Source organism: Cygnus olor, chromosome 13 (assembly GCF_009769625.2).
Source record: "Cygnus olor isolate bCygOlo1 chromosome 13, bCygOlo1.pri.v2, whole genome shotgun sequence".
NCBI classification, from domain to species: Eukaryota; Metazoa; Chordata; class Aves; order Anseriformes; family Anatidae; genus Cygnus; species Cygnus olor.
This window is the reverse complement of record NC_049181.1, coordinates 9,295,508-9,741,937: the sequence shown is the minus strand read 5'-3', so window position 1 is coordinate 9,741,937 and position 446,430 is coordinate 9,295,508. Positions and strand designations below refer to the sequence as shown.

Sequence of the window (446,430 nt, the reverse complement as noted above, 5' to 3'; positions counted from 1 at the left end):
GACAGCAGAGACCTGCTTGGGAGTATGAACTACTACTGGTGATATGTCAGTGTGGGAACTGCAGTGCCTTGGTGATGGCTTTTGGGAAAGATGCTACAAGCAGGTGCAGCCAAGTGTACTGCTGCAGTGGGCAGATGGTGGCAATTCACTTCACAGCTCAAAGTAACCACCGGGGATGCAGGCATTGCCTGGGATTTGTGCCAGCAAATGACCAAGCACCTGATCTTTGGATCTGTTTAAATACCTAAAGATTGAGTCTCTAATTGGGTATTAAAAAGGGTCTAAGAACTGCCTAAATTTTAGTCATTGAAAACAGTGAGACCAGTACCTCTTACTATCCTGGTGTAATAATCAGACTGTGCTTTTGGCAAGTTATTGTGCTCCTTTCCAGTGAGAGCTCTGTGGTCACTCTCTGAAACAAAGTGGTGATTCGTGATACTGTTCTCCTTGCCAGGGTTTGTCGTTCCTTTGCTCTTAGCAAAGTGGAGTGAGCACAGACACTTGGAGAGCCAGAGCCGTGGCATCAGTTAAATGTTATACTAGTACCAATCCAGCTAGCTAGCATACAACCCTTCTGAAAGTGTGAGAGCAGCTCAACAGTGTGCATCCTGCTCTTCTGCAGGTGCAGGGATAGCCAAAGCTAGAGGCATCATGCCTGGCTTGGCTCTTGCATCAAAGCATTTCTATACGTGTGAAAAGCGTCTTTGGGGCCGTTTTCTCTTGAATATCTCCAACCACACAATGTAGGGAGCTAACCCCTTCTGTTAGCAAAAGGCTGAAGCTGTTTCATCACTGTTTCTGGGAAACATGAAGGTACAGGGCCAGAAGTGGAAGCTGAAGGGTATGTTGCCTGGAGTGTGGCTGAGTTTTCCTGTTTTGCTCTGCCTCTCTCCTGCTTTCCTGGTTCCCACAGATAACAAGGTCCTTGAAGCACATCCCTAGGATAGGGCTCTATAGCTAAGTTCCTTCCCTATGTGTGAGCAAAGATCCTTAAGATCACCCATATTGCCCACTAGAATAGAGATTGCTGCCAGCCCTATATAGTTGTATTAGAAAGGTGCTCTTTTAGTATAAAGGCGTGCTTTTCTTTTGCACCAGGTAACGTTTCTTTCTATACCGACATGACAGCTGAGGGTAAGAATATGTCTATTTTCTCCTTAAGTTCCCTATGTATCTCTGTTCCTTGGGCGTACACAATAGGCAAACCACCTGCACCTATGCTTTCCTGTAACACAGGCCCTGTTCCTGGAGCATGCGGTCCGCCTGTCACTAAGAGAATGGCCCAAGTGGATTATTAGTGACATGAATTACTGAAACTAGCTGAGCCCTGAACCCAGTGCAACAGCTGCTGTATTACGCTGGAGTCAGAGCATGGTGGTGAAATATGCTGTCTATTAACGTAATGACAGTAAAAAGGCAAAAAGTACATGCAGCGTGCTAAAGCTCATAAAGAGGCAGCAGAGGAAAGGTAATAAACAGTAAAAGGTGCAGGCCCTTCTTGTTTCTCTCCTTGGATTTTCTGTTAGGGCTTTGATGAAGCACCATGGTTGGTACTTACTGTTTTGTCAGAGACATCAGGTCCGTTTCGGATCACCGTTGTTTTTTTTTTTTTTTCTCCTTCTTTTGTCATTTAGATAGTTTACTTCTTAACCTTACATGTTACACCTGCTATTAAGCACTGTTGCTGAACTGATGTTTGATTTACCTCATTTTCTGCAAAATATTTTGAACTGTTCAGGAAACCCCCTGTGTTTCTTAGCTTTTCAGCAGTGTAAGCTACTGTCTGCCTTGCAATGGGGAGCCAGTTTCAGGGCAGTATTGATGTTTTTCCCTGTTTGCAAGGCAGGGAAGACATAGCCAGGGATTTTAACCTCTATTTTATTAAGCGATTGTAAAGCATCATAAGTAGACAATCTTCTAACACCACTGGTGGGAATGGCTCAGGAGTTTCTGAATATATTGTCAGCTCAGGAGTCTCTTGAGTAAATTGTTGAATAAATTGCATTCTTACACTGCACTGCTGGACTACTGAGTAAAAAGCATGCCTGTGTGCTACTTCGATATTTTCATTAGGATCAGCAGGAGGTTTGGGAGCGTTTACTTATTTGTCCTTCTTTCTATTTTATTATATGTCTGTACTGCACCACACTGTGCTAATTCAAAGATTCTGACGTGTATAAAAAATAATGTACTACTTTTCCTAGAAGAGTCATTGCATTAAGTACTGGACTGTTCCCACCTGAGACGGTGAGTGGTTCTGAGTCATGAAATGATAATGAAAATTTGATAAAATGTGCTGAATTTACAGAACAAGTTACAAGGTGTTTGTAGCACTGTAATTTATAAGCCAGACTTTTTACCTCTTGAAACATACGATAACAAATGGAGAGGTTTTCTTCAGCTCTCCCAACATCCAGTGATTAAATTTACAGAACTGCTTTTACATTTCTCAGCTCTAACTGCTGTAGTAAAACACTTTATCTCCGACTGGGTGGTTCTCCATGGTACTGAGCTGCATGACAGCTTTGGGCACCAGGCCAGCTATTGTTTTGATTTCAGACTTCATCTTCCCAAGGTGAGCTGCATGTAAAATTAAGTTCCTTGTTAGGGAATTTTGGAAGATTGCATAGGATTTTTTTTTTTTTTTTTTTTTCAGTCCTAAAGCAGCATAACTTGGAGTAGATAGCCCAAGAATGTAGTGATAGACTGCCACAAGTGACCATAGCTCTGCATCAAAAAGTCTAAGAGCTGGTAGAGGGCATGCATACCCTGAAAGAGATGCTACCGTGCATCATTAGATGGGATAGGAGGAATTTCAAGCAAGCATTTTATTTGTATTTGAAATGTTGCCCTTCGGAATTTGCTGTTACCAGGAAGCCTCTTCTAGAGGTTCAAAATACTTCTCAGGATAAACAATTCCTGGCCTGTTAGATTTTTTTTCCCCCCTAAAATTCTTGTTAATGAAAACTTCCTGCACCTCATTGCTATATGCAAAAAATGGAGCTTCCCAAAATGGACAGGGGGATATAAAATAGCGTAACGTGCAGCATAGCTTATTCTTGTGCTGTGAGTGCAAGGATTCTCAAGGGAACAGCTGAGGGAGAAGCTGCTTACAAGATGCAGTAGGGAAATGGCCCTTCCTGGAGGCTGCAGAGGAGACAGCCATTCATGTTTACTTCTAGCTTTTCCGCTTGTATAAATTTTATTTCATAAGAAAGCTGGAAAGAAGAGTGGCTGTAGGATGAGGTCAAAGCAAGGGCAGTTGTTGTGGCCTGTTCATCTAACAACCTCTGTCTATGGTTAGCCCGTGGTCTGGGTCTTCCAACTGCTTTGTGCCAATCCGTAAGCAATGCATGAGTTGCTCGTGCTGTACGAGGACTCTGACATCTGATATGCCCCATCATGTGGCACTGATGCAGTCATGACTCTAGGCTAGAGCTGCTCTCCCCTGAATGCTTGCAGGCACAAGTGAACAACTTGTGCTTCTTGAAAGGTAAAACATCAGCGATCGACTCAGCAGCATCCTGCCTCTGGCTTGCAGCTCCATCAGGATGTGAACTCAGCAGAAATGTTGAGTCTCAGAGGATCTTGCCTCTGTGAGAGGCAGTGGCTTCTTGCTGTGTGCATTTGCTTAGTTCCCAACCTACGGAAAATGAGCAGATGCCTGTTTCTCTAAGAAGTATCTGTAAACAAGAAATTCTGTCAGTCTTCATGGAACATCGAAAAAGGTGAACAGGATTGCAAAAAAATATGAACTTTGAGCAGAACCTTGGTCTTGAAAGAGAAGAACCAGAAACACCTTGGGACTGAGATTTTCATTCAGTTACTTTATTTGGTGCACAATGTCTTTCTCTGCTGCTAACTGAAGGTAGCAGGTTCTATAACCAGGTTATAAAAATCCTCCTTACAAACACAAAGAAAAGAGTAACTAAGCCCCAATGAATAACAAAAATCCTGCTGTTCTTTAAGACAGGTGGCAGTGTCCTTACATCATCCATTGCTCAACAGGAATGGGTCTGTAGCCAGTCCTCGTGACATCTCCTTTCTGCTCTGTCTGTCCCCTTGGCTGCTGGAGTGGGATGGGATTTGGAGCCCCATTTGGTCCCTTGGCCCTCTGCATTGCTGTCTTAGAGCAGGGCAGCTTCTCTGCCAGCAATTTTTGGGCCTCTAGGCGTTACTATGCACTCAGGGAAGCCAGAGTGGGATGAAGAAGGGCTCAGCTTCCTAAGAAAAGTAACATCAGTCGAGTTGGCATGCTCTGCTTGTAATAACTGCATTGGGCTGTCTGTTAGACACGTGCCTTCCCAGTGGGAAAGATGCTGTGCTGTGTCCACCAGTGTGTTTAGGCACCCCACTGTTAACCACCATGTGGGGGAAAAGTGAAAAACGTCAGTCCAGGTACATTTCTTTTCCTGTCTACGTGGTGACGATGGCTTTCTGTTGATTAGCCTGTGTTCAAAAGCGTGCACTTTCTAACTCACATCAGCTGGGGTCTGAAAAATGGCTAAGGCCAGGGAGGATATCAGCTACTTAAAGTATGGTTTCAGTGGGAAATTAACTGAAAGCTTAATATGGGCATCCTTCCAGGTAGATTCAGTGGAGACATACAAGTGTTCTGTTTCTGTAGCTGAGGCTAATATATGTTGCAACAGAAGACAACTCTCACAAAATATAATATATCTGATATAATCAGTGGTTTTGCCAGTTACAGATGGGAACACTTTCTTTGGGGACCTAATTCTTTTTATGAAGCCTTTGGTACTGCTCATCACCTGAAAGATTAATTCTTCCACAGTCAGTATTTTTCATGCACAGCTTATAAATCACACGAGGAATAGAGGGAAGAAATGCAGAGTCCAATCAGGAAATTAAAAGAAAACTACAAATGACCCAGGTCAATTTATAGGGAAAATGCTGGGATCCAGAGGGGCAGTTGCTAGTGGATGTGTCAGCTCAGCTCAGGTATGTAGTGAGGTTGCAACCTGAAGGATGTTAAGGTGCCAGTAATCAAGAGACATCCCCATTTGTGAGAATAGTAGAAGAGAGCTGCTTCTGTACAGATGGAAAGTCTCTCAACGCAACTTTGCCGTTTCTTCTTTGTTGCATGATTTTTGCTTTTGTCTAGGCTCGGTTGGTGCCCTTTTCATGTTCCTTTGCTTCTGAATCTCTCCCTTCATTTTACAGTTTCACTCTAAATGTTCTTCCTCTGCCTGTCTCCTCCTTGATTCCTCACCATTGACTTTCTGTGCCACCTTGAGGTTAATTGTTCAGGTGAAGCCAAACCTATCTCCTTGGAAGTAGTGCTGGTTTTGTGGGTAATTATTTATGGGAAACATGAGCATAAGTGACACAAAAAGCCAAACCAAGCTTTTTTTTTGCTTGTGGAGCAAGCTTAGTGGAGTACTTTAGTGACAGCTGTGGCAGGATCCTGGGGTTTTGCACTAAAACTGAGTGGCTTATAGTTGTTGCTGATGATCCCAGATCTAGGCTTACTGTTGTGCCTTAAAAAGCAATGCAGCTGCAAAAAGTATGCTGAGAAGCACCATATGTTCACATCTAGGGAATTAATCTGGGAGCAGAAGCAAACCTCCAGTGTTTCAGATATCTATGACTTAAGGGCTGAAATCTTCCATCTACCTGTCCTATCTTAGTATGTGATTGGGCAGCTATTGGTTTTCTATTGTGGGGTCTGGCAAAAGCCTTTCTCCTTAGAGGGAAATAAGCCACAGATCTGCATTTTATTATGCTGCTATGACCATTGACTTCCACTGGGCCTTAGGAGCGTATGTAAAATAAGGGTGCACTATCCCCCAGACTTGCTGTTGTGTGTGGATTATGTGGAATGACTCGTTGCAAGTGCTCTGCCGCTTTGAATAATGAGATGGTGGAACTGGGAGAGGAATGAGACTGGGATCTGAAGGCCCCCTGTAGACAACTTCTGTCAGAAGTCAGAACATGGGAGTGCTGGCAGATAGCGGTTTTTCAGTGCGTCCCGGTGTGTTTACAGAAAGGATTAGAGAACTGCAATAGCTCTGAGGTGCAGTCGTGGCAAGACTTCACAGCAGTATCTTTTCTGTGACATGTTATGGAGCTGTTTCTGTGCTTGTAGCATGGTTTCTTTTTCTGCACCACTGGGAAGAATGATCAGACACACACGCTGTTACAGTGAGAATCAGGTTGAGCAGGAGACTGGCATGCAACAACTCTGCAGTCCTTATGGAAAATATACTCAGGCTTTCTGATCCTGAAATAGGTGGCAAATCTGTGGCTCTGCTTCAGTTTGGTCAAATGGTTTGGTTTCCCCCTTAGGAAAGATTCATGACTATCTTCTCAAACCTTATTTTTAAACTTACATTTTAAAAAAAGATATAATTTGATAAGATATAATCATTTGATAAGATATAATCATTTCTCACAGCGAGTTCTCAGTTGCATATTTCTCTACAGTTCACAGTACATATATTTTTTTCCAGGAACTTGGACAAGTTCACTGTAAAAGAAAATCTTGCCCTTTCTGATGTCAGTGAAGATTTTTGTCTAGCATGGTAAATGTACCCTCTACTTTACTTGGATACTTGTGTATACCTCTGTTAACCCCCCTCCCTGTACGGCAGAGGAATGTTGCTGCCGGCAGTTAAACAGTCACTGAATGTATTAGGTTACAGTCAAGGGCAAATCTGGTGTCAATTTTCATTTGTAAGTAAAACATATAGTTGTGAACATGCTTAGTCAGTGCTTAAGAGTTAATAGCAGCAATCATGTTGGCTGTGACCCCGCAGCAAGTGCTTCATGGGCAGATCCTTTGCCTGATTGAAATTTTTTGTAGAATTAGGGTTATATTGATTAAAGCTCTTATACTTCAGAGCACTTGAGCATGTACTTTGCACTAGCCACATCTGTAACTTTGTTTTTATTTACTGTGATATGTGCCTGAGGGAGCCATTTTGAAAGCACGGGCTGCTTAACCATCCCTTATAACTACTGAAATTCCTCGAGTGATGTGCTGAACAGGATAGTGATGTGTGGGTGCATTTATCACGAACAAGGTTTCTTTACTTAGCATGAGATGGCTATGAAAGTAAGTAGATGCAGTCCATCAGGTGAGATATTTCTATTACACTGTACTCAAGGATGATCAACGTTAACAGGTACAGAGACAGATCACCAAGGGAGTGGAGCCTGCTACAGAAGAGACTGGAAAAGCTTGAATGTTAAGCTTAGCAAATAGAAAGTGGAAGAATCTTGTTGCTTGCTTTGGTACATCAAGGAGTTAAATACCAGAGAAAGAAAAAAGTCAAATTACAAGACAACATTTGCACAAGAACAGATGGGTACAAATAAATAAGTCATGATTAAATTTTTTTTCCCCCTAATAATCAGCCTAAAAGCAAAGATTAGTCCAAGAATGTCTAGCAAAGATTTATAAAAGACTTCTAATACAGGTAATGGGGACACAAATTTAACTGATTTTGATATGATATTTAGGTAGAGAGTATGCAGAGTTCATGAAAAGGAGGATATGATATGGTGCCTGCAGTAGTGGGGGCTGACTTGCACGATCTGGGAAACCCTGCAGCTCTTCACTGTGACAGCCATTATCTGTTGAGGATCTGTAGGCTAAAGTGCTCTCTCATTTCTTGACCTTTGGATCAGAGCTGAACTGAACTCTTCAGCTGGGGGCTGGGAGAAAAATACAAAGGTTTAAGTGCCTCGCAAATGCTTCAGTTACTATTAAAAGTAAAAAAGGCTGTAAAAGATCATTGTCAACAACATCTGGCCACAGCAATCATGGGAGATGTTAATCTCATTCTCATTCCCAGTATTTTTTGAAATGCCAACACAGAATAACACTAGTTGGAGCTGTGTTATTCCTCCCTCATTAAGCACAGCTGGAACCGGCTGAAGAGCCTTTTTGGAGCCAATAAGGCTTGTTGCGTGATCACAGTTTCCGAAATTTTGTCAGAAGAGATACAGGTTTTTATACGCTCCCCAGGCTCTTGGGTACTCTTTGAGCATCTGACACAGGCAGAATGTGGGCTGCATGGATGCAGGGGAATGTGGTGACTTGGCCAAGTGTGTATAATGCAGCCTGCAGACAACCCTGATGTCATTCAGGACTGTGATGCTAAAGGTGGCCTGCGAGTGAGAGATTGCCCCCCCAAATTTATGGTTGGATGTTTAAATGTTAAAATAATCACAAGGAAAGCACTTGGCCCTAATGCATGCAGCAGAGGAAGAAGTACTCACAGGCATCGTGTATGCCGGTTTCCTTGCGTAACAAAAATCAAGCAGGGTCAGAAGTGATTGAAGGTATCAAGCAGGAAATAATTTACAAATGAAAGGAAAGTATTGATCTACAAGATAGCAAACCTTATACAGAATCCTTGCTGATGACAAAAACCTTTTTGGCCTAGTCCCATAGTCTTAAGCAGAGAAACAGCTTCATCCTAAAGTGACTTGCTTGAGTGCAGTCTAAAATCTGTAGCTGTACTGACATTTGCAACACTGATGGGAAGGCAAGACTATTGGAAGAGAGCTCTTGTGCGCAGGATGGAGCCATGATTGTTCAGCAGACATTAGCCAACAGGTGCCAGTGCTTAATGCACTTCTCAGTTACTCTGTCAAAAAGACAAATGCACTGAAGATACTTCGTTAGTAGAGCACTGCATGTAATAGGAATGTTGCTTCACTCCTGAAATGTTTGGGGCTTACACACTCCTCTCTCATGGCAGATTCACCACTTGCATTAAGAGCACTTAAAAATGCTTTACCAGGATTTGTGTCCAATGCTAAGGAGGTGACCTTTCATTTTCTTCCACCATTTTTTTCAAAGGTGGCTATCATTTTTCTAATAAGCGTGTTCATAATGAATTTTGTGCAGAAGAAATTACTATTTGGACGGTACAGTGTATTTTTGTGCATTCTAACAACTTTAGCTTTCTCACTGAGAATAGCAGAAAATAATTAGTAATCATCAGTGGGAGTCTAACATAATTCTCCAGCTGTTGTGCAAGAAAACTTGCAAAATATGTGGTAGAAATAATTAGTGAAATAACAAAGAATAAAAGTTACGCAACACAATTGCAGAATTTGTGAACAGAGCAGTAGGTAGAAATTGATGGATTCTTTTGGTTTATTGCCACTCATGTAAATGAAAATCTCAAAAATCTGTCAATGAAAGAATTGTGATTATTAGCCTGAAAGTTGTGACGGATTAAGTGTAATAGGGGAGCTAGCTGCTTGAATGTAAGTGGAGAGAACATTTTGATGGGGTTTTCATGAGGTAGGCTGTTTTAGAAGCTTTAAGCCATTGTGCAAACGACTGGGTTCGTTTGGTTGAATAGATCCTAATGCTTTGAGTTGCCAGGTATTTGCTGTGACATGGAGCTCTCTCAAGGACAGCTCCTGCTAATGAGAGCCCTCTTGGGCAGGAGGTGGTGGTTTTTCAATCTCTTGTTGCAGGTCTTTTGATTTAGTAAACCAGCTTCAGTAACAGTATAATGTGTTCTTTGATGATAGTGTACTAGAGGGTTGTTATTGCTCAAATAGGTTAAGATACTGTGCTACAGCACTCCTAAAAACAACAGTCCTTTCTCAGCTCTAAGCTTGAATACATCGCAGTTCTCTCGTTAGTACTTTAGCTTCATTAGCTAAAACCGTTGCATGTGTCAAAGGAAATGGGATCAACAAATTAAATGAAAAATGTCATTTGTAAACAAAACTGTGAAAAAGAACTTGCCTTCTAGCTCGTCTGGATTGTGCCATGTGGGACCATATGTCATTTGACCTTTATTTCCTTTGGCTAAATAGATTCAGTTATAATGAAAACAAGCTCTGAAAATGGATTGCAACACAACTTTGGTTAGAGGAACCAACAAACGTTTTAGTTTTTCTCTGAAGTATTCTTGCTATTGTATTAGTTTGTGCTTTTTGCAGTCCCTTCTCTTCTACGGCTGCATCTTTTTGCCTCGCTTATGTGGAAATTTGAGGTTATAGGTGCATATTGGGGTACTCTTTTTAAGTCAGGTGGGATCTGTGTGGGCAAAGTGGTTGAGCAGAATCCCATGGTTAGAATCCATGTATTTAGTACCTAGAGTATTAAAGATATTTTACAATAGTAAAATGTGTTCCTGGAACTGGGGAAAAGGTCATATTTTATGGGAACACCGCTTAAAACCTGTAGCCTGTGATGTGGCTTGTGAGAGCTCATTGGAAAACATGCTAAGTTCATAGTGTGCCCCGACAGTTTTTCCAATATATAATGACCTGTACAACACCTCAACCGGGTGTGTGCCCTGATGCGTGTCCTGTTCTTCATGTTTCTGTGTGGACGTGGATCCCGTTGTGCTCCCAGCAGTTCCTTAATTGAGTATATAAGTTGCAGAGAGCCCAGAGCAATTAATATGAAATGTGATTAAATGTGTGTCATTTCCTGAATTTTAAAAATAGTGGGAAAAGATGCAAAATTTCATGGGTTTTGTCATTGCATTTTTTTTGTTTTAACTGAAATTATATATTTTTTTCACACACACAACTTCACTCAATGTTTTCTTGTCTGTTTTAAACTTTGATTCTACTTTGTTATCAAAGCGTTGCTTGTCATAAGGAAGCCTGATGCCGTATCAATACACCTTAAGTCTCCCAAAAGAGACTGTGTGATTCTGAGCTCCTAACTAGGAGGATAAGTCCTAGCCTTTCTTACCTAACAGGAGAAAAAAATCTTTCCGAGAAGAGTGATTGTGTTTTTCAGCCAGTGAAAGCATTGTATAAGACAAAATGATGAAATTCCACAGACATCCACAGGGACTGCACCGCCTCTGGATGTGCTCCATCCTCCCTATTTATATGAAGCTGCTGTGGGGTTTCTCACTGTTTGTAGAGTGCTGTTGAGTGCAGAGGAATTGCACAGATTCTGGGGGGCTGAATCCCTCTCTTATGTGCTGTGCATAAGTGTCATTCATTACCTGTCATTAGCATCCCACTGATTCCGCACTGAACTGCTGTGTCTGGATAATTATGTTCATGGGACAAAAGCTGTCACCAGACAAATAACCTGGTGTTCTTGTGAAATAGATAATGCAGGTTCTCATGCAAGAGCTGCTTAGAAGTGTGTCTGATGTTTATGGGTTGCTTCTTAACTGCTGGGAAGCAATTGAGGTATCAACGGAACTGGAGTTTGTCGTGCTGCCTTGAGTCAGCACCTGCGAGGCTAGTTTATGAGAAGGTGAAATTCATTTGTCATCTGCCTTGTTGAAAACTTGGTGCCTTTTGAAGAGTAAAACAAAGTCATTTGCAACATGGGCTGAACTGTTGGTTTGAAAGAGTTGTGATGAGTAGTAGGAAGCCCAGCTGGAGGCCAGTTGCTAATGGCATACCCCAGGGGTAAATAATGGGGCTTGTAGACTTTAGTATCTTCATTAATGACTTGGATGATGGGACAGAGTGCACCCTCAGCAAGTTTGCAAATGATCCCAAACTGTAAGAAGTGGCCATTACACCAGCCGGTTGCACTGCTGTTCAGAGGGACTTGGAGAGGCTGGAGAAATGGGCTGACAGGAATCTCGTGAAATTCAATGAGGCGAATTGTGAAGTCCTGCACCTGGGCATAACCCCACACACCAGTTGCAACTGGAAAGCAGCTTTGCAGATAAGATCTGGGGTTCCTGGTGGATACTGAAATGACCGTGATGAAGCAATGAGCCTTTCTGGGAAGCAAAGAGCCTGCATTAGGAAGAGCATTGATTGTGGACCAAGGGAGGGGGGGACCCTTCCCTTTCCTCAGCCCTGGTGAGGCTCCATCTGCAGTGCTGTGTCCAGGACTGGGCCCAACAGTGCAAGAGACGTTGGACGTACTAGAGAGAGTCCCCAGCGAAGGGCCATGAAGATGGTGGATTGGAGCATGTGACATAGAGGGAGAGGCTGAGAGAGCTGGGACTGTTCAACCTGGAAAAGAGAAGGCTCAGGGGGCTCTTATCCAAGTGCATAAACACCTGGCTGGGGGGGGGGGGAGGAGGGAATGTAAAGAAGGTGCAACCAGCCTCTGATCAGTGGTACACAGTGAAAGGACAAGAGGCAATGAGCACGAACTGAGATACAGGAAATGCTATTTAAGCATAAGATATATATATTTTTTCATTTGAGGGCGATTGAACTTTGGAACTGGTTGCCCAGAGAAGCTGTGGAGTCTCCATCCTTGGAGGTATTCAAAACATTCCTGGACACAGTCCTGAGCCACCTGCTCTGCTTGACCCTGCTCTCTGAGTGGGCTCCAAAGGTGCCTCAGCTGTTCCGTGCTTCTGTGATCCTGTCTGCCATGTGAGTAGACATACCTGTGAAAAGTAGTAATCAAGGAGGTGCAGTAACAGCTCTAATCACCCTGTTACAGTGAGTAATCATCTCCACTTAGATTCATAGCCCTTTACGTTCCTGAGTGACACTAACCTATTATCCTATGGCAAACAATTTCCACTTGGTGGAATAAGCTACGAAACTTATTTAATTAGTTACCACTTAATGAGCGTTGCAATTAGACCACTTTTAGCACAAAGGAGCAAGGTTTCACTACATACAATACGCAAGTGCAGTGAGCATGAGAAAAAAAATTTCCTGAGGTAGGCATGGCATGGTTAGGCATGCAGGGAACTGTAGCTGAAACCTAGCTCCTTTGAATTACTGCATTAATGAATCCTGGAATAACATTTATTCTTCTGGCTTTTTTTTTAAAGTAAAAATATAATTAACTGCTGGTTTATACAACCCCCTCTACTTTTCTTATTTTTATTAGTAATCACACATTTTTCTGCGCTAGTGAGGAGTTTTTCAAGGGCTTTGAGGATGACAAAGAAGGAGCCAGCATGTGTTCTTGGTCCTCTGGATGTAGTTTTAATTGCCTGTGCGGGAGCACAAACTTTCAGAGCGGGCTGGATGTGATGAATCTGCAGCGCGTTACACTGGGTGTCTGCATTCTACCAAGGAGCCCAAAGAGGAGCATTCATTCATAGCCTGCTTCTTATTAAATTAGGCTCAAGAGTTGCAGGAGCGCTAGATTAGACAAGAGCTTTTGGATTCCTTAGGTAAGGCTTCTGCAGTAGCTAGCAGCCATGCCGCCAAGCTTCTTTGTAGAATGTGTGTTATTGTGAAGCTGTTTGGTCCTCTGGCACCCTTACTGTGGAGGTGCCTGGGGCATCCACGGTGCCCCTCTGCAACTTGCGAGGCTAAATCTGGTTAGTTTGTGTTCACATAGGCTTCTTATGTGGTGTTCGTTAGCAGAACGCTCCTGTTACTTTCTTAGTGCTTATCTCCTGGTAAATTTAGAGAGGGAATTGTATGGGGTTCATGTGACAAGGTTTAGCTAAGCTGAAAAGAAGTGTGTTTGCTGCTTCAGAAGAGTGGGGGTTGTGTACAAAGGTTGCCTTTAATTCCTCTTCCATTATCTTACTTTATTTTTCCCTCCTAAAATTTAGCATGCTACTGAGGATGCACTATTGCCCTTATAATTTCTCCCAAATCATGATTGTAGCTATAGTGGACCCATTGGATAGATCTGTTAGCAAGAGATTTTAATAATTCTGTATTTTCCTCTGCTGTCTCCTTTGGAGTTGCGATGCTGAAATTGTTGGGTCTAAGTCCCGAGCCCTGTGGGATTTTGAGCTCTGCTTGCAAAATGGATGCAGTTGCTCTTTCCAACATTCATCCGTAGCCTTTTGCCTGCTGTGTGTGTGTATTGTCCCTTACCGAAAATAGGTCAGAACACAGCTTGATAATGTATGGGCCTACATGAATGCGCAAAAACACTTCAAGTTGTGGTGCTGGTTCTCACTGTAGTCCTGAGCTGCTGTTGGTGATGATGGCTCTGGTGCCTTTGGCAGTTCTGGGATTTTAACTATTCATTTAAGGTGAAAAATAAGTCTTTTTTTTTCTTAAAACTCATATACATTCCCGCCACACCTGTCCATTTTTAGTTGCAAATCTACATTGTTGATGATTATTTTTTTTTAGAAAGATATTTTTATATTGTGCATTGAAAGTGAAAAGCTATTATTAATCTTGAAATTGTTACTCTAATTTTTCTGTATGTTTGCATTAACATTGTTCTTCCTTGGCTCAGGAGCAATAGTATTTGGAAGCTTTTCTTATCTCTCTGCTTTCACCAGTGGATTTGTGGAGGATCTGATAATTTGTGGATTTGCTGAAGAGTGTGAAGTAACTTAATTCTGGGTTCACTGTTCATTTATTGACTTCTGATCTGTGTTTTAAATGTCAAGAATACAAATAAAAGATCTTATATTCAAATCTAGCATTTAAAAATAGTAATTGAGAATTAATTAATTTAAATGTGCTAGATGGAGATTTTGTTAAATTATCTAGGAATGGCATAGAAGTAAACCATCCGACTCCCTGATGACTGCTCAGACATTTCGTGGTCATCTCTGAGTTATTTGCTCTTGAAATTGCCTTCTTGATACAGTTTTTAAACAATGCTAATGAAATTGTTTTTGCTGTGTTTAAAAATCATTATAGATTTAAAGCTTGGTTCTGAACATTCATTTTTTTTCCCATTAAAAAGGATGTTTTTGTTTCTCTCAAATGAATTAAATTGCCACCATCCAAATTATGTTGGCTTTTAAAAATTATTTTTTAATGTACTGGCTGGATGAAAAGGTTTTTTACCACATATAATGAACAATAGGGAAGTAAGTGAGGTTTACATTTTAAGTGTTAATACATTTTCACAGAGTCTGTAAGATCATACACTCGGTGTACTGCAACTACATACATATGCTCACCTTTTTTTGGAGAGATTAATTTTAACCCAGCTTTGTGTGAATCTATTGTTATTCTTAGCAAAGGCTCAAATAATTAAAAAGTCAGTGAATTTAGTGAAAAAATCTGCTAAATGCCTGAAAAAGAGAAGGCTTCTATCCAACTTAAAAACCAAAACCAAACAACCAAAAAACAACAAAGAAACAGTTAGTGGTGATATGAGAGAAAATCCTTAACATTGAAGAACTTACTGGCAAGCTGATCTAATTAATAACTTCCAAAAAAGGTTTTGAATTTGTTTTCAAAAACTTCCAAAAGTGAGGCATTTACTTAACTATTTTTACCTACTGGCAAATCTTATACATAGATTCCTTAGGCAGAATTGCACATCGTCTCCTGTGCTTTGTCACCCTGGAAGTAAAGCAGGAAATGAGCTTGGTGAAGAAATGTACGTCACGTTATCTTAATGCTCCTTTGTTTTTGTGTCCAGCAGCTGGGCATGGGTGCTGCTCCACTACAGTTCATCTGAGTCATCTGAATGATCACATAGATGTTAAAGCAGCCACAAGCACGTTCTCTGGGAAAGGATTTAGAGGTGAATTAACATGTTCGTGTGGTAACTGCCATCCCTCTGCACTGTGTTGGGGAGTTGGCCTGAGTAGGGTCTGAGTTATTGCTGGATATGGAGATGTTGCTTCTAACCAGGAATGCAAGCTGGTACTGTCTGATACAACACAGATGGAAAGCCTGGTTTTGTCATTCCTTCAGTTGAGATAAGGATTTCGTCATTCATTACAAGACTTGGCTATCTGTTTACAGCTGCATGGAGTCTTTTCCTCCTAGTTAGGCTTCATAGTATTTCTGTCAGTATCCACTGAAGCACGAGGGGATTAGACGGAGAAAGCAGCAGAGAGTAACCAATTAACTACTCTGCAAGCAGGGGATGGAACTTTCCCCTTAGCTGAGGTGTGTTGGAGCTGAGGCTCTTCCTATGTTTTTCTGCAGCTGGGTGGCAGCATTTCTGCAGCAATTCATGTGCATGTTAAATTAATTGCTTAAAGATATTTTGGGATCAGGTGTTACGTGCTTATTTTTCTCAGCTGTGATTATTCTTTTTAGAGCAACATAAAACTCACATTGGTACGTGTCTGTAATGGTGAGTCCTAGAGATGTTACTGCAAATATCAGTAGTTGCAAGACTTTGCAAAATGAGCATGAGTTTATTAAAGTGTTGTGCAGTGACTTGTCCATCCTCTGTCTCTGGTCGTTTGGTGTCTTCCCTTAAATTCACAGTCTTTGTGCTTCACATTCCCTGACTCAAACACCAGCCTGCTCCGTTTGCAGTCATCCACGAAGATGAATTCAAACAAGCTCACTGCTTTAAGGATCTAAACTGATGTAGTTTCCTCCGCTGTATTTCTCATTTTCTATGCCACTGTTCTCCTTCTACATTAGCAAATTAAATCTTAATTTCAAGCCTGATTTTTTTCAAGCTTCAACAGTAAGCAATTGGATTTTGCTTTTATTTTCATCAGATGGAAACATTCCTCACAAGTATATTTACTTTGTTGTGAAATTATTGTACATCTCTTTCAAGCTTTTTTGCCCCTCACCAATAAACTTTTTTTTTTTTTTGTAATTTTCGTATCCTTCCTTTGAACTCGTTCCTCTGCATTTTGCATTTCCTTTGCATCTTTGGAATGGCTGTGGTTTTCTAATGGCGCTTGTACCAGTGCTGTGTACATAATTGCTGTCATTCCCCAGCTTCTAATCGTTATTTTTCATTTAATGAGCGTGTTTTAGGAGTACCCTGAGATCAGGCTAAACCAGTTACTGTGCTCTGTAATCTTATCACCATCACCTGATGCTTGGCTGTGTTAAAATGGATTTGGTTGCACTGTAGCTGTTTCAGTAGGCAATTCGGACAGTTCTGTATCAATGACCTGTCTTTTTTTATTACCCTGCTGAACTTCACTGCCTGGATCAACTTGTAGCAATATTGAACAGCATCGACTGAGCATTAATCTCTGGGACAACCACCAGTGATGTCCATGGTAACTGAAGTTTTCTCATTAGCAACTCAATTAAGGACCTGTTTCTAAGTCAATTTTTAAGTCTATCCTATTTATCTTTTTAGTATGACAGGGTACCTTAGTTAAAAACCAAAATAAACCTGAAAATTACATTTTATGTAATTGCCTAACACCTTGAAGAAATTCCAACATAATAAGTCAAAATGGCTGCCTTGACCAACCAGATGAATAATCTTCTAAGTTGTAAAACTTTGAGAACTTTTCTCTGAAGCCATATTGACTGTCATTAATTGTGTTTTAGCTTGTAACTGTTCTGTGGGAGTAATATCATATTATCCAGACTGTAACTCCCTGGGTGTCCATCTTGCCATTTTTGCATCTTGAAACTGCATGGGGAGTTCTCTAAGACTTGTGAAATTCCTCAGTTTCTGGGATTTATTAAAAGCTGGAGTTCAGAAGGCTTCTCTGATCATATAAGTAGTGCTTTTCAGATTTCATAGATCCATTTTTTTTGGATGCAGTGCTTGGAAAATATATAGTTTAAGTGGGTTCTTCCTTCTGCTACAGACAGTAATCTTTGTATTCTGAGTGTGATCTTCAGGCAGGTTGCACATGTTTGTTTAAAAAATCAGATCACAAGTATCTTCTGTACTTTTCCTTATTCAGTAAACATGCTTAAGATTTTGTCAACTGCATTTAGCAATAAGCTGTTTCTGACTTCAGATTCCTTTTGTTCTTACTGTTCTTTAAAATCCTTGATTTCTCTTAACTACACCAATTTCATTTTTGTAACTGTATTGGCTATTGATATCTTCTTGGTTACATATGTTTGAACCAATAACTTTTGGCTCTGGTATATTTCCCTTTCCTCCATACTTGAGTGTTGTTTTTTTTTTTTTTCTCCTCCTGTTTTAACATTTCCTGCCAACAGAAAGATTGAGTTGCCATTTTCTCTCTTTTTACATTAGTGTGTTCATGGCTTTCTGACCAATTTTCTACTTTTGGGACATGCTTTTAACACAAATGATTATAAATGCAATGCAGGAAAAAAATATCCACAACAAAACTGATCTGCTGTCCTTAAGTTCTTACATGTGGACATATGATTTATTTTCTCTTTTACTAACCCAGCAGGCTAAGATTATGCTTTCAATTAAAATGGCTTAGCTGAAGTAATTAGGATTTGTTGCAATCAGCAAGGATAAACTTGATAAAGGAGGATACTAAATTATTTCATAGGGTTTTATCTTGACTGTATTTTTGTCAGCAAATCCAGCTAAATAGCTTGGAGTCATTATTGCCGGAAAGCCAGTTAGTGGCTTCGTCAAGCTGTGGCTGAACACTGACGTTGTTTCTACAATATTTGATACATTACAAACCACTGTCTTCTCTGCAATACACTGGTCATTCCAAGGTCTATGGTTTAATATAGTAATCATGGAATTAATTATGTTTTAGAGTGAACTTTTCCCTGTGTTTACAGGCTGTGTATACGATTCTTTCTGTCCTGGCAAGTCCAAGCTCCTGCTGCTTTTTTCTCCTTTACGTTGGCTGCTCAGCAGTGCCCTCTGCTCCAGCTGCCGGCTTGCTGGCCGTCCCACCTCAGGGCAGCTTTTCCTCCCTGAACTGGCCAGCTACTTTGATCTTGTAGGTTCTCGCCTTTAAATGCAGTTAGCGATTGGCATTCACCGTCTGCAGGGCTTGCTGCACTCCTAATGCATGCGGCAGCGCAGCCGCCATCACTTAGGACTGCAGGTTGTGCGATGGCAGCTGCGTTGTGTGCTGTGGCTGTGGGTTTCCCTGGGTGGGCTGTGCAGAGCTGCCGGTGTTGCGGACTGTCAGGAAGACGCCTGGCACAGACTTGGGAATGCCTGCGTGAGCTGTGCTGCTGCTGACTCCTGTAGACCAGGTATGCAGCTGGTAGGTGGGGTAATGAAAGGGGAAAAGTCCGTTTGGTGGACTGGGCTTAGCTGCATGGACCGCTTTTCTGTTTCAGGTGGGTTTTTAGGTAATGTGCAGCTGAAAGGGAGTCAGGTCATGTGCACCGAGACTTGACAACGTGAGTCAAATCACTGTTATAGGGGATGTTTGGGAAGTTCTTTTCAAAAGTGCACTCCTGAGTCAAGCTCAGCACAAAGATATGCTCAATAAAGTTTCTTGGAACTGCTGCAGCATGAATGATTACCGGGACTAATTTTTCAAGCTGTAATATCTCTAGTGCCCCTCAGTGACAATTACAGCTCAGCACTGAGACTGCTCTGAAGATTTGAATGCCAGGGCCAAGTAAAATTGGAGTTTGTATTTGGTTGTTATTGTTTAAGTATACAAAACCAAATTGCAGGAACATACGGATTTTGGCATTGGGTGAAAATTCTTCCAGTTTATAGTAATATTCTCAACCAATGACAATTAATCTGCATAAAAGCATATTTGCTTAATAGATGTGATTGTATATGTTGCTATATTATTCTTGGTCTTACTCCTATGAAGCGGCCTGTTTTATGTTCCCCTTTTATAACATACCTTAGCACAGAGCCATGCACGCTAGGTAATGCATTATTCACAGGCAGAATAATTATATAACAGTAGATAACTGTGGCTGCAATGGAGCCTTCAACCAAATGTTATTTCTTGTTTCATTTTCCATGGTAAATGGGTCTTAGCCTTCAAATGTGAAGGAATTGAAAGACGCAGGCAGTGGTAAATGCAAGGAACTGGAGGAGTAGCACAGGCCTTTATCTGGGGTGGGCTCAGCTCCATGCTTCACCTTCGGATCTGCCATCCTGCTATAAATGTGCCATGAGATCTGGGTCATGGTGATGTTGAGGGCTGACCTTGACTGGCTGCAAGGCACCCGCAGATGCTTTCTCGTTCCCCCTCCTCAGCAGGACTGGGAGAAAATTAAGTGCAAAAGGTTCATGGGTTAAGTTAAGGACAGTGAGATTGCTAACTGATTACTTCCGTTGGCAAAATGGACTTGGGATTTTTTTTTTTTTTCCCCCAAAGAAGAAATCTTGTACTTGTGGTGATGTGGGGTTTGCCATTATAATCACATATATACTCAGGGCTGACTGAACTCATGTGCTTTATGTGCTTTTTGTTTTATTTTTTCACAGTGCTTGAAGCCCTCCCTCCCAATAACATGCCCACATGGGCCTGCCTAAATTTACATAAAAATCCTCCATAAATAAGGCCATGTTTTTCTCTCTCCTGACTCCTCACAGGGCTTGGTTTGTGAATTCCTAAGTCTGAGGGGTGGTTAAGAAGATTACTGATTTGTATTTGATTTGTTTGTAATCACCTGAGGATTAGTTATGCTTCCTTGTGCTGTTATCTCCTCCAAGTTCAAGAGCAAGCACATTTCTCTCTTTTTTTTTTTTTTTTACCTGAGTGCAGGAATACCTGGTCCCTAACAGGCTGCAGAAGGGAGGATTGGATTTTGTAGGTGCAGTCTCTCTTTTAAAGTTTTGGTATGGTACTGTCATTTTTTTTAATGCAAAGTGCCAAATTTTTGGTAATAATGTGCTTGTGACCCTGTTTCAAATGAATACACCTGTTAGTCTGTCTGGGAATATTTGATTCCTGCCTACCTAATTCCCCAGCTTTCAGTTTTATCAGAGTATGACAGTTGCTTTACTTTCTGCTAAAGTTTATTGTGCAGTATTGCTCGGGTGTTAAATACCCATTTTTATCCCTAAGGTGGCTGGGTTTCAATATTAGGATCTCTATCTAGAAGAATGTGTTTTGGTTCTGAAATCTTTCTCTTTTAATGGTGCATAATAATTATGTAACTTGTAATAACGACTTATAAATAATAATTTATGCACCTAAGCTATTGTGTTAAATAAAAAGACAACAGGAAATTTGTAATAGGATTAGCTTTGGTGATCATTAAAGTTATCTGTACTTTGATGGGAGATCAGATCTAGTCCCATCTTTCTTGTATTTCTCTAAAATGTAAAACTACCTAGAGTGGCTAGAGAACTGAATGTTAACAAGGAAAAATTTATGGAATATAAGTGCTGCTAGAATTATCACACTTGGCTGACTTTTAAGAGTCAGTTTAGTTTCTGTAGGAGTGTCAGCCTTGTCAAAATGTTACATCAGGAATTTATCTGTCTCTTTTGAATGAGGCTTAATAAAAGATGAGATGAACAAACTTGCAGTTTTCTGCAGTTGATTTCAGAAGTTGGGCTGCGCTTTAAATTTCTCTGGGTTTTTATAAGGAAAATAGAATGCACCCTTTGCCAGAGACAACTAAATGCAGCATCTCTGCCAGTATCCTAACTTATTCTCAGATACTGTGAAATATTGTGATGATCTTGTGAATAAGATCATCAAGTTTCCAGTTAACTAGCACTGCCAAGTCTACCACTAAATCATGTTCCTCTGCACCACGTCTACATGTCTTTTGAATACCTCCAGGTATCCAGGTGACTCAACTGCTTCCCTGGGCAGCCTATTCCAACGCCTCACAACCCTTTCAGTGAAGAATTTTTTCCTGATATCCAACTTAAACCTCCTCTGGTGCAATTTGAGGCCACTTCCTATTGTCCTATGACTTGTTGCCTGGGAGAAGAGACTGACCCCCACCCCGCTACAACCTCCTTTGAGGTATCTGTAGGGAGCAAAAATATCTTCCATATTAAAAAAATATATATAACTGACATGTTGCTAGAGTCAGACCAAACAAGTTTTTTTTTTTTTTTAAGAAATAAGCAAATGTGGAGTTGGTGTAACCTGACCAATGTAATTATGCTGCAAATTTATAATGCAAAATTATATTGAAAAAGAACTACAAAATAAACAATTGCAGATTTTTGATGTCAGTGACAGCAAAATGAGGACGTGGAGAAAATAGCTCTACTAAATTCTAACATGGATTTAAATAAGAAAAAAAATCAATTGTTATCTATTTAAATTATAAAAAAATAAGTATATAGAACAAAACTTTGTTTATATTGGATAGGATGCTCAATACAGTGTTGAAATACCTATTCCCACTGACTGCAAAAACAGCAGTAAGAACAGGTAATGAAGTATGGACTCTCCTACTGATAAGTCTCTAACAAACTTTTTGTTTTAGCCAAGAGGTATTTCTGTTTCTTCAATTTAATGGAAAAGGTATAGAATATTTTGTTAAAGAATTGGAGGCTGAATCTATTAACATTCTCAATGGTTTGCAGAAGTTTTAATTTAACTACATCACATAATCGTAATCAAATTATTAAAAACAGCAACAAAACAAAACACAAGAAACCAGTCCTTTACCAGTATAAATAATAAATAATAATAAGGCAGATTCTTCTTTCCTGATAAAGGCCAATGGTTTGACTGTTTTGTAATTTTAAATCTTTTTTTTTTTTTCTTTATCATGTTGGTGCTTACTACCACCCTTTACACAAGGGAGAATCTTCCTGAGAAAAGTGCTTTGAATGGCGATGCTGTTTTTCCTTTCACAGTTGCTCAGTCATGTATTTTTGAACAGAGAAATGTTTTTCATCAGTTTAAACTTTGTCCTACTTCTGATGATGTAGCTTTCAGTGTTGTCATGGGCTGTTTAGCCGCTGTCTGCTATTATGAGATATCTCCTAGTGAAGCCTTAGAGCTGTCATGGGGTGATAACAGTTCTCAACTGACCCTTTCGGTTTAATGGGAGATACCCTTTAGCTCTTGGGCTTTCCAGACTTGTCTCAAGGTTCAGACAGCTGCAGGATATCCTTGCCTCACCTTGTAATTAGGATTCATTTTAAAGAAGTAAAAGTATGTGAGAGTTCTTGCTGACAATTTAAAAATCAGAGTAGTAAATTTAATTCTGTTGAAGTGGTTACAAAACCAGAATATATTTACAGGAGAAAAGCATCAGATAAAACCCTCTGTCCTACAGAGAATATGCCTGATATTAAGCTGTTACCTCACGTTGTGTTTCTCTGCAGCATCTCTTGGCAGCTTTTCAGTCCTCTGTCTCTGTGGCTCTGTCTTCCGAAATATATTCTGCTCTGGTACCCCCCTCTAATTCCACTTCAATGTTATCAGGATGCTGTTGAGCACTAATGAGCCTTCAAAGCGGTACGTAGGGACTACCACTTCCCTTTTGTTCATGCTAATTAAGTTAGGGAAATTTTGCACCGTGTCTTGATTAATTCTGGGAATTTGTCAAAATGCAAATGAAACATTGTTTAAGTTTATCTGGGGCTGAGTTATCTTTGATATGCAAACACACTTTGATACGCTGATTTCCTTTACCATGATTACCTTCATCTTTGGGAAGGCAGTTGAATTACAACTCCGTCCGACTCCTCCCTGCGCAGAAGATTCTGTGCAGAAGATTCCATTCCTCGGGGTTGTCGTAGTTTCATATTTGTATACAAATTCCACATTGCAGGAATTATCTGAACAATGTTTCTGTTGGCCTAGCAACATCAAGAATTTGTCTTATTTAGTATATGGCCTATATCAATAAAGCAGATGGCCAACATGGTCCTGGTTTGTTATTAAACTTGGAGTACATCTATGTAACAGAGAAGCTGTGCCGCTAACAGATGAGTGATACTATATAGTTCCTGCTTATCGTAACATGAGTTCTTGGACACACATGAGCCTAAGGAAAATATGTTCTGCTACGTGCTAAAATGTTCTGAAACAGTAATGAAGTATTTTATTAGCAGAATCACGGGTAGGACTTCAGTATGCAACAATGTTTTTCGGACTTGTACCTCTGAGGGACATCCCTCCTGGAACAAGGGTTTGGAAAATTAGTTCTGATGCAACTTTGTGTGCCTCCAAGGAAGAACACCCCAACCATGGCACTGACTTCAGAGTGTTATTATTTCTTTGTTCCTCACGACTGTGTGTAGCCCATGCTTTTATTTGCAGATTTACTTGAATCCAGATCTCAATACTTATCACCTCAGTTATTACGTTGTGGTTTCATCAGTACCTGCAGGTGTCATGTTCTGATTTCATCTGCACTGACTTTAACTGCAATTCTGCTGAATCAGTGTAGCAGGATTTCTTCCTAATGACAGCTATCTTTTCATTGAAATGCTACTGTGCCATTTTTGACCCAATATCCATCTTGCTGCTGTTACACTAATGTCCCTTCCCTTTTTGATGTCTCTTGCATTTCTTCTTGTAGCTTGAGCTGTGCACTGATTCAGTTTGTTTGACAGACACGGCTAATAGGGACATAGCTTTTCATGCTGCCCTTAAGGTGCTCTTACCTATTATGAGTCTCCCATTCTGCACTCATTTAAAGCAAAACTAATTTGATGTAAACTTCCATCTTTTGCAATGGAACAAGATACTGCTGGTGGAGGCCAGTGCTGGAGTTGCAGAGGGGGAACTGGTACTGAAAGTGGTTTGAGTTGTGGGAGGCTGCAAGCCTGAAGAGGTGAAAAGCTCCCATACAACAAACAGAGAAGATGCTTCTCAAACAGCCCCCTCAGCTGCATATCTGTGACTTGGAGCCTTGAGCAGTTCCCTCCGCTGCTCTGCAAGTCACAATGGTGGCTTGAGCACTTCTTTTAGCTGCCTGCTTGGGTAAAAGATAAAGTACTTGCCTTTAATGCAAATGTATGGGTGTGCCCTTACATCTTGGTATAGCAAGACAGTAACACATAGATTATTTTTTTTTACAAGAACTTTTTATTTTTATTTATTTATTTTTAATTATTTTTTTCTCCTGCAGGGCACCAGGTAATGTCTGGCCTGAGTATTTTCTTCCACATATTTGCCCTCCTTCACAGCTCTCATAGCCCCAGGATGTATAGGCATTATTTGCATTCTGCAGGTCCTTGTCTTGACTGATTTGGTTGAATTATAACCAACTCTCAAGTCATCTTCCAGGAGTGTAAAAAAGTCTATACACCTATATTTAGTGAATAAATGATTTTATAAATTCTATATTAAGGTTATATTTGTTTAATGGGCAAAATGCTGCTGGGAGCTCCTAAGGGATCTGTTTAATATTTTCTAAACAGGCAAGACAGAATTTATATATGGAAAATATTCAGTCATTTGGTTTCTCTGTAGCTGACCTGTCTTTTTATGGTGTTTCTCACTGGAAACACATATGTAGGATTGTTCATGATGCTATTTTAATTCTTGGTTTGTCTTTTAGGCTAAGTTGAGTGTTCTATTATAGGGTGCAGAGCTAGATAATATGTTCAGTGTTGTGGATATAATAAAAAAAGGATCTTGTAAAGCTTTTGCAGTCTAATTATATTCTGTCTTAGCCCACAATGTGTCCATACATCTCTTCCTTATCCTGAAAGGCACCCTAAACACTAGGAAGTGCCAAGACAAATTAAAGCACCCCATCTAAGTAAACAACCACATGGCAGAGTCCATATGTTCTAAAATTAGGCTCATCTATGTTTATAACAAGATATTACTTCTGCATCTAGAAAGGAAAATCAAGCCAGTTCCCTTGTGGAAAGAATCCCATTGCGTTCTGAATGCATATTAATTCCTGTGACATTTTTCAATTTAGTCTTTTGAAGGCATCCCTGGAAGAGGATTGCTCTAGAATAATAGCATTATGGACTGTAAATGTATACCACTTTTGGTCATGCTGATGGACCTTTTAAAATGTCTCTTAATAAGTCAATGCATTGCCCCAAAATGAACTCTGCTTTTTATATGAGAAACTGAGGTCCAAGTCTTGGAGGTGACCTGCTATGGAGTGTGCTTTGTGACATGAGTGATTTCCCATATGTTCCTGCCTGCTGCCCTTTAGTCTTGCTGTGCTATATCATCGCATCCCCAGATGGGATTTCATGCATTTATAGAGGGCAAAAGTGGTGACCAAGGCATCTGAGGCAGAGGCTGACTCTTCTTGTGTCTGTGGGGTGTTGTCACAGGGCACACAAAATGATGTCACGGTGTTCTAAGGATTATGCCGCAAATTGAGGGTTAGGGCTTAGTTACAGCTGAGGTGTGGGCATTTCCCAGAGGATGAATCTGTTCCAAACATTACTGACTGCTTGTAGGTTTAAGAACCCAAATTCCTGTGCTAGCCCTGTCCTGATAACAACAGTAGAAGGCAAAGTTGATGATGTGCAGGTGGAAATGGATGTACTTTAGCTCGGACTCCAGAAGACCAAAAGTGAACAGTGCTGAGAATTTTAATATTCCTCCTGGGATGCCAGTACTAAAGATTGTGACTTGAGTGCATGTGGACTGATAGTAGTGGCTAGACTGTAGTAGTGTTAAAATACTCAAAGCAATGAGAAGTATGAATTACGCTAACTATTTTGACCAATTTGGGGGTTAGGAAGGCTGTTATATTTGGATTTAGTTTGCTTATTTTCCTTTCTCTAGGAAAGCAGTTTTCTGTCTGTAGGACAGAACATTTAATCCATTGAAGGGCAAGTCAAGTTTGTTCAGAACAGCCAATACCACTGAACAAGATGAGCATTCTGGGATTTGTAGGTATCCACACAACATACTTTGAAAATCTAAACATGTACCTGACTATAAGCCTTAGCAAAATGTATGGAAAAATCTCTTGTGACTAAATTCATTTTTTTGACTGAAGTCATTTGCTGTGACTTAAAGGAGCAGTGGTTACACTTCATAAGCAGGCTTCTGGGTGCCCCGATGCCCCTTGTCCCGTCTCACATTATATTAAACTTCTGGGAAGCAAAAGTCTGAAAGGCTTCAATTTTTCAGAACACATATACCCTTGAAGTGAAATACTACATATATCTACTTGACAGTCTCAGTGAAAAGTGTTCTCATCCTGAACCATGACTTTGTTGTCATGATTCTGGCCAAGGTCACAGAGTAATTACTACCATGCCAAGGTCTTCTTTGTGATAGCTTTTGGTCTTGGTAGCAATATGACATTCTGAGCAGCTGCAGCTGCTGGGCAGAAACCTAAGTAGCAGTGCAGAGTGGGAAAATGGGATTCAGAGAAGTGGTTAACTAAAATCTCCACTTGGAAATGAGAAAGGAAAGGTATCGCAATTGTCTTCTGATAGCACTTATAAAACCAAACTGAAAGCTCTGCTGCTTGTCCTGAGCTGCTTGATTATTTGCTTAAAACTTGTTTATTTACTTATTTTCTGAAAATGTTGACATACCACTAAGAAAGTGCTACTTCCTGTATTTCCTGCTCTTCCTTGTGCATAGCAGTAGTCTCAGTGTATTTGTGATACTAGGATTTGTTATAAAAACCTTAAATATCCCAATTATAACTTTTCTTTAGACTGGAGAATTTGGGCTTGCAGATACAATGAAAGATATGTAAAGTGTGCAGGTCTAGGTGACATGTTTTGTTTGGATGATTTAAAATTTCTTACCAGTTGGTGGCTCAGGTGCATACTTAAGCTTTTCCATTAAAAAAAATACACTGTAAGAGTGAAGAGTGGTGTCTTAATTCTCCCCCTTTTTTTCTGTACTCTGCCCCATGTATTAATTCAGAGCAAGTGAATAATAACCCACTGGTGGGTTACTCTGTGTTCCTTTTGTAACTTGTACCTTCCCAAGTCTTTGGGAAGGAGTTGAGAACCCTGTAATTGGCTGGAGGCACGCAGAATGCTGTTGGGTGTAAGGCCTGGAGAATGTCTGCTATGCTCTCTCAAATAGGTGATGCTGTCCTACAAAATGCTATCCCAAGAGGACTGTCTTGGGAACAGTCTTACACAGCTTCCTGTAAGAGTGTAAATTTTCAAGGTAATGACTCACAAAGAGCGCTACAAGTTTAAACTTCAAGTATGTCTTCTAAAAATACATTGTTTCTGCAAAGCCTTTCGTAATGTTTTGTTAAGGCATCATGTATAAACTGACGTGCCTTCACTGAGTCAGCAGTGCAGGTACATTGCGGTGTACAGCTTGCACCCAGTCACTTCGACCACATTGAAGGAAAACGCAAAAGGATCTCTTGAAATAAGGTGGAGCTGTACTCAAAAAGCAATTCATACTACAAGGAAATACCTCTCAAGATGTTCTGTCTCAAAGCAATAACATAAAACAAAGCAAGTAATACTCATTAGGAAGTTTTAACCTTTTAATCTCATCTTATTTTAAGCATGCATTTCAGCTTCTTCTTAGATGTCTAAAATGAGAGATCGTTTACTCTTATTTGACATACTGTACTTCTCATTTTAAGTTTGCTTTGTAGTACAATGTTGCAAATGCAATGAATGACTCAGCTTATACCTGTGAAAAGCTTTTTAACATCTTTAATGTGTCTGCTTAATTTATATGCCGGAATACTCGTGTCGTCATACAAATTATGCTAAGTGGAAAAGTACAGTGGTTGAAGCAATGCAACTAAAATACGGTCTGCGTAATGAGCACTTTGCAGAAAGTCAAAGAAGTTTCGTTTGAATATTCATGTGATCAGATCAAGTTGATATTTTGCCTTGTTACTGAGGGCAGCCATCGGTGCATTTGACTTCATTACTTACAAGGTAAGTAATGGGCACTTCCAGGTGCCACTTTGGGCACTTCTAGGTGCCCAAAAGACATGATCAAAACTGAAATCTAGCTACTTTTTGTCCACCTCGTTTTTCTCGTGTATTTGTTTCTTACCTAAAAGGAAGGCCAAATGTAGGTATTGCCAGTGCCAACAGTTGGACCTACCACTGAAAGCCAGCCAGGCAGAACCGAGTTTGAGCTTGAGTAGTGGGTGAGTGAGGTATGGAGAGGTGCTTCTGGCTCCATCAGTGCTCTGGCCAGTGAGAGCTGCTCTGACCCTTCTGTTTCTACCCCAGTTTCACCTGCTACAGCAAAGTGAAGATGCAGTTACTGTGTGAGTAAAATCCCCAGAGGACTGATTTCTCTCGTCTGTTAATCTCTTATAAAATGTGGCAGGCAATCACTTTAATCTCAGATTTCTCTCATGTCTTCATCTACTCGTGTCTTAATTGGTCTAGCCTGCCAACGGGATATTCAGCCATACTGGCAGCTTGTGTGACATGCATGATTATCCACCAAGAACTAGGTGGAAATTGCCAAATCATTTCATAGATTTCACTGATTAGCCACCTGCTTAGCGTGACTTTTATCACAATAGAAATTACTGTGGTGCTGGTGGTAGTATAAAAACTTCTGTAAGATAGCAGGGACCACTGCCAGGTCTGCTTAGATTTGATCTGCTGAATGGTAGATACAGCAGTGAACTAAAAAATATTTGTTTGATGAAAAGCACGTGTATGTTTTTTGCCATGTAATGTTTGCCACTTGTTTACTTTCAGTTGAAGATGTCAGCAAAATTTGAAGTGGAGAGAAAGAAATGTTTGAATTCAGCCTCAGTTCTAAACCCAGCATGGGTGCTCCTGGGTTTGAATGAGTAATCCCTCCTAACTGGCAAGTATTTTTGTAGATACGGAGGAAAAAAATGGTTGTCAAGCATGGTTTTACAGTGTGCAATGCTGAAGCCTCATTTTACCCTAGTTTATCTACATCCCAAGACAATCTTTGAGAATGATCATCCTGAAGTGTTGGTATACAGTATGTACACAAAAATTTAAAGTTATGTCTCTAGTGGGTAAAGGGTCAAATAGATTCTCTTCTATACTATGTACAAGTAAGTTGAGCAAAATCCTCAGCTGTAGGAGTTGATATACCAAATGATGCCGCTTTAGAAAATGTTATCATGATTTTGAAAAGCAGATCAGTGATACCTTTTACACATTTATATTGGTGAATGCAGGTGAGATAAGATTTGCTAGAACTGACAGCCTGTAATGGATACAAGGAATATCACAGCTGATTGCACCACATCATGCACCTATTGAGCAGAGTGCGGGACAGAAATGTTTGCTTATTTCTTCTCTAGTGGGACCCCACTCCTAGGATATACTGGTATTTGCTTGGTTTGGAGTGGAATTGTGTTGTGGATGTATCATTTTTTTTTGGTTTTATGTTCGCTTCTGAAGCTCTCCCTAGAGCCTTTTTATAGGCTTGTCAGAATGTTTAGTGACTTCAGAAGTTTACATGTTATCTCCCTGCACTTTGGTGAGCTGCTGGGTGTAGTGTTTGTTCCTAATCGTTCCTGTTTGCATTCAGGATCCAATCCTGTTATCTCTGAAATCAAAGCAAAAAATTGCATGTACTTTCAAGGAAACAGAACGTGTTTCTGCTTTGTTTGTTTATAAGTGATACACAACATATAAACTGAATGCATACGAAGTATTTTCACATAGGCAAATAAGATTCAAATATAGATCATACTGCAAATAGGGCAGCTTTGATTATGAGATGAGATACAGGTAATCTCTTTTGGCTTCCTCTGAAAACTGAAAAGGATTGTTCCTTACTTGAAAGGTATCAGCTGAAGAGCAACCAGAACAAAAGAATTGTTATTTCTGTCTAAAATAGAGAATTGTTGTCAGGCTTTTTTGATCATCATGAAAATCTGTTTTGTAAAATGGTACAGCTGTCTAGATGATACACTAAGAGCTCCTGCTTTTTATTTATTTATTTATTTTTGAGAGAATTATTTCCTCTTTTCCTTTATCAGATTTTTTTCAGACAATAAGTATATTTCTTTCTTTCTTTTTTTTTTTTTTCTGCTTTTTACCTGTCTTGCAGATTTTAATATTTTAATTCTGACCTTGCTTAATCTGTTTTTACACCAGATTGAGGAGAGTCGACCTTAGTTTACCCCTGAGATCAGAAACTCATTGCATGTCTGGGTAAGGATGAGTGTTTTAAGATCTGTGATTGAGCCTATTGAGAAACCTGAATACTGAACCAGCCACAAAAGCCAGCTGCAAAATTCATTTACTCCAAACTGTCAGAAGGCTTGTCAAAGGCCTTGAACTTGTTTGAATTGTATCAGAAAGTCAAAAACCATTCTGGCTGAGCATTGTGATATATATTTACTCAGTAACAGAAGTGTTGCTGATGAACCTTTTTTTCTAACTTGAAAACAAAGCAGAAACGTAGCCAATCTATAACTGCATTTTGTTTCCTGATCAAAACTTATTTCTGGTGTTTTAAGTGAGCATCTTGTTGCTGGGAATTTAGCTTAGTGAGTTGTATTTGAGCTCCTTGGGGGAATCTGTTGCTCTACATATAAATGGTAAAAACATTTTCAGAGACTGTTTATGCCAGCACCAAAACTTTACTAGTTTATGCAGTCCTGGAAACAGGAGGAAACTACTGAGACACAGCCATGTTCTCTGGCATGATTTTTCACAAAAAAGCAAGAGCTTCTGTTATCTGTGATATGTGAAGTAGTTTCAATGTGGGAGAGTTACAATGACTGTCTGCAAAACCTCCCTTAAAATTTATCCAATTTCAAGAAAGGGAGCCTTGCCACCTGTTCACACTTTGGGCATTTTGGTTGAAAAGAAAATATTCCGTTACTCTCTGTAAGAGCCTGAAATACTTTCTGAAAACTTGCTCATCATCTCTGCGCAGAGAACGAAGGATTCATTGCTACAGACTACTCAGATGTGACTACGCGTGGGTTCTTAAGGTCTTGGTAAGATGTCTTCAGATTCTTGGTTTGCTGTTTGAGTCCCAATGTTGCAAACAAGGCTACATTTTCCTTCCTTTTTTCCTTTGAGTGTTTGCTTCCCGAGTTTAGTCCTTGTGCCTTTTTCTCTAGGGGCAACATTTTACAGTTCACGTACTCCTGCTCTGAACCAAGGGCTTTGATAGCCTGTGTTACAGGCAGGGATTCAGCCAAATCTCAACTTCCCTGCTTATCTTTCAAAAAAGATTTTGACCAGTAGAGAATGTCTGATCCTCTCAAAAGCCATAAAACCAAGGTATTGTGGATTTTTCATTACCCGTTGAGAATTATGGGCAGAAATATGATCTCCTTGTATCTGAAACATTGCCTGACGATCACTTGCAGACTCAGGTTCTCATGCTGTATTTCTATGCCAGGTGCATCTTCCCTTAAATCACTGTGAACTTTTGCTTGATGATAAAAAAGTCCTTTAAAATTTGGCAACAAATCTTCTGTGTTCATGATTCTGAGCTTTAATCGAGTTCAGAAACGTAAGCTAGCTGTTTGGAAATTGTTGTCCTGATGTCGGTCCATAAAAATCATCCAGTTTTCTAAGGCGTGCCTTATCTGGTACCTAATATTCTCCTATTTATTTTCTCCCTGTGGACCTCTGTTGATGCATACCAATGTTATAACAAGCATCCCATCACTGAGGATAATACAGACTATACAAGAATTATTACAGATTATACCAAATCTGTCAGTTTCCTTTGCCATGCTATACTGTACTATTATATAGAACAAAATTTTGTCTTAAAATTAATGACTTACTACTTTTCCTTAAATACATCTGAGTTTGAGAGCTAGGTTTCCTAGTTTAATTCCATGTCATGTGTCAGCACAATGCTATGAAATCTTGTTAGTGTACACATGAACTAAAAACTTTGCCTTGAAGAAAAGAAGACAGCATGGTAAACTCAGAGCTAAAAGTCTCTCCATTGGTAGCTGTAGTGAAGGTCTGGGAAAGGTTCTAGATATAGTGTAATCATTTTATCTATTTATTAATTTTTCTGAAATAATTAAGTTGAAGTTTGTTAAATTAGTTTCAGAATATTTGAAGTTGGAAAATAGATGTAGCTGTTGACTTCCATGTTGCCCTGGGATGTGGTCCTTCTGTGGCAGGGTTGGAGGTGTCTGTGCCTATGTGATGCTTTCTGGGACGCAGCAAGCCTATGTTGCTCAGGCTAGTACACACATTTTTATCTGGTTCACCCTCCAGTGGATTAGCAATTTTTTTTTTCAGTTGTAATTTTCATTTCCTTCCCATCATTGTAACTTTTACGTAGAGGATGACAGCTTTTAACTGGGCTTGAAAAGCAAAAGAAAATGCATCCTTTTACTGTGCTACCAGCTAATATTACCCCGATGTCACAAATGTTCGTGCCTCTCAATAACAATTTGATTGATATCTTTGGATCTCCAATTTAGCAACTTCATGTTAGGTTATTAGTCTTCATGTTTTGACAGGACTGTGAATATTTTTTACAGTTCTCGTCTGTGCTGAGATCTCTGGAGTCCTACATAATGTCCATAGAAATCAATAAAAATACTTTTGTTAATGCATCCTGTTGGACTTGTATCCCTACATTTAAGCATACACAGATTTTTAGGCCTCATGATTGTTAGTTTAGGATCTTATAATACAGGAGTTGTCACATGAGAGTAAAAACAAGGTCCCCCTATATCTGCTCTCTGTCTCTACCAGCAGTCAGGACCAGCTTTTTGAAGGAAGAATGAGAAACATGTTGGTGGAACAATACAGGAATAGCTTGCCCCAGAGGATTTTTCTTCCTCCTTACATCAGTGAGAAGCTTGAAGCAGGAGAACTTGCACTCGTCAAAGTTTTAAATGTTCTTATTACTAAAAATAATTTTGTCTCATTTAACTGAGGATAGTTTTTCCTCCACTCTTCCCTTGCTGCTAATTAAATCCTCTTCATCTGTCAATAACAGAATGTGAGTTTTTCTTAGTATCCTACATAAACTGGTTAAATTCTATTTATCTTCTACAGTGTCCTGAATTGTGCGGCATCATTTGCATTTATACCTAACTTGTTTTGTTACGCGTACTTTCCTTAATTACTTTTTGGCCTATGTGTTTTTCATTAAACACATTTCATTTTTATATATCTTAGCTTATATTTACAGAGCTTAGCAAATCACAACATGTTTCGTGCAATCTGTTTCTGCTTCTGCTCAAGCATAGTTACTGATCTGATGAGAGGCCAGCACTTCTAGAAAGGGTGATAAAGCCAAGCTCTTAAATCTATATATAAACAGCTGAATATAGGCTGGCTTGTTTCTAAAATACTTGTGATCTCCTGTTGGTTTAGTGGTAGCCCTAGATGGAAGGAGATGGAAGGACTTCTGGCCTTCCTGTAGGCTACGGAGGTTCATTTAGAGCACCAGAATAAAAATGCCTGTCCTTGGCTGCTTGAGAAGACAACATTGTGTGCTCTCACAAGCGTGAGAGCAAACGTGCAACTCAGTCTGTATGCCAGTGCAATAGCTCTTGTTCATGAATGTCAGCTGATGAATTAGTGTCCTGCACAGAAAAAGAAATATAAAATTAATGCTGTAACGTTCTTCCAATAACAGGTATCTGGGAGTAGTCTGAATCCCCCATGTGCTTAATGGCTCAGTTCACCAATAAACCTAATGAATCCGGACTCATATGATTCACATTGCCGCTTTCATACAGTGGAGGATGCTGATGGGAACCAACTGGTGGCCCTGGGAAGAAGCAACAATACACGAGACAACTAAGTAAAAGTCACAGTTGTGGTCACTGTGGTGTCTTTCAACAGGAGCCTCTCCCTGCTTTCCGTCCCCCAGAGTGCTGCTGCTCTTTGCGTAGGCCATCTTGTATCAGATGCTGTAGCAGTGGGAACGTGCTGCTCATCCCTGTCCCTCCCTTCTTGATGTCTGTAGGGTCCCTCCTGTCACTGCATTTACTGCCTGCGCTGCCATCTAGCAAGCGGTGATCTAGAGATGAGGCAGGTTTTGCCCATACTGCAGGCTGTCATACACCATGGATATATCCACTCCAGCTCTGCTTCCAATATATATATATATATGTATTAATGATAGTATACAAAAAAGGCTGCTTCCGGAAGAGTATAAGAATATGGCAATGGTAACTTCGCTGACCCCAGTGATTTGTGGCGACGTAAATAACTCTGCTAATTACTGGGTGCCCTTTTGTTTCTATTCTGTTGATGGTTAAGTTGGTCTGTGCTGCACACGAGGTAGAGAAGCCTGGTTTAACAGGAAACCTCATCACTGAGATTGATTACCCGTACATCAATGTAGTGGTACTAGTATTTCTTAGAGACTATTAAAGGAAGATCCTGTCTGATAAAACAAGGTGAGATTGTTTGCTTGTTTTACAGAAAATTGATTTCTGCTTCAAAGAAGCCTTGGATCATATATTTCTCAGCTTGTTCAGAGGAAACACATCATTACTTTCTTTAATTGTGTTGTCCTAGGCCACACAATTAAAAAAACTGGACTTTTTGAAAGGAGGAAAAAGTTGATTAGAAATGTCTGAAAGTACTGCTATGAGACAGAGAACGATGCTCTGATTGTGTTTTGTGTCTTTTCACACTCAGAAATCAGTGGATTTACCATCTACCCGACTTCTTCTTCTTAATCAGAACTAAAGATTTTTCTGTTCAATTAAAATAATGTCTTGGAGCTACATAGCTTCAGAAAGGTCATGCTGTACAGTTATATGCAGAACAGCCCAGGGTTGGTTTTCTACTCATTAATTCTGCAGAGGAGCATTTTTTAAGACAAGACAGAAGATGTTTTTTGTAGTCTCAAATCACCGATAGCATGTCTTGCAGAGCCAGGCTGTGGCATGGCGCATGTTAAAGCCTGGCTGTCGCTGCCTGTGCATGAAACAGGGTGGGTTATGGCATGCCCAGACAGTGCCCAGTGGCAGAAAGATGCTCCATAGCTCCTTCTATTCCAGTTCCAAATTCATTAGCATGCAGTTCTACACAAGATGTGTGTTGCATTTTCATTTTTCTTTTCTTTCCTTTTTTTTTTTTTTCTTTTTCTTTTCTACGAAAACTTCTCTGGTGAGTCCTAATTATTTCCTGGAACAGAGGTTTCTCCTTCAGTCCAAGCTTTTTCCAGAATTCATGTGCATCTCTGGGTCACCCAGCATGCATTCCTGGGTTTTCTTTCACTTTACTCAAATGTCAGCTGTTAACCTTCTTCAGCCAGGTTCTGCTTCTCTTTCGCTGATTTTTCAGTCCGTGAGCATCGCAGCATATTCTGAAGGGACTTCTGGATTGATCTGGGTTTTGGGCTTTTCTTTCTTTCTTCTCAGCTTACGCTTTGGCAGTTAATTAACTGCAATTCAGTCTTGTGTCCCCATGCAAATGGTCGGGCTGCCCTCTGGTATTAGTTTCTCACTGCAAGCGTTGGGAGCAGCGATCCCATCTCAATTGCCTTTCCATGTGCACATCTCCTGTGGAGGCTGCTGGGTAGCTGATACCTGCCAGAGATACAACCACGGGATGTGAGGATGGCCGAGGGCTTTATTGCCTCGGAGTGTCGTGCACAGGGCTGGAAAGAAGCCCCAGCATCTGGGCTGCTCAGCCTCTCCTGTCTGTTTTTAATTAACCTGTGCCAGAGCTGCCAGGCAGCCTGCAGCACCTCTCCAGGATAAAACCTGGCTCAAAGAAATATAACATGCTTACTTGGTAATGCTTGAACAGGTAAGCTGTTGATGTACCACCCTTCCCCCCCCCCCCCCTTTTTTTTTCCTCGTTTTGTCCAATTTCTTTTACAGAAGCACCATCTAACTGCAAGTGATTTTTTGTCACGAGCTATTCTTTCCCCAGCTGTCTGTGGCTTTTTTAATTTAGAGTTCAGCCCCATTTGATACTAGCTCTGAAAGCCCTTCTAGGAAACACTTATCGTTTATTTGCTTTGAGTATATCAAAATTATGATCTCTACTATTTTGTGTAAGTCTATGGGCAAATAGGGATCAAAAGATTGAGCCTGTTGCCTTGTCATAAATAGACTCTTTTTAATGATTTTTTTGGACTTCATTGCTTTTTTTTTCCCCACAGGAATGTGAAGTATGACTTTTGCTTTCGAACTTTATTAGTCAAAGCTTTTCGTTATTAGACTAATTCACTTAGAATTTCATAAGATAGCAAAATAATGTACAATAATTTATTCAGTTATCGGGTTTAAATCTCCTAGGGAATTAAAGAGCAAAGTCCTCAGCAGAAAGGTGAATCTGTTTATTTTTGCATGATGATAGTAGTAGCAGTCAATCTCTTTTCCATGCTTGAGCTGTTTTGATTAGCAGCTTTCAGATGTGGATTATCTGCACTTGACAATAATGGCTTCTGTCTTGTGCCAAGTTTTTGCACAGGTTCATTGGGCACTACTTCTCTAATCCAAAGCAAATGGAAATTTTCAAATGCAAAATAATATGTCAGAGATCAAATCCCTGAGAATAAAATATAATTTTAGGAAAGAGGAAATGTCTGTTGTGACAAAAAAAAAATCCCAGTAAAATGACATGTTCTGAATAAAATGTGAAATAACAGTGTGCACTCAAGTTTAGTAACAGCAACTAGTTTATATTCTGTGCTTGATCACAAACATATTTTATAATATTTTCCTTGTTTCACTGCAGTGAGAGTATATTTGACTAGACTGCACATGTTGTTTATCACATTTATTTACCATTTCTGGCAGCCAAAGATACCAATGACATTAAACTGGCATGGGTAAATCAACAAGAAATATATCACCTTCCAAACATATTTACACTTTATCTAGCATAAAATGAAATCCTCTGAAGTTCAGAGTAATTCACTTTATTTGCCCCAGAGCTTTAATGCAATTTCTGGTAAATCTCCAGGTGTGAAATTATGGACTACTGGGTTTACTTAATTTTGTGATTTGTTATGCAGATAACATAAAACTGTATTTCTAGGTTTGCAGCTGTCCTGTGGACTGTGTGTCATACAGGTTCTGTTCGAACAGAGAAAGTTTGCATGAAGTGTTCAAAACAATGGAAACTATTAGTATATATTAGTGTATTATTAAATTTATGATTCCAGGATATTCCAGTCAAGAAAAAAAATCAAGAAATAGGCATACATTAATAAAAATAGTCAATTTCATATATTGACTATTGATTGTTGAGTGTTGAAAAGTCAAAGTGATTAAGAAGGAACATTGACAGATTGCTTGTTTCTCTGCTTTGCAAGTTTATTTTGTAACTTTTCTTAAACAGTCAGATATGGAGAAAAGTTCAGTGAATACAACATATATATATATATTTTTAAATGGGATATATTTTTTTTTTAAGTAGGAAAAAAGGCGTTATGTAAAGATATGTGAATCTAGCAGTCTCAGAACATTGTGTATACTGTGAAGGTGACACCAGCTTGAGGCACTTCAATTTGACATCGCATATGATAAATTTACTAAGGAAGTGTTTTGGTGGTTTTCTTAGATTCTGTGATTAAGACAATTAAATTTACATTAAAAGTTTTTTTTTTTTTTTTCCTTCTCCTCTATATTGGGGCCTAAAAGCCATTTACCTGTCCAACATTTACTTATAGGTTAAAAAAAAAAAAAAAAAAAAGCTTTCCAATGAGGAAGCTGAATCATTGTAGGTGATGGTCTCCTAACTGGTCAGGGAAGCCAGAATCAATCTGCTGACAGAAGCCAGTATCTTGCTTTGTGTGTTAATTCCTCTCTTCCAGACAGTTGTTCCTTGCCTGTGATTCTTCCAGGGCAATGAAGTGCCTTTGGCAAAACACCTAGCATAGGCCTAGGCTTAGAAGAGTTGTCTGTCCTTCAGTAAAAACTGCTATAAAATAGGAATTGATCGATTTCTCTCCCTCCCCTCACCTCTTTTTTTTTTTTTTTTAAATTTAAATTTTATCATTAGACAAGTAACAGAAATGTTAGAAATCAGAAGTGTCTGAGAAGGAGGGAGCAGGAGTAGACCAGCAGGATGGGGCCAGGGTGTTCTTTGGGGAGGGAAGGGAAAAGGAGGAGGAGAATGGGTGCTGCTTGGAGAGGCATCGCTGGAACAAAGACTCACTTGGCAGCTTCCTTTTAAAAGAAGTTTCCTAAATTTCCCTTTCAAGGGGTGAATGAAGTGGGTTTGTACAGTTCACAGTCAGAAATCCGAGTCTCTTCCAGCATCTTCCTCTGCAGTGGAAGGTGGGGTATGTTTCCACAGGGAGGTGGTTTGATACTTGATGTGTGATTATTCAGATTTTTGAGGTGCATGTCTGCACAGATTTTGAAAAAGGTGAGTGTTCTGGCCACCGCCAAGGAAGAGTGGAAATGAGGCAAAGGAACACTGGCTTGGTGCGGCTTTGCCACACGTGGCAGCATCTCTTTTATATGTTGTGTCTGCGAGATGTGTGTGCACAGAGCTCCAGTATTTGTCTCCTCTTCTCACTTCTCTCCTCGTGCAGGGGGATATTGGAGCCAGAGAATTGCCTGCCCTGCCTCCTGTGAGCCCCTTCACCCAGAAGCACAGAGGACAGGGGCATGACTTCAACTTTGTGAACAAAATCTCACCCCCATTCTAGCTGTGGCCCATAGTGCTACAGAACGGGACGTGGCCTTTTAAACTTTTTGCTTTCACTGAATTGTAATTTTCTTATGGAAACTGGAAAATTTCTGACACTCTTGTCCCTGCTGCACGCTCGGTTTGCTAACGTTGTGCAAACAAGTAGGAAATGTACTATTTGCTGCAAGTGACTTACTCTTGAATTTAACACAGTATACAGTGACATGAGTTCATCTCTTAATGTGCTCTGTAGTGCTAAAAACTACTTCAGATGCCTGAAGCTAGCACTGGAGGAGGTTCTGCTGACAAAAACACATTGCTATTCTCATTTTCGATCTAATACTCCCTCTGTGACAGAAGTTTGCTTTTCAAAGCTGTGAATCCTCCTGGGCTGGAGGATATAAAAATAATATTTTTACTGGTCTGAGGTCTCCAAAACATGCCAATAAATCAATCAGGAATAATAATTGGATTTTTGTTCTAATATATTTGATCAATGAAGTGGAAAAATTCACTAAGTTTCTGTTTAGAATAAATCATCCTCTCAAAAGCCTGACCTTTGCAATGAGAAGATATTTTATATGAGAACTTTCTGAGTAGGTACAGTCCAAGTGTTCTCAATCAATTGCAGTAATTTTCTAATTTAATAGACCATCTGTGTCAACGTCACATTTATAACCATCCTCTGAAGATGTTTCTTCCTCTTGTAAGCAGAAAAGGAAGTTAACTTCATAATATTTACATGATTTAACCTTTTACTTTTTGTTTTAGTAACCCTGGACTTTTTATGGGGGAAAAATTAGGGAGCTTTATTTTTGACTTCTGAGTAAGGAGTACAGGACTAGAGTTGATAGTGTTCAAAAATTTTGTGCCAAATAATACAATCTGTCTTGAGGTTTTTATTTATATAGCGGTTTCTTAGTTTTAATAAGTTGGATAAGGCTTCCTAGAGCATGACTGGCAGAGTAGCTTCATCTGCAATGTGCCTTGAATTACCACAGCCCAGGGGGCCTGTGTATCCTAAACAGCTCGCTAACAAGCACCTAATGATGCTGGATTGCCAACTTTTCTGGTTTTGTTTCCCTGATTATAGGTTTGCAGCATAGTAATCATAGCTTCTCATTGAAATTCTAGGATCTCTGAATAGCAGCAGGAAAAATTCTAGCACTGCCTAGTACAGATCACTGGTGGCTTCCTAATGCCAATATTACATGGTTTTATAGCTGTACTGTATTTGTCTTTAGAAAGAAAAACTTACTACCTACCTTTAATGAATGCTTGCATTGCTTTTCCAAATTCAATTAAAAAAAGAAAAAAGAAAAAAAGGAATGTGTTTAACAGTTCATCTTAATGTTTTCTGCTGTTAATTATTGCAAAAGCTATGGTTTATCATAAATGTCTGGAATGTTGAGTCATATTCTGTGATTTTGATGATAGAGTCCAACAAAGCATGCCACTACATGCCCCATAGACATTCCTTATACCACAAAGCTAATACCAAAACATGGAATCATGCCCCAGCTGAAATACCGTGGCTGTCACCGAGCACACTGGCTTGGGTCAGCAGGGCAAAGTATCTTCCAGCTTGGAGCAGGCCCCCAAACAGCTTCAGTCTGTTTGCTCTCAAGAAATCTCCTTTTTTTTTTTTTTTTGTGATAGGAATATATGAGTGAACATGAAAACACGTAAAGATGTTCAACATATAGGTAGGTGATGTATAAGCCATCTCTACTCCATGGCAGAGAAAAAACATTTTTTGGAAGACTCCAAAAATGTGTAGGAGAAGGTCATGGCCATTCATTGACTGAAAAGTAGAAACTTCAACCATTTTTCTTCCTTCTGTTCACTAGGCAGCCAAATGCCACAGTCAGTCCAAGGTGTCTTGGTAATGCAGATGGACAAATCATAGAATCATTAAAGTTGGAAAAGACCTCCAAGGTCATCTGGTCCAACTGTCCCTCTACCACCAATAAAACTAAATAAAGGATAAACACTAAATAATAAATATAGAATACATAAATATAGAACAAATAAAGAATAAAAAACTAAATACTGAACAAACATTCACATAGCTGGAAGATGTGAAAGTTCCAGTAGTTCCTAACATCCTGGAAGGAGAAGAGAGTGTAACATAAGTGGGGCGTGATCAATCCTTGCAGACAGGATCCGGCCTAGACAGAGAGGAATTGCTTTTCTGCAAGGCTGAGAGCCTGCTGCCTCGGTAATTGGGTCCTAAAAGACTTCAGTTAATATGAGGTGCCAGATAGCTTAAATCTGGGGAACTGAGAGTCCTAGTTACTTTATATCTCCTCTTTGTTAATTTTATCAGTCTAATTCTGAGCACTGTGGGATCAAAGTACGTAATTTTGATAGAAGTAGAGGAAAAAAAAAGGCAGTAAGATCAACATTCAACGCCCCTATTCACAGTATTTAATAGCAGATGATAGATGCTATATGCATGTGTGAGAGCTGGTGTCAAGGACGCGTGAATTTAAACTGCAGAACGACAAGGCTTCATTCAAGCACGTGTGGCTGGTTCCATTTTTTCCTCTGCACAGAAGCAGTTGGCAGCAAACAACAGCGAGGACTGGCGAGTGTCTCCTCTCAAATTAGCACAGAAAGAGAGCAGCTTCCCGCACCCACCTCTCAAGTTTGCATGGAGAATTTAAATAGTTTGGAAGTGTTGTTGGGAAAGCATATAAAGGAAGATATTGCTATTTCTAGTGTGAAAAACTGCTTTCAGAAACAGCTTTCCATCAGAAAATGTGTTAAAGGTCAGCACTGGGTGGATACTGGTTAGGGTGGGGATTGCGTTGATGAATGTCTGGTGAAGGACCCTAAAGAAGCTGCAGCTGGAGAGGAGGGAGATTGCTGGTGGCTCAAGAAGGGTTCGTGCAACCTGCTCTCTCTGCAGCCTTCAGAATAGCTGGAAGGGCCCTGGCTTTGGCAGATTGTGGGTCAGCCTCTGGGGAGCTGGAGATGTGTGACTCAGGTTTGTAGTTGCGTGCAGTGTGAGTGGGCACTGTGGAAAGCAAATTTTGATGTCTGTCTTTTGCTGAGGAGGTGGTGAATTTCTTGTGGATTGGGGGGAAAAGGCTGCGTGGCTGAGCGAGTGGGGCTGGTTGAGCTAACTTGTTGGTTTATGGGCAGTTCTAGGCACTAGTAGAGATCTAGTATGGTCACTATCTTGGTGTATAGCTTAAAAAAAAAGAAACACACCTGCTATGTTAATATTAATTGAAAAAGGGGTTGCATTAACTAAGTATATTTATGATAGGCACTTAGTGAGCTGTTGTATTTCTCATTTAGCTGATTCTAATAGTTAAGCAATTAATTTGAAAGAGTCAGAAGGTAAGAGGGAGCCCACATGTCTTTACGGTGCTTACTTCTGCAAGATGAAATGTGATGGTGGTAATTAAAGCATCTGTTCTGCTTTGCTGGAAGGTTGTGCTCAAGGAGAGGCTATCAAACTGCTTGTGTTATTGAATAAGGTAGGCTGAAACCGTTGTGCTCTGCTGCTATGTTGAGGAATGTGACTTCTGTTGTGGAGTCTGAGATCTCGAACTCCTGCTTCTTTTCATGCCTTAAAACAATGTTGGTAATGAAGTGTGGAATACCTCTTTACTGTGCCTTACCGCATAAGGTGCATTATCCTCTCTACTGGAGAGCTACATAGCTGTGATCTCAACCTCCTGAGCATGTGCAGATATGGAGTAAATGACTCCTTGTTCGTGGAGGAGTGTACCACAGATGCTCCTTGTTCAGGGAAAAATCTATTGGACCTGCTGTAACTATGGATAATAGTCTGGATAATCAGAGCAAACACTGAAATCTGGGCTGGGGAGAAGTAGAAATGAGAATGGCAAGGGTATCACAGGAAGAGCTGAAGTGGCTGAGAAGCTTGTGATGAGCCAAGAGATCTACTGTAAAATCTTTTTAGAGGAAGGATGTATTTTTTAGATTTAAATTCAGACTTCACAAACTGCTTCTGCACAAGAAAAGTGTGAGTTAACAGAAATCCCAGCCTTATTTTCTAAGTTGGCTTTGTCAGCTTGTAAAGCCATAATATGCGTTTCTGTGAGCAATTTCCATTTCTGGGAGATGGGAGGTAGGCAAAAGTCTGGGTTAAAGACTGCAGTTCTCCTCTAGGAAGCCATGGGTGCCTGCTGCATCCTTCCTTATTTGTAGCAACCAGCTCTGGGATGAGCTGGTGCTGTTAGTCCGGTCTTTGCCTGCTTGTTCATTGCTTCAGACGTTTGTCTGAAATAAGTGAGATGTTTCTGTAAATGATAGCTTTATGGTCAACAATAGCAGGGACTGGTCTACAGGTGTGCTGGCTCAACAGTAGAACTGGGCTATGAAAACCTTGAAAGCTAAACGTCGCGCTTATTCAGTATATTTTCACTTTCAAGCAACTCAAATATGTGAAATTAGGCACTACCTCTATTGTTTTTTTCTTGCTTGTTTTAAAGTAGGGAATTATATGTTGAAGTATTCACTGACTTTCTGACTTCATTTTTATTTTTTTTAGTACCTTGTGATCTGTCTTGTGGTAGGCCTCTATCCCCTTTGGGAACATCTTGCCTCAATAAAATTTTGAATGAAAACACTAGGAAAATAGGTATCTTTTGAAAACTATAGTTTTATTGAAGGCGGGCAAACTTATTCACATGTCCTAGATGTGTGGTATTGGGTAGCTGTAAAATCAAAAACTCAATACAAATCAGTCTCTAGAGTGCTGCACGTGGCCCTTTTTCCCAATATAAGCCCAGAGCATCATCATTGTGTAGTAGTACTTGGTAATAAAGTTAAGTTTTAAAATTCAATTAAAAGAATCACAGCTCATGCTGTTTATTTTTTAACTTTGTCTACTTTACAAACCCTGTTCTATGGTACACGGAAGATGCTTGTTTTTTCTTTTTATCTTTTATAGTATTTTTGTGGAGTTTCAAAGGCCTACAGAAAGCAGAATTCATTGCTACTCTTAAGCTTTGCTCAGCTCTCGGACAAAGAGGTGTACTGGGGCATTATGACTGAATACAGAAGTTCTAGAAAAAAGAAGATGGAAGGCTTTTTTTGGGGGTGGTGGTGGTGGGCAGTATGTGTTTGTGGGCATCTTTATTTAAAAAAACACCTTAACTGGAAGGCAGCACCTGTTTATTGTCCTTTCAGTGCACTCCCACTTGCTATAGATCATAAAATTCCAGTGCGTACAGACAGCTTTTGCCAAGCCTTTAACCTTGCCAGGTTGTTATAACAACTGTAGCTTGCTAGCGCATTGTAATTGCAGAGCTTTCTTTAAAATTATAAAGACAAGAGCTCTTTTGCTGCAGCAAACAAGCAGAAGTATGTATTTTAATGAACTTTATTTCAATGACGTGGTAAGCTGAAGTCCAATTAACTCAAATGCCGCATTTGACTTCAAAAGAAGGATGCTTTCCATGATGCTGTGAGGGACAGGTCAGCTGTCTGTGTGCTTCCTGTTTTGGGCATCAAGGATCCCAGAATGCCTTCAGGATTGTGGGGTCCTGCCTTAGGGCCACGGAGGCACCCTACAAGGTCCTGGTGAGGCACAGTGCTGTGTGACCAAAGGGTAGGAGGGTGTCTGTCTGGATTTGGAATCAGGAAACAGAGCCCATTTGTTTTGGTTACTACAGATAGTTTACATTCCACAGCATTAATAGTTAACCTTGGAATTATAATGAATTATGGGAATGCCAGCAGCACCCAAAAAAAGCAAACCGAATGCAAGGACGTGTGAGGAAAGGAACAGAAAACACCTTTATGGCATTAGTGTACCTTCATCATGAATAGTGCGTTGTATTGGTCCCGTCATTGCAAAAAGGTCATAATAAAGTATCTGTCAATGGCACATCTCCTATAAAATAAGAGACTAGACAGCACCTGTCAGAAACGTTATAGTTCTGGGAAATGACAAGAGAAGAGACATCATGGTGTCTCCTTAGAAATCTTAAAAATTCCCGTTAAAAATCTATTTCCTTATTTTGAGTCTGTAATCCATCATTTGAACTCCACTCTGCTATGTAAGTAAATCTTATCCAAGACACTACCTAAAAGAAACTGGCAGGATATGGTACCAATAAATTCAATGACCTGTTATGTAATTAGTTAAGACTTCTTTTGCATCGAAGTTGTTGTCTTTTATCAAGTATTAAACTATAATGCTAGAAAAAAAAAGTTGCTTATTAGATATTCCACTTGTTGCATTAAATTCAAACTTTAATATTAAATAATATGGAACTAATGCTTGTACCCAGTGCTTTTGTTATACCAACTCCTCACTTTAGATTACCTTCCTGTATGTAAAAATGATCTGTGTATCTTTAACAAATATGTATCAAAACTCTATCACCTATTTTATTGCTAGACGTGTGGTTTACCATCAATATGAGCACGCATTTGTGTTAAAGGGCCTCTCCTGCTATTTAAGAGGATATGCAAATACATGCATGATATGCAAATAGAGAGGATCTCAAAAATGTTGGAAGAGCTGTGATAGCACTATAGTAGGCTACAGCATCTCATCCAGCTGTCACTGCAGGGAGCCAGCCCATCTTCATTCCTGAGATCTTGTTGGCAGCCACCTCGTGGACTGTGGTGTCGGAACCTGGCAATCACCTGAACCTACACACACTTGCTTCTAGCTGTAATAATTCTGAGAAAAAGCTGGAAACTCCTATGTGAACCTGGCCATTGTTTTCTAAACTACGGACTGAACTCCAAAGAATTGGCCATCATGAAAACGCTGGGGGAGAATCGCAGAACCTAAAAGCCTCTCAGTCTGTAGACTGTAAAGATGCGTTAAGCCCTGTTCTGCTCCATGTACGCTGCAGTGAAGATGGGAACACTGTTTCTTCTATGAAAATAAAGCTATGAAATGGGTGAAATGAGAAACTGGTTGCCAGCCACTGCAGAATGCTGCTTCCCATCTCTGCAGTGTGTAGAGCCTGCTGCTTTAGTGGTTGTTGCATGGAGGCTGCCATCCCACTTCTCTGGGGGTAGGTTTTTTTTTTTTTTCCCCCTCTGAAGCTCTGCCCTCTTACTTTTGCCTTTAATGTAGTTCTTTTGGACTTAGATGGCCATGTATTTCAGGGTAAATCCAGCTGCAAAGCCTTCCTGGTAATGTGATGTTGGGAAAACCTATTTTCAGCGTTGTACCTACATATCTAATAGCAAATACTGTGAAACAGTGAATTGCAATCTGTGATATTTTTTTTTGGTAATGGTAATATGAAAGGAACAAATAACAAAAAATGGATGAAGCAGTAATAATCCTGGTTACCTCCAAAATGAGAAACTATTTTTTTATCTGCAGTTTAGCTCTTTTCATGTCTGGCAGTAAATGGTCACTGCTGTAATCATATCCCTTGCTGTATATCAGTTAAGAAACCTGAACCAGCAGGAAGAGTGATTGGAGCTCTGGAGTGACCTGACTGCAGAATGCAATTGCACTCTCACTTCTCCCTTCTGCAGTTAAAGTTACTGCACTCGTGCTGTTAAGTCCCAAGTTACTATATGGACTTTAGTCTTCTGAAATTTGAAAACCTCCCTTCTTTGGCATGACTCAGACACTTGTAGTACTCAGGAGTAGTTAGAAGTGGTTGAGTGGAACTTCTTTCAGACATTTAAAGAAGTGTGTATTCTCTGAAACCCATCACAGTAATGCTTTCAATGATTTTTTAAATTTTTTTTTAAATATACAACCACTAGAAGATGGGATAAATCAACTTCTGGAGATTTGGTGTTCCCTTTCAGAAAGTACATTATTGCACTAGATTATACTGAATCATAAGGCAGATCTACAACATACCCAAGAGTTCTCTATTGTGTAAGCTGTTGATTAAAACATAAAGACACCCTTTTGGAAGGGTGTCCTTCTGCTACACCTAGGCTGCAAACTAGAAAGCAGTCAAGTTTTGTTCTGCTTCACAGGTCATGTATCTCTAACAATACTTTTTTCCTTTGATTTTAAGGAATTGCTGGAGGTGTAATGAAGGGGATTTCTCCTTGTATAATTCAGTCTAATGGGTGCTCCTGCTACTTATAAAATTACCTACTAATGCTGATACAATTTAATGGGCTATGCTTACATTTCCTGTCTGAAGTTGATGTGAAACGTCCCATAAAAGAGGGGCTGAAACAGTTATAAGCTGAGTTGAGCAGAAGCTTCAAATGCCATCTGTAAACCACTGTGAGCCATGGAAACCTGTACAGGCTGACAGCAAAGAGCCTAGAGGGCTATAACGAAGTCTTCTTGATGCAACTGTGATGTATTTATGTGAGTCTACAGAAGATGGTCTTCAGTTACAGAAGTTGCTTGCAGGAAAAGCTTTTTTTTTTTTTTTTTTTTAAAGAGGGAAAGGGAACTTTTTTCCCCCCAGTTCAGTTCATACAATTATTGACAAAAGATGCTGGCAGTGGAAGAGAGAAAGAAATAATGGAAATAAGTTCTCTAAGTCTTTATTTTGATAGCGAAGCTTTGTTGCAGCAAGATGCTGCTTTCTGACTCATTTGGTAGATATCTGTCTTGAACGGGCATATGAAACACACAGTCTGCTCTGGTTGAAACACATCGGCTGTCTTTTAAAAGATGCTGAAGTGAAGGACAAACAGAACCAGTTCTTCCTCCACAAGTGCTTCCAATAGTTTAGGGCTTTGCCGTACTTCTCCTTCGTGCTTGAAAAAGTTTTCTTGGAGACTCCTTGGACTTTGGAAAGCTCAAAATCCAGTTTTGTGTCTCCTTTGTTATAAGGCTGCATGCATGTCCTCCTGGCAGAGGCAAATGCTACTTTGACATCCCACTGAATGTAATCTCTCTTAGCAAGAGTAATAAGGAACAGGAAATTCCTGTTGCTAACACAAATTTGTCATCCTGTGTGTGGGAACAGCTGTCTGCTGATTGGCATCCCCTCTTGGGACAGTTGAGAGCCCTGCCTCTGTAGGGATCCTGGCTGGGATTGTTTTTCTATTTTATTTTATTTTTTGCTTCATCTAACTATTTCTTTTACGTTCCTCCAAGCTGAAGAGGGCAGTTACTGTATTTGTGAAAGGAACCTGGAAGTAACTCTTGGATTGAACCAGACTTGCACAGGACGAGGGGAAAGGACTGTGAAAATGAGCTACAGTACAACACAAAAGCCCCTAAGATGTTTGTGGTGACAGCAGAGGGCTGCTCTACGTAAACATTTATTTCCTTACAAATACAAACAAACATGTCCTGCCTGAGCAAGAATATTTGTTAGGTTCTTCAGTTGACTGTGTAGAAAAATCTGGGCTGAGAAGTGCTGGAAGCAATTTCAAGTAGAAGACAATAGTGCCTGAGACCATTATGTCTCAAGGACAAATACGGAATACTTCCTGATGTTTGTAAGGACCGCTCACGATGGTGGGCAGGAGCTGCAAGAGGACCGGCCTTTGTGATTTCTTGTACCTCATGACTGATGCGCGTTGGTCCTGCTGCAGCTGTTGGGTGAACGGGAGCAGAGCTTACCCCGCCTGTGATTTGAGGGTGCCATCCCCTGTGAGCTGTGATGGGCTCAGTGATGGCGTGTCTGTGTGCAGGAGTGAAAGCTGTTGCCGCATTAGCTCGCTCCGTACCTCGGTGTGGGAGGACGCGCTCCAGCACGGGGGCGATTGTTGTGCCAGGGATGCTGGCCTGGGAGAGGAAGGGGGCATCTGCTCGCCGTGGTGCAGCTTTGAGGCGAGCTGCTAGAAGGGGAGCACAGCGGAGCCGTGGTTCAGCTGCTGTTTGCAGGCAGCACTGTTGCATGGTAACCTTTCCGGGAACACTTTCTGCACCTGGATTGTGGAAGTTACTCAAAATTTTCATGCCAAAGCTGTAGCTGTGATGCACTTTCTGACTAGATGATTCCCCTCCCCATGCCCTCGTACTTACCTCCTCTTTAAGAACTATAAATCCTCAGCCCTTTTAGTGATCATTGCTCAAAATTGCTGTCAGCTAAAAAGCATAGTAGTGACTTCTTCAGAAGATTAAAAACCTTTTCTTATTAAATAATAGCCCTCAGCTCTCAGACTAGTTTAATTAAAGATTTTATTCTAAGCCTATTTGTGCTAAAAGCTCTTTCCCAGCTGCTGTTTAGCTTGGAACTGAAGAGGTCGTCTTTTCTGTTCTGGCTTTACAAGGGAAAATTCCAACCTCTCTCCCCAGAAGCTTGACAGAGCTCCTGGGCGAAATCACCTTGGTTGGGATTTAAAAGTTTGGGCAATGGCATTGCCACAAGAAGTGGCAGCACTGTCACTCCTTGTCAGGACCCTAGCAAACGGATTTCAGCTGTCTATATCTGATGGAATGGGCATACATGCTTGCTTGGTGGCTTCCTTTGGAGCACTTTCAGTTGTGCAGGGATTTCAGAAAATCCAAAGAACTTTTCAAATCAGCAGGTTAGAAAGCATAGACCTGGAGGTTCTCAATGAAATACTTTTTTTTTTTCTTGTAACTTTACACTTCCCAAAATCTGAAGGTCCCTTAAATAAAAATTCTTTCATTTCCATGATCTTCCCATGAGACCCAGGACTTGCTCCAGCTTGCCCAGTAGTTCTAGGTCACTGATGACACTACTGGTCCTGACTCATACAAACTAGAGTCAGAGGTCTGGAGAGAGCAGAACTGGGTGACAAAGGATGTGCTTATTCCTGGGAGAGGCAAGCTGCTCAACTTTAATTGGAAAAGCACCTACAGCTTATAATAGAATGATATTCACCATTTTCTTCCTGCAAGAAATAAGGAATCTTTAAGTCTATTCTCCAGTTCAGAAATCTTTTGAAATGTTGGAATTGCTCTCAGAACAGAAGATGAGTTTTGCCTAGAATGTAACAATATTTGTTTGTATGCTTCATTTCTGTTTGAAATAACTTTGAGCTCTGTGTGTGCGTACCTATGTATATATTACTATTATATACAATATTGCCTTAAATGATAATTTTCCGGTACTTCTTTCTAGGCAATACTTTGCCTAAGCTGTCTTTGTGCTTGTCATAGGACATCAGCTTTGTAAAAACTTATGAGGCAGTAAAATGTGTCTTTGTACTGTTTGTGCTTTGCATAGGTAAGCTGGTTATACGGTTTGAGGGAGAATTATTGGAGCAAAAGAATAGTTCAATTTGATATATGATTATTGAGAAACATTAAGGGGGGGGGGGGACACAAGATAGCCTCAATCTTGAAAATTTTCCTTTTTTTTAATATTGGCTTTAAAAAAAATCTAATACAAAAGAAAAAAGAGCCCCAGTTTCTTCTATTAACACACTGCCTTGGTAACTGTTTCTAAGCTGTATTGTTAATGATTTAAAAAAAATCAAAACCCCTGCTACCACTTGAAATTACTTGATAAGTTTTTTTCTTCCTCCTGTTTCAAAGCTTGCACAGACAGTCTGAATCAGTCTGGTTAATATATATCTTTCTGTTGCAACTCTAGCAGCCGAAGTGTCATTCTGGAGTCAGTGGCCTAAATGTGCAGGGACTTCCTGAGCAGGATTAAACCTGCAGGCAGTGCATGTTAGTTAACTCAAGCTCTTGAGGTCATCTGCTCCCCTGTGCCAGTGTCAGGAGCTTGTGTACAGCAGCAAGAGAACAGGTACTTGCATAAATTCCCCAGCAGTTTGGTGTTGTGTGCGCCATGAGTTTGTAAGAGCTTGCTTGCTTAAGCTTCAGTTGTTTCCTGATGGAAATCTGCAGCTGTATGGCTGTTTGCAAAGAATTCATTGACTGCATGCTGCCAGTGACAATCCTTGAGACAGAGGAAGCGGTCCTGTCTATTTGGAATGAGTTTTGTTGACTTTATGGTACTGAATCTAGAAGGATGAAAATTGGCTTGCAGCGTTTCTGTTTCAGTTTAATTGAAGAGGTCACTAAAACAGCCTCTGGTTCTGGTGACTTTGGGGTTTAAGTACATCTCTTTTCCTATTTTACAAATGCATGGAAAACATTTTGAGTATAGTGCCCAAATTTATCTTTCTTAACACAGAGACGTGCGCACAAGTGAGTTTTTTGATATTCTGAAGGGTAAAGTGAGGGTGTGTAGAACAAAGAGAAAACTGTATTTGACTGAGTAAATGAATTTGCATCAAAGCTGTCATGTCTCTGCTCTTAAAACAAATCTCATTTTAAGATCTATACTGCTTTCAGAAAAAAATCCTTTATCTTTTTCATCTCGCAATGCATGTTTGCAGTCAACTCATAATTATTCCCGAATTAGAGAGACTTACAAAACAGACTAAAGGGCTTTTGAAAAATGGGGTGAGAATATGTCGCTGTCCAAATCCAGGTAAAACTTTATTGTTTTTGTTATTGATGGCACAAATTCATAACATAACTGCATAGCAGCAGAGGCCTCTAAGAGTACCATGGCACTGCAGAAATTGTGATCTCCAAAATTGGCTGTAACTTTAATTTCTGACCAATGATTTCTAATGGACAGTGTGGCTCTGGGTGAATCACTGTGCTCTGAGTCTCACACCTTGGAAAGTGCAAAGTTCCCCTACAAATTTAATCTTTTTAGAGAAATTCAGTTTAAAAACATGTAAAGTCTGAGCTATAAATAAAAAGCTTCATCAGCAGCATTTGGTTAAAGGTGAACAAGGCAGGCAAGCCTCTGTCCCTACACGTTCAGGGTCTCCTGAGGGCTTTGTCTGGGTGGTGTAACTTTCCTCACAGATGGAGGGGAAGCTGCTGGTGTCAGAGCTGTGTCCATGGCCTCAGCCTAAAGGGCGACAGGAACAGGACTCGAGAAGAGCGTTGCCAGATGCAGAGGGGTCCAACTCTGCTCTGCAAAAAACTCATTGCTAATCCAAATTGCAGTTCCCAGGCACCCACAATCAAAATGCACATATATAAAACCTGTGGCATGAGACGGTACCCAATGTGCAGCCCAAATGTCATGCTATGTTGTCAGATTGATATGGCAAAGTGAATTATTTAAAGTGAGATATTCTAGTATTGCTTATCAAGTCAAATGTGGAATTTCTTAATTTATTGACTGCCCATCTTCCAGGGGCTGATTTTCAGCAGAGAACTTTTTATTTTTTTTGTAATTATATTTCTCTTCTGTGTAACTGTGAAGATTAATTTTTAATCTTCTATACAATCAGTGACACTTCCTCACTTGCCTTTGTGCAGTGAGGATTGGAGAAGACCCCTCTTAGTCCCTCATCATACCTGTTTCCTATGATAAGAGCATATGAGATGGCTAATTTCAGTCTATGAAAATCCGTGGGTCGTTGAAGTTGTAGTGAACAAAGTATTCTGGGACATCTGTGGCGATTTCAGGACACAGGGAGATGGAGGGGGGGAATCTTTAAACCACTTTAAGTCTTACTGAAAACTTCCTGGTCCTTCAAACTGAGGCTTAAACCAGTATCAACTTTTGATTGTGGTATGTAACTTGTTTTCTTTGGTATGAAAAAATAAAACCAAAAAGGCAAAGCATGGAGAAACAAATATAATATTAAATATATTAATACATACTACAGAAATAGCTTTCCTTCTTCAAGATTACCTTTGCTGAGAAATAAATGTAAAACACTCGAGAAATGAGTCACTCAATTTGCCCATACTAAATTAGTTGGTTAAATTTAGGAAAATATATTTAAGGTTTACTAAGGGAATTGTAGCTACAAATTCTTTTGCTAAAGAATTTTCAATGAAATTACCGGTAGCTAATTTTGTAAAATATTTCTATATGTGACTACCATGTGCATCTCTTCAGAGAAGGGGAGATGACTGCCTGATTGTGCAGGACCTTTGCTCTTTCACTATTTTTTGAATGGATTGAGGCATATACTGAATTTAATAATTAAAAAAAAAATAATCTCTGCAGACTAACCCTAGCATGTGTACATTATGCTGCAAAATTGCTGCTCATTGGGATTTTAGTGAGGTGCCTTGCTGTGATTTTCTTCCCAGACAAAAGTGGACACTTGCACAGAAATCAAACAGAACAGCTGCTGTATAATTGTTTCTCTTTTGTACTAATCATCAGTGTTTAAAGAGGTCCTGCAAATAAATGCATGCAGTTTGCCGTCCATTACCACAGCAGGTCAAGGTTAGATTGCTCTTCTTGTTCTGATACTGAAGAACTTGATAGAGAGGTAAAGATCAGAGGGCATTGATGCTGCTATCGTTTTCTCACTTTTTTTTTTTCTGTGATTCTCTGTTTCCCTTTCTGGAAGAGAGAGCATCCAAAATGTGCTCCTTTTGGGTTGGGAGTCACAGGGGAAAGGCACACTGAGTTGATTAATTTTTCTAGAGCACAGGAGGCCAAATAGTGACTCATGGGCTAAATCATGTTTACAGAGTGGTTTTCTGACCCAAGGCAATGATAAATGGCAGGTCATTGTGTGACTTACCATCTCCTCAGCACGGAGAAGCAGCATTGCTGCCAGTCCAGAAGCTGGTTCCCAGAGCTTCTGCTCCTAAAACAAATAGGGCTCAGGCTCAGCTGGGCAACAGGCTCTCTGGGATGGCTGACAGCAACCCTGCCATGGGATTAGGCTGTACTGGGACCACTGCAGGTTTTGGTGCAGGTCTTAGCTCCTGGAAGGAGCTCACCTTTCGTGCTTCCATCTTTTGTACAGTCAAGACCAATATTGTAACAACTTTTTAATCGAAGTATTAGTATTTAAAATAATTGCTTATAAAAAAACATTGATACAGTAGAAAAGAGGCGAAGCACCTTTAAAATGTCTGAAACAACAGTGGTAACTGCCGTTATCAACTGAGCAGGAAGGTCAACAATAAAACATGCTGCAAGAGCAGCAGAAGTACTACAGAGCCTAACTGAGAGGAAGCATGCAGCAACAGCTCCAGCATATAAAGCTACGTGGAGTAACTTGCCTTCATGTACTGGAGTTTACAAACCCACGCTGTAAGTGAATAAAATAAGCTCAGTTTGTTATGAATCATTGTTGACTAAATGATATACAGTGCAAGTAGCTTCTACAGAGGACTGCAAATGCAGGTGCTTCTATATTGCCTTTCTCACTGATTGGAATAAGGTCACTTTGATGCCATGTGACATCGTTTTGGACTAATTACAAACTTTCCATAAGTCCTCAATCCCTTGAGATACAGTGTGCTAAGACTTTTGGATGTGGAGTGATTGATGCCAAAGAATAATGAAGTTAATAACAGCTTTTTACTTCAAAAAAATCACATCCTTCCTTGTTCTTCTGCATGGCTACAGTGTGCAGATGACCTCGATCTGGGGAGAACAACTTCAATATTGACGAACACCTCAAATAATTATTCTAAAACAGGGGCTTGTTGCTGTATATCCCTGTGGCTGTTGGGCATGTGACAGTGGCTTTGCAGTACATCACAGGAAAAGAGATGGGTCAAGAAATCAATTCAGCATGCTGTCAGCTCCTTATGTCTTTTCTTCAGGCTGTGGCAAGTCTTTGCTCTCAATCTCCCTACTACAACATTGTTCCATGAGTAGTGGAATCTGTCCCCCTTTTTGATTTTTTTTTTTTTTTTTATTTTCCGCCTAGTGAGGGAAAAATAGGCCCACATCTTTGTTCCTGACAACAAAATAAAACTAGTATTTTTGAGATGTTAAAGATGGCTAGAGAAAAGAAATGATGAACAGTCATAAAATATTTTTTTGGCAATGATTCTGTCAGGTACCTCAGAATCACAATGTTTCATTGGATTATTTCATTTTCAAAATGACTCTTGCTTTTTGAGGTCAGGTTAACTTTGACATTAAACATTTTTCATATAACAATGCACTAAAAAACTCACGTAAGCCATCCAAGGTATCAGAATTTCTAGAAAGGAAAATGATTATTGTAGATTTTCCCAACCTACAGAAAATTCTATTTCTGAATAAATTCAACATAATTGCTCATTATGTAAGTATGTTAAAATGTACAACACCCTTATCATGTCGTCTTCCATTGAATGTCATGCTGTGAATTACAAATCTGTTAATGTAGATGTAGAACTTGCACATTCCAAATGCAGAGATCTATTTTCTATTCCAAGTCTTTTATGAGACCATCTGTGATTGCCAGTTTGTAAGAAGTGGATAGGAGCAATAAGCACTTCCATGCAGGTTGTACATAAACTCTGTACTCTTTCTAACTACTGTAACATGCAGTTTGTCAGCTTTAGAATGCCAACCGCTTTTTTGTCTTAAAATATGATAATTTATGCAGTATTTATGTACTGAAGCTTTTCCATAACTGCTTTCTGACTTAGAAACCATTAGGAGCCCAAATTATAAAAATCATAATTAACTGGGTATGTGGTATAGCTGTCTAGCAGTGATCTCTTTATGCAAGAGATGTGGCCTGCCTTTTAAATGAGGATTTAATCATCGGCTCTACACCAGATTAGAACAGGAGAGAGAATCTATTGCTACAGGTTAATCAGCCATAAGCAGGGCTTTTTGGCAGTGGAACCGTCTCAGCAAGAAGTGTGGTGCTGTGTGAATTAAGCCAGTGGGAACCCAGCTGTGAAACGGAGGAAGCCAAGGGTGATGAAGAGCTCTGCAAGTTGGTTCCTTTTCTGGGAATGATCAGGGTTAGCTGGCTGCACTGGGACTGCTGCCTTGCATAACCTACTTCTTCTCCAAGTGGTAGTCCAGCAGGTAGTGAGGTCAAACGGCTTAGTAACCAGAAATAGCAGCCCTCTCCTCCCCCCTTGGAGAACAACATTATTTTTTTTCAGGGTGATGCTGATGCTACCCAGTGTGGCAAGGCCACACTCCAGCTGGAGAAAGCCCTGAGGGATTCTGGCAAGGTTAGACTGTATTCTCTGACTCCATCCATTGGCACAAATGTGCTGCTTCTGTCAGCTGGTATTTACTTTTTGTCTGTTCTGCTTTTACCGAAGGACAAAGCTCTAATGGGTGTATAGACTGTCTTCATGAAAGTCAAAGAAGGTGGAGGGTTTCAAAGCAAAAGATGGCTTAGACTGTGCTGCTGTTGTTAGGCACTGTCCAGCGTGTGTGTGTTCTAAGGAAGTCCATTGCACCCAACAGTACCTAAAGCTATCTGAAATTGTTTTGTTTGCGGCTTCTTTCCTTCCTACAGGACAGAAGTGCCTGTGTGAAACAAGGGTATCCAACAGCATCTGTGTTGTAAGGCCTGAGCTGAGTTACCTGCTGGGATGTGGAGGAAGCTCATGGCCCCATGATAAGATGTTTGTGAAGATGGACACTGCCTCTTGAAAGGGTGAATATCTGTCAAAGTTCGGTTTGCTGTTTTTCTAATAGTGTCTACGTCCATTAGAAAACTGAATAGATGCGAAGGACCCTCTCATTTGAGGCATGTATGTGCCTTGGGAAGAAGGAAGAGAACAAAATTCAGCTTTGCCCGGACTTGCTCAGGAGGGGTGATGAGCAAGTCCCACCAAGGGACTTTGTGGGGTGATCACTGCTTAGGGCACCAGGGAGAATGAAAGAAAAATCCTTTCCTTATTGTAAAATTCTCCTGGGCTTTGGAGAAGTTCTGTGTGCTTCAGTTCCTCAGGGACTCAACCAGTCCTGCCACTATGCAGGACTGCTCAGATGCTTGGGTGAGCTGCTGCAGACAGGCATGTTAAACAGCGTTTTGACTTGAAAGAGTCTTCACCAGACCCCAGCTTTGTTCTTTACCTGGCTTAACTATGGCTCTATGTGTGGTTGCTTCTACAAGTGTCATTATAACTCTGTGTGAAACTAAAAGCTTACTATTTAAACATATATACACAAAAATTTATATATATATAAAATAAAAAGAAAGAAACAAAGCTTCCCTGAAATATTTTTGTCTTAAAATAATCTCAATAGAAAACCTGTTTCTTTAGGGTTTCTCACTGGAATCAAGTAAGTTCTTTTTTTTTTTTCTTCTGTGTTCATTGTGACTTTTCTGGTAGGTTGCGTTAGATCTGTTCTGGTTACCCAACCTTGCAGAGATGGAGCAATGCCCAGTAGTCAGGCTCTCCTTCTGAGACCTGAAGATTTCCCAAGTATGATACATTTCATGACACACACAGCACAGTAAACTGAGTAATCATCCATGAAACAGATGAAAGTCACAAAACGAAGTGTCTTCAGTGCAGCTATATGAAAATATTTGAGTTACAAGTACATTTTTGCAGAAAGATGAAGTCGGATGGTTACCAAACGCTTACTTGACTTGCCAGCTGGCAGGCGAGCTGTGTTTCTCCCCCAGACTATCCATCTGAATGCAAGAGGTCTTCTGTTGCCTGTCATGGTTCTAATTTTGCTGAGAAAAAGTAAAAAATAAAATCTGTCATTGATACCATAGTCTAAACTGTTATGAACTATATGGGTTTTCTTGAGCATTTCTTGATCAGTGTGGGTTGCTGTAGATACTATCATTATCTTACCGCTTTTCCTCTGTGCTGTACAAGATTGCTGTCAGAGTCTAAAGATTGTCTAGTGCTTGTTGGGGGTTAGCACTGAAAACTAACTCAAAGCAAGTTGTGTGATGTGAAGATGAGCTTAGGATGCGTTTTATTTGGTCACTTCACCAAAGCTGAGTGAAATGTTTTTAAGGATTTACAAAAACAAACATTCCTACCACCTTCTACCTATTCTAGACCATGTTCTGTCTGTCCAACCATGGTTCTCCTCTTTTGTAGGAATGTCACTTGCTCTGCCCTCACCCCACTAAATCCACAAATGTCTGAAGCATAAGCATGTTTTTTTGTTTGTTTTTAAATTAACCCGAGTTCTGTATTATATCTTGACAGTGGGCCTGTGATTATAAACTGTGCGTCTATTTTAGCCTCATTTCCCGATGCAATTAAAATTCAGGCATGTTGTCAGTCTGTCCCTCTGTGTTCACGCTATATCTTTTAACCCCTTGTAAAATTTTGGCAAAAATCTGACAGATATATCAAATTTATGGAATTCCTCCAGACTTGATGAAAACAGATGGCTAATTAAAGGAAGGCAACCTAATTAGTGTCCAGAAGGGAAATGTTTCATCATGTGCTTAGCTCTAAAGTTCTTTAGAGGATTTACATGAAAGAAACAAAAACAAGGATTATAAGAAAGCTTTCACTATTGCCAGCACTGTGCTGCATGTCTGGGAATCCAATCACGAGGCACAGTTCTACTGACTAATAGTCCAACAGCTCATACTCTGCTATTTCCATTCACTCCTTCAGTGGAAAAAAAAAAACAACCAAACATAAAACTAATTAGTAAGATGACTTGGTTATGTGGAAATACAAATCTAGTCTCTCTTACGTTATTATTTTTGCATTACAGTAGTAAAAACAAGCTTGTAGAAAGAAGAGAGAGAAGTAATGCTGTAAACTATTTTGTTTGGTTTTGTATGGATTCTCTTGGTGTGAGTGTGTGAAAGTGGGCAGAACTGTTGTCCTGGGCCTGGAAACATTCTGGGGGCAAGTTCAGTTCTTATCCAGCTTTAAGCAGGAGATTGGGCTCATGGATCTCATGAGATCCCTTCCAAGCTGACTTGTTCTATGGATTATAGCTTGATATGAATTATGATTTTAAAAAAAAATGAACAACAAAACACATCTTGTTGCTGTGCCTCTTTTTTTTCTCCTAGAGAGTGGAAGAAAAATTTCACTTCAAACACCTCTTTTCCCACACGAGCATCTTTTAGCATCTGCTTTCTCCTGAATACTTGCATGAAACTTCTGCAGCAAGGCTGCTGCAATTTAAAGGCCTTTGAGGACTTTGTAAAAACTACAAGGTACCATTTCTAATACAGTTGCAAGGACATGTTATATCAGCAACTACTGGCTTGACAGAGAGAGGAACACTTCTTGTGTTGTTTTAGGGCATGGAATTTCAGTACTGATGTTTGAACCACCCCTCATTATCTGTTGCACAGCTTTTGTACCAGTCAAGGTACTTTCATCTGGGCCCCAGGTAGGAAGATGTCAAAGATAAATTAGTTGCTGTGATTTGGGATGTATCTGGATGCCTGACACAGCTTGCGGAACAGTAGCTAATGCATGAGAATAGTGGAAGTGCATAATAGTCTAAGAAATGAGTTTCTTGCTGTAATGGCAAATTGATCGTGTGACAGGGAGAGGAGCGGAGCTCAGAGGAGGATGTTTAGATGTGCTTCTGGAGATTTTGTTCTGCACAGCTTACTGCTTTGCTATTTTGTCGAATTAACTACTCAGAAAAGTGTAAGCTTTGAAGATGCTCCATGGAGCTGGGATAACAATTTTGCTTATTTATGTTTGTCTGATATTAGCTCTGAAGTTACATCAGAAGCCATAACTTTGCTTCAGCTTTGGAATCTGTAACTGTGATAAGATCAGGATTATGCTTTTTATCGTCACTGAAACAAAATGAAGTTTCTTGCAGAACTGCCGTAGTGATTAAATCCCTTGATAAACAAAAGGCTTTTTATATCGATGAGAAATGTTGCATTATTTCACAGGACGCAAACTTGGTGTAAGCAGAAGTAGAGCATAGGCCCTAAAGTTCTGGAAATATTGCTTCTTTTAATAGTTTCCCAGTACTTGTTAGTGTTGAACTGAATTTTTGTTATCATAACTTTTAACATGTACTCAATTTCATAAGCTCTCTTCCCAGGGCTCAGATGTTCTGCATGTTTGGTTGGAAAAGTATGATTAGGGTAACTTTAGACTGATATGGAATTAGGGCATAAAACTGAACTGCTGAAACCATGCAAGTTCTGAAATGTATTTCATTGTTTTTGAATCTTTCATTAAATGCTGTGGATGGCTTCTGTGCTTTGCTTTAAGAAGTAAAAGGCTTTACTTGGGATTCTACTATCATAATGTTTCCAAATTTGGCTCCTGGTAGATCAAAAAATGTAGTGAAAAACAACATTACAAATCTGAACAGTTTTAACCAACGCTGACAGGCTACCCCTTATTAAATAAGCAGGTCTCTAGCTTCTCCCCCACCCCCAGCATTGAGCAGTCCCACTGGTTTTGTTCTCTCTTTGTAAATCTATTTACAAATGAGAAATGTAAGACTTCAAAAATATTATTTAAACAGATATTACCCTGGGGGGAAAAAAGAGATACTTTGGCTACTTCCTTGCACCCTTTTGTGGAGAGACACAAATCCCTTAAGAAACATTTCAAACACAAACTGAGTAGATCAGGAGACTGAGAAGATATTTCTTTGCAAAAATCTAAAAGGAATAGTTGTTTCAAAAAACAGTACTTCATCTATACATCATAAATATTATAGCTTTGTTTCTTCGGGTCTCAGATCAGTTTCTGGAACAAAGCAATTTACTTATCTATCGCAAATACCCAGATCTTACATCTCCAAATGCTGTTCTATATCCTTTCCTGTTCGTTGAAGTTGGGTAGAAGTTTTGTGCTCCTCTGCTTCAAATAGAGAATGTTTTGTTAGAGAAGGAAGGGAAAAGTGGCACATTTATGAAGGTGGTGTTCCCTTTCAGATAAGGCGGCAGTAAGAATGGGCAGTGAATTTAGAGGAACAGCAGCATTATCTTTAAGTACACATTATCCAGTGCAGACCAAATGTGGTAAGTCATCTTAAAAAAAAAAAAAAAAAAGTTTTGCTTTCTTCCTAGCTCCTTGTACTCTTTGTGGAAAAAAATAGTTAATTTCTGCTTCGTGTTGTCCTCAGTAATTGGTATTGCAAGGTCATCAAAGAGCATGGTTCCCAAAGCATAGAAGAACACAGCTATCGCCTCCAGATCTTGTCTTGGTTAATCACCATTGGGTTGCCATTTTCTAGTATATTTTTTTACATCCTATTGTTCTGACTACTTTTACCTGTGCTGGGCTATGGGATTTCCTGAATATGAACATTTTGTGCTCTGTCTATATGCTTGTGTTGGGTCTGATTAGAGATTCTCTGCATTATAATACAAATAAATAAAAGATAATTATTTTGGAAGGAGCTGAAGGAAAAAAAGTTATGAACAGGACTGCTTATTATCTTTCAGCTGTGATCTTGATTCTTTTCTCAACCTGCAGAACTGCCTCTTCAATTAAAGCAGCCACTGTATTAGAGAAGTGTTTGAATGGAAAATATTTTGGCATATTATAGGAAAAGTGACACAAGTACTGTTAATGGTTTGATGGTGATATTCTGCTGTATATTCATGCCTCAAGGACCATCAGTTTCTCTGATGAATGTTAGAACAGTGAATCTGTCACAAGAGAGCATGTGTAGTGCTAGCAAAGTCAATTTTCACACTAGGGTTGATGTCTTCAGAAAGCATTAGTTTTTCTCTTTGCAGTAGTTCACTGTTTATGATACGAGTGTGCAGATATTATGTCTAAGGTTAAAAGAGGCTGTTGAAAGTGGTGCTTGGAAGTTTTATTTAGACACCTTGAAAATAGTTTTCAGGGGTCTACAGCACCTGCTCCTCTTGGCGTGATGCTTTCAGCAGTTTAAGTATGCACCTCAAGTCCCAGCCAAGCTGGTCACAGCCATTAGCAGACATTACTGAGCAGTTGTAGGAGAGAAAAGGCTTTGAAACCTTCTGCTCTGTTGCTTCTCTTGCTGCTTTTTTTTTTTGTTGTTCCCCCCCGCAACCCCGTTTTGGCTAGCCCAGTGGCTGAATGAGCCAGTACTAGTTCTATGCTGTTTTCACGTCTCCGTGCCAAAGGCAAGAGACTGCAGTCTCTTTCAGTATATAATCCCTTAATTTAGAGCCTTGGCACTCTTAAAAATGTTTAAGAGAAAATTTTAATGCATATAAAATCTGGTTTTGGGCTACTCTCCCCTTTGGGGGATTTTTTTTTTTTTTAGTTAAGTCACTATATTAGCCACAAATCTCCAGAATTTCTGGTTCTTCTGTATCTAGACGCTAAGAGTGAAGAATTGCAAAAAATAAATGTGAAGACAGATTTATTACTCTTGATCTGTTTACCCTACTATGTGGAAAATTTGTGATAATTCTTTTTTTTTATATTTTTGTTGCATGTCGAATAGCTATGAGCAGCCTTGAGTTTGATTCTCGTGTCGATTTCTTACTGCTTGTTTCTGTGAGATTTTCAATTGTGATTTTTCCCGTTCTCTTCTGACATGTGCAGAAGAATGGGTTAGACTTAATCCTAGTTATTTTCACAGCTTGAAGTGAATGCACACATGGAGTAACTGCAACCTGTTATGATGCTAAGACTCCCCTTGTCCTGATGACTGTTTTTAAAATACATGCTGTAATGGCAATGTGGGCTTCAAACAGGTTGGGAGTGAGAATTTTTCCTTAAGTTAACATTGTTATGTATTTTGCTCCAAAGCTGCATACATAAAATATTTAGTTTTTCTGTGAGATCTGTGAGGTGAGCCTTATCACTTACAAAATTTTCACCTTTAAAGTTCAAGACACGTCATTTCTCCCCATCTATTTAACAACTCCATTACTTCAAACTACTCATTTTGCTTCTACCATTTACATGTGTCATCAGTACGCATGAGACAGGAACCAGCTTACACTCATTGCTCTGCTCTGTGGTTACCTGAAAGTATAGAGAGCCTGCAGCCAGCCACTGCCTGGGGACAAGATTTCACATAACTTCAGATGTGCAGTTTTGAGGGACCACAGTCTGTGGGGATGCTTTAAGGTAGCTATCATGCAAAAACACTCCAAAACTTCCACAGGCTTAGGAACTACATAGGAAAAACTGGTACAGTAGATTTTCTCTATGGATATATGGATACAAACTCACTGGTCTGAATAAATGTTACTATCCACAACTCCACAACTAGGGGTGGAGTGTGCAGAGTTTTTTTTTTTTTAATACTAAAAGATTTACAGCTGGTACTATTGTTTTTACTGCATATCTTTCCCATATAACTTCTTATTACTACTAAAATAACCACCCTCAAAGGAGGGGGGAAAAAAACCATACGAATTCAATATATTCAAAATAACTTCAATTGGGATTTAGATTTAAAAATATTTTGTATAGTTTCTAATAAAAAGCTTTAAAAACATTACTAACAAATCCGCCCCCCCCCCCCCCCCCCCCCCCCCCCCCAATCTTTCACCATTTAAAAATGTGAGTATTTTTTAATGGAGAAGCTAGCCGGGTTAAAATACCAGGTGATGGTTTAATGCTACTTAAAGCTACTTTCTTGCTGGTACCTCCTGCAATAGTTTTGTGCCCACCCTTTGGACTTGGTGTTTTATGTGCCTTTAATACTGTATTGCTGTGTAGTCCACCTCTTACAACCCCTTCTCTGGCTCAGATTTTTTTTATTGTTATGTGGCATACTGGAAAAAAATGGTCCCTAGATCATGCATCTCCCTTGGGTTTATTGCCATTGATTTACGTCTGACTGCACCTGGAGGAGGATATTACTCACATATGCACTAATGTGGTGCTATGTTTTCTTCCTCTGTTGCATGACCATGGGGTGAGGCCCAACACTTTTTGGCTCAAATATTATGGGAAATTATCTTGTGTTCTGCGAAGTGTTTATAATAATGCTCCACTTACATAAATGGAAATGGATACCTGATGATCTTTAATGACCTGATCTACATCATCCTTCTGCAGCAATTTTTATGTCCCTTCACTTATCTTATGCTCAAAAATAGAATATTAACGACATAAGACACTTTCAGAGACTAGTGTCTTCAGTGTCAAGCCTTATATCATTGCAGTAGTACAACAAAAATGGAAAACTTCCAAAATGAATCCATCTTCTGAAGTTTGTTCTTTATATACATAAAAAAAAAAATCAAATTCTGAATCATGCCAGAGTTTCTTTTTACCTCTGTAGAATCCATGTCAACTTTAAATATCTTGATGTAATAAATTTTAGGGCTACTGTTTTTTTTAGTTTTTTAGTTCAGCCTACAGGGAACACTGAATCTTCTCCAGTCTTTAACTCAAGACCTACAACAGGAAAGTTTGTAATAGTGTCCCTGTTGGTTTATTGCAGTACTGGTTGTGAGCGAGGAACCCCAGAGCTGAAAGCATCCGTGGCCCCAGAGCACGTCTGTTGTTGGATGCGTGTACTTCGTGCGCTAACCCTTCAGGGAGTGTGTGCTGTGACAAGGGGAGAATGCTGTTGGGTTGGTTGGTGCTTTAGAGAGAAGGTGAACATTATGTGTGTATGCATATTGCTTCTTTCTTTGGGTACCATACTGTTCTTTTGCAGCTCAGCTGCAGGCTTTGACGTGACTTTGGATGCATTATTTCCTCTGTTCTCTCATGTCCTGTCTGCAATGACAAAATTATAATTCTTCCTCTGTTTAATTCTCATTCACATAGCTAATGAGCAATGGCTTCTTGCTTTCAGTGAATATTAGAGCAGGGTTTTGGTCTCACCTGTGACCCCAGCTTCCATTATTAGGTAGTAAAAGGTTAAATCTTTATCACGTATGCTTTGCTTTATTTTTTTCTATGTAATTCAAATTTTCCAAATGGTATCAGAGGAAATTGTGAGAGTATCAGTTGGTTAGTAATCCTTAAATATCAAGGGCTATGATGAATTCTCTCCTAGTATGTAATTTATTCCGAGTTTGCTCAGAAGGGTCTGATACCCTTCATTTTTTTTGCAAAAGCTGAGGCCAGGAGCTGATGGTGGTGCCTTTTGATATCTGTGCCCTATGAAATGCCATGCACGGCAACACCAGAGACTGGATGAAGAAGGCTTACTTAGCTGTGGTTGTATGTGAATGCTTCCATAAATAAGGGCTCACTTGCATGCAACAGCAAATTTTTGCTGTTTTAATCCACTTAGCTACCCTCAACATCAGAGCTGTGGGGGTAAACAGCAACTACAGATGAGGTGGCACTGTTCATGAGGCACGCCAAACCCCTAGTGTGTTGCACCCAAAGCCCCGTTAAAGGAGTATTATTAAGGTTCCTAATTCAAGCACTTAAAATTTAGTAAATGCCTCCCCCTTGTGCATGTGCATTAGGATACAGCTTGTATTGTGTGCTCTCGTGCTGTGTTGTAGGATCGGTGTCTCACTCCTTTCTCAGGAATGAATAATTTCATTTGGGGTTGAACAGTGTTTTTTTGTGTTTTTTTTTTTTGAGACCATGGCTGCTGGTCTTGTGTTTCTGTTGTTGCAAAGCTCTGAAAGACAGGAACAACTCGTTTAGGAGTTGCAGGAGGCAAAGGGAGGACGTCAGACGTATCTTTCTAATCTTGCAGGTTTTTAGTTGCCCTGAGTTTTCCTGGACAGTTTGAAATTTAGGAAGCTGATTATGAGGTTTTTAAAAATAGGGAGAAAAAGAGCAGATCTCAATTTCAGGATCTGGGTAGAATATTTGTAACTGTTCTTATTTGGAATAGCCTTTATCAGAAGGATGCCAGAAATATCTATAGAAAGTCCTTGAAACCAAACAATATGACTTCTGAAATAACAGCCGGAGTTCTAGAATCCCATAAATATCTTTAGTGACAGTGAATGCTCAAGGTAAGTGTGTTATGAAGACAGATCTCAGCCTGTAAAACTCACCAGAGCTCTCCTGGATCAACAGTGAATACCTGTATTTTCAGGGACAGCTGAACACACCAAATACTTGATGTTTAAAAAGGGAAAAAAAGAACACCTTGCTTTTCTGCAGAAAGTGTGGTTAACTCGTAACAGTCCTTTAAAACACACAAACCTCTAGTAAGAGCTGAGAGGGCCTAAGAGTTTCTCACCACACTTCGGCAGCCTTTCTTTTAACCTAGTAAAGTACAACTGTTCCTCACTAGCTGTTCTTATTTGTGGCCCATAAGTCAGCCCTCCGTTAATTCCTCTGGTCTGGTCTGTTTTTCTTATAGATAATGAGTGATATCTGAACTGTTTTCCATTTGCGGAGGACTGAAAGTAAAGCTGTATGCTCTGTTGTATGGGCTGCGACTACAGCAATAATTGCATAGTTTTATGTGTAGGGGAGCTTCCAAGACTTGGAAATGCTTTGAAACAGTCCATGGGCATCTTCAGCTTGCTCAGCCTCTTGTAGTGTTATGGATTCCTGGCTTAAATTTCTGGATCCATCCAATCTCTGGTGCTAGGTGATATTTAACTGCAGGCATTTTTAGCACATCTTAATACAGCCAAATGTCTGAAGTAAGCCAGGAAAATAGTGTGCCGTTTCTTCTACGGTGGCCACAAGAACTGTTCCTCATGGTTTCGTCTGAGATGTACATGCTGTACGTGCCTACAGAGGATTGCTTTACCCTGTTGAGCTTACCGCTGGTGATGACTGGTGATTCAACTCAAATACTGAATTCTCTGTACCAGTTTAAAAATCCTATCATAGATGATAAACTGGCTGCACTCATGTGCTGAATAACGTTACCATGTGGAAATGTGTGTTGTTATTCTATGTAACATAAAATAAGCTAAGGAAACTTTAACAAAAAACCATTGTTCAGAGGAAAATCCCACGACTTGCTGCAGGATGCTGAAATTATACAACTGTTAGTTTTACATTGCCCCTTCCTTTATCTTTTTCAAGATAGAATTGTTGAAGCTCCTGGCTCTGCCTTTTGGGCTCTGCCTTTTGTTCACCATTTTTACTGGTAAATTTTGTATGAAAGAAAAAAAATACCCATTGAGTGTTTGTGTAGGAATATTACTCCCATTCTCTTTAGCCGGACAATAAAAGAAAATGTATTTCCTGTCACAACTGTTTTCAATAAAGAATATGTTTTGGTTATTTGCTTTTAGTTTCAACTACTTTCATTTGACTGATATACACTTGCAAAAGTTTAAGAATAAGTTGGAGATCTTTGGTTCTCAGGGTTGAAATTTCTGCATACCTATTAGATAAATGATCTGAAACCTGGATATGCTGATAGAAATTTATTCAGAAATATAGATGTACTTGTGGCAATGCTTTTGCTTAGAGAACGTGTATTGAAGTGTTAAAGATATTACATTTTAAAGACATTTCACATAACCTTGAAACACTTTTTTCTTGTATCTCAAAATGTCACCACAGTCAAAATGAATATAATTTAAATTCCACAGTATTTAATGTCATTACATAAATAGAAACTTCCAAACATCATCAAGTTTATATTGATTCCATTTTTCTATGGATTACATTCACTGCATTAAAACTTTATACAAGAAATCAATCAATTTTTTCTTTCACTTACGAAGAGTCTGTCTTCATTAGCTTTTTGTTCAATGTAACACTAAGAAGCAATATAGTCTCCTAACTGCTTTGTATCAGCTGTTTGTTCTCTTCTCATTGATATCTTTTCCCAAAAGATCGATTGGGAAGGGCAAGAGTTAAATAGTGGTACTGGCCTTTCAAAAATACAGGACAGACTTCAAACACATGCCCTTGAGCGGTCCTTACATGCACCAAATGCATGCTTTCCTTGAAGAAAAAACAGAAAATGTTAATGACCCTGTATGCATGCATACTACATGATCACTTCTGGTGGTTTATCTCCATTTAAACATGAATTTTAACTTTATACCTAACCTATTAAATAATTTAGGGAAAAGAGCATTGATGAGAAACTACATCTCTTACCCAGGTATGACAGAAAGCGTTGCTCGTGGGTCTTGTTGTGAGATGAGGAGCATTGTCAGGAAAGATGAGCTTTTGGACTCTTACATTCTTTTAAAGAAGTATTTATGACATTCAAAGTTCTGCTGTGGTAAACAGAGCAGATGTCTGTTTCCATGTATTCAAAGGGGGACTTTGTTCCTGTGACGCATCCTTGGGGGGAGGGCAAGTGAGAGTCGCCATCAGCCATTCTCCTGTCTTTAGCACAGGGCTAACTATATTCTTGGATAAAAAACATAATTGCCCCATAAATCATTCCAGCTGGAGCTCAGTCCAGGTACAATAAGAAACCTGGAGACTTTCTCCTGACCTTTTGGAGTTTCAGATATGTATACATTTCTAATAATAATAAAAAACCTCATATAGGCTCTTGTCTGCTTAACATATAATTCATATTTCAATAGAGCCCAGAAGCACTAAAGTGTTGAAAGGGCTCTACTCTGTCTTTCAAATAAATGGAATTGTCCTTTTTTTCCCCCTCTAGGCTGAAAGCTCATTAATAATAACAATCAGCACTGAGACGTCATAGCTCACCTTGACTGAGAATGAGAAACTTTTCAGTTGTTTGAAGGTGTGTAAAAATAATGCAAATTCATCAGAAAATTATTTTTTCTAAGCATTAAAAAAATTGTATTACTGTTCCTTTTGGATAAAATCTTTAAAATATAAAATATGATCTTACTGGGTCATGCTGTAATTAGTTATCAAAATAATAGAAATGAGTGAATATCACTCTTTCTGGGAACCTGTCATTTTTATAACTCATATCTAGAAGAACAGACTCTACAATCTTCTTAATCATGGTCTGTTAGCAGCTTTAGCTTAGATGCTGCAAAATGCTGCTCTTCACTTCCTCTTAAATAAACATCTTGTTTAAGCTGTTGTCCCAAACTTTTTACTCCTGAAAATGAAGGGAATTTTCACCAGTTTAGCTGACCTGTAGCTCTGCTAACAATTCCTCTTTCTTCATGATTTTTAAAATGTCACGTTTCCTGTCACCCATTTTCCCCATTCAGTGTTCTGGTTCCAATATATATGATTTCTGGTGCTAAAATGATCCATTTCAGTTGATTGGCATTTAACACTAAAGAGCTAAGTAGTAAGTTGCCTGTTTCTAAACTTTAATATTTTCCCTTAGATGCCTGAATTCTATTTGGTAGGATGAAGCATTGTTTGCCCTTCCCATACAGCAATAGGACCTGATGACAGATTTTGTCATCTTGTAAAATAACGTGGATACATTTGAAACCCCTTCCTTAAAGACATGTTAAGACCTGTCTTGTTGGGCAGTCAGTCATCTAGCTTTTGGTTTTGTTCATAGTCTGCGTATGTTTTCTAAGACAGAATAATATAGATTTCTGATGAATCTTCATTGCACAATGAGGAAAGCACTTTACCAGTTGGACACTTTTGGATATAAATAAAACTGTATGGTCTATTTAAAGCACATTAGTATTTAATTTTTCCGTGTGAGTAAAAGCTTGTTGCTACTATAGGAAAATGTATTTTACAGAATTAAAATAATTTAATTGCAGGAAAAATCTGATTTTTTTTTTTTGCCTGCATTTTCCTGTTTGCAAATACGGCATTGATTTAATTTTTCTCATGTACTTCAGGATAATAGAATATGACATTTCCCTACCAAGTTTGTGAGAGTGAAATTATGTTAGGAATTCAGTAGCTGTATTTTCAACTCTTCTTGTGAATTTTTGTAACCAACTTTTCATTGCATGGTTGAAGGATAGGACTGAAGTAATCCTTCCTTCTTGGCAGTAAGCTGCCAGCATGTGCATCTTGTAAACCTTTTTTTTTTTTCTTCCTTTCTGTGGACCCTTTTGAATGGACTCCTTTTTTCAGATGCAGTCTATGATAGGCTCAAATGCTGTAATCATGCAGTGTCTGTTTGGTATTTTCAGGAGAACTGGTTTCAGTCTAAATGACCTCGTGTGAGTCATGCAGTACATAACCTCTCTCCTGCCCTGGAGGCAAGGACAGGGAAATCTGTGACTGCTGTACAGGAAGGTCTTGGATCTCCGTAAATGGGTGAACTATGGCAACAGCTAAGTTATTTGATTAAAATGTTGGACAATTGCCCTACATGAAAAACTGCACAACAAAAATGGTCTAAATATGCACGTACAGTTGCTACACACGAAGACGTGTTAGGGAAAACTTGCTTTAAAATGCAACATCAAGTTTTAGAAAACGCCCAAATCCTTTTGGTTTAATTTGCATAAGCATTATAATATACCATTTAGAACCATAGAATTCTAAGTTTTAAAACCATAGAATCCTAAATTGTAAAACCAAAGATTTTTTTTTTTAGCCTTTCTGGTATAATCTTGCGATAAAGTTGCTGTAGTGAGATATAGCTCATAGAAAAGCTATTTCCAAGATAAGAACTTGGTTCTTTTGGAATAAGATTATCTTGCAGTTCAGCATTTCCTTTGATACTGCAGTAACAATAAGATGTCTTGTCTCATTACATTGCTGACTTGATGCTTAATGTATTTTTTTTCTTGTGGCAGAGAAACAACTTGAAAACCAAGTTCTTAGCTTAGTAAGAAAACCCCGTCCTGCTCCAAATTTCAGTAGGCACCGACATAACATTCACTGGACACTTATTTTTAAAGATCTATTGGAGTCGAACATGCTGGGCACCTGTGATCACAACTAATGTTTATTTCTGTCTCTAGTGTAGTTTTCCCAATGTTATTTGTTAAAAGTAAATTTCTGGAGCAGACTCTTAGCTGGGGCTGGCTGCACTGGTGCCACTGTGGGCTGGCTCCGTGCCTCACAGTGGTGGCAGGGGGTCTGGATGCTCCCCGGATGCTTGCTGCTGGTGGGGCTGCCCAGGTACAACAGCATCGCTGTTCAGGGTGCTGATTATTTTAGATGCTGGTCATTGCTGCTGCCCAAGTGAGATGTCTTGGAGAGCATCTGCCTCTTAAAATGCATTTAATGTTAGTTAGTGTGGAGAGCTGCAGCAATTCTTTTTTTCGGTTCATTGTATTAAACCTTGATGAACCTGAGGGTTAAGTAAAAACATTTGTGTCTCATGAGCCGTCGCAGCTTTCTCCTGTGCTTTAGCAGACTGACCTCTGCTTTTCTGTCCTGGCACTGCTGGCAGTGGGGTTAACCTGTTCTGTGTTTACTAGGTATGTGCTAGCAGAAGTTTGTCATTAGCAAAATAACATGTTGTGGGGGATTCAAAGCTAGCCACCTGCATCTTCAATATCAAATTGTGAGTAATAATGTAGTGATATGTGCCTAATAACAGCCATCTGCCTAAGCTTTATAAACATTAATGTTTGGCTTCCTTATGTATGGTGACTTCATTTCCTGAGAAATATTCTAGTACAAAGTGACTAAACGGGCCTGTCTGCAGGAGGATGCTGCCACACAGGCTCCCCAAAGCCTGACCCTTGCAGAAACCGTCTTTGCTAACACAGATGAGCATCACTTGCTGGATGGTGATCTGTGCCAACACAGGCATGGGATGTTTCAGCCACGGGTACTTGATAGGGCTTTTCTCTTTCCTTGTTCATTCCTGGTGATTGATATTACAGCTCTCAGACTACCTGACCACTGAACTTCCCAAATTACCTGACTTGTCGCAGTGTGTGTTGAGGCTGTTCTTTGAGAGCTGACTCAGCTCGGTGTGGCAGCCTGCAGCCTTCACCCTCGGGTCAGTGTGGGGTCTGCTCCTATCAGAGCTTCCCACGTACTAAGCCCTTGCTGCTGAGCTGGGATTTATTTCTTGGAGGACTCCAGCATCTTCAGCAGCTGAACGAGATGGTTATCAATAATGCACGTTAATGGTGTTGTTAGCTAGGGTAGGGCTAGCCAGCATGTTCATTAAACGGCTCTGAGGTTTTCTAGGGCTCACTAAAACTTCCTCCAGATTAATAGTAGAAGTTGGAGCTTGAGGGCTCTTTCCTAGAGAGCACAATTGCTTTTTCTGAAGAACGTGAAGGTCATCAGATTGTGGAGGCCTGTTCCAAAGTTTCACAGCTTGTCAGGAATTTTTCCAGGAACTGCTAGGGGACTCAGTTTGTGTTCACAGAGTGCTATATCTCTTAATCGGACCCCCCAAAAAAATCATTTTTATTTTTAAGGACTTGTGAAATGTAAGTATCTCGAAGTATCACATCCTAAATGAAACTAACTTGGAAACTTTTGCAGATTAATCTTCAGTCCAATTCCTTTTGTATTTTAATATGTTAAATATGTTTTCAGTGGTGTGGTTATTTTCTGTATTCTGTTTTCAAAGGAGGAGCATCTGTTTTCCATGTGGCTGAGGCTCATTACATGCTCTTCTCTCTCTGCTGGCTGAACTTGTCTATCAGTGAAGAATCAGAATAAGGACATTGAGATGTTTGTGGTGCCACAGACTATTTCTGCCTCTTTTCCCTCTGTAACTATACTTTTATTCACATCAGTTATTTTGCTAGCTGTAACTGAATACTTCTGACAGTAGTGCAAATGGGCTCTTTTTGCTTACCTGCCATTGTCAGCCTTCAGGGCACGTTTGGGAAGGTGATGAAAACCCAGGGAACTTGTGCCAAAGAGACTTGTGACTGAGGGTTCACAAGATCATGGAGTCTTATAGTCAAGGTTCCAAATTTTAGAAAACATTTGCTGCTCTCCTACTAAAAAAAAAAAAAGTAAATACGTTGATTAAACAATGCAGTACTATTACAGTATGGTTACCAGCTCAGAGGGGCAGTTAATCTTTGCTGTGCATTGCACCATGATTGTTCTGGGAGGATGTTTATATGCCTGTAACTCTGTTGGATCTAAACAATGATGCTTCCTTCAGAAGTCTCTGAGTGCCATGATTATTGTTCCAGGACATCCGGGATGACTGAGAACAATTAATGAAATAAAAACAAGCAAACCCCCCAGAAATCCTGATAAGTCTGAGGTAGACTCCAGAACATTTACCGTGACAGGATTTATGTCTTGCAAATTTTGCAAGTGTTTAGGGGTAGATATAACATTTTTCATCAGAACAGTGCCTCTGCTTTTAATGAAATTACTTCCACTTGTGTATGTGCATAAGTATTTGCAAGATATGAAGGTCGTGGGTACTGCGTGTACAGCATAATACTTGCATCACCATCAAGCATCTTGTCTCCGTATAAAGTTTCTGCTATAAAAGCTGCCAAACAATATCTATAGTGTTTGCTTTGAGTGGGTTCCAGTTTCTGTTCTACCCTGAGTACAAGATTCCAATATCATGCAAGAGATGGTGGGGATTGCATAGCAAATTAGCGCTTGAAATGCAGTGATTTGTAGGTCATTTTACCACCTAGCAGTCCCAATAAAATAACTTGCTCCTTTTATGCTGTTTGTACCAAGGGATCCAAGCTGTGAAATGCGTCTAAGATGAAGTACACCTCTGAAAACCAAGTTCAACCTACCTGACCTTTTCTGTAACACAGTTCTTGCTCTCTGAAAGTTTTCACAGAGCATTTGGCTTTGGAAGCCCCAAGGAAGAGTAAGTAAACCTCATCTGCTTTATTTTATGTTATGAGGAGATACAAGAGAAAATGTCCATTGCTTTATTTTTGGATATGGAGAGACAGGTGTGATAATATCTTAAAATCAGTTGATAGTGAAGTTATGTATCTGTTAAAAGATTCTTTCCAGCTTTATATACATATCTGTTAATTAAGATATTCCAATCGTGACTAGTTTATTTGGTGCCCATGGTTCTTGAGACCCAGCTTTCTTTTCCCAGGCTTCTGCACCCTGGCTTTGACTTTCCTGGTCCTGAGTCCGGGATGCTATAAATTCAGATTGGCTGGTTTCAAAGGAGCAGCATCCTAGTTTTCCTTCAGACAGCAAGCTTCCAAACTTCTCAAGAGCTGGAGGTTATTTGAAAATCTACATAAATATCGCAGAAAGCTGCAGTTCTTTGCCAGCATATGAAACTTGTCATAGAGCTGGGGGTGGCTGCTGCTGTTACTGTTCTGCCAGTGATGGCACCCAAGCAAGATGAATTTGGGAATTTGTTCTGCAGAGAAGTCTCCTCTGGTCCATGCCACAATGTACTTTTGTCTTTGGAGACAATGGAAGCAAATCCTGACCTGATCTGCAAGTATTGCTACTGCTGAGTGATTGAGATTGATAATAAGAGCCTGACATCTTTTCATGGTTAATTAGTTCAAAATGAGAATAGCTCTTGTATTCACTGCTGACTATCAGAGACAATAATTACAAGACTATTTTGTATGAACAATCCATGTCCTGTTCATTTGGGCTAGTACTGCTACTCGGCTAAATGCTTCAGAAAAGACTGCTCACTTTTCATGATGATCAGTAAAAATAGATTAATGGGAGAGTTCTCTTCAAAGGGTAAAAGGAGGACAGGATCCTCCGAGCAGCACTTCTCAGACAAGCACATATGTGGAGCAGATAATGGTGCACAGACTAGGGGATGCTGCCTTTCTAGCTTTGATTTGAAGACTTCCCTTCCAGAAGTGATACTGCAGTGCCAGGCCAATTTCTGGGTGAATCACACGTGTGTAATAGATAAAGCCCCTTTTCTCCTAATTAAGTGAATGTTATACCAGGGCTGCCAAATTTCACTTGCTGCAATGTGATACATAAAATTGAACAAGAACAAGAAAGTTAGGTTTTAATGGGAGGACTTAATCCTACGTTTTGCCAAATACTCCAAATAGAAGTATAACCAAGGGAAGAATGAATGGGGATGCGTTGCCTAAGGGAGAAACAAATTTTATTAGCTGGGCAGAACAGCAGAAGTCTGACCCTTTACCTAAAAGGAGATATAGCAGGAAGTATAAAATAGGATTCAGTTTTCTATCCACTCATGCATGCCTCCTATTACTTAATTACTGAAACAAAGATACTAAAGCCTGCAAATTAAGCTTCAGTATATGCAATGGTATATACCTGTGAAGGAAAATATACCTTGGAAAATTGCATTTTGATCTATTTATTGGCATAAAATTAATGTCGATTAGCTAATAAGAACACATTTTCCACTCCCTGAATTGTTTTGCATATGGCTTCTGTGAATGGTGGGTCCGTTTCTAATGCTGCCGAAGGGGTCTCTGACATGAGGTATTCTAAAAGAGCATTTTTAAGTGCCAAGATTTTCGGTAAGGGAAGTAACTTCTGCTAGAAATGTTGTTTTACGCTGAGATAGGTTTCTTATTCTATGTAAACACCACCACAGAGCATCAGCAGTTATAGTTGTCTATAAAATCAAAACAAATCTGTCAACGTTTTTTATTATTGCTCAGCCTGCTAAAGGGGCAGGCATATGAACTGTGATCATTTAGAAGATAGGTGTATTTATTGACCGTGTATTTGTGCAAGAAAAAGCTGATGCTCAGGTGAGAGGATGCCTGGCTGCTGCCCTGGAGAGCTGAGAATTTATGGGGTGTCTATGGGTCAGTGTAGCTGCTGCTGTGTTGCTCTGCCTGGGCTTGGAGCAACATCACGGGGAGTGCACCATGCAGCAAGAGTACCACGCGTGGCTGTACTGATGTGTCTGTGCGGTGTTTTCCATCTGCATACCAGGTATTGGATGCCTGGATGAACTTTTAGCCTTCCTTATGAAACGCCTTGTTACTTGCTCAGTCGTGCAACAGCGATTGTTGCAAATGTGCTTTTTAGTCTGGCATTACATCTACCTGATGTTCCTCACCAGCCTCCCTCCCTCCCCCTCATATGGGCAAAAGCCAGAAGAAATTGATTTTCTTTTTCTATTGCTGAGCCAGTTTCAGCCCTGTTCTGATCTTCATAAAAGAAATATTCCTTAAACTGTATTGTATACTCAGAAAAACTGTATTTTGATTTAGTTTAGGCTCGCGGAGTCTCTGAAGAAATGAATACCTATGATATCTTTGCACAGAATAAAGTGAGATATCTGGGAACCATTGCCCTTTGAGAAATGAAGAAAAAGAAATATTTGCTCACAATTCTTCACTCCGAGAGATGCCGGGGTCTCCCAAATAATAAGAGATATGGGAAATAGTCAGTGAATTACAACAATCAAAGCTGTTTTTCTGCAGTATTTGTTTTTCATATAGCCCATTATCACAAAAACTTGAAGGGTTTACAAAAGAAAGTCCTAAGAGGTGGAAGGTAGATTTCTTGCAGACCTACTTTCCCTGCCTCTTCATGTGCATTTGCTTTTCTTGGGGAAGAAACATAGGTGAGAGCAAGTGGAGAGACTTATGTTTTTAAGCATCTATGAATTAAATATCCTTGTATGTATGTAGATTTTTGTTCGTTTTTTGGGGGGGGGGAGGGGAGAGAGAGAAAGGGACATAATTTCCATCATTTATTCAGCCTATCTGACACTGTGGAGAGCTAAAAATGAAGAGTGTTATTTTAATTAGAGTAATTTTAAAAGAAGTCCATGAGGCATAATGCGTTTTGTTAGCTTTCCTGCATTGTATTCTGCCAAAAGGCTGTTATCTAGGTAAATGCTTATTTCCCCTCAAGCCAATAGTTTGATATGCATCTTTAAAGTAGTTTTGTTCAGTTCACAGTGAAACGATGGTTGAATTTGACCTGTTTTGTTTTTTTAAGAGAAATATCATGACTCCATAACAAAATTTCAACCAGTAAATGATGAATGAGCCTTTCAATTCTGTTAATAATTTAATAAATAAATACACACTATATATATATATATATATATATATAAACATTTTTTTTAACTTAGTCTTTGCTGTTCTCCATGGATTAGTATCAAGAGTTGACAAACAAAATTTAGCAGAGCTTTTTTTTTTTGAATAAATTTAGGAACACTTAAATCAATTGGTGCATATGCTAATATACCTGTTCACACTGTAGTATCATTAATTAAGGATAAAGGATTAAATTATCCTTCGTTTTTCAGAATTGCTTATGAGCTTTATGAACAAACATGATTCAATATGAAGCATTTATGTTGGGAGGTAGAAGTAGATTAGAAATGGAGCAGTCCTGAAAAATGTGCTCTGAAAACTTGTCCTTGGGTGTCCTTCCCCTGACTGTCTATCTTAAGTGTAGAGAGAAGAGAATCACTTTAAAAATATTTTATTTCTCAGACTGTGAAGAGCTCTCTGAATATAATAAAAACTTCATTAAGAGCTGAATTGAACTTACATAATATTGTCTCTGCTGATCAAGTTAAGATTTTTGAAGTATGACAGCAGTTCATTGCATAAAGTAGGTATTTCTATTGCATAAAGTAGGTATTTCTCTTTGTATTTTCTTCGTTGAGGCATTTGATTTCATCCCTGAAAGCTAAAAGCAAAATGCACCAGCCAGTGGTGCTTTTTCTGCAGCTCTACAGTATTTTGATATATATATATATATACATATACATATATATTTATTTTTTTACAGTGGGGATAGCCCAGAATTCCTCTAAATCTTGTCTTTGTCATTCATACTGAGATTTCAGTTTCTACAGACAGAGAAATTCTGTTTCTTCTATCCATCTTAGGTAGCACTGTATGCATAGAGCAAATGAATTCAACTGGATGTGATTTTACTGCTGATTGCGCTGCCTTGGAGAGTAGCCTCAGTGCCTGTAACTTGCTTGGATCAGAGTAAAATTTTAACATCTATCGCTCTTCTGGTCATTGAATCCAAAGTAATTATATGGTAAATGCTCTGGCCAGTAAAACCTCCTCTTTAAGTGCAGCTGGATGTTTGCCTTGTTTTTGGATGCCAAGTCCTTGCTTTCTTGAGACTGGGCTAATTTCTGAAAATAAGATCCTCCAGAATTTTCTGCTTGCTTTCATGACAGGGAAAAGAAACCTCATGTTAGGGAATGGGGTTTTGAGAACTCTTACAGTATCATCTACAGATGTATCAACTAAAACTCGTTGTAATGTACAAATCGAACAGTCTTCAGCAGAACGGATTTGTCCCTGTTGGCTGTAATACATCCACTCAGCCAACACACTATGTAATCTGCTGCCTTGATTTCCACGGCGATTTGCATTCTGACTACCTATAAGCAGAGACGTCAAATCTTTTCCTTAGCTTTATCTTTTAAGTGAATGTATTAACATAACCTGACAGTAGACACAAAACCACACAAGTGTGTTTCTGGAGGGTCAATTCAGAACTGAAGGATGGGTTTATGGCTATATACGTTCTCCTTTATAATCACCATTCAACATGGAGGATTTTTGAATGTCTGATGTTGGAAGGTCTGGAGAAGTATCAGCATATTTAGACTGAGGAAATTGTCTCGTGACTTCCTGTGTTTCCAATCTACTGAATAAATGTTACTGACAGAAACTAGATGACTGCATTTATTGCAGGATGTGGAATCCCTACAGTAACTGCTTGGTGCATTGGTCAGCCCCAGAGCTGTTGGTGGGTCTGACACCTGCAGAGCTCACTTTGGGCAGGTGGGTCCTTACCTAAATGGTTGGATGCTTGCTAGTGTGGAGCAAAAGCTTCCAAAACTGGAACTGCAGAGGATTTGCCTGTGGTTGTTTCCAGGTTGATGTTTGCAGAGAGGCCTGGAAATGTGATGTTATTTACTGTGCATGGTAAAACTGCAGTGCTTTGCGGAAACAATGTGCTTTGTGGGAATCTAAGAAACCTGAGAGTCTTTAGGAGATTTTGAGATTTGGAACGACTTCAGGGTAAAGTTATTATAATTGCTTAGTGTTTCCAAGACTAACTGATTACTAATCACTAGTAAACAGGTCATTAGCTGCACTGAAAACCCTCTAGGCTACAGAAAGCTAAAAAAGACTTCTCTCCACTTCTTGCATGCGTACAGGGGGTGGCTAGAGTGGTTCTGAGACAGGTTTGTGCTGCTTCTTGTTGAGGGTGTTGCAGTTTACTGTCTATCTGTCGTGTAGACCTTCTTGCTGCACATCCTCAAAGCATCACTTTCTGACCATCCAGTCCTGCTTCTTTGGGTGAACTCTTTCTAGCAGCACTTTCCATCCACGTGATAGGGACTTCTGGTGTCCATTGCAGTCATCTCCACGAGGATAGCCCTGTAGCTCTTCCACAGGGGTATTGATCCATTTAGGCAAGAACAAGCCTATCCTGATAAAATGTTGCTCTTTATTCCAGACAAATCTATTAGGAGGAAAATATCTCAGAACCAATAAGCAGTTTACAGGTATATTTAGGTGCCAGACTGCCATCCTTATCTCCACTGAGACTGGGCAAATTTAATACCTTTGCTGCCGGTCTTCTTGGGACTTCTGATTTTCATTTCTTATTTCAGACATGAGAGAATCACCTTCCAAGTCCTGTTATTATCTCAGCTCCCTTGAATCAATCCAAACATGAAATTTCCCCCTGCTAAGGGGAGAGAAGGACATAAATTCCAGGAGACTTGCTCCCTGCTTTCTGTCAGTATGTGGGATTAACGTTACTTCTCAGTGACATTAATTACCAGTGAGTTAGGAACACAGACAGCTGTGCACCAACCATGATAGATAATGTATTTCTAAAGTGAATACAGTAATTCTTGACTCTTCCATAAGAGAGAACATATTAGCCATGCTGGAAGTCCCTTGTCACTTTTAGCCAGCAGGTATATTAATGAATGACAGGAATAAATATACTCATTGAGAATTCAGCTAGTTCTTTATTAAATAGTTCTGCAAAGTCTAGCTGCCACTGCATCACAAATAAACTTGTGTTGAAGCCAAGTTTAATGCAGATTTGCAGTTCTGAGCTTTCTGTGTACTACGTATGTAAGGAATGCTATAAGCTGCCCTTCTTGCAGTACTCATATAAGACTTATGCTTGGATCCCCCACAACCTCTCTTGACAGCTGCAGCCCTCTGTCCCCTCAGCACATCTCACAAAGGCAGAGTTGGTGGGCTTTCTGTCCTTCTTAGCTTTGGAAGCAGCAGTTGGTGCCACAGACTAGCTGATGTTAACACAATCACTTGCTAAAAGGACTAAAAGGTTAAAATTCCTACTTGCTAATAAACATGGTTTAAATCCTCTGTCTAGATGAGACTGCCAGGGTCTGAAATATGGTCCTATGCTACACACGTTATGCTTCTGTCACAACAAATCTCCCTTCTGCTCATCTCTAGTTCTTATTTCACTCCACCGTGTCTCTTGCAGTTTATTTCTGGTGCGTTCGTTGGCGATGTGTTGCTCATTTTGGATGCCTACAGCAAGCATTCAGCTGCTGAACCTCTACCCACTTTCTCATATTTTGAAGCCCTGTAGGTCCCTGATGCTCACAGTGGTTCTGTGTCACCAGCAGGCTGGTTACTGACGGGCTGTGCAGGTGTTCAAAGCCGTGTTCAGCACTGACAGCTTTAGTGACAGCAAGGGCATGAGGGTGGGCATGCCATTCACTGGAAGACCATGCTGACCTAGCATAGATTCTTTGAATTAATGCTGGAGTCTCTTGTGCAGCCACGTTGCAGTTTCTGTGTTGGCAGCTTCATGCTGAAAGTAACCCTGATCAGTGCAGAGTTGGGGTTTCCTAGCAGAGCCAAAGTCTTCCTAGAGTACCTGGCTCAGGAGGCTGAGCTCTTTGAATACTGTTTTCAGTTTTGCTTCCATGAAAAGGCAGGGACTGCTCTGAAGCTGCCAACCACTGTGCATGACTGAGCCCATCTGCAGCATTACCAGAGATATGGCTTCATCCTTAGATTCATATGGAAATGTTGGTATGTGCTATCAGTTTTTAGAAGAGCTGGACAGAAACCTACCTTAGAACAGCAAATCAAGTTGCCAGGTGCCAAGCTCTTCTGAGTGAGCGTGTGTATGTTAGAAAAGAATAAGTAGTCTTTAGATAGAAATGATTTTTCAATATTAGCTAGAGCAGAGCTAGTGTCTTCCTGTCCAAGAGTCCTGCAGACCTTCTGGCTGCAGGGCAGTGGAATCAGGGAGGCATCGGTACCATCTTCCTGGCAGCAGGCAGACAGCCACAACCACCACCTCTACCCGCCCAGCTCTGTGGTCCCCAAACAAGTTTACTGTTCGTGTCATTCTCAGTGTTGTCTCAGGAAGAACCTAAGATTTTAAAACGTGTAGATCAGTGTTGAGGACAATACACATTCTTCTGAAAATGCCAAATATTAATGTGAATCACAGGTATGACTAAATCTGGGCACGAACTGCCACGTAAACAAGACAAAGACCTGCTACAGCTGAACAGGAAAAAAGAGTGAGGTGATTAGTTTGTTCATTAAGATTTGACAAATGATTTCAGTAATGAAGTTGAGGAAGAACCCGAGGAAGCTTTAAAAAGATTATTTCATATTTCAGTAACTGTCTAGGAAGTGAGGAGATCAAGGTTGTTATTTGAGCAGGATTTGCAGCTACTATATTTGTGATATGGGAAATCTGTCAGTCCTATACATCTGCCTGGAATCCCGTTTATAGCAGCGACAACAATTTTCAAGCTGAAAAATTCTTGGAATTCATATATATCAGAAAGATTAGGTTTTAGTTCTGACTGCTCCCTGGTATCATTCTGTCTCAGTCGAAAGTTAATTGTCTCTAAATCAGATGCTGCTTCAGCTGCCTTCAAATGTGAAGGATTATCAAATTGGATGTCCTGAGATTTTGTGCTGCACTAATAATGTTGCTGTGCAAAATCCTAACAGAACTTATTTCTGATTATGGATGTTATATAATCCTTATTATCTAATCCTTTAAACTAAATGGCTCCAGCCAAAACCTATTCTGTTATACCAAGCAACAGTATGACCTGATCATAAATGAAATTAAAGTCACCTACTGCATCAGTGTAAATTTGCCTCCTATGCGTCATGGATCGAGTGGTCTGAAATATCACCCCTAAGAACGAACGAGCTGAAGTCACTCTGCCAAATTCATTCTGGGTACAGTGTCACATTAGGCTACTCTCATTCCTAATGTAACAGTGACTTTGGCCCAAACCAAAATCCCTATCAATTGGAAGAAACAGAAATGATAGATGCTGTATCTTGAAAGATATACTCTTCCGAAAGCTGTAGCTCCCTCTCCTGCCTTTTGTCCCAAGGAAGCTTATGGTTTCTCTCTCACTCAGGTATGGTGAAAGCACAATGGGTAAAAATAAAAGCAGGGGGGCAGATTCCTTCCCTGGTTAGTCTGCATGTGGTCCCATAAACCGGGTGGGAATACAGAGACTGAGAATCCAGAGAGCTTATAAGAGAATTTCTCATGTTTACTCTGAAGGAATATGTATGTGCTTAAAAAGAGATGAGAACTCACCCACTCCTACCATGTACTCACCACTCCAGCAGGCTGCTGGCCATGAAGAGCAATTCTGAGGAAGCTGTTATTTGCTAAGTGCTATTCTTCCTTACCACAAGTAGGCATGAAGCTCACTAGCTCAGATTTTAATTAACAGGAAATTTAATTGACTTTCTTCAATTTAATCTCTACGTTCCAGTATCTGTGGACATCCAATTTACACAACAGTAGGGTGGACGGAGCGTATGGGGTGGTGGTGGTATCTCTTTAGTCAAAGATTCAGCCAGTAAAGAAGGTCCTTTTTCTTCACGTCCTTCACTTTTGAAAAGAAATATGTGGTGTGTCTGTTAGTATCTGGTGACCAATAGCTCAACATCAACCAATGCTGAAGTGACTCATTTAACTTTTGTAGGATTTGGGGGGTGGGGGAGAAGATCTGTGGAAGCTTTCCTAAATGTTTTTTTCCTAAGGAAATAAATTTCTTTTTCACTTTGGCTCTTTTGTTGTTTTTCAATGAGAGAGGAAGTCAACTTGTTAATAATATAATGTAATTCAAGTAAACTGCTGGTCAGTACACTTTTGCTTTCCTATTTTCCCCCAAAGCTAATCTGATGAATTTGTTCTTATCAAAGTAGGATGCATTATTCGTGTCATCTTATGTCACATCACATAAAATGGGATATGACAACTCAAGGTAATGCGTCAATTAGAGGAAGGCAAGAGCAGAGATTCATTGATGAAAGAGAGAATGTGTATCCAGCTTTGGGCATGATTGTTTGGTGTTCTAGGGTGACAAGAAGGCTATTTTAAAACTTCAGAGCTGAATTCAGAGATCATATGCTCTGATTTAGACTTCTTTACGTCCTTCTATTTGTAAGTATACCAATTGACATGTCCTAAAATTCAAGCACTTACGTGACTCAAAACCTTTTCATTATCAAATGTGTGCTTAGTGCTGTTTGAGTGCACTTGGTCCTATGCAGGCATAGGGTCGGGGTGAGGGCTGAAAGCTAGTGAAGGGAGGTGATGTGCAGTACTGTCTGCAGTTCAGTGGAGGTATGAAATGGGAGTTTACAGGAGTTGTCATGCTTCTGTTGATCCAAAAGGGATCTCATTGTTCTGAGCTGCTAGTGACAGTTTGTGATGTAGTGGCTTGGCTTGGTTTCATTCTTTTGTTATTAGTAGTGAGCAAAATGTTAAATCAATAGGTTATTGCTTCCAGCAGGTTAAAGGTGTTTGTATGGCTTTTGTATATTATTAATATATGTAGCCTTGGATTATGAGTGAAGTATGAGCCTTCCTTTGAAAGAGAAGTATGACTTTGTGGGGATTAGGCATCCAAGACAAAACCCATCAATCTGCAGGAATGAGGGGTTTCTGGGAGGGAAAAAAAACAAACAAACAAGTGTTCTGGCTGAGACCTGAAGGAATAGTAGCAGAGTAAGGAGGGGGAAACAAAAGCTCAAATGATGCGGAAACACAAGGGCACCTCCACCCGCATCTGCAAGCACAGTCAAGTGCTCCCTGGAAACAGCATCCATCCTCCTTCCTCCCCTGCCCCCTTGGGAATTAATGTCACTTTCAGAGAAATTTGGGAGCCCTTTAGGGCATGAATGAAAGCAAGGACTCTTGCTCCATCCACATGTTCCTTTAAGCTCCACTGGTGCTTGGAGTGTTTGCTGATGAGACAGCTGTCACAACAGGGCTCTGCACATTGTCACTCTGACACACAGCAACAATATATTAAATGAATGTGTGGATGGAGCAAGAACCCTTGCTTTCGTGTCCTATGAAGTAAGTCCAACCAGCTATCCATGTCATCTTTCCAGCCTAAGCATAGTTAACTGTACCTATTTTCTTTCAAACAGAAGTTTCGCTAGCCTTTTCCTAAGGACCACCAGCATGGAGTTTCTGCATGTTCCCTAATAGTTGTAATTATAATTGTTTGCAAATATCTTAATATCTGATCTTGTGTTCTTCTCATTACAGAGAATAGACTATTGGAAAGGATGTATATACACTGGAAAACAGAACCAGAAACTGCAATTTGTCTTGATGGTTTTAAATATGTTCTGAAACCAGAGGATGCAGTTTAGCAGGTGCCAGACATGACAACAGGGCAGCAATGATCGACTGCACAACTGTGGGCTGGTGAGTGGCTGGTGAGGTAGCTGTGGCAGAGCCAGGGCCAGATGTGCACAGTTGGATGATGGCTGCTTGGGAGACCGGGTGCCTCGCTGCTCTGAAACAGGCAGATGCTGTGCAGGGGGAATAAATGGAGAAGTAGCCAAGAAGATTAGACATGCACAATGCACAAAGCTGGAGCACCAGGGGAGGAGAGCTGGAGCATCAGGAGAGGAGCATCAGGAGCATGGGGAGAAAACGGGGAGGGGCCTGGAAATGAGCAATATGAACTGGCTCATGACTAGAAAGTATGATTGTCAGGGAAAGCTGAACAAACTGGGCTTGTTTAGCATCAAGAACTGAAAGTTGGTGGGAGGTGTGGCAACACTGTTGCTTTAAGAGGACAGTGTTCTTGTTTCTATGTTCCAAGTGGAGAAGTGCTTTGTTGTGACAAGGAGGATTCAGGCTGTATTTTAGGTGAAAACTTTTTAAGGGAGTAGTACAAAAGCATCAGAATTTATTGCTCAGGGAAACTGTAGAGGCTTCATCAGCAAAGGTCAAGTTGGATACGTGCCTCTGGAAAAACAGAGGTGTACTGTGGCAGTGATCAGCTCTCTGAGCAGTTCCTTCTGAGCTGAATATTGTGTGAGTCTAGCAACCAAGGCCAATTTAGTACCGCCTCTCCTCTCTCTTCTTTTTGCCCAGTAGAGCAAACCACATTTTCCAGTTCTTCCTGATAAATTATATAACGTATTTTACTTTTTCAGCTATTTATTTTCTTTCCTCTGAACTCTTTTCCATTGGTCCTGTCTCTTCTTGATGTTTGGGTGGTCTAGTAGCCTTTTTTTTGAGCAGAGCAGAAGGAAATGATTGCTTTTGGTGTCTCAGTTCTGTAAACCAGGCTTCCCTGTACATCTGGGCATGATGTGTTTTTTCAAGCAGTAGTATAACACTAATTTGTGATGTTCTCATGTCTTATGTTCACAGTATAAAATACAAGTTTAAGAAACAGCAGTATGCAAAAAGATTTTTTTTTAAATGCTACAGATGATTCCTCTGCAGGACTAAGTCTAGATACCAACGGGTTTATGCTGTATACGTCAAACTTTCTCCTGGGTATATTTGTAGAGAGATTTCTGAAGCAGAATGTTTCCAGTCAGAATATTTAAAACAAATCAAACATCTTCATAAAGAAATAGTGGGATACGTGGGCTTGCATGCACGCATGTGCACATAGTATTTTGTGAATGGTTCATATCTCATCTAGTGCTGTATTAGTTTTCATGGAATATCCCCTTGTTTGGCAGTTGTCAGATGAATAAGGAATTAAATTAAACTGCGGTGTATGAAATATTCCAGTGCTGGTGTCAAAGATTTTATTAGATTCAGAGCGCATTTAAAGATCAGTAGAAGACTTCAGGACTTTGCCAATCAAATGAACTTGTGAGAGTACAACTGCTCTCCTTTCCTCCTTGGAGGATAGGGGTAAGGAAAGGCAGGCAAATTACCAGTTCTTTGAGAAAACTAAATTTATATTGCTATTCAGGGCTTTGTGTGTGAGAGGGGAGGTGGTACAAAATAATTATTTTCTTCAGGGTGTTTGTTGCAGGAAGACAAATAGAGAACAGCAATGAAAGCAGTGCTCCCAGTCTTCCAGGCAATGCATGATATTTGAGTACACTAAGCCTATTAATTTGTAATTTAATACCAGAATCAGTAACTTTGTGACTTTGTTTTTTTCTTTGCCTTTTCTGTTGTTTTAGGGTATATCGATGCTGTATATGTTGATAGTTAGAAACAGACTCATTTAGATTGGGAAAGACCTTTAAGATCATCAAATCCAACCATCCACTTAACACTGCAAGTCCACCACTAAGCCTTTTTCTGAAGTGCCACATCCACAATTCCCTTAAATGCCTTCAGGAATCGTGACTCCACCACCTCCGTCAGCAGCCCGTTCTAATGCCTAACTACCCCTACCATGAAGAAATTCTTCCTGATATCCAATCTAAACCTCCCCTGGTGCAGCTTGAGGCCATTGCCTTGTGTCCTATCACTTGAAACCTGAGAAAAGAGACGGATGCCCTCCTTGTTGCAGCCTCCTTTCAGGTCATTGTGGAGAGTGATGAGGTCCATCCTCAGCCTTATTTTTCGCCAGATTCAGCAGTCCCAGTTCGCTCAGTTACTCCTCACATGCCTTGTTTTCTAGTCCCCTCACCAGTTTTGCTGCTCTTCTCTATAATCACTTGAACAACTCAATAACCGTCTTGTAGTCAGGGGCCAAAAGCTGAACTCAGTACTAAACATTTTCTGGGAAGATTGTGCACTTCTACAGGTCACTGCTCAGTACTAGTTTTTCTGTAAGATGCTCTTTGGGTGTCTTACTGTGAAGGATATTCTCTACCTCTCAAATGCTTTTTGGCTATTTCTATCTCTCTTTCATGTTCAATTCTTTTAAAATGTTGGACTTCCCAATAGGTGTGCAGCATTCCAATAGTAGTTTTGTGAATGTAATGTAGGAGCTAAAAGCAAATGTGCTCCTGGGCTTCCTTTTGAAATTTTCTTTCTTCCTTGTGAAAGAAACTTACTGCAGTTTGTGCAGTGTAAGGCTGCTAGTGCTTTGGAAGCCTCTTCCCTGGTGTCCAGATAGACTCCAACTGTCTGTGAGAGAGCGAGCATACAGTGCCAAACAGATCTGCCCGGTGGGTGGTGCTAATGATTTCAGCGCGGTAGCATTTTTGCACATGATTTGAAAAAGAAAGTGAGATGGGGAAAAAGAAAACTTTCAGTCTTGGCTGAAAGTATTTCTGGAAACTCTCTGGTAGTTGGAGATTCTCAAGAATTCTGCAACAGCTTTAGCACAGGTGTGTGCCTCTTAAATATTTAAAAGAGAAAAACCTTTCAAAATGCTTTAAGCTATTTGATTTTTGTTGCAAAAGACAAACATTTTTTTCCCAAATGTAATTGTAATTTTCTATTAATTTCATATAGCATTGTCTGAGTAATAAAGTTATTAAGTATTGACTGATTCCCTGCTCTCCCTCTGCTCTCAGTATATCTACAAAGGGATTCCCGGAGGAGCATCTGACAGGCTTTAAACAATCTGCCATGACAGCGTGGAGGAAAAAGTATCGTCTAGCTTGCTAATCTCTTAGCTCCTGTGTTTTCAAGATGGTTTTACTGAATTTATCAGTGTGTCCTAGTTCCTGTTTCCCTTTGTAACCATTGTGCTCATTTCCATTGTTGACAGGGTTTGGTACCTCATGGTTGGATGGTCTGACTTAAAAACCCTGGGACATCTTGTTCCCTGGACAATATGCCTACAAAGAGGTCCCTGCCAGTTTCACAGAGCCATCCATGTGTATAATTCATATTCATTATTATGGGTGGCTGATATTTTTCAAGTTCTTATTCTCCTCCTCCTCAACACAAATCTTACCAACTTTACTTGGAGGGTTGTCTGCTTTACTTGAAGGAATTGAATATTTGTCCTTTATTTTGTCTGTGCATCTCTCCTTTGTATTACCTTCCCCTTCGACTGATTCATAACATAGGTGGAGACCAAGGTACAATAAGGGACATGTCATACAGAAAGAACGCAACAGCTTCATCATACTATTTTTACCTGTCCTCTGTCTAATATCTTGATATAAATGCAGACGTTAGATGGGATCATTGCAAATGGAAACATCTATGCTTTGCAAAAAGTAGCAGCATCTTAGTGGAAATAATTATCTTCCAAACAGTTGTAGGGATAATCGTGTTATTATAATGAGTGCAGTTCTCTTGGAGTTGTGTTTAGCAACAGCCTTTTTTTGTTCCACCTTCCTAGATTCAGCTGATCCATATTGTTCTTTCTTTCTTAGAGGGTTTAATTTGGGAGTGTGGGGGTGGAATCCATATTTTGATGTTCTACAAATTATACTGTCAACTTCCCCATGTGTGCATGTGGAAGATCATAAGGTCAGAACAGATAGATTGCAAAGGATTGAGGGATTGTTTTCACCCTGGGAAAACATACTTCTGGACATGATATCTATCCTGCCAGACTGATGTTTGATTTAAACAAACAAACAACAACAAAAAAACAGTTTGATGATGAACTGTTTGAACTGCAACATTGCTGGTATGCTACAGCTTCCTTCCAGTGTCTTAACTCCTTTCTTTTTTTTTTTTTTTTTGGGTAGATGGCTTGGAAAAAAAGTCCTTACTGGCTTTAATTAGTAAAAGCCATACGCAGGCAAAAAGCACTTTTCTATTCTTTGTTAGTTTATGACAAAATGCACAAAATTTGTAGTAAACTTGTGAAATAAAATATACTGCATAGTGGTTTATTAGCATTATTATTTTCTAGTAAATTGTGCTGTGGTCTTTATAATAGCAAGCCATAGAAGAAGGAATGAGCCTAGGAAAAAAGGAGTTCTAAAAACTGAAGCTGGGAGTATTAGATATATCATTGTGTGGGTTTTAGAAAAACTAACGGTTTAAAGGAAGAATGACTGAACAATATGTTTTTCATGGTCAGCTAATCTCTATTCCATTTATTAAATGCATTTTACTTTGTGCTTCATTTGACAGTAGATTTCAGTACATCGGATTAGGCAGTTGACTGGGTGCAGGGTAAACCTCTGCAGTCCAAAGCAAGCACTATGTAAGATCTAAAAAGGCTATTTAACCATTTCCATTAGCATCTATAAAGTGTTGTGATAAGATCAAGATGCATAAGATATTGTATGCTAAATTATGCAGCCAGCTGGTTGATGGTATTGCTGGAGCTGGGGGGGCTGACAAAAGATATTCTTAGGGTCAGCCAGAGGTGCTCCTTTTTAAAACTTGTTTCTATTTTTGCTTTCTGAACTTTGCATATTAAGAGTTTTTTCTTCTGCTTAGTCTCTTCCCAAGGGCTGGATTATTATTTTTTTTTTTGCCGGATGATTTCAGTGAAAGCACTAAACTAATTAAAAATACGAGAAGCAATGGACAGCATTTCCAGAACTATTTTCTTTGTTTTTATTCATCTGTGGTAACAAACAAGCTGAGTCTTGGAACGTGGTCAGAAGACAGTAATCATCTAGGGTATTTTTTTGATAGACTCAAAGGGAAAAAAAACAAAACAAAAACATGTTTGTATGACATCTGGGGGTTTAGTAATGATTGAGAATCTGTATTGAAAACACCATCACATCAGCTTTGAGTGGAGATTTGGAAAAAAAATGGTAGCGGAGAAAGTATATTAATATGAATGTAGCATGAGTTTTTATGGCAGACTGAATAGGGGGAATATTTAAGAATGATACTGAAAAGGAAGCACAAAAACTGCTTGAATGAGTCCTACTCACTTGGAACATGAAGTGTGGAAAAAGATGGTGGGATATGACAGAGGAGTATAAAATGATATGGGGAGGGTGGGTAGGGATGGGTGGCTTGCTCTCTCAGGTAGTGCTGGTCTGAGAACACATCAATGAAGCTATCAAGTGCCAGGTTTAGTGTAATCAAACAGAAGGATCCTAGTACAATGGACAAACAGCCTGGGGAGCCCCTGCCAAAGAATGTCATAAGCACAGATGTTTACGCTGAATCAAGATCCAATGAAGTTTATGAAATACATAGAAATGATAGCAGGTTTAGAAAGCTGCTGGCTTGAAAACATTTGAATGTCTGTAGAGTATTGCAGTATTGTAAGAGTATAGCAGTATGTATCTGCTTTCATAGCCCTATGCTTTTTTTTTTTTGTCCTATATGCAAGTAATTAAGTGGATACTCTCTAGGTTATGTTGTATTTGAGTACTTGTGATGTCTGGGGAAAAGAAAGATTCTGCGGAAGAATGAAGTAATGAGTAAAGAGTGCTCTCTAAGGGAATCATGAAGGTGTGGTGGCCTACCAGATCTGTCTTGTGCAAGGCAGCTGGCTCACACCTAGAGAACTTCTTGCACTGAATGTTGCAAAATCATGCATCAGACTGAGGTTCCTGTCTTGGCCAGCTGAATGGGTTGAAGTCTTAGTGAATAGGAAATAGCCAGAACATGCCTGTTCTACAGGAACAGTGGCAACATGCTTGGGTAGAAATTGTCATCTCAGGCAGTTTGTGTCCCAGGCGGGTTATTGAGAAAGGCAAGCATTCTTTCTTTGTCTTTTTTTTAACTACATAGCCCTAATCCTTCTTTTTTCCCCAAATGGCTCATTTCAGCCCACGTTGCTTGGGCAAAGTGGTCTCCTCGTCTCTGTGCTAAACCCAACACCCTTTGAAGCGTAACAGGGTTTTGTGATTTCTGCTTTGCTGCTGCTGCACGTGAAAATCCCTTTAACGCGTGGAGTCCACACTGAGTAACACACTGGGTCCCGCAGCTACAGGTTGGTGTTTCTTTGCCTTGAGGACTGATGCTGTTTGTTGCAGATTCCCTCATGTCCTGCCTGTCTCTGCAACATTGCAGCACAGGTTTTCCTTTGTTTACTGCCTGCTGGCACCTGGAAAGCAATTATCTGTTTCTGTCCTCTGAGTGCCTACAAACCCCATGCTTTCCTGCCTCCCACGGTTGACTGCTTTTAAAAAGAGTGCTGTACCCATCAACAGGTGTTAACAGCATCTGCTATCAACATGGCATCACCCTCGCAGCCGAGCAGCATCCTGCCAAGGAGCTGGCACTCTCTTCGCTATGCATACTCCCCATCTGCATGTAGATTCACTTAACACCTCTTGCCCTAGTGGAACTGGCACGTGTCTCAGTGCGGGCCCAAAGCCACCCAAGCATATGGGCTCAGGCTGCTCCAAGTGTGTACAGCAGCGATGGTACTTCTGTAAAACAGGAACAAGATTCTCACACAGGAGAGGTAGTGCAACCTTTGGGCCTGGGATGTTCTTCTTAAATACCTGTGGGCTGAATTATACTCTGATCTATGTTTCTGACTTTTTTGGTATTACTCAGTGCTATGGCAAAGATCTACATGAACTCTTTTTCTCATCTCTGCGGAAGGTCTAATCTTCAAAACTGTTTTTTACATTTGGTTATCTTGCTTATAATTTTTGGTTATAGCAAAAACCACTAATAACATATGTACAGAGTATGTACTGCTTCCGGTGAGCAATATACTGAACTGAGGATTTGATGATGGTTGATGCCCTTCTTCATCGTTTGTGTCTCTTTCTTGGGCCTTATCTCCCATAACTGCAAAAAGCTATGGAGACATACGTTTTAACCCTTGTCTTCTGCAAATCCAAGCAAATTCTGCCCATCACTCTCCCCTTGCCTATAGTTTTCTGAATGCATTCTTATATGACCCTAGATCTCCAGGTTGGTCTTAAAGCAAAAGTGCTTGAACTTATTTTTGACTGGGGTTGCAGTGTGAGTTTGGCTAGGCTCAGGATGTTCTCTGGATGCCCATACTCTAACGCTTATGTGAGTCCAGTTCAGTCTAAAATACCACATCTGTAAGAATATCTGTCACCTGACACAGGTAAAAAAATTGAAACGATCCTTCTGATGAAAAAGCCTATGGACTTGAACCATAAACCGCTTGAACAACAAACCTCTAAGCCCACAAAAGTGGACTACAAATCAGGTCTTCTTCATATGATGACTTTAACTCTCCCCAACCTTTTTTGATAGATTCTTTTTTGGCTTCTCTGAGTATGTCCCAGACAACATGGTCTGGCCCATAGTACCAGACATTTGAATGGCAGAAAACTTTTCTCTGAAAGTATTCCCCTTGTGACAAAGACATTGGAAAACATGCCCTGAATGATTTATCCTTTTGCTTACTCACATTTGGATGCTCAGCAAGAATCCGTTCCTTTGGAACGACTACGCACAGCACACAGAATATCTGTGGCACAGGGCCAGCCCTCAGGAATGTTTCCTTCCTTGCCGAAGTATTGCTTTAAAGGCAATTACCAGTAGTGCTACCCCTGGTGAGCCCTGCTAAAAGGGAAGCTGTGCTGCTAGACGTGGCAACAACTCCTCCTGGATTTCTGTAGGTAAGTGCATGGCATACCTCAATCATCAGGTCTTCTCCAAACACCTTTTCATTTTGTCTGTTGTCAAGATTACTGTATAATGATTGGCTCTGTGCTAAATTTAGCAGAAAAAAAGAAATGGTAATCAGAAAACTAGGTGTGCTGCAGTAGTATTTTTGTCTGCTTGTCTTTCCTTTGGAATTAGTGTTCCAGGAATCTGGGTTTAGTGGTTGTACTGCTTAGCTACTGTGAAGAAACTTTTATGGGAAATATTGATCCAGTTGGGACCAGCAGAGCTTGCAAGGTACAAGTCATTAGGTAGTGTTTGCAAGGAGTGGCCTGAGCACTTGTACGGCCCAGGCAATTCCAGATGAGCCAGTTGGATTTCTGTACTGACCTTTGAAATTGTACTTGTATTAAATATCTATCTGGGTTCTGACAGCATGATAAATCCAGAGGGCTCTAATGGACTTTTAAAATACATGTGATGCATAACAAAGTGTTGCCTTCTCCTCCTGGTTATTTGTAAAATGTTTTGCATGCTTAGTAAATGTACCCTTAAGAGATTAGCTGAAGGCCATATTTTTTCCCATGGGAGTTTGTGGAGGAATTAAATGGAAGCATTAGTCTGAATTGCAAAAAATAACCAGTTGATCAAACTGAACAAAAATGACCATATTTATCCTGAATGATTCACCAGTGCTAGCATAAGCTATCAATGTGCTAGGTGGAGCTAGTATGACATTTTTAAAGCAGCAATAGAGAAACCCAGTGCCTGTGTAAAAGGACAATGTGTGTATATATTTTAGATCATTTGCTACTAAAATTAATGATAGGTTTCACCCCACCTGCCAAAGCTTCTTAGTCATTTTCCTTCTAGTCCAACTTCAGATAAAAACCCTTTTAGTGCTCTTGGGTTAATACATTCAGGCTGAGCAATCACAATGCACCAGTGAGTGTCCTGCACAGGAATGGGAGACAAAGTCTGCTTCTCTGGCCAGCCGGAAAGTGCTGGATCAACAACCCAGCCTGCGGCTGGAGCAGCAGCTGTGGCATCCCTGCAGCCCAGCGCGGGGCGCTTGAGTGTGTGAAGAGCAGAGATCAGGACACGATGTGCCAGGGAAACGTGCTGACCACTGGGCTCCTCTGCAATGTTTACCCCCCTCTCGCTCTGTTAGCCAGTAGCTAGGAGAGCATGAATGGGAAGGAGAGGACAGTGGGGCCTCCCAGAGCATCCTGAGTGCAGAAAGGGACAGAGTCCTGCTCCCCAAGCTCCAGGAGAGCCCATGGGTGCACACAGGTGCTTGAAACTCCCAGGGAAAAAGGAGAGCGTGCAGGGCTGTCCCCAGACCTCCAAGTTAGCAGAAGGCTGAGGCAAAGCTTGCTGAGCCACGGCAAAGCAAGGTTTTGACAGCTGTTATACAAGAAACTGCCTCCCCAGCCCCAGGAGGCATAGAAGGAGCAGGTCCTCCTTCAGTGCCATGGTTTGTGGTATGTCAGCTGTGATACCGTGATCCTCTCCTGCTTCTTCCCCTAGGATTTTTGGACCTTGTTGAAGAATTCAGGTTTAAACGACAGGCTCCCTTCTGCTCTGACTCCACCAGGTGCTGCCTGTAGCGTGGGCTCGTGCTGCAGCTGAGAAGCAGGGGGCACCCCCAGCGTACAGGTTCTTTGCTTAGTTTTGTGTGAAGAAAAGGCCCGTTGCTTTCACGGTCAGCCATTGGTTTTCTGCTTCTGATATTGGTTCAGTTTTCAGGAGTTCCTCAGTGCCAATATGTGAGACCCTAAGTAAGGACAGGTCTCAGAAGGGGTATCGAGGGCAGTGGATCCCCAGGGAAGGGATGCTGCACCTGGAGCAATGGGGCAGGGGACAGCTGAGGGATCACAAGGACAGCAGGGCAGTGGAGGGCTGGAGATGGTGCTGTGGGTGCATGTCAGAGGTGGTCTCCAGTGGGTAGCGGAGGAAGTTGGAGGAGTGAAAGCTCGTGGTTGGAGTGTGGAAGCGTTTGTACCTTCTGGAGGACCACAGACCTTAGTCACGAGGTTTGCCTGGGCAGTTTTTCGTGTTTACAGAGTCAGTGATGTTGCAGGCAGACACCAAGGGGGTCTGTGTGGCATCCACCTTTTCCAAATTACCTCCCAGATACATGTGGAATTGTTGGGACTGTTTTATAGGATTGGTTATGAGCTTAAATGAATAGCCCAAAGTAATTCATCGTGCTGGCACCAGAACCAGGAGCAGAACCCACGTTTCCCAGCTTCCTGCTAGCAGTAAGCATTAATTTCCTGTTTGCTCAGTGGGAGAGACAAGGGCCCTGGAGCAGGAAAGTCAAGAGATCTAAAAGTAGCATGTTCTTCCTACGATTTATCAACCATTCACAGCACATATGGCCAGAAAGGAAGTTTTAAATAATTTAGTCTCACTCCTTTATAACGCAGCTCAATTTAACTTAGTTATAGAATCATAGAATGGCTTGTGTTGGAAGGGACCTTAAAGACCATCAGGATCCAAACCCCCATGCCAAGGACAGGGGCACCTTTCGCTGGGCCAGGTTGCTCAAAGCCCCATCCACCCTGTCCTTGAACGCTTCCAGGGATAGGGTATTCACAACTTCTCTTGGCAGCCTGTTCCGGTGCCTTGCCGCTGTCATGGTGAAGAATTTTTTCCTTATATCTAACCTAAATCTACCCTCTTTCAGATTAAAGCTAATAGGACCATTACCTGTGGTGCTCCAGCCCTCTGATCATCCTCATTGCCCTCCTCTGGACTCATTCCAACAGGTCCATGTCCTTCTTATGCAGAGGGCCCCAGAGCTGCATGTAGCACTCCAGGTGGGATCTCATGAGAGCAAAGCCAAGGGGGATGATCACTTCCCTCGACCTGCTGGCCACACTGCTTTTGGTGCAGACCAGGATATGGTTGGCTTTCTGGGATGCAAGTGCAAAAATGGAGGATCTACTGCTTGCAGTGTGAAGTTTGTGCCAGGGTTTAAGCACTATTGCTGCACCTACCTGTTAAGAGAGTTCATCTTTCAATTCTCAGGTGTTCTGTGTTCCCACACTTTGCTGCAGCCTTGTTTCCATTTGGTACTTCTGCTTTTTTGCCTTTTTCTCCCCCCCTTCAATTTCTTGTTGTTACCTTTGCTCTGTCACTGAGTCAGGATGAATCCCTAGTCAGAACAGTGCCCCCTGACTGTTGAATAATGCTTTTTCTTTAATAACTTCATTTTGAGATGCATTGATTTGTACATGTATGCACCATAGTTGGTTATGGTTACAGGGTTCAGCCCAGAAGTCTCTGAATGCATAGTGCATTCACCACATGGATGACTGATTTATTCTTGTGCTCCTCTTTTAATGTTGCATTTTCTAAATAAAATTTTGATTTATGAGAAGTCAAGTGATTCCTCAAAAAAAAAATCCAAAAAGGGTGCCCTCAAAAATGTGTAACCAGCAAGCTTGTTCAAGAGAACTGTGGGGAGTTTCTAATCCCCAGGTTATCCAAACATGATTTTTTAACTCTGTGCCAACATATTAATTGAATTCTGCAAACCTTTTTCATAGTGCAAATACTTCCATTTTCAAATCAGAGGTACGATGTGGGCTGTGAAATTTTAATTTCACAATATAACAGAATATTTTCAAACACAACATAAATACTGACTTTAAAATTTCAATGTTATTTCTATTTTTTAGAAACATATCTACTTGTAAAATAGCCCAGATTAGGCAGGTGATTTTTTTTTTTTGGTCTTGACAATATAATGTTTGAAAGGGCATTTTTTTCACTGATGCCCCTAGTGTTGTTTGTTTGTTTTTTATCTCCTAGGGGACATAGGGAAAACTCCCATTCTGATCTACATGCATTTCCTTGGCTAACACTTGCAGGCTGGTCCTCTGATATTTCCCAGTGAGGTGCTCAAGCCTGGAGATGTGGTTTGGATTTTAATGCATTTTCTGAAGTTCTAAAATTTCCCCAATGTAAATAAACTCCAGAATTGTCAGCTTACCATGCTAATGTATGTGAAAATGTTACAAACTTTATATTCTTTAATTCTGTTTTTGTTAGCTTTGTTGGGAGCTTGGTTTCCAGAAAGCTGTACACTAAAGCTCTGTACCATTATTTCTCAGCCTGCACACTTTTATCCTGCTGTGGCACCTGAATGCCTCCCCAGGCCTCTCTTCTTCTGCCTGAAATCTCCTTGTTTCTGTCCCAGTGGTTTCTGAATTGTAGAGATCCAGGAGGCCATGGCAAGTGCTCAGGAGCTTGCTATTTGTAGGGAAGATGAGAACAGCTGAAAGTGGTACAAAATATTTGCGAGCAGCTCTGTTAAGTGTCCTGGGGAAGAATAAGTGCAGGGAATGCTGGAGTGAAAAGCCTTGGTATATCCCAGAGTCTCCTTAATTTATTTGTAGCTATGAGCTTCTAGGGAGTGCAGAATTAGGCCTTACTCCTCACAGTTTTTGGGCATGTATGTGAAGCATCCTTCTAAGAGGTGTTTAGCTCTATGGCATCATCTCAGCTTTTGGCAAGTATTTTCCTACAACTCATGGTCTGCATAGGAACTACCCACTAAACTGAGTACAACTCTCACTGCATGTTTGCAAAGTGGATGCAATGGTCAGGAGGGACAGTCTTACGGCCAGCTGCTCACATAGGACATCCCAGTTCATTCCAGTGCTTCTCTCACTATTGCCATGTGCAGGGCTTCAGGCTCTTGCCCGTGGCAGCCTAAGTGGTTGCCCCACAGTCATTTCAGTGCATGAAGTGCACAAGTGTGGAATTTCAGCCACTCCCATCACCCTCTAGCAACGTGAAATGATTTTATTGAAATTGATTTTCAGTACAGAAGCCCTTTCCTCCAATTTCTAAGGATTATCTTACACATCACCTGAAGTATGTGCTGGCAGCAGCTGTACGAATCAATTACTTACAAGCACAAACCTGTTAACAAAATAATTATGATCACATATAATGTGATAACAGCAGATTCCCTAAAAAAAAAAAAAAAGACTATTTCCTTAGAAGATAGATTAGCTTGCATGTGAGTGTAGTCGGAGGCCAATTATAAAGGGAGGTCAGATATCTAACATCAGGAGTAGGATATGTTAATTTTGTGACATGAAGATTGGGGCCAACATTCTATGATTTTTGAGCAGAGATGGTTGTGGTGTTTTGCAGGACCTATACAAGTGATTTACTGGGTACAACCTCATCTTGCCAGGCCCCCATCTGTCCCTGGTCCCTGCCTTTTCTTATCCAAACTACCCATTTAATCTAGTATTATTTCTTATGTAGTGCTGCAAGGTCAACATGCTGCCTGCCCAGGTGCTCTTGAATGTGCCTGCTGTATCACGGATAGCTTGCTTGTTTTGTGTGCTAAGCATATTGTTCAACATGGGCATCCACAACCCGAGAGGTTTGAGTTCCACAAAGTTTTACAGTATGCATTGTTACCTATATGGTATCCGATAGGAATAGAGATTAGAATGTGTTTCTAGAAATTTTGAATAGCTATATTTAGGTTTCTGGCTTCAAGGTTCTCTTTTATAAACCTCTGTAATTGTGGCTGTACTTCCTTAGGTTTACATTTATTTTTAATTCTTTAAAGCCTTCAGGAAGGGTTTTCACTTTTTTTTCTTCTTTCTGTGAAGAGCTGTGTATTCTAACTGGAATATATAAATATATATTTGGTGGAATATGCAGTTTAGTACAACTATAATGTGAATTCCAGATCTTGCAGTTGTTTGTAGATGTCTTTAATGATTCAGATTTCTATAGCGTGACACTTCACACCCTAACATAAGTTTTAAGGAAAAAAAAGAGTTTCTTATTGCCCTGAATCAAAGAGATAATGTACTCACTGCAGCTAAGTATGGCCCATTTCTACCCTTACACACGTGCATAATTCTCAGTGACACACCTTGTAGCTGACAGTAAGATGTGACCCTACCGTTCTGGGTTTTTCATGTCAGATCACTCTATTGCATGCAATGGAATAACTCAAATCAGCATTTGATCTTGTGAACGTAATAAGCAGCCCTTTCCACTGAATTTAATTCTGATTGATCAGTTGGGTCTCACACTTTAAAAAAAAAAAAAAAAAAAAAAAAAAAAAAGCTTGTACATAGGATATTTCTATTCAGTATGCTGCAAGGCACTGCTATGCTTCAGGATAGATCCTTGCAATGATGTGATGGTAGTCACTGTGCTGTGTTTGCATACTAATCAGATTGGTTCATGAAGCATTGTACTTGAGAAACCCTCAGCTGTGCTCTGTAGAACAAATTTGATCTTTGATGCACAGGGGAAAATCTTCAAGTGTATAAAGCCTTAAGTGTCTCTGCTAGCGTTTTGATTACTACTTACACGTGTTTCGTAGGACTGATGTCAAAAAGACTTGCTCCTCTTTAAGACACTTGGTGCTTAATAAAGAAAAATTTGAACTAATTCCCTGTGGTATTTTTGTGCAAAGCTGCATGGCCTGGAAGCGGTGATCTTTGTGTTGAACTTGTCTCATCAAGTGATTGCGTTTTAATAGACCTTCTGTACTAGCACTACAGGAAAGCAGATATTTATTATGCTGCGATGTGTATTTCTGTCAGGTAACTTTTCACTGACTGTGTACCAAAGGTAGAAAGTCTGTGCCTTTTTCTATAAGGCTGTTTTTCAGAAAAGCCTGAAGCTGAACTATGCTTAGCATTACAGTTTCTTTACCGTAGTAATTGTCTTGTCATTACTAAGACTAAATGTCCGTGCTGCTAATAGTTTCCTTCATGATAACAGAGGAAGGTAGGAGATGAGTTATTTTGGTGCCTCCACTGGACTTGGAGAATCAAAGGTATTAACGTGACCCTGTGTGACTCAAAGCAGTTTGAGCAAGGTCCAGGGCTTCAACTGACCCCATCCTGCTAAGAAAAGCATACTGTGTGTGGCAACGACCACTGCTAGTAGACATTTATAAGAGGGTGAATTCCCTGTTCAGTAGACTTATAAAGGGTGTTCAAATGCTAGCTATTTTGGGGGCAGAGAAGGGAAATGCTTCATGTGGGTTGGAGCTAATGTCTCGTTGGATGATATATTGAAGGACGAAACAGAATATCCAAAGGCATGCAGAACAGGGCATCAGGAGAAGCAAAGAGAATGTGAAGCTTTGGGCTGGTGCAAAGCCCTGCTGCCATGCTGGGGGAGGGAGGTGATGTGCACCAGATGTTGCAACCAGGCTGAGACCAGCTGAACTCCTCACAACTTTAGCCTGAGGTGCATGTTAAGCTGTCGCAGATCGTGGCTCAGAGAAGAATTACGGAAGGGATATCCGTTCTGCGTAGCGTCAGGGTGCAAAACTGCACCTGCTGGTGCTGTAGTCCTGGTCGGTATCTCTGGGGGGAGCAGCACTGCTAATCTGGTCCTGCCGCCAAGCCAAACCAAGGGGCACCATGCTCCTGAGGCATGCCAGGCTCTCCTTGCCTAGTGGGGTGCAAGCAGGACAGTGGCTGGGGCTGTGTGGGATGTAGTGTCCGGCTGGGATGCTGCCAGAGGGATGGGGGCAGGCATCCAGGCTGGGTGACAGGGACTTGTTTGGATCCTGGGACGGAGATGCGGAAGGCCTCGTTCCTGGATCCCGATGCGAGAGTTCTCTTGCCAGCTGCCCCTTCCCCTCCTGGCTCCCGGGGCGCTCTCCTTCGCCTGACCCATCGGGGCTCCTGCCGGGCTTCTCAGCTCCCTGCAGACGGGTGAGGTGCTGGGCTGGAGCTGTGGGCGTTTGCATCTCCAACAGGCGCATGTGAGCAATGTGCCTTTAAGACTAGCAGGAGAGCAATAGTATCCCCCTCCCTCCTGTTAATTGTAGCATGTTTTTCAGCCATGCTTTCCAGTCACATTCGCAGCTTGTGAGAGGGAGCAGTGCCGAAGCTCGCCGGCTGAGTGCTGTCCGTGCCGGCTGGGCAGCGCGTGCCTGCCCGCAGCGTGGGTGCCCGCAGGTGCCGGGCAGCGCCTGGGGCCACAAGGCTTGGTGCCGGGAGCGGGAGCCCTGTATGCCCGAGTCCCAGTGACACTGCTGGGCTCTCCACATCATCTGCGTTCCTCACCTCCTCGCCTGCTTGGCCTCCAGCCGCCGGTCCAGCTTGCTGGCTGTGATACCCCAGTGGGCCCTCCCCTGGGCTCCCGTGGGAGCTCCGAGCAGCATTTTGCTGGAGCCAGGGGACCTGCAGTGGTCGACGCAGCAGGAGCTGTGCGGTGCCTGGCTGGGGATGCTGTGGGCTGCCGTGGGAATGCCTGCCTCCCAAAGTGACTGCAACTAACTCGAGGTTGGGACTACTTCTCGGAGGATGCCCTGTGTGTCTTCACACTCTCCCCTCTGGCCTCGCCGCAGAATATTTGGAGTTATTTGCTTGCCCCTGCTGATGGGGTACGGAGTCACAGGCCTCCAGAGGGTTAAGAGCATCTGCCTTTATGCCAAGTATTCAAGCAGGAAATAATCTGCAGAGATACATGTGCAGCAATTCAGCTGCTGATGCTCTCCCAGGCGGCTGCTGCTGCAGTTCGGTGTGTGTGAGAAGCCACGCTGCTCAAAGAAGATGCTTTCCTTGTCTGTCCGAAGTGCTGGGCATGGCAGCAGAACCCCGGCTCCTGGAGCTGGGGTAAATATCTCCACCCAAGAGGAATTATGTTGACCTGCAGGCTCTGTTGGCTGGCTGAGGTAGGAGCTGCTCCCCGTACAATATGCTGTGATCTTTGTCTGTGGGCTACAGTCCTCTCCTCATCCTGGGCTATGCGATCAAAAAGATTTCAGTGGAAAATGGGTTTAGTTTGCAGCCTAAAGCCGGGCAGAAATGCATGTGCGTGCGGTTTTTGTGTGTGTGGCAGGAGGGAGAGGGGAGGGGATATCTCAGGGATACCTTTTGTGCCTGGCACTAAAGTTGTTGCACTTAATTGGATCAAACTTGCCTTGGTGTCTGTGAAATGCACCTGGGAGCTTTTGTTTCTTCCTAGCGTGACCTTTAGAAGGGGCTGGCTGCAGTACATGGGGTTATGCTTTCATTCAGCAGCAGAGATACAGTGCACTCTACAGGTCCTTTCATTCTGCTCTGGTGGATGTGGGAAGGACAGATGACACCCACACACAGTGCTGCTGACAGGCAGGTGGTGTTTTCTGGAGGAGTGAAATTACACTAAGAGGGAGAAAAGAGGCGCCCTTCTCAGAGGAAGAGGGGTGCTAAAGGTTGATCTTGGTATTTGGAAGCAGAGAAAGAAATTCATTTTAGGAGCTGTCTGTGGATGAGTCTGTTTTGTGCTTTGCTTTCCCAGCTCTGTGGAGAGGAGTTCTGTTCATCTCTGCTAACTGCTTTTTGTTTTGTTTTGTTTTGTTTTGTTTTCCCACCGGTACCTAGGGGAGTAAAAATGCTAATGCCATCAAATTTCAGCATACGGTTTCCTTGGGCTTTGGGCTTTTTTAGGATGGTGCCTTCTTGAGAAGTCTCTAGCAAGATCAGCAGCAGCTAACGCCGTGCCTTTCTTACCAGCAGAGCATGCGTTTTTTTTGGCTCATCTTGAGACCTCCAGCGGGAGCTTTACTCAGTAAGGACTGAGTTGAAAGGGAACTTCTCAAACGTATTCTGTTGGAGAAAGTAGGGTGTTGGGCACTGGGTACCGATTTGATACCAGTTCTCATGACTAACCTACAGGTGTACATTTGCGTGTTGGCTTCTGAGCGCATGAGCGCAGACCCTGCCAATGAAACCTGCCTGTGCAGAATAGGTAGGCACTGCCCAGATTCTGTGCCTGGATCACACGGAGCTTTGTACGCGTTTCTGGCATTGCCAATCTATTGAAATAGCACGGCCAACAGTGCCGCTGCTGGGTAACTGTTCCAGAACTGTTTCTGTGGCCTCGTAGCAGAACAAATGTGTTATTCATAACTTCACTCTTTGGGGAAAAAGAGTAAGACTGTCTTCTTCAAAAGTGACTGGAAAGGTTTGCAGTGTTTTCTCTTAGTCAGGGCTTCCAGGCTGGCATGCGTTGCTGCCCCTGAGTAGATTGGTCACAGCATTTATTATTGCCTCCTGAACTTCCCAGAACTGTTGTGCCATGCTTGAGTGAGCATTGACCTATCTCACAGGGAAGGCTAGTAAAAAATCCCCCTCTTTAACAGTAAATTGGGGCCAAAATTGGGGCAGGAAAGAACATATATTTTTTTCTTTTTTTTTTTTTTTTTTTTTTTTTTTTACCCCCAAGAACAGGACATTTGTGAAGCCTCCTTTGGGATCCTGTAGAGAAGACCTCCGCTGCTCTCTAAGAACTCTGTGTTGGAGATAGAGGAGCAGGAGTGGGTCTGGTGCATTTGCTTCTGCGTATGACTCGAGAAGCCCCAACCCCTGTGGGGGATGGAGGCTGTGGTAGTGCCTGGGGAGCAGCTGCTCTGCTCTGTCCTGTGAAAGAGGATCCTTGTTACCCAAGCAGGAGGCCAAGCTGGGTTGCAGTGCTCCATAGCAACACACACGTCTCCCACAAAGGGGAGAAAAATCTCCTGGTTTCACCCAGAGGTGAAAATACGAATGTATGAACACCCAGTGGAATCTCAGCAGTGCGGTGCTGGCATAAGGTCATCTGAATAGCTTCTCTATAAAAATGCACTTATAAAATGTGGTGAGCATTAAATGACCAAAGTACCTGTGCAGGAAACACTAGATAGGAAACATATATGGTAGTCATCCCATTTACTGCTATTTGCACCCAGGCAGAATAGTGATTAGAACTGGCTGAATTAAAGCAAAACGTTTCTCACAAACATGCTTTCAAAATTACAAACAAGTTTTCTGCTTGGTGGACAGCAGCTGTTTTGGCTATCTTTGCGCCCCTGTTGCGGTAAGTGCGTTTTTTATAACGTATTTTTGCTAAAACAGCTACGTTTGGAGCCTATTCACGTGCAATATGATCTGAATGTACTTATGGGAATGTGCCTTATAGTTGTACTTCCATCCAATCAGGAAATAAAAACACAACATTTGACCTACCGATTATTTCTAAACAGCTTTTTTTTGGTCGGTAATGGTTTTGCATTAAACTCTAATTATGTGGAAGTCAAGAGCTGTTTGCTAGAGTTAATAATGATAATTTTTCAAGTTGTAATTTATGAAATGAGGGGTGATCAACACTGAGTGTCACAGGAGCTGTACTGTGATATCTTCCTTGGTCTGAGAGTCACAAAGGTGCGTGGCTCGGAGAACAAGGCAGGATGCTCAGCATGGCCTTTGGGCAGGAGCTGCCAATGTCTCTCACCATTGCCTCACTGCAGGATAGGGCTAAGTTTGATGTTCGTCTGGGTCCAGTGGTGACCTGGAATCAGCAGTGCTGGGATCCATGTGGCTTTTGCGTCATCTGAAGCAAGTGCCCAGCCTCATCCAGCAGCTCTTGTGACTGCTGGGGCACACTTGTACAGCTTGCCAGTAGCGTCTTCTCATCAGTCACAGGTGGTGCAGAGAATGGATAAGTGCAAAAGGAATAAAATGAATCTTCCAGAACTGTTTTCTAGGGAGTGATGTCCCTGGATTTTGTGGGGGGATAAATGAAGGTCAGTAATTAGGTGCCTGCAGTCTTTCAGCAACCATTTCATTTTCGTGCTTTGGATGCTGCTTGTAAATCAGCTACAGGTGTTCAAAGCCTGTGGTCCAGAAACTGTTGAGTCAGAGATGAAACTGTGCCTTTTTGACAGTGACTGGAGTGTCTTTAAGAGATTATCCTACTGCAGTTGAAATATATCTGGCTTTGTACCACTTACAAAATGCGTTCACAGTAGGTGGTGGCATCAGCCTCCTCTTAGTGAATGCAGATATTTATATTATGCAAAAGGTTTTCTCACTTTACTGTATTCAGATGATGACTGGAAATACCGTTCTTGTTAGATAAAAAATTGAGTCTGACTTTAGAGGTGAATTCAAAGAGCAATTTATATTTAATATATATAGCAGCAAATAGGAACAAAGCTGCTTAAAGATTACTTTCGTGATGAATCATTATATGGCTCTCACCAGTATGAAAAGCAATAAAAGTCAAAAAGGAGTGCTAGGATTTAATCACTTAGAAAATGCATGGAAAGGGACCTGTATTGTAGACAGAGTTTTTCATCACATCAAAGTAAAAGTGCTTTCAGGTGAAACAGTATTAAGTGACTTTTCACCTGAAGATGAGAGGCAGTTGCTATCTATTGTGTATTGTTCCAGAAGGTTATTTTCTTTGGCTGTTAGTTACTCTTATTATTGAAAACATTTTAAAAAGCATGACTGACTTCCATTCCCCATCCCTGTTTTAGGGCAGATGCTGTCATATTACTTTTTCTTTTGAATATTATCATTGTTGCTACTAATCCTAATTAAATGTTGTAACTTCTAAAAATCAGATTAATTTGGGCCATCAGGCCAATGCAAATGCTGTAATAATTGGAGCTCGTAAAATGTTCAAGGGACCGTAATTTTACTACGGAGCTGCAATGGCATGTGTCCAAGGATCGTGCTACCTTTGTTCAGATGACATGGATTGTAATGTGTGCACTTAGGCGTAATGCAGCACGAATAGAAATGATATGTTGCTCAGCTGTTGAATTGCACACACTATCCGTAAGTCAACAAACATTAGAGAAATGACATCACCTCTCCCATCAGTGAAAAACTCTCTTCTTACTATAAATATTGTATGAATTCTATGGTTTCTGCACGAGAGCTAAGCAGGCAGGTAGAGCTGGGAAGTTGCTGTGCACCAAAACCCGCAGTTCGTTCGTGAGCTTTGTGGTAGTAGACCCTCAGCTCACCCACAATGTTTCACCCTAGGGCTGCAGTCCATGAATTCAGCTTGCACAGAGGCTACTTCAGCTAATTTGATCTCCAGCCAGGACACGCACCTTCCTCACCACTTCAGGCTCTAGGGAGCAGGACAGACGTTGTGAGCTTCTGATAACCTGGTTCCTTTAAATTCTGTTTTGGTGTTTTAGTCTTTTTGCAACAGATTCTAGGTAGCAAATAATTAATTTCAGTTCCAACTTGAACAGTGACAAAGTTGGTCTTTCCACTTCGTCCCAGATGAATTTCTGAGGCAGAGACATCAGGGAAGATCTCACTGGTCATTATGGCTGTAATTACCCGGCACTGAAAGACAGAAAGGGATTAAACTGACACTGCAAACATTTACATTGAAGTTGGTTGTTTAGATTTTCCTCACAGCTGAGGAAAAAAGCACTCTGTGGGAGCAATTACCACTGCTTGTTTTAGAAGTCTGGGGTAAGAGAAGATCAATCACAGGCTAGAAATGCCCCATCCTTGCTATTTGTGCAGTCAGAATCTGCAGAGTTGGCCTGGGCTGGGGTGGCTGCAGCACTGCGTGGGATGAACCCCACCAGCAGCAACAGTTAAATCCTAACCCCAGAAAATGCTCAGCTGCACCTCGGCTGCTCCAGGCTCCTTGGAGGGGTTTGGAGGAAATTAGAGGTGATGTAGCTAAAATAAGGAATTCCGAAGTGTTTTTATTTTCATGCCAAGACTTGCAACGTTTTGCCATGAATGCCGTGTTACTTTCTTTTTCATTATCTGTAACATTTAAGAAAGTCTGGGCAGATATTTAGGATTTCATAACAGCTACTGCTTACAAAGGAGGAAAAATAAGATTGCAGAAGCATATTAATTATCTACAGTTTAATGTATATAGTGGCTTGCAGACAGTTATTGTGGACATTGTTATCTGAAAGACTGTAATTTTAATGGTTTTATTGGGGGCTATTGTAGGTCTACTGAAACTCTTAGGGTTATTGTTTAATTTTAATATGGGTCCTATTTGGAAAAGACTGTATTCTTTTTATTTTTATGGTACGCAGTATCATGTGCTTGGCTTGTGATAGTAAAAGCATAGTTGAATGCTGGAATGAATGCAAATATATCTGTTTCAAAGATTGCTCTTGCCTTAATAACCCACCTATTTTAATTGCTGCCTTCTTTGTTTTCTAAAATCAAGCAAAAATATAAAATCCAGTGTAAGTACATAAGTCTGAGAAGTGTGTCATGGATAGGGTAAATACTGTCGAACATTCCTAGGCTTTGTAAGACCTAAAATGATTGTTAGGATCATATAGTTTGACCTCCTGATAACACCAGGTGTAGAAAACTTTATCCAACAATTTCTCCTTGCCTTTTGGAAGCATGTTGAGCCTTGTTTAAAGAGCGCAGATAACTGGGACTCAAATGTGTCCTGAGGGTAGTTGCTTTGGTGAGTAATTATTTCCAATGCTTAAAAAAAAAAAAAAAAATCCAATCTGAGTTTATTTCCTTGCTCCATATGTTAAATCTTCTGCCTTTGCCTACTTAATTAAGGAGCCTGCTACTAATAGAAATCATTTTACATGATGTGGGAAAATCATTGTTCAGCCTTCTTTTCGCTAAAGAATTATTTTATTTAAACTCTTTCCACACAATCTGTTTTCAGGCCCTTAAATGGTATGTGTTTCCCTCCCAGTTTTTCAGTGTTATTGAGATGTGGACATCAGAGGTGGGTATTCTGGGAAAGTAGAACACAATATTCTGCTAACATTCCCACTGACTCCATATGCAGAAACCTTTCTAACCTTGGACAAAATTGCCTCTCTTCAAACATCCAACGGTGTTATTAGCTCCTGTAGCTACAGCATGACCCTGGGACCTCATGTGCTATTTATCTGCTGTGACTTCTATATAGTATTTGTCTGATTTCCAACATACAGTACATCCTTTTGTATGCCCCACCATGGCATTCTTTGATCCTAGATGAGCACACTTGTATTTTGCTGCGTTAAAATGTCTGATATTTGGCAGGCCCGGGCTTATGATAAGAACTGAGCTGTTTGGCTGTAGCTGCCTGAATCTGACCGTATTTATCCCTTAAGCTAGTTCTGAGTTGCATTGGGCTGAGAAACTTCTCTCTGTAGGCCCAGTCAAAAGCACTTCCATTCGCTGATGGTTTCTCGTTAAAATTACATCTTATTGATTATCAGTGATTTTTAAAGCGTTCTGTAGTAATTTCATGTAATGATACTCTTATTGTCAGTATTCAGCGTGTCACTGAGGCATTTGCAAAGGACAAGTTTGTAATGCTGGCAAAGCTGCTGCATTTTTTCCCCATCCTGCTTTATTAAGTGGATTAAAAATTCTTTCAAGATTATCAAATAGGGCTGGCTGGGATTCCCATCATATGCAGACACAAGGTTCTGATGCAGCCTGAGGCTGCAACCATCTCTACTGCTTTCCACATCCTGGTGGACTTCAGATGATGTTTTCCAGGAGAGACTTATCAGATTTCTATTGCTGTTGAGGTATTCATAAAATAACCCAAGGCAAAGGTAAAGCAAATTACGTATTTTGTTTGAGCATTGTTATGTTTCCCTATACTTTTTGTCAGTGTTGGGTTTCCTGCTGGCACTTAAGGAAAGAAAAGAAAGTAATGAAATTATGAGTTCAGTCATCTAGCAGTTGCTCTGTGATTTTGATCTGGGGCTCGTGTCAAGTCTATAATTACCTGAATAACCATCCTGACCACCTACAATTGCTGGACTAATATATTCCTTTGGGGTCCATCATAAACTCTCCTGTTAAGCCCTCATCTGGCATTGCTGGCCTCTAGCTCTTTTCCTGAGGTTGAACATCTTTTTCCATTGCTGCTCCCTTGAGGTACTTCCCTTCCAGCAGGAAAATGGAGTAAAATCTTTCCTCCTCCAATCACTGTGAAAGGCTTGCATGCTGCTTTCTATTTTCTGTATGCTCAGTGCTCACCCTGCTATTTCTTACTCATTTAGCATCCCTTGTCCTTATCTTTGGGTCTCTGTATCACTCCACTTTGATTACTTTTTCCCATCTTCTTGCCATCTTCATTTTTTCTTCTTTTTTTTTTTCTTCTTTTTTTTTCCTTTTTTTTCTTGAACAGTACATTTATTTCCTTGACATAACAATTACTGACAGTCTGGTATCCTGTCTCCAACAGCAGCAAATAGCAGATGCTTAGAGAAGAATATAAGAAACAGGGTGAGAATATAATAACCCTAATATATCCTGCCAGCAACGATCAGTATCACGTATGCCTGACTGTGTTGTGAATGTGTTTAAGCAGAGCCCAGTGGGGGGATATAATGCCTAAAACCATGTGGGTGAGAAAAGGATAATTTTACAAAATGGCAAATTTTCTTGCGTAGCTGCTGTTCTCTAAAAGCGCTGCCCTCTCTTTGCATTGCTTTGCTTTGCTTACCACAGAAAGCTACAGCAGTGCTGTGCTTGTTCTGAGCGTGCCCTGGCGTTCATCTGCAGGGCTCCTTGCACCTGATTGAATAGGAGTTTGTGTTCCTCTCCCTTGGAGGTTTTTTAGGGTGATGATTGCAGTGTGACAAGATAAAGGAAGAAGTACTTGCTTGGTTATGAGCCTTTATGTGATTGCACTCTCTGACAATTTTCTCCAGCTTTCAATCTTCGGCTAGCTGTAACACAAGCTGATGTAGCTGGAAGTGTGATATTGAGAAAGATTTTTGTGGAAAAATCATGGCCACGTAAGGGAGGGAGAGATTCAAAAATGTTTCCCCTTCCTATGGAGAGATTGCAGGTATGTCGTGCTTGTCCCACGGGCGAGTGAGTGAGCACCACTGTAAGCCCTGGGGAAACAGGCGTGGGCCAAGTGTGCGCTCACAGGCGTAGAGAAGTGGTGTGCTGTGGCTATCACTGGAAATCCATCAGTTGCTGGATGAATTGCTATAAAGCAAGAGAAAGTGCAGTAACAGTGCTGGGAAATATTTTGAGCGGTGTTTCCTAGGCTAAATAGGAAAGGGGTTGCATGTTTTTTTGTCGTTTGGTTGGTTTTTGTGAGGTGGTTGTTAGCTATTTTATTTTTACTCTTTGGTCACCATTGTACTGGGGATAGTGCAGTGTAGCAATCTTCTTAGTCATATAACTTTGTCATTGCAACAATGTGGTGGTAACGTTTACATCTATACTTCTGGCTAATGAAGAGGCAGAAGATAAGTGGATGTAATAAAATAATAATAAAGTATCTCTTGCACTCTTTTAGTTTAAAAACAACAAAAAATCATACAAAACAGCATTTTTGCTCAGCAAGGCAAGGTAGGTATATGAGGAAAAATAACTTATACAGAGATGGATTTCAAGCCCACTGTAGTCCATAGGTGCCTTCTATTGAGCTGATGGAGTTCATGTTGATGTACTGCAAAACATTTTTAAAAGTATTTTAACACCCTAAACAGCAGAGAGATGCATATGAAGAACCTTCTCAGTGGAAATTAACTCTTAATCTATGTTGTGGGTTTTTTTTTTCTTTTTCAAACCTCTGATCTGCATCTCTACCCATCCACGTGCCTCAGGCAGTCTTGCTCACTGTGCTCAACCTGGTTGGCAGTTTAAAGGTGTAAAAGACAAGCGAGTCCCCTGATTGGATTAATGCTGGGACGTGAGCCTCTGGTTGCTGGTGGCTGATGGCTGCTTCCTTGCAGGTGGGAGCAGGGCTTTGCATACAGAGGAAGGCTGTGAGCATTAGCCAGGATGTTGGCTTTGCTATGGTGCGACGGTGAGGTGTAGTAGAGCAGCTGACGTAATAGGAGGATGTGGATTTGGGGTGTGTGTATTTCTTTCTGCATCTTCGTGGTTACTTTCAGGTTCATTTTTTATTTCTAGATTATTTGTTTCCTGAAAACTTCTCCAATCTTTATTTAAGTCTGAAACAAAGTCTGAACCTGTGAAGCAAGTAGAAAAATGTATTTTAATTTTTTAAAATGCTAGGTTTGAAGTTGCATTTAAAAATCTCTATTAGCAAGTTGAATATATTATCTAAGGCACTATGCAGCGAAATCAGAAGAGTGATGTTGCAGGAATTAGATCTCTAACTGTAAGTTCTTCACTTCTGTGCTTTCTCTGTTACCATCAGTACTCCAGCAGCGAACAACCACAGTTTGATTTATCCTCAGCTGATGGTCGGATTTACAGATGTACATTTGTTTTTCTTATCTGAGTTGTGTTTTCTTCACATGATATGTTTTCTTATTGTGCCTGTTGTTTTGTTCATTGCTACCTGCAAAATTTTTGTAGAAGTCCTTGGAACTTCCTTAGGATAATATATGAAAGAATAATGGGAATGAAGAGGGATTTTTATTGACATGACAGGCCTTCTGTACCCAGCTCTTTACCTTATAACTTCACCAAGAAGGAAAAGGGTCCTTCTATTAATATAGGAGTCCATAAGTCTCTACAGCTCTAACCACTCTAGTGCATGCTGTGTGATTGTTAAAAAGGATTGGACATTATTCTTCCCAATTTTTTTCTCCTGGAAGTGCAAGAGTAATGACCTATGCCAAGTGATCGTAGCAGTGGATTTAGGGGATGTTCAGGAGAAGAGGGTGAAGCACACAGTGAGCCTTTCCCAGACGGAGTTTTCTAACTTCTTGCAAAGTTGTGCGTTCCAGGCCTTAGGAGTTTGTGAATATGAAAATTAGCTTATGTACCTTCCTGCCCTGGATTTATAATTCCTTTGATGCCAAAGTGAACTGTATCTAGAGACTCAGGGTAGAAATATGCCTACTGATATATGTTTTAGTTCTGTGTAAATCATTTGTAAGTACAGCACACTCTATTCATTTAGCTAGTGACAGTGTTATTTAGGGGTGATACGAAGCAGTCACAAAGTAATAAGGATTGCCTGAGGAAAAAAAGGTGCTAAAGCTCTTAGGTGTATTGCTAATTTAAGTAAAATATGTGCTGTATTGGGGCTGTAGAATATCTCTGTTAGAAGTCTTAATAATATTCAAGTCTTAGATGCTTAAAGGTTCATTTTATTCAAAATGAAAACGCCATGGTTATTTAAGTACATTTAGACTCATTTTATAGGTTGGGTTGATTCATTCTGTTCTTAAAATAATATTTTATGGGAATCTTAACAGAAGGGACACCTGTGCCTGCCTAATGTATGTAAATGTAGTCCAGCGGTGAATTTCCCTAGCCATGATAGAAAGCACAGGGAGCTAACTTCTAATCATGATGCTAAGTCAGGCCATATTTCAGGTTAGGCTGATATGCAAGGACATCAGTATTAAGCAGATATTACTTTAATTATATATTAATGCTGATGTGGTGCATAGAAAAGAATGCAGCTCTCTCCAAGACCTGAATAAAAAGTAAATGTCACAAACAGAGATCTGCTAACTTTATGTTAAACCAAATCATAAATATGCCAAAAAGTAATAGAAAGCCATCCTAACTTGGGTGGGAGAAGAAGGAGGAGGCTACTTATTGCCTCTGCTTTTTATTTCTCTAAAGGTTTTTCACTGTAAAATCTCTTGCTAGAACGATAACCTTGACCTAGTTGCAAATGAAGTTAAGTTAGATTGGAGCTGTTGCTACCGTCTTGCTGTGTAGATGCTTTCTAGTCATGGAGCAATGAAGAAAAACAATTCTTACTAACTTTAAGTGCCCCTTTATATATCCCAAAAGATAAGTGCTTTTTTTTTTTTTTTTTAAATCTTTTAACTATTGGAACGTGGATTAGAGCATAGCAGGATAGTAATGATGAGATTGCTGTATTTATTGGCAATATCAGCCTGTGTGAATGCTGGATGAGGTCCTCTCCAGCCTGATTAGCAGTATTTTTCCAAGGTGAGATGAAATGTTTTAGTTTGTGGTGAGCCCTGAAAGTAATAGTTGCCATTAACTAAAGATTTAAACTTTGTCCCTGGCTGCTGCTGGGCGTAGATTTTATGACGGTTCTCTTTTTATTTCTCCAGCTTCTGTTGTATAGTTTGTGTTCATTTAGTCTGTCAAAATGGGCTGTCTCATCTGAGGCTTCCAATTAATTTTCCAGAGTGTTGCTGTGTATAAGGTACAATTTTTCCCCGTCTCTTTCAGCTGTGGCATGGCAAATACTGTGTCTTCCTGCACCACAGCAGCAAGTCCTCCCATGCTTTGGGGAAGAGCAGATGTGGATGCTGTGCTAATGATCTTCATTTGGGAGAAGACATATCCAGGAAGGCAAATTTCCTTCCGCCCTACTGAAGCAGTAAGCTTTGTGTACACATGGGGGTCTCTTCCATTGCTTATTAAGCTACTGGGGATCATATAGCCCCCCTTTCTATGTCTCCCCACCTCTCAGGAAATAAAATTTCAAAGGTTACATTTTTTTTTAAATGCGTGTCTTAGAGGTGTGAGATGACTTGCAGCAACTGTTCTGGTGCCCTGCCATATAAAGTCTCCAATAAACACACAAAAGCACAATGACGTGTGTGGGCAGTTCTATGGTTATCCCAAACAATTAGAAGGCACCTGGGCAGCGACAGGCAAACTGAGAGGAGTTCTTGTTGTTTTTTTAACTGGAATCACACATTTGGATTTCTTTTTTCCTTTTTAACCTTTTTTTTTCTTTTTTTTTTACTCTATCCAAACTTCTGGATGTTTTTTCTACTGTAGACTGCTGAGCATCACCACTCTTTCAGTAAATATAAAGAATTTAACTGCGTGATTTTTTAGATTTTGAAATGCAACTGTCTAATTTTTAAAGGTATTCACATTTTTATATCAGTTTTTATGATATATTTGGAAAATTCATACTTTACTGTTGAATGCAAATCTCAGCATATTGATGTTTAACTGTTGCAAAGTGACACAGAGCAGAGTAAACTCTGTGTTGTTCCTGCAGTGTGTTTATTGCTTTTGCAGTACTGGCATACTGGTGGGAAAAAGATTTGTTTCATGCCATGCAGCTGAGTTAACTATGCTGCTGGCAGGTCTCTGGTGGCTCTGTGTTTTTTCTTTGAGTCTGCTACCTGTTCCAGGCAGATGGTGTTCAGGTTGCAGGCAGGCTGTTCTTTGCTGAACGAACCTGTCTGATCATTACAGCCAAATGAGAACAACTATGAACATCTTTTGTCTCTAACGTTGTCATATGAAGAATGGTGGGGTGAAATCTGAGCTGGTATCTGTGCCTGTCCCAGAAATACGTTATCTATTTAAAACATTCACGGATGTCACTTTTCTCAGCCCCTGCTGTGAGGGATGAAGCTAGGAGACGGGAAGTGACCAGCCATAGCTGTAAGATAAACACCAAAGATTTTGTCATGCTTTCATGGCTCTAACCTGCTGCTCAGAAGGATCTCCTATTAAAGCTTTAGAAAGTTAGCTAGTCTTGTAGCTTTAAAGCTCTGTTTGTCACCGGTTTATTAGCTGTGGCTGCAGGAAGAACTAAATCCATGATCCAAATGATAGATCTCAATATGTCTAAAACAAATTAACAAACAAAAAAGCCCCAACCCCTTTTTACTCTGAATAATGTCTCTCTACACTTACATCAACATTTTTGTGCGTAGGCTGTGTCCAGGCCAAGAGGATAATTGTGATCAGGAGGGTTCTATCGGCCACATAGCTGTCTCCAGCAATAATGAATTCAGATCCCTCTATAGATTTTTGCAAGTGGGTTTACAATGTTCTTACATTGAGGTAGAAGATGGTATCTACCAGAGACAAGCAAAAAGCTCACTGGTAACACTTTGTGAATAATAATTACAGAGCTGTATTCACCTCCGATTTTTATTCTGAAATTTCTGGGAGAAAACTGCATACTGAGATAGAATTTTCTCTCATGTTATGTTTTACTCAAGGACTTCTCTTTCACTTCTGGCTGATTGAGGAAAAATGAGAAAATACTTTATCGAACCTTAATATTCCCAGTAGTGTGAGAAGCATCCTAAAGGGCTGGATGTATGTTATAATGGCAGTGGTCTCTTTGAAGATGGGTAGCGGAAGGATCAAGCTTGAAAATCTGGATATAATTTTGTAAGATAGTTCAATTTAGTCAGGATGTTAGATTTAATTTTTTTTTTTTTGATTGGAAAGGAAATAGAAAGGTGTGAGACTTTTTTAAAAGATGATAGGAAAGGGTAACTCCTTTTAGAGAAGAGGCCTTGTTTTCTCCATTTTCATACAAATGTAGATGTTAATTCCTGAAAAGATAAAGATCTGTGCACAAATTGCTGCCTGGAATTGTTGCTTCTATATTTCATAATAGCAATTTCTGTAGCACTACATAAAAATTCATTTCCATGGCAGAGGTGGGTTATATGTAATTCTGAAAATGTGCCACATCTTTAATGAGCACTGATGAAAAAATATTTATTAACAGTTCTTTGGTTATCAGAAAAGCTTTTGAGTGTTCAATGTTTACAGATTCTGTAATCTGTTTCCTGGGTATTGGGGCAGTTACCGTTCATAGCAAAGCTCTGCAAAGGGATACTTTTTTTTTTTTCAGATGATGATATTCTGATGTTATTCTTTATTTCTGTGCAACTTCTCAAGCTTACCATAGAAAAATAACATCTCCAGACTACACGATTTTCCCAAGTTAGTGACTTTTATGTGGATGATGATTGCAGCCAAGGAAAGAAGGATATTAAAAAGGGAAGTTGTATGTGGATTTAGTGAATAAAAGCTATACGATATTTGTATTGTAGCTACATTGTGGTAAAAGCCTTTGAACGTTATATGTAACAGCATCTCTCTGAATATCGAAGTGTTTCACTGCAACTGAGGTGGTTGAGATGGACCATGAGTCCCAAGCTACTGAACAGTTCCTTAAATCAAGACATCAAATCCATCAGAAGAAATCAAGTTCCCACTTTGTGATCATTAACAACACTGAATCAACATGTGAAAACCTGGGTGTGCATTGTCTTATCCAGAAGGATCCCTGGTAGCTGTGGGGGGTTACACCCTCAGGAGCCACAGTCTCTTAAGTGTCTTGTGAGGAGAAGGAAGGGAAGGGAGTGACTGGTGATAGAGCAGGAGCTTCTCAGGTTTGTGGTTGAATACCTGGCAGCACTGAATAGAGAAATATCTCTTTGTCTCAAACTTAATGAAAATGCCCCCTCAAAACAGCTCTCCCAATTTGTCCTACATTCAAAATAGAAATACCTTTGCTTTCTCTCTTCTGATGGCACTCAATGAAACACACAAATGTGGGCAGGAAGAGACTCTGAATACCCCATTCAGAATATGCAATTTAGGTATGTTTTTTGTTTGTTTTTAAAGAGAGAGGTTTTGTTTTATGATTTACTTATTGCATGACAGGAGTATTTTTGTTTTTATAATAAGAAAGCAGTTTAATTGAATTCCTTATTTTATAGGCAGGATCTAAACAAGAATTACTAGAAGGTAATTCTTATAATGCTGACAATTCTCCTTTTTGTAACATTTATTTATAAGACTATCACGACTGTGACACAGATGTATGTACCAAAATAGTACATATTTATAGACTAAGTCTATAGTTTAAGGCAAATAAGTAGGTCTTGCCTTTAGTAAGATATTTTCCTGTATAAGGACTCTGTTTTTAAATAGTGTGGATAATGGTGTCTTTGCTATCTGAGGAGTGTATGGGTATGACTCACAGTGTCATAAATACTACTGCTATTACAGTGAGCATCCAAGTGAAATTACACAAAATTATATATTTGCCAGGGTTCTTTTCTCTAACGGCCAAACTTGAAAATAGAAAGCTTTATTATGCGTTTTGATGCATTTGAACTATTCAGTGTTCTTGGTGGCCCACTAGACAATTTAATAGGGCTCCTGAACATCATCAATAATTCATGTGTCTCTTAAACAAGCATGTGGTACTTGTTCAGTGACAATCAGACCATGCGATACTGTGAGCTGCTCTAGGATGTTCAGGGCCATCTACTACCCAGCCTGTCAGTGCTGGTTCTTGACCTTACAGAAGTGCAAGGTTCATGGATTTGAGCCCTGTGTGGATTGTCCCAAGCAGGGAACCGTCCTTTGCCTCAGCAAGCCCACTGTACCCTTACTATAACAGTATTTTCATGAATAGGAGGTGATTGTTTTCTGAGGATGTGGAGAACTTTGTTCAATGTGAGTTGCCTGCTGCGGGAATGATGTAGGCCATCACAAGGATGAACACGCAGGGTGTTCAGTTCTGGCTGGGCCAGACATAGAAAATGGATGACCTGAAGTGAGGAGGTGTGGAGGAGGCCTAGCCTGGGCTAAGTGAGGGTGCAGGTAACATTAGCACAAGTGTAAGGCAGTGTTAAACTGCAGTGCATGGTTCCAGTTCAAGACAGAACTGAAAATCCAGTGATTATTGTAGGATACTGATGTTTATAAAAAAAAAAAAAAAAAAGAATAGAATAGAAAACATTATGTGGTTTGATTTTTTTCTGCTTTGTGGTATGTCTTTGACTTTGTTTTTATTCTTGTTTTTCAGTACTGTGACATCTCTTGTTATGCTAAATACCATATCCAAATAGAAGGTTTTAGAATCAAAGAGGATTGAGAAGGGCAAGGGGTGAGTACAAGGGAGGCTATTCCCCACAGGGGTCTGTTCTCTTGACGTGCCTCAGGCAGTTCTGCTGGCAACATTTGCGTTCTTTGATCTCATTTTACCATTGGAGAATGGAGACATGTAAAAAGTAAATGACTTAGATGAACATCTTGGTAGAGGTGAGAAATGTCTGCCAGTTTCCTGTATAGCAGTCCAGTCTTTTCCTGCAAAAATCTTCATCCTGTAGACTTGTCACATCTAAGCTATGACTGTGTGTCTACAGATAGGGTAAGAACTTACAAGAGCTCAGTTATTAAGGGTGTAATGTCTTGAACAAATATTTCTGAAAACTGTTAACACTGTTGAATGTGAATCTGGTGAATAAAGAGCAGAAACTGGGCAGATGAAAGAAAACGGTGCAAACCATTCACGTGAGTTTTTCTGCAGCTGGAATCAGTCCAAAGTCAAGACCTTCTCTCTCCCTGTTTGAAGTTGTTGTTCTTTATCAGGTTTCTAAGAAAGATCCCATGCTGGTTTCCTTAGGGCTGTATTTGCTATCAAGATAATGGCCAGATCGCCCTGGCTTTGTTCAGGATGCAGAAGTGTGTGAAGAACTCCGTGGCTAGGCAGCTTTCGGGAGTTGAGCTACTATCCCCAGGCAAATGTGCTCTGTGCTGGTTTGAAAATAGCTTTTTTGCAGATAGCTGAAGGACTGGTAATGCAGCACAGTGTATCTCCTTTGGCTAGCTGGGGTATTTGGGCTGAAATGAGAATTCTTGCTCCATGGTGAGAAAACAATAAAGTGGCTGATTGTACTACCAGACCTTATGGCTCACGCTTATGCCTCAGAGGGGTGGACAGAAAGAAAAGGCAAGTTGTTTCATGCCAAGGGTTACCATGCTTGCTTGTCTGGGACACACATTTCCCAGTAAAGTAAAGCCACTTTCTTATTAGGCTGTCATCTGGGCATCACAGACCATGGTTCATGTACCAAATGTGGTGTTCCTCATGTGGAATTTGGAACTCCTAGCATTTGAACCTACAGGTCAAAGCTTATTTCCTGCTTCTTTTCAAACTTTAAGAATCTGACATAAAAGGCTAGTGAGTACCAGACTGACTGCGGCTGAGCTTTGAGCAATGCTGCCTCTGTTGCCTGTTACATGTCTGGAGCTGCTGTGTATGCAGCATTACAGGTTGCATTGCTGTTGCCCAAACTGCTCATCACAAATCAAGTAACTCTGAAATGTGACAGGATGGTACCGTTTCATAAGGATTTCTTTTATCCCTATTTCTTATCCCTATTTTTCTATCTTATTGCTGTGACAAGTGCTGGAGTCCCTCCAGACTGTCAGTGGGCCACAGCCTGGGACCCTCTTTTCAAATCTGCTTTATTACTTAGTGGCATATTTTGTTTCCATGGAAACCTGCCCCCATCCCCAACCGAATTCAAATTGTAAGATTGTCAGGTGCATAAACAATGCTGTCATTAAATAGTGTTCTCAGGTCTGAACAGATGCTTGTGTGCCTTCCCAGGCAGGCAGTGTGGCAGCAGGAGAGGTTATGTGGCCACCAGAATTTGTTGCAAACCTGCAAAGCTCTGAAAGATCTGATGAAACCAGCTGCTGCACCCTGGAGAGGGGTTTCCTGTGGCTGGTGTTCTTCAGGGTTCTCACGTCCATAACAATTATGTCCATAGGAAAGGTGGAGTATTTTTTTTGTGATCAAAAATGATGTATTTCGTTTACGTCTAAAAGCCTGCCTGTAAAGTAGGTATTGAAAAGAACAGATTTATAACAAGAATAAATAAATAAATAAATGTATATCAAACAGAACATGTTGTTGCCAGGAAAATGAGATTAATCAGAACACGCATCTTGGAGTGAGGGGTGAGTTTCTATCACAGAGCATGGAAATGCAGCTATGAGATATCCAAACAGTTTTTGTGTTCGTAGTGCTGTAATGAATAAGAATTGTTGATTGGCATTAGTATTTTCCATCCTACTTGTATACTGGCATAACAAGAATTGCTCATGGCAATATTATTTTCCTTTCAGTTCCTCCCCTATGGCTGTAATGGTAGGAGATCATCACTAGCGGGAAAAAAAAAAGCTTACTTTAATGATGTAGAAGTGAAAGTACTGTGTCTGAAAGAATAATGTTTCCCTTTGTGTCTTTGTGAAGCCTTACAGATACTGTTATATTGGTAACCACTTTTTGTAAGTGCTGTATTAGCAGGACAAAAACACTGCACAAGAGAATTTGCAAATCTTTTTGGGAGAGCCATTAGACTGTGAGATAAAATGTGGTTCTGCATCTCTCTAAAAATAAGATATTTGCATCTGTATAAGAACTTCAATTTTGGTAGCCAGGAATAGTCTAGGAATCTTCATTGTAATTATTAAGAACTACTGAGTTGCACAATTACTGCTTTGAGAGAGATGTGAATGTACTTGGTATTTCAGACTACATGGACAAGAATTTATTACTATTTAAAAAGCTGGAGGAGTTTACCTGTTTGCTGGCAAACAGTATAGAAATTCAAGAATTGCCAGGCTGGAGAAGGTTTCAGGTCTGTCTTGTTTGGTGTGTCTGCCCTGACAGACATTAAGATCAGAGGTTTCAAAGAATGGGAGGAACCTTGTTGTAGGAGAGGTGAGATGATTTCTTCAGCTGGTGGAAGCCAGTTGGTGGGTGGACAGCAGAGATGCAGAAAGGGTGCTACTTTTTTTTTTCTTCTGCGTGTGTGTGTGTGTTTGTGCATGTGGCTGTCACTTAACATTTGAAAATCCTAAATGGAAATCATTGGTTTGGAAAGTGGTCAGTGCCAGGACATTGTTTTGCATGAATTAGCAGTCGGTTTGGTTTATGAGTATGAAATTTTGGTGCTAAGGATCTCCTCTCTACATTGCTAGTCATAGAGTTATAGTCTGAGCATTGTCTGGGGTCCCCCTGAACTCAGATGGGGATGGGAGGTGTCCCATATCGGTTGGGTCTTGGATCATGCAGAAGAGCCCCCCAAGGCCTGCAGCCTGGAAGCCAATAGTGGTAGGATTTTCTGCAGTGTGGAGTGATGTGGTCAGGTCATAGATTTGCTGATGTGCATCAGCTCATGTGATGCGAGAACAGTAACCATTTTTGGAACTACTGCAAAATGTCCACAGCTCTGCGTCTGAGAACTGTTTTCACTTACCTTTGAGATAATGTTAACCAAATAAAACTATTTCACATTGTTCTGTAAAACTACAGCTGTGCATTGTTCTGTGCTGTGATGGAATCTTCCCATTCATCAGTTTCGATCAGCTCTGTTCTGAATCCTCTCCGTAGCATCTGTCAAGTTTTTGTCCGCTTTTTGTTTTTCATTAATTTATTGTGCAGATTAAAATAGATGAGATATGATGTACTTTTTGCATTAATGCTGCCAGAATCAGAAGCCTAAAATAGGGCTGTGCTAACAGGTGCACATATTCTTTGTCAACAAATAGGTGTCAGTTCCTAATTGCGTCTTTTAGTGGTTAGGCTGAATGCTGTACCTGGGTGTCAGAGTGGAGTACCATTTGGTTATCATTTCTGCCTTGCTAAGTATTCCCTGCTGCAGAATGTTATTGGAATAAGCTCTTAACATGTCTGTCTTCTGGTCCTTGGAAAGACGTGTTTTTCACAGCACATTTTCTTTTGAAGTCTGATTCAAAGTCCATTGTAATCAGTGCACTCTCCCATGCATTTTAATGCAGCCAAATCAATGGTCATGCAATTAGGAACAAAGAATATTGCTCACATCTGCAGGGTGGGAGGATGCCATGATGTTGAAAGGGACATGGGCATCCTGCTGAAAGCCAGCCACGTGTGTGTGTGTTTGAGCATTGTGGGGGTGAATGTGGCCCTTGAATATACCTGCAGGGGAAGGACTGTTGTTTCTGTACTGCGCGCAGATGAGATGGCTGCTTAGGAAGTCAGCCCCACTCTGATGTTGACACTTTTTACAAAGGATTATAGCAATTTGAAGAGGGTTCAGAAAAGCTCTGCAAAAAATTATGTCTGTAAAACCTGCATTTTTAATGAGAGGCTCATCCTAGCTAAAATAAGGTTAATAGAATACTTATTAAACTGTATAAATACTACGGCGGGAGATTTATCGGCTTCTAAAACTAGTAGGCAAAAGTGAATCTATATAAATTGGTGGACGGAAGCTAAAATTAGGCTGATACATGTTGTAAGAAGTGTAATTCTAAAAATTCTTACCGAAGAGCATGGTGGATCTTTATCACTAAAAGTCCTTAGGAATATACCAGTTTTGAAGGTCAGCACATTGCTGACTTTCAGGGTAGCTGCAAGAGTCTCTGATTACAGATCTCCATGTTATACTGTGTACAAGATCATATTGTTAAGACTATCTCCTCTTGGCCTTAAAGCCTAAACACTTGTCATTCACTGGCTTGGGTGAGTTTTGTAGTAAATTCTTTCAAAATCATACCATTAGGTGCTAATTCCTGTAATGATCCAGATACAATTTGTTGGGATTGCTCTGTAACACAGTGATTTTTAGAAAGGATTTTTTTTTCCTGATTTGATTTGATGTTTTTCAATGTCCTTATTTTAAATTGATATTTCTTAGAATATCTTTTGCTGGAGCAGATTTTAAATATAATGTTTTTAACTATATATAAAATTATCTTGCTGAGGCTCGTGAATGTTCTCTCCCCAGAGAGAAAACTCCAGCTAAATCTAAATCTAAAAAAGTAAACTTTTTTTTTTTTAAAAAGACAAACCAACCTTTTCAAATACACATTAAGTGAAGAAAGGATGGATGGGTGAAGCCTTTTTTCTTTCACAACTTTCAGCTTCAGTGTTCTTAAATATTGCTTACAGATTTAACAGGTATAAAATTATCATAGATTTTTTCAGATTTATTTTCCTTTAAACCGTTGTTTAAAGATTTGCAGGTGACTACAGATTTTGCAAATGGGATTTTATAGTAAGGTCACAGTTCTGAGATTACAGTTGCTTTATTTATATACAGCATTTATTATGGTAAGACTGAGTGATGTTGCTTACATCAATGTACTTTAAGTAGCATGCTCCATTTTTCAGTCCTGTCAATATGATGCTCAGCTGAAAGCACAGTTCATGTAAGGGTCTTGCTACCATTCCATACAGATTGCCATCCATGCCCATGTAGTGTCAATTTTACATCTGCATCTTCCTTAATTACTTGTAAATGATATGCCCTGCAAAGCAGAAAATTTTGATTTTGTTCTCAGGGCAGATGTAAGATGCATTCTTGCCGTGGAGATTTTGAAATTCACCAGTGAAGTTAAGCTTCACTAGAAGGAAAGGACATGGGCCCATGTGGTAGTGTCACACAATCCAAATGGATGACATTTTAATGCCAAACAGAATTGTACTTCTGGAAAATAATAATAACGGTACTTTACCCTGTTCTGTCTGCCTCAAAGTGCTTCATTTGCATTAATAAAGCTTTGGGATGTCCTTGCATAGTTGATGCTATTAGTATTGCAGACCAGTGCTTTTAACATTAGTAACATGTCTGTTGAATTGAAGTACAGAGTATGGGTAATATAGGAATAAGAATAATATAAATTTCAACTAAACTGGCTTAATGTGCCCTCCTCCTGTTGGGGGGGGGGGGGGGGGGGGGGGGGGGCAGAGCAGAGAATGAAACAGAAGGAAGAAGCAAAGAAGCTCATCAGATAACAAAAACACAACATGCAATCAGCTACACTGTTCTTTACAGGAAAACTGCCCCGGAGATGCTTCCAGAGAACGAGATGGATGCAATTCAAAAGGGTAAGTGTGAATAAAGGAGTCTGGCCATTTAAAAGGAAATGGTAAGCACGACTAAAGTTTGGTAGTAGTTGTTAGTATTTTTATTCTTTTAAGATGCACACAATTTAATGTGAAACTGAAATACAGCCCCTGAGTTATCTGAAATTTATCTGCAGCCTGAACAACAGAGCGGTGCCTGAGGGCATGGGCGCTGCCCTGGTGCTGGCTGTGTTGAGTAAAATGGTGAACAGGACCTGGTGCAATTTTATTAATGGTCTTTAGATATTTCTCTTTCCCATTTCCATCCTTGTATTTACCATTATGTTTGGATAAAACCTTGTTTACGTTTACCTTGACTCCTTTCATAATAATTTTCACTCTTGGTGTTTTTAACGTATTTGTTGCTGGGGCACTTCAGGGGTTAGGTTTTTGGGGAATTGTTTTGAGCTGAAGAGCTGTTTCTAATGTCTACCTACATGTACTTTGCTAAAATCTTAGGAGCTGTTTTTCCTGAGATTTCAGTAGGTAATGGTAGCTTTCATGAAGATCAACAGCCATTTATCCAATTGTGTTGAAAGTTTGTTTTTTCTAAAATTTTTAAAGTTTAAAATTTGAAGTATCTAAGATGCAGAACTTTGAATTTGTCTTTATGAAATGCTTATTTTTCTTTTTTTTTCTTCCCTACTTTACAAAGCTGTCTTAGCCTTCTGGAAAGATAAGGTTTGTGTGCTTAGAAATGGTAATATGGAATTCCTAGCAAACTTCAGTTCTACTTCAAACAATTGCTTTTGATTTGTGGTCCTGGCATAGGACTTCATGGAGCTTCATACCCAGGGTTAACTGTATTACAGACACCTTCCTAGCATTTATTTTAGTGCTAACACAGGTATTCTGTTCTTTTGCTGGATTTTTGCATGTGTGTGTTATAAAATATAACAGAAGCATCTGTTGGGAGTCCTCACTGCAGAAAAGAGCAAAATAATTTTCCCTGATCTGTGTACTGCAATATCCTTCCATTGCATACTCTGTTCTTACACACTCCACAGCTTTCATTTGTCCTTTATGTTTTGTTTTCACTAAAGAACATTAGACACAGCTTAGCCTGCAGACTTTGTGCAGCTGTTATTCTTCAGCTGCTGTTTCGTTAAAGAGACTGTAAGATGCAGTATGATTCTACTGTCAAAAAAATAAAAACATCTTTGGACCATCAGTCACTGATATGGTTTGCTTTATTCTTGAATGTACATACTTCGTAAACTGTAGTGGTTACTTTGGGTTGAAATTTGCTTTGCCAGTTGTACTTCTACTTCAGGGAGTGAATTTTGCAATAAAAAAAAATGATTTTGAATGTCAGTCATTGGTGATATAGGATACCTCTGTTCCTTTATTTTGAAATTCTGCTTTGTTAGAAACTTTTTACATGACAAACCTGGTGTGTAGGGAATTATCATCATCATAATCTGTGTCATGCTTTTGGGCTTGTAGGCTTGTAACTTTTTGGAAGCTTATGAGAGTCAGTGTAGAAAAGCCTATTTCCTTTAAATAGAAACAAAATACATCTGAAGAGGGCTGTCCCAGGCAGTACAGTATGGACCTTAACCTGAAATCCTTGCAGAGTGAAGAAATCTTTACAGTTTGATGGTACTTTGTTTCATTCCCATTGAGCTGTTCTTTAACTGAAAATCTCCCAGATCCTTATATTGATCTGAATGAATCATCTTTTGTTGTGGGATGTAATTGTTGATATACAGCATAAGGTTTAATACTGTTATTTATCAACAAAGCAAAAAAAATAAGTCCTGCCTCTGTGTGACCAGCTGAATTCCTGGCCATTTACTGATGGCATGGTCATGGCACTGGGCATGTGGTGGCCACCATGGGAGCTGGGCTCTGCCTCGCTGGCTGCTGCAGGAGCGGGCTGAGACACTTGCCTGAAACAGCTTGCCAAGGACGCAGAATAACGGAAATAATTTCTGTGATTTACAGTCTATTTATAACTACCAAAAAAAAGTGCTTTTTTAAAGACAAAAATTGCACGAAATGTCTCCTGTCAAAATCTCACTCGTCAATGTCAAGTTCTCATGACATTGACAAAATAGCTATTTCTGCGTGGAAAATGTGACAAAACTGAGATCTGAATTCGTTGCTGACTTTTGTATCTGATGCTTTCCTTGGATTTGGCTCATTTCTCTGGGAAGGTGTTACTTTTAAGCTAACAACTCTAAAAATGGATGACTTTTCCCCTTAAAGTAATCTTAATGTTGATCTTCTATTAAAACTGTAGTTTGCTCTTTATGAAACATCTATCATAGCAGCCAGGAGGTGAACAATGTGTAGCAAATTGCATAGCCAGGTATACAAAGCAGTAAATTCATTACCTTTTCCCTGACTCTGACCCTGGAGCCTTTGAATACAACTTCAGCCCTAATAATGCAGCAGAAGAGAGAAGGAAATGACCTGTACTTGGAGGAGAAAAGCAGTGAGTTTTTGATGACAGCGTTGCCCAATACTTGATGTACTTTTATGTATAAGACTTTCCTAAGCTCCTACAACAATTTCCATTTGTCTTGCCCAAGGATATGGGAGAATATGTGTGAAGGACAGTGGAAACCAAGGGTGTTTGAATGTTCTGTGGTTATGATCCAACTCTGCGTTGATATTGATAAGAAAATAAAAATGTGGGTTATAATTCTGACAGACAGTAAATTACAGGCAGCTATTTGTTTCTGAGCCCAACCACTTTTGCATTTAATTTCATATCCTAAGGGAACATCTCTCCATCAGATCAGAAATGTTCAGAAGTTAATGGTCCTTCCTCTGCAAGATCATTTCCCTTTTAACCACGTACCAAAATCTGTCCTTTTTAGATATGACATCCTCAACTTCCCTTAAAAAAAGCCACTGTGTGGAGGGGTCCAGGCCCAGTTTGTTGGAGAAAGGAGTATATTGGGACCTGCACAACACTCTGCTCTGCTTCCTTCCTGGGCTTGCTAGGGATCAGCTGGTTTTGGCTGACGTTCCTCTCAGCAGAGGGAGGACCTGACAGAGGACTGTTTGGGCACTCTTCTGTTCTCACCTTGAGGATGATTTTTATCCTTTTTTTTTATACACCTACCTCTGCTCACTTGTCTCACAGGTACTATTCAGAAGCCTGTTTCCTTCGCATTATTTAAAACAATCAAGCAAAAAGCTACCATGCTTTGCAATTGGTATTAGCGGTATTCTGGGTTGTTTTTATCTGTTTTCTGTATTTTGGCAGCAACCCTTGTCCTATTTGGCGAAAAGGGTGTTTCACTAATACTCATCATGTAGATGAGGCAGGCAGAGAGGTGAGAAGGAGAGCTAAGCATACCCTTCCCAGTAAGTACATGCTGGTGCACTCTACAGACTGCATTTGTACCATGTGCTGATGTACAGCTCCAACGGGGACCGACCATATGTATGGTCCTAGACCATCAAACCTGCTGAGGATCACTCTCACAGTGTGGAGGCTGTAGTTTTAAAAGCTGTGACCCTGAACATTTTGAAGAAGGCATAAAAAAAGGCAAATGAAAGCGAAATTTTGGTGACAGTGTTGCTGAGACATCTTATCTTGTCCTTCGATGCGTGAGTTGGGTAGGGTGAAGTAGGAAGGTGGTGGAGGATCATCAGAAAGGATTCTGCTAACATGGCATTAGCTGGTTCCTGGAGGAGGTATATGGAAAACAATTCCGGGAAAGTATGCTTGATAAACATGTGGACTTGACAGGGAGCTGGTTGATATTATAACAACCCTGAGAGAGGTTCGAGTAAGGGTTCGTCCCTTTATACAGCCTTGTTACACGGTTATCTGTGTTCTGTGGCTATCAGTGGGAAGCAAGTAAAATGAGTAGATGATGTTGAATTATCCAAGGAGTAGTGCATAACTGTATTTCTCATTCATGGTGGAGGTGGATGGAATGTCTGAAGAGATATATTTGAAGACATACTTAAATATTTTTCATAAAATCATGACTTGCTGATTTCAAAGCAATCAGTTCCTCAATCTGTTGTACTTATACACGGCTACACAGAAACCAGGACACTTTCAACATAAAAGACAAAAGACCACAGATAAGTTGTGCATCTCCAAGGTTTATTGTAAATAGCCCAGCAAAGTAAGTCTTAGCATGTGAATTAAGATGCAATCCTTCTTTCTGCATATTATCCGTTCCTTGTAGATTATTTATTTTTTATACGAGAAAATCCAATCTGCTGCAGAACACTGAATCCCAGAAGTAATAATTCTGATGCAGATATGTATATCTAGCATCAGCCCCAGAGCAACCCATAGATTTTTTTATGCTGTAATAAAAGCAACTTTAAAAAAAAAAAAAAAAAAAAAACACAGGAAAAGCCAAATCCTGTAATCCTTCATTCATCTTGGAGTGAAATTCTTCTGTACTGTGTGTGACAGCTGCTCCATCAGTCATTAAAGCTTCATGTGCTTCAAACAAGAAAGCACAGAGTAAATATTTGTAGCTGTCATTTGAGTCCCATTGGTGTGCAGACATTTGATCCCAAGGCCTTCCCTGGTTGTTTTAAAACTTTTGGGCTATGTGGATCCCAATTGCTTGACGTAAATAGCCCCTGAGAACAATATGAACTAACCTCTCCTTTGAGGGATATGGTGTTTTGTCTTACTGATCAAAGTGCTGGTTTAAGTCTTTCTCCCAGCCAGGCATTTGCAGTCTGTGAATGAAAGACCTTGTGGTCTTCTCTTTAACAAACTGAATGGCTTAGTTAGAAGGTAGAATTTCCATACACGAGATGTAACAAGATAAATGGCTAGTGGGTGTCTTTTGCATTGTATGTGCCACATCAGAGTGCCTTCATATTTGCTCTTTCTCACAGTACGATGGGGTTAGCATCACTGTCTTACACAACCCTTTATTACTACTTTAGTTAGCTGCTCAAGGCGGTGCAGTAGATCTTAGGACTGAGTGGAGAACTGAATTTGCTTTTTTCCCCTGACTTCTGAAATGGGCACAGCCTGTTTCATGTGCTGAGTGCATCCAAGCTCACTGAGCCTCTCAGCAGCCCAGCTTATGTGCTGTACCAGCTTTGCAACTGATTTGCCTTGCAGTATCCAAGAGTGGTTGGGTTCACAACTGACTTTTAAAGGACATTAGATTATTGGAAAGTAAGGGTGTGAGAACAGGGAGTTTGTGCTCCTAACCTTCATGATGTTGCCTTCTTTAAAGAATTTTGAGAAGGCCGTAATCACACTAGGAACAATTTGCTAATTCAGATAAATTTATCTATTAAATTTATCCGTTTAGATAAATTGTCAGATCTTTTTGAAAGATAGCGAATAGTTTCTTGTAGTTCATCCCCCTTGCATACTGAACTTTTAGTAATTGCAGGAAAAAAAATCGTATTTGTTATCAATGAAATGCTATATTTTTGCTTAACTACTTTAAATACTGTTATTTTCAAGACAATTATTCATTTATTTCGGTGTTATCACTGTTGATAATTATAGTGTTAAGCTATTCCTTTTTCTAGGGGTTAGAATAATAACTCAGTTGTCACATAGAAATTATGCATATTTTTCAACTTTTGAAATATGCTCCCCCCAAAACAAACAAACAAACAAACAAAAAACAAACAAACAAACAAAAAAAACCCACCAAAACCATAATTTGGTACAAGCAGGGAGGATCCAAAATAATTTCACTGAAAGTTGTGGACTTGAGCCTACAAAAACTCATCTTCTATAACTGCTACAGCAATAAAAAGCATAGCTAAGCACAGCTAAACACCCATAATAGAATTCATATTCATGACAGCGGTAAAGCTTGCTGGGACTTCTGCTGATGACTGTATTTAAATGGGTGTGTCAGTGTTATGCATTTAAATGAGGACTTTCTGGCTAGGTATGCTGCTAGTCCTGGGTAATGAATTAAGCTCTAAGTCTGAAGTCTCATCCACTCTGATGGTTATTCATTAAAAATCAGATTTTAATTGATCTGCTATTGAACTGATTGGTAATTTGAGCTGTGTTTTTAAGGAGAGAAATGATCACATTCAATATTTTTTTAGTGTGGCTTATCTGTTTCAATTCCAAATTAAACTCTAAGGTTTTCAGTATAAAGCTGTTTAGACTTCTGAGAATGTATCTGTCCTCTGGCACCTAGATCCTTCCTTTATTTATTCATATTTACAAAAGATGTACATTTATAGATCCCCTGCAAGATATTTCCGTATCGCAGAATGCTTTCATAATGTCTGCGTGTTTGGAGTTCTTTGTGAAGACAAGTTTAAAAATTAAATTACACAGTTGTGTCCATCTTTTTAGGAAAGAAGTCTTGATAAATTATTCAAGTTTTCAAAATTAGTGTTTAATAAATACTTGTGTATTCGTATATGAAGTTAGCTCTCCTGTATAAGATTAAGCTATAAAAGAATATAAACCTTGAACCGGAGTAGAACTGATGCATTCATAATATCCACTTTAAATGCTAGATCAAATATTTTCAAGCTATTGTGCAAAATATGCTCATCACTAATGAAAGTTGCTCTGAATTTGAGCAGCATCATTACAAAAGCTTGCATATCTATGAGACTAGTAATACCATGATAAAGTGAACAATGAATAAATCAACCTATAAGGCTAAAAAAGGTCCGCTGTTTCCTTTTTGTATGGTCTCTTGAATATTGCAGTCCATCTTGTTCCATCTCCAAGGCAGGAATCCATATATCAGAAGATACACAAGTTGAGAGAATTTGACCCTTCTTTGGGGAGTTGGTTATAGTGATTGTTTATCAGAGCTGTGTGAAAGGGGATTCCACCAGGTGGTAGGTATATGTATAACTTGTCAATGCTGGATTGCTGAGCCAGACAGTAAAACAACAATGAAATGGATTTGAAACAAAAAATGGAAATGAAGAAATGAACATAGGCAAATAGAAGAAATGGGCAGGGAGAGCTCTAGTGTGTGTTGAAACCCAAGTATCTATCAAATCTGCATTTCAAATGTATGGATAGTCAAAAAAACCTGCATAGCTGCAGCACAAGGCAGGCATGAGAAAGATGAGACAGGAAGCCTGGCCGCAAGATACCTCCAAACACTTAAAAGTCAAGGAATTAAATTCAGGCCTGCCTCTGGTTTTGTCCTGCGGTAGCTATAACAGTTGGCCTTGTCCCACAACCAGTAGATTTTTGACTGAACAACTGGGAGCAACAGACTCCAAACATGGTAAATCTGAGGCTGAGGAATGAGCGACTCCTGATTCCAGATCATTTATGTAACTACAAAGACTTCATTCTCAGTATATCATGTTGAATGTTTTGCCTTCTTAAATGTCTATGGAACAACTGGTCAAATAGCTGTCTGCGTGCCATTCTCCATGTGCACTTTACAATGACTTATTTTGTTTTGGTAGTCCTTTCCCTTGTACTTTTGCTCCGTAGTTAGCATTCTGTCTGCAAGACTGAAAGAAATACAGTACAATATGCAGGATATGTCAGAAAATATATTGGCAGTAATTATGGGACCTGAATTTCAATAATACCCTTGTTCCTTCTATCATTTTTCTTTGTTCAAATGCTACGTAAATGGACTGCCAGTCTTTGGAAAATATTTCCCATTCATAGTAAAAGGAGTAATGCACTGGAGTGCATTAAGCACAGTCTAGCCAGCCCATCAAAAGGTATGGTTCTCTCGCTATACTTAATGTTGGTTCTGCCTCACATTGAGTGTTGTGTGCGTTTCCAGTCTCCACAATATAAAAATGGTGTTAAGGTCCTTTTAAGTGTTCAGAGGAGGGCAACAAAGCCAATAAAAGGGCTGGAAGGCACGTCTTGTAAGGAGAGGCTGAGGACACTCGGTTTGTCTGCTCTGAAGAAAAGGAGACTGAGAGGCAACCTCATTGCTCTCTGCAACTCCCTGAGGAGGAAGGTGATGGAGGTGGTGCCAGTCTCTGCTCCGTGGGAGCTGATGGTAGGATGTGCAGGAATGGCACGGAGCTGCACCAGGGGAGGGTCAGGTCAGACTGGACATTACGAAAACATTCTCTAATGTGAAGCTAGCCTCACTAGAACAGGCTTCCTAGTGAGGTACTTGATGCTCCAGGCCTGTCAGCATTCAGGAGGCATTTGGGTCATATCATTAATAACATACTTCAACTTTTGTTTAGCGCTGAAGTGGTCAGGCAGTAGGACCTAATGACCTTTGTTGGTCCTTCCAACTGAACTATTCTGTTCTCTTCTATGGAAGACTCTGACTTTATACCATGATGGGGAGTGTCCTGCTTTCATCACGCTGGAAACATGCTTTTGTTTTAATAACTCCACCACCACACTGACTTTCTCCTTCATATGAGTGTTCTTGTGGTCATATCTCACCTATGATCCATCAGATCAAAATAAGAATATTCAATAATCTAGAGTGGCACTGTTTTGAATGGTTTCTACTCTACGTAATGTTGGCATCTCAACCAGTCAGAACAGTAACAATCTCTATGTATTTTGATTCATTATTTTTCAGATCATTACCATCTTATTAAATTCTTTGAGGACTGTCCTCTTCCTGGTGTTATAGTAAATTACCAGAATAATATAAGTCAGGTAAAAAAATAAAAGTAAAAATGTGTGGAGTGGCTACAATCATTTTTTAAATTTTTATTCCTCTTTCCTAGAGCTTCCTTTTTTTCCAACACTCTACAAGAGTCAGGTAATACACTGAAAAATACAATGTATATAGACAACTATATCCAGCACTATACTGAATATATCCTGATTGCAGGAATAGCAGGTTTTTAGGTGATAAAATTATAAACTACAGGCTTGTGTGAGGCATTAAAGTCTTGAAATGTTTTATCCTTTTGTTCTGTATAAAATATGTCACTTTCTGTTGTATACCAAGGAAAATTCTTGCTAATTCTATGTATTATATTCTTCAAAAGGAACAGGGAAAATAAAGTTAGTAACAGTTTATCAAACTTCTTAGTTTTTTGGTTGTTTGTCTTTTTCTTTCTGGACTACTGCAGAAGTGCTCGGCTTTATTTGCAAGAAATCTGCAGTGGATTTTGGGGGGAATTATAAGAAGTTTTAGTAGTGTTGCGGTCTATGGCTATGCACAGCAAATGAAGTTTACTGAGAATCTGGTGAAAGCATTAAGGAGATGAAATAACTGTAAAGCTTTTTTTAAAATTTTTTGGTGTTGCTAATGAGGTAGATGCTTGCATGACCTATAATTTAGTACCGTTTTATTTCTTTATTTCATTATTCTGCATCTGGTTTACTGGATAAATGATTTTTATTTCAGATTGTTCAGCAATAATTAATCTTCAGTTAAGTAGAATTTTTCTAGTCTTTGCTACCTGCGTTCAGCTGGAAAATTGAACAGCTGAAATGTTCTGATCTTTAAGATAGTGAAAATGTCTTTATTTTGGCTGAATATAACTCTTATAAAAACATTTAGGACTTCTTCAGAGTATGTGGTAAGTATTCATTTTCAAGTTGTCCTCTTCCTTCCATTACCATTTGTGAAGGAAAACATAAGCACAGAAGATTTGTGTATTCATTTATTTTATTTGAAAGAATCACTGTGTTTGTTTTGGTACAGGAATTATTTTTTTAAAGCGTCTGGTCTTTCCAATTCCATCTAGACTACAAAAATTTGAGGTTGTAATTCATTAGATATCATCAATGTTTATGATTTTTTTATTTGCTGCTAAGTCGTCTTCTGATGTTTCTGATACATATAGCTGGTTACCATTCAAAATTATGCTTATAGCTGGTTGCCATTCAAAATTAAGCTCTGTTCTTTTGAGGAGTGTTATGGGATGCAGTAATACTGCATGCTTAGCTTTCCTTGATGAATCTTTTTTTTTTTTTTTTTAACTGGAATAAAAGCTATGCATAGATGCAATAACATCAATAACTTCAAGCTGAACAGGTTGCAACTACCCAATATGCCTGTAGCGTCAACATTTCAAATCAGCTCACTCATCATTACAGTCGTAACAGCTATGTATCAGCCTTGCGGTTATTTTGACAAAGGGAAAAGGGAATGAGTTGGTATCTAGAGTCTTGTGAGCTCTCCTGTAGTTATATTGTCTCTGGATCACTAGGAATTGATTAATCTATTGGAATAAAGACTCCAGTGCTTCCTGGAGTATTGTCTAGGTTTTTCTCCACAGTTTGCATAAAATACGATGAAACATGGGAAAAGCTGTTATTCCAGGTATCTTGTTTGTGAAAGCAAGGAAACTTCTTGATACGTTCTTTTGGAATGGACTGACTGATCCTGTATGGGTATGGCAACCTTGCAATAGACCTGATTAAAAGTTAATGAAGGGGTTAATGTCCAAGAGAGTGAGCAAGTATCAAGAAACTGATGTTTTGATGTACTAGTTGAAGTTTGGGTATATTGTGTTGTGGCAGCTGCTACATTATACTATTTCCACATAATAATACGTTTTCTTATACATGATCCTTGCTTATTCTTTAAACAGCATGTCCCCCAGGTAGGTTATTTGGAGTGAGCTCTGTAGTAGTTCTTGAATAAACTCATGCCTTGAAGGCTGGAAAAAGCATTCCCCTGGCATTACTTAGATTCAGTGGAATTGTTTGCCTCTGAATATTTTGTCAGCAGGCAATTGCATTCCCTTAATTTAGGGTGGTGATTGCACTGTGCCTGATCCTGAGATTTCCATTAGAACAAAGGGACTGCTGCTGGAGTTGTGCAAATGTCTTAATTTGTACTCTGTACGTGTACAAATGAGAGAAATGAATGCTCAGCATTCCCACGGGTGTGCAAGTTATACAGGTCTGATTCATCACCTGCAACTGGGAGAATTCCTATTTTGGCTTATTGTAAGGAAGATACGTGAAAATGGTCCAGATATCCCCCCCAGATAAATTATTATAGTGTCACTGCAAGATCATCATCTGTTTATGAAACTTCTAAAGAAAATATTACAGCAATATAGAAGGTTCCAATATGATGGTAACTTCTGCATACCCACAAAAATATGTAATTTTAATTTATTGTATCACTCGTTTCTGTTTTCTAGGGGAAGTACTGAAATAACATGTTGTAAAGCAGATTTATTCCTATGCAATACAAATTTCCTTTTCTCACTGAGCCTATTATGTATTTAGCAATTTACCAGTTTTTCATAACAATGAACACATTGTATAATAGGGATAATTTTACTGCCATTGTATTAAGTTTTAATAATACTTTAAAATGAGCGTTTTTTTATGACATATGTAATTTCAGTGTCCCGTAAAAACTGTTAGGAGAATAAAACTGTTAGGAGAATAGAACAAATTAATAGTGCTTACCAATAATGGATCTTGTCAAAATTCATTTTAAAATAACAATGATCATAGTAATTTATTGCAATGAGTTTCTTGTGTCAAATGCTCTCTGCACAATTTAAATTTGATAAGAATGACAATTGTTCTTTAGAACCAGTCTTGTGATCCTGCCTAGATTTCAGTTTTATTTACAAAAATAACTGTGAAAATGAGTGCACAGAATCAGTGAATGTATTCTTAAAGTATAATCAGTGCAATGCTTTGACAAACAAATACACATATTCACAAGAACATTTATTTAAAAAATCAAGTAAGGAATATCACAAGGAGCAAACAGCTGAAATTTACACTTTATTGATTATTGATCTCAGCTGAGATTTTATATTGATTTCAAAACACACTTGCTTCGCCAAGAGCATGAGTTATGAATGTAGTCTGCTGAAACACAAAGTACACTTCCTTCTAATGTGATTGTTGCAGACACCATGCGAGGCTATGGGAACAGACTGCTGGCAAACTAGCATGCAGATATGCAGCAGTGACTTCGCTCTGGGAACTGCTTGAATGCATATTTTCACCATTTGGTATAGCTATTATAGCTACATACTATAGCTATTATAGCAGCGAACATGGTGTAAATCTGCAACTTGGTTTGCTTGCACTCACACTTCTAGCCACAAAAGAAATGCAGGTTGGGTTGACCGATCTACAGTTGTTTAGGACTTTTTTGGCCTTACAAATTCAAATGGATTCAAAAGTTGTCATGCAAAATTCAAGTCTTAAAGCAATTCTTTGCACTGAAGTTTCACCAAAAAAAAAAAAAAAATCTTCTGAGATCTTTACTATGAAGAGAAGATCTTGTTGCTATAGAATCAAAACCAAGTCTTTCAGATCTGATTGTTGAATGACTTAGCTTTTACATTTAAAAACATGGAATGAATTACATTTGAAAATGGAATATGGTGTAGGAGCAATGAATCTAAACTAATATGTTTTAGAAATTAATAGTACATATATATCAATATGATAAATATTTATCTTTTTTATATATATGATAAATGATATATCTTTATATATCATATAAATCAATACATTCATATATATCTAGTTCATATGTGCATATTAGGTCATATGTGCATACTTAATATGTGCATACTAGATCAATCTCTTATTGTCTGCAATAGCAATTAATGCACATTTCCTCTTCCTGAAGGGCAAAATTGTTTTAGTGTACTGCATTCCATGCAGCAGGCTAATGTGTTAGTCATCTTGTAGAGACCTGGCATCATCCAGGCTGTAGGTTGTGAGGGAAAAATGAAGCTTTGAGGAAGGCTGGGGAACATGGAGCTGGGGGTACTACTTGAGGAGCTGGCTCTGAGCTGGTGCTGGCTGCGGAGCAAAGGACACGTTGCCATCGTGCGCCGCATGTAGAGCCATTTCTTCAGGAAGACGTCAAAAACTGAGAGCCAGACAGTGGGTAGTTATTACAGCTTTTGTGACATTCTGTGGCAATATTCACCAAGCTTTTATTTAAACCCTGATATTAATATGCTAATACTAGTACTCTTGCTAAATTCCAGTCTGCTTAATTATATTCTGCTTAGCTTCATTTCCATTGATATGGCTTTATTCTGCACTTCTTATCGTAATTTGGTATATCACATGGATCTAGTAGCAGACACTGGGTGTTTAGCCTATCTTAAGAAATATCTCACACACACATCAGATGATGGATTGGGTTTCTTCTCCTGAGATGAGTTGCTGGACAGAAATGCAATGGTTTTCTGTAAGAAAAACAAACAAAACCCCAGAATTTATGAAAAAGGAATATCTTGCTTCCTTTGAAACTCTGAAAATTTATTGCAATGGATGGCCCTATGCTCAGTGATTTCTACTCTTAGCTTTGATGCTGTTTAGATATGTAACCTTTAATACCTAAAGGCAATGGAAAAACAGATCTTTTGGGGGTGAGATAAGATGTAGAAGAATGAGCAAACTATATACTGGTAAATGAGTTATTGGCATGCCTGTGACCCTAAAAGCATTATCACATACTACTTGGAAATAGAAAAAGCAGTAAGAAAAGAGCTGAATAGTTGAGGGAATACTGAAGGGGAGGGAGGGGAAAGAGCTGTCTTGGTGACCAATGGATGCTGCCAGCTTTGGCAGAGCTCTTCACAAGCTAAACAGTTTAATAAAAGCATCTTAAAGAAACTTCTTTACAATAATCCTTTATATCTAATTTTTAATAAATGATCGAGTGGTTCATGGAACAAATGACTGTCTACTGTAGACTATTGTAGTCCTGTATTTTTGGCAAAGGTGTGATTTGTCTGAGGCTGGGTTAGACTTGTGGAAGAGCATCCGTTTAGTGCTGTCTTTATGTGGGTGCCCTTCCTGCTGGTTCAGCTATGAAAGGATGGAGTTGTTAATGTCTGCATGGTTCTGCAGTGCTGAAGTAACGTGAGCTGTTCGCCTGTTCTCACGCCAGCCCTGGGTTCCTTGCTGCAGTGGTTGGCTTTCAGCCAGAGTGGAGCTGGCACTGAGGGCTCTGCATGACATCTCGGCCCGCAGTGACAGCCTTACTTATCTCCCTGCCAGGTTTGGAGCTGCTGGGAGGAATGCTGTCCCCAGCGATGGAGTGGAATGGTCTGGCTCAGCCCGGGAAGGCAGGCTTCATACTGCCTGCACCAGGGTACCCTGGCAGAAAGCGTGCAATGGAGGAGAACTGAAATAAAATAGCATTCTCTGGATGGATTCTGACTTTATAAATTCTGCTTCTGTTGATGGCAACTGTTTCTAGGCATAAGTGGTGCTTTCCCATTAGTGTAATTATCTCATACTGGTAGAGCTACAAACAAGTCAAATAGTCCAATATAATTAAAGGACTGATGAGACCTGGATTTGTCTCTCTCTCTCCAGGGTTAAGTTCTTTTTTAGATTAAATACTTTAGTCAGTAGACTGAAATTCAGAAGGAGCTTACCATTGCCATGCAAGATGTCGGGGACTCAGTGATCCGTCCAAGAACAGAGGCTACTGAGGACTCAGCATCTGCACCCCAACTCAGAGCAGCCCTGACACCCATGAGCAGATGTTGGAAGGGCCTCATGCTGAGGGTTTCTATTTTTATTTACTCATTTTAACAGCAGGCAGGAACTTGAGAGGAAGCAATGTGGATCTTGATAGGTATGGGAGGACTTTCAATGGGTGATGCATTCAAGTGGGGCTTCGGTCCTCTTTGGGCCCTTGTGGGTACCAATACCCACCAAATTTCCACATGGCAAGGTCACTCAGCTCATACAGTCCCTGATATCTCCACAGAGCCCTCCAGAGCAGGTTTTTGTCTAAAGGAGTGGATATGCAGCACTGTTCAGGAAGATGGGGTGCCCTACCATGCAGTGTCCTATGCCAGCAGTCAGCAGGTGAGGCTCATCTGGAGGTGAAATCCACCTGCATAGACGGAGAATGGACTGATACCCTGGTGTTAGCACAGGAACTGAGAGAGGCACTACAGAAACTGACTGCCCTGCAGTTTCTGGTGGAAGTACTGCTTCACAGGGTAGGTAGCACACAGGGTAGGTAGCACTGTCAGGTATTTTTTTCACTTCTTGTCCTGTTCATGTCATTTGGCCCTGACTTCTGTCTAGAGGTGAACAGGCATTCGATTTCCTTCCCTATCCACTTCTTTCCTCCTGCTCTGACAAGTGTGAGGAGGGTTGGAAAACACATTTTACCTTGAATTGTAACCCTGAAGTGATCTCTGCTATCCCTGGCCTGGAGCGGCCCGGGAGCGATGGGAGGTAACAGGATGTCCCATTACTTCCATCTCCGATACCATGAAACCTGGCATAAATGCTTGGCTAGGCACTGTCTGCCTTGCAGAAAGTGTGGCGAGATCATGGTTGATGCTCTGGGATGGTCTCTCAAACAGGATGATGACTAATAAATGTGGGCTATACACAGTTTTCTATTTAATTTATTAAACTTCTTAAGGGATGAATCCTCTAGGCATGATTATACATTACTGCAGCAAATTATCTAAATGTACAAGAGTTATTGAGGAATTAAATGTATCTGAGTTATAGATTGCCAAACATCCTGGGAACAGATAATTCTGATAATGTCCTTTGATTGTGTTAGAGCCATTTTATAGGTGGTACGTCTGAATAAATCTGAAAATGTCAAACCTATACATTAGCAAGAGATTTGTCTTAATGCTCCACACTACTGAACAGTGACTGCACAAAAATTGTACTTGGTAGTTAGAAGAGCTGGGGATATGAAGGAGAGCTCGTTTGAAGGGACAGCACTGCTGTGCCTCTCATACCTCTGCTTAAAACTGCTCCAAACTGTGTGTGTGTGTCTGTGTCTGTTATGACCTTGCTGTTAGAGACAGATTTCTGGGTGATGGTCTAGAAATGTTCCTGTCTTTACTCTGAAGGGCTGGCAAAATGAGTAATGCGGTCAGTGATAATTCACCTCTGCATTGCCTTTATATTCCAGCTGCACACTGTGTCTCTCCCAAGCTGGTTACATTATCTCTGGTCATTGGAGCGTTGGGCTGCCATGGAAAACAGAGCTAACACTCTTGTATTCGTACAGATATGCTGACAAGTGAATACAATGGGTGGTTGCTATTTGTATTTTATTTGAATAGAAGTAACCATTCCGTATCCTTGCACAACTGAAACAAATCTAAAATCAGAAAGAATGTGAAGGAAAAATTAGGCAGCCAGACTTCCAACAAACACTTGCACTGACAGTTGGGCAGCTTTACAAGGGGAAGCAGCTCTCTGTGTGCAGGCAAGATCTCAGGAGCTCCCTGCTTTTTGAAAGTGCTCCATTGGAGAAAGAAGCCTTCTGCAAGGACAGTTACATGTGTGCATATGTATAAATCATGTTACCAGAAACGTGGAACAAACACTGACAGTAATAACTCTCAAATATTGAGTATCCCTGCCATTTTAGGCAGAGGTAGCCAAGACAAAAGCTGGATGGACTGTTCTGAAGAGTCAGGGAGGTTTAGGAGAATTTGTGGGATGAGATGTTCTGAAGCTCCGTAGCCATGCTGTGGGGGAAGGTGAGTGGGTTAAGGTCTATCCTGAGTACATGGTATCCTCTGAATAATCTAGTTCCTGAAGTACGCGTAGACTTGCCAGCACGCAGGGTTTCTGCAACATTATTAAATTAACCATGCTGTGGAAATTATCTGAATACCTCCCGATGAGAAAGCCAGTGCACAATAGCTTCACTGGTATCACTCAGAGGGACGAATTTGCAGAAATGGTAACGAGAACAAAAAGGAACAGCAAATACATTTTTCAGTAGAAATGAGGCAAGCTATATAGCTGATTCACCTTTTTCACTGTGACTCACTTTTGTGACACGATGGAGAACCTGTTAGAAGGAGAAGTTATGTCCTAGACTGTTACATACATGGTACTAGAAATCTTGCATCGTGCTGTATTGCTGTATGTAGGGCTTCTAATGAGGTTATTTGCCTTAAGAATGCCTCCTATTTTTTCCTTCTCCTAATTGTAATTAAATAGTGTAAGCTAGGAAAAAAGTGTAAATACTTTGTGTAAAAATAACAGATTTGTAACAAGGAAATGGGGGAGCTACTTCTCCTTTAAAGGAATAGATCACCAAATTCAACTGGGCTTGATGTGTTTTGTCTAACAAAATATATTTGCTTTTACTTCACATCTGTATGTTGTCAAATACTAAAATGGGCACAGTACATAATCTAAAAAGCATACAAATTTCAGAAATTATTTAAGGAGCGGTCAGAAGCGGATGGCTTTATAGAACGACTTTTTAGGGCTTGAGTAATGTAGCAGCTTCTGATAAAACAATCCTTGTTTCTACAGTTAGGAAACAGTAAGAAAAGGCCAGCAAACCAAATGTAGGTTTCATTTGAGGCTCCAGAGCTTTAGCATTCTTGTAAGAGAAAAAGACACAAACCACAGAACATGCGGATTTGGTTCCTTGCTGTTAGTGCTATTTAACTATAATTTCCCGCATTTAGAACTTGCCATCAGACATCTTTTAAATACTTGCATTAACATGTCCCTCTTTGAGCCATATCTCCCATGGAAATAAATGCAGAAAATATTCCTAATAGTTCTAAAAAGGAAAACTATGCTAACAGTGTTTGTATTGCTCACAAACAGAGATTACAGCTGTTTATTAACCCTTTTGCAGTGTTATGGAGAGTAATCACACAAATCACCTAGAGAAAACCACCTGAACCAGGTTCAGGAATCTTGTCTTGCCACAAAGAGACACAGACAGTGAGTAGAAAACAGAGTAACTGATGGCACCTTAGTCTGGGGACAAGAAATGAGAAATGCCTGGGTTGAGGTGCTATGGCAAGTGGATAAAGCTTGTAAGAGAAGAAACTCACAGTAAGTGTGCTGTAAATTCTTTGGGGACAGAGTGAGTCATTTGGATTTGTGTCTGTAAGGTGCTCAGGACTGGATTGCTAGTACATGTTAGTGACTCTGAGGCGCTGTGGTAGTGTGGATACTTGCTGATAAAAATGATTAATATGGAAATGCTGGGAATTCGTGATGATGGCTGACTATGGTAATATAACAGTGCTTCCTGTAACGCTTGGAATGTTATTGTATGAATGTTTGATTATGTGTTTTAGAGTTTCCCTTGTTAAAAGGAATCACTGAATAAGTAGCAATTGAGCATAACTGGGGGGGAAGCCTTCATTTTAGTGAATGTCTATTTATTTACTGATTTAATTGTGAAGCTAAATAAGTGCCCTCTACTTAAAGACTTGAAACATGTTGGGAAGCTTTGCCAATGTGTAGCTACAACGTGGAGAGCTGTGACATGTCTCCTGCAGAGCAGCTGTAATGTAGATGGTCACATTAATACTTTCTTCAGCATGTGTAAGAGTAACTGCCTCTGCTGAATGGGCTTGATACTGGTTCTTAAAGCAGTACTCAGAAGTTACAGGTTATTTTCATTCTCAGGACTGAGTGAGGGAGATCTGGGGCTTAATTAGAAGCCTATTTCTGACCAAATGTCCATCAGGACTGTTGGAGAATTGTTTCTCACTAGTCCAGAGTGGTAGAATATATTAAGGGGTTTTGTTGTTGTCATTTTTCTTCTTCCTTTGTTGTTGTCCTTTTTCTAATCCATTTTCTCCTGTTTCTCTGTGTGTTTTGTTGCATTATTCAAGCATACCTGGCATTCCTCCAGCTTTCTGGTACACCTCGAAGCAAAGGGAAGCAGATTTACCCCTACCAGCCCCTAACCCTCTGGTGAAACACCTCTCTGGAGAGAGAATCGGAGCAGGAAGGGTCAAGGACCTCACTCCCCCTCTTCCTTGCTAAACAGGCTGGTACGCACAGAGCTGCAGTTCCCTTTGGGAGTAGGTCGGAGGCTCTGCTGAGCCCCTGCCACACCTTCCATGGAAACTGCTGCTCCACAGCCGGCTCTGAAGCCTGGCCCCTGGGGCAGCAGCGGCTCAGCGCTGCCCTCCCGATCTGCTCCCCCCGCTCCTCAGCCCTGTACGTGCACCTGGAGGGGCACCTCTGGAAGGCTGCTTGTGCCTGACTTGAGCACCTGCCTCAGGACAGGGCAGATGGCTTTTTCCTTTGCTGCTTGTGCAGCGAGGCTGGACTACCAACATAGATCTAAATGTGAGTGTTTCTCCTTTGGGTTCCTGTTGCACCACGTTCACTAAAGCTGAGAAAAGCAGATGGTAACATTGGGGTTCAGTACTATAAAGGGATCGGTTTAGTTGTGTTTAATATCCCTTGGCCCAGGATTCTGTGAGTTGATCCTGCTGCTGAGGAGTCCAGTTTACTGTGTCCATAGTTTCCAAAGAGATATTTCCATTTTCAAAGTAATAACATAATTCCTACTTGCTTTAATATTCTTATTTATTTATTTATCCCTAATGGGAAAATATGAAATACCTCAGTGAAATACCATTGCTTTTCATTTTAAAAACATTTTTCCTGTCAGTTTTCTACACAAAAAAAAGAGCATTGAGAGTTCTTCTCCATTTGCTCATGATATGAAAATGTATTTGCTTGCTTTTTAAACCTGTTTTTAAGCCTATTCTTAAAACATCTAACTTCCAAAAGTAATGAAAGAAAAATTTAAAAATATTGACGGAGGAGGTAGAAATGCACTTTTCTTTTTTGCCAAGGCAAGATTTCATCTCTCTGAAGACAGAGTAGGCGATGGTGAGGATAGCTGTGAATCACTCATTGCTGGGACCTCCAGTTCTTTGAGGAGGTGCAGGGCTAGTGTGTCTGAGCTCAGGGCTCATCTTATGCCCCGAATCCCCATACTCCAGAGCAGCCTGCCTCAGGAATACAAACAGGGAGTGGGTTCTTAAGGGAGACAAACAGGAAGAAGATGCATCTAGTCAGCCTCTCTGTGTCAGGCCTGTGTCAACAGGCTCTCTGAGAAGGAGGAGAGCATCTAGCAGATTTCTTGGCTAAAAAAATAGTAAAAATAGGCCAAGACTTTTTTTAAGTAATTATATGAGTCTGCAGTATCTGACAGTTTGCAAATAGCACAGAGAGCGCAGCGTTCCCCAAGGCATTTTTTTTGGCAGTTCTCTGAAACTGGATGATTTGTATCTGAGTCTGCTCTCACTTAGTGTCTGAAATGGCAACAAAGCATCTGACTAATGGGTGACATTGGGGTGGCCATCTTGTTCTTAAAACAAGATGGTTTTGATTTCCTTGGCCATTATCCCTCTTGCTGGGAACCTTGTTGCTTCACCGTGGTATGGAGTAGTTTCAGTGCCCACAGGAAGCATCTAATTTCCAATTAGAATTTTCTAATTAGAATTTCTAATTCTTCATCTTAAAAAAGGTATCTTAAAAAAGAAAAGGAAAAGAATAGGAAAAATGGACAAGTTGTAACTACTATTTTTTACTTTTTTTTTGTCCAGGAGAGAAAAAATTATAACTCAGGCCATGAATCAGACTCTCTGACTCACTGCTTTTGCTGTTCATCTCCTCTCATATCACTGTATCCATTCAAACAGCTAATTAATCCTGTCCTGTGCTGCTTGTTTAGTTCTCATTTTATTGGGCAGGGGGTGTTTGTGTTCCTGAACATTTTCCCAGACAGGCTGTTTGGAGGTGAGTTTTAGGCTGCTCGGGAGTGAATCTCCTGGATATCCTTATGTGCATACTCTAGCTCATCCCAAGGCCATTACCAAAGATCTGTATGTTCCTCTGCATCTCTGCTGTGGTCTCCAAAGTGCACCTCAATGTGCAGCTGCAAAGGTTTTGATGCACTTCCTCAGTCACAGGGCTACTGAATTTGGGAAAGTTTTGGAAGAAACTGTCCAGTATCAGGGTATCCATACGGAGCACTCTAGGCATCAGGAAGTATTAATTCTGAAAATGTGATGGAAATATCTCTGCCTGGATGGCCCTTGTTTATGCATCTGTTCTCCAGGCTGCTGAGACAGCGAGTGACTGGACTTCTGTTAGTTGGATAGTGGAGACTGTCTCCAGGGCCCATAATTACACTTTAGAGCCTGGTCATCCTTGTGGGAAATCCCCATCACAAACATTAAGCAGTCTGTAGAGCAGGGTTTGCAGTGATATTTATTAATCTAGCATAGTGCTTCCTGTTACTAGCAATTCACGGTCTGTATCTTTAACAGTAGTAAGCCATCAGTACTGCTTCTGTCGATCTTTCTGAGAAACTTGAAGAAAATATTTCCTGATTAAGGCAAAAGGAACCATTCAGGCTCACATGACCTGCAGCTTATTTTGGATAAACACATATAAATTCCTAAGAGGCTCACTCATCCTATATTAACGGTTCTTCTGAGGCTGGACAGACAGAAGTTACTATGTCCCTAAAGTAGCAAAACGCTGAAAGATTCTGAAGATACAATGCCCCTGAACATATATGATTATTATTATTTTTAACTTTGAAAAGCCCTTGCTGTGTCACATAAGGATACTGAAGCGTTGAAATGAAGCTCAGATCTGGGCTGGTGATATCTGTAGCTAGCTTTCAAGTATAAGTTTTCTGTATTCTGTATATTTTAAAAAAATATTGTAGTCATGTTTCTGTGTATACAATCAAAGGCAGATTCTCAGATCATGTTTACGTGATTCTATTAATTAGTATGGAGTTACTATTGACATAAATTTAAGTGTAATTAAATCAGGACTGGGCTCTAAGTGTTCGAGTGAGTTCACAGAAAGAGAAAATGTGTGTGCCTAGAGTGACATGGAGTTAGTCTTTAATTGAATGACTGTCCGTGAGCAGGGGCAGCTACTACCACCGCACCTCTGCAAGATGGGATAAAGCATAGCTGCATGGGTTTGGGAAATATTAAGTCTGTTTTTGTAGCTGTATGCTCGTATGGCATAGATGATGAATTAAAATATCCTATCTCGCAGAGATTATTGATTGGAATATCTGTAGATCTATGAACAGTTTAACAGTATATGCAAGACTGCAGTGATATTGTATGGAGGAGTATGCGCAGACAGGGAGATGATTAAATATAATCTTGAAAGATACGTAGCGTGAACTAAATGCATAGTACTGCTAACAACTTGATCTTGCATACATACCATATGGATGAAAGAACTCATTAAAAAGTGCATGATAGATACTTAATAGAAGGAATAATGAAAAGGAGTGCATGATACCACGTACAAAGAGTGCCTGTAAAGAGAAGAATGAGTTCTTTCTATTACAATCTCAGTGTTTTTGCCTTTTGGTTAGAGTATTACAGACTTAGGGCAGACTGGTTTGGTGATGCCCTGACAAAGAAACCTCAGTGGCAAATCTACAATGAAGACAGTTAGATATGGTGATTCTGGAACCAGGATATTATAGAATTTAGAGGAGCTGGTCAAAATGAAATGCCAGCAGCCAGATTGTTTCCCATCATGTCTCATGTAGACAAAGGTGCTGCATACTGCTGAGTGTTTTCTTCCCAGAGACCTTGGTGGGAGAGAGGCAGCAGAAAATTCTGGATTTGCTGGATGGCAGGAGGAGCCAGAAGGGCTGCATTGATAAAAAGCCTATACTTCTGTTGAAGTATGTAATTACAATTAGTACTTTTTTTTTTTTGTCTAAAGATCTGACTTAATGAATGCTTAATTTAATCATTTACTGATGGCTGGAATATGCTCTATAAAGTGTTTGCGTATTCAAATTGCTTATGATTTCAGGCTAGTTTATTTTATCCTACACAGATCTCTTCAATATTCCTTACTGGATGTTGTTGGTCTGCGTTTCTCTTGACCTGATGTTAGAAATAAGAAGTAGTGCTGGGTCTTACCTGTAACCCAACAGAGTTCCTTGTCTGCAGTAGCCCAGAATGCAAATTAGACGGTTTATCAGTAGCTAATTTGCCATTCCTAATGTCATTCTGCAGATGGCTTCAGGAAGAGGGACTTGTATCCATGTAATGCCTATACCTTGATTAATTTTAGATGAGCTCAAACAAAAGCTACTCACCTTTTAAAGCCAGAGGAAAATAAGGCCACGTGTTTAAGCTCGGCAGCTTAATGCACAGCTCAAGTATAGCTCCGAGCTGCTGTGTATGCTGGGCCTGTATGTGCCAAGAGTATGAAATCTTCTCCTTTCATGGTGTAAGGATGGTAGGGCCTTGTAGGAAGGTTTTCAAGTACAAGGAAAATGTGCTGAACAGTGAGATGGGTGGAACAGTTGTAGCATCACTTCTGTTGTAGGGCAGAGCTCCCTGGGACACCGTCTGTGTACGCTGTGTAGGGCAGGGTACAGTGAAATGTAGGAAGGAGCAAGAAAAATCCTGATCCCATTCCTCTTTCTGCAGCCCTTAACATGTCCTGGCTTCATCCTGACAGCAACTTGTTTTAAATTGTTTTTATCTCTGTAATTAAACCTATAAATGATTTTTGGCTCTTCATCAATGCCAGCAGCTGAAAAGGAGACAGAATGGGGCAGAAAACCTTACGAACAATTTTTATTTGGGATTATGCTTCCTGTGCTAGTAACTACTGAAAACAAAAATTGTTACAGTTGTTTGACATACTTTCCACCTAGCAAACATTTCCCAGTTTCTGAATAATAGCTTGGCAATATGCGTGTGAATGAACAAATGTATTTCAAGGTGATGTGGTGGTGGTTTTCCAATGAACGTAACAGAAAGATGCCTCTGAACTTCATAGGTTTTCCAGAAATATTTCTGTGTTGCAATTTCTAAAGAAAACTAGCTTAGATATATAGTTCCCTCTTGCTAAATAACAATAATGAAAATAAAAACTCAATGGCTTGAAAGGAAGAGACAGGTCTGTTCTCAAGCAGAGAATGTACAAGGGAGAGCTACATCCATTGTGGATGGGCACCTAACCAGGTTCAGTTTATGCCTTCACAGGATTTTGATTCATATGTCGGGATTGTGCTCGTACCTCTTATATTGAAAATGTCCAGGTGTTTAATCATTTGTCTAGCATCAAAAAACCTCATGGTCTTTCTGCTGCTGCATAAATGGCTTATCTGTAAGCCATTGTTTCTTTTGTTTTTTCTTTTTTCTTTTTTTTTTTTCCCTATTCTAATTAGGGAGTTTATTTTACCATTTCTATTGGCCATCTCTGCCAGGGGTGGGAAGAGATAAACCTTTGTGGTTTGCCTGACATTCAGCTTTCCATTCTTCTTTGATTAATTTTTCTTTTTTTTTTTTTTTCGTCTCTTACATATTCTAATTCCTTTCTGCAACCCCCTCAAAGCATTTAGCTTCCACCACTTGATTGCTTGGTCCACATATATGTCCTCTGCTTTCTTTCCATAGTAATCTCTCTAGACCTGTAATCACCATGGCTGCCTTAACTAAACAACTGATAGTATTCATCTGCAAACTGCTCTGATGACTTGCTCCACTGAAAAAGAGCATTAAGAGCAGGTGGTGAGCTGTGATTGCTGTTTGTGATTGGAGAAGAGTTATGAGAGTCTCTATTTTTATTATCTCTTTCCTGTGTCTTTCCACCTGCTGTTAGGTCTGGTTTTAATACTGTGGCAAGACCTGCCTTTTTCTGCACATACACAGAGATAATGCTACAGAAAGACCCTAGTTCTTGGCTGTTGTGCTAATTGCATTATTGACATTGAGGTACTAGGGCAAAATGCCTGAGAATGAGAGGAAGACAGAACAGAATGAATTAATGATTGAGGGAGGGATTAAAATTGTGCTCCTAACTTGCAGCTGTGCAAAATATTTTGAGAGCAGTGATTTCAGAAGAATGAGAAAGATGCCCAAAGGACTTTGTTGTTATCTCAAGACTGGATGTGACCTTCCCCTCTGGGCTCTCTGCGCTGTTTTTCCATGTCACCTGTTCTTAAGACAGGAGTAAACGGGACTCACAACTTCACAGCTTACTTGCTGGGATGCTCTAAATCCACAGTAGAGTAAAAGGTCAGAGTATGCTCCTGTGTGCAGTACTGTGTTTAAGGAGTCTGGAACCCATCTAGATCCTGTGTTATACCCGGGTAACTGGTGTATGAAGTTACATTTAAATGCATTTTCTGCTCTATATCAGTTGCAGCTGGCATTTTCCAGGTTCAGGCCTCAAAGACTTGGAAAACGAGGCATGCCCAAATCATGTCAGCCTGTAAATGTTTTTGTGGCCTGACTTGTTCTTCATCACATGTGTTGCAGAACTGCAGAGCAGGTTCAAATGTCACTCCACAAGCAAATACTCCGTGTTCTTAACCAGTCTGCTTGACTTCATTTTCTAAGATACCCTTTTCTTTCCATGGACCTCCTCCTGCTGTGTTTTTTATGCAGCCGAGGTTTGGCATGCGAATCTGCTGAGCAGAGGTCTGGTCCCTGGTGCGCCGGGAGCTGGAGGAAAGCCCGGTTATCCATGGGCCACTTGCAAAGTGCAAGTGGGAATCCTCAGGAAGTTCAGCTGCTGAAAGCCAGAAGTTTCTGATAAGAATACAGTAGTTGGTTCTTGTTCAGTTTAGTTTCCCAGAAGTACTGCCTTATTATCCGGCTCAGTCAGCGTGAGGAGGACATCGTGTCTGTGTTCCCACCGGGTTCATTATGTGCAGAAGGCCAGGGCTATGAAACCTATAGAAGGGCTTCGTAACATCTCATTTCCTTTAAAACTTGATACAGATTATGTCAATTTTCTAAAGGTCTTAGCTTGCTAAATCTACCGTTCTGGAGTCTGTTACACTGTGTAACTGTTTGCAGGGGCTTGGTGAGTCTGTGCTAAACTGTGAGACCCACAAATCCCAAGAATCCCGTTGCAAAAAAAGTAGGCTGCACACAATCCTGTCATTTCTGAGCAGTTCTTGGTTAATGGGGTTTAAAATTTTGTGAGGCCTGTGTAAAGCAAACAGAATCTAGATAAGCTGTAGCTTCTTTATCGGTTCCTACAGCAAAGGCCTTTAGAGCATGACAGGATTGTGGAAAGGAAGACTACGAGCACCCTAGGATCTGCAGGGTTCAAGAGCAGGCACAGGTAATTGTAGGTTGGCCCCATCTTGACATGCAGCAACATTCTTCCCCAGCTTCTTGTCATGACGTGGACAGAAGCAGTGCATCTGTCTGTGTCTTTAGGGTCCCTAGCACTGATATTAAGAAAAAAAATTAAGGTCTGAAATCCATCTTACTTTCCTTAGGGTTCAATGCATGACCCAGTGTTCCTAAGTTTCCCTCCCCAAAATTCAGGAACACCTGGCTGCCTGAACAGCCTCCCCTGATCTGCGCTGTGTGTCCAAGGAAGCTCCTGGTGGCTGTCTTGCGACTTTACCCTCAAGTTGTTTTTTTTACGTGAGCAATCCAGCTCTGACCCAGCTCAGAGTGATCATCCTGACACCAGGGACCCAGTGCTGGGCAGCTTTGAAATTTTCCTCTCATCTGATTCAGATGTACCTGACTGCTTCACAGCTCCATTCCTTGGCTTTTTTTCCTATAAATTGGTCCTGTGATGTTTAATTACCCTGTTTCGGGGGCTGACAGTGCACGTGTCCTGGTCTGTCTTGTTGAAGATATCAGGAGAGGAAAGGTCCCCAGGGAAGGAAAGAAATAGGGAACAGGTTAGGAGCACAACTTGAGTTATTATGCCCAGTCTGCTCCTCAGGAGAATGTGGGAGTCCTTTCTGAGGAGAAGGATGTTAGGCCTGCAGTGGTTTGGGCTGATGACTTCGTAGGCTGTAAGATGGGCAGCCTGTTTTCCAAATGAAACCGAAACCATGGGTAGTTTGTCTTCATTTTCTCTGCATTCCTTTTCTGAAGTACATTTTTGTCTTCAGAAACGGAGACTTCCACGCTTTAACAGCGCCAACAGAATGTGTAATCAGATGTGTCTAGGTACAGAACAGATACTGGTTAAGAGCTGTTGCTTGTCACTTCCTTGCACGAATATGAAAAAGGAATAGCAAACATTTAGGTAAGCTTTCTAGATTTTTATTTTTTTTTTAAGTCTACAAAAGCACCCCACTACTGTTTAATCTGAGTATTTAAGTGTTCAGTGTTCCTGGGAAGAGCTTTTCATTCATGATCACTTGAACTTTCTGCACCTTTGAACTTTCTGCACAAACTCAGGTAGCTGGTGGAAATGCTTCAGTCCTTCCAAAAGCTGAACCATAGTCCAGCATTCTTTGTTGCATTTTCAACTAAAGTAGCCTTATTTCTTTTTTTCTATTAAAGACAAATGTACTCTGAATTAACATACACTGTATTAACTACATTCCTTTGATGAGGAAGCAATCAGGAAATTGCAAATGAAGATATTAAAAGAAAATATAGTAGCTCTGACTTACCTGGCAAATCTGACAAAATTAATTTTACTGGTTTCAATTTTAAAGCACAGTGAAAGAGTTGCAGCAAGGCAACACCATGGATCAGAAGGGAAGGCTGTGGTAAATCCAAACTGTAGAAACTTTAGTATCCTGCTCCTAGGAATGGTAATGCATATGGCAAAGCATTGGCTGAGTGGTTCCTGTGTAAGAGACTGGTAGCTTTTTAAGTATCTGTCTGTACCGTGTATAGCCATGATGGTAGCTCTGCGTGGTGGTACACAAGCAATGTCAGCTGGAAGCACTTTGTGAACAGAAGAGCAGCCCAGGTAAAACACTGAGCAATGGGAAAAAGAAGCATCTGGATCCTGTACAGCTGGCTGGTCGGGTTTGCAGGCAGACTGGACGTAGGCTGGGCAGTGAGATGATGGAAAGCTTTTGAAAGAACTGGAAAAGTAAAAGTTCCCTGGGGTCCCACTAAAGAAAATGACCAACTAAAATAATCCTGAACATGCACAGCTCTTGCTGCTATTGCTTTGTTTTGGAAAGCCGGTGCTTGCCAATGCATGTGCAAGCTAATTTGTACAGATAGGAATCGGAGAAATGGTGAGGCTTTTGTCTGGAGGTGATCATTTCAGAATTGTGTGTTTGTTTTCTCCAGCTCTCTCTGCCTTTGTTTATTCCTGCTTCCACTTGGTGTGTGCAGTGGATGATGGCAGGGTGCATGGCAGAGGATCAATGGGAAGGAGCGCTTTGGGTTCCCCCGTAGCACCCGTTGCCCATTTAACCAGGGAGCCCCCAGGGAGGATGCTGAAGGATGCCTGTTTGATCACAGCACGATGTGCTCTCGGCAGTTACAGTAGTGAAGGGGTTTTCTGAGTCAGAGGATTACATGTAATCCCAGTTTGGGACAAAATGTGGATTCTCTGGGGCAGAGGCATACAGCTCATGGATCGGAGGAGCTGCTGAGCTGGATCCCATTTCTGCCCAGCCTGCTCCTGGTCCCGCTAAGCATCAGAGACCTTTGCATCAGAGGGAGGAACAAGAAGCCTGCTGCAGGTAAGAATGAAATGGGTGGCTTGAAATTGAGCTGACGGTTCCCTGTAAAGGAAATAGGTGCTTGCAATCATTTCAGTCTTGTTTCTTCTACTGAAACTTATCTGTTCTTGTAAGATGATATCACTGCCCCTATCATCTTTTGAAACCTGCTTCAGTCTTAGCCTCTGCTGTTTGGCACAAAATTCCAGTGGATTAGCTCAGATTTTATTTTTAGGTTTAAATTGCTAGGCCTTCACTCTTTCTGACTGCTCTCTTATTTCATAGCACAAGAACAAGAAGCTTAGATGTTTTGGTCTGGTATCCGTAGGCTCTTCACAGCTTTATAGTATCTTTTATTGTTAATTGCTGCCTTTCCAGAGCTTTCTTAATCTTTTTGTTTCTTACTTATGTAGCAGTTCTCTCTGGTTCATGTCACTGTTGTTGCACTCTATGGCCATCATCCTCCCTATCCCTCATTGTAAATATTTTTCTGTATAGTCATATTAGGATTACTAAATGCAGTCTCATTGGGTACGTGATCGAATTTTTATAATGCAGCATACTAATGAATGTACATTACTGATGCCCCTAGATGCTGTGCTCATCAACCAAGACCTTGTTGTGCTAGCAACTGAATAAACACATGATGAAAATGACCTGTGCATTGGAGAGTTAATAAGCGGAATAATTAATATATTAATATTAATAAGGAACCAGTTGCAAGCAGGAATTCCCACAAAAGCAGGTGGGGGAATGAAGCCACAGCTCTAGCTATTGGGTTTTGTGGTGGTGACATGAAGTGGATAGTGAATGAGCATGTAAGAATTATGAAAACTTCTGGCTTGAGAGACATGGAGAACAAGAAAAGGCAGGAGTGCAGCTCTGCACTGTTTCCTTGTCCCACACAGCAAAGTATGGGAACAGTCTGCATGAGATTGATTCTGTGTGGGTCTTACCGCTGCCCACTGTCCAATGCAACTTCTTTTGTGGTATTCATCAGATGCAGTAATTTTCAATGTTTTAATTTATGAATTTAATGGGCTTTGTATATAGTTGAGAGATGGTGACCTACTGAATAATGTTGCACTCATTCTCTGTTGCATTGACTCAAACTCAAGACAGAAGTTTCTCAGGCTCCTATGGTTTGCTTCCTCAGATTTGTTCATCATATCTGTCTGCAAGAAGAAATGTCTTCTGTTAGAATTAGAAGTGTGCTAAGGGCTAAGCAGGGTATTTCTTCTCTGTTGTAAACTGTGGGTGTAAAGAGGGTTTCTGCTTCAAGATAAGCCATGATCATGCATGTCACTAATTCATTAACAGTTGGCATCTTCTCAGTTTTTAGTGATCTAAAGACTGTGGTTAACCTCTGAATTAGTTTTGTACTTGGATAGCAGGTTTCTGGAATGTCTTCCAAGAGAAATCTGCAGACGTGAATAGGATGAGATTTAAGTAAAATGCACGTAATGTGAAAAATGAGGTGCACGGCCTGTGCAGGATAGGAATGAACTGAGAGTGAAACTGGGCTGAGCAGCAGAATGGAAACGTGGCAGCGTGGCTGGTCGAGGAAACCCAAGCAGGTCTGGCAGTTCCTGGGACACTGCGTCAGCATGAACTCAGCTGATCCTCTGGCGTCTGGGATTTTTTCTGTCTAGAACTGATGCGAGCAGGGAAGATCAGAGTTCAAATGCTTGTAGTACTGCATCTGTCTCCAAGTGGACTTTCAAGAAATGTCCAGTGCTGCTGGCTCTCCCGTAAGCTTTTCATTAGCTGACTCACTCAGCACTGGGAATAAACAGGGAACTGAATCAAGCTGGGCCTGTTTTGGACTTTTCCTCTGAATCATATTTTTAGCTACACAAATGCAAATCAGAAGTACTTTGCTGAAACTGGTGAGGTACTTTATAATTTATTTGTCAAGCTGGTGTGAAATTTCTGAAGCACTCAGTTCCAAAGGAATAAGATCTGTTGCTGTAAAATGCCCACTCCCTCTGGACAATCAAGAATATTCAGCTGTGCCTGAGGATGTAATAGGCTGTCTGGACTAGGAATGCCTGTCAGCTACGCAGATGTGAATGGTGTGTGCTTTCAGTGAAATCTGAAGGCAGAAAATGTTTAGTATAATTAAAAAAAACGAAGCTGATATTAAATAATCAGCTTAGGAAAATCCATTTTATAAAGGATCTACTTCTGTAAATTAGGCGTTACCATTTTGTGATAAAAGTCTAAATATGGGAAAATAATGAAACATTGCTGTGAAAGAAAAATAAGGGTTTGTAATGACAGGCTACAGGTCAGCACTGATGCTGGAATAAGCGGTCCTGATCAGTTTTTCAATCCTATCTGTGCTCTATTACATCCTGTGTGCTCATACAACCAATAAACTGAATTGCAAAGCTGATCAAAATCAAAAATAAACTTTTTTTCCATGGGGCTTGATTGATTTTAGCATATTCCTAAAGCTCAGAATGAACCTCATACAAATGGTGCATAATGTGTATTTCAGGAATTCTGTTGACTTTATACTTTTGTACATAAATGTACGTAGTTTTTCTTAAGTGTTTGGCAGATGTCTGGCATTTGCAAATATTGATTGTTCCCAATGTCTTATGCTATGCTTCCAACCCTAGCTTTATTTTGGAAGCTTTCTTTGAATATTGGATACCTTCTACTCTGTTAATGAAATTCAAGTTGCTCTGGAAAGCAAATTAAGCCACGGAATAATATTTCATAGTAATCCTCTCTACTTAGTCTTTTACAAGCTGTCAATATTTAGGATTTCTCTGTATGTAGAGGCTCAGTTTTATTTGTAAGTAAGGCCAGGGATGAAGAGAATTTGGGAATAAAGCAAAATTAATGGGCTGTTTGCTGTGTTCACAAAGCTTCACAGTTTCCATTCCCACTCTCTTTTGCAGGGAACTGGGTGAGATTTTCCCTGTTTCTAAGACAGTTGTAAAGATGTTTTGATATGAGTTTGCTGAAACAGGAGTTGAAGCACAAGTTACAGGTTTATTTCATAAAGTGTAGCAATCACCTGTTCACAATCTCAATTGCTCATGATTCAAGCTCTCTTCCTCTGCTCACTTAGTTTTAACATGTAAAATAACTCCTTTTTGGGTTACTGACTAATGCGGGACTTTTGCAGCATGACAGATTGGATTTGGAATGGAGAAAGGAAAACAGACACCTTTGCATTTGTAATTCTTTCTCTGCAGTTTCTTTTGAATGTTGCTTCCTTGTGTCTGAGGTCTTGCATCTTGATGTGTATCCTGGCTGAAGTATCCCACCCTGATTTAGGCTTGCACACACAGGAATACCTGGGTTGAAGAGATGTATGTAGAAATTACATGGACCTGAACTCTGCTCTTTGCAGGTCATTTTCTCCATTTTCATCACTTCTTCCTGAAGGCTGTGGATTTAAAGCTTGTTATAATAGCATGAGGGCCATTAGTCTCAATGGGCTTTCGGTTGGGACATTTTAATCAGGAGTGTAGCAGCAGTATCAGCTGTCCTTCCTTCTAAATAAACCTATGAAATACAAATCCTCTGTGAACAACTTGAGCTCCCTGACTTCTAACACTCCTCCTCCTAGGCATCTATTTCTGTATTTTATTTTAGTTTTTGAGCCTTTCTGGCTATTTAAGGTCGGTCATTGTTTACTGAAGTCTCTTCATTTCATCTTCTCCTATCAGTTGTGTTGTATCATTTTATTCTGGTGCATTTTTGACAGGTGTTATAGCTAGTTGATGCGTTTGCAGTTATTTATCTGTCTCTGTCTTCCAACCTTTCACCGCTTGCTGAAATGGTACTAACTTCACACAGCCCAGACTGTCCTCCCCTTGCTGTATCTGTAGTGCTACTCTTTCTGACTTTTAATAAATATATGCTAGTAACCTTTTGCCAGAACTATGGTATCGACACCTGGTGAAGCAGGAGAAAATAAGTAAACCTCTATGAAATAGTAATGTCTATCTTATATTTCTGAACATAAAATACACTTACAGTCAAACGTTACCACTTTGCCTACTTGTAAATGATGCCTCTAGTAATTACTGCTGTTTTTCATGTGATAGGGAGATAGTAATTATCTCTGTGCATTGTAGTTTTGGAGACAGTAGGAGTTGCTGGGCTGCAGAGCAAAACCCAGACAGGATTCAGCCATGTAGGGTGGAAAGTTTCCTGTGGATCTATCAACAGTGATGGAGGGAGGGATGAATAAGTGTGGACAAGATGCATAAAAAGCTTCTCATAGTACAGATTGTCATTTGCAGGGATGCCACCTGCACTTATGAATGTCTGTCTTGTTGTTTCCATCCAAGGTGTGGGCTTAGGAAAAGGATGCTCTGAAATATACGGCTGTTCTCCAGCTGGAGGGCAGCCTATATAAAAATTGGGGTGGAGAGAAATCCACTTATAAGGGCTAAGGCATGGCTGCGTGCACTTACACCTTGGGGAAAGGCTGCCAGTTTTGAGGTAATGTGTATTAAAGTATCTGTCAGAGGAAAGGGTGAAGCAAAACTAGAAAACTGTCCAACCTGTCTGAATGCAGCCTTATAGAAAAAGCAAAACAAGCTGTTTTGCTATACTGCTGCTAACAAGTGCTTTCATGTCTCCTGGAAAGGAGGGTTGATTAAAAGCAGAATACCTGGACAAAGACCGTGGACAGACCTGATAGTGGTAGTTCCCAAGGTTGGAAATGAGTTCATGGAGGACAACTAGGGCCTCCAAGCAGTGTTTACAGAGGTCTGGAGGTATGTAACCGGCTTCGCACCATGGACCTCAGGGAAAAAAATAGGTGGATAAAGATAAAAATAAGACAGTGTCTCTCCTGAAGATTGATTAATTTACATGGGAATAATCTTGCTTTATTAAAAAAGTCTGAAGTTTGATTAATTGCAAAGATGCGTGTTACGAGACATGCCAATGCTGCATTATGGATGCAACCTCTGCATTGACAGCTTTGACAGGTGAAGAGTGGCTGCCTACACTGATCCGCTGTCTGAACGGCTTGTGGTGAAATGGGGGAAGAAGCACTGAGTGAGGTCGTTTAACAAAATGAAACGAATGAAGCTGAGCGGGCTCATTTTTACTGGAACAGTTTAAGGGTTGATCACATGGAGAGCTCAAATGGATGGAAAGGAATATAAGGTGGGAGGCATGGTGACAAGCTGTGGAGGCAGAGCTGGGGCACAGCTTCAGGTGGGAGAAGGCATGCCTGCACTGTCAGAGAAATTGGATTATCAGGTGACATTTCTGTATCAAAACTGCTAATAGCAATCGTGTTTGTAGTGTTCCAGCTGCTGTTAAGATTACTGTTTATCATAATGATGTTAGTGGATCCTGTGGATACAATTTTGCAGCTTATTAGAACGGGGGTTGGTGTATCTTTGTTGTATTGCTTGTTTAAGTAGAAGTTCCTTACAAGCCACATGCCCTTCTGCCATTCATTTCCTTGTGTTTGTTAGTGTTCCTTGAGATCAGTCGCTTTTGGGTTACATGATGCATTGTAATCAGGGTATAAATAGCCATATCAGCCTATGTGGTTGCAGAAATAGTTGAGCTGCTATCATGTGTATGGGCTGCAGAACTTACAGGAGAGCTCCATAGGGACTCTGAGTGCATACTTCCTGAAGTCCGTAGCCATTCAGCTGGTCTCATGTAAGACACTCTTCCCATGAGTTTTGATAAATATGCCATGGTTGAGGTCTCCTTGGTGTAATTCTTGCTGGCTTTTCCTGCTGCTCTCTAGCTGTTCTTTCCTCTGAAAACTGTAATGCTGAAATTAAATTTCCTCATTTCTGTTACCTTGCAATGTGGTGGTTTTTCTTTTCATTCTGAGATTCTGCCCTGAAAGCAGGAGTGGAAGAAACTGTGCCTTTTTATTAGGTCTGTATTGGTATTCTGAGTTAACTCTAGTAACAGAAATGAAGCAGCATGTCAAAGATGATGTGCTGCCCTTGTGTTGGCATGTGGAAAACAGTAAGAGCCTGCTAATGCTGCTGGGAGTTGGTTCCCATGTGAAGGAACCTGGTCCTTTTGTTCCTGTGTCAAATGAGAAGCAATCTGCATAGCTGAGGGTGGATGGGATAGAACATTTGTAGTTACACCTGCTGGTTTAAACCTGGGGTGGGCAATAGGTATGGGCCCTGTTTTGGTAGTCACTACTTTTCCTAGCTGCTCCCAAAACAGAAGTTCTAGCTTTCCTTCTTGGATTCCAGCTGCACTTTGCATGTCTGGCTGTAAGTGAGTCATGTTTGATCTGAATAGTCTATGACCACAAAACTTGGTGATACAGCTATGTGTGTCTGTCTTAACTTTACATAGTAAATACTTCAACAGTGTCCGAGAGTCAGTATATGGCAAAACCCCTGTAGATGCTATCTTGAGGGTGAAATGCAATGTTTATCCAGTTACTGATGTTTCTTTCTGTTGTTTTGGAATATCAAGACTTACACTTTGGCTTATAGTACTGTGCCAGACACAAAGAGAAAGCAATAGAGCAGCTTGTAGGGAGCTACTGTAGGAAATGAAGCCATCTGCAGAGAATCAAATAGTTGAGTAATTCATTAGGTGATTCATCCTGTGGTGGTTCTTTGGATCTGTAATAAGAATTAGTACTTCTCCTTATGCAGGGGAGGCAAACAATAATTCAGAGTTTCTAGCAAAGCATAAGAAGTGACTTTGCAGCCTTGTCAAACGTTGCTATGATTTAAGGATCCAGTGTGTGGAGGCAGTTTGTCAGTCTAGGCCAGCTGAGGAAGTGCCTTGAATGAAGTCATCTTGATCAGCTCTGGTGTCTGCTGATAGGAAGATGTGAGGAAAGCCAAATATGTACCTGCGTCTAGTTCCTGCTTTGATGCTGGTTCCACTCACTCTGGCAAAAATACAGTAGCATCCTTTGCATTAAAGCAGTCAAAGGATGCAGGTCAACTTCAAATAGTGACCTCTTCAGCTTCTGGCAAATGATGTTGCATTTCTTTACTAGAATAGGCAACAAAGCAGATCAAAGGGACAGAGCTCTCTATTTCTGCTCAAAAAGCTGAAACTGTTATGCACATGACAGAAAATCTTTCCAATTCATTAACAAAGAAAGAAGGGCCCTCTCAATCGCATTGTTAGAGCACTCAAGCAAATACTGACTCTCTCGACTGTACAGATCAGGGTATTCTGTCTTTTCACACTTCTTATATCAGATCTGTACCCTTCCTTCTCCACCTGAAACCATGTTTATAAACTTTTTTTTTTCAGGAGGTCTCAGGAAAAAAATTGCCATTGCCTCAGATGCTTTTCTGACCAGACTCTCTTCCGTGTACATGGAAGCTTAGTACTGAACGTATCAGTGTTGGTTTCCTTGACTTCTGAGTTTGAGGTTTAAAATTTTGTACTCTTTGAAAAGTGACAGTGACATGGTTGTGTGCTTGAAAAGTCATTTGAAAATATAAGTTGTCCTCAGTCAGTAACTGCACACTGTTTTTGTAATATACTTGCAAAGCAACTCTAAACAGCATATTTTAACAATCTCAGGATTTTATACAATGATCCTGAGTAACTTTTGTCAGTGGCTCTATAGTTTTACAGAGTGCTTTTCAGTCTTCTTTTTTTTTCGTTCTGTGTCTCAAATGTTTCATCCTCCGATTTTGTCCCTAGAGAGCTTTATTTACATCTGTGAATAAACCAGCTGTTTCTGTTCTGTCTCCTCTCCAGCTGCTGTCTGACACCACAGGGCATCCCCTGTCCATGCAGTGAATGCAGCTGTCCTGCTTCTTCCTGCAGCTCTGCTCTCTACTGCCTGCTCTACTGGGGAAGGCTTCCAGCACCAGGCCTGTTGGCCCTCCCTGTCACGAACCAGTGTGAAGAGGCAGTCTCTGAATTCTTCTGCTTCTTCAGAGAAGCCATGGCTTCTGCCCGTCTTCTGGCAGGATTTGTGGCCCCGACTGCCTGACTTCCTGGCTATTGCCCCATTTTGCATCTCTTCCATCTCTGCCTTGCCTCCTTGATGCCCTTTTCTGCCTTCTTTACCTCTCAAGCTGAGGTACATTGTCTCTTACAAGTCCTCAAGGAAGGCAGAGTATTGGTCTCCTCAAATGTGATTGTCTTGATTTCCTTTAAAAATGATAATAATTATTATTAGTCAGGGTTCACTCTTTATCTTTTACTCTCACCTTGTGTACTACTGCTCAGCTGTCCACACTGAGAACAGGCTCAAAGCACGTGTAAGAGGTATCCCAATCCTATCCCTGCCTGCTTGCCTGAATCCCAGAATACATCCATGGCACTTCTCTCCCTTCAAAGCTAGGGTTGCTCAGACACAGAGTTGTGCTATGTCTTGTGATTTAATTCGTTATGCCTTTGCAGTTGCATCTTCTATGGAGAGATGCTATCTTTTCCCGGTGCCTGATGGTACTTGATGCGTTATTCTCACTGTAAGGCATGGGTGGATGTTTCTTTCAGGGCTAGCTAAACCTGTTCATTTTGATCAATATTCACGGGAAAATGTGTGGTCTCAGCCAGCTTCCCTGCAAGTGGTAAAAAGTCAACATACTTCTTTCATAGCATGGTGTGGTGGTGGGTTATGACTGTTGGGATCTGCTGTCAGAGCTGTACTGAGTACACTGTCTTTCTAAAACCAGCTACTCTTGCAACCTGTTCTAATGAGATATTTTTTTTTAAGCTTTGCAATGAAGACTTTGATGTATTAAAAAAAAAAAAAGAATGCTTGAAACATGTTTTTCCTGTTCAGTTTTCAACCTCACGAATTTTTCTGAAGATAAGCTAGCTGTTTGCACAACAAACTTAAGATGATAACTTCTTAAGAAGTAATATTTGCAGTCTGTGATGGTAGCTCAGTTTCTGGATTGATTCAAGTTTTGGTGCAGTTTGGCAAGTTCTATGCTGATTCACTTCAGATGAGAGAGAGCTGAAAACTTTATGCCAACTTGGGCGTGCAGAATGCGAGTCATTGCCTGATGGTCATTGCCTGGTCTGCTTAGGAAGAATATTTTCTGTGATCTGAGTCTGTGCATCTTTAAAATTTCCCCTTTTATATATTCATGAAAATTTACCTAAATTCATAGAGGTTGTGCACTGAATGTGAATTGCATCCTAGGAGGTGCCGTATGGCCTGAGCTTTTATATATAAAAAAATATTGCATCAGAAATATAAAGCCCCAAAACCTGCTCTCAAACCTTTGGAGTTATAAATCTTTGAAGTGCTAATGTGAAAATGCAAGAGCTAAGTGCATCACCCCTACGGGCTGCTTGCTTGAAGTAAGACTTCAAGTCCTGAGACTTACAGAAGTCTCTGTTCAGGAGCTCACCAACATGTGGTCTTGGGCTGCTCTGTTTTCTGGATTTTTAAACCATTTCCGATGACCTTCTTTAAACACTGTTCTGGGTGCAAGGAGCAGAGTAGGTCAGCTTGATTTCCATGGAGAGCTAAAATTTGGGTTCTGTATTGTTTAATGATGGGCCAATTCTGGGGATGACCCTGTCTGTGATACTGGCACTCTAGAAACAGCCTCTTAATCCATTCTTTCTGCTTGCTCCATGCAATACCTCTGTATTGCCAGGCAAGGATCAATTTTAGCATGCCCAAGATACATTCAAAGCACTACTTGGCTCTCAAACCTCTTCTGTGGAGATGGCTGCTCTGGGTAAGATGGACACAGAGCTTTTCAGAGGCACAGCTGCAGGAACCTTCAGAGAATATTCTGCCTCAGGGATGGAGTGAAGTCTCCTCCTGATAGGCATGCAGCAATGTTTTCTGTCAGCATGACTATAAACTATACCAACTTTTGGCTGGAAAGTCACCCTGATAGATGCTGCTGTATATTCAAATGTGCTTGAATTTAATTTGGACCTTGCTGGGGAAATAAACATCACCATCCCTAAAGAGACAACTAGGCTATGAAACTAGTTGGTAACTGTTCCCTGAATGGATTTCAGGGAGATAATTTCTTGTTGAACATCTGGCCTTTTAGGTGACTGGCAGTGGTTAACTGTTTTTCAGTGAATACTGATCTTAATAGGAAGTCGAGCTGGTGCATACCTGCAGCAGGCCCTAAAATAGTAGTCCTATTCACCGAGAGAGAGGTGAACTTCTTGTAATTGCAGATTGGCATGAGATAGCACATTTTTTCCCTTTCCTTTCCTTTCCGGGAAAAAAAAATGAAATCTTATACCTCAGTGTTGAGAGGATTAATTAGTTACTGGATGGAAGCCATTAGTGTAAATGCTAAATATTGTTCTTCTGGAGAGTATATCAGCTAGAACTGGCCAAGAATTTGAGTGTATGTTTCTCTTCTCCCATGGACTACTTCATTAGAGTAATTACTGTTTGAAGTTTCCTACAGAGATATGTACGGGAGGGGAGGGTTTTGGCTAAAAATTAGCTTGATGGAAATCTTTCTCCAGCTGGCTTAGTCCTTCCATTCTTCTGAAGTGCTTCTCCAGAAGCAGCGCTCAAGAAGAGCTGCTGCTTCCCTTCACAACAAGAAAGTATGTTTCTGCCTTTCCCTGCTTCTCTCTTGTTGCGAGTTAAATAGCTGTCTCCACGTAGGCATGCAGGGAGCTTGGGAGAAATAGAAGGGAAATCACCACCCAGCGTTCCCACTCCACCCATACAGCATGGTGTAGGTGATGCATGACTGCATGGCCTGCAGGCAACTCTTGTGTGACCCTCGCAGCAGTTGGCATTCTCTGAAGCTCTTTCTTCACCCTGGGTAGCTGTTTCTTTCCTCGAGTTACAGCCAATAGTTAGGCCCCTTCCTCTCTCGTCCTTGCCCAGCTGTTGCAGGTGCTTTCTCAGCAGCCCACCAGCCTGGAACAGAGTCACTCCATCCACTGGGAATTGAAGCTTAGAAGGTGGAGTGACCCTACCGCATCCTTCAAAGGACAGAAGGGGAATTTGAGAGTCATTTTTGAGCTTCTAAACCACGACAATCATTTCTAGCTTCTAAAAACTTGCCACAAAAACATCCCTGCTGAGATTGGAAGTGACAGTCCTAGTGCTCCAAAGCTGACTGCTAGAATTGAAGTGCTGCTCTGGCACAGCGCTGGGACATGCTGGTCTCTGCTACAGGGAGAGTGTGGGCAGCTGCCCCTGAGCCACTGCCACTTCCCACACACAGCTTTCCATGTGCACCGCTTCAAGGGGTGCACAGGTCATGCCCGTGGGACAGACTGTGCTGGTTTCTACTCAGAAGGGTTGATGATGATGTAAGTATATACATTTAGTAGAGTTTCAGGAACATTTTACTGTATGCTGCCTCTTAGGCTCAACTTTCCACCACTCCCTTTTGCTTGCTTCCCACCTGCAGACCAAAGCTGGCAGTATCTCTGTTCCCGTCCCCCATGCCCTGACTTCTAGGCATGGTACAGACTGACTTTTGTACTTTAGGCTTTCTTGTATATATACAAACAGCTTTCTTCCTTTGAGATCCGAGAGCTCGGTTCAACTTTCCCACTCGGAGGTAGGAACTACTTCCTGGAAAAGTTTTTTCCCTCCGTTTCTAATAGACTTCAGGATGGCTGGAGGGAAATACCTTCTGCCGACTGCTGGATGAGCTTTAGAGGATGAGGGCTTCGTGCCCATGCCAGCTGCCTGCAGTGGTAAAAAGGGCCCTGTGCCTGGCAGTTTTCTCCTGTTTGCTGGTGCTTGTTTGACCAAGGAGGCGGTGTGCTTTGTGCCCTAGAGCTGTGCTCTTGCTGGGACACTTCCCTGTCACTGCTCTCCTTGTGCCTCTGACAGATGGTGGCAGCAGCACTCTGTTCTCTTTTGTGATGACATTTTTAAGTTTAGTTCATCAGTTCTGACACTCTGAAGCTGAAATACTTGATAACAGGCTATGACAAGAAAGTGTCGTGCGTCTTCCATTGTCATGTGCACAAGCTTCAAGTGAGATGTCCTAAGAGATTGCCAGGGGTGCAATTCCTTATGCTTGAAGCTGTCTGCGGCTCCTCTTCCTGTTATCTTTTCAATGTAGATAATTGTGCCGTTCTTGAATGTGTGTCAATTCAGCATAAGTGAGTTTTAGTCTTAAAAATAGCAGCAATAAACCAGGGTTGGCTTTTCCTCTGATCTAAGCCAAAGCAGAACCCTGCTCTGAACACACGGGTAGTGTAGAACTGCCTGCTGACAGCACTAGGTGAGGCAAAACCTTCTGTAATGCAGGCTTTGCTTCTCTTAATGAATGAGCCTGGTAAATGTGATTTCACTTTTGTAATTTAATTGATTATCCTGAGGGCTTACAAGACTTGTAGCTCCATTTTACAATTTGGTACTAAGGAATTTTGACCCTGAGAAAGAGATACAAAAGGCCTCATTTCTCTATTTGTCTGCCTCCTTAACCACACGGGCACATAGGAGGCTCTCTTCGCATGAAGAACAATAAAAGATTACGGTTTCAGTTTTAAAAAATTACCTTCCTTTCCTGCTTTCATCAGGCTATATCTTTTCTTCTGTAGGATAGCTAAATCTCAGCTTAAAGTTGCAAATACAGCTTGCCCAAATTTTCTCATGTACTAAAACAAGCCTGGTCTGTAGCAGGTCATAAATGGTGTTCAGATGTAAATAAAGACACCTGGGGAGAAGCTTCGGCAGGAAACTGGTATTGGCTGTGAGCTTGTGTTTGCCCAAACCAGCTATAGCTGTGCTCCTGGAGGTGCAGACCAGGGTGTGAGAGAGGGGCAGAAGCTGCACTGCAAAGCTCTCAAGGACATCAACTTTCATAACCCTTTGGCCTTAAGGAATTGTTAACAAGAGCTAAGCGTGGGAAGAAGAGTCTTGCAATAACATACCCAGCATCTAATATGATGGATCAATAAGCAGGTATCCATGGGGTTTATGCATGCTTACTCTCAACAGCTTCATGTACGTGGATGAGTAGTAGCAGCAGCAAAGTTGACTGCAGTAAAATCCTCTGTACCAGATCCGCATGGTACATAGCAGAATTATTTTCAGTTGTGCATATTATTTTATTGCATGTGTATGTCTGTCCTGAATATTTCTTAGGGTTTAATGACTAGGGTTGGGGGAGGGAAAGGTTTTGGATATCAGATGTAGATTACTAATGAGAACCGATGTTTCTTTCTCTGCTTCAGCAGTGGTCAGATGCCATTATTATATTAAAACAATTCTGGAATAGCTCCTCAGTGTTCAAGTCCAGGTCTGCGCTTAGGTCCTGTGTAAATGGTTTTCTGCTCCAAAACCACCTTTTTTATTTATTTGACTGTTACTTTTTGAGACTGTATACCATAAACTAGCTAAACCTATGTAGCAAAGTGAATTTGGAAAGTTTAGTGCTTATTGTGTTGGAATGGTGCTAAGATTAGAAATGCCTTTATTGGATAGGCATGACAGGAACATGCAGTTAATATCTGCATGTAATATAAAACTTCAGTCTCCTCTTAGGTGAGGGATTTACATGAGTATTAATGTGACGTCACAGCAGTGGAGAAGCAAAATACCCCAAAGTGAGTTGGCATCGTTGCAGCAAGCTCCTAAATGACAACGTTCAGTAGCACCAGGTGCCGGTCCTGCAGGTGCCTCTGATGGCTGCTCTGGCACAATCTGCAGGAACTGGGCATCGCCTGCCAGGGGGCTAAGTGGGTGGACTGGTCTGTGGTGATGGGCCTTCCCCACCACTGACTCCTTGAACAGAGGATCTATGCTTGCAGATCTCCCAGGAACCTCTGTAGTCATGCAGCTATTTTGTATCCTAATCAATTTTTCCTTGTGGCTTAGAAAGCTGCAGCTGTAGGGGTTACTCACTGAGTGAATCACAGGAAAAATTAGTAGTTGTCATTATAAATTATCCCCTCACCCTCTTACCAGATTTGTTTGTTGTTGTTTTATGCTTTTTATTTATTTATTTATTTTGTCTAACATCAGGTTTTAGCTTAATATGAATTTCTGGGTAAGTCCTTGTGATTTAGTTGCTTGTATAAGTTGACTCTCCTTAGGGGTACTTCAGTATTTTGTTGAGTTATGGCTCTGTTTGAATGAAATATGCTTGTTATTGCTTTCTTCTTCTTTTTTTTTTTTTTTTTTTTAATGCAAAATGAACTGTTTTAATACTATTGCAAATCGTTTTACTTTACTCCAAACACCTCTAATTCCTGCCACGTGTCTGCTGTGGCTGCACTTCTCTTTCAACCTTTCTTTTTCCTATCTGGCAGAGCTGCACTTGGACCTGGAGCAGATGGCAGACATTGCAAGCATGATGTGTGCTTCCCATTCCTGCTCAGACACAGACCTGACACTTTGTATTGTCTTTCAACCTGAGCACTTGTATTAGCATGGGCTTAGTGCTCTGCAACCACTTTTCCTGTGCTTCTAACCAGGAAATGGTGCTATAATAAAGCACCAGCTGGAAAATTTCAATGACTTGATGTTGGCCGGTTGGATTTTCAGGGAGGAACCAGCCTGCGGCGGATGGTTTCCAGACCTGATGTTTAGTGCCTAAAATCAGTAGATATAAAAAGAAAAAATAAATGCTGATCAAGAGCTTACAGAGTCTGGATAAATATTAAAAAAATGTTTTGTGAAGAACTTTATATTCCTACTAGGCTACTTTCATTCTTTTTTATTGCTTTATATATTTCTTTATTTTTTATTCTCTTTTATTTATTTTATTTTCAAAGTACATATGAAAGGCTCTCCCTTGCATTTTTGCTTTTTTTGAGTGTTGCTAACCTCCCTTTCCAGATCCATGATAGCAGTGGCATTTCTGGGTTGAGTTGAACTGTTGCCATCGCTACCTACTCCTCCTGTAGCTGTAGGACTTCTGTCTTCCCCTTGCTGCCATCAGTTTTGCCTTGTCCTCTAGTGGGCATGACACTGGCCCAGAAGACAAATAGTGCAGAACTATTAGCTTGGTTGCTGCTCTGTGGGTCTGAGCCCTGGGAGCCATTCTCAGCATCTTCTTTCGTCCAGTTACATCAATTTCTGGTAAAATCCTTTTGGTCCCTGCATGCAGGATGAAATGCTAGGTAATCAGTACAGCCCTCTTAAAATGTCTGTGCATCATCCTTCTTGGCATTTTTAAGCATTCTTACCTCATCGAGAAAAGAGAAGCTGATACATACTCTGTTAACACGCTTCTGGAACCATTTGGAAAATTGTGCAAGTGTTTATTTTATACTGTCGAAGGTATTGTTACAAATTAATTGCAGAGTCCATTAGTACATATATGTACATATATATAAAATATTATATACACAAGTGCATGTATACATAACATGTAAAAACTTGTAGGAACTATCCGTCCAAAACAGCAATCATATAAACTACTGTTTTGGGGCTAAGCAGAGGAACATGTGGACACTGTATGTGGTATGGAGTAACGTCTCTGCAGGAACAGGACTAACTTCAGCCAAAACACCTCATGGGGGAAGCTGGCCTAAAGCAGCAGTATAAAGCAATGGGATTTACAGTCAAGTCCCTCCCCAGCCTGTTTCCATGGGTCTTGCTGTTGGTAACACTTCATCTGCTGCTGAAATGTCTGATTTCTCAAATTGATTTATGTTTGGTATGATGAAAGATGCTTTCTATAAGAGGTTAATTACCTCTTGCAGCAGAAAATAACTTGTGAAGTATTATGCTGGATGTTTCCAAGACATGGTTTTGGTTGACCACAATTTCTCAGAGTGAAAGGGATTAGTAAAAACTAATTATTTTTTCCAGGATTTCGGCCACATAAACAGTTGATGTAGATTTTCTGAGAAGTGTGAAGTGATGCTTTCATCCCAGCAATCAAGCCTTGAATGTTTGGCATGAAGAATAGCTCCTTTTAGTGCATTCTAAACCAACACAAGTAGTTCAGGAAAAGCAAAAGTAAAGCAAAATGTGGTGAGCTTAATGTTACCACTATTCACTCAGTGGTTTTTAAAAAATGACTGTTAGAAGTGGTTGTCTTCACTGCCAGCTACCTAAGCTGCCAGGATGAATGTAACCTTTTAAATGCAGCTTGGTTTCTTTTAGGTTGATGGGTTGTTTTTTGTTTGCTTGTTGGGTGGTTTTTAATTTAATTTTTTTGTTTTTGGCAAGGGAAAAATGATGATGCTAAACTAATCAGTGGTCAATGCAAGCAGTTTCAGGAAGAAATCAAACTGCTTTGAATCTTGTAATCTTGCAGTAGAACACAAGTTTCTCACATTCTGCAGTACAAGACAACTGCAAGAAAAGAATCCAATTAAGACCTGCAGTAATGCAGCACAATAGCAAAGACACAGCTCCCCACAAACCACAGCGACAGATATTCAGATATTCTTATCTGTGGGGCTGCAAAGCAGAGGAGCAGTTCTGTAGTCTGGGAAACTTTCCATAGTAATTTGTAAGCAAAGGAGAGATACAGCCCTGGCTTCTTTCAGGAGGTTCTTGACCTGCACCGCTTCTGCTGACAATGTCCTGATTTACTTGCATCCCTGCACTGATGGGCATGCAGGAATGCCTCACTGGCATTTCTCAATTGTGAGTAAAGTTTCAGGTCCCTTAACAAACATTTAAATAGGAATCTATTTTCCTGTTTGTCTAGACATTGAATACACAGAATACATTAGTATAAACAATGTTTCTGTATTAGGGTCTCAATTTTTTTTTTAATTCAGACAAAACAGGTGATCTGTTATCCGTATCCATGTCCTGGTGTTGTGATGAGGGACTGGTGTAGCCAGTCAAACTCTGTACAGACAAATTTTTCAGCAAGATTGGCCTTTTCTAGTGAGAAGGCCAGAAGAAGATCGTTCTTTTTTGACAGCCAAACTATTTCCATAGTTCTCCAGATATCAAATAGGAGACGTTACTCCTATGTAGCAAGTGGTCTAAGTGAAATTTCTCAAGGCAGTTAATATATTCAGCACCAGATTTGAAATGTTCAAAAGCATTGTATTGTGACTGCAAACAGTGACTTTAGCCAATGCAAAATGCTAGTGAAATTGCACCATGGATTATTTGTGTTTTGGTTGTTTCTGCTTATGTTCATGAGAGAACATCATATACTGATGGTTTTTCCCTTTTGAATAGGTGAAATTATGTTATTGGAGATAAATCAGAAATAAGTGAGATCAAATTAGAATCACATATATATTGTGAATCTGCAGAGCAAATTACCCTCTGCTTTTTTTTTTTTTTAAACTCAACAATCCAATGCAACTACTTTCAGTAGGTGGGAAAACCAAAAATGTGCTTTCATTTTCAGAAGTTTAGGATCACTCTGTTCTATGAGTAGCAAAAGAAAAAAAAAAAAAGCAAGTATTAGGAGATGGTCTTAAAATAGTATCCTGCACCTCTATTTGAGCATATCAAACTTTTCTATTCAAAGGGGAAGTAGAATAAAAACGTTGTGTGCAATATTTTATAATAGAGCCTGAATAGATAGATTTAAAAATCCTTGTTTCATAAATGTTGAAAAGACTCTTTAGAGATTTAAACTTCATGTTTTTTATTATTGCTTTCCTTCTTATGCATCAATTTAAAATAAAAGTTCCATGATACCATTGTGAAAGAAAAGCATGTCAGATGTGAGGGATGTTATCAGCAATACGCAGTGGCACTTTTATGTACTGATTATAATGAAGCCTCTCCATGTCTTTTCCCTTCATTATTTTTATTTCTGTAACTAAAAGGAAAAGGAATTAACGTACATCTTCCGCAACAAATATTTTTGTAAAATCAGCAGTTGATTGCTGGATGCCATGCTGCATGGGTTCTGGACATGTCCAGCGATGTACAGTGACTAGCAGAGGAACGCATCCCTCTTGTTTAAGCACGTCTGTTCTGACAAAGACATTTGTAAAGAAACTGGGTGTGGAGTGGTCAGAAATCAGAAAACTACATGTTGCGGCAAATGTGTCACAACATTCTTCATCCTTTCCCATTGAACTTGTAACAGTGTTTGATTCAAAGTGGCTACAAACTCCACTGATATTTTGAGACTGCAGTGCTCCTGAGAGTTCTTGAGCAGTAAACTCTAGCATTTGTTTTGGCAATGCTGGGCAATGCAATACAGGTTTAAAACACACACACACAGATGATTGGAAACAGTAAAAATACTGCTGTTGAATATCTTCAAAGTAGCACATAATGACCTCCTACTGAATCTTGCATGCAAGTTTTTGCAAAGGTAGTATAGAAATCTGGCCAAGTGTCAGGAGAAGACTAGGGAAGCTGTTTTGCAGGTACTTTGGGGAGTGAATAATCCCTTTTGGTGATGTACAGTAAACGAATGTTCTTGCTTTGCCTACGCTTTTAATCTGATTGTTTTCTGTTATTTACTCCGTTGGGTTAATTGAATTTTCTTAATATCAATAAATATCTGGCCATATGTGCACTTTCACAACTTTATGGTACAGGGCATACAGAATGGCTTATTAGTGCTTTCATACCCCTGTGACATAGACTGTAAACCTAGAAGAGCAAAAGCCATAAAGTATTAATAGTTCAGCTCCTCATGTAGCCATCTATGTCATAGAAAGATCTCTTTAAAACTGAACTAGGGATATTTCTGCAGTTCTGAAATATGCCAGTACTTCCAGGCACCTGGTTTTGGTATATTGCTTAGAAACAAACTTAATAAACATAAATGAAGTCAAGCCTTATGCTTTTAGCTGATCAAAAATACTCCCTCTATGGCTATAAAGTTGTTTTTGCCATTCCATATCCCCTCATTAAAAGGACCAAAATGGCTGCAGGGTCATCTGGCTTTCAGATTAGGACATATGACACTTTCCTGTAGCAGGCTGAAAAGGATAACAAGCCTTGTTGCTTAAAATTCCTTCTTGGGACAGAGCTGTGCATTTGTTGTCAGAGCAGCAATGACCAGTGGATGTGCACATTTATCTTTTTTTTTTTCTATAATTTTTTCATACAAGGTTTCCTTTTTTAATTTATTTTAAATTCTATTCTACTGGCTTGTTTTCTAAGTGGAAAGGCCAGTCTGTCAGCTGGCATGTAGTATGGCCACAGCATCTGTCCCCATGCCAAAACATCAGATCTATGGGAAGGGGGGAGGTGAGTTACCACCTCGATTCATGTTAGATGTGCTGGTGTCTTACAGCCACTATAAATACTGCTTTGATTGGCATGGTAAAGGGTTATATTTTTGGTACTGCAGGTATACAAGGCTGTGGCTTAACATAATCATGCACTACAGATTTCCAAATGAACGATCCTCACCTTTGCATTTTAGCACCTGCAGCACAGCTGCCTGGGACTGCAGGAAGCACGGTGGACAATGGGCAGGTGACGTTTCCACGCTGTCCCTGCCTGTGTCACCACTGGTTTGGTAGAAGTGAAGGTAGGTAGGCTCCAGAAGAGATATACATGTGAGATAAGGTTAAAAACTGCCTGTGTGTGTGTTATGTGCCAGAGAGGGTGTTGCTTTGCTGACTGCAACTTCAGCTGCACCGGGTGCCCCTGCGTGCCTTGTAGCAGATGAGCTCTGGGAACAGATTCAGAAATGCTGTTTGCCCAGCTTCATCTCTAGCTCACTCTGCGTATGTCTCCTGTGCTGTCTTTCATTCACTAATCTGATTTATCAGCTATCCATCTCTCTGTAAAGTATGGGATTAATTTTTATGCACGATTTTGAGTATTATAGCCTATTTATATTCAGGTTATTTTGTAAAGTAAATAAAGCATGTTCCAATGTCAGGTATGCATTAGTAGCCCCTAGTGCTTTCACCTAATGGCTTCTTCTGTCAAAATGTTTTCTCCACTGCAGATCAAAAAAAAAAAAAGTTATTTTATACTGCTTTTTAATATGGCAACTTTGAAGATCATCTCCATGTATTTGTGATTTTTATTTATGGTCACTAAGCCATGTCTGTGACAGTCTCTTTCTGTTTGTGATGAAATTGTATTTTTATGCAAGATCATGTTGACTGAAACAGTTTCATGTTCCTAGTGTTATAATGTAAAAGGCTGCAAACTGCTTGATAATTCCCTTCTGAGTAAAATTAGAAAGAAAAAAAAAAAGTACAATTAAAAGATCATTTAAATTACAGCCCTTTGTTCTACCTTGTTAGTTAACATTCTAAACAGCAATGCACAAACTGCATAATCTGTTTTGCTAGAATGTACCCAGTGTGGAGCCATCTGTGTAATAGTTGACATTATTTATATTCAAAAGGGACATTACAATAGCTGGAAAAGCCCCTGTTCCCAGCTAACCGTTTCCAGCGTGGCTCTAAATTATTGATTTACATTCATTCTCTATTAACCTACTATGAGTTCATCTGCCACTTTCAGCCCTCTTACCATGTTGATGCACTTCTAATTTTCCAAACTGAATAGTGATTTACTGCAAAGATGTTAGGATGAATTGTTCTCCAGTGAATATCTGAAAGCTTCTTATGCCCTAGAAAGCCTTTTTTTTTTTTTTTTTTTTTTTCATTTGAAACCTGCATCGGGAGCTCCTGTACTTAACAAGGCCAGCAGCAATGTCTTGACAATCCTGGAAATGTTCTTTCCTTTCTCTTCTTCCTGATTCACGGAGTATATGCCTGTATTTCCAGAAAAGGTATTTTATAAGATAATATTCTTGGTGTCTTTAGAGATGGAACGACCCTTCCAGTTTTTCTGTGCTTCATTCAGGATGCTCGTGGGCAGTCTGAGCTGATTTTCTTATCTATTCGGAGGTGGAGGGATGTCCCATCTTCTGCAAAGGGCTCTCATTGACTTCATTGGGTGCAGTACAGTATGTAACAGCATTCAGTAACTGTCATATTTGCACTTCTTGAATCATTTTTGTTCTTTTCAAAAATATGTTCTACATATTATAAAACCACTAGGTAAACCATATAACTATGTAGGAATTATATTATCTCTAAATGTGAATTTTTCCATTAACTTACATGATGAAATAAATTTCGAGAACATTTGAATTGGAAGCTGTATCTTAAAATTAATTTTTGAGAAAAAGATACATCAGTGGTTAAGTAGATGGCAAAGTTATACAGAGGCCACAAAAGAGAGAAATTACATGTTCTAGGGCTGGCTGGTTTTGAAGAGATTTTTGTTGATCTATGTTGACTGCAATATAGTTTTTCTTCTTTTCATTGAATGTACAAAACTATTGCTCTAAGACTGTGCTCTATGTTGTTTGCTCATTAAAGATGGTTTTACCAAAACCCATGATAAAGCAATTAGCAGCCTATGGTAACTTGGCATGTGTTCTAGCTCAAGCCTTCCTCCATGTGGAGAGCCCAGCAGGAGCAGAGAGACCCTGCAGTTAACTGAGATGTGATCTTGTGTTGCGGGGGATCAAGGCTCCCTGTGTCCAGCCAGGATCTGCTGGGCTCACCAGGGGGCTGCTCTTGGTGCAGAGCTCCTGCTAAGTCTAGTGCTGTAACCCCATGTTTTTCTTCATTTGTAGCCTTGAGCCCCACATCCATCATCTTGCATATAGTCACCAAGAGCTCCTTGACGCCGCTCCCACCATAGCGATGGTGTTGTTCTGCAATGGCGTTGTTCTGCATGAAATCCCTCCTTGTCTGCCACCATCACTGAGTCTGACTTGAGGCTGATTTTAGCGATTGACGTGGAGATTGTGAATTGGATCCTACTGTGAAACTACGCCAGAACAGAAAATATTAATCAAAATTACATGCACACAGCCTTTTTGTCCCTGCCTCCCCTATCTACACCCCGATCTCTGGAAGCACTGTGCAACATTCAAATTGTCTTGTGAGTAGTCAAATCTTGAAAAAATGATCTTTCCCAAGTACTACAGTGCCATAACACAACTCAGAATTATGTATCATAGAGCAGAGGCAACATCTCTGCTTGTTCTATTAAAGTATAATTAATTACCATTTCAGTAGTACTATTAGGTGTCTGTAGTCATCCAGTGCATTGAAAAATAACGACAAAGGTTCTTATTATCTAATTGTTGATGTTATGCATTGTGGATGCAACCTATTAATATGGAAATGCTGACACATTCATCAGGAATAATTTGCATGGTGTATTTCCTGACCTAATAATGAAAAAAGTAGGTCAGCCTCCAAGTTTCTTGAAATGGGAATTATATCTTTTTAGCATCAAAGTCTTCAATAGTTTTACACAAATGGTTTAAACTTGCAAACCTTGCACATTTAAAGTGTTTTTCCCATGATGATGACTTGGAGATATTTCTAATAAATTGCAGTAGTACATCAGCAGTGGATTTCCTTGGCTTTCTCATTATCTCACTGATTTTTACAATTTAATGGAATTAAAAAGAACAAAGGACATGCCTTACCAAAAATGTTGTCATCTGAGGAAAGGATGTTTTTGAAGTGATATTTTAAAAAACGAAATGTAGTTAATAGAAGCTTATGCAAAGCACTCTATTTTTTCCCCATCCTCAAGAAATATTCAGTTCATCATTGTGCATTCCAGACTCTTTGTTGTTGCTAGAGAGTATATATAGCATGTGATCCCTTTAAATATTAAGCTGCTAAGTCTTAACCCGGCTAGCTTTTTGCAGAAGGTGTATTTGTGAAGTAGCTGTTGTATTTACGACTAAGATGATTTCAGGATTTAATCAGTGTCTACCCATCAAAATGATGATCCGCTTTCTGGAGCTTTGAGTCTTTGCTCTCGTAAATGCTGGATGTTGGCGTGCATTTTAGGAATACAAAGGTTTCCGCGTTGGATTAGAATTGATGTCTGTCAAATGGTGTGCTTCTCTTTGGTTGCACCTGCTCTGCAGGGAAATTTGACTGCAGTGCATGCGGGCATACTCGTGTGGCTTCAGCTGAAGGCTCCATCCTGTCACAGCTTGGCCAACCACCTGCCCATGTTTCCTTCCTTGATGAGTGTCATCCAGCTTCTTCAGCTGATGTGTCCCACGTTGAACTCCACGTTGCTCTGGCTGTAGCATGGTGGCAAATGTACAAGTACAATGAAAAAGCAAAAGAGAAAGACCAAAAAACAGGCAGGGAGATTGTCATGGTGGTTCTTGCACCGGCCCTTGTGGCATCTGGGAAAGGCTCTGTATATTAGAGCCATGCACCTCCACCTATATGTGGTGCTTTATGCTCTGAAAATGCATGTTCTGATGGACTGCTTCGTGCGTTGCTTACTGTCAGTTTGAATTGTTCGGTGAAAACACGCACTCAAGCTCTCCTGTTATGCAGGAATAGATTTTTAAAGATTATGCCCTTCCCCAGTGCTTTCACTATTTTCTCCAGCTAAATATCACAGCCGTGAGCTCTCACCCAGCAGATAACTTGCTGCTAGATGCTCAGATGCTAACTTCTTTAATATTGCACACATTGTTAGCTGGTTGTCAGAACAGTCGTGCTCTGTAGGGTGTTTTCTGAATGAATGGTTCTTGTTTTCTGCTGTAAGGGAAGATGTTTAGCTTTGCCCATGTAATGTTTGATTGCCCTCCCCATGTACAAGATGGCACGTAGGTTCTGCTTCAAAAGCAGAGACTTGGCTTTTTCCTCCTTCTGGTCTATTAAACCCTTGTCTCCTCTACTGAAAGCTGAGAATACTGTAAATTCTGAGTCCTTCTGCTTTGACTCGTGAACACTGTGATCCATGAGCTGTGCTGAATCTGTCAAATATTTTTTGAGGGTAGTAACTTCTGATTATTGGAACCACAAGCCAGATATCAGATAATGGCTGAGCATGCTCTGGTCGTGCCTCTGTGCGTATTTGGGAAATGGGGAAAAACTCTGCTTTTTGGCCTGCTTGTGGTCACTTTCTCTGAGAAGTTGTTTTTATTTTAGAGCAACAAATGTGGCAGAAGAAAATGAAATCAGGGCATGAAGAACATCCTGTGATTTGAAGAAGTGGCTGATTATATTTGCTTAGTGAATTTTTGAGGTTTTATAATAGTAACATAAATTTTGGGGGCTGAATAGTCTTGGTGGCTGATTAAGTATTTTGAATACTTGTCTATTTTTAGAAATGGACTGAAACCAATGCTTTGTAGTATCATGAAATTATTTATGCAAAAGTTGCTTCATTTTTAGGTCTAATGAAATCCCACAAAGAATACACAAACCATTAGAGATCTGGCTTCTATGAAATTTCTAACAAGGCCAGATCACGCAGAGGTTTAGAAAAAAATATTATCTGAAATCCTATTTACTCATAGTAGTATGTTCAGATTTCATTGCAGAAATGAGAATTGTTTTAGGATTCCCAGGCCTCAGTTTTTAATATTTGCTTTCTGAGAGAAAATTAGATTGATCTCAGAATAATCAGTTTTCTCTGTTTAATATGACAATGTTTTCTATGTGAAATGACATGCTTCCATAAAGGTAAACGGTGGGCTACTCTTAGTCACATCTCCTAGAGGACAGTGCCACTGTATAATTATGTGGGCAGGTAGGAGATCTGCAGAGGTTGGAAAGAGGGGAGAGTCCAAGTGCCTCCCCATCTCTGCTCCCAGGTGATGGAGCACTTGGCTGGGGCAGAAGTCCATACATGTATCTACAGGGCATGTTTAAAATCCTCTTTTAGGGGGGAAGCTTTCTTGTGCTTTGTTCCAGAGCAGATGCCATGGTGTAGCCCTCCAAGTAAGCCTTGCACTGGCTCAAAGAGGAAAAAATGCTCCCCTAAGCTTTGGAAACAGCTCATGTCTATCAGAGTGAGTGACAGACTAGGCTTGACCTGCTCTTCAAAGCCTGATTTGGGGATTTCTGTTGCCAGAATACTTTAAAGGATAAGAAGCATTGCTGTTCATTAATTAGTAAAATTGGAGCTGGCTCAAGTGTTGCTTGGAAATACTAACTATTAGGCTTTGGATTTATGCCCTGGAAGAAAAGCGAGTTTTATGTTAGTTTTCCAGTTTTCATTAATAATTTTCCTCCTCTCGAAATAATTATTCGGTTCAGGGAGTACAAGCACTTCTAAGCAGGTGGACCACCCTGAAGATCAGCACTGTAACATGCAAATCTTTTAGGGTGATCTTAATGGTGCAGTAAAAGTGCTGGGTCTAACAAAGCAAGATGGCAATCATTAAGGGTGAGCTCAAAAAACCCTTCCCAGGCTTAGAAGCCCACATAAGTGTCACTGCTGCACTAGACAGAAAGATCAAAATGACCAACTCTGGATGATTTTCTAAATGTGACCTATGCTCCAACAGCTGTCTCACAGTGGCTATCACCAGCTGTGAAGCTTTTGCTGGCAGCAAGCACCCTTTGTCCCCTTTCCCTTGTCACGTTGTCTTTTTTCCCTGCATCTCCTCTTTTACCACAGACGAGATCTCTCTGCCTTCTCCTGGCTCGCTGGACCCTTTCACACATCCTCACACCTGCCAGGCTTTTAGGGTTCCTGGAGCTTTGATTTACAGCTCCAGGTTGGGGTGTGGAGCTGTGATAACACTTCGGACCTGTCCGTAACCCAGGGCCCTCTCCCTAGATGCTCCCAGTGGAATTGGCCTCAGCCACTTTGAGTCTGAACGCAGAAACCTGACGATGAGCTGCAGCTCCAGTTTGGGGCTTCTGAATTGCCAGTTTCCAGAGAGCAGTTGCTGTGCACATACTAGCTTTATACTGGCACACGTTGGTATACAATGGGCTGGAAACCTTTCAATTTTTTCTCATTCCTTCTATTGAAAAAAAATAAATAAATCGGTGTCACTGCAATACTGATAAAGCTGTTCAGAGGAAGCGACGGTACGAGTGCCAAATGCTGCTACCAATCCCAAAATGTGTGATTGATGAGCAGATCTGAGAGTAACCAAATGGTTAATCTGTGCTGTAGATGGCTATGTTTTTTTAGATATAATAAGAAGACGTGCCTCTTTTGTAAAATTAGAAACTGAATGTGCATAGGCATTATATAACTGAAAAACTAATACTGTATATGGCATCGTGATGGATTAATATATATAGAAGTCCTTGATTTGTTCTCATTTCTGTCCTCCTGGTAGTTTATGAAAATGTTTGAGAAGTTTTCATATGACCTTTAAAATTAGCTCCTAACCTGTATGGTTTATCATCATCTTCTGTTCCATGAGCCTGAGGTGTTAAAGGATTCATAATTCAGTATATCAAAAATTGTCAGTGGCTTCACTATAAGAAATTTTAAAGGTTCTGAGCGTACTTCTGGCATTCAGTAGTTGTATTTGTTCACTGAGATGTAATGGATATTGAATAGGACTTATCTGCTTGATCTAGAAAATATATTAGGGTAATTACATATGCCTACTCTTGGTATAAATTTCAATCTTTTTCTGCCAAGAGGACTGGTAAAAGAGAACACTATCTTTCTGCATTTTATGAAGATGCAGTTGAGAATTTTTGAATTCATGAGAGAGAGATGTCTGTGTGAAGGACAGTGCCGCTTCCCTGCGTGCTAGCACACAAATCTGGATTTTGTTCCATGTTTCTAGCGAACCTCTCTGCCTTCTTTGAATCTTCTTCTGTATTTTACTGACTTGCAGAAATCGTAGCCTCTGTTTTTATAAGCATGGGAGCCTTCTTCTGAAGGATGTATGATAATGGATGATTTAGATAATAACGGATTGTATTCTGTCCATTCTTTTGCAGTTTAAGACTATGGATATCAGCTGCTTAATTGATCTAATACAAAAACTTGGGTACTTTATGTAATAGTATGACAGGTCTGTATGGGACTTAAGTATCATGAAAGACAGATGCTCTCTGGTCTAAATAATGTGTACTGCTGACAGTTCTTTCCGCAATAAATCGGTTCTCATTATGTGGGTCAGGTGAGTATCCATAAGGATCGGAGGCTGATCCTTATGAATTTTGTCTCCTGCAGCTTCTGACAAAGGCTGGCTTTCAACCGGGAGCAGGCATGGTTCACTGACCTAGTGCAGGATGTCAATGAACGTAGCTATTTTGCTGAACACGCAGTATGTTTGGGATTGACTGAAACTCCAGTGAATGTTATTTTTGCAATGGCCAAACAGTTCCTTCAGGTCATGACCAGGAAACTTATAACTTTTGTTATTTGGTGTGAATAGAAGGATTTTAATCTGACTCTATTTATTATTCTGTGAATTGATGCTTGGAAAGAAGAACTGCATTTTGGAGTCTGACTGGATTCATAGAAACTGTTATACTATATTTTATGCTGCCATAGCAACATACGAGCGCAACGGGTTAGAAATCTCCCAGTTATTAGGATAACTGAATTAAAACAACTATTGAGCAAGGTTGTGTTTGCATAACAAAGCCGGGTTTTGCCTTTACTCCTGCAGTTCTGACCTTGTTTCAGGTAAAGGGATATCCTTGACTCTCGAGAAACAGACTCCATCAAGATAAACCATTTCAGCTAAGATGAAGAGTATGAGAATAGACATTCTGTGTTATCCTATGGTGATTCAGAATCATGAGCGTATATTTAGGCTGCTGGGTATACTTGAAGATGTCTTGAAGAATATTTAAAAAGGTAATGATGAATGGTAAGAAGAATCAAATTCTCAAGCTTAAGTTCCTCATCTGTGAAATAAAGTGGAGAAATTTTTAATTTACATAAAAATGCTATGAAAAAGGTGATTTCTGGAAGCTCAAAGCAGGGAGGAAATAGCAAGAACTTATTATGAACTGCTCAGAATCTTATGGATTCTTGTTTGTTTTTTTCTGACCTGCTCTTAAGATTTTAGGAGAGGACTGAAGCTGGCAACAGATGATGGCATTGAAAACATTATGAAGCTAAGAATACTGTACTGCTTTCTGTATACGTTTCCTCTCCTCTAGGACAGAAAGAAAAAAAAAATTTACTGAGGATCATTCATGGGAGGAAATCTCTGGAAAATTCTATATGGGTCCTTTTCATTTGAAAACCACCTTCCTACCACCTAACGCCTAAAAGAACAGTCCCGTTAGCCCTCAGGACACGGAGAGAATCTGATCTTTCTCGTGTTGTCTGGGTCAAAGTGAGAGATAGAAAGAAGAAAAGTGTTGTGGTGTTGCTCTGCTTTTAATCCAATGTTTGTTGGCTTTTTTTTTAAACAAAACAAAACACAACCTGTGCTAATGTACCTATTGCATTCTGATCTTCTGTCAGAGATTCCTAATATGCCTCCAGTGCATCTTTTCTGCTGTGATTTTGTAAATACCTAGCTATAATAACCATAAAAACATCTGTGGGTTTTAATACAGAAATTATTATATTAACCCTGAAGCACAAAGTTCTGAAACTGTTTAGTACTGTTTCACAAAAAGTTTTGAAATTGTTTACTGCTGACAAGATCATGAGATTTTTCATATTCTATGGAGTGTTCCTAGCAATTATTAATAATGTGTTTTTAAAGATCCATGTAATAGAACAAGTGTTTAAAAAATGCAAGTGCAGTTGTTTGAAAAACTTCTCTTTAATGCACTGATGAATCTGTTGGCTTCCAGTAACACTGCAAAGCCATTAGACTGATATACTGATAATTGCAATTAAACTTATATTATTTCCTGTGCACTTTCTTCTTAACAGGCCTTTTGTTGTAGTCCTTTTTTTTTTTTTTTTTTTAATTTACCACATTTTAAATAGTTATTTTCCTCTACAATTGAATCTTTGGGATTGCTTTTGTCACACAAACTCTTCTTTCAGTAGAGACCAATTCCCAATGCTGCTGCAGTGCTTAGGTCACAAGATGTTGATTTTCCTTTATGAAGATACTTGCTACGATTTATCTGACCTGGTTCTATATTGTCCTCATTGTACATGCTGTGTGTATTTGTCACGTACACAGCGCATGCAATGTGGACATAATGGAGCTCAGTTTACGCCTGACAAGGAGATATAAAATACCTGCAAGAAATGGTGGTGGTGGTGGTGGTCTTAAAAATTGTTTCTTTATTTGTGTGGGTGCACACATGTCCACACTATCTAGGAGAACTTCTTGTGTGTGAGATTGAGTCCAAAAATTGTGTTGTAGATGCAGTTTATTAGTGAGAAAAAGGCAGTGTCAAGAACTTACAGGATCATTGTGGCTATCCAGACCTCCTCAAAGAAACACGTTAGCAGGATTTAATAGTACAGGAATCTAATTTTGGTCAATTTTAGGTTCATATGTTCTTGTATTGTCATTATTGTTTTCTGTATTTTTTAACATGCTGTTTATTTTTCTACCACTTAGAATTTGGGGAAAAGATGCCCTTTACATAAAAAATGAACATTATTTAAATTCTGTGTGAACATTTGTTTCTTTTTCTTTCCTTTTTAAAAACAGAACAACAAAACAAACTGAATCTTCTGATTTTATTTTTAATAAAAAAAACCCTGTAATTTTAATTCTAGTGTTTTGAAAATGTCAGTTCATGCAAAGTGCTTGCAGTGCTGGTTTTTAGTTTGGGCAGCTATAGTCACTAATCTGCATGAACAAAACCAGAGTCACATCCCATGTTCTCTCTGCCACAAATTAGAACTTTCAAAATTTTTTCCCCTCAAATTATTTTGATAAACCTTTTTGTGAATAGTAGTTATCCTGACAAGTGCTGAGATATCTGGAATTAGATATTTACAAGCAAAAATTGTTACAAAGACAAATATTGCACTTGAAGTGACTTGTAGAGGCTGCAAAAATGGAAGTCCATTCTCAACTGGATGTAGCATGAATTTGTAATAGAACAAAACCAGCTTTCTGTAGACCTGAACCCCTGTTCAAGAACAGGAGCTGCATGGAAAAAAAAAAAGTGATTCTTTTACTGTGTTAAAATTAAATTTAAAAATGGGGGTGGGGGAATATGTTTTCAGTGACAGTGATGGAAATGCTAACAAATACCTATCTCAGAGGAACTGTGCTATGTATTACACCAGTTGCTGCTGAAAATGTTATTTCATTTTGTGGGAGTCTTCAGGAGCTTTGCATTTCATAGGATTAGTAATTATGATGTTTTGTATTATTACTTGTTTGTTTTAAATGGAGAAGAAGACTGAATAAAATGGCTAAAGCTTCTGGTTGAAAAAGGTGTTAACCCTCCCCTCGAACCGATGCTGCCCTTGCTGCCACGCAGTGGGCTGTGAGCCATGTCCTTCACGTCCAAGCATGCTACAGCCAACAGTGATGAAAGGTGCGTGGTGCTTTCCTGCCTCATTTTATTGCATAAATGATGGCAATTAGAATACATAGCACGTTGCTTCATTTGCCAGTCTTGCAAGGTGCTCCAGGAGCCACAGTCATAACAGAGCCTGCTTTCCTCTGAGTTTACTCTGTGTCTCCTACTCATGCAACATTTACTCAGGCTTTTGGTATGTGATGCACAGAGACATCACTGAATAGAAACAAGAAGAAATAAATGTTTCCTAGGCTATCAAAAACTCCAGCAGAACAGTACTTGTATTAGAAGTTTGCGGGATCAGCTCAGTAGCCTTATCTCATTATCTGCCCTGAGTCTACAGTTAATACAATTAAAGACTTGATGTGAGATGTTGAAAAGTAGTTTCTGATGTTGGAAAAATGGTATCCAGTGTTGAGAGTACTGTGAGAGCGGTGCTTACTTCCAGGTATTTGTCCAAGGTGGTTTAGGGCTTAACACATGAAAAGTTCAGCCCTGCGGATGATGTTGGTGGGCTGGTGGGAAATGCATAAGCTCTGTTCTGACCTCGCTTCATTGGCCCCGCTGTAACAATGGCCTCCTCCAAAGGCAGGACCTCTACTGTACTGGGAAGGTTTTCCTTTCTTTTTTTTTTTTTTTTTCCATTCCTTAAATCGTTATTTGCATTAATCCAATTGCTGGAAAGGGATTATAGGCCCAGAATAAAATCCAGTTGTAATTAAAAATGTAAAAGCGGCTTATGTTTTTAGGCCAAAGTTATTAGAGGAAGCTATCAGCGTACCAATATTAATACTCCAATCTCAGCTGGGAGGCTGTTACCATGATGAATGTGTCTGATAATGGGCTTTGTTATTGAACAGTTTTTGGGAGATAACTTGTGCTCATGCCTGCCTCATATCTGTTATGTATGTCGTAAGATACACAATGTTTTTCTTCTTTCCGTCCTTGTGGGTATCCCTGTTGTTTTTTTTTTCATATTTCTGGAACACTGCTATATAGAAGCTAATCAAGCTATATCGCAAAAGCAAGAAGAGTTATTGAGGGGATGTTTAGGGCACAAAAGCCTGCAGTAATTACCCTCTGTAAGAGGACTGGGGTATGTTCCCATCTTCAACATATACATCTTAGGCTATCTTTTCATAACAAACGTCCCCTTATCAAACATCCTCTCTGCATTTGTAGTTTTCATTGATTGTATGCGATCATAAAGAAAAATGGTCAGTCAGAACAGTTCTCAGCCATTGTTATCCACACCGTGTGTCTGATACTGTGGCACACAGTTGTCTGGTTATTCAGTTTGCAAGCCTGCTTTGTAAATCTTTCTGAGTAGAGTACTTTTTAATTACCTCTTTTGAATTAAGTCAGTGCAGGGGCTAGAACTACTTATTAGTGTTTATTTTTTAACGCAGATTGAAATTTTCTTTGGCCTTCACTTTCTTCATGGGAGGTGTTTCGTTTCATCTCTGTCATTTTGAATTAAAGTTTTTTTGTAAAGGAAAAAATGATGAAAAACTGTTATTCCTTGATGGAGGATTTAGTTGAAAAAATATGGATCAGATTGGTGCTCAAACTGCATTCTTCAGAATCTCTTTCATCCAGATTGTGCTTTACTTCCCAGACTCAAACATCCGTCACTTGACAGTGCACGGTGTTGGTCCTCTGATGACAAATGGGGTTTATAGCCGAAGCTGTGAATGAAGTCTTCCAGAGCAACAGTGCTAAATTGCCAGAGGTATGCAAACAAATACCTTACCAAGTGTCATTTTATCAGCCTATGAGCTACAGAGAATTTTCAATGAAGTAAACTCTTTCTGATGTTTCTTTCTCTTTTGGGTATTCTGATATTTTGAAGTTTGTTTTTCTGATTTGCATTCCCAGCTCCTTTTCAGGAAGATGTTTCTGTCTCTCCTCCCAGTAACAGTGTCTGTATTCTTTGTTCTCTTGTCAATGCGTGGCACCTTTTTTTTTTTTTTTTTTTCCATATCACTCTGTCTCGTTTAGGGAAGCTTTCTGTGATCTATTCAACATTGTTGATGTCCCAGGAAGGGGCCGAGGTACAGGCTCCTGTGCCTTGTTTGGCTCTTCTGGGAGCTCTTGCTCTGTGCTGGGGTTCAGCTGCTCCTATCCAGCCTGGCAGTGTTATTTATGTTCTGGGGTGCCTGATGGCATAGTGCCAGCTGCTAGTTAAAGTTGGTTTTGAAATGTTTATTTACATGAAATAAATTTAGTCTCTAGAATGTGCTGAGAAATTCTCTGCATCTTTAGCCTGTACTAGCAAGAAAGATGCTGTGCCAGAAACTCAGAGATTTCACAAGAGGCAGCATTAGAAGACTACATGTTTTTAGTGCTGTGTACAGCTGAAGAATTCCAAATTTAGTATTGTCTGCGTGTTGTGGAAAATACCAACTCAGGAAAAACACCGCAAAAGAGAAGTGCAAAGAGTCAGCAGAGCTTTCCTTCATGTATTTCCACTTTAAAAGTCATGAACCCCAGTGAAATGCTTATTTTTCTTCTGCTAACACACTTGCAGCTCTACTGTATGCAGCACAAAATTTGCTTTTTGCCATCAACACTCTTGATCAGTTCTTTTGTTTGTGATGGCAGCAGCATTTCACGTGTGTGATACTGGCTGGGGAGACAGAGTGCTGGGGACGGAAGAAGCTTATTGTAAGATGTTTCATACAGGGAGAGCTTGGGACTTTGCCTCTCGGCCTAAATAACTCCTAATGAAAAGATGACATCATTTCGGATGTTCTGTAGAGATCTCAGTCACCTTAACTAAAGCTGGTTGTGCAGTAGGCATCTGAACTAATGAGCACCACAGTTGTTTTCTTTTTTAACCTGCTCTCCTTGTACACCACTTGCATCAGGGATTGAAAGGCTGCTCCCCCGTGCCTGGTGCCCAGGCAGCTCCCAGTGCAGGGAGCAGCTCGGCTGCAGCAGTGCTTCTTCATCTCCTGCCATCGCTTGGGCTGCTGTACTTCTGCCAGCCAGCCATCTACTGAGAGTCCTCAAATGAGTCCTTATAGGCCGTGCTGGGTGTTTTGTGGGTGTGCACATGCCTGCAGGTAAAGGTGCTACATTCTGCATCCTTGTCATTGGTTTCTCTTGCTGAAGATTCGCCTGGCTTTGCTGGATCAGGAGAGTTGAGCAGAGGGCAGTGGGTCTGTGAGAGAAGAGCTTGGTGTTTGCTTGGTGCTGGTCACCGCCCTGCTGGTGATGGAGAACAGTGAAGCCTTGGGGCGGTGCTTGGGCACTCAGCTGAAGGTGATGGCTGTGAAGCCATCTAAGAAATGTGGTCTGCACGGGTCCTTGGGCTGGGCTCTGGAAGTGGGGGCAGAACTGAGGACTGCCAGCTCCTGCAGGCAGGCAGCTTTTGCTCATCATTTCTGAGGCTGGGACATGTCATTAGCTGTCAAGAAAGTGCCAATAAGTCTCAGTGTAGCTGAGTGAGAAGAGAACTGCGGGCTGATGTCTTCCCAGTCTCAGGGAAAGCTGTGCCTTGTGTCTAAAAATAGGTTTGATGGGTTCTGCCCTCAGTGCTGGGGATAATAGGTGCCTGCATTTTTTGCTATGTTAATGTCTTTCTGATTAATTTCTCCTCATTTCTTTCCGTGTTTTTCTTACAATCCATTTTCTCTCCTTTATTTGTTTCTTATTCCATCATGTCCTTCTCACTATCTAGGATTGTGCTCTGTATGAAAACTGTTGTGGTGGAACTACCAGATATTTTTGGTTTGAGCTTTTGCCTATCCAACAATTACAAAAGCTGTAGACCTTTTTAATGACTGGCACTGGCGAACAAAGTGTCTTCTGTCATTTTTTATCATGCTTCCTTGTGTAACTTTAAAGTATTTGTAATACTGTAACTTTTATCGTGTGTATATTTTTGCATTATTAAGATAATGTAGATTTGAAGTTGGGCAGATATATCCCAAAGGCTGTGCGAGAATGAATTCACTGCTATTGATGGGCACTCAATTCTGATTAAAAAACGACATGAAGAGTTACATGTTGGAAAAGGACATAACACAAATAATTTAAATATTTTTCTCATGTTTGAGAATATTTGTGGCGTCTGATTGAGCTGGTAAGCAAAATAAAGACAGATGGCAATGAATTCATTCCAACATGTTTTCATTCTGGTATGGCTATTCTGACTTCTCACAGCACTTGTGCAAATGATCTTCTTGTTTAAACCTCCTTTGCTGTTGCTGTCCACACACAGTTCAGGGAATTCAGAGGTAGAATGTATATGATATGTATAGACTATTGATTTTTGTATGAATAATAAAAATGAAAATAAATGGAAAGAGGAGCTGCCTGCAATTAACCTGCATGCTCAGAGCTGCAGTAAGAACTTAACTCTTTCTCCTTTGAAGTCAATACCAAAATTTAGTGGGATTAGAACAGAGTTGAGTTTTAGTAAGTTGAAATTTGAGGATCACACAGTGATTCACAATGCTATCTTTGTTAGAAATAGAGAGAACACTGCTGTTTGTACAAGCAATGAGCAACTAGAGCAGCAGGTACCTGTCCCATCTCCTGGGCAGCCCTGTTCCGCACCGTCCAGCAGCTCCCATTTGCATCTGGGCTCTGCCAGGGTGGTGCTACCACCATTTCTGTGTACAGGAATGGTCAGTAAACGTGTTGGGGTGAAAGGCAACATTCTTAATAATATTTAGTTCACTGCAGAAAAAGAAAAAAGGAGGAGAGAGAAGGCTTTGCAAGGACTGTGACTGTTTGTAGTTGTTGCTTTGTCCAATGATGCAGGGGTTCTTGAAGCTCCTGCCCTAAATAAATACAATCTTTAGCATTTTTATCTTAAGGGAATAATTATATTGTCTAGTAACTTCATCTGTTACTCTAAGGGTAGATATATATATGATATATATAAGATATATATAAGGGTAAATACTTGACATTTCAAGTATTACACTAACCAGTCAGTGTTGTCCTATTCCTTTGCCATATTTTAAAGGTGCCCACTATCTTGATACTTTCTGTATGGAAAAGATACTAAAACCCAGGTATATTGCTGGAAATACTGTACTTAACTTCTGTATGACAAAGTATGCAGAAAACACAATAACAATGTAGTATTCTCTGCAATATATAGTGTTATTTTTTGAGATGTCTGCACAGAAATTGCTTAACTGCTCAATTTGTTTAGTTCTGTTCTTCTATGTAAAGTATTGCTGCTATTGTTTTTATGGATCTGAGACAACATATGCCTCGAGTATGGCTGATTAAACTTGTTTTGCCTTGCAGTTAAGCACCCTAACAGTGATTGTAGTGTGGGTATGTTCTACCATTATCCCCCTCCATCCACCCACACTGCCTGTGCTGGGTGTGTGCACAGAAAGAGGGCAGAGGAGATGGGTCCAGCTTAGCACCTTTCTCTACATCCTGCATTCCTGGCAGATGATATACAATCTGCTGCAAACTGCCAGTACCTGGGAGGGAAGAATGTCTGCAGAATATAAGCCATGTAGGGACTGTCTTGATAGGGCTGCTGAAAGTCAACTATAGTGCCATGTGTCCTTCATAAAGCATTAGAGTTGTGTGCGAGGAGGTGTTAAAGGGGAAGAATATTAGTGTCCCTGTGGGAGCACTGTCTGCCTGTGCTAATAGCCTCCTGCAGCTCAGAGCAAATGCAGTCCTGGCAGCAATGGTTGGTTTTGCTGCTATCCTGTTTGCACTCGTACCAACCCTAGCAGGGCTCTGGGTGCTGCCTGGGATTTCTGCAGCAGTCTCTCTCTAATCGAGTTTGGGCTGACTTTTACACCTCCCACAGTCACAGTCTGTCCCAAGCCAAAGCGAAGCTTAGCATATTCAAAAACGAAGGTGGCTGTGGAATTGTGGTCAGAAGGTTCCAACTGAGGCGGCTGCAAAACTGTGGTGCTTCAGTGGTGAAACACTAATTATTAATCCTGACTTCCTTGCCTTTCAGCAGGGCTAATTAGCTCCCAGCAGTGTCAGGTTAAAATAATTGCATAGCAGAGCGCTTCATGCAGAATGCTAGCAAACTTACAGCAAAGGTGGAGTAAGGCAGCACATGGGTGCCCTGCGAGTGATGTGGCCGTGCCTGAGCAGCAAGCTGCTGTCAGCCCGGCTGCTGCTCCTGATTCCAGCCTCTCTGCATAGCTCAGGCCAACACTTTTTCTGCTGCTGAGCACTCTGTTCCTGTGGTTTCTCACTCTGTACCAAGCTATGCACATACGTGCCTTTTTTTTTTGTCTTATTTAATGTAGTTTCTTTTTCCAGCAGAGTGATATTGTCGGGAGAATTTGACATTCAGGATACTAAAATTTTCTGACTCTCTGTGTTAATGGCACATCCATTAATGCAAATTTATTTTTCCCCCTAGACATAATAGACCAAACAAAAAGAAAAGCATAAATAGTGAGGTTAAGTACTGCATGCTAAAAATGTAGCACCGTTCTGGGCTGGAGGTGGTGAGAGGATCATGAGTACTTCAGTAGAAGGAAAGAGAGATGGAAAATTGAGGGGGAGGGGGAAGAAAGGTCTTGCCCATATGCATCATTTTGTGGCAAGGGTGGGAAGGAATATATTGAAAACTGTAGACAAAGGATGCAGGCTAGGATTACAAAGAGCGAAAGGAAGAAGCTTGTTCAGGCTCTAGCTGGTATTGTGGAAGAGAGGGACAAAGTATTAGCAGTTCAGGGTGAGGCGAGTGCTTCCAGCAGCCTTGTCCATGTGTCTCTCCCCTGCAGTGGTATAACGAAAGCCCCTTGAGACCCTGCCAGCAGCACATGCTCACGTCTTCTCCTTCAGCTCAGCTGAAGAGAGTAACCTGAAGAGAGCTGGAGAGTAACCTGGATGCTGGTTCCTTGCATGAAGTCTCTGGGGAGGCTAGTGGGCAAGAAACGCCAGTAAATCCAGGAATCTGAGGGAATGTCAGCCCTCAGAGAGCTGGTCAGTTTGTCACCTCTAAGAACACCTCGAGGGAAGAATTGTGTATGTGGGAGCAAGGGGGTCTTCTCTGTGGGTCTGGCACTGACCCAAGGGCTCTCTGACAGGGTTGGTTTGGGCACTGACTGGGTGTGTGAAGTTTGTCCTGAGGGCGTTTTGTTCAGCTGCAAGCCCACAAGCAGCTATTGCTTGTGCACGGCTCATCCTTCCTCGCCGTCAACAGTTTGCAGGTATCAGCTGAGGCTGCATCTCTCACCTCTACTTCATGCCAGGAAAAGATGTAAGGAAGGGTGTGAATGGGCAAGAGGGCAGGTGGCAGCTTGGTAAATGTGCTCCATACTGCTTTGTGGTGTCTGGAGTGATATTTAAGACCCTGAATTTTATTACAAGTCTAATTTATGGAAGAAATAAGTTTTTGATTTATTTGTTGTTGTTGTTTGCCACCAAAATAGGGTGCAGTTAAGGGGAACATGCTTTGTTTTTGTATCCTCTGTCACATTTTGTGGCATTTATCATAGTACTGTAGGATGTGCAGCAAGTACTGTAGTCTCACTTAATCCTGTCTCTGCTGCATTTCCTAGAATGAAACGACGTTGTTACTTTTTTCTTTTTGCCTATCCTTTTCCATGTTCATCTCTTCTTTTCTGTTCCAGATACCAATTTTTATGAACTTTTGAGAGAGAGCTTTCACAGAAGCATGGGTCCTGCATTCTGGTGTGAATGTACTTAGCTCCTGTCACAGCTTGAGTGCTTATAGGAAGAAATGGTGTTGCCAAGTCTTAGCACTGACAGCACTAGGGAATGTTTTTACAGGACAGAGATAATGGTGTGTCTACAGCAAATAAAGAGGTGCGTTAGACTTGTTCATGTCTTGAACATAATAGCAGAGTAACACTTCACCACATGAAGACAGACAAACTATTCTGCTCTGTGACACAAAAGATATTAAGCAGCTATTTTACCCTGTCACCATGATGCTGTTGTTACTTGAGAGTTACCTCTTTAAAGTTAGTGTAGCTCTGCCAAAATGCACTGTGTTTTTGCTTCCCTTATTGCAGGCAGTTCTCATTCCCATGGGAATTTTTTGCATCTCTGCTAATTGTCACTTTTGAGAGACTCCTGACTTGTATAGGTGTGACCCCTGAAATGTCATTGCTTTTTAATCTTCTTTCCATCACAGATTATGGAAAGACCTGGCCGTGTGTTATTTTAACTGAATTATTTCTGAGTTCACAGATGATGATTTTTTTCGTTTCTGCTAAATACCTTCTGCTAGCAAAAAGTTTGGTGGCAAGTTCATTCTGCTCACGCAGACCTCCTGGAGACTCACTCTGCAGTTCTCTGCTCAAGTACGGATAGGTGCAGAGTCAGTCTGGCTTTGTAATGAGCTCACATTCTCAGAGTGATAATACCTTGTCATCCGTGCGCTTCTGTTCAGGGTATCAGTTATGTAAAAAATAAGTAAAAAATCTCAACTGTGCTGCATGGTTTCCCTTGCAAAGGTTATGTGGTTTAGGTAGGTAGACTGTGTTTAAGTGTTTGCTTGGAATGTGTGAAAGATTTCAGAAAAGTATGACCTTGCTGTGCTACAGGATTTCTCAGTGGAAACACTTTCACATTAAATAGAGAAGAAAGATGAGAAGTTTGTCTGAGGGCCAAATGCATGATTCATATCATTAGGGTGAAGTTAGGCACTTCATTTCATCTTCTTATGCCTGAGAGTAAGCCTATGCTTTCTCCCTCGGAGCAACAAATTTCTTTTTTTCCGAGGGATCTGTCCTCTGCTTTCACCTGCTCACCAAAGGGTTGTGATAATTTTTGTGAAGCACCGGTGAGGGAGTTTCCCTGGAGTTGCCACATCGCCATCAAGTGGCTGTGGCCTTTGAGGATGGTAAGAACCAGAACCAAAATGTGTCTGAGAATGTCTGATTTTGGGCTTCATTTCTTCCTCCCCCAGTCTTTCTATTTTTTGATTCTGTTTTTGTTCCAGGGTATGTCAGCGGTGGGGCCAAGGGAGGAGGGGAAATGAACGTCTGATTGGAAGTATGATTTCAGAACCTTATGTATGATAAGTGTAAATGATGGAGGATAAACAGTATGTCCCTACAAAGCTGTGTGTACAAAGGAGCATCTTGTATTGGAGAGACTATAAAGGAATGTGATAGCCTGGGTCTTCAGTCGCTTTTAGAGGGGTGAAGGTTTTTTGTACTTTGAGGAAGCTGGGTGATCATTCCTTTTTATTGCTCAGCTATGAGGGCTGATCGAAGCTGTAGAAAATTGGCTGTGTCAGGGATGTTTTCAATGAAATTTCAAATTTTAATAGGTGGATGTTTCTGAGAAATCTTATTCTTCGTATTGATACAACTCTGAACTGGAAGAGACAAAAAGAGTATTTTAGTGGAAATGCTTACAAAAATACTGCTCTGTGTCTGGATCAGATCTATGTAGCAGTTGCTAGGAGCCAAAAATGAGTGTGGCACTTCAGAATCTGACTTGATGTGTGGGAACTAATTTATTTAGAACGAAATAAGATCACATGGCTGCATAGATATTTTGTTTGCTTTCTTTTCCCCCCAGTTCTCCTTGCCAACTTGGGCTGAAATTAGAACAGGGCAAGTCACTAAATTGCTACAAGAAACTGTTTTTTAATAGTTTTGACTTAGCAACCTAGAATTAAAGTTCATGTGTGTCGGATGGCATCTAAATTACTGAGGATACGCTTATATATTTATCTGTTTTCCTCCAGCAAAACTAAACTTTAATTTTCAAGGCAGCCTTTTGCCTCCGTTTGTGCATTTGCTATTTTTGTTGTTTGATGCTTTCGTGTGGTATCAGGCTTCTCAGTGAGTTGTACCTTCCTGCTTTCCACATGAATGTAACCAGTTACCAAGACCTTTGCCCAAAAGCCTATTCAATAACTGCTCTGAATTCTAAGACTCATATTACAGAAAGAGCAAACAGTTTATTCCTTATCACTAGGTGTAGTATTAAACATTTGCACTGCCCTTGTGCATGCGAGAACAAGTCACTTCTATTATGAATGGTTTAATTACCCATGGCAATTGTTTTTCGGAGTTGTAAGAGGCTTCATTATATTTCAGATTCTCTCGGAGAAGAGATGTTGCTTGCCTGGAAAACCATAGTCTTTATGGGAATTTGTTATGAGAATCAGCACAAGGGGGAGGTTGTGATTTCCCCTTGATTTAGCATAGTTTTCCTTTCTGCTATAATGTTCTGTGTCTTTATACAGAGAATTATATATCTCATGTAACTGTGGGAGAAGCAGTCTAACGAGAGAGGGTCCTTGTTTAGAAATAAGGCTGGGAAAAGACTAGGATTGTTTTAGAGGTGGTTTAGAGGTGAAGAAGATGAAACCTTGACCTTCAGGAAGGTGATCGTCTGAACTGACTCAGCCTTGGTGGTGAAGAGAGGAGCTAAGAAAATGCTGAGAAGTGCTCATACGAGGTGTGCCACCACCGCAAGAAAATGGGCAGTAACAGCAGAGCCAGCCTCCTCATCTGTGGTTTCATAGCTCAGTTAACTTGGCAGAGATCAAACCCTGCCCTATTTGTTCAGGAACGGGAAGAAAAGCAATTCAAACATTGCTGCTACCAGCAAAAATGATTTATGGGAAGATCATTTTCTAACCATCTATGCTTGTTCCAGTCTCTTCGAATGGCATCCTGCCCAATGGTAAGTCAGCTGGATCGTGTCACAAGGGCACAAGTACCAAGCATCAATGTGCTTAGACAAGATGGCTGTATCATCCAAGAGGTGCCATCTCCATGGTAATCCATCCTTGGGGCAGGCAGGGAGCCACTTGCCTTTCCTTATGCTTCACTGTACTTCTGAGTTCCCTGTAATGCTGCTCGAATGCCTCTGAAATGAAGATAAAAGTGCGAATGTCACAGAGCCTTGTGGTTGCCAAGAAGAAAATTCAGATGTTGCAGGCACAGGGGGGAATTGTGAATGCAGGAAGAAATCAGGAAATCTTTGGCTGACTTGCCTGGAGAATTAGGACACCAATAAAATATGCTGGTGACTGTGAACAGCCAGTGTTTTCACAGCAGTGGCACATGTCGCTGCAGCCATTGTGCAGGACGAACACGTGGTGCAGCTGTCCCTTGCCTGGGAGGTTCAACGCTTTCATAATTATCTGGTAAAAGCCCATTGAAATATGCATGAAAATGTTAATGGAGGGTGCACAGCCGGTTGAAAGGTGTTAGTTTGAAGGGTTGATTGTCTCCATGTATTTAGTAAACGTAGATTCTTGCAACAGTACCTCATTTAATTCAGTGGGTAACTAAGGATGCAGTTATGCTGTTACAGTGAGCAATGGATTTCAAAGTTCGTTATCTTGATGAGAACAACAAATATTGTTGTTCCTTTTGCATGCAAAATCAGGGGTAGAATTGGAAATTTGTCAGTGTTTCTGGTGCCCAGTCCAGCATCTCTGACTGCTGCATAAGTACCTATGGACACTGAAGCAGAGCTGAACTGTCAGCATGTGTGTGTTTGAATGACAGTATCATGCAGATAGGAACAACTTACAAAACTGTTTGAGAAGGCTTTACTGCTTTTTAAAGAGTTAGAAATTGAACTTGCTATAGACTTTGAGGTTACTTAAGGTGCTGAGTTTTTCTTTTTAGAAGTATTAACATAATTAGTATATTTACCTACATAGTAAATAGAAAGGTAGAAAATGAAGCATCATCAAAATATTTAAGGTTTTTCTCACAACTATGTAAGAGGAATTTTCCACGATTATAAAATCTTTCCGTGTGATCCTGCTTTTGCTTTTCCTTCAAGAATAATTTCTAGCTGTTGACCTTTGTTTTCTAGCTCCTTTGCGCTCTGCCTAAGGGTTTGTATTTGTGGGTTTCTCAAATCTGTGCAGTAAACATCATGGCACCAGAGGTGATTTCCAGGACTGCAGCATTGTTGCTGGGATCCCACTGGAATTACCCCAGGGCTGCTTATCCCAGCCTACTGCAGGAATGAGTGCTGGGGCTGCGTTCAATGAAATAGTCTCAAATTATAACTTTTTGGCAATGGATCCAGTGTAGCTGGCAGAATTGCAAGTGCAGTACAGTAAGTTCATATCCAAGAGCCCATCAGTATTCATTCTTTCTTCTGTACTAAACAAAGCAAACGAACACAGCTTCCCATTGCAGTAAGTAAAAGCATGGTTGGTTGATTCAGACACCATAGGGCCTCCAGAAGCTGTATCACTGAAAATACAGTTTTGCAAGCTGAAGATTGGTGGAAGAAGTCTGATTCTTCTAACAAATATACTGTATTGGAGGATTGCATTTGACTTTTTTAATCAAAGATAGAAATTTAATTTTCAAAGTTTTGAGATAGATGCATGTGCAAGTAAATATGTGGATGCACAAGTAAAGTATTTGGATGCTTATGAGTAAGACGATAAGCCTAGCTAGAGTATTAGTAGTTAAATGTTGAAGTTAACAATAGTAGTTAAAGTCAAATAGTCTAATAAATTATAGTAGTTAAATAATAAAGTGATTCAGCACTGTTTTAGCACCATGTGTGTAAAGCTGGGTAAAGTGTATTTTGCCCAAGTGGAATTTGGATAAACTCAGGGTTTTGTGCATTTTGTTTCGTTGTATCACTGAGTCTACTAAGAGCAAGAGGAAATGCCCAAAATAAAGTATTTCAGGCATGCTCAAGTATTCTGTTTGGACTGAAATCCTTTATAAAGCTTCCAGTTCTGCAGGGACTTACACAGGTGAGAACTGTATAAGCTTGCAGCTATTGTAGCTCTAATCGTGTTAGTTAAAAGGTGGCATGCTGATAGTTTCATTTCACAGTTGAATTTTTTTAATTATCTCTGAAGATGGATTTTAGCTCCTCAGTTTTGGCCATCAGGTAGCATAACCTACAACACAGTACACAGAAACAGAAACTTCAAACTGAATGTGCTTCAGTTCATCTTTTAGATCTTAAGCTATATTTATCAGCGCAAGAAAATTTTAACTTGACCTAAGGAAAAAAGAACAAATCAATAAATTCAGTGGGGGTTTACAATGTAGCATTGATATCAAATACGATTTATTAATAGCAAAAAATATTCCCTATACTGCTGCCTCTGGGGTTATATAACAGCTGAATGGTTAAGCACAGCTTGGCTTAAATGTTTTGTATTTTGGCTCCTCTGTAGATCAAGGATTATGTTGAACTTGATATTGAATTTAAATAGCAGAGACCTTAATGGATGTTTTTATGTACACACGCACACGTGTATATTTAAACATGAAATATATATTTTAATACACATATACAAGTATGCATATGTATATGCACATATATATCGGGTATTCCCTTAAAATATCAGTAGAAAATCCCTAAAGGGAAGACCAGGTCTCCTGGATATTTAGGACTTCACTCACTCTCTCTCAGGTTCCCCCCTGACCTGCAGCCAAAAACCTTCTATTTGCAGGCTAACCCTTAGCATTGGCTACAAAATCTGCAGTTTGCCTAGGCTCTTGTTTAGTGGTTGTTGTTGTTGTTTTTAAACCTCTGAGAACTAGACTGTCTTGCAACATTGGGACTTTTCTGCTCTCATTTGTGCTTTCCTTGAAAAAGGACAAATTTATGTTCCTTTGTCCTTATCAAATTCATATCCTGCCAGCTTGGTCATTCTGGAAAAATACCTCTTCACCCTGAAGCAGCTGTCCTAGAGAGCCCTGTGGCACAAGCCCCTTCTAATGGGCGGACCATTAGCATCTGGATAGGCTGGTAATTTCAAAAACAACCTTCACACAGAAATTTGTGTTTAAAAAGCAGATATGAAGAACAAGCAGGTGCAGAGACTTCTCTGCTCCGGTTTTCTGAAGATCTGGGTATCTGTGAAAAAGAGATGAGGAGCAGATAAGCTGATAGACTGGGAAATATTATGGAAATTTCAGATGAGGGCCATCTCTTCTATTTTCACTTTAGTTCTTGAATGTCTGTCCTGCCTAACACTATGGAATAAAATGAAGGTTGGAGAACTGAAAGCAAAACAACACAGAAGGCAATTTTAGGATGGCACTGGCTGATGGTCCCCAAGACACAAGGCAAGAGCTGATCCAAAGGGGATGATAACAGACCCTTAGGCCAGCTCATGTTTACAGAGTCTGGAAAGGGTAGTGTGCAAAGTGAGTTTGCAGCCAGATAGAACTAGGTATTCCATGCTCTTGAGATTTACTTGATTCCGTGCTCAATAAATATAATATGTCGGTGTTCTGGCTGGGAAAGAGCTATCTCTGTACATCTTCCATTATCAGAAATAATAGAGATAAGTATGTTTTTTGGTGGAAAGTTGTGTAGGAATTTGCCACCATGTTTCTGTATGGTTGAATAAAGTTTTCAAATGGTTCAGTAAATGGTATTTCCATGTCATATGTTAATTTGGAAGAGAGATTTTCCAGTGTCTGCTATGTATTCTGTTTAATGTTTAATATCTGTGTGATGTATAGAATGTTTAGGGTTAAATATAGGGTTCATATTGTTGGAACAAATGAGTCATTCAGAGATGGTGAGAAACTTCAGGAAAACATTCTCCATATGCTTTGCTGGCTGACCCTAATATGCAGAATATTCAATCGTACAGCTTTTACATACAGTTTGGTTTTGAACCTCAGGACTGAAACCCGTGCCACTTTCTAAGCAGATTCAGTGAACTTACCGGTACTGGGCAGGTACTTGGCCTCTCAGCAGACAAGGGCTCTACATGGTTGTTCTGGTGCAACTTTACCTCTTGCCCTCTGCCGTTCACTGAGTTTCAGAAAGAGTAAATTTATTTAAAGACCCAACCAAGGGATGCAAATCCTTAGCTAAAACTGAAGGAAGAAATGCTATCCTTTTCCTTCAGGATGTGAGGAAGGCAGTCTTATTTTAGATACTGAATGCAATCAGGTGAGATGGAGGGAAGGTAAGAAGAAATGTGTTGCACTTTGAAGCTTTTAGGCTTACTGCGTAGTGCAAAACTTCATGCTGCTGCACATCTGGATGTAAGTTCACTTCTTCCTCTTAAAAGTCTTCAAGAGCTTCAGAAATAATCATTTCAAAGAGACGTAGTTAGCAAAGACAAACTAAGCAAAGTGCTGTGTTCCTACTCACAGCTGTCTGCAAGGTTCTGAAAGATTTCTAAGGAGGAACTGTTGCAGAGTAGCAGTATTTGGTTGATAAACTGGCTGAACTCTGCAGTCATGAGATCTGCAATCCATCAGACCTGAGACAACACATTCATCAGTTTAGACATTTTTTTTCTAACAACGTGGGAATTGCAGCAACTGCTTCATGTAAGAACTTAAAACACCCTTTAAATCATTCCTGAGGTGTCCTAGTAAAGCTGGGTTTATTTTACTTCTCTTCCTGGGTTATTGATCCTTTGAGCCTCCCTACAGGCTGACCCTAAGCACTCAGTGGGATAAAAAAGACATATATATGAAAGAGCTGTACCAAGAGGTGGTGTGTGTCACTCCAGAAAAGCTGGGTCAGGGTGTGATTGCTGAAAATGGCTAGCACCCACATTTTATTGCAAACCCTTCTAATCCTGGATTTTATGAAATTTTTAAAGATAGAGGTCAAATGGATTAGGCTGAGTATAAGGATGTAAGATAAGATCACCGAACACACAGTGGGAGCAAGGTCATATTTTCAAACTTGTTAGGGATTATTTTGCTTTGTTTTTGCCAAATTCTGGGACTCTGAGTTTTAGGAATATCTTCAAAGAACAACAATGCAACTTTAGAGATGTTACTTGTAGACTGCTTTGGAAGAAAAGCTGAACTAAAAAATCTGCGGTGAAATAACTTGTCTTTGCTATTCTCCTGTCTGGTCTTTGCTATGTATGTTCTTTTTTTTCCCCTCTTAATGTCTCAGTGTGCTGCAGGGATTGTACCTGAGCAGCCAATGAACTGAATACACAGAAGCTGGATTTTCTGGGTATATACAGAGAGTATTTTCACCTTACACCCTGCGGGTTCCTGACAGCTCGGACTCTCCAAACTCATGAATAGCATGGCAGTTGCATTCTCTTATCTATTTTTACAGAAATGCTATTTTACATCTGTAACTTCTCATTGGTGTAATGTATGCTTAAGCCAGAGGGCTGAGAACCACTTCTTCTCTATCTTACATACTGCCAAGCTTGGTACAATGAGTCAGTAAATAACATTTTCTCCCGTTAGGTAAATGAGCTTTTGAGGAATTGTGATTCTACTGAGACTGGTGGGAAAATAATGGGTTGCGTAAATAACTCTGTGGAAAGTGTAATGATTTTAAGACGGCCAGTAATAAGGAGAAATAAAGTAAACATCAGCACTATGTTGTGGTTATGATAGGCGATTATCTGAGTAAACAAATAATTTACTAGAACTGCAATCCAGAACACCATAATAAATCTGGAGAAGCCTGTCTTTTTGTTGATCATCCTTGCAAATGATGAAAGCTGAAGCATGTACTCTGCTATTTCTGATAGCTGGTCAGATGACAGAGGTGGTTAGCTAATGCCTTACTGTATTTTCCAAATGATTTCGATTATTGATACCACTTGCTGTTTTGTTTTGTCTCCTCTCCATTTTTGAGGAGTAGTTCTTTTACACTTAGCTTTCAAGAACCTAATAGTTTCTGGAATAGGTTGGGAAAGCTGCACTTGCAGCTTGGTAATACTTTGATAGGCTCATAATCTGTTAATCAGCATTCTGACCAAGTGAACAATGCACGTTTTGTAAGTTTTCTTGAGCCACTGGGAATTATCCTAGATTATTTTAAGATGTTGTGTGTGTTTCCTCATTTCTGGTTTAACACTTAAAATAATTTATTTTCCTTTAATTCTTATCTTTATGAAATTGTGTTCTGTTCTGTGATTTATCTTAGAAGGTTTCTTGGCTTTGTTTTTAATTTATATATTGTTTATAATTCAAAGATATTTTGCATCTTGGGATACTTCGAGTTATCTCTGAAAATGCATGGTTTCTCCCAGTTTCTGGAGTGACGTTTCAAACTGCACAGCAGATAATAACTACTGCATATCGAACATTTTCATGCACAGTGTGTGTTTCCCAAAACAGGACATTATAACTGACTAAATGGCAAGCCTTAGAAATCCTTCAGTTGCTTCTAAGTATTTTTAAATGCCAGTAAGATTTATAGAACTATTGACTTATTTTTGCACCTGAGTGTTTAAGAAACTACCCTCTTGTGTCTTATAGGATCTTGCTCCGATCACAAAAATTGAAACATATTCAATGTAGAGTTATTGTGTTCAATCCTGAGTTACACTTTCATAAGATAAAAGTTTTGAGTTCAAGTTTCTTGTGCTCTCCTGGCAGCAGTGGCAGGTTTTGGGGCACTACCTACATTTTAGGACGAGAGGAAATGGCCTCAAGTTGCACCAGGGGAGGTTCAGGTTGGAAATTAGGAGAAATTTCTTCTCAGAAAGAGCAGTCAGGCATTGGAACGGGTTGCCCAGGGAGGTGGTGGAGGCACCATCCCTGGGGGTGTTTAAGGAAAAATTGGACATGGTGCTTAGGGACATGGTTTAGTGAGTGATGGTGGTGGTATGGGGATGGTTGGACCAGGTGATCTTGGAAGTTTTTTCCAACCTTTATGATTCTATGATTTTGTTTTTCTCTTATTCCTCTTTTGAATCAGGGCAATTAAATGCAAAATCATGTCTGAATTCCCTGGGAGAAAGTCTGATCACTTGCTAGGGAGTCTGTGAGCATCACAATAACTAACGCTGGCAGTGGTCTCCTCTGGCTTCAGTACCCGTGAAATGCTTCCACACGTTCAGCTTCATGAAAAAAGAGGATGACTTGTTTACTCATAGGATGATTTGAAGGGAGTTCCAGTAACTTGTCATCTCTTTTTTTCTGATGCTGATATTTCCCTTGATGATCTCAAAGAGTGAACAAACAGTACTGTATCAAAAGTGGCAGATTATAGTAAATTAGATCCCTTTCTAAATGCCAAGGAAAAAAATCAAAAGTATCTAGAGAATTTCCAAGTGCAGCCAAAAAACTACTTTGAGATTCATTCTGTGAAAGGACAAGCTAATGAATTTAGGGTTTGCAATCCAAGGTAAATAAATCAGACCTGAGAGGGGACGGCTAGTAAAGCTCTGGGAGATGTAGGGGTAATAAAGGTCTAACAAATAGACATGACTGTGTAACATGATGAGGCTGCAGAAATGACAACTATAATAATATATCAGTGCTGAATCCTGGAAGAAAGAAACAGCAAAACTCTGCTCTTTGTGATAGCAGGAGGAGCCCTGGAACAGCAATTTCATTTTGCGGAGCAACATTAGAAAAGAGTTAGGGAAGAGATGGGAGTTAGAGAGGAGTTGTGATGTCTCTAGGACAAAGATGTTTCTGTGGAAGTTAGGTGTGTGTGCATGAGCTGATGATGGGAGAGCTAAGCGGGTTGCCTTAAATACCAAGGAGAGAGAGAAAAAAAGTTAGGGGTAAAAGAAGGAAAAACTACATGGTGAAAATGTCAACAAAATGAAGATGCTGAACACAAGGCATGGTAACTTTTGGAAATCTCTTCAGAAGGTGTGATGACAGAACTTCCGCTCCAGAGCTCAGCTCTGGAAAGCGTGATGTGTGCTAAGATTGGATTGTAATTTGGTAGAGGTATTGACTGGATGTCTTACAGGTTTCCAGTAGCAGCCAGTAGATCACCTAAAGTCAAGGACATCAAGTGTGAGTACTGTGGCGATGCAATATAATTTGCTGTTACCATAGATACACGTGAATGTACGTAAGTATTAAACTGGTATGGTTTACTAAACTGTGGAAAGCTGCTGTGGCTTGATTTTCTCCCATACAAACAGATTGGAATATTTTAAAATTATTATAACAACTTGTTATCAGTATAGCCTATCACTACAATCATCTCATGAAATGAAGGCTCGTAGCTGAAATAAAAATCCCAGAAGAGAGAGAGGGTCTCTGTGTACTGAAACTGAAAATCAGATTTGCTATACACATGCAAGCAAATATTTGCAAAGGTATGCAGGCTTGTATTCTTGAAATTACCCATATTTTACCTCCTGACAGACATATTCCTTTCTCTGAGCCATCATTATCTTAATGATGTGGACCTTTTTTTGTAAGTTGCTTTGAAATTAGCTAATGAAAGATGGTAGACAAGAGGTGATGATCTCTGTCAGAAAATGTGTGTTTTAGCCTTCAGTAGGTGGGAGATGTGAAGGGAAGGTTTACAGTACTGCTATGGATATGTTCAGGATATGTGAAGCCTGATCTTTTATTATTGAAACAGGTATAATAGGAATTGTTTTGGTTGCACTCATTTCTATGTAGCTACAGAAACATTGCTATAGGGTTAAGAAAGGGAATTGAAAATTGTGTTTTGCTATGGTGAAGGATGCAGAAGGAAGAGGTGGGAGGCAGGAACCGGTAAAATAAATAAAACTTGTTTTAAAAGAGATGCGCATTTACCCAGAGTGGTGAACCTGAGTGACTTTCATGAGCAGTGTGACAAACAGACAAACCCTTTCTGGTGGAAATGAACTTGGGGGAAGACCAGACCCTGGGGTTCTATCTTCCTGGGATCTTTTGAAAGTTACATCAAAAAGTGCATGTATGCTCTGTGAAGCTTTCCTTACTTTACCATATTTTTGGGATTTTGCCTTGGCTGGCTCTTCTGCTAATTTGACACTGGCCAAGACCCAGGAAATTATTTCCCTTTACGTTCTCCTAAGATCTTCAATTATTATGGGATGCTGAACAGCTTGGGACAGGTAATGTTATGGACAATGAAATGATTTTTCCCAACCTAAAGAAAAACATACGGAAAGCAAAACACAGTTGTAAATAGTGTTGAGTGGTTTTAAGGCAGCAAGCTGCCTGTAAATCAGTGGGGGCTACAGTACTCTATCCGTAATATCTAGTGTTTGTAGTTTGTGAGTTTCTTCTAAATTTTTGAACACTTCAGGATCAAGCATGCTGCTGTGAATTCGTGAAATTGCCTAATTTACTGTTACATCTGAAATGCATATGCCAGTTCACAGAGAGAAAAAACAAAAAACCAAGCCTGCCTTATGTAAATATTATTCCTCTCTTTTCATAAAAAGCAATCTGCTCACAAGTGCTTCCCTCTAGGGCAGAGAAGCTGTCGGCCTTCAGGACAGAAAAAAATATTTTTTGTTGTCATTCAACCCAGTATGCTGAGCTCTGTACATTTATTGTCTTGGCGTATAACTCTGAGATTACTTTATAATTTAATAGCATAAGGTATGATTTTTACTGTTTGGAAGTCAGAAATTTCAGAACTGTCTTCAAGGTTATGTAGCTTTTTCCTGGAGTAATCTAAATTACTAATTTGCCAGTTGTCATTAGTGGCTGGAACTCCAACACTTTTGGAAAGGCAGCATTTATTGTACTTGGCCACAGGTTGGTCAGTTGTATGCGTTTGCTATGTAACTCCACGTATTTCCAGTACTGGCTATGACGTGTTTCGGAACACGATGACATAGTGTTGCCTTTCCTCCCTACATGCCAACTTCAGAGGGAGGGAGATGTGACAGTGAGCTCTAGGACTGCAGGTGTGTTTAATCCATTGCAGACTTTGCTGTGGCACTACTGCATGAGCAGAAGCAATGTGCTGGCCAGAAAGTCACTGCGAAGTGGCAGCATAGTCCATTCTGGCAGAAGGAGGCTTACTACAGAGATCTAAGTGCAGGTTATTTGTATACTTGTATTGCTTCAAACCTTACACTAGCCTAAACTGCAAGAGAGATGGCAGGTGAAATCCTGGCTTTCCATCAATGGCAAAACCCAGACTGATTTCAGAGGCCATAGCTTTGCTAGGCTTGTATATTCCACCACTCAGAGCTGTTTTAGCCTGGGGATAGGTAGATTTCAGAGGAAAAATGAGCCTGTGAATCTACCTGCAGTCTGTGACAGAAATCACACTAAGACTTGAACTGAAAACAGTTTTATGGAGTCAATAAAAAGATTTTACAGGGAGACCTCTTTTCTTCTGGATGACTTGTGGACTAGTTCAGGATTGGGCTTTGCCTAGTGCAAACCTTGAAGCAAGTACATCTTGTATTGAAAATGGAGCAAGTGTGTACAGCGGCGTTTCCCATATCACTGCTGGGCTCGGTGCTTGCCCACTGGGGCAGCTGCCCTGGATGATGTGGTTCAGACAGTATGAAAATCCCTATCAAAACTTCTGAGCTTATTGTAAATGTGCACGATATCCATGATTTCATTAGTGCGTTTTCTACAGAAGGCAGTCTTTTATTTGCAAGATTACAAGGAGGGGAATCATCCGGCTCTCCTGAGATAGTGACTAAGAATTGACTTAGGGGTTGGGGCATGAAGCCTTGAATCAGGATGTAGTTCCACTTAAGCGTCAAAATGAATAATAAGAATGAATGTGTGTGGAAAGAAAGAAAGCAAAGCAGGCTGAGATTTAGACACTTGACACTGCACATGTTCAGGGACTGTCTCATAAGGTTCCTATTACTTCTCATGCTGCTGCCTGGCTGCCTGGAGCCTCTAATTTTACAGGGTGGGTGGGAAAAGGTGTGTGATTTAGACACTGAAAACCATTTTTGAAATCTAAAACTGCACATTTTGATATTGCTTGTTATCATGGTAGCTTGCCTTCTTGTTTGAGTATGCTTTTGAGAAAAGTTACCTCTTTCTTTTCCATAACCATAGCAACAAGTCATTACTATCACTTTTCAAGCTCTTTGCTGTAATTTCTGTTTTGGTCCAGAAGAGGGACCTAAGGTAGTCCTGGAAATGACCTTTCTGTCAGTCAGACCATTGGGTGGTACCTCTGATAATACATCTCTTTGCTCTCCTTAGGTCACTGCCTTTCATTTCTTTTATGTCCTTAGAGGCTGCTGCTAATAAATGGTATCTAGGTATTATTATTCTTTCTTTCAAGGCGTATACTCTGAAAGCCCTGCTGTTATTTTAGTAGGTACAAACGAAAACCTTCACCTTCTTCCAAGCTAGCAATGAGGCTAATTTTCTCTTCTGGCATTTTAAGATATTGGAAGATTTTTATGTTTTTTTCACCTGCCATTGATATTTATCCAATAATGTTTACTTGATAACATCATCAGAACTGTGTGGCTGTTTTGCTTTGTTAGGTAGTCACAGGGCCAGCACACAGTGCCAGGGAAGTTCAGTGTGTGTAACACCTTACCTGGCATTTACTGCTGCACGGACAGAAGAGCCTCAGTGTAAAAGTAGCACACAAGGTAGCACCTGCGTGGATCAGCCCTTGTCGAACAATTCTAGGTCTGACATTTCTGGGGGAAAAAAAGGGGCTACCCTAGCTTATGGTCACACACGATTAAGCTGTTCCTTTGGTCATTGTGCTGAGGACGGCAGAGAAGCTTGTAAGACTGGAGTGGACATTTTACCTTCTCTGTCCCTAAAAGGATGCTCCCATTGCTGATACTTACACGATCTCTCTACTGCAGCCAGTAAACTGCGAGGCATGCAGGAATGTTTTAGGAGCATTAGACTGGTGTTTATGAGCATACATATGTCTTCCATGTGAACCCCCTAAGCACAGGGCAGGTAACAAATTTCTCTTATCCTTTATTTCAGTCACCTGATTCCTGGAGAATATATAACTTGACAGAGTAAATTCATTCAGTTTCCATGAAGACAAATGTTTTCCAAAAATTGGATTTTATTACAGGACAAAACCGCTTCTCAGAGCGTGACTTACTTGTATAATCTTACTCTTTGCAGGCTGTAAACAGTGCATGTTCCCTGGCGTTTCCATTATTTTCTGATTTCTTCTCAAAGCCTCCAGATCTCTTTCTCAGGGCTCCCTTCAGAAGTTCAGGTGTTTGCTACCCTTCTGTCATTGGTGATATCCTGGTGTGTGACAGAGCTCAGACCTCCGCTTTCTTCTTTGGAATGGCAAGGCTGGTTTGTTTTCCTTTAAGTGGCTTCTTCAGATTTTGGCTAGCAGTGAATAAATCCTGGTGTCTCTAGCTCAGAGCATACAGAGGAGAAAGGAGTCTGAGGCCTTGTGGCTCCAAGCCCAGGAATCTGCTGGAATAATAAATCTGATTTATGTGTGTGTAAAATAAATAAATGCTGAAATGTTCAATCATATTGTTTATTTAGATATTCTGCCACACACTGCAATTTTAGGCTTTTTAAAAAAAGTTTTTAAAAATATTGCTAATGTCTTGTAAAAGTAAGTCTTAAGAGGAAAAAGAATGAATGTTTGCTTTATGTTAATTTTTGAAGCAAAATAAATTCAATACCCATGCTAAATTGAAGATGACCAAAGAACAAAACAAAATTCATTAGTAATTAAACCGTGAAGTACGATCTATTTAAAACTGTCACCATTTTGACAAGCTAAAGGGGAGCTCATTTAAGAGAAATGTCATCTTCTTGGCTGAATTTTGATTAGCTTCCAGCTTGTGTGAAATGTTGAAAGTTGCTTTCTCCTCCTTCTCCTGATTTGTATTAGACCTTCTTTATCAAAGGCCTTGGGATATGTGCGACTCCATTCCTGATGACATTTTGGATGGCAGTTTTGTAATTAATTTTCCCAGAGTTATGTCATTTCTTCAACCATTTCATTTTTGCATCTCACTTAACACCGTTTGATTTCCACTTTTCTCTTTCTCAATTCTGTTGGGAAATAGATGACATATCAAGGATTTTGCAGAAGCTGAAGTGAAAAAGGTAAATTGAAACACAAGTCAGTGAAGCAACAAATCAGTCAACTGCATTGCTGGGAGTTAAGCATGGGGACTGCGGTCCTCCAGCCATCATAAATCCACAAGCCCCAGTGCTGAGGTCCAGGTAAGATAATTATCCCTTGCCAATCCACTAGCAGGGTTACTCAGACTAGGAGGCAAAGCTCATTCTAGACTCCCAGTAATCTGTGGAAATAGAGGTAGTTTCCTTCATTGTTCATGGTCTGAATCAGCCTTGATTTAGAGATGCTGAGAGGTGGCCTGCTCCTCACCACTGCCCATAGATAAGGCTGAGGGTGATGAGTTACCTCTGCTCAATGCGTAACTGAGTTTACTGTGGTGTCTGGATGGTGACTCATAGCTGCAGAGAAGGAAAGAGCATTTTCATTTAGTGCTCTCCCAAAATTGTAAATCACATGCTTCAGTCGAAGGAAAAATATGTCCAGAGAGATGCAGGACTGGTGTCAGATCAGTCTTCTTGCTGGGCTTCATATACTTCATGGGGTCAAGATTTTGAAGAAAGTGAACTTCTAGTCCCTCTTGCAATTTAGAGAAGTGTAGGTAAAAAAATGAGAAGAGATTTAAGAACTATGTAGCCCTCAGAGCAGCTACCTTTCATTTACCTGCTTTTCTTGCAGGCTTCAGAACTGTCTGCTAGGCTTAGGAGCTTATAATTTATTTCAGCTGGAAGGTAAGTAATTATATTTCTTGATGTGCCACTTTTTACCTTGCTTTGTTCTAAGATACTGAGTTGGCAGATTAAGGGCCTTTTCTGTAATTTATGTTCATCAACAAGTCTCTCATCTGTTTCTCTATTTTCTCTCTGGCTTTTGAAACTCTGAGTGTGCATTGCACCCTCTGGTGAGCAATGAGGGAGCCTAAATCAATGCAGCACAAGGCGTGGGACTTCTGTGAGAGGCTACCTAATTGTTTTGCAAACCCCTGGCCTCTGCTGCACCCACCCAGTGTGCTTGGAGAGCAGCTAGCTAAAAGTTGAGCCACTTCAGAGGAGGGTCCCACTTCCACTGAAATTTCAGTGCTGTGGTGTTTTTTCGTGTTTTGTTTGTTTTCTGAAGGTGACAAAACAAGCAGCATGTATTAAGATTTAAGAAGGAGAGGATGATGTGAAAGAGAAGTTAAGTTAGCGCCTAATGACAGGTAGCCATGAACTATGTATGTATGTCTCGCTTATTTTTCTAATTCTCGTTGAATGCTTTTTTCCTTTGCCTTATCCTTTGCTTTTGTTTTGTTCATGGCATATTTATGGATGTGATTTTGCTGTAGATGTATGGGTGGTGGTATCTGGGTATATTTTTAAATTGCCAAATATAACCTTTGAAAGGCTCAAATGCATTACTCAATTCCAAGATGACTTGGTGTGAAAGCCAGGTGGTTGTGCACAATTTTCTTGCTTAAAAAAGTATTATCTTTCCATAAATACTTGTAGCAACCTCACAGAAACTCACTTGCTGAAGTCCCTGAGATAAGAAGGGATCTTACTTAGTGTGCAAGCTCCTGCTGTCAATTTAAGTATCGTGCCAGTTGCGTTGTGCGTTTTTTTTTTCCCCCTGAAATTGGCTGTAACTGCATGATAACTTTATCTAGTTTTGAAGTGATACAGGAAAAACAACTACATCTTTCTCCGTTCTAGGAATGTCTTTTTTTTTATATATATAGTTCTTCCCCTTTCTTTGGATCCTGTAGCAGCTGTTTTAGTGTGATTTTTGTACACAAACCAGCTGTTGGAGCCTTGTATTCTCAGGTGAGAAGATCTTGCCAAGGCACAGTTGTTTCTCCTGGATATCTATGTGTTTGATGGTAGAATTTTATTCTATTAAAACACATTCTTCTGGAAGGCAAATAAACTTGTTAGTCTTGCTCAGTTACTGAAGTTATATTTAAGAAGCCTAGAGTTTGGAATGCCTTTTTATTTTTGTCTCTACTTGCATTCAGTTGAGTAATATATGCCTGTCTTTGACAACAACTATGGCACATGAATATTTAGACTAGTGTGGAGGTTGAAGAAGGGAGAGAACTCTTAATAAATGTAGCCCTGTAAGTATATATATACATTTATATAAATATATATATCTCATAGAATGCTTTGAGTTTGGAAAGGATCTTAAAGATCATCTAGTTCCGACTCCCCTTCCATTAGACCAGGCTGCTCAAAGCCCCATCCAGCCTGGCCTTGAGCACCTCCAGGGTTGGGGCATCAACAACTTCTCTGGACAACCTGTTCCAGTGCATCACCGCTGTCATGACAAAGAATTTCTTCCTAATATCTAATCTAAATCTACCCTTTTTAATTTTTTAAAAATATAAGTTCTATGCACACGCACACGTGTATATATATATATATTCTTGTGTGATACCAGAGTTGCCCTTCCAGATCAGTATCTTAAACTTTAGTGAGGGGGAAGGTACAGTAATGTAAGAGAATTCACTACAAATTAGGGAAATGTCTATAAAGGCCTATATTGTAGTGTGAAAGGTTTAAAGCTTCATGGAAAAGCTCATGTACATTAAAATTGGCTGTAAACTCAGCACGCTTACACGGTGGGGAATCTTGCCACTGGCAGTCTTATTGACTACCCAGTATGGGGCTCCTGTAAGCAGGGTCTTGACTGATTAGAGTGAAAAACTTTTGTTTTGTACGTCCATTGACAACAGTATGAATGTTGTATAGATATAAAGGAACTGCTTCACTTTACCACTTAAAAGCTTATAGTAGTGACTGCAAGAATTTTGATATTATCCTAAAGAGATGCAGTTTTGTGCTTCACACTCGAGAAATCTGCAGACAAATGGAAGTTTCCAAAGTGTGGAGAGATGAAAAATACAGAATATGGGACTGGTGGGGACAGTCAGAAGTTTATTTAGACTAAAGAGAGCTCTTATGACTTTGCAAAATAAAATAATAATAATTTAAAAATGATGAAGATTTGTTCACGAATTATTATCTAGACTACTGTGGGAAATAAAAGAAGTAAATAATGAATTTGACTTAAGGAATTATTTTCCAGCTACAGGGACTGTGAAGAGCTGGCTTCTTGTGGAAGCTGTGAAGTATGCTTCAGTGATTAATTCACTACAGGTTACAAACTGGTTATATGGTTTCTGGTAAAGGAAGAATTCAATACACTTATTATCCTGCTTCAGAACAAGGGAAAAAAGAAAACAGACACTTTGATATCACTGTCAGCTCTTTCAACTCATATCCATCTGCACATTAAAATGGGGAATAGATACCTGCAGAGTTGCTGTAGGTTTAGGTAACACTACACAGAGTATCATTTTCCTGCCTATTTGTATGAGGGCACCCAAAGACGGAATGTGAACTGCTCCAAAAAAAAAAAGCAAGTCAGTGTTAAACCTCGTAGAGAATATAAGTCAAAATCCCATTCTGCAGACAAGGCAGCTGTAGTCTTATCAACGATATCCTGGAAAAGTAAATGTATTTTTTGATCAGTGAATGTCCAAAATAGGAGAAAATCAGAGTTTGGGATTACAAAGACCTTGGCAAGGTCATACAAATCATAGAAATTATGTCAAGCGTCTTACCTGAATCAAGAAGGAGGCAAGTTTGGACAGAAACATAATAACCAGTGTTATCCAGTGTTTGGGGACCAATGCCCAGGGTCATATTTGTAATCTAAATGGGCTCATCAGCTGGGAGTGGAGGCAAGATCCCAGCTAAACATTTCATAACCTAGAAGTAGATATCAGGTGTCTTAAGACTTCTGATGTATTTCCTTATTTGCTGAAGGAGATGGATTTTGGGAAGTATTTAACAAGAGTCAAGCAGCTCTGGCAAGCTGTATAGGTAAGGGAATTTATGGAAAATGTAACTCAAGCTTAATCTCAAATCACTTAAACATGTAATGTTGACACACTTCCATCTTCATAAAATATTCATTTCATTAACACTTTTTTCATGCTTTTACTTTTACTGCTGGCCTATTGGGAGTAAAAGGGAGTCTAAAATCAGAGATGGTGGTGATATGTTTCCCACCACCCCCTTTCATAATGTTCAGGTTAATTCTTCAGCCATATATATGCTGCCTCAGATGGTGGGTAGTTTCAGCAGAGCTGAGACAGGCATGAGTCTGGTTTACCATACGTTATCCCTGGGAGATCTTTTCCAAACCTGAAAGTAAATTAAATAATAGGCAAGGTCTATTTTAAAGAAAGGACATTTAAGTTTTTATTTCATCTGGAATACTCCTTTCAAGCTGACTTTCTCCTGCTAGGCTTGTTTTATATTTGATTAGTTCTAGGAGATGGATTTTGACATTTAAAGTATGTGTAATAGAAAGAGAATAATGACATAGCAGGGATTACAGAAAAATATTTGCCTTTGAAAATGGTAATGCATTGTTAAATACAGGTTGCATCATATCTAAGTATAATAAAATAAAAATTGAAATGTGAATGATTGTGTTGGGAATGAATAGTCTCTGAGAGCAATAGAGGAAGACAGAAGAGAGGACCTTGGCAATTCTAGCAAAATGCAGAACCTCACTGCTGAAAGTGGATTTTGTAGTATGGTTTTATCGTATTTCCTAACCTGATTTTTTATTTTAAAAAAAGGACAAACATAAATATATACATATATATATATATATATACACACTATGCACCTGAATTAAATATTGACGAAGATAGTGTGCCTAGATGTCATGTCATGTCAACTCCTCAAAGGAGAAGGGTGCATTTGTGTGACAATGCTGTTAATGCTGTTGAGAGGAGTTAAAAGTAAAATTTTATTGGGGGATACAATGGGAGGTCATTTGTAGGGTGGATCTTTTCTGATTTATACTGTGGCTCCCATGACACCTGTGTCAGCACAGCTGTGGTGAGCTGAGGGCTGGAACAGTAGGCCAGTGAATGGGAGAAGGATTTAGGATCTGTTTTCCGTTATAGCCCCAGCAAGTCATCTGCAGTCAGTGCAGTTCAGGGTGCTCTGAAGCATACACTTCGACACGTTTTCCTTGACCATGTAGTGGCATGCAGATGTATTTATTTCCACTTTTCTGGTCAGGGATAAACTGTGACAAGACTGGAAAATTTAATAAGGAGTCCTCTGGAGTCAAGGGAAGTGATTGTGGTTGCTTTGGTTTGTAGGTGGATGGGCTTTTTTTTTTTTTTTTTTAAATTGAAGTAATCAAAATTGCTCTCTGGGGAGTTTCTCATAGGGTGTTAGTTGCTTTCCCAGATGGGACTTAAGTGTTGGCAAGTGGCTGCTGTAGTTGTTTTGTCAGTCAGCTGACTGACAAAATGAGAATTAAAAAGGTTAGTTTTGCTGTCTTTTCGTTCCTGTTAGTGAGCCTTATCCTTCCATGTAAACCACGCACTGTGGTCCTTGTCATTATAATGAGTGTTATTAATGGGTTTGGTCACTCTCGTTTGGGCCAAGGTCTCATCCAAATCATCATACATGTACACGGGAAGGAAAATTTATGATGTAAGTGCATGAAAAAAAAAAAAAACAGATATCAACAAATATGCTGCTTCCTGATCTGCATACTTTTGGTAAGTTTATTCTAACAAGAGGCAGGACTACAGTTTTCTTGTAAATATGCTAATTTTTTCTTTTTCCTTTTTCCTTTGCATTTTGATCAAGATGGAAGAAGCCTGGACTTGCTTCTTTGTATCTCATATATGCTTGGTTTACTTACCTGCTTTTGCATTTTATCTAGCCTTTGCCTTTGTGGTATCTATGTGCTAATGGAACTCGCCTTGCACCTCTCTTCTGCTAGATTTTGCTCCTAGCAGATACATCCCATGGGCTCATAAAAATGCAGCTGTGAAGAAATTTATATTGTGCCTCTGGCATGCTTAGAGCTGCAACAAAATGCAGTGCATTTAAAGAAATTATTGCCCATTTGTCATGCTGTAGGCTTCCACTCCTATTTTAAAAATGACTTTCTTTGTTTCTGGGGGCTTATCCTTGCAAGCAGAAGCAAGAGCTTTCTGCATGGTTATGCAGCACAGCTTGTACATGATATTTCTTCCCATTTCTAACCTCCAAAATATGTAAGAAGTTCCATGTTCCCTTTCCTTTGTGGTAGACTTAGAGATTATGCATGACAAAAGCTGCTGTAGCCCAGTTGGATCCCTTTGCTTCTTGGATACAGCAAGGGTCTCCACTCCCACCCTGTGCACTTCCCGAACTTGAGAATGTTTTTTTCTCAAATCCCAGAGAACGTGAGACTCAATGTGGACCTTTTGTGATCTCTTCAGGAGGGGACTTGGGCAGCTCAGTTGCTGTAGGTTGCGGGTCATGGAGCGTTCCTGGTTCTACCACAACTCCCTTTCCCTAGCACTCTGCCTGTGTTGGGCATTCCCATTTTGTGACATCTCATCTGAGGGAGGTATGTACTCTCCTGACTATCTAAACCAGTTATTCCTTGCTCTCAGGATCATCAGAAGAAAACAGACAGCTGTGTACCCTTCCACTGACTCCACAGATGTGTCTGCTCTGCAGTGTTCTTTGGGATTTCCAAACGTACTGACCTTGTAGCGTGCTGTGCCAGCTCATGTCGTCTCCTCAAAATACAAAAGGGCCTCCTCTTTTTGTATTTCTCTCCTGTAACACTCGCAGTTTGTGTCATTCAGCTGTTGAGGATTCTTCATCAGTTTTCAGTGTTCTTTAAATTCCTGTTTGCACATCTGTTTCAAGCTGAAAAGTTCCTGTTATGTAAACCTGCAGATCTTTGCAGCCAAATTGGTTTTTCTGAAGATTAGAATATTCGTTGTTCTGTTCAAGCAGTGGCTGTTTTCTTGTTGAAGAGGCAGAGCTGATAATTTCAAACAAAATGAGTAATTCTTTCCCCAGGTGATCCACCAAGTAGTGAGCTGCTGTGAATTTCTGAGATTGGTGTCTCAGTCCTTTTCAAGTTTGTGTCTCAGAACCTGTGGAGGTAATTGTGGGAGATCAGCAGGTATCTTCGTGGAAGAGGACAGATTAATATATATGTGTATATATATGTGTGCGTATATGCCTGTTTTCAAGTTCAAATATGAGTTATAAGTCATTACCTGAAATAGAAGTCAAAGGAGGCTTAGGAAGTACTGCAGCAGTGGGGAGTTTTTAAAGAGGCCTGAGAGCTGAAGTGACAAAGCAGAAGGCTCGTGGATTCTTAAAGTCAGTGTAGGGAGTCTGAGGTGGAATGTGCTCCACGGGAGAGCCAAAAGAGTAATCTTTAGAGTAGGGTGCTGGATCTACACGGCTTTGGAGTCGTTAGGAAATAAAGATAGTAGGATGGAACTGGGAAGGACAGGTAATTAAATCACATAGGAACTAAGTGAGTGGATGCTGAGGCCAAGAAAAGTCTAAACACCAGAAATACATGTGTGGGGGCTGCAGGAGAGATCTGTGAAGAGAAATATTGGAAAACAAGAGTTAAAGGATTTATTTAGTGTCAGGAATGGCAGAAGGGACAGGCTACCCATCGACTGAATGTGAATTTAACTTGGGGTATTTCATTCAGTCCTTCAGAAACAGTGCCTTTAAGTGCAAAGTGATAGCAGCGGCTCTATTGGCTCAAGATGGGGAAAGAATATTATGGAACAGCAAATGATGGATTCTTAGACTAGTTAAAAATGAATACATAGCATAAGGGGATACTAAGACTAGGCTGAACATGTTAAATATAAATAAGCTAAACAGTGCTCTTAATGTGCCTTGTTGGCTTCAGTTTTGTTGCTTTTTTTTTGCTTATTTTTATGTAAAGACTTGCACTGGGATGTTAATCAGCACATCTAGCCATTAATCTTTTTTATAGGTTGATCCTGATAGCTGACAGTGTCCAAAAATACATCTTTACAAGTGATAATGAGCTGGAGTTGGGACTGTTGTTACTGGTGGATACTTTGTGGGTTCAAATAACTTGCTGCAAGAAAACAAAACATCTTTTGCTGTTGCAAAAGATGCTGATGATGCTGATAGTGGCTTAGATTATGGTGTGGTCAAAGTGATAAAATTGACAAGCTCCAGGGAAAATGCATATTATTTACTTGCTTCTCTACAGCATAAATTCCATTCTGTTCAGAAAACTTATGAAATGTCAGCAATGTAGAAAAGAACTCATCCAAAGTCCATCTAGTTGTGGTATGTTTTTTTTTTTTTAAAGAGGTTACTTTGTCCTCTATGGTCTCATTTACTCTTGAAAATTCAGTGAAATTAACAGCATGCAGAGTGACTATAATGTATTTGCTAGATCTGTGCTTTCTCAATGGGTCACAAAGGAGCTTTCTGCAGAAAATGCATTCCTAAGAAGTGACTGTTTTTGGAAGTCTCTTCAAAAATAAGTTGTTTCACTAAAAACATTCTCATTTTCATAATTCTTCCACCCCTGTCCTTTTCCTGAGTTAGTTAAACCTTTATTAAATGTTTATCAAAAGAAAACACTTAGGATATTCAGAAACTATTTATCCAAACTCTAAGAGGAGCTCAGGAGGGAGGGGGAAGCTTGGCACAAGCAGCAAAGCTATAGTCCCTAAAATTGGTCCCAGTTGACTTCAGTTAGCTTTTATCTGGGAAGCTGATACCTTACATGATACAGTGAGGTAGAATAAGATGGAAAAGGTGAAAGATGAATGCAAAGGAACAAAAAATAAATAAACTCACAGTGGACCATCCTGTACACTCAAAAATGTCTATTTAGGTATGACTAATACCTTTGAGGTACTGATGACCAAATACCCGAAAAAAATGTCACTGCATGTTACAGTAGTCCTGGCTTATTCTGCCGTGGGGGTGGTATGTGTGTGTGTTTCTGTCTGAAGTACAGATTTGCTTTCACACCTGTTTCACACCCAGCAGGGCACACTTGCTTGATACTTTGACATCAGGCATAGAGAGAGCCCTTGCCCTCGACTGCTTTAGGTTTTTAAGTTTTGCTTTATAGTTCACTTAGGTGACGGTTTTGCCCAGTTCCTTGTAGTAAAAACAAAAACACTTTAGTACCTTGAGGACAGCGGAGAATTAATAAGAAATTCTTCCACAGTATGGAAGGAACTCTGAGAGAGAGTCTGAATGAAAGACTTTTGAAGTAGGCACTTAATTATGTTTTGAGCTTTTGAATGCATTTCTTTAAGTGGGAAGGAGAAAACTGTTTCCCTCTTGGTTTTTCAATAATGAAAGAATATAATATCTCCTGTGTGCAGTGAGCCTGCTCATACAAAGATGTTAGAGGCATTGCTGGAGTCTTGCCTGAGTAAGAACAGCAGGATGAGAGCCCCACAGAGCAGCACTGATGTGCAACCAAACACGATAATGGAAGAGTGGAAAGTAGCATCATTTAAAGAACATCATGAAGCAGTGTCAGGAAGTGTTTTTACAGACAAAGATAAATTATTGGGATGCAGTTATCCCATCAGCCAAGAGGAAAAATAAATTTTACTTATCAGAAATAAAAGAGCTGTCTTTATAGGAATGGTGCAATGCAGAGAGCAAAGTGGTCCTGATGGGCTTTCCACAAAGCAGAATGCAACTGCAAATTTATAAAGGCAGCCAGAAAGATGGTTTTGATTTTCAGTATCTGTTGTGCCATTGTTTTTCTTTATTGTACAAAGCAATCATAATTCAGACTTGAAAGCAATTTAAACACAAGTTTTCAAAAAGACTTGATCTGTTTTTTGAACAACTAATTAATAGGCACTTTGGACTTGTACCTTAAACAGTATTTTAACTGTTAAATATCGTGTGATTTCATCTCTGCCTCAGCTGAGCACTACACCTCAATGGAGATGGAAAATTATCTGGATTTTGATAGCACAATGTTGTAGCTCTTCACCTCTCTGCTTTCCCTTGGTTTTGCTATATCATTTCTCCACTTTGGCAGACACTGCTCTTGCTGCTGTGTTCCACTTCTTTTAATGGCACTGCACTATAGTTCAATGGAGAGGGATCTTCAGAGACATGAAGCAATCTCAAGGCTTACTTGGATTTTTACCAGGTCTTAATTTTTTTCTTTTTTTTTTTTTTAACTATTATACTAGCCAATGGAAATCTCAGAGCAATTACAAAGTTAGAGGCACTCAAAAATGGCCTCAGATTCACCCTCAGTTCCTTAATTATGCTTTCCAAGATACTATCTCATTATCTAAAACTCAACTATGTCATTAGCTATATTTCATTTTTTTAATTACAAGCTATATATTTGTCATATCTATGGAAGCAGAAAACATTAACGTCATGAATCTATGGCTTATGCAACCTCAGCAGGAATTGCTAATGAGCAAATCTTCCTTTACATCTCTTTTTATATTTCTTTTTTAAAACTTGTCCTGTAAATGGAGACTCCGAGACTGGAAATTGAAGCTGTGTAGCACCCTCACTTGGGCCTTCTTCCTGTCTTGTTATTGCAGGTATCTGTGTCTATATTAATAGTCCATGGTAACAAACTCACTAAATTTGTTCTTTGATATCTTAACATGTCGTTATTTACCTGGCTTCCACAAACAAAAATGTAAATGCAAATTCCAGAGAGAAGATTATAATACATTGAAATAATAATCTTAGCAAGTATCTGTACTTATGGGAAAGCATTGTATTGTGGAGGAAAGCAAATCTCAAATTCAGTCTATGTTCTTTTATCACAATTTCTATGCATTTGTTTTCCAGAAGGGCAACTGAGTGGTCAGCAAAACTTAATAGTCATGGCTAAGGGTTGCTAGCGATGCATATATATGATGCTTTTCTAGGCCATTATCTTGAGTTTGTTGACTTGGTATTTGTCAGATGCTTTGTCAGATCTCTCATGTGTTTTATACACTGTAAGATCATTGTAGGTGTTTTCATGAAACCATAGCCAAGCTCCAATGACAGTGGAGTCTCATGATGTGACAGAGGGTCTTCCTAACCTTAAGAAGGGTTTCTCCATGCCTATGGTGCCCTTCTTAATCACGTTTTCACAGTTTTTCCTGTTACCTGGCATGTTCTGTGGATTGCTTTTTCCTTTTTTCCTTTTCCCTTTTCCATTTACTCATTGATCTTGATATCTCTGAGCCATTATTTGTAGTTTAATTTTGTTACCCCTGCTGCCTAAGTCTCTATGCCCACAAGGTACTCTCAGCTCCACCTGGACTCCACATGTGGGTGGGCTTTAACTCTGATAGCTCATCACTAGGTTACATTTCTTGTTTAAGATCACTTTTGTCTTCTTGTCTCTGAAATGCACACAGTGGACATTTTTCATTTGTTAGGAATTTTTCCTTATTCATGTAATTACTAAAAAATTCGGTCATTTATAATCCTGGATTTCAAACAAGTAAATATTTGGAGGAGGGAAACTGAGAAAGGCATGCTTTCAGTTCCAAATACAATAAAAAATTATGATGCAGCACTTCTTTTGCTGTTCTTAAAGTCTTTAAATAAACATGAAGAATGCTTTTAAATTGCAGCTAAGTATCTCTCAGTAGCATAGTAATTAAAATTCACACTCCTTTTCCTCAAATTCATGCTGGCGGTAAAGAGTAATATTTAGATCACTTTTTATACAAGTAGAACATTCACTTTCAACAGTTAGTGGATTTATTTTTTTTCTGGAAGTGATGATATATTTTATTTTACTTGGCAAAAATTGCAACTGCAATTTACTGGATTTGTTTTTATGACCTGTAGATGCACAGTGTATGTGCCAGCATACATAATCCCAATTTTATTCTTTTATGCAATGGAGAAACAAAAAAGATTTAGTGCTTTGATGTTATCCACATCAACACCATGAAGACTTGCAATGAATTGTAGGAGAACAACTGTAGCCACCTTACAGAAACCAGGAACTTCAGTGCAGCAGCAATCATATAACAGCATGTTGCTACTGCCGATGAGGTTGGCTTCCTTCTTTCTCCTCAAAATTTCCAGTCAAGTGTTTTTGCACCTGTTCGCATGCACTGGATGAACCTCAGTCAGAAATCCTGTCTACTCTCCTTTCTAGCTGTCAAGGAGAGCAAAATAGATGCGGATTGTGTACGTGCAGAAATAAAGGTGTTTGAGAACTTTGTTATACTGTTCAAGGAACTGCATCAGGTTGCCGGATTTGGTTGGGTAAATAGCAGGCCATGGTATCTAGCATGTCCAGAAGCATAGCTCAAGTAGTTTTCTGTCGGATTTCTAAGGTTTCATAAAAATGCCTTGTAACTTTTTAGTTGCTTCCATTTTGAGTGTTGCCACTGTTAGTGGATTGTTTCCTTACCAATCAGTTCTTTCTTCTGATGGTCTGAATTATGGCTTTCAATTATGTCACAGTTAGCACTGCTGAAGTCATCGGTTTCATTTGAGATAATCTTTCGTCTGTTTTCACAGCTTACCTTCTTATCATACCTGTAATGTGCTTCGTGTGCTGAGGCACACCGATATTATTACAATGAAATGACAAAAACATTTCAGCAATTCTGGTTGCCTGAAGCAGCCAGATTTTCTGCGCTCATAAAATTGAGCTTAAGTTTGTATTTTTCTAAAACTCCAAACCCTTTCAAAGAAAAAAAAAAAAAAAGGAAAAAAAAGTTGTTCCAGATGTACAGTGTTGCTTTGGTGTGACAGTAGATGTCTATTCTGGAAACAATATTAATATCTAATTAGAGCATACATTGTGAAAATTGATTCTAGACTTCATAGAAGGTATCATGATTCCTACAGATATGGAACAAAAACCCTGGGGGATATTCAAACTGTCTCATACTGGAAAAAAGCAAACACTGTTTCACCTTGTCTTAATCAAATTTACTGGCATTAAATAAAAACTACAAACGTTAGATATCTTACAGCCTGCAGGCCCCTGATGGGATATGTTTTTTTCTAAATGGATCTGAAAAATGTGACTAAGCAGAAAAAAACTGGTTTAAGAGGGGTTTAAATTTATTCAGTGGTTCACACTGCTGTTAGAAAGTCCACGTGGATCTACAAATGGGGAAAAAAATAAAGCTATTATTTCCCGATGAATAAGTTCTAACACATAGATATTATTTCTCTTTTTTTCATTTTATTAAAGATAAAAACATGAAGCAAAAAGATACCTTGCCTGTTTCTCTTACATATCCAATCCAATAGTCTATTAGTGTTAATAACAAAACACAGTAGTCCCTGTGTTTTTGTTATTAATTAAAAAAAATATATATTATTATTATTGTTATTAATAGCAAGAACACAGGCAATGCCCTGTGCCGCATGCAGCTTGCCTCTGTGGAGGGGTGAGGTCTGGGAGGACCATGCAGGTATTTGCCAAAGCGAGATGTATTGGAGTTTGTTATTGGCCCTGGAAAAAGCATAGCATAAAGTGGATTTGTTTGAGGTTTACTTTGCTGAGCCCATTCACTTTCATATCATCCATTTCCTGTCATTTTAGAAATGAATCTGTTAAAATAACTCAATTTTCGTGATAGCTTTTTTTCATATAGATCTATAGGAAACAAGGTCTCTTTATGAAAATCCTTTTGTATATTTTAATTCAAATGAAATTCATGTTTAAATTGTTCTCTGTAGCTAAAACGTAAATTCAGATGCTAAACTGAACCAATCTGTCTGCTGCATGTGCTTTATCATCTAACTGTCTTGACAACCCTTGTTAACATTTACATAAACTTTATGGGCTAATAATAATGACGATGATGGAATTAGCTTGTTACTATCTTATTTTTGTTATGTAATTTTAATCTCTGTAGGAAGGAGAGCCACTATATCTTTTGAATTACTCAATGACTCTGCTTTACTATTATTAGTTATTTGTATGCATTTATTTCTCTACACAGCACAGAAAAGCATGCTGGCTGCCTTGCAGGATATCTAGAAATCTGTCTGTTGTGCTTGTCATCTAGATTATGATATCATTTAATAATGACATTTTACTATCAATAACTGACCTTTCTCTGAAATGTATTCAGCGTTGAATCTGGTTGATGGTAATTTTCAAAATAATTGTTGACAACATGATCGTGCATCTCATCTCCTCTATATAATTTTTTTTAAGTCATGTCACTGAGCTGCCTTTTGCAGAAAAGATAGCAAGCTTAGTGTCTAGCAACTTAGTTGTCACTAGAGCAAGGTAACAGGTTAGTGTTTGTCCTAGCAGGGTAGGACAATAGCCACCTTACAGCCTTCAAGGTCCTAGTTTTTCTCAATAACACCAGTCTCTTTGCTCTTTTATGAAAAATGGAAGTTTGATTTTTAATTACTCTATTTTCCTACAAATATATTTAAATCCTTTTTCGTTTTTTTTCTTTATGATCTGCTTAAATTCTCTAAAATGTTATTTATGAAAAGTTTGAAATAGGGAAGTATTTTTAATTGTTAACCAATGTACAAGGAAGGAAAAAATACACCCTTAATTTTAAATGGTTATATGAAATTTACGTACAAGAAAGGAACATAGTTGTACCTTTTAGAATGATTTATTGTACTAGTCTTAACTTCCTATTTCAGATTTTCACATGAGCGATAACAGTGTATGTTTTGGGGAAAAAAAGTAGGTCTGATTTTAGTTTTAATTTCTCTCATAAGTTGTTTCTTTACTAATGTGAGGGAGCAAGCCATATTACTGGCTGAAGCTTGGAATATCTGTTTTATAATTACAGTTTTTGAATGATAGAGAAAAGGAAAAATTACCTTTAATTTTAAATTTTATTTTTACACATGGGATGCAAAGTCAGTAGTGCCAAAACACAGAATTATAGAAATATATTACTGATAGCGATATCTGGTATTGTCATGGAAGGACTTAAAAAAGAAAAAGGTATTGAAGAACTCTGCTGGCCATTCTGAATTATGCAAAAGAGATTTTCTTGTTGTAAATTCTTGCATACCAATCTGACTGTTTTTGATTTGTGCTTTCAAAACTAGAGGTATAGTTTTTGTTCCTTTTTGTTAGAGGAAGAGGCCCCTAAAAGAAAAATAAGAAGGAAGGTGATGCCAAGAAAAAGGATTTATTGAGAAACAGTTGTTTCTCAGACCGGTATGTCTGATTTTCTTTAATAACTGTTCAGATTCAAAGCCAAGAAATTTTTTGCACTACCCTTTGTTTTTCTTCATTTAATAGGTTGCATCAGTTGTGCTTATTTTTTTAAATCTTCTCTTGTTGAGGGACTTCAAAGCCATCAGTGCCTTTCCATCTGGGGGCTGCATCAAGCCCCTTCCTTGTGCCCCATGTCTGTCCTTCTGCTGGTTCCTTTCTATGAGTTTGTTCCCACTTTCATACACTGTGGCACAAGCCTACATCTCCAAGACAAAATGCTACCATTACATAACTGATGTGACTTGTACAGTGCACAAGTGGTGTGTGGGTGAAGGCACATCTTGGGGAGAGTAGAGCGATGGATAGTATAAAAATAGGTGTTGCAGTATGTGCCAAAATGAGTAAGTTACATTGTCGACTGAACAACTAAACCTAATCCCCCCTTTTCCTGCCCACTTTCCTCCCCCAGTTTCTAATAACTGTAATCCAATAAAATAAATGACATGAACTGAAAGGAAGTAGAAACTGGCTTAATTTCTGTCACTTGTCAAATATTCTATCATTTTGCCTGCTGTGAATTGCATTGAAAATTGGCTACTGTTTGGAGTTTGTAAAATATTTTAATGGGCAAACAAAAAGTGTTGGTCAGCTGTTTGTGTGTGTACGTATATATAAAATACAAATCTAAATGAAGGACAGTGCTTCACTGACTTATTTAGGGATCATTCAACTGCTTTTAAAGATGTGTTAAATAGCAAATGGGGGGAAGTTGTGAATAGAATGGTTAACCATGATGAATTAGTGTTGAAATGTGAAGTTGATTAGTCATTTTACATCAGCTGTAATTATGGAACATTACTGCAAATAAATCATGTACGCTGGGGTATACCAAAAGGTAATGTTATTGATTGCATCTGACATTTGGATAATAAGCTCCTATTGAAATCACACAAAAGGTAATTTTAAATCTTATGTCTTTGTCAAAGTTATGATTTTATGGTCAAAACATTAAATTAGTTGGTTCTATACTGCAGCCATAATGTAGTTTAACTTTACAATGTTAGAAAGACAGCTCTATGTCTAAGAAGCTATGTTTGAAAGTTTTTCTTGTTGTGTATTGATGTGGACAGCCACCAGGCTAGATCTTCAGATGCTTCCAGGGCTTTCAGATGTTGACATCTGTCTTTTAATATTGCACTGGTTGGCAAAATGTCTTTGAAAATCCAATCTGTAGTTACTTCCACTTTGCACGAATATAGAAAACATTGGTACTTCATCTTTAGGATCTGGGACATGTTTTGCATATACATTTGACTTAAAGCTGAAGTATAGCTTAAACTTTGCAAACCAGCTGCCATGTCACCATCTAGCTTTGGCTCAGCACTGGAGTTTGTAAAATAGAAACAGATACCAGTATGAGTGTGGGTTGATTGCGAGAAGTTCATAATGCTGGGAAGGGGGTAAGGTGTTTTTGTTTTTTGTTTTTGTTTTTTTTTTTTCTTAAAAAGTGGTTTGCTTACGGCCACACGGGAAACCTTAGTGGATGTTTGTGAAGAATGGTTTTATATTGCCTGCCTCGATTTCTGTCTCTATTTTGCTCTGCATATTTCAGAGAAAGGCCAGCAGGCTTGGCAAATCAAGGGAGTTGGCAGGTCTGAGATTTAAGCATCTTGTGAGATATCACCACCTAAGCAACAACTTTGAGGTTGTGTGATAAAGGGAGATCACAACATGTCCATGTTGTGAAAAGACTGTAATGTTTCAGGTATATATTTGCTGAGCAGCCCATTTTCCCTTGTACTGTTTGGCCAGCTGACCTGCAGAGTTGTCGCTATAATGCGTTAGCTTTGTTTCCCTAGCAATTAGAGAAATCTGTTATTTACTAATTAGAAGTGTAATAGTGTTGGATTTTTTTTTTTTTTCCTGAGGGATATATTAGCATAGGTTAATTTTGCTCAGTAGACCTGTGTAGGATTACATAAATCACAGATTATTTAAAATGATTATGGTTTAATGTGACATGATGAGCTTGACAATTGAGCACCTTGAGGGAGCAAGGGAGGCTTTAAATGGTTTGTTTGGCACAAGGAAGCCTGACTCTAATCCTTTCGTTTTTGCTTGTTTGTGATGAGTTTGCTTGGTTTCTCTTTGAAAAATCCCAGTCAGTAGGCCAGCGCTTAAAATCTTTGAGATCCAGACAAATTGCTTTTGACGTTATGAATTCTCAGCCTGGTGGGGGAAAAAAGGCTGCTTGAAAACAAGTCCAGGAGTTAACCTCTTGCTTCCAGGCTGACTTTCTGACAGTCTAGCCAGAGGCTAGCATGTACCCAGAGGTATTGGAGAAAGCAGAACCCTTCCCAAGCTGAACTTGACAGCACGTATGGCATAACTCATGCATGAGTTCTCCTTATTGTAAATATTGTTTGTTGTTTTTTTTCTTAACTCTTCTAAACGCTGTCTCAATTAGAAGCACGCGACTGACTCATTCCTGCATCTGGGCATTGACGTCATTGTGATGCACTTTTGATTTCTAGCATAAATGTTCCAGTCTTTCCAGTAGGGAATCTAAAATGAATACACGATGCCATTTATTACTGATGAGAAGTAAACAAACTAGAAAAATGACATTCATGGGCTTTCCAACTCATTTTCCATTGCATCGAACATATTGGACATCAGAGCCTGTCAACATAGTCATCTGAAAATGTCTCCTTCAGTGTTTCACTCCTAAGAGCCTGAATTATTCATCAGATATTTTACTATATTGGCATATTCTTATGATCACATTGAATTTCGTCCCAGTGCGTGAAAAAGCAAATTCACTGTTTCTGTTTGCATAAAAACAGATAAATATATTAATGCTTTATCAGCCACCCTTATAAATCCATCATAGCAAATCAGAGCAGAAAGAAGTACGAAGTCATGTCGGATCACATAAAATTAAATGTTTCTAATAGCTGAGGTGATCTTGAAGCACTAGTGAAAAAGTTTCTAGTTCCTCAATGAGTGGCATGAAATAACTGATGCCAATATTTTGGAAAGGTGAAGTGATTTATCTTGCAGGATGGGGGGTCTGCAGTAGGATGCCCTTCATTCTCAGGTCCACATGCCATACATGTTACAGCACTGTTGCCTCAGGAATAGGAAACACGTGGGGCAAGATTAAATTCCGTGCTGCAGAAAGCAATGAAGATCTGGAGTTATGGTTTACTTATTGCTTGGTGAAAGGGTGAGAGGCTTATTTTCCAGTCTTTTTTTTTTTTTTTTTTTTCCCCTTTGGTGACAAAGTAAGTAAATTCTAGAATATTTTTCTGAACTGATTTCTGGGGCTTCTTTATGAAATAGCATGGTGACAAGGGACATGACAAAAGCAAATTGATTTTTGGGGGAGAAATTATATCCTGTTGTGTCAGGAGGCAAAAATACACTCATGACTTTTTGAGACCTGATTAAAACTATTGTAATTATAAGGCTTTTTTCAAGCTTGCAAATAAATTTTGAAGGTTAACGTTAATACATGTGAATAACTGTGGATGGTGCCATGGATTTAATTCTGCATGTATAATATTAAGTTTAACATACGAAGTGGAGGTTGGCTTGTTGAAGCAAAACTCTAAAGCAGAATCTATGCAACTCATAGAGTTCAAGTGTTAACCTGGGGAGAAAGAAGAAACTTGTGTTTCCTTGTGCTCGGAATGTTTGCTTTCATATAGCCATAAAGCATTGTGAAGGTTATTTTCTTATCAGCTTGGAACTGAGAACTCATTCGTATGTGGAAACGTTGCAATACTGCTGAGGTTGCTAACTACATGGCTAAACAGAGAGCAGGTGTTTCTGACTGCTTTTATGTTCAGGAAGAGGAAAAGTGCAGTGGACAAAGCTAAACATTTAGGCATGGCTTGAGCATAGTCCAGGAAACGTGTATTGAGTCTCAAGCATATCACAAAAAATTGATCATTACTGCATATGCACAGTAGTAGGTTTCTTAAAATTACTGGGATGATTTCAACACGTGTCAAGTAAGAATTTATCTTAGATACTAGATAGGAAGATAAGCAAAAATTATTTTTTTAAAAAACTTTTTTCTTTTCCCCATCTGTTTTCTTTATGTTTCAGTTTTGGTTTGAATCAGATTGAACCACATTTTTCAGAAACTCCCATGATTTCAAATTGCTTAGAAAACTTCATTTAAGAAACACTAGTCCACAGGTTTTGAATAAAATGTATGCACTGACTGCAGCTGACAGAAAGATGGCTCACAGGGTTTCAGTAGAAAGAAAATTGGATGCATCAAGTACAAATTATCCATCACTATAAGGACCTATAAGTGACTCTTGTCCATCTCTCTGTTCCGTGATCAGTTTTGAAGGATTCTGCAACTGGTCATATGAATCCCACCCACAAACCTGATAGTTCGGGCTTGCTGTTTCACAGCTACATGGGAATTTCCTCAGCTGCTGGCTGACCAGGAACCATGGGCAAGGGATGTGCATTCCCCCATCCAGAGGCAGCAGGTGGGCTGTGCTAGAACCATTGGCAGGAGCCCTAGCACAGAGAAGCTGAGTAAAACTAAACTGTCCGGTGTTTGCCCAAGGTGAAATCCTTGTAGCAACGCAGAGACTTTTTTGCACAAACTTTGACTAGAAAGAGTGAGTAAGCAGCATGGTAATTATAATCTATGCCTTCTGAAAACTCTATATTGCTCTCTTGGACCTCAGCAAAAATAGAATTTTGATATGTATTTTGAAAATACATATATAAGAAGCACTGAGGTATTTTCACATCTAAGGTAGTGCAATCCAATCTGGAATATTAAAGGAAAAGCTATTTTAAAATTTGATGCCTAGAGCTGTGTGAATATTTTTATAACAAGAACATTTATGGAAAAACTAATTCAAATATTCATACTCTTTACATGTGAAATTCAGCATATATATTTGATTATTGTTTGGAAGGGGTCATATTGTTCTGATTACTAATGATTGCATAACAGAAGTGCATGCTTGAAAGTTTTAATGCTGTGTGGTTTCACCTAGGGTTTGCAAATGCAGTCCTCTTAGGAAAAATATTTTGAAGAAAAAATTAATGGGTAACACTGTATTTGACACCTTTTTTTCCAATACACCTACCTAGTTTGAAAGAAAAAAAAAAGGTAGATTCAGTAATAAAATACTAATCGCTGCTTAACCCTCTGTGCCCTTAGATTTCCTCTGGTGCTTAGGTTTGCACAAATTCTTAAAAACAAACAAAAAAAACCCCACTTGTTTCTTAAGGCGTTTTCATGAGGTTTTGAAGAGCTTTACGCAGGCCATGAATATCATGAGTTGTAGAAGAAGTGCAGAATAGTGCAGAAGTGCAAAATTCTGTGGTTCTCTGAATAGGCTACAGTAGATCTCAGACCATTCTGAAGAGAAATAAGCCAGTAGGCAGTACTGAAGCCTTACATCAAGTAAAAGCATCAGAACTTTGAGCCCTGTATGGTGAGAATTCTGCCAAGAAGTACGACAATTCATAAAACAAAACAAAGTAACACCCACCTCCCCACATGCTCTGGTTGTGAATATCACCTCCATGACGCGTGATGTCATGTGAAGCTCACTGAAAACAGGCTCTTCTCAATTCAATGAATGTTTTCTAGGTTTTTATTTTCTTTTTTGTGTGCGTTTGGAAATCGTTATCTTTCAGTTCTGTCCTCTTCACAGCTGACTTCTACTTTACTTGCAGTCTTTCACAGCTTGAACCACTCTACTACTCTAATCTTTAAAACAGCGGTTTTCTAGAAGTGTGGTTTAAAGGCAGTCATTCAGATTTGATCTTGTGCATGAAGTTCTTCTAGTCTCTAGAATGACACACAATAAATTCTTGGGGAAAAACAAACAAAAAGTAGCACTAGCAATCTCTCTCATTTAAAATTGTTCCTGTTTGCAAGGTGAAGAAGTGAAGGCAGTGGTGTGCATCCTGCTTCCAAGGAGCAGAGCTCTGCCTCAGGATGGGAATAGCTCCTGGAGAATCTACACATGAGGGCACTCAAATGCTGCAAAAAAAAAAAAAAAAAAAAGAACAGATCAAGCTCAAAATTAATAAATGAGCAAAAAGTCCCCTGTCTTTAGCTTTCCTACCACCACACTATTTTCAAGTGGATACTATTTATAGTGTTAAAATAAATATAAATCATATATAGTGTTATGTATAATATATATATAATATAGTGTTAAAATGAATGCTGTACTAAAATATGATTGAGAATACAGTTTGATGCATAACATCTATTTAAAATATTCACGTAATTTATTGGATTTGAGATTGTACTGAAATAGTTCTTCGGTTTCATTATAACTTCCGTAGGCAGACCTCTGATCTATATAACCAAGTGAGCACTATTTTGGAAGAAAATATTCTAAATATTTTCCCCTTTGTGAATTACAGGGGGAAAAAATGGGAATAGTTCCCTTGTGAATCACAGGATAGTATTTATTTCTCAAGTATTCCAGGATTTGTTTTTCTTTAAACTTAAAATAGAATGTTGGGAGTTTCTCACCTTGACAAAATGCTTGGTTTCTAAAGACTGAAAGATTTTTGATCCCATGTACTCTGACAGTTTTTCTTGTAGCTTTATTTTTGTCCAAACTGTTATTTTCAGCTCACTCTGTACATGTGCATTAGACTTCTGCAAATCCATAGTGCAAGTTTAGTGGTTTTGAACAAATAGAAGTAGGCTCTGTATTGTTGTAGAACTTCACAAATCATCCTGACATCTTAAGAGCTGAATTTCATCACTGAAATGCCAAGTTGTTTGGGTTTTGTTTTGATTTTTTCTCTTGTGAGACTCTTGGCTCTTCATCGTAACAGCAACTGAGTGGTGCACATGATCCAGGTGGTCTGACGTTTACCGGTGTCTGCACCTACAGTAGCCTATGGACAACTTTTAGCTACCTCATTTCCCTGACTATCTGCAGGGCTCTGAACGTCCAAGGAAAGGTGAGCAGAGAGGCAGCAGTGAGTGCTGCTGTAGGTCTGCTCTGTTTAGCACATCACTGCAGCTTGGTCAGATACAAGATCAGATACTGAAGCATTTATAGGTATGCGTCTGGGTTTTGAAGATCAACTAAAACTTCCTTCCTTTTTCTTTCCTTTGCTTTACCTTGGCACTTCATGTGCTGCTAATAACGGAAGGCAGTAAGCTGCTAAGAATTGAAGTATGATACTGGTATATTTCCTTGATAAAGGTTAAAAAAGCTTGAATTCCACTCTACACCTCTTTTTGCTTTGGTAGCAAAACAATTAACCTCCTATATCCACAATTTTTTTGAGTGTGAAATAGTTGGGGAACTTGCATAAAACTCCAAGCCATGAGAAAGCTTCACTGGGCAAATTTAAGTGCAGTACAAGTCATCTGGTGTGTTTATAGGGAAGGTGACAGCTCACAAGTCTAAACTGCAAGTCTAATCCTGGTTCTGACTGAAGGCAAAATTTTCATTACATGATTTATTTTTTTTTTCATTTGTTAAAAGACCTGAATCCTGATCTGTTTGACATGCCTAATACGTAGTAATTGCATTTATGTGGTCTGGTGGTTGTGGGGAGAAATATTCTTAAAAGCTTCATTATTTTTGTGAGCAAACTTTCTGATTAGAACTCTTTTACGGAAAGATGCATTCTGCTACTTTATATTTTGGGGGAGGAGGAAGGGAATAATAATTGTGTATTGCACAGGAATAAACTAGAAAGGGAAGACAAGCTCACTGAGAGTATTTAATTTAGTTCAACTCTTTATGGCTCTCAGCCATGTGATCCCCAAGCCCATGAAGGTTATATGAATCGTTGTCATACCAAGCCCCTATGTTTCTGACTTAAACTAAGCATGTGTAGACAATGCTGGAATTTCCTACCTTTTTATTTATTTATTTATTCATTTTTAGGACATTTCTTCTGGTTACTGCGGGAAAATTTAGCCCTTCATTTTCTTTTGAAACTTTCCAAGCAATATGTGATGATTTATCTGTGGTAGTCTGTTCGGTAAAATATATGTGCGGTTTGGCTGACTTCTCCGTTGCTGCTATCTTTGTAGTCTTGAGGAAATAGAAAAGCTAGGGAAGAATATTCTTAACCCAGTGGAGCTCTAAATACTATTGTTTATTTCATTAGTAAGCTAGGGTCTTTGGAAGATTCTCAGCAAATGTATCCTGTAGTTCAAAGCTGGTTTAACAAGAGCTGAAAAGGAGGGGCTAGGGAACTGCAAGACCATCTGATTGTGCTATAGGCTTTAATATCTCCCTGCTCTTATTTCAGATGTTTGAAGTCACACTTTGCTTGCTCAGCTAATAGTACACAAAGTGATCATTAATCAAAGTAAATAATGTGGCTGTAGCAAGAAGCATAAGGCACAGAACACAGAGAGGGAGTTTCATTGATTCTAGGGGATTTTGGACAGCAGGGTATTATCACTGCAATGTAAATAGATAAAGTTTCAGATTCATGATTAGTTTACAGTTCACCATGCATCACCTGAGCTCTGGGAATTGTATGAGAGTCTGTAGCCTCTGGTAAATGCTGCCATTTCTAAATGTAACTTTAACTCTCTTTCATCTTCACCACAGGCCAAAATCACACATTCACATGGCTACCATTACTCAGCCTTGGTGGGCTGCCACATGTTAAGCTGCTGGGCTTCAATGCGCATGTGAAGGGTTCCCAAAAGAGAGAGTCTGTACAGCCACGACTTGGAAAGGGAATGTTGTCACCTAAGGTATCCACTTTCCAGTTTCACCAGGTGATTGATGGGTTTTGTGACACACTTACAGAGAAATAATAGTGGAGAATCTGATGTTCTAATATGGATGATTTTATGCTTAATATTTTTTATATGATGCATACATTTTATCTGTTGTCTTTGGAAGGCTGCACCAGAACAAGCAAATTGAAGCAGCAAATGTGCTAATTAGTAAGCAATATGTAAATTCATGTGCAGGAATGAAGGCAGGCAGGCTGTGTGCAGAACCAGGGTGTGCACTGCTGTAACAGTCACAGGTGAGAAGGAAGCACTACTAAGCAGGCAAGAGATGTTTGATGTCTGAGCTGAGAGCACTGGCACCTTAACAAAGAAACCCTGTTTTACCTCAATAGCAGTAGTTCTCACTTAACTGAGGAGAGCCAGAGATGTAAGACAGTTGCTTTAGCACTGGAGGAGGATTTTTTGCATGTGTTTCGTGTCAATAATGTTTCCTCATTTTTACTTTGCACCTTTGAAAAAAAAAAAATTTGAAATCACTGAATTTTATTGCCTATTGATGGAGTCAATGGAAAACTAACTGCAGGGCACTCATCTCTCAAGGATATAGTGATTCATAACTTGGGATACTGGGACGTCTTAACTTTCCAGCTCCTAAACTCAAGAGTAGTGAGGAAGTTGGACTATATGGGCTGGTGTGAGAGCTGGTTTTGCAGTGAGGGTTGGAGGGCAGTGAATGCTGGTGGGAGATGGTAGGAAAGCTCTGTTTTGCCACATAGTGTGGGAAGCTCAATCCCAAATGAGTTTATGGCAAAATCCATCTTCATACAGTAAGTCAATGATGGACATGAAGGCTTCTGATTTCCAGATCAGAGTCATATTTACTGAAGTATCCTTCCTTTCTATAATGGTGCCTGGATTGCATGTTTCAGTTACATGAAGACTGATCTAGGAATGTGACAAAGGGAAATGGCTCTTCTGAGAATGTCATTCTGCTGGTTTTGCTAGCACCATCCTTGTCATGCTGCTTCATACTGTACATCCTGCATCAGGCATAGTTCTGTTTGTCAGCTTGATGAGATGTGAAAGGCATACAATGAGCAAAAACACGAGAAGTCTTGTACAAGGCAAGAGTGTAGTGTAGATCTTCTGTGGGAAGTGTCTCCCAGTTTCTGGCAATGAGTGTTTCAGAACAACAGACAGTGTCGGTATTTTATTTGATGTTTTCATGAAAGTCCTATTTAAGGAGACATGATTATGTGAGAGTATGAGGTAACATCTAAAACAGGGGGAAGAAAATCAATTGACCACTTAGAGCAATAGAAGAAATTGAGAATTTAAAGTAATTAAAATAATTCCGTCCTGGTCAGTTTCTTTGACTAATTTTGTGTATTTCTCACAAACAAACAAAAAACCTATTCTTTCAAATTTTCATGCAATTTTTTTTTCCATTGTTAGGGGGAGTTGGTGACTTGAGATCTTTTTCCTGTGGACATGTCAAGCACATATAATACACATATAATATACACGCAAGGGCAGCTGTTGGCACTGATTCAGGATAACTGCAAAGCCACCTAGGGAAAAATGAAAACACGTACATGTACAGGGGGAAAGCAGATAAAACATTACTCTAGTTCCTTTTTTGTTTTGCAATTACAGTAAATAAATCAGATGTTATTTGTGGCAGAAATAGGTAATTATATTTTTAATTAATTTGAGTCTCTTAAAGTCACAGAGGAATCTGGGGCAGAAACAAGTAAAGGCTGTATGTTTCCTAATTCACTGCACAGTGCCTTAGCCACGGAACCATCTCAGTCTAAACATTTCCTTCTTAGGAAGATGCTGCTTTCTGAAGTGCTGCTTCCATGAGTTAATCCATTGCTCTGGATGGAGTAACTGCCTAGCAGCCACAAAGCACTGTAATGCTACCAGTTATTTACTTACTTCAACAGACTTTGCTGCTGCTGCTAAGTTCCTGTGCAGGCTGAGAAGTGATTGAATGATCTGAGTCAATTGTGCATTGACTTTTTCTATGCGAATGAGGAAGCTTTAACATTCCTTTGGATGGCATCCCTTCCTTCTGGTGTATCAACTGTACCACTCAACTTGGTGTTGGCAAACTTGCTGAGAGTGCACTCAATCCCACTGTCTATGTAATGGATAAATATATTAATCAGCACTGGTCAAAGGACTGACCCCTAAGGGTCACTCCATCATAGGACACCAAATTGGTCAGACATGATTTGCCCTTGGTGAAGCCATGCTGGCTGTCCCAGATGACCTCCTTGTCTTGCATGTGCCGTAACATTGCTTCTAGGAGGATCTGTTCCATGATGTTCCCAGGCACAGACGTGAGGCTCACTGGTCTTCATTTCTACTCTTTTTAGAAATGGGAGTGATGTTTTCCTTTTTCCAGTCACCAGAGTCTTTGCCTGACTGCCATGACTTTTCAAATACGATGGACAGAGGCTTCAAAACTACTTCAGTCCAAATTCAAATGAAGTAGTGCAAATGCTTTTTTTCTTGGGGTCTGCTGCACTCTCACTGTGTGCCTCACTGGTTATTTCATGATCCATCGACATTATATTTTTGTTGTGTTGAGTTTTAGGGCATTTTGTTTGGATCATACTATGTCACCTTTGCAGTTCATCCCTAACTGCCTAGGACTGAGTAAGTTCTGGTCATTAAGGCACAAGGCTGACAGCTGTGGTCTGGGTTGTGTTCTTGCCTTTGAGACTGGCACTGTGCATTGATGTGCAAGATGTTTAATTTCTTTCTGTACTGTTGTTTCCTTCTCTGTAACTGTGAAATAAATCTTGCTTGCAGAAGATTTTGAGAATGCAGATATGTTAACGTTCACTGGCTCAGATCCCTTTGTAGGAAAAGCCTTGGAGGGGCTATACAGACATATTAGGAGATTGCAGCTGGGCTGGCTCTGTATTGGGTCCAAAAGGTTTTTTGGCACCAACCCTGATCTGAATGGGGAGGATGGGCCTGTACAGCTGGAACTGGGTTACAAGCCATGGAAGCTGATCTGCTGCTCTGGGTAGCGCCGATGGGTGGATGGAACACTCTGCCCTTTCCTCATATAAATCTGCAGCTGATGCCCTCCTTCCTGAGCCCCCACATGCACTGAAAATTATTGTGTTAGTATGGGTGGTCAGCTGAAAAATCATTGCTTTTGTGTCTGGGATTTGCTATTATGTGTTCGATGCTCTAAAATGCAGCAGCACTGACGATTAAAAATAGTTTCAGCCTTCAGCACATATGCAACTGCAAAAAGGACTGTTCTTTCAGCCAGCAGTTGACAAGTGAAGCCTGTGTCTGGGAGCGCAGCACTATTCACATGCAAATGCTCCTTGTCTTACTGAACTGGTACACTCAAAGTTGTAACTGAAGTAGGTGTAGCAAAAAATTTTGGCAAGCCCTTATGTTACATTAGTAGAAATTTGAAAACTTTGTATGTAGAAATAATGGTACCGTAAAACAGTGTGATAATACACAGAGGAGGAATACCTGGTGACTGATTACTAAATACTGGGCCTGAGAAAATGTCAGTGTTAAATGACTAGTAACACAGACTTCCTAGCTGCAATGTACCTGCTTGGAGCACATGCCTTTGTTTTGAAGAGTACAAACAAGCAGTTAGCAGGAATGGACTGGTGTCATCTCACCACGTACAGAAATAGGATCTGATGTAGCTGCGAGGAGATTGCTTTGGTCCCATGGAAGTCAATGGCAAAACTTCCACTGATTTCAGAGAGAGGAGCTCTGAGTGTAAATCACCATTTGCCATTTCCTCCCTCTACTTCTCCAGTAACTTACAAGTTTTTTTATCCTCAACTGTTGAGTATATTTGCATGTTGACAGTGTGATGGTGAAAGAAAATATAGTAGGAGGACAAATTGTAGTAGGTAGGAATGGAATGAATTCTGAGATCAAGGGTGACGTTCATATGCCAGCCTGTCAAATTAATAGTAGAGACAAAAGCTAACACAGAACACTAAAGAGCAGATTGTGTTAAGTCATCTGAACTGTTCTGGTTTACATATGGTGCCATGCAAAGTAACTTTGGAAATGATTTAATTTTCCACTGTGCACACATAAGGTCCTGAAAATAGCACAAATACTTGAGCAGATTTGCTTAAAAATCTGAACATTTTCCCTTCTGTGAGAGCTCCTTTGGTTGTTGTGTTTTAAAATAAATCACGTTTCTATGCATTTTGACTTCCTTGGGCATTATGGGAAATTATAAACTACTTCATATGCAGGGTGACATTTCAGATGTGGGTGTATGGGGCCCTCACATACATTTTGCAGCTATTTGCTTTATCACTTACTTCATCTGTATGTGACCTGTCTCCATCAGTGGAACTTGACATGTTCTGCAAAGTTCTTGCAGGCTCCAGTTTGCTAAGAGGATCTATTTCTTCAGTAAACTGTAAATATGTGGGCGCTATCACTCAGATTCTCAGCAGTAGCTGCTGATGCTATAAACAGTTTTGGGAGCTTTTCATCCCAAACCATTCAGCAATTCTTGCCTGTCTTATGGCAGCTGTAGTTTGAACCAGCTACCCAAAACAAGAAGGTCTTTTGGAGATCACAGAGTCTTAAGCACGAAGTCTGTAGAGGCATCCAAGAGGTGGTTAGAGTCAGAGCTGTTTTAGAGGCTCTGGGCTAGCTGAGGATTTCCTAGACAGGCAAACAGTGATCTCAACCATTTTGGTGGTGGCTTTCTAGTCAACCATTTTGGTGGTGGCTTTCTAGCATTGTAAGATACATGTAGTGGGGCATCTGATTCATCTAGGTGGGGCAGAGGAGGCTGGGGAAAGAGCAAAGTGGCCAAAGAGAAGAACTTTCTTTGGTCATCGGAGAAGAACTTTCCCTTGAAGATATCAGGTGCCAGAATTATGCAGCTGAAGATGGCCCTGGCTTGCTTGTGAAGTGCCACCAGACACCTCCCATCTGTGGCTCCGGCAGTGCCCTGGCAGGAGGGAGAAATGCGATTATTTGAGGTGCGTGACTCTAAAGTGCTGACAGCCTGCACATTATGCTGACTCCGGTGTGTCCCCACATGTAATTGTCTTTTAACAAATAAACCTACTGCTCCTCTTGGTAGCAGTCAGTCATGGAGCAATACCTGGAAGCTGTATAAATAGCAGTTCTGTAGGAACAGAATGCTGTGCTTTATGACCAGACTTGTCCCAGTATGGCTTAGTAACACCTTACTATGAGGTATGGAAATCTGACGTTTGGGGTTTTTTTTAGTGCTGGACCTCATCTGCATATTGGCAATTTGTACTGGCTGCAAGTCACCATTATACATGTTGAATGCTTTCAAATCAGTGCTGCATTGGATCATCTTTTCCTGAAGGGATACAGTCAAGCAAACATGCTTTACACTTCTGGGAAGTAGTCACAGCAATTACCTAGTTATGGAGATTTGTCCCCAAAGTCAGTATTCAAATATATCTATTGATATCATTCCCAACTTCAATAAATAGAGGAGAAATTCCTGTGCCTTTTCACAATTACTTCTTGTTGACTGCAATGTCACATATTTTGCAAACAAATCATTTACTTACTGCTATCTAGAACTTATTACTAAGAATATTCTCATGATACTGAGACAAATATATTTTCGATACTGTTAATCTCAAAGGCACTCCACAAACTAAGAATAAGTTTCACGTAAATGAAAAGCTTTCTAGGACCACCAGTGAAAGACATAATTTTAAATTAAAGATTGAGATATTGATTAAAAATATAGTAAAATACAGTTGAAAGTAACAAGTGATAGCAGAGTGAGTCCAGTGCAGACAGTTTTAAAGAGTGCATGGGTCCTGTTTTCTTGTTTGTAATGATTATTTGTTCAGTAATGCACTCGCAAAACAACCCAAAAATAAAAACAAGCCCCGGTGTTTTTTTCCCCACCTCTCCACCCCCCCCAGGTATGCTTTAAAGTGGGGAATTGCCTGAGTAATTTTCTTCTGAGTGGACGTAATTACCCGGGTTTGTACTTTGTGGCTTTCCTTTTATTAAGGCTTAGGAGCAATACTCTATTTTGAATCCTATTATTCTTTTCATCCCAAACATTAAGTACAATGTTAGTGAGCCAGCTAAGGGGCATAGGGTGGTTAGCACAATGAAGTTTGCTGTCTTTGGGGAGAAAAACCATGATTGACATTTATTAATGGTTAATAAATTCCGTGTCTAAAGTCAATCTGCAACAGCAGCAAAGATTGTTTTATAATGTTATTTCCTGGGTGAATGACATTATAGAATTTCCTTGATTATTCATCTTTCTGGTTTTGAAAATATCCAATTTATTTTGGAAGCTGGGTGGTAATGAGCTTGCAGGCAGCTTATCACGTAATTTCCAACTGGCAACAAAGCTGGTCTGTGATCGTATTTTTGCTTCTGATAGTGTTTATTTGTTTTATGCTTTACCAAGCATTAATGTTTAAAACAAAAAAACAAGCAAAAAAATACTTTACAGTAATTGGGAGTCCTGTCTGTGTTCTGCTGGAGGGAAGATGAGTTCAGGGGTATCTTTCTGATCTACATGCCCTTGAAAAGGACTATGAGTCTCTGTGAAACCCTCATGATGGGAGACAGCAGTGGAGAAGTGGCTGCACCGATGCCACACTTTGACTATATGATGATGAATTCCCACGTGTGTCAAAGGGATCACCTTTATCCTGTACCATATTTCTTTTCACACATTAAATGGACTTAGCAAGCACCATCACCTCTGCTCCTCTGTGCTGAGGTTCCAGGGCCTGAAGAAATATTTGGTCCATGAAGACTTGTCTCCAGGGGTACAGGGATGTTCCTTCCTGGGCCACAGACTGAGAAATCCAACACAGCAAGGAAATTGGAGTGGTGGCACTGAGCCTGCAAAACAGGACGTGTGGCCAAAGGTTACCTCAGCACCTGTAGGTTTCCTACCTGGCACCTGGGGGTTCGCAGCTCCCGAGCCTTTGTTGAAAGGAGCTTACAGTCTGATCATGGCAGTTTTCCTGAGAGCAATCCACTCGCTATGGCAGTCAGACATAAGTACAATCAGCATCTAGGAATAAGCACTTTTACATGCATCTCTAGTAGCATCCCCAAATGGGCTGTGCTAAATTAAATGTATTGTTTTGTTGGTTTAGCTTTTAATCTTAAAAGCAGGGTTTTCAAATAGTCACGCATCAGAAAATGTGTTTTGGAAAGCTTTACACTCAACTGAATAAACATCTAAAACATCATCCAATATTCTCCCAACAAGGACGTTTAAAATTCAGGTTGTGTTAGTGGCTAACAAAGCAATGATTACCCTGAAACAGGACTGAGACTAGGTTCTGGTGAGTTAGAGGGATTAATTCCAGCACTCACAGTTGATATAATTCTTTCCTTGTGGAGTTCAAACTTTGCTGCTCCAAAAGAATTAGCATGCAGACCACAAACTCAGCATGTGTCACACAAGATAAAAACAGACATTAATTATAAATCGTTCTGGGTACAAAAAATATTAATTTGACAACTTAAGGGAACCATCATATACTGTAGTAATAGCTTCTCCACGTTTGTTTACGAGCTCATGGAGGAGGCATAAGGATGACTACCCAGCTCTGGTGTTTTCGAGTTGGGTTCTTCTGTTGTTAACTCTGCGCCCTTCTAAAAAATTCTTTGCTATGAACAATAAATAGACATTTTGTGTTGGACTTCATACACCTGCCTTTGCTGCTGATGAGAGGTAGAGCTACAGGGCTTTAACTTTCTGCATTCTGGAGTGAGTACTCTTTTTGCTGCAGCTCCTGTCTGAAGCATGAACATATTGCACCATGAATGTATTTAATTGCTTTTTCATCCTTAGGTTACAGGTGAAAAAAAGGTTAATTAATTCACTATGGATTTTTATAGAGATTATTTACATGAAATTACATGAAATTACTCACAGAAAGACAGTTATTTTCCCTCTCCCTTACCTCTAGGGCTGTCTGATTTGTCTGGTGAAGACAGGAGACCTGGGGCTGTGTTGCAGTTCGTAGAGGATAAGGATCTCCTCCGGGATACATCTCTATATGTCTATCTGATGCCTAATTGTTTTATGCTGCTCTGTGGCCAACAACATATCTGAAGACTTTCTTGATTTACCTTTCTGCCTAGCTACAGAACACTAGGATATACATACATATGTATATGTAGGCCATTATAGGTTATAGGCTGCTGGTTGCTTTAAAGAGGATGGCACTTGAGAGCAACTACTCATGTGGGTATATCTGCAGATGCATAGGTGCATGGTCTACGGAAAGCAGCTGGAGCTGGCCCAGGAATTGCGCCAGGACTACAGCACCGTTTTAGCAGGTTAATGAGAATGTATGTAGTATTTTCTACTCTGTTTCCTGGTGAGGCAAATAATTTTGAAATAAAAGCAGAGATCTTTCAGGTATAGAGTGAAGAAAGGGAGATTAAACAGGGAAAAATGAGCTTTTATAGAAATCTGTATTTCTGTGTAATAAAATATCTAATCTTATGAAGTGAGTTCAGCCTCATTTTTAATCCCACTAGGCCAGGGGATGATAATGTAAATGAAAACCTGTTCTAGCCATTTCTTCAGGCATTGCACTTCATTAGCCTTCATTTCTTCTCAGTTCTACTCTGACACCTGTACAAATTTCAGGTTCTTCCTTTTGGAAATGCTTTGATGTGCTCATCTCTGTGACAAACTCTTTAAAGTCTTGATCTTAATTTAATATTTGTAGATATCCAGAGATAATTTTGTTAATAAAGTCTTTAAAATTCTAAGTGAAGTTCTAGTTTTCTTCATGAAGGAAGTTTTACCCCTGCCATTATTTTTATTTTGGAATGATATTCCTATTTATTGTCCAGGAATGTTTTATTTCTACAAAGCAGCAAGGAGCTTTTAAGGCTAGAGATGTAATTAAATGAGGATTTTATATTTCTATGGGAGATGGGGGAGTTGTTAAGAGAATAGGAGAGCAACATAAATGAAAAGTTCTTTTCAATGGATGATGCAATTGATAACACAGAGGCATGAGAGCAAGTTCCTGCCCAACATCAGATTAAGAGTTCTCTTATAAATTGTACACTTAGTACTATTTTCTAGATTGAAGATGGGCTTTTCAGTATCTCAAGTTTGGTGTAAGGTAATCAAAATTAACTGAGTGTTACTCATAAAATAAATTTGATAATTTTGGAGCTACTGATTATGACAGCAATCTGAATTCCCGAGTCTGGAACATGGGAGTGGTAGGAATAATTCATTGCAATTTTGGAGCCTAATTTGGCATTTCAGGTGCATAACATGAGATGCAGTAGCTATAAAAGCCTATTTGAGGCAAAAGGAAGAGATGTATATAAGAGGAAATCGTTGATATTAAGAGGAAGAAAATGTTTCCAAAAGTTCTGCAAAGCTAGGAAGCCACATCCGCCCTGTAGCTAAGAATATTTAGGGTTATTCTGGGAGCCCTGCTGTGGTGCTCAGGGCCCCACTGCAGCCTAGAGGAGACTGAACCAAGAAAAGCACAGATGAGAGAGGAGACATCCACACTGTCCTCTTTGCCTTCACTGATGTATATTAAAATTTTCAAAGCAGTCTGAAACAGGTTTTCTTCTTGAGTCTCACAAAATATTTCTTTGCTATAGTAATGTTTGCATATACAAAAAATTAAAAAGATTTTTAAAAAATCCAGTAACAGCTGTCCTGGTAGTGTGAATATAATGAATGTATGGACAGTTTAAAGGTGTTTGTTTTTAACATTGGTCACAGCAGACTAGTCAAAATGTGGCCTCTTTTTCAAAAGCTAAAACAAGCATTTTCTTCAAAGGGGAACTCTAGGAAAATAAAGTACTTCTGGAACATAGAACTTGCTATTGTTTTTGATGACCTAACAGTTGGCAGTATTTTGTTTGTTTTTTTCCTAAGGGTCTTTTCCCTAAGTGCTTCCCTTACAAAATAAATAATGTAAATAAACTATTTACATTATCTAAAATTATGTAAAGTAATTCCATTAGTCTAATGTGTTGATTATTCTTCATTTTGAAAAGAAAAATATTTTGCCTCTGGTTGAAATTAACACTCAGCATGCACATCCCAGCTACTAAAAGGGAGACCTTTAAATCTTTAAATCTTAATGCAGGCTCATTCTTTAAATAGGAACTGACTGATCTTCAAAGTGAAAAAGCTGCATCAAGAGGTGTAACGGGGTTCATTAAAGTCCAATTAGAAAATTCATTTTAACACTAGGCATCCTGTACCTTTTATCTCCCAAACAAAACCATAAGAGTTCCATCACATACAAGTAAATACATATTTTAAATGCATTATGTAAATAAATAATGTTTAATTCATCTGTTTGTATAATGATTGATGTTCATTAGGGACTCTGACCAGTCATTAGGTAGGACCAGCTTCACCGTAATGCGCTGTACCATTGGATGTGATTCTTAATTATCCATAGTGGGGAATTTAAGGAAGTGATTTGAAGTAGAGCTTATTTTGAGAGCGGTTATAAAGGATTTATTTTTTTAAGGGTTCATATTTTTTCTGTGCAGTGCAGTGTTGGCATACATGCAAAACCATGACTAAGCACCTTTACGTTGAGGGCATTTAGTGGTTCTTTTAACTGCTTTTGAATGTCTTATTCATTTTAAGTTCAAATTATTTTCAGTTGTTGGTTCTCAGCAATGGGAAATAACCCCCTCCTCTCTGTTCCTGATACTACAAAAATTCAAAATTTCAGTGGATTGTTTGATTACAGATTATGAGTTTTGTGAGACTCACAACGGTGCAGACATTTACAACATTAGTAGCTTCATACCTAAAATTCAAGCATTGCTCTTAAGTCTTTTTTGTACCAATGAACCTGCCAAACGTGCGGAGTTTGTTATGCTGTGCTAGACTTTGTGTAGAGTTGGTCCTTTCCCCCAAAGGCTGTCCTTTCCCTCTCTCCATTTTGTCTTCAGTACAGCTTTATCTGTATGACATTGTGTAGCATTTCATGAAATTGTTTAGACATTGCATTTTGAACCGAATGTCGGTGCGGGGATTTGTGCGGTGGCTCTTTGGTGTGCTGGATTGTGACTGTTCAAACACTGCATTTGGGAGGCCCCATGCTGCAGAGCAGATGCTGCGTGCCTGCAAAATTATCTATTAGAAAATGATTAGAAAGTGTAAATGATTTCTGTATTTATTTTTTTTTATGATGATTATTATTATATTTATCATAATTACATGCAATTGATATAAAAGGGTTTCTGGACTCTTAAAACACAGAAAGCAGAATTTTATATTGAAGAAATCACATGGAAGGTAATGTCACATTTTGGTGGGATACACGCCCATAGTGCTCTCACTGTAAGTCTTGGCAGTACTGGGTTCAGGAGAGTTTTAACTCCCAAACTGGTGATCAAATCTTTGTTGGAAGCTGCAGCTGCTCAGTTCTTAACCCCATGACATGGGGGCATTAGGGACTGTAGAATTTCAGCTGCTCCACAAGAAGTGGTATATTTCCAGGAGTTTTAAATATTATTCATTGATAGTGACCTAGCAGTAACAATATTTCCAAGAGGAAACTCCAGCTTTAAGGCTTCTTAATTTTAAATGTAAATCCCTTTGGAAACCCACATTAGAGGGGAAAGCACTTATAAGAGATTTATTTCACAGCTGCAATTATAAAAATAATGTTCTAATTTGAAAAAAAAGTACAAATAAATGGAAAAGTCTGCAGAAAATCCTTAACATCTAAAAAACAAACAAAAACTAAAACCTAGGCCAGTGGCTCAAATATTATTTGTTGTTACTGCTTACTGTTTTCACAGAATTTTCTCTGAGACTGTCTTGAAAGGCTGTAGTAACTAAATTAAATAAACTGTACTTTTCTCTCTTAGGTAGGATAGGAGCATTCCTATTTTACAGATAAAGAAATGAGGCTCAGTAAGTTATTTTTTGAAGCCCCTCTGGAAGTTTTGTTATACAGTAGAACTGTGATAAGAGACAAGTCTTTTTTTCACACTTGGTCTTAAAGCTAACAGTGCAAAATGTAGCCTTGTAGTTTTTCTAGAAAGAACAGGGTCTATCTTTGAACATTAAATAAGCATTTTGTGAAGGCAGTGGCTTTAAGTGAGGCCCTAGTGTGTGCTTCTTCACACATTTGTAAGCACTCTGCCAATTATTTTGGTGAGCCGTACCTGAGGGGACAGAAATAAGCTTACCTATTTTAGTAGAAATGGCTCAGTAACTTAGAGGTACTTTAGACAGTGACAAAATTAGACTTGTGACTATGAACTCTTGGCATAAGTATGCTTGCTCACTCCTAAGTAGTTGGTGTTTCTTCTCTGCGTTACTTCATCCTTGAACTTGGCCAGAATGTTTCCTGCTGATAGAAAAGCCACTTCCTTCACGTTGCATATATTAGACTCTACATTATATGATGTCTGCAGCTTGGACAGCGTGTATTCTTCTGTGATACTGAAGAACGAGCAAACTAACATGAGATTTGTTCATCCCAATAATACTATTCATAGATTCAGCTCTCTTTTTGCAGCCTGTGCTGCTGTCACCCAGGATTAAAAGCTGCAGATATGCCAGGGCTGCACTGAGGGTTTTCAGTGACTTGGATGAGGACTGCACTGATGCATCAGAATGCTGTGGGCAATGACTTCTGGGAAGATCATGAAAAAATAAAGTACAGCTAATGGACCTGAGTTCCTCTCTGTTTCCTTTTGGCAGTCATTCATGCTAATGCAAAGTAAGTATAAAGCCTGGCACCAAGAAAAGGTGATACTGATTTATGCTTGCTTTAAGAGATCCTCAAGTCAAGAGGGCTTCCCTGAATTAATTCCTTTTTGAACCAAAGCCTGAAGCTTAAGCCAGACCTTGCAGGACTACAGCTGCCTGCACCACGGCTGTGGCAGAAGGGTGCTGAGCATGCAAAGCGTCCTTGCCCCAGGGCTTGGGTTCATCTAGGCATGTCAGTGAATCCCCAGGCAGCTCTGTGGCATGGCTTGCACATTCAGACTAGGGGAGTGCTTTGCTTGATGTGGCCGTGAGAATCTCTCTCCTGTGCTTCTCTGGGTCTGCTAGCGTGCTGCGCTTCACTGTTGGCTAGAAGGGATGGTATCCTGGTGCATGAGGATGAGCCTTGCTGAACATGATGCTGAGAAAAACTGGCATTGAAAAATCAGTGGGGCAAATAGCATGAATTTTCCCACTTTGACAAACAGGTCAGCAGGATCCACTGAAAAACAGAGGCTGGAGGAGGATGTGTTTGAGCTTGTTGAGCTGAGATGCGCCCATTATCCTGCTTAGCCCAGGCGCACTCTTCTATTTTGGAGATGACCTCTTTGCTCTTGTGAATCAGTGTGGGGGTGCTGGGCTACATTTCCTGCCCCATCTGCTTTGCCACCATTGAGGATTAAGCTTTCAGATCCACCCTGTACTCATTCTTCTTGGTAATATCCTCAGATGAATTCCGTAACCAGGGGGTGTGAAGCGTGGCGGTAGTCCTATTTTTTGTTTGTTATTGTTGTTTTGTCTTTTAAACTTAAATTTAGTATTTTCATTTGAAGTCAAAATATTTGAAATAAACCACTTCAGAATTACAATGACATCTCATTGTATCTATATTAAGATTTAAACCCATTATAATCTCTTAAATTTATATTAAAAACAATATTTAAGCATTAGATGTTTCCTATTAACATATAAAGAAAACTACAGCCCAGGAAATTCTCTTGCTAAAAGCATAAAATTATGCTAATTGCAAACAGTTTTAGTTCAGAAGGGCAGTTGCCATTAATTGTTTCTTAGGAGAAGGTGTAGGTTAGTTGAGGTCTCTCTTAGCTCTTTGGTCTTATTATAATTAGCAATGATTGGCTCAAGTAACTAAGTATGGAGATAATTTGCTTCACATGATGACTCTCATTTAAATGCAAGTCATGTTTGAACGATTTCTTTTGTAGCTGGTGCACCTATTAAAATATTTTTCTATATTGCCAGCTTCTATCCAAAAGCAGTTTGAATCAAATTGCAGATAAGATTAATAATTTAATAAATAAGAATTGTAAAAATTAGGAAAAGGTATAGCTGCTAACCATGGTGTGCTATTAGCATAAAAATAAAATCAAAGTTGTTGTAATGATGCAATTGGTTGTATGCAATTGGCTGTTACCAAGCAATCACAATCAGTATTTTTCTTTGGGGAAAAACAGATTAATAAGATTATACAACAAGATTAATTTCAGTTACTTGAATGAAAATGTTTTGGCTATAGTCAGGTCAAACTTCTAAATACCTCACACTTCCGCTTTGCATATTATTCTCTCTAACTTTTTCTCCACTTTAAATACCCAAGCTGGGTTTAGCATGGAAAACCAGCCTCAGGAGTGCACTGATGCAAACAGCTTTGTCACCAGTGGATTTGACTCTCTCCTTTCAAAGGACTCGTTCCTCTGTTATAGAAAAGGACCAAGTCTAAAGACACTTGAGCCACTTCTCCATTGGCCACACTTGTGCGTCAGGAGTGGAGAAGGAACTCCTAAGCTGGTCAGATGGTTGGTGGAGAAGGGATGTCCTCAGAGTCTAGCTGCTCCATTTTTGTAAAGCAAGTTTGTTTAGAGTGCCTAATTAACTGCACGTGTATAATTCTTGTATATAGGAAAAGAAAAACAATATTGTAACATGGAGGAGACAGGATTTTTCCTGAATAATGAAGGTGTCACAGCAAATGAAATAGAGAACGCCTTTCTCTCTACACAATCTAATGGGATATGACAAAGCACATACTGCTTGCTGTTATCTGGCCTCCTCAGTCATGTCTGACTGCACCCGTAGCCACATCATGGTAAGCCGCATTGGGTTCTGGTCTCTGAAAGCCCCCATGCAGACAAGCCAACAAGTGGAGGATTTTTCTTGTCAAACATTAGCTGGTGCTCAACAGCACTGCTGCCAGCCCCTAAGTAAGCTAATAACTGGGGGCTGAGTTTGGGAAGGTCCCTGCGCTACTGATACCTGTGGGAGTGTTATGGACCAGCCAGTGAACAGCACACCTGCTGTGTGGGCTTCTGGGTCCAGAGAAAAGTCAGTCAGGGGCTGGAATTGTTAAGTTTCTGTCTGTGTTGCACAGAGTAACGAGATGTTTCAAGAAAAGAACGCTGTCTCTTTTTATTTAAGAAATCCATTCTCTTTTTTCTGCAAAGCATACAGTAATAGTAACAGAAAGCCTCATTAACCTTCCTGTCATTTGAGGAGGAAGCAGTTGACTGCACTAAAGTTATTACAAGTGATATACTGGATTGCAAATGGGAATGCTAATTGAAGACAATGTCAGAGGAGGAGTGTCCTAGGGACAGCGTTAATAGTGGTGCTTGCAACTGTCTCATTCTCTCTGCAAAGGACAGTAGTAAAAAGGGAAATGACAGAGGGTAAAGCTGAAAGATGTGCAGAACTGCTGTGGGTTTACTGTACCCTATATCAGATGCAGTTTGTGTGCCACTTCGCACCCAGTTTAATTTCAGAGCAGTGCTAACTTCCATGGGATGGAAATTTATTTAAGTGTGCTGGAGAACATTAGTGCCTGTTTTTTTCTGGCTGTGAAAAAAAGCTTGCTTGTTTACTCTTTTCTCTGCTTTTTTTTTTTTCTATTTTATATCCTAAGAGTGTTCTACAAAATCTACATATCCCAAATTGCCTATGCTGACTTTTTAATGAGGAAACAGCTATGTGCTCATGCCTTGGGATTTCAGATGTCGCCAATTGAATCAGCATAACAGATTGAAGTTAGATGGATGGCAGGTTGAAAATGTCCTCTTGCTCTGTGCTGCTCTGAGTTGCTTGGTGTCCATGGAACAAAATGCTGCTCTGTGTTAAAATTGTGCTCTTTCTCACGATAGCCATGTTAGATCAAAATGAGAGTTAATCTTCCGACCTCTTGTGAACATGTGTGTGGGATTTGATCTGTTGGGCTGAATTTTTGTATTTTGTTGTTGTTGCTGTTTATTTGTTTTTAAGATCACCGAGCATGCTATCATGTATGAAGTAGATGTTCTGGAGATACACAGATAGTTTATATACATTATCTTCTTACATGCCAAGAAGCCACACAAAGGAATGGCTGAATGTCATTTTCTGTAAAATAATAATTGCCCTTTGCTTTTGTTAGTAACATCCTGTACTATGAAACAGGGTTTAAATATTCCTTCATTCTGCTTTTTTGGGATCTATTTGTTTTTCTCCATTTCTATAATGGTGACAAATTTTATTCATCAGAGAGACCTGTGCAGGCAGATTAGAGACAAATAATATGAACAGAGGTGGGAAAAAGAATAATGATTTTAAGTTAAGGTTGTTGAGTTGTTGGTTCCCGCTTCTTTTCCATGTAAGCAGTTCTGGAGGAAAGGGCAGACAAAGTTTGTACCCTGCCTCTGGCACTCTCCCTGAAGCCAACAAACAGATCCACACAGAGAAAAAGTTTTCCAGGGTGCTCTAGTGTCTATGTTGTGGTCAAAATGCAACTGCAGACGACACAGTCATACTTTCAAAGATGAGGATAAATTGAAAAATTATTTTAATTGTTTGTGGGATAAGAGCGAAAATGACTTGCAGTTGAATCTTGGACATATAACCTTCACAGCTTATTCTTCTCTAGTTACTTCTTTCCAAGATCTGTAATCATTATATTGTCCCCAGTTCTGTCCAACAGTTAATTACATTAGTTCACTGACAAACTATTATTAAACAACTGCAATCTACTTTAATAGCTGGTTTTCTAATTAAATATCTGATGTTTTTATTCTCATTTCTTGGCTTTAGGCCTCTAATTTGTCGCTATCCAATGTCCCGCATCTCTGCTGTATTTTTGTTCCTTTCCAGGCATGGTTGTGCTGGGAGGGCTTGTTTCTGGATGTGTTGTGGGAGGGTTGAAAATGCCAGGTATAAAGCTGTTCCTTCCTGTGGAGGAAGGAACATCATCAGAGGCTGCTAAGTGGCAAACCCATCGCTGAGAAGGATGCACCGAAGCAGACATCTTTGGTGGGGGCTCAGCATGCTGGGGACATGCACTGTTGGTCTTCTCGGTTTACTTACCGCGAAGGAAGTTCATGGTTAGGATTCAGATGTTGTACCCTCATGCAAAGAGTACATATTTAACTTAAACAGGATTGTAACTCGATCGTTTTAAAAGAGTACTGTGAGGTCAGCATAGGTAGCTTTTCTTCCGAAAGCAGTATAAGTGTCCGTGAAGCTCCTTCATCAGACCCAGAAAAAATCCTGTGGGCTCAAAGTCACAGACTCAGAGTTTTATCTGTGGAAGGGAGGTCTGGAGAAACTGGGCTTAAAGTAGAAAGAAAAACAAACAACAACAAAAAGAAACATGGATTAAAATCCTGTTCTACATCTGAGTCACAGCAATTTCAAATTTAATTTTTCAATTTTTTTTGTAGTTTTTTTTAAGACTATTCTGAGTAGTTGTGTAGCAGCTCAACTATAGCACTAAACTCCGCCTACAAAGCATAGGAAAATGTATTAATAATGGTACAGAATCTTCAGTGTCCTGACATTATCCCAGTACTGCACTGGCTTTAAACATTTACACATTTCAGGATAACAGCAACTTAATTAAAATCACTAAGCAAATGCAGATTATATTTAATTTAAATATTTATAGAATTTGTTTAAGCTTTCAAAATAGATTAGATGTTGGAGAGCAAAACTGCTAGCATCCAAATGATAATTTTACTTCTGAGCCCAATTAAGAAACTAGTCAGGAATACAGCTAATAAGTCGCTGTTTCTGAGGAAATATTTTGTAAAGTTGTATGTACAAAGGGCTTTTTAAAACAGGTGTTCTTGAGTTAAAGGGATAGTTTGGAAAAATTCTGTTACTTCTGATAATATTTTAAAATCTTTTATCATCTCTTGCTGTATAAGAGTTGCTGTTCTTCCCATTATTCTGAATACAACTGTGGAAAAAATACAGAGAACCAAAGAGAGATGAAAAAATACCTTCGAGACAGCATTTTTTCCAATACGGTTCAGCCATGACTAATAGACTGCCAAGGCTTCTTCAGGGACAGGTTCAAATTCTTGGCTTGTCACTCCTGTTTCTCTCAAAGACAGTTTTATTCCTTGCTACACCTTTTCATTCTGGGAGACGCTTTCCCTGTTGCATTTATCTGTCATACACCTGAAGGAGATGAGATCCTGCAGGCTTTAGGACTATTTCCTGTAACTGTAGATTTCTTTTTGCAAGAATGTTACTATTGTCTGAATAATCTGATACCTATGAAATCTTTCAGGGTTAGGTTTGAACATTCCAAAAAACTGTTTGGAAGTATCTTGCATTTTCCAACAGGACACCAAGCGCTCCTGGGATTGTACCTGTCCATTTCATGCAGGTTATTCAATAGTGCATCCTAACTTGCCTTACTGCCTTCCATTGTTTTTTACTTTGTATTAAAAAGTTTGTAAGATCTGCAAGATCTTTTCTGGTTTTCCTTGGTAATGCTACTAAACATTATGCGATTCTAAAAGAGTGTATTTCCTGTATATTGTACGCTGCTGTTCAAGCTGGAATATAACATGTGTTTAATTTTTTCTTGGCCTCATTACATTTCATTCCTTGCTTCACTGCATTATCTGTCTCGTTAGTCCATAAATTTGATCTGTTCTAATCACTGTAAATTCTCTGTTTCCCCTAGCTGTATGTCACCAGCAAGACTAGTCGCTTTAAAAAGTGCATTCCTGAAAGGTCATTTTATAAAAGTTATAAGAGGAAGCATTGCGAGATGCTGATGCTTAAGGCTGGATGCCTGTTACTTTTCTTAGACCTGAAGCATCTTTTGCAATCCCTTTCCTTTTCATAGGCTGATTTTGATAGTTATCACGCACTGAGATGGTCATCCAGGTGAGTGCCTTCAGCCTCAGATCAGCAGCACAGCAAAATCTTTTGGTGGGATTTTTAATCTGCACACAGTACAAATTACATTGCATTTTTAGAATTAGAAGGGAGTTGCCAATTTACAGTTTCTTTTGTTGGAAAAAGGACTTTTCAAAGACGGAGGTGTTGTGGTACTTAAAAACAGACAGTGATGCAGAGCCAAGAACATGCAGTGGCTGTTCTATAGTAGGATCCTCTTATGCAAGAGCACATTGTCTAATTTCTTTAATGCCTTTACAGCTTCTAGAAGAATGATCCTTGTCTGGTGCTGCTTTGAGGCTCTAGGGTCTGCATGAGTGCTTAGGATGCACTGCTGAGTTTTGATGGTTTATTTTCTTAAGCCTTGCTTGCAGTTTTGGAGCAAGAGCTGTTCAGTTTATCAAACCATCATGCTCTCCCTGGCCTGGGCTCCCATGCTGGACTGATTTCCCCTTCCAGCCATGCTGTCTTTTATGATGCATGTAGTGGCTCATGGCTACAATTCATACTTTCAAAAAGAAACTATTCACTGTCTTGCATAAGTTACCTGGAGATTCACGAATGGGAAGCACAGGATGAAAGCTAGATACTAGTGTTTAATTTTCTTGAATCCCACCATCCCATTTTTCATTTCTTTCTGATATTTCAGACTGGTATCTGATCACGTTGTAAAAATCATCAAAGAGAATAAGCAGAGGTGGAAACATGCCAAGTTTCTACTGGATTACTGAAGAGCAATTTCCAAAGCCTTCTGATACTACTGCAGCAAAATTCAACTCTGCTGTTTCATAGAGTTTTTAATTGATTAATGTATTTATTTAATTTCATGGGGTTTAGTAGCTTTTTATGACCTTTTGAATTTGTTTATAGGTGACTCAGATTATTTACTTCTCTAGCCCAGGGGTGCTGCAGCATCATATGTCATGCTGTACTGGCTTCAATAGTCCACTCATGACTGCAAAAGGTAGAAATTCTTCTAGCTACATAGAAATATGCTGTTATATTCCCTTCAGCTGATTTGTCACATATGCTACTTTAATTACCAAAGTTAATGCTTAGGAGTCTGATTGCTGAAAACTTTTGTGACAGGTTAAAGCTTAGTGGCTAGAGATGGTTTGTTGTGTTTGCAGAGGAGCAGTTCAAATGAGTGTGAGCTTGCGTCACTTTAACTGAAGGAAGACATTTATTTATAAAACAGTCTAAATAAACAAGTAAAGTGGAGTGTAGAATGCTGTGGACTCTCGGTGGTGTTTCTGTGACGAAAGCTGCTTGTATTTGAAGCTGTTAATTGTCGGCAATTTTTGCTTGGTGTTGTGAGGTTCAAATTACCCATAACTATGCTTGATCGTAAAATACTAAAACCACAATGAATTCTGAGTAAACCACAGCTGACCAAGTCATCCAATTAACAGGAGTTTATCTAATGGACTAATTTAATGGGGATGTTTGAAATTTACTGTGTGGAAGCCACAGACAGATTTAGATTTAAAGCGTGAACATAGTTCTTCGTTCCCCCCCACCAACCCTCCATCCCTCCCCACTAAAGGTCTCCCAGGCATATTTGAATCTCCTCCCTGATCCAGGTCCGTGCCATCTGCTCGTGCAGAATGCTTCGAAGAGAGCCCACTAAAGACATGCTAGCAAGACCCTGAGTCACAGAGCAAATTTTGATTGCTCATGACCTTACGTGGGCCCCAAATCGTCTTTGGATCAGCTACAAGAGAGGCTGAACTTCACAGTTTTCTCAGGACTGTGTTGCTGCCTGTGCTTTTACATGAACAAAGACTGATGGGAACCTGTGTCTAGGTGGTACTGCGTGAGAGTGAGACACTTGCTCCCTGACGCCCTGGCTTCACGTCGCCTTGCAGCCATACACCAGATGCATAGCCAGCAGCAACAAGCATCCTTCCCTGAGCACAGGTGCTGTCTTTCAAGAAAAAAGTAAGTGTTGGGCACTAAATGCTGGGCAAATGTATTACTGTAGACTCAGATAACAAATACTGCTCCTCTGGATCTGTGGTGGCTGTCTGACTGTGTTGGCTGGTTTGGGAAAATGCCATCTTCAGCGCACTGTCCCTAATCTGCTTGTGTGGTGGCCAGGCAGCTGTCCCAGATGAGGTGATTCCAAGACTCATTAGGAAGGTTTACTTGGTTTAAAATGCTTTGTTAGCAAATATTTCTTCCAACTCCTTGTATTTTAACTAGCTCCAGTTCTTGTCCATCTCTTATTTTAAATTGATATGTACTCCACCTAAAGTGTTCTCTTCAGCCAAACCAGTGCTGGGTTCATCCACAGGAGAGTTTACTGTTCATTTATCTCATTTCTTTACAGTCCAAGGTGAATCTCAGGGGACTAATGCTCCGAACCAAGTGGCTCTGGGCTATTCTTTTGGAAAACAAAGGCACTTAGACCTTTGTAAAGAAAATAATTTAGTAATCAGCGCAAGAGACCTGTCTCTAAGCCAACCCATTTGGAAAAATTGCCAGTGTAGTAATTGCAAACATTTTATCACAATAACACTGATGATGCCTTTCCATTACTGCCAGCATTTCTTTCTCCCAGCTACTAAAGGACTGAGCTGTTTTCACATCCTTCTCTCTGGTGCTGTGTTAGAAATGTTTTGTAACTTGGTATTGATGTTGCATGACTGGCCATTAAGCAGAAAAGTTTTCCTTTTATTTTCTGAGTGTTTCCCTGCAGACTGGTGCAGCTGAAAACACTTGGAAGTGAGAAAGATGTTGCTGCAGTGTTGCTGGCAGGGCATTAAATGTTGCCTTCCCAGTTCTGTGCATCATCTCTCTGGAGGAAGAAAAGACCAAGGTCTCATATCCCTTGTACAAGGTGGAATAAGATGCAAGATAAGTGTCTGTTTGCTTGCACCCCTGTGCCAGCCAACCTTTCTGATCAGCAGCACATGGGGGGGGTTGTAGGTATCTGGGAATGCACAGTTGCTGGGATGGCACTGGTCTCCTACTGTGCCTTCCTGTTATTCTGATTCTAGGCAATCTCACCCAAACACAGCAGCTTCTTGCTCTCTCTTCAGGTATCAGTGGATCAGTGCTGCTGTGTACTGCTCAGCCTGCAGCTGAAATACAGGAAAAAGGCAAAGTGAAGGGTAGGCTGGTCTACAATTGCAATGTTAATGCAAAAGGCTTGGGCTGTGTTGTTTATAGCTTCGGTTTCGTTTTGATTATCAGTTGCTTTCAGTATATTGAGAGCATATATAGGGTAAAAGTCGTGTTCCTGTAGGTGTGTTGGTGAGTTCCTTACTGCTGCCTGGCACGACTTAAGTGTTTTTCAGGGAAAACTTCTGCAAGGGTTTGCTCATCTGGCTTGGTTCTTATGTGTTGCTACCTGGAAGAAATGACGTGGAACAAAGCTGAAAGCAGGGTGTCAAGTGCCATCTCAAACTTCGGGAATCTGAAGGTACAACTTTTTCCTGCAATTCACAGCCAGGCAGCCCAGGCCCAGCACACCTATGAAATCCAGTGTTTTGCCATCTTGTTTTCATGTGATAAAGGTTACTGCCTATTTAAATTGAAAACATGGAAAAACGAAACAAAAAATGGAAAAGTGATGTGCCTTGAGGAGCCATGATGTTACTTGTAGGCATAGAAGCCCTTTAGGTGCCTTTCACAGGCTGGATTACTTTGCTGGTAGTAATTTTCAGCATTGTTTTTTTTGAGCAATATTAGTGAGGAGGGAGCAGAAAGAAAATCACTTCAGTTGATGAGCCCTAGATGTTCATCTAGAGGATTTTTACTAACTTCATAAAAGCTCCTGTACACTTAATCAAAAAATGATGGCAAAGGTGTTTTTTCTCTCTTTTCATAGTCTTTAAACCACTTGATTTTTAATGGTTTTATCTTGCTGATGACAGAAGGCTCAGAGTGCTGTGGCACATCTTCTGATGCAGGAAGAGATGGGATGTTTTTTACCCTAGTGCTCTGCATGAGTGTTAGTTTTGTCAATGTTTCCTTGATGCTGTAGAGACCTGGGGAGCAGCAGATCCAAGTGGCCAGCATTTACTTTGAGAGAGATTTTTCAAGAACAGGTAGGACAAGAATCAGTGATGAATGTGCTGGCATTGGCAGCAGAGGTTACTGGTGAGTATTTCAAAAGGCAGATACTTATATCATTCTTTGAGAGATTCCTGGTATTTGGACTAGTTCACCACATCAAAAAAAAAAAAAAAAAGCTTATTTCAGAAACAGCATTAAAGAGGATGTGGAGGCTGATAAGCAGGTTCTGCTGAAGAAAAAAGTTTGGTTTTTCTCTCCTGGCAGGGTTAGGAATTATCTGTTAGAATTTATCTGAAAATTCATGAGAAAATAATTTCCTGGTGAAGAAACAAAAACAAACAAAAGCTTTAACAGCACTGACCCATTATTGATTCTGGTAATTTGGTAGTGAAGATTGGTAATTTTTAAGAGAGTAAATATATCCATGAAAAACCCACCATTTTTGTATTTGGTTACAGAGCTGCAGTCTAGCAGTAAAAATGCATTTGAGAAAAAGGGTTGTGAAGAACCATGCAGGTTGTTTCTGGGGGAGTGTTTCTCCCTATAGATGACTGCAGTAGAAGAGCTTTGTGTTTTCTCAGGAAAACTCACAACCTACTTGTGTGCTTTCCCTCTGTGTTGAGCTTTGAAGCATGAACATCTCATCTTGAGGTATCTTGAATAATTATCTTCTCCCACCCACCATCTGACCCTTAAGCACAGTGACTTGTCATTAAAAAAAAAAAAAAAGTGCCTTACCCTACTTATCAAATGCCTTGCATTTAATGTCTCTGCCCTTCCATCTGGACAGTTGCTTGCCAGAAGACCTTCCCTTATTCCAGCACTGATGGGTAAGGGGAGGTCCATGTGATGGCTTATCTACAGGATTTACCAACTGCCCTGTTAGTCACCCACTGGGTGTAGGCTAGGATGTCCTGACATCAAAGTTCAGAGACCAAGAGGAAGAGAAGCCACCTCCAGCTGGATTTTATACAGATCTATTTGTCTCTGAAAGTGCCAGCAGATTTAAATTACTGCTGCTGTTGTCAACAAGTTCTTCCTGCACGTTCTGTAACGATTAAGGTCCTTAGAGGTTTTGGATCACTTATGTTTCTCAGTGTAGCTACAGATTGTGAACATAAGGGTTGCATCAAGTATATTAAATAATGAATCGAAAGGCAGAGGTTCCTTTTCTTCTGTGTACTTTGGGTAGAAAAATTCCCGCTGACTCCACATTTCTTGCTACTGAAAAAGATAACCCAATCAGGTAGCTCAGTGTTAACGTTAAATTTGTCAGCTTTTTCTCTTGATGTATAATTGCTCTTAGAAACAGCTGCTGCCTTGCTGCTACCAGTGTCAGGGAGAATTTTGTTTGATGAATTAATCAACGTGTTATTCTATCAGGAACCATTTATGGATTCAAATACAGATGTAGGATGATAACTTGGGGGGAGGGTGTTAAATTTATTCAATTCAAGAAATCTTCCTGCTCCAGTAGACTTATGCTAAAAACTTTTAGCTGGTCTGCAAGTCATTTACTAGAAGAAATAATAAACACTTCTTTTGGAGCTTCCTCTTCCAGGCAACAGTACAGATTAGAGCAAGGGAAAAATAAAAATAAAATAATAAAAAAAACAAAGATAAAATTTATTGCTAATCTGACTATCTACACAACCCATTTCTGATGCTTGTGATATTCATCAGAAGTCCCATCTCTGTTCCTATCCTGTTCTCAGGCCATGCATATTGGTGATCCATTATTACTTACTTTGCTATACATAGTTTGATGTGTTCTGCCAAAATGGTGGTAGAAAACCAGTGTTTCTAGAGAACAGAAGCAAACTGGAAATAGTAATCCCTTTTCCTCTGTATAATGTCTGCAGGTTTGCCAGTTTCTTTGTTATCACTAGGTATGTAGAAGTGGCTGTGTAATTAGGGTGGAGTAGAACAAAGTACAGGCCCTGCCTTCAGATCACAAAACGTCTAGTTCTAGTCTTCAGGGAATCTGGGCAGTGTCCAGCTTTGCTGGAGCTGATCCTAGGTATGATTAGCATATTACCAGAGAAATCATGTCCTTCTGACGTGTACCGAGCTCAGCAAATGAAGCCTGAAAGACACAGTCAGACCCCATTACTCTCCCTGGATTTGTTTCTGTGCTCAGCAGTGTGGATGGGTAATTCTCTAGTCTTTTGAAGAGTTTATGAACTGTGGAATAACTGTTGCTTGTCCACTTTGAAAGTGGATGAGCTAAATATTTAGCAATGCTTTTTTTTTTTTTTTTTTTTTGCATGAATAGTAGCATCTGGAAGCAGGCACTGAAGAACAGCATCTTGAATTTAGGTTTGCACCCTTCCTTGGTTTCATCTCAGTATTTAACTATAAAGATGTCTAATCAAACGAATCATTGAGAAGGTTCAGATTACTAATGTGCTCAGTGTTTTTAGAGCTTTATTTCTTTAAAAAAAAGAGAAGAGGAGGGGTCTTTCTTCTCCATTACAAAGACCGTTGCTTCTTATGCTGTGCAAATATTTGCTTGCTTGATTGTTTTTTTCCCTGGATATAAATTTAATTGAAATTCTTTACTGCTGCAATGAATAAAAAGCCTCTTCTGTGTACCGGTATTTTTGTAATATCACAAGAAACCAATATCTGGTGGCTTCCGGAAGAGACAATTTCATCTAAATCTGTCTTCTGTGATTCTAGATGGTACTTGACACTTCAGTACATCCAGTAAACTCAGTTTTGAGGTGGGAGGGGGCGAATTAAAAAGGTACAGTTACCGTTATTGACCTTGCATTAGGAAGAGCATGTAGGTTAGATGATGTGATAAATTTTCTTTTGAAAGGCATTGCAAATTAATGATCAGAAAATCATTTTTTTGTGATCAACCTCTTATTTTCAGTTCTCAAGACATCATTTTTCCATCTACAAAAACTCAGATACAACAAAATGAGAGAAGGTCAAGTTTTCATTTGGTATGACTCTTTCTTTACTGGTCTTGCTTCTAAACTTTTTCTCTCCATTTTTGTATCACTGTAATTCCATTGTGCTCAGAGTAAGTGGGACCAAACCACAAAGTTTTGTAAGTTTACAGAGAGAAGCCTTCTCTCAAAATGAAATTTCTAGATCTTGTTAACAAGGGAAATGAGAAGCTTAAAGATCCCACAGAAAAGTTTTTTTCATAATTTTTTATTATTATTTTATTTTATTTCTGAAGTCTGTTCATAGCATGCTTTATTAGTTTGCAAGCACGGAAATGAAATTCATCTCATCCACAACAGCGTAAGATTTTCCCCACCCTCTGCTGGGGAGACTGATCATCCTCAGACAATCTTGTTCCTCCTCTCCTTTCTTTTTTCCCCATTATCATCCCGACTAGGGGTGCCTAGTTATGTCCTAATTGGTTCTTTCTTTTTATTGACCAGGTCTCCTTCTGACTGGGGGCTAATGTTGACCTGCTTTCTCTGTTGGATATGTCTGCATATTTTTGTAGCTCCTTTGAGACAATCCATTAATAAAGAAATTCCTAATTTATCCAGCTTGTGGTTAAGTAGGATTTAAAATGCTGCAATTCAGTCCATAACTCCGTATAATGAGCAGGAGGGGGAACCTACCTATTTTCTTAAGCTTAGCAACTCCAGCACATCCTATATGAACAAAGTTGTAACCGTTGTTACTAACATCTACTTTCTTCTGCTTACTTCAACTCTTCCTGGATAGGTTAATCAGTAATTTTAACTGCAAGATGTGATTATGATCTGCAGTCGTCTAGTATAGGTTGTATAAGGGTATGTTTTAAGCGAGGGTATTCATACTGTGTCTTGAGGATGGTTTTTTTTAGCAGCAACATTTTCAGCTTACTTCTTAGCAGACCTTTCAGGAGGCTTTTCCTGGTTTATTCTTAGCTTCTCCTGACACCCACAAATGACTGCAGAAGGATGGTTTATCTCTGTTGCATAATGTCTTAGCAGGCAGGACTCTTTTGGTTGTCTGGGGCTATAACAGTAGGAAAACAGCTGACCTTTACCTTGGTTTTATTTCAAGAGGTGACACTGACTCATGGTGCTCTGTAACCTTGTGGGGGATTCTTCCATAAAAGCAGTGATGTATTAAGAGCAGAGGTAAATATGGTGAGAGAAAATAGCTTCAGCTGCTGTGAGTTATTTGTGTCCATTTCTCAATCTGCTCTTATCCTCACATATAAACACCATATTGCCCTGGTGTTCTGACATATGAATTATTACCCAGAGCAGGCATTGAATAATAAATACTATATTCCAGGAGGTCTGTGACAACACAATGAGGTTGTTGGGTGCTTTGGGGGATGACCTCCATAATGTATTCTTACATACACTGGTTCTGCAATTGGCAATTTTTACAGGGTGGGGAGACTGGGAGCATATTTTTGGTGTCTGACCTCTTTCTGGGTTAGGGAGAGAATCTGTTTTACATTGAGTGTAATCAAGGTGTAAACCACTGCCAGGTCCACATGGTAGGAGGAGACATCAGGAGATCCTATCCCATGCCAAAGCAGCTGGTCAATGTCTAAAACAAGACATTTAGAAGGTGACTTGCTATTATAATGGGAAAATACTGAAGACCATATCTTCAGGCCTTGTAACATTGGTATGGCATTGCGATAGTATGAGGTGCAGAGAGGTTCTCACACAGTTATTTCAGCTTTTTGTTGTCCCTCACAGACGTTGAAGGGACTGAACCAACTCATGCATTTCTTCATTGGGGCCTGGTAGAGTGGCTCATAGAAACAATCACAAACAAGACATCTGGGTGAAATCCAGAAGTAGAAGTTGCAGATTCTTCTACAACTATCCATCATCCACCATGGCTCTTTGGCTCTTTACCAGGCCAGTAACATTTTCTTATGAAAATCAATGTTGTTATTGTTGTGCTTTAGTAAGAAGGAAAAAGGAATTCTGGGCTAGAAGATAGACAATTTGCTATGACGTTTGCCATGAGAAGGACACCAGTGCTGGAAGTGTAGAGGATTCAATATTTAAGGTTCCATTTAATATCCCCCCAATGACCTTTTGTAAGAAGAGAGCTGAGGGTGTTAACATCCAGGGTAGTCTGTGAAAGGATATGTGCTTTTAATCAGCTTCCCAATAGTAGGATAATAAAACCATTAATCCTTATAGTATTCTGCTTCTATTATCTCCATCTCTTCTCTCCAAGGTCACTAAAGCAGTAAACAATAGGGAAGATAAGCTTCGAAGGAGTTGAAGTGTAGAGCAGTAAGGAAAAAAAAAAAAAGGCAGTATAGATTGTTCTTTTTCCAGATTTTTGTGAGGGAATCAAACCTGCAAAGCACAGACTGAACAGTTTCCCATGGTACTGGTCACAACAGATTTCCAATATAGTTTAAGCTTCTTGTGTTCTCCAAGCATCATTTGTTACACTTAGACTGAGAATTAGGAATCTTTCATCTCATCAAGAGACAAACCCGGTTGGCCTTGGGGAGGGAGGCAAATTGTTTTTATAGTCGAGGGCTCTAATTTGTTTTGGTTTCAGTAAGTTCATTTAGTTTCTTTAAAACAAACAAATAAATTTGTTTAGTTTCTTTATAACAAGCAAGCAAAAACAAAACACTCCACCCTCCCCCCAAAACTGTCATCTGCCACATGTACTAATTTCTGCTGGTGACATTTTCTGCATAACAAATTGGATGTAGTAGCAAAAAGCTTCTATGAAGATATCATTTAAAACTCCAAAGTATGCTTATATTCTCAGCTGTGGTGAACTCTACCCCTGTGTAACAGAGACTCATTTTCCTGTGACTTCATTAGACCATGTACACAAGAACTAAATCTGGCTGTTTGCATATTAAATGCAATATTGATATACTTATCTCTTGTAAGCTCTTCATTTTCAAGTATATCTACAGGGTCAGTCCCAAGGTTCATCCAGCCCAATATCCCATTTCCAAGAGTGATCAGTAAAAGAAGGAATGCTGGACCAAGTGCAAGCAGACAGTGCTCAACCTCGTAATCTCCCAAGCTCCAGCAATTCCTGCTTTAGGGATTTCCTAAGCCATATCTGGTATTATCCTGTTTAATACCCAAAATGATTTTTTTTGTCATTATTTTGTTTAATTGCTTCTTGAACTCATGTAAAATTTAATATTCATGACATTCTGTGGCAATGAGTACAATAGTTTTTAATAGGGCATTTTTGAAGAAGTATTGGAGGATTTCACTAGTTTATCACCATGTCACTGGTGGTGGCTGCTTCTAGGTTTTCAGAGGAAAACATAAAACCTCTGAGATCGACAGTTATTTATTGAATTTTCTAGGGAGAGAAATGTATTCTTCAGGTAGCCAATGATGAACACAATAGTTCACATACCAAAAAAATTGTGGCTGTTTTAACTATGGATGATGTCACTTTTACATATATAGATTGCTTTTGAATGCATCTCTTCTAATTTAATAATATTCTATAATATTTAGCAGATTTTGTTTTTTCTCCAGCATAGAAAACGTATCATTTTATAAGTTTAGTATCCACTGCATTTTTGTTTAGGTCCTGATTCATTCTTTCTTTGATGTTTTAATTTAAGTAGAACAAGTAAATTTTGTCCTGAAATATTAAATAATTGTTTTATGATAGATATTTTGGTTAATTAAAAACATAGTCAAGCACCAATTTGCACAATCAAAAGATTTCTTTTGATTGCCAAAGCTTTGAGCTGCCTTTACAGCAGAACTTTTATCCATACCCAAGTTCTTTTTCTTACTCTGTTCGCCTGAAGTTCTGTAGGCAGTTCTGGCTCAGTGCACAGAAGGGTTCCCCATGATGGACAGGGTGTGTATGAGGACGGCATTGCAGTGTGTATTGTGTGTGTACATAGGTGATGGGGAAATGAAGAACAGTGGTAATAGATTATAGGAATTAGGATCAACAGTTCTTTCTCGTGCTAGAATAAACCCTGCAACCTCGTCTGACCTTTTTGCATCACATAAACTGTAAAAGTTAATCCCTTATGATTCCATCCCCAAAATTTGTTGATTTTAGGTGCTGGTCAGGTACCTTGCCTCTCTATACCACTACTGTCAGTGTTAAAGGCTAGTTTTGTTGCATACTGCAGCACTCTAATGACTTTTTGTGTACTGTGCTGTGAATATCCAAGCCAAATTGTTGTTAGTCTTAACGTGTTTTGAAGAAAATGCATTTCCTGAGGTATGACGTGTTCTGCCTTATACTTTAGTTAATATATCAGTTCTTCTGCCTTAGGCAGAGATGCTTAGCCTTCTGTCTCCTGGTTGTTGCTTTTAATTTGAATTCAGTTATGATCCTCAAGAAAACTGTTTCAGACGTTATAGTTGATTTAAATTCACAACAGAAATGGTCCTTAAGCCATCACGTGTTTTTCAGGCATTCATACTGCTGAAATCACACATCTAGCTTAGGCTTTGCCAGGCAGCTATTGAGAATATCTTTCACCATTGGCTGCATAGGACAGCAATGATATTCTAGTTGAATTGAAATTGCATAAAATGAATTGAGCTCCTCTGCTTAAGTAACTGCTGAGCATCCAACTGCTCCTGAAAGCAGCTGTACTGCTCAGGTTTCCCCACTCTGCTTTCACTCTAATCTGTACAATCCCAGCACTTTTTTGTGTTAGTTCTTGAAATCACTGAACCCATTAGTGGATGGATTCAACTCACTAATTAGACAGTGAATATCCCAGCTGGAGGGGAAAAAAAAAAAAAGAAGAAAAAAAGACCTGTCCTACTGAACTGATACGGCTTACTTTCAAGTGGTGAATTTTAGGCATGATGAATAGCCAGTCCAAAACATACCCAAAGTCATGCTTTTTCTCAGGTATGTGATGTCACATCACAGAAGCTATAAGAGATATAGAAGATATACATAAGATATATACAGAAGATATAAGGGTGCTATAGGATATATACAGAAGATATAAGGATGCTTTGCTCTCATTTGAGCAAAAACTTTAAGTGTGTACAGTTCAGGCTTTCTGTAGCAAGAAACCAGAAGTGAACCCAGCTGGGGTACATCGTTTGCTCAACTATTCCTCTCATATTTTATTTCCAAGATAGTATTTCTTGATTTATCTACTTGTAAATTGAATATATGTGTGTTTACTAGTGTTATACAGACATTTTGTGGCTGAAAGACTGTCTGAGACCTCAGGTAATTGAGTTGCTGTGTAAGCAGTTGTAATGGTGTCCTGCTAAATTAGCTGTCACTTTTTCTGTAGAATTTTTCCTGTGAAGATAAGCGATATATTGGTGTCTTAAGGATGCTTTGAATTATGGTCAGGTGAAGAAGTTCACCTAAAGAAAGAATATGTCTAAATTACAGTCTCATTTCTCTCCTTATCTGACACAAGCTGTTTCCTAAGAATGCAAAAACAAAAGAAACACAGGCTGTGCTGTTACGGATTTTTCTGTCTTTCCCTCCAATTTTGGCAGATGGCATAGCTCCTGCCACTGGCCAGGTATGTGAGTGGAAAGTTGGTAATATTAGCCACAGGTCGCCTTCAAGTCTGGCTTGCAGCAAGACCTGCTGAGGACCTTGTGGGGGGGTTTCTTCAGCACAGCTCTCAACCCAGCTGCGTAGATCAGAAGTGTTGCCTTGGATTAAACCTACTCATTGGTCCTCAGGCTGGTGGAAAAGAATCAGAGTTTCATTAAGATGCAGAGATGAGGTGATTAACCATGCTGACTTACAGCAGTTGCTAACTGATTCATGAAATTCTGGGTGCAATCTGAATTTCAGGGAAGGCTGTTTGCTCTGTGACAGTTCCCTGGTTTTGTTTATGATTGAAACCGATTGGTCTTTTATCTCAGTGTTTGGCAGAAGGTGAAGCAATTGTACTATTTTGGCTGCCCTCTGACAGCTTCTCACAAGGATGCTAGGACTTGAGACAAGCATGAACCAATTGGCTTCTCAGAAAAATTCTGAGAGCTGGCTCTCTGCCACTCTGCCTGGAAATGGGACAAAAATAGTGACATTGCTCCATTCTCCTCCACTTTGCTGAAATGCCCCCAAATCCTCAGGCTAGAAAAATGGTCCACAAAAGCAAAAAATGGCACTGTGCTTCTGTTGTTAATAATGACAGGGTTTAGGGTGACTGAAAGACCCAAAGTACTTGGCTTTGCTTGGTGAACTGAAACACAGAAATATGGATTGAACAGTCAAGTGCTAATCTGCAAAGAGCAAGTGGTGTGATTTTGCCTCCGGAAGAAATCACTTTTGTGTATAAGTGATACACAGTAGGGGAATGAAGCAGGAGACTCCAGATCTAACAGCATGAGCCACTACCTCTCAAGCTGAGGAGCTTTGCTGCCCAATTCCAGGCTATACCAGCCCATTCTCTGCAAGGCTGCTTCAGATTTAGGAAACATGTAACAGCAGAGAGGTGTTGCTACAACGATATGGTATCAGAAGATGCTATTGTGGTAATTTATCCTGCTTTCCCATGTGTGAAAAGTTGGAAAAAGAAAGGGCAAATGAAAAATGCTGCAGGAGGAAATACTCAATTGCACTTTAAAGGCTGGTAACACGCCTATGAGGGCCAGACGTTGCATATTATCTTGATCACAGGGGAAGATTAGTTTCTTTCAATAATATGTGCATGTTTTTTATAAAACAGTGTTTTCGGTCTCTCTCAATCTAATTAAGGAAGGGTGTGACTGTGCGATGCAGCGTCCGCCCTGTTCAGAGGTGCCAGGTCGGGCTGGGAAGCTGCGCAGTTGCATTAACCTGGTGCTATGTCCCAGCTACCAGGCTCTGACTCCTCTTTTACAGCTGTAGCACTCCCAGTGTTGGAGCTAAGCACAGAGAGTTGAAGGCCTGCGCATCCTTCAGCACCTTAGCTTCTGTTTCATTTGTTGACAAGATCAATATGTTTGTATTTCATATTATTCTTGAAGATACAAAACCGGCCTGCTTTCAGTGTTGTGTCAGGAATGTTAAAGTGCTTTGGTGTAATTTTGCAGGATCTGCCATAGTCTATAATACAATTTGTGTTTTTATGTCCTTGTTTCATTTGTTTTGACTTAAAATGATACATATAGAATGATTAATAATAGATTGAGATCTTGAACAGAGATTAAAATTTTACGTATTATTTACTTTTAGGAAGCTTAACAGTTTTAAAAGAAAAATCTGTTTTATGTATCTAAAGCTATAATTATAAATGAAAATGGTTTAGATAATCTGATAAATAATTAGAAAAACTAGAAATTAGATAAATTTGGATTAATTAATATTTGATTTTAGAATGTGGTTGTAAGGAAACATGAATAAGAAGAGGATGCTGGAAGTGTATTTGTTGGTAAAGTAATTAAGAGGATAAAAGTAACTTAATATTTAAGACTGCCTTAGCTGACAGTACTAAGGTGTGTTTTTTTCTCTTTTTTTTTCTTTTTCTTTTTCTTTTTCTTTTTCTTTTTCTTTTTCTTTTTCTTTTTCTTTTTCTTTTTCTTTTTCTTTTTCTTTTTCTTTTTCTTTTTCTTTTTCTTTTTCTTTTTCTTTTTCTTTTTCTTTTTCTTTTTCTTTTTCTTTTCTTCTTTTTTACCACAGTGAGATATGAAACAGTGTTAAAGATTTCTCTTATAAATTTGAAGTGAAACAGAGGGTCATCAAAACTCCGCTGAGGACCATGAACATATTGAATAAACTTAGATGAATCATTAACTTGTATCTTGTAAGAAATAATAAATTTATCTGATTGTTGTCTGGGGTTTCATTAGAGAGTAGAGTAGAACTGATGGGAGAGGGGTGAGGCAAAATGAACAGAAACACAGCAAAAGCCACAGGAGAAGGTCATTCCACCCAATGCCGAAAAGCAACCTCAAAACTGAGCATTAATTTTATCTTAGCTCTGTATATCTAGTACAACACATGCTGTGGTTATGTAGCTGTTTGATATGAGCTGTTGTTAGATGGTGCTAACACTCTTCCATATGCAGGATTTTCTTTGGCTTGTTTATGGACATCTGGTGGTCTGTGAAGAACTGGCTGTTTATGTGGCTTCTGTTCCTCACTTCTAATCCTAAAAATACATGAAATACTTTCTTCATCTCACTTTTTGATGCAGCATAATTGCCCTAAGATTAACTGTGCATCTGAGAAGTGTCAGAAGGACAGGATCCATGAGCAAGGTATCTGGTAGGACATGGTCTCTGCTAAGGAAATGTGTGGGAACGTTGTGTGAAGCAGCAGAAGGATTCCAGTTTCTTTAGAGAGCTTTAAAAGTTCTGGGTCCACAAAAGGCTGCTCTGCACTGAGGGAGTGTTACTCCCTGCATACTGGCTTCTGTGCCAGTATGGAAATGCATGTAGCAGTTTTTTTCAGTGCCTGTTTCCCACACATTGCTGTGCCTTAGCAGAGCAATGAGCTGCTCTCATTTGTCTGGAAATTTCTTTCTGGCTGATAGTGGGTAGATGGGTCCCTAGGTGCAATGGAAGGGCTGTATATATTCACGTGTCCTCTTTTACTTTCCTCATCTGTTTGATAAGCACTTAAGTACTTCAAACAAAGAGCGTGGGCTGTGCTAGTGTGGTGGGGTTCCCACAGTATGCATGTAGCAGGCTACAAGTCAGCTTGCTATTACACTGCTGTTGGTGGGGATTTGGTGCCATGTGTTTGTGCAGAGGGACATTGAAGCAAAGGATTTCAAGCTGTCATCCACTTAGATGCCATGGGTTAAAGGAGAAATTACTTTACAAAACTGTGAAATGTGGAAGTGGTCACTTATTAAGGTATTAAAATGGGTCCTCCGTACCCTCTTTCTGCCCCCAAAAGGACTTACCAGTAAGGTGGTACCTGTTTCTGATACGTTTTGGTGGTGAACCAGGGCTTGTGTGCATCTAAAAGAACAGAGCTTTAGGTGCCAAATAAATTTGAATGTGCCAAGATGATTGTGCTCTGTGTTACAGGAATCTCAAACTGGATGTGAGAGGTTGCGGAATGACATGATGGGAACTCAGTAAGGCATCCTGAAAGCTCTTGAAAAAAAGGGGTCAGAGATGCCTTGAATTAAGATCTGTGAGAAGTAGTTTTTAGCTCTCCCTCATGGTGTTTGCATACATTACAGATGGTTGAATTTTTGGCTCTCTGCTTTGTATCTGGTATGCAATGACTAGTTTCCTCTTAATCTGTAGTGAGACAGTGCACTGTCATTGTAACAATTCATTACCTCACTGTCATTCTGTACGCAATTTATCAATCTAAAACAAACTTCTAGGAAATGCACAATATATATATATATATATACACAATATGGGAAAAATACTTGATAATAGAACTAGCTTTGTGGATAATGAGAGTTCTATAAATACGTTGGTAAAATTCGGAAGTACCGGAAAGCAAATTAACAAAGAATAAAGGCCCAACTGTTCAATTGGCCCCAACATAGCCCCTAAATCTGTGTGAACAAATGTTTTTGAGCAGAATTAGCCCATTTGGCTATACAATCTGTGCATTGTGTACTTGCTTTCATTTGCAATAAATGTGAACAAAAAAATTTATTTTCCAGTGTTCTGTATGCAAATCCAAGCCTTGATTCTGTAGTATGTTTGCTGATATATAATGTACGCTGGTGCAGAGGCCAAACTTTAGACCAGTTCTTGAAAAGGCAACCAAACAGTTGAAAAACAAAACAGTGCCCAAGGCCTACATTTCTGGCTTTAAAAGTCAAAGACCCAGAAGGACATTCAGCTTTCTCCTACTTACTATTTTCAGCATCCCAGTGCAGAACTGGAAATACTTGTAAGACCCAGACTAAGCATGCTCATTCCCAATACTAGTTTGATTTGGCAGTAACATTTTTTTCAACTCCAAACTGGTCTTCTCAGTTCAATTTTTCTAGGTATGCAAAGATCAGAGGATTCTTGAATTTTTCTCAGCTGGAAAACTGAGAAAAAAGTTTTTGTTTTTCCAGCCTGACTGCTTCTATCCCACATGAAAATCAAGATAGAGAAGGAAAAGGTACACTTTCAAGTTTCGGAAGAATCCCAGCTTGTATTTATGCCAAATACAAGCGTAAAAGGTTTAAGCATTTTCTAACTACTGTTGTCATTCTCTAGTAGATAGTGCTATGGGTGACTTGCTTCGCATGAAAAGAATGTCATTAATTTTATTTTTCATGTACCAGAAAATACTCAGAGAAGTGACCCTAATGGATCAGGATTTTCTGTTAGTGATTCACACTAGTCAGCCAGTTCCCTGGCTGAATATTCTTGAGAATGATCTTTCTGTAAGACAGAAAGTCTCAATTATTGCTTTCAGCACAAGTTAAACAAGCTGCTGTCTTGAGCAGCTTGGAAGTAATAAACTGTGCTGAACCAAGCTCAGATACAGGCATAAATAATCCTACGCAAGTCTCTGGTCTTAGATGCATACAAACCACTTGCTATACTCTTACGCTCTTGGGACTGTTAAGTGAAGAAACATTTCTCTTTGTACAGAAACTGTGAGTGATAAATGCCAAACTGACAATAAGTATACATGGATTGTCACACAGTTGGGCTTTAGTATGCACAATTTTCCAGGGAAAGCGTCAATTACAGGTGGATTGACAGGCTATACACCTTGGGCAATAATGTCTGCAATCCCAGCACTGCCACAGAATCAGAAAGGCAAGCCAGAAATCAATACAAGTTAAAGAAACTTTTGAAAAGTTCTGAGGACTCTTACTTAGTTGAACCATAACTAACTGCAACACATTAAAAAACATTATCAGGCAATTATTAGAGAACAATAACATTGTTAGGCTGACTGGGCTATCCAACAAGGGGCTGTCAATCATGGCAGTTATGAAAAGCACAGCATTTAGAGGCTGTCAATCATACCTGTTTGTAAAAGCCAAAGGACTTCAGGAATTGTTACTCCTGAATTTACCAAATGGAGAAATAACAAAAGCACCTGAGTCTCATGCAGACTGGTACTACAGTTTATGTAGAAGCTCTTGCATAAGCTTATACCTTTATTCATCTGAAAATATCCTATAACACTGGAAACTTGGAAAGGCTTATTTTTCAGTTAGCTGCTTTTCTATCACTTTTTTTTTTTTTCAGGCTGCTTGAATGTGTCAAAGCTGGTAACTAAAAGTGACTTTTGTTAGATTCTTTTGATGAGAAGCTAAAATGTTAGAGTTAGCATCCAAGTACCAAAGAGCTGGTGCTGGAGCCATTTAGTTTTCTGGGGATTTTCACACGTTTCTGCATATCCAAAACACAGCAGCAAATACCAGCTGGAGAATTTAAAAGGACTAAGGAAATCCTCAAAATGGAGGTGTTCAACCAGAGATGCTATGAGATATGGTCCCCAAGAGACTGAGAAAACACGGAGCTTTTTGTCTGTTTATTTTTTAAGAGAAGCTTTGAATGCATGAACTCGCCTGATTTAACCCAACAGAAGGTATAGTTAGATTTATTTTTTTAATCAAATTGAAGAGTTCTTTAGAAAAAAATGTTTTTCTGACAATATCTTTCCTAATGTGTTCTTCTGGAACACAGTCTGCACTGCAAAAAAGGGAGTTTCCTGTACTGTGCACCATGTCCTAGGTGTCCTGGATTTTTTTTAGAGGGGAACGGATGTGAAGGCCTGTAAATCATGAATTTTTATAATTGAGGCTAAGTGGAAGCATGTGTCTGTGCATTCAGTGTTTGTGATGCTGTTTGAGAACCTGTTTGTTACTGAGTAAATAATGGACTTCTGCTTCTTTGAAGGGCTTCCATGTAGGAATCAGTATCATTCAGACTTATCCCAGAAGACTGAGTGTTTTTAGCAGATTTCTTGCAACCCTGGGCCCTTCAGGAGACTTAACAGTAACCCTGGCATCAAGCCCTACCAAGGTGTGAATTTTTACATGATTTTTCAATCAGACTGGGAGCTCCACTTTACCAACACAATATCAGAAGCATGTTCCCCAAGTGCTGATTCCTTCACTCCCTGCCAGCTCTGGTCTTTAAGGTGTCAGCAACTATTATTGCAGTGATTACCTTGTTGTCCAGTTGTATCAGACACTTTATTAAGCACAGTGGAACAGAAAGAGGAGAAAGGGGAGAAGTCCTGAGCAACCTGTTCTAGGTATTCCTGATTAAGCGGCAGTGTTTGACCAGATGACCTCGAGAGGTCTCTTCTGAACTTGACCATTCTGTGATTCTGTGAAGTTCCTGCTCCAAACAATTCTTGGCCTGACTATCCTAAATACGTTTAGAAAGGAATGGAAAAGGGGTTAACCTGCCCAAAATCATTCAGTGAGTTGAGAGCCAACTCAGAGGTGGTATCTATATGTCTTTGACATTCAGAGGAGTTTGCTGTGTGGACCTGGACCACACCAGCTCCCCTGGTGACATGCCCACTTTCCACAGCAATAAGCATCATCTCAAGAAATCTGTGCTTGCACAATTGGTAGTTAATTCAGTGAGTTTTTAAAGCAAATATTAATAATTAAGCTCAAGTGGTTAATGAGTTTCTAGAGAAAAGATCAAATTATACTCTTCAAACATGGAGTTAGAATTTCGACTAATTAGAAGAAATATGTTTTTTCCCATGTAGGGCAGTTTCTGAAGTGACAGTTTGGAGTCTGTTGTGACAGCATTTGCAGAGATGGGTGCCAGCCAAAGAAGAGAGCTTTTTTAGTATCTCTGGTAGTGTAGTAGTTTCTTTTGAAGACATAATTATGTTGCATTCTTTGCACAGTTCATTAGGAAAAGAAAAACAAAGAACTTGTATTCCATGTGGTTGATGTTCACACGTTTTTATCTTAGCATGATAGAAGAAGTTGCTAGATCCAGAGAGTAACATGGTGTGTCTCTCTCTTTTTATGCTAGCCTAATAACATAACTAGTGCTAGGTGGAAAACAGCTTTTCTAGCCCACAACTGTTATTTAGGAGTCTTTTTTTTTTTTTTCTGTGTGAAATCTCAGAAAGCATAGAAATGTCAAAAAAAGCCTATGTAAACTAAAATTCTCATTAATGAATAAGTTTCAGTCAAGTAAATCATTCTGATGCCTTGAAATATTTGATGTCCATATAATTTTAAATATGTAATTATATTTGCTGCTGCTATGTTAAATATTAAAGTCAAAAAGTAATCTCTAACTTCAGGACTATTGTTGCTTTCAAACTGTAAAAATGAAACTTTATTTTTCCCCAGTATTTTCTGTTGAGGAATGCATCAAAACAGTTTTCCCCCTGTGTTGGCTTAACACTTTTTTTTATGGCAAGAAAAAAGTTTTGTGCAACTATTTCCAAGTAGCTCTTGTAATAAATTTTCTCTTCATTGCATCTTAGCATTTGCAAGCAAAACAAGTAAACAAGATTGCTACAAAAACAGAATTTATCAGAGGTATTTAGATGAAGCAGGTTCATTTTCTTCAAGCATACAGAAGACAGTCTTTATGGTACAAGAGAATGACCTACGTTTACTAGTTGTTAAATAAATTTAGCAGGATGGAATCCTTTCATATTTGTAGAAGCCAGCAATTACTTTTTCACATCTCTGTTCTACTCCCTTTGTACTAAGGTGGAAACCTGGTAAATACATCCTGATACCTATAAATACAACACTGATAACAACATATCCCGTTGACCAGGTTCTGAATGGCTTAACTCCTATTTGTTCAGTGGCTCCCTGAACCACCCTGATACAATGGGAAATTAACTCCAGTTGGGAATGTTGCTTCAACTTTTTCAGACAATTTGCAGCGTCATCTTTGCAGCTGAGGGCACTCTTCCAGCTTGCAGGAACATATAGTGGGGATGTTCTCCTGTTGTATTTTCCATCTATAATTTATGGACCTTGAAGGGAAATCAGAGCAGCTGTGCAGTGTTTGTTTTGGAAGGAACCTAGTGGTACTTCAGGATACAGCTGTCACTGGGAAAGGAAAGGTGGAAAATATTGTTTTACATCATGTTGAAAGGCTCTGAATTCTGCCTCAAATCACTTCCAGGTAGAGAAGGTCCTCTCCCAGATAACGGTGAATGAGGCAGAGATTTGTGATAGTATTGGAAATGATGCCAGCAGAAAGAGTGGGAAAAAAGAAATGATTACTGATTATTTGCTACTGACAAATTAATTCAGATGGAAATCAAACACAGATGACTGCGTGGGAGGAGGGCTAATAGGTACGTCAGAGAAACCAGTCACCCCCTCCTTTTTTAGACCAGCTGTGCAAAGGGTCACTGCTGGCATGTTGTACGGTGAGGGATAAGGGTGCCTGTCAGGTCACATACCCCTAGTGACAGTCTCCCTTTGATAAAAGACTGAGCCAAAGGTTTGGGGTTTCAGGCAGTGGGGAGATGCAGGGGAGAACCAGGGGAGCAGCTGGTGGTGGTGATGGTAGTGAAGTTATCTGAGGGCCGTTTGCTGGTGATCCTGATAACAGACCTGTGACAATCCCTGCTGATGGCCAGCTTGTTTGCCCGGGTTGGTATGATCCCTAGCACTGAGACAGAAAAGTTAGAGAGTTCCCTTACAAAGTTCTTAGATATCATTTATTTTTATTGCTTTCCATCTGGAGCTGAATGGCGGTAAATTGGGGGGGATGGGAAGGACAAGTTTTCAATGACAAGCCATTCTGGTAGGGCTCAGGCAGGGTTTTAAATGTTCTACGTTTCACAAAAAGGTGCAAATCTTGGTATTTGTGGAAGATGTTAAAAACACCAAAAAATCTCTGAAAAATAAGGGATATTCCTGGTATGGTGTAATTCCCTGATTGTTGCTATCACTGTTCCAGCTCTGCAAGTGAGGAATGTTGAAACATGGATGGAAGAGAGGAAGAAGCTTAAGTGCACAGCTGCTGTTACTCCAAAATCAAGCTATAGCTCAAAAATCAACATAGCAGGCACACCTGGTTATGTATGGTTTTGGTTTTGATAACTGCGTGAAGTATATCAGCAAAAACATGCTCTGTGTTGCCAGTATTGATAAAGACATCTTCTAAATAATGTTTATCTAAGCAAAAGTGGTAGGAACGTGCTTTTACAAGTCTTTCATTTCCTTTTCCAGACAAATTGTTATGGAATATAGCTTTGCTCATGTATTATTTGTGTGTATTTTGTATTGTTGAGAGCCTGGTTTCTATCTTCAAAGTAGGAAAAAAAGTAGAAAAAACATATACAATCAACTGCCCACTTCTGAGGAAAATGTGGTCAGGTAGCAATGCCTGTCGGATTAAAATGGTGCAGTTCTTTCTGCTTATTTTGTCAACCACTCAGTGTTGATTCAGTAAGCTTAAGAAAAGCTTAAGATGGGCCTAAAAGACAGAAGACTAGGATGTGTGGTGGGTGGTTCTTTGTTTGTTTGTTTGTTTGTTTTGCTTTGTTTCTTTCTTTTGGTGCCTATACCTTCTTTTGGCCTTTCACTTACATTTCTGTTGTGATACTGGTGACAGAGATTAATTCCCTCTCTACTACAGTTCCAATCTGGAGCCTTCTCACTAGTAAGGAAATGCGTTCAGCTGACCACTGACACAACATTTCTAGGCAAAAGGTTTATGGATGTCAAAAACATTCCTGTTTCATGAGGCTTGTGGTACAAACTGTGCGTGTACTAAGTTTGTTGGGTTTGTTTGCATGGACTATGCCTCTTTGGCTCATGTTAAGCTTCTGTGATACTCGGTAGACGTCAAAAAAAGCTTTCCAGTGAAAACAAGGTCTCTTGGCACTAGCAGCTCTTTCAGGTCAGGAGGTCCCCTTCTGCTGTGGAATGTCCTGCTTGCAGGCCAGCTGTAGACAATGCAATGAATGTTCCTGTCTGTCCAAACACGGTTAGTCACCATCTTGCAATCTTAAAAACTTGTTTGTTACCTGCCTGAGCTAATGTCTGTAGTGTTAAAGGAAAAAAAATTCCCTTATTTGCTTCATCACAGAGACTGACTTGCCCCAGCTGCAAAGTGCATCCCTCCAGCAATTACAGATAGGTGCTATAAATGATTTTGCCTAAATATCCAGATGTTGCCCCAGCTGTGGTTTAACCAGAGTGTAGAATTCAGATCTAGGTCCCATTTCACTGTGCTGGAAAGGCATGAGGTAGAAAGGCAAGCTCACAACTCATTGTACAGCAGTGTAAGGTCCTTGTTCTCTGTTGCCTGGCTTCTTAGATTTTGCAGAGCTGAGAAGTGATTTGGAGAGTGGGTTTGTTTTCAGAAAGAGAAGTGTGGTAGAATCTTGCAAACATAAATGCTAGCTTTTAGGAATGCAACATATTATTCTGGAGACATCTGCAAAAAATATTGTGGCAAAAGGCTGATATCGAACATAAGGCTTGAATCCTCTCCTTAAATTTCAACTGTTCTGGATGTTGGGAGTTCAAGAATCTCTTGTCAAGGTTTTTGAGTGCATTGTCACTGTCCATAACAGCTTTTTAAAACCAAAATTCAAGTGTCTAAAATCAGAAAATTCAGAAGGTATTACATCCTACATATATATATATATATATATATACATACACACACATACCCACTTATATATATACATATTGCTTTCTGTTTTTCATGTGTTTAGGAGACGTACTTTTTATCTTTTGTCTTCAGTTGTGAGGGTTAGAAGTCTACTGACTTGGAGGGCTGAGATTTAAAACCCAAGACGCAAGGTGCTAAAAGGTTTGAGAGGAAAACCTGTGACAGCTGGCAGCACTAGTCTAGTTTCATGTTTCCCAAAGTGAAGTGAAAGCAGGAATCTGAGTAATTCACAGTTATTGCCTCTCATATCTGGACTTTTCTTTTGTGGTTCAAAAGAAATGAAATAAAAAGAATTCACTTGATATTAAGTAGTAGTAAGTGGGAGCAAGTACTGTATTTTAATGTTTGTCAGAATTCTTTATAATGTTATTTAACAAAACAACCTTAAGACTGAAATTCCAGCTTTGTGCTATATTTCAGTTGATCCTGTAAAACAGCTTACTCTATATTTTTATATATTAGTATTCAGACCTGTTTGGTGACATTTAGTCTATTTCTGTTTCTGTCCTGGGAGTGAGCTGCATGAAGTATTGGACTTTGATGTAAACTCTTGCTTTTCCTGGGTCTTGTTTTTCTAGTTATGTTTTAAATATGTATGTTATTGTAATGAGCAAGCTACCAAAATATCTCTAGTTCTCAAGAACTAAGCCCTGTTCTCCCAGCTTCTCCACCCTGCCCTCCCAATCATACTCCTAGGTGTTGTCACTGAAACCTCACAGCTCAACTGGAACTCAGTGAGAAGTGACCCTTTCTGTAAGCTGTTGAAAGAAGAGGTTTTATTTCATTTGTCATACAAGTAGCAGAACTATCTTTGTTCTCAGAGGGCTGTAACAGCATGCTGAGTAGGATCAAGGGGAAAACTGCAGTATCCTTGTTTCTGAATGAATCAGCTGATCTGATTCAGAGCTAGGTCTTGTAGTGTTTGAGGGTTTCTGCACTGCAGCATGTTGTTGATATTTTTGGCAGAATAAGGCCCTTTTACACCAGAATGATTACAATAGTGCTTTTATCTAGAAAGTAAAAAGTATTATGCCTTTCAGGTCTCTAAATGAATTTAATGCTATAGAAACCTCAAATATGAAAAATTTGTTTGGTGCCGTTATGCCTTCTGAATCCTCAATGAAGTTACAATCTCTAGGTTTTGATTGTTGGGTTGTTTTTTTCTGCTTTCTCAGTTCCTTTCTTGAACAATGTCTGTCCTCCCACACAGCTTTTCTGGAGAAGTAAAAACAAGATTATATCTTCTTTCTGAGCTTTTCCTTTTCTGTGCCCAGGGCAGAGATGCCTTCTGTTTTTTTGGGGCTCGGGCCCCACATTTGGTGAAGTTACTGTGCCTTAGGTTAATGTATACCATAGTAGTCTTACATGATCCCTTGGTCCTCAGAAGACATAAATTGATACAACTTGGCTGGTAATGAATTGGAACTTAAAACATGATGTGCCTTACTTTGTACTTGCCACTGACTCAGATGGGATCTTCTTTGTGTTCAACATTTTTTTTTTTTTTGATTGATTGATATAGAGACAAACTGCTGCAAGAAGACTAACTGGGTTGCATCAGCTGTGCTTAGGTCACTTTTTCCAGTGTTTTAGAGGTGTTTGGTTTCTAACATTTTGCATCTCAACAGCTCTCACAGCTGTACATGATGCACTAAGACTGCAGCTAGGTTCAAAATCTGTTTTGCTCAGGAACTGTAAACTGATTCTTCTATCCAGTATGTTTAATGACTGCTGGTTGCCTCTTCCATCCCCGCAGTTTCTAACTACAGTGCACTGTGATGGAGTGATGGACTGGCCGTGTTGTTCCTGCTGGAGGATTTCCTTCTTGTGAAGGGCTTGCTTTTACCAGAGTGTCCTGGCTTCTGCTAGAATTGTTTCTTTTTCAAATGTGCTTTACCCAGGGGAAAAAAATGTTTTTCCCCACTTGACAATTGACGGTTTGTTACTTCCTTAACTCTGAGCTGTTCACATAGATATTACCTTGCTGACAAAGTGAAAGCAATTTAGTAATCACTTTCAAGAGAAAATCAACTCCATTAGAGTTCAGTTGCCTTTGTTCTAGAGATTAAAATGCAGACACTACTTGATTCATATATGAATTGTTTTGATAGTTTCATTATTTTTCTTCAGTCAAGTTTATTAAAATGCATTTGACCACCTCCCTCAGATACTTAGATTAGCACAGCCGGTGTAAGGACAGATTGGTCTCCCTGCATCAGTCGCTTACACAGTGATGTCTGCCTTTGGTTTTCAGTATTATTCACTTGCCAAAGTACAGCAGTCATTCACAGGCTGACTGGAAAACAGTGCTGATGTACCTGTCAAATTTCACCTAAATGTTAGGTAAACATAGAAAAAATATTCCATTAAAAAAGAAAATGGCTGCTTTGAATGCTGTTTGAATGATATCACTTCTAATTACCTCTTTCCCTTCACTTCTAAATACTTTTTTTTCTTTTTTTTTTTTCCCCACAGACTGTCATTGAGGTCAAAGGTTGTCTTCACATTACACTTAGAGCGTCAGTCTTTAACCTTCCCATTTTCTCAGTCGCTGTGTTCCTGGCGTTCTTCCCTCCTATTTTCATTTTCTTTGCTCCAGTCCTAACTACTTTGTTAAAGGCAGCCAAGTGTTTGTTAGCTATTTGCAGCTCCAGACACTTTAGGACTGCTTTCTTTGCTGCAGTTCGAGAATGCTTTATGCACCATATTTGTGATAGAATACGAACCATACAAAATCCTTGTTTCATATGTATGCTCATAAAGAGAACCAGGTTAATCCAAATTGTACTATTATAGACCTCCTTTGCCTTTCACGTCATGCTGGAATCTGAAGTATTTTCCATTATATTTTGTCTTCTTCCCTTCATTTTTCCTGACTCATTTACTGATGTCATAAATGACTGTTTGTGTCACTGCAATTTGCTCCCATGGAAATGACTCCTGCACACATGCACGTGGCATCCGACTCCTCGCTCTTCACTTCTTACATAATTCAGGAGCTGTCAGAGCTCTACCCCAATGTGCCCATCTGTCTATTTTCTCAAAGTTAATGAGCCTTTTTCTTCTAGCTTCAGGCATATTACACACTCTGACTCATTCATAGATGATGTCTATTAAAATTGTCAAATGCTTAAAAAATTAAATGATTTCCCTAAATAAAGAGCCTGCTTCTAATCTCATTGAAGATGTTTCAATGCAATTGGCCTATTTTCTAGTACAAGTCAAGAGTGACTATACTGAAGTCTATCTGACAGGAGAGTTGATTTGGCCTTCTTGTCTAATTGAAAATATTTGTGATTCACTTCAGTGTAAGAGCTCAGAATCTGTCCCTGACTTAGATCGTGAGCAGTAGCACAAGAAAAAACTTACCTGTTATTAGGGAATAAGACATACAGATTAAAGTGGCCACTCATGGCAGGAATCAGTCAGCATAGAAAGTAGTTGGTTGTTTGCTTTTAGAGCAGGAGAATGTACAGAAAAACACTTGATGTTAACATTTCTTAAAAAGATGAAAGGGAATTAAGGGGGAAAAAAAACTACAGTTGCTAATGGAGTTGCTACATCAGTCTAAGTATAATTACAAGTGAGTTACGAGTATGAAATAGTAGGACATTAACTGAAGTTAGATAACAATAAGCAAAATAGGAAAAAGCTTAAATTTATACTCTGCTCTGCTCACAAGGCCACCTGTAGCCCCTACTGCTAACCAAAACCTTGCCAAATACGCCCAAAACATGGATGGTGTGACCCATCCATGTCCTGCTGCCTGGAGCTGGTTAACAGGCAGGATGCTCCTGCCCGTGAACATTCACTGCTGAAGGCTATTCTATAGCATTGTTCCTGTTTGGATCATAATAGAGGATTAGGCAATAAAAATGAGAGTATTATGACTTAACAGTGACTTGTGCCAATGGCATTAATTCTGCTTTATCTTTACAAGAAATCTCTTTCTTGGCGTGTATATATCAGATTATATTTTTCTATTCCATGACCCTTTTGCACTGACTTGTGGCTCAGAGACCGAAGTAACTCTTCTCTTTGTTTCCTACTGATAAAATCCTAGTTTATATCCAAATTCTGTTAGTTATTGTTTGTATTATCACATTTCATTGTTAGTTATGTAATTGGTTCAGTCCTCAAGTTACCCAGCCTCTCATGTGTGATGTTCCAGCCCAATGTGAATGATACTTACCAGTTTTGAATCATTGGAACATTTAATTCCCAAAGTAAATGCTTTGTTCTAGTCTCATTAAAAACAAACAAAAAAAAAAATCAGAATGAAATGACTATCAAGATCAAGCCTTGCCAATCTCAGCAAGCAACTTGCTTCCAAGTAAGAGTTTAGTTTTTCAACCTAATCCATTTTCACCACTATGGCAGTTTCAGAATCGTGATGTTAGCCTTTTTCTCTGGAGTTTACCTAGTGATTTCCCTGATGACACCGTATCAAATGGTTTAATGAAGTCCATGTAAATTAGATCTGATGCATTTTTTTTCTTTTTTTCTTTTTTTCCCTAGAAAACAGGGTATTAAAGAACAAACAAACGAAATCCCAAGATATCATGTCAGACCATTACAGAGTACATCTGGGAGACTCATATTGCATTTTATAGCACTTTCTGTGTATCTTCCTGTCTTTAATTTTCCTTTTGAATCTGTTCTGTTCTGAATCTGATCTGTTCAGGTCAACCTAAGAGGTTTATAATCACATGGATTGTTTTCTATCTTTAAATGAAGGCATCACTCAGACCAATTCTTTTAGCTGCTTCTGTCTGATGTTTGTTGTTCTTTGCCTTTTTTTTATGTGTGTCATTAAGAGTTATCCTTTCTACCTATTTTAGGGTTTCTCTTAGTACTTGTTTACCAAAATATGTGGCTGTGGTATATTTAGATCAGAAAAGTGCTGTCTTTCTGAAGTTTTCTAAAGATGTACTTTGTCATCGCCTTTCAGGTCCATATGGATAAGTTCTCCAGGAAAAAAAAAAAACTCTAAAAAAGGGAAAAAAAAATGTATTTTTGCAGTGTTCTTTGGGTGGTTTTCTGTTTTGTGTGTGTGTGGTTGCTTGTTTCTGTTTTCCTGTGTTTTGTGGTGTGGTTTTTTTTGAGGAATTATTTAACTTTCTATCAGTGTTTTTCCTCTAACATTCCTAGGATCTAATATATTTCTTGTATTTTAAATAGCCATATGAGAGCCTGTAAAACCTGAATAAAAGGAAAAATACATCTGACAGATCATGGGCCTTCTCTGCTGGGGAAGGCAGCAGAACATCTCCATAGGACTTTAAAATAAATAAATAAATAAATAAAATGCAGTAGTGGAACCAGAGCTAGCTTTTATTTTCCATCTGCTTCTCTAAGGGTGAATATGAACCTCAGTTATAATTAACATGTTTGAAATGAGACCCAGGCTCCAGTCGGTGCTTGAGGAGTGAGGCATGTTCACATCCAGCAACAGGCACAAGAGGAAGCTGTCTCTGAGTCCCACCTCGTGGAAGACATGAGCTTTGATAAGAGGCCTGTATGTCGCAGAGAGCTAGGTTTGAATCACTGCCAGCATCAGCCATAAAGAGGTATCCTCTGGCTATTTTTGCTATGAATAGCAACGTTTGCTACATAGATGTTCTTACTTCAGTTGTTATGTACAGGGTACATATCTGTCAAGTAGCTCATCAACCTTTCAATAAATCCTTCTCTAACATTGTACAGATAAATGAAAACACTGGATTACACTGTTATAGTAAATGCCCTGAGCAGTTTTCCAGTTTGTTAGGGACATCATTTGCTATATATGTCTTTTGCCTTGCTTATCTGATACTGTGATTTCTTAAAGAAGCGCAGGCAGCACTGACAACAGGGAGGGGTGTTCAGTATTAGTAACGCACCACTGAATAAGGTAGGAGACCTCTGTTAAACATCTTACAATTTAAAATAAATACCTCTCAGAGCTTTGAATTTGAGGGTTCTGCAGGTTCATGCACTTTTTGGGAAAATCAGTTAAATGGAGAAGTGATTTCAGCCGTGTGAAGCCCCATGATGAGCAGCAATGTCTCGCTGACTTGCCAGGCTGCACACGGGCACAACAGTTGAAGCTGACTGAGTCCAAGGTTCATGTCCAAAAGCAAATGGGAGATTCTCCCTAGATCATGCACAGCATGTGGTGCGGAGTGTGCCTCAGGTCATTGCATGATAAATCCCAGTTTCGTCGTTAGATGACTAGTGTTACAAAACTGGCATGATTTCAGAAAGCACAAAGATTTGGAGTGAAAAGAAAGCTATAAATGCAACATCAAACGATTTCTTGCTTGATTAAGAAATCAGTCTTATTAAGTAATAGATGAGTCATCACTATTCTCCTAAAAATGGGCATGTTTTATTTAATGGTGTGTGTTTGTTCATGACATGACTCATGGTCTGGCCTTGTGAATACTCGTGCTCTTCCTTTCCAGATTGACTGCTGCTCGCTATTGCAAAATACACAATAACTTAAGGTTGTCAGTTTCATTTTTATTGAGCACAAGATTCCCTCAAAAATATCATTTGAAAATAAATCACTTCATGATCTTTTTTTTAGAAATATATATGTTTGTATATATTTAAGTGTGCATTGCTGTATGTACGTACATACAGGTAACGATTGCCTTGTGTAAGGTAGCCTAGAATTATGAATATATTTAACCACACATGAGGATAGAGTGCTGTGTTGCAAAAACTGCTTAAAAGTGTGGGGTCTTCTGTTTTTTAAATTGGCCTGGTTTTAGAACAGCAAAAGGTTAGCTAGTCATATTGCCTACAGAAAGCCAAAATGGGGGGGGGGGTTGTTGTTGTGCTGTTTTTTATTATTAATACTATTATTATTATTTTTATATATATATTATTTATTTCAGTTCACACATTAAAAACGCTCATTTCCAGACTTCATGTTGTTAGCAAAGAGCTGTCATGCAAAGCTTTTTAAAAGAGGAGAGAAAAGATTTTATTGTGAAACCAGCATAGAAAGCAGCTTAACAGTACTTTATGACAGCAACCCTGAAAAGCTGGAGGTAAATAAAACTATCTCCAAAGATTTTCCACCAATGTTACCTTTGAAGTTTACCACATTGTCCATATGAGTTAAAAAGGGACAGAGAGTGTTACTACAGTAGTGAGAGAAGGGGTGGGTGGTCTCTGCAGCCACCAGAGCTGCCTGGGGCTTCTGCAGACTTAAATCTTCCTTTGCCATGGAGCAAATACAGTCTGGGGCTGTTCACACGTAATGCTTATAGTAACTGTTGACCTTTCAGTGCTGGGATTGAATGCTTTCAGTCATTTATCTATAAGAAGGAGGCAAAATCCAAATTTTAATTCAAGGTTAAATCCATACACAGTGGCAGGTAAACATCCCACCCAATAATATACCTACACAGAAGATTGAAGGATATTCATCTGGTACAAAGGTGAATTTCAACCTTTGGGGACATTTATTTAAAAAAAAAATAATAACAACAACAAGGGGGCAGGGGGGAAGGAGTTTCATATTATATCTACACGTAGAAAATGTGAAACTACAGTATAGTCATTCCATTAAGCTACAACAGTATGCAATGAGACTCAGATTTATTCTGTTGTAGTATTTCTTCATGTCTGAGCCAAGATAGCAAACTCATCATCACAGGGAGTGGCAGAGTATCTACATCTTCTCGTGGAGCTATCAGGTGCCCTTCTACCAAGGGAAAATAAAAAATAAGGATGCTAGTCTTACTGCCAAAGGGTAGATTAAGTTGTCTTCTGTGTGCTTGTATTTTCCTGAAGTGTCTTGAAAAGTAACGAATAACTTCCTGACTCAGTATGAGGAAACATACAGAGAAAGAAAGTAATGTTATTTGGTCTTGGACAGAATGGTAGTGATTCACTATTATGACCCTAAAAATATAATTACTTGAACTTGCATCTAAGAAAATCTATTTTCCTCTTGCTGTCAAATACATATATATATATTTTTTTTTAGTTTGCAAGTAATTGAATAGTTATTTTCTCTGTTGGGATTAAAAAACAGTGGTAAAAAACTATGTTTGAGGAAATTTCCCTAAGGTTTTGTTAATGTGTTTTGTTTTTTTTATTACACTGATTTATCCCCCACAACCTACTGGGAAAAATTCCCGAATTTCTTGCAAAACTGCAAAGGGAGTATCATATACTTCTTTGGAAAGAAAGTCCATATGTTAATCAAGAGTGCTAGTAATATGGTCCCCAGTTCACGAGTGGCTCTGGAAAGTATTTAAATACTTAAAATTAGGCATAAGCACTTCTTTGGACTTCATCTTCAGTTCATTTTGAAATGGGTATCTGCAGAATAATCATTAGGTTTTGATTTTCTTGCTGCACTCTCACAAATAGTTACAAGTTTTTGTGCTGCTACAAAAAGGAGAAAGGTTAGTTGCAAATGCCTAACATACAGAATTCTGTTCAAATGAAAATGAATTTAGTATTGCTTAAAAAAAAAATAGGTAAAGATGCAAATAGTAGGAAATACGGAATTAAGGGTGAAGAACAAAGTCTTAAGTCTGCCTTCTTGAGCCTAAACTGTGCAACCTGCTATATTATTTTAAATTATTTGCCATTTTGTAAAGGTCTTCATGGAGCTATAACAATTTATATCAGTTGACTGTCTGGCTCAGATAGCTGTGAACTACCTGCAGCTGTTTTCCTGTCAAAAACTGCAGTACTTGCAGCTCAGTTTAATCAACTTAAGTTTTATTTTTAACCTCATGGAGATCTACCATCAACGCTAAGGCTGAAGAAAAACTTTTAGTTTAAAAACATGTTTGATCTTTAACAATTTGTGGATTTTCATCTACTTAACCAATGAAACATGAATGAGGCTCAGAATTACATACTGCTATAGTGTTAGGAGAAAAAAAATCTCTTTTGCTTACATATGGTCTTTTTGCCATTGATAATCCCCTGGACAATGCTTATTTTTCCTTGTGGGGAGAAAACTGGTGAAAGTCATGGCTTTTGATCATTAAGTACTTCTGTTTTTTACCACAAGGCTTCCTATGAATTAATGTATTATTCTTCTCTCTGAGTCTTCATGAGACTGCTGGTTCTTTTTTTAGGCTAAATCTTTGATTTCCTACCTGATTTCAAATGTATATAGTTAACAATCAAGCTGTGAGTCCCAGAGAATTTGAGTATATATGATGTATGGTTGCTGAGGAGCTCCATGGTCTGTCCAGACAAGGCAGGATGTTGGCTGGGGGCTGGTGAATGCCTTGAGTTTCCCAGCAGGCAGATGATTTTCTTCAGGAAAAAAAAAAGAAGAGCTTGGAATGGTAAAACAGCTAAAGATGAATGCTTTTAATTCAAAGAAAAAAAATCATTTTTATTCCAACAAAGTTGGATTTTTGTTTTCTATTTCTTCCTTTTAGTGACAGAGTAATAGTGGTAAACACTCCCAAAGGTGAGCGAACCTCCCAGTGCCCTACCACTACAGACTTAGGAACTGCCATAGCGTTTGTTTCCTTTTGATTTAACTTTCTGGGGTATCTGGAAGCTTCAGCATATCCAACTCTTATTTTAAATAATTCATGTCTTTTTGATAGTAGGGAAACAAAAACTTTTTTTTTTTTAGCTTCAGTTTATTCTAAACTGGATTTAAAGACTGAAAGAAAGAAAAAACTGTCCAAATTACTCATTACTCACCTCTATCAAAATGCAAGAGAAGAATAAATGACAATTCAGCTTTGCTCAATATTTAAATTATCATCCTAGGACTGTCAGTAGTAGATTGAACTGAAATTGATGATTGACCACAAAATTTAGCATATGTGTTTTAAAGTTAGCTATTAAAAAAATCTGTTAGGCAGGTTTTATTTTAAAATTATGGAGATGTTCCTTAAATATATATAGAATTCATGAATAAAACGTGAATTATTTTTGTACTACAGTAATGTGCTTAGAAGGTTGTAGCTGAAGGAATTAGTCATAAAGTTTTTACTTGTGGAGACTAAGGGATGCAATGAAAAAGAAAGTTAATGATTCGATTTCTAGCCAGAATCCTTGCGTAAAAAAAAAAAAATTAACCAATACCAAATACCAATAAACCAATAAGGTGGTTAATTCTGAAGGTGGAGCCCAATCTTTAAAATTGCTGTAGTCAAATTTCCACATATCACTAGTTAAAATGAATATAGGTAAAATACTTAATTTAAGGCTGCTGAGAAAGATTTTTTTATTTATTTTAACCATTGTAGCCTTGGATAAAATCTATACCACTTCTGAAAACCCTCATTATCCTGATGTTCTCTCTGGGTATTCTGGCTACTAGAGAACTTGATATTATTCTGGAATGAGTAACAATAATTCTGCAGCCAGAAAATCTGAAAATGAAACAATAAATAAAGGCAATATAGAAAAAAGGGGGGATCGATAAGACTTGATAAGGATATGGATGCTAGCAGAGAGTTTTTCTTAAAAATGTGCTAAGACTTAGAATTCACCTGTTTTCCATTTAATGTTTTTCTTTCTGTTTATGGCAAGGTAAGAGGTGAAGATCTGACATTTTTTATGCTACGTCTGATGATGGCTCAGTTTAGGGAAAGTCACAGTGAGAGGTGATGTTGCTCTGGTCCGAGAGTTTGTCTATGCCATTTAAAGCATGGTTCTTCCTTCCTCCGTTTCCCAGGGAGGGGTGACCTGGTTGCACCCAGGGCTGGCTGTCAGGGGGAAGAAGGGCTGGCACCTCATTTCTGAGCACTGAGGGGGACAAGGTAACATACAAAGCTATGTCAAAGTCTTCCATTTGCGTCAGCTGGAAATATGGGGGCTATAGGATAAGGCAGAACTCCTGCTAGTGTCATTGCTTCTTTTCTACACCTCTTCCACATACATATAGATTATTCCAGGTATTGCACATCAGATAGTATAAGTGCACCTGGAAATATGCTTTTTTAGGTGTCTTCATGATTTTCTCCTATTTAGCTAATTCTGTATTGGCACAAAAAATAGTAATGATTCTCGTCATGGATCCCTCCAAATAATAGGTGCACGGATCAACTTTTAAAAGAATTCGTAATTCATTTTAATAGAAAAGATGAAATTTGGATTCTAAGATTCATTTTTATCATTATAGTCCAAATTCCAAAAATTTACGTTATGAATATCAAAGCATGATTTTATTCTTGCATGTAAAATGTGTACATTTTTAACTACTGAGAGGAGTGTGTGTGGGGGGAGGATTACTAAAAAAATCTTAATTTTTAGAAAAAGCAGTTTTCTTGCTGAGAAGTTAGTGTGTACTGGATTTGCAGAACTCACTTTGTATAGAAAGCATTTCACTGAGGGTCTGTCACTGTGTGTATTTGATAAACTGCTTGTTTAGAACAAGCAAATGAGTTTTGAAGTCTCCTTTTCTTAGATTTTCCTGATAAAGAACAGGTTTTCTCCTGAGAATAATTTAATTCAAAGTAAAATCTATTTGGCGACTACTATAATTTTTGAACTCCGTCCTTTTGGCACATTAGTAGCCAAATAGTATACATTTTATTTTTAATAACATAACTGATGAATAACTAAATGATGATTCTGCCTACTGATTTTTAACTTCTTACTACCTATACATGAAACTCTTGTTGTGATGTAGCATCACTAATGGAAGAAAATATTATTGCAAATACATTTGTGAAATACATGAGAGACTGACCCTACTGACCATTCAGACTTCAGCCCTGAACATCTATAACATTAGACATTTTAAATTCAGAAATCTTATCTTACATAGAGTTAAGGCATTTCCATGCCTATGCTTTTCTGCCAAACCCCACTAACACTTGCCAGGAGCATCGAGCTCATTGACACCACACTGAGAGCTGTGACAGTGCTGCCTTCTCCAAAACTTCTTGCTCAGGAAGAAGTGAGACCAAAGCTCAGTGTCCCACTGTCCTGACCATATCATCAAGTTTGGTCATGAACTTTCTGCTCGTTCTGCCAAAATACTAGTGTGACATGGTTGGGAGTGCCCAAGAATCACAGAGCCAGAGAGTTTTTGGAGACCCAGAAATTCCCACTGATTTTACTAGGGGTGGCCTGCACAGTGAAACCCAGGTGCCACAAAGCTGGCCAGTGACTCCTTTGCTGCGGAAGGATGATTTGGAAAAAAAGGGTATTTTGCTCAGAATTTTAAAGTGAGAGCGGGGTTCTGAAAAAAAATACTCAAGGATTTTGAAGCTTTCTGGAGACTATTTTTTAGACTAAAGAAGTTGGAAAAAGAAATGGTCCAGTGACTACTTGCTAATTCATCTGCATGTGCAGCTGCAAAATTATTTTCTGTGCACATAGTGCAAAACTTCTTCCTAAATATGAGGTTTAGAGACCCTTCGGGAGTAATTAACTATAATGCAGAAGCAAATCTGGGTTCGTTGTACACACTGCTCATTTAAGAAACATTTCTCTGCATAAAGCCCATTAGTAAGTTTCCAAAACCTCCATGAATGTTAAGCATTTTATTATAGGACTCTAAGCGCTTCTTATTTTACATAAAAACTAATGTAATCCCATAAATTACATTTAGCTTTTGATCCCTGAATAGCAAACTGCTGTCTCACATGTCTATAAAATAATGTATTCAAGAGCTAAAATCTGGCTTTTATTTATTTATTTAGCAGTGATATAATAGCTCTTTTGCTGTGGACTACACAAAAAGTTGAGAGAAAAGAAATTACATGTTTTATTCTACTTACTGATCTTCTTCCATTCAGTGTATGTTTTCTTGTTGTACTAGCAGCTCTTCTTCTGTGCTTTTAGTCCTATTCTGTGCACTACACAGTTCTTCCCGTTGTTAGGGTCCTGCTTCTGATGTGGTGGAAATTAATAGCAAAGCTGCTTTTTTTCATCATTTTTACAGTATTAGTCAAAACAATTGTTTTCCTGAGGATATGATTTAACCAGGGCTGGGGATACATCCCCTCAGTGTTAGTGGCTGTAAAGTATTTACCTGGTGTTAAGAATATGTTTAATTTGCTGAATTAGGTCAATGGATGAGGCTAATGGACTCCAGAGGCAGCAGCGTGATGCTTACTGGCCTGTATTACACAGGCAGTCAGCAGAGATAAACTGACTTACCTTTTCTGTCAACTAATTTGTGAAGAAGCATAAATTATGTGAGATACTTTGAGGAAATCTATCCTGCAGCCTGACAAAGTGGCTGATACTTTCCTGCTGGGCAGTACTCCTGCTGGGCAGGCTGGTGGGACTCTGTTTGCCAGTGACTGGCACAGCAGCACGGGAAAGAATGAAGAAGAGCAGAAATATCTGCTCAGCTCTTATGAAAGTTTGTCTTTTTTCTTCCATGCGTTTATGTTATCTGCTTGTTTGGAGAGATTGACAACATAGCATCGTATACTGTTACTTGATATTTATTGGGTCTTATATACCATTTATTTCAAAGTAAAACACAAACTATGTTTTTTATTATTATGAGAGTTAGTCACTTATATCTGAGTGTTTTTACAACACCTGTTATTTATCTCAAAATGTGCAAAATATATTCAAACACTTCTGTTTAAGGTGATGGTTTACACAGTGCTTTTGCTGTGCTATCTGGATTGGTTGGAATTTCAGGCAATTACTATTTTACACAGCGGCAGAGTATCTGTGAAGTGGCTATCAATTGAAACATATTTTGCTCTTCATATTTGCCTTTGCAGGTTTCACAAAACATTTAATTAGTGATAATCAGCTTTTAACCAGCCAGAGCACACTGATGTGATTCTCTTCCTCTCTCCCTCATGATTGTAGGCATAGTCTGTACCCATGAGATAAATTACTTGCAGTCTGTAGAACATCCTAGCCAGCAGGAAGAGAGAGAATAAGAATGTCACTTGCATGGGAATAAAAAAAGGTGTTTTGTACACTGTGATTTCAGTGAAGGATGCAATTTTTCTTTCCTTTTCAGAATGGTGGACCTGGAAACCAGCTGGAGATTGCGAAGTCTACTTTCCCTGAAGGTTGCTGGTCAGTGGTCACCTTCCGCTTCACACAAGGAAACTAGAAGAGCTTCACATTAACTTCTGTATGGTTTGTTTCACAATGGAAGATCAAATGATTTTCTGGCTCAGGTTTTGTGAAGTTCGGCATCTACTTTGGACCCAAAATTTGGAAAAGGGATCATCTCGGAGGCAGAGTTAAGAGACAGATTAACCAGTACCAGATGATGAGCACTTTAAGTAGCACTGGAATATTACTCAGCTTGACAACAGTGTCTGTTACACTGGATTTTAGTTTGCATGGTGGTCTGATGGCTTGGTCTTTAAGCAGCAATTTGACTCTGAATCAGAGTTTGCCTACATCTGATCCTCTTAATGCTTCTGAGAAGGGCGAAGTCTCTCGGATGTCGGTGAGAGAGAAGAACTGGCCAGCCCTCTTGATCTTGGTCATCATTCTGCTTACCATTGGGGGGAACATACTGGTAATTATGGCTGTGTCGTTGGAGAAGAAATTGCAGAACGCCACAAACTTCTTCCTGATGTCCTTGGCAGTGGCAGACATGCTGGTGGGTATCCTGGTCATGCCCGTGTCGCTCATTGCAGTCCTGTACGGTAAGTGGCTTCCCTCCTTTTTCAGCTGTATGCTTTCCCAGGGCACCCCTGAGGCTGCAGCAGTCTGCCTTGCCCAGTTTGTCATGCATTCGTAGCTGTATCAGCGTAGACTTCGCCATGGGTCTCTGCTAAGGGTCAGGCTCTGCTGGGTGAGGGCAGTGCAGTGCCAGGAGCAGTGGTTGTTTCATTGCTGCTGGAATAAACCATGAACTGTGTCAGTGTTGGTTTTTATTGCCGAGACCACCTTGAGAAGTTGCAGCACTGTCAGCTTTTTGCCTTCTCCATTGATCTGTCCCCAAATTAGCTAGCAACCAAGAGCTCTGGGGAAAGCTGTGCGTGTGGTCGTAGCTGACCCAGCTCTAAGTCAGGTCAGTCTGTCCTTGAGCTTGAATCCCACTGGCATCAGTGGGATTTGAGCAATGACTTAGAAAAGGAGTTTTGCACTGGTAGATTTGGAACTCAAATGTTCTTGGCATTTATTACCTGAGCTGAGCTTGCACTGTGCCTTTCAGGGAGTCATTTTGCCTTTCTGTGCCTCAATTTCCCCCTAACCTGAGAACAATTTTCTCTGTTTTAAAACTGTGAGATTTCCCCCTAACCTGAGAACAACTTTCTCTGTTTTAAAACGGTGAGATATACATGTATAGGTGTTCATTGTTGCTGTGTGACCCTTCCCTCCTGTATTAGGGTCAGTGCATTTGCTCTGTAGTGGGGCATTTTTGCTGTGCTGTGTTAGAGCAACAGTGCCGTGTAGGACCGCTGTTAGAATTTCAGAAGTGTAAAACATCCACCACATCCAACTCTCCTATCTGTCTGAGACTCTGAGTCCTAGGACTCCCTATTTGTGGGTATTACAAAGGGATATTGCGTTTGTTTCTGTATCTGATCATCATGTTTGTATACACATGTACCAGTATAGTGTGTGTGCATTTAATATATAGCATTTAATCAATTTTGAAGTCCGTTTTCAGATTTTCTTTGAAAGGTATTTTAATATTGATATTTCTTGGAAACAAATAATGCTGTTTACTTACTGATTTGATTAGAAATTGGTTTACTGTCCTATAAAGTAAAATGTAGGGATATTTATGTGACTTCTTCGCTTGCCTAAATGATTAAATTGGACAGAGATTCATTTCTAAAACACATTGATCAAGCATACATTATTCCAAAGCTTATATAACCTGTCTACAATGAGTTAAATCAATAAGTGATTTAGATACAGACCTAGCCATTGAGTTCTTATGCATAAAGCCTTTTATTTTGGTCTGTCAGAATAGTTCCATCTCTAAATCTTCTGCAAATTACAACACATGTATTTTATTTTTAGCATTTTATTCTGGTTCTCTGGAGCTTGAAAGATAGCATATAAATACTGAATTATTTGATTGACCTGCACTTGCATAAATTCTGGGTTACACAGTGACTCTGAAAAGGCAAATTTATGGAAGTGATCCACATACATACGTACCTTCTGAGTCTTGGGAAACTAATGGAAATAGATTTTCTGTTGTTCCTCGAAAATGATTCCTTAAGGTCATTTAAAGGTATAAAGTATGCTACATATTTATAGGCAAGTAAATATCATTGATCTGAAGTGGAATTGTATTTTTTTTTTCTACCAGAGCACCAATATTAGCTGTTGGTGGCCTAAACACTTCTCTGCAGGCACACCACACTAGGTAGATTTTTGCGAAGTTTTAATTTGGAAAAGCTATGGAAATACTGTGAGAAACGAGAATAGCTGCTGTTACCTCAGAGGAGCCATGGGCTGTCAGAACCGTGCTTGTCACTGGCAGCACTCCCTTGGGCTGCTTGGGTAGCCCTTGCTGGGCTACCACGTTCAGGCTTTGCATGGGGAGGAGGAAATTAAAGTTTTGGGAAAGTGAAGCGTGGAAGTGAGCCTCAGGGAAACTTGTGAAACTTGTGAACCTCTGCAGGTTGTCCACTTATTCCTGAGTCTGTCCTAAGTTGTATCACTCTGCTATTACATGTGCTGGTTGCGAGGACACAATCTGTCTCTTGTGGAACAGAGTTTCTTAACTTAGTTTCCTTGGAGTTATACCTTTTAGAAAGTTGGTCCTTCTTACAGGAGCATGTAAGCACTTTAGGCACCACAGTGGCCAGGAGCATGTTGGACTTTATCACACTTACAAAATGCTAGAGGTCAAGAAAAGTTTTACAAATACTTTAATAGGTTTTGTGTTGTTTGCCATGGTAGCACACAAACCAATACCAATGATTAAGGGAGGGGATGGGAGAGGGGATATTCATACTTCAGCAGAATTCTTCTGTGAGTATCTGGGGTTCATGGCTAAGGACATGGCTTGGAGACATAATTGTGAATGTTCAGTCATCTTTATTCTGTGTGTTTTGACCTGTATTTTCTCTACAGTCTATACTCTGTGGCACCAGCCTCTTCAAAAGCTGCTGTATGGAGAAGTACGTGCAATAGATCTCTTCCAGATTTGGAGAAGTTACTTTTAATTTATGTAATCAGAAAGTAACCTTAAAAAATATATGTAATAAATAGACAAGTGATTAAGTTGCTTTTAAGTTTCCACATCAGCTCTCTGAGTCCCAATGATAAATTCTAATTTGCAGAGTGGGTTCATTTCCTTAATTTTCATTTAATGAGATTAATGAAGTAGACTTCGCTTGAAGCATAACCAGAAAATTGAATAGACACCATCCACAAAGATTTCTGTTTTGAGTGTGGGGTTTTTTTTTTGTTTTGTTTTTAAGAAGTAAAAATCAAGTTGTCAGTTAATTTCAGAACCTTATTACAAAGAAAGTGATGGCAGGATACATTATTCTGGATTTTTCACCAATTAGTCTGTGCTCTGATATATTTATCAATTAGTCTTTCTTAAATGTCTTGGACTAATAGATGACTTGTTTTTGACAACTTAGAACATTTTCCATGGCATGTAATTCCTAAAGAATTAAACAAATTACTTTGTTAATTAATAAACATGCATCAGGAAGAGTGAATGAGAAATTAAAACTGTGTTTAATCTCAATGGAGAAATTTCAGATGTAGCTAAAAATATTGGTGTGACCTGTGAGGGTATTAGCTATTCTGCTGGTAGTGGAATTTCTGACAGCATATGGAGATCTGCTCCTTAGGGTGTTTTAGCAAAAAGCAATGATAGGTTTGCATCATATGGAGTGGCTACTGGCAAGAAAAGGTAGGTCTGATCTTTCTCTTGCATTCCTTCATTACTTTTAGTAGACAACGCCCATCATCTCTTTGTATTGGCAATTACAGAAGGTATTAAACTTCCTTTGCTCTTATGAATCTAGACCAACAGGTTAACAGATGCTAACAAGTTGCCATTTTGGCCAACAAGTGGCTAGCACATTCATCTGAGACTTCAAGTTTCCAGGCTTCGCTCTTCTCTCTGAGACTCAAAAAAAGCAATGTAATCCTGGTGGCCCAACACAGTTTTCAGGAAGGCTGCTATTAGATGCAGCATCCATTAGTACCAACTGCTGGAGCAGCTTTACACCCAGATTATTATTATTATTATTGCTAATTATCATCATTGTTATGTGGTGACAGAGATGTGTTGAGCACTTGCAGCAGACTTCTCTGTGTATTCCCTCTGCAAAAGGGAGGGAGTGGGGAAGCAGAACAGCTGTCAGTCAAACAGCTTGCTCTGCCATCTCATTTTGCCTGACCCTGTTCTGCCCTTTTGTGGTGGCACTCACTATTAGCAGCAAACATCTTGCAGAGAGACCTGATCAGGTGAGACAAGGACAAGGTGTCACTGAATAAGTTACTGGATGCAGTCAGTATCTGAGAGGACAGACAGAGTGTACATGGAGTGCTTGTAATGCAAGTAGCCTCAGCAGAACCAGGGCATACCAAATGCCTTGATGATACCTGTCATTTTCTGAAGATGCAGCATGGAGCAACATGCTGATGCAAGAGAAGGGAACATCTGCACTGTGGTGGTTTTGTTGTTCTGTGTTTGTGTGTTTTTATTATTATTATTCTTTTTTTGTTGTTTTTTTTGTTTGTTTTTGTTTTTTTCTGCTGATTTCTAGTAATAACTCTCAAGGCATGGGTTAGGATTTATTGCTGTCCACTAGCTATAGGTGCCTGCACCCAAATACTGTGTGGAAAGGACACAAAGAGTTAAATATAGCCATTGTTTTGACCTTCATTTAAGAGAGAGAGTGAGAAGATGAAATAAAAAGTCATGTTTCCATGTTACCTTTAGTGTATTTTAGTGTATTTATAGCTGTGAGTTAAACTGCTACAGTTGTATGTATGCAGTAGTGACTGTGGCACTCTTGGATTAATTAACAATCTCCCACTGCTGACAAATTCCTGTCTTAGTTCCAGCTATTTATTTTCTAATCTAGTCATCGGCTTATGACTGACATATCAAACTGGTGAGATCAGCCTATTACTTAATGTAACAATTTGTGTTCAAAATCCATTTGTGGTCTGGAAAAATGGTAAATCAAGAATCTGAGACCTGGTCCTGACCACTTTGTCCATGACCTGGGCTCCAACGGGTCACTTTGATGTACTGCTTTGACGTTGTCCTCCCTGGGCCACGTTACTCCTGGCACCTCCCTGCGCTGGAGAAACATCCCATCAGTTCTTGCCATATCTGCTGGCTGCACATTCACACACCCTGGGGAGGATGGGGGGGCCCTTTCCTTTCCCAGCTGGCCTAACTGCCTACATTACTGCCAGTATTGACTGCTCCTCCATGCTCAGCTTTGCTGCTGATAGGGTCAGCTGAAGCTAGGGCAATGATTCTGTGAAATCTGAAAACATTCTACCTCATTGTTCCCTCCCTTTCCAGATTTTATATATATATATATATATAAACTTTAATTCAGATATTGAGTATCCTGCTATTGCATTTTCTCCGTGTTAACAATTGCTGGTTTACCTAATGTGACAAATGGGATTAAGTTGTGGCATATCTGTGTTTCTGCTGGGAAAGCTAACTCTGTATGCTGTGCCCTGAATCCATGTAAAAGCTTCCCTTTTGCTACCCAAGGTTTAAATTTTGGTTAGAGTGTGGGGAAAAAAAACACTGAATAGCCTCTTGGATACTCTCTGTTGAATACTGTATCCTGACTGTGAAATATCTTGAGGCAGTAAATGTTAACTTGTAGGATTTTCCAAAGTCCCTGAAAATATTGCACACTTGTGATGACACTGTTCTTGATCATGTTTAGAAATTGCAGTAGGACCCCACTTAACTTTAACTTGATAGCTTCTGGTCAAGTGAGAGTCAAAGCTGAAGAGCTGAAATCAGCAAACGAGATCGTGACTGGAAAGGGTGACAATACCTGGCAAGAGGAGGGAGTGATGCTACATGCCCTTTCTGAGCAGTGCTTGACTTTGGTCACATGTATTAGCATCAATATCTTCCCAAAACATTTTCAGTAGGAGCCTTTAGCTTTTAACCAATATATTGAGGGCTGGCTTTGTTCCATACACATTAATTTCTTCTTAATTTCATTTCTGATTTCATCAGAGATTATTCATACCTTATTTTTGCCTTTTTATCTTGTTTGTAGTTTTGATTGGACTTAATAAAGAGTGGAAGCCTGGCTAGTGGGGAAAGTGGCATCATCTGAGCAGGGCAAAGCACTTTGAAATAAAGACAGTAGTGTTCCACAGTACTTCATAGTCATTTTGTTGCAGCTTTTATTAATGCTGAATTGTTTTTAAAAATAGTCACAGGAATTTAACTTATTGTTGTCTTCTGTTATTCTTTCTCATTATTTGGATGTGTTTTTTTATTGATGCATTTAAGTGACAAAAGGTGTTTTTGTGGGCACAGCTACCCCCTGATAGAGAAAGAAGAGACTTAAACTTGTTTTTATTTTCAGTGAAATAACATCTCACTGTTAATGACTGTACAGATTGTTCTGTTGTCTGAGTAAACACCCATTTGTTTGACTGAAGAGGCTTCTTTATATGCTCCTTTCTAAACCTCTTTCAAGTTTTAGTCCCATCAGGCTGAGTAAGAGAAAGATCAAAAAATGGGCATCCCACGAAACTGGAGAAGAGTTGTCTCCATCATTATGGAGCTCCACCATGATGTCTCCATGACAAGCTGCTGCTGTGTTATGTAAAACAAGACACACAGCACTGACAGTGAATTTCCTAGGAAGGAAAGTAATTGAAAAGTTTCCTGGTCAAGCTTGTATCTTGGCTTTCTTTCTGCTGAGTTTATCCTTTTGAGACAATTCAGGGTTTTGGTTACAAGGCTGTCAAGCAAAGAAACAATTCATAAATAAATTGTATAAATACAAGAAAAGAAGTCTTTGCTGCCTGCAGAATGACTGTTCTTTATTTGGACATTTTTAAAAATTGTTAAAACATTACTTTGGATTAGATTGGACTTATGAACAGCTTCTCAACCTGAAACTAAGTAGAGCAAGAAGTAATCCTAGCTCCTCTGGAAAGTAGTCTTGTATCACTTCTAAACATCTGCAGGATATGGCTTTCTTCTAGTAGATAAAATTATAACACTGTTCAGTGTCCGACCTGCCATCACTTCTTTGGGCAGATGGTAATTGGTAACTGAGCTGTTTTTTTCTGTGCATGCTGCAGCTTCACAGACAGATTTAGAAAGCCTGTCACTTTTAATATAATAGGAACCAACCCCATAAAAATTCAGATTTCAGTAAAACTTTGGCTTGCATTGTAAATTCTTCCTAAATAATTTTGTGGGACCCACTCTAAATCTTCTGTGTGGAAGCTCTTTTCTCTCTCTCAGGAGAAATGTTTCCCTTCCTCAGCTGACCTTACTGTGAGCAGGCTGCAGCAACAGCATCTGCTATATTTGTAGTGAGAAGAAACATTATCATGGCAAGCGAGCTGTGACAGCCAGGAATATATTTGAGAATAATAGAAGGGAGAGGAGCTGACAGCGCTTGCTGGTAGTGCACCTCAAGCATCGGTCTGAACTGTATCCTCAGAGATCCTGTGCACCACAAGAAAGGTGGGAGCAAGGCCAACTTCCCTCTGTGCAGTTTATGTAGCAGTTCCTTGGCCCCATACTGAATGAGCCTTGTGGTGGATTGTGGGCTGCTCCTTGTGTCTGCAATTCCTGCTGTGTTTGTCTGGCAGGATGATTCCAGTCTTCCCTCCAACCAGTGCAACCATGACGAGCCCCAGCCTGGGCTGTGCTCTCTGCTGTGTGCAACGTGTATGGGCCAAAGTCACGACAAGTACTGTGGGGCAACAGTGCATAGGTGCAGCCAACCATAACTGTCACACAGCCTCTGTGATGTTTTAATATCCATCTTGCCTGCACTACCATCTGTTACCCAAGGTAGGACAAGTGAACTGGTTGTTAATAACTGGCTATAATGAATGCACAAGTGTCCCTCCTGGGCTCTCGGCAAGGCTTCATTAACTCCAGTTACAGGAGTGAAGGTTATGTTGCACAAGGTGTACTTCTATGTGCTTTCTGTTTGAAAATGAATGCTGTTATTCATTACGTGCTCTGGAAGTGAATGCTTCACTCGGGGAAGCTGCCTCTCTCCTCTTCCTGCTTCGCTGTAGCTCGGGGGAGCCTGGTCTCCGTTGTGCTGCGCACGACTTGATGCCTTGCATGGCATAAGAGCAGGCAGCAGGGCCTCTCCAGGTTGTCATACCCAAATCAGCCTGCTGAACCCTGTATTCAGGAATCCTGTCAGCTCTGGAGAATGCATAGCTTCCCAAGCGAGCGTGTCATGACAGCTAAAGCTGCTCTGAATGCTTTTGTCTCAATTTTTTTTTTTAAATGAAATATGGTTTGTTGCCAAAACTGAGAGCTCTACAGAAGTGTATCCATTTCTACAGCATTTCTCCTGGGAAGATGGAAGAGGAATAGGATTGTTCTCATTGCTGGTGAAATATTTTTTCATTATGTGGGAGTCTGAGTCCCATTCTATCTGCTTCACAGTGACCTGTTGTGCAAAAATTAAAAACGTTTCTACTAACATAATCACTAGGGCATATCAATCTATTGATAGGTATTTCAATCTATGAAGTAGAATTTCAGTCTTGGACATGTTTAATTTTAACTCTATTTTTTCAAAAATCTTCAAAAGTTCTTATGTTTATTCCAATGTTGAATGAAAATAAATGCAGGCATGTGCTATAAACTGGCCAAATCTCCGGAGCCTGTGTTAACGCAAACCCAGTTTCTGTGATCAGCAAGTGCCATCCTCCAAGGAAGGAGATCACCACATCTGTCTCTGATAGTAACGAAGGCAGCTACGTCCAAGCTCCCAGTTTGAGCTGACTTGTGCATCCTTCAACTGCTCCCTGCAAGCCTCTGGCCCATCACTTCAGCGTTGCTCAGGTTTGCTTGCACACAGTGAGCCTTTCCTCATTGTTCAGGAGAGCAGAGGAGCCCTGGCCTCAGGTTTGTAGTCTTCCTTCCCATGCTGCTGAGCTCCGGACCAGGGTGATGTAGCAAGAAGACTTTCCTGACGTAAATCAATGCCAGCTTTAAGAGAGTTTGAATGCTGCTCTTCTTATGTGCTGTGGGTAGGGCCTGGAAATTTTGTGCTAGGCCCCTGTTGCAAATTTGAACTCACCTATAATCCACATTGTGGAGCGTCAATTTATGGGATTCTGAAGACCAATTTCTGCTGTCAGATACAGAGGCAGAATGATTACTAATTAAGTTTTTTAACCACCTGCCTCTTTCTCGTTATTTCTCTGCTCTGTGCTGCCTGCATATTGTTCAGTGTTGCCTTCATCCTCCTTCTCAGTGTAGGCAGCAAATTTTTTTATTATCCTCCCCGTGTTCATTTCCATTGACAAGAGGATCTTGCCCACATGCCAGCTTTAGGAGGAAACACCAGAGATTTTTTTTTTCTCATTCTTAAACATATTCTTTTGCTTCTCCTAACCTCTTGCTGTTAAGTAACCAGCTACTTTGCCTACTATGGGTTAATGGAGTCTTCAGCCTCTGATCTGCTGGGGATAACGCTGCTGTGCATGGAGCTTGGGCTGTGCAGTCCAGCAACGACTGAACACAGCACAAAAAACATCCAACAGTTTCTGGTGACTGATCAAGAGGCCTGCTCACACAGAGGGTTGCATAGCTGCTTTCTCTGGGCTGCTAGAGTGCTTATTGATTGCACACCCTTTGAATCACCTCGTTATAGATTTAATTAAAACTTAACCCCGCTGGAGAGAGTGAGGGGATCGCAGAATCCCTGGGTACACACCCAAGAGTGGGATGCACATCAGAGAGAGCTGCTGTACCACAAGGGTGCCAATGGCTGTGCAAGCATCCCAGCCCAGAGCACTCTGGTGGTGCTGGGTCTCAGGTGTGAGCAATCCACACATGCACTATTCAATAGTCTCAGCACATTACAGCACTGTCAGGCTCAGAGTTAATCCCTGCCTTTCAGGGAAATGTGCTTGTGGCCCTGATTTTCGCAGGTTGTGAGGGATGCTGCTCATCATTTGTCCCGTGGGTTTGACAGGCTTTTTGGTGGATGGTGCCTCTTGCAGAAAGACCTGAACAAAATCCGTTGTGTTAATCTGAAAAATGTTGCATGAAAACATGAATTCATATATCTGAGCTTAAAGGTGAGCTGGTGAGTTTTCAAGTAGAAAAGAGAAGTCTTTTTCTTTTTTTTTTTTTTTCCTTAATGTAGAAAAATAGAAGAATGCTAAAGAACATCCTCAGTTTTATTTTCTAAATGTTACTTTTTTGCCTCCTTTGTCATGAGCAGTTGTAGCAGGCTTCAGGTAGGGAAACATTGCGTGGTTCCCCTTGTGCTCACAGGCGGATCTGGGGAATGGCTTCCTACAAAATATACCAGGGGAGATTCTGACCATGCTGAAGTCAGTGAGAACATTGGCAGCAAGTTCAGACAGCCTGGGGCTTTTGCCAGAGTATTCTCTGCATCCTCCAGCCCTCTTTACACTCCTCGTGCATGGTCACGGCTGTAGCTGTTGGCACAACTACAGCAGCATCCTTCATCTACAAGGGTCGCAGATGTTTTACTGATCTCTTTTGAGGATAAGAAAATCTCTACCACTGCAATGCAGCTCCCTTCATGGCATTTCAGTTTATTAGGTTTCAGCACCATCATACTAAGCATGGGCAACTCTTCCATTAAAACTTTATGACACCTGTAAGTAAGAGAAATTAGCTGGCACCAGTACCAATAAGATAACCTAACACCGTGCAGTGCAAAATATGTAGCTCGGTCCTGAAATTTGCTTTCAGTCTGCAGAGCCTGATCATAAAGAGTATTTCAATGGACTTTCACTTGCTTATGCATTTTTGGGATGAAAAGCTGCTTGTGATTAACCTTTGTGTTGGCTTTTTGAGGTTGGTGCTCACTAACGTTTTTTTCTTTTTCTCTGTTTCCTGCTGGAAGAAGAGAAAGTCCATCTCCTCTGGGCCCTTGATTGTCTGAGACTGTTGAGATTTTTTGTTTGTTTGGTTTGAGTTAAATAAATAAATAAAAAGGCAGAGGAAGCAAATTCATCTTAGAGAAATAAATCATATTTTGCATGATCCAAATAGGAAAATGAAATCACAGACTCTAAGGAGAGTTTCTTGATCTCACAGGAATAAGGAGTTAAAAGGACTTTCTGACTCACTGTGTCCTGTTGTTTGCTACCAGGTATTAGTAAGACAGAGCTATTGCAGTCATATCTTCTATTTTCCAGATCCTGTTTCCTTTCAGGTCTGCCTGCTGTTGGGATGCTGAAGCCAGGATCTGTACGTGACAGTGTGTAGCAACAGAAAGCCATGACAAATCTCTGAGCACCTTATTACCAATCCAAAATTCGTATCTTTGCCAACCTCAACTTTCCTGCAAGCAGCAGTTTTTAAATAGAAAATTCTAACATTGCAGTGTGAAAAAAGCAAAACCTCCACGTCCCTTTGTGCTTTGTAAGGAGAAGTAAATGAGCCTTGTAACTTTCCTTCAAAACTCAGTAAACTGGGTTGCTTCTCCTTTGCAGTTTTATCCAGGGAAATCTGTTAGTATTTCCATTGTCACAGCTATATGAAGCACAAGAAGTCACAAAGTCATCATCTCTAAACTATTTAAGGGCTGTGGTCTGAAATAAAGCCAGAAGGTAACTGGTAATGAGAGCAGGTTGCAGAGCAGGCTTCTGATACAGAGACTCAGGTGGGCACTTGCTAAGTGGAGGCAAGTTTTCTGCATTACTAACAGTCTTACCCCAAAACACCCCCTGGAAGCACTCCTAGATAAGAGCTAACCATGTAAAATATTCCCCAGGCATCTCAGTGAGGATATTTCTTTGGCAGCCTCTACAAATGTGGCAGAAAAGACCAATGGAGTCCAGCTTCAGCCTCCTTCCAAATTGCTGAAAGATGAAGGGAAAAGTTAAAATGCTCTGTGATCTCAGTGGAGTAATTCCTACTTATGCTAGCTGAATATATGGCCTTATAGTTTTCTAATTTACCCACAGCATATATGCTGCATCCAATTAGGGAGCTACTTTTCATATTTTAGACTTTATATTGGACAGGCATGTCTTGACTACACAGTGTAGTTTTAGAATTGCCCATCCAAAACAAATCTTGTATGTTCAAGTATGGCTCATGAGAATGATGTTGAATGGTGCACCTTTAAATGTTATTTAATGCAAATAAGGATTTAGATCCAATTATATTTTTAATTTCACCCTTTTGCTAATTTTTTTTTTTGAAAAATGCAAAAGGTTTTAAAATTCACAGGAATTTAAGGGCCCCAAAACCCAGAGTGTGTATATTTACATTTCTGTTTTACAGGAGAACTAATCTCAGTTTAAATACAGCAGTGGTTTTAATGCTGTCAGTGCAATCTTCTCATGCCCAATTTGCTTCTAGATCGGTGAAGCTAAATGTGCTTTAAAATGCATGAATCTTTGTTTACTTTTTATGATGGTAGCCTGTTAGCTCCACTAGTAGCTCTGTAAGCTCATTGCCTCATTGTAATTAACTTTTATGACTTTAGTTGAAAAGAAATATAAACTTACATGTTTTGTAGCAAATCAGAAATTGATACAAGACAACGAGAAAAAAATGGAATTGTTTTATATAAACATATAGATCCTATGACAATAAACTACTTGATAGATAAACTTGCTGGTTTGTAAAGGTGCCAGGTGGATTGCCAAGATAACAAGTCAAATGAAGACAGCTAACGTGTTTCCCACAGACAAATTTAGCCTCATCTGGGAGGAGGAACAGCAGCACCTCTGGGTCCCTGGGCCGGAGGCCACATAGAATCTTCCTTGGGTATGTTGAAACATAATTTTTTTTAAATAGAGGGAAATGATTTAATGAGAATTGCAGACATTTGACAAAGACTGAATTCATTTTAGTATATATCATTGTACATATATATATACACACAAATACGTATATACTATGTATAGCAAATCTATTAAGATATATATATATCTTCACCTCAGATAGCTTCTTGCAAGGACTTTATCCGAGTTATGGGTGCTAGTCCCAGCTTAGGTATCCTTTTGCAAACCTCACCTGAGTTTAGCTTCAGCTGTAGCTTGGGCCTTCCTCATTTTCACAATCTGTTGACCATCTGGAGAGAAACCCAGCTAACATGTGCACCGCCTCTGCAACTGCACCACAAAGCCTGATGCTCCAGCAGCATCTGCTCAGTGAGCAAGGGAGCTGTGTGTGGACTGACATTTGCTTCTATTGGTTTTTGTAAACAGAGAGAGAGAGAATGAGAATTCCATGGAATAGCAGGGAGAAAAAGGATGGTAACTCGAGAAAAGGCTAGTAACTCCTCCTAAGCTTTATCCAAACATTAATTTAACTTAGGGAGGTGGGAAATACAATATCCTGCACTTAGAAACTTCAAATATGTGACGTGGAGTTTAAAAATCAGAGGAGACCGCACGATGCTGATCAGAGCTGTCACAGAGGAGTGCATCTCGGTAGCTTCATTGGTTTTGTCCATCTTGAATACACCATACCAGTTACTGTTTTTGCTTTTATTTTCTGTTATCCATAAAGGCCCGTACTTCCCCTCCTAGAAGCTGCTTGCAGCTAACTCTAGTAACATGCTCACACACCAAATATCTAGAATATATTATCTCATGCCGAGTTCTTGCTATCTCTTCTCACTCACCCTAGCAGAGTGAAATTCGGATGAGGAACTAGTTAGTCGCATGTGTTTTTCAGCACTTGCCAACAAGCAGTTACAATTTCCAGGAACAGTCCTACTTGCAGTCTGTTGTAAAGATTAACATATGGCTCATTTTCCTGTGCTGGTGGCAGCTGCAGATATTGGAGAACATAACGGGAAATGCAGAAGGACTCCACGGATGGTCAGCTGTGTTTCTGTACTCACTCCTGACTTAACATGTAATTGAAAAACTGTCTCATCTTTGTTCTCTGTGGAAATTACTCCCTGTATTCACTGGAAAAGTCTGTTGTTGCTTGTAGATAGATGCTTCATGCCAGCATTTTGCTACTTGGTGTTTTTGGGTACATCTGATTATATTTGTTGCTTCTACTGTACTGTGTTATGGGTAGAATTTTGTGAAAATAACTACAGTTTCTTTTCAACATATGGTATCCTTAATGTTCTTTACATGATTGATATACTAGTATCATAATTTCTTGTATAATGGCTCCACCTGAGTGATGGTAACATGCCAAGACCCCAAGGAAGCATTTTCAGAGGAGGTTCATGTAATGGGCCAACCAATCTTTCGAGCTTAAAAGTGTGGAAAAATCATTGCTATTTTTCAGACCAATACATATATAGACATCTGCTTTTCAAAAGGCGTAAAGAAATAATGAGAGAAGCAAGGAGAAATCTCTGAAAAGCACTTGGATATACTGTAAGATAAATATACCAATGTAATATATTTGCTTGAATTATGAATGTTTCCAGGATTGGGTCAATTAACTCAGAATTAACTCAAATTTTTATTCTACTTCCTTTTACATCTGTCTGTTGAATTGATATCTTTAAATTCTTCTCAGCAAATTATGATTTTAATGTCTCTCCAATTCGTGACACATCCCTTGAAATTCTGGCTCTACAGTTCTGTAATATTCATTAAAATACACTCAAATACCCTTATAGGGTAGTTCGCTTCCCTGAGACCTAATGGTAACAGTAGCATTAAGTTGCACTCTGTTTTACCAGCCCATGCTGGGAAAGAGGCTCTGATGTGATTCATCTGCTTGCGTGGTAATTAAATGGAAATTACATTGATGGAAGAGAGGCCACATGCCAATTTCTCTGCCTTGCACTAATTTGCACATTGTGTCATTGACGCAATACAATCCTTTTCTGAATGGACATCTCACAAGAGAAACAAAATGTATCCTCACTAGCTTTTCTGCCAAAATTGCCATTAAATATGCTAATGAGTTGAGGCAAATTTCTGTATGAGCCTGTCATGAAGCCTATGCTGTGATTACCAATACATGCTATATCAACATTCTGGTTTCAGGTATTAGTTTCAAATATATATTAGACTTTTTCAAGCTTCCTCTGTGTTTTCACTTTTTAGTAAGGCTTGTGGTTGGAAAACTTTACTATTCCTATAGGAATTTTGATAAACACAATAACAACATTGGGTTTAGTGAGTGACTCTCTCCTCTGAGATGCCACCTCCGTTCCTAGGTGAAAAAGGTTCAGGTCTACAAAAAGTTCAACTAGTGATACACAAACATTACATAACTAAGTCCTCTATTAACTATTAGGTACAAGATATTAGGGGAAAGGTAGGATGGTTGGTATGATTCTGCTGATTCTCTGTTATTTCTTGGGTGGCTTGATTTCCATTCCTGTTGACTTGTTGGCAGCAGTCTCTCTTTTCCAACTGTGTTGGAGATATCAGGACAGACCAGTTGTTACCTTAACCAATCCATTTCTACTTTCTGATGTATATATATTTTTTTGTGTTCTGTTTACTTTAGTTAAGTTTTTAGGTGTTTTGTTTGTTTTTATAGAAGTCTTTTTTCATCCATAATCAGAGGCAACAGTTGTAGAAAAAGGTCTTGGTGTTGCTGAGATATGGAAATATGTAACAGCCTGTATGACAGGCTTTTACCATACCTATTTGGCACCCACTGGGATGCAGAAGGCTGTGAATGCATGCCTGACACCTATGAATATTGATGGCTGGTTTTATGAGGCAGCAGAGTTTTGTCCTCATGTCCTTGTGTTTGTTCTGACTAGTGTCTACTTCTCATTCTGTTACGTACATTTCAAATTTGTTAGGTAAATTACTGAATTTGCCAGTTAACTATTTGTTGATTACTTTTGATCAATTTGTCTAAAATGAATGCAAAAAGACTGAATCTCAATACAGCAGAAGCCAGAAGTTGTTAGTTCACTTTACCATTAAAATCTGTCTCCATCCAAGATGCACAGCAGCAGAACAAATTTATTCATTTGACATAGCATTGCAATTTGATGTTGACTAATATAAACATGGTAAAAACAACTTCCAAGATGAAACCCTTTTAACATATGCATTACTTCTACTTTATCTGCTTTCCATAATGATTTTTCCATGTGTTTTCTAGCCCTTAGTGGGATAAATGCCTCTTGTATCTTGGGAGTAACTAGTTCTACTACACTGCCCATATTACTCATTTACACCTGTTAAATCTATGGCAATACTTATTTTATTAGTTTTTTCTAAATTATTATGTTATCACATTATTTTATTATCATAGTTATAACTGGTTTTGATTTGTAATCAAGTGCAGGATTACATTGTAATAATAGTATAACCATGGTAAAAAAATAATGTTGCACTTGATTACAAAGCAAAAACAAGTCTATCAAAAAACCCAATGGTATAACTTAACTGAACATCATTTCTTTAGTTTCCTTTTCTAATTCATGAGACCACTATAATTTTTCTGGGTAATAGTATTGTTTCTAATATATCAGTACGCCCACACCTCATTTACCCATATTAAATTAAATTCTATTTCGTGTTAATGGAACTTAGAATAGGCCTACAATTTCTGCAAAACTCAAAAATAAAGCAATACAACTGTACCCAAATGGCGGTCCTATGTTAAGTTTCACTTTACCACTGACATTACCCATCAGGAGTATGTTCTACCATGCTAAAACATTGCTACATGAAATACCTTGTGTTTCACCTCATGCTGTGTTGCCATCTTCAGCGCAGGCCATCTCAGGGTTCAAAATTATGTACCGCTATCATGTCTCAGAGAGGAACATAAATTCAGGCTGAATTGATATTGCTGTCTGTCTGTTTTCTTTTTGACTGAGAGAAGTCACCTGCATTACAGGATGTGAGTATGTAGGTGCCTGTGTTGGCGTCCTCTGAGGTGTTTGTAAATCTTTGCAGCTGTAAAGAAAGGTGTGCTGACTTGACTCTTAGACGTCCTCCTGCAGCAATTTGACAAAAAATTTGGCATTTTATAGCATGTAAATATTTTAGTATGAAAGCACCACAATGTAAGATTAAATCTTATTCCAATTTCAAGTCTTTTATGGTAGAGTGTGTTCATAGTGAGCAATTTTAATTAGTAACAAGTTGTGTACGAATTGCTTACAGTAATGCAAATCCTCAACATCATATTATGTGGTTTTACAAGTTCAGCTGTCACACCCAATAACTGGCTGGTTGCTTGGACTAAAGGGCTGGTTTAAAATCACACTGTGTTAATCTGGGGCTGTATCAGCTCTGCCCAGCAGGCTGGGTGCCAGGTGCATGGTGGCTGGGGGTGCAGAAGCCCCAGGTCTCCCAAGAGCGGCAGTGCAGCTTCAGCCACGTGTAGCCTTCCCAGCTCCCTGCTCTCCTGTGGTCACTTTGGATGTTTGGATACTGGTGACAGGGTGGCCTGTCCTTTCCACGGCAAGGGGACAAGCAACTTGTCTTTGAGTATTAGAGCAAGTTGGTTCCCTTCTGGGCTAAATCAATCGAATCCTGCGGGAGGGCCAGAAGTTCAGTCTCTGGGCAATAGTCTGTTCCTGGGCTGAGGAGAGAAATAGCCTGCAGGCTTGTAAAGATGAGAAAGGAAGAAACGTTGCAACATGCTGAGATGAAGTCTGCAAGTTGCTTTCCCTCCAAGATTTACTGTAGAGACATCCACAGACTTGTGTCCATAGTTCATGCAGGGAAGTTCGATTAAACATGAGCCTTTAAAGCTGATACTTAAAGCTGATACTTCCTTGTGGCGATAGAAGTGGAGCAGGTCACACCAGGGGATTTCCTCACATACGTTCATGCCTGCAGGTGTCTAGGCTGTCTAGGAAAGCCACCTGTGCAGCTGACAGAGCAATAGGCTTTCTAGCAGGCACAACTCTGTCCAGCTTATCTGCTGATAGTGCTTCCAAACCTAGTTCTGCTGTGGACAATATTTTCCAGGCCTGTAAAAGGAGTCTTCAGTATTCCTATGGCCTGGTAAAATGGGGAAACAACAAGCTACTGGTGTAATTGAAGGATAATGTAATGTTGTAATGTTTCATTGAAGGACAGGGATTTTTCACTGCATTGCCTTTTATGTGGGACAGGTTGTGTGCACAGACTACTATGCTGAGCTAGCACAAGATGGTGATTAAACTGGTAGAAGGCAGTGTTGCTCACTTGCCTGTTCACAGATTTCTGTGGGATTACTGCACGTGTAATACTGAGTTCAGTAGCAAATTATTTCATTGAGATAGCCACTAAATGTGCTGTTCTATCACCTTTCAGACTCCCACAGCAAAAGTTTCCAGGGGGGACTCCAAACTGACACTTCTCCTGTGATTAAAGATGTATCTGCTCTTGTTTAGAATCATCCTGGGCAAGGTGGCAGAAAAACTTTATAATTGGGAGGTTGGTATGCAAGTTATTCAGTGACAGGAGGACAGCTGAAGGCACTGAGATTTGGAGCAGAATTTCTGGGCTTCTTAGAAACCCCAAATAATTGTGTTTTGCCATGCCTTCTTTGGAGCACTCTCACACTGGCATTTCTACCTGTACAATAATGAAGAACCAGAAATGCCCATCAACTTGGAAGAAGTTAAACAGGGAATGCATTTCGCAAGCCCTCTGCTCTCAGATATATTGGAAATGGAAATTAACATTTGTGAGCCTGACCAAAATATAGCTTATTTGCCTCGCTTGAAGTGATTTCTTGCCTTTACCAGTCTTACTGAACACATTTTATTAAAGACTGCTTGTAGTGGTTTCTAACCTTACCAGGCAAGCAGAACATGATTCACGCTGTCACGCAGTTCAGCCAGACAATTAACCCACTGCCCCTAATAACTGTCCTGCTGTTGAGAAAGGTGCACTGTATAGTAAGAGGCAAAGCTGACTCACTGAACAAAGTTGATACTCCTAAATTCATCAAAACGCTTGAGTACAGGTTGAGCTTCCCATTGGAACTGGAGTGCTGTAAGCATAGCACCATGCTGAACAAGGGCCAAAATGACGGTCATATCCTGTTCCCATTAAGCAGCCTGCAAGCAAACAGGAGGCAAAATCAGAGCCATCTTTCAAGTTACAGATCTCTCTTTGGCCTCACATTATGCTCTATTTCATAAGATACGATTCTTTTCTTCCTTATAAGCAATTCAATAGTGAGGATGGGGGAAAAATTACTTACCATGTTTGCAAAGTCAGAATGATAAAACAGCTGAAAACAGCCTCGTCTGTACACTCAAACAAGTGATTTTTTGATTTGCAGAAGCAGGTGTCAAGTAAATACGTCTATTCTTAATAAATGGGCTATCTTTCTCGAATATTTAGTAAAAACAAGGTGGTTAGTTACAGATGACAGACCTGTGCTCACCAAATATGTAACACTTTACATTAAATAAAGGAAATTCATATTACATCTCTTTCTGCAATCAGATGTTTTATTCAGGATTCAGAGACCAGTTTGCTCAGCTGGATTTCCAGGAGGGAGGCCTGAGCTGAGAAAAAGGATTAGTCCTAAATGGGCTCCTAGACCTTGTCAGGATAGCACTGACGTCTGAATTACCATTGAGTTATGCTGAAATCAAACTGAAGACCAAAAAAAAAAAAAAAAAAAAGCCCCTTCACATGGTTTTGTGTCCTTTCACTAGCACCAGACCCAGTCCAGGTTCCCAGGGTAAGCCATAGTCTAAACTTATTTGATATTAGAAACTCTGGGATTGAGCAGATGGTTTCTTTGTTCCAGCTAAGGTAACTGCTCAGCAGGCAGCTGTAATCTGAATAATGCCATAGCATTTTCTGTTCTAAATTTTGGTTTCCTCAGATGATCTGTATGTTTTGGCAGCTATTTCTTGCGATAATGGATCCCTTTCAATTTTGTCAAAAATAGGCAAAAGCACCTGTTATTGTCACATGTTTGTGCAGTTTGTTATGCAACATTTTTTTGGAAAATATTTATGTTATTACATTTAGGAGTTATTAATTTGGGGTCTGTCTTTGCTCATGGGCTTATTTTCAAGTGTGACGTTGCTTCAACTGTTGTTTTACTGATTGCTTAAATAATGGTTGAAGGCTGATCTGTATCTTGCATGGAGGAAATTAAAGGAGAGGCTACTCTCCTGACATTGTCCTGACATACAGAATATCAGTGAAAAGAAAATTTATCCTGATATGAATATTTTATTAAACTGAGGTTTTACTTAGATAAATTACTATGAAGAACGAATCACAGAACCACAGAGTGGTTGAGGTTGGAAGGGACCTCTGAAGATCACCTAGTCCAACTCTCCTTCCAAGCAGGATCACCTAGAGCACATTGCGCAGGATGGCATCCAGGAAGGTTTTGAATATCTCCAGAGAAGGAGACATATCTCAAAATTGTGAAAAGAGACAGTTTGCTGTTGGAGAGAAAATGTTAGGAGGAACCCTTTATACAAAGTTGGTGATGCAATTCAACTAATATTATTACTCTGTTAACTGTCCATTTCACTTGCCATACAAAGTCAGCTACAGACACTTATACTGAAAAAAAAAAAAAAAAAGAACATTATTGAGCCTAGAGATTTTTCCTCTGATTTCAAACATAGTTTTTTAGTCTCCACCAATAAATGAAAAGATTAATGTAACATATGGATTCATGGAATGACAGACTGCACTAGAATACTGAGATATTTCCCTAAAAGTAGAGATGCTGTCTTAGGGTTGCCAACAGCATTCTGTATGTTTTCTTCTTAGCAAAAAGCCCATTTTATTAGCAAGGTTGTTGTAAGTATACTATGCGATAAAGCTGGCTCCTTACCTTTTAAAAAATGTTTAAATGATTTGAAGCAACCTTTCCCTATATCAGATAATTATATTCATTCTGGGTCTCGGCATGCTTCTTTCTTACAAGTCCTATCAAGACTTCAAGGCATTGCCATGCTGGTCAGAAAGCAAAATCTAACACAGGTATTTAAAATTTTCAAAACACCATAAGGAGTGCGATTGTTTAATTTGCAATAAAATACAGTCACATCAATTGGTCACCGCAATTGGTGAGACAAGAACCAGAATACCTACAGAAACACACCCAGTCTCACCAGGGTTTCCTCCACTGGCAGGGGGGTTCTGAAGGAGGCCATCCTGTTCTTGCCCATTGTGGGCTGCTCCCTGCCCCAGGACCTCTCGTGTCATGCTGATGGCACCATGAGATGGAAAGGAGTAACTCAGAGGAAAGCCAAAGCTCAGGGATGGTGGCATGGCGCAGTTTGGATGTGGTCTGTGGCACAGACTCAAGTAAATCCTTTGTGCAGTGTTGCACTAGGGCAAAATAACATCTTCTAGGTGCAGATCTTCAAGTGCTGGGTGCCAGCAGCAGTCTCACCAATGCTGCATGTGGATGCCATGTCACGTTCCCTCTCTTTCTTGGTCATTTCTTATACCTTCCACCCCCTTAGTAATCATATCACTTGAGAGCCCATCCTCTGCTGAGTGTCTGCTGGGACCCTCACGCCTTTTTGGTCTTGCTTATAGAGTTCAAAGATAAGGTCCATCTAGAAGTATCCGTAGCTGCATCTGGAGTTTTTATGTCATTCTCTGTGTGTGATTATGTCCTTGTGCTTGGCTGTGTTCCAATACATATTATTTAAGGGATACAGATAGCTTTGGGATAGCCTTTTCTTCTCTAGAAAAATGCAAACTGGAAACTTGAACTTCAAGTTCTCATGTAACCCAGTGTTCAGGAGTTCAGTATTTCAGAAAAACATTAAATACCACTCTATTGGTGATGAAATCAGATTCATTGGTAGTGCTTCCCTTGAGACCAGCTGTTCCTACAGCCAGGAAGCTTGTCTGCACAAGTGTGATCTGTTCTGTGGATGTGGTGGTAATGACTGAGGACGGCGGGGGTTCAACAAGATGTTCTGTACTTCTCAGGCACAATGGAGATTTCCAACACACTTGGTTGTATGACTCTCAAAATGATACGGATGTCTCTGAATCATTTTTCTATGTAAATTTGAGGGAAATAAAGGAGTGAAAAAGAGATACATAACTTTACACTTGCTGATACGGTGTTTCAGGCTAAGAAATACTTCACTTCCTAGATAAGAAAGAGAAAGAAAATAATTTGAATTCTTTAGTTCCCTTAGGAATAATGTGATGCAGCAATGTTAGAACTGTATGTAATTGCTTTCTATTTTTGTAAAGCCTGTGCCTGCTCTGAAACTTTGTAGTGAATATGGGAAAGTCTGGCTAGTATAAAATGCTTCAGTGGCTATATGCTAGTGGTGGTAATGGGATGAAACAACATTTAGCAGGGGGCAAAAGTAGGCTTCTTTTCCACAAACCACAGTATTGTATTTTCCTGGAATACGTGAAAGAATCTTCTTAGGATTCTGCAAAAATCTATCAGAAAGTGACATCTTCTGGGTTGCTGTTTTCACATCATCTGCACCCTGCTCTCAGTTACACCAAGGTAACATGAGTGGATGCTATTATTGAATATCATTCTGATAGGCATAAAAACACTGAATAAAAAGAGTATCCTCATTTCTCATAGAATTAGGTGAGGCATCTCCTTTTGTAATCGACTTTTCTGTGAGCAAGAATACTACATAGATTAGCTCATGGCCTGAAATGGACCCATGGCATCTAGAGAACAACCGGGAGGTGCTGAAAACCTGTGCTCTGTTGCCATGTTAACTGCTGGGAAATCGTGCTTGGTGCTGGGATTAAGATTAATTCAAGCATAATGGTTTCCTTACATTTTTAATTCAATTAGTTCAAGGCCTACTTAGTAGCTGTGAAAAATGAATACAGTACGTATCAGAACCCCAAAACAAGAAATATTACATGCATTCTAGGTTTTGGCCAAGCCAATGGACAACGTTAAAAGAGGCTATATCTGAACAGAGAAACATCTTTAGTTCTTCTATTCTGCACCTCTTTTTCTTTGGTTTTTGTTTTCCTATATATATATATGAGTATGTATATATGTCTTATCTGTGTGTGTATGTACATATGTATATATATATAAAATCAGGATCCTGAAGGACAAAATATACCCTTACTCTTCCTCTGTGATTTTGAAGGGTGTTTTTTTACCCTTTTATCCCTCCCAACAGATCTAAAGCACTGGCTAAATACAATAAGTATACTCCGAAGCCTTTTCCAAATTTTTGTTTATGGTTGGAAAGGAAACGACTGGTGCAGCTTAGTGTGAGTTTGCCGTGAAAAACTTCTGAAGCTACAGTGATGAATTTTACATAACTCTTAGCTTTATTGTGATGTAAACAGGTATTTTGTCACCAAGTATTATACCGGATTTGTCCTGAGTGTTGCACTGCATATTCCCTGGAGGTGTCCTGGAGCAGATACTGCCATAGAAGTAGTAAATATCTACAAACAATAATAATTTTTCAAAATGTAAATACGGTGGACAAGTCCATTTTTAGCATGGGGTGTGTTTGTGTACACAACAATTTGATCTACTCCAGTTTAGTGCAAAAAGCTGTGGAAAACTCATGAGATTTTGTTTGAGACTTTGGGGAGAAAGAAGCTTCAGTCTATTTTGCAATCCCACAATATTTTCAGCTGCAGGTTCTAACACTTTTTTTTCTTTTTTTTCCTGGTTCATCCATTCTCCTTCAATCTGGAGTAATTCTGTTTTACCATTCTACATATTTAATTTTGCTCCCACTTGCTATGCTTTGGGTTATTCAGTCCCCCTCCTGCTGCAGTGGCTAGTAATTTTGACTCTCATGCAGTGAACAGCACAATGACCGTAATAACAGTGTTATATAACACTTTTTATTCATATACATAAAATCTCTGACAAAAGTGATTAAATTTCATTGCTGCCATCTTTCTTGATGGAAAGCACAAAAAATTTAAGGGAGCTCTCATGTGACAGCAAATTAGCTGCAGACAGAGATGGTCTGCAACTGCCAAAATATTTTTGAGTTTCTGTATTTTGCTGCCAACATTTTGAGCCCATCTCAACATTTACTGACACACAGGAAATGTGGTTTGCTTTTTCAGTCCAGTGAAGTGTTGGAGATGAAATCCCACCTATGAACCCTGACTCCTGGTTAAATATGAGTATTTGTCCCAGGTTTCCCATGAGGAACCACAGCAGCTTGGGTTCCATGCTCTTCAGCATTAGAGGCTGAAGCAATACACATGGGCATTCCGTAGGAACTTACTTATAGGATTTCATAGCTTGTGTTTTTATCCTGATCAGAACCAGAAGCTAACACTGATCTAGAAGAACTCGCATGGCAATGGTCTTTTATCTATGATTTTTAATCTCCTTTTTTTACATTTTTATCTATTAATTTGTCCACTGTAAATTTCTAGCATCCATAAAGTATCTGGAAGCAAAAAAAAATGTGTAACTTAATCACACCCTAAGTTAAAGAATATCTCCTTTTGTTTTGTTCTGCTGGATTCATCGAATTTTCCTCAGCACTCTCCTATAAGGTTTACCAGCTAATGCATTACGTATGAGACTGATTTCAAGAGCATAGATTAATTCAAGGTACAAAAATCAGAATTTCTTACCAGGAATTTTGGTTTGGCTGCCAAGGTGTTAGGCACTGTTTCATTCTCCCCAGAAGAAAATTTAGACTGAAATGCATGCTTTCAATTGGAAATGCGTTTACTAAAACTTAAAAGTGCTGGGGTCCAAGAACATGTTGCAGTCAGTCATCTGTACTTCTAAATATACGGTAATTGCTATGGTTTGTGTATGAAATGAGAGAAAATAGAACTAATTAGAGAAATGTTACCTTCTGCGGATAGAGTATTTCTGAGGATAGCATTGTTTTAAATGTCTAACATTGTTAACAGAGTTGTTTTTGTAATCTTTATTTCCACCTTGGCATAGTCACAGGGTACATTTCCTATGTTTTGTACATTTATTTAAACAGAAATAGAATTAACTTTTTTTCTTTTTGCTCAAATTACTGGCTTCATGTGCTGTGTAGGTGTTTCTTGAATGCACACAACATGCTTACTTAAAAGTAAGCACATTTTGAGATAGAATATATATTATGCCCTTCATATCAAGGTATAGTCATGAATTACAAACTTCCATTCTACAAATTTCCGGAGTGACATTTTATTATCACAGATCATTTTAGGATACTTCCTGAGAAAGTAAAATATCTCCTCATATAACTGCCTTTTCAGCTGGAAGCATAACAGAGTGCCTTGGGACAGTAAAGACTAAAAGGATTAGCCATTAGGAGGGCTCTCATATCACCTTCATCTTTAAACACATCCTGACAGCTTGCCCGGGCAGAAATTCTGGGCAACATTACTTTCATCTGTTTGCAGCTGCGTGTGAGAAAATGCTCAGCTCTGGAGCAGGCCGTGGTTCCTGCTCTGCCAGGGCTGACAGCAGAAGCTTCTAACCTCTCACCATGGGTATGAACATCTACGGTTGCTTTCACTCCTGCTAATTCCTTGGTTATAGTGCTGTTGCCTAGTCCACATCAGTAGCAGAAGTTGTTCCAGTGGGAATCAGTTATGGGGAGTGTTCAGAGAGCTTGAAGGAAAAAGTAGCAGAGGCTATTCATCATTCAGTAGTGCTGGAAAGGTGGTTGCTGTAGAAACCTCTTCCAGGTCTAGTAAATGTCAAGAATCAGATGGTACCCTCTGCAGCTCTGTATATCAGAGTGGAGATGCTCCCACGCACAGGGAGCCTGGAGGCCCTTCCTGGAGACACCGGAGATTTTCTGGCTGTCTGCCTGATGGGGAGACCCAGCCATCCCCATCAACATCCCTCTGAGCAGAGGCTGCTGCCATCACTCTGTATTCAGCAGGACCACTCCATCCATCACAGCACGTTCCCCAGTGCCTTTCTTCAGGTCTTGTGCTCACACCTCATCTCAGCCTGCATCAGCAAGCTGTCTCTAGCGACTCAGAGGGAAAAGCAGCAAGTAATAAAGTGTCACTGAATGTGTTTTAGCTGGAGCTGGCAGCAAAAGCCTGGGGCTGAACAGGAAGCACCTGTACCACTTGAAGGAGATCAGATTTGCTCTTCTCTGGAGCTTTCACTGGAGTGCTACAGCAGCATCAGCCCTGGTGCTAGGAACAGTGAACACAACTGGAATTAAAAGGTGATTGTAAAAAAAAAAAAAAAAAACAAAAAACTGATACGTGCTTAACTGAAGCTCTCAACTCAATTGCAGGCTAATGGCAACAATATCCTAAGTTACTGCAAAGGAGAGCAGGAGGCTTGGAATTTGATTGCCACTTCATAAAGGGGTTGAGTTATAATTTAAGCAAGTTTGATTGATCTGTACAGCAGAGGTGCTTTTTAAAGTAAAGATGCTCCAGCCACAATGCACTTTACTTAGCTTCCTTTGGTAGGGATCTTTTAAATACTTGCAGATTTGGATTTTAGTCCAATATCAGTCCCTCTACTAGGGGTAGTCCAGACTTGCTGAAATAACGGGTGTATCTCCCCAGAGCTAAGGTGCTGTGTGGGTTTCTGTGAGTCACTTAGCACTTCTTATTAGTGTTTCCAGTGGTAAAACGAGCTAATGTGTCTAGCCTGTTCTGCCCAGCATCTTGTGAAGAGTTCTTGGTCTTCACTGGGACCGTTCTTAATAATTTCCTGTGGTTCAGTTGATCTTGGGTTTTTACATGTAAGGTAATGTGAGTCTCTCTTTGTCTGGGTCATTTGTTTCAAAATATGCTTTCTGTGACTAATGTTTCTGTCTTTCTATTCAAGATTGGTAAAATGGAGCTGCATCATTTTTACTATGACAAAAAGTGATGTTGCTGATCCTTGGGGTAGACTTCAAGATTGCTTTAGGTATATCCATGTTCTGAATGAAGACACAAGAATACCGCATTATGCAACCAGTATGAAGTCTGTCATGTTTCCAGCTGCTGCATATGCTGTTGGTTTGTTTTGATAAGTGTGCTAGAAGCCCAGTACTTGGCAGGACACATCACTGACCTCATGCAACCCATTCTGGACATTAGTACATGGGGATATCGTTCAAAAAGCAGTTTTCTCTGAGTTTTCATATAAATACTGGTGCCCCCAGGGGATCTTTCTGGGTCACTTTTATTCTCAAGATGTATTTTAGCACTGAGTAAACTGACTAATAAATGCAGACATGCCTACCAGCTGCCTGCCAGCTGCTGACAGATGTGGCTATCTAGTCCATTCACTTTGCTGGTATGCTTCTTTCTGTAAATAGTACTGCTCAGTTCTGTCTACCTTCAAAGCAATTTTTAAACTTCAGTCGATCAATAGAGAGTATTGCAAGAAGGCAAGTATTAAGACAGGTCTCTGTTATTAAGACAGGTCATCTAGGGAGAGTGTTTAAGGTGAAACAGTGTAAATTAGCTAGTTGGTGGACAGTCTGTAGAAAAAATGCCTTATACCTTTCTTCTCAGAAGACAGAAACTATGAAGAAGAATAGATCTGAGTAAAATTAATACCACACAGCATAGCACACAATCCATTGAAAAACTATGACTGATTTATTATAATTGAAAGGAATATTTGATCTTGTAAAAATTTGGGGGAAAGTTCAAGAAGAGGACTGTGGCAAGAACAGTGACCTGGAGGCATTGCCAAAGTAATGTTCATTCATGTTTAGCTACTGGTAGGTTGAGTCATAGAAAACAGATGTTTGAGAACTCGCTACGGGTTTATGGACTGTCCAGAGCCAGGGGCTGTCCCAAGAGAGGCCCTGAGAGAGATTTCCTTGTCCACTACTCATGCATGTGCTCCTTACTGCTATTAGTATTCTTACTGGTAGAGTGAAAATATCCAAGAGTTTTTCAGAAATGATGGCCTAGCTTCCCAAATTATTTCCTTTTCTTTTTTTCCTTTCATTTCTTTTCTCTCTATGTTTCAGATTATGCTTGGCCTTTGCCTAAACAGTTGTGCCCTATATGGATTTCCCTAGATGTGCTCTTTTCAACTGCATCTATTATGCATCTCTGTGCCATCTCTCTTGATCGGTATGTAGCAATACGCAATCCCATTGAGCACAGCCGCTTCAATTCCCGCACCAAGGCTATTATGAAAATTGCTGCAGTTTGGACCATATCCATAGGTAAGAAATGCGGCTTACGATCTTAACCGTGTCTTAATGAATAACAGTGTTACTCCAATTTTCATTTAGGATTTTTAAGAGGATACTCAAATTAATTTACCTGGCCTGCATGACTGAATATAACAAATGATTATTGGGAAATAGAAATCTTTCATTGTGATTGGTCACTGACAAAAATAAGTAGTCATTTTTCAGAATATCACCACTTCCAATGCTGAAGCACTGCTGCTGTATACATATCAATATGCCAATAATGATGGCAACACAGACAAATGGAACGATAAAACTGCTGTGTAAACAAAGCAGAAAATAGCATTAGGAAAGAATTTGAACATAAAATCCAGCCAATACAAATGAGATCTACACTGCAGTCACTGCAGTTAAACTTGCTCAAATTTTGGTGGCAGTTTAAGTAAAGCAGCGTAGGATTCAAGGCAGGCTAACAGCTAGATATTTACTGCCTCTTGTGCGGGCTTTATAGCCTTTATTATACTCTGCCACAGCTGGATTGTTTCTAGTACTGAGCTGGAGAGTTTGAAGTCATAGTAAATGAGGAGTAGACATAAAACAAGACACTTTTGTATTACTTTGATAAAAAATGACAAGTAAAGCAGCAGTTAAATAGGTAGGAAAAGGAGAAATGATAGCAAGATAACAGTGTAACATCAGGAATTATGTGAAGAAAAACATTTGGGGCAGAATTATTTCAATGTGGTCTATTAGAGAGATACTTGGGACAAGTTCAGAAGGATTGTATGACCTCTCCCCTATGCTGTATTACCTTTATTTGCTTGAATAAAAAGTAGTCTGATGGAGACTACTTTTAAAATTTAACTTCTACGTTTTCTTTCATAAAGCAGTTGTCACTTCCAGTACAGTATTGTAAGGTTTTTGCTTTACAAATGCAATATGATCCTTGATGTCTGGGTGCTGCAGGGGCTACTTCTGAAGAAGTTTGTCTAGAAAAAGGTTATGAAAACAAGCAAAAATAAAAAATAAAAAGAGGTAGCTATAGAGCTAACTCTTCCTGGAGTTACTGGGTGGGGAGTGGCTCAGCATGACAGAAATCAGAACTATGGACTCTACTACCCTCCAAGGGCAAAAGTACCTGAACCAGGATAGGTAAGGTGACTTGGTTCTGCTTCAGAGTTCAAACACTTCATGCCTGCCTAGCTCTCTTGTATGACGTTTAGCAGTCTGCATTTGTAATAAGATGGAAAACAGGTGAATTTATGAACTTTAAAAGAAAGAGTTTGGAAAGGAGCCGTAACGGCACTTTTCTTTTCAAAACATATGGTTTCTTAGCCATCAGTGAGGCAATAGGTGCTGTATTTATTCCCCAGCATCTAAAAGCTTTTAGGAAGAAGGTGTAAGCAGTCACTCAGCAGGATGTCTGCAGCTTCCCAGGCGGTGAAGGGAGGTGCGTCACAGCCCATGCCTGGGTGCCCTCCTGTGCTGGGATCACAGCTGAGAGGGTGTACAGTGCTGGCTGGGTTTTGGGGATATTTTCTTCATTCCTTATGATGCAGATACAGCTGGTCCAGGGAAGTCTTTGCTTGCATACCTTTTTTTGAAGATACAGGCAGAGTCAATAATCCCCCGCCAGTCTGATCAGGGTGTGGAGAAGCAGGACACTGAAATGCTGTTGGATTTCCACTCTCCCCAATGCATGTATAGTGTTTATCCATTTACTTGAGTCTTCTCCATCAGGTTGCACTAAATGGGGAAAGAAAATTACTCTTGGTATGTCTCTAGCTTATTTTAGCATAACTATTTTTACTTCATAAATGAATGCAGAAATGTGACAAAGGAATAAACTGAACATGAAATGAAAGAGAAGAACCCACCCAAAGTGTATTGTTATCTTCTAGCTCTTACCTACTTGTCGCTTGGAAAGTTCTGATGAAAATTTTCAAGAGGATTAAAAAGGTTAAACAAATTCACCCCCCTTCAATATCAAGTATCAAAAAAGAATCTGTGCATTTCTGTACACGACTGAGTATCAAATTCTAAGCATAACTTTAGTTCAGGCTGGTCAGTTTGTATTTCTTAAATCCTGCTTCAGCTGGACTGAAGAAACTTAAATGTATCCCAAGTAAAGAATTCTGAATTCTGTTCCTGAATCAGAATTTAAAATCGGAAGGAAAAAGCATGTCATTTATCTTAATATAGTAGCTTTTGCATTCCATTTTCCTGAAATGTTAATGCTGACAGCAAAATATATTATAGAAGTTCTTTGATCATTGAGCTATGAATTTGGCAGGTTGCACAAGCCTAAACTCATGACTGGGTTTTTAAGCAGAGGAACATTAACAGAGTCCTCCTGTTTGTTGGCAATTGCTTTTCAAATGAATCTTTTCCAATGTCCTCTTTGTTCTATGTTAAAGAGCATCGCAGTCAGTTGTCCTGTGTCTTAGCAAAAGAACCCCAAGCAACATTTTGTGTCCAGTTAGAGAAAAAGTGGGTGCTATGAAGTGCTGGGAAGAGCATCTTGTGAAAACGAGTTTCATGATAGCACGATGCAGAGGCTGGAAATAGAAATGCAGGCAACTGAAATATCTGCACAATTGAAAATGAAAATAAATTATAGCTGTGAGCTTGCTGGCAGGATCATGTTTCATGTCTTCAGACTTAGCACTGTTGCAAGTGAAAGGTTTTCACTAGTGATGCATAGACTTAACCTGTCTTGCCAGAATCCCTATGTCTTACTCTGAGTGAGGTGACCTTGGGCCATTTTTCAGATTAAAGAGAGAAAGAGATCTCCATGTAGCTCTTAGCAGGAGCAATGAGGAGGTAGTCAAACTCTAAACACACACCTTATGATGCAAGATAAAATGTTAACTGGGTAATATTGATATAAAAGAAATTTCAATTTTGAAATATAAATGAATGAACTTCAGTGGTGTGGAAGGGTGCACACAAGTTGCTTCTGATATAAAAATAAGTAAAATATAGTTCTGAAGCTTCCTGTGGCCCAGCTGTGTGCCTGCTACCACAAGACAGATTTTCTTCTGCTTCCCAGAAATTTCAAGGTTTGGTCACTTACTAGAGGGCACCCAAATTACACAACCTGCAGGCTTTCCAGCTCAGGTTTACTTCCTTAGTAACAGTGTAAACTCAGTAAGTGAGGCCATCCTTTAAATTCAATGCCAGCCGCAGTTCTTACATTTGTTTCTCCTGAACCAGCTGTTGTTAGTGGAAATGTGGCCTGGGAATTTTATGTTAAGCTTTATAGTCAGCAGTGTAAGTATGTAGACAGCAGAATTTGTGTGACAGTAAGCATTGTTTACTGTAACAAATGGCTGCGGGATGTCTGTCCCTGGACATTGCAGCATACCTGGCTGACAGCATCTGAGCACGAAAAACAGATCAGCTCCAAATTTTGTTCTTTGCATCACTGCCATAAGCAGACTTTTCACAATTGCTTTTCTTATCAGAGAGAATAAACAGCTTCTTAGGTGACTGAGAAACTTTGGGACACTCACACTGCATTAACCTGTCACTGAATACGTTTTCTTCACTTTTTGTTTCTTAGCATTTCAAGGATATATCTTGCCAAACAAGTCTCTATTTTGTTTGGTTGGTTGTTTGAAAACAAAATAAGTAGCAAAAAAGGAAATGTGCTGCTGAGTGTATGTTTTGTGTTAGAACTGGACTTTTTTCTTTTCATTCTTTCTCTGACTTGCTAATGATATCACAGTTTCAGTTTCAGGTAGACATACTAGGTTTGTGTATATGGTAAACCATTAAACTTGAACGAGGATGTAAAATACTTTTTAAAATTTTCATACTACATCATTGTTTTATTGAGGAGGTTTATTTGTAGAAGTATGAAAGGTCTGTGATTGCAAGGATCCGTAAAAGCTCATCTTAGATTAAGTGATGATATGTCTAACAGATTTCTGCTCTGCCCTAAGTGTTCCTCTCTTACACAGGCTGAGCAAGTCCCTTTATGCAAGCTGTCCTAATAATGTCCTTAAAGGGCCTCCAGCTCTCAGCTAAACCTCCCCTTATCTCACTGATATTCAGTTTGAGGAACATGCTTAGAGTGGCATCACCAATATTATTTCACTAGAGTTTTTTATCATGATTACCAAGAGGGACATTAATCTCTCTAGCATATCAGCAAGAGTTATCTTGCTCAGATGATGAAGATCATAGCAGTTGATAAGCTGAGTTTGTAGCAAGGGAACTACTTGAGGATTTCTGTCATGGGTGCCTGGATTAGTTTGATTTACATGGAATGGCAGCAGATGTTGATAGTTTGTAAGTGATTTGTGCAGAAAATGGATTGACCATTCTACTATATCCATTCCTGGGGGCAAGAGAGATACTGGTGTCTCCTGTTTGAGGCTACTGCCTACTGAACATGAGTTCAGGCATCATCTTGTGATTCTAGGGGGAAGTTCAGCCCTGGCAGCATTTACGCTGTGAGGAGGAGCCACATCCCTCTTTGTTCATATGCACCACTGGAAAGAAGTGGTTGAGCAAAGGAAGAGAAGTCATTTAGCAAAAGAGAGGGGCAGGTGGGAAAATCATTTATTTCTTCAATCTTTTATTGGTGTTTGCTAGTTTTCCTTCTGGACTTGGGTTGTTCAGTGCTCTCATAAGGTTTAAGCAGCTTGCTCAGGCACAGGCAGTAATTACATTCCTCTGTTTGCAGTTGTTTTCATTGCATGCAGAGAGATTCTTCAAAGTTCAACCCCCTTTTATCTTTGACTTTAAACCAACACAGGTTTGGCACTGTTGTTCTGTTGGAACAGTTAGATAAAACTAGACCTAATCCATCCCTGAAGGTGCATTGTTACTGCATTAGCACGTGAAGTGTACTGCAATTAGTTTGCTGACATATGAGGAATATGGAATTTTTATGTTTTAGAACACTTCAAAAACTGACATCCTTCAATTTGCCACTGAAGAGCTTGCTTCCTGAAACCTGTGCCTTTTCTTTCATAATGCAAGTAAGGAGGCTGGTGTCTGTTGGGCTTTACTTGTTGCTGTCTGATAGTAATTATTAGAGAAATGTGCAGGCATTCTGCAAGACACTTCTGTTAAGAAACCAAACAGATTTGTTTTAGTTTTCTTTTCGCTTTTCTGAGAGGCTTCAGGGAGTCAGTTCTTTAACACTAATTAATAGTTACAGCAGCTGCTGATATCCAGGTGAATGTCTCTTAAAGTGGTAACCCAAGTTTATTTTATCTGATAATAAATATGAGGTTAAAGAAGTAGAGTTAAACATGCAGTGTTTAGCATGGACAGCAGTGTTCTTGCCTTTGCAGCATAGAGAGCTTTTGTGCCAGCCGTAGTCTTGTTTGGCTCACAGCTCTCTCTCTGTGTTTTGTTTTTGAATTGTGTGTAAATGCCAAGAGAGTGGTAGGGAGGTCCAAAGCCCACCTGTTTTAGCAGAGCCCTTGCTGTTGATCTGTTGATCACAGCAAACTTTGGATCCAGTGCTGACACCAGAAGTTGTCCCTGGCATCCCCAGGCCCATCAACCAGCAGTAAAATGTGACTCTGCTTGCATTCAACCCTGAGAATCTTACACGTGGAAAGAGAAAGTAAACCCATATGCAGGCTCCTGTTTTCTTTATCGAAGTTGTTGTCCCTGGGTGAAATCAAATCTCTTCTTATGCAAGAATGTTGTGAGGAAGAAAGAATGGAAATTATTTCCTTCTTAGTGGAAACCATCAAAGACTATATTTCCAGTAATCTTTATCAGTCTTGTAGGCTTTCACAGAAGAAAACAAGATACTAAACACAAAAACATTATTGTTTTTCATTTAATTCTACATTTTGTGACTGTCAATTGTACATTTGGACTTTTTACCCAGCTTTTCTTCTAGAGCAAGCTAGTAAATGTTTTACAAAGCCATATTTGTAGTCATTTGGGTTTTGTTTTATTAATTGGGAATCTGTGAAGAGCATCTGTTACTCTGTGTCCACAGCATCTTCCCAGCCCCATTTGTTGAACTGATATGCTGGCTTGAGAACAGCTTTAAAGATGACAGGAAGCAGAGATGGGAGAACAACTGTAATCGGATTTGTAATCCGGAGGATGACCCTCTGTCTTGCTTTCTGCATGCTCTATCAGACAGAAGCTAAGGGAGGGGAGAAGATAAAAGCGACATTAATATCCTTTGTGAACTGCTGTGATGAAAAGGGATGTCTGACCCAAGCTACTGCCTGGCCGGAAGGCGCTTCCAGTGTTCAGTTGAGCAGGGACTTGGTCTGTGGCTTGCTGGCTCATGGTGGCTGGTTTTGTCTTCTCACCAAGGCAATCCCAGTTGCCCTAGATACTGCTTAAACATTGAGCAAGAGGACCAAGTTTTCTGTGAAGAGCAAAGCATGATTTTCAGCAAACATGCAAAGTTTGAGCACTGTGCCAGCTCAGCTGCAAGGCAAAAGTTCAAGAAATGTTCTGCACTGGGGCTCAGAGCTGAACAGCAGTAATGCTGCCTGGTAGTAGGCTTCTTCTTTCTTAAATTGTGAACATTTATAACCCTCGTGTTAGCACCGTGGGTCATTTGAGTCAAGTGGAGTAAAATGCTTTCTCCATGCTCGCTCAAACAGCATAATTCAGATAAGGCCAGCATTCCTGTTTGCCCTTGCTCAGATACTACAGGCATGCCTACTGGTATGTACTGCATGTAGTGACCTATTATAATCAAGGTCAGTGTGTGAGCAGTATCTGAAAGCAGGTATTTGTGCTTTTGAGATTGTGGCAGCTGCAGTTTTGCAATAATCCCCCTGAAGGAAGCCTGTCTGGGGTGTCTGAGACCCACAGCACTTCAGTTCTCAGTGCTGGGGGTTGAAGAGTTACTCCCCATCACCCAAGTGGTATGACAGACTTAGTTTCCTTCAGGGCTGGATTGTGGGGTGGATCAGTGATAAGTTTCACATTAAAGAATTAGTTTATTTTATGAAGCTATGACTAAAATGTACAGCTGCTGTAATGGAACTAGCTACAAAGGAGAAGTGTGAGGCAGAAGAAAGCATTTGAGATGAGGCTAATGCTGGCTGTTCAGCAGTTCTGTAAGGTAGCTGGCAGCTGAATGAGTATATGTTGGCAGGCTCCTTCGAGGGCATTTTTCCTCCTCCTTCTGTTTAGCAATGGGATTTTCCTGGATTGGAGGACGGAGCAAACAAAGACCTGGAGCTCTCTCTTCTGTGCTTTCTTGGTTTGAAATCCCACTTTGTTATGAAAAACATAAGGGACATTTTTCCATTACAGCAGTTACCTCCTTGTTCCATATGATCAGTGCTGAGGTATCTCATCCTCACGTAGAATTTTAGACTGTTATCAGCACTCTTGACTTCTACATTCATATTCCAGAACTGGGTTATTTTTTGAGAATGTAATTTATGTGTGTGACCATGAGGATATCCTGAAACCTCATCTCATTTCCTTTGGCTAAAGTAATAACACTAAAAATTCAGTGAAGACTACTTCATGAATGAACCTCTATTCCTTTCTGTATTTTGTTTCAAAGGGTATTTCTTTTACAAGACTCTAAAACATAAAAAAAACTCTCCATGTAAATAAAATCTCAGCGTAATGTGATTGATCAAACTCAGATTTCTTCTTTGTGCAAAGGCTGTTTTCTCTACCTCCCACTTTCCACCTTCTGAGTGTCTGGAATTTGATGGAGCCAGGGCATTAGAAAAATGTCTTTAACAATAAAAAGTCAATGGCATATTTGGATAGAGGTTATTGCAATGACAGAGACTTGGCACAGGAAAGTTGAAAGATATAAACATATCAGAGAGGAAGCAAGTACCTTGCCAAGGGTAAACTGATAAACGTTAGAGGAAAGAAGACTGGATCCTGGAACTATCACTTGGACTAAGGAAACACATGCTATTATCACAGAAGGCATTTAAATTCATTAATTTTCAGAAGAAATTCCTTCACTAACTTACTGGCAAGTGGTAATTTTATACTAATGACTGGTTGCAGATGTATTCTCCAGAATCCTGGAAAACACTTGGCCCACTGGGAAAAATACCCTAGCTAATAGTTTTAACATGTTACACTCTCTCCCTTTAGAAATGCAGAATCCCAAACGACTGGTTCTAGGACCTGTGTTGTTCACAGCTATCCAAAAAAAGCAATCCAGGCAAAATAATGGCCTCAAAATATGTTATTGCTGGGAAGAAAGAGTTAGGGAAGAGCATGGTCAGCCCCACAGATATATGTGCAGAGGGAGTGCTCACAGCGAGCCAGGAAACTGTGGAGGGAAGGAGCAGGAGACAATGAGACATTCTGCTGCTCTCTGATTGCTGGGCCATGCAGATTTCTTCCTTTCTTTGAAAGGACAAAGAATTTGAAAAAAAAAATGGAGAAAGATAATCAAAAACATAAAATGAGTTTGGCATGAGGATAGAATAAGTAGAAAAACATTCTTCACTTCTAAAATAGATGTTAGAAGGCAGAGAAGATAAAGGTCTATAAAATTGCTGAGAAGGTGGAAAAGGTGATCAGAGAGTGATTTTTCACTGTTTCTCACAGAAGAGAAACTGTTGGAGTCAAAGGAAATTATCAGGCAGCAAAGATATAGTTTGTTTACTTGACAAACAGATAAGTTGTGAAACTGATTGCCACTGAGCATCATGGAGATCAAATGGGATCAGGAATTTACACAAGACAGATCTCTCACAGCTTATTTTAAAAAAGAAGGTTTGGGTACGCTTCTGGCTGTGGAATTTTCTAATGTATAATGTCAACATCTGCTCCATTTTGTACCATGGCCCCAAACATCTGGAAATTGATAAAAACAGGTGGCAGGGCTAGGTGAACTCACAATGGTCTAGCTAGATCTGGCCCACCATGTCCTTTCTGCATTCTGATATACACATTGGTTATAATATTCCAAAATATGTTGTTATTGCTTTTGTTGTTTTTGGCTGTGTGTAGACAGATTTCTTTGGAAGGCTTCAGATCTGTCCTGTCATGGGACTGAGCTCCCAAGGGACAAACTTTGGATCTCAATATGCATAACAAATACTCAAGGAAGAGCCAGTGCCCTGGCATGAGTCCTCTATTCCCTCCCCACAATAAATTGCTGATGGCTTTCACAAGGTAAAATAGATCAGATATACAGATATATATTCCTTAGAGGAAATCAGTGTTAGAGGACATTGAGTAAATGCCTGTGAGTTAGAGCTATTCAGAATGCTTTTATTTGTTCATTCTTTTACTCCCGGTGAAAGACAGGCCAGCAGCTAGCTGTGGATGAGGACTCCTATGTGCAGTCCTGGGCAGCCATGCTCCAGGCTGAACATACTGTCTGCTCTGCCCATGTGCCAGACAGCCAAACAGCGTGGACACACAGCTGCCTGCAGAGACCCTCCAGGCAGGACTCCTGCTTCTGCTCCAGAAATGCCTGATGACCTGAAATCCAGGACAAACAAGCTGTGCCAGGGGCTGCTGAAGAGAGAAAAGGGATTCAAAGTGTTCTTAATCTTGTTTGTCTTCCATTTAGTTCATGACAATAAAAAGTGCCTGTACTGTGCCACCAGGATACAAGAGAAACTACCTTGGCCAGTGTGGTGATTCTGAAGGTTTATTGATCTGCTCTGTGCCTCAGAATAGGTGGGAGCTGTGCTCAGTTGTTATTATAATTGAGTCATTTAAAGTTTCCTTCCGTTCAGCCAGAGAGTTTGTGGCTGGGATTCTGATTTTGGACTGTCATGTCAATCTGATTACCATTTTGATTACACCTTTTCTACTCTCATGATGTCTGTTGTTCCAGTTCATAGCCTTGTATTCAATCAAGATACAGGGATGGGAAATCGGGCAGATGTGTGCTGCATCCTTTTCATTTGACTACATAATGGTCTCTAAGAATTCAAGTAAGACTGTCTCTGCAGTACTTATCAGTTTGATGCTGCTTGTGGATGAAGTGCTTGGGCAGGCAGAGCTTACAGAGGTCACCCTGCTTGCACCAAGATAGTTGATAAGGACCCAGAAAGCCAGGAGATTTACTTCCAAGTGTCTGTTAAGCTATGGCAAAAGTTGCCATTTTTCTATCTGGATTATTTTAATGTCTTTTTAAAACTTTCTTTTAAATCTCCATTTTTTTCCATTTTGATCATTTTCTTCTTCAACATTTGCTAATATCTACTCTATGCCTGTGATTTCACACCCCCCCCCAAACTGGTAGCCAGCTGTAACACAGTAATGTAATGACTGCCTTTCCTACAGTTTACTTTAGAAAAAGTTCTTGATAAAGGAGTTGTTATGTTGGATTTGCTGTGTTAGCTGTGGAGCACAGCAATACTGCAGTAGTTCCCAGTGGAGGCTGCTCACACTCTGGGTCTGCACTCCCGGGAGTGTTGTTACACAAGGTTTTAACCTCCACCTGGGAGTAATAACTTCTTTTTCAAACAACCTTATGCAGTGGGTTGAATGTGTGCAGGACCTACATCTTCTGTGCTGCCTCTTTGGAGCCCTGTCTCTCCAGGTAACCATCTCTTTTTTGCTTTTGTTCTTCCAGGGATATCTATGCCCATTCCAGTCATTGGTTTGCAGGATGACTCCAGGGTATTCATAAATGGGACTTGCGTCCTCAACGATGAGAACTTCGTCCTCATTGGATCCTTCATGGCATTCTTCATTCCTCTCATCATCATGGTGATCACGTATTGCCTGACCGTCCAGGTGCTGCAGAGACAGGCAACAGTGTTCATGTGTGGAGAGGTGCCCAAGCAGAGGAGAAGCAGTGTGAACTGCCTCAAGAAAGAAAACAACACAGAGAACATTTCAATGCTTCACAATCATGAGGGGGCATCTCACTTGAACTCTCCTGTAAATAAGGAGGCAGTGCTTTTTCGAAAAGGAACTATGCAGTCCATCAACAATGAACGAAGAGCCTCCAAGGTCCTGGGCATCGTTTTCTTTTTGTTCCTCATCATGTGGTGCCCCTTTTTCATCACTAATGTCATGTCTGTCCTTTGCAAGGAAGCCTGCGATAAAGACCTCTTGAGTGAACTCCTCGATGTGTTTGTTTGGGTGGGGTATGTTTGCTCTGGGATTAATCCCCTTGTATACACACTTTTCAATAAAACATACCGCAGGGCTTTTTCCAATTATATCCGCTGCCAATACAAGACTGGTAAAAAATCAGCACTGCGACAGAATCAGTGTCTGAATGTTGCTTCAACAGCTTTATATGGGAAGGATCTGACTTTAACTAGTTATCGAAACGGCAATGAACTCAACAGCATGGAACTAGATGAAGTTGAGGAGGGCCTTGTAATGCAACCAGGGACTTCAGAGCTCTCCATAAACAGCTGTAATGTTGTAAGTGAAAGAGTGAGCTGTGTGTAAAGGTGGCTCACACAGCCTTTTGCTACAGTATATCTGTAGCCAAAATATATTGTATAAAAATGTAAGTGTTGGTCAAAGGACAATGTAAATATTGCATTCTGAACAAAACTTTTTTTTTTAAGAAAAAAAAAGTTGTCTTTCCAGTCCAGTACTTAAAATCATATATATTAATATACTGCAGTGAAGTTTAAGGTTCTATATTTACTGTTAATACTAGATCAGAACTATTAGTTACTTTGCATATGTCATGGACAAAATGTTTGAATTCTTCTTCCAGTGCATGAACAAAAATGCTGAATATTTATCTCAGGTGGCATTTGCTGGAGTCCAGAATGGCACGTTTATAGTTATATATCAAATACATGCTATTAGACTTGGTCAGTATAACTTTCTTTTTCCAGTTGACAGTAAATATATACTTTAAATCCTCACCTCTATTTGTGCCGTGTAAAGACTGTACAGAAACCTGGCAGAGAGATATGATGAAAGCATGGCAGCTGTGTATGCAGCTGGCGAGATATGTCCTGTTAAGGGTAGTGGCTCACTGCCATACTGGGGCAATTTTGCACTTCTATGGACCTCTTTTAAATTTTGACTTCCTCTCCAGTCCTGCTGCATTCTTTCTATTCACTAGGAGGCTTCTGCTCCAATAAGAAAGGTGGGGAATGCAGTTCTGGTGTGGCTTTGTGGTCCTGACTGGGATCGCTTGTACTCTTGGAGAAGAAGCATGAGAAACAGAGCCAACCCCCGTTATCTGCTTTAACCATTTTACAAATGGAGATCCTCAGATTTATAAAAAGCCCCCCCTTGTTCTTATAGATAATCATCTGTTATGGGATGGGGGAAGTGGTGCTCAGTGTGGATGGCACTGCCTTCAGAGTTTGCTTGGATGATCAGAGTCTTTGGTTCACCTGGAGAAGAGTGCTCTGTCTTTGTAAGGGCTCATCTTCTCTATCCCCTCATCTCTTTAGTCATTAGCTCATTTTGCATTTGCTTTTATTTTTCAAAACCCAGGGATCTGCAGTGTTGGTGCACACAGCTTAGGGTGTAGGGCAGAAGCTGCTGTGCCTGTGGCACAGCTTGGGGTCAGGCTCTGAGGTTCAGGATACAGCTCCCAGGTGCTACTCAGAAGAGAGGCATAAATGAAGGATCGCTACATTTTTCTCCTGTCTCAGGAGGTGATGGGAAGAGCTGGACAGAGTATGTGACTGGAATCGTTTGCTGGTGATGTGGTTCAAAAACTATGACCAGGGACAGGAAGGAAGCAGACATGGAATTATGACCTGGAGCAAGTCTACATGGAAGATTAATCTGGATTAACTTTTCAAATTGATTTATGCCATTTCACTCCCAAAGTAAATTATATTATATCATATTAAAGCCACTTATATCTTAATGAAAACATCCACATCAAGATTTAATGCAGTTTAACTAATCTGCTTTTAATTCACACCGTAAGTAATTTGAATTAATTTTCTTCTGTGTTCCTGTGTAGACAAACCCTCAAAGGCACCATGTCTTCCTGGCACAGTGCCTCTGGGGTGATGCCTCTCATGCAATTTCCTTTATGTAGAGTATTGTCTAATGCCAGATCTAACCCATAATGTTTTTATATCTTCATTAACTAATACACAAGTGCTGCAGTCATCCATCTAACACGGATGCATTTAGCACGACTAACAGCCGCTGGCTATGAAGATCCTCAGAAGAGGAAAGCTTACATTAGGCATGGATAAGTTGCATTTTACTAATATGAGCTGCTTGTACTCTAAGCTTGCCGTGTTCATCCCACCAAAATTCACTTGTAGAGGAAAGAGAAAATTTTGAAAGTGCATTAGTGCAATGTCGTGCTGTTGTTTTGCTGTGTACAGTAAAAACGTTGCTAAGAGGCCACTACTGAAACACATCATAAGCGTTGCATCTCCTACTGGGCTGCTTCCAGCTTGAAACAGTGAAGCTGCTGGTCCTCTCTTCTCTTTCATTCCCCCCTGTGCAAAATCTATAGTACTTCCATGCAGGCAGGCAAGGTGTCCGTTGAGACCATAGCTTACTGCTTGCAGAAGGCAGCAGAGATGGACTGCGTACCAGTCTGCTGACAGTTTCACTGGCTTGAATGCTTGGGAATCTACCTGCCTGTCCAAAAAGGTCTGCTAAACAGCAGGAAAAGGACTAGCCAGAAACACAAACTTGTGCCTTCAGTGACTGCCCTTTGCTCTGTGTCAGATCTGAATATCTGAAGCAGTAGAGAAAAATCAGAAAGATCACATTGCTTTTGTAGTTCTTCCTCCCTCCCCTCGCTTGGGTGAATTCATAGCACATCTTTTACAAACACGTATATGTCTGGGTGTATATATATATGTGTGTGTGTACATATATATACATATATATATATATAAAAGCCAACCACAGACTTTGAAAGCATTTAGCAATAAGTTGAATTACAGTAGCTTCTAGCACATGTGAATAGGTCATATGTGAATAGCTCATTTGCCACAGCATCCTCGAACTTGGTGTAAGTCCACACAAATGCATTTTCTTTGCATAGGAGCCTTCATGTCTTACCCTTGCCAGTTCTGTTGTATGGGCAAAAAGGGAACCTACTATATTTGGATGTAAATAATGAGAACTGAACTGAGAATTTACAGAATTTTTATATATGTTTTTAAGAAATTCAGCACCAGAACTGTAAATATGTCAAGTGTTGCTACTCAGCTGGACCCGTTCTGATGTATGTTACTTCTATAGATAACCAGACAAGGGGACTGCCTTATAGAGCCTGTGTTATCTCCCGGCCAGCGGGTGATAACATTTTTGTGAATGATTAAATACTGTCAATTGCCCAACTTCCTTTGGGTCATTAACATCAGGGTTTTGTGATGCTGCTATTAATTTATTAAAGAAAGTTTGTTGGTTTAATCACTCTTAATTTTTTTTTGATGGTCTATCAGATAATAAATAAATGAACGTGCCCTCTCTTCCTTTTATCTCTCACCAATTAAAACATGTCCTGATCTGAAAATATGTCTGACCAAAAAATAAAACAACAAAAAATCAAGATAAGGAACTCTTATTTCTCCTCCCCCTCTTGAAGCATGCCCCATGGTTTCTTTAATCACAGAAATTACTGTCATCAGGTATCCCAACACTTCTAACCCTAAAGCTTGCTAAATATAGTAATGGTGATAAAATACTGCCCCTCTTCTCCTAACTCCTTCCAGTAATGTATGTTAAAAATAACATATTTTTTTTTAAATACTTCAATGTGAAGAGTTGATTTAGTTCTCTGCAACTTAACCAAAGTCAGCTTGTCCTCACAGCAGCTTTGCTTCTCCTAAACTGTTGTCATTAACCATGCTGGTGCCTCAAGAAGCCCTGACCTGGGACTGCCTGCTGAGATTACCTGCTGCAAGTTTTGTGTGAGTGCTCAAACCTCAGCTCAGGTACGATTTTATCACTTGAATAGCATGTGTGGTGATATTTTCTTTGAGTGAACAAGTGAAAATAGCTCCTTGGAAATGATGATGTAGGCTGTACTGTGCTGGTAGCCTTGTTTCCCAAAACAGAGACTGAGCATGCATGCAGGGGTTCTGACCTAGCAAACAAACTCCGCTGATGACTTGCATCAGGGAAGATGCTCGTGGGGACCATCTATCATGCTTCTTCTGTAAGACCAGGCAGAATGGGAGAGGAAAGCATTTCAGCTCACCGCCTCTGCAATCCACAATTACATCCATCTTCGTACAGGCTGTTCAGTTCAAATGAATGAGCAGCATAGGAATGTCTGAGGCCTGAAGCATGGCTGGCCATGCTTGCTCAGGCAAAAAGTCTCCCAGCTGAGCAGCCCAGCTTCCAGACCTGAGCTGGCTCAGCTGCATCTCTGCTGTTTGGCTCTGTGCCATGCTGTTTAGCACAGCCAAGTCTCGGGAGTAGCACTCAGAGTCAGGTGTGGTGGCTTTGAGGACCTCTGTGGGCCTCAAAATCTGTCTTTTGAGGGCAAGGGCTTGCTCCTTCAGTGCTGTGCTCACTGAATATAAGACCAGTTACCCTGTATGTGTAAGAACAGAGAGGCACTTGGAAGGCAATAAGGTTCAGAGCCAATGCTGAGGATCCTTAGGGCATCCTACCTAGCTTCTTGCGTTAATGACTTGTAGGTTAGCAATAACTTTTATCTGAGAGGTAATTTAAAGATGCTGATTTATGAGTAGTCAGCGTGAACAATGTGGTTATCTTAGTGCCTTTTTCCCTACAGAGACACGCACCAACCACAACTGCCCTTCTTCTGGACAGTCCTTCCAGGAGGTTCATCGCTGCCTAGGGGTGCGGTTGTTGCATTTCCCCCTCCATGTCAGGGGTAATGTGCCTGTGCAGCAGGCTAACTGCAGTCATCTGATGTGCTTGAGCCATGAGGGCCCTGGGTATGGAGACCTAAATTTCAAAGGAAAACTTATGCTTTAAAGAAAAAAAAGCAAACCACAAGCAGCTTTTCAGAAATACTATTTAGTTTTGAGCTAATGAAGCATGCTTGATATTCTTGCAGACAAATGATGCTAATTTGGCATTCCAAAAGCAATGGCCAACATGTGATAAAGATGCAGATGTCTCTTGGATGGATTTCCTCCCTGGGTCACAGTATCATTAGGCTAGCTACTTGCCAAGCCAAGAACTGGACTTGGCTTTATCTCCATTTCTCCCTGGGCAGAAAAGGCATCAGAAGCTTTTTCCAGGGAAAGCACTTACAAAGATCACCAAGCATTTGGCAGGTGCAGCAGAAGAACAGATGTGGACAGATGTACACACACACACACACACACCAACACGCACATATACCTGCACATGAACACACATCCTAGAACCCACAGAGAGCCAAAAGACGTGTCTCCACGCTTCAGTCTTCCACTGGAAAAAAGGAAAAGCTGTTCAGCTGGAGAGGAAACCTGTGACAGGGAGATCATATGTGTCTGTAGGTGTCACTGTGAAACGTGGACTATTGTAATGATAATGTAGAGGTGAGGCTGCATGTAACAAAACATTCTTTTATTTTTTTTAATTTTTAACTGTGAAGTTGCTATTGACTGTTCTGCCTCTCCTTCATTTTTCTTTAAGTCTCAGGCCTTCAGCTTGTTTCCTTTTACCCACACTGAATTTCATGCTCTGAAGCTGTCAGAAGCTGACAAATATCTACAAGATGTGCCATTCCTTCTCAGCCGTGCAGGGATGCTGCAATCCCATAACAACATGGAGATGGAGAGTCTTTGGGTGAGTGATCTTAAATATATATGAGACAGACAATCAATGCAGTAAGACATGCTTGCCCAGTAAACAACCACACCAGAAGTTCTTTAACCAGCAGTCAAATACATGAGCTTGGAACTGAACATTTCTGCTTAAAATTAAAATTTCTGCAACTACATAAAATTTTGCAAAAGGCTGGGCTGCTGGTCCAGAGTGTCAAAGATTTCTGGGTGCCCAGCAAATGGATAGGTGTCTAGCAGTAACAAAGGTCCAATAACTGATTGCTCTGGGATGGTGAAAGCAAGAAAATTATCCAGGCTGCCCATGGTGGGTGAAAAAAGTCATTTTGAAAAATTAACATACTGGATCATTATGCGTTACCTCTTTCATTAATGTTGCCTTATCTTTTGCTTTCCCAGAAACCTAAGTACTGATTAACATGTGAGTACTGTTTCCCCAGTAGCTTCCCAGGACAGTGGCTATTGTTTTGCCACTCCAGTGGCACTTGGTTATTAGGTGACCAAAGACATGAATCATGCAGCGTCACATAGGGACGTGCTAAATCCACCATTCTGATCATTCCTGTGCTTGAATTGTAATTACCACAATAACAAATTACATAAATTAATGTTTAATTAAAATATAGCCTAATTATCCAAAGTATGTTTTTAATAGGATCTAATTGTGGCATTTTGAGTTATTTAAATTGCTGATACACTAAAAACAATCTGTAGGCTGGTGCCTGTTAAGCCACTGCCTGGTTGCAATAGTTAACATTTAGAGCAGAGTTTTACATTTGTGTGTGCTGCAGAACTGAGCTACTGAATGGCATGGTGCTCATGATGGGTGCTAATCCAAACCACTGAAATTTTTATTCAGTGTCCTGTTCTAGCCTGACTCTAGAACAGCTCTTCTGTGACTGTCTGAGGAGGAAGACTCTATTGCCCCTCCTGCAGAGTCCACATTTCTGAAAGGTTGTGGTAGTGTTCAAAACAACAGGTAAGTGCCAATGTGCACTGGCTTGCATCTTTCCTAGGTATTGCTGAAGACAAATCTCCCTTTATCCCTGACCAGACTGTCCTATGATGGCATTTAGCAAAGCAGTGGGGTGCGTTACTCAACCCATGCAACAAAGCAGGTGATGCAGCAAACCATGGTCAACAAATGGTATTTTTCCTTAGCCAGACCTTTACACTTTGGGGGTAAAAGAATACGATTGCCTGTTGTATTGCAGTCAGTTGGCACTTCTGCTTTAAAAAAAATAGACTGCACTATGTGTTGGGCCTGAACAGCAGCCCCGGTGACAGGCATGGTGAAGGGACACAAGTCCAGGCAGTGGCGCTGAGAGCCCTTTGGATGTGAGGAGAGTAAAGAGCTTGGCTTGTGCCTCCTAGCAGCCAAGAACGGGGGAAAGAAAGCTCTGCAGGAGGACATCAGGGAGTGCTTGTTCTGACTAAAAAGGGAGAGGAGCTATTTAGACTGGGGAGGAATATTGGCATACAAAAAGGGCCAGAAATAAACTAGGAATTAGAAGCAGGTTTCTATCAACTGCAGTAATTCAGGTCTGGAGTAGCACTTTCTGATGTAGGAGCAGTAACAGCAACCAAGAAGCCTACTGAGGGCTCAGCCCTTGCATTCAGACAGGAATTTATGTTACAGGGGTACAGCAGGAGGGTGCAGCTCAGTGCCCCATGTCCTCAGCTTGCCAGCTGGCATTCCTTGGGCACCAAGCCAGCCATCTGCATCATGACACCTCTGACCTCCTAGGCGATACAGCCCAAAGCGTGGGAGGAACAAACATCTTGAAGCAAGAATACTATTTTTGTGCTGTGGTCCTTCCAAGTCCTGGTGGAGCCATGAAAAATGCCACAATGTTGGAGGCAGGCAGGCAAGGCCATGCTGAGCCAGAGCATCTTCCGCAAGGAGGACATTGTGAAGTCAAGGGATAGCAGAGGCAGTGTGTTCCCAGCCCTGAGCCAAGCTCTCGTTGTATGAAGGAATATTTCATTTGCATTCATAGAAGCATCCAGAATTAACCAGTTTAGCTAGCCCAAGCCTGGCTGCTCTCAGTCACTTACGTGTGTTTTATTTACCCACAACTGCATTTTCGTGGACACTGAGTATTATTGGACCCAGTCTTGGTCTGCTCTGGGGAGCTGCAGCATTGAGGCAATGTCCTGTAGGGCTGCCATTAGCTGGTGTAGCTCAGAAAATGCTGGTGAGCAGCTTCGAGGGCTTTGCACTAACTGACTTGTTCAATGCTTCTCTGTGTCACTGCATTTCCAGCTGTGCAGCCAGGAGTTTCATGTTTTTGCTCCAGTAAAATAAATTGTGTTGTTGGCTTTTTAAGCTCTCTTGTTAAAAGTGGACTCAGCTAAACCTGGCAGGCAGCAAGGTTATTGTTTTCTCAGTGTGATGTTTCTAAATAAATTGCCAGTATGGGCAAAAATTTCTGGGCAGCTACCAGCCAAGACTGATAGGAGAGTCTCAAAGGTTGGAACATATTTCCAATTCAACAGTTAGGAGCAGGAACACCATCAGATAAAAGGCATGGAGTGTCCTCTCCTGGACTTTATGCAACACATAGGGACCTCTCAGTGGCACAACATCTCTCTGCAGCTCCCCAGTTCTGCTGACGGCAGCCAGACCCTGCAAAGGATGTTTGGATACCTGGAGGCAGACGGTAACCTCTGTTGTCTCTGGTTTCATCTCCTGTGTAAATTTTCTGTAGCTGTCCCATGGAGAAAGCTTTGTGCACTGAACCTCGTAGCACACTGCTAAGACTTTTGCATCTGTTTGTTGTTACTGAAGTTGGACTTATGCATCATGGCCACACAGGCAGCGAGGCTGGGGGAAACAAGGGTGATGTGTCTGCAGGCAGATCAACAGCAAATCTGGAGCGGAGGGGAGCCGGGGAAGGATGGATGCTTACAGTGACGTGCATTCACATGGGAAACTCAGCATCTTCAGTTTACCTGGCGTGTGTTCCAACGCAAAATTTCTTTCCAACTGTGGGCAGATAAACAGTTCTTCAGTGCTCTGAGTCTGACCCCATTCCTGGGTGGTAAGGGACTGCTGTGTTTACAGATTTTAGTCTTGAAATACAGACCTTCTTTTCCCAAGAACATCATATGTCTGGTATGTGTGTTTTCTCCACCACTGGGTGAATTCCGGTGAAAAACATTCTGCCACCCTTTGTCTTTTTAAATCATGAAGATATCTAGATAAGTGAATCATATCTAAGAATGTTGTTCCCTGCTTTGGGAACAACAACAACAAGGAGAAAGAAGATATTAGATATTTATTACTTTCTTTTTTCTAAATGAAAATAAATCCTGCAAGTCAGTGATGCTTTGGAGAGTTGCTTCAGAGGCATCATTCAAACACACCAAAGGTGTGACATGCCTTTACCACCTGTATTCACAGCTTCCCAGGAAAGAAAATATATGTACTTTTTGCATGATTACTGATCACCATGTCTCAAATCACTCCCATGCTGCTGCAGGAACTTGGGGCAACATTTTGTACCTTCTAGCAAAGGCAGGGCAATACAGACTAACTTGGTATCTAGGAGAAGGCAGAGGTGCTGCTCTGGCTCATGTCCCTGTTGATCCCCACACTGGGGAGGGAGGAGGGTGCGGGACCATGCCCGCGAGGTTCCTGCATTCAGTGGTGCACCTGCACTCAGATCTCAGTGGAGTGAGACCTGAAGTTGTTTCCTGGGTGAGCCATCAGAAAGGAAAATGTCATGGCTGTGTTTAGGATTTTTGAATTCATTTTTGAAATGTGTCTGGTGGCGTAACTCCCCTGCTTATGTGGCATTTCATTTCCTGAGCAGGGCAGTCCCGCAGTACATCTGCACAGGTACCGGCACAGGAGGCAAGAAGCCCAGGGAATGCAGCGAGATGAATATTGCTCTCTGGTGCAAACCTTGCAGTGGCCATCGCTCCTCAGCGGGTTGTTTTATTTCTCTGTACTCCAGGAAGAGGATCTTGACACAGACGGTTTGCAGAGCTGCTTCAGCTGTTCAGACAGCTCAGCCACAATATGTTGCCTCAAATTGTTTTGTTAAGCACATGCATCAGCTGTACTTGTTTGCCTCGAAGCTATGAGAACCACACATCCTCCTGAGAAAATTCAGCTTCTACATAGACATAAAGAACTTGATAGTATTCTCAAATGTACCCTGCCACACAAAGAAGCAAGCTGCAAACCCACCACAGCACATGAAGCTCTTTAGATTTACTGATGATATCATTAGCTACTGCACTCCCAAAGCTTCAACATCTGAAAGATGAAGCCAGGTGGGCTGTGCAACTTTGCCTCCTTTCAGATCTATGCCTAGACCTGTGGTGGCTCAATGATGTGCTGAGATGCGCGGTGGGGTGGCTCAGGGATGGACATTGTGAAGGAGCTATAGTGAGACAAGGACACAGAGCGAGGCACAGTCCCTGCTGGGCTGAACCTCCAGCTGGAGCTGATGGGGTATTTCTAGGGGTGCTCAGTGGCAGAAGGGTAGGAGGTAGGGCAGGGGCAAGGCTGGCATATGGCATGGGAGACACAGCTTCAGTCAGTGCAGCAGCAGCAGCACTGGATCACGGACGTGATGCCACAAGGCACAAGGGCTGATACTAGCCAGCAGTCAGCCCGGTAATGAATTATGGAAAGAAGGTGTGGTACTTCTCTACTTAGCGGCACAAAGAGAGCAAAACTCATCTGTCTTACGGTGAGAGAGCCTTGTCTCCTCTATTTAATTTTCAAGCAATAAATACTGAATTCTGGCAGAAGCGAAGCTGCACCTGCTTTCCTCCTCTGCGATGAAACACAGATGCTGACACCCAGTGGCCATGGAGTTGCTAGTGCCTGTATGAGATGGAAAAGCTCAGCAGAAATGCCTCAGCAGGTGAGATGCAACTTCTACCTTTTTGTTTCCTTGTCTGCAAGAGGAGTAAGGAGGTCCTTACAGCCTTGCTTTGGCAGGTTATAGCGTTTGTATCTTGTATTCAGAGCCCAGTCAGAAAAATGATAATATGTGAGGATGGGAAATGAGCAAACATAAGATAGATTGGTTTTCAAATAGTTCTCTTGTTGGCATTTTGAAAGTAAACCTCAGTGAGAGAAGGAGAGCAATTCTATATGTTCAGATACTGCTGGTGACCTTGGCATTCGCCTTTGCTGTTTTGTTACTTCCCAAAAGCTGTTAGAATATGACAGACGCAAATTGATTCTGCATTTCCCTGCAGCATGCACAGGATTGTGCTTTCATATGTTTGACAAGTATTGACATCCTCTAGGGAGAAAAAAAATGTAGGAAAGGTTGCTTTTTATTCCTTAACAAATGGCTCTAAGACTTTATCAGTCAAAGACAGAAAAAAGACTCTAAGCTCAAGGGCACGCAAAGGAGTTGTCTTTGTATGTTTGGCAAAGACATGCCTCGCCAGCTGTGTGGGGCCAAGCAGAGGCAAAGCACGGGGGGACCCAGACATGAGCTGGGAACAATAAGAGTGGAGCATGCCAAAAGAGTGATTTTTGAAAGTGCTTTACTTAATATTAATTATGGACTACAGCAAATGGATTAAACCACTGTAATGCAAATACTGTGCAAAAGAATTAATGTAATACTATAAACTTAGGCTGGGAGGAAGCATACTAGTGAAATTCTAGCAAGGTTTAGGACACCAGGAAGGACTAGCAGCTGGCCACCTGTAGGGATTACATTTTGCTCATGCTGGAGAGGTAATACTGTGAGGAAGCAGGTGGGGGTAGCTTGCTGCCACTACAGGGGTGAGCTGGTGAGCGGGGAGCCCCGCACCAGGATGAAGCTCAGCTTCTCTTTCTGAAACACTCCTGCCAAGCTGCAAGATGCAGGTACCATAAGCAGATGTACTTAATTTATCACTCTGTTACTAGGCAGGTTTCTAAGCAGGCTTCTGTCTAACTTTTGTGTTTTGTATTGACTGAACTAGCTCTGATATTCTGGGGGGTGAGTTCCAGCTGGGGAGGTACAACATCTGTTCCTTCACCACCTCTTGCCTGCACTTGTTCTCTTCAATTCTTCTCCTGTTCTTCTTTTTGGACAAAATTAGGCTCAAAACTTTAACCCGGTTTATACAGCCCTCCTGGAAGAGAACTACAGCAGAGTCTCAGCTTGCTCCCCTCTAGTTTTATTCAGCTGCCTTTCCTGCCGATCTGCAGGTTCGGAGCAGGCTTTTTGCTCTGTGATGCTGCTGCATGAGGTCTAACAGTTAAAAAAAAAAGTTCTTAAAAAAAAAAAAAAAAGCTGAATTGAAGTGCACACTGTGGTGTTTTACATCACTGATAGAGCTGTGGGAGCTGGCAAGCAGCCTGTGAGGACTGGTTTTATTGGCAAGCCAAGAGGAGCAGTGTTTTACTCTGTTATCCTGTTTGATAAACTCTGACATGAGCAGCACACTGTGCCCCTGTGCACAGTGACCTCTCTGGAACTAGCACTGGGCTTTCTGCCCAGATTTCATTTTTTCCTGCTCGATATTTCACTTCTTCTGCTCATGCACTGGGCTCCAGGTACACTATCTCAAATCTCTGCCTCCAGCAGAAACCTGCCTGCCTGCAACCTGACCTGTTCAATGACCAGCAGCCTCCGGAGAAAACAAGGAATCTACATCAACAAGCAAAAGAGTGCACAGGATGGGAAGCAGCAGCAAGCTGTCCCTGTGCCTCCGTGTGTTCATGGTGCTCCCCAAGGGAACACAAGATGGAGCTCCCACATTTGATGGCCATCTCCAAATACTGCCCACTCCAATTTCCTGCATGGTAAAGCAGGTGAAATTGCATCTGAATTACCCACTGCGCCAGGCTCTAGCTTCCCTACCTCTACTTCACATGGACGAGTTTCACAATGCAGTCATGTGTTTTTAGTAAAAGTTTAAACAGTTGAAAGGGCTGGCAGATTATCAGAGACCTACACGGAGTTATTTCCAGTAACAGGGAATCTCAATGGGATGCTTTCCAACAGTTTTCTCCAGTGCTTCCTGATTTTAACTATTGCCATGACGTCAGTTCTGAAACCCATAGCGTAAATACCGCCTAGCTCTGGATGTGTCAAAGTCCCGTAGTTCCTGAAATTACCATGCAGACCTCAGAACTAGCGTGGCTGAGCGTTTCCTCTCATCCTGGTGTTGCAGAGTTTGAGGTCCAACCTTGGTCCTCGCAGGGACTGCCCTGCCATGATGCTCCATCAATCTGCAGGGAGGTGCATGCAGTCTGGACTTCGGAGCAAATAGAGGAAAATATTTGATCTGTGCAGGCCAGGGACAGCTGTGGTGCAGGGCTGTGTCCCTTGTCCCAGCAAAATCCTGCCTGAGACCAGAGGGAGAAGGAAGGGGACTGCACCTGGCAGGAGGGCAATAAGCACAGAGCTGCTCCCTGCCATCACACAGAGGAGATGCCATCCTGAGCCTCCTGCATGCTTCAGCATGTTGTATAAAACATACATTCCCTTGAATTGCTCTGGTGAGCATGTTTTGGAGGTGTCTGGTCCTGGTCCAAGCCAGCCTTATTCCTGCTGACTTCCTCCTCTTGTGGTTCCTTTCACCTTCTCTGTCAGAGCAGTCGGTGCCTTGCCAAGTCCAGCTCCCTTCTCCAACCACTAATGTGCTGCATTCATCAAAGTAAATCACAGTATTTCCAATGTCGGTTGCTTGCTCACCAGTATTTTCTAAATTTAAAGCCATCCCGAGCTGGCTGGCCAGAAGCCCCAGGAGGCAGTAAAGAGTAGATTTGTGTGTCATCAAAATATCAGCAATTGGGAAGCTTCATTTCTGCTCCAATCTGTGCATAGACCAGTTTTTTCCTGGTGCTTTCCTTCTTTGATGTGTCCCCAGATAACACTGGGTTGTTGCCTACTTAGCAGTGGAAGCAGCAGATAGTGATTGAATAATTTTGCACTTGGATGTGTAAAACAGTGCTTGCTGTGTTATTTGTGACTGGTTGGATTAACGTGGCTCTTTACATAGCTGATTGATGCAAACTTGATTTTCCCTTTGAGCTGCCTCTCTTCACAAGAAATTCCCATCTTGAGTAAATGTTCCTGCAAGAAGATGTGTTTTCTGGGTTGTTTAGATGAAATGAAAGCACAGTAAACATGGGGGTTGAGTTGGTTAGTTGGTTCATTTTTCTGACAAAAATAAAATTAAAAAACAAAGCCAGGCTTTGAGAACTGTCTTTTTTTTTTTTTTTTTTTTTTTGTAGTCATTATCACAGGAGACTTCCTTAAAAGTCAATCAGTAATTTCATCAGCTGAGTGCATGGTGTCGAGAGACATTCTGGGTGCTTCACTGAATTCTAGTACCTGCGCCTGCTTCCTAGAGAAATTTCCTTACCACCTTTGCAAGAGTAACCCTGCACTTTTGTAACCATCTGTCTCTTGCAGTGGCTGTGGTTGTGAGTTTTTACAGCAAAAATTTCTCTCAAGGCCTCCCCACTTCAGCTTTGCAACAGCTAAGGCATATCAGTTAATAAAATAAATACAGTTAGCTCAGGCTCAGCACTTAAATGCTATCAACACACTGAGGAATGGGGACTAAGAAGAGGTGAGAAGAGTAATGTGCAGTGGCTGCATGCTGGCATTTGTACCTAGCATTGTGTGAGGTGTTGCCCTTCAGTGTACGTCCTGCTGACAGATTTCTAGAGTCCTTAAAAAAAAAAAAAAACTCAGAGGAATGTGTTATCTTTATTCACTGCAGTTTTCATGCCTCCTTTTTGTCCTTTGTCCTGTTATCAGAAACAGTTTGCTCCAGTCAGCTTACAACTCCTCCAGTGTTTTCCTAGGTCCGTTGAGGACATGCATTGCAACAGCCAGCCTCACAAATGACAGCAGGCAGGGAAGACTCACTTGGGCTTTAGAAAGCTCTGGGCTTCTCAGCCATCCTTGGGACGATGTTCTGAGAGCAATCCTTCAAACACAAGCGGTACAGCAGTCGTGAGCAGAGTTAGCATCCCACTGACATGTACATTGCTTTTCCTGCCGGGGTTCTGCAATGGACACAGACAGTTATTGCCAGCACCAAGACAACGGGGGACGCACGATGGCATCCTTTTCACACATCACCGCATCAGTGTCAATGCAGGAAGCATTTGCTTTCCACTGATTTCTTGCTAGCATCTACACTTTGTTCAAAGTTCACAAACCATAATATTTGAAAGGTGTCTCAGACTCCATGCATTCAAGTATAAAATTTGGGTTAGTCCATCTCTCAGAACAACGGGAAGATTTTTCTCTAGCCAGTTCTCCCTCACCGGTAACAACTTAAAGAGCATATTAGAAAAGCTTTCTACTTGCTTACCCCATATTTTCATAAGGAAAAGATAATATTATCGGTACCAGGAGATCAATTCTCTCTAAATGATCCTTCAGGCAGGAAGAAAATGTCATCAGTACTAATAATTTGGGACCATCCACTGCATCTGCTTTCCCTGGGTGCAGCCAGTGACATTCAGATGAATGCAAACAGCGCAAAGAGAATGAGGCCTCAGCCCAGAGAAACAGCACTTCTTAAACACAACCAGAACAAATCTCTGCTGCCTGAGTGGTTTGGAGCAAGATAGTGGCATTACTTATGCTGTGAGTAACTGCTGCATTTCATAGAGACAGACTAGTTTTGTATGACCAGGTTTTGGGTCCCTGCTGATTTTATGGGTTGTTGTGAGGCATTTTGTGTCAGAAATGTCCCACTTACAAGGTTGCTTCCTGAAAATAAACTGTTGTTTAGTGTCCAGTCTTCGCTAATCTGTTGATGTTTTTGTCTCTTAGTATTTAATACCTTGTTAAATTTACAGCCACAGTCTGACACACCATGTAAAAGCACATTGCACAGACAGGCTGATATAATGCTTACCTTTTCTTGCACTGACCAATCAACATAAATATTATGAGGCTACTTGACAAACTCAGAATGACTGGAATGAGGATAAATAGCTGCTTGTCCTCTTTTCTGGACACTGCAAAGATAAATGATAACAAATAAGAAATTGCTACATCCCAGAACAGGTCATATTACCTCTTGAAAGCTTGGGCTCAGATTCAAACTCAGCGTGTCCAGGTAAATTGTTACCCTGCGTATATTGATTTATTTGTTACGGACAAAATAAATAAATAAATAAATAAATAAACAAAACGTTTGGTTCCCTACCAGAGAAACACTCCTGTGTCCATTCACTCCAGAAGCCCTGGTCGGCGCAGAAATTGTTTGTTCTCCCCCTGACACGGACACATGAAATGCGGCTTTGATTTGCTCTGGAAATAGTAAAAGCAGTCTCCATTTGGGTTGACACAGACTGAGAAAGAAAATAGAGAACAAATGGCAAGGAGTTATGTGCAGCCACCAGTAGCTGTCTGGCACGACCTGATGTTTCTGAACATGCTCCCCAGGCTTTGCAAATCCCTGGATTATTTTTTAACAGTTTTGAACGGTTTCATAATAGCGGACCAGCTAGTGCCAGAAAGATGATTATGCAGATAAATCTACTGAAAACAGATATGTTCAGGGGGGCCAATTGTGTATGTCACCGTTCATATCTGTTAATTTATGGAATCTTGCATGAAATTAACTACGAACACTCATACGTAGGATATGACAATTAAAGAAAGAAAATGTCCTTCAGACATCTCTTATGATTAAATAATTATTGCCATTTTTTGCTATCAAAACTGCAACTGAATAACACAGAAGGAAAAAGCACTATGTATGAAAGATCCATTGTGTCCCAGGACACTTCTTTGGAGAGATTAGATTTATAGTTTCATTGGACCAAGTTGTGCTGCCAGGTTCAGGAAGACAAACCAAAACACTCTTTACATTTCTGTTAAGACTTCCTGAGGTAACAGGCAGGAGGCCTGAGAAAACTATTGCTCAGAAACTCACTCTGGGGTCTGTTACTGCTAAAGCAATCTCTGCGGCTGGAGGGTCAGGGTGCTAAGCACCAACACGCGCAGAGCAGCAGCCGGTCAGCTTCCACCGCCAGCAGCACCGGCCGGCGGCTCTGCACAGTCCACGAGCAGGGCAGCCAATGTGCCGTCCCCGGTTTGGTGCAAGCTCTGCTTTCCTGGCACGCATCCCCACCGCTGGCAGTGCCCCCACCTCCCCTCCCTGGGGCAGGGTGCTGGCAGGGGTGTGTGGTCCCTACCGCCCAGGCAGCCTTGGCCTTCCCCTGCTCTTCTGCCAGCTGGACCTCGTACTCCAGGCACTGGGGCGGCGTTTCGCCACCCGGTGGGCTCCACACCACGCGGAGCTCCTCGGACGCAGACATGGAAACCACCAGCTGCTTGGGGGGTGAGGGCTTTGCTGGGGGGGGAAAAGAAAAGAGAAGGTCAAGAGGTGCCATCAAACACATCCTGGTGGGAATGGCTTCAGTTAATCAACCACCAGCCTCTGTCCCTTTTCCCCACTGATGGGATTTTTGAGCACCTATTGCTATCAGCTGTGATGCTACAGGTGCAAGGACTTGACCTAGAGGCTGGGTTGTTTATTTTAACTTGAGACATGGGGAGGGCTAGTGCCTCGGTCTGAGATGTGATGCAGGTGTTTCAAAATGCCAGCTTCTAAGCAATGTTCTTGGCACACTTTCCTCAGAGAGCAAACAGGCAATTTGGGCCCCTGTAGTGAGGCACCTCAGTACTGTTGTCCTGACACTCTTTGCATCCCAGGAAAGGCTTGGAATATGTCATATGGCCAAAGCCACACAAGAAGCACATGGAAGCCCTAACTGAATCCAGAAATCCTGCTTATTAGCCCAGTGGATTAACTGGAGGACTAGCTGTTTATCCTGATATTTACATGTGGGCAAATAACATCAACATAAGAAGTGCCCTAGCAAAAAGCGAGTCTGTCTAACAGGTTATGCTTCATGCTGCACTTTGTTTTCTTTCCATCTGTGACAGGTTTCAAATCCACCTTTGCTTGTTATTCACGTGTCTCTTGCACACCCTATTGAACTTTACACTTCTCCCCTGCCCTTAGCTTGCTTTCAACAGCAATGCCCAAAGACCTCTCCCGAGCTTGCAGGAGCAGAGCAGCAGCTTCAATTCCAGTCAGAGGAAATAAAGCCACATTTGAAGTTCTGCTGCTTGGACCAAAAAAAAACCCAAAGCTGCTCTGCTGTCTGCCCAGCAAACCATTTATGTCCTGAGTCATCCAGATGCTGAGCAGAGCACTCCACAGCACCCGCTGAAACTGCAGGGTGGGCACTGAGCAGTGCCACTTCCTGCAGACACTTGTGGAGACAGGTCCTGCAGGCCACATGCCACAGCTCCTTTTCTGGGGGAAACCCATCCATTTGCAAGAGCACGCTTTAGTTTGAGCCCCCTCATGCAAGGTGTGAGCCTTCGGTGGCCATGCAGGTCTCCAGAGCCCTGCTGCTTTTCTCCCGGCCTTACCTAGGTTGTGAAGGCGCAGGGTGGCATACAACGGCCTCAGCAGGGTGGCTGCTGCTGACCCATTGACACAAATACTCAGATCCTTATATTCTGCCTGGCTCAGGTTCTGCAGCATGCAGCCAGTGTTTATACCATGGTCCTGGATGTAGTCATCACACTGCACTGCATGGTCCAGGCCCTCATACCTAGCAGTGTATTAGGAAAATGGAAAGAAAAAAAAAATCAAAACAATGGCAGTTAATACTTTTTTTTTTTTTTTTTTAAGAACAATTGGATAGGAGCAAATGAACCTAAACTATGATTATCTCCTGTGCCCTACACACCCTCTACCTGCCACAAGTGACTCAAAGTACAGTGCTGTGCATCCTCTCACCTGGACTCCTGCTGTGGGAAAACTGTTGGGGGGAGGAGAAAATAAATTAATATGCATACATTTTTCCCAGGTTTGTTTTTATAGGCTGTGGCAACCTCTCTGCAAGCCCTCTGCTGGAGCACAAGAGACCTCATCAGGGGCCGCTACATGAGAGGAGCGGGGCAGGGTCTGGCCCCAACTCATGAAGACACCCATCTTCAAGCAGCCACTGGCTCTGGAGTTACAGAAAGGTCTCCTCCCAAGCCAAAATGCAGCAGTTTGTGGCAGATGACGTGCCATGAATGTGAGTGTGCTCGCGGTAACAAGCTGTTAGGGTTGATTGCGAGTGGGTCCTGTGCATGCACACAATTGTGTAATGGATACTCAGGAGGTGGGAATCAAAGAAAGGGTTTGCTGGTTATTAGCGATTGTGAAACAGTAACCCTGTCCTCCCAAACTGCCTCCTGTCTCTGGGGATTACTTCCCAAAGCTGGCCCCATCCTGGAAATACCGCTTGGGGCTTCCTATCACCTTTTTAATGCTGCTGCTGGGTTATTTCCATTTTGGTAGGGCTGAATCTGGCCTCTGTATTGTACGCCTAATAAAAGTCTCCCTGCAAAGCACATCATTATGTGGGAAAAACCTCATGTGGTAGTGCTATAGAAATGAACTCACAGGGATCAAAGGCTACCAGGGCTGTGTTCCCCCCACCCATTCTTGTTATACAATGGGACCCAGATCCAAATGCTTGTTTTTGTTAGAGGTAGTTAAATAATGGTGGGTTTTTTGTTTTTTTTTTTTGTGGGTTTGGAGTTTGTTTGTCTTTAGCAACAAATCATACAGCTCCACATTGGTTTTTCAAGCAGACCTTTGTAGTTTGTAAAATTGTTTTAAATCAATGTTCCTGGTTCGAAGAACATTTCCAAGAGCCACACAGAAACTATTTTTATAAAGCAGCTATGCTTTTCTTTACAAGTAGCCCAAAGGCATGAAACCAAATGATTTCCTAACTAGTCATCTTTACCATAGTGTCACACGAAATGAAGCACAAGTGAAGCATTTAGTTCATCTAAAAACACTTAAGTCCAGCTTAGTTTTTCTCGCAGAAGAGTCATTAGGCAGTAGTATAAAAGAAATAACTGAGAAGCATGGATTATTACTACTTCTAGACAGCTCTTTTGCTTGGATGAGATTTGCTTGTATGAAAATATATTCGAGAAGTAAAAGTGTTAGTGCCAAGAGTGCCTGCTCTTCGCATAGGGTTCACTGAGCCTTGTAACCGCCTGCCTAATCCTATGCTATAGAGATATATGCATTATGGCCAAGAGAAATGCATGGCCAGAATGGCACAGGTATATTGAGTGAAGGAAAAGCACAAGGCCTCATGATGGCCAACATGCAGAAAGCACTTCATGCAGGTGATAAGCAAGAGCCCCATTTTAAGGAAGGCTGCCCAGAGCTGTGGAGCCAGGCTGCTGCCCTGCACGCAGTGACGGCTCCCAGTATGGGGCTGAGGAAGATGTATGTGCCCCACCTTGCCTTGAGCAAAAAATGCTCCAAAGCCTGCTCTCTGCCTTGCCATGCTGGACACAGTTCCTGGAGAGGGGCTGGGAAGAAGCAGGGTTTGGGGATTTCCCTGACTGAAGGCACATGTTGCTTGGAGTGTTATTCTGGGTGGATAATGTAACAGCTTTGCCAAACATAAAAGCATATTTTCCATCTTAGTGCACTGAGTGATTCAAAGTGAGGTTCACTTGATTGCTGCCTGGCTGTTTTTCTATTTTGCTGATACATACCAATAATATAGACCATAATGTACACCGCGAGGAGCGAGGAGACCTGGTTGCCAAGTGCACTTGAGGTATTCCCAGTCATGATAGATGCAATGAAAATTCTGAACCTCTGATTCCAGCTTTCCTGTCAAATGAGAAGAAAATAACCACTGTTTAGCAAAGCACCAGTCAGAAATACAATTTTACAACTTTGAACAATTGTGTGCTGCAGTCAAAAGACAAAGAAGGCCAGTCACAATCATTAGATAGTTTTGCTGCCAAGTGCTCTGTTTCACATAAAACTCAGTTTGCTGTGGTTAGAGCAGAAATATGTGTAACTGACCCTGTCATTCAGCAGTGGAGCTCTTGCAGGGAAACCCAGCAGAGACAGGGTAAGGACAGAGTCTTGCAGCAAAGAGAAAGAGGCAGGAGATGCTGGTTCTGGTTCTGGTTCTACCTCTTCCATAGCCTGTTAACACCTGATGGCAGGGGACTCATTGCGGTACCTTGGGAAATGAGCCCCAAGTATCCAGTAAGCACAACCACAGCCACGGACAGCAGTGAGATGTCTTATACCTCAACCAGCCCTGCAATGGCTTAGCCATCCAGCAACCCTCAGGCCAACAGTGCTTCATGCAACAGGCTCATGCAAAGTGTGAAGCTGCACCAGGTACAGAAGGCTGCTCCTAACCTTGCAATGGGACCTGAAAGGTAGCATAAATCCATTCACTCTGAACCTCCACGTCATTGGTACACCGTCCTTCAAGCAGGGTCTGTACCTTCACTTCAGCAGTCCTGCTGAGGTCAAATCCAACTCTGAATTTTAGTTTCCTAGTAAAAATAACCTGGTTGAAAGACAGACTTTATAAGCACCTCTTTTGTCACTGAGCTGCAGAATTACCTACCATTGCTAACTCTCTAGCTGATAGTAGGCTCGCACATGTTTTAATGTTTCGTTTTGTTTTAACCCTGCTTCTCCTAGCAAGTGCTTTTCAGACACTTTTGTACAACCCACTCTGCTGTTGCTTGTGCTGCCCATCCTCACTGTCTTTGAGTCCCTCCACCCCAATGACAAAGACGATCAGACATCAAGGCATTCCCACCAGCCAGGAGCACCCAGGAAGGTCTGACAAGGACACTGACGTAAACCCAGATGAAAAGCATTTTTTCGGGAAGTGAGGTAATCGGAAACAGAAGCAAGCTGTATCATGAGGAATTTGTTCCTGTAAGTGATGGTTCACATAGGAAAGTGCAACCACAGCCAGCAGGGCTGGTCCAGCATCCTGTCGTGGTGCAGGAGCCAGGTGACGCTGCACTCCCAGGGTTAGCCTTTGTGAGACGGCTTTATGAGCATTCTCTCTAAAGGTTTTTCTTTTTGCCTCAGGATTACTCACCCTTCCCTTAAACAAGAAAAAGTAAGTTGGCAAGAGCTGCAGTGAGAGAAGAGGGAGAAGGAGTCATATTGACCCAAACAGTAACAGACTGTAAAGTGAATATGCTTGCTGCAACAGGAACTTGGTGCGGTGGTAGAGCCCACAGTTGGGCTTTTATCAGCAGTCACAGAGCTTAAAAGCCCTGTTGAGCCACGTGTTTCTACCAGACATTGCTGACTCTTGCTTTCTCTGATGTTCCTGTAGATTTTTATTTATTTTATTTTATTTATTTTATTTTATTTTATTTTTAATTTAATTTAATTTTATTTTATTTTAATTTTGTTTTGTTTTGTTTTTTTTTAACCAAAATTTCTGTGTGACTTTATCTGGCACCCAGATTTTGGCAGGGTGTCAGAGGTGACATATTTCTCTCTTTTGGATCTGCTTTGTAAACACTTTTATTACTTGTGATTCAGGGAATTCTTACACGGTCTTTTTAACTGCTTTTTTTATTATTATTATTATTTTTATTGCACTTTTTAAATGTCAGTTAAAAATCATCATGGAAGAATCTGCACAGCTGCCTGCTGCTGCATGGCTCAAAGCATGACTTGCGCACAAAGAGCAACTTTCCATGCCCTGGCAACTGCAATCTCCAGCTGAAACAGGGAGGGAGGCTCCGTGCTCTTCCCTTCATTCAAGCTCCAAGGGATGGCTGGGCTCAAAGCCTTTGTTTGGTGGCTGAAAACAGCCTGGCAGCCTTGGCTTTGATGCCTTGGGTGGATGAAGCAGACAAACAGCTCACACAGGACCTGCAGAAACCATTCACAGAAAGAGGCCAGGGTCCACAGTACAGCTAACCTGGTATGCCTGCTTCTTCTCTCTCTCTAGTCTCTTGACCTGATGAGCTTTCTAGCACTCCTGCATTACGGTTGTGCAAAATCTTCCCTTTCAGGAAACTGAAGGGAATTTTTTGGTACTCCTCAGTACCGTGCACCAACCAAGCAGCCTGCCACTGGGTTTCCCCTTGCCCTGCTCCATTTCCCTCTTCTAAAGACTCCCACAAGTATTTCAACAATCTTTCCTGTACTGTGTCTGTCTGCTGTTGCCCTGCTACATATCAATGAGATAAGACTGACAGTTTTATCATAGAGTTGAGCTGCAGTCAAACATATCCAAAAAACAGAAGTAAATGTCTATTAAAAACACTCTTCTGAATGAAAGCAATGTTAAAGCATTAGGATAATTAATGAAACGTAATCTGGTAATTATTTACTATGTTGCAACCCTAAGGATATGTTGACGTTGCCTGAGTGCCAGTTCAAATACCTGCAAAGGCTTTCTAAAAAGTATAGTGCCTTTTACAACGAGGAATGCTACTGGATATCACTTTATTACTTTTGTCACTAAGGGCCACACCCTCTGATACAAATAGCCCCTTTTCTAACTCTCACTACTGCTGTTGTGAAATTTCAAAACACATTCCTGTCTGGCAAAAGTTTCAAAGCACTGGCCCTATGGAATGGAGTCTGCCTTTTCCATGAGAGGTTGGAACTGCTGTTTTACCACCGTCCTGCTGCTCCCTTAAATGCAAACACAAACCTGTACAAGAAATAAAGGCAGAACAGTAGCAATATAAGAGGAGTAAACTATGTTCTCTTACCTTCCATTCTCTGTCACCAGTGTTACGGTATTCAAACTTGTATTTTACTGTGCACTCATTGAAGGTTTGTACATTGGGTGGAGGTTTCCACTCTATATCGAGAGAACCTAAAAGCCCAGGATCAGTGATCTGAAGGTCTTGTGGGGGAGCAACTAAATTGAAAACAAAGCAGAGGGTAAAACAGGTTGTTGATGTAAAGAAAAGAAAAAAAAGAAAGTCATTAAATTTGGTGAAATGAAAAATGCAGCTGCTGGGTGCGGAGGGAAGCTGGGTGGATTTTTAATAGCCTCCACTCAACAAACACGCACAACCTCACCTCCTGCCTACGCAAAAACAAGCAGTTCTTGCTGATACTCAGAGAAAACAGTCAAGAACCATTGAAGAGGGACAAAAATGCCACAATATCTTTGACACTCCCTTTCAAACTGTTATAAACAGAATTGCTGTCCTGGGTTGAACTTCCAAGTCCTCTAGTTGCTCACTTATAACTTGTGGTATTTACCAACAGCTGTGAGGACAAGTATCCTTGCTGACATTGCATTCAGCACGTACACCAACATATGATGACAGATCACATCATGCTGTCAGAGAAATGTATATTACTTAGGTATGACAGAGGCAAATCACCCATCTTGCTTTAAATACTCTTTTCAAGCTTATTGAAGATTAATGAAAGAAACAAGATAAAACCACACAGAAGCACAAAAGCAAAGAGTTAGAATCATGCTTATTTTGGACATCTGTCAGGTATAGACAAACAAACCAAAACAAAGTGCTTTTACAGTCAATATAGCTTTTATTAAAATATTTTAAGTTGCTACCATGTGTTAATAAATCAGAGTATATTTTGGATGAATTTTGGAGTAAGTCATGCTTCCTAAAAGCTCAGCTCTGTATTGAGAATGCTGTTCACATGACAAAGCTGTTCAGATCATTCTATTTTATTAGTTCAAACAAAGTCAATTTTTGTAACAGGTCATTTTTCTCCATGTATGCTGTCTAGCAGTGATATTATCCATTTGGGTTTCTACATATTCATTGCATGATGCACGCTTATCTTGGTGACTTGTAGTCCATCTCCTGGCAGTGGCAGGCTTGCATTTCTGCCATGTCTCTGAGTGTGGCCTCCAGGGCACTGGCTTCTCTGCCCCCTTTTTTGCCCCCTTTTTGTGTTTTAGGATTTACACTTTTTTTTTTTTTTAATAAATCCATTATGGAGGAAAACCCTGAGAATACCTGTAAGTGGAAGACATTGATACAAATCAGACTTTAATGTGCTCTTTAGAAAGTTTACAAAGAACATTACTGAAAGATGTATTTCTCCTGAGGAAGCCCTCCCAAATGAAACACTTCACAGGCAGCAGTCTTCAGGTTCCACATTTCCCAGCATGTAAAGCTCCCTGGGAGACTGCTTGTTATGTTAGATGTCAAAGTAGGATATCACGGCAATGTACTTAGGGAGGTGCTGGGGCAAGGAACAATAGATTATAACAATTCGGAGGGGAAATAAATGAGCTTTTATGTATTTTTCTGTGTAAGAAGTAAAACACTTTGCCTCCTACCAGCTATGAGTCCCATGAATGAAGCCTGGGTTCAGAAGGTGGCTGTGGGCTTGATCCAGCTCCAGAGGCAATGGGGCATGGTCCTGCACGTGCAGCCCCTTCTATCCAGGGTAGTCCTGCACGTTCCCATGTCCCCTCAGAAGGCCAGGGGGAGGTATCACTACACTACGGCAGGCACAGATTTACCAGCGTGGGCAGAGGAGGGGGGAGTAGGGGCATAGACAGCTCTGCCTGTGCAAAGAGTGCCCAAGCTGGGCTCTGGGCGAGCATCAGAGCTGGGAGGGCAAAGTGAGGGTTTTTTCTGCATCTTCTGGTTCTTTGCAAACCTGCAAAAGCTCCAGGAAAGGGAGAAGCGGCACCGGCAATAAACTGAGAACAGAGCTTAAAGAGGCACAGCTGCTAAAAAATGAATGAATGCATGTCCAGAAAGGCCATTTATGGTCACAGGAATGAGAGAAACAGAGAGGAACAGGGATGTTCATCACACACCGGCCAGCCCACGCTGAGAGCTGCCAGAGCTGCTGCGAGGGAAGACTCCCACAGCCCCAGCACACCATGTGTGAGCAGACAGCTGGCGAAGCTCTGCAGGCAGGGCTGGAAGCAGGACTGGGAGCTTCCTCCTGCAAGGATGAAGGTTGAGCCTTGCCTGTATACAAACAAGCAAAAAGCTACTAGCCCTTGTTTGTGAGTCTCATATGAAACTTGCAAGAGAGCAGTAGGTTAGGCCAAAGTGGAATTTATGTTTCTCTGGAAAAAATAACACTCTGAAATTTGTTTCCATCCTGATTTTTTTCCATAAGCAACATTTTTTTTCAAAACAATAGCAACTGTAAACAGTAATTATTGCAAAATAAATTTCAACCAAAATTAAAGTTCAGTGGGAATGGAAAATCTTTGTTTCAGGATGTCACTTGCATTCTGGAATTCAATTGTTTTATAGATGTCAACGCTGCCTCTTGAAGTTCCTCAGTTTTACGTTCTTACAGGACTTACAAATCTCACTCACATCATTCACACAGAACACAGGACTAAAAGCACTCTGTTTTGCCATCCAGCCTTGAAGGAAAGCTGCTCCCGAGTGTTTCTTGAAAGAACTACCTCCTCTGTGCGACTTGCACTGCAGTGACTCATATCCCAGTGTGCTGGATAACAGCTGCAGCCCCCAAGCCATCCCGCTCCCAGCGCTGTGCACTCTTGCTCCAGCACCACCGCTTTGATGACCAACTGCCGGCGCATTCCTGCCGAAGGTGTGCGAGACAGCTGCCTCCTGCTGCCGCCATGCACTGTGTGAATGGTGCAAGGGGCAGGAGGGTTTTGTAATTTTTTCCACCCGCTTTACAAGTGGGCAAACGGCAGCCTACAAGGTACCCACTGCTCTTTTATATCTGCATTTCTTGGTCCGGTCAGCACCGGAGTAGGGGTGCAGGTGACTTTCATGTTTTGAGAAGCACGTTTTAAGGGCAATGCTTGCTCGCCTGGAGTGGCAGCATCGTGTTTGCTGGCAGCTTCCTGTGCATGCTGGCTGGCAGAATGGGGAGCCTCTCGATGCCCTCCCAGCCATGTTTTCACCTCTCCAGTGCACACCAGCTGTGGTGGGCAGGGCCAGTCCTGCTAAATGGCCCTCTAAAGAGGGAGAGCATCTGGATGTGAAGTCCCAGCTTCCACTGCACCCAGCCAGTGACTATAATGTAGCAGAGCAGTACAAGAGAGTTTCAAGTGCCACTGCCATGGCCAACAGCTTTCAGAGCAGTATTTCTTACAAGAAGAAATTATTCTTCTCAGATTATGAATTACTCTTGTGTTTCTTACACCATGCATAGTCTGTACAGCTGCAATCACACTCAGGAGCATGTGTGTACCTAGGTGGTGTTTATAAAAGCCAGCCCTATATAAAACAATATATTCACTGCCCAAGAAAGGCAGTTTCTGCTCCCTTTGAAGTTTCCACTAAACAGACAATATATTTACACAATTGACTGCATGTTTATAAATCTGCCCCTTGCTGTAACAAAACAAGCCATGGCTGAAGGTCTACCTCTGCAAAGAGCCCGCGCTAATGCAACGCACGTGTGAGCAGGAGCCCGGCCCGGGTGCTGCAGTTACCTGCCGTCTGCTGGGAGGAGGAGGAGGCCATGCAGCCCCACACCAGTGCCAGGGAGAAAAGGTAAATCCTCCGGAGAGCCATCAGAAGGACTTCAAATGTTCAGGGCGGCAGGTATGCGGTGTTGGAAAAGCTGTCCTTCGACGCACAGATAGGAAGGCTGGAAAAATGAAGCAGAGTTGAAAGGTTTTAACACGGCGGTGGGGCTGTGGAATTCCCTCTGCAGGGTGCGCACAAGCAACAATTGCCTTTTCACTCGTTTACCAAGACAGATTAATCATTTCCCAAAGGAGTTGTGGTTTGTATTTTTTTTTTATTTATTTTTTTAATTTTGGGGACAGCAACACATGGATGACTTTAGCTTCATTCAAAATAGTTTCTGGCTAGCTAAGCACATTCTCCAAATGAAAGTCAGTCTGCAATCATCAAGCTGTCTGCAGCACATCTTCTACGGAAAAAGTGAGGCAGCCAGTCAGCCATCCCTCCTTCTGGAGGGAGTGCCTCCAAACAGTGACATTTTTATTAGAAAACCCCAAATCAGAATGCTTGAGACTTTCTTTATCCAATAAACAGACGCAATTTACTGAACTGTCACCAGCAGAGCTTTCCTGTTTCAGGATTTGGTCACTAAAAAGAAAAAAAAATCAGGGGAGAGAGGGTTTCCTTTCTAATTCATCCTTCAACAACAACAACAAAAAGCAATGTTAGCAATGTCTGTGAGAAGTCTTCTTTGTTATAACAATTTTTGAAGTGAACAGATTTATCTTCCAAGCAGGTCTGCTGGAGGGAAGATGGGACGTGAGAGGGATTGTGTAGCAGTTGGGGGCGGGGGGGGGGGGGGTCCTCCTTCCTTCAGACTTCGTGCTGGAGGGGGCAGGAATCACTGCCCATGAACACACCAGCTCAGCCAGCCTCCCTATGGCAGAAAGCACATGCATTACAGGTTTTTAATATATATATATGCATAATTAAATATATATATATAACATATATAATATAAGTTATATATACTTATATATATTTATATATAACTTATATATACTTATATATACTTATATATATACACTTATACATTATATAGATAACATATATAATATAACATATATAATATATATCATATATATATAACATATTTCTTTAACTTTTACATATAGATTAGCTACAGGTAGAGATGCATGTATGTATAGTGCTGAAGTTCTGCTTGTGTAAAATTACGGTGGCACCTGTGGGAACACACAGTGCATCCCTGAGTTTATTTCAGATTACAGACCTCGTGTTTTGTTGCCCCACATCCTTGGATATAAAGGTTGGCTCCTGGGTGGTACTCTGGCATGCTTACTCCTCAACCACCCAGCTGCTGAGTGACAATACAAAATAGGGAAATCTGAGAGCTGAACCAACAAAGACCCCATCTCACTGAATGAGGAGAAGGGGATCAGGTTGCTCTGGGGGGGGATGAGGGAGGGAGTATGAATTAACCAGAAATCCTAACTGGCAACACATGGCAGTGATGAAAAACACACAATTTCAGAAGCTAATTTTCAATGCAAACAAACTTCAGATCCTCCCAAGTACCCCAAGTTAGTGTAAAAAATACCAGTAATTTTTTGGTTTTACTGTAGAATGAGAAGGGAAAATTCCAGTCAGAATAAATGAGTAGAATTAGTTTGTAACATGTTAAATAGGTCATAAATCTTGTGTCAATAAAACCCATCAGATGAGATGTGTGTATAGGTCTTTGCTTCGGAAAGATCTCATAATTCAGTACAAAGGTTCTGTGATTAAAAGAGTGGGCTTACAGAGCTGTGAAAGCAGAGATATAACTCACACCTGATGAATAACAGCACCCAAGGACTGAGCATGAATCTTAATGGAAGAAGATTTTCTCCATTTCCAACTATGGTTAATTTTAACACATTTGCATAGGTTCACAAGGCAAATAAAAAAAAAACAAAGCTTTACACAGAAAGATTTAAAACCAGTGAAGAGCTCTTACCTGGACCTCTGCTAAGCACAGTGGAGCCCCTCTGTCTCTGGAGGGCTGAGCTCCTCCACAGCCTCGTGGCTGCTCTGCTAAAAACTTTGCATTTCTTACAATGTCAGAGGTTTTTAAAGACATCTGTCTGTTCTCTTCAGGGATCAGATATCACACTGCAATGTTACGGCACTTGCCACACACTCAGAGGCTTTATTAAGCTAGCAGTTTAGCCACTAGGGAGGACAATGCCAGGATTTATGATCTGTTGGTGTGAATTGTTGCCGTAACTGTGCTCGGTAGGTCAAAGGTATGTTTCAAATATTTTAATAATTCATTAAAATGAAAAACAAACAGCTTAATCGGCACAGGCTGCCTGCCAGAGGCTGCCTGAACCCCTGCAGTTGAGGCACAGCTGTCCCCAACACCTGAGAGCACCATCCCCATGCAGCACCTTGGCCTATGCACCCCAGCTCTGGTCCCACAGGGACAGCCCTGGACTGGGCTATCCCACGGCCTCCCCTGCAGCTCTCTGGCTCTGCTCAGCCACAGCACAAACAGCTGTTCCTGCCTTTCAGGGATCTACGGGAAATATATAAAATTATCCATCCCCTCCATCCTTTTCTGCATCTTAGGTATATCGGCACAGCTGGTCACCATAAACTTCATAGAGCATTTCATGTCCCTGTTTACTTTATCCCTCCTTCCCAGAATCATCCAGGGAGCCGTCCCACCTCCCAGCCCCTGCTGCACCTTGCTTGAGCCCTGCCTCAGGTTCAGCCCACAGCATCCTTTGCAAGGACTGGATACTTCAACCACACCTGGCTTGCCCCCACTTAAAGCTCTACTACCAAACACAAATTGCTGTCCTTTATGGAAAAAAAAAAAAAAAGAAAAAAAAGAAAACAAAATAAAAACAGTTCATCTCCCTATTGCCTTATGTGAGGTGAGGGAAATTGATTGCAGCAACTCCCCTGCAGGTAGGACAGTAAATGATGTTTTGGAAAGCGGAGCTGCAGTGCGCGTGCCCTGACAAGTAATGGGCTGTGGCTGAGGCTGCACGCATCTTCCCATTGCCAAATTTAGAAATATTGAGAAATGGTGATGACATACTAAGGAACATGAGCAACAGTATCAGGAACAGAAGGAGCACTTCTCGTCAGGAAGAAAACAGCCCTCAAAGTACCTGTACAGGACATGTTGTATCGGTGTTTGAACTGATGCCCAAAAGAATGTGTTATTGCTCCCCAGGTGGAGACAATGAGAATGTCCAAAGCAGCAAAGGTAGGATCAAGCCCTTTTCTACCTGCCAGTTATCCTCCCAATTCCACTGGGAACACACACACACGCGTAGACATACACAGTTGGGCAAGGCACATCAACCAGCAATGCTAAGGAAAAAAGTGATCCCATATATCTTGTTATAGCAACTACCTCCCAGAAGAGACACCAACTGCTGTGTGTGCGCAGCTTTGAAGGCAGAGATGCAAGAGCAAGGAAGAGGGCCACTGGGTTCTGTTGGGATCTGGCAAAAGGGGAACTCTGAAGTGGCGACCAGGAAGTGAGTGACCCACTGCTGTCCTGACCTGGCGTGGCACTTGGCTGGAAAACAGCCCAGAAGACCGTGGGAATTTTGCTCATGGTTGATCACCATATGAATGACTGCTTGCTCTCTGAAGCAACAAGCAGCAGAAATGGGTAGTACAGACCCTGCTGCCTAGAGCGTCCCATGGTTATTTTTTTTTTCAAGGGGGAAAGGAGGTTATGGGTCTGTTCTCCCTTCATTGAAATTGCACATCTCTGGTTGTTTCCTCCTTGCTTTCTACAAAATAAGGGGGAAAAGTTCCTTGCTGCTGGTAAATGTATGGCCTTGCTCTCAGAGTTATGCAAGATGAGGTTTTAACATTGATGTATTTTCATTGTGTAAGCTATTTTAGAAGAAAAGGTCACATTGGCCAGATCATTTGAAACAGATGAGAAACATTTGCCAGTAGGGTGAATGCCAGTTCCCAAGTGCTAGAACTGGGTCAGTTCCTGAGAAAATTAGGTTGGAAAAAAGCACAGTTGGGCTTTGCAATAACAGGGCTCCACTGCACAGGCTTGGCCGACAACTTGGCCTATGCTTGGCAGCGCCGGAGCACACAGGGAGGAACAACAAGCTCACAGTAGTGCTGAAAATCATCTGCACGTTCACAGCCCCACCTGCTCAAACCAGCTCCCCTTGCAAATTGAAGGCATCTTTCTTTTCCTCTCCATGTGTTGTGGCACTGGTACCTAATGCTCACACCATGTTCCTCCCCCAGATAGTGCTAATGCAATCCCCAGACTGATGCTGGAGGAGGTCATCTGAGGACAAGCTGGGGAGGATCCCTGCCCTTTTCCAGCTATGTGGAGCCAAAGCACAGCCCACACAGCAAGTGGGAGGTGGCTCTGCACACCTCTGTAACACTGTGTGCTCAGACCTTGGCTTACACTGGTCTTTTCAGTGCCATGCTCCCCAAGTAGAGCAATGCCCTAGCAAGCTGAGGGAAACACGGGGCAGAGCCTTTCATGTGCCTGAACAGAGCCTCATGCCCTGAGCTCAGGGCAAGGACAAGCAGGTGATTTGCATTTTATTGAGCATTCTGCAAATGGGGTTAAATTGTGAAAAGCTCATGGAAGAAGAGTCTCCTGAGTGACAGTAAGGACTCCCTGGCTCACCTGCTGGCCCTGCACACAGCTGGGAGGGCGTTCTGGCAAAGGGCCTGAGCGCTGTGGTTGGGATCAGCTCCCCACGGCTATGACCTGCACCCACCTCTCCTCAGAGCTTTCTGGTGTTTGTGGCAAGACACCTGTGTGTCCTGCGATGGGTGAATTGGCAGGGATTTTTTTCTGTTCACCTCCCTGATGTGGCTGCCTTTGCCATGAAGACTGTGATGGCTGTATCTGGAAGTGCTGCCAGCACATCCATTTCCTTCTTGAATGAGATTCTGGGAGGTTTGTTAGGTCAGTGAGTAACTGCTGGAGTCACTTTGTGCTCATGAAGTTCTCCTGGGAGCTTTCCCTGCAGAAGAGGAGTCACTGTTCCTCCAGGAGCCTGGCCAAGTCCCAGGGCACTGCAGTTGCTCTACAGGGGCAAGATTAACAAAAGAGGCAAGAACTTGGGAAGGCAAACCTGTAAAGGCATCTCCAGGGTAAATAGGAAATGTTGAAGAGCAGAGAAGCCCCTGAGCTCAGTCCTTGGCCTCTGTCAGATTCACTGAGCAGGTGCATCCAGAAATGTAAAAGTGTATATGTAAAAATTCACTTTGGTTTGAGGAAATAAACGGAGAGAAGCATCTTTGCTAAAGCTTCTCCTTGCAAACTGCAAAGAGTATGGTAAAGGTATCATTGCTGGAGCCAAGTCAAAAAAGATGGGCCAAATCCTTTCTGGTTAAAATATGTTTGCTATGTTCATCTCTCTTTTGCCAAATTGGTTTTGTCAAACAATCCACTGCCCTCCTATGTAAAAATACTGGGATTTGATAGTTCAGAATAAAAGCTTTCAACTTTACAATTCAGTTTCATGTTAAGAAGTAGCTTCCTATTCTATGAAATAAAAAATAAAAGGCTCCAGCTATGAACAGAACATTTGGATATTGAACAGCATGTTTCATTTGATCCAAAGTGATGGTTTTTCTATTGCCAGTGGGAAGAAAAATCAATGACTTATAAAAGCCTCTTAATTGCCTCATGCTTCAGGGAGGCAAGTCTCTTTTATACAACTTGCATTAAACAAGCTCTTTCCAGGGCGCCAGAATAAGAGAATCAGCAATTCAAAACAGACCTGTTGCCTCCAGCATAGTAATATGAATTGCACAGAAAAGGGTACATCAATGCCAGGAGACGTGCAAGAAAGAGGAGCATGATGCAGTGGCGACAGACTGATTGTTGCAAGAAAAATCCTTTCTTTGCATTAATAAATTAAACACTTGTGGCTTCCATGGGACTCCAGGAAGTAATAAAGGGAATCCAGACTCTTCAGCAGTGCCCAGTGTCAATATTTATTCTCGTGGTGAGTGGAGTCCTCAGTTTTCCCTCTGTGTCTGCTGATGACTATTGTTGGGGACTAACCCTGGCTTGGACATCTCAAGGAAGGGACAGCAGCTGTTTGAATCTGCCTGCATTATGCAAGCCAACTAGGCAGCCGCTGTGGAGCTGGCACGGCTGACCACTGAAATTTTTGCTTTCAGTGCAAAGCAAAGAGGGGAGTGCAGAGAGGATGAGGGAATGCCGGGGACAGGCATGCTGGACGGGGACCGGGAGCAGAGCCTGGCATGCCAGAGCCCAGACTTTGCCTGTAAATACACCAGGGATTGATGAGAAGCACTGAAATAAAGACAGAAAACCAGCATAGCAACAAGTGCTAATAAGCTGGTCACAAATATATCCAGGCAGAAATGAAGAAAGAAACTAAATGCAAAAGAAACTACAGATTATCTCTGGAACAGGAAGGCTCTGAAATATCTCTCAGCAGGAGCTGAAGAGACAAACAGCCAACCCACGTATGCTTGCTGACCCAGCTGGGCAATGGGGTGCTTGTGACAGACCTGTCTGACCCCAGCACCACAAATACTGGGTACGAGTCTGAACAAGGAGATGCCCAGTAAGAGCTGCAGAACAAATGCTGTTCATTTCCTCCCACCAAGTCCACCTCCTCTCCACTGGCGCATCTGCAGGCCCCCAGCTGGCCCTGAGGCTGCCTTAGGGAAGACCGAAGCCTTCCCACCATGTGGCTTCGAACCTAGGTGATCTAGTGAGTTTACCTGAACGGCACAGCTCTTAGAGCTTCACACAATACTGATGGAGGTGAATCTAGCTCAAGCAGCAGTTATTGTAACTATCAGGAGGAGGTTCCCTTTGCTAGCTGCTGTGGAAAAATGTGAGAGTCTAGCCCAGTGCTAAGACCCTCAGATGTTAAATCTTCAGAAACCGAAATGAAGAGTAAAAACTAAGTTGGGCTCCTGTCTCCTCCAGGCCAGTTCTCTGCAGATGCACTGGAGGACATTTGCAGACCAGGTGGGAATACGAGCTTTTCTCACTTGACTTCTTGTTTATCCTAAGCAATTGGATTTTATCTAGTTATTCACGACTGACCTGTAATTTATGTTGGATGAAAAAAAAACCATGCAGAATGGACCCCAGCCTAGTGTTAAAGAGTAGGCAGCTTCCTGACAGACATTTACAACTTTCTACCTGTGCAGTAGGATTGGCCAACCTGTTTCCCAGTGTGAAGCTGGTGCCTTTCCTTAAAATCCTCTCTCCACTTGCTCACTAGCCCTATGTGACAATCAGCAGCCAGGCTTTCAATAGCTACTTAGTGCTAAATACTAGGGGGAGGGAACATCCCACCCTGCCCCGTACTCAGGCTCCCCTGCTAAGGATGACTGAGCCCTGCAAGGGCCATGTTCAGCCTTTTTCCCATGAAGGCAGCTGGTCGGTCACACCATACTCCTGCTCCCTTCTGGCCGCCTACCCGGCCTCCTGCCAATTTTTTTTCCCCAGCAGTGTTTACCCCCAAAAGTAGATGTGTACTCTGCCTGCGTGCTTTAATCTTTCTAGTTTAAACCACCAGGTTTCACAGAACAGCAGTAAGTAGTTCCAAGATCATTTTCAAGTTGCTCCAGAATTAAACAAACAAATGAAAGAGTTGCTATGAAAGCAGAAGTTTTCATGCTGAGTGCTCTCACAGCAACTGGGAAAGCAAGCCTGGCAGTGTGCAGCCCACTGCAAATCAGCCCCACAAGCACAGCCCTGCAGTGGGCAGAGCACTTCCCAGCAGCCTGCCCAGGGTACAGAGCATGGAGGGATCCAGCACTGAGAGCCACAGGAGCCAGTGCTCAATCTCAGCTTTCAGACCACCTTAAAATAACAGTAACCTCAAGGCTTTTTCATCATTTTTTTAAATTTGAATTTTCCTTCACAAGCCTCTGAGCCCTCGGGACAAGCAAAATAAGTTTCCCTTTCCTTCTTCAAACTCTATCCAACGTCTTGTACTGGAAAGTTTAGCAGAGATGTTGGCAGAGGTCCTTCTGGTGTGATCACTGTGCAGTGGGAGCAGTAAGTGTAAAAGACGGATATTCTGTACAGCTTACAGCCCTAACTTTGGTGCCAGGGGATCTGGCAATTTCCACTCACTTCATTTTTGCCTCCCCATGGGTGGGATCTGGCAACTGGAGTCAGCAGGATGAGCTGACATTACATGAAGTCTCTGTGCCAGAGACAGTCAGTCAGGCCAGCTGGCAAACACTGGAGAAAGGGCAAAGTCTCTAGATCATTATCACAGACCAGCCTTTGATCTCTGAGCTGCAATCCTGGATATGAAACAGTATTTACCCTTGGGGGAGATGGTTTTCCTACAGCACAGGGTGCCTTTGGAGTGGACAGCAATGCCGGCCCGTTCTCCTGTGCCTTGCATGTCCCATACAGTGGCTCAGGATGACCAATGCAAACAGCCCCAGCCCCAGCCTCAGTGACTCTTACATAAAGATCTTACAGGTGTTGAAAGGTGCATTGCTGGATGCTTTTATCAATGGTACAATGTTTGGTCCAATGACGAACAAACCAAAAAGAAGTTCTTTAAGTTAAAAAATAAAATCAAATCAAAAAATGCGGAATTGATTTTTCCTCTGCAGATGCAAATAATTTGAATTTCACCTCCCTTCCCCCCACTAAAAGAGCAAGCAGTAAAACAGAGAAACTGCTTGGCCAGGAATGCTTAGACTGCAACAATATCTGCTGACATTTTTATTAATGAGTCCATGCTGATTTAAGACAAGCCTAGATACTGTTTGTTATATTAAAAACTATTTAAATATTTCCATAAAAGGAAAAATATGGGATTTATACATTTACATTTATGTTAGGAGTGACCACAGAAAGGATTTCAAAACAGCTAGAATGTGGCTTGTAGTGTATGGAACAGGTATCAGTTGTAGCAACAGTAGAGTAAATACCAAAAAAAGAAAAAAGTGTAATTATGTCTGTCTGTAAACCTGCAATTCAATCATCACCTTCAACTCTCTGAGCAGCCAAAGTTATTTCAAGAACACAAACATCATTACCATTAAAAAAGAAAAGTACTGGAAAGCTCTTTCAAATTCATATAGAAATGCTAGTAAGCACAAATCAATATTCTGTATTACACCTGCAAAGGTATGCTGAGTTTCAAAAATACACAACAGAGTATAATTACAACATAAAGCAGACAAATTCTCCCACTCCCATTTGTCTAAATGCAGCAGAGAATGAGCTGCTGGGATTTAATGCTGATCACATAGTTACAGCTTACCGTAACAGTTCTGGACTTTCCTTTGAGCCAGGTAATGCGCAAGATGAAAATATTCACTAGCTGTAAAAAAAAAAAAAAAAAAAAAAACTAGAACAGCAAAATTGAATAAAAAATCCTGCATATATTCCTGTTTCTAGAGAACAAGTTTCAAGCAGCTGCATCTGAACAGCCAGCCTGGAACAGTTTAGTGTATAGGATACACATGAAGAAATAGGGAAGGGAAGACGACAACTGCTCACTGCTCACGGCAGAAGTCTGGCTCAATATCCCCCTCCCAGATAGCAAAGTAAGCACATTGTGCACGTGGGATATAGTAAACAGTCCCACACCAGCATTTGAGGGATTTTCCTGTCACAAGATGTATTTTGATCAGAGAACCCTGATTTATGCAAACTGAAGTGTTTTGTAGAAATCCACTGGTTCCAGCTAACTTCTGGCGGACTCCTGCTTGGCTGCCAGCCAGCTTGCGGCGAGGCTGCTGGCAATGCAGTGATCCTGGGGTGGGGACAGCATCACAGGCAAACACCACAGGCACCCTCGTCCTAGGTCAGGGCTGGGGGCTCTCTGGGAAAAGCCTTGAAAATCCCAGCTGGTCTCAGAGGTTGCAGATCTCTCAGCTCCCGTAACCTGCGACGTGAGGACTGCTGGAGCTCCGCATTTCCTGAACTAGGACTCATCATCCCAGGAATGGGTGGGCAAGTCTCCACAGGCAGATGACAGCTGAACCACTTCATTTGTGGGAACAAGAAAGAAAGGAAAAAAAAAGGCATGAAATTAAAACATTTTAACTTTTTATTCAATGGGAAATTTTGTATTTTGCTTCCTCTGGGGCCTTTCAAACTGTGTGAGGCTCCTCCTCACCAAAGAATAACTTCTCTCTGTTGCTATTTCCCATAAAATATGTCTTGACTGAGGTCCTGATCTGATGGCTGCTGCTCTCATAAATGCAACAGAGGAAAAAAACCTGCCCCAAGCAGTTACAGGCAAAAGTAACACTGGTGGGATGGAGCCGATGCACTATCTGAGAAGTCGGACTCCATATCCTGAGAGAAGATGCTGGCAGTTCAGCTATAAATTACAGCTTTAAATGAGGAAATGCTAGTAGGACAGCTCCCCACTGAGCTACAGGTACACCTGGTTGGTCTTCCCCAGCATGCACTGGCATTTTCCAGTTATTGGACAGTGAAATCAGGAAGAGTTAAATTTCAACAGTATTATTTGATTTAGGGATGTTCTTACATAGGTTGGTTCAGCAACAGGGAATTTGAATTGGGGAAAAGAGCAAATCAGCCTCTTGTGGAAGTTTTGAAATCCCTGTACATGCCCAGGAGCATGCATGCATTAGATAACAGTGAAGAGAAAAGAAGAGGAGCAGTAACTGTCTCCTTCCACCCTGTTAATGAGAGAGACTCATTCTGGCCAGAGGTGACCATGGAATGTGGGAGACAAAAGTTTTTGCCAGATCATTTAGCAATGATTTATAATACTGACAAAGAAGTGGGTCTGTGTGACTGGACCTGAGGGTAACACTACTTGGAGATCTACTTGGAGATCTACAAAAGCACAGTGGCTTTACAAAGCCACAGCTGCAGCTGGTCCCTTCCCACACAAGTGCCCTCATGATCCTTTCCAGTTGCAGCTTTGCTAGGTTTGCCCTTTGGAGAAGCTCACAGAACAGCATTTGCACTGACCACAGCCTTTTTGCTTGGGGTAAAAAGGTAAGGTAGTACATCATCTTTGATTAAAAATCAACACTGTTCAATTTGTCATGGATAAAGGCATGCTATGCTGCCACAGCCAAAATCTGATGTCATAGAGAATGCACGGCTAGCAGTCCAGTGCAAAGATGAATTGAGACACTACTGAAGAGCTATAAAAGAGTGATTTATTGGCTCAGTCCTCACAGAGACATTACTGCAAAAGCCTAAAAACAAAAGAAATGCCTGGTTTTCCACTCAGCATCTGCTGAGCAAGCAGAGCTCCTCACCAAACAAGCTACCTCCCCCAAGGATTTCTGTAACTCAAAGTCAAGGGTGCCCCAGCATCCACATTTGCTTGAGTAAGGGTCCAGTCCCTGCAATGGCTGGATGCAGATTTGGATTCTGAAGCACACAGCTGTCAGGTATCAGTGCCCGAAGTCCCTTGTGTGTAATGACAGGTTATGGGGAAGTTGCAAGCCAGAGCTTTGGAAAGCCCCACACTTCCAGCTCTCCACAGGAGACCAGAGCACAGCACCTCGCGTCAGGAGTTATTCTCAACCGGCCAGACTGCACAACAAATTCACAGTCTACCTTCAGTAAAACAGACTGTCACATTTGCTGTGATAAAGGTTATGCCCACATACTAAATGAGGAAAAGTGTGGTTCTTATTAAAAAGAAAAATGAAGTTCTGCTATAGCATTTCTCATGCTCAGACACTGTTAAAAGGCAATGCTGCCTTCCAAACTAAACCCAAACTGAGATAGCTTAATATCAGATCAATTATTATTAGGAGGCAACTAGCATTTGCCCCAGTTTTACCTTACAGGTGCGGCTCAACTACTTTAAAGACTGTTTAAGCACATTGCACATAAAAATATTAGCTACCACCTTAGGTAACACCTAATATCTTAAGTCTAATGCTTGAGAAATGCAGAAATCCTTGTGGGTGTGGTGATTAAACCCAAAGATCATCGTGCTTCTTCCTATTTGTTCCCTTTTCTGCCTTTCACTGGTGTTATTCTCTGTAATTGAGGATTGCCCTGCATTATTAAGATATGACTTGGTACATTTGAATAATACCTAAGTAATGCTATAATGAGGTATAAAAATAAATATTTCAACAGACATTAAGAAATATATTAATAAATCTTTCATCAATATGTTAATCAATTGCCACTTGTAAGATGGATTTCAGCTGTGGGGAGAGAATTTCTCTTAAAAGGAGGAAGAAAAGTATTTATTTCAATGAAGGAACCTCACTAGTTTGTCTGCTTTTGTAAAAGACATTCCTTAAACCTGTAAGTGCAGCAGTGTATATTCTTCTAAAAATGAGTTATGGTCTCCTAAATTCCACTCACATTGACCAAGCAGCAACTTTACAACGCACTTTTAATCCAATTATAACCATTAACCTTGACGAGTTGACTTCTGAAGCATCTCCCAGTCTTGCACCACCTGTTCCTGCAGAGCCCCTGGGGCCATGCCACAGGAGCACAGGCATGCTCTGATGCTTTCTTAATGAAGTCATAGTTCCTAGTAAGTCCCTCCAGTCATGCATTGGCTCAGCCTGAAACATTATAAGATACAGTTAATTATAAATTTAAATAGGATTTGAAGAAAACCCACATATTGTCAGGAACAGGATGCCCGACCTCCACTCCCACTCAACAGCGCAGTAATAAAAACATTCCCCTTACCACTCCCACCACAGGAAAGAAAACAAAAATATTTTTCTTCTGCTCCACAAGAGCCTAGAAATATCAGTAAAGGTATTTCACATTGGTAACTTCTACGAATGATAATAAAGGTATTGTGCAGAAGTTAGGAAAGATCCCCAGGGACATTCAACTGTTGAAAAGGCCATGTTCTCACTTCTCCAGAACATTATAACTGTTATAGTTGATGGTTATAACTATATATATACTATAACTATAACTATAACTATATATATATATATATATATATATATATATATATAACTGTTATAGTGCCTATAACTGCAGGTAGCATTAGACAGAGGTTACTGCTGGCTCTGCTGGTCCAAAAGCTGCTGGTTCAGCCCTGTGCCACCCTGTCTTGGCTCAGGCTGGTCACAGGAAAAGGAAGAGCACTGGGGATACTGGAGGGATTGTGGGAGTGCTGGGGGAAAGCAGAAGGGGCTAGAGGCAGGGGAAAGGGAACTGCCCGGCACAACGACGAGCTTGCTGCAGAGAAAGTAAATGAGCCATAGCTCACAAGGGAAACCGCCTTGGCTCATCTTCCAGCCCAGATCATCTGTCTCTCATTGGCTCCATTTTATACTTTGAGAGTATCAAGCCTAGAAAAAAACTTTCCCATTCTTTTAGGTTTTTGTCTTTGTGAATGTCTGGGACAGAAAATGTTCATCAGAGGTCAGGAATTCCTCCCAGCCAGGATGGACTGCTGAACAGAATAATGAGTTAGCCACTGTCTTCTTCCTGCTGTGAAGGAGAAGAGAGAGGAGAGAGGAGAGACCTTCCCTACTCCTATTAAGTTACACTTCTTTTGGGTGCCTTTCAAAGGACCACCTAGTATGAATTTTACACTCAAGACCATGAGCTAAACTGAACAGTGTAGTGCAGGGCAAGGCAAGAATGCCTTTGGACTCATTTGTTCCATCAAAATCACAGCGTACATGACATATTAACTAGCAATAGATATACATTTTCATATCAGTCCAGCTGTTCGTGTTGGAAATGTCAGAGCATGCTCACTTGTTGAGAAACATCCCACCCTCTGTTCTGCCAGCTGACAGGGAAAGCATGTGTGCTCCCCATCCAATTCCCTAATAAATTAACTGTATTTGGCACAAACCACCCTCCACAGCTGCCTAAAGTACGGTGGCTTCCTGAGGAAGCATCCTGAAGAGCCTACAGGGCAGGCAGACAGGCAGCAAAACTGTGGCTGTTGCAGAGCAGAAGGATGATCACAGCTGCAATGTGAGCAGGTGCCTACCAGCCTGACCAGAAAGCTGAGGCTGGAAGGGACCTGAGATAGTCCAGGCAAGCAGTTTAAAATTTAAATAAGACAGAATTTAGCCCTAGACTTCATTGAGACAAGGGTTATAGGGGAGGCAGGTATGGAGCTCATCTATGTTGGGGGTGGGGTGCAAGGATGCTGCAGCTGGACTGACACCTGGAGACACTACTGGCAGGTAATGGAGAACCAAAACCCCTTTAGGTGGCCCTGCCCCCTATCCAGATGCATATTTTTAACTGCATTTTACTTCCACCTCCATTGCTTGTTTTTCAAGTTTATACGCTTGCAACAGGTAATAACTTTAGTGGTGTCAGATAAGGGTGTTTTGTATAGACATGCTGAAAATGTGACGAAGAACAGAATGCTCTGTACTCCTGGAGGTCAGAGTGCAGAAGCAGAACTTTACAACAGAAGCATGGGGCTCAATCTCTGTAAGAAGAACACATCTTGTACTCAGAAGTGATCAAAGGAAAATTCAAGTTACAATAGCCAAGCACATAGTTCATCAAAAAGTTAAAAATATCTGCATATTTTTACCAGTTTCGATGCTAAGAGTAACCGGTCAATTTAGACAAAAATCCAGTTAAGAGAAACTAAATTTAACCTTCTGGATATAATGCTTTCTTGGTTTATTTAAAAGTCCAAGTGAGAAAAGCAGACTTGAGAAAGGTTTCTTTCCCAATCTGTACCTGCGGGAACAGCTAGAAGTGATAAGATCTGTTGTGCTTAGCCTTCTAAAGAGACTGCAGCAGCTCTGAGTTTGGTTTTAGTTAAAGCAGAATTTCATGTTTTGTTGTCGTTGATATCTGAAAGGCCTAGTGTTGAATGAAATGGAACACTAGTTTTGGGGCATGTAAATGCTAAAAGAATCAAGTACATAGCTCTAAATACAACAAGGCTTGCCATTTCAATTAATGTATCAAACAGAACTATCGAATTCACAATGAACATCAAACAAAATGTTAATACAAGTAATACAAAAGAGCACTTGTCAAACTGAGCCTGTACATTAAAAGCTTTTTGTAAGTCACTAGCAAAAGCTAAAAATTGGCAGAGGGAGTTTTGAAGTCCCCAAATGCAGTTAAGGCCTGATGATGCCACATATAAGCAATACTACGATAACTGGTATACAGGAAAGCCTGAAGCATGGAAATGCACACAGAACAGCAAGAATATTGAGTAACAAATGAGGCTTGAGTAATTGGGGGGGAGTGGGGGGGAAGAGAGGACAGGGAGGAATCCAAGAATAGTTATTTTACCTACTAAATCTCTTCTTTTGCAATCCTTAGTTTGCAAAGACAAAAGGAAGGAAATAGTTTGATAATTGCCCTGCCATTTCACCAGAAACAATATAATCATCATTTAACTGATATTCCCAGGAAACAGAAGTTTATGTTGCTCAAGCCAAAATCACAAAATTATCAGTGTTGGCTGAAGTATCTCAGTTTCATCATTGTATAAATGTCTTACAGGACAAAACACAGAATGAACTTACCATTTCAGTACATAGAACACGCAAGCTAGACATATCACCCACCAATTAGTGAAGCAGAATAGCTTTAAAATAAATATTATTTGTGACTGAATTCAGTACCACTTACCCATTTCTAAATGATACTGCTACAAGTTCTCAGACATGATTCCTGTTTCTTTTGCTTGAATTTCTTTGGGACTGGAGAATAAATGGAGCTTGGGATGGTATCCCTCAACAAATACTTTTCAAAAATTCATGCTCTTGAATGTTTATAACATGAAGAATATTGCTTGCTGTTTTATTTTTTCTTCTCTTCTGATTAGAGAAGAAAAGATATTCTGGTATCAAAAGCAAGAGGCTGAAAAGAACCATGTCTTCTCAGCTTATGAAGTCATACCTATCTGGAACATCACAGTCTTATTAACATAAATTAATGTTTACATTTAAGATATCAGTTTCTCCTTTAAATAAGCTGCAAAAGAATTCTAAATAAACAGTAACCTTGGAGCAAAAAGATGCCTTTAAGTGCCTTATGAGTAAAACCAACAAACCTCTCTGAGATGTTGAAGAGCGTGAAATGTAATGCAGCTCTACCTAACGAACAGTTTATGGAAGATAAAAATGGCAGCATGTTATTTAATGAGACAACTTACCATTGATTTCCTATGAAAGGACAAAGGTAAGTGAGAAGATGGTCCTCTGGAAGGTTTGCACTTTCAACTCAGCAAGCAGCGAGCCCTATGACAACCCCACCTGCAACTGACTTTCTCATAAACAGGGGAATGTGATGCCACGTGCAAGCAGGAAGGAAAGGTGTCAAAATGCAAAAAGGTGTTAAGAATGCAAAAAGTGGTGGGCTCTGCAGTCCCCCGCATGAGTGTAAGCTCTCACAGTTGTATGCTAGGGTGGTGGCAACAACATATAGTTCCATATATATAATCCCACAGGTGCATTCTTAGTTATCAACCTAGGTACTTCTCCTCCTGTGGCTCTAGTAGGAGAGATGATTCTTCATTGGTGGACAACGCATCAGAACTAGGTATATAAACAAAGATTTTCCAGGATCAGCTAACACAGAACCTGTGTTTGTTTTACCTGGCAAAATCACTTGTCATTTCTCCAATTTGCAGTTACTGAGCTAAAGATCACATGGACACCCATTTTATACATTTTTTTTAATATACAAAATTTTTTTATGAATTCTGATAATGAAATAAATTCAATAGTCATAATTATAATACTCTAGGAAGATGTTTATTAAGTTGCTGAAAAATACAAATATTAGAGTAAGTTTGTCATATTTAAATACTAGCAAAAAAAGGCTACAGTTCTACACAATCTAGTTGTTCCATTTCCCCACTGTTATGAAACCTATGGTAAGATGATACAAAGTCAAACCTTTAACAATCACCTGTGAATTTCAGAAAAGTTTACATGTTCTAATTCTTCTTACCATTAGCTGTAAGCTATTGCACTGAGTTATGCATCCCTCAGTTCTGAAGGCAATGTGTTATAACTGAAAACTAGCTGATTGTATTATAATCTACTCTTTGGCTATATAATTAGAACATTATTAAGTATGAGATCTCCATTACTAATGAGGCATAACTAATTAAAAAGACAAACAATTACATACACATTTTGCAAATTGGTTTAATGTGCTAAAGTCATTGCAACATTAAACTTTATACTTTTGAAAAATATTCTTGGAAAGGTTTCTAACAGCCATTTGAATGATGTTTGTAGTCAGAGTAACTGATTAACGTGTTTGAATACAGTCTCAGAAACAGGAAACTTCTGTAAACCCAGGGATGAGGAGTCGATTTTATTTATTTTAAGCCCTCAAGTAGCTTCCACAGTCTAGGAGTATCAGAACAGCAGTGCTGGCCTGGAGCACTGTAATTATATCCATCATCAGTGTAGACCTACCTTAATCAGATAGAAAAATTAAAAGGCTACAGTCATAACAATGAGCCTTAACCAATGCACAAGAGCAGCTCTAGACATTGGAAAAAAAAAGGTATATAAGCAGGAATGCCATGAGTACATTGCAGGTATCTGATAGACTATAGTAGGAAACACAGATTTCAACTGTGAAAAGAGAAGTTGTATTTTGCTTTAGGAAACAGAAGTGGAGTGAGCCCTGTGTGATGTGTGAAAAGAAAAGTGCAGTCAGGAGAGCCTATAAGAAACCAAGAGCAACTACCTGGAGAATCACTGAGGGGAGAAAGCACTGCGTTCTGTAAAATGTACTCATTTACTAGTTCTCAAACACTGCTGGAATGGATGCAGTCTGCCAGCAGCAGACACCTTTACCAAGGCAGCTAATAACCAAATTATGAAGGAACATACTCATTTGTGGCACCCTGATCAAATCTAACAAATTCAAATTAAAAATAATTACACTGAAAGACTTCATGTATTCTCCATTTCTCTCAAAAAGTCTTGTGGAAATTGCCTTTTTTTTTTTTTTTTTTTTTGCTTACAACACTTCCCTTCTTCAACAGTGACTTTCCTCACGCAGATCGCGAAGGACTGACATGGTTCGTTGTTTCAGCCTGAAACAGAGGCACACGCAGCCATTCCTCTTGTAGACTCACAAAGTCTTTTTGTAAGAGTAAAGCTTTCTTTAGAGCTGGAAACTGAACAGACTCGGAACAAACCCTCACAAACACTTCAGCGCTAACTGGAAAAAAAAGAAGGTCCAACTGTCTAAATGCATTTGTTGAGGGATGCTCACTTCCAGTATTGCTGTTCCTCAATTTCTGCTTTAAAAAGTCCCAAATTGTGCTTCATCAACAAATGAAGAACAAGTGGGTGGTGCAGGTAGAGAACAAAAAGTCTCACAGGGAAACACATCTCTCAAAGATCTTTTACTACCAAAATTCAGGTCGACATAGTGAAATTCTTCAAATATTTAAACAAAGAAATTAAAGTAAAAATCAATTTTGTTAAATGGTATATTTCAACCTACATAAATTAAGTATAGCGACTGGCAAAACCTGCCAGTTCTGTTTCCCTGGTGCTGGAATTAATGACTGCAAACCAAGCAAAAGGTGGTCTGTACCATTGCTACCTCTAGCCCAGGGCGTGGAAGGAAAGCGGATCCTACTTTAAAAAAACTATATTGTGCCAAACGGATGTGCTGTAAGAAGACATCAGGTGACTTTCATGTTGTGTAAGACAGGAAAAGCTTGCAAATGAATAAATACGCTGCTACAAGTGAACGTGTCTTTGCCGTCGCTTATTCTCACCATTGATTTTTCTGTTGGTCAACCAGAAAAATCTACCATACTTCACGTGTAGAAGTATCATATATTTCCATGGCATAAGAGTCAACATTTTAGAGAGATAAGTGACTTGCCTAATTGCATATCAAAATGGCAATATATACATTTGAAAGAACATACAAATTCTCATTATTTACCATGAATATGTACAAATTGAAGTATATGTAAAAACTGAAGTGAAATCAAATTGAATAAATTGACTACATGAGTTATGAAACAGTTTGTATTTTATACACATAGTATGTACACTGCTTTTGGAAATGTGGGTTTTATCCATGCAAATTTAATACAAAAAACTATTTACAAAAAATAACAGTAGGAACATTTTAAAAAAAAAAAATACATGTTGGAAGCTCCAGCAATAATGGAAGTCCTGAAAAAAAGACTTAATACAGTATTGTACAGGTAGACAAACTTCAGAAGTGTGGAAAATGCACTTTACAAGAACATGAAATGCAAAATGAATTGCGCTATCAAATAGATGTTACAAGTATATACACAATTTAAGCATCTATTTTTAAATGATCACTCTCCAACTGTGCCTCAGAACTACTTCTGTCATGTTTTGCACACATTTATATATTGATCATTTGGCTATGTTGTATTTTCTGAGTTTTATAACCACAAATTATAAAATAAAATAACTGAATACGAAGTGATAACTATAAAGCAATCACATTTTCCTCGTTCTACACATTACACATTAGTAAAAGAGTATTCACATTTCCAACATAATCCACCAACCAACCCTTTTGCAATGCCTCCATAAGCCCCTCACAAGCATCAAAAATTTACCTGCTGGTACAACAGACATTAATTGTTGCAACTAGGAATTCCCAGAGTTGCAGGAATGCTTACCATATCACATCAACTCAGTAAACTCAAATGTGTTAACATTTTCATTTAAAAAGCATAATCTTGCACATGCTCTAGAAAGGCTTTTAATACTGAACAGTGGGAGTTTTCATGCCAAGAATGGCACAACCAAATCCTAAATGAATATAGCAATTCTGGAAAGATTTCATCGGTTCGCTTGTATTTAAAAACAAAAGAAGAAGTATCATTGCGGTTATTTCCAAATAGCAGCTATTTCACAATCTGCCCTTAAAAAGTTAGAACTGGGAAATAAGCGTCATGTTTGCCTTATTTCACACAATTTTGAAAGAAGCGAGGAAATCCTTGTTAATGCCTCAAATTCATTTTAAATTACTAACTTCGTGTTTTAGCTCACTTACAAAACTATTGAGGGCAATTCTGATCTCACTGAAGTCAACTGAAAGTCTCCCAAAACAATTTAATATGCTGTCACAGTTCAAGCCATTTTTTTCCTTTAATGTGTGGTAAGGGACTAAGCAAGTTGTGTAAAGACCTACTGAAGTTGGTTTGTTTGTTTCAAGATCAGGATTCTAAAATGTGTATGCATGAGGAAAAAAATTTAAAGTCCCTCTTAAAAATTGTAGTTGGCTATAAAATGCCTGATGTCATTTTTACAATAACTTCTATTCCTTCTAGAGAAATTCATAATGTAGCTTATAGCAATCCCCTTTGCTTCCCATATTGGAAAAGTCAAAAACAGCAATGGAACAAATACAGCATAAAACTACAGTTTTAATACACATAATGTCAGGACTGTAGTATGTGAAATACGTGAAGACAATTTATAAAGCAAAGCAGCAGTTTATTGTGTAAAAAACACAGGAGCCAGAATTGCTCCTGTAGCGGCAAGATTAAACTGGAATTCAGCTCATCACATTCTATTTTAATAAACAAGATCAGCAGAAGGTGCTTTCTTGATAGGAAGAGAATTTTTTGCTTTCATATTAGGTAACCAAAAAGATCTGACAAAATTTCTGATTAAAAAGTTGGCCTTTCCCTCATGTTTAAATTACATATATCCCAGAGCGTGTTCTGCGTATTGAAGAGGAAACAGTATCATTTTTATGCATTCAAGAGGACAAGTGACCCTAACCTGCTAGAGTCATGGTGCAATTTTCAGCAAGTGAAGTTGTCTGGTTTCTAGAACAAGCTTTCTCTGTCTCACGTCTTTACTGGTAGAAGGTAAATATTAGCAAACATCTATTTTTCTATTACTCTTAGATATTATCGCTTTCCTTAGATTTTTTTGTTCAGATTGCAACCATCTATTTAAAAGAATGCCAGCCAGTGGGGAAGGAGGCAGCAGCACAAAGCAAGGAGATGATGTCTTCAGAAGGCGCATCACCCAGACAAGCCTTGACACACATGCCCACTGTAGCTCCTCACCTGATTAGAAGGCCAGAGGGAAGGCATGTGGCATCAGCGAGGTGCCCTACCCTGTGCTTGGGGATGGATAGTGCTCTCTGCACAATTAACACAATGAATCCTGCAGAACTGGCATAGTTATCCAAAATCAAACAATCTCTGGGAAAACAAAGATGCCAATCTTCTCGTTACTGCAACCTCTACAGAAAGGTCCAAGTTAAAGATGAACCAGGAACTGGTCAGCCACCTGTGTCCCTCAACATGAAGTAGTTTCAAAAACATTTCTTTCTCTGCTAATTCTTTCCAAAAAAACCTTTTTCTTCTGAAGCAATTTAACATACACTCATGTTGCAACTCAGAGTAACCTCTCCTTGGACAACTGTATTATTTCCAATTCCTGGCCATAGTGGCATTTTCTCTTTAAAAATAATTTAAAAGGGTTATCCGTAAGCTGGAAATATTTCATCAGCTGTATGTTGTAATGATCACTATTTAATATGATGTACCTCTCAAAATAAACACAGACATTAGCCTGACTTTGTGAGGAAAAAAAAGAGAAATTTTGTTTACCAGTACAAAATCATTTCCTATCCACAGAAAGTGCAAAAACTCCTTCAAAAACTCATGCTTACATTGCATTCAGTTGAAATCCACTATCCTGACACTAATATATATATATATATATATATATATATATATCGATTTAACATTGAATACATTGAATAAGGTTTTGCTTACTACTTGACTAAGATTTTGGTACATTATTAAAGTACCTGACCTCTGCATTGGTATACAGCCCTATCCAGAGACAAACAGGGAGATCACTGCTGCATTACACACAAGAGTTACCTTTTGTACTAAAATTTTTAAAATTAGCAGAAGGACATAATGCCAAACTTGTCCTTCTCCTCAATACTGAGGATACATGGAAATTTGCTTTTAGTGAAAATAGGTATCTTTTCAATTTATTTATTTATTTTTTTAAATTTGGCCAGATTATGTCAATCTGAGAAGAGTGTTGCTAAATTACCAAATATTTGAAGTAAGAAAGGTTTTAGCACTGCAAAGTAACTGATGGTACCTGTAATTTTTTGAGGTGACATACATTCCACAGTATGAAAGCAGTGCTTAGGAGTTATTTTTCCTACCATCTTAGTACTGTATGGCACATCAGAATATTTGTATTAAATATATAAATCAATGTGTAATATTAGCAGCTTCCCGTTGCTAACCAGAGATTACTATTTTTAGTCAAGAAATTGACACTAAAGCTTTGCTCACTTCAAACAAGTTTAAGTCATGTTTCACCACTGCCTCTACCTCAGGTGTTCCATAATCTAACAGTAAAATCTCTTACTGAAGTCAAGAGCAAAATTCGCACTGACTCCATTATAACTAGGATTTTACCTAGAAATTCCTATGATTCATGTCAGTTATTTATTGTTTCAAATGTATTCCTCTATTTTATGATAATGTTAATTTTTGGTTATGTTATTGAAGGCCTTCAGATACATGTGTGTAGACAGGTTTCTGGGTCTCCAGCGATACTCCAACCAGCACACTGGACTGGCAGTGTTATAGAATAGATGGGAAGCATTTCTGAGATACTGTGTCTGAAGTCACCACACTTTAATTATTTCAGTGCCACTGCTCTACGATCTCACAATATCTGAGACATTATTGCTTAAAAAAAGATCATTCATGTGCGAGATGCTGCATCCAGTAAAATAGAAAATAGAAAAAATACACAAGGGCAGAAACCCTGTCAGTAATTTACAGTTCGTATCACATTATTGCAGTAACTTTGTATAGCATCCACAATAACAAAAGCACCCTAGTTAACTCAAATATATTAGGAAAACTTAATACAGTTTCCTAAAGCTTTTCATGTTATCTTTTCTTCACATCAAAAGGAAAAAAAATTGAGGGACTATGATAAGAATTAGGCTTCTCTTTTTAACAATCCATTAGCTGCATCAAACATTAAGTAATGACATTGCATCCTAAACAAAATAAGAAAAGAATATCTCAAATGTGCTAATTGTTGGAGCAGGGACTCTGGATTCACTAAAGACAGTTAAAAAGTCACTTTAAAAAAGTAAAGAGGGAGGAGGAGGTCACATGCAGTAACGAATAACATGAAGTCACTAAATCAGTAAACAAACCAAAAAATAAGATGCTAGGAATCAAATAAAAAGTGAGGAGATAGTAGGCAACTTCTTGTACAGGGAGGACAGGAACAATTCCCATATGCTTCTTTAAAATTAAAATTTTACCTTCAAATTATTTTTTTAGTATCTCTTTTGCAGTTGCTTCTAAAAATCATGGAAGTAACAGCTAACTGTATCGTTACTTTAGAGAATTATTTGTAGAAGCACCTAAAGAAAGATGAGAGAAGATTCATCTAGGCATAGCAGACCTTTTCTCAGACTGTTCCTAAGGATACTGGAAGGCCTTAACCTTTGCAATGCTAAGAAGGAAATCCTCTAAGTACCATGAATATCCTTTCCCATAAGCATTAAGAAGTCCATAATAATTTCCAAAGAGCAGCAAAGCCAGTCTGGTCCTAGCAAACCCGTGGGGAAGAATTCTAGAGTAGTTAAAAAAATAAATGTTATTTCCATAGTTTTCAATTTCAGAGGTACAATTCAAAGTGAGTACATTAGTTCCATATCCAGTTCTCATGTTACTTAGGAAGTAATATGCTAAGATTAAATAACTGATCTGGCATGATACATCAAGGGAATTCTTAAATGTTTACACTGTGATATGATAACTTCATAAATTTATTGCTATTTGGATAAGAGTGTTACTTTAAGATAACATTTAAATGGCAATTAAATAGTAGTGTAGATTGATTTAAGTTAGATAATTTAAAGTGGCAATTTACAGGTATCAATTCTATGGCTAGCACACTGAAGCAGAACTTCAGTACTGTCATTGCCATCAAATACCATATAGCAAAGAATTGAAAGACAATGAAATACTCCTTTTGAATAAGTTCTTCAAATGTAGCACACAGTAACAAGAAGTCTGCTTAATATATTATTTTTTCATTTTAGTCTTAGCATGACTTCAGATACTGCCTTTTGTAAAAAATAACTTAAATTGTTAAAGTAAGTATTATGTGAATGATTTAAAACCCAATTAGAGATACAGTAAATACCACGTTTCAAAGGTCAAAGCAATATAGATTACATACATATTTTATTTAAAGAAACTAAGATTTAGATCTAGGACTTTGCAAATTAAGTTTTACACCTTTTAAACACAGTTTGAAGGCTTCTCAATGAGCTGTGAAGCCTTAAATGGCTTCTTGACGAATTGGAAAGAACAGAATCAAATCCTGTTACAGAATAGGCAAACATATACTTTCATCGAAATTAACTTAGCCTAAAAGAGAAAATCTGTGACAGTCAAAACTTTTTTTTTTAATTGAGCTACGCATTCATGAAGAAAAAACTAATTCAAACAGTTTTACTACTGAAATTATTTGCAACTTGTTTGGAAAGGAACTCAACTGTGAGTTGGTTCAGAATGTTCTCAAAACACCAAGAATCTGTGTAGAAGTAAGCAAATGCATAAACTCAAAAGTTTCAAAAAGAACACCACCGTGGGAATTTCTTTTTTAAATCTGCCCAGAAAAGTCTAATGTTTCAGCAAAGTGACATTTGTACAAACTAATTTGTGTGCTATGCCACACACTTCTGTAAATTACACAATAAATCCTGTAAACACTATGAAGATAAACACAGATTTCTCAACTAAATTATGGATATACCTGTTGTAAAAATGTAAAGTGAAATCAGGAGCATTATTACATAAAATCCTGAAAGTCACAGCATAAACCTGAGATTTGGGCAGTTTTATCAAAATGTCCTAAATTATTCTGTATGCATTACTAGTCCTCATCTTACTCATCATGTATATTTGTTTGCCTCAAACAAAGAAAAGTAGACAGTTTTGTTTATCCAACAATACATTAAACCAAAAAATGATTAAGTATTATCAAATTAAATATCATAAATAAAGTGTATTTACAGTATTTTCTAATTATTAGACAACAGAATTATCAATTGTGCAACAAACGTAAAACACCCAACATCAAAAATGTGAAGTATTACTTAAATCTTCACGTATTGATTTTACAAAAAACTATTAAAATATTTAAAAATTCCCATTTTATCTATTTTAAAACAAATTTCAAAAATGTTTAAGACTATTAAGAGTTATCAATTACACAGGCACTTCACATGTAAACAATCTACAGTACAACTGAAAAAAATATTTGGCACCAACCTAGAAGACTGGAAAAAACTCAATGTGTCCTTTTTCCCATTCTATACTGTTTTGTGTAATCACCATACACTCAGACTAAATACTGGCAATGTTGGAAGTGCGTAAATTACAATCAGGAGTGCAAAAAAAAAATAAAGAACACACATAAAGCTTTCTGAGAGAATGAAAGTGGATTACAATTATCAGTCACTGTATTTTTACCATCATACCATCGCTACATTTTTGTTTTACCTTTGAATCAAATGATTTACTTTAATCACTCAAGCAAGGGGGAATCAGGTTTTGTACTTCTAAACTAATTCAAACATTTTCCATGTAGAAAAAGAAATCCAGCATTTAACTGTAACACTCTGAGATGATAAATGGCAGGTTTTAACTTAAATGAACTGGAAAGAGAACCAGATGCTACCAAAATCTCTTTGTGCATCCAGAAGACAAAAAAATCATTACGGTCTTTTAACGTCAGCTGACTCCAAGGTTTTCATGTCCAACTTCAAAGTAAGGCGCTCTACAGCATCTGGACAGATAGTTTTTGATGGCTTGGATGTTCCCGTGTAGGAAGCTGAACTGCTCCAGAGCAATCCAACAGATCAAATGTTAAGTTGCCTAGTTTCCAAGAAGTCATGTTACATGGAGGAAAGCTGAGATACTTTCAGTGTAGGCAATTCAAGCAGAGCTTGAACAGTGAGGCCAACTTTTACAAGGCCTCTTTCCTCCAGAATGTGATGAGGCAAGCAAAGTCTCTCCTGTAAAATAAAGTAGTACATGTATTAAGCTTGATTCACTTTTTCCAAGCTAGGTAACAAAAGCATTCTCTCTGAAGTCACACATACGTTACACATTTGCATAGAAAATGTCTTCAGCTTTAAATTTTGCACATTGTTCTCTACAGTAACAGAACACTCAGAAATTATATCCAAGATCTGACTGTTTAATTGTGAAAAAAATACTTAATTATGAATGCAGAAATTAGCAAAAAAAGAACATTTACTTAAAATATTAAACTAAGATACATAAGTACTGTGCTAACTCCCTAAAACCAAAGACATTCTTTACAAAAGTAAAGCAAGAAAATCAGGTTGATGGGCACTGTTGGTCTGCTTCTTCCTTTCGCTGTTTTGGAAGCATATTACTAATTTTCCCCTTGGGACCTCTTAGAAGTGCTGACAGACTTTGGCCCTCAGTAATGAATCGTTCTCCAAGGAAGTCATCTTTCAGTTTCAAAAGACTTTTGCGGCAAAAGTTAAATACTCTTCCCCTCTGTTAGATGGTGCTATACGGAACTCAGGAGGCGATTCTCTGCATCCCTGACTTCTGAAAGTCCTGTGGCTCTATGCAAGATGGAAGCTGTGGCAGAGCAGCAACCCAGGGTTTTAAATCCATTAATCTGCTTTCTTGTTCCAGTGAAATGCTGTGAGTTTTGTGTGTCTCATAATATACAGGAAATGTTTTGGTCTTTCATTTCTTCCTCTTGCACAGAGAAGTATGGCAAGGGGAAAAGTATGAAAGTTGGGCAAAAGGAGCAGGAATAGTGAGCTACAACTACAGTTAGGTTATATATTTCTTTAACTGCAGGGTTTTCACTATGCATACACTGAAATTCCTGCCAAAATGAATTGCTAAACAAAAGACTTAAATATTACAACATCATCCTCTCACATCAGTTCTTTTGTTTAGACGATATTTTATTTTAAAGGAAAGTCAGTATTTGTGCTATTGGGAAATAACTGGAAACCCATAGTTTCCTCAAAGTTCACACCACAGGCCAGAAGGCCAGGGAGACAAATTCTTTTTATACCTTTAAGTTCCCTGGTCAGTGTAATAATCACTATTGCTCCCTTTCTGCCCCCATGAAAAAAAAATCAACTGCAGTATTTGCTGACATACTTTCTGTGATTATATTAGTCAATAAAACAATTAGCATACCTGTGGAACACCCAATTTTTTACAAGCATCAAGAAAGTTTTCAACATTTCTTCGGCACTTTGCCATACTGAGTTTAGGCTGTAAAGACAGGATATTAGATTTTCATCACGTATTTGTGAAGGACTGTATATTTCTGCAAATTCAGTAACAGCTGCTTAAACAGAAACTAGAACAAGTTCAATGAAGATTCAAGTATAAGAAAATAGCTAAACTAAACTGAGCCTTGTTTAATGCTTCTTGAAGAAAAATTGAAGTGAGGAATGTAGCCAGTTAATATAGCAAATATGATACATGATTTTTTAGTATTGAACTTCAAAAGCTTATTTTCACATAAGATGCAACAAAAGTAAGATAAACGACTCACCACTGCTGGCGATGGTACATGAATGCTGGCAACAGAGCGTGGTCTTATGTGATTGGCTAAATGGCAAAGAACTACTCCATCCATCAATGCTGCTCCAATATCATCTGGCAAAATTACTTTTAACCTTGATTCAAGATTCTGTTAAAAAGCCCATAAGTAAGTTACTTTCAACATTACCTAATTATTAATTTTAAATCGACTGTATTTTAAAGCATGCAGTTTTAAAAAGGCATTTTAATATTAACATGAAGTAAATGGAACCAATCCACACTTCACTGAGTACAACAATACTTTTCTCTGCATCATTGAGCTTATAATTCCCTTCGCTTTTTTTTTTTTTTTTAATGACACAACTATATACTTTGACAGACATTCAGCTGGCAACTACCATGACAGAGCTCTCAAAGCCCTACAGTGAACCCACTACTCCTAGGAAAGCACAGAATTTAAGAGCAAAATGTTAGGCTAAATCCCTCATCAGCTGTTAGTGGGAAGAATTTGTGGGGTGAAATCACATGCAAGTTTACTAGGAGGAGGGAACACAACCACTGATGAAGTCACAATCCCAAAGTAAAGCCATTCATGCAAGTAGCAGTTAAATAGCTGAGGAAAGGGTGGCCAAGAAGTACCCACACTTGTGTTGCAAGAGAAAGGAAGTAGGAAATGTTTTATCCCATTCCAGCAACAAGCTTTAATTGCTCAGGAAGTGGACCAGACAGGGCAGAAACAGCCTCCAAAGACACACTTAAAGTCAGTACTGCCCTTGAAAGCAGAGCTGCTACAACAGTATTTATCATTCATGGTAGATGTAGTCAACTACAGTTGTTAAATATCTTAAGAACAGAACTATATAGGGCAGAAAAAAATTACCAGAATTCTGACACTTAAGATTCTATTCAGTATTATGCAATTTGTAGCAACTTTCTACATTCAAAAAGCATTTGAGTATTCAGAAGACTATGACCAGCTTTCTTCAAATTTCAGGTCAAATAGCACACACAAGCAGACCTACGGTCTCCCTAAGAACTCCAAAAACCTAAAAAAAAAAAACCTTTCATTTTTCATTTCATTTTCCTAAATTAAAAACATTTAGTTCCTGGTTCCTGTTTTGGTTGGACCAAAAAATAGTAACAATGGAGCCTGTTAGATAAAATTGCTTGGAAAGAAATGTCACTACAGAGACACCTTTGTATATCCGTAATGACTTGCAGGCTTTTATTACAAAGGTTTGAGTTGTGGTACAAACTAAACACACTGCACCCACATCGTAAACAATGGTACATACATTGCGAAGTTGTCTTATTTGTTCCCTTTCTTCCCTTAAATGCTCCATTTTCCTCCTCATTGTAAATCCAGGATCCATTGCTCCATAGTCTTGGCGAGATGCACGGCTGAAAGCTATTGAACATAGCAAAGTTAGTTTTCAGAATTCAGATTTATTTTTTTTTAAGTAATGGTGGGGAGGAATATCTCCAGGGATAACAGTGGGTAAAAAAAGCTATGGCACTTTACAGAATAAATATATTTCAGTATTGCAACGTAAAAGACGCTGTCTATGAAACTTGTTTTTCGAACAAAATACACAAACTATCCTGTTGAAGTGGAACTGGGTTACTAGAAAACACAGGTAGAATAGACTTTAGAGGCAGAATAGACTTCAATATTCAAATATCTGCGGTATATGATTCATTTGTACTTCTGCAAGCGTATCTTGCAAGCTAGCTTTGAAAGTGTTTTCATTATGTTTTAATCAAGCATAAAGACTAAGGGAAGTACAGAAAGGAAGAGGACTCCCTGGTCTAACTTAAAATGGAATACTTCTTAATTATATGTTACATATGTCCGTGTGATACACAGAGACACAGTAATTGCTTACTAAAGCACTAATTGAAAAACATGGAATGTCTTATCCAAAAGCTCACAGCTCTTCTTAAAAAAGCATGTCTTAAATACTCTAGCTACCATTCACTTTACTATTCATCATGCTTGCAAACCCTCGAAATAACAATTGTATTTTATAAAATCCTTGCAAACAAATTCCTCCATAGCAATACCACTGTATCCTCAAGTATTTTACCCTATGCTTTTGAGCAAAAAAAATCAGTACTTCCATATTTAGAACATAATTTACTGTTTCTAACAGTTTGGATTTTAGCAAGACATCTAGAAAACAAACAAACAAAAAATCACAGAAATTTTGAAGATATTCTTGTGGAACCACTGCTCTGACCTTACGCACAAGACTATGTAGTTTGCACACAGAAAAATACAATTGCACCTCACCTACAATGTCTTTGGAAGCATCTTAAAAACACAACGGTCTTGTGTTCTAACTAAGAAAAATAATGCCATTCAGCACTCTCTTAGAACTGAGGAAAAGGGGTCCTGCTGTTTTAGTGCTGAGAGCTGGCAATGGCTCCTACTGCACGAAGAAGAAATGGGCTGAAAAGTTCAACAAGTCTGCTTGGTCCTCTCAATTCTGCATCTTCCTGCAGCCTAGGATGCATACAACTCAGAAACCTCTAAACGTGCACTGCTAGACGTGTCCTGGTATATCCAACTAACCTAACTATCTCTGGAACAGAAGTTTCATGCCACTGCTTACAAGTCACAGGTGACTTGAAGGCCCAGAAGGTGCCATCTGTATCACCTAGATAATCCTGTCTGATACAACTGTCTTCTGGGGATATGGCAGTCTTATAGAATCATAGAATCATTAAGGCTGGAAAATACCTCCAAGACAAAGCACTAATATATATGACTCCTTTCAAAGCTCTGATCCATGCATCCTTTTATAGGATGAATTACAAAAACCTACTTCTCTTGAAGCCCTCTTGCCTCAGCCATGTTTCAAAAATAACTGAATATTCTTTCCCTGTTGACAGTGAGAAAACATGCAGAAAATAAGTTAGTGACATTTAAGAAAAAAATCACTGTGCAGCTTTGGGAACTTTCAATTATTAGACATAAGCTTTGGCAAACCATGTCCTTTCCAGTACTATGCTTACGTTAAGTTCACTGAGTGAAATGCTGTACTGTGGTCTCCCTTCACATTCATTTCAATTCATGCATCTGTTGTCCTTATCATCTATTCCAGCCTGGGGAATAAACATCTGTTGCCTCATGCTATCTTAGAGAAGAGCAGCTTACCTGACCTTGGTCTGAGACCAAATGGTCCGTGAGTGTTACTATCTGTCCTTTCATAATCCTGTTAAAAGAGAGAAAGTCAATTTTCTTCCATTTATTACAATAATTAACATTTGTTTTCATCAAAATAGCATTTAAATTATTCTTGCCTAAAATAAAGCTCTTCTGCTGAACTGTAAAACACTGCTTTGAAGGGGATACTATGAAGTAAAGGGAATCCAAGAAAACTCATTAACTGCAGGTAAAATTATCTTACCAAGGAAGACAAAGCACCACCAGATTAACTAAAATCTATTCTAAGATTAACTAACATCTATTCTAAAACATTTCAAACAAAACATTCTGTGAACTGAATTCTAAGCCAGATGTAAATGAATACAACTATTTTCCCCAATGCCTTGCACTGAATTTCTTAAGAAATCTTTACTTTCAATTATGAAAATCATGTTTTTCTCATGTCACCATCTACAAAGGGGAGATGCACTCAGTAATCTGGTATGTACATGAGCTATCCTTAGTTCAACTCCTTTCATTGTTTCTGTGGGATGTTCCACTCATTCCACTCTCTTAGGTTCCCTTTTGACATCAGGCAGAAACATTAATCTTTAGCATGGCTTATTTATAGCTTATTAGAGTACTGCCATCACAGTGAGACTAAATGGATATTCCTTAAAAAGGAAAGCAACTGATGAATGAAACTGTAAAGCTGTATCACAAAAGTGACAGACAATCATAAAGGATGAAACCGTTTAAGCAGTATCAGTACATCAGGGTTCCTTATGTTGAGGTACAGAACACTGAAAGACAAGTTTTACTTGAAATCCTTTAAGCAGCTATCATATAGGGACAACTAGAAAATACACTGATTTTCATTTATCTTAATTAGCCATTTTCATTAGGAAAAATAATGGAGATAAAACAATGCATCTTTCTTCACAACAGTCAAAAAAAAAAAAAAGAAGAAATCCAGGACAGATCAGATAGTTGCAAAGGTAAAAATAAGCTATGATATACATCTACGATTCTACTTTTGACTTTTTAGTGTGATGAAATATTCCTAACTCCAGCTTCAAAGGAAACTACCAGCTTTATATCTGCATGGGAAACCTGGTGACACAAGTAATGCGCACAAAGAAATGTTTGTTGAATGAAAAACAAAACCACAAACTTGTACCTCAGACGACACAGGAGACTGTGGGGACACATTAGTATTATCACTGTCTTGCTAAAAAGAAACCAAAGAGATGGAATTATAAAATGAAAATTATGATTTAACAAGAAAATGTGAAATTATGAAAAACACCATACATGAGACATCCAACATTTGTCAAATATGGCACAAGCTTGTAGCAACTGAATTTAAAAATATGTAAGGCAAGGAAACTGCTCACTGCTTATATAGAATATTACTTTTATATTACCTTTGCTTGATAGCTCAATTAACTTTGTTATTACTGAAGCAAGTAACTACCCTACTCTTCCCCAGTATAACGTCTTGGTGGCTTTTTTCAAATAGGACTATAATATTTATTGTGCTGTATTTCTACTATGACTTTGGAACACAAAGTCTGTTTGCACAGACCTGTTCCATGACTGTGGCTCATAAGTGTTCATAGAAGATAAACAAATAAAACAATTTTCTTACATATTTTATGCAATTACCATTTCTTACCTCATCATTTTCATTTCCACTTGAACTCTTTCTGGAAGACTTATACTGCAAAACACATACAATTATTACTTTAAAATGGAAGTATGTTTTTCATTTGAACTAAATGGCCTGATACCACTCAGATGTTACTTATTACTGGTGAAGCTGCTGAGGAAAAAAAAAACATGTTACAGAAATCATCATAGGAGCACAAAAAACCAGAAGACAAACATCTAGGTCCTAGGTTACTCAAGAACTACTTTGTTGAGAGAATAGGATAATTTCAAAAATACATTTATAATGTGAACTGACTACATATGAGACTTGATCCAAGTGGAAAGACCTGAGTAACTGTTCCTCTCATGCATTTTTTGTTAGGAAAAAAAAAAACGTGTAACTCATGAAAGTTACATACAGAAACATGCTGTAAAAGTAGCTCTTAAAGTTGCTTATACTTGGCTAGATTGACCTGATAATGTAAAAAATGAAAACAATGAGAAAAAAGAGTTTTAAAAGGCAAGATTTCCTTTACAATTGCAAAGCCTGATCACATACTTTTATCTAAGACCACTGCTTTTTCCGAAGACGTCTGCCTGATTTTTTGCATATTGCTTCTGCCCCACTTCCTGATTATCTGAGAAATACAGTAGGAATGAAGGAGAGATCAAAACAAGAAATATATAAAAGCAGTATTTAGGGAAATAAATGTATTTCCTTGTCTCCAGAGGTTAAAAAAAAAATTCATGTAGAAAGAGTTACATCTCCACAAAACTAAGTGCATCACGCACTTACATTACACGTTACCTGTTTTTATGATATATATAGAACACAGGATAGATTAAAAAGACTAACTTTGGAACTGGAAGGATAGCTTTCCTTCAAAGATTTTTAGGGGTGCATACGGATTCTAGTTAGAAGATAGAAGAATTTCTCAGAAAGAAAAAACTGACTTGCAACTACATTCTTTAACATTAATAAATATGGAACTTTACATAATTCTGTTATATAAAAGTTATATGTATTACTTAGACATAGAAGATGCCTGTCTCCTTCAAAGTTACAACTCTGAGCACTCTGAACAGCTTTAAATTTTGAATTACATGCTGAATAATGCATATATGTCAGTGTATGGTAAAAAGCGTTTCTTTTGAAAATCGAAGTCTAGGACAAACATAACCTTTGTTAGGAACCCTACTGCCATTGATTTTCATTACAAATTAAGTGTCTTTTCAAGAGTTACTGAATGATGCCTTTTTTTGTTAAAAAAGAACCAATGAACAGAATGCATGAAGTCCTGGAGTCATGTAGTGACATGTTATATGCGTCCATGACTGTGCATTTTGCTTCTGGGATATATTTCCTGTATGTTTGAAATGAAATATTTCCTATGTGTTTACAAGGGAATATACTAATTTGGGAGCTCATAAGCCAAATATTATTTTTCTGTGCCTTTATACAGGCCTTTGACAGTTCTGTGTTCAGATTTCTCCACCATAATTAACCAAACCAAAGCTAGCATGTAGTAATTTCTTTTCTCTCGTGGATGTGCTATCCAGAATTTTAGCTTAGATGGAACTAGGATCCAAAGCAACCACAAACTCCTCCAGCAAAAATGCATTTTGGTTGATAAAATTGTCTTAGATGGTTAAGGTTTTTTGTTTGTTTGTTAACGTATTTAGCACAACAAAAATTTGAGTTGCTAGACAGGCTTCAAAGACATTCTACAAGAAAAGGAGTTCTGATTCTCACAAGCATTTTTCTACCGTTCTGGTGCACTGTACAATTTCACAATAAAAACATACAGAATGTATAATAAAGATGCTCTATAAATACTTCTGGATGCTGAGCTAAATAAATCGTTCCTGTTCCAATAACACCGGTTGCAGTAACTTGGCATGTATTCTTAAGACAGTCATTCATGTTTGGCGGTACAGACATGATTATTCAATGAGCTTTTTTGCCAAAAAAATATGGACTCAATATGAATTTGCTGTTGTGTCCCCCCTCCCAAGTTTGCTATGAAAGACAGACATTTGCTTATTGCCTTATCTTTGTAAATGGAACTCTCAGTGAGACAGTATTTTTTGTTACTGGTAAAACCAGCTTTATTTCTTTCTGAGACATGACTATAGTTGTAAGAAATATGATTTCAGGTACCTGCTTCTACCACAAAGCTCACAACTGAAGTCTGTATTAGGATTTAAACACAGATTTAAAGTGATGAGAAATCACTGATGCAAGTCTTCTGTATAAATAGCACATTAAACACGGATAGTTTAACAAGTCAAATGACTGAATTCTGTTTTAGAAGTTTGTCCTGTTCCCCTCAAAGACTGCAGGGTGAAATTAATTTAAGGATGCAAACGTTGGAAAGAAGGTCATAAGAATTCAAGTTAAGATACAACCCCCTAAATTCTTGAGGGGGCTAAATTAATAGCTACTTTAAACACAAGAATATATCTCAGTTATATGGCATGCTCTCTTTTTCCTGAGAATTTATTTTAAATTCCCTAGCAATTCATAAAGATATTTGCATATATCCAAAAAACAAATTTCACAATTGAAACGTAATTTTAACTCAACCTAGCACTGGTCAGAATTATTCTATTCTTCTACAAAAAATTTATTTGATGCTGCTTCATTAACTTCCTATCTGTTCTACAACAAGCAGCCACTGACATCTGGTGACCAATGATACACACTGCAAACAGCAAAATCAATACAGAGAAAATAACCTCTTATATGCAAACTGATAAAGCGAGAACCAAAATGCATAAATCATTCTTATAACCATGCTGACAGACTACAAAAAAAAATCCTTCAAACTGGATCCAATCTGAGAAAGAACCAATTACTGAAGATTAGTTTCTAGCTTTACAAGATGACAACTGCAAATTACTTTCTTATAATTAATAAACACAGTCTTCAGTGGACTTTTTTCTCCTCCTTTTCCTGCACTCTCACGTTACCCTATTATTATACATTCATACATAATACATTATACATATTATTTAACTCAAAAGATTCAAATAAAGTTACAGCTTAACTATAAAAATTAAAAGCAGTACAACCTATGACATTTCCTTGCTTCTACTTAATTACACAGTTCCCTGCATTCTCAAAAATTTGCATTGCTTGCAAAGGAGAAAGAGCCCAAAGCACCCAAGACAAAAAAATCACCACCATCACCCTACCCTGCATTACCTTGAAATACTCTTTTCTAATTTGTTTACTTCTCCTCCTTTCTTCATTCTGCCAAATCACTGGCTGTGTTTCTGGCCAATGCTGCTCATCCATTGAATCCTTCTGATTTTCCAGTGGCTAGAAAAGTTCAGAAGTACTTTTACATAAAAGGTAAATACACCTTGCATGCATTATGACAAATTATTATAAACTACAATTATAAATTCTTGGCCTCTCTCATTTTACTTTACGACACAGAATTGTTACCTTAATGGTGATTCTGCTAGAAATCACTTAGCTCCTTTCTTCTGAAATGTATTTCATACCAGAAAAACGAACTGTGAAATAATTCTTAAGAAAATAACATCCTTTTCTGCACTGAGCCTAACATTCATAGGTATGTTAGGAAGCCATCTAATGCTACTATAAATAATTTCAAAGAGCCAGTCAGAAGTGTGGTTAGCCACTAGCACATCTAATTTCTCAATCCGAATATTCACTACACAGGAAGGATGACTAGGATTATTTTTTTTTTAAAGTACTTGTATGGCGTTCTTACCTACAAGATTACAATACTTTGATAGAGACAGCTAAAGGAGATTGTCCTCCTCTACTCTACCCTTGTGATGCCCCACTTGGAGTACTGCAACCATGTCTGTTCCCCCAGCACAAGAAGGATGTGGACCTGTTAGAGCTGGTCCAGATGAGGGCCAAAAAGATGATTGGAGAGCTAGAGCACCTCTCCTAAGATGAAGAGCTGAGAGAGCTGGGGCTGTTAAGCCTGAAGAGGAGAAGACTCTGGGGTGACCTCATTACAGCTTTTCAATACCTACAGAGGGCTTATAAAAAAGGAGAGCAACTTTTTGCTCGGACAGATAACGATAGGACAAGGGGGAATGGTTTTAAACTACCAGAGGGGTTATTTAGATTAGATGTTATGAAGAAATTCTTCACTCAGAGGGTGTTGAGGCACTGGAACAGGTTGCCCAGAGAAGTTGTGGATGCCTCATCCCTGGAGGTGTTTGAGGCCAGGCTGGACAGGGCCCTGGGTGACCTGATCTGGTGGGTGGCATCCCTGCCCATGGCAGGGTGGTTGGAGCTAGATGGTCTTTAAGGTCCCTTCCAACCCATGCCATTCTATGATTTATTCTTAAAACAACAATGAATATGTATTTCTATTCTATGAAAACTGACTGCAGACAATCTGAAGGGGCCACTTCACAAAAAGGCTAAAACACTGAAAAACTGTATTTCCAAAGATTTCTTCACATTAGAATAATATCAGGCCCTTTGGCAATTTTAAGTAACTGATGAATGTTCTTTCTTTATTTCTGCTTCTTTTATTATATTAATCAAAAAATGTATATGCAAAGAAATACAAAAAAATAAGTAAAATCATGTCTCAGTCTCAAGATCTTACAGCTAGTACCACATCCTCTTAAAAAGGCTTGCATTACATAACACAAGTCAAATTATCTTGAAGTCTATGAATTTATTTTTTATTTTCCACCACAATTATACACATACAATAACCATGTGTGCAAGCAAACAAATTAACACGGAAGTTTTCCACAAGAAACAACCACTTAAAGCAAATAAAACTATTACCACTTTTACGTTTAGATACTTACCTGCCAGCTGTATGGAGACACTGGAGAATTGACTTCATCTGTTGAGACACTAAAAATTAAAATGAAAGACATTATGAAATTTTATTACTACATTGTTGTGTACTTCAAGATCAAGTTACTTTAAAATATTAAAGAAGTGATCACTTAACATGCAGCTTTTCTGCAACATTTCTTTTGGCTAGCTATAAATCATGTCCACAATGTGACTAAAAAGTATGAGCTATGCAAGTAAAACCTCAAATTGTTCTTCAGCCTCCTTTACAGTACGCTGACGTGTCATCCACACTACTTTATTCAATGCTTTATTCAGATATAGCCCTTTCTTAACAATGTGGATTGATCTTCAGAAATGCACCTCCGTTTTGTTTCTCAAAGCAACCATCCAAACATTAGTTCAAAGCTGACAAAATGCCTGTTCTTCAGTGTTTAGAAGACTCAACCTTCATTTCACTGTTAGCTCTCTATAGCAAAGTAGAAGCTTGTACTAACAATGGAAAGGAGAAACATTTTAACATGGAATACTAAAATGGCAAAATCTCACAGACTCTAGAACAAGAACAGTGCCTGAGCTTATTTACAGTTCTCAGGAAAATAGAAAAGTTTAGACTTGGTGTCACTTCAAAACTTACTAAATCTTTCTGTGAAATTCACTTCTATCAACGTACCAACAACCATTTCATTCACATTCTGACAACTAAGGTAGAAAACAGGCTTAGAAGCTGTGCAGTATACCAAGACTAACAGCTGGGGATTTAATGTAATGACACAGCACTGTGTGCAATTATGATAAATCCTAGAAATTCAGAAAGCAGCTAGGCACAGAAATTGAAGCTTCTTTTCTTAGCTTCTGCTACTTTGTATTCCTTTTCCTTTGTTCTTCATTGTTTGCCTCAAAACAATAAATCTATTTTTTAAAGCTGTTAGGCATAGGAAATTTGTCTAATCATGTCCATTAGCTTGATATGCTATTCAACTGAGAATTGCAGGAAATGCTACAATAAATAATTTAGTTCTGCTCTCGATACGTATGTATCTATTAGCTCTGACGTGGTCTATAAGTGTAAATTTTTCAGGGATATGGCAGCCTTTGTATTCTCTTTATATGTTACTTACACAGTGAGGGACTGAAATTCCCCTATAGCAGCGCAATAAAAACAAGAACAAATTTGCAGCATTTATCTTATCTTGTGTACAAGCTCGAATTGTTTTTTGTTTTTGTTGCTTATTTTCCAAGAAAAAAAGTCTCAGAACTATTTGTTTCATGAAGGATACAGTCAAAGGTAAATACAACCTTTCCTGGATTATTCTGTAATATGAAGCTTGACAGTGCTGTGCACTACAGCAGGTAACAGAATCCCAAAAAACAGGAACAATATTGTAAGTGAGGACTGTCAAGCTCCAAATGCAAATGAACAGTAGTTGCTGTACTGTTCATATAACCACAGAACACATACACCACCAACCCCTTAATAACGCAGCTAACGCAGCTACCAGAGGGAGAAAAGATAGCCAAAATAGGATGCATCACACTGAAAGATTTATACAGTATCCCTTCTCTGTTTCAATGAAAGTTTTTCTGATCTGTACCTGAACTGCAGAGAACTGTAGAGAGCAGTTATCACTCCAGTACAATCTAGCAACACCAACAGCAACTATGGCTTTTGTCTACCCGATTCACAGCCAAACTGGGTTTGGAACAGATAATTTGTATAACTTGAAATTCATCTTGTATTAAAACATTAGGACAAAAGATGGCAGTAACAACATAAAATAAATATCAGACCTAATTTAATAAAATATTGAAAGCTGTGATGAAGTAGATAAATACCATTTTTCAGATTCCATTGGCTGCTTTGGCCTGTTCCTTGCACTTACTGAAGCTGAATGATTAAGAAGCCTATAAAGAGAAAAATATTTATTCAACAGTTCTGTAGTTAAATCTTTTTCTTTGAATATATATTACTTTCACAGTATAACTTTTCCTGTAGAAAAAAGTTTGAAGATTAAGGTGGCATTTTCCATAAAGCTGGAATATGTATGCATGTATATACATATATGAAATCCAAGCCCAATCCTGCTTCCATTCAAATCAGCAATATCGCTTTCAGCTCTTGTAATATTTCAAGTTCTGATTTTTAAGTAAAACTTGGTCACATAATCCAAACCAAAATTAAGTCTCCTCTCATTATGTATTTTTAATTTTTAATATTTCCTTATTAAATATATACAAACAGGCCTCACTGTTCACTAAAATTAGAAGAGACAAGATAGTCAAACTAAAGCAGACAGGAAACAATAGATTAAGCACAAGAAATCAGTTGGTCAGTACAAAAATGTAAGAGGGTAGCTGAGGAATAAAGACTGGCAGTGCAAAGGAAAGTCAGGGGAAAAAAGGAGAGTTGGAAAATGGAGAAAAAGAGTAAGAAAATGCAAGCTAAGAACTAAGTGAAGTCTAATGAACCAGTATAAATTCCATTTTCCTTAACTCTAAATAAGTGAAAAAAGCCTAAAGTTAAGTATAGATTCAGATTTATTATTATTATTTTTTTAATCTGGAAAAAACACCATGTATGTGCACACACAGGAAGGTGATATGAGGTATTTATTATGAATGTTTAGAATGTTTAAAATACCACACCGATCATAAACACATTTTCAATTGAGATTCATGTTAAACAGCAACTGGAATGATTAATGGTGAATTATTGGGAGTATCAACATTACATTTCAACGCTGAGTTCACAGTGTGCAGGACTGAGATCAAAGTATATTTACACTGAATTATATAGAGAAATTATTAAGAATCAGGAAGAACAAGAAGAAAACCAGCAATTCAGTGGAAGACAGTAAAATACAGTAGGCACCTTTTTATATTTCATTATCATGAGATATGGCAGTAAAACAATGAACTTTAAATGACGTATTAATTTTCAGACTTCTGAATAGTCATAACTTTGAGCTCAGTTATCTGACTTGCAGTTTAAATCTGACTGTGTGAACCTCAATTTAATAGCATTAAGACAAGTTAAGCTTGTAAAACAACTAAATAATTCAGACAGCAGCATATGCTCCCTATATTGTCTTCATACACAACTTTAAAATGTACTTTCCAGAATTAAATTACAATATTGCCAGAAATAAGTCTCACAAAAAATTAATATTCAGAGCATATGATGTATCAAACATCATGAAACAGCCAGTTTAGTCATTTTTACAGTGAATTTCAATCTATCCTTATCTTCTTAGCTGAAGACAATGAGAAATTCAGAGAAACTGTAGTAATATATGGCCATTAAGACAAAATGTGCTTAAAAGAACTAGAAATTTGAGTCACCTAAGCACTTTGATGCAATGCTTTCACCAAAAATGACGTTAGTGTAAATTCAGTGATTCTATGCAACAAAGGCTATTTGACTTTCATGATCATTAAACGAAGTGTTATTAAAACCTATCCAAAGTAATGCCAAGCATACGTGTTCTTCAGCCAAACTTCTTCTATGAAATATTTATATAATTTATGTTTGAGATCATAATAAACTAAGTTTTCCTATGATTTTAAATACATTTTAATACTTTATATTTAAAAAAAAGAATGAAGATAAAGCATGCCAAAGGGACAGGAAAATAATCTTCTAGTTTGGAGTCATTTAAATGTGCTTTGGACAGCTGTCTAATTAAGTATTTTCCTGAAACATTGTTTAGTTTCAAATAAAAGTAAGTGCATTGCAATTTATTTTTTGGTAACAAAATCTTAGGCTGAGAGAATCCATTTTTTCTGTTTTTGTTCAAAAAAATGGCCCAAACTGTTTCTTTCGTCCACATTTTATCTTAGGAAATCTGAAGCTCTACAAACACTTTATACCTTGATGCACGTCCTGCTGCCCTTGTCCTCTGGAAGAGTTTTTCACTGAATGAAGTTCTATAGCTTAATGGCCTTCGTCTGCATTCATATTTCATGTACATCAAACCCAAAGACGGAAGAAGGAAGCAGGATAGGTTGATGGGAAAGGACAGGGAAGTCATTAGCATAGCAAGCAAAAAGAAAAGAAACACTGCATAATATTAAAAGAAAACACACTGAATGAACAGAAATATGATTAGTAAGAAATTATTTAATGATGCTCACTTTGAGAATTCTGCTTACTCAGGCTGTACATATTTTGCGCAAATTCAGAAATGGCACAATTGGTACAATTCAGAATTGCTCGTGGCAAGGAATTATAAACCCACAAACTATGGATTCAAAATCAGGATTAAATTACATTTTACTAATTGCAAATAACTACAGTTTTATCTCAGAGGTGATTTTGTCCCCATATATTTAAAGATACATAAGCAAGCTTTAAAGCTAAACTAAGAAGTAAAATTTGACTAACAAGATCGCTCTTTATATACGTAAAGTAAAATCTTTAAGAAGATTGCTGCACTGAGATAGAACAAAGTATAACAAAAATAAAATTTAAGTTGCAGTACTTCAGAAGAGGAGTGGCTTGGTATTTCAAATGATTAGATAACCAAGAAATATTAAATCTAACCAGACAAAACCCACACACAATATAAATAGCTATCAGAATTAAGAAAATATTTTTATCTTTTAATAAAAATACAGAATTTTTCCTCACTTTTTAATAGTTTTGTTAATAAAAAAACATGTTAGCATTAAGATTTCATTCTTATTTTTTTTCCTTCCCACCAAATTCTTAAGTACACTATATGGAGTTACAGGGAAAAATGTACTCCATCTTTCCCCCTAAGACATTTCTACTGTTCTACTGAAGTATTATACAACACTGTTGAATTTGTAAAGCTCTGCATTTCACAGTATCAATTTCTCTAAAGGCTTTGTGTATATTGCAGTTATATTAAAAGAAAAACAGCAGCATCATTGCATAGAAATTCAAAAGAGTACAAAAAGAGTACTTATTCTAATATGAAGCTGAAGCCATGACTGTGGGAGAATAAACCACTGTAATGATCTACTGTAGTTAAATGACTATTTACTACCACTTTCATCTTTCAGCAGAGAGCTTACTGTCTCTGATGTACCTCACTGGTATTGTGCCTGCTTGGTAAAGGAACCAGAGACAACACAGTTCCTACCCTTTCCTGCTCACTTCCTATGCGACTCCAGGTATTCCCTCCTCCTCTTCCTAAGACAGTTGCTAGCTTTTTCTGTTGCATTACTTTAGTAGTCTTCTTTTTTTATTTATTATTTTCAAGAATTGTTCTGTTGAAATGCCAACATGAAGTTATGAAAGTCAGGCAGCTCATCAGGATGCATTTGCACTATTCAAATTATATATATATACACACACTGTCATTTGACAGAATTACATTTGAACAAGTTTCCCCTTCGGCTAATAGGAAACATATCTCATATGTGGCTGAACAGAGGAAGCATCACCTAAACTACCTTGTATTTTAAGAAAAATAACCAGTAGCACACAAACTGTTTGCAGGTTCTCTAAAACCACACAAACTAAGACAAAGTCATTTTAATGTCAACAATAGCCTACTTATATAAGCATTGACCATGCTTAAGGTACTTAATTAAAAAAAAAAATAGAGAGAATTGCACAGTCACCTCTTCCTCTCTATAAAAGGCGTATCGCAGCTTCTCTAGATAGCAATTTTATGAAAAGAAACACAGAATAGGTCTATTGCTTCATCTCATCAACTGGACCAAAATGTTCTCCAAATGAAGAGCTTTTGGGTATAAGACAGGCTAAAGAACACATTAATTGTGACACAAGTTAACTATTATTTTTAATACCTGTGTTTTTGTTCTTGCTGCAGTAACTGAGCTGCTATTTTTCTCAAGTCAGTCACTTCTTTGATTTCATCATCTTCTTCAGCCAACGGCTGTTCCTTCTGAAGTCTGAAAAATTAAACATTAGTGACTTGCCTGACTTCAGCAAAGCAAGACACAGAAACTTGCTTGGACAAGAAGTAAGAAGCTCTTCCAATATGCTCATTTTTTTGTCCAAGAAGGAGAACTCTGCTCAACAAAAGACTTCTTTCCCCGATGGTGTTTAAAAGCAAAACCACCCTTCCCAAAAAAGACTGAAAAGATTTACCGTTTTTCATCTCCCCAGTCCTCATTCTGTTCTATCTTTTGGGATTTTTCAGGATGTTTTCCCCGTTCCTTACACAGGATGAGAAATAAAATTAGACTTGAGATGAGGAAAAAAAAGCCTGCTGAACTAGTGTGTGTTTTTTGTTTGTTTGTTTTTTAATCAATCTATGCTACCTTGATATAGGACAGCAATGGTCCGATCTGCACATCTCCTTGCTCAGGAACAGCTCCCTCTTCTGCATTTGGATCAATGTAATCATACACCTCCTGGTCTAGTGAGGATTGATAAGGAAGAGAAAAGATAATATTAACAGCTCTCTCAACCAAACATTACTCCTCAGAGTCAGAAGTATGTACAAAAAATGACAGATAAAGATAAAACAATTAAATCATGTCCCCTTTCTTCATCTAAAGAAATATTTTTCTTCCTTTCTCTATTTATTATTTTATTACATTGTTTTCTGAGATTATAAAAACAAAATTCCAATATGCCATGATATAATTTTGTGCAGTTTTCTTAAATTAGATTTCCTTTGAAAAAGCAATTCCGTTACCTAAAAGGACAGATGCACAACAGATATTACCTTTCTGTGGATCGAGTTTACTTCCCATTACATGATTGTCGTTCCTCAATGTCTGTTCTCTTGTTGATTCTGATACCTGGGAGTGAAGGCTGATTGTATCATCATCAGATGGCTGCAAAGACAGTCATATTTAATACAGAACTTGCATATAGATCACATTATTATATGATTTGCTAATAAATCACAAATACAACAGACCCTATCATGAGGAATGGCTCCCAAGGCAGAAAAAAATCAACTCTTTTTTTTTTGCGGAGTTTTTGTTTTTTAAAGTAATTGTTTCAGTTTCCTTTGAAATACAGTATTTTGTTCCAAGAGCTCTAGTCCAATTCTGGTCAGTGGGCTAATAAATCTGTACTTAAGTACTTCCCTATCTAAAGCTTCCAAGTAGTAAGACTACTGAAAAAAAATCACAGCTTCACTTCCCATCATTTAGAATTCACTTAAACACTCGTAATATTCCTTGTTGTACAGTTTTCAATTCAATCACTCTGCATTTGCAATGATTCTTTCTAAAAGTAAATATATATATATATATACTGCACTCACTATTCAGTATTGACATCATTTATTCAGAGTTGCTTAATCTAGATTTCTACGAATAGATAATTTGTGAGAATTTTTATGACTTTAGACCTAGCAGATCATCCAGAAGTTCTTTTTAAAATTTAAACAAGAAAAGAGATTATTAAGATATGTTAATTAAACCTGAATTTTGTATATGTTGTAGTTTCCTTAGTTACTAAGTTTAGATAAAATGTATTTTAACTTTCCTAACTATATTTTTATATTTTTACTAGTAACTAAAGCAAACATTAAGTAAGTTTTGTCATGTGGCCAACATGATTACACACATTATACATGAAAAGATCCAAACAATTGTTTAGATAAGTATTCAGTTTTGAAAATGTGTAAGATTTGGACAGGAATGAAACTTAACCAGAAAAGTCAAAACAATACATAATTTATATGTCTGATATTGTCAGTCTAATGGTTTAAACTCATCTGTACAGATTTCAAAGGATGTTAACTGCAACTTAGTTAAACATGTCTTAATTTAGACAAAAGAGAAAAGGAAAAAAATCTATAAAACAAGTTAGACAAAATCAGCAGTAAAAAAAATACTTACTTCTGTTGTGGACAATCTTTTATCCCCATTATCACTTCCAATGCCAGAGTCTGGTCCGTGATTTTTATTGGGATAAAAGTCCTCTATGCTGCTTAATAAAATAAAAATAATAATAATAAAAAAGGAATAAAGAAACCAGCTTAACTTTGCTAAAGGAAAATAAACATCCTTTAAAATATATAGATTCTATATACCCATCTACAGTTGCCTATACAGAATTTTTGCACAACACCGCATGTGTAAAGAACAAATTTTTAATCTACAAGAGTTTAAGAAAGAAAAAGAGTCTCAAAAAAATTAAAGGAGGAAAGAACAATTATCATACTTTCCACATCCATGGAATTTCAGAATTGTTTTATTTCATTCAAAAGTATTTTTTGGAGAATTTAGCTATTGCTGTTATAAGCAATTATTTTAATTCTAATGGTAGGCATGGATTATATTAGTAGCAAATATATTTCCTATTAGACAGTCATATAGGTTTAAACCTGCATTAATATCTATGTAATATTCTGTCCAAATGTATGCCTTCTAAAGACAGAAAGCCATCAGCACGAGCAGGGTGTGTTTTTCTAACTGCACACTGAAGCCTGGCTTTTAATCAAGATCATCTGTAAAGTTTAATTAAACAATTCTCACTACTACAAAGGTGATGAACAGTGATAATACCCTTGACCTTGTTCCTTTTGCAATACATTTTAGTTATAGGTCTTAAGCAGCACAGTCTTTCAGGAAGCAGTTGCGGACCACAGGTTCTACAAGCATTTAGAAGCATTCCATGGACACTGTGGACTGATTCCCTAGTGGCACGCTTGCCTGAGACCATGGACTGAATCTGATGGTTCAAAGTGTTCTGTGTAAGCTTTATTAATAATTTTAATCTTTCCTCTGGCCTTGAGCCCAATGAGTGCCACAAGTAGCACACAGCATTTTAGGCAAACAGACAAAAAGAATATTGTTTCATACAGTTATTAACGGCAAGTCAACCGAACACAGAAAATACAAGAGCACTCCCATTTAATTAATTACTCAAGAGGTATATAGTACAGATGTCCAAAAAAGTATACTGTACTTTTTGACCTCAAGAGCAATCCAATCAAAAAATCCTCAGCATTTCACTGATATTTAAGTTACAGCTTCCCTAAATACATATTCAGGAGGCAGACTTTCCATCCAACAGACTAACTCTATATTCAGCATATTTATGAGAACGTAAGTTAATTGTTTTGACATACCTGTTTGGGAAATAAAAAATGAGTATTCCAATAAATAAATTTAAAATATATCTTTGCCCTGATGTCCAAATCTTAACTGAGTAAAATCAAAATTTTTCACAGCTACTTGGATGAGCCAATTTAGACTCCAGTAAAATGACCTTAAAAAGTAAATACTATAACTTCTAAAGAATAAGCAAACCATTGAAGTTACATCTATTAAACTGTAATAAAGACATTCTTTCTTACATCCCAAGGATCGCTTCATAGTAAATGCTAAGAAAAATAATTTAAAAATACCATTAAAAAAAAAAATCCATTACTCACCTGTCTGTGAGTGGCTGGGAAGGGATTCGTTTACCCAGTGATGGAAGATCCAAGGAATCTGGTTTTTTATCTATTCTGAGGCATGCCTGAATGCTGAGGAATTTAAATATATGTACTTTACCCTTTAAGCATATCTGGAAACAAAAAACATTTAATTACATAGCATGTCTTTTGAAAATGCACCCCAAAAAATACTTCCTACACTGATTAGCTTATGCCTACAACTTCCCACTAGCAGAAATACAGCTAAAAAATGAAAAGCTGGTTGGTATTAACTTAGAACGGCTTCCTCTTTCTTAAGATCCTAACGCAAATTACTGAAGCAGAATGTTTTCATACTAACCTGTGCTGGTGGTATCTGCATTGGATTGTTATCCAAAACTATTACTTGTAAGTGACGTAACTTTCTGTAACAAATTGGAATTTCTGTGATTTTATTACAAGAAAAATCCAGCTTTACCAAGGGAAGGTCTCCTAACTCTGTATTGGGGAAAAAAAAAAAAGAATAAGGTATCTAATTAACACTTTGCCTAATTTACCTACATCAAAAAAAATGATGATGAACAGCTTACCATCTGGCAACATATGGAGATTATTTCTTCTTATGTTTAATTCTCTAAGTGACTGCAGTTTTCCTATTTGCTGAGGAAGAACCTGAAGTTCATTACAGCTGACATCCTAGGTAAAATATAATGAATAAATTAACTGAACACTTTAAATGAAATTAAACAAAGGAAAACTGTTATCGGAGCTGCTATAAAACAAATTATTTAAAAAAAAAAAAAAGAAAAGAAAAAATCCTTTGCTTTTTCCACAAAGGGAAATGTCACCACAGCAGATCTCACTGTTTCTTCATTAGTGATTCACGTTTCAGGAACTCAATTCAAAAGGTTAAAGCAATAACAAAAGACTGATTTTGAGATTTAAACTGTACCCCAGGAAACAGAAGATCTGGGTGTATTTCCCATGTCAGCTACAAACTTCTTGTGTTACTGCAGGCAAATGATTTACATTTTGCTTCTTTCATAAAAATTCTTCTCCTTCCTTAAAAACCTTGAACCAATGCAATTAAAAATTTACTAAGTGTAACAGCAGGCTCGCCAACTTTTTGGATTCAAGCACTAGAGGGTGACAATGCTACATCAAATGAGCACAGAGTACAGCTACTTCTGCCAGTAGTTGAGTTTTGGTCCATACTGAATCAACAATCACATTGATATAAATAAAAACCAGTGTCTAACCTTTTCTATTTCTGACTCAATAAAGAGGTGGAATGCCTTTCTTAAAACCATCTTTCTAGCACGTGGCTTGGTTGTGAACTTTTTAAAAAATTATATAAACTCCTTGTTCTGTGTTCTAAAGAGGTATGATACAGGTAATGGAATGAAACTCTCTGGCATGTCCAGAATCTGTCATCAAGCATGCATTCTTGGTGTGACAATTATGAAAAAATAAGCCAAAAACACCATAACCATAATTCTGAAAAATATTCACTTTCTGTAAACAACAGCAGTGAATCCCACCTTGAAGTCCTGTAACACTGAAGCAAGCATATAGAATTTCTCAAAGAGAAGAGTAGAAGACACTAGAAAAGCCTCACGAACATTCAGAATCTCATACTACTTGTAAATTTAAAAAATAAATGTTTTCTTTTAACATGACCTAATTTCTGAGCTCTAAGACATCTCCAGAGCATTTACACTTGCTCTGGAAATAGGATATGGCTTACTTGCAATGACCAAAGAAATTGTAAATACTGAAAAAACAGACCTAATCCACGTGCCAGATATGTGAATAATTGTGCACAGTTCTCCAAAACATGAGCTTAATATGGAGCAATGCTCAAAAAAGCCCGGAATATTAAGAAGTACAAAGGAAACAAAGGATGACAAAACACAAAACTTCAGTATGCCATAGAATAAAATTGTGTTGCCACATACCTGAACTGTGAATACCACAGATCATTCTATTCAACCAAACCAAAATAATGGAAAAGCAGAAATGAGGGGGGAAGGGGAATACAGAACAGGAAAACAATGATGGAATGGTGTAACTTTTACTAAGGGTACGGAGTAAATAGAGTTGAACTCTCCAGCTAAAAGATTCCTGAAGATCCAAGCAAAATAAATATGATTACTGTAAAGCAAAAAAAAAAATCCATCATTTTTAACAGGGATTCAAATGAAGTAATCTGAAAAGCAATTCTATTTATGAACAACTTAAGATTAAAGTTAACCTAACATGCTGATTTGTTTATTCCCATTTTTGAAACTCAACCGCATATATTTTGTCTGTAATTTGAAATCACTGAATGAAAGACTGAATTAATTTTCAATTCCTGTATTTAAAAATTAGTTACTAGTATTTTTCTCACACTGTAAATAAACTCCTTATAGTTCAAGTTTACTTAATATATTAGTTCATAGTTATACTTACCAGCTCCATTAGATCTCTCAACTTTCCTATTTCTTCTGGAATGGAGACCAGCTTATTATTACTGACAACCAGAACTTTAAGCGGAAGATCAAACAGGTATTTTGGCAATGTTGATAAAAGATTTCGACTTGAAAGAAAGAAAAATGAACAAGCAAGACTAAATCATAATACTCTCCTTAAGCCTGATGGTAAGTCTCAGATGCACATTGTACAACTTTTCTCCTACTCCAGGAGATATTCTCCACCTTTTTCCCACAATTTCACCTAAATTTAAGCTATAAACTCCATCATAAATTCCTTACCAGACACAGCCTCTGTCACACATGTATAGTTTAGGTCCTCATTTCATTTGAATAAATGAGAATGTACTATAACTGAACTTTCTAATGCTAAATTGTACAGAGAAATCTGCTAAAAGAAGTAACAACCACCACTGGCAAATGCAACCATAAACAAAAACAAGTATCACTGGAAATTCTAACCCACAATCTCGAAGCTCTGTGCACTGACATCCCTATTTTAATGGAGAGGTACTGCTCATCTTGCACCTTGCCACAACTACCGTGGCTCCAGTTACTAATGATGGACCTGTGTCCGTCTGACTATTAAAGTCAGTAAAATGTTATGCTGACAGACTGATGTTACTAACATTTACTGTTAAAAACAGTAAAAAACAGTCTGTCAGCATAACATTAAAAAGAAAGAAAGCTTCCTAAACTCTCCTTAATGTCAGCTACTGCAGTATATTGACTGAAATTTCGTAATGTAGTCAGTTCCTTTCCATAAAGGAAGCAACAAGAACTGCTGGCTCTAAAACACCAAGCATATGGCAAACAGAACAATTTTTATCTACCTGAGCAAAAATGGGGGTAAAAGGGCACTTTATGTCACAAACAAGTAGGATGCCACCTTTCCAATGAGGCAAACTATATAAAGACGAAAAATGAAAAGCATTACTCACCTAATGTTAAGGTAGGTAAGCATTTGTAGATTTTTTATCGATTCCGGAATGGATTTGATGCAGTTATGATACAAATTTAAAGTTTCCAGTGGTGCAAACAGCCAGACGTCAGAAGGAATTTCAGTAAATCTATTCTTTGAAAGATCTGGAAGCAAAAGGAAAAAAAATCCTTAAAGTCAAGAATTTCATGCAATAAGATTAAAATACCCACTGTTATTCTTGTCATGCTCCTAAAAATTAAGGCGTAAAGTAAGCGTAAAATAATTCAGTTTTACCAGATGCTACAGCATATAATTAATTTACCAAAAAGACTTAAAATACTAAAATAGTGTTATTTGATATGCACTTAAACAGAAAATAGAAAAATGACAGGAATTTAAAGATGTATTACTAATAATTAAGAACACCTAAAAGGAAACAAAATATTGTTTGTCCCTCTTCTGTTAGCCTAAAAAATTTCAAGTGGAATATGACCTTGAATCCTGGAAATTACCAGTTAACTGTCAAAACCTGTGTCATTAAAGTTCATGTAACTATCTTCTTGAAAGCAATAGAGATTTCCTTTAGAAAGAACATCTACTTTTTTTGAACGTAACTCTGGTTCCCAAGTTAGGATAGTTCCAAAGGATGTGGCTTCTCAAAAATGCTGAACACAGTCTTTTAACAAAGCAGCAATGCAGACCTCTTGCTATTTCAGGCTTTAGTTCTTAGTTTTTAAGAACTTGCAAAAAGTAACTGTTTCTGCTTAGCTCCCATCGTAACATCAGCAGAACAGTTTCTTTCGTTCCACTAAACCGAAGAAGTGGACAAGAAAGTGACTGGAAAAGTGCTTAAAAGTCACTGTCAGGCTCAAAGAAGAGAGCTTAACAGCTTGAATCAGCAAACCAACTAACTTCCAGTGGCATTTCTCAGGGGTCAACATTAGATTTGGTACTGTTTAGATTGTTTTGAAAGCATGATGGAATCTGCTCTAAGCACATGAACGCCCCCAAGACGGAGGGAGAGAAGGGGCAACTCGCACGCTGGATGGTTGGGAGGCCAGCCAGAGTGACAGCTAGCACACACCTCATCTGGTTTAGTAAAGGCAAATGCAAAGATGTGCACCTGTGGCAGAGTAACTCCACACACTAGCGCAGGCTAGTGGATGAAAGGGTAGATTTCCTAAATTAAAACTAAAGCAGCTTGCTGGCACTTTAAACAAGAATGGTTTTACATGGGTTAATAGACTGAAGAAGCACGAAAAGCTGCTAAGTACAGAATTGCACACAATTTAAGGTGACGACCCCTCTAGAAGTGAGAAAAAGGAATTCTTTGCTTAACCGATTTAGATGGGAAAACATTAAATTGGGGGGTGTTATGTGAAAACCAAAATAAAGACACTATCAATGATCGCTTACGAATCACAGGGTATTTTGATTCACTATCTCTACAGAAACAGAAGTGAGAAGTACAACATTACAAAGGTTACATTTGAAAGGGGAACTACAAAAATATGAAGAAGTTAACTCTTCAAAAAGAAACGAAGCAGAAGCTAAGTCTTTACATACTGTACAGAGACCATTTAAAATCAGTATATTAGAAGTTCAGAACAGAAGAGTTTGAGAAATACATTAGGAGTCCAGAACAGAAGAGTTTGAGAAAAAAGCTAGTTTGGAGAGGAAGCCATTAGATGTAAGAACGTATCTCACAAGTTTAAGTCATGATCAGAAGGAAGAAAAAAAAATGCTACTTTCAGATTTCAGATTACATTTAAACTGCAGTAAGGCAGCCAAACAGAATTAACATCATGTTTGCCTTGTTCTTGCACTTTTCTCTAAGCATTCAATATCAGTTACCACCAGAGGCATGCTGCTAGAACAGACAGGACTTTTATTTGATCCAGGGCAATCATATTTATGTTCAAACTTTGTATTTCAAATTCAGCATGCATCTCATGCAAAGATTAGCTGAGAAATTTACACTTGAACTTCATCTCAGTGTTACAGTATTTTCATCAAAAATGATGATTCATTATATTTTGTTTGCTCTTTTTCCCCTCCTCAGAGATCCAAAATTTTATTTAGAAGTGAAATCACAAAGGTAAACACAAAGATAAAAGAAAAAAAGGTGACAGAGATCTGCTCTACTAACTAGCAATATGTAAAAATTTTCCTATCCATCCTATCCATTTTTTCTGGTAATGCTTTAGTATGGTCTAAGCAAAAACAAACAAACAAAAAAACCCCACATACCACACCATGCAAGACCTGATCCTAAAGATATACTTTTAGTTGATCTAAACATGGTTTGGAGATCAACACATGGAACATGGGTACAATTTATTATTAGTCTCTCAGATGCAATATGATTCCGGAAGGGAAAAAAACACTGCAGAAACACCTGCATATGGTGATTCCCAGAGGTCAAAATTTTTTCCATGTCCACAAAACCGTCACCTTCCAATCCAAATACTGTCATGCTAGCATTTACATCAAACAATAACAGCATTAAAAAGTGTAATTACATTTCACACAGTGATTATTAATTTACTTGACTAAAGAAATACAGGCAGGCAAGTGTTACAACTTCATGTAACACTCCAAAACCACCCTATGATTGCACATCCTACCAACTGTTCTTCTGCCATGCAAGTATCCCACCTTTCTCCTGGATCTCAAACAGACCCTGTTCTCATGGATGCATTGCAAGTATAGCATAGGACCAAAACAGGGCCAACAACACGTGAAAGAAAAGGCTCAACCAGATACAAAAGGCTCAACCAGCTTTAAGCATCACTGCCAAAGTGGAATGATGTCCAAAGCAAATATAGTGAAAGTACAGCAATACGTGATAATTACAGATGCTACAAAGTCAAGCATGGATCAGTTGCATGATTATCAGCAACAGGCAGCAGCATCTTCTACAACTTATCAGCTGGTAGACAAAGCTGCTGCCTCTGGAAGTACTAAGTAGGTGAAATTCCACTTTCCTTTCTCAAAGACGCACATCGAATTAAAGAGGATATAACCACACTTCAAATTAGTATTTGAAACTAAAAGGTTATTAACCATTCATTGGTTTTTTGTTTGCTCTTTATAGGTAGGGAGAACTACTTTAAGACAGAAGACTCTCTGACTATTAGCAGAGCTATAACATTTTTCTTCCTATTTTTATAACCTTAAAAACAGTATGCCAAGTTATTCTTATCTTCCTGAATTCTGTTTGATGGCAATTGAGACAATGCATGTTACACGATTTCACTACTACGTCAGAAAAAAAAGGTTCGAAAGAAAAAACATGCTGATAGAAAACAAATTTTAAATGACGGTTTATAATGAAATAGTAGCATGCAAATCAAGGCTAGTAGATATTTAAGTAGATATTTAAGGCTTCTAAACCAACTCAAAACAGGGGTACCCTAGTCCTTTGGCTAGGGAGAAATCTCCCTGTACTCAATAGTTCTCTTTGTGCTACTGAAGCTCTAGTTCCTGAATCCTCAATAGCACCACTCAGTTTCTAACCTATGACAGAATTACAATTTGTATAATTGTTTCAAAACATGTACAGCTCCCCCCCTCCGATTCCAAGTTCAAGTAGACTTCTTATTATATACACTACTCCAATGCCGTAAATTAGCTTATCACCATGAGATTTTGTTGAGCTTAAGTCACCAACAATCTGTCATCCTGTCATTCCCATCACAACTGTGTATTTGTACTGAATTGGACTTATGACACAGTTTATTCAGTAACCTTAGTCCATATCCCTGTTTTCACGTCTCTTTTGAGATATCAGAGACGTGAAAACGTTCCAAGTCTGCGCCTCTCCTGTTCAGGTACGTTTGTAATACCACAAAAGCCGTATTTCCACATTATCTTTAGTCTTGCCATCTTCTTTACTGGGAATAATTAAATGCAGATGCTCAGAAATGTTATTAAAAAGAAACACTGATGAGCTAACATTAAACTCAAATTATCTGCATCTGAAAATATCATCCTTCATTTTAATACTCTGCCAGCACCAAGCTGACAAAGACCTCAAAGCCCTAAGAGCTTACAAGCATTAGAAGAAAACAGTTTAGAACACCAACACACTTGTAATACATTTTTTTACTTGCTCATTTTAGTGATCCTGTTTTGAGAAGTGAAAATATAACAAAACCCATGGAAATAGTATATATACTGGTTGTTTACTAGCAAACCAGAGCTGCCAGTTTTTGTTGTGACATTCCGGTACTAAATAACTACATTTAAGTATATCATTTGTCTTCAATGTTATCACTAAGAATACTCATTTTCTATCTTGTTTTAATCCTCCAGGATTATGGAAAAATGGATTAATGAGTCAGCAGATATTCAAAGGTAAGATTTGAATTTACTGACCTTAAACCAAAGCCCAATAGTGAAGTCACAAATAAAAAAAGTCACAAAAAAAAAAAAAGGAAGAAAAATGTATGTTTCAGTCTCTACTAGAACCTCAAGACTCCTTGTCAAGTTTGGCGAGAAACTAAGGAAATAATAGATCTGATTTTTACAACTAACCACAGAAACGGCACTTAGCAGGTACAAACCAATTTAATCAAGTAAGAATGTTTTCTTCAGTCTGACTGAAATTAACATAGACTTCCAGGATAATCCAGAAAACACATTTCACAAGACAGAAATATCACCAGAGATTCTCAAAACTCAACTGGACAAGACCCTGAGCAACCTGACCTAACTGGACTTATTCTAAGCACGTGACTGTTCTTGATGACCATGAAGAGCTCTTTAAACATAGTTAATTACTGGATTTAAAATTGTTGATTGTGTGTATTATACAAATGTAACAATCTTAGCACTGTTTGGGTATTTCAAATGTCAGTTTTCCTCTTTACTATCATAATGAAACAAAGATGCACCTAAAAAAACACATGCCTAAATACAGACCTGCATCCTATAGAGGAACCTAATAATTGTGCCAATCATGAATTTTGATGGCAGCATTAATCTAAAAGCAGCCTTTACTTGGAGCTTTCAAAAATGGCATGGCGCTAAATGGTGGGGGTGGGTGTTAAGTCTGCCTTAAAAAATTAGTATCCTGTGTCCTGTTTGACAAAATGAAAGTGAACACTCCTCTGTGTTTTAAGTACTGTGCTCCTATGCCATTAGCTAGTACAGGCATGAGGGAAAACAAAAGAAAACTTAGGCAGAAACTGAAAGCTAGATCTGGTGGGAGAAAGAGAAGAGAGACTACTAAAGAGTATTTTTCTCAAGGATTCTGATGAGAAGTCCTTTGCACAAACTACCTAGCACTTTCCATTAAAATTTAAACAATGTACAAAACAAGGTTTCTGAAAGTACTGATTCCTCCTTATTTTCAGGAACCTTAAAAGAAATGAGCTTTTAAGCTTGCCAAACTTACATCAAAAGGCAGGCTCTCTAGCATTCTCCCCAAACACTATACAGCACACTCGCAAGTTGAGAGTTCAAATCTTAACACTAATGCACAACTGCAGTTGTTAAACATAGAAATTTTTTATAATTTCCCTTTGAAAATTCAAAAAAAGAACCCTGGGTAATTAAATAACTATGATCAGAACTCTCAACATAGGTTGCAAAATTAATCACAGAACAATTAAATATGCCAGAATTTAGAATGACTGCATATAAGCAACCACTTCAGCTGCAAAACAATTTTATTTTTTTAAAAGAATTTACTGGAAAAAAAATGCTCAAGAATTACAGGAAAATTATTTTTGTACATAACTTTATGCATTTCATATCCAAATAAAACGTTTGCTCTCCTAGATTAAGAGCTATTGTAAAGGACTATACTTAAACTGAACATCTATCAACTCTTACGCACAATAACGAAACTCTGACGTACCTGCTAGACACTTTATCTCTCGGGAAATTAAACTTATCAGCATACCTTCCCTGTTACGAGCAAATTTAAATACATTTACAATCTACTGTTACAAGTGTATGTAACAACATTTAAATTGATTTTTTCCAGGTGTGTATACTCTGCAGTCAAATAGAAGCATAGTCTGCCTTCATCTAATCTTTGTGGTTGCTACCTATTTTAACTGACATAATAAAATGATAAAGATTAGACAAAAAAAATCAGAAGTGGCTCGATCCCAGTGAGCATTTTGTATAAAGTCACAAACACCAGGAGTTATGCTCCGCAGCACGATCTTCCCACAAATGGGAAGCAGTGGCAAAATTGTTTTTTGTTGTTTTTTTTTTAAAGCAGTAGACACATAGATACCAGTCGTTATGAAGTTAAACCTGAGTATTTAACATTGAGGTTGACTGTTTTATTTTCAAAAAAATTGGCTCTTGAAGATTATTTTATATATAGATATATATATTTAAAGTAATCTAAAAGATCTGCCAAATGATTTTTAATACATCACCATAATTGAAATTTAATTCCAAAACACCTGTAATATTAACTTTAAAACCTGTATCTAGAAAAGCTCCCCCATAACGAATTAAACTTTAAAAGCCTTTCTGGCTTTCTAGTGCAAGCCTTTCTAATCTCAGCATGGAATGAATGTGCAGGAATAGCAAATCACTTCGTTTCTATAGGAGCAAAAGACCATTTAAAGAAATAAAGTTTTTAAAGTCCCTGCTCAGACGGATCTACTTTACAAACCATACATTTAGAATTTTCATACTTAAATAAACTTATGTTACTTGCCACTTCACTTCATGATTAATATTGCAGTAGCTTCACACACACTGCATTTTCAGCTGAATTACTTATACAGCTAGTTCTGCTTCTCTGGGTCCAGTCTTGTTTCTATTTGTCTTAGGCATGATTTTGTGATGATTTCACTTTCATATCCTTCTCTAGCTTCAATATGTTGAATTACATCTAGTCAATCAAGGGAAACCAGCTGATGTGATCTTTTTGGATTTCAGTAAAGCTTTTGACACAGTTTCCCATACGATCCTACTGGACAAAACGTCCAGCACACAGCTAGACAAAAACATCATACGATAGGTGAGCAATTGGCTGACGGGTAGGGCTCAAAGGGTTGTGGTAAATGGGGCCACATCTGGCTGACAGCCGGTCACCAGTGGGGTCCCCCAAGGCTCCATTTTAGGGCCAGTCCTCTTCAACGTTTTTATAAACAATTTGGATGTAGGACTAGAAGGTGTTCTGAGCAAATTTGCTGACTATACTAAACTTGGAGGAGTTGCGGACTCTGTTGAGGGTGGGAAGGCCTTGCAGAGAGATCTGGACAGATTGGAGAGCTGGGCAATCACCAACCCCATGAAGTTTAACAAGAGCAACACCGCGTCCTACACCTGGGACGGGGCAACCCTGGCTATACGTACAGACTGGGTAATGAGACGCTGGACAGCAGCCCTGCAGAGAGGGATCTGGGGGTTGTGGTTGATAGCAAGATGAATATGAGCCAGCAGTGTGCCCTGGCAGCCAGGAGGGCCAACCGTATCCTGGGATGCATCAAGCACGGCATTACTAGTTGGTCGAGGGAAGTGATTGTCCCGCTCTACTCTGCGCTGGTGCGGCCTTGCCTTGAGTACTGTGTGCAGTTCTGGGCACCACAGTACAAAAAGGATGTGAAACTGTTGGAAAGTGTCCAGAGAAGGGCTACTAAGATGGTAAAGGGCCTAGAGGGGAAGACGTATGAGGAGCGGCTGAGGTCACTTGGCCTGTTCAGCCTGGAGAAGAGGAGGCTGAGGGGAAACCTCATCAGGGGGTCTACAGCTTCCTCATGAGGGGGAGTGGAGGGGTAGGTGCTGATCTATTCTCTTTAGTGGCAAGCAATGAGACCCAAGGGAATGGTGTCAAGCTGAGGCAGGGGAGGTTCAGGCTAGATATCATCAGAAAGACGTTCTTCACTGAGAGGGGTGTCGTGCACTGGAACAGGCTCCCCAGGGACGTAGTCACAGCACCAAGCCTGTCAGAGTTTAAGAAGGGTTTGGACTGCGCACTGAGTCACATGGTCTGAATTTTTGGGCAGACCTGTGTGGTGCCAGCAGTTGGACTCGATGATCCCTGTGGGTCCCTTCCAACTCGGGATATTCTATGATTCTACTAACTCATAAGTGAATATGCTGAAGCTGTAAAGCTGACAATGATGCAGCCATATTACTCTTTTTTTTTTTTAAATGATAACTCAAGCCAAAGGCACAAAACAATGCTAGGAGCAGAGAATGGAGTTTTCCTTCCATACACGTATCTTGATATTGCATGCAGTTCCTGACTTATCTCAAAAAATATAGGGTACAACAGAGGATATAAGTACGTGTGTGAGAATTTTTCAGTATAAGAGATTATACAGAGATTTCATGAGCCTGGAATAGAAAACTGAGGGCACAAAATCCATTTGCATCATTTTCAAGAAAAACATTGGGCTGCAAATAAAGTTATCAATTAACAAGTTAAAAAATACTATTTCAATAAAGAATACTGGACTAGATAGACTTTTGGTATCAATACAGTTCAATTTATATAGTAGAAAAATGTTTTTCCTATATACAACAGTGAAGGATCAGAGACTGCACATAAATTGAGACCAGTACCTATTCTCAAGTACTTACTAGGCCAAAGATTAGAAAAGAGAAAGAGAACCCTTCACAATTCAAACGACTGTAGTTTGACAGTAAGGGGAATAATAGGCACAAGATTTTGAAACTGAAAGGAGAAAGAGTACGTTTTAGCCTTTACACAGTCACAAAATTGCAACGTGCATAGGTGAGAAACTCAGGACTTCTGAACACATTCAGAAAAGTACAAGAGGAAGCCACCAATATGTCCCCTATTAATAGCTAGACACAAATGAAAAAAGTAATTACTTTGGCCAGTTTAACAGCTTCTGGTACACATTCAATCATTTAATCTGTTTTCTAACACATGCAATGTCTCTTAACATACTATCAAGTGAAACACAAGGTACTGGACTGTGGTAACATGACCATGTTTCTCCTGACAAAACGCTACCAAAAATTTTAGCTCGGTGCTGCTCCACATTAGGTAGGAGCTAACAACCTTGTCATATTGCTTCTGTATTTTACATTCCTCTGCTTGTGCTTCTTTGAGCTGTTTAAAAGAAAGAAAAACACTCCCAAAACGATGGGTTGCCATAAGCAGCTTTTTTTTTTTTTTTTAATTGGGCATTTGGCAGTGTGCAGAATAGCTTTTAATTCTGTGAAAAAGACAGTAAAAAGAGACAGGAAGTAGTGTTTGGGTTCTACATCCAACAATTCAAGAGCTAGAAAATACCTGCTCTATGGTTACCCACATCACTAATTTTAGTTACACAGCCTGTGCAGTGAAAGCTACACAGCAAGAAACCGTACATGACCGCATAATTAAAGATACTCAAAAAGCACAGAGGAAAGGCTGTTCAGGCAATGAGAAACCGTACTTTACAGATTCATCATTCCTGGCTTGTCAAACAGCACTACTAAAGAATATCCTAATATCCTTTGTAAAACATACATATTCTTATTACATTAGGGCCTTAACCAAAAGGGCATCCCCTCAGATTGAACCACAGTTCTCCCATGTGAAATACATTTTTCTGTATCCGGAACAGACCAACGGTTGTCTATCACCGGTGACTTCTGCTGGGGAGGAGGAATTGAGATCCAGTACACTGGCTTTGAAATCAAAGTAGCCTTCCAGCCTTTAATACAAGTTCTTGTCCACTACATATTGGTACCACCTGCTGAAACAAAATGATAAAGTGACAAATTTAAGTAGATGCTTGTTTTAACAAACGGATGGCCAGGGATTTGCTCATTGTGTAAGTTACATCTGCTGGCTAGCAGGCTATGAACAGGCCTGTGATGCAGAGTTCCTTTAAGCCATGTACTACTCATCTTTGTTGAGAAGTTATACATTGGCTCACCAGTCAAACAGAAGCCTTCAAGCACTTGGGAACGTATCAGTAATAATCATGTCTGCCCAAGCAAGAAAGGCCTTAGTTCTGTAATAAAAAAAAAAACAGATCCATTCGAAGAACGGCAAGAGCCATTGGACAAGACCATGGACAGCCACAGAAAACCAGGAATTTGGAAGTCTCTCCACATTGTCAAGGAGAACCTTTACCACAAATAAAAAAAATATTGAGTAACTCTGTATTTTCTGTGAAATTTTAGCCTTCAAACAGTCCTTGTTAATTTTTTTGCTAAGGACATATTCTAGCATTAAGTGTCAGCCTTGCCAGGAAAATGAGTATACACTTTTGAGTCAGCTCCAAGAAATCTTCACAAGTCACATGAGAAGACACTTTTCACAAACAACAAAAAAAATCTTAAAAAAAGCAAAGACACTGCTGTGTCACTTTCAGCTTTTGCATCTGATACATTTCTGAACATGAACACCACTCCAAAAAATCTCCTATAACCTGTTTGTTTCCATTCAAATGTGAAGAGGTCATTACTAAAGAACCATATTTCTCAAGATATTTGAGTTCTAGAATGTAATCTAGACTTACGATATAAGTCATATGTGTTTCTTCAGTTGAAAATTGGATTTGCTGTTCCTATTCAATCACTTGCTGTCACCTGAGTCAAGGTTGGTACCACCAACAAAAATAACTTTATTCATTCAGGCAGCAGAAGAGTAGTACAAATAACATTTTCATGTAATTCACACTGAACATTAAGCTATAAACGTTACTGCTTTTAAACTTGTAATTGCACAAATCACTACATACATCATACTTTTGGCCCTTGTAAGGTAAAAAACAACAGTCATGCCCTTAGCATATGCAATGGCATCATAAAGAAGCATGATTCCCCTCACACCATACCCCCAGCAGACCCACGCAGGAATCACAATGTGGGAACTTGGCCCGTGGTAGTGAAATTGTTATTAACCATGACAGGAGGGCTCATTCTCAAGTTGGACTTGGAATATACTGGTGTTACTCCTCAGCTACGTGAAAAGGCAGCAGGTGGTAACAAAGGAGAAATTTCAGGTTAATATAAGAGGCAATCACTCAACTACTCATAATTGCTCGGAGGTTCCCTTAAAATTAAAAACGGGGTCTCACGTTTCTTGTGACAAAGTCACAAGTAAGCCTGATGGCACCAGTATATCCACACAGAGCAAATCAATTTTTTCTGTCGGTCCATTACCTTTCATATTTACTAAGTTTGTGTTTTAAGAACTGCTCACAAAAAAAAAAAAATAAGGCAATTTCTGAAGGCATCGGTTGACTTGGGTCAGGATGGCCATATAGCACAGGAACCTAACTACAAGAAAAAACAGAACAGAAAACACATCTCTTCAGCTAAGCAGACAGTGATTACATTGATGTGATTACTCAATTACTTAACTGCCAGGGGCTTAATGTTGCTCACACAGCAAGAAGCAAAATTACACACGTTAATAAAGTGATTGGAATACTCATACACCTCTTGATATCTTGCAACTGATTTTTTTTTTCCTGAAGAAGTTCATTTAACAGCTGCACAAGACTTGTTTGAACAGCCAGATGAAAAATTCTGGCAAACCAGAAAATAGAAATGTTTTTTGCCAAAGAGCTGCAATGCAAATTCACAGTTAACAAAAGATATGACAAACATAAGGTCAGAGCTAACCAGCCAGATACTGTTTATATGCTTTTAGTTCAGCAGTAAGCTTTGTCACATGAATTAAGATGCCCAAAATGTATTATATTATTTGCCAATTATGTACTGGCAAACCATTACATAAGTTAGATATAAAATATGGCCAAGCCTCAAAAAAAAAAAAAAAAAAAAACACCTCCAAGGGTATTTTTGATGATAACAGCAGTTGTGCTTTAAGAAGTGTGCGTGCATGTATACATATAAAACTGTAGTGTTTTTACTTCAGCAACAGGAAGTTATTTCTAGGGTTGATTTTACTGATGCTAAGGCAGAATATTCTGGATTTACAGTGACACTGCAAACCTACTGCATTAAGGCTTATGATATGGCAAAGAAATTGTTTGTAGCTAGGTTTGTATGCGAGATATATACTTTTTTTTTTTAGTGTTTGCTTCAAGTATCACAGAACTGAATTTCAGAGAGTCACCAACTTAGAACTGAAAGTGAAACGCAGCAAATCTTTTTTACCCAAGGTCCCTATTCCCCATGTTTCAGCATATATCTATAACCTTATTCATAGGTATATCGTAGCACGAAACAGCAATAACTGTGAAAAAAATGCCAGTAAACAAATGACTATGAGGTAGTAGTTGATCCCACATCAAAAGCTCTATGCCATACTGACACTGTAAAGGATGCCATAGATATTCACCAGCAGAACACCATTTACCCACTTGTCAAAAAAAAAAAAAAAAGTCCACAGATAATGTCAAAATAAGGACTACAAATCTTTTGTTTACGATCAAGTTTTTGAAAGACCTCTAGAATTCATATTCCATGGCATTAATTCATAAATAAGTACTATAATAAATCATCATTGTTACGAGAATGTTTTTGCACAGACACATATCAAGTATTTAAATAAGTGCTTTTAGAACAACAAGCACTTTGGCTATTTTTGTCAAAGACTGCCTTTAAACATTTTCACGCAACATCTTTCATGATGAAGGTAGAATCCTGATGGTGGTATCTGGGCTCTACTACATTCAAAAAGATAAAGATAATAGCACTGTAGACAGCTTTTACTCAAATGTGATGGAATTCAAAACAAAGCTAAAAATTAAACACAGTTACAATTTGAATTAATAAGAAGCAAACAAAATATGGATCCTTGATGCACCTGCTTCAGGTTACATAAAAATTCCTTTAAATAATATTCCCTATATACAATGTCTGATTTTAAAGCTTTAGCTATTGAATATTCATACAGTGAATCGGTCTACTATGTTGCTGCATAAATTTTTATCCTATTACATGGAAACAGGTTCCATGAAATAACAATTGTTTTTAATTTAAAGTAGTGCTTCCATTATGACATAACACGCTTTTACCTATCCCTATTCTGCACTGCACACAGGGATGCATCACATGTGCCAGAGGGGAAAAAAAAAAAAGAAATTAATATCCCACAAATCATTAGCAAGCTTGGTACTGGATACAGGAATTGGATTTTATAAATCAGTCCTTCACAAATTTTACACCCTATGCAACTTAATATATCACAGGAGAACAAGTACGACGTTATTTAAATCTGCACAAACTGCAGCCCACAACAAAGACCAACGGAATGAGTATTTGGTAGAGCAGGAGTACAGGACTGTCAGAGATGGATAAGGTGCCACAATAGGCAGTCTCCCATTCAAAACAATAAGCCAGCTATTCATAACCTATGGGGGAAAAAAAAAACCCACAAAATAAACAAAATCACGCGACGAATTGATTCGCCTCGACGACGTTTTGGAAAGCCGCTGCTATTTCTGAACAAAAGATGACAGACCTCTCATTTGTATTTTGTTCTGGCACGTTATTCAAAAGGATGCATTCTCGGCAAGCGCTCCAGCAGCGAACAAACCCAGGAGCGCATCAGCGACGAGCCAAAACCCGACAAAACCTCCGCGGAAAAAAGCGCGGCTCTGCTTCTCCGCGCGGCTTGTAGGGAAACACCTCCGAGTCCGCCTCACCTGAGAGCCCTGCCTGCAGGCCGGCTCCTCCAGCCGGGCGACCCGCGGGGCGCGCAGCCCGAGCCGCCCCGGGCACGGGGCTCCCAGCGCCCGCAGCGGGACCCCCCCAGCTCCCCGCCGTCCCCCCCCGCCCCCTCGCAGGCCGCTCCCCGCCGCCACGACGGGGACGCTCCCCCCCACCTCACCCCACACCCGCCCCGCGGCAGGAGCCGGCCCCGCCGCCGCCTTTCCCCGGCCCCCCCCCCCCACCTGCTTGCGTGGTGTCGCTGAGGTCGTAGCCGCTGCCGGGGAAGTCGCGGAGCTTCCTCCCGCTGAGGCAGAGGATGCCCGAGCTGCCCGCCTCCTCCAGGGCCCGGTCCAGGCTGCGCACCGTGTGCGGCTGCGGCAGGGTGGCCGCGCCCCAGTGCGGCCCGGCCGAGAAGGAGAGCGTGAGGTGAGCGGGGATCCCCAGCCCGCCCGGCCCGTTGCCGTTGCCGTTCCCGTTGCCGCCGCCCCCCTGCCCGGCCGCCATCTTCGCGCGGCGCAGCCCAGCCCCACAATAACAACAGCGGGGCCGCCCGCCGCCGCCACGCCACTGCGCAGGCGCCGCCGGGCCCGCAGGGGGCAGAAGGAAAGGGAGGGGGGGGCCGCGAGAGGGAGACGGGGGGGCGGCTGCCGAGGGGGTGGTGGCCTCTCCGCGCTCCTCGTCCGTCCTCGCCAATCGGCGGCGGCGAGGAGGGAAGGGGCGTGGCTCCCCGAGGCGGTGCTCGCCAATGAGGGGCCGCGCGCGCGCCGAGGGGGCGGGGCGAGTGGCGGCGGCGGCAGCACGCGGGGCCGCGCGGGGCGGGGGGGGCCTCCGGGGGCCGCCGCCCGCGGGGCTGCGGCGGGGCCGGTCCCGGGTGGGCAGCGGGGCTGGAGGGGCCCGCGACGGCCACGGCGCGGGGGCTGCGTCATGTCCCTGACCCGGTCAGCACGGCAGGCCGGCTGCTTTCGGTACCGGGAGCCCTTTCGGTACCGGGAGCCGTTTGGCGCCGGTCGTATCTGTGGCACCGGCGGTCACCGATGGCGCCCTCCGGTTAAAGAGGCGTCCCAGCCGGGCGCGGCCGGGCCGGGCCGAGCCTCTGCAGGGAAAGCCAGCAAGGAGGCGCGGCTGTCCGTAACAGCACGTCCGCCGGAGTGGCATAGAAAAAAATGCAGAAAAAATAAACTAAAAATCAGCGAGGAATTGGTGTGGCAGAACAAAGCGGGGCGGGTTGTGGCCCCCACGGGGGTTAGGGAGCGCTTATGCGAGCCTCAAGGCCAGTAACAACCCTGCCTCAAAATGGGGAAGCAGAGCGGAGAAGCCTAAATGAGCTGGCCACCACGTCCTGGGCCCTGCTCTGTTAATGAGGTGCTGCCCGATTGCTGGAACACTCTGGGAGGTTAATTAGCTGTATTACCATGTGATCTGCACTCGTTACGTGCTGCATATTTATCTGTCAGAAATTACTCTAGAGTCATCATTAGGAAATGGTAAAGAAAGGCTCAGAGACCCGCATTTTAATGCATTTGCTATGGGTTTGATAAGCAGAATCAGTTTTTATGCTTTGATCCTCCTGCAGGTCCTTAAATGGATTTTTTTGCATGCATGCATGCATCATGACTAATTTGGGGATCTAAGGGAAATTCCTCTTATAAGCAGGATGGAAGAGACTATAGCCTTCAGTCAGCAATATGTCAATGAGAGACAGCTGAGCCATTATTAGTCAAAGGAGGAACAGCCCTGTAATATTCTGTGGGTAATATCTGGCCGAAATTCAAATGAACTGAATTAGCCAGGATCAAGAAGGTACTGAAGAGTGAAGGATTTAACCCTTTGGTGCAGGATTGTATGGACTTTGGGATCCCTGTGTCACTGCAAATAGATTGGCTTTCCAGCAAAAGAGGCCACTGTGCAAAATTAATGTGTGGCGGGGGAAGGGTTCCCATTGTCACCTGCAAATATTGTGGCTGTCTGCTTCATTTAGCTTTTGTGGAGCGTGGGATTAAATCTTACATATGAGTATCTACCCACGAGTCTGCCCGCGATGAGCCTCTGCTCTTGTCCTGAAAAAGCAAATCATCCCCTGGGTTCACAGCAGGAAAGTTAGACAAACCTGCAGAAACACTGCTGACTGCTGCCCTCGGCTGGGTTTCCAACCGGAGAGGGTGGAGGTTGACAGACCCGCAGGCTGATGGTGGGCCAAGTGTGATGGTTTTGCCTGCAGACGTGGAGCAGGAGGTGCAGTGGCTCTGCTGTGCAGTTGGCAGGAGAGACGCGGAGCATCAGCCAGGAGCCAGCCCCAGCAACTAAATGTTAGAAATAGCTGCTCTGAGTTTGCAAAGCGGATGGTTTGGCACAGGGCCAGCTCAGATTTGCAGCTCTGCTGTCCTCCCTTTTAGCCACATCACACAGCTGCCTGCTATTTAAAGCCTAACTGATCTCTGAGATGTCAGACAGAGGAAAGGGGAGGCTCATTTTGAAGAGATGGGTCTGACAAATCGTCAGAGAACTCGAATCACCATTTAGTTATGCTGGAGTTCTCGCATGTGAGGGGCCTTTTTATCTTTAACACAGTATTCACTGTGTCTGCAGGTGTGCCTACTGAGAAGCACACCAAACTCACTGAGCTTCTTCAGGCACTTGCTCACTCCTTTAAATGCATTAGTGTCCAACAAAACAGGCCAGAAACCACAACTGAGACTTTTTACTAGCAGCTAACAAAAAATCCCCAATTTGCAAATTCTGTCTTGAGCAAATTACTACTTATTCAGGCAGAAACTTGGGAAATGATTGCATGCTCCTATGATATAGATATGTGCAGATTTACTTTTATGACCATTTATCACCTCAAGTAGCCACACAATCAGAACAGATGTCTGGAATGCTGCAGTCTAGTTCATTTTATTTGTATCGTCTTTTATAATCTTTCAACAGTTCTTCTACCCGCCCACCCCGGTGCCCTTTCTTATTTCATTAAGAACCAGTAATAAGATAAACCAGAGTCACTAGTTTAGTGGCAGAAGGCTCCCAAAACCAAACTTCTTGTCGTAATGAGTAGTAAGTCATAGCTGTGCCAGTTTCTTCTATAAAACAGAGATGATAGCATTTTCTTGTTTAATAAAGCAGCTAAAATGAAAACAGGAAGAGGTGGATGTTGTAGTGAGACTGCACTAGACAAACCTATTTTCTCACTACCGTACCACAGACAGCGTCTATGTTTCAGGAGACTGAAAACCACCGAAAATCCCCCACTTCCATGTATAGCTTCCACTTTGAAAGTCTTTGTGGTTACCCACATCCGCTCTATATGAGATAAAAACTCATAAACTCATAAAGATATGATATCAACAAACATTGAGAGGTACTGTTAGTGCCCTAGAGGAATGAGATCTAGATAAGGCTTTGATCTACCTAACTTTCAACATGTATTGCAAGATGTGGTTATTCAAAAGTCTTGCAGTGATCTTGTTCTGGGTATGACTAGGCCAAGCCATGCTCAGAAGAAGTGCAAGAGCTGTGTGGCCAGCCTGCTGTGCTGCACCCACACCTCTTCTGACCACTGCTCAGCATCATTGCTCACAGCTCCACATTTACCCTGAGCGCTGCCTTCTGGAGAAAGCTAGACAAGGTCATCTAGATTGGAAATGCTGGTACAAAACTGATTATGAAAGTAGCGTAGGGAAAGCAAGAGTGGAGTCCCTTATCTCTCATGTACCTTCATAACATCCCCCTCTGTCCTGCAGGCTGTGTCCCAGGTCAGGTCAGTGGCCTGAGCGAGTGCATGTGACAAGAGCATCAAAGCACTGCAACAAAGCAGTGACACTGCCCGGGGGTGTAATGAGGTGTAATGCCCCCCAGCACTTCCCCTGGACTTGCAGACCTCTGCCGCCTGGCACAAGCGGCACAAGCTCTGGGCACCTCAAGCCGAGCAGCAGCTGCAGGGACTGCCGTGAGTAGACACCCCCAAAGATCTCAGCGTTCCTGAAGTAAAGACTTGAGCTGAATACAAAGCAGATCTTTGTCAGTCTGGATCGCCTTTTGCAGTGAGAAACAAAGTCCTCCTAAGATGTCAGCACTGACCTTTCTTTGCAGTCTTTAAAGACTTCCTTGCTTTAAGCAACTAAACACCAGAGCTTCCATAATGTTCTTACTATGTTTCTGTATGAGTAGCCTCAGTCCTCCTACATGTGAGGTACTGAGATAACACATTCACAGTTATTTCAGCACTCACATGATCCTTCTGCCATCTCCTTGATTACTCTTCAATTTCTTCTCACTTACTTTGCATACCAGTGTATGGTCTGTTCCTAATTGATACCGCTTTTCTTCTTCGAGACCTGCAAATGTCCACGACCTCACACAGGGAGTTCAAATAATCTCCAAATAACCAGATTCAAGACTCATACTAAAATGGTATCATTTGGCCCACTTTAAAAGCAAAGCAAGCAAACCAAATAGGTCAAGAGTCGAATAACATGCTGTCAGTGCTAAAGGGTGGTGATTTATCTGAAACATCATTTTGAAAGAGGTAGAGATAACTCAAAATACTACAGTATCTGATGCTTCAATAGAAAAGCAAGCGGGATTCCATCTGCTTGCTTTGGTGAGCAATATCTATTCTTAAAAGTCTTTTGTACAGACCACAATAAAACAGCAGATCCATTAATGAGAAGGTTCCTAGTACCCTTTCCATTGGGAGCATCTGATTATTTGTCCAGCTAGCAATGCTTCACTGAGCACCAGAAAATACATTCTTGAAGGCAGCGGGGAGGGCAGCTCCTACCCTCAAAGATGTAATTCCAAGTACCACTTATTCCAATTGCACACACTGGAAATACCTCCTCATGGTGCTGCAGAGGTCTTTTATCTTTTTTATCCTTAGCTGGTCATTCTAGTGTGATTTCTAGAAGTATTTTAAAATTGTTATTATATTTATTTTGAATAATGTGTTTGCCATGCAATAGCATACTTTCCTTGTTTGTGTATTGGCAAAATTTGAAATACATACTTTTCATTGAAGGTTTACTCTAAATCAAGAGCCTCTGAGAAGCAACATGAACTATAACTGCTCTTACACAACCAGCAACAAAGCAACCAGCAAAAAAGCTGCATGCTCTATCAGTGAATCTCCCTTTACTGGGATGTAAGTAGGTTGGATACAGATTGCACTGGAGCTACCAAGTCGCCTGTCATCCTGCACATGTGTGGGTTGAGTCCAAGCCCATGCTATTGCATTTATCTTTAATCAAGTATGCCATGCATTTCACAACTCACATCTCTATCACACGAAAGACTGTCTAAGACAGGAAGTAACTGTTGTGACCTTGTCCTAGATAACGGGACACGAGATGATCAACCGTAGTGTGCTTTAATACAATTGTTTTGGTGTGACATCATCCTGTCGGCCTCCAGCTCTAAACATACTTTTCATGGGATGATTTTAAGGATGTTCTGCATATTCCAGAGGTATAGCTAATGGGTTTAGTAAGAGTAGTTCTGCATGTACCAGGCTGATATCTCATTTTCTAATCCACATACGTACAGAGAAAAAGAATCCTTCCCTAAATCCCTTGCAGTCTTACAGTACCCAGACTGCAACTGCTAAATGCATTAAGAAGCAAATCATGGAGCTCTTCATTAACTGTTAACAAGAAGTGGATGACCTGTCAGTGAACAGTTGTTTTCACTGAGCAGAACTTGATGATATATGCACCTCAACCACCTTATTACATCCACTAATAAGTTCTGCATAAAAACTGAAGTACTATCATCAAAGTAGCTCACATTCTAGGAATGGTTAATGAAGGGAAAAATCAGCATGATGAGGAGGCTTGTATTCTCAGTAAGCCTGTAGAACAGTTTTGTTCTCTTCCATCTTCTCAAGATGATTTTCAAGTAGCAGCACATGGTTAAAAGGCCATGTTCAGCATCTAACTATAAAACATAAGCTCTTTGATGACGGTGCACCGATTTCGGAGCAAGCTAATGAAGCTGTACGGATACCAGTGCTCCTCATTAACTGCTGAATTACTCTCCTGGAGCTCCCACCAATTAAAAGGCCTCAACACTCCCCCTCGTGGGCAAAATACGAAATATCACAAAAATACCTGAGCGGACTCCTGGCCCACTGAGATAAGCAGCTATTTATGTTCTGAGCAATTCTGATATACGGTGGAGTGCTTCCATACCAGCAGATACAAATGTATGTATGCAGATGCTAAACGCTTCCTTGACGTGTGTTCCTACAACCACTCTGACCTACTTCTCAAGAAAAAAACATTTATTTCCTAATGCATCGTATAGTTTTGGGTCTGTTTCACTGAAAGTGAACAGTCATATTTCTGGTATTAAGTAACTGCAAGATGAGGCACCCCTAATAATAACAAAGTGGTCAGGATTAATTTTAAATACATACTTTTATATCAAGGCATAAGATTTATGACAACAACAAATCACCACAAGTTCTTTAGCATGCAGAAGATTCACTAAATCTACCAAGAGACTGAGAAAATATTTCAGATAATACAAGTCGTTGGATGCTAGCATGTGTTCTCTTCTCCCACTGACTTCTATTTTTATTTGTTTTAGCTAAAAGCCTTTTAGGGTTCCTTAGGGTTTGGCTATGTGACAAAAGGAGCACTTGATAAATTGAAATGCTCATTGCCCTAAAATAACACTTGTTTTTCGTGAAAACGTTCATTATGCATGTGCCTTCAGTGAGGGGAGTACCTGGCACCTTTGGCAGAAATCTCTGCCCCAGTTTGCTCCAAGGGCTTAGCTTGACAGCTGGTTGCTACAGCATGATTTAGTCAATGCAAAACAGTTCTAGAGGGAAATGTAGCAAAGTGTTTTTTTGTTTTGTTTTAATAATGCCACTTTAACCTTTAAAAAGCCACATTCCTGAAATTCCTTTCTTAGGATGCAGGGTCAAGTTTGTCTGCTAGATACTTGCAGTGTTATGCAGGGCAGGGGGATTGTGCTTCTAAAGAGGTTCTGGCTCTTAGGGCCTTTTCACCAAGTCCAGCATGTAACACCTACACTGCTAATGTGAGAAATTACACAGAACTGAGTTGACGGCAGTGCTTAGACATACAAAGCAAATGGGACACTTGCCAAGACATTAAGAGGCCACAGACTGGCAGCTGAGAGAATAGAGTGTGTATCAGCTCATACTTCCCAGATGCAGAAATACAGCTCGTAAAGATTTTATCACTGCCTTTAATCCTATGTGGCTTAGAGAAAAATAGGTAATAAAATTTATCATCTAGTGAAGGAGAAATTGCTTTATTGTGGTTCAATAAAAAAACTGTCATTTGAAAATGCCTCCTATTTACTAAGTTGCTTTCAGTATTTCTAAAACTCTGCTTTTGTCTTGTTTTGTCTCTTATTTATTTCCCTAAAAATGATAAAATGAAGACACTATTGGAAATCTCTCAGCTGTTGCTTTTAGATACTCTGACAGTATAATGAAACATGATTTTGCAGAAGGTGACAATGCTTTTCATTACACTGGCCTCACTGTGGACCAGCTGTAGCTTCCTACCAGTGCAGAAACCTGGGCCATATAATCCATGTCTCACCTGTACTCAGTGGAGACTCCAGCCTGCTCCTGCAGTCCTTCTCTTGCAGGTCCTTGGAAATTCCTGCTTCACAGCAGACTCCAGGGCACCTCCCAGAGCCGTTCCCAAACACCCTTGTTGGGTGCCAGAAGATGACACTGCTATAGACCACCTCTCCAAGCCCACTGCTAAAGACCAGGTTTATGTGTATACTTCCACTCCTGCCCCAGCAGTTGCAGCTTCCCTGACTTCTCTAAATTGCTGGGAAATTGCTAATGGGTCCCTTTGAAGGGAAAGCTCCTGGACTAAGGGGCATTAGAGCCAGGGCTCCCCAAAGAGCAGCAGCAGTACCTGCCAGAAACCTTGTACATCAAGAGAATGACAAATTGGGTATCACAACCTTAGCCTCCTAACATTTTGCATTTAAATACTTTAATGGTCGTCCTGCAGTGTCATTGCAAAAGACAGCTAAGGTTATTTGTTGGCGTCTCTGTTCTTTTCTTTTATAAAAGGACAGTTCCCTAAACGAGCACTTTCACAAGTACTTGATCTTGCTAAGAGCTCTACACATACCAGAAGGCAATCTTTGCCCTGATTTGTTTGCACGTAGAAATTTCTCTCCCTATTTGAAGTGCAAGCTGTCCATTATGGAAAATGTCTTGAAAACATGGAATGTGCAGACTTAGTTCTGAGACTTATGTGGCCTTTATTATGTATGCAGTGTGGAAGGTTATCTCAGAGCACTTGTATAGAGACTTTAGAAAAATATGATCTTTGCTTATGATACTGTTAACCCCTTGGAAGAGGAGGGATTGTTCTCCCCCAAAGTGGTAGCACTTTGGTTTAGTTTTATCCAACTAAAAGTAGAGGAAGACAGTTTAGCTGATTTTCAAGGAGCAGGACAGCACCAGTGCCACAACCGACGTGACCTAGAGACTGAAAGATCCCCCGAAGAATTGGTCATCTGTGAGTGGTCCGGGGGCGCTCAGGGCCCAGTCCCAAATGGGTGTTTGCTCCCCGAGCTCACAAATACAGACAAAAAGCTTCATTCCTGAATACGAGCCACGAGTGCCTCCCCTTCTCAAGTTACCTTGCCTTTCTAGTTTTCAAAATGAGCCAAAGACATTCTTTCTTCTCCATCACTCAGAAATGACCGATGCCTTTCCGAAGATCCCCCTTCTGGCATAAACCCCAGAGGAGAAGGGTTCGGGAGGGGAAGAGGAAGAGCGCCAGCACAGAGGCTGGGGCACGCTGCCCGGCGGCGAGCTGGAGGCACGGCGCTGCACAAAAGCCTCCCGGGACCAAGCGGGGATGCCGCGAGGATGACTGCAGGGGGTCGGAGGGGGCAGAGCGCCCGGGCAGGCCCGGCTGCAGGGCCGGGAGCAGCGGGAGAGGAGGCGGCCGGGCCGGGAGTGGGGGGGGGGGGGGGGTGTGCTGGCGGAGGGCCGGGAGAGGGCGGCTGGCGGAGGGCCGGGGCGGCCCGGGAGCGGCGGGCAGGGTGCCGGGGCCGGCTGGCGGGGCCGCCCCAGGGTGCCGCCGGCGGGTGCCGGCACATTCCGGGCAGGCGCACTGCGAGGCGCGGGGCGGCGGCACTGCGCCTTCCGAGCCCATGGAGGCGGCGGGGCCGCAACCGGGCCCGAGCGCCAGCCCCGCGGCGGGGCCGCAGCCGGGAGCCGAGGAGATTGACATGTCCCTGGGTAGGTCCGGCGGGGCCGAGCCGAGGGGGGCCGGGGTCGCGCTTGGAGCTGGGTTGCGGGGGGGGGGGGGAGCTGGGGACGGGCGCGGGGTGCTGCCGGCCCCGGCTGCGCTGGGGGTGAAGCGGGCTGGGGAGGCGCAGCCGCAGCTGGGGGAGGAATTGGGGGACTCGAAGCCGTCGCGGTGCTTTTGTGGCAGCACCCCGAAACTTCAGGGGGGAAAGCGTCAAGCGGCGCGGGCCGGGAGAGGCTCACGTACGTGCGCCTGCGACTGAAATACGGAGATGAGACATAGCCTGGGGTGTGCAGGCTATTTATAGCTGCTTGCTCGTGATGCTCGCCATTCCTCTGGCAGCAGATATGGAAGCTGTGCATAAACAACTGCTCTTTTATTAACTCCGAAGACTGGGACTGCAGAGTTTGGGCTACAGATCTTGGTGGATTATCCTGGTGACATCTCCGCTGTGGAAGGAAAGTCCACCAGCACCTTTTAAGACTGGGTTAGCTTCCTGACAGAAGCCTTGTGTCATTTCCCAGTGATGAGCCACTTGTCAGGAATAGCAGAACGTTTTCCACAGCCACCTCAAACTGATCCCTTGGTACTGATGCACATGTATTTTAATGGTGGTATGAGGATTTACAGCAATAATTGGTTTGGTCCCTAACTTTTCATTTGTTTGTTGTTGTTTTGTTTTGTTTTGTTTTTTCCCTATGGTGTTGCTTGTGCTGCACCCCTTTTCTGTTTGCTGGTACGTGACACTCCCCTTTCTTCTGTTCTCCCTTAACACTTCCCTCACTCAGACCTTCTGCTTCCACCTGGAATGTTCGATCCAGAATACACTGTACTCAGAGGAGAAGAGAACCATGAAACAAGAGCCCTGGTTATGAACTAATACTTTTACCGCTGGGTGCTTTCACGTGTGCTGGTTCTTATTTGAGTTAGCAGTCACAGGTAACGGCAGGAGTTATGCTAAGGCCGCCCTTGTGGATCTAATTCTGTCTTGGGTGCACAGAAGTACCTTAAATGACCCCTCACTGTAGTATTCCATTATGTTGCCCTGTTAACCCCATCGTGTTTATGGGAAAAGAAGAAAAGGTAACAACTGATACCCAAAACACTGATAGACCAGGCAGCTGAGCATTCATCTCCTCACCGCTCCTAGTGAGCTTTTCCTCGCAGTGTGGAGAGCCCGCCCTGGGACGCCTGTGACGACCTCCCCGCAGAGCAGGCAGGGCTGCTGTCGATACGCTTCAAAGCAGTCTGTGCCCCAAATAACACATATCCCAAAGGCACACTTAGCTGAGAACATTAGCGCATTCATACCAAGAGCATTGCACAGTCTCTCCCAACGTGCTCTCTTCCTGGCAGACTTGATAGAGAAATCACAAAAGCAGTCACGCAGACTGTTCTTACATCTGCTCTTGTTCACTTTCTCCAGGCCTTGTATTAATTTGGACACAGGATTTTCTTGATAGAAAATGACAGGTGACAAGTGCTGGAGGTATGATTTGCTGTTTGTGATAATCACCCTTTGAAAGCTAATGGGACTTTGTGCTTCCACTCCAGTGATTCATTAAGGAGCTAGAGTAGTCTCTGCCTGGGAAAAGGCCTGATTTGGACACATCTTGCCTCACTAATTTGGCAAAAGTTAAAACATTCTGCTTGGGGCATACTAGATGCAGTGTTATTACTTGCTAAATGTTTTCCGGAATGTTTGAGGTTAGAAGGAAATTGTTGGAAAATATCAATTAATGAGGAAGATGTTCCTTTGCCTTTGCCATTCCTCTTCATCGAAACAGCTTGAATTAAAAAGACCCCCTTGATTTCAAACCAGCTCAGTGAGAACTGAGCTGCTTTGAGCTGTTTTGGGATGATTTCATGATAGAGCTTTGTGTCTAAAAGTAGTTTGTGCATGGTCCAGCACTGTCTTTTAAGAGTTAAGAACACTTCTTCAGGATGATCATGAGCTTTCAAAACCCTGCAGAGGCATCAAGAATGCTCTGAATATTGTAGGTGGGATTGCACCTTCCTCTGTGTCCCTTGTGTTCTCTCTGTCAGGAAGCAAAGAGCACTTCTGTGCAGTTCAGGGGCTGTGCAGTGGTGGTGCCTGAGGAATTCAGCTACCTAGAACCAGCTCGATTGCTACCGAGTGGTTAAGCAGCAACACCTACTCTAGAGAGTCAGAAAATCAATAGTCAGGTCCTGAAGATGGCACTTAAAATACAAAGTACTACTTCTATTTGTTGTGCATGTGGCATTGATTTGTTTACTGTTTTTTGAGCCACAGAGGCTTATGGCTTCAAGCTTCATTTCGTACCACCAAGGGCTAGAAACTTGCCTTGTTTTTTTAAGGCAGTGAGGGAAGTCATGCACATAGCTGTGTTGACTTCAGAAGATGGAAAAGGAAAGGAAAGGAAAACATCATACAGCCGCCTGGTGTCCTCTGCCCGGGGCAGTTTCTGTGTCCCATGGGTGGCAAAGGGAGCCTTGGAGTGGCTGTCACGGCATGGATGCTTCTGCCAGTTCTCCTCACTTTGACCACCTCGACCACAGCCTCCCAAGTCAGACCTCCTCCGTAAATGTTCTCTGAGCTCTCAGCCAGTGCCCCTGCAAAAATGCCTTCCCTGATGTTTGTGCGAAGTCTCCGGGATTGGATCCCTCGGTGGGACGTGGGTCTGAAATCTCTGTCCTGCACATGGTAGATATGTGCCGGCTGGTAACACATTTTTACATAATTCACTGCACCTTAATCTCTAGCCTGAAGGAGCTGAGTAAATTGATCCTATGCTTCCTAGCTAAGCTTAATCTTTCATTGTCTGCCACCACAGCTCACAGAACCGCAAACCCTGTTTTTACTGTGGACAATTGCAAGTACCAAAAGTGGAAATTGATGTTGGTAGAAATTGTAGCTTTTATGGGTTTCCCCTTTGCCATTTTGATCTAGATGACATCATAAAACGCCACAGGAAAGAACAAACAGATGCCAAAGCTGCAGGGGAGAGGCGAAGGCAGCAGATCAAGAACAGGAACGCGGCGTACGGGTTCGGGCGGCCCCGTTTCCGTGCCTGGATGCAGAGGAACTTGCAAGGTACGTGAGCACCCTGGGCCAGCAAAGGCCAGCAAAGCTGCATTGCCTCCCTGGAAAACACGTTTCTGTGACAAAATACAGCTCCTAAATCCTTCTCCTATCGAATTCGTGTGTGCATATAATATGTACTTGGGCACTGAACAGCTTTTCTCTCGGCAACAATGGAATATCAGGGCCCTTTCAGAGGATAAATTCATCCATTTCTATCCCACCCTCTCATGAATTACTAATTCAAAGTGACTTAATATCTATGCTCTATTCCCTTTTGGCTTTGCATATTTTAATTATGCCTCTTCCTAATCCTCCTTTTCCCAGAACACACTTAAATTACCCCTTCAGTAACGGTCTTTGATAGCTCAGTTATTGGAGCTAATTTGTCACTTTTGCCAATCATGCTATTTTTATGATGAGTTTTTTTATAATACCGTGTGATCACACACTAATCTCTGTTTGGTTCCACTAGCTTTTATCTTCAAAACTAAAGCAATGCTAAATGCTGCAATGCTGCATGAAATGCCATCTTTATTTATCAAAAATTTGCTTTTTTTAATTACTGCTAAATCATTTCATTGAAGATTTTAGTGACATTTTGCAGCAATGTCTTTGCATTCATCCTCTTCAGTGCAAATGACACATTAGGATGGTAGGATCACTGGGAGCTGTCCTTGTCGTCTCAGATTTGCTTCCCACTCTTTCATTCTCACTCTCCACTACATATTGCCTTACTGAGAATCGTTCTGGTTCAAAATAGTGCTGATAATTTTCTTTGATTTTTCTGTCAAAAAAGAAACACAGTACTTGATATTCTTCCACACAGAGACTACTGCAAGCAGATCAAATGAATCAATTACTTTTTTTTTTTTGTAGCTAAGCTTAGGAAAGAGAACTTCTCTGTTCATTTGTAGAATGACTTTTGCTAGTCTTAGTATTTTACAGGTTTTACTGAGTCTGAATTCAGCCTTGCCAAGGGCAGGGATCCACCATGCTGTGTGGAGCTGATGTCAGTAGCAATTTTAGGAAGCTCAGCAGGGCCAGGAATTAAGCCCATAATTCTTCAGGGGCTCATTCCACTTTAGTCCCTGCTGAAATGCAGCCCCTTGTGGGCTGAGATGTGATAACCATTATCAAAATGATAATCAGTACAGCACAGCAGTGTAATGACAGAGCATGGAGAAGGGTATTATGCTGATTGAAACAGCAAGAGAATTCATGCGAGCGAAGTGCTGTTATCTCTCCTGGAATTTGGCTTAAACCATCTCCTCAGTGGTGGGGGAATGATGATTTTTAGTGACAAGAAATTTGAATTTCAAATCTCCTCCAAAAAGAGTGTCTGAGACATCAGGGCCTTTCCCCGTACTGGGCTTGCTGGGCAGAGATAGCTCTTGGCCAGTACGGGTGTGCTTAATGCCAGGCTTAGAGCAGGCACCCAGACAAAGGTGGGGGTCTTCCTCAGCTGCCGAAGCTGTGAGCTTTTATTCAAACTTTCTTTTATTAATAAATATCTGCCAGACTTTTTGGAGAGATGAAGCCTCCCGTGCGTCACATTTCAGCATACACGTGACAGACGGAGGCCCTGGTCCCCAGCTGGCGTACACGGGGTGCCCCTCGGAGCTGATGGCTCCGCAGTTAGTTATTTACATTGGCTGAGATGCGCCTGAGTGCGCTGCTGAGCAGAGGCTCTCTAATAGGAACCGACTGACAGGAGCATGATTTTCTAGTCGGGGTTGCCTTTTGCATCTATCCCTCCCTTTGCACCGGTGAAATACCCTGGAAAAGCAGCTGAGCTCAGTCTCTCTTGCTGGAAAGAAGTTGCCCTCTCCAGCGTACAGGCAAGCTGCAATGCAAGGCTTGGTGGCCTGTGGGAGAGGGGTCTGGTTAACAAGAGAGAGAGAAGGGAAAGCACAGGGCAGCTGTCGAAGGAAACAAGAAAGGGCAAAAACAACTGTGGAGACAGATGCGAGAGGGAACAAAGTGCTGGTAAATACAGCAAGACCACATCTGGTCAAAGAAGACACAGATTACCAAAATCTGGGTGTTTGTCGGAGAGAGTTTTGCACACCTGCATGTCTCCTGCAGCGAGGTCATCATTTGCAAGGACATAACTACTGATCCCACAAAACTTGTGAACAGCATTGCATTTTGTGCACGTCACCAACCAGTATCTTCTGCCCTTGGGAGCCAAGCACCACGACTGCTGGTTGTGAGGTACCTGCCGCAGGCATGCCCTGGTGCTTCTCATTGTTCAAAGCCAGAGCAGCTCAAATGATCGTCAGTTCCTTGCCTTGTAACCAGTGCCACCAGCCTGCGGATGAGCCCCTTGTTATGCCCTGGGGCTGGAGCCTTCATTAATCACTGTGGTGCCGTCCCCCTGACAGCAATGTCACCACTTCCTCAGAGCGCTTCATTTCTAATTGCTCTAAGTCATTATAAATTGCTGTGATGTAGGAATCGATGATATGGAATCAATACATGTGTCTAACCGCTCCCTGGTTTGTCACTGAGGTTCTCTTCTCTGGTGTGGGGTTTTAACCACGTGGTTAACTGCCTGCTGCAATTCACTGCTTTATGTCTGATTTATACACCCTGGTGAGGATGTACGCACATTTCACTGATAATAGCAGCTTGGAAAATGCCTATTTAATTATGACTACAGAAGTTTATCATATGGAGTAATTAAGCTTTAATGCACTGTGCTGCTGTCTGACAGACTGAGTGCTTTCCTCTCACCCAACACTTCAGCACACTCAAAAATTACAAACAGGCTTAGGGGAAAAAGTTAAATGCAAAATGTGTGGTTTCAGTGTATGTATTGTGCAGTAACACAAAACAGCAATAGAAGGTACCCCCTTCAATATATGCAGTAAGTAAGGATATGTTGAGCTAAAATAAAATAAATAATTGTAGGCCAGTCTTCACTTACCAAGTGAGATAGTGTGGGCACTCAGATCTATTCCAGGCTGCTGCAGGTTTGGCTTCCAGATGCCTGGGTCACTTGCGTATCTGTATCAAAATGCTTTTCCATTTCACAGTTAATTCATAGTAGTGTGAGCTCTGACAACAGATTGACAGGTTTCCTGATGTGAGTGTTCCTGCCTTTATTAGGAACCAGAATTGCGGAAGGCTTTTCTCTTCTGTATTCTTTCAAATCAAATGATATGTTTGTCAGTCATATATATCATGAAAATGTCGGAGTGGGACATTGGTATGATAAATTATTTTATATTCTGCAAAATTAACTTACATTTCTGGAATACATTTATGTGATTCATGTCTCACTACTTATATAGCTACTCCTATATCATATTAAGTTAACCTTGTAATATATTTGAAAAACTGTAATCCTAAATCGAGTTTTGAAGGTTGCTAAAACAACTGTTAATTTTCTTAGGACCTAACCGTTTTAGAAGAGGGTTTGGACAACAACAATATAATCGAAGACAATTCAGGAATACTGTGCCAGGTCCTCGGAGAAGAGCAGCTGCTGCATTAAATGGAGTGAGCCCTTTAAATCGCCAGGCATCAGCTCAAGAGGTAGGGGAATAGAGAAGGTACAGCTATTCCCAAATGTCATGTAGTAATCAGCTAGATTTTCTGATTATGGATCACCCAAGAACAATCTACATAAAAAATGCACAGGCACAGTCTTTTGTATGCCTATGCACAGCATTTGTATGCATAGGTGTGTACAGACATACGCATATAAAACAGCAATTTTCCTGTTGGCTTTATAAGCTTAAGACTTGGCGTATTTTTTTACTGAGTATGATCCCATGGGTTTAAAAAAAAAGTGTTTTTAAAAGATTTTAAAATATTTGTAAATATTTCCATAAAAACAAATTTTATGTCTTCTCGTCTTCCTGTCATTATTTAGAGATGACATAGAATTATCATTTAGATAGTAGGAGGATGAGAAGACATGGAATTTGTTCTTATGGAAATACTTTAAAATCTTTCTCAATCAGATCTTGCCACCCACAGCATTTTCCAAGGCCCAGTGAAGTCAAAGGACGGAATGTTTTTGACTTCAGGGATGTACTTTGTACTAGCAAGTGTGCAGCCTTCCCCAGGGACACTGATTACCAGTGCTATGACAACCACAGGTCAGATTGCCCACGTGCTTCAATATAAAATGCATTTTTGTCGTTTGTAGCTTTCCTTCTCTCAAGTTTAAATATTTAAGTCTTGTCTCACCTCAAAAACACTTTAAAAAAGAGTGAAATATTTTCATTCAATTTTTCAGTTATTTTTAAGACTCAAGAGATGAGAAGGAAAATATGCATTCACCATTAAATTAATTCTTAGAGCTTTCTTCTGAGTATCACTAAAATTAAACTGTCTTGGTGTAGAAGGTGGGAATTGAGCAAGTAGACAGTCCTTTGTCATAAGAGGTCATTTTTTCCTGCATTGGTAGAAATTCACTCAATTAGGAGGTCACATATGCTCAGTAAGCTTTTAAAAACAGCAATTTGGTGAACATGATGGCACTTTTAATGGCTATGTCCTGGAAATGTAAGTTAGAGAACCCTAAACTAAGCATGCGTGTGCATAAAGTGTGGTTATTCTTGAAAATAACAACTGCAATGACTCAGGTATGTATTAAGTATGGCTGGATATTAACAGAAAGCAATAAGCAGTTGCTGGGAGGCATAATTCTATGGTAGCTTTTTTGTGTGTGTGTAAATAAACCAAGTGAGAGGAATGTGGAAACATTTCAGTTATTGGGTAGTAACAGTGATGGTGGTGGTCCCACAGAAATTACCTGAAAGGAGTACGTGGCCATTTGTATGAGTAATTGCAGGAGGACCTGCGCTGCTGTCTTCTGATGTGCTTCATGCTTCGGGGCTCAACTGGGCTATTTATGCGTCCGAACAAGAAAGAGTCAATGACTGAAAAGAAACCGGAGCAAGGCTATAATGCTTGACTTGTGTGAGATTTGCGCTCCAAAGACTATTATTTTTTTTTGGTATTTCTGTACCATTAGGATGAAGCATTCTCCCTAGTACTTGTAATTTAATGCCCAGAAATTGCGGCATGCATACCGATTGTTGACAACAGCGTGCAGTAAATCCAAACACTGAGAGTACAGCAATGTGCTTGGTAGAAATATTCCTGCTATACAAGCCAAATGGAAGAGGCCAGGTTTCAATAGATTTGGTGAGGAAACAGTTTCCCATTAAGAAAACAACAAAGGCTCTGCTGCAAGACTGCAGAAGTTGCAAAGAAAAAGCTGTTGCGAATGGAAATACATGAATGCAGAACACACAGGGCAGGGCTGAAACCCCCTGGACACAACCACCAGTGACACCAAATGTGTCGGTGAGTGGTGCAGGCACCTCAGTACTGTCAGTTCTCAAACCTGCACTCACTAGACAGAGTCGAAGAAAATGCCACATGAAGGTGCTCAGGTTTTCAGGCAGTGGCAGTCAGCGGGGGAGGACAATCGCACGCTGTCGCTCCTGGTCACTCCCTCTTTGCCTGGCACGGCAGCAGTGCAGGTGCCAACCACTGAGCTCTTACTGCTCTTTCAGGGCAACAAGACCGAGGAGGGTTTCGCCAAAAGCAGCAGCAGTGGGCAGCTGGAGGCACAGCGACGGCCACCCCTGGGTCCCAAGCGATTCAGAGCAGCTGCTGCCAGCATCCATGCCCCAGGGAGAAGGTAAAAGCCTTGGTAATTTCTGTTTTTCAGAAGTTCCCTGTGGCTCCACTCTTGGTCTGCTGCAGCATGTGTGTGTTCATGTGACATGAGAGAAGTACCTTGGGTGTGTTAGGAATGCACCTGGAAATGAAACAACCTTTTGTTAATAAGTCAGGTATGAGGTCCGTTGCGTTATTCTAGCAAGCGCAATGTGACCTTTCTATTTTTATTAAACTTTTAATATGTCACTCTGGGGAAAGCTTTCAAAGGGTGAAATATCCTTTATTTTCACAAAAGCAGGAAACACAGACTCCATTCTGAAGGGACAGGCAGGGAGTGAAGCTGTGGGAACAGATGCTGCACCCTGGGATCCGTGGTGGGTCCAGGCTGCGGGGAGCTGGGCACAGCTCCAGTGTCTGTCTCATCGTGGTCCTCATGTCCTCTCTGCTCAAATGGAAGCTGGGTTTCAGTCCTGTCTTTCTTTGCTCTGAGTAGAACATGGACTGAATGGCCTCCAGGGGTCCCTTCTGACCAGATTTTTTTCTATGATTTTATTCTATCATTTTTCTTTTAATGAGAAGAGTTCAGAACAAACACAAGCTGCTGTTTTATTTGAGCAGAAAACTTGTTTCACTGAAATTCTTTGCTGAAAAACCTTTGGGGCTGAACTTGGTAAAATATTCCTCAACTGCTTCTCATATTGCTTTTTAATACCAAACTCAGGTGAGTACTTCATCATTAAACTTTAGGAGAGACCTGCTATCATATTCACCTCTGCTCTTTTCTCTCCTTCCTTACCAGCAGGCCTTTCCTGCTGAACAGGGGACCAGGCTTCCAGCAGAAGCGGATGATGCAGCGGTTCTCCAAAGCCAACTTTCAGAGAGGGGTCAGTACAGATGCATTTTTCAACAACCTGCAGTTGGTGACCGTTCAGTTTTACCAGCCCTTGCCCAGTTGTATCTTTCCTTCCAAAAGTAACTGGGAGAGATGGATGACTTTACAGAGAATATATGAGAATATATTCCTAGGACAGGGCTTTTTAATGCAGCTTAATATTCTGGTACCTGGAAAGTAAAACATGGACAGGTGATAAAAGTCTGCAGCTTGTACAGCAGCACAGGGAGAGGAAACTTCAGAGCCAGTTGAGCACCCAAGCTGAGCAATTTTCTTGATGACACACAAAGAAAGAACTATTCAAATATACCAAATGAAATACAGGAAAAGGAATCATTGTTTTTGAGATATAGTTAAGTGATTTTAAAAATTTATTTCATTGCAGATAGATGCTAATGCAGAAGGGAAACCACCAAGGATGCGAAGGTAATTGGCGAAAAAGCCACACTGCAAACATGATGTGCTCTTTCATGCTTGAATCAGAGCTATAGCTGTCTCACTGTCTTGGCAGGTGGCAAGTGAAACCGAGCCCTGGAGCAGTTCTGACGGTTTCTGTGGCTAATCCCCAGGCAAGCCAGGCCAATGTGTAAGTAAATGAGGTGATTTGTTAGGATGGAAGCCCTACAAAAGCCATTGCAAATCCCTTTAGCATTATTGCAGCTTCACTTCTTTTATAACGAGGGCTGAGTGGATGGTTCAGCCCCCAAATGGTTAGCAAATGCTGCCTCATTCTGTTCCTGGCATATCCGAAAGGAGATGGGAATTACACATGGTTGGGTTGTTATCCGGAGTAAGGGGGAGTGAGAGCAGGGGCAGTACATGGGTGGTCACAGGCGGGTTCTGCTGCCATGGCTGGTGGCAGTGCATGCCCTGAAGGGACAGCTTGTGGTGGCTTTACAGGAGGAGCAGCACTGACCTGCTCATGGACAGCGTGGCTGTAGGAGCTCAGCATCAGCTCCACGCTGGGTCCGGGGCATGTGCAGGATCTGGCATCCACGCAGGGGCGGGAAGCAAGGTGGGTGAGGGCACTCAGCCCAGAGAGCAGCCCCTGATAGCTGTGATATGACACAGCCACAGTGCTGGAGCACAGCCTGCAGAGCAGCTGAGCACCCCTTAAACTCACTCAGACCGCAGTGATTAATGCTGTGGGAAGCATGGGGTGTACAGGGGGTTCCCTTACTCCTTGCCAGTTTGCAGATGATAGGAAGTGAGCTGCCTTAGCTGTCTGGCTGACCGCAGACCTGTGCTTTCCCCAGGCCTGGATCCAAGCGCCCGTTCCTGCGAAGCCAGAGGCCCCCGCCACGGGTAGCCAAGCCCCAGCCCAAGGGGGTGATGCTGAGGTTCAACTTCCGTGCGATGGCAAACCAGGTAGAGGAGCGTCGAAGGGACAGGCGGCACCTTGCACCCTGCTGCAGCCCTGCCGCTAAGCTGTTAATGTCACGCTCAGGTTTTCAGGGCCGCCAGTTGCATTTATCTAGCACAACCTGGGATGAAAATCCTGCAGCCATATTGGCTAGGTTGCTTGCCAAAATTACGGCATCAGAGAAGACTGTTCAGCAGCTACAGACTCAGCCCAGTTTTTCCCACTATGTTGGTCCCTCTTGCCCTGTCCTTGTGCTTGCTCAGAGCGGAGGGATGCCCCCTGTGAGTGGGCCTGGCTGGGGGCAGCCATTTCACTGTCTGTGCTCCCCCCTCCTTGGAGACATGCAGCACCTCCTTTGGGCTTTGCTCTCTTTTTGCTTTGGAGACCACCTTGGTGCCACGTTTTACACTGACATATGCTCCAAAAGCCCTGGGGTGGGTCAGAAATCCTGCTCCACCGTCCTTCGTTGCCAGCACTTCTTGTCTGGATGTTTTTTTTTTTTTTTTTTTTTTTTCCCTTATGCCTTGTGTTCAAATGCCATCTGCTTGCTCCTGTTCTTGCCGAGGATGCCCGGTGTCTTGGGTCTGGGCACTGCTTGGAGGATTTCCAGCTGCACACAGTCTGTCAAGCTCCTTGTCTTCGTGTGATGAGTGGTTTAATTGACTAACTGGCTGTGAAGCACCGTCCTGACTGATGGGCTCTAATCAATACCCTGCTACAGGTCCGGCTGTGCTTTGCAATGAGACGCAGGACTGACTCGCTCTCCCTTTCCCCTGCAGACCAGCCTGACGCTGGATGAGAGGTTCTCTGGTCTGAGGAATAAGAGGCGCTTTACAGCAGCCTGGAGCGCCGGCCGGACGGTCACCATGCCCTAGCACTACGTGCTCATCACAGGGACTGCAGACAGCAGTCCAGGCCCTGTAGCGGGCAGCTCAATAAAACTCGATAGATTTCCTCTGAGATAGCTAATTTGGCAACCTGCCGTTTCCTTCCTTACACACAGAATGAGCGAGTGATTGAGGGCAGGGACGTGGCAGCACAAGAGTCAGGGCCACAGCGCAGGGCAGGCAGGAGAGGAGCAGAGGTGGTGGAAGGGGATGAGTGGAGATGGACTTGCTGTGCCAGGGAGAGCCACGGTGCTGGGGCCAGCCCCGCACACCTGCCAGGCCACCCCCTGCTGCCTGGGGGTGACCGCTGTGAGAGGGAAGGGGACTAACTCCAGGCCGTGCCTGTGGAGCCTCCCCTGCCTTGTCCCAGAGCTGGGACAGCGTTGAGGCCACTGCACCACCCACCTGGGAGGCAGAGCATGTGGGGGACGAGCAAGGAACATGCCCCAGCAGCAGCACCACCAGGGATGCTCCAGCGTTCCCCAGCATCCACCTAAATGCCTGATTTGCAGCATGCACCCAGGACCCCTACCCAAATGTTTGCAGTGTAAGACCCCCACATCCTCTAAGCGTCTCACCCTGCCCTGTTAGACGGCCCTGGGACCTTGTGTTTTGTTTGGTTTGCCATGCTGTTCTGACTGCTGCTGCCAGCTGTGCTGCCAGAGCAGCTTTCCTCAGCACAGATCACAGACGGGCTGCCCCAGCCCAAATCTGTTCTTCAGTGCTGTGTAGTTCTGCATTAGGGATTTCATAGGTACAGCTCCACTCGTGCTCAAAGTATCAGCATAATCAAACTTGCAGTTGCAGGAAGAAGGCCAGGCTATACAGCAGTTCGATAAATATTGGGTGAGAAGTTAACAAGCTGGATCTAGACATTTGTTATTGAAGCTCTGCACCAACTCTGAGTCACTGATCCATTCTCCACCCACTGCTGCAAGCCAGCACTGAGCACACTGGACACAGCCTGTTACTGGGCCCTAAGCTATACGTATTGAAGTAAATATTTGATAGACTGCTTTACATTTTACACTGAGCGTCTTTAACAAGAGACTGGACTTGAAGTTGGTTTTATAGGAATGTGTGAAATGTTACTAGCTGACTAAGCAGTGATGTATGAGTCCAGTGCACCGAATAAAAAACTAACTCGTCAAATGTCACCTCCAGTTATTTACCTTCTTTCAGCAGGCCTCCGGCACAAGCTCAGCCTCTCAGCATGGTGCTGAGTGCCCAAGGGGCTTCTCCCCTTCGCCCCCCCATTGCCTCCCTGCCTACTCCACATGTGGAAACGAGCACTCGGCCATCCCTGTGGCAGCATCACTGCTGCAATCAAGCTCCTGCAGCCATTTCCATGGGTCAGCTGGCTCCAAAGCGCAGCTGAAGCAGTGGGAGGTTTTAAATAGGTTCCTTGTAAAATCTTAGTTGTTATCACTTCCACTTTTAATGCTATCAGCAAAACTGTCGGAGCAGACCTGGCTTTGAGTATGTCCAAAGCGAAATGCAACCTGATTTCCAGTCTAATGAACTGAGGAGAAGACCTCATCTCTTCATGCAAATAATCTGGAAGTCACTGAAGATGAACAGGAAATACTGTCACAAATGGCAATAGCCCTGATTGCAGTTGCACTTTCACAATAAATACTGGCAAAAGATGGTAAACTGGCTAAGAAAAAAACTGATACCTTCTTACACCAGGTTGCAAAGGGATGGAGCTGTTCAGGAGAGGAGCCATGCATGCAGCATCCCTTTGGTGTTCAGAGCACACCCTGATACTATTTTCTTTGAAAATGTTTTTCAGCAAATAGAAAAAGTTTTTCAGCAATCTGAAAATTATATATTTTTAATATTTTATAAGAACTTGTTATATATTATACATATTATTATATATTGTATATATTATATATAACTTATTTTTTTATATTTTTATAAGAACATTTTTTTTTTTTAAGAACTGCTTAAATTAAAATGGAGGACTTAATGATAAAAGATACATTTTTTTTCTAGCTTGATTCCCTCATAGAGCTGATTGAATTTGCATGTAGCAAGAGACAAAACTAACTTTACGCTAAACTCATCCATAGCAAAAAATCACAACTGCCATACTAAAAACACACTGGGAAGGGGCACAGTCAGTTCACTCAAACAGGCATAAATACCCCCTTTCTGCCACACTACTAAAAATTTTCTTTCTAAAATTATCCCGGTAGTGCGTAGGGTTAGCCGCTGCACAGAGTCTGGCTGCCCTTTGGAGAGGGTGTGTGGCACAGTTTAACCATCGCCTGGCAGAGCTGTTTGTCCAGCTGGGTAGTTTCTGGTGGTCTTGGTGGTGGTGCCGGTGCCACACAGGCAGCCCACCGGCCCCCTGAGCAGAAGGTGGCAGCAGCTGGCCAAGCCTCCCTGCACTCAGCCTGTGGCCACCAGGACAGGGCAGCTCTGCAACCTGGGAAACACTTCTCCTGCATTTCAGGCCAGCCAAAGCCATCACCAACTCTCCAGATTAACACCTCTGGTGGTGCCTGGGAGGTTTAGAAATGCAGGAACAGCTGTAGAGGGTGAGAAGACAGTCCCCACAGTGCATCCCATGGAGTGCATCCCTGGTCAGTTACTGCCCTGAACCCCCTGTACTGGTGATTTCTTTCGTTAGGCACTTGTGTCTTCGCGTTTAACAACACTTGGTGGTGTTTTCTTCCACCATTCCTTTTTGCAGTTTGCTTTCTATCTGTCTATGCCACCAAAGGCAGATATTACAAGTGAATATTCATTCTTTAGCTTCTTTGTGCCCTTTGCAATTTTTTAGACTAGTGCTGTATTTGCTAACCTCCTTTCTAGGAGAAGAGCCTTGGCATGTCTTGATGTCGACTGTCTGGAAGGTGAGCAATACCTGTGATTGCCTTCGTACCTTTTCAAGCTCTGCTACATCTGCCCAAGATGGCAGGGCTGAGGCAGACATGATATTTGAGATGGATTTGTGCAAGGACTCTGCTTTGTTTTCTGTTCCTCTCCTAATAATTCCTAACATTCCACTTGCTTTTTGACCCAGAATAGCAATTTGGAGTATGAAATAGTACAACACATTAATATGGGTTTAATGAAACAAGTTTCCAGTCACAGACCTCAGCGTCCCAGTGAACATTTTCTTCAGAAACTGTTCGCACAGCCCGTGTTTCAGTGGTAGATAGCACACCTGGAACAACTGCCTAAGAGAGGTGTGCCCAAGGGATCCGAGCCAACTTTCCCATCTAATCCCTTGTGCTGACGTTCAGTATTTTCTTAGCTGTTCAAGGGGTGTTTGGTTTGATGCTAAAAGCTACCTTTAATGACACTAACAGGCAGTGGGGAGAAGGGCAGCTTTCCCTGCAATTTTCCCCACTTGCCAGTTCTTGACGATTTTAGTGCCAGGAGATGTGTTTCAAGCAACTCCCCAGTATTTTGGGGCACTATTGCCAAAGCAATGCAGGGTACCAAAGCTCCCCAGAAGCAGTGTGGCTGTAAGGTCCTCAAGAATAAAAATGCACACCTTTAGGCAGACACAGTCATCAAATCCATCCTGGCAAAAAAGCAGCAGCCAAGGCATCGAGCAGAGGGACTGGAGTGTGCTCCAGCAGAGGAAAGAGGAGCTGCTCTGCTGAAATGCCAACTCCTCCCCAGCAAAAACCAGCTGCAACTGTCCCCCCAGCACAGAGCAACGGCTCACAGCAGTCTCCCCTGTATTGCACCAGTGTCCTTGTCCCACTGTTTGTCAGACTGGCTGCAGAATGGAGTCAGGCAGTGCATAAACTTGCTGCCCTGCCCGAAGGTGCTGGGGAAAGCGTTGGCGGAGGTGGAGCCTGCCGTCAGCAGTAGCAGTTGTTGGTTTTCAGGGGTCCTTGGAAGCATTCAGACAGCCAGAAACCACAGGCAAAATATTTAAACAGAAACCCGAGATCGAAACAGCATCTCAGGCACTACAGTTCCCACAGGGGCAGGAATAAACTGAGCTACAAGCAGAGCACCCGCCAGGCAGCAACCCAGTAGAGAAAAATCAGCAAGCTGAGAAAAGATGCTCAAACCCCCAGGCTGAAATGAGAGGTGTCCCTGGGGGCAGAAAAAAGCTTTTTGCAGGATGACAGTGTGTTTGCAGTGTGTAGGTTAAACACTGCCTTGCTAAGTGCCCCTGGGGCAGCAGAGCAATAGCTCATTCCCAACGTCTTCACACCTGGGGGGACACAGGCTGCAGAGGGGTGTCCCCCCACACTACCATGTATCACAGACCCACAGAGCCTTCTCCTGTAGGATGGTGTCCTTCTCCCATGACTGCGCAGCCCCAGCAGCCCCTATGCAGCTTCCCACCCTACGCACCACGAGATCTTCCCAAACTGGACCCAACACCAAAACAACTGGAAGGGGGAAAGAAACAGTCTGTGGAAGGTCAAACGGTACTATGTCAACTAGCAGAAAACTGAACAGCATTCCCCCAGGCAGGACTGGGCAATCCCAGTGCTTTGGTTAAGGCATTGCACTGGGCAGGATGCCTTGCTTGCACAGCTAGCCAGTGCCTGCTTAGTCAGGACCCTGTGCCCTGGAGTAGATGCAGGCGAAGCTTGGCTCTGCTTTGTACCCTGGAATGGGACAATCCCATCCAGAGTTTTATTAATGGACCTTTAACTTCCATTTGCAAGGGAGAGTTATTTTTCCCCAGTGTAGATTTCATTCACTGAAGTCTTAATCTCTGTTCATCCGGATCAACTCTGAGTGCTTTTATAGGGAACATAAAGTGTTAAAATGTAGAGGAAAGAGGAACAGAAAATTAGATTTGGGCTTTAGCTACTCAAGATCAGGGGGTTAGGATTTACTATTAAGCCATGTTCTAAATCAGATTTTTCCTAACTACATTAGGAGTGCTGCCAGCTTTCATGATTTTACCAAAAGTCCTGTGATGTTTAATGCTGCAGTTAAGACCTCAGTTCCTGGAGGCAGGTCGGGAGGTGAAAATCTCGGCTTGCCTGTATTAAAAAGTCAGTTTGCAATGCTGTGGTTGTGCAGGGAAGACCATGCAGGAATCTGATTCCAAAGAAAAATAAAAGGGGGGGGGGGGGGAAAATGTCAATTTTTTTTTTCTGAATGTCAGATTTCTAAGTCAACCTCATGATGTTTGGAGCTTGACTCATGACTCTAAAATGCTGAGAGCACACTGCTGGGCCAGAACCAATCCACAGTCACTTCTCATTGTGGATGGGAATCTCTGCAGTGCTGACAGCACTCAGAGACCTTTGTCCCCGTGTCCCCCATTGCAGCTGCACTTTCATGTAGCACAATACCAGCTTGTTGCAGAAGCTCATACACCTGAGACAACAGATTTGCTCTTTCCACAGGTCGACTGCAGGAGAGCATCAAGAGGATGCTCTGCTCTAAATCACACCAGGCTGTAGCTATTAATCCTCCTCTTGCCGAGCTTCAGGAAGAGGATGGCAAGGCACAGCCTCCCCATCCTGTGCCCTGTGAGCAATGACACTGTCACTCTCCAGCCACTGCCCCTGGAGGCTGAGGATGTCCCCGATCCTGGCTGCGGGTCATGGAGGTGTAACGCAGCGTGAAGACAGCGCGCGGCGATCAAGGCGAACCCAGACTGGGGTGGGGCTGAAGCCAAGCGCCGGGTAGGGAGGGGGGCTGCTGTGTGTTGCCCACGAGGCTGGTCACAGCTGGCCACCTGCCAGCCGGGCAAGACCTCCCCCAGCTGCTCCAGGAGAAGAGAAATTTCCATTCTTGCTGGGGGCACTCAGAAGCCTGGAGGAGCCTGCTGGGAGTGCCTGTGGTTACCAGCAGCAGCGCCTGAAGCAGGCAAAGTTCTGCATGTATTTTGCCCCCCCCCCCCCCCCCCCCAGTGACTGCCTTTAAAGAAACAAGGGGCTGCCAGAGGCAAGGGTTTTGGCACCCCACAAGCACGCACAGGTCCTGGAGCAGGCAGTTTTGAATTTGTCATAGGTTCGTGCACAATCCTACTCCACAGATGCTCTGACAAAGCACTGAGAGCTCCACTCCCCAAATGGCACTGCCACTCGGGGACCTCAGACATCTTCTATATCACACCTGGAGCACAGCTCTGCTAGGGAGCACCACCGCATAATACCACCAGGCGAGACTGCACTATTTAACACCACACTAAGTAGGCCTTGCCAAGGAGGTGTCTGCAGCAGCTCCTCTGGGCTGCAGAGCGCACGCACCCTAAATTTAGAATTTCCCCCTGCCCCAGAGCCAGCACAGCACAATGATTCATCTGTGCATTTGCTTAAAGGATTTCACTGTCGACCAATCAAGGTTTCTTTGTTGACCACAGTTAATTTTGGTATGCAGAAAATTCCTGGGTAAAGACAGGAATTTAGCTGCAGTATCAGTGTCTCCAAGCTGCCTGCTATGTATTAACAACTGACTGAACAACTCTTGGCGGTCAAGTCACCATTTCCATTGCAACAGATTTGTAGTTATAACACTTTCACAAGATAGAAAATAACTTGTGAAAAACCTCACCTAAGGAGAGACTGAGTTGAGGTGTCCTTAGAGGTTTGTGTCTTCTCTAATAACTACAGGTATGCAGGAGCCTGTGCCTTTCTCAGCCAGCATGAACTCAGGATGCAAAAGAATAAATGGTCTGACATGCAGCAAGCCCTGGCTTCAGGACACGTGGCATGTCTGAGGGTTTTCTCGCTGTAGGAAAGACTGAGATCAAATATCTGCGTTTGTATGCTAGTGGTAATGGAGTTGCTCGTGTGCAATGAAAAGAGAACACAGCCCAAGCAGCTAGAGACTAGAACAAGACTGATTTACTTCTTTTGCATAAGCCTATAAATTGTTCAGAACTTGCTCTGTTTTCTAAGAAACTGCTATCATCTGAAAAAAAAAAAAAAATTGACTAATCCCACCACATCCCACCGGATTTCAGGTTCTGGAGAAATAAAAGCCTTTTAAGAGAATTTAAGAGTTCCCCAACTCTGCCCAAGTGGAAAATGGGTATTTATTCCCATTGCTGATAGCAGTGAAAAGGACCAGCAGGACAACTCCCTGCTTGGACCTTGGCATCAAACAGCCAGAAAGGGGTAGGGAAGATGGAGAGGCTGGAAGAGGAAGTAAATGGGAGATGAAACACGGTGGGGGCTTGCTCACAGGGACCCTGAAGTCACAGACACAAAGCTCATCTCTGCTGCACCCAATCACCTTCTGCAAGGCCCCGAAATGCTGGCAGTGGGGAGGAAGCTGATGAGACAGAGGCATTTTGCAGCCCACCACAGCCACAGGCTTTCACAGCAGTCACAAAATGCCACAGGGTGCATCTGAATGTGAGCAGGTGCCAAAGAACCCCTTGTTCCCTGGGTCTCCTAGAGCAGGGGGTCCTCAGTATTGCCCAGGCATATGGACAAAAAGCACCCTGCTCACTGCAGCACGTGGCTGCAATCCCTGCTAATACCCAAACAAGGGTAAAAAGGAGCATTTTAACTCTACCTGTTGCACTGAAAACAGAAGGGAAAACTATCAGAGTAGTAATGTTTTTATTTCCATCCAAAAACACACCAACAGTCCGGCTATGTATGGCTACGCTGGATCCGATTCTGGAGTTGCCCTGAATTTACCCTGTGCAACAGGTCTAACGTCATATTTAGAAGCACTTTGATTCATGCTGTTAAATGCATCTGGTCACAAATCTATGATGCAAATGAGCCACACAGCATTTCTGGAAGGAAAAAGGACTTTTGTGTATCGCCTGCGAGATGTTCTAGTCAGGTATTTACATCAGCTCCAGCAGCATTCATTAAAATAGACAGTAATTGCAGCAGTTTTAAAGCAGGGTGATAACAGAATGTAGCCATAAACAGAATGTGAAAATGTAGCAATTCCACCCAGCACATAGCTTTAATGGGCTTATCTTCTAATTAGAGCCCCCAGTCACATTTGTCTACATGTGGCTGTCTTTGCTTGAAAATAGGCTAGGTAGTATAGATCACATATATTTAGAGAAGAACATTTTGGTATCCATTTCAAATTACATGCTGGTTCTCTGCAGAGATACCGTCTCATTGGCCAATCACAAAAAAAAAAAAAAAAAAAAATTCAAAATACCATGAATTTAGGGCTAAGTAGTGTCCTAGGCAGGATTTCTCCAGGCAGCCACGTGGAGTCATGGTGGGATTTTCCCCTTCTCAGAGCCATCCTGACACAGGTTGTGTTAGAAATGAGCTCTGCACAAACCACAATATGTGCACAGACTGTGGTATACGCATCCACTGGCCACACTTCATCCCCCGCTGATCTGCACTGGACCTTGTTAAAGCACTTATTTTTTTTTCCCTTTAACTGGCTGTCCATCTTCTCCTCTCGACCCATCCATTAGAAGCTGGAGGCAGAGCTGAGGAAGAACCTGGAGCTGCTAAAATAACAGCCCCCATTTGTGCATTATTCCCAAAGATGCTTCCACCAGAAACAGCCAGCTGGGTTAAGATGGGGCTGTGGGAGGGGGTACTGCCTCCCAGACCTACACCACTTGATAATTTGTGATAAACTGCCTGTAAAAGTGTTTTTCCTGGAATGCCCTCGTGGCTCTCTAGGAGCAGCTTGAAAGCACCACTGCCAGACATCCCCCCTACATGAAATCCCTAATGGTGACAGAATTGGGAAAAGAAGTTCTGGATTATGTTAAAATATCAGAACCGATCATTTTGGTGGCAAATACAAACAAATCACATTTTTAGCTATTCAGTGAACCTCCCTTAGCTCTTAAAGAGAACCAGAAATGTTCTCATGAAAGTACTGTATTTCATCAGAAGCTTTCACTACTGGGAATAAAGGAGGTAAACATTTTTATAGAGGTTATTTATTATATACCAGTGTCCTGACAAGATAGGGAATATTCAGTTGTGTTTTTTTTCAGGTTCTTTTGTATACATTGAATCAAGTTCCAGACCCATTCAATAATTTACAGGCTCCATTCCACACCATATCAGCATCTGCAGGTGCCACTATAACGTTTCCCTTCCAACAGCCATACTGCCATTGTCTGCACCCATCTGTCCACTCCCTCCCGATAGCCACTGCGAAATGTAAGCTGTAACTCTCGACACAGTGAAGGAAAATCTTTAACAGATTTTCAAAGAGCGTTCAGCAAATTGTTGGAGATGTGATCTTTGTGTCAGGGTCAGATAGGCTGAGAGAGGTCTTGGTCAATGAATTTCCTCCTGCCTGAACTTAGTTGAACATCTTAGTGAAAAAAAAAAAAAAAAAGAACAATAACCCTGTCTGCAGCTACCTAAGCTTTTCATTTTCTGCAATTCAGGCCCCAACACATACTGCTGAGAGTGAATGGTCCTGTGGTCAAGTTGCTGCTTTGCCCTGTAGCAAAGGACTTCCCTGGAGCAGGGCAACGATGGGGAGCAGCAACTATGAGAGGAACATGTCATAGGAGATGAGAAGAGCATATTTTGTGCCAGGCACTTTCTTGAACAAATGCAGAGCATAAACCAATTTGTCATGCAAAAGCCCCAATGACCATCTGCTTTACTACTAGCACTTGTATTTTTTTGAGGACATTAAAAAAAATATCTGACCATAAGCCCAGATGTAAGACCTTTACATGTGTCATGGTTTGAAGGCTAGATCCCATTTGAGTCATTTTAAGTAATATTTAAACCAAAACTTTTCTGAGTGTCTACTGGTCAGTGAATTCTCTTTTGTTCACTGTTGTTGACCTGGATTAATCATGTTTACTAACCTATAGAAATGCTTGATTTCTCTCCCCTCCTCCCCACTTTTTTTTTTTTTTTTTAACTCAGCATTCTCAGAAATTGCTGGTTGCTTTTTAAAACAACTGACAAAGTAAAACCCACACAATGAACAAGAATGAAGAGATAACCCCATGTTATTTTGCTCAGTTTGCTAAATCACATCAGCAGTGTCAATAAATTTCTACTCCCTACCCTGAAAAGTTACATCATCTCAGCTCTTTGTGTTATTTGCTTGCATTTTTGTAAGATGGAGACAGTCCAGAAACAGACTATGCACAATGCTACCCTTCGCTGAACTTTATGCCACCTTAGCACTGCATAGCTTAGCAAGTGTGTGTTAAATGTTATCATAAGAGTTGGATTGTGAAGTGGTGAAATCATCTGAGAGTGCAACAAGCCTAAGAGGCACAGCAGAGTTCACATCCATGAGGGCAAGCTTGGTCACAAATATTCCCTTGACAATATTTACCAAGAAAATCAGATATTTTCCAGCAGAGAGGTGAAAAGGCAGAGGGTAATTTTTCATCTTCAGCTCCTGCCCCTTTCATTGCAAATTCTCTGTTCACACTGATAATACAGAGCCCAGATGCTATGGAAGAATTAAAAATGGGAAGCAAGGATTTCCCAGGCTTTAAAAAAAAAAAAAAAACTTGTTCAAGCTGAAGACCCTCTCTGTTTCTGCAGAGTTCCAGGGCCATGGGAATAATGGCATGGCCATGCAAGGTGCTGCAGGTCTCAAGTAACCAGTTTCTGCCCCAAAACTTCTCCTACTGCTCTTTTCCCAGAGGGACAACCAGCAGCCAGGCTTTCTGATGGGGTGCATCTTCCTCAAAAGTGCAATACACAGTGAAGGAAGGGCAAATAACAGCCCAGTGCACGCTGTCAAGAAGTTTGTCATCTCTTTTCAGATCATTTTTTATCTTCTGCTGCCACTCTGCGCTGTATTGGCAAGTGTAGTGCATTAATTCATACCATCCTGATAGAACACGTCAGCAGATTTGAGAAGGCAGATTTGTTTCTGCTCTACCAAAGCCAACCAATGCATGTCTTTGTTTTCCTTTCAGCACAGAAGTATGGCTTGCTGGGATTTACCAGCAGTTACTGTACAGGATTTGAGTCCCCATTCAGATTCTGTTTAGTTTTGGATCTAGAATGTAACAGCAACGTTTGATCAGCTTTGAATGTCTGGCTGCATCTGGCTGAGAAAGCTCTATGTTATCTACCAGAAGCCCTTGAAGAATACTGCATTTTGTTTGTGGGAAGTCACCTCAGACATTTTCAGAAATTGGGGTTTTCAGAACTGGAAGCCTCCAAGTTCTGTGGGTGAACCTTGTGTAACAGGACCGGGTTTTTGGGGGGTGGGTGAGGGGGTGATTTCTCCATTAATAGCTCCCATAGTGATTCAAGAGCCGGGGCCTCATGGAGTGCAGACTCAGCTGTGCTCGGGGAGGAGAAGGCAAGTGCTGCACAGCAGCAACATGGCCCCACCACTCCAGTCAGACAAGGCAGCGTCAGAGCCAGCGGACACTGCCTTCTTATGGAGTTTGAGAATTGGTTTTGGAGTCCAGCTGATGTGGCTTTGCTGCCTCCAGCACATGAGCTAGGCTGTGCATAGCTTACAGAGAGCCCTTCCCCTGCCAGCACAAACCATGTGCAGCACCTCAGTGAGAACAAGAGATGGTCTCTCCCCAGGCATGTCCTGGGAGTTATCAGTGTCACACTTACACTCCTGTCTTGCACCAGCCCAAACCAGATCAGAATTGCATACTCCCAGTGTAATACCCAGACTGACATCTTCTGCTTTGCTCTGTAATAAGATGTACCCAAGGGACTAATTAGACGTGGTTTGGACACTAATTGCTTAGCAACCCCGTTTGTCTTCAGATACCTTGTTACAGCAGCTGCATGAGTTCATTTGTTTCATCTAATCAATGGAAGGAAGTTGGGCAGCAGCCAGGTCTGCCAAGAGTGGTTTCTGTCCTTGTAGTGCACAGGGCAGAAAATAATGCATGAGCTGACCCCCCACATGCACCCTGTCCTGCCCACACCAGGCTGCTGGAGTCTTGCACAAAGGGCAGAGCCATCACTTCAGGTGAGTAACTAGGGGCATCTCATCACCCTGAACACTCCTGAAATTGTTTGGGAGCGCTTGGGCATGGGGCAATCAGACAGATACACACAAGGCACAACTGGGGAGCTGTGCCCAAGGGACACCGAGGCTGGAGGACAGAATGCTATTGCACTGAACAGGAAACTGAGCAACTGTTGTATCAGTGAGTCCTGTGCAGAGCTCAGCTGGAAGATGACTTGAACTCTTGGGATTGTCAGTGCAAACCACAGCTGGTATCAGTCTCTGTACATTTTTCTTCTGTCAGTACAACATACACTTAATCTGTGATCTGAAGCAGATATGTCATGGTTTCCCACCCGTCTCCTTCTCAATGCAGAGAAATGTATTTTCCAAGAAAGAATGATAAGCCCTATTGTAATTCAAAAATGTTTGCCTCAGAGCATCACCACCTGCACTTGATTATGAAGGAAAATCCACATAATGCCAAGATCATCTGAAGACACTCACCCTTAATAGCTTTCAGTATGAGCCAGTTGGCTTTTCCATCATTCTTGGCATCTTTGTCATTCTTACCAAAAGACATTTTAGGACTTCTCTCTAAGAGATCTACAGAGCTACAGCTTATGGCATGGGAACTACTACACAGAGTTGGGTCCTTTTCCACAAGGATTGTGACATCTAATCAACCAAGTGGTGCTCAGAGTAGTCCTCAGAGTCCCACAGTCT

At 40.3% G+C, this 446,430-nt stretch overlaps 4 protein-coding genes across 20 annotated transcripts; 2 read left to right on the top strand and 2 right to left on the bottom strand.

Annotated features, from left to right (window-relative positions):
- Positions 1-41,710: 41,710 nt before the first annotated feature.
- HTR2C (5-hydroxytryptamine receptor 2C) lies at positions 41,711-326,358 on the top strand. 8 transcript variants are annotated; one of them, XM_040571969.1, is made up of 6 exons: positions 91,525-91,603; positions 115,848-115,928; positions 121,657-121,709; positions 283,402-284,044; positions 311,312-311,512; positions 322,008-325,864. In XM_040571969.1, exons 4-6 carry the CDS (start codon positions 283,657-283,659, stop codon positions 322,838-322,840), a joined length of 1,422 nt encoding a protein of 473 aa, XP_040427903.1. In that variant the 5' UTR covers positions 91,525-91,603; positions 115,848-115,928; positions 121,657-121,709; positions 283,402-283,656; the 3' UTR covers positions 322,841-325,864. The 8 variants fall into 8 exon arrangements, with proteins under 8 accessions (XP_040427905.1, XP_040427900.1, XP_040427903.1 ...); XM_040571971.1 differs by lacking the exons at positions 91,525-91,603; positions 115,848-115,928 and adding an exon at positions 41,711-41,834; XM_040571966.1 differs by lacking the exon at positions 115,848-115,928 and having other exon boundaries at positions 91,510-91,603.
- A 7,238-nt stretch (positions 326,359-333,596) lies between these two features.
- Positions 333,597-359,094, bottom strand: IL13RA2 (interleukin 13 receptor subunit alpha 2). 5 transcript variants are annotated; one of them, XM_040571975.1, is made up of 11 exons: positions 358,831-359,094; positions 358,592-358,651; positions 349,310-349,467; positions 345,645-345,796; positions 343,300-343,453; positions 342,633-342,753; positions 340,485-340,669; positions 339,236-339,393; positions 338,242-338,386; positions 337,948-338,050; positions 333,597-337,005 (listed from the first exon to the last, which is right to left on the bottom strand). In XM_040571975.1, the coding sequence occupies exons 3-11, from the start codon at positions 349,389-349,391 to the stop codon at positions 336,855-336,857; spliced, it is 1,251 nt and encodes a 416-aa protein (XP_040427909.1). In that variant the 5' UTR covers positions 349,392-349,467; positions 358,592-358,651; positions 358,831-359,094; the 3' UTR covers positions 333,597-336,854. The 5 variants fall into 5 exon arrangements, with proteins under 5 accessions (XP_040427909.1, XP_040427907.1, XP_040427912.1 ...); XM_040571973.1 differs by having other exon boundaries at positions 358,592-359,094; XM_040571978.1 differs by having other exon boundaries at positions 333,597-337,084; positions 358,592-359,093.
- A 6,907-nt stretch (positions 359,095-366,001) lies between these two features.
- LRCH2 (leucine rich repeats and calponin homology domain containing 2) lies at positions 366,002-413,358 on the bottom strand. 4 transcript variants are annotated; one of them, XM_040571962.1, is made up of 22 exons: positions 413,018-413,358; positions 399,223-399,367; positions 398,262-398,388; positions 396,398-396,503; positions 396,169-396,305; positions 395,826-395,959; positions 394,285-394,372; positions 393,156-393,267; positions 392,746-392,843; positions 392,573-392,640; positions 392,269-392,373; positions 390,358-390,435; positions 388,324-388,392; positions 386,496-386,544; positions 384,886-385,002; positions 381,703-381,747; positions 381,205-381,255; positions 380,034-380,091; positions 378,169-378,281; positions 376,884-377,021; positions 376,520-376,597; positions 366,002-375,339 (listed from the first exon to the last, which is right to left on the bottom strand). In XM_040571962.1, exons 1-22 carry the CDS (start codon positions 413,277-413,279, stop codon positions 375,220-375,222), a joined length of 2,298 nt encoding a protein of 765 aa, XP_040427896.1. In that variant the 5' UTR covers positions 413,280-413,358; the 3' UTR covers positions 366,002-375,219. The 4 variants fall into 4 exon arrangements, with proteins under 4 accessions (XP_040427896.1, XP_040427894.1, XP_040427898.1 ...); XM_040571960.1 differs by having other exon boundaries at positions 394,285-394,375; positions 413,018-413,345; XM_040571964.1 differs by lacking the exon at positions 390,358-390,435 and having other exon boundaries at positions 413,018-413,349.
- Positions 413,359-421,836: 8,478 nt separating this feature from the next.
- Positions 421,837-435,042, top strand: LOC121077113 (UAP56-interacting factor-like). Of its 3 annotated transcripts, none has more exons than XM_040571958.1 (9): positions 421,837-422,025; positions 424,968-425,111; positions 428,500-428,642; positions 430,640-430,767; positions 431,551-431,632; positions 432,026-432,066; positions 432,152-432,226; positions 432,897-433,008; positions 433,783-435,042. In XM_040571958.1, exons 1-9 carry the CDS (start codon positions 421,938-421,940, stop codon positions 433,876-433,878), a joined length of 909 nt encoding a protein of 302 aa, XP_040427892.1. In that variant the 5' UTR covers positions 421,837-421,937; the 3' UTR covers positions 433,879-435,042. The 3 variants fall into 3 exon arrangements, with proteins under 3 accessions (XP_040427892.1, XP_040427891.1, XP_040427893.1); XM_040571957.1 differs by having other exon boundaries at positions 431,548-431,632; XM_040571959.1 differs by lacking the exon at positions 421,837-422,025 and adding an exon at positions 422,383-422,649 and having other exon boundaries at positions 431,548-431,632.
- The last annotated feature ends 11,388 nt before the right edge of the window (positions 435,043-446,430 follow it).

Coding starts and splice junctions, on each gene's coding strand:
- HTR2C (XM_040571965.1), top strand. CDS start 283,657: ATGATGAGCACTTTAAGTAGCACTGGAATATTACTCAGCTTGACAACA. Junction 284,045..311,311: donor GCTCATTGCAGTCCTGTACG/GTAAGTGGCTTC, acceptor TCTATGTTTCAG/ATTATGCTTGGCCTTTGCCT. Junction 311,513..322,007: donor AGTTTGGACCATATCCATAG/GTAAGAAATGCG, acceptor TTGTTCTTCCAG/GGATATCTATGCCCATTCCA.
- IL13RA2 (XM_040571973.1), bottom strand. CDS start 349,391: ATGGCTCTCCGGAGGATTTACCTTTTCTCCCTGGCACTGGTGTGGGGC. Junction 339,394..340,484: donor CCTGCGCCTTCACAACCTAG/GTAAGGCCGGGA, acceptor TTCCCCCCCCAG/CAAAGCCCTCACCCCCCAAG. Junction 337,006..337,947: donor ATTGGTCAGTGCAAGAAAAG/GTAAGCATTATA, acceptor TTGTGTTTGAAG/GATTGCTCTCAGAACATCGT.
- LRCH2 (XM_040571960.1), bottom strand. CDS start 413,279: ATGGCGGCCGGGCAGGGGGGCGGCGGCAACGGGAACGGCAACGGCAAC. Junction 386,545..388,323: donor CCAATGGAATCTGAAAAATG/GTATTTATCTAC, acceptor TTTAATTTTTAG/TGTCTCAACAGATGAAGTCA. Junction 377,022..378,168: donor AAATAAGACAACTTCGCAAT/GTATGTACCATT, acceptor GCTTTTTAACAG/AATCTTGAATCAAGGTTAAA.
- LOC121077113 (XM_040571957.1), top strand. CDS start 421,938: ATGGAGGCGGCGGGGCCGCAACCGGGCCCGAGCGCCAGCCCCGCGGCG. Junction 425,112..428,499: donor GATGCAGAGGAACTTGCAAG/GTACGTGAGCAC, acceptor TAATTTTCTTAG/GACCTAACCGTTTTAGAAGA. Junction 432,227..432,896: donor CAGGCAAGCCAGGCCAATGT/GTAAGTAAATGA, acceptor TGCTTTCCCCAG/GCCTGGATCCAAGCGCCCGT.